Source organism: Gopherus flavomarginatus, chromosome 14 (assembly GCF_025201925.1).
Source record: "Gopherus flavomarginatus isolate rGopFla2 chromosome 14, rGopFla2.mat.asm, whole genome shotgun sequence".
NCBI lineage: Eukaryota > Metazoa > Chordata > Testudines > Testudinidae > Gopherus > Gopherus flavomarginatus.
Genome location: NC_066630.1, coordinates 33,131,604 through 33,685,499, shown reverse-complemented (window position 1 = coordinate 33,685,499; position 553,896 = coordinate 33,131,604). Strand labels below are relative to the sequence as shown.

The 553,896-nt window shown below is 42.5% G+C and overlaps 6 protein-coding genes and 1 long non-coding RNA gene across 12 annotated transcripts; 4 read left to right on the top strand and 3 right to left on the bottom strand.

The window, feature by feature from the left end:
* The first annotated feature begins 33,681 nt into the window (after positions 1 to 33,681).
* Positions 33,682 to 34,608, top strand: LOC127034486 (leukotriene B4 receptor 1-like). The gene has a single exon (XM_050923368.1). It carries the CDS (start codon positions 33,682 to 33,684, stop codon positions 34,606 to 34,608), a length of 927 nt encoding a protein of 308 aa, XP_050779325.1.
* A 53,086-nt stretch (positions 34,609 to 87,694) lies between these two features.
* On the top strand, positions 87,695 to 328,322 carry LOC127034180 (uncharacterized). Its single transcript, XR_007769322.1, has 3 exons — positions 87,695 to 87,752; positions 88,761 to 88,812; positions 327,848 to 328,322. It is a non-coding gene; the product is annotated as an uncharacterized LOC127034180 (long non-coding RNA).
* On the top strand, positions 122,299 to 188,241 carry ESRP2 (epithelial splicing regulatory protein 2). 4 transcript variants are annotated; one of them, XM_050922689.1, is made up of 17 exons: positions 122,299 to 122,394; positions 122,589 to 122,741; positions 123,648 to 123,776; positions 155,323 to 155,436; positions 156,860 to 156,974; positions 157,714 to 157,812; positions 157,942 to 158,002; positions 159,609 to 159,719; positions 162,045 to 162,177; positions 162,585 to 162,627; positions 163,502 to 163,803; positions 167,838 to 168,059; positions 169,575 to 169,773; positions 171,086 to 171,281; positions 172,088 to 172,265; positions 183,093 to 183,204; positions 187,755 to 188,241. In XM_050922689.1, exons 2-16 carry the CDS (start codon positions 122,607 to 122,609, stop codon positions 183,180 to 183,182), a joined length of 2,127 nt encoding a protein of 708 aa, XP_050778646.1. In that variant the 5' UTR covers positions 122,299 to 122,394; positions 122,589 to 122,606; the 3' UTR covers positions 183,183 to 183,204; positions 187,755 to 188,241. The 4 variants fall into 4 exon arrangements, with proteins under 4 accessions (XP_050778646.1, XP_050778648.1, XP_050778647.1 ...); XM_050922690.1 differs by having other exon boundaries at positions 122,305 to 122,402; positions 169,575 to 169,761; XM_050922688.1 differs by having other exon boundaries at positions 122,305 to 122,402.
* On the bottom strand, positions 229,181 to 393,174 carry NFATC3 (nuclear factor of activated T cells 3). The gene is given in 12 exon segments (XM_050922682.1): positions 229,181 to 232,606; positions 232,608 to 232,665; positions 243,020 to 243,121; positions 255,501 to 256,553; positions 265,002 to 265,128; positions 265,964 to 266,019; positions 275,146 to 275,286; positions 278,528 to 278,700; positions 279,783 to 279,982; positions 316,262 to 316,424; positions 353,653 to 354,784; positions 392,673 to 393,174. Coding segments are annotated over 12 exon segments (3,504 nt in total). The 5' UTR covers positions 392,773 to 393,174; the 3' UTR covers positions 229,181 to 232,407.
* A 57,760-nt stretch (positions 393,175 to 450,934) lies between these two features.
* Positions 450,935 to 498,077, bottom strand: DUS2 (dihydrouridine synthase 2). Of its 3 annotated transcripts, none has more exons than XM_050922707.1 (16): positions 497,937 to 498,077; positions 492,285 to 492,427; positions 486,902 to 486,947; positions 481,283 to 481,374; positions 480,113 to 480,156; positions 478,962 to 479,026; positions 471,956 to 471,999; positions 468,681 to 468,746; positions 465,307 to 465,377; positions 464,658 to 464,744; positions 462,687 to 462,855; positions 459,694 to 459,815; positions 457,885 to 458,025; positions 456,384 to 456,471; positions 454,646 to 454,719; positions 450,935 to 451,901 (listed from the first exon to the last, which is right to left on the bottom strand). In XM_050922707.1, the coding sequence occupies exons 1-16, from the start codon at positions 498,028 to 498,030 to the stop codon at positions 451,661 to 451,663; spliced, it is 1,587 nt and encodes a 528-aa protein (XP_050778664.1). In that variant the 5' UTR covers positions 498,031 to 498,077; the 3' UTR covers positions 450,935 to 451,660. The 3 variants fall into 3 exon arrangements, with proteins under 3 accessions (XP_050778664.1, XP_050778665.1, XP_050778666.1); XM_050922708.1 differs by having other exon boundaries at positions 492,354 to 492,427; XM_050922709.1 differs by lacking the exons at positions 486,902 to 486,947; positions 492,285 to 492,427; positions 497,937 to 498,077 and adding exons at positions 482,572 to 482,701; positions 483,752 to 484,510.
* On the top strand, positions 498,073 to 500,309 carry DDX28 (DEAD-box helicase 28). Its single transcript, XM_050922705.1, has one exon. The coding sequence runs from the start codon at positions 498,139 to 498,141 to the stop codon at positions 499,807 to 499,809; it is 1,671 nt and encodes a 556-aa protein (XP_050778662.1). The 5' UTR covers positions 498,073 to 498,138; the 3' UTR covers positions 499,810 to 500,309.
* A 5,950-nt stretch (positions 500,310 to 506,259) lies between these two features.
* Positions 506,260 to 553,582, bottom strand: LOC127034164 (galanin receptor type 1-like). The gene is made up of 3 exons (XM_050922736.1): positions 552,881 to 553,582; positions 551,028 to 551,093; positions 506,260 to 507,502 (listed from the first exon to the last, which is right to left on the bottom strand). The coding sequence occupies exons 1-3, from the start codon at positions 553,580 to 553,582 to the stop codon at positions 507,185 to 507,187; spliced, it is 1,086 nt and encodes a 361-aa protein (XP_050778693.1). The 3' UTR covers positions 506,260 to 507,184.
* Positions 553,583 to 553,896: the final 314 nt, after the last annotated feature.

Sequence of the window (553,896 nt, the reverse complement as noted above, 5' to 3'; positions counted from 1 at the left end):
GTACTTTTCTGGAACCAAAGGACTCATCTGCAGCCTGAATACATTTAAAGGTTTGTCTCCCTAATAAGGCCCAGCTGTTTGCCTATCTCTCCAGGAATGTCAGCTTCTTCTCTCACACAGGAAAGGGAAGATATTTTTCCTCCACAAGGAAGATCAGTGATTCCTTTCTCCCCTTGCCAGAGTACATATACCTCATTGGAATCCCAAATAATATCTATTGCTCTGTTTTGAGAGTTCAGGACTATTCAGATTTAGGGATTTTCCATTCCAGTTACACCATGGGATACCAAAGTCGGCCCCTTACCTTCCTACTTGTGTTTATATGCAAATAATCTTTTTGGCTTTATATAAACAACAGTAAAGACCACCATATAGTGATTGCAGCTGCCATTACCTCACTAGTAAATAGTAAGGAGAACTGGGTATGTAATGTGACTCTCCTCAGCACCACAATTGAATCAGTGGTCCCTGGCCATTAGAAGATAAATTCAGGTGTTTTGTAACTGCCCAGTAACAAGAGACCAACTCAGTTCTCAGTTCTTATCCTCAATTAAGAATGGCTTGACAGCAGGGCATCTGCTGATTAACTGACCAGTACAGCATACAACCACGTGATAGATTTAGCTAATCATCCTGCAAGGACAATTTAGGAAATATAAGAACTGACTCCAGCCAATTTCAGACACCAGTTAAGCACAAAGCAGCACAGTAACATTATATAAACCACATGACTCCAGAATGTTTTTTTCTGGGCTTCTACATCAAAACCTTACCCTACAGTCTTTGAGGAAATAACTAGAGAACTGGTGTAGATAGAATCATTTATCAAGACAACAGATGAATTGTCCCTACTCCTAAACTGACTCTATAATGTATTTAAATAACATAACATGCATATCTGATCATCCTTCTAATTAAGATTTTTCTTTGTCCCATTCCAACAAATTACCATTATAAATATGTTTCTTTAAGCAACTAAAACTAGGATTTCAGAGTTTTCTATTCATTTTCAAGATGAAGGATTTCACTGGAAACTTATAAGGATCCCAGTGGCCACATCTGATGTACTTTGAATTTAAATGCTGATCATTTAAAAAATAATCTTTCCCATAAAACTAATATTTACTTTAATTTGCATTTTCCTTGATAGGTGCACAGAAATTTTATAGTAGTATCTATATTGTGGCAGTGCTTACAGGCCCTAATCAGCATCCCATTCTGCCAGACACCCATAATAATAGATTTGAAGGTTAAAGTATTAGCTTTCATTGTTTTTACTGGACCTGGTCTATTCCTGTAGGCTGTATTTGGAGACTCAGCAGGCCTGATATGACATTGAGGCTGCATACCAGAACTGTGGAAGACTTTCACATTTTTTCTGTGTTTGGGTTATACTAAGATCACGATTTTAAAGCCAATGTGAAACATTATTATCAATGAAAAGATTTAATGAATTGATTTGATGTGGCCACATAAAGAACATTACTACTTATCATCCATCCTTCCAAAAGAAAGTCCTATTTTACTTAGCTCCCAACATAACAAGATTTTAGCAAGCTGCCTTTCAGCAATATTCAATTTTCAGAGAGTAGAATCTATTTGAACTAATATATACTACCCTGATTGCCAGAACCAATGTTTTACTAGGTTCTGGCAAGAAGTAGGTTATTTGAGAGACCAGATTATAATTTCCACCCTCGCTAAGGAGAATTGAAATTAGATTTTTGCAAAACTTCTTTCTGAATTAAAAAGAAAAGTCATAGCTTACATTTACAGTTTTACTACCAGGGCTCAAAGTCCATGACATTCACATTCAGAGCAGCAAGCTTATCTAGCTGACCTTGAGTATCTTTCCAAGAAACAGAAAGAATATATTTTTCCCTTAAGGGAGCAAAAAAAATTTGTGCTTATACATCTCACTTCTACCTCACAAATAATATGCAGGCATCTAGCCCCTCTACTAGAAGAGGGAGATTTTTAGGTTCCAACACTGACCGACTTTAGTAAGAATCCCAGTTAGATTGTCTTTGTAATTTAAATGTTATTCTACACTGAAAAACAACAAAAAGCAAGGTACATGATGTTTCAGTGACTCTAGATCAAATACGTGTATCTAACTACCAACCTGGAAAACTCCACTTTGGATCTGAAAGCCATGACTGATTAGTTTTTTTCTTAACTGTCAACATCAATAAAAAGGCTCTGAAGGCCCAGCTAAACCCTCAGACACATCTGTACAACCTCATCGTTAGTTCATTTGCACAGGTGTAAGTAACTGTCTCTCTAATTAGAAAGGTAAGAAGACAAATTTATTTTTGTCACTAAAGTCAGGAGTTCTGACTGAATATGTGTAGGGGGTAGATTTCTTGAATAATAAGCTGACATTTTTGCATAGATATTTTTATAGTAAAATTTCATCTTAAACATTCTGCACATTTAGTTCTTTCCTTGACTCATTGGAGAATCTAATAAAATCCTACCAGACTTTCAATGCAAGTCAGTGCCTGTATTTGTTGAGTCATGTAAGGAAGCAGAAGCAGATGCTTGTTCTTTAAATCTTCTAACCAAGCTTGATTGGGGGGGAAAAAAAACAAAAAACACAAGTTGAAATCCTCATGGAAAGATCTTTTTGAAGAGTTAATTCTATTATTTGCAGTTAGTAAAGATTTTCTAAAAGCCCCATCATATAAATTATTACACACACACACAATATTTAAAGAACATTGTTAAGGTTGCAAAGTCAAGCACTCAAAAATTAGGAAAGCCAAAATTAAGCTGCCTATGCAACCTCCTTTCCACCCTCACTGCCCGTGGCGAATGGGAGCTTGGGGGTACGCCACCGCCCGCGGCGGCTTGGAGCTCCAGGGACTGCCAGAGGCGACAGAGGTAACCTGCAATTTTCCTGACCACCACGGGCTGAACTCACGGAGGTAACTGGAAGTCACAGATTTCATGATTTCCAGTGACCTCCGTTATTAAATCATAGCCTTAATTATGATACGGTCGTTAATTACATGTTTCCTCATGAACCCTGTCTCTTTCAAAGAACAGGGTGGATTTGCTCTGCAGATGATGGTTGTGAGGGAGGCTGTTCTTTGTAGGACCCCTGCCTCATCTGTTATAGAAGTTGGAAGGTGTGTAGGGTAAGACAGTTGAATGCTTCACTGGAGTATCGGATTCTATCCTTGCCGTTGCCACAGAGTTCCTTTGTGATGCTAAACAAGTCACTTAAATCAAACTTTTTACATGTGGTCACTAATGGTATGTTCCTGGGGCCTGATTTACAGAAGTGCTGAGCCTTTATGACTACAACTGAAGTCAGAGGATGCTGTTCTTGAATATATAATGCCAAGTACTCTAAAAAATGAGGTCCTAAATTCTCAGATTGGAAACACCAACGTTAATGAATATTTTTTACTTTAATCTCTCTGTGCCTCAGCTTCTCATCTGTAAAATAAGGATAATGCTACGCTCTCGCCTGACAGGGTTTTTGTGAAGATCAATTAATTAATGTTTGTGAAGCACTTTATAGTGTAGCAATGAGCTCTGTAACACAGCGCAACAGGAAATTAATAATTCTGTCTTCAAAGCAGAGTTTCAATAGTGTGCAGTAAATGAAGCCTGGAGCTATCCACTGAACGATGAAGAAAACAAAACATTTAGTAGCTGCTCTTTCAGTGAGCATCGTCCATCCTGTACACTGAATGAGGCAGGGTTCATGTGGACAAAATAGTATGTGATCACGTCATTAAAAACTGTATCATAATGCATATGCACAAGGGGGGCTGAAAGGCAGTTGCGCAGGCAACCTTAATTCTGGTTTTCCTAATTTATGAGGCATGACGCATGACTTTGTAACCTTAATAATTTTCTTTTAACATATTTTTGGTGTCTAATTTCCTATATTTTAAAAAGGGAAACCAAAATTAAAAAAAATTCCAGCACATGACATTATAATGACACGCACATCCATCATCAGCAGGGTTATAACCTTTATATCCACCACATGGATTTCTTCCACTTGGGCTAACAGAGTAATGGATAGCAATAACAGGATGTCATCCTCTATGTGGACAAGCACTAGAGGCAGATGAGAACCACTTTGCCAGTCGGTTTCACAAATATTTGCTGACAATAGAGGAATGGTGAGATTTAGGAATCTGGGGTCCTTCCCAGGCTCCAGATGGAAATGTGTCTAGTAGGCACAGACTTCTGCCTATTCCCCACGTTTGACCCCCTTCTGCCCCATTCCCTACAAGCTGTTTCAGTTCTGTCTCTACCTCATCCCTGACCCCTTAATCCAAGTCCCATTCTACTTGCCTACCCAGTCCCAGTCTGCGTTCTTCAGGCATCGCGTCCCAGTTCTGGTCTCCCTGCACAGCCAGTTCTAGATTCTCTCACACAATCCCAAATCTCAGTCCCTCCTGACTCCCAGTCTCTCCACATGTCCATACCCAGTCCTAAACTCCTTGCCCAGACAGTCTCATTTCCCCCTCCCAGGTCATCAGCCAAACTATTGCTCCCCCCAGCCCCTTCACTGGCTTCCAGCTCCAGTCTCCCTCCTTAGGCTGCTCTTCCAACTCAGACTTTTCTTCCATTTCCTCCCTAGCTCCTTGTCCCAGTCTCTCTGCCTTGTCAGTCCTAACTCTCCCCCTACACCTCAGCTCCTTGTCAGATCCGTCTCTCCTTCCCACTGCCCCCAATAATTCCTAGTCCCAGTCTCCTCCTCAGCCTGTCGCCTCATCCAATCTCAGTGTCTTCCCCCATTTTCATCACTGGATTTAAGTTCCACTCTCCCCAGCCCATCTCACAGTCCCAGCCTCCCTGACACTGTCCAGCTCCCACTCTCCTTGTTCAAGCAGTCCCAGTATCCCCATTTCCAGTAATAGTTACTCCTTGCCCCCCCATCCACCTCCAATCCCCATCTCATCAGACACCTTGTCCCCATCTACTCCTGTCCCTCCCCTGGGCTTTCATTTATTCCCAATGCATTAAAATCAGATGGCTTCCTCCTTCATATGGGCACCACAAAGGGGTAATTGAAAGCAAAGAGGAGAGAGTTCTGCTCTCAGTGATGGTGCCTAGCCCCACCCCAGCCTAGACCACCTGCAAGAAACCATTACAAGGAAAGTTGGGCTTTGCACCCATAGCCCTAGACTGGACCATATTTAGTCTTTCTGTGCAGATGGCACACACAGAGTCTGGGCAGCACTGCAAGCTGCAAGAGGCTGGAGCATGCTCAGCGAGAATGGAATCACCAGAGATTTTAGCTGTAAAACTCTAGCAAGTCTCTACTAAACGTGTGAACTGAGATTTTTCAGTCTTATAACTTGTCCAGACTTGGGTGGATTTTCATGAGAATGCCTGTCATAAACAGATAGTTAAGGGTCAATGTCTCTTTTACCTGTAAAGGGTTAACAAACAGGGAACCAAACATCTGACCAGAGGACCAATCAGGAAACAAGATACTTTCAAATCTCGGTGGAGGGAAGCCTTTGTTTGTGTTTTTTGGGTTTTGCTTTGTTCTCTCTGGATCCTGGAAGGGACTAGACGTGCAACCAGGTTTCTTGTCATCTCCCTGCTACAGTCTCTTATATATTCAGAATAGTGAGTATTTTAGTAAGAAAGGCAGTTATAGTCTTTTAATTGTTTTTCTGTATTTGCAAATGTGTATTTGGCTGGAAGTATTTTAAATTGTATTTCTGCTGGAGGAGGCTTTTTCTCCAGTTTCTATAAGCTGACAGACCCTGTAACTTTTACCATCTAAATTACAGAGATAACTTTTACCTTTTTCCTTCTTTTTTTTAATTAAAAGTTTTGTTTTAAGATCTGTTTGATTTTTTCCCCTTGTTGAGGCTCAAGGGAATTGAGTCTGTACTTAACAGGGAAGGGGAAGGGAGGGGAGAAGGGGGAATCCCTTTGTTTTAGATTCACGGAGCTTGAATCTGTATCGCCTCTGGGTGAGGGAGAAAGGGGAGGAGGGGAAGGGACATTCCTCCTTGTTTTAAGATTCAAGGAGTTTGAATCACGGTAATCTTCCAGGGTAACCCAGGGAGGGGGGGTCTGGGAGAGATAACGGTGAGGGAAGGGGTTTACTTTCCTTGTGTTAAGATCCAGGGGGTCTGGGTCTTGGGGGTCCCCAGGGAAGGTTTTTGGGGGACCAGAGTGTATCAGGCACTGGAATTCCTGATTGGTGGCAGCTTATCAGATCTAAGCAGGTAATTAAGCTTAGGGGAATTCATGCTGGTACCCCAACTTTTGGACTCTAAGGTTCAGACTGGGGAAAGATACTATGACAATGGCAAAAAGCACATCTATGACACAAAGGCCATCCTCCCCACCCCCATCCCACTGCCAAATTTCAAAGTCAGGAGGGAGCTAAAGGATTTCAAAGAAAAGGCCTCAAGAATTTTTTATCTTGTGCAAAACCATGTCTTTTCCCCTAGCCTCTCTCTCAGAAACTGTTGATCCATTTTCGCTGAAATTGTCCAGACAATACTCAGCCTCAGGTAGCACCCAACATGGAAAATTTCAGCCCAAACAGTTAAACAACTGAAAACAAGGCCTTCTAATGGGAAACCTTAATAAGACAGGTGAGGCTACCAGCTCCATTATAATTTCTGCCTTGCATTCTTTACAATGGTTGCCTATTAATGGCCTGATCTGGTCCAGATATAGACCCTAATGTGGCAGACTGCTTTCAAGAATGATTCTGTTGTAGAAAAGTGACTATTTAAAAATGGAATCTTCTGACTCAATAGGCCTGTGCCCCAGGTGTATTAAGAATCATGCAGTGTACGTTTGATTTAGTGACAAAAAATAAATTCTACTGCTTTTGATTCCTGTTAGCAATGTAGAGCTATCACAGCTATACCATCAGAGCAAGCTAGTGGCTATTTCTTCCTGGGCATCACAATGAACAGAATTCTTTAATAAATTACAGTTACAAGACCAATCAATCATTTATATCTGATCTAAACCCTGAGCACAGGGTTTACATAGGGCCTAACTGGACTTCAGAACCTTTATTACAGTTTATGATGCAGGAAAGTGAAATAAGCCAGCTTGACACTCAAATCCTAGGCTGACTTTGCAGGGCTATAGGTCACTGAGAGACAGAAATCCTGAAACCACACAAGGTCATTTTTTCAGAGTTACTCTTCAAAGTAGACCCACACTTTAAGTTGGACTTTTTGATCTTTTAAGCCATTAATGCTGTAGGCCCTGGCTATATCTGAGGTCATCTGCCTGAGCATCAGTTTGACAGATTTTTGTGTACTGACATCATCTACCTTTTAGAGATTTTTCCATAAAGAACTGTTTTTAAAATAAATCTATTCATTTTCATCCAGTACAGAAGGATTGTTCACCAAGTAAATTCACTGTATAGTAAGGTTTGACTGAACACTACAATGCTAATCTTTAAACACCAAATCCTGAACTCTTTACTCAGCTTATTTTCATTTCTGACCCTTGCAAAACAGCCAGTGAGTCAAGGGGCCAAATCCTGATATCCTGAATTGCAAAACTTCCGGTAAGTCAGTGGGAGTTTTGCCACAGTCAGGAATGAGTAAAACCTGAGTAAGAACTTTGGATTTGGGCCTACTGGAAGTTTTGCAGTAGCAAAGATGGTGAAGTGGGATCCTAAACAGTTTTTACTGAAATCAGTGTTTATAGCCCCTAGCATCATGGGAATCTGGTATTTGGCTAGGGCTCCTAGATACTACAGTAATACAAATAAATAATAATAATAATTAATAAATTAGGAGTATGCAGAAAAGGAAAAGGAGTAATAGAAAGATGCAAGTGGGAGGGACAGAGCTGAGTGAGGGCTGCAAGTTTGATCTGTGCTTTTATGTAGAATGAGTGGGTTGAGCCCTCAGGGACAGATTACATCTTGCACGAATTCCCATGACTCTCAGCATCTCCCTAGAGACAGAAAGTGGGTGATGTAATATATTTTATTGGACCAACTTCTGTTAGTGAGAGGGACATACTTTTGAGTTTACAGAGAGCTCTTCTTCAGGAGACCAGCACAGAGCTCTTCTTTAGGTCTGGGGAGGAGGTCGTTAGTCTTACATTCTTATAGATATTTAACAAGTATCTTGATCCAGGGTGGCACCCAGTTCTGCGTCCCACTTGATTTCAGAATCAAGGAGGTTATTGTGGCATATTGGGTTTAGCCAGTGTAAAAAATGTCTAGTAAAGTAGGATTTTCATCCATATATAAAGATAAAATGTATCTATCTAGAGCAGGTGCAATTGTTTGGTGAAAGAGGAACTCATATCCTGATAATACAAATATATCTAGGAGAGCAGAGAATGGTGTCAATGAGTCATTAATGTTTCATCCATTGGAACTTTGATGTTTGAGTGTCATTAAGGTTCCATTTCTTCTTTTTTACTGCTAGGTTTTTCCAATGCTGAAGCTGAGGGATGGAGAAGGATCTGACTCTGATAATGTTAATTTTTTGAAGACTCTTTTCATTCAGCCTATGGGAAAATAATTTCTGGCCTCCTCTTTAGTGGGTAGGAAGGGTAAATGAGAGAGAGAATTATTATTAGGTGTCTGCTTGATATGGAAAGAATAGTGTTTACCCAAATATGTACTGCAGTATCTCTCACTTTGGAGATGTGTACATCTGTGATAATACTAAATAGATTAATATATAGTCCATGATATTTTGAAGCCAAACAAACATTAAAATCTAGACCTAAGTCAGAAAAATGACTATTATTCAAGACTAAATTTAAAGGGCCAGATTTAGAGCTAGCATAAAATGAATTGTCCAGGTCTGAATATGCGCCATCATAATAGATGTGCAGCCTGCAAGTGTACATTTATTAATATCATGTTCAAGCTTCATCTGGCTGATATGACTTTACCAGGAATAATATGTCCTGAACATAAACCTAAGTAACTCGTCTTTCTGGCTGTGGTTAAAGCATCCTCATGGGGATGGTAAGACAAGCTGGGTGTTGTCTTCAGACTCAAGAAAGAACCAAGTTCCCTAGTCAGGGAGACAATGAAGAAATGCTGATGTTATCATGGAAAAATGGGTGCAGTAAACAGTAGGGAACAATTACTTGAGCAACTGCTGGGAGGGAATAACAGTACTTTGTTGTGTGATGTGTCATGCATATCAGATAAGACAATCCTGACAGTAAGCAGTAATTAATCACTAAACAGGGTCAGTCAAGGAGATCCTCAACTCCCAGTGAAAGCTCAATAGTGCATAATGTTTTGTCCACAATGGCAAAACAGAGCATGGACAGAAATGTACACTCACAGCCCCAGTGCTCAAATCTTACAACACAAAGGTGGCTATATCCCTCAGATCATAATACTGATCCATCCTCAAACTAACACTCACACACAATATAGGAAAGATCATGGCCAGGCACATTTTCAAACCTGGAAACCTACAATTAAGGTCTGAAATCCATATTTAGACATCTACATAGATATGGCCTCATTTTTCAAAGGTGTTGAGCACTTGCAGCTGTTAATGACTTCAGGAAGTGACTGTTCTGATAAAATCTATTAAATGCCACTCCAACCCGTGGGACAACATGCAGCACCCACATTTCTTTCCGGGATTAACAGCATACTGGACAAAGAACAGTATGAGGAACAACTGTGTTACACAGTCAGGCATCTGAGAAATACTACTTAAGAGGCATTTCTGGGCATGTTCAGAAAAAAGCATTTGCCAAAGATCGCAATGAGATAATGGAGTTTACAGTTATTGGACGCTTTTATTTTGTTGCATAAACAGTGTAGAATACCTTGTATTCATTCCAACACTCTGCATCACAAATGTATTACTAGAACAACGCTTCATGTGGAAAATGGGTTCTCCATTTGCTGGAAGCTGTTTGGCCATTCAAGCACTTTCCTTATGCTGTGCCCAAGTTGCATAGCCTCCACTGTCCAGCAACCTGTGAAGTAGTACAAAGTGGAGACTGCAATCATGTGGCATATCAACCAGTTCTCTGGACCAAATTCCCTCCTGAAGAAAATTGGCAAACTCCACTAAGTTAATGGATCTTTGCCCTTTTGAACCAGCAGATAATTTGGCCCCCAGTCTCTAGTTAATGAAAATGCTGTGATGAGGGAATTTTCTTTTCTCTCTCTTAACTCACAACCACATAACCTGTGGAAACAGTCTTACTGCATGGGGCTGTATAGCCCACTCTATAACATGGTGGAAACAGCTCTCTTTCAGGCTTCTGAGCCTCCCTCCTTTCGTAATGTCTGTCTTTGGAAATCTGCTCAACTGCCAGGCTGCTCACTAGCGCTGAGTTGCATTACTCTGCTCTGAAACCAACACAGCCACAAGTGGCTGGCAGGGGGATATGATATAAGAAGCAGAAAACACACCTGACAACACTGTATTCTGTGGTAGTTCCCATCTGTTCACATATATCTACATAGAATTCATGTCAATCACATACTGGACAGTAAAAAGCAAGGAAAAAATTAGTGATAGCCCAAAATAAAAGTCCAGGTCAAATAGATGGAACTCTGAGGTATGGGTATTGAAGCTGGATTCAAATTTTGTGGCTTTTGCCGATCTCTTTAGTGATAGTGACTAAAATATGGATCAGAGCACCTTGAACTTGGGGATAGTTTATATATGAACTTTATAACTTAACTCCATTAATGGAAAAAATATAGGATTTAAGACAGATAAAGGGCAAAATGCACCCCTAGACCAATTAGTGCTACCAGAGTGAAGCATGGTCAACTAACACTAAGGCCTGGTCTACACTACAAGTTTATGTCGAATTTAGCAGTGTTAAATCGAATTAACCCTGCACCCATCCACACAACAAAGCCATTTACTTCGACATAAAGAGCTCTTAAAATCAATTTCTGTACTCCTCCCTGATGAGTGGATTAGCACTGAAATCGATATTGCCAGTTCAAAGTAGGGTTAGTGTGGACATAATTCAATAGTATTGGCCTCCGGGAGCTATCCCACAGTGCACCATTTTGACCACTCCGGACAGCACTTTCAACTCAGAGGCACTGGCCAGGCATACAGGAAAAGCCCTGCGAACTTTTGAATCTCATTCCCTGTTTGGCCAGTCGAGCTCATCAGCACAGGTAACCATGCAGTCCTAGAATCGAAAAAGAGCTCCAGCATGGACCATACGAGTGGTACTGGAACTGATTGCTGTATGGGGAGACGATTCCATGCTATCAGAACTAGGTTCCAAAAGATGAAATGCCAAAACATTTGAAAAAATCTCCAAAGACATAATGGAGAGAGGCCACAAGAGGGACTCAATACAGTGCTGCATGAAAGTTAAGGAGCTCAGACAAGCGTACCAGAAAACCAAAGAATCAAACGGACGCTCTGGGGCAGAGCTGCAGACATGTCACTTCTACGCTGAGCTTCATGCAGTTCGGGGGGGGCCACCACCACTACCCCACCCCGACTGTGGATTCCGAGATGGCGGTACTCTCAGCCATGCCTGAGGATTTTGCGGACAGGGAAGATGAGGAGGAGGACGAGGAAACCTTGAGGAGAGCACATAGCATACCGTTCTCCCCAACAACCAGGATCTTTTTCTCACCATGACTGAAATACCCTCCCAATCCGGTATCCTGGACCATGAAGCTGTAGAAGGGATCTCTGGTGAGTGTACCTTTGTATATATAATACATGGTTTAAAAGCAAGCATTTTTTAATGATTAATTTGCCCTGAGGACTTGGGATGCATTTGCAGCCCCTGGCCAGTACAGCTACTGGAAAAGTCTGTTAACGTGTCTGGGGATGGAGCGGAAATCCTCCAGGGACATCTCCATGAAGCTCTCCTGGAGGTACAGCCTTTGCAGAAGGTTTCTGGGGAGAACTAGCCACACGGTGGGGGGAGGGGTAAAGCAATGATCCCAGAGAATTGAATTGTGGGGAGTGGTTACATGAACACGAAAACTGCAGCACTCAACGGGCTTTGCTTATTTGTATGGGAAAGAAGGGCGCTGCTTTCATGAAGGTTGCAGAAGCTGAAAGACTATTGCTTACCATGGCCACCTGCAAGCTGAATTCTGTTGTCCGGCCTAGTGTTTGTGATCTCTAACACCAAAGCCACAGGCACTCAATATAAAAGATGCAAAATGAGACCTTGTACCGAAATCATATATGCTATGTAATGTGAATAGTGTTGTTTACCGTGAAAGAGTATACCCATTCTTCTGTAAAATGTATCTTTTAAATACTTCTCTCTCTTTTTTCCCTCCCACAGCTGCAAATTTTTCAAGCCTCCCTCCTCCATCCTGAAGGCTATCTCAGATAAGGCAGCTAAAAAACCACACGCACAATGAAATGTTCTCTGAGAACATGCAGTCGACCCGCAATGAAAGAGCTCACCCGAATGAGTGGAAGGACACAGTATCACAGTACAGGAAAGGAGCAAATGACTGTGAGAACAGGAGGGATGACCAAGATGAGAGGTGGTGGCAGGAAGATCAGAGAAGGTAGGATGCAACGCTGGGGCTACTGCAGGATCAAACGGATATGCTCCGGTGTCTGGGGGAGTTTCAGGAACAGCAGCAGGATCACAGAGTGCCGCTGCAGCCCCTGTTTAACTGCCCTCCTCCCTCTCCAAGTTCCATAGCCTCTTCACTCAGATGCCCAAGAACGTGGGATAGGAGGGAGATGCCGAGGACCCAACCACTCCACCCCAGTGGACAGCCGAAGCAACAGAATGCTGGCATTCAACAAGTTTTGAAGTGGCCTTCTCCTTCCACACCCCACCTGGGCTACCTTGTCAGTTATCTCCCTATTTTTATAATCAATTAATAAAGAATACATGGTTTTTAAACTATAGTGACTTTATTTCCTTTGCAAGCAAGCTGTGATCGAAGGAGGGAGGGTAGGTGGCTTACAGAGAATGAGTCAACCAAGAGGGTGGGTTTTCATCAAGGAGAAACAAACAGAACTGTCACACCGTAGCCTGGCCAGGCATGAAACTGGTTTTCAAAGCTTCTCTGATGCGTAGTGCTTCCTGGTGTGTTCTTCTTTGGCTGTGCATAATCAGTGGCCAGACGATTTGCCTCAGCCTCCCACCCTGCCATAAACGTCTCACGCAAATTGTGGAGCACACAGCAAGCAGCAATAACAATGAGAATATTGGTTTCGCTGAGGTCTGAGCGAGTCAGTAAAGTGCGCCAGCGACACTTTAAACGTCCAAATGCACATTCTACCACCACTCTGCACTTGCTCAGCCTATAGTTGAACAGCTCCTGACTACTGTCCAGGCTGCCTGTGTATGGCTTCATGAGCCATGGCATCAAGGGGTAGGCTGGGTCCCCAGGATAACTACAGGCATTTCAACAACCCCAACTGTTATTTTCTGGTCTAGGAAGTAAATCCCTTGCTGCAGCCGTTTAAACAGACTAGTGTTCCTGAAGACACGAGCGTCATGAACCCTTCCCGGCCATCCCACGTTGATGTTGGTAAAATGTCCCTTGTGATCCACCAGTGCTTGCAGCACAATTTAAAAGTACCCCTTGTGGTTTACGTACTGGGTGCTGTGGTGCTCCAGTGCCAAGATAGGGATATGGGTTCCATCTATCACCCCATCACAGTTAGGGAATCCCATTGCAGCAAAGCCATCTACTATGACCTGAACATTTCCCAGAGTCACTACCTTTGGTAGCAGCAGCTCAGTGATTGCTTTGGCTACTTGCATCACAGCAGCCCCCACAATATTTTTGCCCACTCCAAATTGATTCCCGACTGACTGCAAGCTCCCACAGGGCTATCGCCACTCGCTTCTCAACTGTGAGGGCTGCTCTCATCTTGGTATTCTGGTGCTTCAGGGCAGGGGAAAGCAAGTCAAAAAGTTCCATGAAAGTGCCCTTACACATGCGAAAGTTTCGCAGCCACTGGGAATCGTCCCACACCTAGAACACTATGCGGTCCTACCAATCTGTGCTTGTTTCCTGGGCCCAGAATCAGCATTCCATGGCATTAACCCACCCCATTAACACCATGATCTCCAAAGCGCCGGGGCCTGCGCTATGAGAGAATTCTGTGTCTATGTACTCATCACTCTTGTTGCCATGCTGCCGCCTCCTCCTCTCCTGGTTTTTCAGGTTCTGGTTCTGCATAAACTGCACGATAATGTGTGAGGTGTTTACAATGTTCATGACTGTAGCGTTGAGCTGAGCGGACTCCATGCTTGCCATGGTATGGCATCTGCACTGAAAAAAGGCGCAAAATGATTGTCTGCCGTTGCTCTGGGGAGGGGTGACTGACAACATGACTTACAGGAAATTAAAATCAACAAAGGGGGTGGCTTTGTATCAAGGACAAACACAAACAACTGTCACACAGAATGGCCCCCTCAAGGATTGAACTCAAAACCCTGGGTTTAGCAGGCCATTGATTTCACAGAGGGAGGGGGGAGCAAATGAATATAAAACAAATCGGGTCAATTTCTTGTTTTGATCCACTTCATCTATCTTTTACATCTTAGGCTGGCAGCAGACGGTGCAGTACAACTGCTAGCCACTGTCATCTCCTGGGTGCTCGGCAGAAGATGCTTCATTACGACTGCTAGCCATCGTAATCTCCTGGGTGCTCACCAGGAGATTGTTCAGTATGATTGGTAGCCATCGTCATCTCCTGGGTGCTCGGCAGAAAATGGGAATGACCTGGCTGAGTAACTCCCATTTCTGCCCAGGTGCCCCTGACCGACCTCACCGAGGTCAGCTAAAAGAGCACTCAGGAGTATGATGACGATGGCTACTAGGTGTAATGCACTGTCTGCTGCCAAAAGGCAATGAGCTGCTGCTGTGTAGCAATGCAGTCCCAAGTCTGCCAGCACCTAGGAGACATACGGTGATGATCAGCTGAGCAGGCTCCATGCTTGCCGTGGTATGGCGTCTGCACAGGTAATCCAGGAAAAAAGGTGCGAAATGATTGTCTGTGGTTGATTTCACGGAGGGAGGGAGGGAGGGAGGAGAGGGGGGCCTGATGACATGTACCCAGAACCACCCGTGACAATGTTTTTTGCCCCATGAGACATTGGGATCTCAACTCAGAATTCCAACAGGCAGGGGAGACTGCGGGAACTATGGGATAGTTATGGGATAGCTATCCATAGTGCAACTCTCTGGAAGTCAATGCTAGCCTCGGCACTATGGATGCACACCGCCGATTAATGTGCTTAGTGTGGACGCATGCACTCGACTTTATATAATCTGTGGCCAAAAATCGAATTCTGTAAAATCAGAGTAATTCCGTAGCGTAGACATACCCTAAGGGAAGCAAAACTGATAGAGCTAGCATACCCAGTTTTAACGTTGTGGTTAAATACCACACAGCTATTTTAGCACGTTGTGGCTCGAATTACAGGAAATTGGCAGTCATAAGAAAACAAAACCTGTCACACATCATTGACAAAGTGTGGAGAAAGGGCTGACATCAGAAGCTTGGGAGAAGACACTGATCACTCTTATCAAAATCACATAAGAAAAAGAGCATTTCAAGATCAAGCCTGCCCCTTGCACAATTTCAAATGGTGCAATCAAGGCTGGCAAAGCTGCCACGTGCAAGTGCTGCTATGATTAAACGGCAGCACATACGGGGGACCCAGCCACATACACCGAGCTGAGAGGACAGTAAGTCAGTTACGTCACACGGAAGCGTCTGTGGTCATGCAACATCCAGGGTAAACAGAGGAAGAATGACACAGCAGGTTCTCTGGTCTGGGGTGTGAAATAACCCTTTGCTTGTTTCTTCAGTGCTCAAGCATGCTGACAGTAATTTAAATATATATGGCCAAATTGTCCTCAGTTATGTTGGCACAGGATTGCACCTATTGAAATGAATGGAGAAGCTGGCCCACCAGATGCAGCCATGCATGCCTATCAATAAGAGGCAGAAGGGTAACCATGTTAGTCTGGATCTGTAAAAAGTGACAGAGTCCTGTGGCACCTTATAGACTAATAGACGTATTGGAGCATAAGCTTTCGTGGGCGAATACCCACTTCATCAGACGTCTGTTAGTCTATAAGGTGCCACAGGACTCTTTGTCGCTATCAATAAGAGGGGAGTACTGTCTAGTCAGCACAGCAAGGAATTACAAGAAAGGACTCCTGGATTCTGTTCTTGGTTCTGCCACTGACTTGCTGTGTGATCTTGGGCAAAACACTTAAATGCTCTGTCCTTCAGGTCGTTCTCATGTATAATGGAGATAATGGTTACCTGCTTCATAGAGATGTTTTGGGGCTTAGTTAAAGCTCTTTGAGAGCCTTGGGTGAAATAGGCCACAATGAAAATAGTAATCACACAGTAAGTGAGGTAAGGGAAAAGTACAGGAGCTGCCAGTCCTGTCCTGTATGCACCCACACTTTAAAGGATTTATCAGCAAGGAATGAATGACAGGTGCAGGTGAGGCAACACGCCTTGCAACGTGCAGTATATCACGTACGTACATGATGAGAGGAAGGGCTGCCACACAATGCTTTATGTTCACATTCATTTAATAAAACAACAATAATACCTAGCACTTACATGGCATATTATATTTTATAGCACTGCATGAACCCTTAATTAATCCATACAGTAATGCACTGAGTCCGTAAAAGAGTATTATCTTCTGTTACAGATGGTGAAATTGAAACACAAGAAGTCAGGGATTTGCCCAAGGCCACCTTAAGACACTACAATGTCGCAATGTTGCAATGTTGCAGCTGTGCCGCTGTAGTGCTTTAGTGTAGATGTTACCTATGCTAATGGGAGGGGTTCTCCCATCAGCATTGATAATCCACCTCCCTCAGAGGCAGTACCTAGGTTGACAGAAGAATTCTTCAATCAACCTAACACTGCCTGCACCAGCGGCTAGGTTGGCATAGCTACATCTCTCATGGGTGTAGATAGTTCACACTGCTCAAAACATATCCATGCCGATGTAAGTTCCCAGTGTAGACAAGCCCTGTGTCAGTAACTGAGCTGCAGTGAGAACTCAGGAGTTCATGGCTCCCATATTTAATTCAATAGACAATGTTGCCTTTCTATCAGCAAAGGTACTATGATCATCAGTGCTTGAAGTGAAGGAAGGAGTACTGCTGTGACCACACACTCCCAGGCCACAATCAACCCACAGATTCTTCTTTTCCTGCCACCCCACAACCTCACACATCAGTTCAGTCCCTTCTTGCTTTCCTGGCTCCATCATCCTGCTACCTGGGCATCTCATTTGTCTCTTCAGACCAGGCCAGTCACTTCCACAACTACCCACATTCAGCAGCAGACTGAGACCTGCAGGAAGGGATCTTAAGCTATGCCAGTGTAGTCTACGGTCCATGACTAGCACTCAGGATAGACTTCTAGGTATAGGATCTTCAGCCAGTCAGATCAGCCTCCTTCCCCACGGGCCATACTAGGGTATGGGCTCCCCAGGGAAGTATTCCCTTGTTAGCCCAGCCAACCATCTCTATGCTGCTGCCAGACCTAGACTTTTTATCTCTCCAGATGGCCTCCCTGCTCCACTACTGCTCACGCAAAAGTACCCCTTGATTTTCTGCTAGCTGAACCCTTGAGTGAACCATGTTTAATAAATGTGTTCTAGGACGGTTCACAGGGCCATCACCATCCTGAGCCATCACATACACACAGTCTCTGGACAGACAACCTAAACTCCCCACATATTTGCAGCACAGATTCAGCAACCACCTCCCATCCATCAAACTCTCTCTATAACACTCTCACACTAGTATCAACTTCCTGGATGCAACAATCAGCTTCAACAATGGAACCCTATGGAGAACTGTTTAAAAGAAACCCACTGATCACCACACTTACCTCCACAGTTCCAGAATCACCCCAGATACACCAAGAAATCTGTTATCTACAGCCAGGCATTCAGATACCACAGAATATGCACCAAGGAGAAAGTTCAGGATACACAATGAAACAGGGTTTCTAAACCAGCTCTGATTACATGACAAGTCCCATCCTAGGGGAATCAATTGGTCCCAGGGTAAAAGGCAGCAGGAAGCTTCAATAGATTAGATGTGGAGAGGGTAACTGAGACTGCAAGAAGCAGGAGAAAGCTCTCCAGGAAGTGAAGACTGACAGTAGACCCTGAAAGAGGAGGGAGGCTTTGCCCAGCTGAAACTGGGGTGAAGACTGTATACATTTGTGTTTTGTTTTGAAAGACTTTGTGTTGGACTGCCAGGAGAGAGACACTGTACTAGTGTTGAGGCTTGGAGGTCTCATGTGCACCTGAGGACTAAATAAATGGGGATCCCTTCTGGGGACTGTCTGAATAACTGTGTGAACTGTGAATTCTTAAAGGGCCCCTGAGCAGAAAGGATGGGCAAAAGAGACAGGGTGCATCGTGGAATAGCATCATGGAATGGAACACCCAAATACCCTGAGAGAACCTGCTTCAGTACAGAACCACCTCCCACCCCACCCCACCCCCACTGACCACACAGCCCTAATTGTCACTTACCACTCTACACTGGAATCCATACTCAGTATCAGTAAACAGCTACAACCCTTAGTTGATGGGAACCACATCTTGAAAGAAATCTTTCCCGACCTCTTTTTCTGGTCTTCAAACAACCTCCCCTCCCACAGCCTTTCCAAGCTCATTATCAGAAGCAAGCTCCCCACAGATCAGGACACACCAACTCAAAACAGCACCAGTCTCTACCAGAACAACAGATGCAAAACCTGCAAACATCTCTAAAAATCATCGTTTCAGCAAAGACTGGTTTTATGGCTCATTACTATCATTTGTAACCTACTAATCCTCCTTTGTCCTATGACTGCAGAGGTGTTAATTGCCCACTTCATTTTCAGTGGTTTCTTGCACCTTGTGTTAACCCCTTACACTTAATCTGTGCCACCCTTTATTTCGCTGTGACACTATAGCAAGCTTTTCCAGACCTAAAGAAAAGCTCTGAAGCTAGAAACCTTGTCTCTTCCATCAACAGAAGTTAATTGAGTAAAAGATATTACTTCACTCACCTTGTCTCGCTCATATCCTGGGACCAACATGGCTACAACAACACTGAAAATCACATACACAGGCATTTTCACAAACTGAGGGGAGGTCTACACTTAAAAAGTGGCAGCGGTGCAGCTGCACTGTTACACTTTAGCAAAAATGCTACTATGCTAACAGGACAACTTTTCCTGCTGGCATAGTTAATCCACCTCTGTGAGAGGTGGTAGCTACATCAACAGGAGAAGCTCTCCCATTGACATAGTGCTGTCTACACGAGGGGTTAAATTGGTATAAATGCATTGCTCAGCGATGTGAATTTTTCACAGTCCTGAGTGACATAGTTATACCGATGCAAGTTTGTAGTGTAGACCTGGCCAGAGTCTATAGTGTATAAATAAAGGAGTGCTTGACAAGGTGTTGATACAAGTTTATCCATTGTACACAAGGTCCTACATATGGCTACAGTCCATGAATATCCCCGCAAAAACAATTACAATAATAATGCGAGTTGCCAAATAAGCAATCAAGCTCAGAAAGCAATACACTTGTTACAGTACACTAGGGCTGGGACAGAGCTACAAAATTTGTATCTGGACTTGTAGCGGTGCGAGACTCATCACTATGGCACCTCCTGCTGGCTGTTCTGGAATTAGCTCAAGTCCTTCCTCACGGTGCCTTCTTCTGGTGGTGTCTTGCGCGCCGTTACTCCCTCTTTGCTGTCTCCACCACTCTGTGACCCGCGTCGCTCCCCAGACTGCGACGTCCTCTTCTGGGCACAGCCCTCTGGCTGTGCCCCACTCTGCTGTCTCCCCCACTTTCAGAGGACCTGGCAGTCTGTAGTCCAGCCACTTGCTTCGGTGGCCTTCTGCAATCACCAGTCTAGTCCCTTGCTCCAGGCGCAAACTGAAGTCTGTGTTGGCCACTTCCCTCAGGGCAAGTTGGGGCAGCCCTAGCACCTTATCTGCCCTTCCTCCAAGGCCTCAGTTTGGCAGTGGTCAGTCAGATGCTCCTTCTGCTTTGCTACCCTGCCTAGCACTGCTCTAGCTATGGTGCTCCTAGGCAGCCTGTCATTCTCCCTAGCAGGCCAGGGAGGGACTTCCTTCTGCTCTGTTGAGCAGCCCTATATATATGGCCCCTGCTGGCCATCATTGGCCACTGCAACAAGTCACCTCCCAATTGGCTCGCATAGTGAGCCCTCTTCTAACTGGAGGGTTCTGTGCAGGCTCCCTCTGGCCTGCTTTAATCCTTCCTCCCTGTTTGGGATAGCTGCCCCACCACAGGACTCTTACACAGTCTTGGCACGTTCAGTTCCAGAATTTGATTCAGCCTATTACAGAGCTATTTGAACCTAGGTCACTACTTTTCCTGTCCAACTATGTTTGGATCTGAGGTTTACAGTCAAGTCCATCTGTACTATATATAGTGTCCATCATAAAATCATACATAAATACCAATTATAACTAGGGCTCTCAAGTGATTTAAAAAAAAGAATCACGATTAATCGTGCAATTAAAAAAAGAATCGTGATTAATTGTGCTGTTAAACAATAATAGAATACCATTTATTTAAATATTTTAGATGCTTTCTACATTTTCAAATATATTGATTTCTATTACAACATAGAATACAAAGTGTACAATGCTCACTTTATATTTATTTTTTATTACAAATATTTGCACTGTAAAAACAAAAGAAACAGTATTTTTCAATTCACTTAATATAAGTAATGTAGTGCAATCTCTTTATCATGAAAGTCGAACTTACAAATGTAGAATTATGCACAAAGAAAGAACTGCATTCAAAAATAAAACAATGTAAAACTTTAGAGCCTACAAGTCCACTCAATCCTACTTCAGCCAATTGCTCTGACAAACAAGTTTGGTTATAATTTGCAGGAGATGGTGCTCCCCTCTTCTTGCTTACAATGTCACCTGAAAGTGAGAACAGGCATTCGCATGGCACTGTTGTAGTTGGTGTCACAAGATACTTATGAGCCAGATGTGCTAAAGATTCATATGTCCCTTCATGCTTCAATCAGCATTCCAGAGAATATGCGTCCATGCTGATGGTGGGTTCTGCTTGATAACAATCCAAAGCAGAGTGGACCGACGCATGTTCATGTTCGTTATCTGAGTCAGAGGCCACCAGCAGAAGGTTGATTTTCTTTTTTGAGATTTAGGTTCTGTAGTTTCTGCATCGGAATATTGCTCTTTTAAAACTTCTGAGAGCATGCTCCACACCTTGTCCTGCTCAGATTTTGGATGGCACTTCAGATTCTTATACCTTGGGTCGAGTGCTGTAGCTACTTTTAGAAATCTCACATTGGAACCTTCTTTGTGTTTTGTCAAATCTGCTGTGAAAGTGTTCTTAAAACGAATATGTGCTGGGTCATCATCCAGGACTACTATAACATGAAATATATGGCAGAATGAGGTAAAACAGAACAGGAGACAAACAATTCTCCCCCAAGGAGTTCGGTCATAAATTTAATTAATGAATTATTTTTTTAATGAGCATCATCAGCATGGAAGAATGTCCTCTGGAATGGTGGCCGAAATACGAAGGGGCATACAAATGTTTAGCATATGTGGCCCATAAATACCTTGCAATGCCAGCTACAAAAGTGCCATGCGAATGCCTGTTCTCACTTTCAGGTGACATTGTAACTAAGAAACAGGCAACAGTATCTCCCATAAATGTAAACAAACTTGTTTGTCTTAGCGATTGGCTGAACAAGAAGTAGGACTGAGTGGACTTGTAGGCTCTAAAGTTTTACCTTGTTTTGTTTTTGAGCATAGTTATGTAACAAAACAAAAAAAATCTACATTTGTAAGTTACACTTTCACGATAAAGAGATTGCACTACAGTACTTATATGAGGTGAATTGAAAAATAGTATTTCTTCTGTTTATAATTTTTACAGTGAAAATATTTGTAATAAAAATAATAATATAAAATGAGTACTGTACACTTTTTATTCTGTGTGTAATAGAAATCAATATATTTGAAAACGTAGAAGAACATCCAAAAATATTTTATAAATTTCACTTGATATTCTATTGTTTAACAATGCAATTAATTTTTTCTAGTTAATTGCATGTTAACTGCGATTAATTGACAGCCCTAATTATAACCTCCATGCAGGAACACTCAGTCAGAGGAAAATGCAATGCATGTGCTGACACTGTGATCCCAAGCTGGTCGTGATACACTTGACTACCAAAGAAAGCCCTAAAGCACACATCCAATCAGCCATAAGCAGGATTGTTGATGTCTGTAAGAAGTTCTCTACAATAAGCGTGATGCTCTGAGTGATTCTTCAGCTCTACTCTGCGCTCATTAGGCCTCAACTGGAGTATTGTGCCCAGTTCTGGGCGTCACATTCAGGAAAGATGTCAACAAACTGGAGAAAGTCCAGAGAAGAGCAACAAAAATGATTAAAGGTCTAGAAAACATGACTCATGAGGGAAGATTGAAAAAATTGGGTTTGTTTAGTCTGGAGAAGAGAAGACTGAGAGGGGACATGATAACAGTTTTCAAGTACAGTTCTACCTCGATATAATGCTGTCCTCAGGAGCCAAAAAATCGTACTGCATTATAGGTGAAACCGTGTTATAGCGAACTTGCTTTGATCCGCCAGAGTATGCAGCCCCCACTCCCAAGCACTGCTTTACCGCGTTATATCAGAATTCATGTTATATCGGGGTAGAGGTGTACATAAAAGCTTGTTACAAGGAGGAGGGAGAAAAGTTGTTCTTCTTAACCTCTGAGGATAGGACAAGAAGCAATGGGCTTAAATTGCAGCAAGGTCGGTTTAGGTTGGACATTAGGAAAAACTTCCTAACTGTCAGAGTGGCTAAGCACTGGAATAAATTGCCTAGGCAGGTTGTGGAATCCCCATTATTGGGGATTTTTAAGAGCAGGTTGGACAAACACATGTCAGGGATGGTCCTAGATAATACTTAGTCCTGCCTTGATTGCAGGGGACTGGACTAGATGATCTCTTGAGGTCCCTTCCAGTTCTATGATTCTATGCAGAAATGAGTATTGGGTTTAGGTGGCATGCATGTTCCTGAGTACAATGAAGCCCAACCCAAGTGTTAGGAAGTTAGTAATGTAAGTGTAGCAGTCGTCTGTACACTGCCATCTCAATAGATATCATACTGTAAGGATGTCCTGTATAATGAAATTCCACACTGTCCAGAACATGCCTGAGCCAGAAATGCCCCCAAATGGAATTGTGTTTATTTAAGTGCAGTTTAGGTGCTGTGCTGATAAATGGTTAATGCTGCCAAACAAATAAGCATGCAATATGTAATGAAAGGCAGATGCACAGTAATGGAAAGTGATACTTGTTGGAACTTAAATACTTCCTTTGATTTCCTGTCTCTTATCACATAAAATTTAAGTTTCTCATCCTGAACTTCATAAATTTGTCCCCACCTATCCCTCTGTTCTTATCCTCCTTTATAAGCTGTATGGCTTCCAGTCCTTTCACTTTATCATTGCTTTCATCTCCTTCCTTCCTTCTATCACCAGCCCCCTATTCCTGGAACAATCTCATTCACTAAGCATGTTGGCCCAGATCCACAAAGGTATTTAGGCTCCTAACATCCATTAATTTCAGTGGAAGCGAGAAGCCTAAATACCTTTGAGGATTTGGGCCCTTCTGCCTCTTTCTTCAAATCTTTCCTTCAAACTCATCTTAACAGTAAATGCTTCCTCTCGTCTACTTCTCATTAGTAACTGCCAGATCCTCCCTCTCCATGTCCTGTGTATTTTTGGCTTATGAGGATTGTAAACCCCTCATGGCAGAGAATGAGTCTAATCTCTGTTCCATAAGGATATGTGTAAAGTTATGTCATTAACTAAAATAGTTTTTAATAATAAATACACTCAGTATTGACAAAGTATTGTTAATGGCATATTCAGTCCCAGTGAGTACACTTATTGTTTCATTAATAATAAATCATGAATGCTGCATCAATGGTAACAGGTACTGTTACAGAAGCACGGCAAATGATCAGTGCATTGATGCAGTCATACGTTGTCCATACATTAGCTAAACATGCATCCCAGATACAGCCGTAACCATGATAACATACAGAAATACACAAGCAATCCTCACTAGCCTTTGCTTCCAAGTAAGAAACCCAAATAACCCACACCAAACAAGTTTGCCTGGACAAGATTATCTATCCCTGACACACTCCCTGGTCAAGTGGAACAATTCACATGCCTTACACATACTAATAGTGAAGTGACTGAGGTTCTAAATGGTGTTCTGTAGTTGTCTAGGGTTAATTAATCTACTGTAGGTGTTACATAGCATGAAACAATTCCTGTATCTCTCACAAAATAGGGACAATCCTGCCATTTATATTAACATAATTAGCCAATACTCTGGCAACAGCCCACAGCAGAAGGAGTTCATGTCACCAAAGTCATAAAAATATACTTCACAACTGCTGACCTGTGTACTGGGGTAATTCAGTAAAATCCTTAGGCCCATTTAGTTCTATTCAGTGGGGATGCACCAGTGTAAGTGAGAGCAGAATTGGCCACTTCTGCTTCATACAAAGTCCAAAACCACAAATTGCTGGAAACAGAGCCAAGTACCCACCAGAGGCAAATGGTACTCATTCACATGAATGGGTTGAATAGGTCAGGATATTGATCTGAGAAACAACTGACATGAGTGGATTTGATGGGCCAAAAGTGGACATTTTATCTAAAACTTTCTCAGCTCTGGTAGTTCAGCTCTATGGAAACCCAGATCGGAAACCCTGATGATTCCATTCACTAGCTTTTGTGCTTGCCCTGATATAAATGACAGCAGAAATTAACAGAATATTACCGGTCACACACTAAATGTAGAGCAAAGTGAAAGCTAAAATAACATGGGAGTAACCAAACCAGAAAAGAATGTTATCTACATGACAGAGATAATGTTGAAGGTCGCAGTCACGGTCTGGACACCTCACATTACTATGTAAAGGAATCATTTTTGTGGGCCTCAGCCTTCCAATCTTGTGCACTATCTATAGAGAAGCCCTTCAGAAAATACACTAGTAACTCTGCTTAAACCAGTAATCTCAGCTGCAGGTACTAGTGACATAAGTGACTGAAGGAAGCAACAGCTAACCATGGCTGGTTCAGCAGTGCCCCCAGGTGCAGGGATTTTTTATAGCACAGTGCATGCATATGTTTTTTTGTGTTAAAAAAAAAAAGTGCTTATTTCTACTACCATAATGCAATATGCAACACATTCGTGGCTCCCCGTTCCCTCCGGGAATTACAGCAAGACCAGATTTGCTAAACACTGCCAGTCATGATGCTGATGACTTGTAGTGGTGATTAGGACTTTGAGATGAGGGAAGTACAGTAATACGATACGTACATGAAAGTTGCTCTTTTGTAAAGGGAAAACAGACAGCATGGAGGCAATGGGCTTAGATAAGTAGAAAGCAAATCAATTAGTTCTGGCACCATGTGTCCCCAATAATGTTAATAATCTTTCATTTCCTGTGCATGAAAGGGCTGGGTAAAATCAAACACTCAGTGTATAGTTAGGTTAATGGCTATTATGGTCTCAGACACACAGATTACTTAGAGTGCCCAGGAGAATTTAGGAGAGCTTTGGCACCACTATTTATATCACCATTGAATTCATCTCCATAAATCTGCGAAGGGCTGCTCTAGTAGTTCCTACAAAACATCATCTCGGTTTGGTTCTTTAAGAACCCAAGGCTTTGGTCCAGCAGCTTCCTGCTTCCTAACACTAGTGTGCAGACAAGTTTATCGGGATTAGTTCCAGGCTTCTCATCTGATGCATGATGTTTTCTGTTTATTATTTTAGGTTCACAAATCAGACTTTAGAAAGGCCAAATGGGTCAAAGACACCATCTGTTTGAAAGGGAAGGATACATGTTGGAGAGGGGGTAAAATTGTTTAAAATTCTCTCCATCTGACACTCCAGGGAAAGACAGTTTTCTCATTGGTTTCACATTGTGCTTCTCACAAAGATGATTGTAAAGGTTATGCGTCAATAAGCTTCATTTGCAGCAGAAACCAAGGACTTTGTTGTATCTTTTAGCGAAATTCAGATTCTCAAAATCATTCACATGTCCAGGTTTTGCATATTTACTTATCAGTAAACTAATATAATGACCTAATCACATGATCTCCTCACAGTGTTGATGTAAATTATACACTTACAGTTATAACTTACAGTTGTAGAACAGCCAACAGAGTGAAGCACATGGCAATAAAGAGGAAAAGTGACAACTTGAAGGACGAAATTCACCTCAGGGACTCCACTCAGTCTTTTGGCCTTGTCATTCCCACTTAACAATTTTGTCTTAGGGAGGATTTATAGGAATATGAAGTTCTAGCTTGGAAGCAGAGGGGAAATATCACTTAATAGTCTCACTTGCCCTAATAGACTGGCTGTCCTCGTTTTAGGGATTTCCTCTGAAGGTGATCTAGAGTAGTTATTGTCTCTATATAACACTCAAATAATCTGTAGGAAAAAAGTTTACTCTGAACCTCTTCTTCTTTCTGACCTCGGTCAGAATCTGAAAGCGGGCCTTCCTCCCACGAAGAATATTGGAATTTATGCTATTTGTGGGAAATAGATTTCACTTTGCACCTCCTAGAATACCTCCTAATCAAACTCTTCAGAAGATGAAGGGAACTGAAGGGAGAGGGAGGCTTTTTTCTCTTTTTAGTGCCCTGTCTTTTCTTTGTCACCAGGACCTTATTGGACTTACTCTTTTTTCCATCCATCTCAAAAACTGATGATAGGGAGGAAGGAGACAGATCCTAAGCATGTCTGTGATTTTTGTTGGGGGCAATTAGTGGGGTCTGAACATCTGTGAGACTTCTTTTTCATATGCCTCCTTTGATTCCCTCCTCAGATGGGAGAGAAGTTCCAGACTGAGAGCCCCCTGGAAAGGGGAGAACCTTGTAGTTACCCTTTTGAGCAGCTGTCATGCCCTGAGAAAGAGGGGTTTCGGGCCATAGGGAGGAGCTGGCCTGGGCTCCCCAGACTGGAGGGAGCTAGGATTCCATGCTTTGTTCAAGGGAGATTCCTGGACATGGCTCATCCACCTATTCATTATGTATTTATATATATTGAGTTGTATCTTAAGAGCACTCTATATTTTTAAGTACATTTGGAACAAAAGAAATCCAAGCAGTGGTGCAGGCTCATTAATAGTTGGAGCTAGTAAAATTGTTAATGATATTGAAATAATTATTTCTATTCTGTATTTAGAAGGATGTACACATTTCACATGAGAATGATGAAACACTTTCCAATCCATTAGTAACCAAAGAAGGTGTTACACAACACCTAAGGATAGACATTTTAAAATCAGCAGGTCAGGATGACTTGCATTCAACAGTTATAAAGAGGTCTCTGGCCCACAGATGTTAACTATCAGAGTGAAATAAGGAAACTGTGAACACTGCTTGGTGACCTTGTTAGTGAGTGTCTCCTCCTACATACACACCAGAAACAACGAGCTGCTTGCTGGCATCAGGGGTTTGTGCCAACACCACATCCCACAAGGGGAAGAACAGTGGATCCATTCAGTTTCTCACCCAGATCATATTCTCCTCTTTCATTTCTCTTAGTTAAATAGTGTTAGTGGATGGGGCTCTGTACATTCTGGATGCTGAGACTTGGTGAACTCACATCAATGGTGACTGCAGTGAATTTTCAGCCTTATTTTAGCTTCTTACCTTGTCCAGTTGACCTGAATATCTCCCAATGGCTTTTTGGGCTTCCAGGTTCTTTTCAAGTCCTTGGATCAGCTTGTGTTTCAAGCTTTCACTCTGGGCTCCAGGACAACCTGTAAATTAAATGTCACTTCTTGGTAGCAACACAACAGGCCAATGGAGATTTGCTAATGGAGCATTTAGGGTCGGTCACTTCAACCTGCCCAGGAAGTTCAAAATGATCACAGCTGGCTGGAAACCACACCAGGGAGACACCATATTAAATCTATTCCAGGTGCTATGTCACCCTCTCATCCTAGATACTCCCCTGAGCTACCCAAAACAAATCTCCAACCTTGAGTTTCAGACTCGTCTACAGCCAGTGCTGGATAGAATGAGTCGGTCACCTCCTCAGCCAAGCTGGTGTCAGCAGAACCATCCAGGAGCCTCTGCAGCAGGTTGATCTGTCCTCTGGCGAGCGGGCTGCAATCCACCACCCTGTGGGAAAGAAATTACTGGGTGAGGCTGGCGCCTTTCACACAAAGGATTTCAATGCACAGCTCCAGAGACATTAAGTAAAATTTAACCTTGAAAAGGCCTTTCTTGTGAGCCTCCCACTAAGATCTCAGACCCTTTGGTGACTGCCCTGGACAGCTTCTCCATCTCCTCGACCTGCTCCCTTAGGGGGTTTGGTGGCTAATTTCTCTGCAAAAGAGAAAAAGATCAGTTGAGTCTCCATGGACGATCACCCCCATAGCGTCAGTTCCAAATATTTCTGCTCAGATTGTGCCAGGCCAGAGCAAAATTGTACCCCAGGGAAGTGAATGAGTTACCAGTGCATGGGAATGGAAGGCTTGAGTAGGCAACAGGGATGTGACAATCACCCCCTCCCCCAACTCCCCTTTTCCTCCTGTGAGAGAAGGGGTCTGGGAGAGAAGGGAAGGAAATAGCTGTGGTAGGGGCACTTTCCTGCCCCTGGCCACCTTCCTGCCCCTGCCTGTCCACACACTGCTGGCAGGCAGGGACGGTGGCAAAAGCAACAGCCTCTCATCTCGACTGGCACTGAACTAAAGGAGAAAAAGCCCTCTCCCGCTTGCAGATCCAGAAGTTGGGGCAGCAGCAACTTCCTTTTTGGCAAGAATAGCAACCTCTCCCCTCTCCACCCAAGATAGCAGCTGGGCTCCCTCCTGCCTCAGTCCCCCAGTAAACAGACAGGTTCGGTATCAGGGGTCCCTCTCTCCCCAAGTCTTGGGAAGAATCAGGGTACCATCCCCCACCAGAAGTGGAGGCATGAGGGCTCCCTTTCCCCCAGCAATGACATCATCACATAGGCATTTGACTCTGTGGGATGGGGTCTAATATGGGCCTTTTGGGTCTAGTACTTGATCCTGCCTAGAAGTGAGGGAAGCTCAAGAGCATGCTGGCTGATTTTAGATGTGTTTGAGGGGGTTAGTGAATTGGCCACTCAGCTGATTGGATCCCAGCTGTACTTATCCTTGCATCAATGCCCAGATGGAGAATGTCTGCCTGGAGAATCGGGATCCTGGCCACACTGTCCTTTCATGACCTACTGGGCCTCAGCGAGGAGGTGGAAACACTGTGAGAAGAAAAGTGTTAGATATGAAACCAAAAGATAAAGCAGGAACCTGCTCCAAAATCATCAGCAGCTGAAATCTCACTCCCTGAGCTATAAAGCAGATTATGTTCATGCATTCTTGAGTGATAACTCTGATACTGCGCTTCTATCCATTCAATCTGTCTCTCTCTCTACAGCTTTTCTAGTCCATCCTCTATGGATTATCACACTCTGAGCCCAGGTCTGTGCTATGAACACTTTTGATCTACTTTTCAGGAAGTGGGTGCAGACCTTTCCTGTAAAGAGCAACCTCCTTGAAGTTGCTGTGCTCAGCAATGCTGCCTCCCTTCTTGGGGATGGTTCTATGGAATTATTTTGGTTTCAATGGGAAAGAAAATGAATAGATTTTCCAATCTCTCTCTCCTGTCTGCAGCACCTGCAACCCTGGACATAGGGTTTATCATCAGCTATGGAAGATAGTGTTTGAGGTAGCCTCTTATAAAAACTTCAAGATAAAGAACTACGTTAAAATGGAGTTAAGGTTGAGGAGGCAGTATCAGTAGTTTAAGAGTAAAAACATTGCAGGGGTATTATAATTATCCCAAACCAGGAAATTTAGAGTTACAGTTACACTTAAAAGAAATCCATTCATGTTAAGTCATGGAAATGCACAGTTGTGGCGTCCAGACAACCTTAACTCTGCTCTTTACTGACACCATTGTCATAAACAGATAGTTAAGGGTTAATGTCTCTTTTACCTGTAAAGGGTTAACAAACAGGGAACCAAACACCTGACCAGGGGACCAATCAGGAGACAAGATACTTTCAAATCTTGGTGGAGGGAAGCCTTTGTTTGTGTTTTTTGGGTTTGGCTTTGTTCTCTCTGGGCTCTGAGAGTGACCACACGTACCTACAGGTTCTCTAATCTTCTATTCCAATTTTGTAAGTACAAAGGTAGAAAGGCGGTATAGTCTTTTTATTTGTTTTTTCTTTATTTGCAAATGTGTATTTGGCTGAAAGTAATTTAAATTGTATTTCTGCTGGAGGAGGCTGTTTCTCCAATTTCTAGAAGCTGGCAGACCCTGTAATATTCTATCTTGAATTTACAGTGATTTTCTTTATTCTTTTTTCTCTTTTATTAAAAGTTTTGCTTTTAAGACCTGTCTGATTTTTCCCCTTGTTGAGGCTCAAGGGAATTGAGTCTGTACTTAACAGGGAAGGAGAAGGGAGGGGGACAGAAAGGGGGGGGAACCCACCTGATTTCTCTGTGTTGTGATTCAAGGAGTTTGAATCACGGTGATCTCCTAGTGTACCCAGGGCAGGAAAGATCTGGGAGGAAGAAAGGAGAAGGAGGAATCCCTTTGTTTAGATTCACGGAGCTTGAATCTGTATATCTCTCCAGGAGCCCAGGGAGGGAACACCTGGAGGGGAGGAGAAGGGGAGGGAAATGGTTTATTCCCCTTTGTTGTGAGACTCAAGGAATTTGGGTCTTGGGGGTCCCCAGGGAAGGTTTTTGGGGGAGACCAGAGTTTATCAGGCACTCTACTCTAAATCCTGATTGGTGGCAGCACTATAGGATCTAAGCTGATAATTAAGCTTAGGGGAATTCATGCTAGTACCCATATTTTGGACACTAAGGTTCAGAATTGGGAATTATACTATGACAACCATGCAATGTAATACAACTATGATGAAGGCAGTTAAGTGTTTACACTCCCAGATTAGATTAAACTGATTTTTAAAGATAGGAATTTTTTCCCTCATGGTGCTGTTGGGCAGAGATAAGATCATTTACCTCATCAGCTCCAGAGTCACAATGTCTCTGTGCTTTAAGGGCTCCTCCAACTCTTCTGTTGAGATCAGTTTCCCTGGCAGTGCTGCCTTGATACGCTGTGGAGCTGGCAGCAGTGTCCTGGGGAATCTTTCAAGCACTGATACCCAAACCAACTATGGGGCCGTGGAACCTTCACAAATCCAGAGTCTCCCTCATGCCACTGACTCATTACAACCAGTAGAATTAGTGCCTGCAAATTAACTGTAGCGGAAGGGTGTTGATTGGCTGAGCAACCTTTGTTATCACAATGGCCCTATTTAAGAAAGATTCAGAACTGTTGATTGGACCCTGCCTGTAGTCTGTATACAATCATAATTGGACAAAGCAATCATTAATATCTTAACTGGTTTGCAACATAATTTCTGCAAATATGGCCTACGCACAAATGTCAATTAATTTTAACTGTGTAGAAAATTTGAAGAATCTGTCTTATTCCTGGCTCACTCTGGGTCATTATAACAGTGGCTACTGAGCTGCTCACCAACACATGCCTATGCCCCATGGCCTCATCTGCCCTCCGGCCCTGCCAGTGTAACATCAACATCACCCTCCCCCATCAACTCTCTTAGTCTTTGCAAACTCTCACCCCTCTCCTCACATGAAGGAGAGACTTGAACTAGGCACGATGCTGGCAGACTGCCCTGCAAATTGAGGCTGATGCTCCTCGGTCCTGACCTGCAGTTCCCAAGCCCCAGTTCTCTCTTGGGAAGAGACTGATGTCTGTGTGATGATTCCGTGACAGGCACCAATGGAGACAAAGGTCACTAGTGGCCACAGAATAGCAAACTGAAGCCAACCACTAATTTAGGGTTCCACCCTGCATTGGGCTGCCTGTGAGTCATGCTGTTTGCTTTGAGGAGCCTAGCGTTCAACCAGAAATGTCTCCTCCGCCACTTGGAGCCCCCCTTTATCTGTTCCATTGTCCTCTGTTGTAGCTGGGTCCTTTCCTGAAGGAATTTCTATATTGTCTGGCAGGAAAGGACTACCCAGGATCTCTAGTATGGCTTATGGGAAACTAAGATCTTTCTTGATTTTTTTGACCAATCTTATCCATGGGTATGCCAAATAACATGAGAATGCTTGTATCCTTTACTAGAGCGGACAGGGCTAAATCAGCCTTTGGAAAGGAGATCAGCATCTGGCCAAATAATTAAAAGAAAATACAATACACTCTTTCTCATTAGAGGAGATGGATTCTTCTCCTTTATATATTCCATGCACAAATTTACTTGGGTTTGTAGAACTGAATCTGAGCATCAGCATTAGAGAGCAAACTTGAAACTAATTTTAGATTTCAGAGAGAAGTGGTAAACAACTTCTGCTTTCTTTTTTGTGTCTATATAAAATACCCTCCCAATTTCAGTTCCCCAATCCCATCAGTTGTTTTTGGAGTTGCAGTTTCTTTTTTTATTTTCTTTTTCCTTCAGTCTCAGGATATGACTACACAGCAAAAGCTAGCCTACCTTCTCTTGAATACACCTGGCATGGGTAACAATAGAAATGAAGAAAGCACAGCACCGGCTAGCAAGGGGACTACATCTGTGCCAGGCTGTTACAACCTGCGTTGAAGCTTGCATTGCCTTCAATGCTATTGTTACCCATACTAGCTGGAGTCAAGCTAGCTTGAGTAGATTAGCCTGTGTACGTACAATCTTTGTCCACTTGCTATTCAGATCAGCTGAAGTTACATTAAAGTGTATTCCATAGCAGAACGTTTTCAGGAGAATTAAAAGTCATCCCTCTTTCACATTTTAGAGAGCCAAAACCAAACCCTTGTCACACCATTGTAAACTCACTGAAGTCACTAGGTCAAATTCAGATCTCTATTATGCCAATGTATATCTAGAGTAACTCCCCTGAAGCCAGGTTAAGAGAGATCAAAATCTGGTCCAGTGGGTTGCACTAGAGTGAAAAACAAAAAAGGCAGAATTTGGAAGTTTCTTTAAGTCAGGCAGGTACTCAAGGCAAGGTATAATCATTTGTCTTGTTTTTGATTACTCAAAATATATTATTCCTACTTATACTGAATGTGTCAGTGTTTTGTTTTATTTTTTAAATTTTTGCATGTGTGTGCTTTTTATAAAATAATCCTCACATACAAAACACTGACGTGCTCATGTGGACTACTTTACTTTAGCTTGTTAAAAGTTTCTTATAAAAACAGTAATTTTAATTGAAGTAGTAAGCTTCTTAAGCATGGGTAAGTAAATATGGGTCCTGATTTTCCTTTCTCATGGTGTAAATCAGAAGTAAATGGAAATAAATGGAATTACATCCATATATAACTGGCACAAATGAGAGCAGTCAGACGAATATGGTGGGGGTTTTTTGTTTTTTGGTTTTTTGCTTTGTATGCATGCAGTCTTCCTACGTACTATAATAGAAAGTCTGAACTCAGCTTCACCCAGTTCTGAACAATAGGATGTGAACTCACATGCTGTATCAGCCTTCAGATCATTGGTTAGGGAGCACTTGATAAGGTTCACAACGTCTGCTTACAGAGTTAAAAGCACAGTGCAGGGAACAGAGATTGTTGGCATCAGAGAAAAAGCAAGTCTCCAATCAAGATGAATAGAACAGAAGAAAACAGCCATCTGACATGGGACAGTGAGAGGTCAGTGGTCTGCACAATACTGAGCTTGTCATTTGCTATTGGGATCCCTGGGAATTCCATTGTCATCTGGACTATTTGTGGGAAAGTGAAGCAAAGATCTCCTACAGTCATGCTGATTCTAAATCTGGCAATTTCAGACATCCTGGTGCTGGTTACTTTACCAGTCTGGATTTACTCCTTTGCTAACACCTGGCTCTTTGGAGTCACCTTCTGCAAATCACTGGTTTTTGTTGTTTACTGCAATATGTATGCCAGCGTGTTTCTAATTACAACACTGAGCCTGGAGAGGTTCATGGCTGTGTTTTACCCATTCATAATTCAAAGGTGGAAAAATAAAGCTGTGATTCTCAAAGCTGTCTTTCTCCTTTGGCTCCTGTCTATTCCTCTTGGAGCTTCCATAATCCCATTTCAAGAAATTGAAGAAACCAAGTTTGGTCAGCAGTGCACATGTCGCAACTACACTTCTGATCAGCAGAAGATATTGTTCCTTTTGTTGGAGACTATTGTAGGTTTTGTGATTCCTTTTGTTATCATCTCTACTTGTTATGTATGTGTTGGAAGAAGAATAAACACAATGACTTACTCATCTAGGCAGCGGTCAGCGAGGCTGATTGCCAGCGTGATTGTGGCTTTTGTTGTTTGTTGGTTACCACATCATATGTTTAATGTAATAGAAATTGTTTCAACACAGATAGTGGACTCTAACCAGAAGATGTCTTTGGCATTGGATGAGGTCTCAGAAATGGGGGTATACATCTCTGGATCACTGGCATTTATTAGCAGTTGCATTAACCCTCTGCTTTATGCATTTGCTGCTCGGAACTTTCAAAGTCACCTGAGATTTGCAAAGATGTTCAAACTCTTTGAAACAATGACTTAAACTGTAAGAGAGGAAACCCAGGGAGAAATTTCTGTGTAAATGACACTTCAATAAACACAGAGATTCTCTAACAAGAGACATGTATGAAATGAGTGATGACTAGAGTACTGAATATTCAATCCTTACGCCTTACACTGTTAATTTTGCCTCATTAAACAAAACCATTCATTCAGGGTCACCCATTCTAATCCAGCGCAAACTGGTGGCAACTGGTAGTCAATACTATCTGAAGACTGTTCTATGAGTAATATAAAATGAGCTGGCAGTCTTGGCCAAGTCCATAGGCTCGTGTCCACATCACAAAACTATTACCATTACTGCTCCATCCCAGGTTTCAGGGATGACGATCTGGTTTCTTTTAAGAGTATTGGGTTTGGGATAGAGGGCATGTTGGATGGGGTCACAGTTACCAGCTGCCTTGAAGTTGAGATAATAATATCAGTTCAAAAGTCTGTGAATTTGCTATACAAAGTGATATTAATGGTAAGGCCAAATGCCATGCAAGAAGCTGCCATGAATTCTGCAAATGGCAATTCTACACAGCCACTTCAGACAGGATCAAATTCCAATCAGATTGCATGGAAATGACACCACTGAAACAATGGAAGTTATTCCAGATTTACACCACTGTAACTGAACAGAATTTTGATTAACATCTTAACTGAACTCAAGTTTGTTTTCAGGAAGACGTCAAAAGATTAAGAAGAAAGGTGAAAAAGGAAAGCAGAAAAAGAAAAGGAAAAACACATTACTCAAGGGAATGTCATTAGGATTTTGGAAATGAAAGGGGAAGGAGATGAGACTTGGGCTAGTCTCTGCTGGTTCTTAAATTTGTCTTCACAGCAACAGATGGGTTGGATTATATTTTGTATTTACAAGGTGAAGTGGTGGATTTGACCATACTTCTGAACCCGAGGCGAAAGCCCAGATGTGTGCCAAAACCCCAGACTGAAGATATAAAAAACCATAATACCAGAAGCTTTAGGCAATTCGGGATTTATTTAGCATAATGGCATTAGAAGAGCTGGTTGGAAAGTGCTTCCCCCAACCCCTTAATGGAAAATTGTCAAAAACAGAAAAAATAATTTTCTAAAAATTTTCAGCAGAAATTTTTGTTGAAAATATGACTTGTCAACAAGGTTTGGCAAAAAAGTTAAAGATGTTGCAAAAAAAAATTAGTTGAAATCCCTATTTTCCATCAAAAAAGTTCAGTAGAAAGTTTTCAACCAAACATAAACATTAGTCAGTAGTTAAAAGTTTGAAAGCAGAAGCTTAACTTTAGGCCGCTTATATATAACAGGGGTGGGCAAACTATGGCCTGGAGGCCGCATCTGGCCCTCCAGATGTTTTAATCTCGCCCTCGAGCTCCTGCTGGGGAATGGAGTTGGGAGCTTGCCCCGCACCATGCAACTCCTGGAAGCAGCGGCACGTCCCCTCTCTGGCTTCTATGCGTAGGGGCAGCCAGGGGACTCTCCCCACTGCCCCCACCCCAAGCGATGGGCTAGCACACTGCCTGGCTGCGACTCCACGTAGGAGCTGGAGGGAGGACATGCTATTGGTTCTGGGAGCTACTTGAGATCAGCGTCACTCGGAGCCTGCACCCGACCCCCTCCCACGCCACAACCCCCTCCCCCAGCACTGATCCCCCTCTTGCCCTCCAAACCCCTCAGTCCCAGCCTGGAGCACCCTCCTGCACCCTCAACCCCTCATCTCCAGCCCCACCCTGGAGCCCACACCCCCTTCTGCACCCCAACCCCCAATTTTGTGAGCATTCATGGCCCACCATACAATTTCCATACCCAGATGTGGCCCTTGGGCCAAAAAGTTTGCCCACTCCTGCTATATATAGGTAGCTTGATTTTCAGACCCATTGAGCACCCACAAATCACATTCAAGTCAGTAGAGAGTTGTAGGTATCAGCATCTTTGAAAATCAGGCCATATTTATTTAGGATCCCTATTTTAGACAGCCAAGTATGAAAGTCTTATCTATAATCTATAACCCTTAGCTCCATGATGTAACATTTTCTATGCTAATTACCTGTAGCAATGAAATATTACATGAAATAGGAATGAGTCAAACGCAAGGGTAAAATGAGTGACATTCCTCCTAATAAGGAAAAGTTGAGGTGACAGTGTATTTATATAGATTGGACAAGACATACTGGGTCTGATTTTGTCCTCAACTACAGTTGGTGGAATTTAGGAGAAAAATGAGACTTTCAGTATTACCAGCATCCAGGCTGACTCATGAAAGGTCTGATCTGGCTGCCTCTGAAGTCAGTGAAACTCCCCAGATGCTCATTAACTTCAGCAGGAGCTGGATCAGGCCATAAGAAAAAAGTAAAACTCAGAAAAATAGATGTACTCAGTATCAATTGCCCTGTCCTCTTGAGAACTTTTGAGCTCCTAAAGAAGATGCTACACTAAATATCCACATAGCCAAGAGGGAAAGCAGACTAGCTTATTAAAACCAACAAATAGAGAGTTTATAAAAAAGCCATATACTGTACACCTGATCTTTTGCACTGTGTATAAGTACACCATATGAAAATTGCATGACCACAAAAGGAATTAAGCCCCAAATATGTTTGTGCAGCATTTGAAATAGTTTAATGGCAATTGTAGCCTTCTTCACTGTAGCATTTTGTCTCTTATTTATTTTACAGTCAATGTTTCCTAATTATCAGGGTAAAATTATACTGGCTACTTACACATATACTGTAATATCCTGCAAGTTGTCAGTCCTACCATAAAGTTCTGATGGCAATAATGATATGTAATCCATCTCTCCAAAGAAACTGCAAAATTACTGGTAGATATTTATGCGACAATGATTAGATTTTAAGTGTATTTATTCATCGGTATAACTTGAAATAAACAGTGTGAAGATTAGCTATTAAGATTCCCACCTGTTAATGTAAAATATTTTTCTATATAGGTTACAGGAATCACTTATCCTTTTAATTATAAAAGAAGCCACTTTTGTCTTGGAAGTAGTGGCATGCACTTCAGAATGAACATCAATGCAACTCCTAAGGGGAAAACTACAGACAAAGCCACATACAGGGTTTTCTGCTGTAAGGCTTCATCTGATATATTCATTCATCCATCACTTGATAGTTATGAGCAGGTAAATCAGAATGGTACCAAAGCAGTAACACCAGTAAGGAGTTAGGCATCTTAAGAATTCTTTTCAAATTGTGGAAACTTTTCAGGTTAAAAGCAGCAACTTTAGCAGCCTACCAGCAGGAAAAAGGAGAGCTGCATTTCTGAAGGGTTGGGGTGATCATTGATAATACTGCTCGTTCTCATTCTCCCTCTATTTTCCCACTTACCTTCTCTGCGTCCCTCCCATGTGTGCCATCTCTCCTCACACACCTGTTCTGTGCGGTTATTCAGGGCTGGATGAATCCTACCTCTAAATTCTAGAGGGAAATGCAAGAAAGGAAAGTTAGCTACTAAACAGAAACAACCACAAAGCAAGAAAAAGACACTGCAGCAAAATTAAGAGTAATAAATTACTGGATAAATTAAGGAAGAGAATAAATCAGGATCCTTATCTCTTCAGACACCTAACTTCACAGATACTTTTTCAAGTAGGCTGCCAGCCTCACATTTAGTTAATCACCACCAGCTTGGGAGGGAGGCGGTCGCGCTGGTGACTCCTTGCCGTGGCATCTGCAACATGAGGGCATAACACCGTCTCCATTACATTGCACATGCAGCTCCTTGGGTAGAGTGCAGGAATAGAATCACCAGAAACAGGTGATGGAACAAACCAATCATAGTACAGGTGCTAACAGGCATTATTATAAACCATAGACATTATGCAACTGTTCTAGTGAGCTGGGCTTTGTTGAAGAGGTACAGTGATCCACTGGCTCTGCAATGCTTGCGGTAAGCATTGTGTGTGTGCACCTGAAACCGAATGTCCAGCATGGACGCTCAGTATTGCAATCTCACTGGTTCAGTTACCACTGATACCATTCTCTAATGTAAACACATCTTATCTGTACTAAAGACTGAAATCAGTTGAGACTTCCAAGTAATTTAGCTCAATGCAAACTAACACAGGGCAAGTGTTTCCACACTTACAATGCACAGGTGTGTACAGCAGGTTTGCTGTTATGCCCTACATTCACACTGACTCTGCATTCAATCATGTTAAACACAGTAACTGCCAGGGATGCATCTCATGGTTCCCAACACTGCTGCAAGTTGCGGCACACTGCTGGATTTCACAAAACTTTCAGAGAGAACCTGATTGCCCCTATGTGTGACATTTTGTACCTTGGGTGAGTGCCCTGTAACCCCCATATTCCTCATGTACATATGATTGTGATGTTACATATAAAGTATGCTTTGTAAGGTATCAGGGGAAAGGTTATGGCCAGCGGAAAGTAATTTCTCTATCCATATATGTGTATCATTAATGCATATGAAGTTATGAGAATTGTGTTGTATGATGGTCACTAAAACATGCTGTAAATTGGGAAATTAGCCAGACATTAGCTCCCCAGAGGCAACAGCCAGGAAAGTAGCCAGCACCCGTCTGGGGTACCAATCAACCCATCAACAACCATTGTCCAGCAAGGGAGTTACGATGCAGTGCCCTACCTGCATGAGGCCACATTGGGGGAATTTCTGAGCCTTGCCTAGAGACTCAGCAAGGCCCAAAAAGACATGCCTGCACAAGTGTTTTCCAAGCACATGGACTGAGGGTATAAAACAGAGTGCACACATACTGGACCTTTTCTCCTGCCTCAACCTACACGGCAAGCAACTAAGATACTGAGAAGAAGACAAGACTCCAACAGAGGAGACTGGCCCAGGTTTAAGGAACAAATCTGTATATTAAGGACTGCAATATCCAATGGGGTGAGAAAAACTGCTTAATCTAGTTGCTGTCCAGTCTAATAGGGTTGAGAGTTTAGACTGTGTGCGTATATTTTATTTCTTTTGGTGACTAACTCTGACTTTTTGCCTGTCATTTAATATCACTTAAAATCTACCTTTTATAGTCAATACATTTGTTTAACTGTTTAACTTTACCAGTGAGTTTGTATAAAGTGTGGGGCAAATCTGCTCAGGTTTGAAAAAGGCGGGTATATGTCCATTTTCCATTGCTGAAGTGTTGAACCAATTAATAAATTTGCATTGCCCATCTTGAGCAGTGCAAGATGGCATATTCTGAGGTACAGTGCTGGGAGCTGAGGGGATTTCACTCTGGTGCCTTTCTCTGTGTGATTCATGAGTGGCTCTGAGAGCAAATATGCAATATAGCTCTGTGTGGGGCTCCACATGCTGTTGTGCTAAGTGATAGCACGTGGAGGGGCTTGCTGCTGGTCACTAGAAAGGCACTGTGAGAGACAGCCCAGGCTGGAGTGAGTCCGTGGGCACAGCGGTCCCACAGTCCCAGGCTGCATCCTGGGGGATCCTATCACACTGTGCCAATCCCAAGATTTTAGATCTGATACGACAGTCCATCAGAAAGATGGACAAAGTTCAGAAAACACATTGAGGATATGTGAAATAGTTTTAAAAAATTTTCACAAGGACAGGATGGTTCCTCTGAATCAAGGAAATTATTCTGATCTGAAATACTGAACATTTCCTCTGGAGAAGTGAAAGTGTCTTGCAAGCTTCTGTATAGCTAAAAAGCTTTTTCAAAGGGAAAGGTATGGTTAAAGTTTTATAGCTAATTTCATGCTTTAACTGATGGTCTGTAGGGTGAAAAGCTTCAAGGCACTATACTAGATTATCATAATTTGAGCTAAGAGATATAGTTCCCCTTAATAATTCATTCTTGGCTTGGGAAATTTCTCAAAGTGGACTCGTAGGTTGCAATTTGTTACTCTAGAACTAGAAATAGACAAACTAACTCAGATAAAATAAGAACTAGAGCTAGATGCAAGCTGAAAGATTTGGATCAAGACAGAACCAAAAGTTTGGGGGGTATTCCAACACTGGGCTCTGATCAGGCTTGTTTCTATCAAGAACTTACTTAAGTCTCCAGCAAAACAATTTTAGTAGTATGAAAAAATGTGGGTAACTATTTAGTATTCATACTTTTAACTTCCATGCACCCACTCAGTGAGAATATGAGGCAGATAAAGCAGGCATTTCCTTTCCTTTACATTGCACTTTTGTCCTTGTGAAATTTTAAACTGAGTTTTGCATACTGCTGTGGTCTTGATAAGCATCTGAAATTCAGATATTTATTGGAAACAAAGACAAAACTTCGAACGTTTTGAGGTTACCAAATCACTAGCTAAGACTAGCTTCATTCATCACATGGCTTCCGGCTTTGTCAGCAACCTGTTAAAACTCTTTTTTACTCTAGGGTTTCCCTCCATCCGTCCTCTGCGCTGATGCAGATTTGTGAATGACACTGAGGAGTCCAGCCTGGATGGCTTTCAGTTTCTTAGAATTCGTAGATATCATGATTGCTACAGCTACCTTCTCTTATTTTGCATTTTCAAAGAAAAGCTGAAAATAACAAAAGCAGTACCCTGTGAACCCTCTGCTCCCGACACTCAGAATGAGTTACTACAAGAGACTGGTATCTTCATCAAGGTCATACTTGCAGGAGGAACAGAAGATATGTAAGCAAGACCAGAAAGACAGTGGCTCTGTGTTTCTCAAGCACATCAGAATGCTCCCAACAGTGCTTCTATTCTGACAGAAGTAATACCTATCCATTGACAATGAAAAATGCAAGGAGCAGTGGATGAATTAGTTTGCAGTTGTTGCTTTTAGTTGGTGTCATATTTTATATGCATTTGCTTATTCTTTAATGGGAAGATATACCAGACAGTACTATACCACATCTATTGCAGAAACTAGGAAATGAAACTCTTTGTCTCTTCCTTGAACTGCTGAGTCACGAACTATCCTCCTGAGATGTGCCCCAGAATAGTTTGCACCAGTGTGCAGTTTCCACAGTACTTCAAAGAACCCACTGTCAGATTCATGGCAAAGACTTATGAACTGTTCTTTGAATCTGAGCAATCAGCTGCATGACTTCATGCCAGCAGTAGCACTGAGTCCAGCAAACAAAGCTAACCACAACTCTGCCATTTTCAAGAAATTCTGGTAATGAAGTTAACTGGATTATCCAGAGCAATAGGGCATGAGGCTATGCTCTACCCTACTTTCTGTTGTCAGTGGAAGGTTCCCCCTCCTCCCACACCACTCAGTTTGTGATGCAGTTAAATAAAGCAGCGAAGTTCTCTGCCTGCACTCCTGTGAATAGAGTGCTGCTATTGTAGCACGGAGCGGTCTGACAGCATGGCTAAGTTTGGCCCAGAGTCTTGAAGAGTATATTGGTCACTTCTGTTCCAAATACTCTGATCATTGCTGAATAGCACGCATTATGTGCCTCCACGTCACCCCCTCACATCACCCACTGGCACTTTGGAAAATTGGCACCTGTGCAGCCATGCATGTGCCATCCGGAGGAGGGAGTGGTGTGCTCCAGCGGGATAGTGTGGGTTCATGATCACGTTCAGTTTCCACAGGGAAGTGTTTGCAGCCGCTGCGTGTGTCTATTGCAGGTGTAGGCAACGTACGGCACGCTTGTTGAAGGCGGCATGCAAACTGATTTTCAATGGCACTCACACTGTCCAGGCCCTGGCCACCGGTCCGGGGGGCTCTGCATTTTAATTTAATTTTAAATGAAGCTGCTTAAACATTTTGAAAACCTTATTTACTTTACATACAACAATAGTTTAGTTACATATTATAGACTTATAGAAAGAGATCTCCTAAAAATGTTAAAATGTGTTACTGGCACGCGAAACCTTAAATCAGACCTCAGGTCTCGTAGCTCAAGTGGCATATCTTAGGTTGATTTTCCACCTCCCCCCTGGGTGTAGACCAGGCCTTAGAAACTATATATAAGTTCCTGTTTGTCTTTTTTCTCTCTTCCTAATTCCTCTGTCTCAAGTTACAGTACATATCCACAGCAGTCACCACTTCTGTTTCTATCTCTGGGTGAGAGCTGAATGCAAGATTATGCTCCCAAAACCATGGGCAGTGCATATAAGTGGCTTGGGAAGGCTCAGCCTCCCCCAGAATAAAAAAGGCTGGCCATGCAGGGGGCAAATGCCAGATGCAGTGCAGTCACCACCCTTTAGAGGAGTGCTGGTCTGCCAACTAAGAGCACAGGAAGCTCCCTAGAAGTGGGAGGGCCACTGGCACCTGGACTGTGGCCCCGCTCGCGTGCTGCCCAGGTGCATCTCTGGGCTGTCTGTGGTGCTGCACTTGGCCAGGTGGGGAGCTCAGGGCAGGATGCTTGTGTGGCTGTGTCAAAGCAGCTGCTGCTGGAGCCTGTGAGCCTGTGCCTAGCTCCCCTCAGCACTGACCTGGTTCAGTTGGAGCCAGGCAACTCCCAGCATTGGGAATAGGGTTGCCAATTTTTGGTTGGATGTATTTCTGAAGATTTAATCACATGACATAATCTTTAATTAAAGATGCATCTTTAATTCCTAGAGACTCCAGGCCAATCCTGAAGGGTTGGCAACCCTAACTGGGAACCAAATGAGCTGTGCCGCCCTCCGCACTACAAGCAGGAAGTGGTGGCGGCCATGGAGCTCCTGCCTCCTGAGGGCTATCTCCGGCTTAACCCAAGCTCCACAGGCAGCCACACCCCTGAGCCACCCTGCCTCCCCTTGCTACAGTACGGGTCTCTCCCCTTCCCCTCCAAGGACCTCACAGGGTGTGAGCTGGGGGGAAATGATGGGACTGAACCCTGTTGGGCTTGGTGGGGCAGTAAGGTCCCTGGGGATAAGGGGGCAGTGAAGATCCCATGGGGGGGTACGAGGGGACAGTAAGGAGCCTGAGGGAACAGTGAAAAGCCCCATGACAGAGCATAAGGCTGGGGCCAGGTAGGGGATGAAGACACACTTCTAGGGGGCTTCAGACATTTCGTAGCCTTCCTAAAGAAAAGACTCATGTGCCGCCTATGCCCACAACTCAAAATAGATTATACATTTATTATATGTATTGTGGTAATACCTCAGAGCCTGTAGCAAGGTTGACCTCCACAGCACCCCTGTGATTCAGCCTGCCAAGTAGTCAGTGGTCAGCAGATGCTTCAGACATGGCTGGCTCAAAGTTCTACTCCTTCCAGGATGTCCAGATTCCAGAAACAAATATAATAAAGTTAGAACTCTGATCCTGGCTACTCTCTCAGGGATCTTCAGTCACCTTTGTATGATGGCTTCCTGTCAAACTCTCTCTGCTCTTGGTGATTCTTCACTACTGCTAGTTTTGTTTGAGACCCCGGTTAGTTCTGATCCCAGCAGAGGATCAGCTGGTCGAGCCTTAGTCTTGTCTTAGGGCTTCTTCTCAAGTCCAGCCTACTTTCCCTCAGGGAAGCTCTGTCAGCCCACAGTCCCTCTGTTTGCACCCACAGATGGAGCAGTACTATTGAACTTAAATGAGAGTCCCAAAGGAAACATAAAACAAGCAAGTCTTCTACCCCTTCTGGACTACCCTTTTGTCCAGACTTTCTCCCTGGAGGCTCAGCGCCTATCTGAACTGCCAACCCACAGAACTTCCTCCCTGGAGTCCTCCTCCTCAGGTTAGACCCTTAGGCCTTCTTCCAGGCCTGCCACAGAAATCTCCTTCCCTCCTACCACCCTCTCTCCTCAGGTCCAGTCATAGAAGATAACTTCCCTTCGGCAACTCCCCTCCACAAGTGAGCTCTCCAAGTCTTTAGGAAAACCACCCATCTCCTTTGTTTGTTTGTTTTCTGGCAGAACAGCCTCATCACAGGAGGCTATGGACACCACTTTCTTCATTCATTATCCCCATTAGTTCAGCTGTCAGGATGGCCACATAATTCGAGATCCTTTTAGATTTCTGGATTCCAAGACTAGGAACACAGGAAGCTGCTCCCACTCTACTCGTGCTGTCAAACCCACAAATGGGAGAATAACTGTCCAGGTGTAATTTGATTTCCCATGACTAAACATTTTGAGTTCCCATTTTTTCATTTTTTACATATCTCCTTAACTCATAGTATGAGGAAGTCTGTGGCAATGTTTACTACGCTCCCATCAATCCTCATAAATCTATTGTATAGAACTGTTTTCATGATTCCCTTTTAGCTTTGCCCAAAAGGTTACAACTAATAGTTTCATCCTTAGATTTATAGGTTCTTTTCCGGTGGCTATTTGCCGTGGTGTTGTTATCATTGCGCGGCATGCCAGTCACAGAGCTTGGTCCTGGAGCAGTTCCAGGTTTCTAAGACTTGTTCATGAGGCTGAATCAAAAGCTTGGAATCCAAAGTCTAAAAATGGTCTTATCAATGCTCTGTACCTCATCCTCAATACCTTTTTATCTCTCCACCCCCATTTGTTTCCTGCTACATTTTTACCCTTTCGTATGATATTATCTATGTGAACTTTCCAAGTTTCTCACTTGTTTTTGCAAGTGACAATTTAAATCCCCAATCATTGCCACACTTGGAAATTCTCTGGAGTGCCTCATTTGTCTTTTCCACAGCTACTTTAAATCTTTTTTCCTTCATCCATATACCACAGTCATCTGTGAAAAGGAAAATACCTATTCCTATCTGCATACTTTCCAGGAGGCAATTTATTGTAATGGAAAATAAAGTAGCACTGATAATATTCTCTTGTGAAGTTCCATTTTTAAGCTTGTAGATCTCTGAGCCTCAGCTCCTTCCCAGCTAGTTCTGATAACTGAATCAAGTCATCTGATCCCCAGCTGATCAGGATCAGCAGGATTGGGGATAGGGGGTTATTGATCCCTCACAAGTGAGGCTGAGCCCAACTGTGTTCATAGGGCCAGTCAGCCTGTGACAGTCCCACTCATAGGGTTCTAGATGCTGTACAAATAGAACAAAAAATAATCTCTGACTCAAAGAACTTGTACGTCAAGAGACAACAGGTGGCTAGAGACAGATGGGCAGCACAAAGGAACAATGAAACAATGTTGGTCAGCATGATAGGAAATGGTCTCAGAACACGAGCTGCCTAAAGACTGTAAAATATTTTGTATGTCTTGTAACAAGTATAAAACCGTAAGACAGATCTTCTGCTGCAGCAAATTCCACACATTGTCTATGCTGCAAAAACATAGTCTACTCCTGCTCCCATTGAAGTTACACCTCTACCTCGATATAATGCGACCCGATATAACACGAATTCGGATATAACTCAGTAAAGCAGTGCTTCAGGCTGCAGGGGTGGGGTGTGCACTCCAGTGGATCAAAGCAAGTTCGATATAACACGGTAAGATTTTTTGGCTCCTAAGGACAGCGTTATATCAGTGTAGAGGTGTATTTGCAAAACACTTAGGTGCAGATCCCCAAAAGTATTAAAGCTCTGAATTTCCATTGAAATCAATGGATGTTAGGAGCCTCAATATCTGTGTGGGTTTGGGCCCTCTTGACTTTGTTTGAGCAATACAAGGTGCTAGAATTCTTAGCTGTTTCTTAAATACTATTATTAAGCAATTTTTTTAAATATTGCAGTGAATCGTTAATTATGCTGTCACAAAAGTACATGGTTAAATTTAGTATGCAGAGTAGTCGTAACTGGGTTAGTCTCAGGATTTTAGAGAGACAAGATGCGTGAGGTAATATCTTTTTTTGGACTAACTTCTGTTGGTGAGAGAAATGTTACCTTACCCACCTTGTCTCTGGTTAAACTTAGAGCAGTTCTCAGTATAAGCTATAAAGTAGAACATTCCTTTTACTTACATGTCTTTTTCTCTCCTGCCCTCATGTGGCCATTTCCGTGGGATGTGAATGGCTGTAATTCCCTTAATCTTATTTGAAAATCCCATTTTAAATGACTTTCCAAAGATCCTACTAGGCAGTGACAGAGCAGCCAATTGAACCAAGAAGTCCTGGTACCAAGTTCCTTTTCTTCTTCCTCTATCATTATATATTACTTTTGTTATGCCTTAATATTTTCCAATTACTTTATGAGCACACACAGTGTCTATTTCTCCCACTCGTGATCATATTGAGCAGTATCTTTCTATTTGAGTAGCCCCTCCACTTTAAAATTCAGTATCAGTAGAAACCTATTTGATCAACCAGCTTCTCAAAAGCAATTGTAGGAGGATAAACACATGAACTGATGGCCTGCCTCCATTTGTGTCATTCCCAAAGGATCACTGGGTTGTCTTGGTTTGAGTAAGGAATGAAGCAACATTGATACTTTTGAAATGTATGTCTTAAGCTTCTCTGAAGTTGGCCTTCAAGGGAACACTAAAGTTAGAGATCTGTGACTGTTCGGAGTTAACAAGGTACTTAACCTATTCATTGTCTGTGTGCAAAATCCCCACCATTAAGGAGAGACCAAGACAGAAATGCAGTATAAAAAAAAATGTTCATAAGCATCAACAGATGTGATCTGTCTTAAATAAACACATGGACCTAACTAGGCATCATGTTTAAAATAGGAAGATCTTCAAGCAAAAAGATATGCCATTCTACAGACTGTTCCTCACAACCTATATTTAATTTTAACATATGCCTCAGGAAAACTGGAATACCACCTCACACAGACTTGAATATACACGTGCGAGCATCCAGCACCACGCTTAATAATTATGGCTAGAATTCTTGTCCATAAATAGCAAAATTCAGCTGAAATAACGGTCCTATGGACCTATTAGATTAGGTCTTGTATGAATTATTAGCTTCAGTAGAACTACTCACATGGGCAAGAGTTTGCAGGATTGGGCTCTCGGATTGTCCCAAAGGATGTATTTTATGTTCAATTTAAAAAGTGCCATGCACATCACATAAATAATAAAATATATATTTTAAAGTGAATTGGAATTAAGAGAGTTTATGCTTGTGAGAACATTAGCTTCCCTGGGTAAAGAAACAATAGATGCAAACTGCCCATAGTTGAAGCAGTTTGAGCTAGTCATCTATTGTTGGGTCCAAAACATCCTTGTTAAAGACCACCATGCAAAAACAACAACCACCATCATGCCACTGTCATATTGAAAGTGTAGAATGCATTAAACTCTTAGTACCTGCCTCACTGTCAGGGATGGAATTATATCCTGCCAGAATCTCTATAGCTGAAGAAGCCGCTCATGTTTGGTGATGTGAAACTAAATGAAAGTGGTTCCTGACTTCTCACAACAATACTGCTTATCACTTATATCTTAGATACAGCTAATTATAGTATGGGCCACATTTTGAAGAGCTCAGCTCCCATTTAGGCACATAAATAAGGGTCAGATTTATGACAAAACTCGGAACCCAGCAGTTCCTGGTAAGACACTTATGGACAGGTTTTCAAGAACGCCTTGCCCTCAACCTACTGAGAGTTCTTTTAAAGTCTAAGCTTTTATTCTGGTACCTAAAAGGAAAATGAGCTCTTCTGAAAAATCTGACCCTATATATTTTAGGTATGCTCCTAAGGACAAAGTTGAAACACTGGACTGCATTTCCTCTTCCATTTCACTTCTGGTACTTAATTCTGAGGTTGTCAGAATGAAGGAGACCTTGAAGGAAAGAAACCAATATCTATCTATGTTTGTGTATGTTAGAAGAGATATCTTTCAATTCAGAGATTGCTGAATATAGAAAATATTCCCTTTGATATTAAGGTGGTTAACTAGTGTACATTCTGTTCAGATGACAGATACTGCTGATTGCTTAGTATTTACCAGAGTATCATGTCTCATCTCCCTTCCCTTCCACTGGACTCCTTTGGCTGCTACTACCACCTTCCTTCCCAGCATTAATAAAAATCACTTGCCTTCCACCAGCCAGGCCCCAGTAAACATCTCCCTCCAAAAAAACACAGGAGTACTTGTGGCACCTTAGAGACTAACAAATTTATTTGAGCATAAGCTTTCGTGGGCTACAGCCCACTTCATCAGATGCACAGAATGGAATATATAGTGAGGAGATATATATACATATACAGAGAGCATGAAAAGTTGGGAGTTGTCCTACTAACTCTAAGAGGCTAATTAAGTAAGAGAAAAAACTTTTGTAGTGATAATCAAGATAGCCCATTACAGATAGTTGGACAAGAGGTGTGAGAATACTTAACATGGTGAAATAGATAGAGGGTATGGCTACACTTGAAATTTCAAAGCGCTGCCGTGGCAGTGCTTTGAAGTGTGAGTGTGGTCGGAGCACCAGCGCTGGGAGAGAGCTCTCCCAATGCTGCACGTAAACCACATCTTCTAAGGGTGTAGCTTGCAGCGCTGGGATACGTGCTCCCAGCACTGCGGCACTGACTACACTGAGGCTTTACAGCGCTGTATCTTGCAGCGCTCAGGGGGGTGTTTTTTCACACCCCTGAGCGTGAAAGTTGCAGTGCTGTAAAGTGCCAGTGTAGCCAAGGCCTCAGTGTTTGTAAAGGCTGAGCCGTAATGGGCTATTTTTCTCTTACTTAATTAGCCTCTCAGAGTTGGTAGGGCAACTCCCATCCTTTCATGCTCTCATATATACACACATAATCTCCTCACTATATGTTCCATTCTATGCATCCGATGAAGTAGGCTGTAGCCCACAAAAGCTTATGCTCAAATAAATGTGTTAGTCTCTAAGATGCCACAAGTTCTCCTGTTCTTTTTGCGGATACAGACTAACACGGCTGCTACTCTGAAATCTCCCTCCAAAACTTCCAGTTGCAGGCAGAGAGAGGGGAAGCCAAGGCTGCCCTAAGAACTGACTAGAATACCTGTCAAAAACAGCAGGGAAAAGTGATTTAAGAAGGGAGCTAAGCAGGAAAACCTGAATGCTTGGTTCCAGCAGCCATGAAAACTTAACAGGATCCATGGTGAGGTCAGTTGGGATGCAAACTATTTGGGCTGTAAAAAGAACAGGCTGTGTGGTCAAACTGAAAGGATGATGTTTAATGAGGCCTGTGCCAGGAAGGAATGAAGGATGTAGTAGATTACATGGAAAGGTGAAGTACGGTCAGGACAGCCTATTTTAATGAGCAAAGGAGATGAATATGGCAGCCTCCAAGCAATCAGATCAGACAGTAAATTTTAAACTTCCACATATTTCCTGATCAATATTTGTTATCTTAAAATATACATTATTTTTAAGTATTTAGTTATCTATCTAAAAATTTTAATATAAGACACCAGAGTTTTGTTCTAAATGTTTAGTCTTTGTACCTTAGTTTCTCCATGTTTGAAATACAGTAGAACCTCAGAGTTACAATCACCGGTCAACCACGCACCTCATTTGGAACTGGAAGTACACGATCAGGCAGCAACAGATGCACACACACAAAAAGCAAATATAGTACAGTGCTGTGTTAAACGTAAACTACCAAAAAATAAAGGGAAAGCAGCATTTTTCTTCTGCAGAGTAAAGTTTCAAAGCTTTATTAAGTCAATGTTCAGTTGTAAGCTTATGGAAGAACAATCATAATGTTTTGTTCAGAGTTACAATCATTTCAGAGTTACAAACAACCTCCATTCCCAAGGTGTTCATAATTCTGAAGTTCTAGTGTATATATTGTCATAAACAGATAGCTAAAGGTTAATGTTCTTTTACCTGTAAAGGGTTAACACAGGGAACCAAACACCTGACCAGAGGACCAATCAGGAAACAAGACTTTTTCAAATCTGGGTGTAGGGAAGTTTTGGGTGTGAGTCCTTTGTTCTTGGTCTGTTCTTTTCTCGGCTCTGAGAGTGACCACAGGAATCTCCAGGCTTTCTAATCTCCTGTTTCCAAGTTGTAAGTACAAGGATAGTAAGACAATAGGTTTATATTGTTTTGTTTTGTATTTACATGTGTGTAGTTGCTGGAGTGTATTCTTTTTGGATAAGGCTGTTTATTCATTTTCTTTTAAGCAATTGACCCTGTATATTGTCACCTTAATACAGAGACCATTTTATGTCCTTTTTCTTTCTTTTTATATAAACCTTTCTTTTTAATACCTGTTGGAGTTTTTCTTTAGTGGGGACTCCAGGGAATTGAGTCTGCAGCTCACCAGGGAATTGGTGGGAGGAAGAAGTCAGGGGGAAAATCTCTTTGTGTTAGATTTACTAAGCCTGACTTTGCATACCCTCTGGGTGAGGGGGGAGAGAGATTGGATCTCTCGGTACTTGTGTTTCAAGGACTTGAAGCAGGGAGTATCCTAGGGTCCCCAGGGCGGGGAAATCTGGGAGGAGGTCAAGAGGGTGGAATCCCTTTGTTTAGATTCACGGAGCTTGAATCTGTATATCTCTCCAGGAACCCAGGGAGTGAACACCTGGAGGGGAGGAGGGGGAAGGGAAATGGTTTATTCCCCTTTGTTGTGAGACTCAAGGAATCTGAGTCTGGGGGTCCCCCAGGGAAGGTTTTGGGGAGACCACAGTGAGCTAGGCAGTGTATAATTCCTGGCTGGTGGCAGCGATACCAGGTCCAAGCTGGTAACTAAGCTTGGAGGTTTTCATGCTAACACCCATATTTTATGCTAAGGTCCAGATCTGGGAAGAAATGTTATGGCACCTATAATGATATTTTCCTGCCTCAGAACTGTGTGTGTATTTGGCTGAACAAAGAAAGTAGCCTTGCAAGCTTACATAGGGCCAGATTCTGCCTTCCTTCCTTGCTTTCAGTGATACCTTACTCCATAAGTAGGCCTTTTGAAGGAACTGGAATTGCTCAATGTGAATAAGTGACAGAATTTGGCCCAAAGTATATACTGCAAATATTACTGCTGCTATATATCAGTGTATAAGGACTAGATATGTTGAAGTTCTGAAGGAACATTCTAGTTTTGGATTCTGTATTATTGAAGTCAATATAGTCTGCCTGTGAAGAGCAGCTTGCAGGATCAGAGGAAAACAAAGAGTGCATCCCTGTAATGCTTACTGTTTGACAGCTTTAAGTCAGATGATCATTCTTTTGTTTTTATCCAGTTCAGGCCTATATCCCTGGAGCACTTACCATTATACAGATGAAATCTTGAAGATTCTGGCTGACCCAGCCAAATCCATAGTGAAGATAGCTGGATATCTGAGGCCACGCTGGACATCACTGCTGCCGGAAGTGTGCTTTCGTCCATTAAATGCTGCTCTCTTGTGGTAAACCTCCGCTGAAAAGTGTGGAAAAGGAAATCCTGACCCCATTGTGTTTCAGTGTGCCCACTTTCCCAGCCACATTAGCTGGGAGTTCAGCACTACATTTCAGCAGCTTAAACATCGCAGTCCTGGGTTTATCATTTTCCCGCCTTTTTCCACCAACTCAGTGCACATTGTCTTAAGGAGGGAACTGTGCCTCTAACCTGTGGTGATGTGGGAGCATTTTCTGAAGGGTAATGATGGTATCTTTATCTTCCAACCCAACAATATATAAAGACTGTTTATTCTTGGCCTGCTTTGTCCTCACACACACTCAGGGAATGACTCAGGTAAGATATTCCCCCTCTCCCACCCCATGTTTCAATGGCTGTTTTCTGTAACTCATTTTTTAAGGCAGACATTTGCTAAGTGACATCTGAAACATCATTTCTGAAGAAACAACCATCCTGACAGTGACAGGTCTGCTTTTCCTCTCAGGAAGCTGATCAGAGCTGCTTTGCCCCGTGCTAGGCCTCACTACTATGCTGCACTCTCCTGAGGCACCTGTTTTGCTGAGTTAGGCTTTAGCCTCTTATTACTCTTTGTTATTTGGAACCATCTAACCTGCTACAGAGCACGCAAGTAATTTACTTTTTATTTTATTTATTTACTGGTGAATAGATGTATACGTTAATGTGAGGAGAGAGAATCAAGCTTAGGGTGACCATATTTCCCAAAAGGGAAAATGGGACGTGAGGTTGGCCCACACCACTCACCTCAGCCCCCACCCCCGCATGAGGCTGGAGCGAGTTGCATACCTGAGAATGCCCCTTGTGCAAGGCTGGCTTGAGCTGCTCACCTGAGGCCCTCTCCCCACACGAGACTGGGGCTGGCGTTGCCCGAGCCCTGCTTGCCCCCTGCACAAGTCTGGAGCTGGCATCACTGCTCACCTGAGCCCTGCCTCCCCCCCTTGCATGGGGCTGGCATTACCACCCTCCCCCCTGATATATGTTCCTCTGCACGCCACTTTTTTGACAAAGTGGGAATTTGTCCCATTTGCTTTTGTCAGCTGGTGAAGGAACAATTGCCCATTTTTGCCAAAAAAAGTGGGGATGGCCAGGACAGGGCTTAAAAAAGGGACTTTCCCTGCCAAAATGGGACGTATGGTCACCCTAGTCAAGCTGCTACTATCACCTTCAGTTTTCCAGGAAACCCCCATGTTCCTTTTCTAAGGCAAGCTAAATCCATGTAAGGTGCTGACTTGACAGCATTGGATACTGAAGTCCTGCTACCTTCAGGTCAAGTACAGCATGGGCAAGCTTCCTCTCCAAAGTACAGAGATGGGCAAACTATGGCCCTTGACCGTCCTGCCCGGCCCTTGAGCTCCTGGCTGGGGAGGCTAGCCCCCAGCCCCTCCCCTGCTATCCTCCCTCCCTGCAGGCTCAGCTCGCCACGCTGCCGGCACTCTGGGCGGCGCAGGTGCAAGCTCCTGCCAGGCAGCGTGGCTGCCAGTCCTGGTACTCTGAGTGGCATGGTAAGGGAGTGGGAAGTGGGGGGGTTGGATAAGGGTCAGGGGCTCCTGGGGGGCAGTCATGGGACAGGGAGCAGGGGGGGTTGGATAGGGGGGTGGGGTCCCGAGTGGGGAGTTAGGGGTGAGGGGTCTCGGGAGGGGGCAGTCAGACGACAGGGAACAGGGGGGTTGGATAGGTGTGGGAGTCTGGGGGGCCTGTCAGGGGGCAGGGATGTGGATGGGGTCGGGGCAGTCAGGGGACAGGGAACGGGGGGGTTGGATGGGTCGGGGGTTCTGAGGGGGACAGTCAGGGGGTGAGAAGTGGGAGGGGGAAGATAGGGGGCAGGGGCCAGGCTGTTTGAGGATGCACAGCCTTTACTATCCGGCCCTCCATACAGTTTCGGAACCCCGATGTGGCCCTAAGGCCAGAAAGTTTGCCCATCCCTGCCATAGTAGCTTACAGCCATGCCTATGTCTAGGGATGAGTAGGTAGTTGTAACAGCCGTCAGTTGAGAAGAGAAATTTGTGATATGGAACCTTATCCTCAGAGAACTGACCTGAAACCACAAGATTCAAGTCAAGGAAGCCACCAAACAGATGGAAAGCCAAACTGGGTTGGGATTGAACCATGGAACTAGAAGGGAAAGGCTTCATATTACCTGCCCCTTAAACTATCCACTTCCCCTCTCCTTTTTTTAAAAAATAGGGTTTATTAATTTTTCAAAGCAGCACATATAAATAAATTGCAATTACCAACAAATCTAACACAATAGACAATCCTAAGGATTATCTCATACCCTGTAACACCGTGAGCTGCTTTAAACAGTTTGATTACATATCTCTATTATAGAGTCTCTCTTTCAAACTCTAATAACTCATATGTGTTGATTAATGTTTAAATGATAGCAAATAAACTAATATGATGTAAAGAGTAATATGATAAAAATAAAATAAAAGGAAGACTGATTGTAAGCCATATAATTCTTTATAAATGCTGAGGAAACTGGCTGTTGAGGGGGGCAGGAGAGGGAAGGGTGGGAATGGGGGTTGCAATAAGTAAGAGTAATATGCCAAAGTCAGGAAGGTTACCAACAGCGGAAAATTAGACAGGTTCAGTCTCTTTCCTTAAGTGGTGCCCTATCGCTGGACATTTACCTTTATCTCTTTGTAAGTGACCCCTCCATATCCCTGTTCTCAGTCCCTAACAGAATTGCTGGTCTGGAACCAAGTGCAGGGTGGAAGGTCAGCTGGGAGTACGTGTCTGCTGAGATAGGGGAGAAAACCAGGAGAGAATCAGAGCTGGGTGCACGGCAGAATGGAGGAGTTTGACTGTGGACTGGTTTCAGGATTTGGGTTCAGAAAGGCAAGAGGATCCTTAGTTGGTTGAGGGTTCACTATCAGTAGGCAGAGGAGTTTCACTGAAGAACCTCACCTTCAGTACTGTAAAGATTAACCTGGTGAAACTGAGGGCATGCTCTTTCCCATTGTATCTTGTCAATATGAAAACAAGGGGACACTATGTAATTGAAAGGTAATAAATTTAAGGAAATGTTTCTTTACTCAAATTATAGTTGTCCCATGAAACTCAGAGCTGCAGGTAGTCCTGGAAACAAATAGTATGGCAGGAATTTTAAGAGGGCTATAATTTTATGACCAGTTATGCAAGCTAAAGCAATGATACAAAGTAACTCAATCCCCTGCTTCAAGGTGCAAGCTGAGCACCTGTAACAGTCGGGAGGGAATTTCTCTTCGTCACCCCTACCATTGCACAACTGGTGAGGAGGTTTTGTTTTTCCTTCGTAGAAACATCAGATAATGGATGCAAGATATTGGACTGAATGGACCAATATTAGATTAAGTATGGACCTCTATCTGTTCATGTCGCACACACTATAGTAATTCCATCATTAGTCAAAATGAAGCCAAATTTATGCTTGGATTATTCCCTCCACTTACATGGCTGGTGTAGATCTGTGGAGATGGAAATGTCATCCCTTCCTTTGCTGTGACCACGCAGGTACTCCACCTGGTTTTGAGAGTCGGTAAGTGTTGGCGCACAGGACCAGTCACTCTCCAAGACACTGTCCCATGATCAACTCCTAGATTTCCATGAGGAAATGTGGGAGGGAATTAATGCAGGGTAAAGCAGCCACAAAACATAGAAAGTCCCCTTTCATAGCTTGCTGAGCAGCTGCAAGAGGACTCTGCCAATGCCAGCATGTCTTTTATTGGAGCATGGAAAATGGCTCCTGCCACCATACATTTGGTGCTGCCCTTCCCACACGTATCTTATGGATCAGTGACATCAGAAGGCCTTTCTTCCTGCTTATTCTGAAGCTCCATCTACCCTCAAACTTTCAGCACATGCTTATGTGTTTTGCTGAATCAGGGCCCCTATGCACAACACAATAATCCACAATGCTTTTTAAATTCTTAGTAGTAAAGGTCTTAAAAAACCGCATAAGCTCCAATCCTGCAGTTAGCCACAGATGGGTAAACTGCTGTGCCAGCATGGAGCACCATTGACATCAATAGGGTTCCACATGGGTGTGCCTGCATTAAGCTCATGATGGGTTTGGGACTTAATGATAATGGAGAAAGTAACATTAATTAAAACTCAGCAAGGGAGACCTAGTGAGACGGGGTAGATCACAGAAACTCCTTTGGGAACTGCCAACTGATGTGCCAAGACTGCTTCTGCCCCTGCTTTCCCTGCCAGCTTGGGACTTCACCCTGTCTTGTTCAGCCAGACACGCCAGTCTGCTCCAACACAGAACCAGGGTCTAAACCACGTGCTCCAAAGCTGCAGATTTAACTGAAAACAACTTACAGAAGTGTTCCTGTCTTTAACACTCAGATGCCCAACTCCCAATGGGGTCCAAACCCCAAATAAATCAGTTTTACCCTGTATAAAGCTTATACTGGGTAAACTCATCAATTGTTCACCCTCTATAACACTGATAGAGAGGAATGGACAGCTGTTCTTCCCCGCTCCCCCCTCCCAGTATTAATACATACTCTGGGTTAATTAATAAGTAAAAAGTGATTTTATTAAATACAGAAAGTTGGATTTAAGTGGTTCCAAGTAAAAGCAGACAGAACAAAGTGAATTACCAAGTAAAAGAAAATAAAACACGGAAGTCTAAGCCTAGTACAGTAATAAAACTGAATACAGATAAAATCTCACCCTCAGAGATGTTTCAATAAATTTCTTTCATAGACTGGACGCCTTCCTAGTCTGGGCACAATCCTTGTTCCAGCTCAATTAGAGGATTTCTCATGATGGCTGCCTCCTTTGTTCTGTTCCACTCACTTATATACCTTTTGCATAAGGCAGGATTCCTTTGTCCCTCTGGGTCATTCCCCCTCCCCTTCTAAATGGAAAAGCACCAGGTTAAAGATGGATTCCAGTTCAGGTTACATGATCACATGTCACTGTAAAACTTCATTACCCACTTGCCAGCACACACATATACAGGAAGACTTACAAGTAAAACAGAGTCATCTACATCCATTGTCCTGGTTAATGGGAGCCATCAAGATTCCAAACCACCATTAACGGCCCACACTTTGCATAATTACAATAGGCCCTCAGAGTTATATTTCATATTTCTAATTCATGATACATTTATACAAATAGGATGACCACACTCAGTAGATTATAAGCTTTGTAATGATACCTAACAAGAGACCTTTTCCATGAAGTATACTTTAGTTACATTATATTCACACTCATAAGCATACTTTCATAAAATCATACAGAGTGCAACATCACACCTAGTATGAACAACTAACTATTATCAGGCCTATTGGATTCTCAGAATAAAGTTCCTCAGTTCTAAAGCCAGAACTCTTATTTAATCTAAAACAATTATTTAAGATTGCAAACATCTCTAATGACGAGGATCATCAGCAAAAGCAAGGAATACAGAAGGCATACATAAAAACTCCTTATTGGAAAAAGAATGAAAGAAAAAAGTCCTTAAGACTGTATCCAAGGACAATAACCAACACAATATCTTACAAACAGAAAAGAAATGTAAATTAGCTAAGACTAATTTTATGACTGTTGTGTTTTGTTTTATGTCATTTAAAAAAACAACAACTCTCCAGAGTGAGTGTTTTTCTTCCCCATTAAAACGCCTTTTAGGCTTTTAATTTTAATACATCCCAGAACTCAGCCATGAATTCCAAGTTATTACCTATTACATTTACAGCGAAGATTATACAAAAAGGCTCTTTATTTCCATTAGATATAATCCTGTTTTTCAGAGGGGGATCTAGAGATTTCCTTAAGATATCTCAGAAGGCCACAGACCAAAGGAGGAGGACACACACACATATATATATGACTACAACTAAAAACAAATGGAAAATATTCAATGACGTTTTAGATCTTTTCATTTGCAGAACAAGCTTTCAGTTTTAAAATGATCAATGCAATCAGCACCCCAAATTAATTTATCATCCTCTATAGCTCACTAAGTTATGAAAATATATTTTGTTTTATGCTGTATCATGATTTGTCATGTCATGCTCTACAAATGGAGGAAATGTTTTAAAGTTATGTCTGAGAACCACATTTAGAGGTAGTGAGCAAGTTAAACTCCTGTACAGTAAATCTAAGCTGGTGTAACTCATACATTGAGGAAGCCAAAAACACAGTGTAATTTGCATCAATTTAGACTCCTTCTTATATATTACCAGATAGAATGAGACTTCCCACTGAATTTGGCCCACCATCTCAGGTGATTATCTCTCACAGCTCTCTTTGAGTGTTTACACATTCACTCCAAGTTGAACTTTCTAACATGAACTATTACAAGAAAAAAAATATGAAGTGAAACTAGTTTGGCTGCCACACATTCTTCATGTCTTAACTTGACAGCTCTCCATTATTCATTCTGATGCACCCCACACTGAACCAGCCAGGTATATTGCAGAGAACACATTGTATTCTTCCCTCCCTTGCATTTATATGCTCACAACTATCAGGTGGCCCAAGGCATTTATTTCTTTCATAACGTTTTTTTTAATGCTTTTTGGAGCAGATTATGCAAAGATTTGAGACTTAATGAATCCTTGTTTCACCTTTTGCTCAAACAGCATTTAACAAGGAACCAGGCAGTAGCTTTGGAAATGTAAAGTATTAAGGAGGACATTCATTTAACAACATGCTTTATTCCCTTTTGTTGGAGAGTCTTTAGAAGGAAAAAAACTCTTTGTCTGATAAAAAAAAAAAACCTCTTGTCTGTCTCTTAGATGGTAATAACTGTCCTTTTTGGGGAAAGAAGAGTTAGTTAAGATGGGCTGAAGCTCTTGTTGTTAAAGTCTAATCCCATTTCATAGCAGACAAAACAAGATGCACACGCACTAGAGTGTGAGAGAACAGCAAAGATAGAAATGCATCTTCTGTGCTTGATCTTGGCTCTCACTTGCAGCCTCACTGCTGGAAAATACAAAACCAGCGCATGGTCTTATTAGGAGCTCTGAAACCTGGCAAACTTGTACTAGCATCGGGCTGTTTAGGGCATTGCCTTTAACTACTCTTTGATCACCGACTTACAGCAATGTTGCAAAATAGCCAATCTTGGCCAGTTAAGCGAACTCCTATTAGATAGAAGGAAAAAGGGGAATAATAGAAGAGAGAAAGGTAGGGAAGGAAAAGGATGTAGGGGGTGGTGGGGAGAAAGAGACAGGGGAAGAGAGAGACAAAGTTTCACATCCCAGGTGTCATCTGGGATTCAACTGAAGCCACCAGAATTGGTAATGTCATCTGGGTCCCCCTTTCTAGCCTAGTTTGGTCAGGACATCTCTTAGGATCAGGATGATAAAGGCCAGGGGTCTCAGGAGACAGTGGGGATGGCAGCCGTGACTGTGACGCTCACTCCAGTAGCCAAATTTTTCTCTCCAAAGTTTGTTTCTGTAAGGACCCAAAACAAGAGCAGTGGGAGGTATAACCCCATTCCCTAATTACTGTGTCTACCAAGTAGGCCTACTTTCTAACACACTATTTTGATCCATTGATTTCTTATTCCACACTTTTCTTGTTTCTCAAGAATAATCTTAAAAGTTCTTGAGTTATATCAGTAGGCCTTTTTGTTAAGACCAGTTCACTGTGTCTCTCTTCTGCACCTTTACCATCCACATATGTTGGTCTAGGTAATTGTGACATCTTATGAACTTACATTCACTTTTTACAGTTGAGCTCACAATAAGGGTAAGCGACTTTCAAAGGCCAAACATTCAAACTAGCAGCCACATTGCTACCACCACAACCCAGCAGTAACTGGGGGGGGGCGGGGGGGAGGAGTAGGAGGCAGGAGAGAAGAACCTCCTCTGAGTGAAAATGAGCATGCAGGTGGCTTTGGCTTTTGTTCCTTTCATCTGACAAACTAGAGGGGGAAAGTAGTTGTAAAAAAGGATACATGGACCCTTGTAGGTAAAATACCATTTAGGATGAATCCCACTTTACACTAGGCAAAGCTTGCTCCAACAGCATAGTAGCATGACTGCAATATTAGCTACTGCTTACTGAACTTATCTTTCTTTTAATTTAAATCTTTGTGTATTCAGAAGCAAAGCCTTTGGCTACATATCAAGAACACTGGATTGATCAGTTATCACCCAGGTCTCAGAACTGCCAGCCTCAAGTGTTTAAAAATCATGAGTAAGGCCCCAAATATCATGACTTAAAAATTAGATTTTTAAAATACATCTAGAGTTCTTTTTATCCACCTGATGGCTTGTAGCCTTTAGCATTTGTGTTTTAAGGCTTGTCTCTGCAACAAAGACGACTAGAAACTTTTTTTTTAAATGAAAACTGAGATTCTGATGTATTCACAAGATTTCAGAGCTTTAGTAAAAACACCAAACATCAGGAGACTCACATTAAAATCACAAGCGTACAACTCTAATCTTAGCTTTCACTTAAGCACCTATAATATTTCAGGTGGTGTCATATGAAAGTAAGCATATGGGGGGTGGAAGACCAGGAGTCAGAGATTCAAGACATTGCACTTCGCTGGAACTCCTTTGGGATGGCTTTACTAACACAAATGCAGAAGGCATGTGAATCTGAAGATTCTGCCTCTGCAAAGCCCAGGAGAATACTAGCAGAGCCTCCAGTATATATGCAAATAACTGTCAAGTTGTTAAAGCACAGACACAATGTCAAAAGTCCTGATCCAATGTGCAGTGCAAGCTGACAAGTAGTATCTGGCCCTCAGTAAATATTTGTTAAATAGATAATTTCTTCCATATCTTCTCTGTTATCTTGAAGATGGTGATGTTTTTTCAGTACTTTTCTTGCTCAAGTTTCCTGGTTGGTGGGCTTTTTTTTCTTCTTATTTATCTCATGCATTTGATATTTCTTTACTTTTTTTTTTTTCAGTACCTACTTTTGTTTCTAATTCTTCTTACTCCCATGATTCACTGACATTTAGAGTTTCTTTTGTTCTCAGTATTTCCCCTCTGAGAATTTTTCAGTTTTTTCACTATTTGTGCTCTCCTGTACCTATTTTGACTGTGTATGATTGAGTTTTCCAATAGGTGTCTTGTTTGCTATTTGCTAATCTTGTTCTCTCTGTTTGTTCACTTTCTGTACATGTTTATTTTGCTCCACCCTTTCTCTTTTGCAGCAAGAGATGTTGGAAATTGTGACAGAATAAGCAATTACTAGGAAGTAGGAAAAAGCCTTAGGAAAAAAAAGTCATGCTTTTTAAACAAGCTGAACTTTTTCTCCCCATTTTGTTTGGGCACTGAAAAAAGGCTAGATCAGAACTTCCACTTTTCCTCAAAGTTACCAATCTACAGTCAAACAGACCAAATTTAGGAGAGGGAAAAAAGAGAACAGACTCAGGGTACGTCTACACTACAGGATTATTCCGATTTTACATAAACCGGTTTTATAAAACAGATTGTATAAAGTCAAGTGCACGCGGCCACACTAAGCACATTAATTTGGTGGTGTGCGTCCATGGTCTGAGGCTAGCGTTGATTTCCGGAGCGTTGCACTGTGGGTAGCTATTCCATAGCTATCCCATCGTTCCCGCAGTCTCCCCCGCCCCTTAGAATTCTGGGTTGAGAGCCCAGTGGCTGATGGGGCAAATATCATTGTTGCGGGTGGTTCTGGGTAAATGTCGTCAATCATTCCTTCCTCCGGGAAAGCAATGGCAGACAATCATTTCACGCCCTTTTTCCCTGGATTGCCCTGGCAGATGCCATAGCACGGCAACCATGGAGCCCGTTCAGCTTTTTTTTTTACAGTCACCGTATGTGTACTGGATGCTGCTGACAGAGGCGATACTCCAGCGCTACACAGCAGCATTCATTTGCTTTTGCATGATAGCAGAGATGGTTATCAGTTGTTCTGTACTGTCTGCTGCTATCATGGGTGCCCCAGGCTGAGGTCGGGCGGGGGCGCAAAGGCAAAAATGGGATTGACTCCCCAAGTCAATCCCTCCTTTATGGTTTCTAAAAACTAGAGTCAGTCCTGCCTAGAATATGGGGCAAGTGTGCTAGAGAACCAGTGTATCAGAGAGCACAGCTGCTCCGTACCAGATCCTGCAGAAAGGATGAGCTACATGCCATTCTAGGGGGGTGCCTCTGCAACAACCCCACCTATTGATTCCCTCCTCCCCCAGCCTTCCTGGGCTACCGTGGCAGTGTCCCCCCCATTTGTGTCATGAAGTTATAAAGAATGCAGGAATAAGAAACAGTGACTTGTTAGTGAGATAAAATGAGGGGGAGGCAGCCTCCTGCCGCTATGACAGTCCAGGCAGGACATTAAGCAGTGTGGGGGAGAGGAGCCCAGCATGCCACTGCTATGACAGTCCAGGTAGGACAGAATCTTTTCTTTACACAGGAAAGGGAGGGGGCTGATGGAGCTCTGCCCCCAGTTGCTATGATGAGGACGGTTACCATCCGTTCTGTACCATCTACTGGGAATGACCAAGAATCATTCCTATTTTCACCCAGGCACCCCCGGCCAGCCTCACCTGAAGCCAGCCAGGAGCACTCATGGGTTGATAACAAGGAAGGCTACCAGTCCTACTGCACCAACTGCCACCGGGCAGGGGAGAGGAGTGGATACTGCTCTTCACTGCTGCAGCATCGCGTCTACCACCAGCATTCAGTAGACATAGGGTGACATTGAAAGAAGTCAAGAAACAATTTCTTTCCCTTTTCTTTCATGTTGCGGGGGGGGAGAGGGAGTAAATTGATGAGCTATACCCTGAACCACTCCGGACAATGTGTTTGAACCTACAGGCATTGGAAGCTCAGCCAAGATTGCAAATACTTTTTGGAGACTGCTGTGGACTGTGGGATAGCTGGAGTCCTCAGTACCCCCTCCCTCTCTCCATGAGCGTCCATTTGAGTCTCCGGCTTCCCGTTATGCTTGTCACGCAGCACTGTGTAGCCTGTAGATTTTTTTTTTCAAACGCTTTGGCATTTTGTCTTCTGTAACGGAGCTTTGATAGAACAGATTTGTTTCCCCATACAGCGATCAGATCCAGTATCTCCCGTACGGTCCATGCTGGAGCTCTTTTTGGATTTGGGACTGCATTGCCACCCGTGCTGATCAGAGCTCCACGCTGGGAAAACAGGAAATGAAAATCAAAATTTCGCAGGGCTTTTCCTGTTTATCTGGCCACTGCATCCGAGTTCAGATTGCTGTCCAGAGCGGTCACAGTGGTGCACTGTGGGATACCGCCCGGAGGCCAATACCGTCGATTTGCGGCCACACTAACCCTAATCCGATATGGTAATACCGATTTTAGCGCTACTCCTTTCGTCGGGGAGGAGTACAGAAACCAATTTAAAGAGCCCTTTATATCGATATAAAGGGTCTCGTAGTGTGGACGGGTACAGCGTTAAATCGGTTTAACGCTGCTAAAATCGGTTTAAACGCGTAGTGTAGACGAAGCCTAAGAAATGTGTTTGTCCTTATCTAATTTACTGAGCAAGGTTGCTGGTAAAACACCACAGATATAGTCCTACCATCTTTGCACAGGAGTAGCTTTTACCTGAGAAGCTCTGTGGACATGAATAGGGTTGCTTGCATGAGCAATATTTTGCTGAATCTAGTCCCTAGGAAAGAGTAGTGATAAAATTAATAATCTACAGACGGAGAGTAGAACATGTTTGCACCGCAACTAGTATCCAGGGGCAGAGAAGCAGCAATTTCTTCCTGTAACCTAATGTGCTTCCTTATCTTTATTGTCGCTATTACCATTCCTCATTCTCACTTTATTCTCCATTTGACTGTGAGCCTTCCTTGCACAGAACCTTAATACTCACTATTCTTGCATCCAGAACATAACATGTAGACTACCCACTCGAACCAACAGGTCACAGTTTGGCAGTGTAAAGCATCTGGAATGCAGGCTTATGCAGCTACCCAGTTCCAGGACATCCCCAGGGTGCCTCTGGCTAGTCCCAGCTGCTGAGCTATCTCTTTAGGGCTATGGACAACCAAACATAACAGTAGCATTTGGGCTGTTCTAATTTATCCCAGGGACCAGATGGGTCTCTGGCCCGCCCCAGAACCTGGAGGCTACAAAGCTGGCTTAAACTCAACTTTTGTCTCCACTTCCTGAACAATAAAGTATAGTTCAGGCACAGCTTAGACTCTGGGCTGGCCCACTAGTCTAGTATTCTTGTCTGAGGGACACTTCTGTCTCACTGCCTTACTCTATTTCTGTGTCCAGCAGAGCTATGCAATATTCTTCTGTGTTTTATGTACAAATCATTCAGGCCTTCTGCCAGTTTTGCACTATTGAATCTTAACCCTACTTCTATATCAGCCTCAAATGTATAATGTCTTTTCTAGATCTAGACAGTCCCTCCCCAGAGCATGTCTAATAATAGCTATTAGAGCATTTAACTCATTTCTAGGAGGGTGCACACACTAATATTAAAATAACTATTAAATTTTGCCTGCTATCTGCTCAGTCAGTTCTAATATTGCTTCTCAGGATCCTACAGGATTTCATGGATTTTTGTCAAAAAATGGGGAGAGAGTGAAAACATAGCTGTGATCAATTGAAATTCTGTGTCTCTGGGATTATTGTAGTTTTCTTTGTGAGGCAAATACAAACTTGGTGTAAAGCCTTGTAAAAAAGTGTTTAAAAAAAACAACAGTCTTCACTCATTGATAACATGATTTGTCTTCATAATTGACAGACCTGTAAGTGACTCTAAGTTTACACACTATGCTCGATAGAGGCCACTCTGGGTCACCATTTCTACCAACAAGACTGTTTAAAAAAAGAGAAAGAGAGACAGAGAGAGAGAGCCTGTTAACATGCAGAGCGCTGAATTTTCAGATGGAGACTAATTCTGCAGTTGCAGTATTTTGTGTGCCTTCCCTTGCTTACAGTTTGTGTTTGTAAGTGTAATGTCATGTACAAACTGGCAGTTAGTTGTCAGATTTGTGTACTCACTGATTAGTTTACACTGTGTTCACATAATCAGTTTGCTTTGAGATTGGCTGGTAATTCGACCTTGAAGCTGAAGAGCTCTGTTTAAAAACAGCTTGTCAATTGCAGAGCATGACTCTCCTACCAGTGCTGATAGGGCCCTGGTAAAGGTGATTTTAGGCTAGGTATTTTGTGGATGCTTTGAGATGTATTGACCCTCTACATACCTTGCTACATCCTTGACACATTGAAGCAGGGGTTCAGAGGAAACTCCCAATGACCTATTATCCATGGATTATTGACATAATAGAGCATAACATATTACCCTGTTTTCTGGGCCAGTGCATATCTACAGAGTCCTTCATCTGCTAAGCATTAACATGTTAGATGGCCCCAAAGCAACTGTTTTGATCTGTTGGTGTTTAAGAGAGTTTTAATATTTTAAAAGGTTACAGTGTAATTTTATAAAATCCTCTGTCTATGTGCAATAAGATTTCATATATTCACAAGGCAAGAAGTGGTCCTTGACCAGTTTGTGCGTGTGGAGGCAGTGTTATTAATAGATTTATTACATCCACCTCTAACTTCTTCATTTATTTCTCTTATTGGAGCTCTAGGAGCCCCAGTCTACAGCCCTAGTCTTGGACCAGGACCTTATTGTGCTAGCAGCAGTTCTCAGACTGTGGGTCAGGACCACAAAGTGGATTGTGACCCCATTTTAATGGGGTCACCAGGGCTGGCATTAAACTTGCTGGTGCCCGGGGATGAAGCCAAAGCCTGAGTCCCACTGCCCAGGCCAGTGGGTCTCAGGCTTTGGCTTTGCCTCCTCTCCCCCCCAGCCCCATGGGGTAGCGGGTCTCAGGGGGCCTTAGGCTTTGGTCCTCCCTACTGGTCTTACAATTTTTGTTGTCAGAAGGGTATCGCAGTGCAACAAAGTTTGAGAACCGCTGCAGAGTTTGTACAAGCACAGTAATACCTATGCTTTTAATACATTCCATGGGTGGCGTACCCAAGTCCACTTATCCATTGACACTTTAAAAACTCCTGTACCCCAATTTGGGTCTATACTGGTTATGTGATATGTATGTATCTCGTGATCCTGGTAACTGATGCCTGTAATCCCTCATAACTCAAGCCTGACTCCAGATGTACAGTACCTTCCCTTTTAACTTGTGTATATTTAACTGTAAACATTAACTTTAATAAAAATTTTAAATTGGTTTGATATGACACCACCTTGTGGCAGGGAGTGGGAGAGAGAATAATGGAGAAATGGAGATGACATCCTGCACTTGTGGGAAAAGTTCTAAAAAGTCTCTTCCATTTCAAATTTCTATGATCCTATTTATATCCCACTAGTATCTTGATAATTCATTCTGTTAATTTCTTGAATTCCAGTATGGAAGATTCCACCAGCACCTCTGTAAATGAAATCTAGCTCTTGCATAAAGGAGGTTAGGAAAATTATCCCAATTTTACAGAGAGGGAAATGGAGGGACAAGGGAAATAAATTACTTATTCAAGGTCACCCGGCAAAACAGTGGCAAAGCTGGAAATAGAACCATGCTCTCCTAAATTCCTGTCCAGAGCCCTAACTACTAGGCCACACTGCCTCTCAGTGTCTGTGTATTAATGTGGGACAAAATGTTACATAAAATGACAAGAAAAACAGGAAAATATTGTGACTTTAGCTCATTTAGCACAACTCATGTGCCATAATCTGTTTAAGTGATTCTGGATTTATGAGATGGTTTTCAATGGTAAATTAGAGAATGCTAGTCTCATGTGGGCAGAAGACAAATTTGCATTTCAGATGAGGGACAGTTAACAGAAAAGCCTGTAGACTGTTTCACATCTGGGTTTCAGAAACTCACGGGGTAGTTTCTTTATGGATTTCTTGTAGCTTTTTTCAGGGATAGCTGTATGTCAGGGCTGGGGAGCGTCAAGAGTCTTGCAAGATGAGTTTCTCTGGTTCCAAAACATCTATCTGGACCACTTTTATGTTCTCTTGGAAATGCGTAATGAGAAGCCTTAAGCAAACTCAGATTAAGGAAACATCCAGGTCTGTTGCTGTCTGGGATGTTGCTTTTTTTCCCAATGAGTGCAACTGAGCATACCTAACATATTTGCATGCTAACAGGTGGGGCAGCATTCTTGCCTTGGGGCTGGGAGGATGGATCAGCAGTTGAGAGTAAAAACATGTCTGTTGCATTGAGTAATTGCTGCAGGGGAAAACTTGCTTCAACCATGGGTTTGGCAAGGTTTGCAAAGAAATCACCTCTTCCTCTTTTATTTAGGATCAACAAAATCTTCAGCTAGAGCTCCAGGAAGAAAAAAAAATCACTGAATTAATATTATTAAATCTATAGAGAGTTTAATGATAAAGGGGATCAAGGGTGAAGTCAAACTTTAAAAGGAGTATTAATTAGATGCTTTAAATATGATTTTTTTATTCGTAAGAGTTTGTGGGTTTGAGGCCTGTGCTGATGCTCTTTAATTTACTAAATACTATCAAAATATTATCTCACTGCATTTCTACCTTGTGCCCACTGAAGTCAATGGAAGCTTTGCCATTGATTCCAAAGAGTGCAGAATCAGAAGCAATATCAGTATCCTCCATCAGAATCGTTTATCAGGAGAATATAAAAAGGTATTTAATGAAGGAGCAAGTACAAGATTATCTGCTTTCCAAGCAGTTTTCCTCTTATTACTCTTGTACTTACAATGCTAGGCTGCCTGGCCAAGGAGAGAATTAAAGAGTAGCTAAATGTTAGTGCTGCGGATAAGCAGATAAAAGAATGGTGGCATAGCACTGCAACAGAAACCTGTTTTACATTTTATTCTTGCAGAGGCTCTTGCCTTGTGATGTCCTGTATGGGTACAGAGATCCATTTGCACAGTACTCATTGCAGTATAGGGGATGGAAAGGTTCTTCATTAAACTTTGTGAAATGCTGTAATTTCTCATAAAACAAAGCAGTTGCTTGCTAGCATATAATGACAATATCCTTTCTTTTGTCAAACAACGAGACAACAAAACTCCCAACTCCCCCTGGCTTTGCCCTTATAGATTTCCAAGAAGCTACTAAGAGCCAGGGAAGAATTCCTAGGCCATGGCACAAGATCAGTTGTAGGGCCAATGAAGGTGGCTTACACTTATATTTTTCTAAGTGGTAGAAAATGGCTTAACTGCCAGGAATATGCATGTCTTTCAAATGGGTGAGGTCTGTCCAGCAAGCACATATTATACCCGTCACACCATTAAACTGCTTGGGATTGATTTGTGTGTGATTTAAAGACATTCAACTTCAGGCAACTTGCCTATATGATGGTTTCCAGCAATACCAAAATAAGTGTGGCATAGGGGTTGGTGAACCTTTTATTTCAGCAACCTTACCAAATATGAATCCAGGGAAATGCCTCCATTGAAAAGAAAACTGTAAATTCACTGAATGGCTCTGATTCTTCACTGCCTTCCACCTTGTGTAGCTACTACACACTGAGGTTGTACATGTAGAAGTCATATACTTGAAGTTAAGCATGAGTATATTGTTCTCATCACCATCTTAAGTACCCCAATTATTAGTGCATTTTTATCCTCACAACAACCCTTGAGATAGAGAAGTACTGTTCCAACTGGAGACACAAAGTGGGTGACGGAATATCTTTTACTGGACCAACTTCTGTTGGTGGGAGAGAGAAACTTTCAGACTTACACAGAGCTCTTCTTCACAGTGCTTCTAGCTGTACAGATGAGAGAATTTAGGCAGCAGGTAGATTAAGTGACTTACCCAATGTCATACAGGTAGAACTAGGGATTGAATCAGGGTTTCCAGAGTCCCTGGCCATCAACTTAATAAACAGAGCATCCTTCCTTCCTACGTGCATAAGCGTTTGCATGATCCAGGCCAAATTCAGTGCTGTATTTCTTTAGAGACTGTAATAAAACACACAGAGAATAAATATATATATTTTAAACATTTAAAGGTTTCTCTTTAATTTATGGGCCATATGACCCTAGCATGTTGCTACTGGGCAACTACTTGTTTAAACCTTGTCTTAGGCAGTGTGATGGGGCCACCCACCTCATGTGAGCACCCCTGCTGGCTGGGTATTTCTGCATCTGCATTCTCAACTTTGCTCTGCTTGCTATGACCCCTTGATAGTTAAATTTCTTGAGCAGGTTTTCAGTGACTCAGCCCTCCATCTGTCACTCACAGTCTGTAGGTGTACAGCAAAACAGACCCCTTCTGGGGTACAAGTCCAACAGGGCCTCTCATGGTGCCCTCTTTAATGTCTTAGGGTATATGGCTACCCTTTGGGTCTTAGGGTATATGGCACAGCGCTTTGAAGTGTGAGTGTGGTCGCGGCACCAGCACTGGGAGAGAGCTCTCCCAGCACTGCACGTACTCCACCTCCTCATGGGGTTTAGCTTGCTTTACCACGGTGTATCTTGCAGCGCTCAGGGGGGTGTTTTTTTCACACCCCTGAGTGAGAAAGATGCAGTGCTGTAAAGCGCCAGTGTATCCATGGCCTCAGTCCATAGCTCTGTCTCCAGGCTAAGTTCTCAGTTAGTCTAACAGGACCTATCACAGAACCCTGATTAGCCTCAGCTCCTCTGGGCTGGTTTCCAATGGTACCTGCTCTGTTATGGAGCAGTGCCCCGGCCAGGGCCCTTCCCTAATGACTCTTCACTCTGTAACAAGCCTTCCTGACCCCAGCTGAGTCACTGGTTCCATTTGATCCCCTTCCAGGGTTAATACTGTTCAGTTAAATGCTGACTCTCTTCGGGGTCTTCTGCCCCCTTGTCTGGACACAGTTAAGATACCTGCTCTAGGCTCAGGCCGCTTGGCCTGTGGTGGGGAGACACAGACCCACCCACTACTCCAGATCCCAACCCAGCGACCCTATAAATAGCAGTTGCCAGCTGCTACCCTTTAATTGCTTGCTGCTGCATTTCCCTGGGCGATTTCCCTTCTTAGTCCCAGCACTTTCAGCTTCACCCTTATCTCAGGGCCAAAGTCTTGTCTAAGTCCCAGTCATCAACCAGGAGCATCTTCCTTGTTTCTCTGGCTCCAGCCAAGAACTGATTGGTCCAGCAGCTCCTTTTGTAAGAGTATGCTGGGTTCTGATTAGCTGCTTCCCTGCAGCCTCTCGATGCAGCCTGGTGGGCCCACCTCTACTGCTCTGTCCTGGGATAGAGCGTAGTAGGACCCTGAGGCCTCCAGCAGGGGGCCTCAAATGGCCTAATACAGCCATCGCAGGCAGCGGGTGATCTCAAAGCTACCAGAGATTAGATTTTTCAGCATCCTCACCTCACCTGCAGGAAGCTCCTGTTGGGTTATCAAGGCTAACTGCCAGCAGACACTTGAGTCCCCATGACTGTGTGGATATAAATTCATTTGAGAGGCTTTGCTGGCAGTTTGAAGAGATTAGACATTTTCACCTTGTCTCTGAATTGCAGGGAGCTTTATTTTTTTGGGTAGCTGGAGTTGGCCTTATGTGAGTCTCATGTCAGCTGAAGGAAACAGTCATTTTATTCTAAGGGGTAGTACTGATGCCATTTTTAACTTGGTCTAACCGGTGTCTGTACTGACTGTTTGAGCCTTTTTCTGTGTTTCCCTCAACTCGTATCTCCCTGCACAAAAAGTTGTTGTCAAAGTCAGATATGGAGCCTGATTCTCCACTGCTTTGCATAGTGACTTTACACTGATCTGGCTCTGATTTGTTTTATACCCCTTTGCAGAGCTGTAAATGATTGCACAAGGCATTGGAGAACAGGGTCCTCGTGTTGGTGAAGAAGGAACCAAAAAGATAATTTTCCTACATTTTTACTGGTCACTTAACTGCACTCTTCATAGATATCAAAATTACCTTTTTAAATACCATTCTCTCTCTAGAAGTAAAGAATGATGTCTTACAGGCTATGTTGTTGGGGCAATTCTCTACCATAAAACTGGCTGGTAGGGAAGTGGATGTGAATCCGCCAAGAAAAAATATCTGTATGCTGTAGGAAATGGTGCTGGTGAATCACTAGGTGGCTCTCCTCTCTCTGAACTAGTATTAAACAATTCACCAATATTAGGGTTGGTCAAAAATTGTCCCCCATTGAAATTGTTTTTGATGAAAAGTGGATTTTTGACTAAAGTAAACTTTTCAGAGAAAGTGTCTGCTTTTTTGTAGAAAATTCTGACTCTTTGTAAGAAGAGTAAACAAAATAAAGGTTTTTGGCTTTTGAACAAAGGTTGTTCAAAAATTTTCTGTTTAGGATTCTTTGATAAAAACAGTTTTCGTTTTTCATCTAAATTTTCTGTGGCTGGCAAAAACAATCTTCTGACCTGCTCTACCCAGGATGGTGTCAGGTGTCAATGTGCTGCTGGAGGAGCTATCTTTCGGAGAAGATTCAAAACAAAGGTGCTCTTTGCATGTGATCATTAAAGATCCCCTGATCTACTGATCATTAAAGATCCCCTGATTGAAGAGAGCTAACCTTGGAATCCTGGCCAAACTCCAGTTAGATAATTACATTTTGCCTACCTAAAGTCTTTCCTCTAATTTCAATTAGACAAGGTATTTTTCACTTCCTATCTTAAGATATTTAGTGTTATTGGCCTTCTCTGAAGGCTGTGGTCTTTCACCATAGGAGTCACTGCATTTCAGTAAGGGGTAAATTAGTCCCTGTATATTGTATGTATTTTGTAATTGTTTTGTAAAGTTTTGTGTCTGGGCTATATGGATGACAAGCATTATGTAAAAGTAAAATCATTCCATAATGTACAGACAGTAACGCTGGGGTGGAGTCACTTGTATAAGGCACAGTTTCACAATATATATGTCCATGTAATCTCGTCTACATTTTTGCTCAGTGTCTTAATCAAAACATCCAGCAAACTCCTTAATCTCTACCCATATTGTGTGTATTCAATGCGTGACAAGATAACTGAAAAGTTCAAATTTGAAAATGATTAAAATTATAATTAGAAGCAAATAGGGAAACACCTAGATTTGTAGGAGGCTGACCATCAAGAACTAAAATCAACAGGGACATGTTTTGACTAGTGAGCTAGATGAATGCAGGGAGGGAGGAGGTAATAAAAATCAAATGTGAAGGAGCTCAGTCTTATCTGCCTCTGCCTGAGGGCTTCTATGCTAGTGGGAAATGTCAGCAGTTACCAAATTGCTGGGGCTCACAAACCTTTGGCAGAAAACAAAGCACCACATTTACCCTTGATGTAACTCCATGTGGAGCCAGAGGCGTTACACCACAAAAAACCTTGATCCATTTTGCTGAAGCCCAGGGGCTAACTTGTGCTCTTACTTGGGTGTAAATCCAACATGAGATCAGAATCTGGCTAAGGATTTTTATGGAGCTCTCCTCTTCCTGCACAAACAAGCCATTCACCTCCTTTCCCAAACTGTAATATACATGAAGAAGGGCACTGTCCTAAATAATCACTGGGGAGGACAAAACAGGAATGGATTTTTTCTAGTGTTTGAATGTCAGTTGTTGCATACTATGGTCAGGGCCAGCTCTAGGTTTTTTGCCGCCCTAAGCAAAAATTTTTTATCTTCGCCCCCTCCCCAGCCCTGGGCTCTCACCCTTCTGCCCCGCCACCCCAGCCCTGGGCTCTCTCTTCCCGCCTCCCACCTGCATCCCCGGCTGCCCCAGCGCTGGGCTCTCCACCCCACTGCACCTGCATCCCCTGCCGCCCCAGCCCTGTGCTCTCTCTTCTTCCCCCCACCCACACCTCTGCTGCCGCAGCCCTGGGCTCCGCCCCACCAGTGCGGACTCTGCCCGCTCGCCTCCAGCTGGTCTGGCGCTGGCAGGGTCGGGGTAAGCAGCGAGGCTCCCAGGCCATGCCTCAGCCCAGGGTCCCTCCAGCCCGGGCTTCCACCTCCAGGACTGGCTGGGATCTGGGAGGGTAGAGCTGGGGGACCACCCCAACCGGGGGCTGAGGAGCCGGGGCAGGGTAGCCCCAGAGGGAGTGGAGCCCCGGAGAGCGGGCCGTGGGCCCTGCATAACAGCGCCCCACCCTCTATGGCCCCACTTCTGCTGCTTCTGGCCGCCCTGCTGCTGTCCCTGGGCGGCTAGGGCTGCTTCACCCCACCCAGGCTGCAGCGCTGGGGGGCAGCCGCCCTGCAGCACCTGCAGGCAGCTCCGTGTGCCCCATAGGGTGGCCCCCAGCCCGAGTGTCTCCCACTTGAAGCCTGCCCTGCCCTGCCCAGCCCAGCCCAGCCACAAGATGCAGGTGCTGCTCCCCTACGGTGCGAACTGCAGCAGCCTCAGGGCTGGCTCTAGGCTTTTGCCACCGGAAGCAAAAAAAAAATAAAAAAAAAGATGGCCAGAATGCTGCCCTTGAAAATGTGTCACCCCAAGCACGTGCTTCGTTTGCTGGTGGCTAGAGCCGGCCCTGACTATGGTTAGCACAGTGACTTTCAGATATGTTCTGCCCTTCCCCCTTGTGTTACACGTCACATATTCTGCAGTTGCTGCTAGTAAGGGATCTTAAGAACTAGGCTTGGTGGATGAGACAGCTGTAAGATCTCTCGAGTAGCTGCTCTATGCCGAAGGGAGAGAGCTCTCCTGTCAACATAGCGCTGTGCACTCTAGCGCTTATGCCTGCTTAACTTATGTCACTCAGTGGGATGAAATAATCACACCCCGAGCAACATAAGTGGTAGTATAGACATAGCTTTAGACTGTTTTCAACTACCACAGTCAATGCAGGACTTGCTGTTATTGATCTGGATTTACAATGCCTATGGCAAATCAACAGATCCATTTGCAAACCCTATCCCCTGCACAGAGATGGATGCTGCTACAGTCATAAATTACGTGTACCTGGAGACTGAACAAACCTGCAGCCGCTAGCAGGAGCAGAACAACATTAATGGGGCAATGGAAGGAAGCTTATATTGCTAATGCCCATGAATCCCGTCTGTGGATAAAGAGAATTTTAGTTTCCCAATGTGACAGGTTTCAGAGTAGCAGCTATGTTAGTCTGTATCCTCAAAAAGAACAGGAGTACTTGTGAAACCTTAGAGACTGACAAATTTATTTGACCATAAGCTTTTGTGGGCTACAGCCCACTTCATCAGATGCATAGAATGGAATATATAGTAAGAAATATATATACATACAGAGAACATGAAAAGGTAGACGTAGCCATACCAACTGTAAGAGGCTAATTAATTAAGATGAGGTATTATCAGCAGGAGAAAAAAAACTTTTGTAGTGATAATCAAGATGGCCCATTTTAGACAGTTGACAAGAAGGTGTGAGGATTCTTAACATGGGGAAATAGATTCAATATGTGTAATGACCCAGTTACTCCCAGTCAGGGCCGGCTTTAGGCCGATTCGCCCAATTCCTGGGAATCAGGCCCCACGCCTAAGAGGGCCCCACGCTTTAGGCGCCTTTTAAAATTTTTTTACTTACCCCGGCTGCGGTCTGCTTCCATGGCCCCGCTCCCCTAACCAAAGCGCCGGCGGGAGCACGGCTGCCCCACAGCCCCACTCTCTCAGCTGGAGCTCTGACCAGAGCACCGCAAGCCCCACGGCCCCGATCTCCTGGTTGGAACTCTGGCCAGAGCGCGACAAGCCCCCGGCCCCACTCTCTCAGCTGGAGCTCTGGCTGGAGCGCAACAAGCCCCGCGGCCCCGGCTGGAGCTCTGGCCGGAGCGCGACAAGCCCCGTGGCCCCGGCTGGAGCTCCGGCCGGAGCGCGGTAAGTCTCGTGGCCCTGGCTAGAGCTCCGGCCGGAGCGCTCTAAGTCCCGCGGCCCCGGCTAGAGCTCCGGCCGGAGCGCCGCAAGCCCTGCGGCCCCACTCTCCTGGCTGGAGCTCTGGCTGGAGCACGGCAAGCCCCGTGCCCCCAGCTGGAGCTCCGGGCCCTTTAAATAGCCCTCAGAGCCCTGGGGTAGCAGGGGGCTCTGGGGGCTATTTAAAGGGCCAGGGCTCCAGCTGCCTCTGCCACCCCGGTCCTTTAAATAGCCGCCGGAGCCCCGCTGCTCCCATGCCTTCCCCAGGGCTCCCACGGCTATTTAAAAGGTCTGGGGCGGGGTAGAAGCAGGGGAGTCCTGAGCCCTTTAAATAGCCCTCAGAGCCCTGGGATAGCAGGGGCTTGGGGGCTTTTTAAAGGGCCGGGGCTCCAGCTGCCTCCGCTGCACCCCCTGCCCTGCCCACACCAGCCCCGCCCCCCGCTGCCTGCAGCCAGCTCTGCACCCCCTGCCCACAGCCAGCCCCTACCAAACCCCCTGCCCTGTCTCCAACCAACCCCTGCCTGCACCAGCCCTGCACTGCCCGCCCTGCCCTGTCTCCAGCCAACCCCTGCTGCACCCCCCTGCGTGAAGCCAGCCAGTCCCATACTCCTGTCTCCAGCCCTGCCAACCCCTGCTGCACCCCCCTGTGGCCCTGCCTGAAGCCAGCCCGCCCCACACTCCCGTCTCCAGCCAGCCCTGCACCCCTTGCCCTGCCTGCAGCCAGACCCTACCTCCAGTCAGCCCCTGCCCTGCCTCGAACCAGCCCCATGTCCACTGCTGCCCTGCAGTTCCCAGGCCAGTAACCTGCACACCTGCTTCAATGAAGGGGGCAGGAAGCAGCAGGAACCCACACATGTGCATGCCCCCAGGGAGTGGCGGGGACCCACACATGTGAAACGGCAGTCATTAATAACCAATCAACAGCATATATGATGCAATGTACATAATATATAATTTTATTATTTATATAGTTATGGAAAGTAAATAATACATGGAAGAAATGGAAGGCTTCTTTTTTACACTTTTTTCTTTTTAAGTCAGCTCTGCCAGGGCCCCGCTGAAAGTGTTCGAATTGGGCACCGCACTTCCTAAAGCCGGCCCTGCTCCCAGTCTCTATTCAAACCCAAGTTAATGGCATCTAGTTTGCATACTAATTCAAGCTCAGCACTTTCTTGTTGGAGTCTGTTTTTGAAGCTTTTCTGTTACAAAATTGCCACCTTTAAGTCTGTTACTGAGTGACCAGAGAGGTTGAAGTGGTCTCCTACTGGTTTTTTAATGTTATGATTCCTGATGTCAGATTTGTGTCCATTTATTCTTTTGCGTAGAGACGGTCCACTCTGGCCAATGTACATGGCAGAGGGGTATTGCTGGGACATGATGGCATATATCAAGTTGGAAGATGTGCAGGTGAACGAGCCCCTGATGGCATGGCTAATGTGATTAGGGCCTATGATGGTGTCATTTGAATAAATATGTGGACAGAGTTCACATCGGGCTTTGTTGCAAAGATAGGTTTCTGGGTTAGTGTTTTTGTTGTGTGGTGTGTGGTTGCTGGTGAGTATTTGCTTCAGGTTGGAGGGCTGTCTGTAAGCAAGGACTGGTCTGTCTCCCAAGATCTGTGAGAGTGAGGGATCATCTTTCATCAACCTGAAATTCATCTTAAAACAAAACCAAAAATGTTTTTTAATTATTGAAGGCCACTCTAATAGTGCACTGGGGACAGCTTTTGGACCAGGGTTTGTAGCGCTCCTGTGTGCTAGCTGCCTAGACCACCTTTCTTCTTCCCCTAGACTTTTCTTTTCTCTTTCACACACAAAAGCCGCTGGAGAATGGCATGCGGTCTTACCCCTTGATTGCCGGCATACAGCTATTGTTCCTGGATTAGGCTGGCTAGTAGAGCTGTAGCTGGTAACCACATAAACCAGCTCTCAGGGCCCCATTGCCTGTGCTGCTGCTGCTTCCTTCCCTTCTTCTCCAACTCTAATCTTTCATCCCAGGAACTGCACTGCCCCCACTTCATCCTCCCCTGTGCCACTTATCTGTGTGTTTCATTTTACTGACAGTTCTGTGGTGCTTATCCCCATCATATCTAAGCACCTCAAAAAAGATCAGTAAAATAACTTATTGAATTCATGGCTAGCTAGGGAACAAAAATCCCTATATATCAGGGGAGAAAACCGAGATACAAATGTTGAGTGGCTCACTATGGTCATAGATAGGAAATCTGTGGCAGAGGAAATGAAACTCGGCTCTCTTGATTCACAAAAGAAAGTCTGCAAATATTGCAGTGTGCAGAATAATTGACACTTAAAAGCAACATAATGAATTTGTGGCTAAGTAGTCCATTCTTTCTCAATCCCTTTGTCAGACTTCCAGAATTGATTCCAGTCATCTGATCTCTGTAGTGAGGTTGGGGAGTTTTGTGTCCCTTAACAATGCACTGAATCAAAAAGAGACTGCTAATGAGTAAAGGCCTCAGGGGACAAGGGACATGGCAGATACTCTGAGCAGGTGCATTGGGAAACATTTCCAGCACCATCACTTGGTCAAATTTAAAACTCATCTGTACTCTTAAGTTTCCATATCAAAATGTTTACATGAAAACCTGTGATGAAAAATAGCAGGGTTGTATGCACACTTTTAGTCTTTGCTAAAGTATTTACTATTTAGCTTTTAATTTCCTAGCATCAAAGACAAGTTGTCAAATAAGTAAAATCTAAACATATACAAAATCCCTATATATCAGGGGAGAAAAAGCTTCTTAGGAGGTTAGCAATGACTTTTGGTAAAAAGGAGAATTATTTAAGCATTCTTTTAGGAAGATGAAAACACAAAGCTTAAGTGATACACTAGAACAGTAAGGTTTTTGATTTTTGTTTAGGCTTGGATGATGACAGAAACTGGCTATGGAACGTTTGGGGAGGTATTTTGTATAATGCTTTGTTGTACACTTTCTTCTTAAAAACCTCAAGGCAATTAAAAAAGAATTGTTGTCTTTTGCTCTTTATACACACACACACATAAAATATGAAAGAACCACAAGCGTACAGTGCATCCCAATAACTGTATCTTCTAACTATAATCAACAGATAAGGTTTACCTACAGTATTTGCTGCTACTCTGGCAGGGTTCCAGTGGCTTCTGAAACAGATAGTAAGAGCCAGGAAAGGGCTCACAAATCATTTAAAGGGACTTCCTTTATACTACAAGAGCTAGCTACAGCAATGTCACTAAACAGTCTAGTTAATACTAACATTATTATAGTGTTTTAGGTTATTAGGCCAATTCAGAATGGATGTAGTTGTGAATACCTGACTTTATGAATCTTTCTGAAATTTTCTGCTTTACCTGTTAGGGTATGTCTACAAGTACAGCGCTGCAGCGGTGCAGCTGTACCGATACAGCTGCATCATTGCAGCACATCTGGTGAAGAGGCTTTATTATGTGGACAGGAGAGAGGTCTCCTGTCAGCATTAAAAAAAACACCTCTGCGAGTAGCAAAAGCTACATCAGCGGGAGAAACTCTCTCACTGACATAGTGCTATGAAACTTATGTCGCTCAGGAGGGGTGGAATATTCACACCTCTGAGTGACATAAGTTTTGCCGACATAGGCTATGTCTACACAGTAGCCTAATTTGTTGCCCTTGGATTTGTTTGACCACAGGCATGGAGTGAGGCGGAGAATGTCTCCCTGGAAAAAATGAGTTAAGACTTAGGGTTTAGCTGAAATAGGTAACTGTGAAATGAGGACTGCAGTCACCAAAATACTGAGTTGCAATGGTTTCTAGTGAATTGGCTCATCTTACACCCCTGCACCGTCAACAGCTTGGACAGTAGGAGAGCCCCCTCACCCATCGGCACTACAGTAAATAACTATCTCTCTACTGAATTAGACAAGACATGAAGGAAGAGAGGTTGCCCTTTTGGGGGGAGAACCGGGGGGAAAGAAAGAAAGGAGGAGCCTTAACTCAGATGCAGAACATGAGGTTTGATGGAAAATGTGTCTTTTCCCACTTCCTCCTCACGCCCTCGACGGCTAACCCTTAAACCACACAGCCTGGATATGTTATAACAGGTAGTAATTGCAAGAGGCTTTGAGTGTGAGGATTAATCTCTGTGCTGTAAATGGCATTGGCTGTTTCATGACTTATTTGGCAGTACTGATACAGCATATAGTGCTTAAATGGGAATCCTGCCAGCAGGTGTGGGTGGGAAGAAGTAAATTTGAGACTGAAAAAAGTGACACCCTTTGTAATACGGTTCCCATGTTTGTTCTACTTTTTAAACATTTGCTGCGCTCTTGTTCTGAATTTACATTTTGAATTGCTACAATGTACAAACAAGATTTCAAAAGTTTCATGGGAGAAGGAAAGTTAATGACTTGCTGGTGATAATGCTATCTACTCCTCAAAGCTCCAGGGCTGACCTTAACTACCAGCAAGTTCAGTGACATCTTTTGATGCCCTATATTTTAGGGGTTCAACAGTAGCCTCAGTAACAAATATCCGTTCTAACATCATCAGCAGAAGAGAAGACCTAGAGCTCAGGAAACCATGGATTGCCTTCCTTAGTTGGGACCTCTCTAATCAAAAGCCTGCCCTGGGAAAGCCTTGGCTGTTTTATTCTTGTATATAAATAAAAATATAATAACCTCTGCCTCGATATAATGCTGTCCTTGGGAGCCAAAAAATCTTACCGCGTTATAGGTGAAACCATGTTATATTGAACTTGCTTTGATCCAGAGTGCGCAGCCTCATCCTCCTGCAGCACTGTTTTACCTCGTTATATCCAAATTCATGTTATATCAGGTGGCATTATTTCGAGGTAGTGGTGTATGTACTTTGATATAAAACACTGAACTTACAGTAAAGAATCTCTCAACAGCTACATTCTGCAAGAAAAAGGAAACTGTTCACCAGTAGGGGGACACTCATGAGTGCCTGGGATAGAACTTTTATAGAAGCTAAACTGAGCCCTCGTCCAGACTAACCCGCGGCATCGGCGGGTTAAAATCGATTGCTCGGGGATCGATATATCGCGTCTAGTCTGGACGCGGTGTATCGATCCCCGAGCGCGCTTACATCGATTCCGGAACTCCATCAATCCGAACGGAGTTCCGGAATCGACACGGAGAGCCGCGGACATCGATGCAGCGCCGTCCAGACTGGTGAGTACCTCGATTTTAGAAATTCGACTTCAGCTACGTTATTCACGTAGCTGAAGTTGCGTATCTAAAATCGATTTTAATTTCTAGTCTGGACGTGGCCTGAGACTAATTCATTTCTGGATAAGAGGACTGACTACTAATCTTATAGTGTTGAGAACTAAATGAAAAATTACTCGTTGCAAGCACATGCCTGAGAGAGAAGTTTGACAGAAAATCAAGTGAATCTAGTCACATCAAACTACTGAAAAGATTGTTACTTGTAACTTTGGAAGATATGTGACACCTGTCAGTATTTTCAGGTAAGAACCTCATCACAGACATCTGGGTGCTCCAATTTATATTGCACCCATGAACCAATGCATGAGTGCTCTTATTTTTCAGCCTTATGAGGGTGCAATCTCCTCAGAACCAGTCATGCACCTGAAGATTTTTTTTTTAAAACAAGTAAACTCATGTTTTGCATTTTCCTTCCTGAGCTAGAGGATTATCCTCCTCCATAACAGAGATATGGCATCAAACATTTGGGAAAACCTATGCATATTAAATTCCTGTGTGAGGCGCTAGATGAGCCACAAACCTTGGAGACAATTGTAAATAATAGCTCTTATAAGGGTTAGGGAAATCATATTCAAAGCAAATCATGAGATCTACTGTCTGACTTTTATTTATCTTGTGAATATTCTAGTTAAAGTGTAGTTAAAACTTTACAAAAAATCCAACATCCAAACAGCTTAAGAGAAAAAGGTCTCTACTCATGCAAATTTAGGTCCCAAACCCTGTGGCTCATTTAAGTAATTAGTGTACAATTGTGTTGAGTGCTGATTTCATTCAAAAATGATGCCGTTTCCAGCCTACCATGCTGCTCAGACAGAGAAGATGCCTGGTTAGCTACATCCTGCAATTCCATGCTTGGTTTAGCTTTCTACAAAACACTCGATCTGTCCCATAGAAATTTTAGTGTTTGTTCTTCACCACTTGTAAAGATACTGGTTCCAATAGTAATAAGCTCCCCATTGGCACTCATGGAGATGTGTATAATTTTTCTATTGAACTGATGATGCTGTGCACTGTCTCCTCTGTAGACCAGTGTAGTATATGTGAAAGCAACAATTCAATGCAAATAATTTATGGTGCAAAATCCCACAGGACTGTTAATATACACTGCATATATTACTGCATACTTAGCGTATGTAGAATGAAAAGCACAGAAAGCATGCTCACTGGTCACTTTCCAACGTTAAACACTTCACTGTCATAAGATGAACGTTTAAAATAGCTGATGCACCTTTGGACTATAACTGGGATTTCATTTTTTTTATATCAAAACTGATTTCTGTTTAATACTATCTTTTATAAATGTTTGATTAGAATTTATTAACTCTAATGTAAGGCTTTTTTTCTGCCGGTGAAAGTTGCTACCCCTCAGAGTGAAGATATTTACCCACGGCATTTACCTACAGAATGAAAACAGCACAGGCAGCAGCTATACAAGCTTCCCCACAGGGTCTTGCCCAGCATATCTCAACTGTGCCCTGGCAGCACCAAAGCATAGGCAGCTCTCAGACTGGTAACTTAGGCCAAGTCTACATGGTAAAAACTGGATTTGTGTGTCTGATTTGCCACACATTAGAGAGCCATCCTGGACCACATTAATCCTCTTTATAAAGCAGAAAAAAAGGAACGTGGAACTGTTAGAAAAGAACCTGTCTGGCCCTGATATTATCAAACAGCTGAGTAGTAGTATAAGATCTCTGCAATAGTATTTAAAAATATAATGGAAATATCAACATGCCCTCAACTTTGGCAGCACTGTACTGTTCCTTTGTGACACACTGTCTTTTGCTTCCCTCATTCTTCATTGTCTTTGAATAAGGACCCTGAATGTAACTAAGCAAGCTGTCAGGTTCTTGTAGCCTGCAAATCTAATTATAGCCAGTTATAGTATATGTCTCCACCATGTGCTCTTCTGGACAGCTATGATTTGCAGTATCTTATTCACTTATTTCTGCAAAAGTGAGCTAGATTCATATCTACTGTCAGTGGAGTAACACTACTGACAGCAATAGTATTACTCCAGATGGCGTCACTGTGGTCAGAATCTAACCCAGCATTGTTTTCTTGTTTTACTTAGTAGCGTCTTCTTCACTAAGTCATATAAAATACAAACTTCTCTCCAGCATAATATTCCCTGTACACAGCCTTTTAGAAACAAAACAAACACCATGTTTTAAATACCCCTAAGAAGCAGGAACCAGTGTTCTGATCTTGAAGATTTCACTTCCTTTGAGAACATACTACCCCTCCCCAACACCAGCTCTATCTCCTTCCTGAAGATGTCAGCTATGTTGTCCAGAAATAATAGCAACTGATGCTGAAAATCTCTGATAGAGTTGCTCTGGTGGCTGGCTCTTTGTGACACATCCTCACACAGCCCCCTAAAAGGTGTTGCTTCTCCCCGTAGTCCAGGAAGTAACCCTAGGAGGGGTGGGGGTGCTTTCTGCCTGAGGCTGTGGGACAGTTGTCTAGAACAGTGGCTCTCAACCATTCCAGACTACTGTATCACTTTCAGGAGTCTGATTTGTCTTGCATACCCGCTAAGTTTCACTTCACTTAAAAACTACTTGCTTGCAAAATCAGACATAAGCATACAAAAGTGTCACCGCACACAATTACTGAAAAACTGCTGTCACATTTTTACCACATAATTAAAAAATAAATCAATTGGAATATAAATATTGTACTTACATTTCAGCGTATAGTATATAGAGTATAAACATGCCATTGTCTGTATGAAATTTTAGATTGTATTGACTTGGCTACAGCATTTTATGTAGCCTGTTGTAAAACTAGGCAAATATCTAGATGAATTGATGTACCCCCTGAAAGACCTCTGAGTACTACCAGCAGTACGTGTACCCTGGTTGAGAACCACTGGTAGGAGTCAGCATCAGGAAGGGAGATGCTTGGTCCTCTCTGCCAGTAATAAATACATGTTCTGTTGTCACTGAGCTCACGCCACGGTCATCATTCCAGAGACACTGCTTGCTTGTGCTAACCCACAAGAAGGAGGCAGTGAGGGCACACAACAAATCTTTCAGAACTGTAATAGGGAAGAGAATCTGACAAAGCGGTGAGGGGGCCGGTTACACTAGCACCCAAAGCCACAGTTTGACAGAGCCATGGGACTCGGACACTGGAAGCTGAGTGAGCAGAGTAGCTACCTTTCTAAGGCCATGTCTACATCTAAAGTTTTGCAGCGCTGGTTGTTACAGCTGTATTAGTACAGCTGTATAGGGCCAGCGCTGCAGAGTGGCCACACTTACAGCAACCAGCGCTGCAAGTGGTGTTAGATGTGGCCACACTGCAGCGCTGTTGGGCGGCTTCAAGGGGGGTTCCGGGAACGCGAGAGCAAACCGGGAAAGGAGACCCGCTTCGCCGCGGTTTGCTCTCTCGTTCCCGGAGCCACCCAGCAAACCGCAGGGAAGGAGACCTGCTTGCTCTGGGCTCCGGGAACGAGAGAGCAAACCGGGAAAGGAGACCCGCTTCGCCGCGGTTTGCTCTCGCGTTCCCGGAGCCACCCAGCAAACCGCAGGGAAGGAGACCTGCTTGCTCTGGGCTCTGGGAACGAGAGAGCAAACCGGGAAAGGAGACCCGCTTCGCCGCGGTTTGCTCTCTCGTTCCCGGAGCCACCCAGCAAACCGCAGGGAAGGAGACCTGCTTGCTCTGGGCTCCGGGAACGAGAGAGCAAACCGGGAAAGGAGACCCGCTTCGCCGCGGTTTGCTCTCTCGTTCCCGGAGCCACCCAGCAAACCGCAGGGAAGGAGACCTGCTTGCTCTGGGCTCCGGGAACGAGAGAGCAAACCGGGAAAGGAGACCAGCTTGATTACCAGAGGCTTCCTCCTTCCACGGAGGTCAAGAAAAGCGCTGGTAAGTGTCTACATTGGATTACCAGCGCTGGATCACCAGCGCTGGATCCTCTACACCCGAGACAAAACGGGAGTACGGCCAGCGCTGCAAACAGGGAGTTGCAGCGCTGGTGGTGCCCTGCAGATGTGTACACCTTCAAAGTTGCAGCGCTGTAACTCCCTCACCAGCGCTGCAACTTTCTGATGTAGACAAGCCCTAATTCTACTACAGTTGGGCAAACAGGTTTGGATAAAGTTTAAGAGTTTATTGAAACTTCATCAGAAAGAGTAGACAGAACTGAGTCCAAAACCTATCTTGAAACTTGATCTTTGGAGCAGCCTCTGAATGTGTGGGTGCTTATCCAAACTGAACTTTGACCCTTTGAGTTGTTGATGTTGATTGTCTGGCAATACAGAACTGCTTCTCTCAGAGGATCAGTTAGAAGAGACCCCCCACTACCAGTCCAAGTTGGCATAGTGACTGCTAGTGGCTATCACAGTGGCTATTCAGTAGCTTGTGAAATGCATTAATGGTACTCACTCAACTTGTCAGTGGATAGTTATCCACAACACCACCAACCCATGTAGCACTGATCTTATTTGTAAAAGAGTACTCCAATAACTACCCAAATATTTCTGTATCGTTACTATGATATTGAAGTATCAGTACTATCATTTCAATCTATGATTGCAGTGCTCTTTGATTAGGGTAACTAGCCATTTTATTGGCAGGCTCAGTGTGGAAAAGAACTGAATGTACACGAATCAGGCACTGAGACAAGGCTGCCACTGTTTCCAAAGCCAACAGCAGCTGAAACACAAAAACAAAATGGTTAGGCAACAACAAAAGCATGTAAGATGGGCTCCTCCTTTTCCCTCCATATGTAAGTTTAAACAAACACCAAACTGGCAGAAGACTGTGGTGTTTGGCATTGTCAAAGAAAAATCCCAAACCAGCCTTGTTTGGTTTTTTCCTATCAAGATCATAAAAGTTGGTGCACAAAGGCAAATGTCATTCTGCTCTCTCTATATACAAGCTTTCTCTAAGCCTTTGCTTTCTTAGTGCATGTCATGCTTTGACTTTGGCCCTTTTCTTCTACTGCTAACATGGTGTATTGTTGCCTTCTGTTTCTGGAGTAATTTTTAATATCAGATCTGCATAGACTGTGCTTGCTCCCTATTCGCATCTAGGTGCAGCCTTGATATTGTCAGTGCAAGAAGCTCTGCACTGTTGTGGGACACAACCTGAATCTGGGACATAACCCTCAAGATATTGCATAAAGCCCATCTCTTTACTTAGCCTCTCTGAGGTTTCAGATTATGGTCCATGGATCAGCTGGCTAGTCTCATGATGTTGGCATCTCTGTAGTTCCAGCTGATAAACTGCATTAAGAAGTAGTATATTTGATCCTTTCCTAATGTCACTCTTCCATGTACGCAATTGATGTAGTTGCCAAAGGGAGTGTCGCCACAGCGGCATGAGCAGTGGAAGGGACTAGCAGAACCAGAAAAGTGCCTTACATGGGATTGGACTCAAGGAAGCTTGACCGTGGTACCATAGACATACTGCTATTGTTAGGCGATAGCTCAAGCAGTATATCTGCCCAAGCTGGGAATGACACCTCCCAGCTGCACTGTCAGAATGCCCTATTTTAGTGCATTGCTTGATTAGAGCTAGTGTGGGTGGTCTCCTCGAGCTGGGAATCACAGCTCCAAGCTCAAAGTGTAGACATACCCGAAGGCAGCGCCTGTGGCCATCCACTAGGAGCTATTCAAGAACCCAGACTATAATCTTCCTCTTGGGGACAGTGGGTGAGACCATAAGTAGAGCAGCTACAGGTAAAGAAAAACACTGCTAGAGTGGGTGGTTGGGAGAAAACATGGTTAGGTAGGTCATGCTCCCCAGCCAGGAAGGAGAGGCCTGAGGGGAGAAGAGGGGGTGTTTCTTCTGTTTGCTGGCCTAATTTACTTTCTTGCTATAAGAATTGGGGATAAGAACATGCCAGTTGCAGCTGTTGCTATTTTACAAGATCATTCCACCAACTTAGACACATAAGAGAACTTAGAGGGTGTAAACAGGAATGAGTTAGAATTCCAAAATGGCAGAGACCAAGGGAACTCAGCCATTCACTTTAAGATTTTATTTGAAACGATACACTTGTGTAAAAAAGGTCCTAGCAAATTTATTGATCAGTTTTTCCTCCATTCCAGTTTTATTGTCCTTGCCAATCTCCTATTAAGCAACTCAGATCAGAAAGAAAAGTAATTCTCCATTCATATTTTAGCACTTATAGCTCCTCAGTGTATCTTAGGCATTGCAGAACACTCTTTATCATTGTACTATTTGGTGCTTGTCAGGGGCGGCTCCAGGCATCAGCATGCCAGGCATGAGCTTGGGGCGGCAAGCCACGGGGGGTTGCTCTGCCGGTCACCGCGAGGGCGGTAGGTAGGCTGCCTTCGGTGGCATGCCTGCGGAGGGTCCACTGGTCCCGTGGCTTCGGCGGACCCCCGCAGGTGTGCCGCCGAATCTGTGGGACCGGGGTCCTCCTGCAGGCAAGCTGCCGAAGGCAGTCTGCCTGCCGTGCTTGGGACGACAAAATACCTACAGCCACCCCTGGTGCTTGGTGCAGGACATATTGTAAAAGCAGTGTAGGGATTGTGCCAGAACACTACCTGGGTCCTCTCCTGCTGGGACATGCAACATTAAGTAGGTGTCTTTACCTTTGGTAGCTGTATTCAAACTCTATGTTCAAGTGAGTAATCTTTAGCAGAGTCCAGATACAGATTCAAAGGCACAGCAGACAAGAGAGTGAACCAGGGGCCTCCCTGGGCTCTTAAACATCCACACAAAATAGATCATTTAGAGCAGTGTTTCTCAATCTTTTTGATACCAGGGACCAGCTTGCTGCTTTCCTAAATTGTGTCAAGGAGATCTCAGGGACCAGTGCCAGTCCATGGATCAGTCATTGAGAAACACTGATCAAAAGCCTTATGTTCGGTTCAGGTCAGACTGCAAGACACACCACAACATTCTCCAAAGAACCACAGCAGAAGAAAAGCAATCATCATATTCGAAGGTAGCAACCCAGCTTCAAACCTAGTGTAGGACAGATAAGCGACTACTGTTCTGAACAGTTCTGTGTTTTTTATAATCCATTCACAGTATGTAGATATTACAGCAATAGGAGCTTTGGAAATGCAGATAACTGTGCTACAGTGGAAGTCAAAGATTAAAAACAACTGAAAATTCCAGCAAGGACTAAATTATGCTCTCAATTCCATTCAAATCAGCAGGATGATGTGGATGTGATTACATGAATGTAACCAAAGGCAGAATTTTTCACAAATTTAATGATTGTTTTTGTTGGACATCTGAGATCCCTGAAATTTCCAGGCTCACATTCTTATTCTCAGGCTGTTGGAAACAGAGGCCTGGTCTACACTACACGTTTATACCGAATTTAGCAGCATTAAACCGATTTAACCCTGCACCCGTCCACACAACGAAGTCCTTTATATTGATATAAAGGGCTCTTAAAACCAATTTCTGTACTCCTTCCCGACGAGAGGAATAGCGCTGAAATCGGTATTGCCATGTCGGATTAGGGTTAGTGTGGCCGCAATTCGACGGTATTGGCCTCTGGGAGCTATCCCACAGTGCACCATTGTGACCGCTCTGGATAGCAATCTGGACTCGGATGCACTGGTCAGGTAAACAGGAAAAGCCCCGCGAACTTTTGAATTTCATTTCCTGTTTGCCCAGCGTGGAGAGCTGATCAGCACAGGTGACCACGCAGAGCGCATCAGCACAGGTAACTGTGCATCTGAGAATTGAAAAAGAGCTCCAGCATGGACCGCACTGGAGGTACTGGATCTGATTGCTATATGGCGAGAGGATTCCATGCTAACAGAACTCCATTCCAAAAGATGAAATAAAAAACATTTGAAAAAATTTCCAAAGCCATGATGGAGAGAGGCCACACCAGGGACTCAGTACAGTGCCGTGTGAAAGTTAAAGAGCTCAGACAAGCCTACCAGAAAACCAAAGAAGCAAACGGAAGGTCTGGGGCTGGGCCGCAAACATGCCGCTTCTATGCTGCATGCAATTCTAGGGGGGTCCGCCACCACTACCCCACCCCTGTCTGTGGATTCCGAGGTGGGGGTAATCTTATCCTTGCCTGAGGATTCTGCGGACAGGAAAGATGAGGAGAAGGAAGAGGAGGACGAGCTTGCAGACAGCACACAGCACTCCGTTCTCCCCAACAGCTAGGAGCTTTTTCTCAGCCTGGCAGAAGTGCTCTCCCAGCCCTCCCAAGCCACTATCCCAGACAATGAAGCCATGGAAGGGACCTCTGGTGAGTGTACCTTTGTAAATATAAAACATGGTTTAAAAGCAAGCGTTTTCTAATGATTAATTTGCCCTGAGGACGTGGGATGCATTCACGGCCAGTAAAGTTCCTGGAAAAGTCTGTTAACATGTCTGGGGATGGAGCAGAAATCCTCCAGGGACATCTCCTTGAAGCTCTCCTGGAAGTACTCCAAAAGCCTTTGCAGAAGGTTTCTGGGCAGGGCAGCCTCATTCCGTCCTCCATGGTAGGACACTTGACCACGCCATGCATGAAGCAAGTAATCTGGTATCATTGCATGACAAAGCCTAGCTGTGTATGGTCCCAGTGTTTGCTGGCATTCAAGCAACATCCGTTCTTTATCTTGCTGTGTTATCCTCAGGAGAGTGATATCGTTCATGGTAACCTGGTTGAAATACGGGAATTTAATTAAGGGGACAGAGATGGTTGGGCTGTTTGCCTGTGGCTTAAAAAAAATCCTTCCCTGCATTTAGCCAAGCAGGGGGAGGAGGGAGGGGTGATTGGCGCTGAGCTTTTTTGCATTTGGCTAGCTGGGATCTTCCCTGCTACCAGCCAAGTCGTGTGGGGGAGGGTGGCTAGCAGCGATCTTCCATGATACCAGCCACGTGGTGGGGGGAGGGGTAAAGCGATCATCCCAGAGAATTGGATGGGGGTGGTTCTGGTGCTGCACATTAACAGGAAAGAAGCAGGACTCAACAGGCTTTGCTTGCTATTTGGGAAAGGAGGGCGCTGAATATACGAAGGCCGCAGAAGCCGAAAGACAGTGGCTTACCATGGCCGCATGCAAGTCGAATTCTGATGCCCGGACCTGCGTCTGTGATCTCTAACACCAAAGCTGCAGGCGCTCAATATTAAGATGCAAAATGCGACCTTGTAGTGAGATCGCATGTGCAATGTAAGGTGAATAGTGTTGTTCACCGTGAAATAGTATAACCATTGTTCTGTAAAATGTATCTTTTTAAATACTTCTCTCCCTTTTTTCCCTCCCTCCTGCAGCTGCAAATTTTTCAAGTCTCCCTCCTCCATCCCGAAGGCTATCTCAGATAAGGTGATGGAAAAAAAAGACGCAAGACGGAATGTTCTCAGAAATCATGGAAGTGACTCACAATGAAAGAGCTCATCTGAATGAGTGGAAGGACGTGGTATCAAAGTACAGAAAAGATGCCAGTGACTGTGAGGACAGGAGGGACCAACGTGAGGACAGGAGGGACGAACGTGAGGAGAGGAAGATGCTCGAGATGAGAGGTGTCGGCAGGAAGATCATCGGTGGTGGGATGAAACTCTGGGGCTGCTGCGTGATCAAACTGACATGCTCCGGCGTCTGGTGGAGCTTCAGGAACAGCAGCAGGATCACAGAGTGCCACTGCAGCCCCTGTATAACCACTCTCCTCCCTCACCATGTTCCTTAGCCTCCTCACCCACCAGACGACTAAGAACGCATGGGGGGAGGCTCCATGCACCACTCATTCCACCCCAGTGGACAGCCCAACCAACAGGCTGTCATTATTTTGACATTTTTTTAGTGGCCTTTTCCCTCCCTCTTATCTTCCTCCCAAATCCCACCCGGGCTACCTTGTCAGTCCTCTCCCTCTTTTTATAATTAATTAATAAAGAATACATGATTTTTAAATGACAGTGACTTTATTCCCTTTGCAAGCAGGCGGTAATCGAAGGGGAAGGGTGGGTGGCTTATAGAGAATGAATCAATCAAGGAGGGGGGGTTCATCAAGGAGAAAGAAACACAACAATCACACTATACCCTGGCCCGTGATGAAACTGGTTTTCAAAGCTTCTCTGATGCGCACCGCTTCCTGGTGTGCTCTTCTAATCGCCCTGGTGTCTGGCTGCGCGTAATCAGCAGCCAGGTGATTTGCCTCAGCCTCCCACCCCACCATAAAGGTCTTCCCCTTACTCTCACAGAGATTGTGGAGCACACAGCAAGCAGCAATAACAATGGGGACATTGGTTTGGCTGAGGTCTGAGTGAGTCAGTAATGTGCTCCAGCGTGCCTTTAAACTGCCAAATGCACATTCTACCACCGTTCTGCACTTGCTCAGCCTGTAGCTGAACAGCTCCTGACCACTGTCCAGGCTGCCTGTGTATGGCTTCATGAGTCATGGCACCAAGGGGTAGGCTGGGTCCCCCAGGATAACTACAAGCATTTCAACATCCCCAACTGTTGTTTTCTGGTTTGCAAGTAATTCCCTTGCTGCAGCTGTTTAAACAGAGTAGTGTTCCTGAAGACACGAGCGTCATGAACCTTCTCGGCCGTCCCACGTGGATGTTGGTGAAATGTCCCTTTTGATCCACCAGTGCTTGCAGCACCATGAAAAAGTACCCCTTGCGGTTTATGCACTGGGTGTCCTGGTGCTCTGGTGCCAAGATAGGGATATGGGTTCCATCTATTGCCCCACCACAGTTAGGGAATCCCATTGCAGTAAAGCCATCCACTATGACCTGCAGATTTCCCAGAGTCACAACCTTTCATAGCAGCAGCTTAATGATTGCTTTGGCTACTTGCATCACAGCAGCCCCCACAGTAGATTTGCCCACTCCAAATTGATTCCCGACTGACCGGTAGCTGTCTGGAGTTGCAAGCTTCCAGAGGGCTATCACCACTTGCTTCTCAACTGTGAGGGTTGCTCTCATCTTGGTATTTCGGCGTTTCAGGGCAGGGGAAAGCAAGTAACAAAGTTCCATGAAAGTGCCCTTACGCATGCAAAAGTTTCGCAGCCATTGGGAATCGTCCCATACCTGCAACACTATGCGGTCCCACCAGTCTGTGTTTGTTTCCCGGGCCCAAAATCGGCGTTCAATGGCTAAAATCTGCCCCATTACCAGTATGATCTCCAAAGCACAGGGGCCCGCGGTTTGAGAGAATTCTGTGTCCATGTCCTCATGACTCTTGTCGCCGCGCTGCCGTAGCCGCCTCCTCCTCGCTTGGTTTTGCAGGTCCTGGTTCAGCATAGACTGCATGAGAATGCGCAAAGTGTTTACAACATCCATGATTGCTGTCTTGAGCTGAGCAGAATCCATGCTTGCTGTGCTATGGGGTTTGCACAGTTCACCTAGGAAAAAAGGGGCGAAACGGTTGTCTGCTGCTTTCACGGAGGGAGGGGTGAGGCTGTACCCAGAACCACCCACAACAATGTTTTTTTCCCCATCAGGCACAGGGATCTCAATCCAGAATTAAAATGGGCGGGGGAGATTGCAGGAACTATGGGATAGCTATGGGATAGCTACCCACAGTGCAACACTCCGGAAATCGACACTAGCCTCGGACCATGGACACACACCGCCGAATTAATGTGCTTAGTGTGGCTGCGTGCACTCGACTTTATACAATCTGTTTTAAAAAACCGGTTTCTGTAAAATCGGTATAATCCCATAGTGTAGACATACCCTAAGTGAAGTACAGCTAATAGCAGCACAGTGCTGATCCATGCAGGGTGTCAATGTCACATTATTATTATTTACACAATAACAACTGATGAGCAGGCCATTTTCTGGAGTTTAACAACTGATAGAGAGGGACTGATGGCCTGAGGCTGCTTTTGCTATTAAGAGATGGGATCTGTGGAATTTTATTCATGAGTAGCACTCATTCAATTGACAGGTAGAGAGCATTTTTAGAATTAATACTCTGGCTATTGGGCAGTCAGGCTGCCTATATCACTGTTATAAAATTGAGTGGCTTTTCAAGAAATCTAGAAGTTGCACTTTAAAGAAATCAATATCTAAGGGCTTGTCTATACACAGTTTTTGTACTGGTGTCCATTTAGAAATAGAGATACTGCTATAGCAATACAAACACCTGTGCCTCGACCAGCCCAAAGGCACATGTCAAAAACAGACAAAACGCTAAAAGGAGGACTGTCCAGCTAGTTGTGAAATCCAAACTACACTAAACACACCTAACACAAAGGCAAATTCAGTAGCCATCAGGTTTAATGGGATTAATTCCCTATTGATATAAAGGGATTAATTCCCTACTGGTATAAAGAATGGGGCAGTGAGGAAGTAAGGTATCAACTGGGTGATAGCAAATGAGTTTGAGAGGTAAAACAGATGTTCCCCATTTTAATGATAGATAATCTCTCTCAAACCTATCAGTAGAACCTTTCAAAATAGAAACAAAACATTGTTTGACCCTATACGCAGCACTGTCTCAAAATGCCTTAGACACTGAAAATCTGGAATTTTCACTAAAGATGTCAGTAAATTTATGATGACCAGGCTGATTACATATAATGATGAGACGGAATATGGAAGTGGTACCTGTTTCATGGTGCTGATCTAGGCAACAAATCAGAAAGTCAAGTTATTAGGAGTTATGTTCACCACTATCTATACACAAAGAAAAGGCAAGAGTTCAGTCCAAAAGCACAGCTAAATATGTAGAGCCTGTTTCCTGTCCAGCTGCAAATGATTGCTCTCTGTCCAGGTCTGTTTGTGATTTACTTGGCAATGGACACTCAGAGTCATAGACTTTAAGGTCAGAAGGGACTATTATGATCATCTAGTCTGTCCTCCTGCACAATGCAGGCCACAGAATCTCACCCACCCACTCCTGTATTAAGGCTCAGTTTGTTTTCTTCTGGACTATCAAGGACATGTTCCAGCAACTTTTATACACACAGTTAGCCCTGCTGACTTAAACAGGATAATATTTTACTGCAGACTGCTTGCTTTAATTTGGTTACATGGTTCAGGCCCAATGTCACTTAACAGTTGCAAATGTCATCACCATTAGTTAGTGCCTGCAAGGTGCTTTGAAAATGTACAAGTCTAAGAGTGATTATAAAGAGATCTATGAGTATGTGTAACCAGGACATCATATGAGTTCATATATTTACTGTAAATATTTAGAATAAAAAATATTCTTAAATAGCAATGAACATACAACCCATTTGCTAATGGAAAACTGGCTACCTCCTGTTTAATCTCAGATAGCTTCTTCATCTGTTGCTGTGACATATTTCCGTGGAATGAATAATTGATATATCTTTAGACTAGTACTGGGCCTGGGCCTGAAGTGGGCTGGATGGAAAATGTGCCATAATATTTTAGTTATGAAACTTGCCTGAGGTCTGTTCTAGGTGTCAACCTGCATTCTGATATCATTCTTAGTCAATATTTATATTAGATCTCTGTAGAGCTGAATATGGGGGACAGTGGCAGGCTTTTTCTAATATGATCATTTGGGTGTCCCTCTAAGATACTAAAATCATGAGGCTACCTAAAGTTTTTCTAAACAGACTCCCAATTCTATATGTGTATCCTACCTTTCATGTTTTAGATATAGTGAGATGCAATCTGAGTAATAATACTCCGCCACCTTTTGTTTCTGAGTAGTATCTTGATCAGTGCAGAATTCAGCAGTTCCATTTCACAGGTGTCTATGTAAGCCTTCCTTTCATTTCACTATCCACCCATGAAGTAGTAGATGAATTTCAGTGACCAGCTAACATTATCCAAATTCCCTTAATTACATCATGAAATCAAGCAAAATAGACACAGAAAAACACCTGAAACTGAACCTGCCAAGACTCTTACCATAATTTTACTGAACCTATTAACATGGAAAGGGGAAAAAAATGAATGGAGTAGTTTACTATAATATTAAAGCAGGTGTTCTTATTTTTTATTTAAACAGCATATAAAGTACACGCACAGATTACTATATAAGACGGTCAAAGAAGTTACTAGTCTATTAGTGGTGAAAATTAAGCTGTGCAAATATTCATCCAGGTACATGGAGTATTTTTATTAGAAAATACTTTCTACTGTTCAATAGTTGTACAGATTGCAAACTCTCCATTTACTATTCCCAAAACCACAGACTCAAAGTGTAAAACAGATCCAGGTTCTCTCAAAAAACTTGCAATAGCATTTTAAACCAGCTAACATACTGTACATGGGCAGCAGGAGAGGTACATGTGGCCTCTTGTATCAGGTGTATTGAGCATCTGCTGTACAAGTTCCTTCACCATGTTAAGCGAAGACCAAATTCAAAGGTGGCTATAATACCCTAGTATTGGGTTTGCTATAAACCACATCTGACTACTGAATGGGGAGATGGAAAGAGAGAGAATCCCCCTGAATCCTTTGGCATTCCCAGGACTGTCAATCTATCATCGCCCATGTATATGAATGTCTCAAGTCTGATTCCCACAGCATTATTCTATATGTAAACACAGAAACAGAGAAATGTAGGACTGGAAGGGACCTTGAGAACTCATCAAGTCCAGTTTCCTGCTCTCTGGCAGGAACAAATAAACCCAGACAATCCCAGACAGGTTTGTTCAACCTGTTCTTAAAAACCTCCAATGATGGGGATTCCACAATCTCCCTTGGAAGCCTATTCCAGAGTTTATCTACCCTTATAGTTAGAAAGTTTTTCCTGAATCTCCCTTGCTGCAGATTAAGCCCATTACTTTTGGTCCTACCTCCTTCAGTGGACATGGAAAGCAATTGATCACTGTCCTCTTTATAACAGCCCTTAACATATTTGAAAATTGTTAACAGATCCCCCTCTCAATCTTCTTTCCTCAGGATTAAACATGTCCAGTTTTTTTAACATTTCCTCATAGGTCAGGTTTTCTAAACCTTTTATCATTTGTGTTGCTCTTCTCTGAACTCTCCCCAGTTTTTCCCACATCTTTCATAAAGCGCGGCACTCAGAACTGGACATGGTACTCCAGCTGAGGCATCATCAGTGCAAATAGAGTGAGACAGTTACCTTCTGTGTCTTACATATGACATTCCTGTTAATACACCTCAGAATACTAATCTTTTTCGCAGTTGCATCACATTTTTGACTTACATAGTTTGTGATCAACTTTCAGCAATACTGCCACCTATCCAGTTATTCTCCAGCTATTTTGTAGCTGTACATTTGATTTTTCCTCCTTAAGTGAAGTGCTTTGCACTTGTATTTACTGATTTTCACCTTGTTGAACTCAGACCAATTGTCCAATTTGTCAAGGTTGTTTTAAAATTGTTTGCAACTCTTCCCAGTTTGGTGTCATCTGCAGATTTTATACACACACTCTCCACTCCCTTATCCAAGACATTAATGAAAATATTGATTAGTCCTGGATGCAGGACTAACCCCTGCAAGACCCCATAAAATATACCCTACCAGTTTGACAGCGAATCATTGATAACTACTCTTTGAGTATGATCTTTCAACAAGTTGTCCATCCACCTCATAGTAATTTAATCTAAATCACATTTCCCTAATTTGATTATGAAAATAACATGTGGGACTGTGTCAAAAGCCTTACTAAAATCAAGATACATCACTTCTTCTGCTTTCTCCTGTCCACTAGGCCAGTAAACCTGTTAAAGAAGTAAATTAGGTTGTTTTGGCATTATTTGTTCCTGACAAATCCATACTGGCTATTTCTTATAATCTTATTAACCTCCAGGTGCTTACAAATTGTTTAATAATTTGTTCCATTATCTTTCCAGTTAGGCTAACTGGTCTATAATTCCCTGGGTCTATTTTGTTCCCTTAAAGACAGATACTATGTTTGCCCTTCTCCAGTCTTCTGGGACCACACCTGTCCTCTGCTTCTCCTCCAGATAATTGCTAACGGTTCAAAGGTTGCTTCAGCTAGTTCCTTAAGTACCTTAGGATGAATATCATCAGGCCCTGCTGATTTGAATACATCTAACTCATCTTAGGAGGGAGGGATAGCTCAGTGGTTTGAGCATTGGCCTGCTAAACCCAGGATTGTGAGCTCAGTCCTTGAGGGGGCCATTTAGGGATCTGTGGCAAAAATCAGTCTGGGGATTGGTCCTGCTTTCAGCAGCGAGTTGGACTAGATAATCTCCTGAGGTCCGTTCCAACTCTGATATTCTATTCTATGAAATATTCTTTAACCTGAACCCTATTTTAGGTTCTGTTCTTTCCCCCTTGTTGTTAATATTAATTGTACTGAGTATTTACCTTTTTAGTGAAGACTGAAGCAAAATAGGCATTAAACCCATCCATTTTCTTGATGTCACCAGTTATTACCTCTCCTTCGCTGCTAAGACACCTTCCTTCATCTTTCTCTTGATCCTAATATATTTAAGAACCTCTTCTTATTGCCTTTTACATCCCTTGCTAGGTGTAACTCATTTGTGCCTGAGCCTTTCTGATTTTGTTACTACATGCTTGTGCTATTCCTTTGTACTCCTTAGTAATTTGTCCACATTTCCACTTTTTGTAGGATTCATTCTTGATTTTCAGGTCATTAAAGAGCTCTTGATTGAGCCATAGTGGCATCTTCCTATTCTTCATATCTTTCCTAAAAATACAGATATGTAATTGGATGTTTCTGCCATTATGCGGGGTATCCTTTGTATTGCATATGAAGTTTAACACAGCCATTTGAATACTATCCTTGTATTTTTTAGGGAAATCTACTTGTTTTGGTACATCTGGGTCTGACCCCCGCCCTCAAAAAAGTTGTGGGTACCTGAAACCCTAAAAATAATTCTAATTCCTAGGTGTTATTTGACCATCTTCTTCCAAGAGATTGAGGATGAATCGAATGAAATAACAGAAGGGAAAGTAAAACTCCAGTTGACAGCCCTTATGCAATTTTGAAGTGTAAATTTCTGATATGATGCTTAATTTTAAAAAATAAATAAATAAATAAAAAATCACTGGATGCTAGTGTTTGCAATTATGAATGATCTTTGGGCAGAGCAGTGGGCAGGCAATGACAAGGTAGGATAGGTGCGGTTAAGCATTGCATCCTTTAGCCATTTCATGTGGGGCTGTGATCTACTCAGAGCTCACAGGCTAATCTGGATTAATGTTTGGATGGGATAGTGAACTGCTACTGGTTATCTTTTTATATAAATATATATATAATTTGAATTTTATACATAATTTGAATGTTTGGAAATTTTAGCTATGATGTCAACTTTGGAAGAAAGTACCAAAGGGTTTCTGCTGTGAGGTGATGGCATCTTCCATCTGGCTTGGTAGTAAATTAGTGCCTGCAGAGTACTGCTAAGGGGCACTGTGCTGCTACCAGTGAGTGCCATTTTTTGGATGAAATGTAAAAATGAGTTCATGGTCATGAAAGATTCCACTGCATTTCTCACAATCGGACCATGGCATCTTGGCCAAATGCCAATATAGGCAAATAGATCCTGCCTACTTAAATTCCTCTCCCTCCCACCCCAGTTTCAAATGGTTATGATATTCTTCACTTCCTGTACTAAATTGATATGTAGGGTTGTGTTGTGCTGTAAAATAACAGCAGTATTCCACCCAAGAGAATTCTGCCATTCACAGAATGGTAAAGTGACATCTACCTATACAGTTTGAAGAGAGTTTTGGAGCTTCAGGGTGAAAGATGTTGGTATATAAAATGGAAGTCCTTAATTATTATTGATAACTTTGGTATATGCACTTAGTCGATCATCAGACCCAGCAAGGATGATCTACATTGACAAAGAACTGGAAAATGTAGAAGACTTTGCCTATCTTGGCAGCCATCTCTCACAGAGGGCAGACATAGGCGTCAAGATTCAGCACAGAATCCACTGCATCAGCCTTGCCTTTGGCAGACTGTCTCACCGGGGGTTCAACAATCACAACATCAGAACGCACACTAGACTTTTAGTTGATAAAGCCGGGGGTAATCCCAACTCTCCTCTGCAGCTGAGAGACTTGGGTGACCTATAGAAAACACCTGAAAAACCTCATATGTCAGCACCAGTCCTCAACATGAAGTGGGAGCATCATCACACTAATGTCAGTGTTCTCACAGAGGCCAATGTCTTCAGTGTTGAGGCCCTGATTATCCAGCACCAGCCGAGGTGGAGTGAGCACTGTGTGCGCATGGCTGATGTACGCTTACCAAAACAACTGCTGCATGCCCAACTTACCAAAGGAGAAAGGAAACGGAGAGGCCAAAAGAAATGCTTTAAAGACACCCTCAAGATAAACATCAAGAGACGTGGCATCGACACCACACATTGCGAGACAGTAGCCCAGGACAGGGATAACTTGTCAAAGAGGGAACGTCCATTTTTGAGGAAAATCACCTTGGCCTGGTCGCAGAAAAATGCCAGAAAAGAAGAGACAGACAACTGTAACAGCCCAACCCTAACTTTCAACAACATATGGAACGTCTGCCCGTGAGCCCGTGGCTCAAACATCGGACTTCTCAGTCACCAAAGGTCTCATAAAAAACAAATACCTGTGGAAGAGATCATCCTTGACCTTGAGAGATCGTCAAAGATATGCACTTAGTGGCAAGAACTGACACTGCAAAATAAAATGAACAGGAAAAATGAATAGCATGCACTCACTTTTGCAATAACTGCCCAGTGGCAGAAAGTATCTAAGATGCAGAAATGGATGGGTAGTCATAGCATTGCTATTGTATATCTGGATAATGGAGGTAGGACACTATTTTATTAATTAGATTTAAAATAATTAAAATGATGCCTATCTAATGCTCCTATGTGCTCTAAAATAACAATAAAATCCCAGCCCTATGTAAGAAATAATTTCCAGAAGAACTCAAGAACTTGGTCTACATTACTGACTTGTGTCACTACAAATATTTTGCTCAGGGTGTGGAAACCCCACATCCCTGGGCAATGCAGTTATACTAACTGAACTGCTCGTGTAGACAGCTCTATGTCGACTGGAGGACTTCTCCTGTTGACATAGCTACCACCTTTTAGGGAGATAAAGTAGCTACCTACTCTCGTTGGCATAGGTAGCATCGTCACTAAGCACTACCGTGGCGCAGCTATATTGGTGCACTTGCACGGCTGCAGTGCTGTATGTGTAGACAGGCCCACAGTCACTTACAGAAACTCCTTTCTATGCTTCATCATTGTGGGAACTGTATCCTGAGCCCTCTCCAAAACCCCTTAGACAAAGGTCTTTTGCCTCATGTCCAGAACGTCATCAAATTCAGGGCTATTTCACATCAAGGGAATAGTACATTCTAGAGCCCTCACAAAGAATGTTCTGCTACTTATCTCCTTTTTTATAAATTGGGATCAAGGTCAGTGCCTTTACTGGCTGCAGCTGAGACAAACACAGCCTGGAGAAAGAGGTCACCCCTGAGGTAGCCTGTTTATGGCTTTAAAGATCATATCCAATACATTAAACTTCATTCGAGACTCATGGTCAGCCAATGCAGATCCCAGAGCAGTGGTGTCACAAACAGTGTTGCCAACTCTCATGAGTCTCATGATAATTATTGTTTTCCTTAAAGCCCCAGCTCCTGGAGTCAAGTGGATGTGTGATGATTTCAGCCTTCATTCTTAAAGAAAAAAAATAAGTTTCTAGACCAGTGCACCCTAAAGGCTCACAAAAGTAGAAGGCTACTACAAAGAACCCCAAATCTATTATTTTTACATAATCTCATGATTTTAAAGCCAATCTCATGATTTTTGGTGACCCTGACTCAGGATTTTTGAACATTTGGGGTTGGCAGTACTGGACATACTGCCAGTGAAATCCCTTGGTCAGTAAGCAAGCTGCTGCGTTCTACATCCACGTTATTTTCCAAATGGTTTTAAGATGTAGTCCCAAACACAGCCCATTGCAATAGTCTAATCTAATCTGTTAAGAGCTGGACAATGAATAGCAGGTGCCTTTGTATTATTTCCCCAGATAGAAGCTGTTTAAATGCAGGAACATTAGTCATAGGGGGAAGGGTATTGTAATCAGGTGCTGCATGTAGAGGGAGTCTCTCCCTTGGAGAAAGTGATGTTGGAATAGGTACTGCTCCTAAGGCCTTGGCTACACTTGCAGGTGTGCAGTGCTGGGAGTTACAGCTGTCTTCGTACAGCTGTGTAGAGAAAGCGCTGGAGTGTGGCCACACTGACAGCTACCAGCGCTGCAGTGTGGCCACATTTGCAGCATTTGCAGCGCTGTTGGGAGTGGTGCGTTATGGGCAGCTATCCCACAGAGCACCTCGTCCCATTTTGGCGCCGTGGGTTGTGGGAAGGGGGCGGAGGGAGCGGTCATTCCGCTTCCTGTTCCAACGCTCCGTGATGCATCGCTTCACATCCCAGCAATCCCTGTTTTTCCGTCCAAGTTTGGCGCCATCTTGACTCTCTCAACGGTTTCTGTGCAGCGCGATTTCTGTGGGAAATGGAGCCCGAACTGCTGAGGAGTATGCTGACGAGTCTCGCCAGCACATCACGTTTGGCAGTTGAGCTATTCCTTATGATCCAAAGTGATGAGGAGTCTGATGATGATAGCGAGTCGCCTGACACGTACGACACGAAATTGCTGCTAGCATTAACGGAAATGCTCAGCACCGCGGAACGCTGCTTTTGGGCTCGGGAAACAAGCACTGAGTGGTGGGATCACATCGTCATGGAAGTCTGGGATGATGAGCAGTGGCTGCAGAACTTTCGGATGAGAAAAGCCACTTTCATGGGACTGTGTGCTGAGCTCGCCCCCACCCTGCGGCGCAAGGACACGAGATTGAGAGCTGCCCTGCCGGTGGAGAAGCGGGTGGCTATTGCAATCTGGAAACTGGCAACTCCAGACAGCTACTGATCGGTCGTGAACCAGTTTGGAGTGGGAAAGTCGACCGTTGGAATCGTTTTGATGCAAGTATGCAGGGCCATTAATCGCATCCTGCTAAGAAGAAATGTGACTCTGGGGAACGTGCAGGACATTGTGGATGGCTTTGCACAAATGGGTTTCCCTAACTGTGGAGGGGCGATAGATGGGACGCATATTCCTATTCTGGCACCACCCCACCTAGCAGCCAAGTACCTTAATCGGAAGGGGTATTTCTCTATGGCTCTCCAGGCGTTTGTGGATCACCATGGGCGTTTCATTGACATTAACCCAGGCTGGCCTGGAAAGGTGCATGATGCACGCATCTTTCGGAACACTGGCCTGTTCAGGAAGCTGCAGGCAGGGACTTTTTTCCCAGACCGGAAGATCGCAGTAGGGGATGTCGAAATGCCCATTGTGATCCTTGGAGACCCCGCTTACCCGCTAATGCCTTGGCTCATGAAGCCGTATACAGGAAAGCTTGACAGGAGCAAGGAACAGTTCAACTACAGGCTGAGCCGGCACTGAATGACTGTGGAGTGTGCTTTTGGCCGTTTAAAGGGGTGCTAGAGATCTCTGTATGGGAAGCTAGACTTGGGGGAAAGCAGCATCCCTGCAGTTATATCCGCGTGCTGTACCCTCCATAATATTTGTGAAGGGAAGGGTGAAACATTCAGTCAGACATGGACCTCCGAAGTTCAATGCCTGGAGGCTGAATTTGCACAGCCAGAGAACAGGGCTACCAGAGAGGCCCAGCACAGGGCTTCAAGGATTAGGGATGCCTTGAGGGAGGAATTTGAGGCTGAAAACCAACAGTAATGTTTGGTGCCTTGCACAGCAGTGAAGTGCAGTGGTTACAATGTTAGTAGGAATCTGTTTTTCCTAAGCTGATTTGCAATGCCTGTTTCTTTCCTGGGCTAAGGTATCTTTTTACTTTCTGCAATAATAAAGACTGTTTTCAAAGTCAAGAATTCATTTATTGAAAAGACAATAACTTTATTGACAGACACAAAACATTTTGGGAACCTAAAAGGGCGGGGGGGTGCGGTGGGGAACTGTACAGTCACAAGTTTGAATGTGTCCTGTCTGCAGTGCTGTGCAATGACTGCTGCACTTCAGAATGCCTATACTGCATGGTGATGGGCGTTGAGTGCAGAGGGTAAGGGTCATAGTTCTCAGGCTAGTTGGTGAACGTACAGGTGTTGGGGACAGCTGGTGGTGGTAAGAACCTGGATGCTGGGGAAGGGGGTTTGGAGCCGACATTAGGGCACAAGTGAAAGAGCTTTGGCATGGGCGGGGGGCCGGCACAGTAGTGCTCTGCCTGAATGTCTACGAGCGCCTGGATAGAGTCCGCTTGGTGCGCCAGGATGCTTATCAGCTGCTTTGTGCTTTTCGTCCTGGCCACTGCGTTTCTCTGGCGGATCCTGCTTTCCTTTTCCCTCCAGTCCTGCAGTTTTTGATTCTCTGTGGCAGAGTGATCCATAACTGCTTGCAGCAGGTCATCTTTGCTTTTTCGCAGCTTCTTCCGGAGGTTTTGGAGTCTTTCAGCTGTTGATAACAAGGGCATCCGAGAAGTCAAGGGTGCTTGTAGAAAGGCAAAAAAGGCAACAGTTAACAGAGGCAGCATTGTTTATATCTCAGACAGTTTCCCCACAGTGAAGGAGTTTACAGTCTTGACAATGGCATAATTTTCCCATGCCAAAGAGAGCACACATAACCCACAGGAGCCCCGAAATGGTGAGTAAGGGGGACTGATTGCTTCTGGGCTGCACTGGGGTTTTTGTGCGTTGAGGAAAGCAAATAGCTGCAGTGGGCACCTACACTGAACACTCTCCCAACATTTTCGACAGGAGTAGATCCTGGAAGATATCTTGCTGCTGCGGGTCACCTGGGAAGAGCGGGAGGGTCTTCTACAGCAATGCGGATTCCACCCTGGCCACTATGCAGCTTGCCTGTGTGCAGCAATGGTCCCCCTACCCCTCGCGGCACAGTGGCACGGATGCGTTAACCTGACTGGGACAAGGACCACAGTGGCTCTCCCAATAAACTTGCGCAAGTGCATTGCCCATGCTCTGGCTGAAACTTTTGAAGAGATTACCAAGGCCGATTACCGCGACGTGATAGATCACAGCAATGGGCTATTCCACATCTAGGCATGCATGCATGCAGCCCTGACCCTCCCTCCTCTCCCGAGACATTTCCATCCTGAAAATACAAGCCGCTTACCGAAACCCGCTCCTGTTTGTCCTCCACCAAGTACTGGCTGCTGCGACTGGCTACTTTCCTCCTGGCTTGAGAAGAGCTCCTGGCTGCATGCCTCCTGGGACTCCGGGGTGTCTCCCCCCACCCCAGTACCCTCACTCTTGGTTTCCTCCTCCCCTGCCCCTCCTTCCACACTCTGAAGTGTCCATCATGGTCCTCGGATTGGTGGTGGGGACAACCCCAAGTATCGCGTCCAGCTCTTTGTAAAAACGGCAGGTTGTGGGGGCAGCGCCGGAGCGGCGGTTTCCCTCACAGGCTTTGCAGTAGGCACTCCGCAGCTCCTTCACTTTAACCCTGTACTGCAGCATGTCCCGATCATGGCCCCTTTCCAGCATGGCCCTTGATATCTGCCCATAGGTATCATAATTCCTACGGCTGGAGCACAGCTGGGACTGCACAGCTTCCTCCCGCCAAACACTGATGAGGTCCAGCAACTCGCCATTGCTCCATGCTGGGGCTCGTTTGGCGCGTGGAGGCATGATCACCTGGAAAGATTCATTGATTGCACTCCACACCTGGCTGAGCAAACAGGAAGGGGATTTTTAAAATTCCCGGGGCATTTAAAGGGCGGGTCACCTGAGGCCAGGGCAGTAGAGTTCGAACTGATGAGCAGAGTGGCTGAACAGGCATTCTGGGATACCTCCGAATACCTCTGGAGGCCAATTACAGCGCTTTTGGTGGCCACACTGGCAGAGCAGCGCTGCATCACCAGCGCTGCAATCGTTATACCCCAGGCAGAGCAGGGGTACAGCCAGCGCTGTAGCCAGGGAGATACAGCGCTGTATGTGCCTTGCAAGTGTGGACGGTGAGTAAGTTGCAGCGCTGTAAAGCCTCAGGGAGGTGTGAAAAACACCTTCCCGAGCGCAGCAAGTTACAGCGCTGTAAAGCATCAGTGTAAACAGTGCCCTAGCACTGGGAGCGCAGCTCCCAGAGCTGTAAGCTAATCCCCTCAGGGAGGTGGAGTACAAGCGCTGCCGCAGCAGTGCTTTGGAGTTTTGAGTGTAGCCAAGCCCTTAGTAGGAATGCAGAAGTGTCCATTCCAGAACACACCAATGGTCCATCTAGTCTCCACTAGTGGCCTGTATTGGATATTTAAGAAGACGTATAAACCTGGCCCACTGTGTAATAAAGGGAAAATAGTATGAGTGAATTGTGTACGCAAGTTCATTTTAGATCAGATTTTTATAGATATGGCATAAAATAATCTGTTAGATTAAATGTCCTGCTTTCATTTAGAGGACAACAGCAGATCCATTTTCCAGCTCTTTTTTGACTCCTAGCAATTTGACAATGAAGCCGTTGAAATGGTTGAAATGTAATTTAGAGCAGTTTAGTATGTGTGTTTTAGAAATTTTTCCAGAGATCCAAGTTTTTCCTCCCATTATCTTCCTACATAGACCATGATTTTAAAGTCACAACCCGTTTGTAGATCTTAATCACAGACACTGGGCCAAATACAGTCATACATTTTATTCTATGTATGCAAAACTCCTGCTAAAGTCAAAGATGTAAGTTTCATGTGGTAATCAAGGGTGTAAAGAGGGTCATGTAGGTTTGAGACCCTGCTCCCATGCAGCTATTGCTATCTAGAACAGCCTTTCTGTATCTCTGCCTCATCAACTGTCCATTTCCAAATCCTGCCAGAAAATATGTATTTTTCCTTGCCTGTAATTTCTCTCTGCTATAATATATTAAATGCGGCAGTCCTGTTATTTATAGCAAATCTATAAAGCATTATAGGATTTTTTTTTTAAAACATAAAATGTCACAAACAAAACTGTAGCATTGTATGGACTATGACAGTGCTCTCAGGTTATCTGACCTGGATTTCCTACAGCAGTATGTATTGTGGGAAAGAAAAGTGAAAACTCAAAATCTGTAATAAATAGCAACTCCTGTCACAGTGGATGGCATTGTGGTTCAAGCATTAGGTGTGAAATACCTACACCCATGGATTTGACTTACAGAAGGGTTGGCTTTCGTTTCCCGAGGCAGATTCTTATATGGAAAAAAAAAAAAGAAAAAAACAACACTTTATAATTTCTGTATGCAATGTTGTTCTAGCCATGTTGATCCCAGGATACTAGAGACACAAAGTGGGTGAGGTATATGTTTTATTGGACCAACTTCAGTTGGGGAGAGAGACAAGCTTTCAACTCAAACTTACATATAGCTCTTGTTCAGCACTGTATAAGCCTGATTGCTTGGACTGCTTGTCTCTCCCCCCAACAGAAGTCTGTCCAATAAAAGATTTTACCTCAACCTCCTTGCCACTTTATAATCCTATCAGTCTTGCACAAATATTAAAGATCCCAGGGAACTTTTCTAAGAATAGAGATTTTCTCCCGTGTGCTAGGACAAAAAGTTTCCCCTCCCACTGTTGTGTAGTGTGTTGTCTGACAGGCAGCAGAGAAGTGGCTGTCTGACTGATTGTGAGTGTATAGTGGTTATGTAAATCCCTTTGAGTGTGATCTTGGGAAAGAGAGCTAATCTCCACAAAAAGGTGTTGCTTTGCAGAGCTGGGAAAGTGATTTCTCCACCTCAACCATCCAGGCTCTTTGCACAACCAGGCCATAGGCCAAGGCCACCAAGGGCAGGTTTGGGCCCCAGTGAAAACATTTTTTCGGGCCCCCCAGCAGGGGCATACTGGCTAAAGAGGGCCGATGAAGCCAGGGAAGCCGGGCCTCAGGCCCCCTTCCAGACCACTGGACCCCATTAATTTGTACCGGCTTCCACCCCACCCCCCTCTTGTCAGCCCTGACCATAGCCCCTATTACAGGGTATAGCTATAGCACACAGGTAAATGCTGCCAGGTGCTTTCCCTCACCCTCTGGTTTTGGCCCAGTAGATCTACAATATGTATAGATCCACTGACCAGGATTCCCCCCACTCCACCTGCTTAGAGATGAGCTGTGGCTATCCACTATGTATATCTCTGATGCCCGGGGGGATTTAAGATATCCTGTGTAGATTTGCTTCTGCTGTTTTTACCCCTATGTGACTAACAAGTGACACTTTAAAAACATGGAACATTTTCCACTGCATTTGGGCCTATATGCCCAGAAAGGATGCACCAGCATTTTGCCCATTGGAATCAAAGATCCTATAACAGGTCACTTGCTGGAAGATTCTCTGCACCTTGAAGTCTTTAAGCCATGATTTGAGGACTTCAATGGCTCAGACATAGATTTGATACAGGAGTGGAAGGGTAAGATTCTGTGGCCTGCGTTGTGCAGGAGGTCAGACTAGGTGATCATAATGGTCCCTTCTGACCTTCAAGTCTATGATTCTGGAGATGGTGTTATTTAGTGACACACCTAAAGCAGATCTCTTCGGAAAGTCTGAGTAAGCAAATGTTCTTTGTGTGTGTAGCATGGAGCCTAAGAATAGGAACTTGCCTATACTTTACAGCAGTGTAGCTTCAGCGATTAGCGAAGATGCTATTTATGCCCTCCCATCAACACAGCATTGTCTACACTGGGGGCTAAATTGGAATAACTATGTCGCTCAGGGTGTGGAAAATCTTGCACAACGTAGTTATAGTGACATAAGTTCCTAGCATAGATCAAGCCTACCAAAGTTCTCACTATTCTAATATGCCAATTTTTAAATATTCCATTGTTTAAAAAACAAACCAAAAATCCTAGAGGCAGCATAAATATACTACACAATTTTTAGTTGCCATGATTACAAAATACTTTCACCTTCATCAATTAAAGAGAATGCTGGATAAGTTCCTACCAAAAACAATTACTCATAGCTACTCCACCTTACTCCCAGTTTAAAAAGTGTACCTCAAAATGAAATGTCTTTACTATCCAGAAGCCTTAGATGCTGCTGTAATTTGTAAAACGTATCATAAAATCACTTATAAATACCAAGCAATAACCTAAAGTCCTGGGTCTTTATAGGACTCATGGAATAGTAACCACCATTACCTCTTTGCTTTCACTTAAACTCTCTTACTAGCCCATCACAATAGGGAATGGCTACAAAGCAACCAACCATTATTTTATGCCTTGAATCACAGGGAGTGGTAAGTCTAGTGGTTGCACAAACTCTGCAATGATTCACCAGCAGGAGAAGCTTTTTAATATTAATACTTTGCATGCGTGGGGAATATTGGCACAACTTCAGTTTCATGACTAAGGATTTCTGTGCTTGGTTTTTATAGCGTCTCTACGTGTTTGAAAAAATGTTGGTGCTCTTTCAATTTTACTATGTAACAGTAACTGCAATATTCATAAAAATTCCAGAAATGAGGCATCGTCCTATCTTGCAGGACTCACAACAGTGTAGTCAAAGATAAGACGTTAATTCATAAATGAACAGGACAGGAGCCAATAAAATGAGCAGCCCAGCAGCTTTACAGGCTCACTTATGCTGCCCTGCAAATATATCTTGAACCTTACCAGGAGGGATCATTATTACTAGGAGTGAGCAGAGGAACTGGGTTTGAACCTGTAAATGGGTTGCAAAAAATGCCCCCTCTCTCATTAACATTTCCTGGAACCATCAGTAACCCTCAAAGAAATGTTATTAAGTGTTACACATCAACACAGGCCAGAATCTCAGTGTGAACACCATTGGCCACAGCAGTATATACACAAAGACAGGTGACATGCACTGGCAGATCATCTGCAGGCCAAAGTCTTAAAATCTAGTTGTTTGTTTATGCCTTTTTTAAAAACTTCCAATTACTCTTAGGAGCAGAGTCTCCTATACTCAAAGCTGCTCTACTCAGGAAACACTCTCCTGGTGTTCAGAAAGGTGTGGCTTAGCTCCCTAGCAATTCCATGGAAACAGGGGCGTAGCAATATAGCCTTAAGTAAAACAAACAGGCTTTGTGGAAGTCAAAAAGCAGAGAATGCAAGCTGTTCACGTCACCTTGATTAAAGCAGCTATTCTCAAAGGAAGTAGGCTCCACCTCATCTCTCTACCCCCAACAAATGTGTCAGATTTGAATGTTTTATGTCCTGTGCATTGGGATGCAGTGCAAGGCAATGTTAAAAAAAAACAAAGCTCTATGCAATCAATCATTTTTACAGGATACCTTATCAAGGAAATAATTTCAGAATTAAATCATCATTAAAAATCAGATCTACAGCCCTTACTCAGTAAACCCACTGTCGTCAAGTGGCAGAGTTACAAGATAAAACCCTACCTTTCCCCTCCCCCAAGCACCCTTTTTTGTACTAATACCATTGGCCTTGTCTTCACAAGGAAAAAAGGTAGGGTTCTCACACTGTAAAATCCTGATGAAGACAATGCAGTTTGTAGTTTACTTCAACCTGCTAGTGTGTTTAAAACCTACAAATTGTTTTCTCTTTGCTATGGTTGTAGGACTTTATTAAATAATATTTCACTGTTTTAAAAGTGTTCAAATTTTTTTAGATCAGACTTGTTTGTAATAATCCCTTTGAAACTTGAAATATCTTTTTCTATAACAAAATAGATTTTCCATCATCTTTTAGAGGAGCAATTTAGTAATATAAACTTGTTACATGTGGGTTACTCATAAAAAATGGGTGGTTATCTTGGAGTTTTGATTTTTTGAAGACTATAGGTCACAAACATTTTATTTTGAAAAAAAAAATACATATAGGTCCAAACTTATCCTTGGACTCAGTGGATGTATACCAAAAATGAATTTTGCTCAACAAAAAATAAGTGTTTTTGCCATCAGATAAAAGAAAAAAAAAATAAAGGCAAAGAAACTGTTAGGCTTCCCAATGTTACTTAAAATGTCACTTAAATTTACAATATAACACAACATTAGACAGATAAGGTGGTGAGGTATAACACATAACACTGGCAGGCTTTTCAGGAAGGGCAGGTATGGCAGAAAATATGTAGCTACGTCACCATGTGTTTGGTGGCTTCAGGCTCTTGAATCTCATTGGAGCTGCTTATAGATTAAGTTACAGATCAGATGCTACATAGAAATGGACAAACCTGCTAAGAGAGAATAAGAACCTACCACAGCGTCATGGCCATCCCCATCCTTTGAACACTTGGGATGAACCTATTTGATGCCCAAATTTTGAATTATTTCCCCTCCTTTAAGAAAAAAAGCCTCTGCCTTCTCATTTATAGTTGGCACCAGAAGTAGAAATACCAAAATACAACCTGAGCCACTGTTCTCATGTTATTGCTAGCCCCACTGGAAACAAGAAGGAATAAAAATCTCACAAGAGAATGTTCTCATGATCTTGCATTCCAATTTTGCAGAGCAGGGGTTTGGGGCACTTCCACATTCTTTATTATTTATCAGAACCAGCCCTCTGAACCACATGATGCTCCCCATCACAAGTGGGATTAATGTTAGTGAACGATTGTAGGGTATTTGTACAATACACCAGTCTTCAAATGGTTTGATGTGGAACCCATAGCCTTGTGGGCTGTTTTAAAAGCTTGTTACTAAAACTCTAAGAAGCCTGGTAATTTTGTCTGGCAGGGTTTTTTTGGAGTTATTCTGGGCTGCAGAGCTTCAAATTCCAAATTTTGTTTTGAATGAAGCAAAAAAACCTCAAAGTGAGTTTCAGCCAAACCTGCTAAGTTGTGCCTGTGTTCCACATGAAGTCCATGCAGGCTCCAAACTGGGCCAGGGTTACCTGAAAAATCTGAATATTGCATTGAAACCATTCAGCAAACTTGGGCTGAGAGTCTGAGTTTTCAATCAGACATGAAGCTAGGCAAGTTTCATGTTGTGGGCGGTTTGCTTGCCAACACTTTCCACAGATCTGTTTGTCATACAGTGCTCGGCTTTGTAATATCAGGGGTTACTTTTAGTAAATGCAAAGGCATCTCCTTTTCCTTTCCCTTGGTGCAGGGCGGAACACAGCCATGATCTAGGACAGACTGGAATAGCTACTGTAGCAATCCCTTCGGTTCTGGCATCCAGATGCCTCTGGTTCATATTCTGCAAGCAACTAGGTGGCTTCCACCTCCCTACTTACAGCTCCAGCTGCAGGGAGGAGCAGCTAGCGAAAGGCCAGCAATGAATGCAGGATGAAACATGGAGAAGAGAGGCCTCTGCAGCCCAGGCACTCTCCCCTGCCCCCAGCATTGCCAGGCACACATATCCTGCCCACCATGTAGTCTCAGGCTGTACCAGACACCACACCCCTGCCCTGGGGACTGCAAGCATTCCCCTGGCCAGGACCTGCGCTAGGGTTTTGAGCGCCCTAGGCGGACGGCAATTTTGCCGCCCCGCGCTCTGGTCCCGCGGCTCTGGTGGAGCTGCCGCAGTGGTGCCTGCGGGCGGTCCGGTGCTCCGTGGCTCTGGTGGAGCTGCCGCAGTGGTGTCTCTGGGAGGTCCACCGGAGCCGTGCAAGCAGCCGACCGTCCGAAGGCATGACTGCGGCAGCTCCATCCGAGCCCCGGACCACCTGCAGGCACCACTGTGGCAGACCCAGGGGACACCCTGGACTGCGGGCTGCCGGAAGCGCCCTGACCCAGGGGACACCCTGGTCTGCCGGCTACTGCCGGCAGCTCAGACTCCCTCTCTGTCCCAGCAGCAGCGGCTGCTCAACCATTAAAAAAAAAAATTGAGGGGCGCTTTTTGGCACCCCCAAATCTCAGCACCCTAGGCAACCGCCTAGTCCGCCTAAATGGTTGCACTGGCCTTGCCCCTAGCACTCCTTCTGTCTACCATCTTCCACTGAACCTCTGCACCAACACTCGGCAGACAGGGCTGTGTGTATAGAGCACTCTCACCACTTGCCTGTAGGGCACGTGGCAGGAGCCAGGAAGAGTAAACCAGGCAGCAGCAGCCCAGTGTGTGTGGAGTATCCCCTCCTTCACTTTGACATATTTTAGGCTTTCCTCAGTCATGCCTACAAGCCAAAAGGGACCCACTGTGAAGAAGTAGTAGTGGGCTGTAGCCCACAAAAGCTTATGCTCAAATAAATTTGTTAGTCTCTAAGGTGCCACAAGTACTCCTGTTCTTTTTACTGTGAAGTAAGTGCAAGAATCAGACAGCTTCTATGTGATAAGGGCAAAGTCTTTAGGTTTTTATGAAACAGACAAGTTGTAGTTTATGAATATTTCACATTTTTTTTAAGTGTTTTAACTACAATCAGAGAAACAACCTAGCCTATGTTGTATTTCCTGTCAAACAAGGGTATGCCAGGTTAGCAGGGTGGCAGAAAAAAGAGGTAGGCTGGCATTGGCAGGTGAAGCCACATAGAAGGCTTTTGTCATGGTATCTCCTTAGCACAGCTCCAGTTCACTAGGGACAAGACGGGTAGAACTCCCAGCACCTGTTCGCCTTTCGGTGAGTTATTATCAATGTTTACAGAGCAATTCTGGTGGTTGTAAAGGGATAAAATGCACTGAATTGCATCATCTGACATCTTAAGTTTCAAATTCCTGCACTGCACAATGTGAGGGATCTGCACTAGCACCCCTACCTTGCTACATTTACTCACTATTCAATATATCGTGCCATTGCTTGTGAGCAATTCACATCACCAGGTAATAGCAGCCCACATGTGGCAGTTACTAAATTGCACCTGGACTAGTATGCTATAATGGATGAAAGTCAGATGCCCACTATGAGAACTATATGTGCCCTGGACACTCTTGCATGTTCTACTCATGCAGATGTACAATAGAAGATAAGTTTCTATAGGCTTCCAGAGATGGATTTAGACCCATTCTCAGGGTCTGCTGGTAACCAGTCTAGTGAGAATGTGACCTAATACTTTTGGGACCCCAGTACTTCTTTCAGCCCAGAGGTAGTGAAAACAAAAAAACAGATTGTTGCACATAGAGCAGTGGCCTGAAGCAGTGTGACAAGTTTTCCCCCATTCCCAACCAGACAGAAACCAGTGCAGAGGGCACCAGGCATGTCTGACAGTCTGAATCTCAGGTTTGAGACCCAAAGCATGGAGCAGCTTCTGGGGGTGGAAAGGAATGAAATTAACGTACTGAGGATGGATGATCAGTGAGTAGGGGGAACTACTGAGTGACAGGCACCCTAAACATCTTATTCATGCCCGTTGGGGTTGCCCAAAGTTTCACTCCTTAGCACATTCTGAAAAGGAAGTTCACTAAAGCCTAACAACTTAATCCTAACATTAAGTTACATTTATATTTGTGCTACCCAGAGAGAGAGAGAGAAAATGAAAAATACCTTATTCACATAAAATCACATTAAAAACTATTAAAATAAATATATACATAAAAAGATATGAATAAAATAAAGCAAAATATTTCTTCAGCAAACATTAAACACAGATCATTAAAGCATCATTATCACCAAGTTCACTCAAAATATTGTTAACACACTAATTTAACCCAAAAATGTTCAAGTTACAAGTCAATTTATAAATGGTATAATCAATCCACAGCCACAATCAGTGTTCAGAATAGCCCTAGCACATTGCCTTGCTCATCTCCAGCCACTCTGTCCTAATGAGATTTCTAAATGGCTAATTTTGCTGGACCCAGCAAAAAGTTAAACAGACAGGAAGCTGGATGAATGAGCATGGTATCTCACTCTGAGAATTAACAGGAGCTTGGAGTAAACAAGTCTCAAACCCCAAAAGCTGCTGCTGGGATAAAAAAAATAGAAAGAGGAAAAAATGAAACACCATGTCTGAAGCCAAACAAAAAGAGGCCCTGCGCAGACACTCCAGGGGTAATATGGTACACAGAACAATTGGTTGCTACCATGCTATTCAGGAACCTCCACTAAAAGTCACTGAAGTGCTTAAGAAGAAAAAGTTTGTACAATGTCCTTCAAGCTGGGGACACAAGCATCCTCCCAGCTGAATCAGGGAGTTCAGAGAAGGTGGCACAGTGTCGCACCTTGACATTTATACCATAGAGCTGCTTCTTGGTCATGACTGAAAAAGGAAGATTCACCAAACCCTTCCAGGCCAATCATCTGCCTGGTTGCACAAAGATCTCACCCACAGAAGAAGAGACAGCTAATGGAACACAGGTTTCCCTCCTTGAAAAACAGTCTCTGCAAAAATTTTCTGCAAATACCGAGCAGCCCACTGAGGGAGCATTTTCTCGAATTCAGAGAGGACCTTAACCAAGAAAACACATGGATCAGATTCTGGTCTGAACAGCAAGAGCTGTCACTGTCCAGCTAGGAACAATCAGATGGGACACCTTGGTTAACTCAGCCGGAGTAAAGGCAGAAAACAGGATCTTGGAGGAGAGAGCTTCAGAGGGGAAATATGGGTTAAAATAAAGCAACTGTCCCAAGAGCCACAAGCTAGAAAACATCTGATCTGGCTGCACACATTTCATTAGCAACCAGGCATCAAATTATAGAATGGAGGCAAATTTAGACTCTAATCGACCAGGCACCAACAAAAATAAGCGACTTTCAGGCCAGTGTGGAGTCAGAGTATATCAAATGCTGAACAGACTGGAGGCAAAAGACCACCACCCCGCTGACTAAATCAGTGAGCCTGGCTCCCATTATCTAATGGCAGGATCAGCAAAGCAGGGTGCAACAGTGGTAAGACTTCAAAAAATATGGTTAGTATACCTCTGAATCTGGTCCAAATGGTCCACTGGAGGGTCCAGAAACACTAGCTGGTGCCACAACATTGAGACCACAAGGTAATTGGCAATGAAAACCCATCCCTGAAAAAGAAGTTCAGGAAGCAGTCAGCAGCATTTCTACACGTGGCCTTATACCTCCTCCTCAGACTCATCCCAGTTACTTAGCACAGTGGTTCCCAAATTTGTTCTGCTTCTTGTGCAGGGAAAGCCCCTGGCAGTCCAGGCCGGTTTGTTTACCTGCCACGTCCGCAGGTTCAGCTGATCGCGGCTCCCAGTGGCTGTGGTTCACTGCTTCAGGCCAATGGGGGCGGCGGGAAGCTGCGGCCAGCGCATCCCTCGGCCCGTGCCGCTTCCAGCAGCTCCCATTGGCCTGGAACAGTGAACTGCAGCCAGTGGGAGCCGCGATCGGCCGAACCTGCCAACGCGGCAGGTAAACAAACCGGCCTGGACTGCCAGGGGCTTTCCCTGAACATGTGGCAGAACAAGTTTGGGAACCACTGCCTTAGCGTATATTGTTCAGATCCAAAAAAGACTCCCCAACACCTTAGTCATGGAGATGCCCCATTGCAATTGTTGGGGCAACAAAGGGGGACCGCAACACTGCAAGAGTCCAGTAAGATCAAATTGCTCTTAGTCCAATTAGTGCAGACAGAAGAGGCTTGTTCATACAATCGCAAAGTTCCTGCACATCCTATCAGACATGATGAAAACTGAGATATCATCAACCTAGGCCATCAGACAAACTGGGAAAGCTCCACTGGCACAGTCAGACAGCTGAGGAGGTGCAGGAATGGCTCCAGACTAAGAGCATATAGCAGTGGTTTTAAACCTGTGGTCTGCAGACCCCTGGAGGTCCGCAGGTTATGTCTAAGGGGTCTGTGAAAGGTTGAAGGTTGTTGTTATCATAGAACAGTGGTTTTCAACCTGGGTCCGCCTATTTTTGTCCATATTTAGAACACACTGAATTATAAGAAAGGGATACATGGGAGGAACCTGAGAAAGCTATTCACCTCTGAGCAGTTAAATCAAATGGGAATGAAACAACAACACACACAAACACACACACCCACCCACCCTTTAGGATTTATCAGGAAACCAAGGCCTGAAAGAGGTGTGTAGCACCACGTGGATAAACAGATAAAGCTTTATTTGACTGATCCATGTCAAGACAGTCTCTCATCATCACCTAAATCTCTGGCTTCATTGACAAGTGCTAAATTGCTATTTGAGTGTGGTACTTTTTAGCTGGGCAATCTTGACTTCCACTGCATGGATTTATTTATTCACTTGGGGCCTTTATTCTCCCATCACCAGCACACTGCAGAGCTTGTTCTTAGCCCTTCTTGGATGAAAGGGGCATATTACACACAGCTTTCAGGGAGATATTGAGAGATTTTTTTCAAAGCTGCTTAAGAGATTTGAACACCCATTAGAAGTAATGGGAATTGGGTGTCCAAATTGTTGATGGCTTTGAATATCTCAGCATTCTGTTTGCAAAAGGACCCAAACCGTTGAAACCTTTACATTTCCATAGGGGTAGGATGTGATCAGTGCACTGTAGGGATATGCTAAAACGTGTGCGAGAACATATGCAAAAGTAAAAAGCTTGCTGGACAAAGATAGTAACTTCTCACCTGTTTATCCATGTAATTAAATGTTCTAAATCTGTCCATTAAACACAGGGTCTGAAACTGCACAATCCAAGTTGTTCATCATAGGGACATCACCTGTTCAGGTCAATCTGATTTTCTATTCTATTCTAATATCTATTAGAAGGGATATTGATCCAGCTGGTCTCTCAGCAACAGGATGTAAAATTTATACCACTGAAGTCCATTTAAATTGTACTGTTAATAGAGCAATGGGCTGATGCACATTATGTTAGTGAATGAAAGTGAACGTTCTTTTTTTTGAAGAAAATGTACTTTTCTCCAAAAAGTTTAAGAAGTCAGAAATGCACTGTCCAAGTTTGTACTTGATTTTTTTCATTAAAAGTGTAATAGTTAGGAGTACGGGTGGAAGCATGTGGGGTGGGGGGCAGATGTGGGGAACTGACGTTAAGTCTAATATACAAAGAAGCAAAGCAAATTTGTTTCTGGTGAATCTGGTGTCAGATTCACAGCCCTAAAGGCTGATGTCTTCTATTTATCCAGAGAAAGAAAGAACTTTCCCCAACAATTCCCCATTCATGAGCTTCAATCCTGTTACGGAATTAACATCTTCAAATGATTTCCATTTTCCGTGTCTGACCTGAGACCATCAAAGAGGTTACCAAATGAGGGAATCTCACAAAACTATCATCACAAGTTGTAATCTCTTTAAGGCCCAGCCGCTAAGAATGGGACTACACACCATCACTTGTTCACATGGGTCACTGATTAGGACTTTGGCCAGCCTAAGGCCACATTTGAACTTGTGACTTAGATATGAAAGGCTCAATTTCTGGTTTTCATTTTCTTCTGCCATCTAGTTCCCACAAGTTTGTAGATGAAGGTTGGAAGGCAACTGAGCTAACTCTGCAAAAAACTAAATCGTAAATATCTGCTCAATTGTATAAGTGAATTTGCTTTTGCAATGCTGGCCTCCATTTGATTTTGCTTTCCACAAACCCTTATTTAATCAAACTTTACTTGCATGAATGTTTAGAGAAAGTGAATTTTCAAAAATCAAATTACTGATTGATTATTTATTATTTCAAAATCAAAATCATAATTACAAGAGTAATTATACAGGAAGTACTTATACACTTACCCAATCATGTAACAGAAACAATACAAAGTAACTTGCCTGACCAAAGTTCAAATATGGAATTGTTTGTGAACTATTTGCAATCAAGCTACAGAGTAAAGACACCCAGAAAACTGTGCTGAAAATATTTGAATCATAGATGATTTAGAGCAGTGTTTCCCAAACCTGGGATGCTGCTTGTATAGGGAAAGCCCCTGTTGGGCCGGGCCGGTTTGTTTACCTGCCATGTCTGCAGGTCCCGCCGATTGTGGCTCCCATTGGCTGCAGTTCACTGCTCCAGGCCAATGGGAGCTGCTAGAAGCAGCATGGGCTGGGGGACATACTGACCGCCGCTTTCAGCAGCTCCTATTGGCCTGGAGCAGCGAACCGTGGCCAATGGGAGCCACGATCGGCCAGACCTGTGGACGCAGCAGGTAAACAAACAGGCCCGGCTCAACAGGCACTTTCCCTACACAAGCGGTGTCCCAAGTTTGGGAAACACTTATTGATTTAGAGGAAATTCTGATCTACTCACAGACATTGCAAAAGGAAAGGGAAAAGTCTAAATTCACTGAATAAAGTATTCATTGCAAACTATTTATTTAGCTCAATTATGTACCTATAAGAATCTTAAGTAAAGGATTTACTTCAGAAAAACAGCTTGCTGCTGGGATGTATGCATGTTTTCTGTTGATAAACTTCCGATAAAAAGTGAAGATTGAAATCTGCCTGATGTTCAACCCTGAAGCCTTTTTTCATTTCCACTGGACTGATACAGAAAATAATGTGCTCAGTGTATTTGATGGTCAGACAGTGCACTCCAAAGGTAGCCAACGGAGCTATGCATGTGCATAAAGTTAACATGAGGAAATGTTTCCAGGATCAGGGCATTACAATGTTTGTCTCCCCACACATGAGAAGGGAAAGGAGATGTAAAATAATGCAGGAAATATTTTAGGATTTTTTTTTTTTTTTTACAGTGCTAGTCACCCATTTTGTTTTTATTACCATAGTATTAGCATGCAAGTCATACATTGAGTAAGCATATGCAGCATGCAGTTAGAGAATATGTACATAGTGAGTGCCTGCTGTAGTGCTTGATAGAGAGAGCAGAGGCATCCAGTGCCATTCTCATGAGGAAGTCATGGTTCTGAAGTATTTCTATGTATTCATATACTTTTGTGAAGGTAAGCATTTGGGAGGTCTCTACCTGCATTATAATCATGGCAGAGCTAGATAGCACAGGGAAAAACTGATGTCTCAAAACATCTGAGACAGTCACTTAAGGAATACAGTTAAGTATTTGTTCTCATGCCTTCTTAGGATAGTTCCTTGTCAAAAGAAGGATGTCAGGAAAATCCTGATCATGTTGACTTGTCCACTAAGAATTAAACCAAGCATTTGAAAAACAAAAACAAAAAAGACAAACCTCACCAGCACAGAAAGGCTCATCCTAGAGGCAAGACAATATTGTTACTGCCCACGTTATCCTTGTTTTAGATAAATAACAAGACTTTGTACTTATTGAGTTTAGCACATTTTATTGGTAGTCATCAAAGTGTTTTATGAGGTAGTATCATCGTCTCCCTTTTCACAGATAAGTAAAATGGGGCATAAATAAGCAACTTGCCCAGTGTCACACAAATTGGGAATAGAGGACGATTTGAAAACTTGGCTTCATTTAAGTCAGTAGCAGGGTACTGGCTCAATTTTTATAGTGGGTGTGCTGAAAACAGAAACCACATATTGGTTGTTATTACTACTTAAAACCAGGGGGTGCTACTGCACCCTCAGCATCCCTAATTCCAGCACCTCTTGTCAGTGGGAGTTTTTATATGAATTTCAAGGGGCCAGGATTTCATCCTTGATCTTGTCTCCTAGCCTCATGCTCTCTCAACTAGACTATAGATACAAGTGTTCAAAGTCTTGGGCTCTCAATTCAGTACTTGTCAAAAGCAGTGTAACTTTAAAGAAATGTTTTAAACTTTCAAGGGAATGTAGAGTACATACTGTAAGAACTGAAGTTTTCAGTGCAGATTGTCTAATACAATCATAAACCATCTAATAAATTTCTATCATTATAAACTCATGTGATAAAACTGTAAAACATCTCAATTTTCCAGGATTGCTTCATTCCAATTGTTAGAAAATAACTGCAGCACTAAACTTGGACAACAGTTATGGGCTATATTTAAAACGTTTTCTGCAGTCAGTAAAACTTATGGGACATTATCCTTATATGTAGTCTGCAAACAAGAACTTCTGTAAATATGACTACCAGAATTAAAGCTAAAGGTGAGCAGTCACTCTTTATTTCAGCCAGATCTTGGTTACAAATTAACTTTGCTGGCACTAAATGCACAAGGGCTTAGCACATGTGTTGCTTCAGGAAGTGGATCCTGTTGCTGTTTTCTGGAAACAGACTATAGCATTCCTCTGAGTTTTTAAAATAGATAATAATATTTTACAGATTATTATTTTGAGTTGTGTATGGAGATCGTGTGTAGAAGGGAAACAAGAAACTACCTACATAATTTGATATTTTGAAAACTTCTGAAATGCTGTGGAAATCAGTGTTGTTTAGATGCTTTTTGGAAGACTTGTTTGACATAAAATTAACTGGAAGGAGATAAGTGTAGAGAATGTTTTCTCTGTGAGTTGTGTGTCATCTGGCCTTAAAATGTATAAGATTTCCTTTAGGTCCATAAAGCAATCTAAGTCACTTTTGAAAATGGAGCTTAGTTGTCTAAGTCATTTAGGCATCTTTGAAAGTTTTACCTATATTTTTCTAATGATTTTATTGCCTGTTCTAACATCATCAAGCTACATGAAAGCTGGAGTTGAGGGGCTCTCATTTACACTGTTGTAAATCAGAAATAACTTAATTAATTAGGTTATTAGACAGATAAGGTATGTACAATGTGATAAAAACCCTGCAGCACAGAGTCTCAGAGCCCAAGCCCAAGCATCTATGCTACAATTTTATTGCTCCACAGTCCAAGTCAATTGACCTGGGCCAGCCGCAGCCATGCCACCAGTCTTTTATTGCAGTGTAGACACGCTCAAAACTCTAACCACAGGTCAGACTATGTGTAACAGATTTGTGCACATGATGCACAAAAAGAGGAAACCCAAACATAAAAAAAGTGAATATTCTAGCAGAAAATACACTGAATACTAGGCAGATGGCTCTTTTGAAGTATCTTTCTGGAAAATCAATTCTGTCTATAACAATATCAACTTTAAGATTACCTGTTGCAGCTCAGTCAGGGTAGAAACATTAGACAAATGCTGAAGAGGAATTTTGTACAAGAGGTTTTGCTGAAGTGTTGTGTGAGTTGCTGCCTTTCCCAATCTGGTTTCAAATGCATTCCACAGCCTAGACTTTAGGCTCACTCCATTTCTGGAGTTGGTTTTGCTAAAAAGAAATTAAAAATAATACAGGAAAGTTCAGCTCAAAACTTCTCAGTGGGCATGGCTATTACCAGAGTTCTTTCCACAGGGTTCCTCCGCCCACATACAAGAAATTCTCACTTATCCACCACAGCAGGACCAACACCTGCTAACAGGTGGGGCATTTCATGCAAACATTTCAGACCACCCTATTACTTGCTGGTATATCTTTGTTTATAACAACAACGGTTGGAATTAAAGGGATGGTTGGGTTGATTAGATACTTACTGGATATCTGCATAACTGGAATCTTTCCCAATCGGATGTCTCTCTTCATAATGTACACTCTTTGTGTATAATTGTACAGAGACGGCCTGCTGCTACTCCCATTGAAGACAATAGAGTTTATAGTTTTGATTATTGATTTCAGTGAGAGCAGGAAGATCCCCACGTGTACATACCCACGCAGTCTCAAAAGGGATTCAGCCTGTAACTGTGCTCATATATTGCATACAGAGTAAATGATAGGCTTCTATTATATCTGTCTAGAGCAATTATTTTCAACCTTTTTTCATTTGCAGACCCCTAAAAATTGTTGAATGGAGGTAGGGTGACCAGACAGCAAATGTGAAAAAATGGGATGGAGTAGGGGTGGTGGTAATAGGAGCCTATATAAGAAAATGACACAAAAAGCGGGACTGTCCCTATAAAAGCGGGACATCTGGTCACCCTAAACAGAAGAGGTGTGGACCCCTTTGGAAATCTTAGGCATAGTCTGCAGAGGAGTCTATGGACCACAGGTTGAAAACAAGTGGTTTAGAGGAGTATGCCATCTCATCACCATAATATCTGACCCCCTGATGAAATTATGGAATTATAATTCTATTGAGTTCTTGTCATGTACTAAAGTACAGAGACAAAGACAAGCACAACCCCAGAACATGATAGTGAAGATATGCTTTTTTCTAAATTCATATATTATGGATGCAATAAGGTTTTTAGACTGTTTGTCCAAAAGTTTGTAGGTATTTATTTTCTTTGATGGGGTGGATACATGTCCTTAAGGCTGCTTCTCAAATAGCAGCATACTTGATTAGCAGAAGCAGGAATGGCAGAGGCTGAAGGGTAGTCAGTTACTTGCTCTAACTGGTGTATTTTGTAATTCCAAGGAGTTAGTTCTGTGCATTGTGAGATTTTGCTGCCTGGCTTTTACTATGTAAATACTTGCAAACTAAATTATATACATAGGCCCCAATCCTGCAAACACTTAAGCAGGTGCATAATTTAACTTCATCATGGGCCATTCAATTTTAATCAATTGGAGTAAAGTTAAGTACAAGTTTAAGCATTTGTAGGCTGTTTCTAAGTCTTTTAAAGCCTAAAAAATATAATAGATTAGAGAAAATTTAGCTTTAAAAATCTAAACCATACTTTAACAATCAGATAACTATGAATAAATGTACAACTCTGCCCTTTCCCAGTCAATTATCACTATAGCTACACCATTGTCTATTAAATAAAATTTATCTGGCACCCATCAACTTTTATCAGAGGGCAAATATAGTTTCTAACTGAAGACACCTTGAGTAGTCCTATTAGACTAAAGGGCAATCTTTGCACTACAAAAATGATCGTAGAACCACAGAATTGTAGGACTGGAACGGCCCTTGAGAGATCATCTAGTCCAATCCCCTGCACTCATGGCAGGACTAAATATTATGACCATCCCTGACAGGTGCTCGTCTAACCTGCTCTTAAAAGCTCTCCAAGGATGGAGATTCCACAACCTCCCTGGGCAATTTATTCCAGTGCTTAACCACTCTGACAGTTAAGAAGTTTTTCCTAATGTCCAATTAGATAGACAGTTCACCATGAGTGCATTTCCAGCAGTGGTAGCAATAGCTGAAGATGTTGCTAAAGAGAGATATGAGTTTGTTTATTATTTTAAAACTAGAGCAGGGTTAAGCAATAGGATGCTAAAATCATCTGAGTCCTCCACACTACAAATTCCCCAACTGCTACTACTGGTAGGGAATTGTGCATCCAATTTTAGCCAGAGTAGACACAGTTAATGGAACTACTTACAGTGGTAAAGTTCCTCAATTCTCATTTTTGGTGTGTTTTCCTCAGTTTAAAAAGAATTTTTCCCAGTTTGTTTTTGGTAAAGCAGAAAAGGAAAAAAAAAGTTACATATGGCTACACAGAGAAGAAAAACTTAACTATTGTAATCAGGCTGCAAGTAATAGCTACAGAACTGCTCAGCATAGGGTGGCAATAAGTTAAAAGATTTCCGGAGTGCCTTACACTTCAGGCATACATCAAATTGTTCCATGCATACCCCTATGTTAATACAGAATTCTGTTGACTATATTGGGATCTGCCTTTGTGGACAATATTTACGATCAGGACCTAAATGTATGATATTTCCTGGCTACAGTGTTACACCCATTAAACATTTTTCCCTTATAATATTGCAGTATGAAATGTGTATTTATTTTTGTTAGTTGTCCCAAGAGATTTGAATACACACCCACTGGTACACTGATTGAAAAAACATCTAGATTTAAGTTGAAAGAAATGCTTCAGAGATCAAACCATGTTAAAGCAGCTATATTAATAAATACTTAAGACTTCCACATAGGTAGATTCAGCGCAAGTGAAAAAGATCTCTAAACAAACTTAAACCAACAAAATTGTGTAGCCAAACACCTTTAGAACTTAGTGAACAAACCAGAGAGGCCTCGTGTCTCTTTAACATTCAGCTGTATGTTGCATTCCACTCACTGGTTGCTGATAAAGGAATCCTGTAAAACTGAAAGCAGGCAGGTAGAGGCACTTCCTGGAGGCAGAATTAAATAGAGAATGGGAGTTTTCCTCTGATCTCTCTGAAAAACCAATCAGGCAGGGTCAGCCAGGCGTTGATTCTCCCTACGTCCCTCCTACACCTTTTCCAAAGACCCAATGGCTTTGTCTCTTTGGGAGATTGACTTCAGTCACATGGTCTGAATCAAGGGCAGGTAACTTAGGAGAGGAGGAAAAAAAAAAAAAAAAAAAAAAAAGCCCAAGCCCAGGCTGGGTTCCTGCCATGATGTTAGAGGGAGAGAAACCCACAGCTTGTTAATTTCACCTCCCAATCAGACCCGGGGAGAAGGAGATCATTGAGAACAGGTAGAGCTGTAAGAAGTTTTCTCCATTTTTGTCTCAGCCCCTCTTCCCCAATAGCGCGCTCTCTTCTCTTGATGTTATTACTCCTTGTCCTTTTATTTCCCCTTTGATCACTTGGAAGAAGGGGTGAATCTCTGTGGGATTTATTTTATTTTCCTTTGTCTTTTTTTTTTTTTGACCTGTGCTTTTGATTGTAGTTGTTTCCCCCTGTGGTCATGACGGCTTCGCACAGTGACTCTTTGGTGGTGTTGTTTGGGGCAACAGCTGGTGCATATGGGGCTAAACTGGGTTCGGATGAGAGGGAACTAATTCTCTTGGTGTGGCAAGTTGTGGATCTACACAGCAAGAAGGTATGGCTTCAAAGTCTTGATACAAGGTTGTGTTATATATGTACACTGCAAGCGAAGCAGCCCCCCAGCCCTGGGCTGGCTGGGTGCAGGCATTATGGTCAGTATCACATATCCACCTCAGCTGGGGCTGTTTGTTCATTTCACAAATGCACCAAAAGGGAGGCGGTGGGGGCAGTTAAGTCTACAGAGGCCTTTTACTTTATTTTATTTTTCCCCCAAGATTTTTTAAAATTAGGTTACTTGTTTTTCTTTAAACGTTTGTTCTTTTAATGTTAGATTTCCCCCTCCTTTTCGGAGGCTTCTAATCCTCTTTCCCTCTCCCCGCATGCAAGCTTGGTACACCAATCTGCATGGTTTAATGGAAACTGTCTCCATAAGGAAAACAGATCCTGAATGGCCTTGGTTTTTTTTTTCCTAATGATCAAGCTATTTTTAAAAATTATGTATCTTATTTTAGGCCATGGTAAAGATATTTTTTTTTGTTTTTAATTACTGTAATGTAAATGAGTCAGAAGCTGCTAGATGTAAAGTTTTTTGTTTTTAATCTCTACGCACACAAATGTACACAATTGTCAATTTTGTTGAGCAGAGTCTTCAAATAGTGTAAAGCTATATGATCTTCCCACCAAAACTAACAACTAAAGAACGAACCAATGCTGAGTGGAAAACATGTTCTCCCTATGAATGCATAAGAAACCATAGCAAGTACCTAGTGTTGGGAGTCTCCTCTCCTGGGGCAGGAGAGAAGGAAAAGTTGAGGGGGACTTTAATTTGTGAAATTGACAAATACATTTTTTGGAAAGTGATACTGGACCTCTCCGACCTTTCTGCAAAGCAATTGAATGCATTGTAATATGAACTCATTCCATTGCTCCTCACTTTTCTCCCCCGCTTACATGTTTTCAGGTAGGGACATTGCACAAATCCCTGGTAAAAGCAGACAATTTGGAGCTAAGTGACCAGTGTCGAGAAGTGAGTGGCTTAACACCAGAGGGACTGAGCAAAGCTGAGCCTCTGGACCGAGTTCTCCAACAGGTGAGGACCAGCAAGGGCATTTAAGGGTTAACTGTGGGAACAGGATTGAACTGATGCAATAAAGCAAATAGACTTGGTTTTGCCTTTCAATTTGAAACCCCTAGCAAACTGTTTCAAAACTAGCAATACCTCAGTCAAGGTTTGCCCCACAGAGAGATGTTGAGCTATGTGAAATTGGATTCTCAGAGAAAAATGGGAATAGCTCAAGTACATTGTGGCAAAACTTTTGAGTCGGTGTTCTTGTTTTGAGAGTTTTGACCCATGTTTTCAATGTATTCTAATAAGCCCATGTCCAATTTTTACCCTAAAGTTCTCTTATTCAAGGCTTAACAGGATGTAGCAGAATAATTAACACATCAGAAATTATTAGGGTACTAACAAAAAATTTTCAGAGAAGTTTGATCAAAGAAATACCATTATACTAAAGATACAGATTCCTAAGATTATCAGTGCTAATATAAGACCTTGTCTTTCTCATGTTGTGAAGAAAAATTATTTACTATAAAGGTAATTAGTTGCACATACCAAATTATAGTTTCTGTAAAATACCACACATGCAGAGTGTGCATGACTTCTCTAGAAAGTTGAACTGAATGATCTTAAATTAATAGATAGTGAAGTGCTTAATTATAGTGAGATAGAAGTTGAGTTTGGATGTCCAAACGTATGATACAAAAATCCCTGCCTTCTGTTTATAAGCTTGTTTCTGCTATTGTTGCATGTTGCCCCTTGAAACATTCTGCATCACCTTAATTTCAGGCAATATGATAACCTGAAAATCTTATAATCCTTATGGGTTAAAGAGGCAGCTAGTTACTTTAATTTTTAGTGTATATACACATGGCTTTTTTTGTCTCTCTAAAATATGATAGCTTAGTATACTGAACTTGACTGGAAAAATACAATAGTGCATTTTTGTGGAGTATATGAAAACTGTCTTTCCACACCTTGCTTGAGTCATTGTGGGTGTGTTTTGAAAGAGAAACTTGCTTAGGCAGTAGGACAGGTTCATGTTGTAACTTCTGGTGACACATACATAACTTGGCAGAATAGGAACTAACCTTACTTGATGCTGAATGGTTAACAATTCACTATACCTGGACTAAATAATTTCTTAAATATAAATATGCAACCCTTGTGGATTCAACATCATTTATTTTTCAAAATTAAATATGGATTACACTCTTTGGTTTTTCTGTTACACAAGTTTCACAAGAATCCAGCTGGGAGTGCAAAGTGATTTGTATCGCTTCAAAATAACTCTGAGAAAATGTAAAGCTGCAGGTTTGAGCTTGTCCCAGATCTTGCACTAAAGGCATCTGGAACAGCTTAGCAAAGTACTCCTTGTTTACCTTTATAGCACACCCTTTAATTATACTCCATACTTTTATGAGAGATTGTATCTTACTGCCGTAAACTGCGCTGTAGGTGGGTCTACTCCAGCATATAAAGAGAAATATTAGCTTTTGTGTATGGGTGTGGAGGAGACTCTTGCAAAGTGGTTTTTGTTTTTTCATTTTGGGTGGCAGATCTTGGCAATTGAGGAAGAATGTTTTTGTGATTAAAGCATTGGAGTGCAACTGCTGGGCTCTGTCACTGTCTTTCTGTGTGACTTTAGGCACTTCACTTAATCTCAGTGCCTCAGTCTCCCCACCTGTAAAAAGAGAATGACAATACCTTGAAGTCAGATGTGTTATGAGGATATATTAATTCATGTTTTGGTAGCAAAAGTAGAATCTTTAGTCCACAATTACAGGAGCTGATCCCTGCATGTTGTGTTAGGTTCTTAAAAATTACTTGATGCCTTCAGGTACAGTAGGACCCTTATTGCCTGAAATAATTGGGGATTGAGTAGTTCATTAAATGGAACATCTCAAAATTATAATAAATACAGTGCATAAATTGCAGTCAGGTGCACTGCATTGCTTTCTTGTCCTTCAAACCACTCTGAAGTGATTTTTCAGCGTGTTCAAGGAATTGGAATGTGAAAGGATATCAACTTGTTCTTCAACATTTTGTTGTGTGCGGGTGTGTGTTCTTGTTTTTTCAACCCCTATCAAGAAAAATGGTTTGTGTAAATGGGTATTCATATGATTGGTGTTTGTAAAATCAAGGTTCTATTGTACTGTCAATGAATGCAGATTTTTTTTTTAAATTTAGATTATTTTTCTAATGCACTTTTAAAAGTGCAATTAGACAAAGTGGTTATTTAAAAAAAACAAACACAAATTATACCTAGATTGGAGGCCATGTTGTAGAGAACCTGCAATTGATCAGTCTACTAAACGTTATTCACCTCTGGAGACACTATTGCAAACTCTGCAGAGGGAGGGTGAGATCACAAAAATAGTCATCTTCATCTGGTCCCTCAGAAGCGCCCCCCCCCCCAACTTATAATGACAGGCGTTTGTTGCTGAAAGTAGCCCAGCCCTGCTGTTTCTAGTCAGGAGCGTTGGCAGCACTGGGAAAGGGAAGCTTGCACAGTAGCAGCTTGTATTGTGAATGAGCCTCATCTGAGTGCCCTCAACTCTTACTGGCTTCAGTGGGTACACGTAGGGTGACCAGATAGCAAATGTGAAAAATTGGGGTGGGGGTGGGGGGTAATATGAGCCTATATAAGAAAAAGATCCAAAAATCAGGACTGTCCCTATAAAATTGGGACATATGGTCACCTAGGTACACACCACTTCTTTTTAGACCAGATCTCAAATGCTCTGCTTGCAGAAATACAATATAATATGATAGTACTGCACATTTATTCACTCACATTTTAAAAAGCATGTTTGGTTTTAAATTAGATGCATGGGTGGCTATACAACTTCTACTAGCAATATATTTAAAATAGAAATCTTGCTTTTTGGATTGTGACTGAAATAATAGACTGTTTTTCCAGTTACACTTTTCCAGTATACAAAGCCTACAGAGAGACTGTAGCTTCAGGGGAAAAAATATCTTACACTGCAATGCCTCTTCCTAGTTTGAGATTTTATATAGTGTTTTTCATATATATAACTCGATTCTGAAAAGCTAAAGGTAAATTTAAGTGTCTTGCACTTAATTTGCCCTGTAATCAAGAGTGTCAGTGCTTGTTAATCATATACTGTTCTTCCATTGGATTCCCAATCTCTACCTATGTTGGAGAGAGAGAATTTCCAAACATAAGTACACTGTATATTGTAACTTTCAGCCTTGCTTCAGGCATGGACAAAAATGGATGAATTGCAGGTGGCTGAGCTTTTTCATTGAGCCTGAAAGGATTATTTTTGTTGTTGTTCTAGCAGAATTCAAATGACTGACAGCAGTTCTCCTTCAGCACTGGCACATGGCCCATTAAAAGCATGTGTTGGGGTTCAGGTTATATATTACTAGTGGACTAGGCTTTAACAATTTAAGGAAATGTCTTTAAATCAAAATTGGGCTTTATTTTTTTTTATGCACTTACCTGTTGTGTGGTAGTGCAGGGAAAACTTTGTATTTGTATGGTCTTGAGTAAACTATTATATTATTCTACAAAGTTTTGTTTTATTATTTTAAAAACAGTATTTGAAGATCAAAGGGAATCTTCAAATAATGAATATTTTTAATGTGCATGATATGATCAATTTACACCGTGTCTCTCTAAGTTATTTGTCCTTGCTCATAGTAACAAACTCCAATGCCTGTAGATCCAAGGGCTAGATTGCATTCTATGATGCACAGTAATATAGTGTATACAGGTATCTTTTTGTCTTAGTGGAGGAAATTCGGTTAGGGATTCCAAAATCCTAAATTTGCACCCTTTTAGTCAGTTTGCTTTGCGTAGTCAGTGAATTCAAAATGGAAATGATTCCAAAACATAACTTTTAAGTACGACATCCTTACAGTCTTGGAAAGCCTATGATCTGCTCCTTACTGGTTCGGATTCATTGTCCTAGCTTGAGAGTTTCCTTTCATATTCAATGCAAGTTTATTATTAAGTCTCAAACTCTTCTAAAATAAATAAATATCTCAGTAAGTTGAGTGCATATAGAGATTAATTTCCAGGCCATATAAAATCAGACTGATTTTGTTTTTAACTAAAAATGTCTTGCACTCTAGGAATTTTTATCTTCCATACTAGAATCATATTGCACAGTCTGACCTAATGTAGTTACAGTTTTAGGCAGTCATATGGTATAGTGGAGTTGAACATCTCAAAAGACAAAACAGATTGGAAGCTCTTTGCACAATACTTCTTATCACAAATTATATGCACTAGATCCAGTGATGTAAGCTTTTAAAGCAGTCATTGCCTATAAAGAAATGCCCCATCAAGTACCTTTTGAAATATAATCAGGTAAAAATAGCTGTAGCTCTCGTACGAAGAGGAAAGCGTCCTAAGTACCTGGCCTAGACATTAAAAGGAAAGTATGGCCAGCTGTGGACTTTTTCTTTGTCATTCTCATGCCATATTTCCAATCTCAAAAGTTCAAAATTTGTGAATTGGAACCCCCCTCCCCAACAAATCAAGAGTGGCTTACAAATCATGAGACTTTCCTTAAATAATACATTTTTGAATAATTTTATTTTCCTTTTGGTTTCTGAGCCTTTGAGGTGCACTTACTTCATATTTTCAAGCTTTTCTTTGCAACCAGGAGAGCTAGATGCCTACTTTTGCTTTTAAATGAAAGCTGGGGTTCTCATGCAGTGTCCTAATTCCAGCAGCTGGGGCTTTGAGGAAAAGCCAGCTATTTTGAGAACTGGCAACACTGCCAATATCTTAACTCCTCCACACCCTACCGAAGGCATGACCTAAGTCAACTTTATTCACCTTGCACAAGCCTTATTGCTTGTCATCCTGAGAGAGGAAAAAGCTGAAGAAAAATTAGTAATTATGGTGGAGAAATGCCTGCGATATGAAGACACTTGGTGGCTTCCATTCTCAGTTACTGATTTCCTTTGAGCAGTAGTCACAAAGCAGGAGTTTTCATTGGGAGTTGTGTGTGTGACTCCTTTTGAAAATGTTCCCCCAAAATTCAATTATGGAACAATATGAAATCATCTTTTAGTTCCACTCAAATACTTGCATGCTGGACTGTCAACTTGCTGGCCTTTCATCATATTATATATTGCAGCAAATAGACCAGGGATAAATTTACTTTGTCTTCTCTGGCCTAAAGAACTTGGAAGCAAGCAATATGCCGATTTCTTTTTCTCTTACATTGAGCAGAAGTTGAAAATACTGTGGGCTTTGCCATTAAGTTAAGTGGCCATGAAAACAAATTGCTCCTTTTACACTTCCATATTCTTGTTCATCAAGCAATAGAATCACAGGGTTGGTATATTTTGCCAAATATCAACCAAGTTGGCAGGAAACAAACTAGTTGTTTGAGCCTTTAAAGGACAAGGGGTGATAGAACTAGTGGATTCCTGCAGCCTGATTAACCAGTTTGAACTAAACTTAAAGGGAAACTTGTTCTGCAGCCTCTTCTCCACAGTGTGGTGGTAAATGTTGTTCTCATTTCATTGTTTTCAACTCTTGTGATTTTGTGATGCGTCTGGTGATACACTGCTGCCTTGATATAACGCCACCTGATATAACATGGTATAACGCGGTAAAGCAGTGCTTCCGGGGGGCGGGGCTGCACACTCCGGTGGACCAAAGCAAGTTCAGTATATAACATGGTTTCACCTATAATGCAGTAAGATTTTTGTTTTTTGGCTCCCAAGGACAGCGTTATATCAAGGTAGAGGTGTATTTGGTATCTGTTAAAGCTTTCATTTTTAAGAAATTAGTTTTTCTAATCCATATGCTCACAGAGGAAAAACCTGAAAACATGAACTGATTTTTACTGTAAAGCCTCAGAGGCCAGAAGACAAATAAAAAGAACCCCAAGCTACTTATATTGACAAATCTCATTTTTATGCCAATCTCTTGATTTTAGAGATCTGACTCTTGAATGCTTGCTAGTATCAATGCTGATAAAATCCAAACAGATACATTGTTGTGGGTTGTCTTTTCCTCGAGGCTTATCTAGCACCCATGCTCCCTGCTCTTCATACCAAAATGGTATCAGTAGTGTTGACAAAATCTAACACCAACACTTGCTTTTTTTTTTTTTAATAGCAATTGGTATGGATGAAGGGAAATAACAGCAGTGTTTAACTACTTTGCAATCATGTGGTTGTTCCCCAGCCTTCGTTCTGAGAAAGCATAGGAAAAGCAATGTGATGGAGTCCCCATCTCAGGTCTTTGCCTATATATGCAGCATATTCCATTATTAAAATTGCAAAATAGTACTACTGCATGTGGGCACATTAGCTCTTTGGAGCAACTGTAAATCCAAGCTCCTCCAGGCTTGTCTTCATTGCAAAGTTAACATGAGTGATAACTTGAGCTTTGCCTTTAGCTCCAGCTCAAGTACTGTTAGCCCTGCAGTGCTTTCCCACAACCCCCCCCTGCCAAGAAAGGACAGACAAGTTTTCCCACAGTTCACTGGGAAACAATTAATAGAGCTGCTCATCTTACTGCATTCCAAGAACCATGGAATATGTTCCCAGAAGTCTTAGTGCCACACGCAAGTGCAGTGTCAACGTGGACACAGCAGCTTAAGTGTTACTTTGCGGTGTGGCTGCTATCCCTCGAGCTAGGCTAACTCAATAGAAATAAAACCAGTATAAACAACTCAAGTTAACTCTGCAGTGAAAACTTATCCTTAGATTGATTCCCTCAAGTGCTGAACTTGTAGCTCACAAAATCTCTAGTTTTAAAAATGAGATCTATGGTTTTGTGTCTTTTTTAACCTTGATTAATTTTGTGACCCATTTATCCAAATGAATTTGCTGTAGTTGGCATATCTGTATTCTAAAATTGTGGTGTTGCTCTGGATCATAGACCTGGTATTCTGGACAGTAGTTGGCACAGATAACCAAGTAGGCTGTTCCCTCTACAGCAGATATTTAGATCTGCATCAAGAAGTATGTGGCCTTCAGGATGTCCATGCAAAATGAAGTATAGGATGTTACATGGGTGAGAGGAGGCGGAGGCAAGTCTTAAGGCAAAAAATTCACCACTTCAGAGACATTCAGATTCCCATTTCCACTTCCTACACTAGCTCTATATTTTCTCCCACATAGTGACCTTTTAAAAAAAATATTTTAGGAAATGAGTGAATGAGAACAACTGTTCAAATGTCTTTTAAGCTGATGATGACCATATGTTGGCACTTACATGTCTGGGGTGTGCAGGGCAATAGGGGAGCAGAGTCCTATCCTGGCCCACTTTCTTCCCAGAACAGTGTTTTGGAGTCTGGCAGGGAAAGGGGAAAGGCTTTTAAATAGGAGGTTTAATTATTTTAAACAAATGCATAATTTAAAGGCCATTTAAATATTATTTCAGTTCTTTAGCCCAGCAGAATGCATCTGTGTGGATATCTCTACACAGGGATAAAAAACCTGCAGCTGACCTGAGCCAGCTGACTTGGGGTTGTGGGACTTGATTCTGCGGCTGAAAAATCACTGTAGACGTCCAGGCTTGGGCTCAAGCCCAAGCTGTGGGATCCTGTGAGGATGGAGGGTCCCAGAGCTTGCACTACAGCCTGAACCCAAACATCTACACTATATGCTTTTTAGCCTCAAGCCTTGGCCAGCAGCTACTGTGCCATGGTTCTTTTATCCCTGTACTGATGTACCCTAAACTTCTTGTCTTGCATGCAACCTTGAATGTTCAGCTGCCATGACTCTGACTAGTGTGAGAGCTAAGAGTTGTGATTTGCTGGTAAGATGGATAGGGAATATGCCATTTTTTATTTTTAAAGTACTGGTTGTGTTTGCTAAAAGCTTGTTGGGATGGTCTGCTAAACTGAGCACTACTACTGGCATATCTACAGGATCTAATTTTGTGCAGTACTCTGGTCCTGCATCTTGTCTTTGCTAAATTCAAATATAGCTAGTTAAGGTGAAGTCTTGCACCTAATCTTGGAGCTTCAGCAGTCTATAAAACGATTACCTTTAGTTCCTCCAGATCTTTATGCTTTTTGCCTGGTTCCAGGCTTTTGTTTATATAATGGGATTTCGTATGATTAGCAGGGGAGATGGATGGTTAAACACAGTTTCCCCAAATCTAGCCCTGATTCTGTTTTTGATGCTGTAGGTAGAGTCTGATGGCTTTTTTCTTCGGGCTGTCCAAGTCCCTGGAGGTCACATTTGGAACACTTCCTGCTTTACAGTCAGTTAGGCCATACGACAGCTCATGCCTAAGATAGCTTCTTTGAAAGCATCATTGTGTCACATGTCAGTGTGCAGTCTTGGCAAGGTTTATCCTCCACAGGGGCTTGGGGCACAGTAATATTTTTCACATAATATTTTCATCTGAGAGATTCAAGTGCTGTACAAATATTAAGCCTTGTATACCCCCAAGAAGTATATTTAGAAACATTTTACACTTGAGTAAATTGAGACCTAGGTAGCTTAAATGACTTGCTTTGGGCTACATCATGAGTGATATGCAGACAAGGAAATAAAACTCAGTAGTGCTGGCTACCAGTGCTGTTGTTCTTTAACCACTGGACCACATTAGTCACTGTTGGTGAGTGTTCATAATGGCTTCATTCTAATATGGGGAGGGAGAATTTGGACATTCTCTCCCAATGCTGCTGCCTACTTCTGGTAAAGTTAAACAGTAACTTAAGCTTCTTATCAGATTGGGGTGGAGTAGCAGCTATAAAATAGCAAACCATTGCAACAACCTGTATAGCAGGGATCGGCAACCTTTGGCATGCAGCCCACTACGGAAATCCACTGGTGGACGGAGATGGTTTGTTTACCTGCCATGTCCGCAGGTTCGGCTGATCACAGCTCCCACTGGCCACAGTTTGCCATTCCAAGCCAATGGGGGCTGCGGGAAGCACGCTGGCCGAGGGATGTGCTGGCTGCTGCTTTCTGCAGCCCTCGTTGGCCTGGAACAGCGAACTGTGGCCAGTGGAAGCTGTGATCGGCCGAATCTGCAGACGCAGCAGGTAAACAAACCGGCTCGGGCCGCCAGTGGATTTTCCTGACAGGCCATGTGCCAAAGGTTGCCGATCCCTGTTGTATAGTCACCCAAACAATTCATATCTTCACATGGGATAGATGGATGTGCTTGGAAGCCAAGTAGCTTTTCACTGGCATGTCACTAATGTAGTCTGACATGCTCATATTGTGTCAGGCAGAACTTGAGACAATATTTACTTCTATTTTTAAAAATAGCATTGGAATATGTATGAAATGAAGACTGCCAGGTGAGGAGCACATGATCCTAAGGGATTATTTGACTTTACCTTATTGTAGGTAGTTATGACGACTCATTATTGTATGCTATTGTCTGAACACCTCCTTATATGCTTTTGAAAATTCTATTAATAATCAAAAATCCTGGGTCTACCATCAGCTTTGGCACGTGGTAACAGGGAAACAGATTGAGAAACTGTTCCTGTGGATCTTATAAATCTCTTGAGCTTGTGTTTTTCACTGCTCTCCTGTGATCTTACAATCTGGCTCTTGTGGCTGCTGTCCAGAGAATTGCACAGCTCTCACTTCTGCATGTTGCTCTACTCAGCACTTTTTAAGAGTTTCTAAGCCTCATGCATGTGAACATTGGGTAGCTAACTGCTGCTAGATGAAGACAACACCTTACTCAACATGTTGTGGCACATCTAGGTTAAATAGTCAGTCTAAGAAAAGCATAGATGCTGACTCTGGCTATTCGCAGACGTAGCAAGGCGATATTAGAGAGAGCGCCCAAAAAAGGTTAATTGGAGTTTGGTTTTAGAGTAACTGCCCTCCTAATGCTTGCTTTATGCAAAACCGTTACATTTAATACTTCTGTATATTTAATCTAGGGATAGTTCCATTTATTTTTCAAAGACTAATTTTGGTCCTTTGGCTCATATCTTTCCTTTACTTTTTTTAAGCTAAAAAACTCCCTTTATAGAAATGAAACCTTTAATTCTCTCTCTATTGCATGCCTGTAATTACATGGATATTGGTGCGTCTCACTGACAGACTCCTTTCATACAAAGATTCCAAACTTTAGTGATTTCCTCCAGCTTATCAAGTCTGCCATTTCAGGGACTGAGTGCAGCAATACGTTGCTTGGTTTAGTGTGTGGGTAGAAGGTGAGACTTAGATGATCTGATGGTCTCGTCTTTTCTTAAACTCTGACTCTAATAACCCTGCACAGACGTTTAGGATGAAAAGCATAGAATACTCTATGTAACTGAAATTGCAGAGAGTATTTAGATGGGCAGAATTGTAACTACAGAATGTAACTTTATTTAATTCAAGAGGAACCTTATGGTTTCTTTGGAAAAAAAGTGCCATAGACTCTTAATGCCCATGAATGGGTGAGGAACTTGCTATCTAACATTTATCCTAAATCACATCCTGATCTGAAGGTCTGACTGCATAGAGTTTTTAGCAACCTGCAAATATTTTGATAATCCACAAATGCAGACAAAGTACCTGATGTGTGACTCCCTATTTCTCTGGCAGGAGAAACTCTGCATAGTCTTAATGTGACATAATTCTTTGACAATTGTCATGCTGTCTGGAGTGGCTCCTGACTGTGAGTGCATACCTCAGGGCAGACTGTCAGAAAACAGGGCAGGCACCCCAAGCTGGTGGTGTGTTGTATAATTAGATTTCACTAACCTAGTAACAAATGTGAACTCCTGGATCATGGTACCAGTCTTATCATGGAGTCACAAAAAGTCCCCTTAGACTCTCCAGTATATTTTGCCACCCAGACAAACTGGAGTTTGTGATAAAAAGTCACTTAAACCAAAAATCATACCACATCAGGTTGCTCTCAGTCGCCAGAGACCAGTCACTTACCCGAGACCAATTGGCACTCTAGATCTTACACCAAAGATAATGTTGGCAGCTAATTCTATAGTAAACTAAATAAAGGAAGTGAGAGTCATTGAGCGGTTAAAGCACATAAAATATATGTACAGGTGAGTCACAGTTTGTCATTCCAAATGATGGCAGTGATGTACTAAACTGCCAGTTTCCCAAAAGTCTTGTCAGGGTACCTGGATTCTCTCTGGGTATCTCCGCTTTCCATCTGGTTCACTTCCCTGTAAGAGTCCAAACAGTCCAGAGATCTAAGATCTTTCCCTGAATCCATACTTATCACAGAAAACCAGCTGACAGTGTCACTACTAGGGTGACCAGATGTCCCCTTTTTAAAGGGACAGTTCCTTTTTTGGGGGACTCTTTCTTATATAGGCGCCTATCACCTCACACCCCCTTCCCATTTTTTCACAGTTGCTATCTGGTAACCTAGTCACTACCCTTGTGGGCTTTTCCTTTGATGACAGTGTAAGGGATGCATTTTGAGTCTTTGACCTTCAGTCATCACACATGCTGACTACTTGCTTTGAAATTGACTCTTTTCTGTTAGAGTTCTTCATCTGCATTCTACAAGGCTTTTTTCTCCTTTGATGGGATATTTCATTACATGGATATAATGTAGTAGCAAACATTTACATTGTGTATAACATGATACAGATAAATGAAAACAATGCAAGTAGCATCCCTTTAGTTTTCATGAAGTTTAAACATCAAATACATTCTTATACATTTAACAATCTCTTTGCTCTATACTTATAAACAAGTGACTTGGCCTGGGGCTTCAGTGTGAGTTCACACCTGGTCTGCCAGCGTCACAACAATAAAAACTTGCTACTGCAGTCGGTTACCGGTGGAAGGATTAGGGATTACTAGTATATCAGTTATGTGGGATTTTTGGTCCTAACACATCATCATCTGAGATAAATCTTGACTAACAAGTGTTTGCTAAGCTCACCTAGTGTTCTTCCTAAAACGTCACAGGAGGCTCAGAATTGTCTATCTTCTCCTCCCCATTAAGTCACTGGAAAAATAATAATTTGGGTTTCATAAATGCTATGTTTTTGTTGCAGATAGTGGCCCTCTTCCTCCCATATATTCCTGGAAACACTGCTTTCCTTATAATTGCTGCCCTGCATAAAATTCCAGAGCCACAGCCGGTCCACCATTTCTACCGGGCATGACTAGTTTTTCTTCTTCCTTTTATTGTAATTACCTCCTCCCTTCCGTACAAAAGGACTGGATTGTTTGAAAGCAACTTCATGTATCTATCATTAGCAGACACTGGATTAAAAAGATGCTCACCTTGGTACCCTCCCTCTGGTAGCCTCTTTGCCTCACCTCTATGATACATTTGTCTCCTTGGGTTGATCTTGAATCAGTTCCATACTCTACTCTAGTTTCCTAGTTTTACAGGATGATCATTCCACTCTTTTAGCAAATCTCTTGCTTTGTAAAAGAGACACAAGGTGGTGAGGTAATGTCTTTTATTGGTCCAGAAATGGAATAGCTGCTTTGCCAAGCTGCTCTTCATCCCAGTGTATCCATGTGCTGCAAAAAGAGACATTAGTAGTGGACTAAAGAGTATACATAAAATATTGGGAATAGAAGCTTACATTCTTAGTATTTGAGCGCTTTATAATGTAATAAAAGAACAAACAAAATTTCCCCCATTCAGTTCTTGCAGTAGATAAATGATAAAAGGTTTTGTTTTCCCCCTCCCACCTGCTTCTTCCCCCTTCGGTCCACCTGTGTAGACTGTGAAGAGCTAATGAGGAGGAGAAGCTGAAGAAATTGGCTTTGTACTTAGTTTGGAAAGCCATGAGATTAGCAGTCATTCTTATCTCTCATGGGAGTGAGTGCTAGAGTCTAATAAGGGTATGGCTACATTTGGAATTTCAAAGTGCTGCCCCGGCAGCGCTGCGGGAGCGCTGCCGAGGCAGCGCTTTGAAGTGTGAGTGTAGTCAGAGCGGCAGCGCTGGGAGAGAGCTCTCCCAGCGCTGCATGTAAACCACATCCTTTACGGGTGTAGCGTGCAGCGCTGGGAGCCACGCTCCCAGCGCTGCTGCCCTGATTACACTGACGCTTTACAGCGCTGTATCTTGCAGCGCTCAGAGGGGTGTTTTTTCGCACCCCAGTTGCAGCGCTGTAAAGTGTGAGTGTAGCCAAGGCCTAAGTCTGGCTCCCATGAAAGTTCTGGATCTTTTGACTAAACACACACTCTACCACGTGAGCTCAAGGAGAACTTCTGTTAGCTGTCAGTAATATGGCTCTTAATCTTTCATTGGGATAGCCCCAGAGGATGACATGACCAGGCTAAGGCCATGATCCTGTGAAGATTTATGCATATGCTGAACTTTATTCACTGCAAGCACAACATCTAAAGTTAAGCACGTACATAAGACTTTGCAGGAATGGGATCATGAGACATTCCCTTACACTGATATTCGGTGTACAACCATATAAAGCTATGCTAGAGCAATAGCAATCAAATGTGGAGACCACTGACTAAAGAAACATGGAAAACAGTGAAGAGAGGCTTTCCTCCTAGTGTAAATCTTTGTGTGTGTTTCCAGGGCCTAAATATTGGAATTGGTGCTAAAAATTTTTGACCTCGCAGCATCTTCTGCAGCTGAGGAAAAAACCTTATGCTTGTTCTTGGAAGTCTGTCGCTTGAGGCATCCTGGGAGAGGACGTGTTCTGTATTGGTTGGGAGGGAGAAGAGTGTGTGTTTGTGAGGGTAGGTCATGGGTAGCGGTAGTAAGGACAGGGCTCTGAAGGATTGCAAGATGTAAAGATTTTTACCCCCATTGTATCAGCTGGAGTGTTATTTCTTATAGCAAATCAGAATTGTTAGAGAATGAACTCTTGCTTACTGAGGAACTTGTGAAAGGCCACCAGGCTTTGAAGGAGGAGGTAGGAAGACTGGGGAAAGAGGGGCAACAGCTGTCAGTGTGTACTTAAATTTATTGATAACAGCTGTGAGTAGACCTCTGAGAAGCTGCGTGATTTACTGCATATTGCAACAATATGGTACTTGATACCTGGTCTTTTACATATTTGTGAATTAAATTTTGCCCTTCTCTAGGAACAAAAAATGGTGGTGGCTGGTGTTATGGCCAGACACCACTTGACAACCCAAGTTGGACTGCAGTGGCTGGATGGGGAAGGTTCTTGTTTGATTCTTGAAGTGTTTGGGATGGTCCTGACTGGTGGGTGGGAGGAAGTTGGGTCTCTGGCTAGTTCAGGGGAGCAGTGCTCCAGTTTTCTCCTGGTACCAGTTTCCCAGGCTTCAAGCTGGGGCTCTATAGGAAGGCCACATGTGGGGCTATCCTATAGGGCTGGCAATCAGAGGAACAGAAGCTTGCCCCCTCTTTCTGTCCCCTTCTGTATTGAGGAGAGGTGCAATGATATATGTGATGCATATCCCATGTGCTCTTTGGAGCACTTGGGGGTGGGGCAACACAAGAGCTACCAGAGAAGGCAGAAGATTTAGCAAGTAAAGCCAGCCTTACCATTTTTGTTTCTGAAAGGTATTTTGCTCTCTCCTTGTGATACAACCAATTCCTGTCCCCGAAGATCACACTGCCAAGCCCAGATCTGGGCTGAGGATTCTGGAGAGTGATAGTACATGATTCTTTGGGATGCAACCGAAACTTAACTGAACCATTTTGTTTTTTAAAAGTGTATTGAACTCAGGGGAAAGGAAATCTGCTGTTGCCATAGCAGAGCCCAGCTACATTCTAACCCTCAGTGAGTTTACGCAGGTTTATGTTTCCAGTGCTCTTCACAAAGCGTAGGGAAAAAAGCTTTCCAAAAAAAGATATGTTCTTTCATGAACCCAAAGGCTGCGTGTGTACCCAGGAGCCCCTTCTGCTCATGAGTGCTTTAGTTCCTTTGGCAAGATGTAAGGGGTGGCAGAAGCATGAGAGAATCCCTGAGAAGATGAAAGTATGTGGGGGCAGTGTCTGAAGGGAGTTGAAAAGACCCATTCTTTTTTATCTTCTGATTTTAGAAAAGAATGGGGGGAGGAGGGAAGAAGGGTAGAGAAATCCTTTTAAAAACTACTATGAGAAAAACATAGTTGCGTTCTCCCTCATTACAGGTATTGGCTGTCGTCCTCCAACTGGTTAGGCTTGCACTACAAACAATGAGACAGTGTTGAGTAAACACAGCAGTACCACTATGCATTGCAATCAATAGACGCAGTGCTAAAGATCACATTGCTAATGAAAGTTTGTCCTTGAAACACAGATGGGTGAGGAGAGGGAATACTGAATACCATATGAGCACAGTTGTACTTAGCCCAAGACTTGACTTTAGCGGTATAACAACCAGAATATATTAACTAGTGCACAGAATTTGGGGACTGTGTTCAACCTTGTCTTTCAGGCTGAAATAACATGTTAAGTGAGTACTGCTGATAATGCTAGGAGCCGCTGGGAGCAATGAGATGCTATTATAGTGCTTGTAGAAATAGGTTAAAGGTTGGAAATACTACATAGGTTTTGCAGCTAAGGGACTAGTATTTAAAAAAAAAAAAGAGAGAGAGAGAGAGAAAATACGTTCCCTGGGAGAGGTGTCTTCAAGGCTAAACAAAGATTTATATTGGGAACACTGACAGTATTTAAGACTCCCCCCACACACTGGAAGACACCCCCTCACCCCCCTTTTTTTTTCCATCGTCTTACTCTTGACACACTTCTCAGTGCTATGGATTTTCAAGATTTTCATCTGCTATTCCTTCTGCTCATGCCTTATACCAATGGGGATTTTATCTCTTTTGTAGTGAGTAGCTTCTCTCCTGGCTACTGGTTTTTCCCTGCTAGGAGTGGTTTTTGTAGCTGAGTTTTTTTGATTAACTTATTTTAGGCCTTGTTCTTAGAGTGTTGCCACTTTAACTATGTCAGCATAGTTAAAGCGGTAAAACTCCCCTAGTGAGGGCACAGTATAAAAGTGCTTATGTCCATATAGCTTATATCTGGTAAGGCACATTTATACTGATATAACTGCATTTACTGTAAGGCTTTTAATGGTATAACTATGTTGGGGGGAAAAAATCACATCACTTAGGCAATGTCTACACAGGCACTTTTGTCACTAAAACTTTTGCACCTCCCTTAAGCTATCGCTCTTCATTGGAGGTGATTTTATTTTTCGCTGGGGGAGCTCTCTCCTGGCGATAGTGGCCACACAGTGCACCTTACAGTAGCATGGTTGCAGCGGCACAGCCGCACCGTTGTAAGGTGTGCAGTATAGACATAGCCGTAGCAACATAATTATGCCAGTAAAACTTTCAAAACGCACACTAATCCTTAGATTTTTAAAGGTGTGATATGCGGGGGGGGGGGGGACACGTTCTTTTCTATGCTGTTAGACCATTCAGGTCTCCTCTTAAATAAAGAGGTGACCTGGGAGCAGGCTATTGAATGTGATTCTTAGTTTAGGTTTCTTTGTGTGTGGATAGATAATTGCATATGAAAATGGATCAAGCATGAAGTAGTCATCATAAAATGTTATTGTTTCCTATTGCCTTTTATTGGGAACTCATTAAGGGTGTGTGTGTGTCCATGCAGATTACACAGGCAGCCTTCAACAGCTAGCTGTGTTCATGCTAGAGGGTAGTATTCAGTAGAGCATGTATCCTCATGAAACTGGAGGGAACTTTGAGAACTTTTATGGAGAAGGTCCTTCCGGCCACTGTTCAGGAGCTTCAAATGCACTAACCCAGCCTGCTTCACTTCCTAACCTTAAACATTCTTAAAATATGTTCTTGTGGATAAGGTTATATTTCTGCCCCCGTTTAAACTTTGGCCCATGAAGGCAAAAGGGAATTAGTATTTTGATACTATGTATACCTCTGCAGTGGTGATCTTCCAAATATTTGCAGCCATGGGAAGTGGAATTATCTTGTTCCTGTGGGGTGAGGGAGGGGGCAGAGAGAGAGAGAGAGAGAACCCTTCCCTCCATCAACTTCCATGTTAACCAGGAAACTAACCTCACTTTCAGCACATCGTGTTTTACCGGGGTGTGTGAGATTTTTTTTTTTTTTTTTTTTTTTTTTAAATTTTTTGGGGGGTGAAGGCAAGTCCAGAAAGACATGTACTACGGTTTTCTCTTCTTCCCACACAATCTGTTTTACCCTCACTCCTTTTACCCTCACGAGCTTCATTTCAATCCTATGGGGTTACCCTTTCTCGCTATTTTTTAGTTTCTGTCCCAACAGAAACCTTCCATTGTGTGTATCACTAAGAGTAGAATACTCAAAACTTCTCTGAAACTTGGTGTTGAGCCTAACTTCTCTAGCAAATTTGTGCAGTAGCTTGTTTAGCTTCAATTACCTGATCCAACAAGAGAGAGAATTAGTTTGAAGGTGAGAGGGATTTTTTTTCCCACCTTTCAATAAGGAAACATTTCAGTAGTTCTCAGTTGCTTCCCATCATGATAGTACAGTAGCAAAACAAGACTAACAATAATGGAACATAGCCCTGTTGTTTTATAAATCCTTGGAATGTGTTTATCTTACGGAAGTAACACGTCAAATGACTCATCTTTTCCATATATATATATATATATATATATATATATATAATTTTCAACATTAGATATTAAAATAACCTAATTGTGTGTTTTGAATTTTGATTGCCATGAAGTTCTGGTGGCCTGAACCATAATTTTGCCTTTTGTGTTTTACTGTGTTACCTGAGCTGGGCGGGTGCCATAGATGACTGTAGCTGACAGGCATGAAAATATTCTGGTTCTTGCAAACTTCCACCTAAGAAATAATTAATCAAAATTGGCCGTAAATATTCTAGAGGGGCAGGACTCAGGCAGTTTTTTCTCTTGGGTAGTAATTTAAAAGCTAGATTGACACTCTTTCCCAGAAAGAATTAAAAGCTAAGCAACCAGCTGCTGTTTACTTTCGAAAACCATATAAAACCCCAAACTGTTAAAATGAAGCAAGAAAGGTATACACAATGGAAGCTCCTCTGGTAATCTTATTGCCTTATGCTGTTTGAGTCACAGTAGATTTACAGCAGCAGGTAAACAATTAGTTCATACAAAATTGCTCCTTTCCCCCACATTTTCCGTCAGTCTCCACTTTGTGCTACCCTACTTCTCCCCCTTGCCTATCTATACCCAGCAAACTAGTATTACATTAGCCCCCGCACAGTTCAATTAACCTTCCAACACTTTTCAAATAAGTTTCCCTTCATAATTCTACATTTTTCTACCTTCTGTTGTTAACTGAAGGGATCTGACAAAACTTTATTCTGGGTAATGCCCTTAATAGCTTTTTCCTTGGACTTTGTCCCACCATTGTAAGAGCTACATGTGCTTTTTATTTTTCCCAAGACTCCATAGTTACTCTTTCCCCAGTAGGTAAGGCATTGTGATATCAATCATATCAACTCCTGAAACGTTGGTTTCTTGGCACCTGACCATGAGGAAAGGGTGGAGAATTTCAAGGGAGAAAATCAATTTTTTTAAAACTGACATTGAGAAAAATATCCGTAAACAGAATTTTTTTTAATTTGTCCTGAATTTAAAAAACAAAAACTCCTCAAACAATTCTTCTTTTCACTGAAGAAAATGTGCTGCTATTTGTTAGAATCTATAACATCAGCGCTCTAAGCCTAATCTAATTTTTATAAGAATAATGGTTGAGCTGTTTATTATCCCTAAGCATATGCCAGTTATAAAGAAAGATGAAATGGGTTTTCACAAATAACTGATAGCATGATATGTTAATCCAGGGGTCGGCAACCTTTCAGAAGTGATGTGCCCAGTCTTCATTTATTCACTCTAGGTTTTGCGTGCCAGTAATACATTTTAACGTTTTTAGGTCGTCTCTTTCTAGAAGGCTATAATGTAATATATAACTAAACTATTGTTGTTTGTAAAGTACATAAGGTTTTTAAAATGTTTAAGAAGCTTCATTTACAATTAAATTAAAATGCAGAAACCCCCGGACTGGTGGCCAGGATCCAGGGCAGTGTGAGTGCCACTGATAATCCACTCACATGCTGCCTTTGGCTCACGTGCCTTAGGTTGCCTACCCCTGCGTTAATCATTTTGTCTTTCATATGAACCTTGGATGTAGATGAACTTGACTTGGCCATGTCTACATCTAAAATTTTGCAGCGCTGGTTGTTACAGCTGTATTAGTACAGCTGTATAGGGCCAACGCTGCAGAGTGGCCACACTTACAGCAACCAGCGCTGCAAGTGGTGTTAGATGTGGCCACACTGCAGCGCTGTTGGGCGGCTTCAAGGGGTTTCGGGGAACGCGAGAGCAAACCGGGGAAGGAGACCAGCTTTGCCGCGGTTTGCTCTCGCGTTCCGCGAACCACCCTGCAAACCGCAGGGAAGGAGACCTGCTTGCTCGGGTTCGGGGAACGCGAGAGTAAACCGGGAAAGGAGACCAGCTTCGCCGCGGTTTGCTCTCGCGTTCCGCGAACCACCCTGCAAACCGCAGGGAAGGAGACCTGCTTGCTCGGGTTCGGGGAACGCGAGAGCAAACCGGGAAAGGAGACCAGCTTCGCCGCGGTTTGCTCTCGCGTTCCGCGAACCACCGTGCAAACCGCAGGGAAGGAGACCTGCTTGTTCGGGGAACGCGAGAGCAAACCGCGGCGAAGCTGGTCTCCTTCCCCGGTTTGCTCTCGCGTTCCCCGAACCGCCGAGCAAGCAAGTCTCCTTCCCTGCGGTTTGCAGGGTGGTTCGCGGAACGCGAGAGCAAACCGCGGCGAAGCTGGTCTCCTTCCCCGGTTTGCTCTCGCGTTCCCGGAACCACCCTGCAAACCGCAGGGACAGAGACCTGCTTGCTCGGGGTTCGGGGAACGCGAGAGCAAGCCGGGGAAGGAGACCAGCTTGATTACCAGAGGCTTCCTCAGGTATGCTGGGATACCTGCTTATTCCACGGAGGTCAAGAAAAGCGCTGGTAAGTGTCTATACTTGATTACCAGTGCTGGATCACCAGCGCTGGATCCTCTACACCCGAGACAAAACGGGAGTACGGCCAGCGCTGCAAACAGGGAGTTGCAGCGCTGGTGGTGCCCTGCAGATGTGTACACCTCCTAAGTTGCAGCGCTGTAACTCCCTCACCAGCGCTGCAACTTTCTGATGTAGACAAGCCCTTACTTGAAAGGAGAGCAGAACTCCACTGCATGCTAGCTATTTTACTGGAATTGGAGTGGCAGCAAATGGAGCTGGAACAGTAATACAAGATAAGGTTAATATCTATTAGAAAGTGACAATATTTTTCAAAGAAAATGATATTTATAATGGCTGGAAACTCAGAAGCAAAACTGAGCACTATCTGAGATTAGGATAATGTTTTACTCTAGTTTAATTTATTAATTCTGATATCAACCTATTGTATGCATGTTTATGGCTACTATTACTGTATTTTCAGAACGCATCACAGTTTTTATGTATTTCCCACAACACCTCTGTGAGGTTGAACGGGAATTGAGGCACAGAGTATTAAATAATTGCCCAAAATTACACAGGAAATCTGTGGCAGAAAATTTAACCCTCATCTCCTAGTTCCTAGGCTAGCACCATATCCCTCTGGACAGTGCTTCCCATATTTCTGTGCAATAGGGCAAAAGCAGGGCATTTCCATGTGCAGAATTTCTTTTTTAGCTCTGAAAAGGAAAATCTGATATAAAATTTCAAGTGGGAGGATTTAACGGGTGTGTTTTCTCCCTATAATAATGTTGTTAACATGAAGTTCCCCCTTGTGGGGGACTGTAACCACTAGAACATTACTTCTTATGCCAGGGAAGCCCAGAGTAGTATCCAGATACAGTAGCTCTTCTATATTGCCAGAAGCAGAAAGAAATTAGCAACAGCTTGATGGATTACACTTTTTGCACATGGTGATTTCAATACAAGGTCACTATGTACCCTTTGTCGGCTGCATGGAATAACAGTTAACAGATGAACAAAGGAAAAGGCTTACTATAGATTCTGTTTAAAAAGTTACCTAACATAATAAAGGTTTATCATGCCTGCAAATACTATTGAAACACTAGCTACACACCTCTTTATAGTATTGACACGCTTTAAATTCCTCATTGCAGGGATAAGGCAGAGGTAGTTAACATCTAAAGAGTAAAGGAGCAGAAAACTATTGGTTCAGATTGTATCTGAAATGTGGATCACTCATAAAGAGGGGGCCCAACACACAGCGTCCAAATGGGAATATTTCTGAAGTCAAGGAGTGTTGGAATGTAGAATATATTCATACCTCTGTCTAATAGCAAGCTGATGAATTGCACATAGAGTGCTTAGGCATTGCCTGTAACTCTAATTGACTCCTTTAAGGGCCACTGGAATTTGAGTTGTTGCTGCTCTCCTGTTGGAAACATCAGGTCTTGTATTGGTGAGAAGCTGTGGAAGACTCTTTTTGAGGTTCTCATAGTGTAGCGAGTTGTTTTTGTTTTTAAGTCTTTAAGTGCTGCTGGCATCCAAGAATGGACCCTTGTCCCAGCTGGAGCATGAGCAAAATGCACAATGAAGGGAGCAAAGGAGGGCTCCTCATAGGACCTCAGTACCTGTGACTCCATAAACACTGATTTTTTAGCAATAGGAATTGTGGTTATTTGGTCTCTCTCAAGATTAGGCTCTGGCGCAGGGATGGGCAAACTATGGCCTGGAGACCGCATCCAGCCCTCCAGATGTTTTAATCCAGTCCTTGAGCTCCTGCCAGGGAGCGAGGTTGGGAGCTTGCCCCAAAGCGTGCAACTCCTGGAAGCAGCGGTATGGCCCCGCTCCGGCTCCTACATGTAGGGGCAGCCAGGGAGCTCCGCACACTGCCCCCACCCCAACCAGCAGGGCTGTGTGCACTGCCTGGCCACACCTCCACATAGGAGCCAGAAAGGGGACATGCTGTTGGCTCTGGGAGCTGCTTGAGGTAAGCACCGCCTGGAGCCTGCTCCCATGCCCCAACCCCCCGCCCCAGCCCTGATCCCCCTTTTGCCTTCCGAATCCCTCAGTTCCAGCCTGGAGCACCCTCCTGCACCCCAACCTCTCATTCCCAGTCCCACCCCAGAGCCCAGTTCCCCCTACCCCAACCCCCAATTTTGAGAGCATTCGTGGCCCACCATACAATTTCCATATCTGGATGTTGCTCTTGGGCCAAAAAGTTTGCCCATCCCTTCCCTGGCATAAGGGCTGTGATAGTTTGGCTAGCCAAGCAGAAGCTGTAGGATTGCAATGACTTTCTTATCTCAGAGTTTTTACATTAAAATGCACACACTGTGCAATTGGTTACATAATACAACATCGTACTTCATGACACTATCAAAATAGGCTTGTCTTATTGCTGACATATTTTAACATTTTGATTCTGTTCTTTCACTCTTCTCATTATTGCAAAAGCAGACAATACATGAGATGCTACAAACAAAAAATGACCCACACTGAAGTTAGACTTAGAATCAAAATTACTAACATGCACATTAAAGGATAAAAGTACATGCTTTTAAATGAACTTGAATGTAGGTGGATATAATCACATGGTTATCTTAAATATATGTGTGTGAGACCTTCATCCCTGTTCAAGGTCCTATATTTTACTGCATTAAGAGAAAAGTTGAACAGTTATTGCGTGTGTACGTGTAAAACCATGGGTTCCATGTCTGCCTCCAGAGTGAATTGATTTAATTTGGATTCTCCTACCCTTCAACTGCCAGCCTAGGAAACTTGTGGCATATCAGTTACTGTCGATGATATGTATGCAGTGAGGTGCAGAAGCACGTCGCTTCAGCTCCCAGAGGCAATGTGCCTGACAGCAACTCATAGAAGCAAGGTGTAGGCCAGAATAGCCCCTGCTTACGCCCTTTCGCAGGGTGCAAATGTGATCCCACTGTCCAACTGCACTGGTTGGTGCATGCAGAGCCATGTCCATTGTCCTATCTCATGTATCTCATTGTCACCCTCACCATTGTCATAGCTAGGTTCATGAGCTCAGAGTGCAGGCTAACAAAGGCTGTGCACTGCTGGGAAGGTTTGCTTATACCCTGGGTGCACTTACAGAGGGGTAGTCACGACCTAGCTGAAATTTAGAACACAACTTGAGTTTCAATAGCTTCTGCCTCTTCCTTGTGTCCCATGACGGTAAAAGGTTCTACAGCCCCATTCTACTCTGGGTTATACCAGAGCACAGAACACGGCCTGGAACCTTGTTAGCAGTTTTGTTTGTAAGAGCTGGAATAGGACACAGCTTGCTCTGCTGTAGTTGTGTTGGCTCTGTAGGGCTAACAGGCATGAAACCAAACACTTGCTGTAGACATTCAAGCAAGTAGATCTAACTCTGAATATGTGCAGGAGCAGATCTAGTGAGTGAGAAGTTGATGTATTTCCTGCCATTCCTTAGAACAGAACAACATGTACACAATTGGGATAGTGTCTTACTGCTAGATATGGTTCGCTCTATCAGACTGGTCTGGATGGATTAAGCAATTGAACTATGTCTTTACAGTTAGTGTAGAAGTGCTGCAGATGCTGCATGAAACTGATGCAGATGCCTGGTGGCCTTTCAAGGAGTATTTTTTGGGGTGGGGGAGAGTCTTATATTAGTTCTTTATCAATCATAAATATGGAAAGGGGCCTGTTGAAGAAATCTCACGTTTCTCTAAGATCCATAGCTTGTTTGTTCAGTTATAGGTAGGGCAACATGAAGGGGACTATGTCATTTCAACCACTTAGGACTGGTTTGCAGAAAACATCGCGGTCTGTGCTGGCTACCATCCAGCATGCTGCTGGCTAAACATGTCTCTCCGCTTCTCTCTCTACTCTCAGCTGATTGACCAGAATCCTGTTCAGCCAGTTTTTCAATCTGGCATTCAAACACTCTCCTTCCTCCTCCTCCAAGAACAGTCTTGGCTTCAGAGAGGTTAGGTACAAAGCAGCTTGTTTGCCACAGAACTTATTTTTGTTCAACTTTGAAATATAAGTTGAACCACTAAATGATTTCCCAATGCATGAAATGATTTATTAAAGCACCACCGAAGCGACTGGCCCTGCACAATACACACTACAGAGATGCTCTCCATGCTCTGAGTGGCTTACAGTCTAAAAAGACAGACTGGCTGTGAAAATGCACTGAGACACCCAGATGATGATGTAATCGTAGTTGTTTTATAATAGTGGGGTGCTGGAACAATTTGTATAGAGGGGGTGCTGGGAGCCCTTGAACCAAACTGTAAACCCTACTTCAAGCCAGGGGGTGCTGCCACATCCCGAGCATCCCTTGTTCCAGCACCTATGGGTGTCAGCATGTTGCCAACAGACGCTAGTGTTTGTGAGACTCAAGGAAGAAGTGAGTTTCAAGGAGGGATCTTGACATGCAAGGCACATACCCTCTCCATTAAAATGAAGGCGTGCCAGCTATATGGGGCATCATGAAATAAAGTGTAAAGATGAGTGAGAGGAGATAGAGGTGAGGTGGTTTTCGTTACTGGAGCCAAGGACACAGGGGGAAAGTGGTAAGAGAAGCAGAATTCAGCATTATAGCTGGAAGCCTGAACTTCTTGGCCTTTATTTCAGTGTGGCTTGATAACCATTTCTACATTGATGTGCTCCAACTCCATCTGAAAAGACTTGTCCATAATTGTTTCCTTGGAGCATTGTCGTTCCCTACATGAGTCTGTGGTAACAAGAGTTGGGATTGAGCTAGGGTGACCAGATGTCCCGATTTTTATAGGGACAGTCCTGATATTTGGGGCTTTTTCTTATATAGTCACCAATTACCCCCTGTCCTGATTTTTCACACTTGCTATCTGGTCACCCTAGATTGAGCTATGCAGTTCATATTCAAACTTCCCAGACCTTGGTGCCGCTTGGGATTGTTATGGGTGGAGGATAAGGCTCTGCTACCTTTTGCTATTCCTCTAACAGTTGCTTAATGTCTTCATTAAATTAGTCTTTTAATCTGATAACTATCAACTTTCCACATGATGCAGTTTTTTAGCCAGTATATTATAAACCTCTGTTAGAGTGGCGGATTTAGAGTTAGTGGGGCCCTGTGCGCAGCTTCATTTTTGGGTCCCCCACCCCGTCAGGACCCAGCCAAGAAAAATAACATTCTTTTGTCTCCCACGTTTTTCATTCATTTTACCTTCGTCCTCTTCCTATATAATAAGTAATGGGAAGTAAAATAAAGTGAGGTGCCTTGACTAGGGCAGGGGGTCGGGCTCTGGGAGGGAGTTTGGGTGCTGGCTCTGGGCTGGAGCAGGAGGCTGGAGTATGGGAGGGGGTGCAGGGGTTTGGCTCTGGGAGGAAGTTTGGGTGCAGGGTGTGGGAGGGGGTGTGGGCTCTGGGCTGGGGCAGGGGGTTGGGGTGTGGGAGGGATGAGTGATGCTGGCTCTGGGAGGAAGTTTGGGTGTGGGTACAGGCTCTGGGCTGATGCAGGGGGTTGGAGTGTGGGAGAGGGGCAAGGGCTGGTGCTTACTTCGGGTGATGCAGCTCCCAAAGCGACCGGCACACACACCACCACCACCACCACCACCCCACCCACCCCCCTCGGCAGCAGTTCCTAGGCTGGAGGTACCAGGAGGTCTCCATGTGCTGCTCTTGCAGGCGCTGCCCCTGCAGCTCCCATTGGCTGCAATTCCTGGCCAATGGGAACTGCAATTCCTGGCCAATGGGAGCTGCAAAGTTGGTATTTATGGTGGGGGCAGTGCATGGAGAGGCGACCACTGCCCCGCCCCTCCCCCCCGGGCCACAGGGACATGCCGATCACTTCCGGGAGCAGCGTGGCATGGAGGGAGAGAGGGCAGGGAGCTGGCACGTCTTTGAGCACCTCTTGTGGCGTGGGTGGCAGCGGGTCTCCGTCCGCTGCCCAGGGTGGGGGACAGCATGTGGAGCCGCCTCCCTGTCACCGGCGTCGTGCAGAGACGTGCCAGCAACCGGTCGCTTCTGGGAGCAGCGTGGGGCCATGGCATGCAGTCAGCCTGCCTGCCTGAGCCCTGCTGTGCTGCCAGCCGGGACTCAGGGGCAGATTGTCAGATGAGATTTGTCCTGCATTTTGGTGGGCCTCCTGTCATTGGGCCTCCACACGGTTTGTTTCATGGTAAATCCACTCCTGCTCTGTTAATCAGGGTGGGTTTCCTGCTCTGTTAATCAGGGTGGGTGATTTTATCAACATATGTCTAGCAGTAGACACCGGTGCTGCTACACTAAATGTCACTGTTAATGTTTATAAAGATGCAGTGTAAACACCCTTTGATTGTTTCAGAAAGACAACTCTCCAGGGACTCCCTCCCTTAGGCCCAATACTAGATGAGCAGAGGGGATATCTGTCATGCTATATAACCACTCCTCATTCTTAGTTGGAGACCCATCTCCTTAAAGGCTCCTGCCACATGAAATCGCTGTCCTGCATTTGTCTCCTTCACCAACTCTCCATTAAATTTAAAATATCTCCTGCTTGCACTTCTTTTGTATGGACTCTGTGCATCTTTGGAAGCATCAGGCACAAAGCTCATTGTTGGTGTCTTTTCATTGAGAATCTGTAGTTAAACCCTACAGCTATTTCTAGTACTCCCCACCCCACCTTTTTTTGTGCAAATATTTGTTTGCCTGTTATTGTATCTATCACAGAAAATAGCTACACCAAAACAGTAAGGTGCTGCATCTAATGAAAAAACAGACAGCTCCCCACTTTCCTTTATTACAGGGAAGCTCTTTGCTTCTGGGCTGTGGATGTTGCCGTCTCCAGAGCTGCACCTCTGAGGGACTTCCACCCCTCTGGAATTTGCGTGTCTTTCTGGTGTTTATATTGCAGTTGAGGTATTTTGAGCACTCTTAGATCTTAATCTCTGGGTTTTATGCAGTGGCTGAAAGTCTTCCTTAAACAATAACCTGCTGTGTTGTTTCATGTTCCTCAGACCTTTGACTCTCATCTGCTGTGAACACGAATTCTTAAACTGCAGGCTAAATATTTTAGGAGAAGACTATCCTTTTGAGCCCGTAATGGATTGAGCTGGTTAAATTTTTGTACGTGTATGAGGGTTGACAGAGGGACTATTGTGGAAACTTCAAAAGAAAATGTTTTTGTTTGAAATTTTACAATGAAGAAATATCACTTTTTACAATGAAAAATCTTTAATTTTGAAAATTTTGTTTTATATATTTTTTTTTACTTTCTCTCACTTCTTGTGGTGATGGTGGCGGTGGTTGGTTGTTTTTGTTGTAAGAGAGTTATTTCTATATTGTTCCTATGAAGAAAAAAATAGTGATGGGTGTGTGCGGAAATGTTCTCTCCCTTTCACATTTTTTTTATAATATGAAAATTGAAAGACAGTAACATTTTCCCTTTGCTTTCCCCGCCCCCAGTGTATGTGGAGAAAAGCAACACTTACCTTTTTTTACTCTGGAAAAAGAATTACTAATACTCTTTTCCCATGTAGGTTGGGGGCAAAGGGGAAAAAGTGAGAAATCTAATAGTATCTTTCCCAAATTTACCTTCTCATCCTTTTCCCTCTTTTTTTTTTTTATACTGCAAAAGCGTGGGGGTGTGTGTGTGAGATCTTTTCTTTTCACTTTCTAATCTTAAACCGTGTACGCCACCTTTTTATTTTTATTTATTTATTTATTTATTTATCTATCTATCTTCCTTTCTTGGAGGGGAAGAGAGAGTAATTTGAGAGATGGGAGAACGGTCTTACTGTTTTAAAAAAAATATTTTTTTCTCAAAAGAAATTGGAAATTGTTTGTTTTTCAAAATAATTTTTTCCCTTCTATCAAATGAAATGTTTTTTGGTGGAAGTTTCATTTGAAAAAAAATAATAAACCTGCTTTTGTAACATAACCTTTTAACTGGTTAACCTTTTGTTGATTTGATTGCTTTAGTGGATAGTGAGACTGTGCTATTGGTGCAAAATGTGACAGAACCATCTTAAGATTTTGGTTAATTTCTTTCCTGGCATAAATTTCATTCAGCCCTACCTGAATGTGGAATTCAACTGAACACAGTGAATATTGGGGAGGGGGAGGGCAAGGCAGAGTTTTTAGAAGCTTCAGGCATGCAATTCCTTGTTCAAAATGTTGCACACAATTTGCTTGTGCAGTTACGATTGTGGCAAGCAAAATTAGCTCAGTACATGTATTTTCACAGGACTGTGTCTTTGTGTGTGTGTGTGTGTGTGTGCGTGCAACACCTAACAAAATGGAACCCTGATCTTTACTTGGGCCTTTGGGCATTGCAATTCAAAAACCAAATAACTTGGTTTGTGTGTAAAATTGTGGTACTAAGAGATGTACTTGCACATGTAAAATGTCTGAAATGCTGGCCTTAAAACCTTTAAACTGCAGTTTCCAGTGGTTGCCATGGATTAGTAAATGCTTAAGATAGATATGTGCTGGGTGGGAATGAAAATCTGGGTATTGATGCTAAATAGCCTTTGTATACCGTGGCACAAAGATACATGCCTCAAAACAGTAGTGACACTTCATGAAACAATTGTTTGTTGACTTGTATAGGTTTTGCAGACTGAGAGATTCTGTGCAGTTTGCTAGACAGAATCTTACTAAGCAGATCAGTTCATATTTTGGGAGGGGATTCATATTAGTCTTGAAGCACAGAGTTTGTCTTCTCGAGACTATATGTTGTGTGTTCTGTGCCACTCTAGCTCTGCAGTAGCTTTTGCCCCAATGAACTCTTACCCCTGAATCTCTTTCTGTGGTCACAGAATGAATCAAATGTTCGCTGTGCCATGCTACACACCTATAAAACAAACTGTAGAAGAGTACAGCATCTCCAGTCATATTTGTTTGTTAAAGGGGAGGAAGTTTATCATTTTGCTCGTTTCAGTAGTATGCGTGCATGAAAGGTAAGTAATTTGAGGCTACTACTGTGGCAGCTATCTTGCTGAAGTAGCAATTTTAGGTCAAAGTAGCATGTCAAAGATGGAAACTTGTACTTTTTTGGCATGAGAACCAAATCCCCGTCAGACTCAAACCCCCCAGTTGGATTGGTGTGATTTTTATTTTTTGTTTTGTTTTCATGAGAGGGATTAAAGAGTCAATTTTGAGTTCCCAGATGCCATCTCCACGTGGTGCCTAGATACTATAGTAATGAGCACAAATGCATCCTGGGATGAGAGAAGTGCTAGCAGGGAGAAAAGCATCATTAGTGACCTGGCTGCTTTGCTAGGAACCTACCATTGTACAGTTTGAGCATGTGGAAGTACTTAATCTTCTTCCTTTGCCTCTAATGATCTATCTGTGCAAGAGAGACTTGGACAGGGCAGAATACTGGAATCTTGAGTCTGCTGGAGAGTAGAGGGAACTTAGAGGAGACTGGGAAGGGTGCAGGCCTGCCTACCTATAGCGCCTGCAGGGGGAAGGAAATATGGGAAAGGACTGTTTGCAGACTTGTCTCCTTCCTTCCTCTCAGGATGCAGCACACTTTAGTTATTACTAGAGGCTTCCACAAACTCCTCTTCCCGTGTCCCTCCTATTCCTTCCCCAGAGGAGATGTGTGGATTAGGAGAGGTGCTCTGCATCAGCAGCCTCTGGAAAAAAGCCAGTGAGACCTGTTAGTGAAGTGCACAGCTCTGAGAGAGAGGAAGTCTATGAAAGCCAGCATGGGGGATGAAAAGCTTTTCCTGTGGCTGACTCATACCAGTTAGGGTTACCATTCACCTCGGTTTTCCAGGCTATTGCCTCTCTCTCGAGCCACCATCCTCTCTCTGGGTGGATTTTTCAAATAACAGGAAATGTCCAGGGTTTTTGCAGAGCAAAGGCTGCAGCTCCAGAAATAGCTCCAATTGATTGGCTTCCTGATCATTCCCTCCCTTGCACTGGCAGCTGAATTGGTCCATTCACCTGCAGCTACAGCTGCAGGCTCCTAGCCCTGGGGAGGGTGTCCCACAGGGAAGCACTGATTGACAGCTGTCTCTGTGTCCTGGGCTTGTGCCAGCCCCCCTTTCACTGTGTGACAGTGAGTGACACCCTCCCCCAACCTCCAGTGAATAACCCCATTTCAGGTACCCCCTTTATCTCCCCCAACTGTACCTCCCCTTCAGCTCCCCATTCCCCACAGTGTCCTCTTTTTGGAAATCTGAAATATGGTAACCCTATTACCCCTTTCTTCAATAAGGCTCAGTGACTCTGACTTTGCCCTCTGCTGGGCACTCAGAGGAGAAGTGCCTGTCTCTCTCTTTTCAGACAGAGTCTCTCGGCAGAGCACGTCCCAACATATAGAGCAAAATTCAGCCCTGACATAAACTGGTGAAACTCTCATAGAAATTGATGGAAGTTGCACCCAAACCTGAACCTCTAATCTGTGCACAGAAGTAGCCCTCATGTTAATCTGTAACACCTTTATATTAACAACCTGCCTCCTCCTTCCAGTTCACTTTCAACGTTGTCTGCAAAGCACACCTGACTCAAATTAATTAAAACATTTAAAAAAAAAAGTTTATTACCAAAAATTGGAACTAATGAGGGTGCTACAAAAAGTACTCTGCCTTAACCACTGATGTCCTCTGGCCTTGTCTCTCCTTGTTGCGTCTTACAGCCTGATACTGCAACACTTGGTCACCACGTTGATCTCATGTGACTAATTGCTTGTGTGATAGTTGCAGAATCAAGCCTTTAAGCTGTAACATCTGAAGAGCAGAAACGGATTGTGGATCTGTATAGTGCCATGTATGCTTGTCTAAATTAATAGGTGCAGCCATAGCACACAGATCACCACTATTTTACAAAGCAAACTGCAAGGAAAAGCCATTACTGAAAGAAACGTGTGGATGCTGAATCATGCTATTAATTATTGCTTCGTTTGTGGTACGATGCAACCCCCTCCCTGCAAGAATGTATGCATCGGGGGAAATTTAAACTAATTATGTTTGTCCCCTTGAAAATTATCTCTGCTTATCAAATCAGTAAATAGCTTTTTAGTTATGGTAATCTCTATATCAGGGCCTCTAGCACTGATATAGATTGATCAAAAGGATAGAAATTTATGTACAAGGATGGAAAATAACATTTAATAATCCAGGAATTAGGGGCAAACAATCCTTTTCCTAGTGAGGCTCAACACTGTTAGAAGCCTGAAAAGATGGGATAGCTTTGTGTTAATGTTTACTGTACCATATCTCTAACTAACATTCTCTTGCCTTTGCATAGACTCTTGCAAATTCATTACTCAACACATCAGACCTCAATTTGTTCGGTTTTGATTAGTATGCGGTTGTTAAAATACCAATAAACCCTAAAGAGTAGTGTCCTAGCTCTTCATGTTTTTTTCAAAACAAAATAAAACTTGGGTCCAGTTTAGTTCTAGAAGTGGTGTTGCAAAATCAGTGTTATGCTTGGTCTAATATTCTCTTGCTTTCAACAGAAAACTGATAGTAAGGAGTCCAAATGTTTGAACCTTACTGTTACGATGACAGCTTCCAACAATTTTAACTCTGCTGAAATGCCCGCTTTCTGGTTTTAGGGCGGGATTTGTCCTTGTGGTATAAATCTCTGTCCTGTAATTGCCTAATAGTTGTCTGTCTGCCCTTCAGATAACGGGAGCCCCATTCTCTTCTATCTGTTGTGATCTTTCAAAGATTATCATTGTGTTTAATTTCCTTTTTATCTTTAGAAATACATTTGGTAAATAAAATTTATAAAGCAGCAAGATGGACTGACAAGCTGAACCATCAATAAAAATAATCTTTACCACTTAATTTTAGTTTAGCCAGCTGGTCTCCAGTGATTTGAAGTTATTGGGAAGAAGCTCTTACACACTCTGCACAGATGGCCAGTTGCTCATTCGGCAGGTCCTCCACCCAGAAGCATCCAAAAAGGTATGCGAGCAGAGCTTGGTGTGGAAGAAAGGCAGTCCTCTATTTCAAATCAACCAAGAAAATATCCTGCATGGTACTTGTACACCAGAGACACGTAATCCTGCTCTGGGAAGTGAGATGTTTCAGTAATATTTATTGGTGGTCCCTGTAGCTAATAAAATAGTGGCGTTGCCTGACTCCAGGAAGTCTGCTTCTTGGCTGGGAGGATGGTGGCTATAATAATGGGGCGCGAAAGGTGTGGAGTGTAAAGCAGAAAAAATATGAAAAGGCAGTAGATTAAAAGGACTCTTCACCTCTTCTATCTATTTCTGTCTCCCTCCCCCCCAAAAAAAATACTGGAGACAGAACAACTGTTTCTACCAGATTGAGGGATGGGCCTCACTCAGTTGTGAGGTTTCTTCCCTCCCCGCTCCCCAACATATTTTTTCATTCTCTTCAAACATTATTAAAACCTCTTTACCACCCTCAGACCCTGGCTTTTGTAACTTATCAATAGGGTAGTGGTCTCCAAAGTGGGGTGCACAAGAGGATCCTTTGGGGTGCGCAGCAGGAGGAGCACTGCCAGAGCAGCACTGCTCCCCCCACCCCGGCAGTTCAGCCGGGCGTCCAAGTGGCTTGCTTTTTTCTTTGACAGTTCGGCCGGGAGCAGGGGGTGTGTACTCAAAAATGTTTTACTGATGGGGTGTGCGATCAAAAAAGTTTGGAGACTACTGCAGTAGGGTTCTCATGACTTTCCTTAATGATTCAGTCCTAACAAAGGTGAGTGCTATTTTGCTTGAATTAAAATCAAACTTCACAAAGCACTACCAGAGAAAGAGACTGCTGAAATAGACCTGGATTACCATCTGTCCACTTAACTTGTTTATTTGTAGGAAGGGAGGAATAATGGTTAATGCAGCACTTATTTCCAGAAATCTGTTTTGTCCTGTATTGGACAAAGTGATTGCAAAGTATTTTCTACACTATTACAATTTTCCTTTTTTCTTTTCTTAAATTTTTTTTAACATTTTAACCTGTGGTGCTTACCTTTTGGAGTCCTCTTGCTTTTGGCAACAGCACAGAAGAAAAAGATACAATATCCTAAATGGGAACCTTAATATAACAGCACCACTTGGTTTTTAAAACTAGTAACTGTTTTGCATGGATTTACATCTGGGAAGCTATCCTGATTTGCTACTCCAGGAGCGTATATCCTTGCAGTCAGTGACACCAACTATTAGAAGTTGTTGATAAGAGAATTAAATTGCAGGGCTGTAATCAGAGAGGGAAAGAGTAGATCTGGTATAAAATAAAAATTTATGATATATATAAAATAAATTGTGGCCAGGTAAGGTCCTTGTTCAACCCCAAAAAACCCTAATTGTCCTTTGCTGGGATGTGACATTCATAATGTTAATTTATTTTCTCCCTTCCTTCCTTATAGAACTTCCTACTGTCAGACTGCTTTTATTCATTTTATGATCTACGCAAGGAGTTTCACACGTGCTACCCCAATTCAGCCCCCGTGAAGGATCAAACTATCAAATCCATGGCAGAGTGTATCCCTTTGATGTCACTTCTAAACTGTAATTCTCCGTGCAATTGTTTATAGTTTTCATCCCACTGAATTAATTGGAAGCTGGTTTTAAAAATTCATCTCTATATAGAGCTGAAAGAGTTTTTAACGTAACCCTGAAGATAGTGTTGCAATCTTCAGCTGTTAACATATTTTTTCACATTTAGTCTTCTGTCTAGTAATGAGATTTAGAATGAGTTTGGTACACTTACAAGGTTTTTTAATCCTTTGAGATATTGACACAAACTTCGCATTATAAGAAAATGCTTCTCTAGCACTTGAGTAAAATGATCTTCTCTAGAACTGAGCACCTGAAGATACACATCCAATTACATTAGTACTTGCAGTTGGTAATAGTTCTGAGTGTCTGAGGGAGGCTAATGTAAAAAAAACAACAACTAATCTTACTCCGAGGGAGGAATTTTGTGGACCAGATGAATACAGCAAAAGATCAGGTGTATTTACCAGGGATAGTAAGAACGACTCCCAGTTTTGTAAACTTAGGCTGAGATGATGTCAGCTATCAGTAGTTTTCAGAATGTTGACCACTAAAGTGAATATTAACCAATTTAAGAGCAGAGTGACACACATGCAGTGGTCACATGTCGCTGTTAAAGTTGATCTAATTGGATTGTCAGTTTTGTGTTGACAATAGCAAAGCCTTATAACTTGTTGACAAATGATTGTGAAATCCTTTTTATTTTCTTTGACTCGCTGTATAGATATAGGCTTAGAGACAGATGAATCAGAGGAGGACTTTGGTGTATGGCAAGTGAAAACCATGGTGGCTATTATTTTCAGCATGCTTTCTGAAACCTGCAGTAAGTGGGATATTTGTATGGGATTCTCTTTGGAAGAGGCAAAATATCTTATTAAATTGTCAAGGGCATTTTCACTGCTGCTGAAATAACTGTTGTTCAGGACTATATTTAAACTTAATCTCTTATTAGTTACAGATTGCAGATTTACTGACCCTGAAACTGTGAAATACAAGTATGAAACAGGTCCCTGGTAAGTGCCTTTGTTGCGGCAGTTTTTACCTGATGTGGGTTTTAGCTACACTAGGAACATTTTACAAACATTTTAGATCATTGCTAACCAGTTCAGCCCCACTGGAGGTAGTCATGTTGGGAAGCCCCAGTGTAGACAGGTTGCCACTGATACCTTAAGAACTGTCAACTAGGCCTGCTCTGAGTATGTGCAATTGTTATAGTGCATAAAATGCTGGTGGTCCATATACACTAGTGATGTCCAAGACTAACATCAGTGGAGCTGAAACCGTTTAGTCAGTAGAAGATAAATATTTAGAAACTGTCTGTAGCATGGACAGGGATAGTATCTTGTGCACACTAAACCAGTATAATCTGTCATGCAGTATACCATTTTCTTTCTTTCAGTACAGAGGGATGGTAAAAAGGAGCAATTGTACTGTACACTGTATTGCAAATTGTCTTACAAACTGCAGTTGAAGCTAATGTAAGGAACAGAAGATAACTTGAGGGATTCTGGGACCTTAGTAGAAGGGAGCCTTTGCACTCTTATGGCAAAAAGAGTGAGAGAGCTGTGTGATATGTAAATACTGATTACTTGCTGTCCAGTCAGAAACTGTTTAGAAATCTCTTACAGATTCTCTGACCTCTGTGGATTGCTGCTTTCACTCAAACTTTGAAACAAAAGTTGTTGATTAGTGCCGATATAAAATGCACCTTGGCTCTTTCTCACTTTAGTTGCTGGAATCGCTAGCAATGTGCATTTAGGTTCATATAATGCCCTATTGTGTGGTGTATTGTGTTTATTAATGAGTGGGTATTCAGCATCTGGTGTGGATAATTCACAGGTGACCAGGGAATTATTTTTCTCTTTCTCTCTGCTGGAATTTTCCAATCAAGTTATAGAAAGGAAGAGACTGGAGGGATGGGGTAAGGAAAACCTACCTCCTTCCAATCAAAAGGGGCAATTAAGATGAGCTTGCCCTTTGTAACTGTACCTTGAAATGTCTCAAGTTTATACTGGATACCATTCTCTTTACCCAGAGATTCTCACTCTATATCTCGACAAACAGTTCCTAAATTAATGCAATTCCTTCATTTTCCTCTGAGGAGTTAAGCTTTGTCTCTTTGTGCTATTCTAAATTGTGGCTTGAGGGGAGAAAAGATGGAGATCTAAAATTTGTTTTGCTTTTGAAAGAGATTGCAGTAACCAGGAGTTCTGCTGTCTAAAACCTGTGTGATCAAACTTATCATTAGTGATGGTGTGCAAACCATCTTCCAAAGGATTGTTGACCCTAAATCATCTCTAATAATCCCATGAATCTAATTCAATTCCCTGCAGACTTGTTACTGTATGTTCTGGCTATTGAAAACAAAACCTTTTTTGAGTGATGGGATGGCCTCACAGCATATTTCAGGGTAGTATATAGGTATTATTCATAGTAGCTTGCATCTCATTTCAGTCAAGAAAGGGAATGATTAGAAAAATCCCAACAGCAAATATCCCAGTGGTTTTAAGACATTCTTTGTGATCCATATGCTGAATTAATACTTAAAATGAAATTTGGTAGTAATAAAAGAGAGCTTGGATTAATTACCTTGAATTTTACTATTCTCTTTTTCTGCAGTAGTAAATCTGAAGCAGTAGACAGCGAAACAGTAATACGTGCTAGAGGTTTGCCTTGGCAGTCTTCAGATCAAGATATTGCCCGTTTTTTCAAAGGACTCAATATTGCCAAGTAAGTGCTACATCCGGTCTAATGCTGTTGCTTTGTTTTTATCATCAGCCTTTATTTTGTAAAGGAAGTGCTAGCCTTGTGTGGTCTTCCTCATCCGTGCAGTTCACAAAATTCAGGAAAGGTTCCAATAAAAGATTTTTGCCCCACCTTTACTAATTTGTTCTTTCTAGTGTGCACTAATTAGTACAAACTTGGAGCTATTACCAGCCATCATGTTCGGCAAGACACAATCCCTCTGTGTCTGGTTTTGTCATTGATGAAATAGATATGAGGTAGGCAACCTATGGCACTTATGTCGAAGGCGGCACGCGAGCTGATTTTCAATGGCACTCTCACTGCCCAGGTTCTGGCCACTGGTCCAGGGGGCTCTGCATTTTAATTTAATTTTAAATGAAGCTTCTTAAACATTTTAAAAACCTTATTTACTTTACATACAACAATAGTTTAGTTATGTATTAGACTTATAGAAACAGATCTTCTAAAAACATTAAAATGTATTACTGGCACGTGAAATCTTAAATTAGAGTGAATAAATGAAGACTCTGCATACCACTTCTGAAAGGTTGCCAACCCCTGAAATAGATTATTCCTCACACAGGACTTGTGGTAGAGTGAGGAACTAATCTAGGTTTTCTGACTCCTATTCTTAAGGTTTTAGCCTTTAACCAAAATACCCATCTTCACCCTCCTCACAAGACTATGAAGCAAACGAAACATTTCTTGAACAAGTAAATGAAGAGGGGAGATTTCTTTCATTAAAACACGCATCACAAATTCACTTGTTGCTATCACTACGGGTACAAGCTCTGAGTGCAGTAGTCAGGATTCAGTCAAATATTAATATGAGCTAACTGGGGAAGAATTAATTTAGGGTTAATGTTGCAGGATCCTAGTCTAGCTCTGAAGAAGAATGGACTTGGAAGCCCACAAGTATTATTTGGAAGAAATGTTTGTATAATTCTAACTCACTGATATGCTAATTTAGCATAGCTTCCAACTGTTATCTAATTTACATATTTAGAGATGACTATATATACTTAATTATGCTAGGGTACCAGCATATTTCCATTTGAAAAAGTGAGGGAAATTCCCAGACACAACACAGTAAGCTGGAGGAGGGAGTTAGTTGTAAATATATATCAGTTAGAAGGCAGAAAAATTTTGAAACTTTTTATTAATGATGATACAGACTAGAACTCCAGGAAGTGATACATTAAAACAAAATTTAAGAAAGGGAAAAATTGGAAAGGTCTAGAAATGCAGAGCCAAGGTACCCAGAACAACCTTTTCTTTGGTTCTGCAGCACCTGCTTACTTTCATCTTCCAGTTGGTATGCTCTTACCTAGTTTGTAAGATGTGATTTTTCCATTAATAAGTTAACAAAGCTCTGAATAAGTTTTCCTAAAGATTTTGAAATCTTATTTACATTTGGGAAACCTATTCTGTTTCTACAGTTTGAATATGAAAGGTAGTAAATCTACAGTATTAGTTTGATACAGAGGTTTTATAGAGATTAAATGTATGATTTAATGCACTGTGGCAGTCATTAGAATGCCCTACAGTACTGTACATGAGATTTCTGTTCGGAGGCTTATACATAGATAACACAGCTGTGTGTTTAACAATATTTCTCTATTGAGAAGTACATGGCTTTGGGGAACAGTATAGAGTAATTGCCCCAATATGTTGTGTGTGGTTTTTATTTTTATTTATTTATTTATTTTATTTTTTAAATAGATGAAGGAGGCCAAGTCAGTTGATTTTATAATGTTCTAGTTGGTTGTTCCTGGGCTATAGCTACCGGGCTCCGAATTGAAGTTGTTTGGGTGTAACGTAACTCTATATTTATACATTATTCTCTAAAGTTTGCAAGTTTATTTGTTTAACTTGAATTTTTTTGGTTTTTTAACTTCCATATTCTTTCAAAGATTTTTCCTAAGTTACGAATATGAATTTACAATTCTAAATCCACCTTTTCAATTCTTTGTGAATTTACTTCACTTTTTAACGGTACATCAAGCATTTCTGCCTGTGGGAAGCACAGTAAAGTATTAATGGTATGGTGTGGTAAGACACTTGCCTCACTAATCTACCAAAGAAGTGGATTATATAGCAGAGCCATTTTTTTTGTTTTGTTTTTTGTTTAAATTATTTTTGGGTCAATAAATGTTGTTAGTGGAAAAACTTTGAAAGTACAGGCTCTTTCTTAAAGCCTGGGCTCTGTATTTTGCTGCTGAATAAAAGAGTGGGGAATTATGTCAATGATATATTGTAAGGCATTGATGATTCAAGCTTAGCTTTTACTTTGGGTTCTTGCTTTTTCAGAGGCGGTGTTGCCCTTTGCCTGAATGCTCAAGGAAGGCGAAACGGGGAAGCCCTAGTGCGATTTGTCAACCCTGAACAGAGAGATTTGGCATTGGAAAGACATAAGCATCACATGGGTAGCAGATACATTGAGGTAAAGAACTACAGCATGACAACATATCAGCCCCAGTATGCTGGGAATGCAACCAGTTTTAAACTAGTGCAGAAGGTTATCCCCCAGTGCAATACTGTGCTCTACAGACTTATATAACTAGAGGGGAATTGTCTTTCACTAACTTTGGGTTGGATATTCAAAGGAGACTAAGGGAATTAGGCACTCAGCTCCTACTGATGGTCACTGGGAATTGAACCTCTGCCCTCACTAGCTGTTTCTGGAAATCCTATCCTTCATTTGAGTTTTAAAAGTTACTTTTGTTGGTTGTTTAAAAAATAAGACATTCTGAAGTTTTACAGGGCTCTGGAAAATGTTACTTTTTAATTTAGTACTGACCATTGAACGTTTTTCTGTTTATTTAAATATAACCATTTTCTTGGTTTTAGGTTTACAAAGCAACTGGAGAAGAATTTTTAAAGATTGCTGGAGGTGAGTAATTTTAAGATAAACCTATTTACTAAAGTGTAATGTTTACTTCTACTCTTCAGGTGGGTGAGAACATAAAGGACTAATAAGCGACTTTTTCTCTTTGAGCTTCAGAAGTTCATCGGGTCAAATATCGGGAGCTTCCCAGCACAAGTAGACAGACGCGCACTAGCTCTGCTTGAGCTGGTGCACTAAACTTAGCAGTGTGGCCATAGACGCTCAGGTGGCAGCTCAGGCTGGTCACACAAGTACAAACCCACCCAGCCTCCGGGGTTTGTAGTTGGGCGGCTAGCCTGAGCCACCACCTGTGCTGCCGCACTTACACTGCTATTTTTAGTACTCTAGCTTTAGCAGAGCTAGTCAGTCTCTCTCTCTCTCTCTTCCCCCCCCCCCCCCCCCCCAGTGCTGTATACACACCCTTAGAGGGAGAAGAGAAACCTCAGTTGTTTCTGCTGTGGGAGATTCCTTGCATCTTTTATAAGCCCTTGGTTCTCGCTAATGCCAACAGATTTATGTGAAATACTCTCATGTACCTTTTGTTTTAAAATGTGGCACTTTTAAAGTAGTATACCCAGGAGCACGAAGGGGGGAGGGGAAAGAAGTATCCATGCTTGTCAGTTGTTTTGTTGCTTGGTGCAACAAATCCTCCTGTCTCGTTCTTGAATGTTTTCATGTTGCTCTAAGCAACCAGTCAATGTACTTAGGGGTAGCTTCACATCAAGATGTGGTTACTGAGCAAGTCTCTGGTACCATGGGCTGTACAGAACTGGTAGTTTATCAGGAGATGTCCCTGCACCTTTTGTTGCTAGGTGTATTTGTCCTGGTTCTTCACTGTTTCCAAACTAAATGGATACACTTTTATTTCCTGTCCTGCCAGGCACCTCCAATGAAGTAGCTCAGTTCTTGTCCAAGGAGAATCAAGTCATCATCCGGATGAGGGGTCTTCCTTTCACAGCCACTCTGGAGGATGTCTTAGGGTTCTTGGGGCCTGAGTGTCCAGTCACAGGAGGGAAAGAGGGACTTCTTTTTGTCAAGTACCCAGATGGAAGACCCACGGGAGATGCATTTGTGTTGTTTTCCTGTGAAGAATATGCACAGAATGCACTTAGAAAGCACAAGGAGATCCTTGGAAAACGTTACATTGAACTCTTCAGGAGCACAGCAGCAGAAGTCCAGCAGGTTGTAACTACTGGCTATGAAATCCAGAAAACTTATCTTTTCCAGTCATCTTCTAATGTTGCCCTATACTTGTAAATGCTGATCTTCACTTTAGGTCTTTCAAAAACAGTATAGTGGGAGCAGCTTTTCTATTACATAAATCAAGTATCAAAGAAGACATTTTGATTATTGATTACATAGTTTTTACACTTTTGTTGCATTGATTTTTTTTTCTTCCCTCTCTTTAACACTGCCCATATCATTAGATAGAGATCATCAGATATGTCTTTTCCTCCACTTGCCTGACAAGTTTGAGACTGACTTAATTTTTTAACTTGTATTTTTATATTCAACAGTGGATACCTAAGGGGTTGGGCTGCTTGAAAATCTGCAGCGTTTTTCAAAAATTTGGGTGCCTAACCACAGAATTCTTCCAAACACTTTATATTCTGTTTACTTTTATAAATAGATTATAAGAGTTGATAAATTTATTGATGTTTTACTACATGGTTAATCAATCATTAGAATCCAACAAGTTGTTTATAACCATTTATTACTCCCTCTACTTATAACTCATCTTTAATACATACTGCTCGTATCTGTAACATGTTTGCCCACCCCTGTTATAAACCATTTACAAATGGATGTTACAAACTATGGCCCGGGGACTGCATCCAGCCCTTCAGATGTTTTAATCCAGCCCTCGAGCTCCTACTGGGGAGTGGGTCCAGGACTTTCCCCGTTCCACATGGCTCCTGGAAGCAGCAGCATGTCCCCCCAGCTCCGGTTCCTATGCAGAGGGGCAGCCAAGGTGCTCTGTACACTGCCCCCACACCAAGCGCCACCCCCGCAGCTCCCCTTGGCTGGGAACTGCGGCTGAGAGCTGCAGAGGCAGTGCCTCTGGACGGGGCAGGGTGCAGAGTCGCTTGGCTACGCCACCGTGTAGGAGCTGGCGAGGGGACATGCTGTTGCTTCTGGGAGCTGTTTGAAGTAAGCGCCACCCAGAGCCTGCGCCCCAGCCCTCTCCAGCACCCCACTCCCCTGCCACATCCCTGATTCCCCTCCCACCCGCCAAACCCCTCGGTCCCACCATCCTACACCCCAGAGCCCGCATTGCCAGCTGGAGCCTTCACCTCCCCCACATGCACCCCAACCCCCTGCCCCAGCCTGGAGCCCACTCCTGCAGCCTGAATCCTCATTTCTGACCTCGCCCCAGAGTCCGCACCCTCAGACAGAGCCTTCACTCCCTCCCACACCCCAACCCCCAATTTTGTGAGCATGTGCAGCCCACCATACAATTTCCATATCTTCGGGCCAAAAAGTTTGCCCACCCCTGGTTTATAAAGAGCTATAATAGAACTGTAATATGGTGTGTGATTAAAACTCGAGTACAGTCAAGGATCTTGTTAAAATTTGGTCATTTTAGGGACATCTGGAGTTTTTGAGAAGTGCCTAATAGATTTTTGAAGAATAGGAATGAAATTCTCAATTTCCCCCACAACAACCTGACTTTCCTTCCCTCCCCTACTTCACTTCCTTTCTCTCTCTGAATGTACTCATAGATATCTAGTAATATTTGTAAAAAAAATTAACCCTGGCCCATTTCAATTAAACATCACTTCAGAAAGTAACATTTCTTGTCACCAGCAAGCTGAGCCTTTGAAATTACCATATTTAAGGAGATATGGCAGAGTACCTGTTTTGGGATACTGTATTCATAGACTTTAAGGCCAAAAGAGACCATTATGATAGTCTAGTCTGGCCTCCTGCATAACACAGGGCATAGAATTTCATCTAGTAACTTCTGCATTTTTTTTTCATGTTTGCGCTATATCATATGGTATATTCTTGTCCAAGTAAGCAGTGAGGCAAGTGGAAGAATATCTATGCTACATGTTAGTTGCTGGTGTTTATCAACACCACTGTGCCCATAGACAGACATAGCAGTGTCTATTAAACCTGACACAGCTATAGTAAAACCCATTTTGTAAATGAAATGGCATCGGCTTGTGGTGTTGCTTATTGTTGTGTCCTTGAGGGAGGATAGTTCCATTGAGTGCCTAAAAATTCATGTCCTACTACTCCAGTCTCCTTGACTAAGGGCTTGTCTACATCAGAAAGTTGCAGCGCTGGTGAGAGAGTTACAGCGCTGCAACTTAGGAGGTGTACACATCTGCAGGGCACCACCAGCGCTGCAACTCCCTGTTTGCAGCGCTGGCCGTACTCCCGTTTTGTCTCGGGTGTAGAGGATCCAGCGCTGGTGATCCAGCGCTGGTAATCAAGTATAGACACTTACCAGCGCTTTTCTTGACCTCCGTGGAATAAGCAGGTATCCCACCATACCTGAGGAAGCCTCTGGTAATCAAGCTGGTCTCCTTCCCCGGCTTGCTCTCGCGTTCCCCGAACCCCGAGCAAGCAGGTCTCCTTCCCTGCGGTTTGCAGGGGGGTTCCGGGAACGCGAGAGCAAACCGGGGAAGGAGACCAGCTTCGCCGCGGTTTGCTCTCGCGTTCCGCGAACCACCCAGCAAACCTCAGGGAAGGAGACCTGCTTGCTCGGCGGTTCGGGGAACGCGAGAGCAAACCGGGGAAGGAGACCAGCTTCGCCGCGGTTTGCTCTCGCGTTCCCCGAACAAGCAGGTCTCCTTCCCTGCGGTTTGCAGGGTGGTTCGCGGAACGCGAGAGCAAACCGCGGCGAAGCTGGTCTCCTTTCCCGGTTTGCTCTCGCGTTCCCCGAAACCCCTTGAAGCCGCCCAACAGCGCTGCAGTGTGGCCACATCTAACACCACTTGCAGCGCTGGTTGCTGTAAGTGTGGCCACTCTGCAGCGCTGGCCCTATACAGCTGTACTAATACAGCTGTAACAACCAGCGCTGCAAAATTTTAGATGTAGACATGGCCTAAGGAGAACTTCATAGGGCTGCGTTCAAACTAGATGAATACGCTGCTGCTTGCTTTACCAGAGGGCGTCTCTGAAGTGAGGCACTCACACATCATGCTGATCCAAGGAGCAATAGTCCAGTTCTGGGAATTGGAGCCCAGTTGTTCACTCTAACTATAGAGCCAGCTCATTGGCTAGTGTTAAAATAGACAAAACTGCAGTAGTCAAAACAATAACCGTCTGATAGTTGAGAAATCTTCCCTTTAGTAATATGTATATTTAGAGCATTAGATTGCTCCTACTGTTTCTAATGAAGCACAACAGTCTTGGTTGAATCACTGCTGACAAAATTAAAGCCTGCTACTGAAGTCTGCCTCTTATTTGCTGCACCTACCGGTGTAACTTGTTTGTCCATCCCAACTTATTTTATTACTCATACTCTGTAATTAGCTTTTGAACAATAAGTCCCAACAGCATCTTCTGGCAGTGCAACATGTTTCCAATTATCTCTTTCTCTCCCTCTCTATATTTGTCCATTGGGAGAGATCAGAGAGCAAAAAAAATGTTAATGGGGGACTGAGAGACAGGGGCGTCCACCGCTTTTACTGTTCTTGTTGTTCAAGAACTCTACATGAGAGCATTGACCAAGTAGTAGTAATATTTAGCTCTTGCAAAGTGCTTTACTATGGAAAGCGGGAGAGTAGAACTTTTTTTTTAAAGTCTTTTTTAAAGATACATAGCTGTATGTGAAGTACCTTAATTAAATTAAGTATCTGTAACTGGTAATTTTACCAATTTGGGTTTATCAGTGAGCCTGATGTTTTCAAATGCTGCATTTTGGGATCCTGTAAAATAAATAACTATAATCTACTTTTTGTCTTTTATTTAATGAGGTTGGTAGAAACCTAAATGGACCCTTCTAAATTCAGTTTGTCAATGGCTCTATTTAGATCTTCCCCCTATTTGAAACTGAAAAGTGCCAAAACAGCGCTGCTACTCTCCCCAGCCTCCCGCCAAAAAAAAAAAAGAAAAAGAAAAGCTGTGACTATTTTATATATACAACATTTTTTTGCCTGTTCTAAAACAGTTGGTTATGTTTCAATGAATGCTGAAGACCTATTTGCACCCCATAAGGGTTTTTAACTCTTATCCATTCACTTATGTTTTTTTGCCATTAGGTGCTTAACAGATACTTGTCAACACCTCTCATCCCTACTCTTCCAACTCCCATCATTCCTGTCATCCCCCCGCCTTACACCATTGCTGCTGGCAGCATCCGTGACTGTGTCCGGCTCCGGGGCCTTCCTTACACAGCTGGCATTGATGACATCCTGGAATTCATGGGAGACGCGACAGCAGATATCAAACCACATGGAGTCCACATGGTCCTTAATCAACAGGTAACAGAACTTTGCAGGGAGGCTGGCTCACCTTCTGATTAAAGACCAAGCCTAGGAGTCAAACCCTGATCTCTCTTCCTGACTCTACCTCTGATCTTATGTGACCTTGCAAAAGTAGCTTCTCCTCTTTAATAAAACAGGGCTAGTGCTTACTGTGATCTTAGCACTGTGATGCTTTTAATAGCGACCACTGATTCCTGCTGCATGAAGTCAGACATAAGGGTGGCAGGGGAGAGAGTTAAATTAAATCAATGATTCTGAGCTCTACTCCTTCCAGAATTGGTAGGGGATGGAACTGTGATCAGCTATCTGTACTCTGCACTGGTGGCTATCTTTAAATCTTCTTCCACAAGTAGGTCCAGTGCTGTGGGAAACAGAGGGTAGGAAGGAGTCTTTAAATAGCATCCCTGCTTAGCTACTGGGTTCACGGAACTGCAATGGGAACAGTGAGCCTGGTCTGGCTGCTTGAGCAGCAGCAGCACAAGATGGAAACGCAAGTGGCTTTGCCCTGTTCCAGGGAGTTACCATAATAGCCCTACTTTTGGGTATGGTCCACAGTAAGCCCTGGCTTTTATAGAGCAGCTAAATTGGGACTGGTTTGCAGATTAAATCTTAGCTTTTGTGAAACATTTTGGAAGAAAGAGAACATTTGTAGTTTGGTTTGAAAAATCTCAAGATTTTGGAGGGTTTTGATGGAAAAGTGCTTATTTCTAATTCAAAAGTTCTGTTTGTTTTTTGGGTTCATTTTAGAGGTTTACATTTTGTCTTCCCCCTCCAGCTTCTTCCATTTTTTGTACGAGCAGAAAACTGGGAGAATATTTTTTTAAATGAGTGTCTTTCTTCCCCCCCTACTTTTTTTCTACTAAAGGGGAGGGAGTATTAGAGAGAGAGACACACACACACCCCTACAAATCAAAATTAAACAAACTTATTTTTTAAAAAAAGGTGTTGAAAATATTTTTCTTAATAAAAACAAATCATCGTTTATTTGAAAAGCCATTTTTCATCAGGGTTTTTTTTCCTGTCTCTGAGAACAGCAATGGTGTTTTGTGCTCCATAGCATCACAAAGCTGGGAATCAATTTGTAACATGGCTTTATGGTTTACTGAAGTAAGGCTTTAACTGTACTTTTATTGGCAAAGGAATTGGTAGTGTGGTGTGTTTGCTTCCTTTACTAAATATAACCAATGATTGAATGAAGTAAGTTTGGCCATTCGCTTCTTGAAATTATTATGCTGCAGGGTTTCAATAAACCCTTGGTCTTAACGTTTGTCTGAAATTCAGGCATACCTTATGCTTAGGGTGCCAACTGTCTAATCACACAAACCCAAACACCCTGGTTCTGGCCCTGCCCCACCCCTTCCCTGGGGCTCCGCCTCGCTCACTCCATCTCCCCTCCCTCCATCGCTTGCTCCACCACCCTCACTCACTTGCACCAGGCTGAGGCAGGGCAACTCTACTTATTGCTCTGGGAAGTTGAATGACTCTTAGCATGATCTGTTCCCGATTCCACAGGGACGACCATCAGGTGATGCTTTTATCCAAATGAAATCTTCTGATAGAGCCTTTTTGGTGGCCCAGAAGTGTCACAAGAAAATGATGAAGGACCGCTACGTGGAAGTGTTCCAGTGTTCAGGAGAGGAGATGAACTTTGTTTTAATGGGTGGCACTTTAAATCGTAGTGGCTTATCCCCACCGCCATGTAAGTTACCATGTAAGTCTCCAATTCTTCTGCTCTCTGCTGCTAAAGGCTGATATGTGGTAGGTGCTCAAGCTCTGTGGCCTTTCATCTTTTTTACTTGGGTTTTGCCGTGATCAATAATCATCCATCTGTATATAGCTGAGATTGGAAGTTGTTCCCTTGGGCAATAATGGGAGTGATTGAAGCATTTTTATTATGTTTTCGGTGGTGAATAGATGTCAGAGATGCCTTGCCAGTGCATATGTTGCGCACTTTTGCTTTTATGGGTGTACTGTTCTTCTGAGCTCTGCAGTAGACTTGCCTGTAGTGAAACCTGTTTGGAATTGGATTATTTTGTTTTCAAATTGGAAGACATTCTTTACTATAGCTGCCAGTGAATGTTCTTGCTATTCTGCCTCTGAGCATTGAGAAGGTGCTACTCTTGGGGATAGCTTGTTTTTGAAGGAAACATCCATTGGGATATATTTCTAATGGAGTGTGTGGTGGGGGGGTGAAATTGGATGGATTTTACTGGCTGTCATCTGTGAACAGTATTACTATCCCTACTATGTACTGAACACTTCCAGCAAATGACAATTTATCTCTTTCTTAAGAATATATAAATACTACAATGATTATAATTTAACATTTGGGGCTTTACTGTGGGCTGATGATTTCCATTCAAACTTGTTTGATTACCCAATCACAATGTGGATATGTTCAAAACATTAAATTATAGATGGCCAAATTTAAAAAAAAAAATAAAAGCAAGGTGTGCAGTCGCATGCTTAATCTTTGTATGAAAAACAGGTATCTGTGCATGCAAATGAATTTAATTAGCCATTTGTATTTACAATATCCTGATAAGCATATCAGTCTGCAGTAGTTGCATGCAGACTGTCGGTTGAGAATTGAAGGTACACTTGTGTACCTAGCTTCTTTGAAAATCTGTCCCACAGAGAGCAACTTCTGCTAGAAGGAACAGAAGTATAAGTGTGCACACGTGCGTCCAATACCCTGCATTATCTGTTCACGTAGCTTCATACTTTCTTTGGCTAACTATGCAGCTTTCTAGTATCCATTTTAATATGGCTGAGGCAACTCATCTTCATGCACTTGGTAGGTATTGTTTATTCCAAGTATCCCAGAAATCCTGTCATTCGTGTTGACATGATAGGTGTTTCCACTGAGAGGGTTTAGAGCAGATGTGTGAGCTTTAATTCATTGTGGTCAGATGCTCTTAGCGTGGATAGTACTCACGGAATAAATAAATCTTCTCCCATCTTGTTCCCACCCCAGGCCAATTCCTGTTTTGATGGGTCTGTTTTTCTGGTTTGTTTTTTAGGTCTTTCTCCACCAGCATATGCTGCTTTCCAAACAGCCGCAGCAGTGATCCCAGCAGAAGCAGCACTTTACCAGCCACAAGCCCTGATATCAACAACCAGGACTCCCCAGGCTTCTGCTGCTGCCCCTCCAACTGTTACCTACTACCCGGCTCAGGCTGCTCAGCTTTATATGAACTACACAGCTTACTATCCCAGGTACAGTGGGGCTTGGTTGCCTTCTGCTACTTGATCTCAGAATCCATTTCTTTATAGGAAGGAAACTATTGGGTCACCTGTGCGTCCCTTTAATTTGTGTTTCTGATCTTGACAGTCCTGAGAGTTGCTGACGTTTATCAACAGGGACGATGACTGCTTAGGTGGCCTCATCTAGGCCTCTTAATGGGGCTTAGCCTTTGCCGGAGGGAATCAAGCCTCCTTCAGGCAAGCAAGGATGTTTTAGACTCTTGGTATGTCTACAGTTTTATGTGAGATGTGATTGCAACCCAGTAGTCATACCAGCGCTTGCTTTAATCTAGCCAGCGTGGCTAAAAATAGCATTGAACACATGCTGGCAGAGCCTTCAGCATGGGCTATACAAGCCTACCCAGAACCCTGGGTACATACTTGCGTTCATAGCCCCTGCCAGTGTCCATGACACCTCACCTTCATGGCTATTTTTAGCCGTGTCTGCTAGGGGGTAAGCCTATGCAAGCTGCAATCCCATCTCCAGTTGCAGTGTAGACATACCCATTGCCAGTTTTTTAAATAGCCAGCTTATTATACTAGGAAGAGCCATTATCTGCTTGCCTGGTGGTTTAGAACTGTTGATTGGTATTTAGTCTGATGTAACACTTCCTAGGTTTGCGGTAGGGTTGGGAATGAAGAGCATTCAGGAGCTCTTCCCCCGAGCTAATATTGAATCTTCCGTGAAATTGATCCACCTCAAACCTTTCTCCTACCCCAAGCCCTAAAGCCACCCATTGGTCACTGATAACCATTCTGCTTCACTCTTTCCTTTTCAGTCCTCCAGTATCGCCTACCACGGTGGGGTATATTGCAGCTCCTCCTGCAGCAGTAGCAGCTGCTGCCTCAGCCACACACACTCCAATGCTGCCCCAGCCTGGAGCTTTAGTTCGTATGCAGGGCTTGCCTTATAACACAGGAATGAAGGAAATTCTCAGTTTCTTCCAGGGATACCAGGTTAGTATCCAGTCCCTGTCATCAACATTTACCTTTCTGTGACTTGGACTTCTGATAGCTATTGTTCTGTGTCAATCTTAGTAAATCTTGGCTTTGGGAAAAAGAGGAAGGGACCTGCTGGCTATGCATTCGTTGTCGTATGGGCCACAGCTGCACTGCACACCACTGGTGGCAGAGGGTAGGGTGCATGTAGCTACACGCTGCAGTGAAAAGCCTGCTGAGGCTACACTGCAGTTTGTAGTTAGTTACATGTGTCAATAAAAGGCTCTGGCAGAGAGGAGGCAACCAGGAGCTGCTGGAAACTTTCTCCACTGCCTCTCCGCTGCCAAAGCCTTTACCCACCACCATAGTCTTTCCCTGCAGTGGGGAAAGGCTCTGGCATCAGGGAAATAGCAACACAGTGCAGAGTAGATGTACCCATGGTCAGCCAATGATGGTGCATTGCATCGTGGGTAAGGCAATTTTTACAATCAGCACATCCCAAAATATATTCATGGACATTTCATTTTTGTTAATTATAGCAATTCTGATTTTTTTCTCTTCAAATGTTAGATGCATGACCTAGTGGTTGGAGCACAGGTGTGAATGATGATTTCAGCATTGAAAGGCTCCCTCTGTGACCTGGGTGGGGAAGAATTGAGATGTATCTGTAAAATGAGGGTGATACCAATCTACCTACCTACTTCAGAGGCATTTTACAAGGCCTAACATATTTTGCTGTTGACTGGAATTAATCCTCCAAACCATGATTTACCTTGAACAAATGCTCTATACACCATCAGTAGTTATCTAAATAATTATCAAGTGAACTGAATTCCAGTTAATGGGTAAGTGAGCATCAATCTACCATATATATTTTTTAAAAGATGAAGAACCTGAGCTGCATCCATGGGATAGCCACATATTTGAATGTGTAGATTAGTATTCCCTGCATCTTCCTGCACACGTCAGATGAGCTTTGTTGATATGCCTGCTATCTAAATCTCTCTTCTGTAGCTGAATACTTGCAAAGGCAAAAATAAAATCATTCAGGAGATAATTTAATGTTTGTAAATAGCAATAAATGGTACAAATTCCAAACCTTTGATAGTAGGGATTAAATTGTACTGAAACATTGGAAAAATGAAAAATTTGATATAGGTTACATTAGGTCTCGAACTACCATCTGTGTGGCTTATAAATAGACTGTCCAGCCACACTAGCCCTGTTTCTGACTTTCACTCTCCTTTAGAGACTGCAATGCAGATGGGTTGGGGGTTTTTCTTGTTGGATAGGGGCAAACTTCAGGCAAGGAAAACACTCAGAATAAGGAGGCAATCATTGTAAGTTAATTTCTCCAAGATTCTTCTAAGTCTATAGTAGACTGTTTTTTGTAATGCATGGTATCAGCTATGTGATCTTGTTTGGGCCACAGAAAACACTTAGCTATATATCCTAGGAGAGATCTCTCTGATAATTAGGATGGGAAGAAAACCAAGTCTTCTCCAGAACTAGTGTTGCTTAAACAGTGGAGATGGCCTCTTTGGTGGTATTGAAATCATATTGCTCTGGTCTTGGTAATTCAGAAAGAATTTTGCAGATTTTACACAGTTTGGGGAATTAATGGCTTCAAAACCAAAGCTCATGTGTAAATCAAGCACAGCCTCTTGAATTCTGCTAAGAAATTAATCAGCTGTGTTTTTCATTTTGTCTCAGAAATTTTCTTCTAGGAGAAGTTCAAACCAAAGTAATGTGTACCTGTTTTTTGAGATATGACAGTGACTCTTCAGCTACTACTTATTCATTTGTATTGGTTTTAATTAACTTTTTTAAACTACATTTATTTTTATTTTCATTTGTTCCCTGCTAGCTTTTAATATGAGATTCTATTTTGAGAATGTAGAATTATGTCCTGCATCAAAACGTCAGGTGGAAAAGTAACAAGAAAATATGTGAAATTAGACCTGCCTCCATTCGTAGATGGGACTGTATAGGCAATTGTTTGTAGATCAGTGAACTTTCCACTTCTGATAGCTGGGTGTTATTAACTAAATCTTATATTTATAGTTTACAGGTTTCAGTTCTGTTGCTTAATTTGCCCCTTCGATCTCCTTAAATGGAAAGTAGCTTAAAGTGTGTGTAGCATAATTAAAAATTTTAAATGTATAGGAATGTGTTTATAAATCAGAACTAGATGTATACTCCTACTTTAACCTGTTCTCTAATCACAAGAAATAAATCCCTACCCTACTCCACCCAAAAATAATTTTAAAAGTGAAGCTCAGTCATTATGACATTTTAAGAAGCTGGTTTTGGGTGTGTCTTTCATCATTTGCCCAGTTGAATTATCTTTCTAGAGTTTGAGATGAGAAACACAGCAAGTTATTTAAAAGTTTACGCATTTTACTGTCATCAGCTACTGCTGATCAAAGAGAGTGACTGATTGAATTAAGTCTTTAGAAAATGCTGCCCTGAGTAGATCAGGGATCAGAATCTTGTGAAGGAGCTGAGAAATCACTACATGATACATGTGCTAGTTCAGGTTTTTTATTTACACACGCCCACGCACACACTCACTCCTGCAGTAATCTGGAAAAATACTTTTGTAAGTAAAAGGTCTGATGACTTACTGTGTTGGGACAGTGTTTTGTCTCTGGTAAGAAAATCTAACATTATCTCCTCCCTCCCTCTCCCACTCCCCCATTTCTTCTCTTTCTACTGCTACCCAGAGGATGTATTGAACGATGCTTCTGGTCCTTTATAAAGTGAGCCCTTGTTAACCACCATTGGCATGGGTATGATCTTAATCCCTTTGTGAAAATAATTGAAGTTGATTTTCAGTGGACGCGGAAATTGGATCTGAGATGCTGAGAACAAAGGGTGATTTTTATCTTTTGTGTATTCCTGTCTGAAAGGGATGAGTTCAGTTTTATTTATTTTCTGCTGTTTCCTTGTCTGAATCTCTTTGGTCTTCAGGGGCTTCATGGACTGCATGTATGCACATGTTGCTACTTAACTGAAAGCAGCTTTCACACCAGACCTGCCTCATAAGGGAGATACTCTTGGCTTACCATGTGCTTGAACAAGCTGGTCTCAACATCAGTACATGCTTCCAACAGTAGATGGTGTTAAAATTATTATTCAGTATTTTCATCAGTTTGACTATTAGTGTTGGCTTCTTTTATTTAATAGCCCAGTAAATTGGTTTCATCCTTATAGCACCATCAGATGCTCCTATGATTTTTTTAAATTAAGAATTCCTTCATCACAGTTAAACATACATGATGCTTTCAGTTAACTTCACAAAAAATCTACAGAGCAGTTAACATAATTGTTTTTGGAGATGCTTGAAAAAACTCTCTCTATTGTATTGCAATGTGCGATACGCTTCTGAATGTAAATGTTTAATGCTAGCATGTTACCATCCAATAATTCACGATGTAGCTTATGATTATTGTATTGCAGTAAATCCTGGGAGATCCCATCATGGCCCAGGATGCCACTGTGCTAAGCATTGTACAGTTAACAAAAAGACGGTCTCTGCCACAGATAGCTACAGTCTAAGACTATGTCTACTCTAGCGCTCTTGTTGGCAAAACTTTTGCTGGTGAGAGGTGTGGAAAAAAAAATACCCCTCTGACCGACGTAAGTTTCACTGACACATGCGCCGGTGTGGACAGCGCTACGTTGGCGGGAGAGGTTCTCCCAACGAGGCTGTCACCGCTCATTGGGGGTGGTTTAATTATGCCAGTGGGAGAGCTTTTTCCTGTCGGCAAAGAGCACTACACAGGAGACCTTACAGCGATGCCGCTGCAGTGGTCTGTAGTTTAGATGTAGCCTAAGTATAAGACAACAGCCAATCAGAGAATTTAGATAGACAGACAGAGGGGAAACACAAGGAAATAATGACACCATACTGGTCAGCATGATTGGCAGTGGCCTCAGCACATCAGCTCCCTAATTATTTGTTAAAATTTTTGAAGGGATTTGGAGGAGGACTATGAGTCAGTCTGGATATTTACTGCGAGCTCCTATCATAACTTGAAAATCTTCTACTTCAAGGAGAACTGAATTTCTGGAATTTATTTTTAAAAATAAAAATCTACTCTTCAACTCCTGAAAATGTGTCTCTATCAGGGAGAAGGAATGGGGGAAACCTGGGTGGTTGACTATATTCAGCACTAGTAAACTGTACGGTTAGGTCACTGCAGCACAACACTCTAAACAGCTGTCATTAAAGTTGAGAGGAATTAAGGAAATGGTAAGTGAATGATTGGAGAACAGCCATTAGCACTTGTAGAAACAGTGATGTTTTTATGCAAGGGTAAATAAATACCAAGTAAGCAAAGGTACTTTTTGCCTCTATCTTTAGTTATTTATGTAACATGTATTTGCTAAATCTGCTGTGTATTGTGCACTTTAGCCTTACATTTGCTTATTGGTTAATTAAGCTTCTCATGATTACTAACTGAACCAATGAGATTAAGGGGAATGTTCCAAGATGCCAAGAATAATCCAAGCTTTTGATGCTTGCTACTTTCATAGGAATGTGTGTGCCATTAATAGAATTGTGGTACTCCGGAATAGAAAGCAGATTTATCAACCCAGTTAGCCTGGATGTCAGTGTAGTCCTGTTCACTAGGGCACTGTGTTTCATTCAGAACTACAGTCAGAAATGATATGAGCTGGGAAGACTGACTTTGAGGGATCATAGTTAACATCTGAAAATTGCTTAAAGCTTGTGAGAGTTTGTCCCTACTTGCTGAAACAGGGCCAGATTGGAAACCTGGTGCCTGTTTTACTGTTTTTATATAGCATAGGCTTAAAATAAAATGAATATCTTTTAAACTTATACTGGGTTTATGTATACCATTCCTTATGTGAAGCTATAGAGGGTTTTGCAATGTATTAATCCTCTGAGTCTTCATAGACACAGAATTCAAGGCTAATTGCTTTTTTTAAAAAAGCAGCAACGAGGCAGTGGGGGGAAATGGATGAATGGCAAAATTCCAAGAGCTTTAACAACTCATCTATCTCTAATATCAGGACAGCAGACTTCACTTTTGTTGACTTCCCCTGGATTAAGCTTTGCCTGACATGTATGTTTGAACAAAGAAAGTATTCTCTGTTTCCTATGGGTCCTTTTTGAAATCTGACACCTTTCACAGTCCTAGGGGGATAGCTTCTTCATCCATGTCTGTTGCATCCTCTAGCTGCCAATTCTAGTCACAAAACCTTCTGGGGTGGGGGTGGGAGGGAATAGTAGGGGTGGGAGAATAGCCTCACTTAGCATAGCTTTGCAGAAAAGCTAGCAAGCAGTAGACAATACACCTCTATCCCGATATAATGCTATTCTCAGGAGCCAAAACATCTTACCACGTTATAGATGAAACTGCGTTATATTGAACTTGCTTTGATCCGCCAGAGTGCACAGGCCCCACCTTCCCCCGAGTACTGCTTTACCACGTTGTATTCAAATTCGTGTTATATCAGGTCGCGTTATATCAGGGTAGAGGTGTATTGTATCACTTTCCCCATCTAAAATGGAACACAGCTGTAGCTCACAGACATATACTGCTTTGGTTCTGAATTTAGATTGATCTTTCAGTTGGAAGCACTGTCCACAAGGAGAGAGCCTCTCTCAAAATTGGGATAGTAAATTTTGCTGTTTACCATTGCTGTCAACTAGCTGCTTGTCACACTTTAAGCAATTCAGTTAATGGCACCACTATTGTGGTGGGTAATTGGAATGACACAGGTCTCTCCTTTTACTACCTCTTCCACCAAACATTTAAGCTTGTCTCTGCTGCTGTATTATGGCACTTTGATTCAATACCAAATAATCTAGACTGAATCAGAGTCTCAGACCTTTAGGGATTCCTCCCCTCCCTAGGACCTATTCTCTGGTGTGGGTTCATATTTTCAGAGGAGACTTTCCTAGCGAACTCTTCTGGTGACTTGCCCTGTAAATCCAGAATAGAATTGCTACAGCTGCATCTCTGCAGTGGCCATTTTGCCTCTAACGACTGCAAGTTGCACCTCCTTTCTAGCTGGAAACTATTCTTAGCTCCTATTATGTTTCCCCTTAATTTCCCTATTTCCTTAGGGCTTAACTAAAATCAGTTTCTAAACCATTTAGTTAAATCAGTGCACAAATGGTGTGTAGCCAAGCCCTTATTCCTGTTTAGGTGGCAGATACTTGCAGAGGCACTAACATAAGGTGAGGGGAAAATGGAATTCAGGAGGGCTAGTAATGCAGTGATAGTAATGCATTAACTTTTTTGCTTCTAAAGATTTAGGTTCGAATTAATTTTTTAGGAAAGGAGTGAAAAAGCATCGTGATCTCCTCAGGAAGCAGCACAGGTGATCTCTGCATAAGATGATAGGCTAGCACAGCAGAATTATTGCGGGTCAAAAATTAGTAAATGTTGGAAAAGCTGTGTGAAGGATGCTTGTGATATTGTTTATATATCATGTGTCTCAAACTAACCTTTGAAACAGTAGAGGGAGTATTTTTCAGTCAGAGAATGTGACTCTTGGGATGGACTGAGGTAAACCAGGAAATGTAATAGCCCCTTGGTTACTGCTAGTGAGGGAGAGTTGACTCCACCTAGACGGTACATGGGTTTGCAACTCTTGGTTCAACTTTCCCTTGGAACATGAAGTACTACTTACAGTGCTGTAACTTGCCACTCAAAAACCATAAAACCCTCTTACCGAGGAACTGCAAGAAAACAGACGAACATGGAGCAGAGAGAAAGAAACAATGTTACAAGAATGTCTCTTTAAATGTAGAGTGCAGGATCAAGTAATCGTAGAACTCTACTTTGTTTTAACAGTGCGGACCTGAGACACAGAACTTAACCTTTGACAACCAAGGGATGGATTAACTTTCTTTTCTCTCTTTTACATTTACATTTTTGCCAGTTCATATTAGGACACTAGAAAAGACCTACTGAGTCTGGAAATCCTCTTGATTTGATAAACAGGATTGCTTCTACCTCCTCCCTCAGCCTTCATAAATCTAGATTTCTGACGGCGACTTCTCAATGTGAAAATCCTACTATCAGTCTCATTAGTCAATAAGAGATTGATCCTGCTCCCATATAAAATGATTCAGCCTTACCTTTGCTTTCCGAAAGGATCAACTTGTTCCCCCTATTCAAACTGGCTTTGCTACTCACTGAGCATCCGCTTCCCTTGGTACCAGTACTCTATTCCTACCAGATGCACTTTTCACCTGCTCTCAGTCTTTTATCTGTGGCTACTCTGCGGTGTATCTTGCCATTTTTTTTCACCACTTGCTATTACTTGGCATTACTTTCTGCTTCCAAGTTACCCTCTTGGTGCAAACTTTACTCTATACCTGGCTCCAATCCTACCTACCCACTGGAAGACTCATAGTACAGGTGGGCACACCAAGTACCATTTCCTGCTGCCCTTGAGATGAAGGTCAAATGAGGAATCCTTTAAAGAAACCCCCACAGTGATGATGTGTTTGCAGCCTCTTTTTGGCTCTTTTCATGTGCCTCTCCCCACTAACTTCAGTTGGACTTGATAGCCACCTCAGGGTGAAAAAGGAATCGTTTTGTCACTGACAGATTGATTTTTCCTTTATATTTTTCTTCAATCTAAGAAGCAGCTCCCTCTGCTTCATCTATATCAATAAACTAGACTGTTCTGTCAAATAGAGGAAAAAGAGACACTGGTTGATGGAAAAACATCTTCAATAGATGCTTGGTTTGTTGATGAATAATTGGATAACAGGAGTCTGCTGCTGCTGCCAGGCAGTTAACAATAAGCTCTCCTCAGAAACTTGCAGTTTTCTGAGTGAGTTAAAAATGCCCACTGAAGAAAGTGCCTTTGAAAATGCAACATCTATATTCAGGTTGGATGTGTTGAGGCCAAATTTGATATGTCACTGGATTTATAAAGCTTTTCGAAATGACTTCCGGTTCTATGAGTTCACAGCTGATTATCTTATCTGGGATTTTCATACTGGCTTATCTGCCATTGATTGCAATGGAAGCAGAATTTTTGAATTATTTGAAAATTTCACCTTTTGCCCATATGAATGAACAAAGGCAAAGAACATGCTATTGTACACGCCAGCTTTCAACAGCAGGAAATGGGTTTTGGCAGTAGTTTTTTAGCTATCTGCATCTGAGTTGGTGGGGAGGGATAGCTCAGTGGTTTGAGCATTGGCCTGCTAAATCCAGGGTTTTGAGTTCAATCCTTGAGGGGGCCATTTGGGGATTGGTCCTGCTTTGAGCAGCTGGTTGGACTAGACGATCTCCTGAGGTCCCTTCCAACCCTAATAATCTATGATTCTATGTAATGTTGCTTTTTGTCATCTGTACAATACGTGGCATTGGATGACTTCCGGCAAGTCCATAATTGTGCATTTTTACATTATTGTGTAATTATTTCACAATCTCAGATTGGTAGGGGACTGGTAAAGCAGAAATACTGAGCCTAAATTAAGAGACTTAATGCTAATTACATGTCCCTGCATTCAAAACTAGCAACACTGATACTCCACTTTGGACACCTGAGCTGACCTCAGGTTCTTCCACTTTTGGTCATCCAGTCCAATAATAGTGTACCTTGGCCTTGCTCGTTTTAGGAGGCTTCTGAAATATAGGCAACATCCGAAACGCTCATTTAATGCTCTATCTCCAAGATCTTTTGGAGTAGCTGTCATTTTCTCACTAGAGACCTAGTTTCTTGTTTGACCTCACCTGTTGCATTGTTTCCCTAACTTGATTAACAATAATGCCTTTTCTGTAATTTTTTTTAAGCTGGAGCTGTTCAGAAGCACTTACTGCTCCACAACCTCTGTTTAATTACTGTAACTTAATACAATCTCTCCTTTTACATGTCTGTCCTCTAAATAAAAAACTCTATAAAAAACCCACCACAATAGTTATTCAAGTTTCCTACACACTTGAGCTTATGCTTTATACCAATCTCTCTTCTTGCTGTTTCTGATACACTGTAATTTTTCCATACCTCATTTTTCTTGTTGCTTATGCATACCTTTAAAAAAAAATATTCTCACTAGAGGCTACAGGGCTTTACCTACTGCAAATCTGCTGATAATCTAGTATCTAAAGTATGTACTATATTGAGACATTCCTTCCAAAGAACAAACTTACTTTTTGTAGATTGGTTTCAAGGGCAGGTCTGGTAGCTGATAATTAATATTTGCTCAGCCTGGTTGCCCTGGTAGAGACTATCTAGAAAAAACTTCTTACGTTTGTTTGTACTTAATGGAGTGGGTCTAGAGGTGAAGGCGGCTAGAAATCTGTAGTGAAGATTATGGGGGTTCTTTCTCTTATGGTGTTTGGGCTCTTGGATGTTGCTCTGTGTGGTAGATGTATTATGTGTTCTTTAAATTTCACTATAGGTGGCTATAAAGTGTCTTTTTATTTTCTTTTATAAATACAATATTTATTCTTCCCTATAAACTGGCAGGAGACATTTTCTGTATCAAAAGAATGAAAGGGCAGCATAGCAATAGAACTTGTGTGCTTGGGGATAGTGTAATCTGCTAATGCATGTAAAGGAAGCCATTTCAAAAAAGAAAATTCTGCTTCTTATTGCAGAAAGGACATAATGTAAACCAGGTTATGTGTACCTCTTCGCTGCAAAGTAGCATTCCAGTAGTCTCCACAACATATTCAGGTGTTCTCTGGGATTTGTTTCTTTCCGGTATGTGTGCTTCTGGAGACATTCTATATAAACCAGCATTTGGTCTCATCACCAAGATCTGTTTTCTGACTTTAGACACAGACTTGCACCATCCCCTATAACAGCACGCCCTTCTCATGCCTGGTTAAGATCTTTGACCTGATTCTTCTCTCTCAGGCCTAGTCTATACACGGCTTTTGTAGTAGGGTTGCCAATCTTGGTTGGACGTGTTCCTGGAGATTTCATCACCTGACATGATCTTTCATCTTCTGGAGACTCGAGGACAATCCCGGAGGGTTGGCAACCCTATTTTGTACTGATATAACTTTATTGGTTAGTGATGTGATTTTTCTTTTTACCAAAATGGTTATACTGGCACAACCCCTGTTTGGACTCAGTTATATCCATATAAAAGTGCTTTACACTGATATCGCTTATTCTCCTTCCTATATGGGGTAAGCTTCACCTATACAAGCACTTTTATACCTGTATAAATGCATCCACACTTGGGATTTGTATGGCTTTAGCTATGCTGGTGTTAGGCACAGACATACAACTTTGGCTTTTGTGTGCGGACAACGCCTCTTGCTGGCTTTTCACCAGGGTAACTCTCTCTCTACTTCAGTGGAGTTAACTTCTTATTTACACTCCTAAGAAAGATCAGAATTCAGACCTTGGTCTCTCCTAATCCTTCCTCTCCTCATGTCAATTTGTGCAATCTAGAAAGCATGTGCTCCAATTCCTATGAGATTCTCTGCTGTAACATAGTATAGCTCTCTCTGATACATAGACTTTGTCATTTGTTACCTGGCACATCATTTCAATATCTACTTGCTGCTGTTCTATGAATATTAAGGAAAAAAGGGTATTTGGTTGTTTAAATTTCCTTATTAAGGAAGACTTGCATTACAAAAAGCTAGTATATGCAGTATATAATCTCCCCCATATTTCTTCCATAAACCTATCTCCAACCAATTCTTCAAGTAATGTATTTTACTGATTGCATATAAGCTGTGTGTGTCAAATTCACTTTGTCTCCTGCCAGTTACTGTAGCTGATGCTCTTAATTAAGGTTGAAAATGTAGTCTGTGTGGCTTGCTGTACAAGAACTGTACCTTCTATTGCTGATTATCGTGTATCACACTTGTACTGTAGTATGCACCTGATGACTACAATGGCCTTATTCAGCTGAACGATCAAGCAAGGAGTGTGTTACAAGCACCGAAAGAGTGGGTCTGTTTGTAACTGTTTGTAACTTCCAAAGAAGGTAAGATGGGACTGGCAGAAGCTGGGTCTCCAATGGTGAACGGGAAGGGAAATGAAGGGCTTGGTGATGTGGAGATTGTTTTTCCTTCCTAGCTTGTGTTTGGGAACCTTACTCTAACCTTCCCTGCTCCTGTCCTATTAAAAAAAAAAAATCAACTAATCTGGTGAAACTGAGGCTACTCCTGTGATCTGTGGCTGATGGGACAGCAGTGGTAAATGGTGGAGGTTATGTGACAGCTTGGCTTTGTGCAAAGAAATTTCTGTTAAACTTTCACAGTGGTTTATTACCATTTGCTGAGTGCTCCATCTGAGGCTTTTAGCCCAGGGCTTTTATTCTTGTTTGTTTGAACATAGCAAGAAAATTTCTTCTAACCTTGACTTCAACAAAAATAGGAAGACACTCTTTTTTTCTTTTTTTAAACCCTCTCCCCGCCTTTCTCCATCTTTCTTAGACTGCAAAGTTGTCTAGAAATGAATGCTTCTCAGATATCTCCTGCTCACTTTGCACCAGTGAGATCCCTGTTCTTTAGAATGGGTCTGGAATGTTGCTCTGTCAATAAGGGTGTTTGTTTTCTTTATATGTGTGAGTAAACTTGCTAATGGTGAACTATCCCAGTTGTCCATTGCAGTCTGATCCCAGCTTTCCCAGTACACACTTACACTTTGGCCTCTGAGCTGGGACTTCTTACAAATCATTCACATATCGTAAAGGTAACAGACATTTGAAAAGTGTAATGGATACTGATTAAACTACTAAATCCTTCAATTAAACTATTAACAAAAAAGAGCATATAATTATTGAAAAAAATTGTGCAATTTGAGGGCACAAAGCAATATTAAGATACCTTTATTATTATACTGTAGGTTCAAAGTATTCTTCTGATTTAACAGTATGAGTGGAACAACTTCAGAAATTAAAAGAAAACAAAGTAGGAGAGGAGAGGCAGTTTATCTCTGGAGCCTGGAAACTTTGGTTACCACTTCATGATGAAATTCACTTTTGCCCAGGGCCCACCTGAGATATGTATCTCTTAAGCCCTCAGGTCCATAAGCTTTGTACAGGCTTTCTGTTGAATGCTAGAGCGCTAAATTATGTATTGCTTCATTCCCATGTAAAAAGTTTGCTCCTGAACCTTAAATACTAAGGCCATGGCTACACTGGCACTTTACAATGCTGCAACTTTCTCGCTCGGGGTGTGGAAAAAAAACACCCCCCTGAGCGCTGCAAGATACAGCGCTGTAAAGCATCAGTGTAAACAGTGCCGCGAGCGTGGCTTCCAGCACTGCAAGCTAAACTCCATGAGAGCTTTCTCCCAGGGCTGGCGCTGCGACTACACTCACACTTCAAAGCGCACCCGCGGCAGCGCTTTGAAGTTTCGAGTGTAGCCATACCCTAAGTTAACCAACTTTTTTTTTCCCCTGAAGACGCTTAGATTTGTTTTTAAAAATAATTATTCTAATACTTTTTGGAAGAGAAACCAAAGCAATCATTTAAGAGCTCAAATGGTATTATTTTAAATTATGCATTTAAATGTTCTGCTAATGTTCAAGTTTTTTCAGTGCAGTAATAAGTGACATAACTTTATGCCTCTGCCTTGATATTAATAGTAATGAATTTTGGCATTTGTGTGGTTGTAATGCATAATTCTAATATGACCTAGAAAGTATTAATGACTTCCATAATATCAAGTGTGTCTCTTTTAAAAATCCAGCTGATTAGTTCTGCTGGTCCCCCTTTCCCCTTAGGTATAATATCATTTGGAAACAGATGACTTACAAAGAGTTGAGTTAATAGGTCATTAGGTTAGAGCGGCTTTTCTGTAAAGCCATTTGTATCAAGGCCTTCATATGTGTGTGATTTCACTATAAAATATCACTCCTGCTGGGGAGCAGTCACACCTGAAGGCTGTGTGGTGTAGTGTTTAGAAGAGCTCGGACAGCAGAATCTCTGGCTCATTCTGAGCAGATACATAGACACTCACTCACTGTGATCCTGGGCAAGTTATTCACCCGCTCTTGTGTATCACTCGTATCATCTGGAAAATGGGGTTAATAACTGGGCCTTGCTACAGCCAGATGTGAGCTGAGTTATCTCAGACTAAGAGACTACAAAATGAGTGGCGTAGCCTTGAGTACCGTGTATGAACATCTCTGGTGCAAACCACCCAAAGAGAATAAATATTTGCCATGATGTATGAGTACATCATTCTCGTCCTCTGAATGAATCTTCAGTTGTAATTCCCAAAATGAATACATTTACGTAAGGCATCTACATTAAAACCATAGGTTAGTGTCTTAAAGTGAACAGAAATGAGCTCGGAAAAGAGTTAATCAAACATAGGCAACTCTGCCTCTTGCAGAATCTGCAGCCTGTTCTGTGGGCCTTCCATACAGTTTTTCCTGCTACTGATGTTGCTTGTTTCAAAAAAAAAAAAAAAAAAAAAAAAAGGGGGGAGGGGGAGAAGCACACTTCCTACTATCATAACTACACTATTTTTTTCCTAATACGTTGATTTAAAAACCAAAGCTGCTACAGAAACTGCTTTTTGCTGTCTCCTGTGCTCAGTGGTGTAACCATACTTCCCATATGCTCTCGTTGCATTTGGGTCTGGAGACTAAAATTGACTGACCTCGATATACTGTAGCCGTGACTGTAGCCAGCGGTTAGCAATCCCAGGTGTAGGTGCAAAAACGTTTTAAAGCAGATCCAATACAATTTTGTTAGTGGTTCTACCCAAATGAAGTGCTTCTTCCTCTTTAAATGCATTAGTAATCTGAAATCTATTAATCTGATTTCTAAACCTAATCTGGGCTTTTTACAGGAATTTTTATATTAGGTTCTTGAATATTTTTCGGCATGCTGCTTTCCTAATTCACTTTGTTTCTGGAGGGAGAAATGTATCAGTATTATATGGATCTAATAGTGTCTGTGCTCACTGCCCTGTTAAGTACCTCTAGTTCCTAACATGATTTGTTGCTTATAACTTCAGGCTGCTTTTATTGCCTACCAAGCATTTGGTGAGTGAAGTTCTGGTATGTGCTGGTTTTACTTCTACATGTCAGAATATAAAGTTGCTCAGAAATTAGTATGGGAGGTAACCAAAAAGTGAGCATTTTGCCATTTATCTTACTGTAACAAGCATATATGGTAGCATTATTTTTTGGGGAGGGATGCAAATGTTTTTCCTCTTTAAATCTGAAGGATGTAGATCTCTTCCCCCGCCCCCACCCCCTTAAACTGTGGTGTTCTAACTTAGCAAGTGTTTGTGTTCTTTCTGGCAATGAGTTGACCCCATCTTAAGTTTCCAGCAAATGAATCTCTTGTATTCAGAGTTTTTGCTGCTTCAACTTTTGATTTCTTAGCTTGGTTCAGATGTATTAAATCAAATATACAAATGAGATTTCCAAATTTACCCTGCAAGGGCTTCCAGGATGTCTGGTATGGGGGCACAGACAAGCTCAGGCACATCTGCCGAGTGGATTTTATACTCAATATTTTGGGGTTAAATCCTTGAACACACCATGGCCTGGATGTCACCCCAAGTAGATTAACTACATTGACAGAACAGTATCATTTCCCACCACTTTCCGCCCTCTTCCCTCCATATTAACAAAGGCTCCTTTGATTCAATTGAAATACTACAACTTTTACTTCTCTGGTTCTGGGGGCTAATTTAGTTCTGTTAATTCTCATGCATCTTCTCCTCTCATGCTGCTCTATCCATACTTCTCTTTCTGGTGTCACTGTCTGCCTTATTTTCTTTTGGGTTAGTATTCATGATGCTTTAATAGCCCTTTCTGTTTTTCTTGGCCAATAAGCCAGGTAGCACAAGCATACTTCACTGCAGGCTGAAGTTTCCTTCCTTGCTTTGCCTATCATTTAGTAAATTTGATACCTCTTCTGTCTTGGGCTAGTCCACACTTCAGACTTAGGTCAACATAGCTACAATGCTCAGAGGTATGACACATTCATACCTCGAGTGCTGTAGCTATGCCAACTTAGCCCACGGTATAGATGCAATTAGGTCGATGGAAGAATGCTTCTGACAACCTCGCTATCATCACTTGAGGAGGTGGCGTTCCTGCAGCGATCGAAAAACCCCTTCTGTCGCTGTTGTCTGCATCTATACCATGTAGTACAGTGCAGTAGCTATGCCACTGTAGTGCCCATAATGTAGACACATGGTCTTGCTAACCTTAAATCTAAGTAATCTGCAGTACTTCTGTACTGGACTCTCCTCCTGGAGCTACTTTTGAATCTTTCTGACTCGTACACCAGCAGAATTCAAGTTCCTTCTGCTATGAACTAAAAAACAGCTCTCAGTTCAGTCTTCAGTCCTTTATTCTCCTCCAGACTTGGCTGTTTGTAGCCACGATGATCTGAAGCTTGGCAGATGAAGTGTTTTTATGTATAAAACTCTGAACTGCCTTTCTGTTGATCTAAAGCAATTAAAGAAACCAGCAGGAGTACATAGTTAGGGACAGAGCCTACATCTGTGGTCTTAGCTTTTAAGTTTCTCTTCCCCCTCCCTTGTGTTCTTATTTCTGCAGCTCCACACAGATTCCATTCTCGTGCTTTACAACTTTAGTGGCCAGCCCAGTGGAGAAGCGTTGGTGACTTTTCCAAGCCTGGACCTGGCTAAGAAAGCAGTGGCTGAGAAAAATGGACGGCTCCTGGGAAGTCGCTATATAGAACTCTATCTGGTCTAACCAAAAGACTCTTGAGGGGCGGGGGGAGGGAGAAGAGAGGGAAGGGAAGTAATATTAAACACTATGCCTTTTAATAAAACAAAGTCTTCCCTTGCTATCCACACAGCAGTAAATGTGCCTTCTCAGCCTGCATGGTAGGTTGCAGGAGTGATACTTGTTCCTGTATTTAATTTGAAAAATCTCCTGCCCTACACCAAAAAGAGAAATAAAAACTATATCACTAATTTCCTTAAGAAAGAGAAGGAAGATTGATTTCAAGATACTTGTTGAAATGCTGCCACCCAGTTAACCTGTGAGGCAATCCAAGAGCACTTCAGCTATCACAGCCCCGGGGTGAGGGGAGGGAGGGAGACTTAATTTTTGTTCTGTAGTGTTTGAAGTGGAAAGTGAAACATGGTTTGTTCAGATTCTTTTGTTTTAGGTTTTAAGAATTTACTTTCAGCAAAATGTCTCCAGAAAGGGCTGCTGAAACTTGCAGCTTTCCCAAATTGTAGCATAAATCCTATTGGATTTTTTGTTGTTGCTTTCCTTAACTGGAAAATACCCAGGATGCCATATCCAAATGGAATAGGAGAAGCTGCTTCTTGTCATTGTGTTGTGTAATGCAAAAGCCATATCAGTCTTTCCTACCAACATACATGCTGCCAATGTGTGAAGCAAAAAGAACCCCAAACTTTTAATTTCTACAGGACAAAAATGGCACATAAACATTGAGTACTAGTAAGTTATATTTTTTATTTAAGCATAATAGCTTTCAGATACTGTATTAAAGATTTTGCTCTAGTTTATGTGCATGCAATTTGTTTACATCTTTAAACTACTTTATTTGTATATTATGAAGCAACAAAATTGTTGAAATCTAAGCCTTCTAGTGCATGCATTTTTCCTTTCTTTGTGTGTATATACATAAGCTAGAAAAACTAGTTTGTCATGTAGCATGTGTTTAAGAAGACATCTGCTGTAGAAGCACTAAATGATTTTGTTTTTACTGTGCCTTAATTCAAGCCTATTCAAAGTGCAATACCAGCAGAGCAAAATGTCATGAGTCCTGTTGTGACAGGCTCAAGGATGTCTGTGTACACTGATCTTTTTTTAGTTGGTGTACAATTTGAGTTGTACTGAAAAGAATGAATGATGTATGCTTCTTTATATTACAACAAATAAAAGAGATGCTTACAATGTGTGTTGGCTTATTAAGTGCCTCTGTTCCTTCATCCAAACACATCAAGGTGATGTAGATACCACTAAAGTGTTGGTGGTGTGACTGTTGCTTAGGATATCTTGCTGATAGAGAATACTGAAATACATCATGTGTATAAAAGGTAAGCTTGTTTGTCTATTCTACAATAGCTAATCATAGCTCACAGTGGGGACCCCTAAACTAAGCCATAGAACGTGGCTAGTAATCATCCAAGTAGTTAGCTCAGAAGTAATACAAAACAGTCAGGCCCAGTCTTTTGTAAAAGAAACAATGCAGAGAGTTTTTGGCAAGTAGCTGTATCTCAGCCTTCATGTGTTCAGATGGTGTTTTGAAAGAGAACCCAAAGCAAAAAGGTGGCTTGACAGTATCAAATTCATTAGTAGTTCATTGCAATTGTACTGTAAATATGTAACATCTCACTGCCATAACTGGAGTTGCAGGAAGCTTCTGATGCAGTTGGGACATCCAGCTTTCTACCTCTTAATAAATGTCATTAACTCAAGTTGTGTAGCCCATCAACAAATTATTTTTCTAAGTACACTGTGTGTATGTATATTTTGTAAAACAAATTCAGATTTTGCAGTCTTGAAATCAAGCATACATGGATTTTGTAAAACAATTCATCTTCTAGATATATAACTTGTAGTACAGTTTCCTGAAGGCACATAATGAGTACATAGGAGATTTAGTCCTTTTCAGTTAATCCAGGCAGGTGAAATGTGGCTAGTAGCAAACAGGTGAAATGAGAAATTGCAAATATGTGATCATTTTTCCCCCTTGCTCTTACTATGCTTGATTCTTAGCTTTGTTGTTGCTTGGATTCCAGCACCACAGAAGAGGCTCTAATTGGGAAGCTGGTATAATCCAGGAGTGAGTCAGGAGACCCAAATTCTATTCCAGCTTTGTCACTGACCCACCCTCTGTAACTGAGGTACAGAGAGGTAAAGTGACTTGCTCAGTTTCCTCATTATAAAATGCTGATAATTGCACTTGCCTTTTTTTCTTTTTGTAAAGCACTTTTGTGATCTAGAGATGGACAGCAATATGTAATATTTTCTAAGTATTTGTTTTTTAAAAACTTAAATGGGCTGGGACCTGTCTGTGTGAGATTACAACTGTGAGAAAGGGGCAATCAGCTGAGCATGTGAGTTGATGTCCCCTCTTTCTTTTAAAAGAAGAAACTGGTGGTGGTCCAGCAAGTCCCATAAGAGTTCCCCTACCCTCTTCCCCTGATCTGACCATCAGGATGTGCTTCAAAGTTTATCTAGTTACTTGGGCTTTAGGGGAGGAAGGGGCTTGATGTGGGCTGAAGTGTGCGTGCGTGTGTGTTCTGTTGATCTGCTGGAGATCAGAAATTGTTTAGGGCTGTTTGGGTCACTGATTGTTTTAGTTTGATATTTACCTGCCGCATCTGCAGGTTTGGCTGATCATGGCTCCCACTGGCTGAGGTTCGCAGCTCCAGGCCAATGGGGGCTGTGGGAAGTGGCGCAAGCCGAGGGATGTGCTGGCAGCTGCTTTCTGCCGCCCCCATTGGCCTGGAGCGGTAAACCTCGGCCAGTGGGAGCCACGATTGGCCAAACCTGCAGACATGGCAGGTAAACAAACCAGCTCGGCCTGCTAGAGCCCTTACCCTGGCGGGCTGCGTGCCAGAGGTTGCTGATCCCTGCACTAGCCAGTTCATTAGTGTGTTGCATCCTGCAACACTCCAGGTGGCAAGAATCCACCATGTCATCATTTTTGCACTCAGTTAAAACAGCTTATTTTCTTCTTAACTTCCTTTATAAAACTTCTGGCTGTAAATTATGTGAACCTGATGCTTAAATCTATTTATAAACAACTTTACAGCAACTTCCATTGTTGTCTGTATGCTATTCCATTCCTCCCTTAACGGGTTAGGAAATCTGAACCATAGCTCAGGTACTGTAGCTCTCTACCTTCCTTCAAAATAACCTGTTAACTCCTTGGTAGTTTTGAAGTACTCGTGGAAGGCCAGGGATGTTTCAATGAGCACAAGCAGTTGGATTTTCTCTTCTCCAAAGTGCTAATCTACCTCCTTCCACTGTATATGAAACACCATACTGTAATGATCTGGAAGCTAATGCCAAACCCTTTGCTGTGTGTAAATGTCTCCATTTGAAATGTTAGTCTTTGATTTAGAATCCTGCTGCCAGCCATCTCTGTGAAGTGGTAACATTTTCACTTGGAATATTTAAACCACTGGAATCTGGCTGACACAAGCTGTAGTTAGATGTGACTCAAGCTTGTTTGTGTCTGCTGGGTGTATAAATATGAAACACGCAGGGCTCTTGATAGGGTGGTAATTACGGTTGCCAACTTTGTAATATGTAAAAACTGGACTCTCCAGCAGGAGTGCCAGAACCTCCCCCAAGCCCACCCTTTCCCCCCCGAGGCCTGTCCCTTCCCTCCCAAGGTCATGCCTCCATTTGCTTCTCTTCCTCCTCCCTCCCCATCACTTGCTGCTTTTCCCATCTCCCTCATTCCCCTCTGCCCAGGTCAGGAGGGACCCACCTGCAGAGCCAGAGCTGGGAGCTGCAGCCGCCTGATGGAGATAAGAGGCAGCGCCAGCTGAGCAGGGGCTGGGGTAGGTAATGACCCAGCACCTCCTCATATCCACTAACTGGGCTTTGAGTGTCAAGTCAGTAGATCTGGCCGGACACTGTCTGGTACACTTTTCAACTGGACTTTCCAGTTGAAAAATGGGCACCTGATGACCCTTGTGGTAGTGGTGGTTTCTTTTAAAGATGCTAATGACAAATAATCACATTTGCAAAAAGGGTGAATGGAAAAATGTCTATGCTAGGGTAAGGCTCCAGTAGCCCAGTAGAGAAGAGAAGCTACTTGTGAATACACTTGTACTTCATTCTTTGGGTTGCAGAGGAAACACTGTCTGGTCTTGTCTAAAATTATCCAGTTGAAGGAGGGAGAAATACTATAGTAAACCACAGGTAGGGGAAGCAACAACTTCTCAGCTAAATTTATACTATGTAAAATATACCCTCTCAAGCTTAACTAAAAGAATGTTACTGATTTTGTTCTTTGAGGGACGGGTCTTATGCATAAACTCTAAAAGGTCCTTCCATGCATTAAAGGCAACATAAAGATGAATAGAAGAAGCTGAGTATTGCGCCATAGAAACGGGCACCTTTGGAGGAGCAGCTAGTGATGGATTCTAATTCTGACTCTTTGAATTTCTTCATTCTGCATCTGCTCTGTATGTGTCAATAGCAATCCATGACTCTAAAGAGTTAAGAACGTTCTTTAGTTTTAATCTGTTTGTCTTTTTTCCACCTCAGCCATTCCCATATAATATTTGGCTTCTCTGCACTTGTTCACTGATTGCGGTTTGGCTATATCAAATGCAATGCTGATGGATGGTGTATTTTGCTAGTGCCAGTTATAGCAAGATTGCTTTATACCTCTGTTTGTTCCTGGAGCTTGGAACAAAGGGAGGAGAACTCCAAGTTTTTTCTTACATTACACATCTACCAGAAAGAACTCCGCCCCCCAGAAGAACATAAGAATGACCATACTAGCCTGGTCTTATGATGGTGGCCAGTGCCAGAAGATTCATAGTGAATGAACAGAACAGGGCAATTTTGAGTGATCCATCCCCTGTCAACCAGTCCTAGTTTCTGGAAGCAAGAGGTTGGACCCCCGGAACATGGGGTTGCATCCTGACTAATAGCCACTGAGGGACCTAACCTCCATGAATTTATCTAATTCTTTTTAAAATCCAGTTATACTTTTGGCCATCACAATATCCCCTGGCAACAAGTTTCATGGGTTGACTGTGCATTGTGTGAAGTATTTTCTAATGTTTGTTTTAAACCTGCTGCTTATTTATTTCAGTGTGGGACCCCAGTTCTTGTGTTATGTGAAGGAGTAAATAACACTTTTTTTTTCATTTATGATTTTATAGACATCTATCATATTCCCCACTTAGTCATCTCTTTTCAAACTGAACATTCCCAGTCTTTTTAATCCTCATATGGAAGTTGTTCCATACTCCTCCTCATTTTTGTGGCCCTTCTCTTTTTCAGTTCTATTATCTCTTTTGAGATGAATCAACTAGAACTGCATGCAGTATTCAAGGTGGGGGCGTATCGTGGATTTATATAGTGGCATGATAATGATTTCTGTTTTACTAACTACCCCTTCTTAATAGTTCCTAACATTGTTTGCTTTTTTTGATTACTGCTGCATATTGAGCAGATGTTTTCAGAAAACTATCCATGATGACTCCAAGATGTTTCCTGAGTGGTAACTATTAATTTAGATGTTATTTTGGAAAACACAATCCCAACTATACAGATAATGTGCATTACTTTGCATTTATCTATATTGAATTTCATCCGCCATTTTGTTGCCCACTTAACAAGTTTTGTGAGTAACTCTTAGCAGTTAGCTACGGACTTAATTAGCTTAACTAATTTTGCATAATCTGCAAACTATGCCACCTGTCTGTTTATACCCTTTCCCCCAGATCATTTATGAATATGTTGTACACCATTGGTCCAAGCACAGATTCTTGGGTAACCTCACTGCTTATCTCTCTCCATTGTAAGAACTGACCATTTATTCTTACCCTTTATTTCCTGTCTTTTTTAACCAGTTCCTGATCCATGAGAACACCTTTTCCTCTTATCCCATGATTGCTTAATTTGTTTATGAGCCTTTGAGGCCTTCTGAAAGTCTAGTACACTATATTCACTGGATCACTCTTGTCCACCTGTTGACCCCCTGAAGGAATTCTTATAGATTGGTGAGGTATGATTTCCCTTTACAAAAACCATGTTGACTTTTCCCCCAACAAATCGTATTCATCTACATGTCTGATAATTTTGTTTCTTCCTATAGTTTCAATCCATTTGCCTGGCGCTGAAGTTAGATTTAACAGCCTGCAATTGCCAGGATTACCTCTGGAGCCTTTTTTTTTTAAAATGGTATTATATTAGCTATCTTCCAGTCATCTAGTACAGAAGCTGATTTAAGCGATTAGTTTACAGAACACAAATAGTAGTTCTGCAATTTCATATTTGAGTTCCTTCAGAACTGTTGAGTGAATACCATCTGGTCCTGGTGATTTATTACTCTTTAATTTATCAATTTGTTCCCAAATCTCCTTTACTGATACCTCAATCTGTGACAGTTCTTCAGATTTGTCACTTAAAAAGAATGTTTCGAGTGTGGGAATGTTTCTCGCATCCTTTGCAGTGAAGAGTGATGCAAAAAATTCATTGAGCTTCTCTGCAGCAGCCTTGTCTTCCTTGAGGAGTTCTTCAGCACCTCTATCATCCACTGTCCTACTGATAGTTTATTTGGCAAGCTTCCTCCTTCTGATGTACTTACAAAAACTGACAGCATTTTTTTTTTCTTGTTAGTTGCTCTTCAAATTCTTTTTTGGCCTACCTAATTATACTTGACTTGCCAGAGTTTATGCTCCTTTCTATTTTTCTCAGTAGAATTTGACTTCTAGTTTTTAAAGGATGCCTTTTTGCCTCTTATTCTGCTGTTTAGGGAGGCACTTTTTAGTCCTCTTACTTTTATTTTTTTATTATTTGGGGTATACATTCAGTTTTATCTTCTATTAGGGTGTTTTAAAATAGTGTCCATGCAGCTTGCAGAGATTTCACTCTTGTCACTGTTCCTTTTAATTCCATTTAACTAGCTTCCTCCTTTTTGTGTAGTTTCTCTCTTTGAAATAAAATGCTAATATGTTCAGTTTCTTTGGTGTTTTTCCTCCCTATGTGGATGTTAAATTTAATATATTCATGGTTGGTATTACTGAGCAGTTCAGCTGTATTGACCTCTTGGACCAGATTTTGTGCTCCACTTAGAACTAAATCAAGAACTGATTATCCCTTTGTGGGTTCCAGGGCTAGCTGGTTCAAGAATCAGTCATTAATGACGTCTAGAAATTTTCTCTGCATCGCGTCGTGCTGTGTGACATATACCCAGTCAATATGGGGGTAGTTGAAATCTCCCATTATTGGTTTTGTTTTTTTTTTTTTTTTTTGTAGTCTCTCTAATCGCCCTGGACATTTCACAATCACAATACTATCCGGGTTAGATGCTCAGTAGTATATTCCTACTGCTATACTCTTGTTATTCAAGCATGGAATTTCTATCCACAGAGATTCTATGGTACAGTTTGATAAATTTAAATTGTCTTATATTTGATGCTATGCTTTCTTTCACATATAATGCAGCTCCCCCAGGAGTGTGACCTGCTGCTTGGTCATGCCTATATATTTTGTACCCTAGTATTAACTGTATCCAGGGCTGGCTTTTGGCCGATTCCCCCAAATCGGGCCTCGTGCCAAAGAGAGTCCCGTGCCCTAAAGAAGAGCAGATAACTTAGGCGTCTTTTTAATTGTTACTCACCCGGCGGTGCTCTGGGTCTTTGGCAGCATTTTGGCGGTGGGTCCTTAGGTGCTCTGGGGGGGTGCACGGAGTGGAGGGGGCTGGGGATGTGGGGGGGTGCAAGAGTCAGGGCAGAGGGCTGGGGGCATGTGAAGGGGTGCAGGTGTCAGGGCAGATGTGGGGGCTGGAGATGTGTGTGGGGTGCTAGAGTCAAGGTTGGGGTTGTGGTGGGGGCTGAAGGACTCAAGCAGAGGGCTGAGTGTGTATGAGGGAGGTACAGGGCTCAGGGCAGGGGCTTGGGGAGTGTGCGGGTCTCAGGGCAGAGGGCTGTGGGGGGGGTCAGGGCTCAGAGAAGAGAACTGGGTGACTGCCCCCCCACCGAACCACCAACTCCCTCACCCCTTGTCCCTTGACTACCCCCTCCTGGGACCCCACCCCCATCTAAGCCTCCCTGCTCCTTGTCCCCTGATTGCCCACCTAGCACCCTACCTGTCCCTTGACTGCCCAGACACTTATCCACACCTCCACCCCCAGACAGACTCCTGGGACTCCCATGCCTATCCAACTGCCCTCTGACAGGACCCCCAGAACTCCCGATCCATACAACCCCCCCCCCCAGCTCTTTGTCCCCTGACCACCCCCTCCAGAGACCTCCCCCACCCTAACTGCCCCCCCCGGACCTTCCTTGCTCCCTGTCCCCTGACTGCCCTGACCCCTATCCACCCCTCACCCCCTGACAGACCCTGGGACTCCCATGCCCCCTCCAACCCCTCCCCTGCTCCCTGACTGCCTCCTCCAGAGACTCCCCCGCCCCTGAACACCTTGCCTGGGATCCCACTCCTTGTACAACCCACTCTGTCCTCTGTCCCCTGACTGCCTCTACCCCTTCGCCAACTCTGGACCCCTTACCATGAGGCTCCAAGCAGAGCCAGATACGCTGCCCTGTGGGAGCGTGCAGCCCCGCCCCGCAGAGTGCTGCATGCACGGCGGCAGGGTTCTGGGTGAGCGGGGAGCGTGTCTGCCTCCCCATGGAGCCAAACACTGCCCCGTGGGAGCATGCGCTCTGGCCCTCAGAATGCTGCACACGCAGCGGCAGGGCTCCAGGGGAGGAGGGAAGGCAGGGGAGGGGCCAGCAGCTTGCTGCACTCAGCCGGGTGTGCTGGCCCGGGAGCGTGGATCCCATGGCTTGCCGTGCCAGGAGAGTGGAGCCATTTGCCTTCCCCATGCGCACGCCTATGCTTCTGCTCCCTGCCCCCGTGGGGGGAGCGGAAGGCAGAGGGGAGTGGGTTGGGCTGGGCAGGATTTTTAATGGCACGCTGGAGTCCTGGCAGGCAGAAGCATGCCATTAAAAATCGGCTCACGTGCTGTCTTTGGCATGCATGCCATAGGTTGCCAATCCCTGGTATAGAGTATCTCCTTCAATAAATCCTCTCCTCAGGGGTGTGTCTGTCTAAACTGTGTGCTCCTCTACAGCTGTTGGGTTTCCCCCATGTCTTAGTTTATACACTCCTCTGTGAAATGTGATTCTGTTTTGGTTTAGGTAGAGCTCATCCTTCCCCTATAATCTCCTCCTTTCACAAAAGGTTTCCCAGTTCCTAATAAATGTAAATCCCACCACCATTGTCTTATCTACGCATTGAGATCTTGCGGTTCTGCCTGTTTTACTAGCCCTCTGCATGCAACTGGAAGCATTTCAGATAATGCTACTGTAGCGATCCTGGACTTGAATCTGATCTAACCATCTAAATTTAGCTCCAGGACCTCTCTCCTGCCTTTCTCTATGTCATTGGTATGTATAGGCATAGGTGACGTGACCCCCCCCTCTCTCTCTCACACACACATATAAAATTCCTGGTAGAGTAGAGTTGGGCTGAGTGTGGCAGAAGGGACAGGCCTGGGAAAGGCACAAGCAGTGCGCACTCCTGCTGGTGCCTAGAGTAGGGAAATGAGAGAAGGCTGGCAGCACAGCTCTCTCCCAGAGAGGTCGCCAGGAAGCCTGCTGAGTCCTATCCCTTTCCTGCCAGCCAGCAGCCAGTTACCTGCTTGAGTATATGTCTGGATGGACAGATGTGCAGAAGGGAGCTTGGAGAATCAGTTGCGGGGATGGGGAGAGGCGGTGGGGCCCAGGGGAGCTGGGGAGGAGCCTGGGGAGGCAGCAGGGGTTACAAGTTTGCCCAGGGCGGGTGATAGGCCCGTGTGCCGTGGTCAAGAGGGTGTTGCTGGAGGATGCCTGGGCAGTCACCAGGGAGTTGACCATGGCTCCTGTGGTGAGAGGAGGCTTGCCATTGTGCACTCCCACCCCCACTATCAGCAGTTACCAGTCTCCTCTGTGTACTGCAATCACTGGCTCCTTTCCTGCCCTGCCCATACATCTGTCTAGCTATCTTGAGAGGTTGGTAACCTTTTACACCTGACAGGCAATTCACCCAGCAGTTTTCCTGCTCATCACAGGCCCAGATATGTATATTTATAATAACTGAATCCCCAATTACAATTACCCATTTCTTCCTAATAACAGGTTTCCCCTGCCCCAAAGAGGTATCCTCTGTGTGAAGATACCATTCCATCATCCAGAAGGGGAAGGTCCTACCTATGGGATCATTTTCCTCTGCTCCAGCGTGGTGTCTTCCTTCCCCAAGACTTACATCCTCCTCAATATCACAGAGCCTGTCAGACTAAATGGGGGGAGGAGGTCCTGGAAAATCACCTCAGCATACCTTTCTGTCTCCCTTAGCTCATCCAGTTCTGACACTCTGGCCTCAAGAGCCCATCCTCTGTCTCTGAGGGCCATCAGTTGCTTGCAACAGATGCAAGCATCCCACATGCCAGGTAATCATATATGCAGCATTCAGGGCAATACATGGGATAGCCCTCCACCCCCCTCTGCTGCTGGACTTCGGCCTGCATTTAAAAAACAACAACAACAAAAAAACCTTGGGGGAGTAGTTATTGGCCTAAGTTTTTTGAGTATGTTTGTTAGGTGTATCTGCCTCTCTAAACCCCGCTCTTCACTAGCTTTTTGGGTTGCATAGGAGCTGTTTTTTGAAACCTCTGTTGTGAGTTAAGCCTGTGGGTCCTAAAGGGATTAAGGATGAAAGGGTAGCACATTGGAACTGGTTGGTAACCTCTCGGCTTGGCTAGCAAGGATCTTGGCTTAGCACACAGCCCCCCCCAACCAGACCACCTATAAACTGCAAGCAAGCAGATGACGCACTCAGACCAGGGGTTCTGCAGCACTCCTCCTTCACCTGGAGAACTCCCTCACAAAACTCCTTTTGCTGCTCTTTGCAAGAGGACAGTTAAAGGGAAAGTCTCACTCACTCATGTAGAAAGCCTGAAAGGTACTTCCATGCTCCCTATTTTAATCTTGATTTGTAAACATTCAGTACCACATTTCCTATCTTGGAAGTAAACAAACTTTGCAAATATTATGCACCCCTATAAAATCTGGGAGGGGGGGGTAAGGTGTGAAAATAGTGTGCTGCATGGATAGAGGAGACTGTTACAGGGAGGAGAATGTCTCCCTTACTTCCCTTGTGCCTACACCACTGTATTTATGGCTAGACTTGTTCTGGCTATGTTTTTCAAATGGACTTCTTCTTGGCCTCTGTAGCAACCTGAATGGAGGCACACAGGTTGCAGGAGGTGTGAGGAAGTCAATATAGCATGTGGAGCTCTCCACCCCCAAACTTCTTAGTAAAGCGCCAGTTTCATTTACATGCAAAAGGGATAATAACTTTGCCCTTTGAGGTTTTGGAACCCTAAGAAATGGCCGTGTATGCTTACAGCCGATAGCTGGATGTTCAGCTTCCTGGCTCGCACGTAGAAATGCAGGGTGGGTGCACAGGTCTACGTGTGCAGGACCTGTGAGCCTGTAGGTAGAGAGGTTTGCCAAGTTTTGCATGCCTGGTGCATTCAGCTAAGCAATAGGATTGGCTGAAATTGCCGCTGAGGGCCAGCAGAGGTCGCACTAGTCATGCTTACCAGGCTAGGTGACCGCAGGGAAGGAAGAGGCAGGTGCGTGTCACCCCCACCCCTGTACCCTCAGCAGACACCCAGCCTCCTCTGAGAGTCCCCGCTGGCTTCCCTCAGACACCCAGCAGCCCCTGCACCTTCATCAATTCCAGCTCCCACTCCCTATTCCTTACTCTCCTTCCTACTACTCACAGCAGGCACCCAACCCCCAGTTCCCTGCAGCTTCATGCCTGGCTCAGCCCCACCCCACCCCAGCTGAGGGCATTTTCTGGACATTAGCATGAAATGTAACACCTGGAACTGGCATACAAGATGACAGGTTTATGTGTGAAATGAATCCAATGCAATCAGGGCCGGCTTTAGGATAATTCCACCAATTCCCCCGAATCAGGCCCCGCGCCCAGTGAGTATCCCTTCCCTGGCTAGAGGTGCCTTTTTAATTTTTACTCACCTGGCGGCGCTCTGGGTCTTCAGCAGCACTTCGGCGGTGGGTCCTTCACTTGTTCTGGGTCTTCGGCGGCGGGTCCTTCAGTGCCGCCAAAGATCTGGAGCGACTGAAGGACCCGCCGCCAAAGTGCTACTGAAGACTCGGAGCACTGCCCAGTGAGTACAAGCCCCACGTGTTATTTTTACGTGTTTTTTTTGGTCTTCCGTGCCGGGGCCCCGTCAAAACTGTTCGAATTGGGCCCCGCACTTCCTAAAGCCAGCCCTGAATGCAGTTGAAGATGGGGAGTTGCTGTAGTGTAGCCCAGCAGTTCTCAACCTTTTTCTTTCTGAGCCCTGCCTGCCCAAATGCTGTAAAAATTTGAGGGCCACGGGGCTCCTCGGTTCAGCCAGTGGGCGGGGGGAAGAGCCTTGGGGCTTCAGTCACATGGGTGGGTCGGAGGGGTTTGAGGCTCCAGACTTCAGTCACCGGGCAGGGGTAGGGAGCCTCTGCACTTTAGACCCATGGAGGTGCTGGGTTTCAGCCCGGTAGCTTCTGTCCAGGCTTTAGCCCTGCAGGGAGCACTGGGGCTCTGAGCTTCAGCCCCAAGGCTCTGCTCCTGGCTTCAGCCCTGCAGCAAGTGCCAAGGCAGATAGCTCAGTGGTTTGAGCATTAGCCTGCTAAACCCAGGGTTGTGAGTTCAATCCTTGAGGGGGCTGTTTAGGGATCGGGGCAAAAATCTGTCTGAGGGTTGGTCCTGCTTTGAGCAGGGGATTGGACTAGATGACCTCCTGAGGTGAAATTCTATGATTTCAGCCCCATGGAGGTGCTGGGCTTGGGATTTTATCCCTGGGGGGACTGCTCAGAGTCAGGGCTCCCCTCAGCTCCACTCCTGGTTTCAGCCCTAAGGCCCCCTGAAGCTGGCTCATGGCCCCCCAGGGGGCTGCAGACCCTGGTTAAGAACTGCTGGTGTAGAGTAACACCTTCACATTGAAACTAAACCAACCTGCCCCCCCAACTTGTGAGCCCCTCCACAGAGGCCGAAAAAGGAGTGCTAACCTGAACTATTAAATCATGATGAGGTTAATTTTTTACTTGTTGTCCGGTTTGAGCAGCTAGAGGTCACTTAGGTTGTATTTTCAAGTTTCTCCACAATAGAGTTACCAACCTTCTAACAGCACAAAACTGAACACCCTCGCCCTGCCCCTCCCCCGAGGCCGCACCTTCCACTCACTACATTCCCCCTCCCTCAGTGATTTGCTCTCCCCTACCCTCACTCAGTTGCACTGGGCTGGGGCAGGGGGTTGGAGTGCAGGAGGGGGTGAGGACTCTGGTTGGGGGTGTGGGCTCGGGGTGGGGGATGAGGAGTTTGGGGTGCAGGAGGGAGTTCCAGGCTGGGGGGTGGGGCTGAGGGATTCGGAGTTCAGGAGTGGGGTGCGAGTGAGGTAGGTAGGGTGACCAGACGGGATGAAGAAAATATCGGGACACATGCGGGGGTGGGGGAGTCCTGCTGGCAGAGCAAAAAAAGAAAAAAAAAGTGGGGAGTCCTGGAGTCCTGCCGGCGGGGAGAGAGAGAAAAAAAAACAGAATCCTGGAGTCCCACCAGCAGGAACAAAACAAAACAAAACAAGGAGTGCAAAATATCGGGACAAATTGCATCCCGACCAAACATTGATTGGGATGCGGGACAAATGCCATGAGGGGAAAGGAAAAAAAAAAAAAGATTTTTCTCAAAATAACATGAGTCCACCAGCTGAGGCTTTAAAACACTTACTATGAGAGTTGGTGCTGCCGTGTAGATGGCTTGTACATCCAGCATTGTAGCACACTGAAAATAGTGAATTTCACTCTGTAACAGGACAGTAGTGCTCCCTTTCCTTTTTGATACGTTCCTCCTAAGATCTATATTCACATTTGGTATTTGAACGTTCCTTTGCGTTGTAAAGAGTTAAATCTTGTGAAATGAAGCAGTCCCATTTAATTGGGGCTGGTGCAGCTTCAATTAAACTGGCCCATCCAGGCAAATGTAAGTCAGCTGTGTATACCACTGCACAGAAAAGAGTCTGCTAAAGCACAAGGAAGAGTGTTTGTTTGTCATTTCAGAGCAACAGTATTTTAAGTGCCAGAGATCTCAAGTAAAAATAATGAGTTCTGAAAGTTGAAAGCCTTTTTGCTCTAATACTTTTCACTCAATTTCTGGAAACAGCCTGTGTTGGAACAAGTACCAGGAATGTCTTTACCATCTTCCCTATTCAGGCTTACATTCCAAATACAGTACCTGGCAGTTTGTTGCTTCTCTGGGATTTATTGATAGATTTTATGGATGCTGTGCTTGCTTCCAAATCCAACTGCTCTCCTCAAGGAATGGAATATAAGTATGTTCATCACACTTCCTTCCAGCTACAGTTTACATCATTTGAAAAGGTCAGCAACTTGGAGGTAAGGCCTAAATATTTCTCTTTGAGGCATGAATTTATTCTTTGCAACTGAATTTCTAGACTGTGGAAATTTGTGGGAAGGCTTTTAAAGACATTTCTTTCTGTACCAAGTATATTGTACACTAATATCTTCTTGGAATAAGGTTAGTAGTTTACACAATTTTGTTAACTTGTACATCTCTCTACCATTCTAAAACAGGAACTGTCTGTGGTGAGGGTGTTGGGTTTTTGTTTGTTTTTAAATGCAGTTTATCTCACATTAAAAAAGATTAATTCAGATGTAATGTTTTCATCTATTAAAAAGGAAAGTTGAAGTATGGGAGGGAATTGTAGTTCAGACAACTACTGTAATTTAAAGATTTACAGCTGCTGAAAGTTATTTTTCAATCTTATGCTTTTTAAAAGTCAGTTTAATCTTCTCTGGAATCACAAACACTAAAATACCTTAATCAGGTATTGTTATTACTTGACATCTCTACAAGACAGAGTTATGATTGTTTTGGAGGCTTGACTGCATTTCTTACCTTAACACATTTGGATTTCTTTAACATTAACTCTGAAATTCCTAGATTTATAATACTTGGCTTAAGAAATAACACTTTGTAATTATTCTACTCTGGAATGCATGATGCATACTCTCAGCCTTAAGGTAAATTGTTCTTGTTTTGTTGTATGTGGGGAATTCTGTAACACAGTGCCCATGAACAATGCTTAACCCGTATAAAGAGAACTTCACTTTAGGATGTGTTGCAGTTTAGCCTCTTACCAAGGCTGAGAGAGCATCTTCAGCCTTAGCCTGGTTAAGAATCTTGGGGAGCAGAATACTTAACGCCCCTGTGGAATGGTTTTACTAGAGCTGCATGCAACACCATGTTCTGCTTCAGACTCTTGATGAGGTGTCATGCCAGGCTGGAAATGCTCTATCTCCCTCGTGTTCCTCACAATATAATCTCATTCTGGAACAACTCAGTTTGTGCAAGCAGGCAAAACTTCAAGTCTCTCCCCAACCCCCAAATTAAACTGTTTTGCTCGAGAAATTATTCTTTCTCTGGGAAATGGTGAAAAAAATTAAGGTAAAACAGCTTTTTGTAAAATTAAAATAAAATAAAAAAATTAGACCCTTATTCTGCCTCCCCATTAGTCTCTCACCAGGTTAATTAAAATGGAACTTCCAAGAATTGCAATTCAGCCAGCTGTTTCCATTGATTACAAAAGTCTCATGGGACTGAATCCCAGATAGGTCTCAGGTGTCGGGCAGTGTACTGAAAACCAATTACCCTGTATAAAGTAAAACACACACTGCTTGACCCATTTTGAATAAGACCCTGCCTTCTGTTGCTATATTACAGCTTTCCTTCCTCCAGTTTGCTTATTTAGTCAGTCATTTTACTGCATACACATTCCAACAAGCATCCTGTTCCAAGAAAGTTGATATGTAGTATAAAAGGAGGGTTCTGATATAGAGTGACAGCTCACTAACTAGAGTCCTGGGAAGTATCTTAGCAACTTTAGCTGCTGCTTTAAAATAGAAAATACAGACCAGTGAACCCTCTTTTAGTGAGGGAAGGGAAAGAGGACTGACTTGCAGAGTCTCTAGGACAAGCAGTGGATCTTTAAGTTGCATTGCTCTAATTTTCAGAAGGTCTTACAATTTTGTGCTTCTTGCTTACATTAATCTTTGCTGCCAGTAGATGTCCCCTTCAGACTAAAATTAGCAAATAGTAGGGCTATTGAAATTAAAAGGAGTGAGCTTTAGGCAGAGACTCCTGAAATAGTTGTAATTATAGCAAAAAGAATAACCTCCACAGGAGGTGATGCACAGTAGTTTTAGTATAATTCTCCACTAGTCTTAAGGGAGAAAAGGCAGCAACTTTCTGGGAAATGCAATTCTTTCTAATTTTTGCATTTTTCCTTGTGCCTCTCCTCCTCATTCAAAAGGTACATTTGGCTGCAAGCTGGAGAAATCTGGCTGGCTGCATGTGGGAGCATTGGCACATTCATGCCTATTTGGTAGGAGTGCTCTAGAACTTGGAAGTTGTGGTCTCAGATTTTGGAAATTGTTAGAAGTACTGACTCCTCCACTTTAGCCCCAAATGTTTGGCTTTGTTAAAAAATAGATGGTTACAGTTACAGAGCTAGCTGCACCTCTGTCCCCCTTCTTGGAGTTCTTGAGTGCACCCCCCTCCGGTGTTACCTGGCCTCTACCTTTTCCAGTGTGGAACTGCACAGTTCTCAGACTCCTAGACTTCAAGACCAGAAGGGACCATCATGATCATCTAGTCTGACCTCCTGCACATTGCAGGCCGCACAACCTCACCCACCCACTCCTGCAAAAGGCCCATAATCTTTGGCTGAGTTACTGTGTAGAACTGATAAATGAAATTGTTTTTAATTGTTCACTTTATTAATGTAACTTCTGTTCACCATTCACTACACTTGCCTACACTGTAACTTCTGTTCCATATTGTAATTCAAACCCCATTTTAAAACACTCACTCCATTTTGTAAAAGCTTCCTCCAGCCTTCATTTTTGCAAACCCTGCTGTAATCTTATTAGTTTAGTTTAGATGTGTGAATGAGGTATGTATGGATGATGGAATCAACCTCCAGCCCCAGCCTGTCCTGATGAGATAAAGTTCAAATACCAACGGCTGAAGACCTAGACAACAGCCCTAAACAAAGTAAGAAGCATCCACCCTAAAAAGAAAAGGACAACAGAAGGAATATCAAAGCCAGGTTCAAGGCTGAAAGTCACGCCTGCAATTGATGGGTGATCAATCTAAACCCAGAGGCAGCGTCACACAGCAAGACCTATAGACTTTGAATCCAAACTAAAAGCCTATAAAAAAAGAAGGGTGAGATGAGAGACTTGGGGGTAACATTCTGCTGCCAACATGGAAGGACATCAGTGCCTGCCCAACAGAGATCCAGCTTGTCCTTGTGCCTCGCTTTCCTGGCCAGTTAGCCGCCACAAGCTATGAACCCAAGCTACAAAATCAAGCTATGAACTTAAGCTATCTTCAGGACTGGTAACTATGCAGCAGCTGCAGAACATCTGGTGTGTGTGTGTGTGTGTGGGTATTAGGTATAATGTGTGTGTATAAGAATTAAAATATTAGTTATTAGTCATAAATCAAATTGTTATCATAATAAATGTGCCATCTTTGTCTTGTCCCCTTTAATAAGATCCTGCTGGTTTTTACTGGTCTAATATAATTGGTATAACAACTGAAGTCCTCAACTCTTGATTTTAAAGATTTCAAGTTACAGAGAATCCACCATTTGTGGGCACCTTTCCCCTCCCCCACTGCAGACTGGGCTAAAGTACCCTGTGTATCAACTCTTCTTACTCCACAGATTTGATTTTCTGCTACCTGTGGTCCTTTCCTTCAGGTGCCTCTTGACCAATGTCATACAGTGTCAAAACAGGCTTCCTAAAACAAAAGCAGTGTTTACTTTGCAGTAGGAATAAAACCCTTTTGCTGTAAATGATTTAAAACAACAAAAATTCTACAGGCATGTCTGTCTTGCCTTAAGTCTTGCCATCCCCTTAACCCAGGAAGGCCTAACTTCTTCAGACCCCTCCAGTTAGGGGCAGATGTGTCTCAGTCTGAGTCTCCCAAACAGCCCCCCCTCCCACAGCTCCCCCCCAAGAGAGTGAGTTCCTTTTTAAACACCACTACAGTAGGTGGTTTCTGTTGTTTTGCTGTGTTCCAAAGTCTCTTTCTCACATCGCATTGTTCCTTAACACCCCTCAAAATTTACAGAACAGTGGCTCAGCTGGAGCCATTCTCTTGCCTGCTTGTTTTTCCTTACACCCTCCTATTAAATTAAACCGCTGCATTCATACAGTAAATGTCCAATAAGCAGGTCCACATAACGCATTCCTAAATTAGAGTAGCTCTAAATCCACAACAGCAGCTTTTACAAAAATAAAAGCCGGGAATTTTAAAACACAAATCCAATGGAAAGAGCGGAACAAAATAACTCGGGCACTGTTTGCAAGTCTTGGATCTAAAAGAGCCAGATCTAGAGATCGTGGGAAGGAAATAAAAGGACAAAGAGAACAAAGTGGTAATTCTTCCTTTCCTCCGCCTGCCCCTTTACTGTTGCATGCCCTAGGTTTTTATTCAGACAGATGATGTGGGATGGCCAGCCTGGTGATCCCTGACTGAGGAGTGAGATTTGGGTGTCTTCCCTGCCACCTTTGTCCTCAGTATCTATTCCATACACTTCCACCCCATCCCTGTCATATGTCTCTTGGTTTTTCTTTGACTGACTATCTAGTCCTGCTACCCAGATACCGTTCTGCCACAGAGCCACTTGTCACTGGATTTCCTACCTAATGCTACACAGATACTCTTTACATTGGAAGTAAACAGGCTACCTGTCTCCCCTCCAGCAGACCTTCACAGTGTGGTTCTGTCAGTTATGGGGCACCTTCTCATGGATGACAGATTCAAATGGGAAAGCGCTTCTTACACTGTGTGACTCCTGTTGAGTATGAAATGACAAAGCGCAAGAGACCTGATGAATATACTGTCATGCTCCATTTTGATACAAAATGTAAATGGGTTCTTGAGCCTGTGTTTTTGGCCCCTGGCCTTGGTGTAGTGGCTGCATCATCACATGATTCACACACCTCTGTAATCAGAAGTCCTCTTCCAACTGCTGAAAATGAAAAATAAGTTTTGTTTTACCTGCCAGTGGCTCAGTCTCATCTTCTTTTTTGAATGATCCAGGACACTTGAACTTAAAGCAAGGAGAACAGTTGGTTAAATAGTGGTAAAGATTTTGCAGAAACCTTCAAGACTTTTACTCTGCTGGTTTTGAAAAGAACAATATTTCATTTTAAAAAATGTTTTTCCTCCAACCCTGTTGTCACTGAAAAGGGGGGAAAACGATTTTTAGAGAGTGTAAAAATATTTTTTAAAATAAACTGTGAAAACTTCATTTTTTTTTATTTTTTAAAGGCCACTTTCTTTGCCCCTCTCTCTCTCCCACCTGCCCTTGGCCAATTAAAAATGTTGGTCAGTGTCACTTGGATTCTCCTCTCTGGTGGGACCAAGGTGGTTCTGCACCATGGAGTTTTGTATTCCTCTGTCAGGAGCTAGCAACAGTGAACTTGTCAGGAAGGCCAGCCAATGCTAAAATACTTTCCTAATGTCTTCTGTGCTGTCTTGCAGCCAGGAATCTGCCTCCCAAAGCCTTGGCATGCACTGCCTGCCTCATGGATGGCAGAACATACACAATGACCTGCTGTGCAGAAGAGGTACATGCAGCTTAACTATTGAACTGAAGGAACAAACTAGCAATAAACACTTCCTCTCACCCCTGTTGGAGAAAAGATATTGATCTAGATGCACTATTGGGCTTTCTCAAATTGGCATTTCACAGGAATTAGACTAAAGTTTATTTAAAAATCTATACCAACTACCTTTTTTCTTAAAATGTTACTTTACAATTATTTGCAGTGTTGAAGCTATGTGGGTCCCAGGATATGAGAGAAACAAGGTAGGTAAGATAATATTTTATTGGACCAACTGCTGTTTGGGGGAGAGGTCCAAGCTTTTAAGCTACACAGAGAAATTTCTTCAAGTCTGGAGAAGGAAGCAGACACTTTCTTCCCCAGACATGAAGAGCTCTGTGTAGCTCAAAAGCTTATGCCTTCCACCAACAGCCATTGGTCCAATAAACAATATTACCTTACCCACCATCTCTCTCATTTTACAATTAACTCCCCTTACTTCATTAAGGGACATTATACCTTCTTCAAGGTAGTAGTCTGCTTATTGTAAGTGGAGTAAAGATTTTTAAACTTTGTGTACAATTTTTTTTTTTGTATCAGAGGGGTAGCCGTGTTAGTCTGGATCTGTCAAAGCAGCAGAGAGTCCTGTGGCACCTTATAGACTAACAGACGTTTTGGAGCATGAGCTTTTGTGGGTGAATACCCACTTGTTGGGCATCTGACGAAGTGGGTATTCACCCACGAAAGCTCATGCTCCAAACGTCTGTTAGTCTATAAGGTGCCACAGGACTCTTTGCTCCAATTTTTTTTTGGTAGGGAGATATATGATCAGTATCCTCCTCTGTGTGAGGAAAGCATGCTAGGCCTCTAAAGGCCTGGGTAAATTATCCTTTAAATACCATAAACTATTAGTCTATGGCCATGTCTACATCTAAAATTTTGCAGCGCTGGTTGTTACAGCTGTATTTGTACAGCTGTATAGGGCCAGCGCTGCAGAGTGGCCACACTTACAGCAACCAGCGCTGCAAGTGGTGTTAGATGTGGCCACACTGCAGCGCTGTTGGGCGGCTTCAAGGGGTTTCGGGGAACGCGAGAGCAAACCGGGAAAGGAGACCAGCTTCGCCGCGGTTTGCTCTCGCGTTCCCCGAACCACCCTGCAAACCGGAGGGAAGGAGACCTGCTTGCTCGGGTTCGGGGAACGCGAGAGCAAACCGGGAAAGGAGACCAGCTTCGCCGCGGTTTGCTCTCGCGTTCCGCGAACCACCGTGCAAACCGCAGGGAAGGAGACCTGCTTGTTCGGGGAACGCGAGAGCAAACCGCGGCGAAGCTGGTCTCCTTCCCCGCTTTGCTCTCGCGTTCCCCGAACCCCGAGCAAGCAGGTCTCCTTCCCTGCGGTTTGCAGGGTGGTTCGCGGAACGCGAGAGCAAACCGCGGCGAAGCTGGTCTCCTTCCCCGGTTTGCTCTCGCGTTCCCGGAACCACCCTGCAAACCGCAGGGACGGAGACCTGCTTGCTCGGGGTTCGGGGAACGCGAGAGCAAGCCGGGGAAGGAGACCAGCTTGATTACCGGAGGCTTCCTCAGGTATGCTGGGATACCTGCTTATTCCACGGAGGTCAAGAAAAGCGCTGGTAAGTGACTATACTTGATTACCAGCGCTGGATCACCAGCGCTGGATCCTCTACACCCGAGACAAAACGGGAGTACGGCCAGCGCTGCAAACAGGGAGTTGCAGCGCTGGTGGTGCCCTGCAGATGTGTACACCTCCTAAGTTGCAGCGCTGTAACTCCCTCACCAGCGCTGCAACTTTCTGATGTAGACAAGCCCTATGTCTGACACAGTATAGAGTCACAAGATCTCTTCTATCACCCAATATGCCATGCGCAATAAATACTACTTTAAATCCCTTAAAAATGGGTGGAGTTGAAAATCAGCTACTTGGTAACGTTGATGGAACCTAGGGGGCAGTTAGACAATGCAGACATGTTCTAATCCAGTAGTGAGAAGAAGCTGATGTGACCGTTAACTCTCAACTCTGCTTGCACCGGTAACGGGCCTTTTCTTTCTCTATATTATATCCTTCCTGTGAGTACGAGAGGGCTAAGAGCTACAGTAGCTTATGTGTTCTAATTGAGGGGATGACTTCCCCGACCTTCAGACTTGCAGCTTGGTCTCTTTGCTTTCAGTAAAAGGATGTTAGCGATTGAAGAGGCTTTCAAATGCTGCAGCCTCTCATTAGAGATAATTGGATTCCTTTCCATGTAGTAGACGTGGGGCAAAGTGAGCATTCTATAACATTTCCTAAAATAGTGGCTCCTGACCCTACCTTTTTCTGGAAACTGGGCCTGTTCACTGTGCTTAAGTCTGGTGTAGAAGCCAGCTTCTGCAACTGCTGCGTCCCACCATAGAGGGTGGACTGTTCCATACCCCAATCTCTGCTTAGCAGGACTAGGAATCTGAGCACAACAAGCAAAATAGCAGAGAGAATCCTCCAGATTGAATGAGACATGGGCCACAGCAGACAGGCTCAATGAATATGGAGGGCAGGCAGACAAGTATCCTTACTGGAACCAGCACCAGGCTTTAAAATCATCATTCACAGCAGGGGTGGGCAAACTTTTTGGGGCGAGGGCCACATCTGGGTGGGGAAATTGTATGCAGGGGTTGGGGTGCGGGAGGGAGTGTGGTGTGCAGGAAGGGGCTCAGGGCAAGGGGTTGGGGCAGAGGAGGGGGTGCAGGGTGTATGAGGGGGCTCAGGGAAGGGGGCTGGGGTGCAGGAGGGGGCTCGGCAGGGAGTTGGGGTGCGGGGTGCAGGAGGGGGCTCAGGGCAGGGAGTTGGGGTGCAGGCAGGGTTCGGGCTCCGGCCGGCGCCGCTTACCTAAAGTGGCCCTGGGGTGGCAGCGGCGCACACCAGGGCAGGCTCCTTGCACGCCTGCCCTGTCCTCTGGCCCCATGTCGCTCCAGGGCTCCATGTGTGCTGCCTTTGCCTGCCTCCGGGTACCTCCCCTGAAGCTCCCATTGGCTGCAGTTCCCTGTTCCCGGCCAATGGGAGCTGCGGGGGGTGGTGCCTGGGGGCAATGCACAGAGCCCTCTGACTGACACACACACACACACACACACACACTTGGGGGCCACAGGGAAGTGGTGCCGGCCGCTTCTGAGAGCAGCGCGGGGCCCATGGCACTACGGGGGGCAATCCCGTGGGCCAGATCCAAAGCCCTGAGGGGCCGGATCCAGCCCATGGGCTGTGGTTTGCCCACCCCTGATTTACAGTATGTGCAAACAACTTCTCTGTAGTGCTTCCAGTGCAGTAACCCAGCATGGAGGAGACCCCATGCAGCACATGTAACTAAACAACCCTCTAGTTACAATGCTGGAAACTTCGTTTTAAAAGAACACACCAACGTGCTTATGAAACAACTTGCTTACCAAGTATGAAGTGACCGCAGAGAAAGAGAGGAAACTGAAGCACTCTGGCTGAGAACTTAGCTCGTAGGCCTCTAAATTCATTGTGTTGTGACACATCCATGTGTGGTAAACATTCCTCTGTAAAAATCACACATTATACCAGAAAGTTAATCAGCCCCCTCAGATATAAGCTTCTATTACTTGAGGTAAAGGAGATCTCCTTTAGCTAACAGTAGTTACAGGCTAGCATTGTTTGTCTGAGGAGCCCCACTTTGTCAGCAAGCATTGATTCTACTGAGAGAGGGGTAGATTCTCCTGAGAAATGGGTTTTGCTGACTCCTTCGTGCAGGTGACCCATTGAATCATATGGCTATAAGGGAGGTGAGAGCAGGAATATCCAGTGTGTGGGTTGAGCAGTCATGAGGGAGGAACTTTAGAAGCAGCCAACTTTGGGGAGAAGATGAGCGAGAAATTCATTTTAATTTCTCTGGTATTAATGTTAAGTCCCAGGGAGTGGATGAATTTGACTCTATGCAATTTGAGAACTCTGGTCTAGATTTGAAATCAGCTGGAGTTAAGCACCTAAGTACCTCTCTGAGGACCTGGGCCTCTGTTTTAGAGCCAGTTTTGAAGGGGAAGTACTTGTAATATCTTATATCTGTAGTCTCAACCACTAGAGAGCAGCATCACACAAAGTGTGTTATAGTAGGGGAAATCCTGGCTGCATTGAAGTCAACAGCAAAATTTCTATAGACTTCATTAGGATCAAGACTTAATCCAATTGTGATTTCATAAATGAATTAAGCAGGGGGAACCTGGGTGAGGATGCAGTCTAGTTAACTGAGGTGGGCCCAGACACTTCCAAACTTTGGCAGAAGCTGAGTTCTGAACACTGGGGCTCTCAAGCCCACTAGACTGTTTAGGTGAGCTGTAGAGACGGACATCTCTCTCAGAAAGCTCCAGAAGATTATATGCGTTTCTGACACACTTTGTGTTAGGAAAATAGGTTAGAACTATGCTGAGAGGACGTACTACCCTGTTTTGGAATGGGATGAGGGCATTGCTGCCAAGGAGGTAGATGTCAAAGCTTTTCTGGCTGGGCGAGAGATAAACAGTGCAGAGTCATACAAAAAAGTGAGGTGAAAACGAAGTCAACTGAATGTTTTTAGCTACAATGGTGAGCAGTTTGGCACTAGCTCACCTACTCCTCCTTCGGTTGGAGAAGAGATTCAGTCAAATTCACCTATTTACAGAACTGGACTTGAACAAATATCCCTGGATCCAAACATCCCTGATTTTTTTTTTTTTTTTCTGATTGTGTGACCCTGACTCTCTGCAGCATTTGATAGAACAATTACCAAATTAATGAATAACTTCAAATTCTAATTAGCAAGCGATTTAGAAATACTTCAGATTCCTAAAGGATTGTTACTATTGCAAGAAATATTCTAGCCATATATTGTTGCTTATAGAGGTACTATTTCTGAAGTATAAAGAAGAGCATTTCTATTTAACAGCATATACAACTTAAAATTAGGCTTTCACAACTCTTTGTGTAAGAGGGCTTGCATTTTTGTGCTAATAGTTAAAACCACAGCCTTCCCCCACACAAACTTGCATGTTTTTTTTCTCTTTTTTTTCCCCCTGTGTGCAGTAAACAAGACGTTGCGGTTTACCTTTCGTTTTTGTTTGTTTTTTCTTTACCTGCATGAACCACAGAGTAGAGTGTTCTTGAACTTTATTATTAAAATAACACCCAAAATCAACAAATCTATAGGAGGAGATCAGTATCTCAAATAGTTACTAGCCTTCTTGCTTTGTTACAGATCTGTTTTGATAGATGTTGATAGTGCAGTGACTGTGTAGTCATTATGCAACAAAATGCATGCGACTGTACATGTTAGAATCTGTCTCGGTGCAAGGGATAGTGTTGGAGAAAATATCCTAGTTATCCCTGTTACTCTCTTCAAGAAGTTCTGTGGGAGCTTTCAAGTGCTCTTATGCTTTAAAAAGTAAGTTTGTACAAGTGGCATTATGAGGTTTCATGCTTTTAGCCCTCTAGCAACTCCACAAATCTGGCCAATTTACAAGCAAATAATTTTTCACAATGGCAAATGGGCCCTGGGACCTGGAAGTCAGGTTGGGCTGTTTCCGTCCCCACCAGTGTTAGGTTCTGCAAATGGAGCTTGAATAAAAATGTTGATATGTGAACTGAAAATAATCCAGCTCGCTCCCTATGCTGGCTCTGAGGTATTATCAGGAGTAAAATGCAATAACTTACTTTTTACCTGAATATGCATGTGATAGAATATTTTCAGAAAGCAGTATAGTAACTGTCCAATATGAAGTGAAAGCTATTGTGCTGATCTTCCCTGTGGGGTTTTTGAGTAAACCCTCTTAAATGATGTTCAGTTACATCACTGATGTACTAAAACACAAAAATATTAGTTACGTTGCTTAACAATAGTGGTGCCATCTCATCCAAAATTAAGTTTTCCCATCTCTTTGAGTACAAATGTGCTTATTCTCTTCCGTCTAAAAACCGCCAGCTCTCAACCCAGCTTATCGTTCTGCCTACTGCCCGACTTCTCCTCTTCCCTTTGCTTCTAAATTTGCTGAACAAAGCTGTACTTTAGAGTTTATCTTCCCTTATTCTCCTTGACCTTTCCCCTTACTCCAAGTTACTGTGGGCCCAGTCCATACCTGTGTCAATCTAGCTACATCGTTCAGAGGTGTAGGAAAAAGTCATATTTTTGAGAGACTTAGTTAAGTCGACATAAGCCCAAGTGTAGACAGCGATAGGTCAGTAGAAGAATTCTTCCTAGCTCCTGCCTTTGAGAGGTGAATTTACAACAGTCACAGAAAGAACCCTTTCTGTCATTGTAATAAGTGTCTACACTACAGTGGTGCACCTGCTGGAATGTTTCTAGTGTAGACATACCCTAAATATCAGATGGTTGGTTTGTGCTACAAAGGGTTTTGAATACTGTCTTGACTATCTCCTCTCATTTTGTATTTCCCTAGCCTTCCCTTTGTGTGTACTTACCCTCTCGTGTCTCTCATCTTTAGAAGGGATATTAACCCTTAAATTTCAGGGATGTAGCCAACCTCTAACTTTTGGAGGTATGGGGAAAATATTTCCCTTGGAGCTGGTTATCTGGTTATCCTCAACTGCATGGTTATTGCACCATTCTCTGAATCAGCTGGCACTGGCCATTGTAGAAGACAGAACAGTGGATTAAATGGACCATTGGTCTGATCTGTAGGACTGTTCCTACGACTGAGCTCAGATCATGAACTCTCCAGAGAAAGGGCCAGTTCTCCTGTGAGCTCTAAGGGTGTGTCTATATTGTCGTCCCTCCCCCCCCCCCCACAAAAAAAAAAACACACAAACAAAAATAACCAACCCTGTAGCTCATGTCAGTTGCCGTGTGCTCCTGGGTCTAAAAATAATAGTGTGGATGTTCTGGCTTGGGCTGGAGCCTGGGCTCTTAAACCTGGTGAGAGGAGAGGGTCTCAGAGTCCAGTCTGAATATCAACATTGCTACTTGTTGCCCTGCAGCCTGAGCCAATTGTCCCGGGCTCTGAGACTTGGTGCCCTGGATTTTTCTTTGCAGTGTAGATGTACCCAATGTTACATACTACACCTAGCTGGGTATAATCTAAATAAATAATTTTAGTTTTAAATTACTTTGTTCAGCCCTAACCAATCACATGGAAAAAAACATTTAATCCCTCAAGGCTGAATTAGAGCAGAAAGGTGCTGTTGTATCTCGTTGCCTTCCTCTCCCTCCCCTATCACATTACGGTTCCATATCTTTTCAGATTTTCATCTGCACCCACAAGGAAAACGGTTATTTTGATGTTTTTTCAAGGTAAATACAGTAAACCGACTCCATCTCAAACTCCTAGTCAAACCACACATGTAACCCATTGACTCTACTACTTTTGAAGTACTGGAGATAATGTCCTTTTAATGACACACTGTGGAGGAAAAACATTCCTCCCCTTTTAGTGAGCGCCTTAGCATTTATTTTATTGTAGGCATCATTTGTGGTAATGTAGCTTGCGCTAAAAATGTTGCTAGTGCTGGAACATTATAAATAACCATCACTCCATACCTATAATAGTTTAATGGACATGTCTGTGGTATTGATAGGTAGTAGCAAGGGATGACTCAAGAACAAAGGTGCATGCTTTGACTTTTAAGGGTTTCTCATTAAATGAAGCACAGACTTGAATGCTCAAAATACTGGGTGTATGGTACATTGCTATGCAAGCAAGAGCACACTTTGTACCTACTGTTCCCAGCCCCCCACCCCCCATGCTCTGAGAAGGCCTCTTCCTTGAAAGGGTTATAAATATTGCTCCAGCTGTGTGGAAACCAACAGGGAAGCTACAGTAGCCACTGGAAAGCCAACCCTAGTAGTGCAGACTTCTCAGATAAAATAATTGAGATCTCTCCAATTCTAAGTGAACAAAGCAAGATTCCCAACCCCCATCTTCCTTTGCCTCTTTCTTGTTGCCAAGCTCACCCTAACCCTTGAACCCTTCCTTCACTTCAGCCTGGCTAGGGAAGGGAGCTGCACTCTGCAGTCTAGGGCTCTCCTGGTTGGATGACTTCTCTTAATGGAAGCCATCCCTAAATATTGGACCTTGCCTAAAATGTGGTGCCTGTGACTCTAGCCACAGTTACTTTACATTTTCCCCTTAGAAAGCTGACTTCCCAACTATAATTCTGTGCTACCTACTTCAGCTACAAAGATTAGATTCTTCTAACACACATCTCATTTTTGAGGCATGCACAACTTGGTAAGCTTTAGGACACGTGAAGACTGAGGACGTTGTGGGCAAGATTTTTCGAAAGACCCAACTCTGCTGTTTTTGCAAATGCAATTTGCAACCCCAGTCTATTTCTAAGTACAAATCAGGAAGTTAGAGAGAGGCAAGCGTGCTGATTTAAACCCACAATTAATTTTTCCGGGGATAAAGCATGACTAAAATTTTGTAGCTATAAAGTGCTCCTTCAAACAGGGAAGAGGGCCTTTGAAAATCGGCCCCCCCCCATATTTTTCTTCTCCATTTCATATATTTATAACCTATGCTGTAGACCCCTCTTGAAACCAATATCTCCAGCACATGCCCCTATCCTGGGTGGTGGTAGGCTGACAATCTATCCTAATAGTTTTTTTTAGTGTGCTCAGCATTTGAGACAAGTGTTTCACAGAGTTGGGTTGGGTCAGGTACTTGCATAGCAGTAACAGGAGGGAAGACAGGTGACTCAGTTTAAGGCATCTCTCTCATTTTATCATGCTTGGTACTGGGGATCTGTGTACTGAATGGAGATGGAGGTGTTGTCTCCATTGAGGCATAAAATCAAGGTCATGAACATTTATTTTTAAGTGAAGATCATAAGGTCTTTTTTTTTTTTTTTTTTTAAATGAGAATGGTGTTTGCCCCAGTTTCCTGGGCAGATTTGAGCTTGGATAATTGCATTTTACCTACCTGAAATTTTTCTGTATTTCAGTTGGTTATGGTATTTCTTCACTTCCTGTCCTCCAACTGTGCCAGTGTGTTGCTGTGTTCCAGTCCAGAGGTGGCTGAGTTTCAGCAGTGGTTTGATAGGAATTGTGTACATATCTGAGATCAGTCATGATGAAAGGTGTGATATGTCAGAGGTGGCTATCAATCAAAACTTGACCTGCATAAATTGCCTCATTGAAAATTCACTCAGTTTCTGTGGTGATGGGCGGGGAGGGGCAACACCAAGCCATAAGATTGATACATTGTTATCAAGGTGGCTTGTTAAATATTTAGTAGGGCTCCCTAGCCTTTTTTTGTTTTTAAGCCAAGTATATCACCCATCTGTTATACTTTTTAGAATAATCATTCTCAGTTGCTTACCTGGAATCCTTTAGGTGAATGGATGCCACAATGGATACACTAGAAATGCTTCACTGAGGATTTGCTATTAGCTGGAAGTATTGTGTCTTGTTTTAAAAACTATTCTAATGGTCTCCTTTGGGCAAGGGTCTGTTTCACTGCTATTTTTACCAGTTTAAATTCCCAGCCTGGACGAGGGTCTCAAAATGAAGTAGCTGTTTACCCTTTACTGGAACATTTTTTTGTTTGTTTGTTTAGGAAAATTGAAGAGGTTTACAAATCCATGCCATGTAAATATCAAAAACAAAACATTACAACTGTGAGCTTTTTAAAGAGGTAATGTAGTTATATGATCTATTTATTTAGGAGGTTGGTCATGAAAGGTGCTCTGATTCTGAGACCCTAGATGGAACAGAATAATCTGTTCCCCTTAAGAGGAATGGCTATGAATAAAATCTGAGCGCACTTGCATGCTCCCCACACCGTTTGTACGTGCGACTGGCAAGCTTTGTGCATATAGGTGGCAAGAAAGACATCTGTTATGCCGTATGCATGCACGCACATCTTCCCTTCTTCCAGTCACAGAAGGCACATGAGAAGTAGACATGCAATTTTCTATATGAAGAACAGGCCCAGCGTACTGAGAGATGAGCCTATAATGAAGTCTAATACCAGCCACTGGATGACTATAATTTAATATTTAAAAAGTGGAAGAATTGTTTCGTTGTTTGTTTGGATTGGATCTTATTGTTACACATTTTCCATGCTTCCTCACGGTCTCTTTTACCAATCCTCGCTCCCCACCTTCTTAGTGGAATAACTTCCCCTCTGCTTTGAGCATTGAAATCTTAAAACTGCCCAATTTAGTGGGGATGGGAGCCAAAACTATCGTGCAAAAATTGAACACAAAGTGGAGTACAAACTGATTAACTGGCTGTGCCAAACTGCCTGATTGTTTGTTTTTTTTCGTTCATTCATTTTCAAGGCCAGAAGGGATGGTGGTGATTTAATTGGACCTCCTGCTTAACACAAGTCACTGAATTTCAGCCCTAGACTCACTTTTCCTGGCCTGCTCCCCCTGTTTCCTATTGAATAGGCTGCTGAGTGGTACTTTGATAGCTGTGCTTTCCTAATGAGTAGCTAAGGTAAAATGGTGCCCCTTGCTGCATATTCATGATGGTTTTCCTTAACACAGGAATGCGAGTGTTGTTCATGCATTGACCCTGTGTGTCCTGATTCAGCTTTGATAGAATAGCTAGTTAATATTAGCACTACTCACTTGAAATTGACAAGATGCCGAATGTAACAGATTGCAGGAGCAGGTATTGCAGACAAGCTAAATGGCTTCCCATGGTGGCTTTCCTGCATGCAAGATATTTCACATTGGAATCCTGCTGCCCACATTTTAAAACAAAGACACCATTAGAAGGTTGTGTGTGACACTTATCACCTAGGTAAACTCTCCTCTATGCAAAATATTTTTTTTTCCAGGCAATATTTTGCTATGAAAGAACAGACAGATGTCAATGGGAATATAGTGATTTCAAATACACAAACATCTGTCTTGTGTGCCCTAAGTCTCCTTTCTCTTAGTTGGGAATATTAAAGCTAAAACTGGTATGCAGTACAGTTTGTGAAGAGAGGTGTGTCTCTTTTTTTAAAACAAATGAACAAACGCATACTGAGTTCAAGCTGAAAGGAAATGCAGCCAGATCTGTTTCATCTCTGAATGTTTGTGTGTGGACAGCAGCTCAGTTTTCAAGCATCAGGCAAAGTGCCCTCTCACAGTAATTTCTTGCAAAGATAGATAGATATTGAATTTTTTGCCATCTTGTCCTGTGCTACTGACCTCGGCTTAGCTCTGTGCGAACACCAAGGGGGATAATTGTTAGTTCCTTCCTTCGTGCTTCCATTTCATGTAAACTGTCCTTTCATCCTTTTAAAATTCTTTATATACCCTTGCAAATCTTTTGGTATACTAACAAAAACATGAGTGCATGGTGTCTGGGTGGTAATCCCCCTCCCAGAACCCACTACAGTGCCAGGAACAATATAAAGAGAGAATCATTTAAGTTTGCGAATAACACTGACCTATTTCTAAAGCTATCCCATCAGCGAGTGGTGGGAGACATGGCTAACTGAGCTATCTGCAATAGCACAACCCTCTTTCCTCCTCCAAGCAATATGATTTCTGGAAGCCTGGGCTGTTTCTGCAGCAGTATCATAGAAACATAGGGCTGGAAGGAATCTCAAGATGTCATCTAAGTCTAGACTCCTGCGCTGAGGCAGGACCACAGTAAAACTACATCATCCCTGACAGGTGTCTGATCCACGTGTTCCTAAAAACCTCCAGTGATGAGGATTCCACAACCTTACTTGTAAGTCTATTCCAGAGCTTAAACCACCTATACAATTATAAAGTTTTCCTAATATCTAACTTAAATCTCCCCTGCTGCAAATTAAGCTCCTTACTGCTTGTCCTACCTTCACTGGACATGGAGAATAATTGATCACCATCCTCTTCATAACAGCCCTTAACATATTTGGAGACTTATCAGGTCTCCCTTCTGTCTTCTTTTCTTTTCTCCAGACTAAACATGGCCTGTTTTTTAACATTTCCCCACAGGTCAGGTTTTCCAAACCTTTAATCATTTTTGTTGTTTCCTCTGCACATGCTCCAATTTGTCCATATGCATGGGAAGCCTAAGCCTTCCCATAGACACCGTCTGCTCAGCCATGCATTCATCTCCAGGATTCGTGTCCCCCTGCCTGGACCCTCACCCTCAATCAGAAGGATGGATGATAACACAACTTGTGCCCCAGCTCCTTTACTCTTACTTCCAGAACACTGCAGCCATGCTGATCTTCTCTGGCTCAAGCAGCATGGGGTGGTGGTCAGAAGGACAGATGAAGCTTAGCAATGTAGTGGAGACTGGAGGTGACCGACCCTAGTGGCAAAGCATGCTGTACTCAGGTTCCAAAATGAATACTACTGGTGCTATTTAACTAGAGCAAAGTAACTGCTGCATTAGTCACAAGAATAACTACAGACAAGCCAGAACCAAACCCTGGATGGAAATACTTCTGAACATTGGGAAGGGGGATAAATCTGGATCCAAATTTAGCCACTTGCCTCTACCTCCAGCTCCAAAGACTTCATGGTGTATGAGATCCAGGTCTGAATTTGGCTGTTTAGGCTCTTCTCTATTAATTACTCTGGACAAGATTTTGTGTTTTGGCCTTCTGGTTGTAGGTATGCTGGCCCAAGATAGGTGGGAAATAAGCACAGTCAGGTTCTAGTAACCAGATTTTAATTGGTTGAGTAGAAGGAGAATGTAGTGGCCATTTTAATTTCAGTCCTGATACTTTGTTTATGAAGGATTAAGTTACCATCTAAATATTTGGGATGTAATTCAATAGTGTACTGCTACAGCAGTTAGACTGCATCCTTTCACTCAAAAGCTAAACCCAACTGGTACTAATGTTAATCTATGTATTATTTGAAAAATAGAGAACCTGTAACACACACATGTGTATGTAACTAGAGGTGCTAGAGGAAAAGGATTTGTTGAGGCAATAATTTCAGTTCCAATATTCTAAAATAAAACGTGGGGAGAAAAATGGCACAGAGGCGCGAAAGAGAAAATATTTAATGGCCAGTGTCATCTTTAGCTCAGTTATTTATCCAAAAATAATTTGCCCTTTGTGCTTTCTAACAAGTAATGTTGGCGTCAGGGTTTATAATAGTTATTTCTGCTCTCCACCATAAGCTAAGAATAGAGGTTACACTTCTGTAGTATTGCAGTACCGAAATAGGTGACTATTTAATCTGTCCTGTAACCAAATTTTGCTGGCTGACTTTTAAGTCCTCTTTCCTTTCCACTTCTAACTAATGAAACCTTATTCTCTGGTATCTTTATCCTTGTCATTTCAGGAGCTAGACTGGTATCAAGGGGTTTATGTTCAGCCAGTCAGCATTTCAAACTCTGACACTCTGCTGACAGTCATAAATGTATACCTCTATACACATCCTCACGTTGTTCAACCCAGTAACTGGTCAGTGCTGGATCCTCTGCTCTACTGTTCATGCACCTTTTCTCTGATTATTCATGCAACTTTCCTATTGTATCTTCTGCGAATCATCTGATGTCACCTCAGATGCCATATTCCTGGCATACCTGATTTTTCCACATTCTACAAAAAAGATCTCACAGAAGCACTTAATTCATTTTCAACATTGCCTTATTTGTCATACTGGTCCAATGACTTACACTCCTGCTATGACTACAGCCTGGCTAATACTCCACGGCAATATTTGCCAACAGTCACCCCTTCTCTTCCCTGACTGATTTTATTCACTTCCCATGAACGTTTTATGAGCAAATTTTTGTTCATGGGAACAGAAGGTGTCAGAGTAGGGAGCCACAAATTTTAGCACCAGAAGGCTAAATGTGTGACAATCATCTAAACAGGGAGCAGAAACAATACCTTGTGAACTTAGCCAATCACACACCACTGTGAACTGCAACTGGTCTAAGCAACAGTCACAATAGATGATTTGTGAGCCACTCATGCATTAAATATATTTGCCAAAGCACTTGGTGCATTCAGTAAATTAAACAACATATTTGTAAAACGCAACACCCACAGGCTTCTTAAGAACCCAAAGAGGGGCTCAAATTAATTGAATAAATTGTTCACCCATCTCTAGCTATTACATGCCTCTCATTGCACCAAACTATCAATGAATTCTAGCTCACTTAGTAAAAGAGTAGAAAACCAGTGCTCTGTAGCAAGTTATAGCAATGTCTTCTGCTTTTTGCATAATGAAAATAAGCCTGCTCTGGCACAATACCTGCAGCATTTTCCATCTAAAAATATAAAATGAGATTTAAAAGCAGGTGATTCATTTAGAGACAATCTCCATAGCACTCATGCCATAGCTTAGCCATTGTGACCAGTATGAGTTCCTCACCATTCAGCAAGGATACCAACCCTGATTCGCATTTTCGTTAGATGTATTGTGAAGGAAGATTAATAGACACATTCACTGATCAATTCATGAAAGACTTGCAGGGAATTTACAGCACTGATACCAGTCTACATTAATCTTCATGTTAGTGGGAGAATGCCCAGATATCCAAGCTACCCTGATCCTAAATTTTCAGGGTTAGTTCAAGCTGGAGTTGATCATGTCCGATGTGGCACGTTATATTACACTCAGGAATGCAGCCATGACATTTCATACTATAGAAATGCCATAAACGATGTTCTAGATTGGATTAAGTTCTGCAAACTGGTAAATTCAGCACTCGACCAACTTTACTCTTGGTGTCTGTACATCTGTTGGTCTCATGGGCAGCGTGCTAGGAAATTTAGCTTGGTAACATAAAAAGATGAATTTGTCCACTGGTAGTTGAGAGCTGCCAGGCTTTGTAGTTAGATATTTGGGGAGGGGGTGGGATGCAGAGGGAAAGTTGGTTGGTTTTTAAATGTAATGTGCTTCATTAGTTTCTACATTCATTAAGTACAGAGTCCTTCACAATAGCCTTCTGGAAATTCCTGTTCCTTGCCTTTTTGAGTTATTCAGAGCCTGTTACAAGAAAAGCCCTTCCAAGTTAATCATCTCTCACCCAACTGACCTAGAATCTTGAACTCTAGAAATATTTCTCACCTCTTTCCAGGTGAAGTCCAGCTTCTAGCATCACCTCATAGTCATCCCACAGAAGACTTTGTTTGACATTGCTAATGCTGCTTTCCCCCTGCAGCCCCCTTTGAGTTGAACATATTTCACTGCTGTCCTTTGAAAACTAGGTTCCTTTCTGTAATATTTGATCAACAAGTGGCAAGGCACAGGGCGGTTTCCTTCTTGTGTGATTAAAAGCAAAGGTGGTAGGAAGGAGTAGGAGTGAGGGGGGGAGGATAAAAATGTATTAGTACAATTAGAAACAAAACTGAAGGCTGGTTAACAAAGCAGCTAGGGTGTGTATAAAAGTGGCGATTAGGCAAGTGATAGGAACCTACTGCAATCAGAGTAGTGCTTGCTGGAATCCACCTTTCAATGTAAGGGGCAGGAGTCTTCTCAGAACAGAAATCCCCACAACCATGCAAGACTTGGTCTTTAAAGCATTACGATCTTCCATCCTTGTTCTTCGGAGAGCCAGTCTTCAGTATATACCTATCCCAAGGCATCCTTTTGCCCTATTCCTCTTCATCTAAACTATGGCTATAGTCCACACCTTTTCTGTTCACTTCCAGCCTCCGTGCCCACCCCACTTTTTACATCCCTTAACTGGTTTTTCATTACCAAATCGAGGTTCTTCACTGATACCAGGTCCATGGTTAATTTACTAAGTGCCTACAGCACCTGAATGTGTCTACATGGTATTTGTGTTTAGATGGTACATAATTTTTTTGACAGAATTTAAGTTATTTGCTTTATAATGAGAATTTAAATAACAATTCAAGGGAAATTAAATTAGGCTTAAAAGCTGCCCCTTATGGTAGAAGCCTTAATGCCAGGATTTACTTCCTTTGTGTCTTCAAACTAATCCTCCAGGCCTGGAAACTCCTCAGCCCTCTAAAGCTGTGCAGGGATAGCTATTTTTGAGGGTCTGCTGGGATCTACTGTTGCTGGGGAAAGGTACATGCATTCGCGAATGTGCTTCCTACTTATAAGGAAACAGAAAGCTTTCAAAGAAGCTGGAAAGGCTTTTAGTCAGCTCATTTGGTTAGGGGTTTTTGCACCAGAGTATACTGTTACCTTGCATTTTCCACAGCTTTTAGGATCTTTACATCTTAGTTATTTTCTCCCACCCCCTGCTTTACTATCCACCTTTTCAAGAGTTTCATGGCTGTGAGAACACGCATTGAGGGCTCTGAGCCTTGGGGGCCTGTAACCAAATCTTTCAAAAGTTTTCATGTTGGAAAGTCCCAATTCTGCTCTCATACCTAGTGGAGTGTAGCTCAGGCATAACTCCACTGAAGTCAGTGCAGTTACACCAGAGCAAGACTGGTGTGAGGAGACTGAGGCCTGAAGTATTGTCTGTGACTTGTTGGTGCATCTTTAGACGTGCTTAGCTTTTCAGTGATTTCTTAGGCTTTTTTCTACACTTGTTATGCTGTCTTTAGACACATGCAGGTTAAATGCTAGAAAGGGAAGAGAAGGGACATGGCCGAGAACCAAATATAGCGAGCCGAAGGACCAAAATGCTTGGTACACCACTCGATTTGCCCTTCATCCTCCCTCCTTTTTATAATCCTGATTTTTAAGAGTCAGAGGAGAGGTTTCATAGAAGTTAAGGCCAGAAGAAACCATCGACTCAGCTAGTCTGACCTCTTATATATCCCAGAGCATTAGATTTCACCCTGATAGATCAAAACATTTCAGTCCTCAGGAAACGAAACTGTGTCATACGCAGCAAACAGAAGAGACCAGAGTGCCGCCCCTGCCAGAAGCCTTGCAATAGCAGAGAACTGAGCAAGTGAGATGATCCCAGCAGGCAAACAATGCCCTACAGCAGAAGGCAATCCCTCCCCAACTGTCCCCCCAACTCCCTGTCAGTCTGAATTTGGGGGAAATTCCTTCCTTACTCCTAGCATTGGTGCTCAGTTAGACCCTGAGCGTATGAGTAAGAGACTCCAGCCAGGTATCTAGAGAGGATTCTCTACCTGCTCAGAGAACTGGTCCACCTTTTTCAGTGTCTTATCTCCAGTTCTGGCCAATCTTTGATGCTTCAGAGGAAGTCTGCACTCCCATTTAGCCAGTTTGTTCTGTATCTGTGGGTAGGGAAGGGATGCTTCCTGATGGTTTTCAGGTGACCAGATGAAGCCCTGAAACATGACATTTGATTTTAGTTATGTAAATACAGAGCTGCATACCTTGAGCATTCTGAGGCGAATTAAGTAGTATACTTTCTCTCCTATAAGTAAAGCTGTATACATGTCTCTGGTGGAAGTAGAATAGGGTGACCAGATGTCCCCAATTTTTATAGGGACAGTCCCAATATTTGGGGCTTTCTTATATAGGCTCCTATTACCCTCCACCTGGTCCTGATTTTTCACACTTGCTGTCTCGTCACCCTAAAGCAGAATGATGGAAATGAAAGCATGTGGTACACTGCCTCATCTTTGCATATTACAGGCAAGGGACACACAACTTTTTTTTCTAAGTGTTTGACACCTTCATTTAGAGAGTGATTTACTTGAGAACAGGCATAAGATTTTTTTTCTATCAATACCAGGCAGTATTGACTGCAAATATCTTGTTGTCCCAGACCTTTCCAGCAGATGTCACTACTGTGACAGTTTCCAAACAGGAGCTAAAGATAGTAAATGTAAAAACGAACAAGTAAGCATCACAAGCTCTCCTATACAGCCAGAATCCGCTGATACAGCAGGAGGAAATCTTAACTGCAACTGTGTAAACTTTAGCTCTATTGCTGTTTGGTCGGGATTAACTAAGGCTAAGGTATTTTTTTACATCATTCTTTGCGACAGAACTGAGTTAGGTAACCACTGTCAGAAATTAATAACCAGTGCCTCCTTCAAGGACAATACTAGAATGGCTAGTTCTATAGTCTGCCTGGGTTGTTTTTGCACTTAATGCCTAAAATAGGAAATGAAAAGGAAATCGCTTTTTCCTCATTCTAACTGAAAGGTGGATATGAAGCTAATTTCCTGTGTACACTCACATACAGAGAAGATATCTCCTAAGATAAGTCCCACTTTTCTCACTGCACTGTCAATAAGGTCACATTTATTTGACTAAAACTACTATGAATTTGTGTATTAAACTGAATTATTATTTTAGAAATTGCCATTTCTTAGCCATCACACCTTTTGTAATGGCTTCATATGGGAGTGCACTGGGAGCATATAAAAGTTTCCCATCTCTTCTTAACAGATGACAATTCATGCAATACAAAGTTAAAAGGGGTTGTGGTGTCAAACCACTGACAAAGGGTGGAAACTGGGTTATGAATCAGACAGCAGGCTTCAATGCTAAATTCAATCAGTGAAGTCACCATCAGGTACCTGTCAGAGTCTCTCAAATAGTTTTCAGTTTAACCATAGCAAGAAATTCTTCTCAGCACTGCTTTCTGCTACACTCTGCTAGAGAGCCTGAGTGTTAATTCATGTAATCCAGCACTTAATCACATAGTTAACATTTTAATATCCTTGTACTAGGAGCTTTCCAAACATGGTCCATTCCCTGAAGAGCTAAATATAAAGATGAGAGCTTGAGCAAAGAGCTACAACATACAAAGTAATCAGGATAAGGACTGGAGAACAAGTATGTGCCTTAAAAAGTATTATACAGGAGAGATACATAAGGGAGAAATGGGCTTTGAAGCTGAAGGCAGAGGCAGAGAGGCTGGCAATGGAGAAGCTGTGAGGGAGGGGGTGAGTAGCCAGTAAGGTGAGAGGAATGAATGTCCACATTAAAAATGATTAAAGCAGAGTCAGTGGCGCCCAGGGCAGCGGGAATGGTCCCCTGCTCAGTTCAGTGCACAAGCAAGGAGTAATTTTTTTTCTGAATGGGAGGCAGGGAGCGAAGGATGTGTCCAATTTGTGTCCCACAGGCATGCTGTTTGTCTCCCTCTGCTGAGGAGCCCAGGCCTGGTGCTCTGGGGAGGATGTTGCATCATAAGTGTGCCATTGCTGTTGTCCTGGTATAGAAGGGCCTCCCTTTTGCTATCATTGCTCCAGATCCTGAGTCACAGAAAGAACCCAAACCACTGACTTCTGGTAAAGGGACTTTCCTCAGCAGGGTTGCCACCGCTGTCTTGTTATCTGGAAGGACAAAATGCTCCTTTCACAGCATTGCCATTTTCATGATGCCTGGAATAAAAATTGGGTCTAACTATGCCACAGGACATGGAACAGACCTGAAAATAGGTGTAAGTCTTAGCTTGAGTCCTCAGGGTTAGTTACCATTTTCATTATTTAGTTTTCCCCTGGCTGGAGTACATAGTCTCTAACCCCTTAATGAACCAGTCTTCAGCTGTCTTAAATCTTAGTTGTATGCAATGGTGGTGGAGCTATGGTATCCCAGGATATCAGAGACAAGGTGAGGTAATATCTTTTATGGGACTAATTTCTGTTGGTGAGAGATGTTTCCACAGAGCTCTTCTTTCAGTTACCTGAAGAAGAGCTGTGTGTAAGTTTGAAAGCTTGGTCCAATAAGAGATTACCTCACCCACCTTCTCTCTCATATCCTGTCAGTCTCCACTTCTTTTTCTTGAAGTAGCTACAAAGCATTGCTCTATATTGCTAATGTTACTGTACACTAATTACATACCTGCTAATTATAGTGGGGAAAATGGGGAGTAGTGTTCAAACATCAAGCACTATATTTAGTAAATCTCATATATAATTACTTAGGCTGGCCACTGTGCCAGTGGTGTAATGCTTTCTGATCTATAAATAGGGACCATCAGTAAAGATAAACAGGCCATCCTCTGAATAGCCGACATTAAATTGATCAATGCTTTCACAGTGCCATGTGATTTGAGATCCTTGCCTGCCCCACCTGGACAGGTGCACCATTGCCAAACAAAGACTAAAGATCTAGCCTAAACTTGGAATCTGTTTAACTGAGATATGGGTTTAATATAATTACACATACTATCTCCTAGGCCGCTAGAAAACAGAGTTCATAACCAATTAATCTTTCCGTAGCTCATTAAGCTGCTTGGAAGAGACAATCTCTTCAAAATCAGTAGCCTTACTGAGGTTCTGACTTATGCTACACTGATTTTAGATTGATGCACAAAATCACTGCATTATTTAAGCTCTCCATTAGGACTGTATCTGAACCCCCTACACAATAGGGAAAGGGTCTTCCCTCTACAATGGGGAAAGGAATCACTTCAAAAGCACCAGTTCCAAGGACTACAACAGGGGAAGGGGCGACTGGATCTGTAGCAACAGAGCTCCAGAAGCCTGAATCCACAGTGCAAGCAGTGCAGGTGGACTATGCGCTTCCAAGCATCTGTAATCACATATTGATTACTCACTTTGTGAGTGAAGTAAATTTCACTCACCAACTTGAATTCCATAAAAACTTTATTCTAAACTTCTGAAAGTATTAATGTGCACGTTGGGACATTGTGTAGAAATACCATTTAGCTCTTGATACTACTACTTTTAGTTTTTATATTGCATTTGTCACTGCAGTAACACACAAGCACCTCTACAGTATAATGAAACTGGGTATACAACAGGTGCTAGTGAAGTGTCATTTAGATACAGACTTCCACAAGGTCTAGGAATATTTTAACTGTGGTTCTTGGAAGTGTTCCAAAGCTGACAGTCTATGCTGTCCATGGAAATACTTCTCTCCCTTTGTTGAAGCAATGGTTAGTGTTTACACAATGATGGCTGATTTTAACCTAGTCCTGGGCTCCTCAGGTACTCTACTATTGCCCCACCCACCCTTTGTCAATCACCTCTTTGCCTCCTGCAAGGCAACATTTGGTTGGTCTTTGTCAGATGTTTTTGGCATAAATTCAGGAGTAATCAGATTTCCGGATGAAACAAATCAGAGGAATCCAACATGTATGAGGACAGAATGCAGTTTGTGATTGCAATAGATCAGTGAGGGCTGTAAGCATTGAGCAGGTTCAGTACTGAAACAATGTTGTATCTTTCCTCTCTCACCCTGGACAACAGATTCAAAGAGCAGATGTAAACAAACAATTCAGCCCACTTTAATATGCTAGATGCATGTTCATTTGACATTCTTAGTCCTATTCTAATATCCTTACATGCAACCAAGTATGGTGTTTTTTGTGTGTGGATGTGGAATCAGGAGTTGAGAGATTGGAGGGGAAGGAAGAGAGGCACAAAAGTTAGAACTGATGCATGAAATTGAATATTCATCACCTTTTGATAAAATACTGAAGAAAGCATCTTGCCTCTAATGACAGCAAATAAGGCTATAATTTTATGAATGAAGATTATTGTTTACCATGGAGAAAAAGATATACAATAGTGACTAGTATTTCATTGTAAATGGGTGAGCTTGATACTCAAGTGATACCTGAGTGATTAGTAGCAGTTTGTGAACTCTCTCATTATGCTTTACCAAAGCTAATTAATTCTGAACTGCAAGAGTATTGCCATTTCAGTCCAGGGTTAGTTTGTACCAAAATATGCAGCCATTTGGTGATATTAACAAGCATCATACATTTGGTACCCCACATAGCAGTGAAATATAGCTATTCAGCAGTGTAAGCCTAGTGGATTAAAAACAATTTTACTTAACTCCTACATAGGTGATGTATTTCAATAAACAGTGACACATTATGTATTTTCTTATTTATTTCAACACTATGATTTAAGAGCCTAAAATACAAGTTCTTCCCTTTGTATTTTTCTCAAATAGCACTGCAATCATAACTTACAAAATGTTTAAAATACAAAATGTACATGAAATTACAATACAAGGCTCTGTAAACATCTAGAACATAATCTTTAGTCAACGTTTGTCCCATTTTTAAATATAAAACTTTAATTTGAACAATTTCCAAACCTCAAGGAATGACATCCATTATGTGTATCAAAAATAGAGTTTCAAAGATTTGTTTGCATCAGAACAAAATTGTCATTTTTCTCTTTGGTTTACAAAGGATGGCAGTTCCACTTATATAATTATAAGATTTAATAGAGGAAGTCTGATGTGCCAGATTTGTGGTTAAATTCAGAAACTTAAGTTACTTTTTCATGGCCCACATCTAATGTGCCAAATACTTCTCAATCTTTATTCTTAACATTGATCCTCCATAGAAGACAGACTACTATTAAGGCTTTCCCTTCATGTTTAAAATCTAAACATCAGTATGGAAAGCAGGGACTCAGGAAGGGCAAGAAAGTGGATGCCAACAAATTATCAAATCCCAAGGTATTGTTGTAAAATTAAATTTGCATAGTCTAATGGAGATTGTGTGCTTTTAACAGTCTTTACAGTATCACACAAGCCAAAATAAAATTAAGACCCTTGTACTGAAGCTTTTACAAGGCAAATACAAAAACTGGTTTTAGTATCCAAAAGCTATATTTAAATAGGAAAGCATCTCTAGGTCTACAGGCATCAAGGTATTTAAAGGCATCAGAAGATTTAGTGCATAGCAACTCTGGATTGTATGGGCTCGCATATTTTAGGTACAGTATGAATTCCAGCTACTCACTCTAAGGACTTGCAAGGAGAAGAGGCTGTACCAGTCGTTAGGAGCACAAAACCCACACAAATATGAAAAGCTCAAAATTAGAGTCCTCGCGCACACATTGATTCAACAGACCCGGTACATTAAATGAAAACTGGAACACACCTTGCACCAGCGTACAACCTAAAGACAGTGGCACAGCTTACAGTGATTTAAACAGTGTTATAAAAACATAACTAGCTGTATTTCTGAACACTTCAGTGTTTTAGCATGTTTAACCTTAATGTGAGTAGGGATAGTAACTAAAGAAGCACCTGAGGGACAGTTACAATTCTTTTCAAATGATAGAACTGCCAAAATAACTATTTTGAGAGACACTTACACTAATGTACAGTACATTAACTGAAAGGATGGATACTTAGCTTCCCAGAATACATAGTCTGTCAGAAATGAATCTACCTGTATAGTGGCCTTACCATAAACTTATTTGAAAAATAATTAAAATTTACCACCATGGTAATCCCAGATAGCTTAGAAGGAAGTTCCATTTCCACCAACTTTTCAAATGTATATTTTTTCTAAAGCTCCATGATCCAACAAATACAAAGAGATATTCTATCATTTAACAGTATTGCTAGAACATTACATCTAAACATGTATAGCACATTGGTATTTCATATGCAAGAGGTTCTATGTAAACTTCCCCCTGCTGGGCTGCCAATACATGTGCTACCACAAAACCTATATTTACTATAGTGGGTTTTTATTCCTAATGACCTCAATAATGGAGTCCATTTTAAGACTTTCTTTGTGTTACTGTAACTTAAGAACATGTGTAGACAAAACAGCTTCATTTCTCCAAAACAAGGGCATGTCCTGTACATGTATTGATTGCAATGAAAATACCCTCAAATATCTGAACTAATTCAATGTTATCATCCCCTTATAATCAAAGTTGAATGTATTTGCTTTTCATCGTAACTAGAATGAATGATTATTTCAACAGAAGAACAGAAATCTGGACTAAAAAAACAATTTCAAGTATGAAAGTGTATTTCTGATCTTATTTTGCTATATATGCCTCTTTTTTTTGTATACCCTGTATGTTCCACATCAGACAGGTCTGTAAACTACAACCTCTTGGGAAATACTTAACATGGCCTAAATTAGCGGTTTCAGATCCTCTCCTAGGTTTTTTATCAGAGGCCCGAGGTTTTAAAAGCCATGTAGTGTAAACATTACTATCTGATGAAGTGGGTAAGGTGAGGAAAATGCATAATTTCAAACAAACTGTAAGAAATTAATACCACAGTCATAGTCTCATACACTATTTTCCTCTGAAATAAATTCTGCTTTATAAATTTACCATTAACTATGGGCAAATTACTCAAATGTATTTCCTTTAAAGCACTCACTCATAGTAAGTTTCTTTTTAGTAGATAAATGTTCATAGTTCAAATTTAAGACATGGCAATGTTAAAGTGGCAGGATTTAGGCAGATGAACATATAGAATAGGGATGTAAGCAAATGATTTACTGCATGGAAAATATTAGAGCTACTGAAGATTGGTGTATTTCATAGTGATAACACACTTAAATCCTCTGCAAATATCAAAATTCCCCCTTATCTAACATGGCTTTGAAATTAAGGTTCTTTACATCAAAATCCTAGTTTTTCAAATTTGACTACAAATGTATAGTTTCTATGAAAAAGCTATTTCAGTAAGGAGCCTGTGCTAACAAAGTACAGGAAGATTATCCATATAGTTATAAAAGTTAAATTTTGGAATGTCATTTCTATCCCAACATTTCCATGATGGAATGGTCTCTTTGCAGCCTATCAAATAACATTTTCAATTTATAAAGAAGTGCAGATCTACATTTGGCTTGGCTTCCTATGAATCAAAGAAAGAAAACACTAAAGTATTTTTATACACAATGGCTTCCAAGGCATTGGCTTAAGATGACAGGTTTGTTTTTTTGCCTCTGGAAGATTTCATTATAAAAAGTTATCTTTTAAACAATATACGCTTAAAGGCTCTTCAGAATGACCAAAGGTGTACAAAACCGTCAATTACAATTCTACTACTTCTAAGGGAAAGCAGCACACTGAAGATGTGTATTAAATTTTTCTCCACATTCAGTACTGTGAATATTAGAAGAGCAAAACTAACATCTCCACACATTTTAAGCACTTACAGTATAAAAGTATTCTATTTAAATGTAAAACAGCAAAGCTCATTTTGTAATTTTTAACCGGTTAAAATATCTTGTCTTGCTTCTTGGGGTCCATTTACTCAGTCATTTTTTACAGCACTGCAGAAACTAGAATTAGAAATGCTCTGTCTCTACAGCAAATGTAACCCACTAAAAGGGCGATGCAAGGATCCATTTTTCCAGTCTATAAAAGGCCACAAGAGTTGGAAGCACAGTGAGTGTAAGAGAAGGGGCTGAAGAAATATTCAGAGAAAACTTGAAAGATTTCATGGATGCGTAGCTGCTTTTAGACTCCATCCGATATTCCTGTCTCCAGAGATCCAGGGCATGTATGTGGAGATTGGCCGGACACTGTTGCTCCATGTGACACTGAGATCTGTGACATATCTCTTCCTATGATTTCATTCACTAAAAACAAAAGTATAAAAAAAGTTATACAATTATAACTGACAGCTACTGTAAATACACCAACTTAATGTCTGTGTTACTTTTTCCAGAAGTGCAATATTCATTAGTATACCCTTCTGAAAAATCTATCAACCCTATAAACTAAGATGCAGTCAGTAAGTAGCAGAAGGTGAAACAGAACATAAACTACAGTAACATTAACAAATGAAAATTAAAGCATATTTGTAACATTACATTCATACCAGACAGCTTCTAAACACCCCTAAGACAATGACTTTTAAAAAACCGAGTCTGTGTGGTTTAAAGAAATAAGGGACTAAAAAGAACTGAGGCACAATGTAGGCAGGTACAGTTCAGGTGTTCCTATGCAGTTGTTCCTGTTGCAGGCCTCACCAGACCACGGACAGCAATTAACTCAAAATACATTAACTATAGTTTTGGGGTCTTCAGTCCAAATTCTGAGGAAGTTCTGTAAGTAGAAATTAGCTTGAGTCAATGCTCTCAGGCATGTAAATCTATTGTAGCTCTCAGACTTAAGAAATGAGAAGAGGAACTAAAACAACTAATCATCTGATAGCAAAAATCCCCTTCCCCCAAAGATTTGTCTCTATATTATGGAAGGATTGGGTCTGATATAAGATGCAAGCCCAACAGAGAGAGCCTTAAATTCAACTGGAAGACTAGCTTCCAGGCTATTGTTAGAAAGACATTATAGTTTGCTTTTATGATAGCAATAATTAAGTATGCTTTACAGGCTACAACATCAAGATGGTATAGGCACCAGTATAGCTGACTGTTACACTGAAAGTCTGAGAGCGAATATGGTAGTTTACTTCTAAGACACTATTCTCAGTTCATTTATGAAAAACTTTAGTTTGAAATTATGGCATTTCTAAAATAGAGCTCTGGACAAGTTTCTCTTCCAGCAAACAATTTTCTTCAATTTGAATTTTAGTTTAGTAAGAACAGCTGAGTTTACTCCCAAAGTAGGACACTAGTTTACAGAGAGAAGCAGCACTGAAATAATCATAAAACTCAGCACCAGAAAATGTCAGGTGCGTTATTCTGACCCACTGGACTCTACGTGATATAACTGAGGTCAGGGTTTGGAAAGCCTTGTAGAAATATTTATTTTTAAATAGGCAAATTTCAGTAAAGTCTTACAAATTCAGACCAATACAGTAACACAAGAATATTGGATTAGTAATATTCCAAATGTCACTACGGAAAAACAAGGTCTGGGAGCACTGTGTAGCTCAAAAGCTTGTCTCTCTCTCAAACAAAAATTGGTCCAATAAAAGATATTACCATATCCAGCTTCTCTCCAATATCCTGGGACTGACAAGGCTATACCAACCCCCAGGGTACAACAGAAAACGCATACAAAAGCTGAGCACAAAAGAAACTATACTTAGTTTGGAAAACAGACAAAACCAAACAATTTAGTGAGCACTTGTAATGATAAACCTATACTAAAAATAAACCATGAAGCCTCACAAACATTGTGAAGTTGGCATGACTGGTATTAGAAACTGGCACTCTAAGGGGACTTCAACAATTTCCCCTCCCCCCCACCCCCCCAGAAGCATCGGGTATGCACTAGAGTGACATGTGAACTTACTATACAAGTTCTACAGTTGTGACACTTTCTTTTATTATATTTCTAATAAAAGAAATTTTAAAGTATGTGAAAGGTAGAAAACTGCTGAATGTTTTTTATACAGATACCTGGGTAGAGCAACTGCTGTTCAATGATTAAACTAAACAATTATCCAAGACAGGTTTCAGTCTTCACTAAGCAATTCGATTCAGCTTAAGCTGACAACAAATGCTCCCATACTCACACAGAAAAATGATAAAAGGCAAGAACACCATTTCATCTGTTGGTGAACACTTTTCACAAAGCCATCACTACCTGACCTCTCAGTCATTATCTTCAAAGGAAACCTGAACAAGTTTCAAAAGGTGAGCCTTGGAGCTTAAATTCAGAACTGCTAGACACTAAAAATTATGGGGCTTGTCTACACTACAAAATAAGGTAGAAAAGTTATGCCAGCCTACAGCCACCACAGTAATTAAACCAGCTGCTGATGTCCACTACCCTCTTCCTGCCAGCGGTGTGCATCCTCAGCAGGCACGCTTGCACCAACTCAAATGGGACACTGACAGCCATGCAGGGCTCACAGCTGGAGTCTCCCAACCCCAGGGCGGACAGCCCCAGCTATGAGCCAGGCACCAGGTTCAATTTCACAGCAGGGAGCCTACTAGCAGTGAAACTGATATCCTCACTCTCCTCCCCAACCCCTCACCATCCCCCACTGGGAGGTGGCAGCAGGACTCTGGGCTGTCAGACCTCATGCAGGGCTGACAATCAACAGGTGATGCAAGTAACGCAGTGTCTATACAGACAGTGCATTGCCCTAATTACATCGACCTAAACACTACATCTCTTCTGGAGGTGGAGTTATCAGAACTATGTAGTTGGCATCTTACATCTGCAGGAGCACCATTCTAGTGTAGACACTTGCTGCCTTACATTGACCTAACTCTGTAGTGTAGACCAGGCCATGCCGTGGTCTTAATAAGGATGCTGAATTTATGGCTTATTACAACAATCTGCAACCCACTAATCTGCCTTTTTGTCTAGGACTACAGGGGTGTTAGCACACATTCAAAGTGGTTGGTTAATTACTTATGCTAAACTATCTGTTCAATCTTGTATTTAGCTGTGACACTGAGTACCTTTCCCAAACCTGGGGAAGAGCACTGTGCAGTTCAAAAGCTTGTCTCTCTCCTGCCAACAGAAGCTGGTCCAATAAAAGAGATTACCTCAGCGACCTTCTCTCTCTGCTACCATACTAGACATTTTAATTAATGCATCTGTTTAGTATTTGAGTAAATTTTCTGTACTGTCATTTGTCTGCAAGATAGCTTATTAAGCTCAACAACTGAAAGTATAGCATGAGTAAGACTATTTGGGGGGGCAGGTTATTTTGTAAAGCAGATATTTGTGACCTGAAATTTGTTAGCAGGTCTTATATTAACCAAAAAAATTATAATGGAAATCTGTTGTGGCTGAAAAGTCAAAAAGATGCATTGTGGCTGCCAAGATGAACTAATTTAGCTGAGCTACATTCTATAATTGTTATGAGATTCCTTTCCAGCATATGAAATGAGTGCTATAGGAAGTTCATAATCTTAAATCAATTCTTTCAATATTTTAAGTAACTGACAGTATATAACTAACTCAGAGGATGTGGATTACAAACAACTGTTAATAGTATCTTACATGTATTTTGCTCCTGTATTCTGAACTTGCACTTAACATATCAGATACTTTGAAATAAGCTGCTTTGCAGATAAAGGTACTTTGTAAGGCATTTACATGTTCTCCTGTAGGTAACTCAGTCTTTCAAGTCTTAATACCTGTTCCACAAAGGAGTAGTGGTAATGGTAGAAAGGCACCACCACCAAACTGTTACCTCACAACATTAGCACCCAGCAATATCTTGCTGTCCTCCTGTATGCAGTTGAACAGGCCCTTAAGTACAAATCAAACATTACAATTGCTCAGTGCTGCTAAATCTTGGAGCAATACAATAAAAATGAACACAACTAAGATCCTCTTATTCTTTGGAATTATTACATTGTCACTGTCTAAGTTCTGATAGATGGTTTATTCTGTATTTGGCGACATCACCCAAAACAAAAGTCTCTGCTGTTGATTGTACAGTTCATTTTATTGGAGATAACATTTTACAGAGTGCTCTGAGACAAGAATATTCACTGAATGAATAGCAATAGGTGAATCGCATTTACAGCTTTACTCATTCTTAAATCACAATAGTTCCGTGTATGGTGTACAAGATACTAAAATACTGAACAATTTTTTACTGGCCTTTGATATTCTGAGTGTCTTTTTTTTGATTAATAGTAGTTACCTGTTCAACTATTTTTTTTTTCAAGCATTTGAATGGTTACTATATTTACCATAGTGCCAGATTCATTGACAGCTGCATCACATAGTTATACCAGCAAAATTTAAGTGTAGACAAAGATTAAATAAATTTGAAGCATCTCCAACCTCCTTCTGATGGCTGGAAGAGTTAATTTCTCTCACTTTCTCACCCCAGAGCCTCTTGGCAGTTGGTGACAGGGAGGTTCTGTTGTTCCTCCCTTTTCCAGAGCCTCCATTTTATTTTGCTGCTGCTTGGAAAGTTCTGAGCAGTAGCAGAAGCACTGGAGCTGCCAGTCTGCAGATTGTGGAAGATAATCCATTGACTTACACGTGAAAGTTTTTCTGCACAATCACACCTACTAGTAAGTTTATTTGCTTTAAAATGAAAAAAAACTTAAACTCTGCAGAATTTGACTTTTCAAGCCCATATCGCATCATAGTTTGGGAAACTCAGAGGCACAGCATATATCTTTCACAAAATTGAGATGTAGGGTGTGGAACTCCTTGTGAATAGTTTACTGGAGATATTTACATAATGTACACATTAGCGTTAAAAAGGCAAATGTAAAATGCTTGGATACATTTTAAAAAGGAAAGAAGGAAAACATTTGGCTTTATGAAGAATGCTATCTCACCTGGGGTACCATAATTAAATTGCCTTTCTGACCAAAATACAGCACACAGTTTAGAAGAAGTAGACAATTGTTAGATATATGTTGAGGATTAATAAAATTATCAGGTTTCTTCAGTGAGTTTTAGTGGATTATTTAGTCTGAGAAGAAGAGTAGAACACTTAACTGAAGTAAATAAAATACATGGTGCAATAGAATTACACACTACTACATTCTCCCCCATGGTTATAAACAAGGAGATAATGAAATTAAAGATGCAAAATACTGAGACATCAAAGGGAATATTTGTGCAGCATATAAAAAGGGTACAAGCACTTCCCTTTGCAGGAAGTGATTCATACATTTTAATACTTTCAGATTTCAGGATGGTCCTGTATTATGTGTTTGTACAGTGCCTAGTACAATGACATCCAGAACTCAAAGCCTCTAAACTGTAATAAGAGTAATTTTTGATAAAACTCCACAGAAATATAGCATATCAATTTCCTAAGTAAACTAATTTTTTTGAACTTCATGGCTTCAAGATAAGTAGATTTCAGGTTTTTGGGAGGTTGTGTTAATAAATTAGAACCAAATTTAGAAATGCACCTCTTGGCTCAGTGTAGTTTATGCCAGTTATTCTGGAAAACTGCTGACTCCAAAACCTAGGCCTCTGGTGAAGCAGAGCAGACAAATTCAATTCAAATTGTTATTGGTTACGTTATCTGTATTATAAAATGGGCAGTTTCTGCAATTGTGTGTTTTTTTTTTTTTAATACACACACACACACACACACACGCTCCCCAAGTTATGTAAACCCAACATATGCAAATCAGAGCTTACGGAAAAAGTAGGAGGGTTTTTTTTGGGGGGGTGAGGGGTATAATGGGGGAGATATGTTTCTGACTTACACAAAATTCGAGTTATGCAAGGCTTTCCAGAACAGTAACTGTGCACAAAAGTAACAGTTATTCATCTAATGTTTACACAAGACAAGGTTTTCATATGAAAGTTTACAGGAATGTTTCAGAGATTCTGCATGTAGCATACTCAGCAGTATTCCTTTAATTAGCTTGCATTTGTTGGTTCTGTTAATTAAGACGTAATGTATATAAAAATGTAGGTGTTACTGACACTGCAAAAAAAGTTCTATGGAGGAATGAAAATTACTCTAGCACTTTAATTCAGTCCTACACAAAATAAAAAAATATGCATTGCACTTTTAAGATTAAGGGCATAAATTAAAGATGAATGTGTCAGAAACATACACTATACAATATCATTGGTCTACTGATTAAATGCCGAAGCTTGCCCCTACAATTAGTCAAATATTTATTATCTGCTTTTTAAATAAACCCACAATATGAAAGAAATTGTAAGTCTAGTTTTTTTACTTACCAAAAGTGGTATCTCTGTTTTATTTTAATATTTTGCCTTAAACTTGAACCAAGGGAGTATTTTTTGGTATTTGTTACTTTAAATTAAAAAATTCATTTGCAGTTTGGGGCTACATGGTAACTGCAGCTTACATTGCAACAGTCATCATTCCTAGCCTCTCCATAACGCATCAAAGAAAATTTTAAATATAGAAGCTCATAATAAAAAAATTCGGACACAAATGATTTAACAATACCTTGTTAAAAACCCTAAGGCAAACTACTTTTAATCATGTGGGTACATCTCAAGGCAGAATAAGCATAATTACTATTTATACTATTTGTTGCTGGGCATGGGAAAATGTATAGCAAAATGTGAGTAACTCAACCTCACATGCTCTTCGTCTCTCATTGCTTATGTAATGAATATTTACATTATACCAACTGACATATGGTCACAATTTAATCATTTTTTGAAAACAGTATGAAGCTCATTTTGATCAGTCTGTTTTTGTTGTTAGTGGAAATACATGATACTCTAATCATGAGACTGATGAAAATGACTTACTTGATACTTTTTGCTGCCCAAGTAGCAGTGTTTCATGAAGTTGGCAATTTAATGTAATTCCTGGTAAACAATTGTCTTAGAAATTCAATTGCAGATGAAAGTTGCAATAGAGTTGAGGTGTAAATTTTCTGGATTTAAAGGTGATCAAGTATTTATTATTCCACGTTTAACCCTAAAAACCAAGAACAATTTTTGGGACCTTATTTCAGAATGTGCTGAGCTCCTGAAACGCTCATCGATTTCATAGGAAACAAGTATATCTAGCACCTCTAAGGTCAGGCCCTTAATAATCTGAAGTAATGTCTTGTGGGGCGGGGGAAAATCACTTCATCAAATATGCTTACCAACACGGAAAATTTGAAGCTCTCTGCTTATGTCTTAGAAAAACTGGAGAATATAAAGGATGAACCTCTCATTTAAATACATAGTGTTATACTATAGTCTTGAAATAAACTTCTAAAGATTTCAATGTAAACCCTTCGATAGTACTGTATAGTAAAGGCAGTAAAATCAAATGATAGCGATTGTGGTTGGTAGTACAAATAGATTTGAGAATTTTACCTTAACAGGTAAATTGCAATGATTTAGTCCTTTTTAAAAAATTTTGATCTTTGAAAAGTTTTTAGATAACATGAAAACAACAAGGAGTCTGGTGGCACCTTAAAGACAAACAGATTTATTTGGGCATAAACTTTCACGGGTAAAAAGCCCACTTCTTCATCTGTTAGTCTTCATCTGAAGAACAGATGAAGAAGTGGGCTTTTTACCCGTGAAAGTTTATGCCCAAATAAATCTTAGTCTTTAAGGTGCCACTGGATTCCTCATTGTTTCTGTGGATACAGACTAACACGGCTACCCCTCTGATACTCAAATAATGTTGGGGTTTTTTTTTGTTTTTGTTTTTTTTTTCCAACTCAGGCTATAAAGTAATAAACTGTAAAGTGGTGAATCAATTCACTTCTGTTTGAAATTGCTTACTCCATGTTATGTCTTTAAAAACAATGCAGTATACAAGCCTCATCTTGGATTGAAATGCATAAAGGCACTATGTATCACCACACTGAACAGTCCTTTTTACCTACTTTGTAAATTATGTAGACTTAATTCATATTGCTGATGTTTCCTGTTTGAAAGATTATATTAAAAATAGTGCTGGATTATCTCACCATAATTACAAAACACAATTTTAATTTTATAGTTGCTGAGTAAATTCATCTCTACAAGATGGATGGAGTGGGAGAACTGTCACAAACGCAGGTATATTAACAAGCTCTGAACTGGTCAACTAATCCAAGATGAGTTAGCAATTTGTTGTTAATCGAAATAACGATGTAGTTTTCAAGAGGTTCCTTTGAGGCTATTTGCTAATTTCACTCAGCTTCATACCTTCACATTTCTACTACCACCAGCACCATACATATTACACATTAATAGTAACCACAGAAGGAAGCTAGCTTTTGTCCCGTCGCATATGTCAGTCACCCTGTACAATCTTCCCCACAATAAGCATGTGACGTATGTAGGGAATGACTGTGTGGATGACCCTTTTTTAATAAAAAAAAAATTGTGGTTACATCAGAACCGCCATCAGAACCATGTGGTAACGAACAGTCTGGTACTGGGGTTTAAGCACACCAAAACACTCGCAATATTTCAGAAATTTTAAGTGGGAGGTTTTTAGAATGTTTGTGGTGATGGCTGAATTGTTTGCACTGTCAGAATCAAGAAGGATTTGCTGAGACTACTCGAGTACAATACAATGCATTCTGCACAGCAGCAGAATAGGTGTTGAGGCACATTCATCTCTGGATACAGAATGGACAGTTTTTTGACAAAATAAAGAAAAGTATTCCGCAACTAACGGTACGGATTTCGATTATATACAGTAAAACTGTGACAATACTTCATCTTTTCCTTTAAAAAGCATCTTTGTCCTGAGCTCCCAGCCAATGCTTTAAAAGTACAAAACAAAAATACAATATAATAAATTAATCCTTTCGACTAAGCAGCTGCACATAATGCTAACACCCTCATATAGTGACCTGTATCTCAGTCCCCTTACCTCTCTTCAAAGGCCTGATGAAATAAATTGGTTTTACACCATGGCCTGAAAGTTGGCACATCCAAGCTATTTCTAATTATGAAATGGAAAGCATTCCTGAATCCCAGCAATATTACCAGGAATGCCCTGACTGGTGCCTCCTCTCTTATTTCAAGGGGATATAGCGTTAATATTGCCACTAACTGCAAATGTGGCAGTGTCTCAGGAGGCTATTACCAGGCAATTTAGGGCTTTGTAGTTCCACACCACCACCTTAAAATCTAGGTGGAATCTCTGATAAACGGAGCAGGTCCAGAGCATAAGTGTTGTGTACTCTATAGTACACCTCACTTGCCAAATGCACAATCAGCAACCATTCCAGCTTTTGAATCATTTTAAGATTAAGCACTGGAACATATTCCACTAACCTAAGCTAAAAACGACAAGAGGCATTGTGCCCCCTCTTACTCATCTCCTTGAAGACCAAATATGTTTTCTAAAGACAATCACCTTAACACAAATGCATTCTGCTTTCCCTTTGTGCTGTTCTGAATTCTAGCTGCTTGCTTTACTGACAATTTTTAATATTGTTAACACTTGTGGTAGTAGATCTATGGAAGACTGTACAAATGAAAATTGACTTTAGAATCTTATTTCACTTTCAGGTTTCTAAGGCATTAGTATAACTAAATAAAACTTTAAATGTTTAACTTAGTTTAGTTTCTCTCTCTAAATAATCATTCAACATCCTTAATATTGTCATGGTTATGTACTAGTTGAGTACTACTCTGTAGGTTTGTAACTAGACTAAAACGGAGCTCAGAAGCGTTTTTTTAATTAGATTATTGTGTAATCCTAAATTAACAAACTTTTTACTTCTGAATTTCTAGTGATAGAACACAGAATAAAGCTGCTTTAGAAAACAAATTTGAGAATTTTTTAAAAAGGCACATGGTTGATCTCGCTTGTGCTATTTCCAGTATTAACAATACCGCCAAAGTTTAACAAACAAAATCATAGTGTACAATTCTTATTTTTTATATATATATATATGAAGGGTGCAAGTTGATGGATTTTTAAGGCAATTGCTGAAGATTCCCCCCCCCCCCCCCCGTTATAGTAAATCCAACTAGCCAGATATTTATGAAGTGCCAATTTATCCTACCTCCTCGGCTGGATCTCCAATTTATCTTCTTCAACCTTATTTATTTAAAATTCAACCCAATTTAAGATTAAGTAAATCAGAAGTTTTCTTATGTTTTAAAAAAAAAGTTTGAGACTTAATATATCACAGTGAAAAGTCAGAGGCTATTCTGGCCACACTCTGACTTTGCTCTACTCAATTAATTAAAAAAAAAAAAAACAAAAACCAAAAAAACAAACAACTCAAGCCTTGTGCTCTCTGCAGCAAATTAGACTTTCCCTAAATTCTACAGCACTCTATTGGAAATTCTGCAGCAGTTTCAAATCCCTTTTTAAAATTGAGTTGTTTTATTGAATTGTATGATACCTGTAGTTCACAGCTGGTTCACATATCAAGCTTTTCTCTGTAAGCTTAAAAAGCGGAAACAGATTTTTTTTTAAAACAGTAGCTTAAAATTCCAGAACAATATTCTGCAGCAAAGGGTGAATTCTACACAAAATTCCACATCTGTGAATGACAGAAAAAATACATGTCCCTATTTATAGTAATACTTGGTTATTATATAGCATTTTTCATCTGTAGATATTAGAACTACCACAACATTTTTCCCTTCCTTACTTTTGTGCTCCAATTTAAAACATTGAAGCAGACTCACCCTCTAGATTTTCCACACAGGAGTTGGACATGAATGCTGAATGTTGAGTCCATTTCTCTGCTGAACCTGATGGCTGGTATTCCAGGTCAGAGATAAAATTGTCTGTGTCAGAGAAGAAGACAGACATAACTACTGACTGGCCTAAACCAAGAAGTCACAGTTCACTCAACCAGGAAGTGGATTTCACTGATTTTTTTGTAATACTGACTTGCCAGGTCACATGAAGTACCTAGTTTCATTCAAGATAACAGTGTATATTTTGAGGTGAATATCACTTTGTAAATTAACATATCTTATTAAAACAAAGTTGACTACCAAACAGGTAGCATCCCAATTTTACACTACATAACTTCAGGTTTTTGCATCTTGTCCTTCTGAAAGTTTTCAGTTAAAAGAATCATGACCAAAGTCAAGTTTTCGTTTTAACCTCCTAATTTGCTTTTTGTGGTCTAGTTACACCAGCACAAACCACTAAATATTTCCTCTTCCCTGAAAAATCCAGGCAAGAGGCAGCCAATTACTCAGAATAAAACAAATTAGGATTTCTCTTGACTTAAAAGGAGGATTAGATCCATTACAGTAAATAATTTATTCTACCCAGTATTGATCAAACTGTCTGAACAAACATCTCTTTGCTTTTTCCTGAACATATCCTCCCATCTGTCGTAATCCAGCCAGGCCACAGAGCAAAATGTAAGTACCAGGAAACTGACTCTGATCCTGGTAGCACTAATACAGATGGACAACTATGGCAGAATAGCAGCTCTAAGGAACTGTCAAGAGATGTGAATATCTGAGATGAAGAAGGCAACAGTCTTGAGGGATAAATTGAGAAAATGCTCTGTACCCAGTCTATCCTTCCAAAAGAGAGCTCTTTAAGGGCTGAATATTGTATTAATCAACTCCAGCATGTTCATTTGGTAGTGTTTGCAAATGCACAAATAGTACTAGCTTGCGGGGTTTTTTTTAAGGTAGCTGTAAAATTTGTAAAGGATTTGTGCGTGCAGTTTGGTTCGGCTCAGATAGGTTTAGTTATGTATTTATACGGTGCTAGTGTCTACTGTGCTACTAGTTAAGATTCTTGAATACTAGCATGTATCTGCCTTGCTATCATGATCTTCAGATGTCTTGCTTAGGAAGATTGCTTCAGATGAATTATTATTGCCCTGGGTAACTCCTAACTTTGAGTTTGAAGAAGGAGCTCAGGCGGATATTATTCTTGTTCAAATAAAATATACATGCAACTTTTAGGAGATAAGGATAGAGGAACACTAGTTCTTTTGAAACAACAGGTCTAGTTAGTGAGAGAAGAGAGTTCTCCCACCTAGTGGGTGGGTGCCATGACCAACAGGAAAACAGATCTTTCCTCTGAAAAGAATCAAAGAATCCAGGAGGGAGAGAGATGCTAATCTGAGAACGAGAGGCAGAAAATAGCTTTGAGGAACCAAGAGACTAAAGGGAGCACCCCTACAGTGAAGCATGCTGGGGGCAGAGGCTCAAGCTTTCAATGGGATAGGCAAGAGACCCCTATGAAAAGCCTCCTGAAGCAGAAGGTAAAAGCAATTTGATTTTTAAAAAGTAGAATGGGTGTTTTTGTTTTGAAAAGAATACAAACGCTATCCCAAACCTTTGAGTAGAGAGGTACACTGTTTGGGTCACCTTATCAACGAGATATTAATACCATCTGCCTGCCTACAGTGCATGCGGATTCATCACCTGCAGAGCTCTAAACAACGTCTATGAATATAAGAAAGGAGCACTGTTCACTGAAAAGTGTGCTTCTCTGTTCCCCTGGCAATTGAGAAATTACTACCATGTTGTTATCAATCTCAATGTTCACACTATCATACTGAACACATCCTGAAGAGACGTCAATGCCAACTTGCCATCTCTCTGTTTCCATATATTCATATGTAGTCTTTTCTTCTTCATGAATACACTGCTTGGTTTGCCATTGATGCAGAGTGTGCCCCAAAAATTCATGTCCATTATGAAAGTCTGCTGGAGATATGAAGGACTATCTGTGAAACTTTGAGATAATTTTGCTCTTACTATGAGGCCAATTCTCTGTTTTAGGGATCCTACCAAGTCCAAGAAGGAATGGATTTAGCTTTGATAATTCTCTATTGTCGAAATTTTTCTGATCCTCCCTCTGATTTTGTGCAGCTGTAGTGCAGAAGTGGGGGGTTTCTGCAATAACAAAGAAACTTTCTTAAGATTAAACACTAATCCTAAGGACTTGACATGACCAAGATCTCTGCTATATTGTGCCAGTCTCTGTGATCTTGCTTGGATGAGCCAATCATTCAGGTATGGAATAACACAAACCCTGTTCAGGGGTGACCATTACCACTACACCTTGGAAAAAGTGCTTAGAAACCAAGATAAAGAGGAGGAAACTGCCAGGTATCCAGCATAGTCTAGAGGAGCCTCTTATGTGATTGAGCAATATACAAAAACACAACCGTAAGTTTTGTGGCTACAGTTTGGTTCTAACTGCCATCAATCCAGGGGACAATTCAGTGTCTATATCCAGAATTTTGGCTACTTGATATCTGAAGTCAAAAATGGGTCTTGCCTCTCTGTTCTTTATGATGAAAGAATAGTTGGAATTTCTGACCCTCTAATGTGTGCAAGATAGCTCCAATGTTCAGGTGATAGTGAATATTTTTTGTTATGCCTTTTTTATTTTATTTTTTTAAGAAGAGTAGGGGATCTTGGAATCAAACACTTGAAAGAGACTAGCTAGAAAAATTGTATGGTAAACACGATACGAGAAATGTTGTATGAGGTAATTCAGGCCCACTGGGAAATAAAACAGATCATCTCCCCAAAGATCACCACTCACAGGAATAAGCAGGGATATAAAAATAACTTCACCTCAAACTAGCAGAACAATTTCAAACTGGATTAAGATAATCCAGAACAAGACACTGTTAATCTGGAATAAGTATCCATACATGGGGTTATTCAGAAATCATCACGATCCCAGAATAGTTATTCCTGAATAACTCCAGGGGCAGACAAGCCCTGAGAAAAACGTGGGAGAAGCGTGCCTGTTTTGTTTCTTAAATCTTGGCCCAACTGAATAGTTTCCACATGTGATTAGTACCTAATTTAGGGACCTAAAGGGTGGATAGGTGATCAGCACTTTCTGAAAAGTCAGGCACAAAAAAAAAAAAAGAAAAAAAAAAAAGGTATTGTACTAAAAATCACCACTGACAATCTTGACTTGGGACTGAGTAAATCCTACAGATAATTCTTCAGACAGCATTTGCTCAAATTAAAAAATGCTTCAGCTGTATCCACCTCTTACATTTGCTTTGCATGAACATTTGAATGATTTATTTACTTCTATTAAAACGTGCAGAAAATAGAATCTTAAATTTGCCTTCTTTAGTATACACACCCAAGTAGTGTTTTTTTTTTTTTTTAAATGGGATATGAAACTTGACCAGAGAACCTCAGAACTTTAGCACAGAACCTACTAAATGGTTCAGACAACCATCAGTACACTTGGCAGCTAGGATTATGCACACATACATACAATTAAATTAATTTATCACAGTCACAAAGTAACACAGCAGACAGAAAATAAACCTTAGCAGCTAGTTTAAAAATATTTTCTTTAACAATGATGCCTTATCCAGGGCCTGGGCAGCCCAGAAAGGAAAAGGTTTAAGATCTGTAAAAACACTTATTTCTTAAGTATTAATTCTGCCTGAGAATTCCAGAGGGGTAATCTGAAGGTCATCTTTGATTACAGAAAATTCCTCATACTTCAGAAAAGAGAGACAGAAGCAATACCCAGGGCTGATTGGGGGAGGGGGGGGGGAGAATTACCGGGGCCTGGCTTCGTCGAGCCTGTTTAGCTGGTCTGCCCTTGCTGGAGGGCCCAAAATTTTTTTTTCATCAGGGACCGAACCCACTCTCAGCAGCCCTGGAAATACAATGTGAGTTTTTTTTGACCAAATCACAACCAATCAACACAGCCTGATTTTAGACTAATGCATCATACTGTGCATAATAAATCCATAGAGGTAAGAGTTAACAATTCATAAAGTAAATACTAATGATGAATAAATAGGGAAGTTTTGATCTGCTCAGACGTTCCATCAATAGAAAGGAGGCTGAACTGAGCTAGTTGTTCAGTGATAACACTCTTTGAAATTAGTTTTATATACAGTTGTGATTATGAGGTGTTAATGTGTCCTGGCAGAGCTATCACTGATAGCAATGAGCTCTCAGGCATTTTACTGTACTATGTATTGCTCATCACATAATGCATATTTTATATTTATAAGGGCTTTCCTGTCATGCTCTTTCTGGAATTAAGTGCCCTTAATTTGTGATATCAAGTACCATGAACCACAAGTGAGCAAAGTTACAGCCCTTTAGAATATGTACTTTGATGCAGGGATTTTGTTCTTTGTTCTGCGTACATTAAAGCCATGTACACTTACAGAAGTATATAGTGTGAACTGACCGACAAATCCATATTTCTGATATGTTTTCTACCTTAAATTCACATATTATATTCACTGACAATTAGTGTTAATAAATTAAAATAATTTATAAATAGGTGGATTCAAAAAGGAATTTCTTCAAAAATATTCCACTACATGATATGATTTTAGATAAATTTGACACTCCCTTAAAATGAGACAAAAAAAAAGCTTAAGGTACCCCTGAACTATATAGTAAAAGAATGGTGGTGCTTTTATGTCAAACTATCCCTCAATTAGGAGATAAATTCCTTGTCCATTGAACTGAAAAAAAGACACACCATCTGGATAAATTAACCTTCCACGGGTAGGGGGAAAAGAAGGGCAAGAATCAATTATACTTGTTTAGGGTAGTGAAGGCATTATAAGATTAAGTTATTTGAGACCATCCGAAGACACTGTTTTGGGTACGCACACCCAGTTAAAAATTGCAGTCAGTGAAGTGAATCAGAATCCAACAATGTGGTTTGTGAGTGGTCCCCTGCACCCCACTGGGTGCTGTGAAGGCCATGCAGCATAAACTTTTACAGTCTGCACACTCTCTACATTTTACAGTCTAGTGCAGCATGGGTAAATTGAAATGAATATCATTCTTTTTTAGCAAATAAAGTAGAGATATGCTGTGTTTTGTACAGGATACATTTATTTTAAATAACTATACTTTTTAACTGAATTATAATGTTTATGGATTTATTAAGATTACCAGTAATCCTCAAGAACGTTAAGGGAAGACTACAGCATGTTTCCTCTGATACTGGCCTTCCACTTGTCATTTACATGTAGAGCAGTAACAGTTGTGGGTATGTTGTTAAGAGTCCCTGTAACTACATAAGATTAGTTAGTGTAATATATTTAGCTTAATCTTTCACTGCACATAACCAGCAAGTGCTATAGTGTCAACTTTCACTACAGCAGCAGGCCAGGCTATAATTAACCCACATCCTTCTCTACTGGGAAACAACTGGCTGTGATTCTATTGGTTTGTGATCAAAAGAGGGCATAGGGTAACAGCAAACTGTGAAGGACCTGGTTGACTAAGTTACGTTAGACTGTTAAAAAAAATATAGGACATACTGCCTTTGACAATTTCAAGGTTTAGATCATCATCATCTAGAAGATATATTTTTTAATTAAAGTCTTAGGGTGCCTTAGTCTGCACCAGAAGGGTGTGAATTGCAATGCACAACAGCAATGAGCATTTAATGGACTAACTGGTCCATGTGGACCCTGCTGGCATGCACTAAAAATAAGTGCGCATCAGCAGGGTCCACATGGGCCACTAGCGAGTAACATGTTAATACACACTAGAATTTACACTGCTTTAGTGTGGACTAATGCACCGTGTAGATCAGCCCTTAGAAGAGGGGTTCTCAAGCTAGGGGTCGGGACCCCTCAGGGGGTTGCGAGGTTATTACATGGGGGGTTGCGAGTTGTCAACCTCCACCCCAAACCCCGCTTTGCCTCCAGCATTTGTAATGGTGTTAAACATACTAAAAAAAGTGTTTTTAATTTAGAAGGGGGGAGGAGGGAGGTAACACTCAGACTTGCTATGTGAAAGGGGTCACCAGTAAAAAAAAACAAAAAACAAAAAAGAATGAGAGCCACTGCCTTAGAGTCTGTGTGGACAAGGTCCTGTACCCTCAACAAAAAAGTGACAGACAAATTGTAACAGCATTTATCTAGCCTCTCTCTCACTCCACCTCTTGCTGGCTAATCTTGGCTTCCCAATTTGCAATCAGGATCCCCCTTCATCTTCCTTCCAGAATATGCCAACTGCTAATGCTGCCCCACTTCCAACCCCTCATATCGCCCACTGTACTTACCAGAAAGCAATCAGGAAAGGGTATAGCACTCTATTTTATTGCAAAACGCCCCAGTTTTTTGAAGTATGCTAATTTTAGGCAGCAAAATGAGATGAAAGGAAATATTACAATACAATTAAAAAAATGAAAACAATGCAAGTACAGTATAGTCAGTAAAGAACCTCATTTCTGAATATTTTCCAGTTATAGTAAGATACTATAAATTCAGCCTCTGTCTATAACAGAAATTGAAGTCCTGCAACAAAGCTAAGGCCCAATGGACTGCAAAGTACAGAGCCTTACAGTATGTTTTGCAAAAATCAGAAGTCAGTTTATAGAACACTAGTCTAAAGGAGGCAGTTTTTGTCCCTTATTTCTTAAGCAGGACTTTCAAGTATTAGATTTCTTACTTCAGCATTCATGACACTTTGTAACAGCCTAGTTTAAATGTACTATAAATACTACTAATTTGCTGACTGTGTATTGTATTGTAATTTTTATATATAGTGTTCACTTTTCAATACATTCAAATTGTCTTGCTCTTACTATTGCAATTCTGTGAAAGTTACTATAGACTCAATCTGTGAAAGCTGGTGAACAGCTTCTCTAGGTAACAGTATTGATCCCTAGACCAGCTAGCTAAGGATCTGAATCATCATCGGTGCTTTCACACAACTGAACATATCTCCTAAAAGATGATAAATTATTGATCACAATACTGTTATAGGAAATTGAATTAGGGTAAAAAGTTTAACTCTAGATATGGACTGTATCTTACAAAGGAGCTTACAAAATTTTATGCACAGAAAATTGTTAGAGGAGATCTAGTTATGATTTCTAGAAAATCCAGATCTGTTTTCTAATCTCCACCTTTACGTAACGAGGATACAACACATAAGGAAGTGAAAGGGGATTAGCGAAAAGGTTATCATAATCTGATACTAAACACACCCCATGGTTAATAGAACCTCCTAAAAATGATTAACTACAATTATATACATTACCCAAATCCACAAAAAAAAATGGAATTTACATAATGCACACTCAGAAATACTCAATAGCTTAAGTTTCAGATGATCTAAAAGAGTATTACATTTTATAAATTAAAATTTGACACACAGTTGTAAACTGGAAAGCCACAAAAGTTGTTAATTTGCTACAAGTTAATAGAATTAAAAAAAAAAATGGAGAAGCTGCAGACCTCAACTTAACTCACTGCTGCAAACATTCTGAACAAGAATGACCAGATTTTCAAGATGAAAATCTGGGACACTTGTCCTGGGGCAAGGGCACACAAGGGACTGTGTCAGAGGGTGATGGATGTATATGGATGGCAAAGACTAAATCAAATGCTGAACCCTACTGTCTTCAGTCAAGCAATCTCCAACCCTCTGTCTCCATCATCTGAAGGATCTCACACGCTGTGTAGGGAAAAGGGTGGTTTGAGTCAATGGGAAGAAAAGGATGTCAACTTGTGAGAGACCTTGAGAACTACTTGTACTTATGCAACCTGCTATCAGTTTTACCAGCTCAGATGACCAATGGTTCTGAGATGGCCAATGTGCACAAGTTTTTAAAAATGGAACACCATTGATCTTCAGGAACACACAGCCATTCCCTATTTAGAATGGTACATAATATATAGTTGGCTTTGAAACTGCCACATCTTCCAAAAGGTAAAATTTAAGTGAAGCTTTTTCTAGCTCTGTTAGTAGTTATTTGTAATATAAATCGTAATTTGGCATTTAAATTCCTTCTTATATTCAATGCATTTCTGATTGCAAAGAGATATATACAACAGAATTTAAAGAAAATAAATGAATTTGAAGTTCTTTGAAATGCAGGTTGCCAGATTCCGATCTGCGACACCAGATCTACCATGAAAGTCTGCTATAGACAGTACAGTGTGCATACCTGTACACACACAGTGCAAGTGGTGTTTCCCCCCCACACTCCTACATACTATTTTTACCCTTGGGATATATACTCTAAATAGAAGCTTTTTGCAAAATTGCACAATATGGAAAAAAGACAACAGGGGGACTTGTCACCCCTCTTAGGCTTGCATAAGCATGATGGGCGTGAAGTCATCAGCCTAGTGGAATGCAGATTCACAAATGGCATTACTGATTGTCTGGATTTCAGGGGACCTAAAAGGTAAATGGGATTATACAGATGCTTAAATCAGTTCAAAGGTGAACAGCAGCCTTTTGTTAATTATTTTCAGGACAATTTCAACATTAATTGAATGGTTTTCAGGTTTTGGGACATGACAGTATTCTAAGCATAAAGCTACAACTCTAAAGTGAGGTGCTCAATATCTGTGACATTTAAATATATCATTTTTCCGAACAATTGTAAAACCAACCATTTTAGTTTGTAAATCTAAAAAGCATATGAAATAGAAGAGCTATTTTACAATATCAAATATCACAATTTTCACTGCCACATCACTATTTATTTATTTCAGCTTAAACGCTCCTGAACCGCTTCTACAAAACTGGCCATTGTAGTATCTATGGTTATGCGCTATGAAAGCTTTGTAGTCTGCTCCAAAAGAAGACTTAAGTCATTAAGGTTGATGGATTTTTCTGAAATTCTCTGCAGTAGCTCCAGGAACTGTATCTGGAAACAGAGCTCTTTCTACTTTAGATGTGTGTGTAGGTAGTATGGAGTGACAGAAGGCGAGAGGATGAAAAGGCATTAATATAACAACTGTAAACCTGTTTATCAACCAAGAGAAAAAGGGAGGACTGATCTTTTCTGAGTGAACATTCACCCTTTGAAAATTAACAAAGCTTGCCGTTATCTCAAGAAAATCAAAAGAACTGAGGTCTACCTCAGGTCTTCCTCCACAGAGGAAGCATTTTAGCCTGCATTTCTTTAGCCTTCCTCATACAAACTGGGAAGTCTTTCCTTTAAACAGCAAGGCAATTCTGAGAGTCCCAGTGGAGAGAGCAAGTTCTGAAGTAGGTGGTGAGAGGAGAAGTGGTAGGTACCAATATGATAAGAATGAGGGGTCAGATCCACATTCAGAAACATGAGAACCTCAGGCCTAGGTGGGTAAAAAAGGGAAACTAAGACAGTATCCCACATGTAGTGTCTGGACACCTTGAAGAGGAAGGGCCTGCCTTTAAGAGAAGAGGGTCCCACAGAGCCAAGTGGAGGAGGCAACCCCAAGTCTACCTGCCCTAGCGCAAGGGATAGCAATCAGTTTTAGAGGACATCCTTCTGAACTAATCACAGGCAAGCATTTTAGACTACACAGCATGACCAAACAGAGCATAAGCAGCCCTAGATTGTGACACTAGGCCTGTGATGTATGCTAAATAATCATAATCCCACCTTGGGGAGATGACTCCCAATTTCCTGGGCCTCTGCCATCAGATCAGAGATCCTCAACCCCTTCAACTGCTTGGAATGGAGAATATCACAAGGCTTCTTGAGACGTTTAGAAATGTTCCAATATTTCACAAATTGCTGTATTCTGGAGCATCTCTCACACTTAGGGCTGGTCTACAGTGGACATTTTCCAATATAACTATGTAGTTCAGGGGTGTGATTTTTTGCCAACTTAGCTATCAGTAAAAGGCCATGCATGGATGCAGTTCTACAGGTGCCTTTTAGCAGTATAATTTATTATACCCCTGACCAGAATAACCATATCTGTATAAGTACATTTATAGCTGTGTAACTGTATCTACACTTGAGGAGTTTTTCTGTTTTAACTATGCTGGCACAGACAAGCCCCAAGGAAAGCAGTGCTCTTCTAAGTGACAGACTCCCAGGGCTAAATGTAACATTTTGCAGACATGCTTAGTCAATTATGCTTAAAGTAGCCCCCCATAGTGGGACAGCTAAATGGAGATTCTTCCATTTCTAGAACATAGAATTTAACAACAGGGTGAATTTGCCATAGAAGAAAGTTCAAAAAAGTCAATTTTTGTCACCACATATAAATAAGACATCTGACTTCTGGCAGAGGATAAGGAAGATATTCTTACTGGTTGAGTACATTACTTGCAAAGTTGGCTTCTGCAATCTAGGCCTTCAAGAACAACCACCTTAAGAGCTGAGCCAGCTTCAGATACAAACTGGAGAGCAGGAATCAGGCACAGATCCCTTTTACCAAAAACAATGCTTTTTCAACTTGTTGATTTCATTCCATGTGTTACCTTGAACCAAAACTTCTTGGTGTCTGGAGATGAGGTCAGTTGTACTCTTGGAAAGTTCTTATGTGAATTTATTATGTTAATTCCAGCGACTGCCTTCACTAACTGCGTATTTCAAAGACTGAACTTGATGCATGCTTGTGTCAGACAGATGCACCATGCAATTTTTCTAACAGCTGCATATTTTTGAACTGAACTTTTTCACAAGCCATGTCAGAAGCCCTTGTTTTCACCAAGGTTCAACTTCATGGCAAGTTTAAAATTCTGTTTTCTTCAACTGAAACAGCACAGAAAATTTTAGTGCAAAACAAGTCATGCTTTATGGAACAGAAACAACCTGAAAAATTGAGTTTGAAATATAATGGCAAATTAGTAGATTCACAAAAAAGTCACTGTTGCTGTTTGCGGTGGAATAGCATCAGGACATAGGTAGCTTTGCTCAAACCTACCAATGGAAATGGAGCTATCTACAGGGTTAGACAGAAACTGAGCAGGAGTTTTGAGAATGTCAATAGGGTCTAAACGTTGGACTTTTGCTGTTCAAGAGGCAAATTGTGGATCTAGTTCCTCGTACCTTTCACTAGTACTAATTTTGTTAAAAGAAATTTTAAGAATCTAGTGTCTCTTTAAGAGCAATCTGTTAGAGAACTGTTTTCTAGGCAATAGGAAATTACATAACCATAGTTTTAGTACTTTAATGTTTTTTAAAAACTAAAGTTACACAAATACCAAAAAACGATATGTAGTAGACTCACTGATTTTCATGAATTACTTGGAGGCAGCTTGCAACCTAACAATTCTTGAAAATTATTAGCTGATGAATTAAGATGGTTAGATAATTGGGCAGTTATTATTAGTACTAGATAAGTATCACCTTCATGTACTATTTATAGTTTATAAAAAGTAATTAAGGCAGACTTCACCATTACATTCTATTAAATCTTTGAGATGTAGAGCGCACAGTTTTTGTCTGGATTAATTATTAGATTAACTAGGTTCTACTACTAGGCTTGTCAAATCCATGCACCCCTTGCCAGCTGGTGTGTAGTGAATGTCCCATGGTAAGTGGTGGGTTTACTGATCAACTTTTGTAGAATTTAAGCTTTCATTTAAAAAAGCTTCTAGCCTTTGAGGGTATTTCTACATTGCAGTAAAACATCCACAACTGGCCTCTGTCAGCTGACTTGGCTGGGATGGAGGGCTATAAAACTGCAGTGTAGACATTTGGGTTCAGGCTGGAGCCCAGGCTACGGGACCTTCCCCATATTACAGAGACCCAGAACCTGGGCTCCGGCCCATGCTCAAATGCTTATCAGATTTCAAGGTAGTCCTGAAATTTAGATAACATTTTAGTTTCAAACAGAACTGGCCTGGGCATTAGGTTTGTCCATCTAAACTGGGGCATTTTTACCTAGTCCGTGTCACACTAAACGACTGTCACATGCTTAGCAAATGAACCTAAACAGGCCTCTTAAGTTTGATTTCTCTCAGCATCTAGCCTATTGCAAATGGTGGACGAATAAAGCGTTGACATCACTAAGGGTTAGAATTGTATTCTTCCGGAGTTTGAATTTCAAGATATTAGTCAAAGGCTCCAAATTACGTTTAAGTAACTCCAAGTAACAAAAGGACACAGTAGCATCAAATCAACAAGTTACAAACAGAAGTGTTTTAAAACTAATTCCTCATGTAGAAGGATGAATGTATAATGTTCCTGAATGGTAAAGGGTAAATTTTTAGAAGGGATTTTGTGCTCATAAAACCAATTGTAGGTGAAAATCAAAGGAAGAGCACTTACTACCTCTAATTACAGGAATTATACCTAATGTGCAGTACGTATACAACAGGCACTGCCGGGGACAAAAATGTGACTACAAGTTTGTGGATGGAAGCTATGCCTGTAAAAGAGAGACTGTTCTTCTGAAAATATGTTGCTTACATTATTGCTCCAATGTCACTAGTATCTTACAAAATCCCAGCCATCAAAATTATATCCACTTACCATCATCTAGCGTGATGTCTTGCAATCCAATTGTTTGAAAATTCAACTCTTGATCTTCAGGTTCTGGCTTAACGTTAACAGCTATCCCGTCTGATGAAAATGGAGATGATTCGCATACACTGTGATGTACTAAAGATGAAGCTGCATGAAGACTTTCCAATCCAGGACTATGTTCTTGAGGGGAGTGTTGTCCTGAGTGACTTACAACTGTTGGGGGAGGGGATGAGGCAGGTCCTGAGCTAGGAGACTGGTACGGCATAGGTTGCAGTTGAGGAGAAGCTGGCCCTGACAGTGGAGAATGGACCAAAGGATGAGAAGCTGTTGGGGATGGTGATGAAGCAGATCCTGGGTTTGCAGAATGGTATGTGACTTGCGGCAACTGAGGGGAAGGTTGCCCAAGGGGTTGATTCATTGCAGAAGAGAGAGAACCCTGCCCACTATTTGGACAGCGGTATCCCATTGACTGCAGATGAGGTGATGACTGTCCTGAATGAGCTGGATGTGCCAAAGGATGCCCTACTGTACATGAAGTTGTCACTGAGCCAGAATTTGAAGAATGGTACTGCATTGGTGGCAGAGGTGGGCAGCTAAGATTTATCAAATGAGGTACAGCTGCATCTTGTTGAAATGAAATAGCGTCAAATCCTTGGCTGGAGGCAGAGTTCATGGGAAGACCAGGTTGCCCATTGTACATAACATTAGATTGCATAGGCTGGTAGGAAGGCCTCACAGGAGGTGTTGATGTTACTTGGAAAGACTGGTGAACCACAGGAGGCAAAACATGACACTCATCACCTGGACTGATGTTTCTACCTTGTATGTGAGACAGATGGGATACTGCTGATGTCACCATGGATGTATACGGTTGCTGAACTGGGCACACAAGGCTCCTGGGTGATGCAGACAGTAAACTATCGTGCGAGTGCCCTGGATCTGCTGAAGACAGCTGAGTTCGGATGGAGTGCAGGCCCTGAACACTGCCAGTATGAGGCAACGACAAAGATGGAACAGCAGTCAAATCCATTTCATCTCCGTGCTCTTGTTTCATTAAAACTAGAAAAATGAATAAAAATCAAAATTATACCTTACAATTCTATTTCACTATAATGCAACTCAGTACATAGCACGTATGTGTAAATGCTATGCCACTACTGTTGGGTTTCTTATATACTCGACTTGTTTTCCCCACCCCTTACCATTCTTTTTGTCTCACTCAATTTTTCTCTTCCATTCTTGAATTTGTGCTTCTTGTCATGCTGGCTGGCCTCTATGCCTGAAACATTTTCCCTTTTTCTTATCTACTCAGTGTTTTCCTTCAGCTCCCTCTTTCCTCATCAGTAACCCCCACTGTCTCCATCTTCTGAACTACTGCCCTATGCTTTGTATTGGCTTGAGGGAAGGTGGGGTGTTACTGTACTATTGTTGGTCAGGGACCTAAGCTCAGTAGATCTGAGTTCATAAAGGACACTAGGGGCCAACCAGTGAGCTTCACTGACAAGATTCTGACAAGAAGTTCAGAACCAACCCCCACATACAGGGGAAAGGGTTATGAAACTATTACCAGAGGCTCCAAATTATACCTCTGCAGATCTAAAAAGTAAAAGTTTTGCCAGCACAGCTATGTTGGCTAGGGGTGTGATTTAACTATGCCATAAGATCCCCTACGCTAGAACCAATTATACTGTCAATTATACACCATAATGACATATTGCAAAGCTGGAAAATACTAACTAACTAAATACATTAATGCCACCAAATATTAACAAACAAATCTTGTAACAGAGCCTTCAGAAATATACTGATATTTCTTATGCAAACATGTATTTTCCCTTTTAACCTTGGAAACCAGAGGCGAGATCCAACTACTTCAGTTCTGAAGTAAACCATTTCTGGGTATTCCAGAATATGAAACATGCAATGTATAAGACAGCAAATTCACAGGTAAGAAGGACAGTTTCCCATTTACCTCCCCTATCCAGTCTGACAGTCTGTATAGTGGAATGTGGCAGAGGAGTAGCTAGGAATGGACATTTGGATGGGCCCCAATTATGGGGAACAGGCAATGACCAGAAAGCTTGGCTGAGCCCCATTTCCTATCCCTGCTATCCAGTCCCCCATCACCTGCTATGTAATGTGCTGTTCCCAATATCACCGAAGCAGCAGCCCCTGTTCTTCTCTGTCCTACTCTTAACACCTGCTGCCTCAGCTGCACAGCTCCCCATGTGTGGGGACTGTCAGGAAGCCGTATTGGTCTTCGCAGGGCAGCCATATTCTCTCTAGTAGTGTGCCCCAGCCTCTCTACTGGGCGGGGGAAGCAGTTACTGACTGATCTGGAACAGATGATGGGAGGGAGGAGGTGGCTCTCATGTCTTTGCCAGGGTCCTACAGCCATCTACCACAGCTGCTGCTGTTACAGGAGTTAGAAGGGGTTCAAGCAGGCTCATATTCAGGTGGGCTTGGATGCTAACTGGGTGGGGTCATGGCCTATCCCAGGCCCACCTGTGGCTATAGTCTGGGGATGTGCAAAGAAGCATTTATCTCTAGTTTGGGAGGATTCAAACTATGTACAGTAACTCCTTGCTTAACATTGTAGTTATGTTCCTGAAAAATGCGACTTTAAGCGAAACAATGTTAGGTGAATCCAATTTCCCCATTAGAATTAATGTAAATGGGGGGAGGGAGGTGTTAGGTTCCAGGGAAATTTTTTTCATCAGACAAAAAACTATATATTTTATAGATATATACAAAGTATGTGTTTTAAACCAACAATTTAATACTGTTCACAGCTATGATGATTGTGAAGCTTGGTTGAGGTGGTGAAGTTAAAGGGTGGAAAAGGGTAGGATATTTCCCAGGGAACGCCTTGCTGCTAAATGATGAACTAGCATTGGGCTGAGCCCTCAAGGGTTAACACGTTGTTAATATAGCCTCTCATCAAGGCAGTACAAACAGGAGGGAGGGAAGACAGCATAGCAGACAGACAGACACGCTCCTTGTGTGTGGAGAGAGAGAGAGATGCACACTGGCCCTTTAAGTAAGCTGACCCACTCTTAAGAGCATTGTCTTTTTAAGTGGATCAGGAAGTTGAGACAGCGGCTGCTGCCCCAGGCTCTGTCTCTCCCTCCCTCCGTGTCCCCTCCCTGCTCTATATGGAGAAGGGGTAAGTGGGGTGCAGGAACAGGGGGAGGGGGACACCCTGACATTAGCTCCCTCCCCTTCCCAGCAAACAGGAGTCTCTGGGAGCAGCTCCAAGGCAGAGGGCAGGAGCAGCACATGGCAGTGGAGGGAGGGACAGCTGAACTGCTGATTGATAGCCTGCTGGGCAGCTGTAGCACAGGGAACTTAGGGGAGGGGGGAGCTGAAAGCGGGAGCTGGTGGGGGGCTGCCGGTTCCCCCACCAGCTAGCTGCAACAGGCTGCTCTTCCTGCAAGCAATGGACAAAGCAGGTAGCTGCCAAACAACGTTAGAAGGGAGCATTGCACAATTTTAAACGAGCATGTCCCCTAACTGATCAGCAATGTAACAACGAAACAACGTTAACCAGGATGACTTTAAGCAAGGAGTTATGTATATGAGGACCAATTCTGGGTTACTGCTGGGGCAGTACCTTCTTTCTAAAGTAGCCTTCTTCCAAAGGCTGCATCGGAGGAAGAATAACAAAGTGCTACAAGATTGATGTCCAGTGTTCACACTGATATCCATTTAGCTGACTTACAGGTTTCTTCATACGAAGCACTAGACCTTTTTGCCCAAAGAGGCTGCTGAACCTCACAGGACGCAGACTGTTAGATTCACTCTACATGCTCTATAGACTTCTGCAATACATGCTTTAATCCATCTTGCAATGGAGGATTTAGTGATATTCTTCCTTTCATTCATGACAAGATGAAAAATACTGTGCACCTCTGATAAGGTTCCATGTCCTTGAGGTAAATGTTAAATGTCATCCTGACTGCCATTTTATTTCAATCTCCTTGGGATGTTTAGGATTAGAGAAGGAAAGGCAAAGTCACTGGCAACCTGTGGAAAATTAATGTTAATTTTTGGAATAAATGATCTCTCTATCCAAAGAATCACTTTGTTTTTATGGAATATACAGACGTGACTTCATAGTCAATGCTCCAACTTCGGATACTCTTCTAACCAAGGTGACTGCTTCTAAGAAATTCACTTCGAGAGAAAGTAGGCCAAAACAGAGTGTAGTGATTCAAATGGTTTCTTTAAGTCTCCGAGCACTAAATTCAAGCTCCAGGAAGGAAAGCTATATATCACTGGAGGACTATCATGTGTATCTACTCTAATGTACCTTTTGACATGGTGATAATTAGAAATCTTTGTTGATTCCTTATAATTCAAAAACACTTGCTCTGGTAGAGACCTGTCTCCTACTAAGAGTGTATCCTGAACTCTGAGAATTCTCCCTTTCCATCTTGCATGTTAACTTTTAGCAGAGCTGACTCTGAGTAGTGGATTGGTCTCTGGCTCAGGATTTCTTTCCAGGCTGATAATTTCAGAGGGTGTTTCATTTGCAACCTAAGTCAGAAAACAATGGCTCTCTGCATGGCTAGTATAGGACTATCATGATGACTATGGGCCATTTTTTTAAGGATCATTTTACTGTCCTTGTCAAAGATGAGAGGACAGGCATAAAGAATGCCTTTAGACCTTTGAGATAGGAGCATCAACTGCTTTCTTTTCAGGTTCTCATCTGCCACAAAAAACTTCACTGCCTATTTTCCCTCAAGGTGAAGAGATCTATGATTGGAACCTTAAATCCGACATCTCCTGAAATCCTGAAGGATTCATACTCCATTCTCCCAGGTCCAGGTCCAGGTCCCTCCTGCTCAGCCAGGCTACTCCTGTGCTCTCCCTTCCCCTTTATGTGGATGGGTATGAGAGGAAAGATCATGCTCTAATCAAGTCAGAAAGTAAATTGATTCCTTGTGCATTGCACAGTGCAGTTGGTGTTGTCCGCAAAGAACAGTACATGATGCTGATGGCCCTTATCTATACTCAGCTTATATTCTTCTCCCAAATTAGTCCATGTCCTCATAGCCACTTTAGTTTGGTGTGCACTCCATCCACGAAGACTGGCAACGGCAGTGATCATGAGTCTCCCTCTGACATCAGCTACCCATTTGAATTTCAAAGGATGAGTCCATGACTAGAGCGAGGAAGTGACTGACTTTAGAACAGTGGTAACATTCTGACTGATTGCAATTTCTTCCTGATATGGTGTTTTGAGAGCATCCTCATATGAAATCTGACTCATTGAAGAGTGCCCACACATGATATCTGGCTGAAGAATAGCATTCAAATTTTCAGGGATGTCTGATGACCAGACAGCACTTGGTGAATTAATGAGTATCTACTGTGATCTCTCCTCCAAAAAATACACTTTGTCTCTCCTTAGTATCCAGGATCACTCCTACATGCAGAAGTTGGAGATGATTCTTTACTCTGACCACCTGAAACCTGGTAAAAACCTGTAAGCAGGTTACAGTTTCTTCTAGATCCTCAAGCACCACCTGATGGGATGACAATCTGATGAGATGATCACTGTAAGCAGGGATAGATGAGCACGCTCTCCTTCTCTGAAAACGGACACTAAAGACAACCAGGATTTTTCTGTAGGTTCATGAAGCACTCACTAGCCCAGTGGGAGAGGCCTGAACTAAAATGTCAGCAACAAAAGCAGCTGCTACTGAGATCCTGTTCAAACTAGTTTTCAGTTTATCATCTTGACTCAGACATGACTGGATTTTTCCCTCTTCGTTGAAAATTTTAGTTAAAAATCCTCTCTTCCTCTGAAGGAATTCATGTCTTTGAGCAAGGCAGAAACTCAGCATCCACCTTTGGCAGAGCGACCAAATCTTTCTCTTGTTCTTGGGTAAAGAACAGAACCTTTGACTTGTCTGTTGAAACTCTTGGCTTTGATAAGAAACTCTCACTCAGTCTTGATTTCTTTTTCAAACTAAAGATGTAATGGAACAATTCTTTCTTTAACTTTTGCTGGAAAGTATTTCTGAGAGGCTCACTTTGGTTTCCATGAGACTAGTGGCTCCTGGAGTGTCTCAGGGACCATTTCCAATTTGGCTAGCAACATCCATAATATGTGATCAAATATTTGCTAAGTTCCACTTGGGCCGAGCCAGATAATTCCTCTTCCTTCAGGGAAACTGAGCTGGATGAGGAGGAGAAAGAATTTCTCCTTTACTCTGTTAGCGCCTTTTTTTTTTTTTTTTTAAACCTTATTGCCCTTAGAGGTATGATATGTTTGGTTTTAGTTCTTTTAGAAACCACACACTGGAAATGCACCTCTCTTTGCTTGGCAGGGAGATTGTGGCCCAGAGTCTGAAAAGAGGAGCACTTGAAACTTGCAGGGATAAAGGGAAGATTTTTTTTTTAAAAGCATGCAAGTTCAAGCTATGGTTTTCACCATATAAAGTTTCCTCTAGCCTTTAAAAGAATTTGGGGCAGGGGGAGAGGAATTATGGTTAGGTAATGTCTCCACTCTATTCTTGAGGCGGAGGAATCTTTAGAAGGGTTCTACTGAACTTTGCCCCAGGAAGATGGAGCTATAAAAAGTTCGGAAGGGGTACTCCTCCACCATTTTCTTTGTAGAAGGCGGCTCCATGGGCAAATAAGCTGTCTTAAGCAGAGTCACTTCATTACTTCAAGGAGCACCCTCTATTGAGGGAGTGGTGGCCCCAATGGATTCCTAAACAGCTTATCTGCTGAAGTTGAGGAGAGCTGCTGCGTAGCAAATCAGTTGCAGCAGTGATGCTAGTGGCAGTTGCTACTGCTCCACCTGCCCCTGCAAGGTGCCTTTATGGGATCTGCCTGTGAGATCTCCTGTGTGCCACCTCTGTGACTTAATTCCCTGGCTTTTTTTTTCTTTTTTTTTTTTTTTGGGGGGGGGAATGGGACAGGAGGGTGGAAACTTAATTCCCTGGCTTTTTTTGGGGGGGAGGGAACACTTTAAAACCTGTTTTAGGAGTCTCCAATTAGTCAAATTCATTTTTTGGGGGTAATTCTATCCTGAAAGTCTCTGCTACCACAAGGAGACCCTTGATCTACCAGATGTGGTCCCAGCTGTTGCTCTGCCTTCAACCAGCAGGGTGAAGGGGAATGCCCACAGTACAGACTGCTGGACATGGAAGAGGTGTGGAATGAGAATTTATGTGGAAGTTTGGGAGAGGAAGAATGGATAATTATGAAATACTACGTAACATATTATGGATATATATCATGCTGTAAATTAGTCAATAAACAAAGGCTCTTTCAATTAAGTAACAGTTAAGATATTTAGCAACTTTTTCCCATTATTGCAAAGGAATTATTTTTAGGTACATCCAATAATATTTTGAAGTTTTCTTGAAAGAGAAAAAATTGAGGGGATATGGCATTTTGAATTGAATGGGTCCTGTATGTGAAGTTCCTACAAAATTCCTGGGGAAAGGAGGAAGAATGGCCTTTAGTTTGACTGAGTAATAGGCTTTTCAACACCGCTGTCCCCTAAGCATTAAAATATGTCAGACAGAACATCTGATGAAATGATCTTCAATGCTTTTAACATGGGTGGTGAGCTGCTGGGAGCTAAATTTAAAGGGCAGCACTGCTACCATCTCTATTAGGCCATCTCATGATTTGGTGTTGATATCCGTGGCTAAACAGTCCTCACTGGCCATGTAGATCATGGAGCGGAGACTCCAAGAAGAAAGAGGTGAAGCTCAAAAGAGGTTCCCTTAAGTAGGTCATTGTTGACCTTAATGGAATCAACAATTAGCCCACAAGGAAGTATTTGTGGACCTGAGTGAAGTTGCTGGATCTCAATTTGCACATCAGATAATGGTACGGTTGATTTTGAGGGCCCTACAAACAGAGACCTCGATTTTGAGGAGTCTTTCTGCCCAAAGGAATAACGGAAGAAGGTTCTTTCTTCATCTGGATTGGAATGGCACTCAAGTTTTCTTGCCCCAGCTCACTCCTTTAATCCTATAAGCACATTTAGTATATGGCAATGTATGCGCAAAACACCCCCCCCCAACCCACTTTGGTTTGCACTGAAAAATGTGAAGTGCTACAGCAGTGCATGCATGCTATTGTAGCAATCAAAACTTTCCAAAGTTCCACCAATAATGAGGCATGCCTATGCACCCATAAGTATGGCTATGTGGAGGCAATAATCTTTTTAATACAACACCTAGAATGATTCTCCCCCTCCCCAAGATGCTTATTACCATGCCTACACGGACTTATTTCATATTTCTTTTCAGCTCCTGGGTTCTTTTTAAAACAGCCACAGAATTGTAGGTTGACGCATTCAATAATTTGAGTCCCCCTGCTTCTTTTTTAAGCCAAAGGCCATGGGTAACTGATAATCAGGGGCTGTTACTTATAAGCACAACAGCTTTTTCCTGCCAACACCTGTACCAATCAATTACTGGCTTATAGCATGCATGTTAAAATGAAAACAGGAAACCCTTCAAGTGGGTGTTAAGGGTTGCCATAATGTAGCTTCAGTTATAACTTCACTTCCTTTTTATTTTGGACACATTTTAAGCTGGTATGTTCCATTACTCATTCCAATATTTCAAGAGTAGTTTTTTCAGTAAAGAGCCACCTTATGATTACTTTGGTGCTCTTTTGGTATAAAATAATACTTCAGGTGTCAGTCTACAGTGCCTGTTAGGAGCATCCATTAGTTTTCTGATATACACTTGTGTATGTCAAGTCCTCCAATTTCACATAAACAGCATGTACAAAGCAATGCTGAAGGGAATTTACATTTACAGTTATCACTGGTTCTTGATGAACTCCAGACTGCTCTTTACAGTCTATTAGGAACTTTAAGTCCACTTGAAAAGCCATCCAAAAAGAATAAAGTGTTATATATCTGCAATAGAGTTTTCCCCAATACCAATAACACTCTTGCTAAGACAGATCAACTAGAGTATGCCATTCTTACAAAGTTCAAGACTAGCTCTCTCCACACTGCAAGATGTCTATGGAGTATATTTTCTTCTATCTCATCTGAACTCCGAAGTTGTATTTTGACTATTGAGAGAGACTGGCATCATATAAATTGGGGATGATCTATTCCTCTATCTGTGACTGTACTCCTGGAATTCACTACACAGTATCACTAACTGGAGACAGAACAGAATAATGAAAAAAAGTGACCACTGAGAAATCACACTCCATGTGAATTAACAAGCTATAGGAATAAAAATTAAATAATGTTGTAAAAATATCATTGCCAAAATAGACATTCGTAACCCTATTCACATTATTTCACACTACTACCTTGGATTAAAGTTTCTGTTATGAAGTTAGACAAATTCTTAATTAGCAGTTCACAAACTGGAAAAAATTAGTCACATCTACTCAAAGGGAACACATTTTGTCTGGTATCTATGAAATACACTAAATTTTAGTAATTTTTTTTAAAAAGTGTACACTAACTAGCTTGCAGTAAGATGCAGTAGCTGTGTGTACCTGGTGTATAAGTAAAACGTTGAGACTGGCTTTTTTTCCTCTTCCCATTGCAAAGATAAAACTGCACCTGGACAGCAGCTGTAATCGTTTTGTTATGGTACGGAGGAACTTCAAGAACAATGTTAGCCTAAATTAAAGTTGAAACAAGATAGCATTACATTTAAAATGTAAATGAAATACATCTGTTAAATAAAGAATACTGCATGAATGCTGACTGCAATGTTAACTCAAACAGGGATTTTTAGTTGGATGATTTTTAGTTGGGGGGGAGGGATAGCTCAGTGGTTTGAGCATTGGCCTGCTAAACCCAGGGTTGTGAGTTCAATCCTTGAGGGAGCCATTTGGGGAACTGGGGTAAAAAATCTGGGGATTGGTCCTGCTTTGAGCAGGGGGTTGGACTAGATGACCTTCTGAGGTTCCTTCCAATCCTAATATTCTATGATTCTATGAAGCTATTGCATCATGAATCTTCTAAACAGTAAAGCAGAAACATAAAATATAATTTAAGACCTGTGACGCGGGAGACATTTTTGCATATTCTAGATATTACATTTTTATTTAAAAATACACTTATGTGAGGTAATAATTTATCTTCATGAGCATATGAATGCCATGGTAGCAGATACTAAACTTCATACCGCTTATCTCATTGTCAGGAGTCTAATGCAATGAAAATTACTTCTCACCTTAACAGTTATTCCAAATTTCTCTTTTTAGTTTTTCAAACAAGTTTACCATTCTGTTTTCTTAGGAAGCAGCAACCTAATAACTGTTTTATATTGTTACAACAATTTAGAAAAAGTCTTCAGATGAAGTCAGTAAACTTCAAAACTTGTTCATGTGTCCTATTAATCATTTACTTTACAGTAAAAGTCTAAACTGAAAAACAAGACAAAGACCAGCAATTTCTTACTTAAAAACAGAAACAAAGAAGAAGAAACAAAGAAAAATAAGTTTCTCACCCCTTGACACTTTTCCCTAATTATTTTCCCTTCTACTTCCCACTGAGGTCGTCCATCTGTTGAGAGAAATTAAGTTTACAAGAAATTCAGGCGAAAAAGTATTTTCTGAAATACGCCGAATAAAAGTGAATGCAATTCAAAATATTAAAGTTCAGTTACAAGAGGATATTGCAGTTTTTGTAAACAGATTCTAAGATTCTTAAATGTTCTTACTGTTGCAAACATCTAAGGCTCTTTATTTACTTTAATGTAATCTGACCAAAGATTTCTTTACAAACAAATCTATATCTCTAAAGATTTCTCCGTAGATTATATTGTGAGTTGACACCACAGTCAAAGAGCATGTATAGTTCTTTACACTGATATTCTTTAAATAAGAGGAGAAAATTCAGGTTTTCCACCATGATTTTAAAATGTCAAGTAAATTAAAATAAATTGTAAAATTTAATGGTCACATCCTTAACTGAAGTGTATTAGTGTTGACATACTGTGTCATTTAACATAAGCTGAATATCTGGGCCATTCTACTTAATTTACAAGGATCAATTAAAATCTGTTTAAATATGTTTATAAAAATACATTAATGAAAAAAGAATGCTGATACTTGTTTAAAGGTAAAAGCTCCTATTACATAATGTGATAAAAATTAAATTAATATTTCTAATTCCAGAAGCAAGCATGTGTGTACACATATTAATTACTGTTTGGTAGAAGACAAAAAAGGAAAAAACCAGAGATGCAACTATTCATAGGTGTCATACACTACCAGTAGAAAGCTGAATGATTGCTTTTAAGTTTGCGTCATATTGCACAGACCACCATAGGACGAATACCAGTATGTAATTAAAAACAATAGTACATACAGGATGCTTAAAACACAAGCATTAGGGAGCAAGTGACTTCAACGGTGTCTACAACAAAATTAGACTAAAAAGTCGTATTTTTTATATTTCAGTGAAAAGGAGGACTACTTTTGCCAATACATATGCAACTAAGTTACTACAATCATACAAGCAGTGTGATTGACCACAATCATACAAGCAGTGTAATTTGACGCTGCACTCTGAGCAGAAGCTCACTGCCTGCTGATCACCTGTAACACAAGGACAAAACCAGAGCCCTGAACAGGAGAAAAGTGTGATTCTCAGATTCATGGGTGTGCTAGTTCTGAACCAAGGCAGTTATGAATTTGTAACCACCAAAAAACTCCTTGGTGGGGTCTGAAGGATTCTTCACCTAGTTCGAATCAGGAGGTAATCTACGGTAAGCTTATTTGCATGAATGTAGTTTCTTTATTATCAGAGGGGTAGCCGTGTTAGTCTGGATCTGTAAAAAGCAACAAAAGAGTCCAGTGGCGCCTTACAGACTAACAGAAGTATTAGGGCATAAGCTTTCGTGAGTGAATACCCATGTCATCAGGTGCCACAGGACTCTGTAGTTTCTTTATTTGTTTTCTCTGTAATGATTTTACCTTAAGAATATATATTTGGTTAGAAAGAGCTGTGTGGTAACATATTGGTGGACTTTGAGAAGAAAACAGAGTAGGGCCTGGTTATACAATCTGACTTTACTGGAGAATTTAAAGTATAGGCCGGGAACAGTACAGCCTGAAAATACCCCCATCATGAAGGAGAGAAGTGCATGTCTCTGCCCATAGAGGAGATGGCTGGGGAATTGGAAGCCTGAGAATGGGTGCCCTTGCTGGCCCATGGAAGGGGGAATACTGGTTAAGTTGCTCTGAACTGTGACAGAGTCACAGTCTTTGAGCTCAGAGGTGAAGCAGACAAGAAGCATGTGTCTCTGAAGAGTTTAACCTCTGATATATTTGAGGCGGAGGTTGGTCTATGGTATGTCTTGGATTCATACAAAAGTTCAGATCCAACAGGCTTCGTTGCAAATGTCTCCTGTAGCAGAATTGCCTGTAGTGTGTTCTGCCACTCCTTTCTCGTTCTTGGAATAAATGTAGAGCATTTGAAGGAGAGTACCCCCTCTTCTAGACAGACAAGGCATCTGGTATGTGCACTGGATGCTGGAAAGACAGATGGGCAGGAAGCACATCTCTTAAAGCCTGTCTTACTAGTCTTTGGATCAACCATCTCAGAACCAAAGAAAGTTTTGACTAAAATCTATCCTTGGCTATATACCAATTAATCCTATACTAAAAAAACCTAATAGTGTTATCTAAGCTAGACACTGAGGACTGATCCGGGTTTACCCCAGTTCGATTCTAACCCATCAGCTAGTCTAGGCTGAAAGGAACCGAGGCAGCTGGAGCACTGTGACCCAGGGACCTCTTGGTGCCAACTGGCAGAGCGCATGGGGTGTATAAGGGCTACAGGGATTCCTTGGGTCTGGCATCTACATACAAGGTCTCTACTGAAAACCTGTGACATACTGGTCATCATAATCATTGCAAAATGTATGTAAGGATAGTATGTAAGGAGTTATGAACATTCACTGACAATATGGTTCTAATGCAATCCTCTAGAATACAATAGGGACTATCCATTTAAGAAGAACAAAGAATATAGACCAAAGGACTGAGGGAGTCTATCCTGGGAAGCAGAGACTCTGAAGATGATTTGGGAACGCTGGAGGGTAATCATCTGACTGTGAGCTCCTAGTGTGACACTGTGGTCAAAAGGGCTAATGGAATCCTGGTATGTAGAAACGGGGGGATCTCTGTGGGTATAAGGAGATATTATCTCTGTATTTGGCATTGGTACAACTGTTACTGGAATATTATATCGTTTTGAGGTCCATAGTTCAAGAAAAACATTGATAAAGTGATGAGGATTCAGTAAAGAGCAACAAGAATGATTACAAGATTAGGAAATGTGCCTTATTGTAACTGAGCTCTTTGAGTCTATTTAGTTTAGCAAATAGAAGGTTAAGGGATAGTTTGATCACAGGCTGAGTATCTACATAGGGAACAAGAAATTGGTAGTGGGCTCTTCAGCTTAGACAAAGGTATTACAAGATCCAATGGCTGGAAGTTGAAGCTAGACAAGTTCAGACTGGAAATAAGGTGAACATTTCTAATAATGAGTGTAATTAACCACTGCAACAATTAAGCAGATTGTCTGGTGGATTCCACTATCCCTGGCAATTTTTTAAAATCAAGATTAGATTCTTCTTTAAAATATATGCTCTAGTTCAAACAGTAATTAATTCAGGAAAGTTCTACGCCCTTTGTTATGCAGAAGACTAGATGATCACAGTGGTCCCATCTGTCCTTATCTATGAACCACAATCTTAACTTTGCACTCGTATGGATGCTAGCTTTCCACTACCCATCTTATCAATCTCTTCCCTCAAAACACTATTAGTTGTGGATGTCTAGTTTAGTAATTTGGTGCTGGAAGGGGGTTTTGTGGTGATGATGGTGACAGAAAGATGGCATCCCTATGGAGCAGAATTAAGATTGTGGTATAGCTAGTTGTAGTAGTGAAGTGGTGTGTGTGTGTGTGTATTAGTAGAGGGTATATATTTAGCATTATATTTCCTTGCTTTTGTGGTCCTATGTCAGGTATGTTATGTGTTTAGCAGCTCTGTCTGTAACAAAGATTTGTTAATATATAGCTGACGTCAAAATTAACTAATGTGCTCTACCTACTGATACCAACTTCTTTGTTAGGATTGTAATTATAAAAGTGTATTTAGACATCAGTTTTTGAAGAGAGAGAGAAATTACCAATATCTAGTGATAGCTCTGTTTCAATGGTAATATCTTGCAAAATACAAAATCATGACTGAGATGTTCAGATTTATCTTTTAGACCTACGTCAGGCCCATTGCAAGTTTCAGATAAAAAATAATGAAAGTCCATCCAACTAAACAAAGTTTTACACTAATGGTAGGGGAAATGATTTTTTTATTCTGGAAATTACACCATCAGATATACAACTGTTAACATAAAAGGATTATTTAATATATTAGCACTATACTGTCATTTCATTATTCCCCAAATTAATTCTGTATTTTTTAATTAAAATTGATAAAATGTGATCTATATATTATAGATATGGAACTGCTGCACAAGAAAAAGAAGGGCATATGAGTTAATGAAGTCCCTGTCAGGTCTCTAATATTTAAGCAACAGCAAAGCTGGATGTTTACTGGAAGTTAATGACATGCAGGGTGAAGCTGACTACCCAAGGCCACTGAAACTTAACTGATGATTTGTCAAGAAGTACCCTACAAGTCTGTTGATATTAAAATACTTTTTGAGTCATCAGTTTGGTTTTGTGTATGATACCACAGATTTGAGTCACGTACTTTATTTTACAGGGCATTTAGAGAAAATTTAAGCCCAGTACAACGGCTAGATTTTTATCTTTCCCCCGACAGCCTATCGAAGCCAAGGCACAAAATCCATGTTGGCGGAAAGGCGGAATTTAGTTTATGTTCTTATGCCCTAACTGGTTGCAAAATTGTTTGCTGAGCTGCCAAGAAACATCTGATTCTAGTTGCATATTAAACTGAAGAATGAGAAGCAATCATCTAAAGGAGCAGACCAGAATGCCCATAATGGTGGTGCCCTCCTCATTACTTTTAATCCACTGATTAAGGCACTTACCCAGGAATATGGAAGGCCTGGGTTCCTGATAAGGAACAGGGATTTTAACTTGGGTCTCCCAGATCGCAGAGGAGAACCTTAGCTGCTGGGCTATGAGATATTCTGGTGTGAGTCTTTCAATCTCTCCCGTTGTAGCTGTTTCTCTGTGTATAAAGTAATTGAGTAGTCATTGGAGCAGGGACTTGAACTCTGGTCTCCCACATCCTGGTGAGTGCCCCAAGCACCAAGAATTCTCATCCTTTTTCCGTGTTCCAGCGTCTATTCACTCATTCATTCTGAACGTTTGTGTGGGTATCAAACACAGCAAGAGTGGAATGAAATATTTTTAAAATAAAAAAATGAGTTTGTAAAACCACAAACAGTATTAGAACTCAGGAACAGATGTAGTATCTGAAGCTACTTTTTAGTTGATGATATTTCAAGCTGTTAGGGTCCTGTAAAAATGTAAATATATACAGTGTTCACTGTGTAGGTTGTGTAATTTTTTTCTTCAGATCAGTCAAACATTCTAAAAAAAAGAGAGGCATTCCTTTTCTATGTCGGAGCACATGAGTGTTTTAAGCTACCTATTTGTTTGGGGTGGAGGGGAGAGAAGGGGCAGAAGGGGAGACAGGAGGAGAAGCAGCGGGGAAGGTACAGCAAGATTGCTCCCTAATACAAAAGCAAGTTATCCAGAACTCTTGAACCTCCCTTGAATTAAAGGGTCCAGGATAAAGCTCAAACCAAAGAAGAAGAAGAACAGAAAAATTTTAGCAAAACTAAGTAAGCCTCCTAAAAAGCTGCTACAATTATGCCTAACACACACCTGCTTCAGGACTAAAACAAGAAGAAGAACAGAAACTTATTTTCTTTAGATAAGTTTTAAATTACAGCTTTCATTTCAGGTAGTTACTTAAAATACAGCTGAATATACTATTCAGTCAAATCTTCTTACCCAACCCTATAGGAAGTAGGGCCTCCAAAATTTCCCACTATCAAACTTAAAGAATCTGCTAGCTACTGTAGGTTAATTTGTTACTACTGTATTATATATTGTATGAGAGCAATCTGAAGTTTAATTTTTCTAAAATACATGAATGCACTAGAGTTTTGTGAAGAAAAATACTAAATGCTTTAATAAAAAGTATATTAAACTAATGAATATTTGCAACCTAAGCAGTTTGAATGTACTTTACTAACAAGATAAGGCAAGAATTTTGGCCCTTCAGTTCTCAGCTTACTTTTGGGGGAATTTTGTGCCAAAAAATTGAAAAAGTTTTGCACAAAATATTTTAAAGTTCTGCATACGTTTTGTCAAAACAACACAATATAATCAGACCAGTTTCAATTATTTTGGTAATTTATTTCAAAATACCTGTCAGCAAGCAGGTCTGTAATAATACAGACAACTAAAAAGACTTCCTGAATGTTTTTGACAAATAGATTCCTTACTAGCATATTAATACAGAACTGAGTAATTCATTTTAAACTACAATACAGAAACATATTTCCTGCACCCCTCAGAAGCAGTGCAAAGGCTTGGGTGAGTTGGGGTCATGGATGAGCTGAGGAAGAGGGAAGTAATTGGTGGGAGGAAACCTGGGTGTGAACCTGGAAGGCTGTTGGGCATGGGTGGGAGAAATATGGAACAGGTTTTTTAGGGGTGAGTGGGGAGGGACTGTTAGGGAGCCTCCCCATGCAGATCCTGGCTGACCCCTTAGCCTCCCTCATTCAGTCAGGCACATCTGCTCCACCCCGTGTCCTTGCATCCCCATTCAGCTACCCCTTCTCACCACATCCATCCCTGCACTCTCCTCCCCCATTCCTGCATCCCCATTCAGATACCCCATCCCCATGTGTCCCTGCACTTCCAATCCCATTCAGCTCCTAGCTCAATGCTGTCAACCCACTAGCTTCTGAACTCCAGTCTATGTAATCTCCCAGCAGCCCCATGTGCCCTACCTACTCTTTCCATCCCCGCCCCATATCTCATGCCTCTTCACCTGGCCCTATGGGCAGGGCACTCTCCTCTCTACTGGTGGCTGGCTGAGCCAACTGCCACTCTTCTGGTACTACAGCAGCCCCTAGTGGTCAAAACGTGTAACTGCAGTGCATCTCTAGCAATGTATTTTTTGCAGAGAAAAAAAAAAATCTGCAGAGGACATGAATTCTGCACAGTGGCACAGAATTCCACCAGGAGTATCATCTCTATTACTCTGTACACTAGCTGAAATCTTGAGAAAGAGAATAAATAGGATGTGTACATGTACTATAAATACAAGACCAGATTTTTAGGCACTCACACATTTGTTTGACTCCTTATGCATGCAAATATCCAATATACATGCACAATTTGGGTATGTTTGCAAGCAAGTGGCAAATTCAGCATCTCTCTCTCTTTACATATTGCAAATATCTGATTTGTGCACACATCTGACATTGTATTTACCTATGCAACTTATGCACAAGCAAATATATACATGCAAATACACAAGCTTAACTTTAAACAGATAAGCCATGTGAACCAGATTTTTAAAGATCTATTGATGCTGTCATAAACAGATAGTTAAGGGTTAATGTCTTTTACCTGTAAAGGGTTACAAGCAGTGAACCTGGACCACCTGACCAGAGGACCAATCAGAAGACAAGATACTTTCAAATCTCGGTGGAGGGAAGTCTTTGTTTTGTGTTTGTTTGTCTGTTGTTCTCTCTGGGTTCTGAGAGTGACCAGAGGTACCTACAGGCTCTCTAATTTTCTGTTCAAATAGTAAGTACAAGTAGAAAGGCGGTTTAGTCTTTTGATTGTTTTCTTTATTTGCAAATGTGTATTTTGCTGGGAGGATTTTAATTTGTATTTGTGCTGGGGGGAAGGCTTCTCTCTACTGTCTATAAGCTGAAAGACCCTGTAACATTTACCATCTTAATTACAGAGACAACTTTTACTTTTTCCTTTCTTTTATTAAAAGCTTTTCTTTTTTAAGACCTGATTGATTTTTTCCCCTTGTTGAGGCTCAAGGGAATTGAGTCTGTACTCACCAGGGAATTGGTGGGAGACAGAGAGAGAGAAGGGAGGGGGGAAGATGGAATTCCTCTGTTTTAGATTCACGGAGCTTGAATCTGTATTTCCTCTTGGGGAGGGGAAAAGGGGAGGGGGAAAGGTGCATTCCTCTCTGTTTTAAGATTCAAGGAGTTTGAATCACAGTGATCTTCCAGGGTAACCCAGGGAGGGAAAGCCTGGGAGAGGCAACGGTGGGGGAAAGGGTTTACTTTCCTTGTGTAAGATCCAGGGGGTCTGGGTCTTGGGGTCCTCTGAGAAGGTTTTGGGGGGACCAGAGTGTACCAGGCACTGCAAGTCCTGGTTGGTGGCAGCACTACAAGATCTAAACTGGTAATTAAGCTTACGGGGATTCATGCTGGTACCCCATCTTTTGGAAGCTAAGGTTCAGAGGGGGGGTTATACCATGACAGATGCCTTAAGTACTCTGACAAAATATATTTTATGTAGACATCATTCTTGGTTACCAAAAATTTTATTTTTTTATCCTCTGCCTCTTAATTGTTTGTCAAACTTGTATGAACACAAAATTCTCTATTTACTAATTTGTTCATGATGTTTATTCCTGTAGTGGAGGTCTCACCTGACATGACCAATTAACATATGGAGGGAGGCCTCATTTCTCGGTGGACAAAATTAGGGTAGTAAACAGATCTTTAGGCTGAAAACAGGACATTTCTACTAAATAAGATAAGTAAACAGGTCAGGAGGCTAAAAAGACAGAATGTCTGAACCAGCTAAGATAAGAGGGAGAACACCCAAGGACCCATTTACTAACCAAGGACAAGAAAGTTAGGAATGTAGAGATCAGGTAAAGACTAGGGTGAGCATGGACAATGAATGCATGGATAGAGCATGCTACACAGGAAATGGTTCCTGCAAAGTAAAATGTTTGATGCAATGCACAATAAATGCAATGTAATGTGTAAATATATATAAAGCAAGAAGTTTTCTGTAGAACTTAGATGTGTGAAATGCCCTGTACCCACCCGCTACGTTTAAGGCTGATCAACTCAGCATAGCTTGCTGTATGCCAAACCAAGGAATCCGAGTGACAAAATCTGGTGTTAAACTGAGTTTTTTGGAACCCAAAAAACTGGATGAAGTATTCTCCCAGAATTGGACAAGGTGTTCTGGATAAGTCGTATGGAAAAGTTCTCTGAAGGAATCACAACAACAATTCCTCACCTGAAAGCATGATAACACAGCTAATTCCGAAGCAGCAATTAAGTCACAGGCAACACACGACTCAAATGGCGAACAAATAACTGGAACAGACGTCAAATAGTTCCCTGTTATATTTCATACAATTTTTTTCTAGTAAAACACAAGAGAAGGCCAATGCATAATATATGCAATGTATAAGCAGTTCCAAGTTTTCAGTGAGGAACCAGTTGGTTTGTATTCATCTTCCTGAGGCAGCAACTGTACTATTTTCATTTATAGCAGCTAACCCACAGATCACTGATCAAATTGAAGTTTGAGATTACAACTTGCAAAGGTTTTAATACATTTACCACTGAAACATTCATAATTCCAGTTCTTTTCAAACTAAAAAGAGAAACTTACCTTGTCCTTTTTCAAGAAATATAATTTTTGATTCTGGAAGAAAATTAGATCCAGTCATAACCATTTCATGGCCTCCATTTACGGAACAACTGTTGATGCTGTATTTTTCTATCTGAGGAAGTTCTTGAGCAGATCGCTGAGCTATTTTTTAAAAAGATGAAAAAGGAAAAATGTTTAACTACTTTCATATTTTGAGTCAAACTGTAATTACTAAATGAATGATGATATAGTAAGCAATCACAAAACTTCACAACAGGTTAACCACATACATTGGATTCACTTTTCAGTTTAGTGAAATCTGTTTAAAATATTTCTGAATTATTTTGAGGTCAAAATAATTGTCAAAAGCTACTTACTTATTCTTTATATGACCCATTTTGGTATCCCCACACCTGTAGTTTACAAATGAATACCACAAAGAATTTGAACTGCTGAATTAGAAACACTGCTATTTAGGACATGTCTACACTTGCCTCCGGAGCAATTGATCCAGCAGCAGTCGATTTAGCGCATCTAGTGAAGATGTGATAAATCAACTGCCAAACACACTCTCGTCAACTGGAGCGAGAGAGGCCAAGCGGAGTCCACCGGAGCAAGAGGTGCAGGTAGAGTCGATGGCGGGAGTATCAACAATTGACTTTCTGCAGTGAAGACACTGTGGTAAGTAGAGCTAAGTATGTCGACTTCAGCTACATGAATAATGTAGCTGAAGTTGCGTAACTTAGATCGATCCCTCCCCACCCCCCAGTGTAGACCAGGCCTTAGTCTCTAGTAAGGATGTAGAATCTGCCCACTGAAACCATTAATTAGCATTTTTTCCAAAAATAAATGCTTTGACTTTTAAATTATAAAGTATTATGTTACATAAAACCCAAAATGAATACTGATGCTCTTATGTAGAAACATGATTTATTTTTTACATGAAAAAGCACATTAAGTACAAATTTTGCTCTTCCCAAATTTCCGCATTTTACGTAAATTTCTTTAACAACATGATTTAGCATACTGAAATGCTTTAAAGAAAATTTTAATACTTTAATTTTACATTTAAATCTACAACGTTCCAACTACTCTCTAAGCATCTTCAGTTAGGCCTGGTCTACATTACGCGTTTAAACCGATTTTAGCAGCATTAAACCGATTTAACGCTGTACCCGTCCACACTACGAGGCCCTTTTTATCAACATAAACGGCTCTTTAAATCGGTTTCCGTTCTCCTCCCCGACAAGAGTAGCGCTAAAATCGGTATTACCATATCGGATTAGGGTTAGTGTGGCCGCAAATCGATGGTATTGGCCTCCGGGCAGTATCCCACAGTGCACCACTGTGACCGCTCTGGACAGCAATCTCAGCTCGGATGCAGTGGCCAGGTAAACAGGAAAAGCCCCGCGAAATTTTGATTTTCATTTCCTGTTTGCCCAGCGTGGAGCTCAGATCAGCACGGGTGGCAACGCAGTCCCAAATCCAAAAAGAGCTCCAGCATGGACCGTATGGGAGATACGGAATCTGACTGCTGTATAGGGAGACAAATCTGTTCTATCAAAGCTCCGTTACAGAAGACGAAATGCCAAAGCGTTTGAAAAAAAAAAATCTACAGGCTACACAGTGCTGTGTGACAAGCGTAACGGGAAGCCAGAGACTCGCTCATGGAGGGAGGGGGGAATGAGGACTCCAGCTATCCCACAGTCCCCAGCAGTCTCTGAAAAGTATTTGCATTCTTGGCTGAGCTCCCAATGCCTGTAGGTTCAAACACATTGTCCGGCGTGGTTCAGGGAATAGCTCGTCAATTTACTCCCCCCCCCCCCCCCCATGAAAGAAAAAGGAAAGAAATCGTTTCTTGACTTCTTTCAATGTCACCCTATGTCTACTGAATGCTGCTGGTAGACGCGATGCTGCAGCAGTGAAGAGCAGTATCTGCTCCCCTTCCCAGTGGCAGACGATACAATATGACTGATATCCGTCGTCACCATCAGCCCGTGAATGCTCCTGGCTTGCCTCAGGTGAGGTCGGCTGGGGGCGCCTGGGTAAAAATAGGAATGATTCCCTGTCATTCCCGGTAGATGGTACAGAACGGCTGGTAACTGTCTTCATCATAGCAACTGGGGGCTGAGCTTCAATCAGCCCCCTGCCTTTCATGTGAAAAGAAAAGATTCTGTACTGCCTGGACTATCATAGCAGTGGGATGCTGGGCTCCTCTCCCCCACACTGCTTAATGTCCTGCCTGGACTATCATAGCACCAGGAGGCTGCCTCCCCCTCACTTTATCTCACTAACAAGTCACTGTTTCTTATTCCTGCATTCTTTATAACTTCATGACACAAATGGGGGGGACACTGCCACGGTTGCCCAGGAAGGTTGGAGGAGAAGGGAAGCAACGGGTGGGGTTGTTGCAGGGGCACCCCCCGTGAATGGCATGTAGCTCATCATTTCTGCGGGATCTGACATGGAGCAGCTGTACTCTCTGATACACTGTTTCTCTTGTACATTTGCCCCATATTCTAGGCAGGACTGACTATTTTTAGAAACTATAAAGTAGGGATTGACTTGGGGAGTCATTCCCAATTTTGCTTTTGCGCCCCCGGCCGATCTCAGCCAGGGGCACCCATGATAGCAGCAGACAGCACGGAAGGACAGATAACCGTCATCTCATTGCCAAATTACACTGGCAGCAGACGGTACAGAATGACTGGTAACCATCTCTGCTATCATGCAAAAGCAAATGAATGCTGCTGTGTAGTGCTGGAGTATCGCCTCTGTCAGCGGCATCCAGTACACATACGGTGACTGTAAAAAAAAAAAAAAAAAAAAAAAAAAAAAAGCTGAATGGGCTCCATGGTTGCCGTGCTATGGCGTCTGCCAGGGCAATCCAGGGAAAAAGGGCGCGAAATGATTGTCTGCCATTGCTTTCCTGGAGGAAGGAATGACTGACGACATTTACCCAGAACCACCCGCAACAATGATTTTTGCCCCATCAGCCACTGGGCTCTTAACCCAGAATTCTAAGGGGCAAGGGAGACTGCGGGAACTATGGGATAGCTATGGAATAGCTACCCACAGTGCAATGCTCCAGAAATCGACGCTAGCCTCGGACGCACGCCGCCGAATTAATGCGCTTAGTGTGGCCGCGTGCACTCGACTTTATACAATCTGTTTTATAAAACCAGTTTATGTAAAATCGGAATAATCCTGTAGTGTAGACGTACCCTTAGTAACAGATAGGTTTTACAGTAAATGCACACAGTTTCAAAAATAATTTCACAGCCATAATATTCCAGTGGATTCTTCTGCCTAAAATTCTACTGGCACATGGAACAGAAAGCTATTGCAACTGTAATTAAGAGATTTTAAATGTGTGTAAGAGACTAATTGTTACACAACTTACAGCATTCAACAGGTATGGAAGCAATCTGTAGAGATAACACCTTTCCACTAGGCTGTGGGATATGAACACGGAACACAAGTCGCACTCTGGTATTCTTTCTTCCAATATCTGTCTCTCCTTTACGGAGCTCTATATCTGAATTGCGGAGTTTCAAAATACCAGCACAATCAATACTGGAGGATAAAGGGAGGAGAAGGGTTAGAAGACAGATGGAGGAAAAGTAGTCAAGTATTACTAAATGATCAAAAACATATCCTAAAGGTCTCAGTTTAACACTCCTGTTACACTAGAACTAAAAATAACTCTTAATTTTGCTCTGTGCCACTAACTTGGATAGCTGCTACTATGATGCTTTAAATTAGGGCAAAAAAGGAAACTATGGATTTCAGCTATAAAGTTAAATTTCGGGAACTTACATCCCCTGTCCTTTTGACTTTTTAAAAAGTAAAAGATCAATTATTTGTATTACATTAGTGCCTTCCTGAAACAAGTCACTCAAAAGTGATAACCACGTACAATTCTGCATGGGAAACAGTGTCATAAAATGGCCAAACCTGCAACCAACTGGCCTAACAAAACACTTTCTGAAATTCCAAAATAGCAATTATTGTTTATTTGGGACAACGGCTATGTAGTCAACTAAATAATAGGGTGACAAAGACGGCATAGCACTGTTATGGGACAACAACTACGGAAGAAATTTTATGGAAAATTTCAAATAAAGTTATACACATTAAAACCCATAACTAAGTAAATTCTGTTGCTGCATTATATGGTAGTCCACATTTTTCTTCTAAAAACCCCACTTTTTCTAAAAAAAAGTATTCTTACTCATACTGAGAAATTATACACATTTAGCCAAATCAGCATATATGCTGAACTTGATTCATATAAGAAATAATTTATGGTGCTCACTTGGCTTCTAAGTAGCATGGTGTAGCATTTTAGATGGGATGTCAAGTTCCCCCTTTGTTCATTAAAATAATACATAATCATTCCATTTCAGGTTTTGCACAGAGGCCTGAAGAAAAGTTAGGATAATAATCCAACTACAGGTAGCAAAAAGCAATTTTTTAAAAAGCTTGCTAGCAGGAAAAAAACCCAGACACTATATATAGCACATAATTAAAAATCAAAGCAATTAGGGCTATGTCAAGTTACCTTAAAAAAAATACACCATTTTTAACCTTGTATTGCTTTGAAAGGAATACACAAATGATTAACTTGCTAGTTTGGAAAAAATGCTGCTACACACCTGGCAGACATATTATTTTCAGGAAGAAGTGGAATTTCCAGTACTTTTGTGCTGGCAATTATTATCTCTTGGCTAGCAGTAGCAACTGTTTTCCCAGTGATTCGGTGCACCTGGTAGAATGCATGAGGTCGTAAGTAGCGATCGTCTGCTGTTCCAATGAACATCTGTAGGTTTACTGGCTTCTCACTGTAGCCTATGAGCTGATAAAAAAAAAAAGATAAAATTTTAGAATTGTAACTGGATTTTATGGTGTTTGTATTTTTGAGACAAATTACATTATTTGTATATATAAACACACACACAATTATAAAAGGAAAAATATTAAGCTTTTAATATTTATTCACAGACCCTGAAACTTTTTCAGCTTCTGATGTGGCATGACAAACAATTCTACAAGCAGCAAACCACGTGTTAATTGCTTGTCCCTTAGGACAGATTAGGAGAACATATATTACAAAGAAGTTTGTTAGGGCCTGTGTACATTGACATTAACCAAAAGGGTGAATTAAAAGTGGATTAGTTAAATTGAATTAAACCTCCATGTGAACATTCTTATTCAGAATTAAATGAGCCTTAATTTCCAAAATGAAATAAACGAAGTCAAATTAAGGCCTCTGCAATTCTGAATAAGGGCATAAACCACATTAAACATCCGTGTGTAACTAATCCACTTTAAATTCACACCTTTGGTTAATCTCGATTAATCTTCCTGAGTATCCCCATGTAGACAAACCCTAGAATGAATGGGAGGAGTTAAAGCTCCTTAATTCATTTTGAATTTTCTTAATACTTTTCTGAGAAGCAAATTATGATTTTGGAGTTTCCTCAGTTTAACAGTTTATTAATTAGTGTCTACAACCTTTGAATTTTAAAAGCAAATAAAATTCTTCATGCTTATGAATTAGTATGGTCAAAATTACCCTATTATTTCCATAGCAGAATATGCATAATTAAACAGATGGAAGCTTAAAACAAAACGTTTTCAAAGTTAGATATTTCAGATCATTGACGCTATTCCAACAAGCCAGAATTTTATCATTTTCCCTACGTAACTTCTATACCAGATACACACTGTTCTTAGCATTTCATTTTTAAAAAACTAATGCAATATTATAAAGAAGTTTATTTTCATAAACTTATCTAATTCTGCAACCTTAGTTGCATATTAGTAAACATATGCATAAAAGATTTAACTGTGAAGGGAAGTTGACAATTGTATGTTTTCAAGCACAGAAAACATTTAAACTAGTAAATTCTTCCTGTGTATCTTTCCTTCTATTTGCAACTGCAATGATAGCTAATAATTTTCAAGTTAAAATCAATTTTTGTTACATATAGTTGCCACATTTAGGAGAAAAAACAAAAAAAGTGTTTTCTCCAAAGGTTAAAATTTACTGTTTTACGTCAGTAATAAGCAAAACTTGTGTTCTTTGAAAATGTAACCACAAGGATCAACCCCACTCTTTTGTTGTAGTGCCTGAAAAAGTTAGGAACCTGAATTTAAACAGTTAGCCATATTTAAAAAAAAAAAAAAAATCTGGACTCTAAACCTAAACAAAGTTTAAATTAAGAAAGCGACCATAAAATCTGGAGAAATTATAGCATTGCACTACCTCAAACAAATTTTTAATCCTTATGGCAGTGGTTCTCAACTTTTTTCTACAACATTCCCCTATTCAACAAAAAATCCTCCTCTCATTTAGCTAGAACTTTCCCTCCATTTAGCAATATGGCAGAAACAGGATCGTCATGACCTAGCACTTAGATACAAATTCCACTGGATTTACCGTGGTTAGATTACATCTTGTGTCTCAGAGTGCTAATCAGTTTCACTAATTATGAGGCTGTTATTCATATCGACACATTCCATGTTTACAGAATTGACATTTAATAAGAGTCTGATTTTGTAAACCCATAAGCTTTTGTATGAAGAATTCAACAGGTTTCTTTCTTGGTTTCCAAATGGCTCAGTGCTTCCTTGTAATGGTAATATGTATGCCTGATCATCCTCTGCCAGCAATCACTACTCCTGTAAAGTAGTATAGTAGCTGTCAAGCATTCTTGCATGTGTTTTGGTAGGATCTGCCGTAGGGAAAAGTTAGGCTTTGTCAAACCTTAGTCCCAGATTTGGACCTTAGCGTCCAAAATATGGGGGTTAGCATGAAAACCTCCAAGCTTAGTTACCAGCTTGGACCTGGTACTTGCTGCCACCACCCAAAAAATTAGAGTGTTTTGGGGCACTCTGGTCCCCCTGAAAACCCTTCCCTGGGGACCCCAAGACCCAAATCCCTTGAGTCTCACAACAAAGGGAAATAATCCTTTTTCCCTTCCCCCCTCCAGGTGCTCCTGGAGAGATACACAGACACAAGCTCTGTGAATCCAAACAGAGTGACTCCCCCTCTCCGTTCCCAGTCCTGGGAACAAAAAGCACTTTCCTCTTCACCCAGAGGGAATGCAAAATCAGGCTAGCAAATCCAACACACGCAGATCTCCCCCTGATTTCTTCCTCCCACCAATTCCCTGGTGAGTACAGACTCAATTTCCCTGAAGTAAAGAAAAACTCCAACAGGTCTTAAAAGAAAGCTTTATATAAAAAAGAAAGAAGAATACATACAAATGGTCTCTCTGTATTAAGGTGACAAAATACAGGGTCAATTGCTTAAAAGAATATTGAATAAACAGCCTTATTCAAAAAGAATACAAATCAAAGCACTCCAGCACTTATATTCATGCAAATACCAAAGAAAAGAAACCATAGAACTTACTATCTGATCTCTTTGTCCTTACACTTAGAAACAGAAGATTAGAAAGTAAAACTACTTCTCCAAAGCTCAGAGACAGCAGGCAGACAGAAAACAAAGACTCAGACACACAATTCCCTCCACCCAAAGTTGAAAAAATCCGGTTTCCTGATTGGTCCTCTGGTCAGGTGCTTCAGGTGAAAGAGACATTAACCCTTAGCTATCTGTTTATGACAGGCTTCATGCACAAAAGAGGGAGGAAAGGAAGGTTGGCTGCTACCTGGCTGTGTGGAAGAGTTCTGGAAGCATATATTGCAAATTTAATTTCCCTTTGTGGGGAAGACAGCGCAAGACACAATTGCAGGCAGGTCCGGCACGAAGCCAAAAAGTGCTGTGTAACTGGCTACAGGAAAATGGCAAATTCCATGGGAGGAAAGAGACGGTTACTCACTTTGTGCAGTAACTGAGGATCTTCGAGACTGTTGTCCATGTGGATACTCTGCTTCAGGTGTCTTGACATCCTATGCTTGTAAATGGAGATTTGTGATAGCAGTGCCCAGTTGCACTGCGCACATGCCATAGCAGTCTCAGGACATTCTGAAAGTTTACGTATCGGTGCGCAGCCAATTGTCCCTCTGTTCCTTCTCTACCTCCAGAGAATTTACATGAAACGCTGAAGTAGATGTGAGGAGGAAAAGTAGTAGAGCATCCACAGTGACAACCATCTCTTAAAGAACCTCAGTTACTGCACAAGGCCGATAATCTTCTCTTCTTTGAGGATTGTCCCTATGGGTGCTCCACTTTAGGTGACTACTGAGCAGTGTCCATCAGTGGAGGGGAGGGGCTTCGGAGTTGCGTTACTGACGGTGGATAACACTGTGAGCCCAAAGTTAACACCTGATGCAGATTGTTGCTCTAGAGAATAGTGTTTAGTAAATGTATGGACTGATGTCCAGGTTGCTACTTTGCAAATATCAGTGATACTGATACTGTTGAGAAAGGCCAAGGATATTGCCTGTGCTCTGGTAGAGTGTGTGCGAACTTCCACTGGAGGTTGTAGATTGTTGTTTTGGTAGCACAAATGGATACATCCTGATATCTATTTGGATAGTCTTGGTTTTGAGATGGTTTGATTCATCAAATGCTCTGTTATGGAAACAAAACCGTCTATGATTTTCTAAACATTTGGGTTTTTTTAGTGTAGAAAGCTAATGCTCTGCCAATATCCAATGTGTGGAGTGAGGCCTGCCTCTCCCTAGTTTGTATGTGGCTTTGGATAAAACAGAGGTAAGAAAATGGGTTGGTTCAAATGAAAGAGGGAGGTGACTGGGGAGGAACTTGGGATGCAGTCGTAGGGTTACTTTATCTTTAAAGAATGCTGTATACGGTGGGTGTTCCATTAGGGCACCTAATTCTCTCACTTGTCTGGTGGACGTGATGGCATTGAGGAAAGCCACCTTCATGAATAAGTGTAAAAAAGAGCAGGTTGCAAGGGGTTCAAACAGTTTTCTGATGAGTCTGCGTAGAACAAGGTTGAGATCCCACATGAGTGTAGGTTTTTTTTATTGTGGGATAAGTGTTTTCAGTGCCTTTAAGGAAGCGTTTAATTGTTGGGTGAACCTATACAGTGACACCCATCCACCTTGTCGTGGAAGGTGGTAATAGCAGCCAAGTGTACTCTGATGGAGCTTGTGGGAAGCTCCAATTTTTAAAGTCCGAGTATATAGCCCAGGATCCTCGGTAGGGGAGACTATTGTGGTAAGGGCTTTATCATGGCACCAGATGCAGAATCGTTTCCACTGATGGATATACGTCTTTCTTGTACTTGGTCTCCGACTGTTCAGTAATGTATCTTACTTCCTCAGAACAGGCCTCCTTGACCCTAGTCAGCCATGGAATAACCAGGCCTTGAGGTGGAGTACTGCGAGGTTGGGATGATGGATGCGTCCCACATCTTGAGATAGAAGGTACTACAGGTACTTAGTGAGGTACTAAGGGAAGGGTTCAAGGTGGTTTCACTGCAATCTGAAGCAGGTATGGGAACCATGTTTGTCTGGCCATGTAGGTGCTATAAGAATGACCGTGGATTTGTCCTGTCTGATCTTGTGAATGATTCTGCTTAGGAGTGGGGTGAGAGGAAATGCATACATCAGTGGTGTCTTCCATTTTATGAGGTGAGCGTTGCCTAGGGTGAGGTGTCTCAATCCCACCCTGGAGCAATATTGTGGGCACCTGGTGTTCTGAGCTGTTGCAAATAGAGCTATGGTAGGGAACCCCCATAGTCTGAATATGGACTTGAGAATTCTGGGATCCATCTCCCATTCATGGGTTTGTGAGAAGTCCCTGCTCAGGACATCTGCTATTGTATTCTGACATCCTGGAAGACAGCATGCAGATATCTCTGTTATTGGTGATGCACCAATTCCAAAGTCGTATCACCTCTGTACATAGGTAGTATGATCATTCTACCTCCAGGCAGCTTATGTAAAACATGCATGCTATATTGTCCGTGAGGATCTTGATGGCATTGTTCTTATTTAGAGGGAGAAAGTGGTCACGTGCATTTCAGACTACCCTTAGCTTCAGTAAGTTTATATGCAGGTTGGACTCTGCTGGGAACCAGCGGCCTTGGACCGTATTGTTGAGTAGGTGTGCCTCCAACCTTATAAGGGGAGTGGCTGTCGGGACTGTCATGGTTGGAGTTCTTTATTGGAAAGGGACTCCTGGATAGATGTTCTTTGGTTGTGTCCACCATGTTAGAGCGTCTTTTACTCTGTGTGGCATTGTGAGGTTGAGAGAGTGACTGTGCGGCACATATACTGTTCAACGCCAGGCCTGCAAGAATGGAGTATGGAGATATCATTACTCTGTGTCTGTGGAGGTGGGCTGCAATGACAGAAAGAACTTTGGAGGAGATCCTAGGAGGAGTGGACTGACTGAAAGGTAGTACTCTGTCTTGGAATGCTGTTTCCCTAGGGTGAATCTCTGGAATCTTCTGTGGCCGGTGTAAGGTAATATGAAAATATTCATCTTGGAGGTTGAGGGCTGAGGCCCAATCTTCCTCTCTAGCGCCAGAATTATTGTGCTTAGTCACCATTTTGAAATGTTGTGTTCTTACAAATTTGTTGAGTTTGTGTAGATCCGTGACGGATCTCCACCCTCTGGTGCTGAGGATTTAGAGCTCTGCGGCATAGGTATAGCAGATGGCACCATTGTACTGCTTAGTGCAGAGGTTTTCAGCAGCTCCGTGGGTGCCAAGTTGGAAGGTTTCACTTTATTGTGTGAACCCCCATTTGAGCTTGGCTGCATAGGGTCTTTAGCTCTTCAGGAACTCTTGGTACTGGATGTTCCCGGTACCTCGTGGTCCAGCACTCTTGGTGCCGTTGGTACCAGGGCAGATTTTTCAGTTGGAGATAGTTTCTTTTAGGCAATTCTTGGTGCAGAGACTGCTTTTTGGTAGCCTTTGTTGGAACAGGCTCCTTGACAGACGTTGTTGGAGCAGAACCCCTGTCAGAGGCTGCCACTGGTGAGGGGGTGTCCTGGATGCAAGATCAGAGACTGGCCTGGGGGATTTCTCCATCATGAGGAACTTCAGTTGGGGATCTGACTTTTCTTGCCCTAGCTGCCAGCTTTCTGCAGGGTGGGCCTTCTGAGTAATGTGCATCTCAGACACATTATGTGTGGCTGTCAGAGACCCGTATGGAGAGTTTGCAAGTCAGGCAGCGTTTAAAGCCAGGAGAGCCAGGCATTCCTGAGAAACCTGGTCTTAGAGAAAAACACAGGGATAAATCCTGTTTCAGATTATAACTGTGTACCTGTCAAAGAGATGGGGTGCATGGGGAAAGTAAGAGGAAAAAAAATTTTGAATGAAGAAATAAAAAATTATATTAGGGCAAGGGGATAGTGAAGCTAATACAACTAAGCTAATGCTATCAAGAACAACTATGAACTATCTACTATTACTCTTATCTGAGGTAAGAGAGGGTGCTGCTGATTGCTCTAACTCAAGCCAAAGGTGGTTGAGAAGGAACAAGAGGATGGTTGGCTGAGGACTGATACATAAACGTTCGGAGTGGCACAAGATGCCTATGATGCGTTCATGGCCCAACCAGGCACTGCTACCACAAATCTCCGATTACAAGAGCGGGTGTCAAGACACCTAAAGTGGAGCATCCACAGGGATACTCCTCAAAGAAGAGAAGCTGAATTCTGGCATACTGGATCAATTCTATGGAACTGCAAAGTCTACAGGGCCTTTACTGAAAAGAAAAGGGTGGCTTGCAGTTCTTACAACTACTGCTTCAGGATGTCTGAAGAGTCAAGACGGCATCACTGCACTGGGTTTATACTAAGTTTACATTCTCACAAGGTCTCCCCAACACAACGTTAAGGACCAGAAACATGTCTTTAAATTGGGGGGGGGGGGAATCAAGAGCCCTCACAAAGAGCCCTAGGTTAAGAAAGAAACTCTAATTTGCCATACAAAAGTTTGACTACAGCTTGTGTGTATCCTGCATCACCTGAAAACTCATGATCTTTGGCTATCAAATGGAAAAAACTAAGTCAAGAAGATTTCTTACTGAGAGAGCCATTTACTTCACACACAACTTGTTTGAGCACGAGTTCTCAGCAACGCCGTAGAGATAGCAGCAATCGCTGTTATTTGCTGGCTGCCTCATTACATTTTCTTCTTTAGGAAAATAAATTTTAAATTTCCTCACAAACAGTAACAATCCTAAATGCACACTTAGGAAGTAGACGTATAAGAACAACGGGCCATTGAAATATAGAAACACCGCATATAAATAACTAAAGTTGGGAGTATGAATTTTTTTTTTAGTCACATTGTAACAGATTCAGCTTACAGTATAATTCCTAAGTTTATACAGAATGCAAAGTTGCACAAATATATTAAAATAGAAATGAATGTTAACTATTGTAGAAGGCCAGTAGCTTAAGACTTATGGAATCAGTGCCTAAATGGTTGGGTACTACTAAATTATTCCAAAATAAGCCACTGTTCATAAGTCCCATAAAGAAAAGGGCCATGTGGTAGCACAGGATCCCAGTGAAAGGGGGGGATGTGCAAAGGGAAAGACAACAACCAAAACAGACTTGGACAGCTGAGACCTGAAGCACCAAACAAAGACGAATGAACTATTTTCAATATCAGGCTAAGAGTCACCCTGCATCTGCAGGTGGGACTTTGCATTTTAGAATCTTAGGACAAGCCAGATCCCATCCCAAAATATAAAAAAGGTCAACCCTGAAGCTTCTTGACTTCAAGCCTTTGAAAGCAAAGGTAGTGTCCTCTGAGGCGGAACCAGTAATGGATGAATTAGAGATTGTCACTAACCTCCCTGTTGGAAGCAAACTGGAAGAGGATATAAGATGTAACCTGTATCCATTACCAATTTGAAACATATAAAACCAAAAAAAAGCTCTGGCATTCTTTGTTACTGTTACTACTAGTCCGGGACCCCAGCCTCGATCACCGCAGGCCAGGAGGGCTGGAGTGGCCCCAGCCCTGGTCCTGCAGCCCCAGCGGTTATCCAGCCCGCCCCCCGGTGCCGGAGTGGCCTTGGTTAATGGTTAAATGATATAATTTTAATAATTTAACCAGTTAACTTTTTAAATTGATATTTACATCCTTAACAAGAACCATCTTCAAAGTCTGAAAATGAATGTGGTAACTTGGATTCACTTTGTACAATGCCTTTATAAAACCACTATGAATCAAGGAAACCGCTCTGAGGAATTTGAGTACAGATGAACGAGAAGAAAAAACTTCAGAGTCTTGAAATAAAGTACATTTAGCTTAAAAGTAATTAAGAAGGACCTAGAGCCTTGAAGCCCATATAAAGGAAGAGTATAATATCAGCAATCCCAGACTAGAACAAGTTCACATTCTGGAATCTGCACTAGGTGAAAGGAGCTCTCTTTTGGATTGAGACACTCTGGAGGTTGAATTCTTCCTAGATCAGTAACTAACGTAAAAGACAAGCAAATCACTTTGATTGATCTGTCCCTCAGCCCTCGTATAGATTGCGTCGATCACAACATGTCTTCCATGCTTCTCATAACCTGGCCTTTTTTCTCCATGTGTGGCCATGTCTTTTCATGATAAAAATCTTTCCATCACTTTGGAGCCAAGTGGTCGTTTCAGTTCCCATGGGTACAACTCAGCAACAGCTGCGGTCCATTGATTGTTAGCGATCCTCCCTATATGCCCGGACCATCGCAACAACATTCTGCACTCCACTCTACTGTCTGATCACTTTGTTGTGGACTCTGTTGTGGATTGAAATTCCTACAATTCTTCTTTCCATTGCCGTCTCCGTGACAGACAGTTGCGGTTCCTCTGTTTTCGTCAGTGCCCAGGTTTTGCTGCTGTACAACATTGCTGTTAGTACTCTTGAGTTGAAGAGGCTGGCCCATGTTGCCTTGTTGGTTTTTCCTTGGAGGACATCCTAGATAGAATTGAATGTGCACCAACCTGCTTTCTTTCTTTGTGAGAGCTCACCTTCCAGATTGTGGTGCATGTTAATTTCTTGGCCCAAACAGACACATTGCTCAACTTCTATTTTTTCTTCCTTAGAGTATGTCTACACTACGGTATTATTCCGATTTTACAGAAACCAATTTTTGGAAACAGACTGTATAAAGTTGAGGGCACGTGGTCATACTAAGCACACACTAATTTGGCAGCGTGTGTCCACGTACCGAGGCTAGCGTCAACTTCCGGAGAGTTGCACTGTGGGTAGCTCTCTCATAGTTCCTGCAGTCTCCCCCGCGCATTGGAATTCTGGGTTGAGATCCCAATGCATGATGGGGCAAAAACAGTGTTGCAGGTGGTTATGGGTAAATGTTGTCAGTCAATCCTCCCTCCGTGAAAGCAACGGCAGACAATCATTTTGCACCCTTTTCCCTGGATTGCCCGAGCAGATGCCATAGCACAGCAACCATGGAGCCCATTCAGCCTTTTTTTTACTGTCACGGTATGTCTACTGGATATTGCTAACAGACACGGTACAGCAGTGCTACACAGCAGCATCCCCTTGCCTTTGCAAGTTAGCAAGGATGGTTACCAGCTCTACTGTACCATCTGCCTCTTTGCAAGTTGACAAAGATGGTTACCAGTCATACTGTACTGTCTGCTGCTGGCATGGGTGCTCCTGGCCGGCCTCGGTGAGGTTGGTCGGGGGCGCATGGACAAAAGTGGGAATGACTCCCCAGGTCATTCTCTTCTTTAAGTTTTGTCTAATGGAGAGTCATTCCTGCCTAGAATATCAGGCAAGCCTACTAAAGAACCAGAGAGGCAAACGGCCGCTCTGGGTCAGAGCCCCAAACATCCCACAGAAATGATGAGCTGCATACCATTCTAGGGGGTGCCCCTACAACAACCCCACCCATTGCTTCCCTCCTCCCCCACCCCTCCTGGGCTACCGTAGCAGTTATCCCCCCATTTGTGTGATGAAGTAATAAAGAATGCATGAATAAGAAACAACACTGACTTCATTGCCTCTGCAAGCAGAGATCAAAGGGGGGAGGGGAGGGCGGTTGGCTTACAGCAAAGTAGAGTGAACCACCATTCTGCACTTACTTAGCCTATAGCTGAAAATGGGAATCTGTGACAAGCACTAGGACAGCAGCACAGGCAGGACTGAATCTCCATTTGTGTGTGGGCTTTTGGTTGACACTGGTAAAATACAAAATGTCCCAGGATATGTATGTTGGGGGGACAGTTCTAAATGGCAGCTTAATTGTTTTATTTGCATCACAATGTAGAGGTCTAAGTAGTAGATTGTGAGCCCTGGTAGCCAGGGATAGGCACAATGGTGTGGTGCTGCTGACTGGGGAGAGCAGCCTGAGGCAGAAGCCTCCAGCTGCCATGATATTCCAGGCAGGACTGAATCTCCATTAGACAAAACTTAAAGAAGAGAATGACCTGGAGTCATTCCCATTTTTACTGAGGCCAGCCAGGAGCACTCACGGGACGATAACGATGGATACCAGTCCTACTGTACCATCTGCCATCCGCAAGGCAAGGGAAAGGAAGGGAAGGGGATGCTGCTATATAGCACTGCAGCACCACGTCTGCCAGCAGCATCCAGCAGACATACGGTGACATTGAAAAAAAGGCAAGAAACAATTTTTTTCCCTTTGCTTTCACGGGGGGAGCGGGAAGAGATTGACGACATATACCCTGAACCACCTGCGACAATGTTTTTGACCCTTCAGACTTTGGGAGCTCAGCCAAGAATTCAAATGGTTTTCGGAGAGAGCGGGAACTGTGGGATAGCTACAGTCGTCAGTAACCCCTCCCTCCATGAGCGTCCATTTGATTCTTTTGCTTTTCGGTATGCTTGTCTCAGCTCCTTAAGTTTCATGCAGCACTCTGTTGAGTCCCTGTTGTGGCCTCTGTCTATCATGGCTTTAGAGATTTTTTCAAATGTGTTGGCATTTCGTCAATTGAACGGAGTTCTGATAGAACAGATTCATCTCCCCATACAGAGATCAGATCCAGTATCTCCCGTACGGTCCATGCTGGAGCTCTTTTTTTATTCTGGAACTGCATGGTCACCTGTGCTGATCAGCTCTCCAGGCTAGGCAAACAGGAAATGAAATTCAAAAGTTCCCGGGGCTTTTCCTGTCTACCTCGCCAGTGCATCCGAGTTTAGACTGCTGTCCAGAGCGGTCACAATGGTGCACTGTGGGATAGCTCCCGGAGGCCAATACCGTTGAATTGTGGCCAAACTAACTCTAATTTGAAATGGCAATACCGATTTCAGCGCTACTCCCCTTGTCGGGGAGGAGTACAGATATCGATATTAAGAGCTCTTTATATCGTAATAAAAGGGCTTCGTTGTGTGGAAGGGTCCAGGGTAAATTCTGTTCAACACTGCTAAATTTGAGATAAACTCGTAGTGTAGACCAGGCCTATATTGTTGTTTGGGCTTTTGGCAAGATATCAAACTTCATACATTTTGTCTTGGGAGGGGTTCATTTTCAGCTTGACTTAGCTACTTTTTGTGTTGAGTTCTCACAGCGTTTTCTGTAATTTGATAATATTTTTGGCAATCAACACAATATCATACGTGAATCTGAGATGGTTTAACTGCTCTCTGTTGACTTTGATTCCACCCTTCCAATTAATCAGCCTCATTACCATTTCAAGGCAGGCTCCTTGTTTCACACCTTTCTTAACTGGGATTGGAGGCTGGGGGGGATAATCAAATAAAGTTCTCTCTCTAGTGCAGTCAGAATATGCTTCCTTTCAAAGTTTGATATAGTTTGTGTCAATCCCCTGCTCTGGAAGAGCTTTCAACACTGCATTGATCTCTACGCTGTCAAATGCTTTTTCATAATTGACGAAGGCAATACATAAAGAGAATTTGTAGTCAGAGTGTGCCAACAGCTGGTTGATAGTGAAAATATGGTCCATCGTGCTGAAATTCCTTTGAAAGCCTGCCTGCTCTCTCTGCTGCTGCTTGTCCATACTCAGAGTCAGTTTGTTATTTTGGTGAACAGCTTGCAGACCTGTGAGAACAGACGTTTTGGATGATAAGTCTTTAGATCTTCATGATCTCCCTTCTTGTACAGCAGAATGGTGTTGGACTCCTTCCAGCTAGATGGTATCTTCTCCATTTCCAAGTAACGGCTAAACCTCTGAGCAAGGGTTTCTCAAAGGTCTTGGCCTCAGCTCTTATTTTGATTGTCAGTTCATCTTTACCTGGGGCTTTTCCTTCCTTCATTTGGTGAACTGCAAAAAATTTTCACAGAAGCAGCTATACTATCACTAACTAATGAAACTGATAGTAATATAACTAACTATTAAAAAGAAATAAGGTAAAAAGTGTTCAACAGGACAACTTCCAGAGCTTCATCTCAGGCCAAGGCGGTTCAGCAGGAACTAAGGGTGGTTCAGCTGTGCAGTGCTAAGTAACAATGGCACAAGGCATGAGATTAACTAACATGCATGTACGGGTCAAATGGACACTGCTATGAGAAATCTGCAATCAACGGTGCAGGGGGTGTAGACCACCTACATTGGAGTACGCACAGGGACACTACTTGAAGAAGGTGGTATAGAAATGCAAATTTAAGGCACCTAAACAACTTTAAATCTGTTCTTCAGTAACACCATGAAAAGTTAATTTGGATCCACAAAGGAATAAAATGCCTTAAATCATAAACATATGGTTATTACATGGTATTATTATAGGGCAGAATTAAGGTTGTTTGGATTTCTTTTTAAGGCATCTAAACATGTTACAATACATAAACAGTTATAACAACCCTGTAATTATCCCCCCCCCCGCCAAGAAATCAAGGAAATTCAGAAATGTGGTTACAATGAGGTTACCGATTTGTACTTTCAACCTTAACTCAAATTTTGACATAGTTTGTTTTAAAGTAAGTTAAGGTTGCAAAGTGGGGCATTGAAACGTCAGGCAGTGACAAAGATGAAGCTGCCTTCAATGGTTGTAGCTGTGGTAGTATCTTCCTTTGTGTATATGCAGTATGATACAGGTTTACTTATATTACATAGTGCTTACAGGCTTTGCTGTGTTGGCCACAGTACAAACAAATAGTTGAAGATAGTATGGGATTGACTATCTGCAGAGAACAGAAAACAACCCTGGGATATGTGGTCAATTTGCCTGGGGTCTGGAGCACTCCATTTCATTAAATGCAGTTGCGTTCAACTGTTTGCTAACAATAGAAAAATACTCTGCAATGTAATGCAGTGTGTGAAATACTGTAGGTAAGAGCCCTCGCCTCACTACAAATGCAACACTTTCTGTATCATAAGGAAGAGAATGCTGGACTCCTTCCACATGCACTCCATGCCAAGAACTAATAATCAAAGAATATTAACTACACTTTTTAACTCCTAGGAAGGAGATTGTCGTACCCGTGAGCTCAAAGCTGAGGCACTGTTCAAAGTGTGCACCGCCATTATCCTTGTAACACCTGCTCTGTGAACATAGAGGACTTCACTATTCATAGTCATCAATTCAGCACTAAAATTTCACTACCACAACTTCTGAAGGAAAATAAAATACATGTCTCTGAATGAAAAAAATGTGTTCTTTATTCTAGTAAAAAAAATTAAAAATCATAAATTTTACTCCCTTAAAAATTTAACAAGTAGCTGAGCAATAATCTCCTGTTCTGTCACAATGGGTTCTGAAAAGATTTTGAAAACTAAAGCAAATAAACATTATGTACAGTAATGTTGCTTAACAGCCAAAACCTTGTAACTAAATATTAATGAATTTATTTTATTTACCCTTCTCCAAAAAAAGCCATCAGGAGGAAAAAACCCCACAAATATTGACACATTGTTAAATTTAATACTGACAGATTCAGTAGACAAAGCTTTATACAACATACTAGCAAGTGCAATACAGTCACCATGATGAAGCCTCAGTTATATTAAACTACTGACATTAATACCAATGAGCCTGCCCAAGACTCAACCACGCGTCCGTTACAAAGAGACAGTAAATTAAACTGGTGGTTGAGTGAAGGGGAGACTGAAGTGTAATATTACACATGGTGTTATTAAAAAAGACATTTGTCAGCATCTGTTCTAGTCATATATAAGCATATATATTTATACTAGAGAAGTAAGCTTGTTATAACAAATTTCCATATGCCCGCTTCCCCAGGGTAATGAACGGCATGTTGTAAATAATGAACAAGTTACTGCACACTGTCATTACTGACCTCTAAAAACTCTCCTCTGGTAACAGTATAGTGTGACACACCACCCACTGCTTTGCGGAGGAAACTCAGCCAAGCTGTTTTTGTGTTTCTGTATCGTTTCCATAGCAAAGGTCAGTGCATGCGTAAGTTAAACTAAAGCTGGAAGGCTAAAGATGGAAGGTCACTACAGGATAAGCTAGAACAGCTTCACTCCAAACAGTCTGAGCTATACTACTGAATTATATGTGGATAACTTCTGTATGCATGGAGACTATGCTAAAATTGTGATTCACAATTTTCACCAGTTTATTATTAACATCAATATTAAGACATAGCAAATCTTCTCAAGTCTTCCCTGAAAACTTATGCGGTACTAGAATACACATGGAATGCCATCTATAAAGAAGAAAGTACAAAGATAAGGAAGTGTCATTTTACATTCTGCAAGCTACAATTCTACTGCAGACTGAAATTTATTTATTTTAACATGAATCCTATAATACTCAGGGCTGTATAAACTGCAGTTTGATTGAAAAGAAGACTATAACGACTGAAGTTCAGGATCTATGGGAAAAGTTTTTTTTAAAAAAATCAATAAACTTGTTGGTAGAATTCATATTTTGCAACAAATACCCAGAAGTCTTATTTGACAAATTAAATTAAAACTAAATGAATATTTGTGTTTCATCTATGCTTTACATTAATTCCTATGAACTGAATCTGGTGGATAAGACAGGTAAAGGTTTCATTTCTTTAATTATTTAAGTAGAATGCCCCTACAAGATCTTCCTCAAAATTTGAGATGAGTGTCCTGCAATAATTCTATTTATGTAGAAAACCAGTGCTTTGTAACATGTTAATAGTAATATAATCTGATATGTTCTGGTTTTCTGTAACTACAGAAATCTGGTTTCTACTACAGAATCTGTCATTAGCAGTTTATTAAAGCCAAAATAATATTACATTTATGCTGGAACTGAATGTGCCCAGGAGAACAAACATTTAAGCTAATAGACAAAGGTGTACTGCACTGCTGGAATTCAAAGTTACTTATGCTAAGGCTTGTAAAATCAGTTCTAACTTTTAAAGTGTGACTTATGCTTACTAACCTAGCATTAATAGCCACCGGATGACTAAATCAGACAATTTAAAAAGAACTAAAAACTCAAAACCCAACCCCCCGTTATCAAGTAGTAAAAATAATTAAGCTGTTTTTGCAAGCTGAAGTCTTCTATTACTTTTAGAGAGTTCATTAAGAAACACTGCCACATGCAGGCAAACTTCCCAAAGTACTCTTTTAACATCGTGTTAAGAATCACTTCTGCCTTTCACACACCTTCTTTCCTAGACTTTCTAACTGAAGATAAAGATTCCGTTGACATCTTAGTGCTCTTTTTGTTTTACCAGATTAACTGCTCATGGCATTACTAGATCACAAAAGTAGGCTGATTAGAAAGAAAAGCTTTTGCATGCAAACAGACCTCCCTAAAAGTAAGAGTATTACAGTCCTGTAATATCACTAAAACTTCTCAGGGACAGAAATGTGTGGTAACTGAAATAAACTAAGACCAAGTAAACGCAAGCTTTATGATTCCATGATGCCAGTGTCCCTATAAGATGACCAAGTTTTTCAGTTTGTGAAATGGGGGGAAAAGTGATTGCTGAGGTATTATATAAGGTACCCAGCTGGACTGAAAAATTTTAAGCTGTTCATAATAAACATATCTAACCTAATATTTCAGTGAAGGTTTCCTAGACTTCCATAATATCTTGTATGCAATGCTGTTGTGGTCGTGTTGGTACCAGGGTATTAGTGATACAAGGTGGGTGAGGTGATATCTTTATAAGCTCAAAACTTGTCTCTTTCACCAACAGAATTTGGCACAATAAAAAGATATCACCTCACCTACCTAGTCTCTCAACAACATATTGTAAAGGGTTAATACAAAAAGGGCATTAGTAAAGAGGCGGCTGTGCATAAGAACCATAAGCAATCTGTGTGTGAAGTGGACTTTGTACTTTTAAGCACCCCAAAAATAAATAATTTTTTTTTGCCATCAGTGATAAAGGAAGCCTGAAAAGTAGGTTTAGGGAGTTTTCCAGTATTTGGGAGAAGGGTTGGTTGATAAAGCATATTCTCATCTTAAAAAAAAATAAAATTAAAAAAAATATAAAAAATTAGAAATTCATAACTGATTTACCCTGGAAGCCTATGTGATTGAAGAACTAGTGAAATGATGACATGAAAGCTTAGCAATTTAAAATGGCAGGGATTTTTAACCAGTGTGAAAATCTATTTCTGGTAAACATCAATGTAACTCCAATCAGGACTAAGCTATTTAAAATTAAGGTGATTTAAATCACTTGTTTTTACAAAAAATTGTTATGTACTGTACCTTAACTGTGGCCATTCAAGATATTTTGCCCATATGCATTCCTCTAGGTGTGCATATGCCCCATGAACACAAGATAAAATTCTTCTGGTCAGTTGCGCCCTGCATTCCCTTGCATTGCCCCTTCCACCAGCATAAAGGGGCAGAGCAGGCCCAACTTCCTTCACCAGTATAGAATTTTAAGTACAAAGGACTCTGCGTAGCAAGGAAGGAGGGCAGGTCATGGGATCCACGTGGACAAAACTTCTCAAAGAACCACAGATATGGTAAAGTAAGTAACTGCTTTTTCTTGTTTAAGTATTTGTCCACATGGATCCCTCTGTAAGTGACTGGCAAGCAGTTATCTTCCTGAGAGGGTGTGTGTCAGGAGTCTTACTTATAAAGACTACAAGCATCAGACCTAGTAGCTGTGACTAGAGAATAATCAAGCTCCCTGCCCTGCCCTGAAAGGGACTTTTGAAAAGGTCTTCTACGGAGATAGTAGGAAAGCATTCAAGACATCAAAAGTAGAGAGTTTTGCTTCCCTGGATTCAAATGAGATTTAGGAAAGAACACTAGGAGGAGGTATATGTTCTGATTCGGGTGAAAGTCCGACTACTACAGGTGAGGTTTGAGATAATTTATATTTTTAAAAAAAAATGTAAGGGGGATCTGTCAATACCTGAATCTTGCTCATTGTTTAAGCACAGATAATAGCCACCAAAAACACGGTCTTGATAGATATGGGATACAAGGAACATGATGCTACCAGTTCAAATGAGTTACAGCAGGGTATTACATTTAGGTCTTAAAAAGAGGAAGTTTCCTTTTCTGGTGGAAACATGTAAATCTGACCCTTTGGTAAGTCAAACATAATGAGGTGGAAAAAATCCAATTGATATTGAATTGGCAGATATTGCAGCTAAACAAACCTGATATGAAAGGGCTGGTGCTTCAAGGATATTAACTAGCCAAGAAGAACAAGAACAGATGTCTCCAAGGGCATAGGCGGCAGGTTATATATGTTTGCAGTGCTTGAGCACCAGGAATATTCAGGGCTGGGAGCCCTGCTCCAGCAATATTTGGACCTGGGTCTCTCCTCCAGCCCTGCCTGGATCGGGCCCCGGCCCACGTGGGTCTCCCTCCAACCCGCCCCGCCGCGTCCCTGCCTGACAGAAAGCAGCGCGGTGCCTCTCCCCTGCCTGCTTCTGCTGCTGGAGTAGAGCAGCTCCCAGCAGAACTGCTGTATGCTGCCCCAGGGTCCTAGTGCCTGCTATCCACTACTAGCAGGGCAGGCTGCCCTTACCCTGCCCTTCAGCCCTAGCCCTGAGCCTCTCCAACATCCCAAACCTCTCATCCCCCCACACCCAAATCCTCTGCCCCAGCCCTGAGCCCCCCCGCATCATGAACCCCTCATCCTCAGCCCCAACCCTCATCTCCCTGTACCCTAATCCTCTTCCCCAGCCGAGCCCCTCCCACATCATGAACCCCTCATCCTCAGCCCCACAGCCCACACCCCAACCTCTGCCCTAGCACTGAGCACCGTCCTGCATCATGAATCCCTCATCCTCAGCCACACAGCCCTCACCCCTGCACTCCCTCCTATCCCCAAACTCCGTCCCAGAGCATGCACCCCCTCCCAGAGCGTGCACCCCCCCTTTCCCACACACACCCCTTCCCACCCCCAAACTCCCTCCCAGAGCCTGCATTCCTCACCCCTTCCTACATCCCCACCCTCAGGCCAGAGCCTGCACCCAAACTCCGTGCCAAAGCCTGCACCTCTCACCCCTCCTGCACCCCCACCCCCTGCCCCAGCCTGGAGCCTGCACCCAGCACCCAAACTCCATCCCAAAGCCTGCACCCTAATCCCCAGCCCAGGACCTGAACCCCAGACCTCCCACCCCCAACCCCCTCCCAGAGCCTTAGGCAGATGAGGGTGGAGTTTGGGGGGGCAGGTTCTGGGCACCACCAAAATTTCTACAAACTTGCCACCCATGTCTAAGGGTTAAAGTGATGCTGGGTGACCCAAAGTGAAAAACATTTCTATTTTGCTCTCTGTGTTAGCCTTTCTGCTCTATCAAAATATCTTGTATTTCTTTAAAATTCTGTCTATGGCCCTTAGCCAACTGGCACCCATACTGTCTGATAGAGAGATTGTGGGTCCAGGTGTGAGATCAGACTGATTTTATGAAATAGTGTCCAGAAGATCTTAAAAAAGAATGTGCCGTTATCAGTTCTGAATCACCCACTCTGATGCTATCTGTACTGAACAGGGAGGGCTTGGCCCAGTTCCAATTGCTAGAGTCATTAGAAAAGTAATGACACTGATGGGAAGCATTTCTATTCCACGGCATCAAGAATGCATCTGTAAAGGATGAGCATGAGTCTTCTCTGGAAGAAAATATCATACTTGTTCAAACTGGTGGCACAGCAATCTATGACAAGAATATCTCATTTTAGAAAAACTTGATTCAAAGACTGTCCTTGAAAGTACATTTGTATCTGGAAAAGAACTTTCTGCTGAGCTGATCTGCTAAATTGTTCTGAGCACCTGGTGAGAGCAGAGCAAATAGATTACTCTGATGCTGCATCAATCCTGTAGATGAATAGCTTCCTGACAGAGAGGGGAAGATCTTGCTCCCCCTTTGTCAGTTGACACAGTATAATGCAGTAGTGTCATCTGGCAGGACTTGAATGATGGTCCCTTTAAGAGAAACAGGAACTCTCTGAATGCTAAACTTATAGCTCTAAGTTCTACCACATTTGTGCAGATGAGTGTTTATGGAGGACCACAGCCCCTGTGTCTAAAGATGTTCTAGGTGTGCCTCCCAGCCCCATTTCAAGGCATCCATTACAATAGTCTTGGTAGTGGATGGTGAAGCAAACCAGATGCTTTGAACTTTTTGTGGGTCTTTTGGCTTGCTACATTGATTTTAACCATCACTGAAAAGATTGAACATGAAGCTTGGCACATGATGTTCTCGAAGCCCAGGAAGCCATGTAGCACAATAATATGAGGCAGATCTTCTTTCACCAAAGTCCTTGGTTCAATGTGTAGATTTGGGATGAGAGGCACTACGAAATCTGTCCCATGGCAGATAAGCTCTTGCTGATCTTGAATCAAGAACTATTCCTATGAATTCTACTGGTTGAGTGGAAAAGAGTGAATTTGTCCTGATTGACGCCAGGCATGCTCCCTGTTGGATGCCTCCTCACCTCATGTGCATTGGATATCACATATGCCTACCCTGCTGATTTCATACCAAAAGGTCCTGAAAAAACACTCATGCAAATTCAGGATCAAATGTTAAACCCAGATACAGTGTCTTTACATCTGATAGCATGGATGACAACTGATTAAATTCCATCAACAGAAGCTACTCCAAGGAAATCCAAAACATCTTGGTACATGGAAGAAAAAAACCAGACTGACCTATGCAACAAAATGGAAGAGGTTCTCCATCTAGATTACATAAGATGGCCTGCATCCTTTGGAAGCCCCAATTCTTGCTATTAGGGAGAGCAGGTAGTCTGGAAAGTATTCAGGGCTATCCTTCAGCTCCTTAAAAGTGCATCAGCAGCAATGTCTGCATATCCTCCTCCTATTCAGGTATATTTTCCAACGCCACAGTTACTAGATTCCTCAAGGGCCTAATTCAAATGTTTCTACCATCAGGGAACCCCCTTCCTTAGGGCTCAATGTAATTACTTACATGGTTAAACTGGACCTCTTTTTGGGATCCTAGCAACCTGTTCATTATACCATTCATCTATGAAGACTGCCTCTTTAGCTGCTATAACATCAGCTCAAAGGGCAGAGAAAAAGTCAGGCCCTCGTGGCTGGTCCATCTTATACAGAGTGTTTCTTAAAGACAAAGTGACTCTTAATCCTTACCTCAAATTCTTGCCAAAAAGTTTTCCAATTTTCACTTAAATCCGCTGATTCACCTACCAGTTTTCTTCCCCAACACCCACTCAAAGCAAGTGGAAGCTAAACTGAAGATCCTTGACCTGTGTGTAGCTCTTTCATATTACCTTGACAGAATAAGTTCTTTCAAGAGTTCCCCCAACCTACCTGTAGCATTTGCAGATGGTTATAATTCAGGAAATATCCACCGAAAGACTGCCTAAATAATGGATATCTATTTAGAACATGCTATGAGACAGCTAGATTCCCCCCTTGCAGATTAAAGCTCAGGCTCTTTAGCAACTTCACTAAGAAGCACCCCTATATTTCAAACATTTTCAGGGCACCTACAGTAACTTTAGTTCTTCGTAATATGAGTGGGAAAAGACAGCTAGTCAGAGGGGTTCTTCCTACTGGAAGGTTGGAAAATTCAGAGTCTACAACCCTACAATACCCTGACAGAGAAGAAATTGAATGGGAGAAAGAAGTCTGCACCATTAGCACCTTTACAACATTAGAAAACAACAGCACATTAAATGAGAGAAGATGAATGCATCCTAAGTAACAAACAAGAGCAGGTAAAACAAAAAATTCTGTTCACTCTCTCAGTGAGAGCAAAAGGAACAAAAAAGGAAAGGAAGTACTTTTTCCACACAACACAATTAACCTGTGGCTCTCATTACTATAGTAGATCACTTAATTTGAGATCTTAACATGATTCAAAAAAAGATTAAAAAATTTATATGGGTAATGAATATCCAAACCAGGAAATAATAAAAATAATAAAAGATCAAGGCTTTGGAAGGGACGAACCCTTGACAAACTCTGGGTCATAAGCTAATTGTTAACTATTGGGAGTTCATAAATTCATAGATTCCAAGGCCAGCGGGGACCATTGTGATCATCTCGTCCGACTAGGCCGAGATAGGCCTAGGCCACAGAATGTCGCCAAAATAATTCCTAGAGCATATCTTTTAGAAAAGCATCCAATCAATTTAAAAATTTGCCAGTGATAGAGAATCCACCATGAACCTTGATAAATTGGTCCAATGGTTAATTACCCTCACCGTTAAAAATTTATGCCTTCTTTCCAGTCTCATTTTGTGTAGCTTCAACTCCCAGCCACTGGATCACGTTATATATCTTATTCAGCTAAACCGAAGAGATCATCAAATATTTGTTCCCCATGTAGCTACTTAGGGGTGACTTCATTATAGTCTAACTTCTCTTTATTACACTAAATATAATGATAGACTCACAATACTCAATCTAAGGCAGGTTTTCTAATTCTTTAATCATTCTCATGGCTCTTCTCTGAACCCTCTCCAATTTATGAACATCCTTCCTGAATTGTTGATACTGGAACTGGATGTTGTATTCCATCAGGAGCTGCATCGTTGCCAAATATATACATTAAAATAATCTCTTTATTCCTTCTTGAAACTCCCATTTATACACCCAAGGATCACGAGCCCTTTTGGCCAGAGCATTGCACTGAGAGCTTATGTTCAGCTGATAATACACCAGGAGCCCCCAATTTTTTCTTTCAGTCACTATCTTCCCAAGATGAGTATCCCATCCTGTAAGTACAGCCTACACTCTTTGTTCTTAGATGTATACACTTACATTTAGCTATATTGAAAAACACATTGTTTGCTTGCACCCAACCTACGAAGCCTAAAAGAAGGTTTTCCCCGAGGACAGGTTATGCTGCTCTTGCTTACTCCAAGTTTTTTCCTGTGAAGCAGCTGGTACTGAGCAGTGTCATAGACAAGGTATTGCTCTACACCAATATAATAATTTCCATGTTTTTCACTAAAAAATCTCAAGTGAAAAAAGTCTCAAAAACCCCAATCATCTTTATCAGGTATCAATGCTAAAGCGTAATGCTAATAATTTAAATATCAATATTAACTATTTTACTCTTGACCTTTTTAGCCAGAACATTAGGATATCATTGTTATCTAGAAGTACTTGATGTGGAGGGGCCAGGTGCTGTTGTGAAGGCTACTAGAGAGGGACTAATGAGGAATACAATCCCCCACCTTTCAAGAATAGTGAGGAGATTCTTCCCCTGACCAAAGCTTCTAGTGAGGTGCCCTGCATATGAAAATCAAAACCAAAATTTCCACACCATCTTCCTACATGATGAGAGTGCCAACTGCCTCCTCTCCAGCTATCAATATCTCCAGCTTTCTCTTGACAGTTTATAATGCATTTTTCATGCAAAAATCTGCAGTACACTGAAAACAGAATTTGGATACATTCTGGCACACGCTAAACCAACATAAGCTAGGTTTAAGGCAACCTAAAAGCATATCCATGCAAAGTTGCACAGGTTTACTAAATATGTATAAAAATCAAACTTTTGTTAAACTGGTGCAATTTTGTGTTCAGACCAGATCTAAAACCTCACACTCTCTCTCTCTCTCATATACACCCTCCCACAACCAATCCCAAAAACCAAACAAAAAACTCCATATAGATCGACAGTGAGGTATAGTTTTAAGAGTACAGCTGCAACATGCTCCCAGCAAAATTAAGTGTAAGTGTCTCACCAAAGGAGCTTTAAAGAGGTTCTTTGCTTAAACCACATGCAGTAAATTTATTCTGGAAATGACAAAGGCATGAATGATTGTGCTTAGGCTCACATCAGAAAGAAAAAGATTCTACCCAAATACAGATGGGAAAAGGCCAAGTCACCTGAGAGCAACCAAGGATCCAGTAACAGTTTCTCAGGCCTTGTCTACACCACAAAGTTGCAGCGCTGGTGAGGGAGTTATAGCGCTGCAACTTAGGAGGTGTACACATCTGCAGGGCATCACCAGCGCTGCAACTCCCTGTTTGCAGCGCTGGCCGTACACCCGTTGAAACTCGGGTGTAGAGGATCCAGCGCTGGTGATCCAGCGCTGGTCATCAGGTGTAAACACTCACCAGCGTTTTTCTTGACCTCCGTGGAATAAACAGGTATCCCAGCATACCAGAGGAAGCCTCTCTGGTAATCAAGCAGGTCTCCTTCCCCGCGGTTTGCAGGGGGGTTCGGGGAACGCGAGAGCAAACCACGGGGAAGCAGGTCTCCTTCCCCGCGGTTTGCTCTCGCGTTCCCCTAACCCCCGTGCAAGCACGTCTCCTTCCCCGCGGTTTGCTCTTGCGTTCCCCTAACCACCGTGCAAGCAGATCTCCTTCCCCGCGGTTTGCTCTCGCGTTCCCCTAACCCCCGTGCAAGCAGATCTCCTTCCCCGCGGTTTGCAGGGGGGTTCGGGGAACGCGACAGCACACCGCGGGGAAGGAGATCTGCTTGCACGGGGGTTCAAAAAACACCGGAGCAAACCGCTGGGATGGAGACCTGCTTGCAGGGGGGTTCGGGGAACACCGGAGCAAACCGCTGGGAAGGAGACCTGCTTGCACGGGGGTTCGGGGAACGCGAGAACAAACCGTGGGGAAGGAGACCTGCTTGGAGGGGGGTGTTCGGGGAACACTGGAGCAAACCGCGGGGAAGGAGACCTGCTTCCCTGCGGTTTGCTCTCGCGTTCCCCTAACCCCCTTGAAGCCGCCCAACAGCGCTGCAGTGTGGCCACATCTAACACCACTTGCAGCGCTGGTTGCTGTAAGTGTCACCACTCTGCAGCGCTGGCCCTATACAGCTGTACTAATACAGCTGTAACAACCAGCGCTGCAAAACTGTAGATGCAGACATACCCTCAGTTTCAAGTGAGAGAACCAGAGTAACAGATAGTGGGCATGTATCCTCAGGTTAACAGGCCAACATGATTGCCATAATTTCTATCATTTTATTCACATTTTAAAACACTAGGCAGATCTTGTGGAACAAATCAGTGAAGTTATGACAATTTATCAGATTTTATTTCAAAACACTACTATTCCACTGAAACAAATCGGTATTTGTATAGGAACCTATGTTTACTAAATGGTCTGTAAGTGTGGTAACCAAAGTTTAGCTGGTTATTTTAATATGGCAACCAAGCCATAAACAGGAATTATGGTAAGTTATTTATTCCTCCTTTATTAAAAGAACTCTCAAAACAGTCTTTCAAATTTGTAAAAAAGGGAGAGCCTTTAAGACAAATTATTTTGATTTACACAGTTTAACTGGAACATACCCATATCAAGCTGTGATTTAAAAGGCTGATACTTTGGAGCAGATGATAATTAAAAAAAAAAAAAAAAATCTTGCCATCAGAATGGCCAAAGACAAGAGAATTTCATTGCAGAAACTCCTAAATAAAAGTAAAATTTATTCATGTCCTTTCAAAGCATGACAGTCCATTTAGTGACCCAGCAAAGTGAGAGTTCAATTTGTTCAGCTTCCCCACACATTGGAAACAATAAGCCGATTAAACATGCTCATGACAGATGATGCCAAATTTGTCAGAGGCTTAGTTTCCTAGTGACAGGTGGAGTACAGTATGACTAACAACCTACGTGTAAATTGAAGCTATGTACCACTATCTTAAAATCTTGTTAAAAATAATGTATAAATTACACATGTAATGCAGAACCATAAACTTTCCCTGGTATTCACAGAAAATAATCTTAAAAACAAATGCCCTACTGAGTGCTGCAAAGTATGAACTAAAAGCAACTGCACATTAACAAACAAAATGTAGAGACAATTAGAGAGTAGTTTATGTCAGGAACACTTAACACCCCGTGCATCGCATTGATCAAGCATTCACACAGACATGGGTGGTAAAGAGCTAAATAAGGATATAAGCAACAAAAATGTTGATAAGACTATTTAGACTGTGTGTAAAAAGTAATGTACAATACAAATAATACATATGTAGTACATTGGGGGTGGGGGAAGGGTTAGGGGGAGCTGGGCAGAGCGCACTTCCCATGCCAAATCAAATATTTTAAACCTTCCTACAGCTCAGTGTTCACCATTCACTGAGTTTGACCGTTAATACAAGTATCAGAGGGGTAGCCATGTTAGTCTGGATCTGTAAAAGCAGCAGAGTCCTGTAGCACCTTATAGACTAACAGACGTATTGGAGCATGAGCTTTCGTGGGTGAATACCCACTTCGTTGGATGCATGTAGTGGAAGTTTCCCCTACGTGCATCCGACGAAGTGGGTATTCACCCACGAAAGCTCATGCTCCAATACGTCTGTTAGTCTATAAGGAGCCACAGGACTCTTTGCTGCTTTTACCATTAATACACAATTTTTCCTATCACTATATACAAAGTAAGTACCAATGAAAATCAATGTTTTGTTTCACAAGTTGATCTCTCCCATCAAATACAACTATTATATTGTAGTTACAGATGGAAGAGATCAGCTTGTGAAACAATATTGATTTGCGTTTGTATTAATTTTAACTTAGGGAGGCATAACAAAGGGATCTGAGCTTGAAACTGGGAAACAGGAATGCATAAATTCTAATTCCAATTTTAACAATGACTCTGCGTAAGAAAGTCATTTACTGCTCTGATTAAGATAACTCAAAACAGGAATAGTATTCAAGTAAGTTACATAGCTGTTAAGAACAAGATGGTTTCAGCAGTGACCATGAGACGATTGAGAACATGAGAGGTTGAGTTCGAGATCCTCACAAAAAGAAGAAAGAGTAGCAAAATACAGACTCTGGACTTCAGAAAAGCAGATTTTGACTCCCTTAGGGAGCTGATGGGCAGGATCCCCAGGAGGCTAATATGAAGGGGAAAGAAGTCCAGGAAAGCAGGCTGTATTTTAAAGAAGCCTTATTGTGGGAGCAGGATCAAACCATCCCGATGTGCAGAAAGAACAGAAAATATGGCAGGCGACCAGCTTGGATTAACAGAAAACTCTTCAGTGAGCTTTAACACAAAAAGAAAGCCTACAAGAAGTGGAAACTTGGACAGATGACTAGAGAGGAGTATAAAAATATTGCTGGAGCATGCAGGGGTGTAATAAGAAAGGCCAAAACACAACTGGAGTTGCAGCTAGCAAGGGATGTGAAGGGTAATAAGAAGGGTTTCTACAGGTACAAGAGAAAGGTCAGGGAAAGTGTGGGACCCTTAATGAATGGGGGAGGCAACCTAGTGACAGATGATGTGGAAAAAAACTAAAGTACTCAATGTTTTTTTTTGCCTTGGTCTTCCCAGACAAGGTGAATGCCCAAATCTGTTAGTCTTTAAGGTGCCACCACACTCCTCGTTGTTTTTGTGGCTACAGACTAACAGGGCTACCCCTCTGATACTACAGACAAGGTCAGCTCCCACACTGCTGTCCTGGGCAACACAGTATGGGGAGGAGGTGAGCAGCTCTCAGTGGTGAAAGAACAGGTTGAGGACTATTTAGAAAAGCTGGACAAGTCCATGGCTCCAGATCTCATGCATCCGAAGGTGCTGAAGAAATTGGCTGATGTGATTGCAGAGCCATTGGCCATTATCTTTGAAAACTCGTGGCGATCAGGGGAGATCCCTGACAATTGGAAAAAGGCAAATATAGTGCCCATCTTTAAAAAAGAGAAGGAGAATCTAGGGAACTATAGACTGGTCAGCCTCTCCTCAGTCCCTGGAAAAATCATGGAGCAGGTCCTCAAGGAAAACATTTTGAAGCACTTGGAGGAGAAGAAGGTGATCAGGAACAGTCAACATGGATTCACCAAGGACAAGTCATGCCTGACCAACCTGACTGCCTTCTACGATGAGATAACTGGTTCTGTGGATATGGGGAAAGCAGTGGATGTGATATATCTTGACTTTAGCAAGGCTTTTGATACGGTCTCCCACAGCATTCTTGCAAGAAACTTAAAAAAGTATGGACTGGATGAATGGACTATAAGGTGTACTATAAGATGGCTAGACTGTCGGGCTCAATGGGTAGTGATCAACGGCTCAATGTCTAGTTGGCAGCCAGTAGCAAGTGGAGTGCCCCTTTAACATCTTTATTAATGATCTGGATAATGGGATGAATTGCACCCTCAGCAAGTTTGCAGATGACACTAAGCTGCAGGGAGAGGTAGATACGCTGGAAGGTAGGGATAGGGTTCAGAGTGACCTAGACAAATTGGAGTATTGGGCCAAAAAAAACAAAAAAAATCTGATGAAGTTCAACAAGGACAAGTGCAGAATCCTGCACTTAGGACAGAAGAATCCTATGTACCGCTACAGGCTGGGGACTGACTGGCTAAGCAGCAGTTCTGCAGAAAAGGACTCGGCGATTACAGTGGATGAGAAGCTGAATATGAGTGTGCCCTTGTTTCCAAGAAGGCTAATGGCATATTGGGCTGCATTAGTAGGAGCACTGCCAGCAGATCAAGGGAAGTGATTATTCCCCTCTATTTGGCACTGGTGAGGCCACATCTGGAGTACTGCATCCAGCTTTGGGCTCTCTCCATTACAAAAAAAAAAAGTGGATAAATTGGAGAGAGTCCTGCAGAGGGCAACGAAAATGATCAGGGGGTTGGGGCACATGACTTACAAGGAGAGGCTGAGGGAACTGGGCTTGTTTAGTCTGCAGATGAGAAGATTGACGGGGGATTTGATAGCAGCCTTCAACTACCTGAAGGAGGGTTCCAAAGAGGATGGAGCTTGGCTATTCTCAGTGGTGGCAGATGAGAAAACATGGAATAGTGGTCTCAAGTTACAGTGGGGAAGGCCTAGGTTGGATATTAGGAAACACTATTTCACCAAGAGGGTGGTGAAGCACTGGAATAGGTTACCTAAGGAGGTGGTGGAATCTCCATCCTTAGAGATTTTTAAGGTCTGCCTTTGCAAAGCCCTGGCTGGGATGATTTAGTTGGGGCTGGTCCTGCTTTGAGCAGGGGATTGGACTAGATGACCTCCTAAGGTCTCTTCCAACCCTAATCTTCTATGATTCTAAAAAGCATTAAAGATATAGAAAATTCCTCAACTTATGAAGAGTGAAGTAAAGCAACCCCAACTCCACTTTACTGCAAAATGAAAATTCAAAATAAATCAAAGCCAGAATTATATACATGCCCTTGAGTTAAGATTCCAAGGATGTGACTCTTTAGACTTGATCTACGTTAATTCACATATTATAGGTGGCACCGACAGGAGATGGGGCGGGGCAGGGCAGGAAGATCGCAATTCACGCTCAGAAACTTTAGGTTTTTAGCAGCTAAAAATCTCCCAAGATTCCAGTTTCACTCAGCATGCAAGCGCCAAGTGCTGACCAGATAGTGCATGTGCCAGTTCCACAGATCAAGTGAGCATATTACCTTCTAGTATAGTGCTACACAGGCAAAGAAAGGGTTACTCACCTTGTGCAGTAATTGTGGTTCTTCGAGGTGTGCGTTCCCATGCATGCTCCACTGTAGATGTATCCACATCCATGCACCTGAGATTGGAGATTTTAGGTAACAATGCCTGTTTGGCCTGCACACACACTCTTCTTCCTTTCTCTTGCCTTGCCTTGCGGATATTGAGTGCTGTGCAGGTAAATCACCTGCAGTTCCTTCTCTACATTTCTGAGGTAGGGAGCAAGCCGAAGGGATCTGCCATAGTGCCCTGAGTGGTCCGAACACCATCACACCGAATGGCAGGGCCACTCTGGAGGGAGCCACTTCAGCCAGGGTATCAGGCTGTATGTGGACTCCTTTATATCCCTGACTCTCAGCCCCAAGTTTGCGCTGCCCCGTTTCAGGAGCTCTTGATGGGCACTGAAGTCATCTGGTGGAAGCAGGTTACTAGGACCTGCAACCGCCTCGACTGGGGACAATGAGGAAGAGGCTTGCACCGTAGGAAGGGTATCTCCTTCCTCCTCCACCTGACCACGTCCATTGGGACCACTTCAGTGACCTCGGTGCTGGGGTTGGTATCAGAGTTGGGGGCCGGTGCCAGTCAGGATGAAACTGGCTCGTCTCACTGACACCACTGAGGAAGGAGGTTCCGCTACTGATGGAAAACCCCACAGGTCCCAAGATTGCCACTGTGTCAGCCAACGGCCTAGTGGCTAAGCACCAGCTGTGGAGTTGGTATTTAAGTCTGATGTGTAAGTCGGGTACCAGTACTTTTTTGGTGGGGCAAAGGATTCCCCTCAAACTCTCAAGAGGACTCTTCCTTTGGAGACCATGGCAGAGCCATACTTGCTTCCGCCCCCTGGCAGTACTAGGGGGGGTTGGTGACCACTGCAGCAGGGACATGGAGGGCTTTCCTTTGGGATGTGCTGCAACAGTGAGTGCTGTGATGGATCACACCACCCTTTGAACCTTTCTAACCCCGATAGCCCTGTCTTTCTGAGTGCGACGTCTAAAGCTCCTGCTGATCTTGCACTTCTCCTGAATGTGAGCTTCCCTGAAGCACTTTAGACAGCTTGAAAGCAGGTCACTCACTGGCACAGGCTTGCCGCAGGAGGTACATGATTTGAAGCCTGGGGACCGGGGCATGCCTTGTCCCTGACACAATGTTCCTGGATGACTAGGACCCCTATATACACTAATACTAACTGATAACTAAAAGGCTAAACTACAAAAATTACATAGATTACACTACAGAATCTAAACCACTGGAAAAACCTTGCAAGAGCAAGATCATTCCAAGCAATCGTCACAGGTGGTAAGAAGGAACCGAGAGGGCGCACACAGATCTCTAGGGGGTGCTAGGGCCAGTCCTACGGATCCCACTAGAGGGAAAATATCTCCAGCGACTGTGCACGTGGTGCGCACACACCTAGCATTGAATGGACACGAGCAAGCACTAGAAGAACCATGCTTGTATTGACCACATGGGAACTATGAGAATAACTTCTGTTCTTTCCTTTCTTATCTTGAGCAGGACCTTCAATGAAGGAACTGGAGGAAAGGCATAAAGACGACCTACGGTCCAGTGCAAGAGGAAGGCATCTTCTAACAAGTGATACCGCAGCCCTGATCTTGAGCAGTTTTAGGAACAATTCCAGGTTTTGGCCATGGCAAATAAGTCTATTTTTGGGACTCCCTAATGTCATATCACGCTGTGGAGAACAACAAGGTCCATTTCCCATTTGTGTTCTACTGAGGTTGCCCACTGTGGTATTTGGCACCCGACAGTTAACTTGTGATATAATGATGCTGTGCCAAATGCACCATTTCCACAGTTTCATTGCTTCTGCACAAAGGAATGGTTAACCTGCTCCTCCCTGATGGTTTATGTAGAACATACATGCTATGTTGTCTGTCATGACTTTTATGTGTTTGCCATTGATCAGTGGTAGGAAATGAGCACAAGCGTTCCAGACCACTCTGAGCTCCAATAGGTTGATATGTAGTGTTGATTCTGTGGGGGACCATTTGCCTTGAACTGTGTGATTGTCTAGGGGAACTCCCGAGCCCAGTAAAGATGCATCTGTTGTCAGTATCAATGTTGGAGGTGGCTGTGTGAAGCAACCCCTGTGCAGACATTTTGCAGATCCTTCCACCATTCGAGAGCCTTTTACTGTTGAGGGCATCAACAGTAGTTTGTTGGGACTATCTATCTGTTTGGTGCTTATCCCATTTATAGCCATATCTGCAGACAATGCACGTGGAGCAGTGCATGACTTATCACAAAGATGCCCAAGTATTTGCAGGCAATTTCTAGCGGAGGTCTAGGGGCTGGTCTGAATGGTGTCAATCAAGGTGATAAGGGTGTTGAACCTGTGCAGTGGAAGGCATGCTTTGGCCTTCACTACATCAAGAAAGACTCTAATGAATTCTAGATGTTGCACTGGAGTCAGTCCGTGTGTGTGTTCAATTGTACTCCCAACGGTGTGAATACATCCAGAGTTTTTTGTGTGGTCAGTAGGGTGTCTTGGAAAGATCATGCCCTAAGTAGGCAGTCATTTATATATGGGTAAATCATAATTCCACATTTGTGAAAGTGGACTGCTAGCACTGATAGGACCTTGGAGAATACTCTGGGTCTAGATGATAGGGCGAATCCGAAGTACACTGAATTGAAAATGGTCCTGACCAAAAGTGAACCTGAGGAACTTCTGTGGGATGGCTGAATCACTATATGAAAGTGGTTCTTGGCCCTGCAAGATGCTTAATCTCCCTGGTCTAGAGATGGAATTATTGCAGTTAGTGTAACCATCTTGAATCTTGGTGTCTTTTCACATTTCATTAGTGCTCTTAGATCAAGAATGGATCATCTTCTGGTTGGGTGTTTTTTCTTGGTATCAGGAAGTATTAGGAGTAGAAACCCTTCCCTTTGTGTTGATTGGGAACTGGTTCTATAGCACTAAGGTCCAGGAGATGATTTATTGTCTGACATAACAGACTTTTGTGAGAAAGGTCCCTGAAGAGTGACAGGGAAGGAGCAGGGGAGCAAAGGAGGTAAAATGGACTAGATAACCATAGGAGATTATCTCCAGTACCTATTTGTCTGATGTTATGATTCCTAGTTTTGTTGAAAAAGAGCAAGACAGTGTCTGAAGGTATGCAGATAATTTGAGTTTTCCAGCAATTGATGGCGGGAGTGGTAACTCCGGGCCTCAAGCAACGTCTCAAAACTGATGTTTCAATATTGAGGGTTGTGCAGTTCAAGTTTTGGGCGGCTGCAGTCTTTTGTTTTTGAAGCCGATGTCTCTTCCCCTGGGGTTCATAATGTCTCTAGGTGGAGGGAACTGCACCAGGATCTTTGTAACATTTGCGATTTACTGTATCATCTTTTCTGTGCAGGCATGTAAATCCCCAAGAAGCATAATGTGGTCCTTGAGTCTTTCAGTGTGTGTAGTGAAGAATCAGTCTTCCCTGCAAAGAGAGTTCGGATCCCTCGAATGGAAGATCCTCCACTGTGATTTGGCCTTCTCTTGGTAAATCAGAAAGGTGAAGCCAGGAAGCTCTCCTCATCACTACTGCCATTGATATAGAGTGACCAGCTGTGTCTGTGGCATCTAATGCACTTGGTAGTGCTGTCCTTGCTAGAAACTGGCCCTCAGTGATGATAGCTTGGAACTGCTCTCTGATAATTCGGGAGGTGATCAATAAAGGCACTGAGTTTTCCATAGCTGATGTGATTATATTTCGCCACCAGGTCCTGGTAATTTGTAATCCTAAACTGCAGAGTTGCTGATTAATATGATTTCTGCCAAATAGGTCCAATATTTTCTAATCCTTGTCATAGGGAGTTGTTATAGCATGGTCCCATCTTCCACATTCATTTACAGCACCTGCAACAAGCAAATTCAGAAATGGGTGAGAAAAAGAGTCTACATCTTTATAGGGCATAAAATATTTTCTGTCTGCCCTTTAACATGTAGGCATTTTCGAGGCCGTCGTTAGCCAGATGATCTTGGCTGGGTCTAATGGTGCCTTGTTGATTGGGAGTGCAACATGCAATGAGGACATGTGGAGGATGTCCAGCAGTTTGTGTTGCGACAACTCTGCTTATTCAAGGGAAGCTGAGGGAGGTAGTCTTCCTCTATCACCATGGGTCCTTGAGGTCCCAGAGAACTGGTGTTTATGAACTGCCCATGGATCCCATCATGGCCACTGAGGTGGTGCAAAGGGTAGGGTTGGTGATACCCTAGGATGTCCTCAACTGTACTATTGGTATTGGAGGTTCTGCACGTGGCTATAGGTGAATGGTCCCTTGACCTTGTTCTGGGGAGCTGTGCATTGAGATAAGTTGTCATCATCCCCGCTCTCTGCTTCTTCACTCAATAAAGGTAGAGCAGTTAAAGAGACTGGCGGGGAGTGTTTCAGTACTGTAGGGGATTCCAGAAACCAAAATGTAGTCGGTATGGGGATGCCAGTGATGAGTAGTGGAGATTCCAGTGTTCCTGAAACCAACACAGAGAAACAAACAAAATTCCTGCAGGACCGTGGCGGTAACTGATACCTATGAGTCTGTCTCGCCTAGCTTTTCAGTGTTGAGGGAGTCTGCTAACTGAAGACTCTTGTGTGTTATGACCATCCAGAAGAGGGTTCCCTTTAAGTGCTTGGTATTGCGGCTTTCCTTGTCTCTTGCAGTGCCATTTTAGAAAAGGTGTTACAGTCTTTATTGCCTTTTATTCAGATGGTACTGACGCTGCAGGCTGTGCTCCTCAGGTCTTTAGACAGTATGGGTACCAGAGAAACCTAGCGCCTTATGGGTACCATGCCACAGCTCCCTCGGTATCAAGGTCACTGACTTTACTGGGGATCTCTTCCTAGTCAACTGTTCAGCCTGTGGACTTGTAGCCCTCTTTCAAGCTCTTGTGAGAGGAATCCTTAGATTTCCTCTTTGACTGCATCACAGTTTGATGTCCGTGGACACTGATGGTCATGTCAGGAATTGTTGCTACGGGGGAGTCCCAGGACCAGGGTCAGAGGCCAATCTCAGGGGACTCTGCATCATGAGGAGCTAAAGCTTCAGGTCACGGCTTTCTTGCTCGTCTTTAATTTCTGACAGAAGGTACATTTCTGTGATACGTGAGCCTCTCCTAAACAGCGAGTTCAGCACAAATGGCTGTCGCTGACAGGGATAGCCTCTTCACAAGAGAGACAGTGTTTGAACCTGGGGGAGCCAGGCATACCCCTTCTTGAGGTCATTCCCTAAGACGGGAGAGGACAACAAAATCAAAAAGTACAAGGAGGCAAATGTTTTCTAAGTCAGAACAAAAAAGTTTTTTTATATATTAAAAAGGAAAAAGGAGAAGGGAGTGGTAATAAACTAATAATGGAAACTCTAGTAGCTATTCTAAAAATTAAAACAAGGTTTAAAGCTAATTGACTGTCACATTCTACTTATTGCTCCATTTCAGACCAAGGGTGGTTAAGAAGGAAACTGAGGGCAGTTCACCTGCACAGTGCTAGATAGCCTCGAGACAGGGAACAAGATAAGGAAAGCACATATATGGGCCAAATGGACACTGCTACCTAGTTTCCAATCTGAGGCATGGGGAGGCATACACACCTACAGTGGAGCAACCATAGGAACACTACTCAAAGAAGCAGCTGGAATTTCCCTGTAATGGCTGGCCTGGACACTAGAACTGAGAGCAGGGGGCCTATATCCTAAATGACCTCACTGAGGGAACTCAGGCAGCATGGAGGAGGAAAAAGACATTTAATTCAAATACAGAAGATACAAAACCCAGACTGGAGGTGAGGCAGGAAAGTAAAAGATTAGGGCAAAGAGCCTTGAGACTGGAAGCCAGTGAAGGAAAAGGGTATGTGTGTCTGTGGACAGGAGAGTGATCCAAGTGAGGCTCACCTGTCAACTCCCTTCATTGTCACTGTGACAAAATACTCCCTTTGACACTGTGGTGCAGTTTGATACACAGCAGAATTTCAAATTATGACAGCATAATCCAGCAGTTAAGAGCACAAGAATTAGATTTCAATCCCCATTCTGTCACAGATTTGCTGTCAGTGACCTCTTCATGTCTACACTTAAATTTTGCTGGTATAAGTATTCTGGCAAAACTCCCTTAGAACAGATGCAATTACAGCAGTACTAAAGTGCTTTTGCTGTTATAGCTTATTCCAGTTCAGCAAGCAAAATAAACCACACAGGCACTAGAGCTCTTGACAACAAACTGTGTTGCAAAAAAAAAAAAACAAAAAAACCCTCTGACATCCTTAACTGACCATACATATGTTGGTAAAATTTAAGTGTAGACCTGGCCTAAAGTAGAGGGATGCCACCTCTCTCTTTGTGACTCCCAGGATTAGGTAGCATTTGGAAAGCACTTCACGTTTATGAAGTATCTGTAACAAAAGGAAGAATCCAGCAAGAGCTAGTATAGGGGTCAGGACATTTAGTGTCGTTCACTGCTAGCCAAAAGGGGATTGCCACATGATGAACTGCCAGAAGACAGTGAAACCAAAATGTCTACATTACTGCTTTTCCTGTGGAAATAAGGTTGAGTCAGGCTGCCTTAAAAATTGCTTTTAGGGCAACAAAAAAGTGAAGAAGTGGCTGGCACTCTCTCCAAAAGCCACAAGAATTGAGCCGGGAGAGACTTTAGCAAATCATCTTTTGTCCTCCCCCTTACTAGCAACCCACTTAAGAAAGCCAGCGATGTGAAGCTTCCCAGTGGGCCAGAAAAGAGCAAGCAGTTGCGTGAATTAGCCTCCTTCCCCAACAGCAGCAAAATCTGGCTAGTTTACAAGGAGATAAAAAACAAAGCTAAAAATTTGTTTACCGCAAATTTTTGGTCTGTAGTTTACTGCAATGAAAATTAGCAAGCATCTACTTGAAGTACCTCATGGTGTTTTACATAAACAGTGTGATAAAACAAAACCATCAAAGAAATTATAATCCTTGTCATACACCAGTTTCCATGTTACATAAGAACAGCCATACGGGGTCGGACCATTGGTTCATCTAGCCCAGTATCCTGTCTTCCGACAGTGGCCAATGCCAGGTGCCCCAGAGGGAACGTTCAGAAATGTATCCCTGATATTGAGGCACTATAATCCATTAATCAAGTGAAGTGATAGCATTCTGAAGTGTTACAGAAATTAGATCTTAATATGACTGAGTATATGTAATTTATCATGCTGTAATCCTAATCTCCCCCACCCCCAAAAATTTCCTTTCCAATAGAGTGGAAGAAATTATGCATACTGTCATGAAGCCAATGATAAATCTATAATATACAACATAATTCATTATATGGTCTGTAATTGTAGCATAAATTTTACAAGTATAAAAATGTATTTAAGAGACTATATTGCAGCAAACGGTATTCTACAGAGATGTCCCATCTATTCAGGATTCTAAGATGTTTCACAAAAAACAGTAACAGTTTAGAGTACTGCACTGTAAGTATGATCGATTTTCTGTAACAACTTTTACATAAAAGTTAAAAAATTTCATACCTTCACTACTGGGTGTGCTCCAGTAGATGCTTTTACTGCTCCCCTACTGCCTTCTGTTTCATAATGAGCTCTATGGTGAGTTTTAGGCTGTACATCTATTTTCAGTTCACATTGTCCATAATGAGTTGGTAAAGGCCAGTCTAGTGGTGGTAATGAAGATGTGCTGAAAGCAAGACATGCACAATAAATTTAAGTGAACCATGCTACCTGGCCACAGTGTAGAGTCAAAATATCTACAACTACTGCTCACACTCATTTTATACTATATTTACCATTTTGTAATGAAAATGACAAACACTTTTACACTTTATTTCAACTTACAAATAGTAAAAATTCTGCTTCAAGTATTTTATACATGTTTATTCAAAATTTAATTTATATTTGTTTCTTTGGGGATTACTTATTGGAAGGGGGAGGAATAACACTGGTTAAAAGAAAGACAATCCAGGAAGTTGCTCTGAGAGACTCCATACACTACTTTATCTATGACAATACGTATTCCGCAACATACCAGTATTTGTTCTCAAATAAGATTGCCAACTGAGTTTAAATTATAGTGGTTTTGTGATAATTGAAATTGATAGTCTAATTTCAGTGTAACCTTTCTGCATGCTTCATTAGCATCCATTTCCCCCACCACACACACACACACACACTCCCCCAAGTGAAAAATTACAGTCTTGAATGTTTGATGTCTCTAAAGTGTTAACTGTTCCAGTTTTCTAGCTGCCACTCAAATGAAGGCAGTACCAGGACTCGAGGAAACAAGAGTTGTCCAAGCTTAGTAGAAGGGCTTTGCAAAATGGTGCAGGGCTTTTGGATTAAAACAAATATGATCAAGTTATATGATTAGATTAGTTATCCTTTATACACAGTAATAAAGTCACTCCAAAACACTGGGGGTGGGGAGTGAGGGGAGGAAGGTGGGGTGGAATAAAATCATCAGTAAGAGGTTGAGAAGTAAGCAACCCATGCCACTCAATTCTACCAGTGAAGAGGTAAATCCATTATATTTATCCCTTTAATTAAGATACACATTTATATATAATTCTAATAAGATGACAAGTCAGAACCAATCCAATAAATAACCAGTAGAGCAAAGAATGCAGGAATTTTAAAATTCAGCATAATCTTTTATTTAATTTGAGTATTTAATTTAAGTTTCTGCAGGAATATGACGTAGTCAAAATGAACTCTGCACCCAGAACAATCATTTGTAATAGCAGTATGGTAACCTTTGAGTCACTATTCTCCTTAAAAGTAAAGCTTAAAAATGTTTCCTTCAAAATTGTTATACTGCTATACTCTGGCTAGGAGGGAAGGCAAAACATGTTAAAAGACCAGTGAATGGTTTCATCTCATTAGAATGTTTAATTCAATCTCTTTCCCTTTTAAGGAAAAAACTTAACCCACTCCTCAAGTCACGGTGAGATCCACAATCAGCAGCATTCAGAGCTCAGATGAATGGCAAAATCTCTCCTAAACGCAGATCCCTGTTACTTCCAGGGAACTCAGCCAAATCTCATAACATATCCACAGCTGGGAGGCAACGTGCAAGGATTGAACAAGCAGCGTTCCTTCCCACCACACAGCAGGGTAGCACAGTTTTGTCTTTAGCAAGTAACTGGATGAATTTATGCTCAACCTGTTAAGTCGTATGTTCCCCTCTTAATACAAACATCATTGTGCCCTAGTAGGGAACAGAAGGGGAGAAGAGAAGGCACCATTAACTGGCCTACTTTAGAAGAACCCACCCTGCTACCCACCTTCTGTTTCCCTGCTTCAAGAAGTACTTCAAGCAGGCACCTCTCCCTCAGGAGGACAGGAAACAGACTGAAAGGCATATCTAAATCGCCCGGATCGTGGGGGAGGAGGGCAGACAGTTGGTAAGAAACTCCCCTCAAAGCGGCCTGGTGACTGCTCCTCCTTCCCTAACAAGAGGTGAGCAGGTGGGAGGGATGACTAGTGATATTAGCAAGAAGGAGAAAATGGACAGAGATGCAGTAAACAGGCAGAGATGTGCTGCCTAAATTGCCAAATAAAACTATCAACAGTAGATTTTGCTATTTACTTATTTAACTGCTATCCTAGATTCCTCTGACAGAGAAGGAAAAAGTGGGGGTTGAGGGGTTCAGCCTGCAAAAAGGAAAATAAAATGTCAAAATTAAGAAACACAAAAAAGGTAGGCTTCTTAAAACTGAAGTGCAAGGTCAAAAGAACCACCACTATTTAAGCTTATTTTCTCCTTTATGTCCCAAAAGTACTTTTTCATTTAACCAACTACTGCTGTCACAAAGGAAGGTGCAGTATTGTGTATGAGAGGTCACAAAAGAGATGGTCTGAGAGAGGACCTAACGTATTCACAGTATGAACTACAGAACTACTGACAGACTGACTACTAACAAGTTTTATAAGCAAGCACTATCAATCTTTTCCCTTGAAGTTAATAGCCCAATCCTCCTCCTCCTCAACTGATCTCCTTCTACAGGTTTTCACTCCCCCCCCTTCTGCAAGATAACTAGTAAGCATATGGCAAAAGCCCCATATTAGGCAGATCCCTATTGCCTCTTGAATTAGAAGTTTTCATATAATAGCACAAATAGGAAAAATATGCTAAACCACAAGTGACACACAGTTTCAAATTTCGTAGCTTTTTGGAAACTATCAATATCTCAGTGACACAGAACAGGTACAAGTAAAATAGCTTGCTCATCTTAATAGGTACAGTTTATAAAACTTCTAGAGATTCTTCCTAATGGATCCTACTGTGTTAGATTTTGAGATTATGCTGCATCATATGCTGTTATTCTCTAGACACAAGTTGTAAGTAATGCTAGTTCAATTCTGAAAGCAAACATGGACTAGCTAGTGGAGAGCCAAAACGTTAGATTGAAAAGCAATCTTCTATTCCCCTCTCTCACTTATTTATGGGATCAAACTTTCGTTTACAGAATGGAGACTAAGACAGAACTAGCTGAAAGTCTATGCTTGAAACAGAACCATATTGGAGAACAGGGGTCGGCAACCTTTTAGCAGTGGTGTGCCGAGTCTTCATTTATTATTCACTGTAATTTAAGGTTTCGTGTGCCAGTAATACATTTTAACATTTTTAGAAGGTCTCTTTTTATAAGTCTATAATATAACTAAACTATTGTTGTATGTAAAGTAAATAAGGTTTTTAAAATGTTTAAGAAGCTTCATTTAAAATTAAATTAAAATGTAGAGTCTTCTGGACTGGTGGCCAGGACCCAGGCAGTGTGAGTGCCACTGAAAATTAGCTCGAGTGCCGCCTTCGGCACATGTGCCATAGGTTGCCTACCCCTGCGGTAGAACTTATTTCTGAAAGTTAAACAAACAGCTAAATTAATTCTAGCTATTCACAGAATGACTATGATCCCCAAGTGGCACAGATGTGCCCTTCTCAGATCAGAACATCTAAGACTAATTCACCAGGCTAAAGAGATTTTCACTCTACTGAACAGCACGACGAGTCCACACAGAAAGGAGAATTTCGTGAATACATTTAATATCTTAGAACAGATCTCCATTGCACATTACTACTATTTACAGATATTGTAAGTATAAATCCTACATGGAGATTGTCCAAGGCATTAATCTCATAGCCAAGATGCACTGGTTCTTCTGAAGTGAAGGGAAAAAATAAACCTGACAGAATAGGGCTCCAGTCCAGGAAGCAGCTGTAAAGCTGAGCATGAAAGAACTAGGTTATTATATTCTATTGATACTAATTCTGTCCATCTACAATCAGTCTGGATTTTCTCATTCAGTGGAGGAGGTTTTCCCCAATTTAGCAACAGAGAAATTGGTTAAAGTACATTATCATTCATATTTTTTACATATTAGTTCAAATATATTCTTGGCATGTTGTCCAAAAATGTTCGGGGGTATGATGGCTTTTTTTTTTTAATCCAACTGTCTTGATTAGAGTTAGTGGGGTTTATTGGGTATTCAGTTCTCTGCAGGGGTTTTCCAGGTGAAGCCACTGTCTTGGGAAATAGTTGCTCCGCAAGAGATCTATCCTTCATTCACAATTACCCTACTTACCCATCTGAACTAAAATGAACAAAGTCAGCAAGAAATTAGATATTATAGTTAGTTATGTAACTAAACTGGTCTATCAAAAACAAAAGCTCAATATTTGATAGTTTTACTACAGATAAAAAATTTTACAAGAATTTGTAGATCAAACAGAGCAATCATACTAACATCTTCAAAGGACAAGTTCAAATCTATGTGCACATTTGTAGAACACTTTCTCATAAGAAGTCAGGGTAATGTTACTATGCATCAGATGCTTGAAAATAAATCTAGAGACTCCATCTTTTGATTTAAGAAAGGGTTCCATTGAAAGTATTTTGCCTACTTTATTAGAAGAGATTCTAAATGTTAAATTTAAGCTTTTCACTACAGAAAGCACCTTTAGCTTTCCAATATTTCAATCTTTGAGGCAGAATGATCCACTGAAGGTAATTTATTGGCCTTTTGTAAATTATGGTTTTGATTTGAAATTGTGAGAAAGTTTGCAAATTTGAACTTTAACGTTTGTCTTTAATCCTTATTCTATTTCAATGTTTCCAGATGTGGCCAGCAAAACAAAAAATGGAGATTAAAAAGTCAAATAGTTTAAAGAAAAATATGCAAAAATTAATGCTACTATGGAAAACTTTTCCCTTCAAAGTCTGAGGTAACTGTTATTAACATTATTCATGTTTACAGGTACAGCTAGAAATTTACTGATAAGGCTATATTATTTTGTATTCAGAAGCCAAAATATGCAAATACAGGCTCCAAAATTAATGTGGCCAGTACTCTGTGGTTCTCTCTCTTCTCCCTCCCCTCCAAGGGTTTTCAGAAGAGGAGTTGGGAGGTGGGGGAGGAAACAAGCAGAATCTAATTTTCTATATTTTTACAATCTTTACTTTTTTGGGGTCTGGGAAAAACCAAGATCCACAGACACTTTTCAAAATGTTTCCAGTAAAAGCCCTACCGTCAATCATTCCAGTGTCTTTAGTAGTCTATGTAGCCTATTCTTTTATATCAGAATCTCATCTTGTGGTTCTCAAAAGCACAGAGTTGGATTTGGAGAACCTACAAATGTTTCACTGGTGGTGTACAGTACTATAAAAGTCTGAGCACTTTATGAAAGATTCACAAACAATAAAGCACGATACAACCAAAGGATGTGATAAAAGCATGCATAAGTCCTACAATCCTGATGAGACAGCACAGGTTACAGACTACAAAGATTCTGTAGATGGTAGAAAGACAGTTTCACAATCCGATTAATACAAGCCTCAAAATGAAGCTGAGACTGGGATGACCTCAAGGATATATACAGTACCTCAGTGCAGAGCTATCACTAAAAGAAAGAAACCCATAGTAAATCACTGAGTACACCCTTTAAGGTGGAATTAAACAGAAGCTATTACAGTCAATTGAAGAAAAGATGAAGGCACCAGAATGTTAACTGAATAGAGATAACTGTACCTTCAGCAACTATCATCTCAAAGTATGATGGATCCAGGCTGGAATAAAAAAACCCCAAACAAACAAAGGGCATTACATGTCAACTATGGACGACAATTCCAAATGATTATGGGGTAACCAAGAATGCAGCCTATACTGTCTTCACCCCATAGGTCCACCTTAAGGTGGAGTTTCGGTTAAAATTATATGATAGAAGTGACCTTTAAAGCCCATCTGACAATTTGACTCCTCCTCCTCTGCTCTGTACTGCTCAGGAACAAACTCAGTTGGGATTTGAGATTGCTTTGGAACAGTGACACTTTCCAGAAAAATCCATGCAGATGGAACTAACAGGCTAATAACAGTCTTCCCTTAGGTGTGCTCCCATCCACTCAAAAAACCCTCATTGAAGGACACAGATCTTTAGATAGGAGCTTCTTATAAAGTCTTCTCTTCTGCCATTCTCCATTCTGAACTAGCACAGATCTCTTCTTTGACCCAATGGTAGGAGACACTGGGATCCATGCATTCATTCAACACTGGTGAGTTTTTGAATACAAGTGAAGCTGGAACCAGGGCTTTCTTAATTTTCAATTTCTTTCACCTAAACATGTTTCTGTTCCCTTGGCTTCTTCAGTTCCAACCACAAACTCTGCAGGATTAAAAGCAGTGACAGACCTTCCTAGGCATTTAAAACTCCCATCTCCTCTCACCGTTTTTCTTGATGTTTAGATCCATAGGTCTATAGGGTCAATCTTTGCTCCATCTGAGGCATGATCAGATGCTCATCCAGTTGCCTTTCCCATCAAATCCAAATTTAAAATAGTAAGAAGGGCTTGTACACTCTTTAACAGTTCATATCCACACACCCAAATCTGAAGAGTAACTATACTGAACACTCCACTTTTCTCCACCCTGAACACTTAATTTAGCAGCAAGGCCATGTTTTAAGTTCAATTCAGTCGGTGTTTCCCTTTTACTTTTTCCTGTCAAGTGATATTCATAGTAGTTTTCTTGATCATGCAGCCAGGAGTGCAGTCACCTCTTCTGCAGTAACTTTTGCTTTATTTAGCAAGATGAAGGTGTGCTCGCTACTGGTATTTCTTCCAAATTAAGAGTTTTTATTTTAAATTGGAAAGAGTATTAACCAAAAATAAGTTGGACATAGTTGTGGCACAGTTTAAACATGAGAGTTGTCTAATCGTAGCCTATCCCAATCTTTTGGAGAGTTTTTTCCTAGAATTGCTTGTAGGACAAAAATACTAATAAGGCTAATTTTCATTGTGCATTTGGGGTAAAATGAGTAATTTAATTTAATTGCTTCAAGTAATTCTGGAGTATAAAGATAGCGACAGAAATTGTGTGACAGTTCTTCCTGCTGGGTTTTCTTTTTGGTTGATGACAGGCTAAAAAGACCTTTTCCAACCTCCATTTGTACTAATTCTACAGTGATAGGAAGATCTGGGCCACACATGTACAATTTCAGATCAACTCTCCCATTATTTTAACTAGTAGACCCCATTATTAAATGCATTTTCAGTATTCTAGTACTGTACACCGATTGGTAAAACTTAATATTTTATCACACCAGAGCAAAATATGTAATTGAATCACATGTTCAAATGTGAAAGTCAAGTATTAAACTTATCTGAATTTCTAAAGGTTCGTTAATGGTGTGTAAACATAACATCAATTGTTTAGCTTATTAAAAATGTAATAGGTTCAAAGTTCTCTTGCTTATTTCACTTAAGTGGACACTTATCTTCAAAGTCAGTGATTTGCAAATATATTTTCATAATAAGTTTTGCTAATGCAGCATGTTAGTCTTATTCTTTAAAAAGAACTCGATACCAACGTAGCAGAATAAATTGGCCATATTCCACTCTAGCGCTGAACATTTATTTGTCCTCCTTATCTTTAAAATAAAGTTATACTGATCTTTGGAAGATGGAGCTTTGATATACTGTTAAAGTTGGAATACCCGTCTGCCTCCCTCTCAATTTATATTTCTAAGCTACCACTTCTCCTTGGCTGTTTGCTGTCAAAGGTTTTGCTACAGGCAAGTCAGAATGCCAGAAGCTTAAATTTTCACTGCTAGCTGTCAGACTTGTTGCAAATAAAAGAGGCCATCAAGTTGCCATCAGGCATTCACCACTAAAACCATGGAGATACTTGAGCCCCCTACTGCCACCAACCACAAAACTCTGTTTGCTTTTTACCAGAGTTAACAAAAAGGTATTGCTTGAGATCCTGCCACTACCTCTCTCTGTGCTTTAAAGTAAATATTACCACATTGAACATGATGGAATATGCAAAAACGCATGTCAACTTGTTTAAATATAAAATGTACATATTTTTCTAACTCAAGAAAACTGCTACATAAAAAATCAACTTACAAATCTCCAAAGCCTCTAAAGATGAAGACAACTTGGAGACTTTTTTTGCACTGCACTGTTTCACTAGATGTGTTAAACAAATTAATGTGTAAAATGTCTGCTTCTTTGGTAAACAGTGTGCATTTTGTCAGAAAATTATTCCAGGGGCTAAAATTTTGGATTACAGGATACTTTATGCTAAACAGATTGGAGCACAGAGAACTCGCCCTCACAAAAAGTGAAACCCACACCCCAACATTCAACATCTCCCAACGTGGTGCTGCTTGTAGAAGTTGAAGCAACATGCAGCATTAGTTGCATGCAGTTGGATGTTCAAGATAGATGAAAGTCTAGTAAGGGTCTGTAAAAAGAAATTCTCCTCTTCGATTCAGTATGTTTCAGCTTTTACCCTTACTAGGTGCTGCCTTTTGCAGTGAGAACCGTACTCTCCACAAAAGCGGATGCATATGTTTTAGAGTAAATTAAAGCAACGATAATCTCGCTAAGACGTGTGGAGGTATTTTATAACGATTTAAAAAACATTAGGAAAAAAGGGTATTACTTAAAATAATAACTGAAGCTACACTAACAAACTGATGATTATCTCTGAATATACTTTAATACAGCTTACTCTATGTTTTGAAGCACAATAATGGTTAACCAGTTAACCTATTTATGAGAGAGAATCAGAAAAAGGACAATTGAGAAGCAATGAAATACAAAGAACAGGAAAAGCAAAGCTTTTAGTATGGCAAATTACAATGTAAGCTGTTGCAACAGCTGGAATTCCTAGCAAGGTACTGTACTGTCCCTGGACCCTGCTGTGGAGACTGAGATCTTTTGGATCACTCTGGCCAATAGACATCTCAAGTTTGAAACAATCCCCTTCCCCAGTCTTTTTCGTCAAGTAAAGGATCTCATTTCCTCCAAGCTAGAAGGCTTCCCCACTATTTGAAGGTCTTCTACTTTGCCCCTCATCCTTCCAGCTTCCTGACATTTGTGAAACAGGGGCGGAGAGGCCACTTCAAGTTAGTTTTTTGGGCCCAAGTGCCTCCCTCTGCTATTGCTCATTATACTTAAGTAAAAACATAATTAAAGGTAGTCAGTTCTTGGCAGTTTCAGACTCTATTTTAATTACACAAATCAACAGATTGCCTTGGAAGGCATAGATATGTATCCTGACTCTATACAGCATCCAATACCATGTGGATTTTTGTAAAAACCCAGAGGAAAGCAACTAGGTTAAGGCATACAACCCTATAAACAGTCCTCCTGAGCAAGTCTTAGGAATTTTCTATGGGAGGTATTAACTGGAATACAAAACATACATTCCTTCAGGTCACTTATCACAGACTACCACTGTTGGAGATGATCAGGAAAGTGTATTTATTGGTTTCCATTTTAAAGCTACATCTCTGCAGGTGTCTATTAAGGATTTTGATGTTCAGTACTGCTACTTTACAACCAACTTTCTTGGAATTAAAGAATAAAAAAGGAGTAGAACCTGGAGTGTCTTTCAGGGTGTGGATTAAAGGGTACTTTAAGGTTTAATGTCTACTATTTTAACAAACAGAATAGTTACAAATGGCTGGGTGATTCTTTCTGGACTGTGTAAAAGCAATTATTTCTTGAGGTCTTTCTGAGGCACGCAAGATTGTCCTTTTGAAAGGTCCCCAAACATTTTTCCCTTGCAGCACAATTACAATAGAAGTCTTTCAGCAAAGAACAGTGACTTTGCACTATTGCATAAGAAGCCACGACACTAGCTGAGAAGATAAAGTCTGCACCCTAAGGCCTGGTCTACACTACGCATTTAAACCGATTTAACCCTGCACCTGTCCGCACAACGAAGCCCTTCATATCAATATAAAGGGCTCTTTAAACCGATTTCTGTACTCCTCCCAGATGAGGGGAGTAGCGCTGAAATTGGTATTGCCATGTCAGATTAGGGTTAGTGTGGCCACAATTCGACGGTCCGGGAGCTATCCCACAGTGCATCATTTTGACCGCTCTGGACAGCAATCTGGAGTCGGATGCACTGGCCAGATAGACAGGAAAAGCCCCGCGAACTTTTGAATTTCATTTCCTGTTCGCCCAGCGTGGAGAGATCATCAGCACAGGTGATCACGCAGAGCTCATCATCAGGTAACAATGCAGTCTCCGGAGAATTGAAGAAGAGCTCCAGCATGGACTGCACGGGAGGTACTGGATCTGATCGCTGTATGGGGAGAAGATTCTGTGCTAACAGAACTCCGTTCCAAAAGACGAAATGAAAAAAAATTTGAAAAAATTTCCAAGGCCATGATGCAGATAGACCACACCAGGGACTCAGTACAGTGCAGGGTGAAAGTTAAGGAGCTCAGACAAGCCTACCAGAAAACCAAAGAAGCAAAGGGAAAGTTTGGGGCAGGGCCGAAAACATGCCGCTTCTATGCTGAGCTGCATGCAATTCTAGGGAGGTCCGCCACCACTACCCCACCCGTCTGTGGATTCCGAGGTGGGGATGGTAATCGCAGCCATGGCTGAGGAGTCTGCGGACGGGGAAGATGAGGAGGACGAACTTGTTGAGAGCACACAGCACTCCGTTCTCCCCAACAGCCAGGAGCTTTTTCTTACCCTGATGGAATTACCCTCCCAGCCCTCCCAAGCAACTATCCCAGACAATAAAGCCATGGAAGGGACCTCTGGTGAGCGTACCTTGTAAATATAAGACATAGTTTAAAAGCAAGTGTTTTTTAATGATTAATTTGCCCTGAGGACTTGGGATGCATTCACAGCCAGTACAGTTACTGGAAAAGTCTGTTAACATGTCTGGGGATGGAGCGGAAATCCTCCAGGGACATCTCCTTGAAGCTCTCCTGGAGGTACTCCAAAAGCCTTTGCAGAAGGTTTCTGGGCAGCACTGCTTTATTCTGTCCTCCATGGTAGGACACTTGACCACGCCATGCATATAGGAAGTAATTTGGTATCATTGCATGACAAATCCTAGCTGAGTATGGTCCCGGTGATAGCTGGCATTCAAGCAACATCTGTTTTTTATCTCGCTGTGTTATCCTCAGGAGAGTGATATCGTTCATGATAACCTGACTGAAATTCAGGAATTTAAGTAAGGGGACAGAAATGGCCATTCTTACTGGGCTGTTTGCCTGTGGCTTAAAAGAAATTCTTCCCTGCAGGTAGCTAAGCAAGGGAGAAATGGGCGGGGGGGCGATTGGCACTGAGCTTTTCTGCGTTTGGCTAGCAGGGATCTTCCCTGCTACCAGCCATGTGGTTGAGGGGAGGGAAAAGGGGGGTGTTTAGCAGAAATCTTCCATGATACCAGCCACGGGGTGGTTTCTGCTGCTGCACATTAACAAGAAAGCAGCAGCACTCAAGGGGCTTTGCTTGCTATTTGGGAAAGGAGGGCGCTGGATAGATGAAGGCTGCAGAAGACGAAAGACAATGGCTTACCATGGCTGCATGCAAGCCGAATTCTGATGCCCGGATCTGCGCCTGTGATCTCTAACACCAAAGCCACAGGCGCTCAATATTAAGATGCAAAATGCGACCTTGTAGTGAACACACGTGCTGTGTAAGGTGAATAGTGTTGTTCACCGTGGAAGAATATGACCATTGTTCTCTAAAATGTATCTTTTTAAATACTTCTCTCCTTTTCTTCCCTCCCTCATGCAGCTACAAATTTTTCAAGCCTCCCTACTCTGTCCCGAAGGCTCTCTCAGATAAGGCGGCGGAAAAAAAAAGACGCGAGAAGAAATGTTTTCGGAAATTATGGAAGTGACCCGCAATGAAAGAGCTCATCTGAATGACTGGAAGGACGTGGTAGCAAAGTACAGGAATGATGCCAGTGACCGTGAGGACAGGAGAGATGCTCGAGATGAAAGGAGAGATGCTCGAGATGAGAGGTGGCGGCAGGAAGATCAGCGGTGGCGGGATGCAACTCTGGGGCTGCTGCGTGATCAAACTGACATGCTCCATATGGTGGAGCTTCAGGAACAGCAGCAGGATCACAGAGTGCCACTGCAGCCCCAGTATAACCACCCTCCCCCCTCCCCATGTTCCTTAGCCTTCTCACCCGCCAGACGAGTAAGAACTCATGGGGGTAGGCTCCGTGCACCTGCCCATTTAACCCCAGTGGACAGCCCAACCAAAAGGCTCTCATCATTATGGAATTTTTTTAGTGGCCTTTTCCTTCCCTACTATCCTCCTCCCAAACCCCACCCGGGCTACCTTGTCAGTTCTCTCCCTCTTTTCATAAAATTAAGTAATAAAGAATACATGATTTTTAAACGAGAATGAATTACCTTAGAAAGCAAGCTGTGATCGAAGGGGTGGGTGGCTTACAGGGAATGATTCAATCAAGGGGGGGGGGGGGGCGCAGTTTCAATCAAGGAGAAACAAAAACAACCGTCACACCGTACCCTGGCCAGTGATGAAACTGGGTTTTCAAAGGTTCTCTAATGCGCACCGCTTCCTGGTGTGCCCTTCTAATCACCCTGGTGTCTGGCTGTGCGTAATCAGCGGCCAAGTGAGTTGCCTCAGCCTCCCACCCCACCAGAAAGGTCTCCCCCTTACTCTCACAGAGATTGTGGAGCACACAGCAAGCAGCAATAACAATGCGGACATTGGTTTGGCTGAGGTCTGAGAGAGTCAGTAATGTGCACCAGCGCGCCTTTAAATGGCCAAATGCACATTCTACCACCATTCTGCACTTGTTCAGCCTGTAGTTGAACAGCTCCTGACTACTGTCCAGGCTGCCTGTGTATGGCTTCATGAGCCATGGCATCAAGGGGTAGGCTGGGTCCCCAGGATAACTACAGGCATTTCAACATCCCCAACTATTATTTTCGGGTCTGGGAAGTAATTCCCTTGCTGCAGCCATTTAAACAGAGTAGTGTTCCTGAAGACGCGAGGGTCATGAACCCTTCCTGGCCATCCCACGTGGATGTTGGTGAAACGTCCTTTGTGATCCACTAGTGCTTGCAGCACCATGTTAAAGTACCCCTTGTGGTTTATGTAGTGGGTGCCCTGGTGCGCCGATGCCAAGATAGGGATATGGGTTCCATCTATTGCCCCACCACAGTTAGGGAATCCCGTTGCAGCAAAGCCATCCACTATGACCTGCACATTTCCCAGAGTCACAAACTTTCGTAGCAGCAGCTTAGTGATTGCTTTGGTTACTTGTATCACAGCAGCCCCCACAGTAGATTTGCGCACTCCAAATTGATTCTCGACTGACCGGTAGCTGTCTGGCGTTGCAAGCTTCCAGAGGGCTATTGCCACTTGCTTCTCAACTGTGAGGGCTGCTCTCATCTTGGTATTCTGGCGCTTCAGGGCAGGGAAAAGCAAGTCACAAAGTTCCATGAAAGTGCCCTTACGCATGCGAAAGTTTCACAGCCACTGGGAACCATCCCACACCTGCAACACTATGCAGTCCCACCAGTCTGTGCTTGTTTCCCGGGCTCAAAATCGGCGTTCAATGGCTAGAACCTGCCCCATTACCAGCAGGATCTCCAAAGTGCAGGGGCCCGCAGTTAGAGAACTCTGTGTCCATGTCCTCCTCACTCTCATCGCCGCTCTGCCGTAGCCGCTGCCTCCTCGCCTGGCTTTGCAGGTCCCGGTTCAGCACTGACTGCACGAGAATGCGTGAGGTGTTTAAAACGTCTATGATTGCTGTCTTGAGCTCAGCAGGGTCCATGTTTACTGTGGAATGACGTCTGCACAGTTCACCCAGGAAAAAGGACGCGAAACGGTTGGCTGCTGCTGCTTTCATGGAGGGAGGGGTGAGGCTGTACCCAGAAGCACTAGCGGCAATGTTTTTTGCCCCATCAGGCACTGGGATCTCAAGCCAGCATTCCAATGGGCGAGGGAGACTGCAGGAACTACGAGATAGCTACCCACAGTGCAACGCTCAGGAAATCGACACTAGCCTCGGTACACGGACGCACACCGCTGAATTAATGTGCTTAGTGTGGCCGCATGCACTCAACTTTATACAATCTGTTTTAAAAAACCAGTTTCTGTAAAATCAGAATAATCCCGTAGTGTAGACATACCCTAAGGGTATGTTTGCTGTGCAACTGGGAAATGTGACTGAAGCATGTGAAGGCATACCTGAGCTAGTTTTGATTGAGCTAGCTTGCTAAAAATACCAGTGAAACCACTAAATTCCATCTAACAGAATAAGTAGGTCACATCTATATTTACTTTCAACATGACAAATGAGATATGTACACTTTGGGTAAAATTAAAACCCTGTATACTGTCAAAGCATCTAGAATTAGTTATAATGCTAAGTAACAGTATAATATGCAGCTCTTTTGTATAATAAGATATTACAGGCAGTTTTGTTACCCTTTTATTAGTACTGCCTTCATTTTGTCCTCCAGAAGGACACCTAAGGTAAATGTTACCTATATAAAAACAGCTGAAGATTTTTTTCTGTTCTGCTTCAACGGAATTCCAGGGAGAGGGAGACCATTTACTGACCAACTTCAAGTTTGCTTTTCATAGTCATCTTCTGAGATACTTCATCATTACATGAAGAAACATCTCCTCTTTTGAAATATAGGGAATGTCCGAAAATCCCAGCTAGCAACTGAAAACTCTTAAATCCCTTTCTGGAAGCCTGGGCGGGGAGGGGGAGAGGGGAGGAGGGAGAGAGAGCAGAAAACTTGTAGCTTCTGAATATTAAAGGAGTGCTTCAAGTCTGGTTGTACTAGAATACCGCTCTAAGAAGCAGTGGGCTGGTCAAGATGACCAGGTGCTGCACCCGAGAAGGAATATTCTAATGGTTAATTTAGAATGCAGTACTGATACTCACCATTTAAGGGAAAATTGAGACAGCAGTGTATTGATCCTTATTGTTTAAGAGGAAATTGCAGGAGGAATAGCAGTTGCCCATTACTGATAAGTGTGTGCTGTTAACATTAAAGCATCTGGATTCACTAGAAGTGGACAGTTCTGAAATGCAGTTAGTAATCTAGGAAGATATTTAAAGGCAAAAAGAGCAGTTATGCCCTTTAAAAATTAAGGGAGTTAAGCGCATAACTCACCCTTGTACCTTTAAAAGTTTCCCTGCTAGGCATGAAAGCCAGGATTAACACGTGGTCTACTTTTATATTATAGATTATAGGTTATATAGGTTATATTTAGATCCTGAATTTGGTTTTCTAGGGACTAACTTTCTATGCTTTAGTGTTAGAGACAAGGTGGATGAGGTTGTCTTTTATTGGGCCAACTTCTCTTGGTGAAAGAGACAAGCTCTCAAGCTCCAGAGGGCTTGAAGAGTAGTTCTGTGAAACTCCAAAGCTTGTCTTTTTCACCAAGAAAAGTTGGTCCAATAAAAGATATTATCTCACCCTCTTTGTCTCTCATACATTCTGGGACCAACACAACTACAACAACATTGCAATATACTTTAGTATTGTAAGTGGGCCCTTTGCTTTATATATACTTCACTAATGTCGACCATGTATTTGCTAACCCTCTCCAAACAAACTTCTACAAATGGAAAACAGGATTTTAATATCAAGGATAGAGTAAAATGAAATTAGAGTTACTTACCTGTAACTGGAGTTCTTTGAGATGGCTATGCATAGTCACACTTATGGGATACTGTGCCATCTTTGCCCTCTTCTAAGTGTTCTCGTGTACCAACTCTTCTCAGTGTCCCTGACACACTGAGGACAAGGCTATATAGGGGCAGAGCACCGTCCCCACCTCAGTCCCTTTTCACCAAGAAGCCAGACACACAAAAACAGGGACTTCAGAGAGAGGAAGGAGGGTGGAAAGAGTGATAGGCAGCACCACCTCAAATAACTCTGGTTACAGGTAAGTAACCATCATTTCTTCTTTGAATGGTTCTGCATATTGTCACTTATGGAAAAGACTGATAAGCAGTGCTGGAGGCAGGAACAGAATCCTAGTTAAATAAAAAATGAAGCACTGCCTTTCCAATGTCCATTCGAGAAGCAAAATCCAGAGCACAGTGCTTGGTGAAGGTGTGTACTGAAGTTCAACCTGCGGATCTCAGCAACCAGCACCTGCCTCAGACAAGCAAAGGAAGTTGCCACAGCTCCAGTGGAATATGGTTGAACTAAAACAGGTACAGGAACTTTTGCTAGTATTAACACTGAGTAACGCATTGTTTAATTCATTAAATAGTATGGGAAGAAACTGTATGCCCTATGTTGTTGCTTGCATATGAAACAATCTAGGTGTTTTATGAAAACTTAGTTCTGTCCAAATAATAGGCAACAGCCCTTCTAAGATCCCATCAGTGATGACAGATTCTCCTTTATCAATGTGGCTATGGGAGGCACGGTTGTGTGCAAAATGATCGTTCACAATCAGACACTACGTTGACAAGAATCGAGAATCTGGTCTAAGAATTATCTTCTCCTTATGAAAAAATAGTACAAAAGGTGCAGATCAGCCATGAGTGCATGCAGTTCACTCACCCTCCTGGCTGGTGCAGTGCCAATACTGAAGGCCGTTTTGATAAGTGATTAAATGAACACTCAGCTGATGGCTCGAATGGAAATTTTACCAACGTGGTCAAAACCACAATGAGGCCCCAAGAAAGGACAGGCTTTCAAACAGGAGATAACCCTTTTAAACTGAAATATGAACAAAACGATCTACCATCAACTAAAGTAAGATCCGTGGAGATGGCTGACAAGTGGACCTTGAATGGTGAGTCAGACAACCCTTGATTTAAGTACATTAAGTATTCCAGAACACAAGAAATGGAAGCTGATCAAATCAAATGGATTGTTTGCTAGAGTTAGCTAGTATATCATGCACAGATGAAGAACATGACTGCTCAAGAATGGACAGAATCAAAGTTCAGTGGCCCAGGCCGTTAAGTGAAAGGACTGCAGATCTGGGTGAAGAAACCTGTCCCCTTCTTGGGATAGGAGATCTGCAGACAGAGGGAGGCACATAAAGAATCTGCTGGACAGCTAAAGCAGATTGGGAAATCTCTATGGATGTGGCCAAGCCAGGGCAATAAGGTCAGGACAGGGCAAGGACGATACTACCTTTCTTATCAAGAGAAAGGGATGAAAGGCATATAGTATATCAGACCTTTTCCCCAGTGCAGCAGGAATGCATCTAATATAGACTGTCCCTGCTCACTCTGGAACAAATCATGACATTTCCTACTGAACCAGGCTGCGAGCAGGTCCACAAACAGCTCGACATCATTGGGAAAACATGGTCTGAACCAACTGATCCTTCGCACATCTGGAAGCTGTCTCTGTTAAGGTGACCTGTAACTACATTGTTCTCCCCTGCCAAATGTAGGGTCACAGAATAAATGTGGTGGCAGAGGCATGATTTATCACCTCTGCACACAACTGGATGGAGCAAATAAACCATTTGTTGATATAATACATTACTATCTGCCCAACCTTCCCTTGGAGACGAGAGGAATGAACAGTTCTTAGATCCCATACACAGATGTGAAACATTCTTTCCCGAGAAGACCAGTGCCCTCCAACTGCTGAGTGATTCAAGTGCACCCCCTAACCATAGATTGAACCATTGTCCAGTTGCATCCTGAGGACCGAACTGTATGCCTCTAAGCACATTTATTCCACTTGACCACCAGTCCAGAGAGACTATGATGGTCTGAGGACTGGTGATAACTAAAAAACGTCTCAATCTCATCTGTTTACCTGGGACATCTGGTGCTGCATTGATCTTATTCTCAGATGCACAAATGGAGCCACATAAGTACTGGCTGCTTTTAGTCTTACGAGACCCAGGAAAAACCATGACCTCTGTGTGGGGCAACTCTGAACGTTTAATAGACATTGCTTCATTTAGAGAAATGTATCCTCTGGCAGAAAAATTCTCCCATCTACTGAATTAAATATGGCGCCTACTGAAAGGAATTCTTTCGCATGGCACAGAGAATCAACTTTGGTTGAGAAAAAACCCTAGGTCTCAGAAAACAGAATGGTCATGGTGACTATGTGATGCAACAGATCCTCAGGCACAGCAGTCTTCAGTAGCCAATCGTCCAAGTAAGGATAACAAAAATACTGATTCCTCAGATATACTGCTACCACAGAAAGGCAATTCTGTAAATACCCTGGGTAGAGGGGAAAGGCCAAAGGGGAACATCTTGTTCTGGAAATGGGGCCCAGACACAGTGAATCTAAAAGGTATTTTTGATGATTTTTGGCAAATTGTGATATGGAAAAGTATCCTTTAGATTGGGAGTCACAAACCAATCCAGAAGTGACAGTGAAAAGTTTATGGAGGTCAGGGTCAGCATATGGAATCAAAAACTTATGACTGTACTTGTTCAATTCCCTCAAGTATAGTATCAGCCAAACTTCCCCCCACCACGTCACTTCCTCTCCCCCCCCCCTCCATTTTTTTCCCCACAAGAAAATATTAGGAGTAAAAACGACATCCATCTAGGTAAGCAAGAAAAGACAGTTACCTTTTTCGTAACTGGTGTTCGAGATGTGTTGCTCATGTCTATTCCACAGTAGGTGTACATGCTCGCCACGTGCACCGATGCTGGAAGTTTTTCCCCTAGCGGTACCTGGGGGGGGGGGGGAGAAGCACCCCCTGGAGTGGTGCCTGCCTGGCACAGTATGAGGGTAGCTGCGTGCTCCCCCACCCTCAGTTCCTTCTTGCCAGACAACTCCAGCAGCGGGGAAGAAGGGCAGTATGTGGAATAGACAGGAGCAACACAACTCAAAGAACATCAGTTACGGAAAAGGTAACTGTCTTTTCCTCTCTGAGTGATTACTCATGTGTATTCCACAATAAGTGATTACAAGCTGTATCTGCTGGAGGTGGGTAGGAGTTCACAAGTTCTCGGGATGGAGTACCGCCCTGTTGAACCCGGTGTCATCCCTGGTTTGGGAAACTATTGCATAATGCGAGGTGAATGTATGAACTGAAGACCACGTGGTGGCCCTACAAATGTCCTGAATGGGAATGTGGGCCAAAAAGGCAGCCGACAAGGCCTGCACCTGTGTTGAGTGTGTCCTAACAATAGGAGGCAGGGGAACACCTGCCAGCTCATACCAGGAGCAGATGAACGAAGTGATCCAGTTGGATAGCCACTGAGTAGAAATCAGGTGGCCCCTCGCCCGTTCAGCTGAGGTGACGAACAGTTGCGAAGACTTTCTGAACGTCTTAGTCTGCTCGAGGTAGAAAGCCAGAGCCTGCCATACATTGAGCATGTGGAGACGGTGCTCCTCACTGGACTGGCTTCAGGGCAGAGGACTGGTAGAAAAATGTCCTGACCCATATGGTAGGCGGAGACCACCTTTGGGAATAACGTGGGGTGTGAGCAAAGCTGGACCTTGTCCTTATGAAACACAGTATACGGTGGCTTGGAGGTCAGGGGCCTGAGCTCCGAGACCCGCCTGGCCAACGTGACAGCACACAGGAAGACCAACACCCATGAGAAGTGAGACCAGGAGCACATGGCCAGCGACTCAACCGGGGTCCCATAAGCTGAGCCAGCACCAGATTCAGGTCCCACTGCTGGACCAGAGGCTTAGAATGTGGGTAAAGCCAGTACAACACTTTAAGGAACTGGCTGGTTATAGCATGGGAGAACGCAGTGTGTCCTTGAACCGGGGGATGGGACACCAATAAGGCTGCCAGATGCACCCTGACAGACGAGGGCGCCAGGCTCTGGGACCTCAGGCTGAGGACGTAATTGAGGATAAGCTGGATTGGGGCGGCCATTGGGGATACACCTTGGTCTGTTGCCCACCTAGCAAAACGAGACCACTTTGCCATGTAGGAGCGGCTAGTGGAGGGCCATCTACTCTCAAGGAGGACGTGCTGAACCAGAGCTGAGCATGTTCCCTCCTAGCCACTGAGCAGCCATGCCATGAGGTAAAAAGCTTCCAGGGTGGGGTGGAGGAGACAGCCCCAGTCCTGAGAGAGTAGGTCCGGGCAGAGCGGCAACAGCCACGGCTGAGCCACCGCCAGGCCCAGGCGAGTCCCATACCAGTGCTGTGTGGGCCATGCCAGGGCAACGAGGCTGACCCTGGCCTTGTCAGTCTTTATTTTCTCTAGGACCCTGCTGATCAGTGGGAACAGGGGGAAGGCTTACAGGAACTGGCCTGACCAGAGCAGGATAAAGGCATTGGAGATAGCGCCCCTTCCCAGATGACCCGCCCTGGAGCAGAACCAGGGACATCGTCAGTTCTGTCTGGTCACGAATAGGTCCACCTGGGGAGTTCCCCACCTCCAGAAAAGCTGGAGGGCCACTTCCGGGTGTAGGGACCACTCGTGCTGAGAGGAAGAGTCCCTGGATTTGTGGGCTATTCAGAAGTCCCACAGGCTGAGGGCTTCGTGGCACAGGGTGGAACCTTTCCTATTGATATAGAACATTGAGGCCGTGTTGTCTGTGAGAACCCTGGACTACCCTTCAGGTGCAAGTGGAAGGCCGAACATGCCAGCCGCACTGCCCTGAGTTCCTTGACATTTATGTCAAGAGTCAGGTCTTACAGAGACCACACGCCTTGGGTCTACAAATTCCCCACATGGGCTCCCCAGCCCAGGTCCAATGCATCTGACACCAGCTCCATGGACAGGGCCCTATCCCTGAACGGGGTCCCTCAGTGCATGTTGCCTGGTGTGGAGCATCACCGTAGGGAGGCGGTCACCGAGTTCAGCATGGTGAGGACCTTGTCCAACCTGTCTGTGGCTTGGGAGAACTGCAAGGCCAGCCAGAGTTGTAGGGGACTCATCCTGAGCCCGGTGTGGCGGACCACATACATGCACGCCACCATGTGACCTAGCAACTGAAGGCAGGACCTGGCTGTCGTCACTATGGACCTTACGATCGAGACGATGAGTCCTTTTAGGCTCTCGAACCTGTCTGTGAGGAGAGAGGCTCTGGCTGACGTTGCATCCAGGAGCGCCCTGAAAAACTCCATGCGTTGGACTGGGACTAACGTGGACTTGGCATTGTTTACCAAGAGGCCCAGGGCCTTGCATGCCACATGGCCCCATCACCTGCGACCGACAGGTGCCCTTGACCAGCCATTTGTCTGATAGGGGAATATCTGGACCACTGGTGACTGAGGTAGGCCGCTACTACCGATATGCTCTTTGTAAAGACCCTGTGGGCGGTGGACAGATCAAACCGGAGGACCACGAATTGGTAGTGATTCTGTCCCAACAGAAAATGGAGGAAGTGCTTATGCCCCTCGAATGTGGATGTGGAAGTACGTGTCTGTAGACCGAGGACCGTGTACCAACCCCCCAGGATCCGGGGAGAGGAGGCCAGGGAAACCATGCAAAACTTGAGTTTTACCAAGTACTGGTTCAGACCTCGCAAGTCCAGTATGGGTCTGAGCCTCCCTTTGGCCTTCAGGATAAGGAAATATCGGAAGTAATATTCCTTGCCCAGGAACTACTTGGGCACTGCCTCTATCACTCCCAGTTCCAGGAGCCTCCCGACCTCTTGCTTGAGCAGAGCCTCATGCGATGGGTCCCCCAAGAGGGATGGGGGTAGGGGATGGTTGGGCAAGGAGGAGGTAAACTGGAGGTTGTAACCTCCAGAATTAGTGGCAAGGACCCAACAGTCCGAGGTGAGCCGCGACCATTCCGGGAGGAACGCACACAAATTTATTGGGAAAAGGAAGCTTTATTGGGGGTGGATCCCTGCTGGGGACTGGGTGGGGTACCCCCAAGCGTCCCGTCAAAACCGCTTTTTACCCACCTGCTTGCCCTTAGAGGACCCAGGCTGGGGGGCAGGCCGGTAGTGTCTTTGCGGGCGTTTCTCATAGTCCCATTGCTTCTTATGGGCGGCCTTGTATTTCGGAAGGGCAGCCTGCGCAGGAGCTTGCTGTGGCTTAAACTTGGGTTATGCCAGAGCAGGGACATAGAGGCCCAGGGTTTGGAGGATCGTGCGGGAGTCTTTCATGCCTTTCCATGAAAAGGGAGATCCTGCATCGACGACTGCGCTTCGCTGGATAGCCCAGTGAGCAGAAGCCAGGACACCCATCTCATGGACACTGACGAGGCCATGGACCATGCAGCTGTGCCCGCTGCATCTGAAGTGGCCTGCAGAGATACCCTTGCGGCAGCTGCCCCTTCTGGGAGCGCAACAGAAAGGAGTTTAAGGCACTCATGGAGGAGGGTGTCCTCGAACTTTGGGAAGCATCTTTACAGATTAAACTCGTAGTGACCTAGGAGAGCCTGATGGTTTGCTACTCTCAGTTGGAAGCTTGACTAATAAATTTTTCTCCCGAAAGCATCCAGCCTCTGAGAGTCTATGTTCTTTGGGGGTTGGGGCTGGCTGCCCCTGTTGCTCCCTGTGGTTGACCGACTCAACCACCAAGGAGTTGGGACCGGGGTGGGTATACAGATACTCATGCCCCTTAGTGGGTATGAAGTACTTGTGCTCTGCCTTTTTAGAGATGAGAGCCAAAGAGGCTGGTGTTTGCCATAGGGCATTCATGGAGCAGCAATGCCTCCCTGCCTGGTGCTGAGGGGGACAGCACATTGAACAGGGAGTCTGAGGGCTCTTCCATTTCCTCAGCCTGGCGATGGAGGCTTGCTGTCACCCTTTCCAGTAAGTCATGATGGGCCCGATAGTCCTCCTGCAGGACAGAGGGGGGCAGGTCTGCAATGAGCTCCTCAGGACAGGATGAGAAGGCCGGTGGGGTGCTTTGGGTGTCGGCCAGCAACAGAGGATCCACAACCTGGTCCAACTCCGGGCACGGTACTGAGGAAGTGGGCCCACTGACCCTTTTCTTGGCAGCCTAGGGATGGAGGCCGATGGTGCTTCTGACGCCCCGGCCATTGAGTGAGCCCCCACTGGGGGCTGTGCTGGAGGCCACAGTGCCCACTGGTACTACTGGGCTGGCTATGATGCGCGGTGGCATTGCACTTGTAGAGGCACCAGAGGGGCCGGCTGATTGGACTGGCTAGTCTCCTGTAAACGGGTGACTGTGAGCGGAGGTCAGGCTGGTGTATGACACACTGCTGCCTCTGGACCAGGAGCGGCGGTGGTGCTGAGATCTGAGTTGACTACGGGACCTCAACCTCGAGGCAGGAGAATGGCACCAATGGTAGTGGCTGCTTCGCGAGCAATCGCGGGTCTGCCCACTGAGACGGCAAGGAGCCGGCAATCAACGCCCAGAGCTACAGTGCTTTGGCGGAGACTTTGAGCAGGATTCCGAGCGGAAATGGCATCGATGGTCTTACTGTGACCAACTGCGGTACCGCCTTCGAGACGAGGATTGTTGGTGACATCCATCACAGTCCCGTCTGTGCTCACTCCATGAAGACGAGTGGTGCCGGGAGTTCCAAATCGGATGGCACACATCCAGACAGTCTGGAGAGCGATCCACGTGGACTGAGCCACGTGGACTGAGCTCACTGGGCAGTGAGCAGTGTCGGGAATGTTCCCTCAACCGAGACTGGTACCAGGCCGGCGGGGACTGTGGCGATCCCAGGAGTGGCTTGCCTCTGGAGTGTGGTGCCGACATTGGTGGGGCTCCCAGCACCAGCATGGATGTGACTTCCTTAGCCGCCTGGAGGGCTTCAGGCTCAGAAGGCATCTGGACAGGCCTGCTCCAAAGGGGCCGGGCTACTCTGCTCCACATGAGTCAGAGGCTTAGGACCCAATGGGGACCGAGGACTACCCAACATGAGTCTAGACCCTGTCCCCGATTTCCCTTGGTGCTATTAGGGAGTCTTTCCAGTCCTCTTGGGATGCCCCGTGGAAGGGGAGCAGTGCCGACTAGCTGAAGGTACTGGAGGGTCTCTGCGCACCGATGCCATGGTGCTGGGTACCGGATCAAAGTGGCATGCCGGGGTCACGGCCAGCACCAACTCCATCAGGATGGCCCGAAGTTTAATATCCCTTTTTTGTCCGGGGCTTGAACAACTTGCAGATCTTACACCTTTTGCTGATATGGGTTTCTCCCAAGCAGCGCAGTCTGTGCAGGTCACACCTTGGCACAGAACACCTACAGTAACCGCACGACTTAAATCCTAGGGTATGGGGTATGCTCTGGCCCGAGCTCCCTAACTGTCTACAGGTACTACTGAACGAAGAGTTCTGGGGACAAGCTGCAGCAAGTCTGGAGCTAAGTAGTTCCGACGCACCTTCACTGGCAGCAAGAAGGAACTGAGGGTGGGGGGAGTGCACAGCTCCCCTTATACTACGCTAGGCAGGCACCACTAGAGGGGTCACGGGGGATGCTCCCCCGTTACGGGTACTGCTAGGGGGAAAATTTCCAGCACCGGTGCACGTGGCAAGCACGCAAACCTACTATGGAATACATATGAGCAATCACTCGAAGAAGAACCTACCTGACTGCTCCTATCAGAAGCTACCTCTCAACTTCTGCAAGAAGAATTACCTTGTGAGAGGGATCCCTGAAGAGGGATGAGTAGGGGAAACTGGGGGAGGTAGTCTTTCAAACTGCTCATAAACAGTACTTTTCCAAGACCCTTTGGGGTCTGATGTAATCTGCCTCCATATGTTGAAGAAAAGGGCTAGCCTGTCTCCAAAGAAAGGAGTAGAAAAGTGCTTTGACTCTCCAGAATCTCATCAAAATGGAGGCTTTAATGTTGCTGGATGAGGGTGCTGTTGAGGAAGCAGGTTGTTTGGATTTGGAAGCTTATTTGAAAGGCCCTTTTCTATAATGTCTCTGAGGCTGCAGGTTGTTGATATTTTTGATGTCTTTTGATGACGAGTAGGATGCTGCATGCTGGATGTAGTGCTGTCTCTAGTATTGGAAAGGAGTGGCATGCCTCCTTTTAGTAGATGGAATCAACCACACAGATCAGGTTTGCTGATCTGGGGCCCTTTAGATTTTCTAATAAAGCATCAGTCTCTTCACTGAAAAGACCTCCTTTTTGAAGGGAATATCCTCCCAGTTTAGTTCTAGTGTCCACAGCTAGAGAGGAGGATCGAAGCCATGCATACCCCTCACAGTGGAAGTCATTTCTTTGACAGAAAAGTCTGACGCATCAAAGGAGACCCTGAGGGAATGTTTGACTACATTCTGACCTGTCAATAAAATGACAGGAGAAGGCTGACAAACACTGTCAGGCAAGTCCTGCAGCTGCCACCACCAAAGTGGGTACAGGGTGGGTAGGGAAATAAGAAAACCTTTCAGAGAGTATCTGATGGTTTGCTCTCTCAGAAACGGGTTGATAGAAGGTGAGGTTGGACCATGCTGATTTGGCCAGCAGTAACAACCCATCCAGGATGGGGAGTGATGTCTCTCTCTTGGCAGCAGCACCAACAATATCAAATACTTGGTGAGACATCTCTTCCATCAGTATTGCATGAAGATTCAAAGTGTACACCATGCAATACATCAAACCATGGAACTGCATAGCGTCCTCTGAAGGAGAAGATGCTGAAGCTATCTCCACCCATTCGTCCAGTGACAGAAACTGACCTTGAGCCTGACCTAAATGCTCCTGTTCAAACAGAGGAAATCTCTCTTCATTCTCCTCCTCCTCCTCCAACTGAGTCTCAGTTGTTACCATAGGCGCCGACTTCCCTTCTGCCCAGTGGGTGCTCCCTCCACCCCAGGCCCTGCCCTGCCTCTTCACACCCCTGAACCACCCTCACCCCACCCCCATTCCATCCCCTTCCCTCAAGTCCCTACCCCAGCCCTGCCTCTTCTCTGCCTCCTCCCCAGAGCATGCTGCCTCTCCGCTCCTCTCCCTCCCTCCCGGAAAGTCTTAAGTGCCACCAAACAGCTGTTAGGCGGGGGGAGGGGAGCAGGAGGAGTGGGGACGCGGCGCGCTCGGGGGGGGGGAAGGAGGCTAGGAATGGGGAGTTTGGCTGCTGGTGGGTGTGGAGCACCTGCTAATTTTTCCCCGTGAGTGCTCCAGCCCCAGAGCACCCATGGTGTTGGTGCCCATGGGTGTCACTATCTGTACCGTCAACTGATCTGGAGGCATAGGCACCAACTCCATGGTTGCTCAGGGGCTTAGGCACCCACAGAAAAAACAAACAACCAAAAAACAGTGGGTGCTCACTATCCAGGAGCCAGAGCTTGAGCATTAAATGTGATGAGTTCTGTGCTGCTAACAACTTCTGCCCTTGAGGCAGGGAGTTTGTTTATAAACAGAGGCATGGTGAGTAAGATAACAAAAGGCTTGTCATTACATTAAATTAAGGATTGTTAGATGATCCTGAAAGTATTCTCAGGCACTCCAGTTAAAAGATAGGAAACAAAGGCTAGGAATAAATGGTCCATTTTTAGAATGAAGAGAAGTAAATAGTGGTGTCCCCAACAGGTTTGTACTGGGACCAGTGCTGTTCACCATATTCATAAATGATCTGCAATAAAATAAACAGTGAGGTGGCAAAGTTTGCAGATTATACAAAAATTACTCAAGGAGATAGTTAAGTGCAAAACAGACTGCAAAAAAGTTACAAAGGGATCTCACAAAACTGGATGACTTTGAATTTAGTCTGCTATTTTGTTTCAATGTGTAATGCACGTGGCAAAATATAATCCCAACTATAGGTACAAAATGATGGTACCTAAATTAGCTGTTACCCACCAAGAAAGATCTTGGGGTCATTTCCAGTACTCTGGAAGCAATATGTTTCCAGAGTGCTGCAAGTTTATAAGAAGCCTTCTCACTATTCCTGTATCATCCTGAACTCATTCTCCAGCTTGAATAGACTTAAAAATTATCTCTAGTCATCAATGGGACAGGCGCAACTGAACAACTTAGTTGTCTTTAACATGCATCAAGACAGTACCAGGGAACTAGATGTGAATAAGATTGCTGACAGTTTCATCCAGAAAGCTACAGTGAGACAATGTCTTTAAACTAGGATGTTAAGTGAAGACAGCATGTAGACTGCAATGATTTTAATATACTGTAATTAATGATAATGTAATATGTAGTTCATAACAATTTAATTAAAATAGTAAAGATACCAGTGATAGACATTCAGTAACTAGACTACGAAAGAAGTGTGTAAATATGCTGAAAAACAGCCTTCCTCTCAAATTGGCTGAGTACCCCCTCTAGCCCTCCCACCCCCCGCTCTTCCAAAGCGCCCATTGGCAAAAGCAAAAGTCAGTGCCTATGTCTGGAGGCATCAGATTCTTTGCAGATGAAATGTCACATCTCCATCCACACAGAAGATGGACGAAGAAGTCCTGAGGCAGCCTCCAATAAGGCTATGGGCCCCAGGACTGCCCGTCACTCCAACAACTGTGGGTCAGGAACATGCCAACAGGAGGTGGAACGAAGAGTGGTCTGAACCTTGCTTCAGGTCTCTGCATTTGTTCTCTGGCCTCCTCCTGGAAAAGGCACCAGAGAAAGCATACTGTGGATAATAATGGATCCTGAGGAAGGAATAGGGATCCACCTCTTTACGAAGACCTCGTAGGGTTTCTAGGAAGAAGAATTGGAAAGCTTTTCAGGGAAGAACCAGCAACGGAATCTGCTCTCTCCTTCCTAACAGGAGATGAAGTCGACAACTCTGGAACTGAGGACACATCTTCTTTTAGGCACCCACACATTTCACAAGTGGATCCAAAGCATGCAACAAAGCCGAGAGATGGACCTGAGCTACCACAGTGATACAGCACCAAGGAGGCAGCTGGAACGGACACAGAAAATCGAGCCAGGAAGTGACAGTTGATCTGAAGGTCTGAACGTCATCAGACCCAATGATACAAGTGGACTCATCTCTCTCATCACTGAAGCTGGAGATGCAACTCGTCTCTTCTTCTGGCTTGTAGTGGTTCTATCAGAATCGGACAGATTCGATAGCTGTGATGTGCAAGACCTGGCACCACTAACACTGACAGTCTTGTTCTCATGCTTCTCCTTCCTTGGTGCCACAGCATCCAAGACCGAAAGTGCTGATGGCCCTAATTCAGAGGCACTACTTACATCCATCTTCTAGGAAGTGGAGAAGGCAGTTGGAACAGACGCTGGTTCTGCAGTCACAGGAGTTATATCAGCTGAATCGCTGTGAGGCAAGAGAGATGGCACCAGCAAGAGCAGCCGAGCTAGTCCTCGAACTTTCTTCCAGAACCAGGGCAGTGAGATCTGACCATGCTGCCCTCGGTTTGGACACGAATAGGTTGGGGGCTTGACAGAGAAACGCAGGAACCAAATCCACCCTTCTAGTGGCTCTGGCTTCTGGGAACCCTTCAGTTGGCCAGAACGGATGGAGGTCACCAGATTGAGACTGGCTCTTTAGACCCTGCAACCAAAAGTCTTAACGGATCCAGTGAGTCTCACCCCTAGAAGCAGAAAGAATTGCAAATGAATCTCCCCATTCTTGCAGGCCCTGGGGGTGAAGGTCTGACCGATCCAACACCCAGAAGGTGGCTGGCCTTCTGACACTTCATGCACAGCATGTGGTTATCTGAAATTGAGAAGACAGCAAAGCAGGAAGCACACCTTTTAAACCCTGGACTTTTTTGTTTTTATTCTACCATACCCCAAAACTAGGGAGACACCCTAACTTCTTGCTAACACTAACTAGCTGTTTTGGAACAAACAAGTCCCCTTGAAGAGACTGGAGGGATTCACATCCATCCAGGCATGCAGCTGGAAGGAAATGAGGTGGGAGGGTGCTCCACTCCCTACATTGCCTCACTCTCAGGATATCTGGAAAGCTGAGGGGAGAGGAGAGAGCACACAGGCACTAGCTGATGCTCCTAAAAGAGGGTTTTGCCACAAGATGGTGCAGTATCCCATAAATGGGAATATGCAGAGTCTCCCAAAGAAGAATGTTTAGTTATCAGTGAACTTGCACCATGAAAGATCTTCCTAGCATATCTGACACTATGGAATACATAGATGTGAAAAAAGGTCACCTCATGATACGGTAGAAGAGTGAGATTTAGCGGACAAGAACTTTAATGATTTGGGTAGTTTAATGGAAGAATACTAATCAACTGAAAAAGGGAAGAGAAAAATAAGATCCAATAAACATACTCCTAACAGTTCACAATGTTGGATTCTCCCATTGCTTCGACAGATGTATGTTCCACTAGTGTTGACCTGAGTTCTGGGTTTAATTTGTTTTTATGGCTTCTCACATGGGAAGCGAGTCCAATCCTAGTTTGCAAATGTGGTTGCGGGGAGAGTTGGAGGTATTGGCCTTATGATGTACTCTCTTTTTCCTGCAAAGACCTCAAATGCCACTCCTCAAAAGTGGACACAGTCTCATAGCACAAACCTCTCCATCTGTGTCTGTGGATTGCAATAAATTCCAGGTTCTAATGTCTATCTTGCATGCTTTGAGGTAGCTTTCAAAGTGTTTATAATTAAGGTGAGGTTGACACTTAGAGCGGGTTCCCATGCTCAGCTAGCTGAACAGCATAGCTTTCAGTATGTGGGAAACCTCTATGTAGACAATGTGTCTAATCCACTGAAGTTAAGCCCTGATGAGCATGCTTTCACTGCCAGAGATTTGGCACTTCAAGGACTTCAGGATTGTCTTGCCACTTGATGTTGCAGATAGATCTCCAGCAGCGAAGATTAAAGCTCTTTAGCTGTTTGATGTGACATGTGCAGAGTGTCCATGTCTTGCAGTGGTAGAGAAGGGAGGTCAATACAGCAGCATGATACATCTTTATCTTGGTTCTGAGGCAGACTCCACGTTTCTTCCAGGGCCTGTGGGTGAGCCTGCCAAATGCCAAGCTGGCCTTTACCAGGCACTGAATGATCATCCTCCTCCTCCTCCTCCAACAAGGTATTACTGGAAAGTATGCTATCCAGGCAGCAGACTTTCCTGACCAAGTAGAGGAGTGGGATCATGAGGCTTGTGATGTTGGTGCTGACTGGTACATGATCTCTATCTTTTTCAGACATTGCAAAACTGAAGAATTTTGAAGCTTAGGCCAAAAGGTCCACAATAAACTGAATGGCCTTTAGTGTGTGGGTGCAATGAGGGCACCGTCATCAGAAAACAGGAGCTCTATTAATAACTGTTCAATTACCTTGGTGTGGGCCTTGAATCGCTATAGACTAAATAGACACCTGCCCCCACCCCCCATCCAATCTAAACTGGATGTGTACACCTCTGTCAAAGTCCTGGAATGTGAACATGACCATGGCTGAAATAACAATGGCAAAGATGACTAGAGAGACATTACACATTATTGCTAGATAATGTTAGTATGAGTAAAGCTACTGATGAGTCACCACACTCCATCACCCTGGCCATCATTAAATAAGCAGATGACAATCCTATCTGGTCAGCCAAATTTATGAAAGCATTTCCATAGGCTCTTGTGATTCACTGCATCACAGGCCTCAACGGGGTCAATAAGTACCAGGCAGGGATCCTTATTCTGTTCACAAAAATTCTCTTGATCTTTGCAGCCCGACAAATTCATGTCCATGGCACCACAACAAGAAAGAAAGCCATACTGTGACTCTAGATACACCCAACGATACACAAGCCTGCCGAAGACAACACACACAAGGATCTTCCTTGCTATAGATAACAAAGAGATTCAGCAATGGTTGTCCAATGGATATGCATCACTTCCTTTTCTATGGATGGACTATGAAAGCATCCTTATACCCCCCGGGTACCTGCTCCTGTGCAATTTTGAAAAGGCTGGTGAGCTTCCTGATCAGGTGGACATCTTCACATTTGTATACTAGGTGCAATGCCATTTGGGCCTGAAGACTTGCTCATGAACAGCTGCTTGATGGCCTTAGTAACATTGTCTAAAGAGGGGTCCACAGACAGCTCTTCCATGACAAGATGTTGCAAGAGTAAGTCAATGGCTTCCTCAGACATAGTGGACTGACAGTTCAGGAGTTCAAAGTGCTCTGTCCTGTGAGAAAGAATATCACCTGATCACCATCTGCTGTGAGTACAAAGGCTATATCATTGGATTTTGGGCCACATGCATCATGGAGACCTTTATAGAATGCCTCATGCCATGCTTGTCAAGCACCTCCTGCAGTTCTACAGCCTTCTGCTCCCACCACTGGTTCTTCATTGGCTGTAAATTGAGGACGTTTGACCTTAATGTATCTGACCTTCTCAGTTGCTGATTTCTTGTCTAAGATACAGGACTTGCTATGGTGTGCATGGTCTCTAGTAGCCAGTCTATGTCAGGGTGACTCATTGGGCCAGTATTAATGTTCCTGCCTTACAAAGCCAAGAACCTTTGTTGCCATTTTACATGTGACAACTCGGAGCTTCTGCCAGGTTGCCTCAATGTCCATGGAGTTTTCTGGGACCTCAGCCAAACCGTCTCCAGTGCCTACTCCAACTTCACTTGTTTGCTGGGGTCTTTCATGGAAGCCATACTGATCTTTGGTGGTTTAGCATCTTCTGGCTCACTTTGGTGAGAACTGTAGCTACATGACACTTCTCACAAGCCAACGGTCTGACGAGCATTCAGTGCCTCTTGAAGAGAAAGTGATGTGCACGTTTTTAATGTCTTTAAGACCATATAATTACATAGTCCATTATATGCAACTGTTTTGACCTAGGATGCATCTATGTTAATCTTATATATGTTGGCCTGTTGGAAGACTGTTAGTAATAGTGAGACTGAATTCGGCACACACAAAGAGAAGTAGTTGGCCATTAGAGTTTGATCTTCCAATACCATGATGGCCTATCACCCTGCCCCACATGTCAGTCAGCTCCCACATGAGAATTAAAATCTCCAAGGACAAATATATTTATCTCCACCCTCCCTTACGACCTAGCTGAGATCTTCATAAAACACCTGCCCAACCTCCTCCTCCTAAGAGTTACTGTCAGTGCGCAGGCACTGATAATGGTGGCATACCAGTCTCTGGACAAGTTTACATGGAGCACCATAAATTGGTCATTGACTCCTGTGGGGAGCAAGTCAAGCTTCTGGCAATGTCAAGCACAATTGCTACCCTTACGCACAACTGCCTTGGCTCATCATTGGCCTTGCCAATCTAGTAGTAGGTATATCCTGATCCCACCTCAAGGCGGGATTTATCAGTGAGTCTAGTTTCTCTGAGGGCAGAAATGTCTGTTACACATCATCAGTGTTTTGGCAATAAGAGCTGTTCTACAGTCCTGTATTTGGTCATTCCATTACCCAAATGGAAGTCTGTGAATTTTTGTTTTATTGTGACCGCTGTGTTGGATGACCAACCAGGAGCAGTAGCCTGACAGGTATGGAAGGGGCAGGTTGTGTTCAGGATTCTTTTCAGTCCCCTTTCCCAGGATTGGGGAAAACAATGCTGTGCATAAAAAAGGCCTGCTCTGTCATCTCAGGAGAATATGAGTTCCACATCTGTCTTGGTCTGTGGGAAAACAATCACCACTCTCAGGCCACCTGTCTGCAGAGTGACTAAGGAGTGCCAGCAGCATCCTCAGCCTGTCTCCATCCCCATTTCCTCATTGCCACAGGACCCTGGTAAATTAACTGAGTTAAATGAGTTGTCTGAACAACTTGCACTATGAATGGATTTAAGAGCCATGTTTGTTCAGAACCATTTCCACTTTCTTGCCCAACCAGCTGTTGTCACGCTGGTGCAATAGATGTTATAAGTAAGCATGGCAGCTGACACTGGTGCAGAATTTGGTTTTCGAGTTGTCCTTCTCTTAGATGAGCCGTCAGCCTGAGCAAAAAGCCTCATCTGCCCACGGGTGTAGCGACTGGCCAAAGCATATGTATATAATGCAGCTTACCCTCATATGCCACCTCAAATCATATGCTTTATTACCATGCTCTCCATTTTCACTGTGTTCTGCATTGTCTGCTGATGAAGTCTTCATGGTAACGCTCGCAGAAAGGTTCTGGGGTTACTCATACTTACCCAAGCTGTGTGGAGGGCAGGAGTGTCATCAAGTCTGCCCACTGCCTAAAAGAACTTCACTATTGATCTACCAATCATTTTATCTTTCCTTTTCGTACCAATGGAGAGAACACTGTATCAGGGCAAAAAAAAAAATCTGTAGAGAGCTGTCATTGGTTTTGTTTACTATTACTAAAAATAGAGAGAAAACTGAAATATATCTTTTTGAAAAAGGACCATTACGTGACAGGCAAGACAAAAAGAGTTGTGTAATGGTTTGTATGAGCTATATTTAATACTTACTACATTATCCAACAACTCGAGACAGGTGGATCTCAGTTATAAAAAGGGTCAATTTTTTAAGCAGCTTTCACTACTATTTTGGGAAGGGGGTGACTGACCCAGCAAATCCTAATGTGAGCTAGTATAAACACATTTAATCTGATTTAAGTTAAAACTGCTTTTTATCATCCTACTATACGACAAATAAATACTCAAAGCTCATCTAGTGCAAGAATACTTTTTACTGGCATATGTCCATACTTGAACTGTTACAGAAGTGCAGCTACACTGCTGCAGTGTAGACACTGCCTACGTGCCAACAGGTGGTGTTCCCAAGAGGTGGTAACTAAGTTCTGTTGACATACTGCTGTCTACACTGGGCGTTAGGACAGCATACCTAATGTCTCTCAGGGGTGTGGATTTTTCACAAGCCTGAGAGACGCAGCTAAGCTGATGTATGTTCTCAATGTAGACCAGCTCTTAAAAATCCCTTATATTATAAGGATATCCTGAGACTGTAGAATGAGGAGACTCCAATAGTATTTCGGAAAAAACTTCAATAAATCAAACTAATTTATGTCCTTAACTACAGCAGTTGCAGGCCTCATGTAAGACACGAGTAGAATTCACAGAACAGTAAGGTCACTCAATGGGGCAAGGACTCCTGTGACCCTCTGCTTCATTAATTACACATGCCTAATTTGATATGATTTATTAGCTACATCTAACTTCAGTTTTATTTCATATGCTTTCTTTATACATACTCATCCTCACAAATCCTATTTCAGATACATGTATACATTTAAATGCAAAACTCCAGTCAACTTTATTCTTCACACACACATTTACAGCCAATTGAAAAATGAGATCATAAATGGAAGTCTTCATTTGGTATAGTTTGCATATCTATTTATGCAGTGCCAGAACCTTAAAACAAAGAACTGTATATGTTTTCTAACTTGGCCACAGCCTTCTCTTTCACAGGCAGGTTGGTCTGCTTAAAAGGCTCAGGGTGGAAGATCCCAGAAATTGAGAGTGGATGCAAGATTGATTTCTAAAGCAGAACGAGAAATACAGGAAAGAATTAAAAGGTACTCCTGGTACAAAACTAGACTGTGTTCCCACTGGAAACATTCTCCACTTCTAAATGTCTGGTTATGTTTGAGGGAAATCCCAAGGAGAGTGCTGCTTCAGAGAAAAAAAACTGGTTCACCCGTGGAAGTGCTAGTTCATTCTACATCAAGGGTGGGCAAACTACAGTCTGCAGGTCAGATCCGGCCCCTTGGGGCTTTGGATCTGGCCCGTGGGATTGCTACCTCTGAGGTGCCATGGACACCACACCGGCCCGAAAAGCGGCCATCACCACGTCCACGCAACCCCTGGGGGTGGGGGGCAGAGGGCTATGCCCTCACCTCTAGGCCCCCCCCACCCCCCAGCAGCTCCCATTGGCCAGGAACGGGGAACTACGGCCAATAGGACCTTCGGGGGAAGTACCACAGGCAAGGGCAGCACACACAGCCCTCTGCCCTCTCTTGCCCAGGGGCCACAGGGACGTGGTGCCATCCGCTTCCGGGAGCGGCATGGGGCCAGGGGGAGTCTGCCTGGGCACTGGTGTGTGACGCTGCCACCCTGCAGCTGCTCCAGGTGAGTGGTGCTGGCCAAAGCCTGAACCCCTCCTGCACCTCAACTCCCTGCCCTGAGCTCCCCCAACACTCTGCACCCCTCCCTGCACGCTGCATCCCTTCTGCACGCCAACTCCCTTCCCTAAGCCCACTCATACATCCTGCACCCTCCTCTGCCCTAACCCCTTGCCCTGAGCCCCTTCCTGCACTCTGTACCCCTTCCCACACCCCAACCGCCTGCCCTGCATGCAATTTCCCCACCCAGATGTGGCCCTCGGGCCAAAAAGTTTGCCCACCCTTGTTCTATATGCTCTCTGAGAAGTGAAAACTCTCTCATTGGGAACAGAAAAGAATAACTCCCATTCAATGAAAATCTGGAGATACTCTGAGGAGCACTTTATACTTCTTGCTTCCTTTATTTATCCTCATTTAACTCAGAATGAAATTCAGTTGAAGTCATTTAAATTCTCACGTTTGTGTGTCAAGTTGAAAGGTATCCAGCTTTAGAAAGACTATTTTTAACATACAAATTCTGAAAGTAAGTGCTCTGCAGCAGTGGTCCGGAATCTTTCTATGCAGGTGTCAGGGGTGAAAGTAACTTACAGGACTTACCGGTACAGCCGGAGTCCTGAGGGGGTGTGGCCTCAAGTGGAAGAGGAGTGGTCTCAAGATTTAAAGGCCCTAGGGCGCCAGCTGTGGCTGGGAGTCCCAGGGCCTTTAAATCAACCAGGAGCTCCCAGCTGAAGAGGTGGCTGGGAGCCCCCCAGGGTTCAGGAGAAAATTAAAGGGGCCAGGGCTCTGGCCGCCATGGGGAACGCCGAGCTTTGCCGGGCTAGGGCCGGGATTTAAAGGCCACGGAGCTCCTGCTGCTGTAGGGAGACCCGAGCTCTTTAAATTCCAGCCCCAGCCCGGCTGCCGGAGCCGCAGGCAGGATTTGAAGGGCTCTGGGCCACTGCAGGCAGCTGGTGCGGTCCGGCACACTGTACCAGACAAGCTTACTTTCACCTCTGGCAGCTGTGGAAACAGAACAAACTGGCTAGTTTTGCTGTTAGAAGGTCTTAGCACTCTGTCACTAACGGACAAGTCTGATTCTGCCTCAAAGCACCAAACAACTGGAAACCCATCGTGGGCCAATGAACCTGAATATGAAATAATAAGTTGAACCAGCCACAGACTCATTTCACTTATAACCATAGCCATATGTTTAACAAAAGTTTTTGTCAGTAATGAAGAGCTAAGGTTAACCAGTTATATCATGTCCTTCCAGAATGTTGAATGCAGTAAAACAAAATATCTGAAAATCAGGAAATACATCGTTTAAAGGTACATACCCACACAATCCTAACTGTGCCCTCCTAGAGGTGGCCATAGCCACTGGGCATTATCTGCATGCACTGCACTTCAGTCGTGTCAGATGTACATTATTGAATGGTGGAGAGATTAACTAGAACATCTTAGAAGAGCTGTGATTGTGAGATGAGGTAATCTTGAGGTCTGTACATCTATGGATGTTTGTGAGAGCCCCTCTCCCTGACCATTTTACATGTGATCAAGGGAAAGAGGTACATTTGTATCTTGAGAGGTACCTTGACCCTCTTGGAGAGGCATCGGACTAGCCCACTGAGTAGGACCAGAGAATGCTACCTAACCCTATATTCACCTGCGCCCACTCCACTTCAAAATATCCACCAACAGCTGCAGATAAAGTGGTGAGCAGCTCTGTGAAAGATGCCCCAAGTGACTTGCATAAATGTCTACACCTGCATGTTCAGCCAGAAGCCCACTTATCCAAGCATTTCTTATCAGACATAAGATCATAAGACTATGCTCCACAAAGCCATGAATGGATACCATCCCTCCACCCTGAGCAGTATGTAGCCTTCTACTGAGTAGGGAGTAAGGAAGAGGAGTGGGGAGGGGGAAAGACATTATTTCTTAGCGTTCTATTTTTATACAGAAAAACAAAAAACCGCAGAAAAACAGGGCAGAAGGGGAAGAGACTGTACATGTCAATTGTGCTGACGCACTGAGGAGATGCCAATCCGCTTCTGTAGCTAAACAGACTGCAAACAAACAACAGCAACCACCAGTTACTTCGGTTTGCACAGACTTCAAAGTGGCATTGTGGAAAATAACCAGATACACCCACGCGTCAGGATTCCAGCAAAACAAATGAATAAAAGAAGTGGAAACTGAATTTAAAATAAAACAGCTCTATACAAATAAACTGTATGCCTTTATAGGTCTATTAGAGATACAATGTGGGTGAGGTATATTTTTGATTAGACCAACTTCTGGTCTGAAGAAGAGCTCTGTGAGATTCATAAGCTTGTCTCTCTCACCAACAGACATTGGTCCAAAGATGGTATCTCATCCATCTTGTGTCTCTTCATATGCCTATCACTCTTGCTTAGCCATATTTACTATTTTATTGCTCTTCTAGGTTACTACTACTAATTTATTGCTCCCAAATGCACTAAGCACTGGGAATAGGAATAGAGTATTTCTTCCTTGAACAACTTATAATTTAAGGCCTGAATCTCACAAGTTGCATGCGGTGAACTGCTTTGTCCTTGTGAAACGCCATTTGATTCAATGGGGTTCTGTGCAAGGACAACAGTCTGCTCACATTCAACAAATTGAAGTATATGAGCCTAAATAATTACTGCATTATAATGTAGCTAGAATATTTTAACAACAAAGCAAATCTGGTGGTTCCAATGAACTTTTTTCTAATTATAATATTCAGATTGCTAATAGAATTGTCTTTGAAAAGGCTCATAACGCGTCGAGATATAAATACATTAAACATCTGTAACACACTCAGAAAAGTGAAAAACTCCTACATTTTTATACCACTTACCGAAATATAGGCGTATGGCCAGGCTTTGGTTTGTTCCAAGTAAAGTGCGAAGGAACAGAAAGAAATTGGTCACCAGGCAAATCCTTTTTCAATGCATGTTGAGATCCAGAGCAATCATCTATTGCAGTTTCAAGGGATGGTGATAAATTACCCTGTTCTTCAGAACAGAAATCTATTTTTCCTGATAGGGTTGCAGTTTGATCCTCAGAAGTCTTTCTTGTTTTAAGAGGGATGTCAGTCTCTGTACAACACTGAAATGGTGAAAGGCCAGGACTAAGACCTTGTACACTATGGAGAGAAGTGTTTAACCATGTGTCTTCTGTTATGCTTCCCCTGGGAGAGTGGCCAGGTGATGGAGTTGGAGAATGGTGAGGAGAGAGAGAGCCGGCATAACAAATCTCTGCACTGGAGTGTCGTCGCTTCCCACAGGGGGATGTAGGTCTCGATGAGGGCCTTGATGTTGGTCTAGGGTTTAGCCAATTTTCATCTGTAATACTTGTTCTAGGAGAATGACAAGGAGATTGTCTAGGAGACAGGGCGTGCCCAAATCCATAAGGCTGCTGCCAAGATTCATCCCCTGGACTCCTTGGAGAACCACCAGGAGATGCCAAAGGAGATCCAAGGGTAAATCGAGCAGCAGCTTCATTCAGCTCTGAGTCTACATCATCATAAACATGAGAGATAGACTCACAAGAGGAAGCATCTGAGAACCAGCTCCTGGAGGAAATGCTGCTGGCAGGGCTTGGGCTAAGGGATGATTCCCTGTATGATGGCTCAAGAGGAAGATACAGGTGGTCCCTTGAAGGCCTTTCCATATATTCGTTTTCTGGGCCATTTGTGTGCAATTCATCCTCACTAGCTTCAATCCCTTGATGACAGTTAGGAGAGATAGATGTAATTTGAATACTAGGGCACTCAAAGGGTTTGGGTCCACCTAGTGGACTGTATTTGGATTCTGGTACCTCACAAGTTCCTTCATAGTTTTTATGACCCTGCAGTCTGGTTGGTGGAGACAGAGGAGAGGAGTGTGACTGCAATCCATGGTGAGGGATACAAATTGGCTGATTTACGGAGGATGGTGGTTGGTCTACATTAAAGATGTATATGGATGCACAATCATCTGGTTCAAGATCTGAAAAAAGAAGCAAAGAAAAGAGTCAGAGTGTAGTATGTTGTATATGAAGTTTCACTTATTTGTCTGATAGTTATTAGTTATTCTAGGCAATTCCCAGGGTAATGAATGCTCTCCAGCTTTCCCACTAAACACCTCAAACAAATTTTACAGCCTTAATCTATTTCAGATTTTTTAGATACCCGTTATAAAGTGGCAATATTTTAATAAAAAAAAGACATTGCATAGCAGTGATTTTAATGATACATATTGACTCTGTACACTTGAAAACAGGTTACATATTTATACCCTGAAATACAGATAAAAATCTTTGTATTGCAATCTATTTTCAAATGTATTTTCCATAAAACACTGAAAGTTTTACAAACAGTCACTTCATTACTTAATTCATACATTTAACTTCCTGCATTTTTTCCAATAAATTTGCTCTCCTCGTTAGTGTACAAAGAGATTTCACTTTAGTGCAGTCCAGCTTTCCATAAAATACATTTATTAAAAGTATTAGAATAGCACGCTTAGCAACATTTACCATGTTTAAAATTAGAATACTACAGTGACAGAAAATGTTCATGAGTCATACCTGTGTGTACAGATTACAAACAGCCAGAAAACGTTCAATTATAGGTTGATCTATATATCAACCTGTAATTGAACGCTTTCTGGCTGTTTGTAATTGAGATTTCCTGAGCACTTCTATTCCAGAAATCCTTCCTCAACCTTTATCGTTTTCAGACTGAAGTTTTCCAACTCTAGTCCCTCCAAGAGTCAATAAAAGCTGTTCATTAAAACGGGGCAGAAATAAAAGCTGTGGCATGTAAGCCCTGTAATGATAGTCAGCAGTTGCTTCCTTCAGTTCTATGCCAACTTCTCCCATCCCCCTCCTCCGCACTGGAGAAGCTCCATCAGCAAGAAGCATTAGAGTGGGCTACAAGGCTTTCTCTCCTGCTTGTTACCACTGGAACTTTCCATCTGTTGCTATTCTTCTGCTAAGGAAAGCCTCCAATTACCAGCTGCTGCTGCTGCTCCTGCTCAGAGAGGTGCAGAGGAACACAATTACTGGAGGTTGAGGAGTATTTCTCCGCCCCCACCAAAAAACACACTTCTTGATTCACCCTGATGCCATCCTCTCCCAATATATGTAAAGAGTGAAATGAATTTAGCATCCTCCTCCAGGCTGAAATTCCCTCTGAGCTTCCCTCACTGCAATTTCCTTTTTCCTGCTATTGGCCAGATCCTACAGGGCTAGACTGCAGAGAAAAGTATCAACTCCAGCTCTTTATCTGCTGTTTCAGGTGGCACAGAACACAGCTGTATGCAACCTCCCCACCCTACTTTCTCCCAAAGCTTTCCAACCTCTATAACAGTGCCACTGCTGGAAGCAGTATAAACAGATGAAGTGAGACAAGACTAAGATGAAGGCAAGCACCAAGAATATAAGCAAGCGAGCTAAAGCATACCGTGAAAGGGTGGGGTGGGAGGAAGATGGCAGAAATAAGCCTGCACCAAGAAAAAATGGTTATTTCCCCTGTGACAACTATGATAATTAAAACAGTCACTCAACAGTTATAACTACATTAATTTCCTAATAGTGACTACTGCATCCTTTGAAAACTGAGCCACTAATCAGTGTTATTTTATCTACTCCAATAAGAGCATATAAAAGCAGTGAATTTACCAGTGGCGACTCCAACTTCAATAATGCATGGCTAAGACTACGATTCAAATCAGGAGTATTTTTAATAAAAAGTCATGGACAGGTCACAAGCAAAAAAAATAAAACAAAAAACAACAAAAAAAAATCCCAGCCCCATGACCAGTCCATGACTTTTACTCATGATTGAAGCTTGGAGGGGAGAGGGAGGGTGCTGCACACTATGGGGGGTGGAGGATGCTGCCAGGAGGTGTGCAAGCCGGGGGGGGGGGGTTTCCCAGGATGGGGTAGCCCCGGGGGGCCCCACAGCTGTTCTGGCTGCTGCCGTAATGGGGGAACCTAGGGGCCAGCTGCATTGGAAGCTGCTGCGGGGGTCCCTGGGGCCAGCTGCCCAGGGCTGCCAGAGCAGCTGGCTGCAGAGCTGCTCTTGCAGCGACTGCTGTGGCTGGCCCCAAGTCAACATCTGGGTATGAAAACTGTATGGCGGGGCATGAATGCTCACAAAATTGGAGGTTGGGATGCAGGGGTGAGGAAGTGAGCACTCTGGCTAAGGGTGCGAGCTCTGGGGTAGGCTGGGGAATGAGGGTTCTGAGGACTGGAGCGGGTCAGGGGTGCAGGCTCCAGGCAATGCTTAACTCAAGGAGCTCCTAGAAGCAGCGGCATGTCCCCCCCACAGCTCCTATCCGGAGGCGCAGCCAGGAGGCTCTCTGCGGTGCCCTGTCCGCAGGCACTGCTCCTGCAGCTCCCATTGGCCATGGTTTCTGGCCAACAGGAGCTGCAGGGGTGGTGCTTGGGGCAGATGCAGCATGCAGAGCCCCCTGGCTGTCCCAGCACGTAGGAGCCGGGGAGGGGACCTGTCGCTGCTTCCAGGAACAATGCAGTGCCATGGCACGCATGGAGTGAGGGAAGCCACCAACCCTGCTCCCCGGCTAGAGCACCAGAGCAAGCCAAGCCTCAGATTCCACTATCCAGCAGGAGCTCAAGGGCCGGATGCGGCCCCTGGGCCGTAGTTTGCCCACCCCTGCTCTAAAAACTGAGTTGCAAGCCTGAAACTGGGAAAGAGGGATTTTTGGGTCATATGCACATCCCACATCAATCTGAACACTCAGTGAAATTACACAAGCAACTGTGTCCCCAACAGTCCTTTCAAGTAATTTTACTTCTTACTCTTGGCACCTTAATATTATGCTAGGTGCGCCACAGATTGACTTATCAACAGACTTCTCAACTTCAAAGCAAGGACTATCTTCAGAGAAAATGCAACAAAGCAGAAACAAAAAAAGTGAGGCAAAACATGAGTGTCATCAAGTTTACAGTTTTCAGCAAAAGCATGCATAGTGAGATAGGACAGGGACGCACTAGAAGGGGTCAGCCTTTGTGGGAGAAGAGTGGCAGAAGGATATGACCACTAGAGTTCGCCCCCTGTCCAGAACCTAGAATGCAACAAAATTCCAGTCTCTCAATTCTTCTGAAGTCAGCAAATATCTATGAAACTCACTAAGTGTCTCTCATCCTCCTCTAATGTTGGCCCACAAAAGAGAATCTACTATATTATTGCTGTCAGTTACCCACATTAAGTGGAAGAAGTTTATAGGGCTGAAGACCCAGAATCAACATACAGCTCTGCAGCTGACTGCAATCAAGACATTTAGGTATCGACAGTTGGTCTCAGAATGATGCTGCCTTGTCTCTAAGGGTCAAAAAATATATCAAAGTATGAGGCCCACTATTTCCACCCTCCATCCCCCTCCAAAAATATCCATGCAGCAGAGAGGAGGGAAAGTTCATTTCATGAAGTCCGAGTACCAAAAGCTGACAGTGGGTAAGGAATCTTCATTCTTTCTCCCATGCCCAGAATCCCATTGAAGGGACTGGGGGAACGTAAATGGTAGAGGTTCATCACACTCAGGGAGAAGGCAGGAACAGTATATATGTGGGAGGAGGATGTACAAGTGCATGCTCCTTATTGTTGAAGCTCTCAAGACCACATGCTTCTCTGCTGGTATGGCCTACATCTATCAGCAGCAGAAGAAAATCACTTAGAGTAGGTGTGGGGTAGGGAAGGCAGAAGTGCAGTAGATACTTCAGAGTATCTGTTATATACTTGGATGGTCAGAAGTCAAAGCTTTAGAGAATTTCTTTTGAACACCCTCCTCCCCACATATGATGTTTAATACTTAAGAAAAACTCAGCATACAATATGAATATCAGTAGCTAAACAAAGGGTCCAAATATCATAACCTCAGTATTATAACAGAATGTGTTATGGTTTAATATTCAAAAAAAAATTGCAAGCTTAAATTGATGAAGAACAGGTAGATTGATATGTTGAATGAAACTCTTGTAACATTTACCGTTTTCCATCAGAAGACATAAAATATACTCTGGTCACCCAGATTCCCCTCCGCTGCTTCTATTACAGACAAACATTCAAAAAATGGAAAATCAACCATCTTTGTAAAAATCTTTGTTCTCACAGCATGGTCATGAAAGGAACAGATAATTTTTAAAAATTCCTTTTAAAGAAAGGGGCAAGTTGGTTTATTTAGAAATGTACATTAGCATCCATTCCCAAGGTACGCAGAAAACCTTACATCAAATAAAAAAATTATGGCCTAAAAAAACAAAACAAAAAACCACTTTGAAGTTGATTCTTCTATAACTTTCTTCAAGCCCTGTTTATAATCAGTTCCCATCATGAATGGCTTTAGACCAGCGGGTCTCCAACTTTTTTACTGCAGACTCCTTTCACATTTCAAGCCTCTGAGTGCAACATCCCCTAATAAGTTAAACACATTGTTTAATATATTTAACACTATTATAAATGCTCGAGGCAAGTGGGGTTTGGAGTGGAAGTTGACAGCTCACAAACTCCCATGTAATGACCCCTGATCCCCTGAGGGGTACCAACCCCCAGTTTGAGAACCCCTGCTTTAGACATTGTCTCCACACCACATGGTTAAAACTCGTATTAATCATGATAGCTAACTTGCTCTGCTCATGCCAGAAGCCTAGGCTGGCACAGACTTAAACTAGTTCAGCACACTTTTGCAGTCTAGACCACTGGTTTTCAACAGTGGGTCGACGAACCCTTTCAGGGTAGGGCCCCATGGCTAAAACCCGAGCCCAAGCCCCAGCACCTCCAGCGGAGCTGAAGCCAGGAACCAAAGGGTTGAAGCCCTGATCCCTGGGGACCCCCGCGGGGCTGAAGATAGGAATAGCAGGACTGAATTCCAGAGCCCCAAGTCCTGGTGATCCCTGTGGAGCTGAAGCCCTGAGCCCATGGGCAGAGATGGGGGACATAGGTGTTGCTCCCCCCAAACTACAGTGCAAGAGCAGGGCAGTCCTGGGGCAGCTCCGCCACACACACTCCTCCTCCTCCTCCTCCTCCCCCCCCCACCCCCATCCAGGTTGTAGGGGGGAAGCCAGAGCCAAGCAGTCCAAGACAGCTGCTGCTCTGGCTGGTGCCATGGAGCAGGCAGCCATGGCATTCCCTTATCTCCTGCTGCTGCTCGGTGCAGGGGATTGAAGCTGCTCCTCCGCTCCCAGCCCTCCTTGCTCACGCAGCCGGTAAGAGCTGTCTGGGCAGGAGGATCCGGCTCCACGGCTGGCAGAGCCATCGGGGAGCAGCTACCGCAGGGGGAGTCCTCCCAGCACACAGCCCCTAGCTACGCCCCATCTGCAAACAGCCCCAGCTACCCCTCTCTCTGAGCTACCCCTCCTCCCTCATCTGCACACAGACCCTAGCTACCCCCCTCCCTGCACCCTGAGTTGTTTTCAGGCTTTTTGAGCTGAGGGCCCTCTCCCCCCTTTGAGTTATAATTTTTGGCTGTGCCCCCCTCAAGACAGTCAGCGGGCTTGCTGAGGTGACTCATGGGGTGGAGGTGGCGCTCCCTCCCCAGACCCTGCAATATAGAAGTCAAATTACACGTATGCCTGAGGTGGCCCCACCCCCACCACCCAGAGCCCCCATTCTGCTGCTGGGCCCTGGAGTTTTTGGAGCATGTTGTGAGGGGCCTCAGAAAGAAAAAGGTTAAGAACCCCTGACATACATATACCTTCTTATAGACTATCACGAAGACTGCGATTTAGTCACAAGGTCACAGAATCCGTAACTTTCGAAGACCTCTGTGACTTCAACCAGCATCAGCTGGGAGCTGCAGGCCACAGCAGGGGGAACCTGCCAGCAGGGGGCATTCCCAGCTGCCCCAGCTTCCCATTTTGTCATGGGTATTTTTAGTACAAGTCAGTGATAGGTCAATGGCTTCTAAGAATTTTTCATTACTGCCCATGACCTGTTCATGACTTTTACTAAAAATATCCATGACAAAAACTTAGCCTTAACTATCACAGGATGGCTGGCCCCTTTAAGAGTAAGCAGCACCCATTCCATCCATGATGGGCTTCTTTATGGAAAAAAATTCTCTCTGATCACTTGTAAGTAATTACAACTGCGTAAGTAGCTTGCTGGCCCCTAATTGACTAATGAAAATCTGGACCTCATAAATGGTTCACAGCTCAGCTAGAGGACAGTACCCATAGAGAGAGGAACTCCCAAAGAACAAAGTAGGAGAATACCTTAGGAAAGCAACTTAGGGAGGGACCTTCCAAATTCCTGCATGACTGTAGGCTCAGCCAATAAGGAGCTGCATGCTGTCTGGAGAAGAACTGCAGCTGGCAGGATGGCCTTGCAGAAGACCTGGCTCCAGCAGTCAAAATTCAGAGTGCCTTTAGGGTACAGGGGCTAGAGGTGAAACGGAAACTCAGGTGGAACAAGTTGCAACCAAGTATGCCTCCCCACTAAGAAGTCTGGGCGAAGATCTCTTCTATTTCAGTTGACATTTCTGTCAATAAGACACTCAAAAGGCGGTGCTGTTAGATACATAAATGTCTTGTTTAATGACCCAATCCAGAAAGTTATTGCAGGGTGTTCACTCACTGGTCACAAAGGGGTACACAAGGATGGCATGGCAAAGATTTCTGTGGCACCTTATAGACTAACAAATGTATTGAAGCATGAGCTTTGGTGGGTTAATACCCACTTCGTCAGATAGCATGTTCCTTTTATAGGCTCCTGACAATCTTACAGGGGACGGGGTACTGTAGAAATGTAAAGACAGAAATACGTTCACACAGTTTATGATCAGTTTATTAAGAAGAAACATCTAACTGAACACCTAGTCATGAATAAATTTAGTAAAGGTGTTATTTAGGTATATGCAGAAGTTACAAGGTTTCAAATTCAACTACTAACTAACAGAGAAAGAAATCTTGGCTTCACTGAAGTCAAGGGTAAAACTCACAATGACTTCAACTGGGTCAGAACTTCACCCAGGGAATCCAAACACAACACACTGTTTGCAGAGAAGCAATGGTTCCTGCTTAATATGGTGGTAAGAAAAATACTAAGAGCCTTACAAGGAGACAGGAAAAGTTAGCTATACAGCTTGAAGGGAAAAAAAATCCTGGCATTTGATACACCCTTTGTCCTGTCTGAAGACAGGGTGGACAGACATTTCCTTATAACATTCTGATACTGCAGCATGTATATTTGCCAAAACACTGGTGATCACATTTTAGTTCTTTATTCCAGTTTCACAGGAAGAAGACACTGCTGAGAGAAGAGCATGCTCATGCAGATTGTGTTTTACGTTAACGGATCAGATGATTTCTTCAAAAAAGAGTTTCTCCTTGTCTGCATATATCTCACTTCTCTTTTTTGAAACTGTTCACACTAAAATCCTGCCATAATTTCCTGTACAAACTTCAGCAAAACGTGGTTTCTACTAAAACAGCAATAAAAAAGGAATCCAAGCCTATGGCAATAAAATCCATGTGACAGAGTTACAACTGTGACATCAAATATAAAAGGAAGCGTGACAGACCCAGACCAGTGGGGTGCAGGACTCTCGTAGAGGATAAATATACTGGTCACTGGGTGAGTCGTTTTCTGTTCCCTGAGTGACCAGAGCAGGGGCTGCACTGGAGTAAACAGGAACCTGCTAGAACCAATTAAGGCAGACAGGCTGATTAGAACACCTGCAGCCAATCAAGGCAGGCTAATCAGGGCACCTGGGTTTAAAAAGGAGCTCACTCCAGTCAGGGGGGGAGGAGCCAGAGGGGAGGAAGTGTGTGTGAGGAGCTGGGAGCAAGAGACACAAGGAGCTGAGACTGAGAGGGTGTGCTGCTGGAGGACTAGGGAGTACAAGCATTATCAGACACCAGGAAGAGGATCCTGTGGTGAGGATAAAGAAGGTGTTTGGAGAAGGCCTTGGGGAAGTAGCCCAGGGAGGTGTAGCTGTCACACAGTGTTACAAGAGGCACTATAGACAGCTGCAAATCCATAGGGCCCTGGGCTGGAAGCTGGAGTACAGGGTGAGCCTGGGTTCCCCCCAAACCTCCCAACTCCTGATCAGACACAGGAGGAGTTGATCCAGACTTGGGGGAGATCACTGAGGTGAGCAAATCTGCCAATAAGCGCAGGACCCACCAAGGTAGAGGAGGAACTTTGTCACAGAAGTGAAACATTTTGGGCCACCATGCTTTTTTAAAAATGAACGAAAAGTGTTTCTGTTGTCCCTTTTCAATCTGAGTGGCTACTCAAAGTTCAGGGACTTTGGGCACACTCCACCTGGAAGTAGAAATTGATGGAATTCAGTATTTTCTATGATGCAATCTTGTTCACTTATGAAGAACGTACAAAGGCCTGCTTGAGCACAGGTGGAATCAAGAACAAAAGTAGTAGTTTCTTAGCTTATAGTCCCAAGCCTCTAACACACACCAGATCCAGAAGTGTTCTCTCTCTCTCTCTCCAGGGTCACACTCTGCTCACAGGCAACTGCTTGGCTTTCTTGCCTCTAATCTTCTTTCTGTCCTTGTCTGTCTTCAGTCTGCGTGTTCTGCCTCCCTCACATACACACCTACCAAAAATAATTCAGTAAAAGCTATTCCACCCACACAATCCAAAATTCCTGGGCAGGATCTACTAGCCCTTATTTTAGTGGTAGGCACCTTAACTGTCTCACAAACAGTTTAAGTGAACGACAGATTCACAAATCAATTTCAATGAGGTTTTAACTCAACCCATAACCAGGTTTAATCCAGCTCATAACATTATGAAGTATAAAACTGAATCCTATTTATGTATATTCAGAGCAAAGTAGAACAGACATTTTCTCCAAAGTGTTTCCATCATTTCCAACAGAAACATTTTTTTTCTGAAGTTTCAGTAGTACTGTTTCACCCTACAATAAACAGTTGTAAAAAAAACAAAAACAAACACCCTATATATACTGAAAGAGGAACTTACAGGTATGAACAAGAAGCTAAAGATCTCAACAAAATTCAGTTCAACCGCTGGATTAGATTTGTAATTCTTTAAAGACAATGTGCTATAGTTTCAACTGTAACTGAGTATTGTTCTCCTTACTCTCTCATCTAACCAGACAAACATGAATTGTGTGGAAAATTAATGCAGTGACCTTAACTACAAGAGACTGATTCCTGGTTTATATGTATGGTATGAAAATTAACTTTTCCGCCCTTTAAGTTAAAAAAGGCAATGTTTCTTACTAGGTATTAATTTCTTAGCATTCTATACCAGTAGAGAGAGAGTGCTGAAATCTGTCTCTTGTAGCTTGTCAACTTACAATATTCATATGATGCCCACAAAGCAATGAAGTCTGGAGGTAATTAGCTTAAATTCTCACTATAACATACGCTGAGTGCCCAGGATTCTGTGCTGAGGCCAGAGTTTGAGAACTAGCACTCTGGACTCAGTTTGCATTCCCGAGCCTTGAGGTCACCCCAAACTAGCTCCACTCTGAAACTTGTCTTACTTTCTCCAGTTCCACACATGCTATGCACTAGATTTTACATCACTAATGCGACTCACTGTTAAAAATTTGAACATATTTGCAAGTTCTCAAAATCCGTTCTGCCCTCAAATGGTAAGAGCTGTATTTTTTTGGGAGCGACAGGATGGAGTAGGTGTTATGCTATATTCTTTATATATAGAAGGGATTCAACCCATGTTGAAGTGTAAAAACTCTGTCACATCTTTGTAGTTCAGATTTAACTACATGATTTAATAAAATTCAGATCATCCTCAAGGCTCCAGTCAAGCACCTATTACTCAGCCAGAACTCCTACTGAAGTCAAATGGAGGATTATACATCAAATTTCTTAAAGTGGTAAAAGTTAATTTATTTCTGTGTATGTGATCACATGATTTTATAGCTATTGATCCTTAGACAAAATGGTAGTGGTTAAAGTTAAGGCTTAAGAGGAATTAAGTTTATGATCCCACAAGCAGTATTACTCTTTACCAAAATTCTTCATCTTTAAAAAACAAAGCCCAAATGTTAGTTGCATACAACAGAACAGTATTCCTTCCCCTTCAAAAAGGCCTAGGAAGTTTTTATATCAAGCAATTGCAAACAGTCTCAGGTTTAAGGTGCCCATGGAACCTTAAGTGTGCCCCCTTGGGCATATGCATTATGATACTGTACTTAATTACTAATTCATACTCCCACTTTGCCCACACAAATCTCCTCTCTCATTCAGTGCACAGTATGGACTTTAAGGGACTGGAATTGAGTTTGCACTGACAACCTTAAACCTGGCATTTCCTAACTTCTAAATTCTTTGTCGTGCAACCTAAACATTGTTGCAATGAAACTTTTTGTAAATAATATTTATCAAGTGTGTAGTAAAGATTTCAAAATTAATGAGGAGATTTGAAGTTTTAGTTCACCTAACAGTGTAAGTGAGGCGTTGATGAATTTGAATATTTCTGTGAATACACAGACTGCAGTAGCTATTCAAGAGTTTAATTTTTTTTGTAGCAATTAGTGTTATAGTACCAGAAATGCCAAATCTTGTGAATTAGAAAAAAATCTCATCTCATGATTAAATAAAATTAAACCTGACTCATGATCTCGGGATAGAACTCTCAAATGTCAGGGTTTTCTTTTTAAGAAAACCCTGACATCTGAGAGTTCTATCCCGAGATCATGAGTCAGGTTTAATAATTACTTAGAAATCATTGTCAATCTGCCCCGGGTGGCAAGGGCTGACAGAAGGAACCTCTCCTTGCAGGGCTCCCGCTGTCAGCCCCAGGCAGCAAGGGTTTCTCTATCAGCCTAGGAAGTGAGAGCCTCTCCCACACCCCCAGGTCTGGGGAGGGTGAAGAACCCCAAGAGGAGCAGCGTTGAGGATATGAGAGCCTTAGTATGGGCTGCAGGAGGGCTGAAGTGAGGACAGTGGGGGCTGATGGGGTGGGAGGGCTTTATTGATGATGGGTGCTGAGCAGATGGGGTGCATGCTGGGAGGTGAACTGAATTGGAAGAACTGAATTGAGAGCTTGGGTAGGGCAGAACTGATGGAGGACAGGATTAATTGCCAGGCAAGAGATGGGCAGATGTGGAGGTGAGAGCTCTGCACCAGAAGCCAAAAATCACCTCATCCAGTACATTTGGAACAGCGGGCAATATTCAAGAGACAGACTTACAAAACAATATAATCTTTTAAAAAAAAAAAAAACTCATGATTTTGGGGGGGGAGGGAGGATAAGGAGTCTAACTCATAATTTTTGATCGCTTGAAGTTGGCAATATTGTAGTACTGTATATTGGAAGTTGAGCAATTAAACAGGCTTTAATTACCTAATAGTTGTTAACCTCTGTATAGGATTTTATGCAAGTTTTTTAAGAGTAAATTTCAGGATAAATGGGATGAAAAAAACACAAAACACTGTCCGGATCCTTCACCTGTTCATTTCTATACTTGAAGTTTAGTTTTTAAGAAATGAACTTTTTCTGGTGTTAGAGGACTCCTCTGAAACACATTTATTGGTAGTTAAAGTTGAAAATGTATTGTTACTCTCCTTGGATTTTCTAGGTATCTTTCTTACTTTTTAAAAAAGCACCAAGTTGAAAATTGGGTAGGTCCATTCAAAAAACAAAATCAAGCTCAGTCAGATGAGGCCTAAATCAGTGGTTCTCTCCTGCGGACATCAGCAAGCCAAGAGTGGCATGTGCAGAGGCAAATGAAATAACACCGGATATGGAAGTAGTAGATGGAGACTTGTCCCTTTCCACATGTCCCTCACCAATCCTCTACGTTTCCCACAATCTCAACTGCCCTTTCACACCTGCGGTCCCCTTTATCCACTCTAAATCTGACATCCCACCCTTTCCCCATAAATTTAGACAAAGGAGCACAGTTTCCTGGCACCCTACAACGTTCCTCTCTCCCTGTTGTTCTCCACAAGTTGATGTCCTCCTCTTAGGTCCAGGACTAGCTTAGGCTCCTTTTCCTATATTTTCCCTTAGTCTGCCTCCCCATCCATACCTGCCTTCCATCTACAATTTGGCCCTAGTAGCTGCTGAAAAGCAGGGGTCAGAAGCAGGTTAAATTTATACGGCTGTTCTACCAAACCTCCTGTTATAACGTTGCCTGGCATGACCCATTAAGACAGGGGTGTCCAACCTATAGCTCTGGAGCCACATGCAGCTTTTCAGAAATTAATATGCCGCTCCTTGTATAGGAACAGACTTCAGGACTGGAGCTACAGGCACCAACTTTCCAATGTGCCGGGGGGTGCTCACTGCTCAACCTCTGGCTCTGCCACAGGCCCTGCCCCTACTCCACCCCTTCCTCTGAGCCTGCAATGCCCTTGCTCTCCCCCTCCCACCCCCACACATGCCAAGGAACAGCTGATTGGGAGGTGTGTAAGAAATACAAAAATTATGAAAGACATAGACCAGTCAAAAAACAGCATTTTGAAAGAATAAAATTACAAAGAATATATGTACATGGAAGGAAGCATCAAGTAGTAATAACAACAGTGTGTTGAGAAGTAAGAGTGACAGTGTGAGAGTGACAGTGTGAATGTGAGAGTGAGTGAGAGAGAGATACACACATAGATGTGTTGCCTCTTTACATACATTAAAAGCAGCAAAGAATCCTGTGGCACCTTATAGACTAACAGACATAGTTTACATACATTGCCCTTTTAAGTAGATTGGTACTCAAAGCAGATAAGGCAGCAGTCACAAGCAAGCTCCCTCCCTCCCACTCCTGAGCTCTGTCATGTTTCCCACCCCTGTTCTGCAGAGATAGAGGAGCGGGGTGAGGAGGCCTGTGGAAGCCACTGGAAGCCGTTCCATACTCCTGATCACTTTGTTTCCCTTCTCTGAACTTTTTCTAGTTTCATTATATCATTTTTGAAGATGGGGCAACCAGAACAGGTTACAGCATTCAAGGTATGTGCACACCATGGATTTATATATGCTATTTATTAGGGCTTTCGATTAAAATCTCCGTTAACTCTCAATTACCCCAAAAAACTAATCGCAATTCATCACAATTTTAATTGCAGTGTTAAACAATAGAATACCAATTAAAATTTATTAAATATTAGATGTTTTTCTACATTTTCAAACATATTGATTTCAATTACAACAGAATACAAAGTGTACACTGCTCATTTTATATCTTATTACAAATATTTGCATTGCACAAATGAAAACAAAAGAAATAGTATTTTTCAATTCACCTCATACTAGTACTACAGTGTAATCTCTATCCTGAAATTGCAACTTACAAACGTAATTTTTTTTAGGTTAGGTAACTGCACTCAAAAACAAAACAATGCAGAACTTTAGAGCCTACAAGTCCACTCAGTCCTACTTCTTCTTCAGCCAATTGCTAAAACAAACAGGTTTGTTTACATTTACTTGAGATAATGCTGCCTACTTATTTACATCACCAGAGAGAACAGGCATTCGCATGGGACTTTTGTAGCCAGCACTGCAAAGTATCTACATGCCAGCCAGATATGCTAAACATTTGTATGCCCCTTCCTGATTCAGCCACCATTCCAGGAGGACATGCTTCCATGCTCATGACGCTGGTTTAAAAAAAAAATAATGCGCTAGCGACATTTGTGACTGAACTCCTTGGGGGAGAATTGCATGTCCCTTGCTCTGTTTTACCATCACTCCCCATATAGTTCATGTTATAGCGGTCTCGGATGATGACCCAGCACATGGTGTTCATTTTAAGAACACTTTCACTGCAGATCTGACACAAAAGCAAAGAAAGTATCAATGTGAGATTTCTAAAGATAGCTACAGCACTAGACCCAAGGTTTAAGAATCTGAAGTGGCTTCCAAAATCTGAGAGGGATGAGGTGTAGAGCAAGCTTTCAGAAGTCTTAAAAGAACAACACTCTAATGCAGAAACTACAGAACCCAAAATACCAAAATAAAAATCAACCTTCTGCTGGTGGCATCTGACTGAGATAATGAAAATGAACATGTCTGTCCACACGGCTTTGGATTGTTATCAAGCAGAACCCGTCATCAGCATGGACACGTCCTCTGGAATGGTGGTTAAAGCATGAAGGGACATACGAACACATTTGACATGTAAATATCTTGCAACACTGGCTACAACAGTGCCGTGAGAACACCTTTTCTTACTTTTGGTGACATTGTGAACAAGCAGCAGAAAACATTATGTCCTGCAAATGTAAACAAACTTGTTTGTCTGAGCGACTGACTGAACAAGAAATAGAACTGAGAGACTTGTAGGCTCTAAAGTTTTACATTTTTTAAAAATTTTTAATGCAGTTTTTTTGTAATTTTATATTTAAGTTCAACTTTCATGATAAAGAGATTGCACTACAGTACTTGTATTAGGTAAACTGAAAAACAGTTTCTTTTGGTGCAAATATTTGTAATCACTTTGTTCTCTGTGTTATAATTGAAATCGATATATTTGAAAATGTGGGAAAATCCAAAACTATTTAAATAAATGGTATTCTATTAAGTGTGATTAATCACTATTCATTTTTTAAATCATGATTTTTTTTAATCGCTTGGCAGCCCTACTATTTATATATGCCATTATGCTATTTTCTGTCTTTATTTTTCCTAATAGTTCCTAACATTTGGTTAGCTTTTTTGACCATTACTGTGCATTGCACCAAGTTCAGTTTTCAGAGGACTAGCCACAGTCACTGCAAGATCTCTTTCATGAGTGGTATCAACTAATTTAGAACCCATCATTATATACATGTAGTTGGGTTTTTTTTTTCCCCGTGTGCATTACTTTGCCGTTATCAACATTGAATTTCATCTGCCATTTTGTTGTCCCATCATCCTGTTTTGTGAGAGCACTTTACCTCTTTTAGTCAACCTTGGACTTAACTATTCTGAGTAATTGTGTATCTGAAAACTTTGCCACTTGACCCCCTTTTCCAGATTACTAAATATGTAAAAAGCACAGGTCCTAATGCAGAATCTTGGGGGGCTCTGCGCTTTACCTCTCTTCACGGGAAAAATGACCGTTTTTTACTCCCCTATCTTTCAACCAGTCATTGATCCATGACAGGATTTTCTCTGATATCTTATGACTATTTAGTTTCTTTATGAGCCTTTGGTGATGGAACTTGTCAAAGGCTTTCTGAAAACCCAAATATTACTATCTCAACTGGATCACCCTTATCCACATGTTTGTTGACACCTTTAAAGAACTCTAATAGATTGGTGAGGTATACTTCCCTTTACAAAAGCCATCAACTAGACCTAAGGTGGCCAACCTGTGGCTGTGGAGCCACATGCGCCTCCTTGTATAGGCACCGACTCCAGGGCTGGAGCTACAAGCAGCAACTTTCCAACATGCTGGGGGGGTGCTCACTGCTCTGCCATAGGCCCTGCCCCCACTCCACCCCTTCCCAGCCGCTCTCCTGAGCCTGCAGTGCCCTTGCTCTCCCCTCCACTCTCCCCCCACCCCAGCCTCCTGCATGCCACAAAAACACCCATTGGGAGGTTGGGGAGGGAGTGAGAAGCACTGATCGGCAAGACTGACAATGGGTAGGGGGAGCAGGGTAGGGGAGCTGATGAGGGCTGCTGACGTATTACTGTGGCTCTTTGGCAATGTACATTGGTAAATTCTGGCTCCTTTTCAGGCTCAGGCTGGCCACCCCGAACTAGAATCTTCCCCACAAATCATGTTTGCCTATTTGTCTGATAATTCTTTACTATAATTTCTAACAAGCTGTCTAGTACTTAAGTTCAGCTTACTGGCCTTTAATTGCCAGGGTTAACTTTTTAAAAAATTGACATTACATTACTACACTACCTTCTAGTCACCTGGGACCAGAAGTTTGTTTCAGTGATAGGCTACGTACTACAGTTTGTAGCTTTGCAATTTCATATTTGAGTTCCTTGAGAAAGCATGTGAATATCATCTGATCCAAGTGAACTATAGCAACCCAATGCTTTGGAGGATAAACTTGAAATTTGGTAGGGGGTGGCCCCTGTGTTAGGGATGTGCCTTTTAACATCCCAAGCAAAACTGGGGCAGATCTTCATAAATTATAATCCTTTGAAAAACAGCTGTTTGCACATGCTCAATAAAGATTTGCTTGAAATTAACAGCTAAAATCTCCAAAGATGCAGTCCTCTCTGAGCATATTGAAGCCTATCACACATCCTACTGTTGACCAGACTACACATATCAATCTCACAAAGCAAATGAGTAAGCTCCCTCCTCTCACAGCCCCCACCTCTGACAGAACTGCAAGCGTACCATCTCCAGAGCGAGCACACTCCCTCCACCCTGGGCTCTCTCTGTAATGTCTGCTCCCAATTGCTCAGGACCAACAGCCTGTCTCTTCTGTACTTTCAATGACTCTACTGGCACATCAGCAGCATGAAGGAAGCCATCTGGTTCAAATACAGTGATAACTGGGCTGAAGACTTTACCCTAATTGTGATTTCAATGGTGAAGTATGTAAAAGTTCAAAGAAGTCACAATAACCTATGCTGATGGAGAAAGGTACAAAAAGTAGACAGATTGAATTAGTCTAAACAATAAGGTCTACTGATATGGTTCAAGAACTAAAATCATGTTTGATAAAAAACAGAGGAAGATGTGGAACTCGTATGATAGATATTTGGTTTAACTGGTGGACAAAGGAATGAGGGGATAGGCTATTCTTCCCAATCCTTTTTTTTGGGTGCTGGAAGAAAGACTTTGTGGGGAAAGGAAGGAAGAACAGGTGGAGGCTACTGAATCATGTTTCACCATTATAATTACCATTCCCACCATCTCCTGGATCCTGGGCCTTCATCACCCTGATCCTGAGAGATGTTCTCACCAAACTGAACTAAAAAGAGAGGTACTCAGATGAGATCACCACCCCTAAGAGCTGCAGGTCAATCCTAAACATCATCTGAGATGAAACAGGATCAGACTTCAACAGCAGCAACAGCTTCAGCCCATCTCAACTCATCTCTTCTCTTCTCCCTGAAATGACAGTTACCATCTAAGAGACTGTTAAACACGAGTCCTCCTAAAACTCTCTCCAGCTAAAAGGAAAAGGAAACAAGAAATGCTGTTAAAATGAAAGCCTTAATACTTGATATTCCAAATGCTTTAACTTTTTTTCCTTCTTTTCTGTATCTTTAATATTAAAATAGCCTGTATAGGCAGGGATCTGTGCAGGCTGGAAATACCCTGGTGAGGAGACAGATAAAGGTCTCATCCAAGCCAGGTAAAAAAAGGGAAATGAAATATGGGCACTGCCTATGTGCGTTCTGGGTAATTCCTGGATCAAGAGGTTACAGAATGTGTAAGAGCAAGAAGTATACCATACCATGGAGATTGCTGACTACAGACTAATCTGGCTCGGTATTCAAATTTTCGGACATATGTTCAACAGCCTAAACGACTACTCACATCTACCAACAATTTAGTTTTTCCTATCCAGAAAACTAGGAAACTAAATAGCAAATACACACACCCACGCCCACCACCCAGCAAAACCTTAAACTTCTGAAAACAAAGAAATCCACACTTAAGGTTTCTCATACAACCATAAAACGCTGCCCTCTTTCAGTAATGCCCACAAACACCTGTCAAAACACACACCTTTACTCTGCCAACTCCACAAGCTGCTGAAAGGTACAAGCTTTTCACCTCCTTTCACAACTCACTCATTACACTATTAAAAGACGAGAAGGGGGTGAGAGATGGAGTCTCGTGGAGCTTGTATAGCCAATATGAATTATTTGTAGGTGGAGTCAGGATGGCCCTGAGACCCAGGATGTTAGGGAGACTGGGATACAGGTAGCTAGCCTGAGGGCCACTAGTACCACAATATCCACACTTCTATTTTTAGCATTCTAGCTCAGCTTGAGCTACTGTAAGTCTGTTTATACTGGTTCCAGCTGCAACACAGACATATGTTTACTTGGGTTGCTAGCCTATGCTGAAGCCCATGCCACCATGTCTACACTGTTACACCTACTAGCAATATTAAAGCTACTATGGGTATAAGCTACCTGTGCTACAATCACATCTTAACTAACAAGTTTTTAAATCTCTGCCTCTATTCCCGATTTGTTTAAAAACAGCTGGGGTGACACACTTTTCTGAGCTTGCAGATCTCTTGTGATAATAATCCATTAATGTTGCTAACTGAACACGTGTAGTTTCCTACACAAGGAGAGCAAGGTTTGAAGAGTCAAAGTAGGGATTGTCTTCTCCCTACTCTCTGAAGCCTGTCTCACTGCTCAGCAAGCAGTGGGTAGATGGTAGGAGAAAGATGCATATTTACAAAGATCTTTCAGCTATTTCCCCATCCCTAAGAACAAAGCAGCAGCAACAGGGAAATTGTGCAGTTGCTTCGCAACATGGGAGAGGGGCAAGACGATATGATTCAAAACCCTCAACTGTTCCCAGTCCAGCTATTTGGGCAGGGCACAAGACAAAGGATTTAAACAAAGAAGGAGAAAAAAGTTACACCACCAATCCATCCAAATTGTTAAAATGATAATTTAATATTATTGGTTTTGGTCAATACATTTTATAGGAATACTGTTCTAGTCTTCCTTCAGTGTTTGGCAGACTTAAAACACTCGTGTATTTTGAGGAACTGAAGTGAATTAAGACCTTGTATTGAGGCTCTGAGCTCTGCAGCTGCTAAGCATCAATAAAAAATTAACAAGATCATAACTTCACTTTGTTAATCAACTGGCAGAGTGAGCAAAGCAGCTAGAAATAGGAATCAGAGAGAGTGATAGGGCAGAAGACATGGGGACTGAGGGAGGCAAGCAAGCCAAGAGGAAAGCTTTCCTTTGCAGCATGTTTCCAGCATTAAGAGTTTGCAGCGCAAAATGACTGGTCATTCAGTTTCCTCCATATCAATCTATGAGAAAGCTACAAAAGGGAGCCAATTAGGACTAGCATAATCCACCTCTGTATCAAGCTCTTATGCATAAAGCAAACCCACAAACCTTATCCCATTGAAGAACTCGGATTACAGGGTCTGTGTCTATCACTGCAGGTCCACAAGATATTTACCATAAAGTTACAACACTGATTTATAGAAAATCTAGAGGTTTCAACATTTTTTTTTAAATATTTGGTACCCTGAAGCCTGTACAGATAGCTTAAGGTACCTGGCTTTACAAGTGAAGGAATACAATAGCTTACTTCAGTGTTAAATATTTTCTCTAAAATATGACCCTGTGGCAATATATAGCTTTTCTTAGCACTTGTTTGGAATGACCTGCATACACTCAAGTGGCAAAGTCACGAATGAGCAATACAGTCACCCCAAATGAATGTTAAATCATGCTATCACTTCATATTCCAAACTCCTCAATCCTCTATCTCAAGCAGACTTAAAGAAGCCCTTGTCTTTAAGATGTTTATACAACATCCCTGTAATATACTAGTTAATTACAGGCAGCAAATAGATTCTGGTATTTCCAAATCCCAAAAGCACTCAAACATTTTGTTCGGAAGTGTTATTGATAGTGGCTGAAATATATGCAACTTCATTTTATTGTTAATTCAGAACAATTACTGTCTTTAGTACCTTTATACCACAAGAGAATTCAAAATCCAAATGCTATACAAAATATACACATCAACTACCTGTTATCTCATTCAAAAAAATAGCTTCTAAAAGTACCACATCATTTTTTTGTACTAGGAAAAAAAAGTGCTCCCCTTCTAGCTTTCTAAAGGAGCAACAATAATTTACGCTCGGACATTTTTATTATCCACATAGCCGTTCAATTTTCCCCCTAACAAGTCAAAGAATGTAAGTGATTTCATATCAAAGTTATATATCAACGTTATTCTAAAACAATTCTTAAACAGAAAGGCAGGCATCTAATGAAAGATAAGGATTCTGGTCAAAGCATATATTACCAAAGTTTGAGTAAGTGTGTTACATCCCACTATCCTCAAGTACAGTATTTTCCTAAGATCCAGGTTATCATCATCTAAAGCTCAGAGTGAGTTTATGTACGTTTTGTGAGCTTGTACATCACACACAATACCACCATATTAACAGTAACCAATAACATCCAATCAGTCCATGGGCTATTTTTCCACACAGGGAAATGAAATATTGTCCTGATTTTTTATCTTTTACAAAGCCATGAGTTACATATTCATCAGTTAAAATGTGAAGGCTTGCAGTATGACACCATACTGAACTTTTGAGGGGCAGGGGGTGCAAAAAATCAGAACCACATAAGAGCAACGTCTTTTAACGTGTTCCACAAAAAAATTAAGAAATAGTATACAAGTTTACCTTGAATTTAATTTGTTTTAGATGATTTCTTCTCACCAGGTAACAAATGTTTCCAGAATGATATCTAAATTAAATTCTCAAACCAATATAAGCATCAATACTGAATTTTTACCAATAGGAAACAAGCTCAATATATTTAGCGAAAATCAAGAATGTGTTTGCCTCTCATACTGATGCGCAAAAACATTAAAATTGTGGATATTCTGTTCTCTTACGTACACAGTCTTGGACACAAAAGCAATTTTGGGCAGCAGGCTTTGAAACTTGTTCAATTTGGGGTTACTTTTCAAGCAGTGCCACTGAGATACTTAATGGAACCAACCTTGTACATGATTACATTCCAGCTGTTCTGTTTTCAGTTAATGAAATGTACAGCCAATAACACAGCCTGCAAATCTACTCGCAGTTCTCTGCAGTTTTCCAAATTTAGTCAGACCCTGGTCAAGTAACTTTGGAAAGTTCAACTGCTGAGAAAAGTGCCACAATACAATATTGCATAAGAATAGTATATAGTACATATGAACAGATGTGTTCAAGTTGGAATAAAGTGCTGGCGTGTTAAAAGCTTGTTCCTGCTTGTGATTTTACTAAGCTTTACTGATCATTTCACTCATCTTAAATTCCACTGTCATTTGAACTTCATATGGCATGCTTGGGCAAATGCAATGACTTGGATGCTGTTTTAGAGACTGGGCTTACTGCCAGGTCTCCTCTGTCTATACTCCCTTGACCCACAAGAACAGCTTTAGATAACATCTCCCTTATTTACATTAACAAACAGCAGTTTGACTGCTTACATCTACTCATACAACTCATTTCTTTAAAAGCAACACTGCTAATCTGCCCATCCACTCCTTTAGTATAATCTAAATCTTGGCTTGTAACTACCATGTAGCTGCAGAGAACACAAAAAAGGAAAGGAATACAAGGTTCAATGCCGAATCCACATTACCTATAAGGAATCCACACCAGCTTTAAGTGCAGAGTCTTTGAGAGAGCTATCCTCAAGTGAGGACTTCTGAAGAGCAGAAATGAATCTTCTACATACCCACCCCACACACAAAGGGCTTGGCTATACTGGAGAGTTGCAGCACTGCTGGTGGCTTTATAGCGCTGCAACTTACTCACCGTCCACACTTGCAAGACACATACAACGCTGCATCTCCCTGGCTGCAGCGCTGGCTGTACCCCTGCTCTGCCTGGGGTATAACGATTGCAGTGCTGGTGATGCAGCGCTGCTCTGCCAGTGTGGCCACCAAAAGCGCTGTAATTGGCCTCCAGAGGTATTCGGAGGAATCCCAGAATGCCTGTTCAGCCACTCTGCTCATCAGTCTGCACTCTACTGCCCTGGCCTCAGGTGACCCGCCCTTTAAATGCCCCGGGAATTTTAAAAATCCCCTTCCTGTTTGCTCAGCCAGGTGTGGAGTGCGATCAATGAATCTTTCCGGGTGACCATGCCTCCACGTGCCAAACAACCCCCAGCATGGAGCAATGGCGAGTTGCTGGACCTCATCAGTGTTTGGGGGGGGGGGGGAGGAAGCTCTGCAGTCACAGCTGCGCTCCAGCCGTAGGAATTACGATACCTATGGGCAGATATCAAGGGCCATGCTGGAAAGGGGCCATGACCAGGACACGGTGCAGTGCAGGGTTAAAGTGAAAAAGATGCGGAGTGCCTACTGCAAAGCCCACGAGGGAAACCGCCGCTGCCCCCATGACCTGCCATTTTTACAAGGAGATGGACGCGATACTTGGGGGTGACCCCACTGCCAATCCGACGACCACGATGGACACTTCAGAGCGGCGGGGGAGGGTGGGGGAGGAGAGGAGGAAACCAAGAGTGAGGGTACTGGGGTGGGGAGAGACACCCCTGTCATAAACAGATAGCTAAGGGTTAACATCTCTTTCACCTGAAGCACCTGACCAGAGGACCAATCAGGAAACAGGATTTTTTCAACTCTGGGTGGAGGGTTTTTTCTGTGTGAGTCTTTTGTTCTGGGCTGTCTGCCTGTATGCTCTCTCGGATGAGGAGTGATTTCTATTTCCTGCTTTCTGATTTTTTGTTTTTTTCCATCTCTCGCCTGTGTTCAGCGTCTCGGAGTTGTTTTTCGGCCTCAATTTTTGCCTTAGAAGTCATGGTTCCTGTTTTCTTGTGTAGCAGCAGTGCTCATGCAGGAAGCAACAGATCACAACTTCCATCCTGTCGTCTTTCTCAGCAAGAAACTGTCTGAGAGGGAAAGTCACTGGTCAGTCAGTCAAAAGAAATGCTATGCCATTGTGTACGCCCTGGAAAAGCTACGCCCATATGTTTGGGGACGGCGGTTCCAGCTACAAACTGACCATGCTGCACTAAAGTGGCTTCATACTGCCAAGGGGAACAACAAGAAACTTCTTCGTTGCAGTTTAGCTCTCCAAGATTTTAATTTTGAAATTCAGCACATCTCAGGAGCTTCTAACAAAGTAGCTGATGCACTCTCCCGTGAGAGTTTCCCACAATCCAGTAGTTAAAAAGTGTTCTTAAACTGTAGAAGTCTGTTAGTTATATACTTAGTGGTATATGTAACGGTGCATGTGTTGTATTAATCTGTTTAGTTTAAAGTTCTAGGAGAAAATCGCCGCCAGTGAGCTTCCCCACTATCTGCAATTTGGGGGGCGTGTCATAAACAGATAGCTAAGGGTTAACGTCTCTTTCACCTTAAGCACCTGACCAGAGGACCAATCAGGAAATAGGATTTTTTCAACTCTGGGTGGAGGGTTTTTTGTGTGTGAGTCTTTTGTTCTGGGTTGTCTGCCTGTATGCTCTCTCGGATGAGGAGTGATTTCTATTTCCTGCTTTCTAATCTTCTGTTTCCCAGTTGTAAGTACATAAAGATCAGATAGGATTTATGTTTTTTTGTATTTACATGTCTATAGTGGCTGGACTGCTTTGAATTGTATTCTTTTTGAATAAGGCTGTTTATTCAATATTTCTTTTAAGCAATTGACCCTGTATTTGTCACCTTAATACAGAGAGACCATTTGTATGTATTTTTCTTTTTTATATAAAGCTTTCTTTTAAGACCTGTTGGAGTTTTTCTTTAGTGGTGAACTTCAGGGAAATTGAGTCTGTACTCATCAGGGAATTGGTGGGAGGAAGAAGTCAGGGGGGAAATCTGGGTGCGTTAGATTTACTAGCCTGATTTTGCATTCCCTCTGGGTGAAGAGGGAAGTGCTTTTTGTTCCAGGACTGGAATTAGGGAGGGTGGACTCCCTCTGCTTAAGCAGCAAAGAATCCTGTGGCACCTTATAGACTAACAGACGTTTTGGAGCATGAGCTTGCGTGGGTGAATACCCACTTCCTCAGATGCATGTAATGGAAATATCCAGGGGCAGGTATATATATGTGTGCTAGCAAGCAAGCTAGAGATAACGAGGTCAGTTCAATCAGGGAGGATGAAGCCCTGTTCTAGCAGTTGAGGTGTGAAAACCAAGAGAGGAGAAACTGGTTCTGTAATTGGCAAGCCATTCACAGTCTTTGTTCAATCCTGAGCTGATGGTGTCAAATTTGCAGATGAACTGAAGCTCAGCAGTTTCTCTTTGAAGTCTGGTCCTGAAGTTTTTTTGCTGCAGGATGGCCACCTTAAGGTCTGCTATAGTGTGGCCAGGGAGGTTGAAGTGCTCTCCTACAGGTTTTTGTATATTGCCATTCCTAATGTCTGATTTGTGTCCATTTATCCTTTTCCGTAGAGACTGTCCAGTTTGGCCGATGTACATAGCAGAGGGGCATTGCTGGCATATGATGGCGTATATTACATTGGTGGATGTGCAGGTGAATGAACCAGTGATGGTGTGGCTGATCTGGTTAGGTCCTGTGATGGTGTCGCTGGTGTAGATATGTGGGCAGAGTTGGCATCGAGGTTTGTTGCATGGATTGGTTCCTGAGCTAGAGTTATTATGGTGTGGTGTGCAGTTACTGGTGAGAATATGTTTCAGGTTGGCAGGTTGTCTGTGGGCAAGGATTGGCCTGCCACCCAAGGCCTGTGAAAGTGTGGGATCATTGTCCAGGATGGGTTGTAGATCCTTGATGATGCGTTGGAGGGGTTTTAGCTGGGGGCTGTATGTGATGGCCAGTGGAGTCCTGTTGGTTTCTCTCTTGCAGTACTGCAAGACAAACCCAAGAGAGAAACCAACAGGACTCCACTGGCCATCACATACAGCCCCCAGCTAAAACCCCTCCAACGCATCATCAAGGATCTACAACCCATCCTGGACAATGATCCCACACTTTCACAGGCCTTGGGTGGCAGGCCAATCCTTGCCCACAGACAACCTGCCAACCTGAAACATATTCTCACCAGTAACTGCACACCACACCATAATAACTCTAGCTCAGGAACCAATCCATGCAACAAACCTCGATGCCAACTCTGCCCACATATCTACACCAGCGACACCATCACAGGACCTAACCAGATCAGCCACACCATCACTGGTTCATTCACCTGCACATCCACCAATGTAATATACGCCATCATATGCCAGCAATGCCCCTCTGCTATGTACATCGGCCAAACTGGACAGTCTCTACAGAAAAGGATAAATGGACACAAATCAGACATTAGGAATGGCAATATACAAAAACCTGTAGGAGAGCACTTCAACCTCCCTGGCCACACTATAGCAGACCTTAAGGTGGCCATCCTGCAGCAAAAAAACTTCAGGACCAGACTTCAAAGAGAAACTGCTGAGCTTCAGTTCATCTGCAAATTTGACACCATCAGCTCAGGATTGAACAAAGACTGTGAATGGCTTGCCAATTACAGAACCAGTTTCTCCTCTCTTGGTTTTCACACCTCAACTGCTAGAACAGGGCTTCATCCTCCCTGATTGAACTGACCTCGTTATCTCTAGCTTCCTTGCTAGCACACATATATATACCTGCCCCTGGATATTTCCATTACATGCATCTGAGGAAGTGGGTATTCACCCACGCAAGCTCATGCTCCAAAACGTCTGTTAGTCTATAAGGTGCCACAGGATTCTTTGCTGCTTTTACAGATCCAGACTAACACGGCTACCCTCTGATACCTCCCTCTGCTTAGATTCACGGAGGTTGCTTCTGTGTCTCTCTCCAGGAGCACCTGGAGGGGGGGGGAAGGGAAAAGGTTTATTTCCCTTTGTTGTGAGACTCAAGGGATTTGGGTCTTGGGGTCCCCAGGGAAGGTTTTTGGGGGGACCAGAGTGCCCCAAAACACTAATTTTTTGGGTGGTGGCAGCAGTACCAGGTCCAAGCTGGTAACTAAGCTTGGAGGTTTTCATGCTAACCCCCATATTTTGGACGCTAAGGTCCAAATCTGGGACTAAATTATGACAACCCTGGAGTCCCAGGAGGCATGCAGCCAGGAGCTCTTCTCAAGCCAGGAGGAAGGTAGCCAGTCGCAGCAGCTGGTACTTGGTGAAGGACAAGCAGAGGAGCGGGTTACCGGTAAGCGGCTTTTATTTTCAGGATGGAAATGTTTTGGGAGGGGTGGGGGGGTTAGGGCTGCATGCATGCATGCCTAAATGTGGAATAGCCCATTGATGTGGTTTATCATGTCGCGGTAATCAGCCTCAGTAATCTCTTCAAAAGTTTCAGCCAGAGCGTGGGCAATGCGCCTGCGCAAGTTTATAGGGAGAGCCACTGTGGTCCTTGTCCCAGTCAGGCTAACGCATCCGCGCCACTGTGCCGCGAGGGGTGGGGGGGACCATTGCTGCACACAGGCAAGCTGCATAGGGGCCAGGGCGGAATCCGCATTGCTGTAGAAGACCCTCCCGCTCTTCCCAGGTGACCCACAGCAGCGAGATATCTTCCATGATTAACTCCTGTGGAAAATGTTGGGAGACTGTTCAGCGTAGATGCTCCCTGCAGCAGTTTGCTTTCCCCAATGCACAGAAACCCCTGCACATCCCTGAAGCAATCAGTCCCCCTTACTCGCCATTTCGTGGCTCCTGTGGGTTATGTGCGCTCTGTTTGGTATGGGAAAAGTATGCTAAAGTGAAGATTGTAAACTCCTTCATTGTGTGGGAATAACTGTCTGGGTGAGATTATAAACAATGCTGCCTCTGTTAATTGTTGCCATTTTTGCGTTTCGAAAAGTGTCCTTGACTACTCAACTGCCCATATCATCGACTGCTCAGAGGCTAGAAAACCTCAGGAAGAAGCGGCAAAAAAGCAAAGAAGACATGCTGAAAGCAGTTATGGATCACTCTGCCAGAGAAAGTAAAAAATTGCAGGACTGGAGGAAAAAACTGCAGGACTGGAGGGAAAGGGAAAGCAAAAGCAGGATCCACCAGAGAAACGCAGCAGCTAAGAATAGAAGCAAAAAGCAGCTGATAAACATCCTGGCACGCCAAGCGGACTCTATCCAGTCACTCGTAGCCATGCAGGCAGAGTACTACTGTGCCAGCCCCCTCCCGTCCCAAAGCTCTTTCCCTTGTGCCCCAAGGTCAGCTCCAAACCCTCTTCTCCAGCATCCAGGTTCTTACCACCACCAGCTGTCCCCAACACCTGTACATTCATCAACAAGCCCTAAGAACTACGACCCTTACCCTCTGCACTCAACCCCCATCACCATGCAGTACAGGCATCCTGAAGTGCAGCAGTCATTGCACAGCACTCCAGACAGGACATATTCAAACCTGTGACTGTACAGTTCACCACCTCACCCTCCTGCCCTTTCAGGTTCCCAAAATGTTGTGTCTGTCAAGAAAGTTATTTTCTTTTCAATAAATGAATTCTTGGCTTTGAAAACAGTCTTTATTATTGCAGAAAGTGAAAGGTACCTTAGCCTAGGAAAGAAACAGGCACTGCAAATCATTTTAGGAAAAACAGATTCCTACTAACATTGTAACCACTGCACTTCACTCCTGTGCAAGGCACCAAACATTACTGTTGGTTTTCAGCCTCAAATTCTTCCCTCAAGGCATCCCTAAATCCTTGCAGTTCTGTGCTGGGACTCTCTAGTAGCCCTGCTCTCTGGTTGTGCAAATTCAGCCTCCAGGCGTTGAACCTCAGAGGTCCATGCCTGACTGAATGTTTCACCCTTCCCTTCATAAATATTATGGAGGGTACATCACGCAGATATAATCGCAGGGATGCTGCTTTCCCCCAAGTCTAGCTTCCCATACATCTCCAGCGCCCTTTTAAACGGCCAAAAGCACACTCCACAGTCATTCGGCATCAGCTCAGCCTGTAGTTGAACCGGTCCTTGCTCCTGTCAAGCTTCCCTGTATACAGTTTCATGAGCCAAGGCATTAACGGGTAAGCGAGGTCTCCAAGGATCACAATGGGCATTTCGACCTCCCCTACTGTGATCTTCCGGTCTGGGAAAAAAGTCCCTGCCTGCAGCTTCGTGAACAGGCCAGTGTTCCGAAAGATGCGTGCATCATGGACCTTTCCAGGCCAGCCTGTGTTAATGCCAATGAAACGCCCACGGTGATCCACAAGCGCCTGGAGAACCATAGAGAAATACCCCTTCTGACTAATGTACTCGGATGGTAGGTGGGGTGGTGCCAGAACAGGAATATGCATCCCATCTATCGCCCCTCCACAGTTAGGGAAACCCATTTGTGCAAAGCCATCCACAATGTCCTGCACGTTCCCCAGAGTCACGGTTCTTCTCAGCAGGATGCGATTAATGGCGTTGCAAACTTGCATCAACACGATTCCAACGGTCGACTTTCCCACTCCAAACTGGTTCGCGACCGATCAGTAGCTGTCTGGAGTTGCCAGCTTCCAGACTGCAACAGCCACCTGCTTCTCCACCGGCAGGGCAGCTCTCAATCTCGTGTCCTTGCGCCGCAGGGTGGGGGCGAGCTCAGCACACAGACCCATGAAAGTGGCTTTTCTCATCCGAAAGTTCTGCAGCCACTGCTTGTCATCCCAGACTTCCATGACGATGTGATCCCACCACTCAGTGCTTGTTTCCCAAGCCCAAAAGCAGCATTCCACCGTGCTAAGCATTTCTGTGAATGCCACAAGCAATTTAGTGTCATACGCGTCAGGGGACTCGATATCATCGTCGGACTCCTCATTGTCACTTTGGAGCTGAAGGAATAGCTCAACTGCCAAACGCGACGTGCTGGCGAGACTCACCAGCATCCTCCTCAGCAGCTCGGGCTCCATTTCCCACAGAAATCGCATTGCATAAAAACCGTTGGGAGAGTCACAATAGCACCAAACGTGGATGGAAAAACAGTGACTGCTGGGATGTGAAGCGATGCATTACGGGGCGTTGGGACAGGAAGTGGAATGACTCGCACCATTCCGTCCCCTTCCCACAACCCACGGCGTCAAAATGGGACAAGCTGCTCTGTGGGATAGCTGCCCATAATGCACCACTCCCAAACGTGCTGCAAATGCTGCAAATGTGGCCACACTGCAGTGCTTTCCCTACACAACTGTACGAAGACAGCTGTAACTCCCAGCGCTGTACAGCTGCAAGTGTAGCCATACCCAAAAGAAGCCCTCAATTTATAAACACTGAGATCTGAACAACAACAAAAAAGGACCAGTTCACAAGTGCGAAAATCTGTCAGCTTTCCTCAGTAATTCAATCTTCTGGATTTTCCTGAAATATGTTGGATAAAAATGTTGTACTGTTAGCCAGTTACCAATAAAGGATAGTGGATAAAAAGGTACCCTAGCACACATTTCATTTCTGCTCTCCCTCAGACCAACTAGTCCTCAATCAATACCGCTGTAGTACAGTCTGAAGTGGCAAGGTTTTCAGCAAACACTATAAACACAGACCATGACTGGTCTCTCTTCAGCTGTTTTAGGGAAGGAAGGGCAGAGAGTGCTCTTTCAGAACATATTACTTTCTCATCAGATGCTTGCAATGTCAGCAGACAAACTAGTTTTCACTATATGCTACTAGCACTCAGCTCCATCCAGTTTTGTTAAATTGTTAGAGCAACTCTGGTTAAAAAAAATCAAGGCACAGTGGAGCAAAGCAGCAACAGCACAGCTAAAAGCTAACAGCAGCAATTAAGAAATGGATGACGGACGAAAAAGACAACAGTCCTAGAGAGGAATGGGGAAAAAAAGAAAAAGGTGAGAAAAACATCTCTACAGAGAATAAGAGATGGATAAAATAATTAGAGTGCAAAAATGTTAAGAAAATTTCAAATATGTTAACCAAAAGTTGTGTTATGTTTTGGCTGAGAATCAGATCCCTCCCCCTCACACTTACCTAGGTCTGAATCAATTTGCGGTGGGACTAAAAATAGTGAGAATGATTTATTACTAACCTGTACAGTGCCACAAGTGTGCAGAGTGCTTAGCAAAAATGTGGCAAGTGTCTGCTTCAAAAAGCTGATTTAATTAAGCACAGGGGGCATGCCCTATACTTAGGTAGCACACAAGAGTCAATAGATTGCAAACATGAGCTTTGTGCCACCTTTGTTTATACACACACTTAACTCCAACATTCGCTTTGTGCGCAACAGCTACACCCCGGCATCTGCAAAATTATGGTTTGTTGGGGTTTATTTTGCTTTTAGTAGGCAGGCAGCAAGCCCTCTATCTAGGACAGGGGTCAGCAACCTTTCAGAAGTGGTGTGCTGAGTCTTAAATTTATTCACTCTAAATTAAGGTTTCATGTGCCAGTAATACATTCTAAAAACGTTAAAAGGTCTCTTTCGACAAGTCTATAATATATAACTAACTTACTGTCGTATGTAAAGTAAATAAGGCTTTTAAAATGTTTAAGAAGCTTCATTTAAAATTAAATTAAAATGCAGAGCCCCCTTGGACTGGTGGACAGGACCCAGGCAGTGAGAGTGCCACTGAAAATCAGCTTGTGTGCCACCTTCGGCACCCATGCCATAGGTTGCCTACCCCTGATTTAGAAGGAATTTAGATGCTTATCACCTCATCAGAAGCATTTAGGGACATAAATGTATAAGACAGGCATTCAACAGTCTAAATATTCCACTGGTACTTAAGAATTGATATCATTCAAACCTATAAAAATGCAGCCAGATGTCATTGTGGCAGTCACCATGTAAATATTTGTAAAAATAAAGGCTTCTTTAAAGGACAGTAAGTTTCTGCTTCTAACTAGAAAATGAGTCATTAGCCCACACTCCCTAGTACAGAGACCTAACTAGGGCAGAAACAAAAACAAACCAGAAACTCCCACAACTCTTAATTAGCAAACTTAGAGTATCAAGTCTGAATAATAATTAAAAAAAAGTAGAGGTTTTCAATTAACTGAGATCCCTGTTCAGCATAAGGCTCTGCTGCATCTAAGAGGTGAACTGCACTAACCCTACTGCTGGACTGGAGTCTAAAAGACCAAAAATAACTTAAACGTAATTAGATTGAAAGTTTTCTTTTTAAAAAGGATGAACAATGGTGGGAGTAGCAAGCAATTTATTAGTTACAATACTATTCTTTTGTTTTAGATTACTAAATTGTGTGCGTAAATCACAAGAAATCTGTAAGCTTTGTCTATTTAAAATGCATTAACGTCTAACTATAACACATTAGTGTTTTTGCAAATACCATACCGACTACAAAACAGTAATCTTGAGAGTAAACTTGTGCAAAGATATTTTCAAAGGCACTCATTTTGACAAAAGTTAAACTAAGATTATCTAATCTTCACTATGATTGTAGCAAAGATGGAGATAAAAACTGTAATAAAGAGTTTGTGATTCCGCCCCCCCCCTCCACCTTGCAGATGTCAACCCATAATCAGTAGATTGCACTATGCTACTATCCTGAAAAACATGATGGAAGTTAAAATACTGTACCTATCAAATTTCTATGAGATCACAAAGTATCACAGCAGTGCATCATACAATATTTTTAGCTGCACCATCAATAGCAAATTGCTTATGAGTGGCTGACAGACGAATGGAAGACTTGATTTGCAAAACATTAAAAGTCACAAGCTGCACAAACATTTTTTTAAGTTAGGTTCACCTCCACACTACATACAAACAATATATCCAATTAGCAACAAGTCTGGTTATTACAGGTCTGACCCTGCAAGACACTGAGCACCTTCCAGGAAATGCTGCATGCACTCAATTCCCACTGACTCAATGAGAACTAAAGGCCATCAGCAATTTGCAGGACTGGGTTCTTTGTAGGGAAGACAAAAATACACGTATTTATAAACTAATTAACACTTTATATATAGGCTCTCTCGTTGTCCAACTCAGATAGAAGAGGCATACCACGTTATGTACATACCATACACTGTCACTGTCTTGCTTAAATGTATATTGATTTTATTTGTAAAATAAATATAAATATTGACATGCAGAGCCTCATTTACATTATTCAACAGCCAACATTGTGAAGTGTTAAATATTACATAAAAAGTTTGAACAGTCAAGCTTAATCTTTCCTAAGAAAAAACACAAATTTGGTATCACCCTGTTTAGTTTTAAAAACATTAGTCCCTCAAATTTGTAATTTGTACTTCCGAGAAAGTCTAAGTAACATTTGGCAGAACTAAACATACAAATGAAAATCTACTGGATTGTGAGGGAGCGTTAATGTTACAATTCCAATACTAGTTTAAAGTTAATAGTTGCTATATGCAACTCTTAAAGAAATCATAAATAGCTGCCGCTATCAAACTGTTTAAGTTTCATAAAATTCTGTGTCTTAATATACACCTCTACCCCGATATAACGCCACCCGATATAACATGAATTCAGATATAACACGATAAAGCAGTGCTCCAGGGGGGCGGGATTGCGCAATCTGGCGGATAAAAGCAAGTTCAATATAACGTGGTTTCACCTATAATGCAGTAAGATTTTCTGGCTCCTGAGGACAGTGTTATATTGGGGGAGAGGTGTATTTTGAGGTCAGCCTAAAATTTTATAGTAGAACAATACTGATCAATAGTGCTGCAAGTCAAAGAGAAACTAAAACCTTTATTAGCTAGAAGTCCAGGTATGTGTTTTGGCATTTACACATTCCAAAAATGAAGAATATTTCTGTCTTCACTATGGCAAGGACAAGATTACTACACTATGCCAAGGAGAGTGGACAGAGGAAGCACCCAGAATTTGGAACTCTCTCACAACCCTCCTACTCACCTGACTAGTTTATTAATATGGGAAATCCCTTTGACTTTAATGGAACTAAGTTCCAGTACTAAAAGGTTGCAGTATTAGACTTTAGATTGGTGGATACTGCTAAACAATCTTTCATATAGACCACCCTAACAGCCATTACTATTGTTCAGATTAACCAGTACAAGCACAACTACGCTAGTCAAGTTGGTCACCATTCCTGCAATCCAGCACAAAATTAAGCATTACACACGAATTTCAATGACCTGCTGTGGAGTAATGACATGACAGGAAGAGAGAAAAGAGGGAAAGAAAAAAATGCTGTTATGACCGATTTTGGTTTTCAAATGCCTCTTCTTTGAAACGTGTGTCAGTGTGCTCAAAGTCTTCAATTGGCCTCCCTTGGATAGAAGGCTTTTTAAAAAATGTAATAAATTAAATAGAACTAAAAAGCCATCTACTTCTTCAGTGTGAGTCAGTTTGTATATTCATATTCTAAAATGTACAGTCAGTCCATAACACAACAGTATTCTTGACTAGATAATTGGAAAAGTGATTTTAAATTTAGAATTGTCAGTTTAGACTTATCTTCTATGTTATTACCAAAAAATGGTAATGTTGGGCATTTCTCCCACATGCCTAGAAGTTTTCTCCCCACCATCCATCCAATATTTCCTTTAAGGAGGAGCACAGCACAAGGTAAGAGTTTAAACAATCCTAAAAGCTTCCCATGGATTGGGAAAGATTTATAGTTAAGTTTCAGCTTCTGAAATACTTAAATGAAAAATTATGTTTCTAATACAATAGTTATAGCTTTTTCCCACTGTCATACGTCATGTACATTTTTACAGTGTATAAAACCAGGGTAGATTTTTTTAAACTGATTTATTTAAAAATCAGATTTTTATTTAAATTATAGTACGTTTTACTTTTTAAAAATAAATGTGTTTAAAATGAAATCTGAATCTAATACAAATATGTTAAGGCCTAAGCTTGTTATAAGAGATTATAACATTTAAATAAAAAATAAATATGCTAAATTAATAAACCTCTTATCAAAAACTGAGTTAAAGGCTGTTTTTTCAGGGGGAAAACCATCTAATTCTACCTTGAATTAGAATGAATGTCATCAAATACTGTCTCCGTGGACAGTTTACAGAGGATTCCTTTCAGTAGGATCAAGACATACAGCAACGTTAGAGACTCATTTTTAAATGTGTGCTAACTTTGATATTAATGGAAAATATGCACACATGATAAATGTACTTTAAAGATGTCATGACTGTTTTTAAGCAGTATGGATTTGTGGAAATATTCCACAATGAACTAAAATAGAGACACAGTTATAGAATGCTATATAAATGTCAGCAATCATCCTCTTGTGGAGAATTAATCCTACAATATGAGCTAATTACTTATGCTAAACAATCTCTTCCACCTTGAATTTTGCTGTGACACTCTGAATACTTTTCCCAGACTTGAAGAGCTCTGTGTGCCTCTGTCTCTCACACCAACAGAAGATAGACAACATGGGTGAGGTATTATCTTTTATCAGACTAACTTTTGAGGTTAGGCTTCATAAATATGGCATAATATGTTATGTACTGTGTTAAGGTCTTGTTTTGTTTAATAAAAATAAAATTTATACACTGTTGACTGTGTTTAATTAAACTCGTTATTCTAATGCAGCCTGACAAATCATGAGCAAAAAGATAATTATCTAATAAGTAGCAATATATCTTTCACCATTTTCTAACATACTAAAACGTATAATTAAAAGGATCTGAAAAGCTATATAATTGCTTAAATAAATGTATATAGCAAGGGTAGGCAACCTATGGCACAAGTGCCAAAGGTGTCACGCAAGCTGATTTTCAGTGGCACTCACACTGCTTGGTTCCTGGCCACCGGTCTGGGGGCTCTGCATTTTAATTTAATTTTAAATGAAGCTTCTTAAACATTTTAAAAATCTTATTTACTTTACGTACAATAGTTTAGTTATATATTAGAGACTTCATAGAAAGAGACCTTCTAAAAACGTTAAAATGTATGACTGGCACGCAGAACCTTAAATTAGAATGAATAAATGAAGACTCAGCACAGCACTTGTGAAAGGTTTCCGACCCCTGGAATATAGTTATAGTGCACTCTCCCAGATAGCAAACATAGGTATCAAAGATAACGTAAAGGCTCTATTTAGTTGTAAATCAACATGCTTTAATGGCTGTACGAGAATGCATCTTGCTTTAGCAAGATAACTTTCCCATTTGTATTTCAGTTGATAAAAACTGATTATTTACATCAAGGCATTCCATTTAGTGATTTAAATAATTATTTAAATTGCCTTGATTTAGATCTACCTCACTGCATAAAATAGCAAACTAACAGGACATAAAATATCCTATTGCACAGCTGACCACACCAAAAATCGAGACAAAGCATTTATAAAGTTTGCCTCCAATTACCAGAATACACTCAAACAGAATAAATTAATTGCAGAGGATTGGCAGTTCTTGCATAATAGTATTTAGAAGCAGGAACCTGTCCCAACCCCTCTGTACCATGACTATGTACTTAGGAGTCCCAAGTCAAGTTCTCTATAAGCTGTGTGGCCATGCAGCAGCCTATTTAGCACCGTGCAGGGCTCGGGAACCCGCCTGGCCAGGGGAGAGGTGCCCCTCTCCCAGGCCCAATCTGGCCTGACCCCCAACCTGCCACAGCCAGGAGAGGGGCACCCCTACCCCAGCCCCAACTCAGCCCCAGACCTGCTGTGGCCAGGGGAAGGGAGCCTATCCTGTGCCTCAGGACTGGAGCTGCTGCTGCAGGGAGGGAGAGCAGGGACCCCTCTCTCTCTGCCATAGCCCAGGAGCACCCTCCTGCACCCCAAACCTCTCATCATTGGCCCGACCCCAGAGCCCACACTCCCAGCCAGAGCCCTCACTCTCCCACACATCCCTACTCTCTGTGCCAGCCCTGAGCCCCTCATCCCCGGCCTCACCCCTGAGCCCTCACCCCCCAGATCAACCCTCTGCCTCAGCCCTGAGCCCCTCATCCCCAGCCACGCACTCCAACCCTCTGCCTCAGCCCTGAGCCCCCAGCAGAGCCCACACCCCAGCCAGAGCCCTCACACCCCTGCACCGCAACCCTGAGCCCCCTTCGAAACTCTGAACCCCTCAGCCCCACCCCCAACACATGAATTTTGTTATGTGCACCCATGTGGAGGTAATGTGTCACACATCACCTCCATAAGGGTGCACATAAAATTAATTCTGCACATGTGGGGAAAATCAGAAGCAACATGGATCCCAGGTTGCTCCTGGGCATACCAGTCCTGATCACCTTAATGGATACGCAAATCTATTCAGCCATTGCCCTAAGTTCTTCCATATGAATTGGTTCACGTGATGAATAGACAAATATCTAGTTTACAGGACTGCCTAATAAATGTTTTCAGTTAATTCTCTTTTTGCAAACAAACATTCTTGTAACGCAACAGTAAAATGGTTGATTCAGTACTTTCACTAAGTTGTGTCATTAAATTACTAATACCTCTACCAAATTTCTATTGAATTTTTGACCAGTTCGGCTTTTGTTCTATATTAATCTGAGACATGCTTTATTCTCAGTTGTCACTATGTAGAACATTTCAATTTTAATGTTTTTATTCTCACCAGATAAACGCTGATCCGTATCCTATTCACAATTGCTATAATTTTTCCTTTGTTTTCCATTTGAGTTATATGCACACTATTTATATAGCACCATAACATGCATGCTATTTGACTAACAAAAGCCAGGGACCCTGGAACAGCAGTAGTCTTGTGATAATAAAAAATTTTTCCATCTGAAATGCTCTACATAGGCAGCAATGTGACTTAGTAAAAAGTGCTTTTTTAAGGGTGTCATGCATTTGGTCTTAGTGCCAGACTTCCTAATTTACTGAAAGTTAGGCAAGTGTTTAATATCATACAACTTTAAATATATATGGTTAAATACATATTAAAATACAATTAAAATTTTTATCAACTTATCCTGATACTGGAAAGGTGTCTCTACTACACATGCAGCCAAGTGAGAGAACAGAGTCAGAACATGGCTGCACTATTTAGTAGACTAGACATAACCATATTTCAGCAGTGTCTTGAAACCAGGCTAAACAACAGGCCAATGTATTAACTCAGCTAACACAATTTGGGCCTTTCCACAATACCTAACACAATTAGGTCAGAGAACTGTATTTTCACAGTGATTTCCAACTTGCATGTAGTTGTGCAAATATGTCCTAATATGCGGTACATTCCTACACCATACTTATGAGTTATTTTTAATTTCTGGTATTTTCCTATAAGTACGGGGTTCTGTGTTTTAGAGGTAAAAATATCTAGAGTACTTGCTGAAACAAAACAGAGTTAAAAAAAAAAGCATTAGAGTGATGCAAGCACATCTAACAAGAAACAAATGGTTCTCATCTAAGTGACATCTCTGAAAGTGAAAAAAACCCTGACCACTCAACAGGAGATATGTAAAAGCTGTATAGAGAAAATAAACCCAGAACTATAAGTAGCATGTGATATTTTTAAATTTGTTGAACTACGTGTATTACAGTTTTTACATTGCAACACCAAAATACATTTCCCACTTCATACCTTACTACCTACCAATATTACTTGGCTTCTAATCTACAAGGACCAGTTTGTTAGTGAAACTGAAATCTGGTACCATTAAAAAAAAAAAATGGCATGAGGAAACTAAAAAAAGCCTGTACTAATCCCAAAACCCCGTGCGGTGGGATAGAATGCTATTCAGTGGTACTGATAAATATATAGCTAGACCATAATTTCTTTGTATTGTGTTGCTTCCTGATGCAAGCTCCTACAAGGAAAAGACTGCACATCCCTGCTCTTCAACTTAACTCAGTTTCTCACTTGGGAAGTTAGACGCTGGGGGCGGGAGAAGCCCATACTACACTACTTCCTAAACAACACAGTGAGGTTCAAGGCACGTACAGAGACTCCCTCCATTCCAAGTTATTCTAGACCAGTTTTTTTTACAAGGCATTAGGGAAAAACGCAGATAGTCCCTGAATGGCCCAAGTGCGAGCACGCTGCAGGCAGGGGTCTCCAGCGCTTCGTGGATTATTAGGGAGACCTCTGAGATCGCTGTGAGGTGGTGACTGGGCCATCCCCGCGTTATGCCGCTGCAGCCTGGCTTCCGAGGCAGTGGCAGGGAGCGCTCCTGCCCGAATGGAGGCTGGCTGGTGCGCGAGTGTCGCTGCCACTAGAGCCCCTCAGCTCAGGGGAAACCGGCTGAGCAGCGCCCTAAGCAGGGCGCACTGCAGGGGGAGGGTGCAGAGTCTCGTCACTCCTGCCCCACCAGGGCTCACCCCGAACCACTAGCAGGGCTGGAGGATCGCGACGGGGCCTCTGCGCCATGGGGAGGAGCGTTCCCCACCCGAGTGCTAGGCAGCTCCCCCCTAGCCCGTCCCGGCCCCTCGGAAAGCGGGAACCAGCGCCCCTCCTCGCACCGCGAAAGCCGACCGCAGCCGCAGAGACGCACCTGCAGGCCCCAACGGCGGCCCCGGGCTCGGCTGCCCGTCCTCCCCGAAGATCAGCCTGAAGTCGAACTCGTCAGTGGCGCCGCAGTTTGCCGTAGTCATCGGTTTGGCCGGGGGTGTGAAGCGAGACCCAGTCCCCCCGGGCCGCGCCGGGCTCCTGCTGGGCTGGGCTCCCCGCCGCGACTCTCAGGGCCGCCTCATAGCACTGGATCGCGTGTGGGGAGAGCGAGCGCCGGCCGCGCCAGCTACCGACCCTGCTCCCTCACTCGGTCTCCGTCTGTCACTCAGGGGGTGGGCAATCACTACGGACAGAGGTAGGCCCCGCCCCCCGCCGCCCTCTCACCGGGGCACACGCGCCAGCGCGACCCTTGTCGGTCCCTCCCGCACCGATCACCCCTCGCGCTCTGACTGCCCCTCAGGCGCGAGGACACTTCGCCGAATAGCCCCGTCTCTCTCCCTCCTCTTCTCTCGTGCGCTGACCACGCCCCCCTTCCCTGATGCTTTGGTACTGGCAGCTTCTGCACACGCCCTAGCTCCACCCCTTCTCCTCGCGCCTGCTCCGCAGCCCCTCGCCCGCTACCGTTTCCCACACGGTCTCACGGACGCTGTGTTTGGCTCCTGACGTAGCCCCAACGGACGCTCTCCTCGTGACTCGGTTGGGGGAGGGGAAGGAGACGCGTCAGGGCAGGCCACGTGACACACACTGGGCGACGTAGTACGGAGGCCCAGCCTCCTCCGGGACACGGGGGGGGCGTTACAGGGAGCTGTGCGGGGCGCCGCCCCCTTATGCAGGAGAGGATCCGCCCCGTGGAGCTGCAGAGTTTGACCGCAGCCCTCGGGGGAGTCAAAATAGGGTGGGGAAGCAGACAACTGGAAATACCAAAGAATGCCCATCCCCCAGCACAGCTGGGAGCCCAGCCTCATCGCTCCTTACCCCTCTTAATTGTTCTGCAAGGCGTGTGGTAGGTATGCAGGTCCCAGGATATTAGAGAGAAGGTGGGTGAGGTAACATCTTTTATTAGATCGGTTGGTGAGAGAGAAGCTTCCCAACTGCACCGAGCTCTGCCTAGTTCCGAACCTTGTCTCTCTTACCCCCAGAGACTGGTCCAATAAACATTACCACCACATGCACCTGTCTGTAATATCCTGGGACCAATATGGCTACAACACTGCAAACAACAATGAAAGAGACCAAATTTTTCCCTAAATAAAAGGCAATTAAAGTAGTTACTTTTATTAAAGCTCATTTGATTACATGAGCTTTTTAAAATTATAGTTTTTTCTTTTGCTAAAAGTGTTTCTTTCCCTCTGGTTTTACTAATCATTAAACTATGGAAAGGCTAATGCTGATTTTTCACTTCAAAGGTGAAATTAGAACACCATCCTTAACTTTAATTGTATTTATTACAGACCCCTGAAGAATTTCACCTTGTTTTCAGTGAAACTAATTGACATGCAAGTAAACTGGTACAACAGGAAGATAACGACCTACTGGAATTTATCAGTGATCTGTCTTTAAGGTGAAAAACTTGACACTGTTGGTGTAGTTAGGGGAAAATATAGTAGGAGAGTGTTTTGACAAACATTTACTTGCTTTCTTGTAAAGCCTTTTGATAAGATCTGACTATAAGATATGTTTAAGAGCAATAAATTATGATGAGTAAGGGGACAAAGTCCTCCTGAGGGTTTTAAACTGAGAAATAAGTGTCAAACAACTAATCTTGCCTGTCAAAGAGAATAAACAGGGTATTTGATCATTTTCATATATAGTCTAGTGGTGTTCAAATACATAGTATTTATTAATGATTAACATGGAAGTAGACAAATGAATCCGCACAAGCAGATGAAATTTAATTTTTGATTAAACTAAATTAGAGAGTAACTATTGGGTACTGCTGTCCTCTGAAGTTTCAGGCTTCTTAAAGAGAGGGCTTGAATAATTGTGAGTAACTTAAAGTATCTACTGTGCATCGTGCATCATCAGGAAAAAAAGGTCTTTGATGAGAAAAGGATAGAAATCTCAGAATATTGAATCTGTACAATAGTATACTCTTAGTTATGTACAACTTTGCCTCATTTCAAGATACATGTGAAAATTAGAAGTACAAAGGAAATTGTGTTAATTATATTGTTTTTATAAATCAGACACCAGTCCCCATGACTTAAAAACAGAAGTGAGACCATAGTGGTATAGCCTAACAAGGTTGGAATCTGCTGTATAAGAAACCCCACATCTGAATATCTTCCAATTATCCCTCATTTTGAGCTAAGACTCTCACTACAATGTGCTATGGGATAATAAAACATAAAGGCTGCTAGAAATAACAGACTAATCTATAGAAATTTCATTTTGAAGCATTTTAGCTTTATGTTAGGAATTGAAGACAGCACTAGCCACGCTAATAGGACTTAAACACCACTGTTAGGAAACATGACTTGGTTTAACTAATAGGCAAAAATGTATATACCACTAATGGTTTAACCTGTGTCAGATACATCTTCAAATATATTATTTCAATTATAACACAGACTAAAGTGTATAGTGCTCGCTTTATTTTTGATTACAAGTAATTCTACTGTAAAGAAACAGTATTTTTCAATTCACCTAATATAATTACTGTAGTGCAATCTCTTTATAATAAAACTTACAAATGTTTCTATTATGTACAAAATAACTGCATTCAAAAATAAAATGTAAAATTTCAGCGCCTGCAAGTTCACTCAGTCCTACTTCTTATTCAGCCAGTTGCTCAGACAAAAGTTGGTTTATATTTTCAGGCAATAATGCTGCCCGCTTCTTGTTCACAATGTACTTGTATGAGGTGAATTGAAAATACTATTTCTTTTATCATTTTTATAGTGCAAATATGTGTAATAATATATGCTTTGATTTCAATTACAACACAGAATACAATACTTATGAAAATATAGAAAACATCCAAAACACTTAATATATTTCAATTGATATTCTATTGTTTAACAGTGCGATTAAAACTGCAATTAATTGCGATTAATTTTTGAGTTAATCACGTGAGTTAACTGCGATTAATCAACAGTCCTAATTAATATACTAAGTCTACTGAATTAGATTATATGTATATGCAGTGATCATTTGGTTAAAAATAAGTGAAGTTGAAGATACAAGGTGAGCCAAGAATCTTTTCTTTTCTAGCGATAAGTTAAAACATCAAAATCAGTTTCAGTGTACAGTCTTTTCCTATTTGTTGCTGTTTACAAAAGTCTGTATGGGCACGTGATAGTGCCTCTCCAATTTTGTTGGTTTTCTCCTTTTTTATGTCCCTGAGAAGTGGCCAGGACAGAGGTGGTAAAAGGCAAGAAGGGAAGAAATTGTGTGTAATGGGACATTCCCTGTAAAGTCCAGCAAGACATTTTTTGAAAGAAGCTTGTGAAGTCTAGAAGACAAACAACAGAAATGGGATGAAATGTAACAGTGAAGTGTGAGGTCATGCACTTAGGGACTCAAGAATTTCTGCTATGAACTGGGGCTCATCAGTTGGAAAAGTCAGGAGGAGAAAGACCTGAGTGTGTCAATCAATCACAGGATGTCTGTGACCCACCAATGTAATGTATCTGAGAAAACGGCAACTTTGATGTTAGGGTATATTGGGCAAAGTATTTCCAGTAGAGAAAGGGAAACATTAATGCTATTTTACAAGGCAGTGATAAGACCTCATCTAGAATACAGTTCTGGTCACTCATATTAAAGAGAGAAGAATTCAAGTTTGTAAGCATGTGTGGCTGTCCCTCCCTGTCAATCTGAGGGAGGCCACCCTCCTTGCTAGCACACACCTATGAAGGTGATCTAAAAAAGGACAAATTAGCTGTTCCTAGTATTCAGAGCCTCAGGCTAGGCAGAACAGTAAAGCAATATATGAACTCCAGCCCTCAGTCAGGGTGGAGCAGCAAATAGTTCGAGGCTCTGGCCTCAATGAGCACCAATACAGCCCAGGGGCCCAGGTAGGGGCAAGCACCAACACAGCCCAGGGGCCGAGCTCAGCAGACACTAGACTAATACAGGTCTCCTGTCCTAGCGTGGGGAGGCTGCCACCCCAGGGGTGAGGTGGCAGGAGGGATGCAGGCCCATCCAACTCCACCGCATCCCAGTTCAGGGACTGACAGTAGCAGAGTTGTCCACCACTGGATCAGTCAGGATCCACCCACAACACACTGAGCTGTATCAGGCCAACTCTCAACCAGACTGTCATCTAGTTTCCCTGGGCTACTTTTGACATCCCCAGGGTTTGGTACCTTTACAGTGTTGTTGTCCTCCATCTCCCTAGGGTAGGTGGCCAGCAGCAGCCCCAGCAGCTCATTGGTGTCTCAGCTAGCAGCTCTAGGCGCTCTGGCCAGTCCTTAGGTGGCAGCTCCTTGGCATCTCCATCAGCTGGGAGCCCTGGGAACATTCACCAGTCCTCAGTATGGCCTGGGTCTTCTTCAGGTTGCATCTGTCTCCCTTGACAGCTCCAGCCCAATTGAGCTGCAGGGCTGGCCTTTTATACTTCCCCTTCCTCTGCCATCCCTCAGCTTCCAGCAGGCGAGGTGTGGCATTCCTGGATCCACCCAGCAGGCAGCCCCTTCTTGTCAATCTCTGAGGGTGGCCACGCCTCCTCACTACAAAGCTTCAGCTGTCAGCCCCATAATGCCCCACACAGTTAAGTTGGTGGCACTGCTCCTGGTGAAGACGCACACCACCAACAGAAGGAGCATAGTGTGGATGGAAAATACAGCTTTGATTACTGTGGTGGCTGTATACTGAGAGAAGGGCTACTCGGATGATCAGGGGAATGGAAACCTATCTACCAAGAAGAGACTAAAGGAGCTTGGCTTGCTTAGCAAAGTGAAGGCTAAGGGGGAAGGAGAAGAGCTATTTAAGCTAAAGGGCAAAGCTGGCACAAGAACAAATGGGTATAAACTGTCCATGAATAAATTTAGATTGGAACTTAGTAGACAATTTCTAACCATGAGGTTTTGGAACTGTCTTCCAATATGAGTTCTGGAAGCTAACAACTTTTAAGATGGTGCTTGATAAGTTTCTGATGGAATAATATCATGCAGTTGCCTATGGTAGCAGGGGACTGGACTCAGTGATCCAGGAGGTCCCTTCCAGGTCTGTCCCCCTATGCAAGGAGCCATATTAATCCTCTCCATCTCTACCCATTCTGATAGAAATAAAAAGTGGAAAAACAATTAGCCTCTACAGCTGAAAAAAGAAACTGCACATTTAAATTAGTGTAAGACCCTGCATTCTCAGATGAGGTAGATGGCATTCTATTAAACTTTTTTTATATATATAAAATTCAGGGCAGAAGGGATTTGTCTGAGTAAATTCTGGAAGCTCTTTATGGCTTATCTTCTTGAGAATGAGAACATTGCATAAGACAAATGCTCAGTGCAGAACTGTTTCACTCACATACATAGTGTAAGGTGTGGTGTTGCCCAGTGTGTGTATGGTTTAGAAGAGACATTAGCCTTCAAGCTTTTTTTTTTTTTTAATAAAGTTACTTTGATGTATTGACTCTCTGAATGAGAAGAATATGTGAGGAAATGGGAATGTAATTATATGTTTCAGAATGTCTGAATTGTATTTTGTGGTGTTTATTAAAATAATTTAATAAGACAAAAAACTAACCATTGGAAATTTAAAGAGGCAGATGATCTGAAATAAATATTAAATTGGCCAAAATTTTCAAATTTGGATGTTTAAATGAGTTTCCTGATTTTCTCAAGTGCTGAACCAGGTAAGTACATTTGAAAATTTTAGTAAGCTGGAGCAACACCTGGAGGTGATTTCCCTGAAGCACCTACTAGTGTAGGATGGTTGATACAAGAGCCTAGCTGGAATGAGAGGTGACAGTCCTAATCTCTCTAGAGATGGTATTTTCCCTGCAGTAACACTATATAAAAGATAACGATGCAGTATTCTTTTCTGTGGACCAACGACTGGATGGGGCTTTTGTTTTGTACAGGGAAGGAGTGGCTAAATTACTCAAAGTTTAAGATAAATGAAACCTACAGCACCACTCAGGTTTGGTCTGGCAGTGGATGGCATTGCAACTTGCCATTCAAGTTTGGTGCCCACCACTGAGGCTTGGTCTACACTAGAGTTAAGTCGATGTAAGGCCATGAGAGATGTAGCACTTAGGTTCATGTAGTTATGATGGCGCAGTGTCCATGTACACACTGCTTTACTTACATCACCTGTCAGCCTCATAGAGGGCTCATGGCTGGAGCCCCATTGTCAGCGGCTGATACCATGAGATGTCAGCTCTGGGGTGGGGGGACGTCAGTTGTCAGTACCTTACAATTCCTCATATGTGCACTGCCCACAGAAGGAGCATTTTGTGGATGTGAAACATCACTTTAATTACTGTGGTGGCTGTATGTCGACTCAAGTCAACTTAATTGTGTAGTGTAGACATGCCCTGCTAGTGCAGAAAGCAATGCCCTGGCTCTAGGCTGGGCCAGATTCCACTGCTGCTGGCATCATGATGCCAGACCCAAGGCAACCCACCAACCCAAGAACCTGGTGGTAGATGTGGGATTGGGGATACCACTCCCACTAGCAATGGGACCAGAGCTCAGTAAGAGGCAGGAGTATCCCCACAGCCACACACATGGCCCATGGGAGGGCAGCAATCCCATAACCTGGGCCCTTTCTTATCTCCCATTCCCCTTCTGAGCCCCACCACTAATAGAGTACATCCACTGAATTAGGAGGCTACATCTGCCCCTGATGACACTCCTTAACAGGAAGACACCTCAGGAAGAAGTATAGTTTTCTGGCCTGAGTCAAGGACTAATAGCCAAGAAGGCCCAAATCCTTCAAGGACCTCTTAGGTCAATATTTTCATATGCATTTGCTAGTTTTGGCTGCCTACCTAGAGACTTCTAGGCCTGGATTTTCACAGTTGATGAGCAGCTGCAGCTCCCTTTGACTGCCATTAGAATTGCTGACACTCAGCACATCTGAAAATCAGGCCATAAGCATCAAATTCTGCATCACAAATTAGTGTACACTTGAAAATTTGGTCTTTAACCTATTTGCCATTGTTACCACATTTAAAAGCTGAGGTAATATATTATTTATGTATTTCAGAGATGATGGAATGAATTAGTTCATGCTAGTAAAGCACTTTGAAGATGAAAAGTGCCATATAAATCCTAAGGATTATTTATACCATACACCTCTACACAGCCATCAGGTGATGCATATAAATATATTAGGTAATATTATCTGGGCTTACCTAACTTTTAAAGCAACATATACATTTTGCAAATGCAAAGAAAATAGTACAAAACTGAAACAAGCCAGTACAAAAGCAGCACTGTTTGCAGCTTTGTTTAGAACAGCCATACATTCATGGCTATCTTACCGTCCTAGTGCTTTATGCTATTTATCCAACCTGGGAGGATGATTTTATCATAATTTCCCACCCACTATTGACTGCTTCATAACTCTGTTTCTTCACCTAAAAACATAACAAGGGGCTACTGCTTATGCAATGCTTAATCAAAAGGTTGATTCTCTTGCAGGGCAGCCAACTTCCTCTCTCCAAGGAAGTTACAATGAGCTCAGTCTCAGTTGGCCTGGAGCTTGCTTTTACCTCTAACTTCAAGGTCATGTAGCTATACAAGCTGGAAAAGAATGTGTAATTGGATTAGCTAAGATGCCAAAAACTAGACATACATTCTTGAATGAAAGAGGACTACAATGAACTCTTGCTATAGTAAACTACATGTAATGCGGTTTTCTACAACTACTGGCTCTTTTCAGGGAGCTTTCTGATTCAAAATTTAGAACTTCACAGGATTTTGAGGAGTTTTCCAAACAGATAATTTGGAATTTCTGCCTTTGATAATATCTTCTTTGAAGCCAAATAATTGCTGTGTCAAATTACATTATAGGAGTAACCATAGCAGCCTCCTGTTCTAGCTAATGTATCAGTAGATTAGTCACTATGCATGTCCCAGGAGAGAAGTATAGGCAAACTTTTTGTGCTGTAAGTAATATTTTAAACTCAAGTAAGCATTTATTTGATCCATGCCCTTTGATATCAACTAGGACACAGAATATATTTCTAATAAGTGTGGTGTACTAAAAAATCTGCATTCCATAGCACTGTTTTTCTCATCATCACCACAAAACAACCTTCTTCCCACAGCTTTTTGTGCAGTTTTCAGATAGTTGTGCTTGAGCTGCATGCAGACAATTGGGCATTACATTATTTAAATCCACTGTAAATTTCAGCAGGTGGCACTCACAAAAAATAAAAGATATTGCATGTCACTGAGTAAGATAATTGAAACAAATGGGCATGGCAAGGCCTGTGGCCTTCTATTCAACTACATGATAGCATTTACAACATACTTAGAAGAAAATCTATGCACATGCCTATATTAAGATGCATTTTTATGTAATGTATAGTTTATTTATAGTAATCTGTGTAATGGTTAATTTACTTCAAAATCATATATATCTAACCTCTACATCCTTGTTCTCCAGCCCCACTCTAAACTCTCATTTCTTTCTTAAGAGACCCTCTCCCCATTCCTCCCCCTTATCTTCACAACTTCCTAGTGTCAAGGGTGACATGGAAGAACAATATCACTGTCCAAATTCTCATCATCCCCCCATTCAAATCCCACCCCATGCTGTAAAGCCTTTCAGAATGGGTATGACTGAGGCACACACAACAGTGAGCTGGCAGAAGCTCAGTCCTGAGGGAGACTGATGTGGTGGTCATGGGTTGGAGAGGAAAGTGGAGAAGTTGGCTGAGGTTATAGCAGCCTCTCTGACGGTTTAAATCCACTTCTGTGACTTAAGTCTAAAACTTGGAAAGTTGGCTAGGCTTCCAGTTGCTTATGAATTATCAAATAATAGAAGTGACCTAGACAGCTTTTTTCACTTGTGTTTTGTTAGGAGATTGTGGCCTTTTCTTTCAGAAGTATCCTCTGACACCATGATTTATGTCTTTGTAGCCTCTAGACTAGATTACTGCAGTGCATTCTAGGTGGGTTACAAACTGAATTAACTGGAAGCTGAAATTAGTGCTCATGCCTGATTATCTTGAGGAGAAAGGAGTATTCTTTTCTTTAATGTACTTTGACTCTCTCCAGAACGGGGCTGTCAGCTAGGTGTGCTATGACTGTCAGTCCCAAAGACCTACCCGTTCCCCACCATGCACATGTTTCATCTCCCTGATATCATCCTATGTATGACAATATGGAGTCTTGGGTTTCCAGCCAACACAATTCATATCTGCCTTACAGCAGATCATTTTGCTGACACCCACCCCACACACATACACACTGCAGCCTGGCTGCACTTGGTTAGGAGTTAGCCTAATATAACTTAGTAAACCAAATATTAATACCCTATGACCCAAATTATGAATATTTAGGATTGTTTGTGTCTGGTCTGACTCTCTTTTCTGGTTCATTCTAGACCTGTTTTAAAGTGATGCACTCTAAATGTCACGAAGTAGATGAGTAAAGCATAGCGAAAGATAATTGTTTGATTACTGAAAATAGTAGATAATGTTCTTTGGCAACATCCATGTTAGTACTTTTTCAGCTACATTACTGAAAAAAGCCTGAGTGCATCAAGGGATACTTTTTGTAATGAAGAATCCCCAGTAAACTAAATGCCTAAATTTCACTTCTTGTTTTCCAATTTGAATATTTATTATGAATACATTTTATATATATAATGTCTTGTCCTCAAAGACTTTCACAAAATACGTTTGCAGGCTGCCTATACAAAACCAAAATACCACGTTGTTTATTTCTCACACAGCTAACCATGCAGATCCATTTTTTAAGTGTACAGAATGTTTGTTATGCATGAGAAAGATATTATTTTGGTATAAGAGTAATACCCTAATTTTCTTTCAATCATAAAATTGTGAACTGAAAGTATGCTAGCTAAGTTTAGCATGCATGCAGGACAAAGAGTTTGCATTCTGCACACAAGGTCATAGGTTATTTATATTTAATATGTGACATCTGGGTATTTTAATAATTTCCTTGGCCAATTACCAGTGCATAGGTGAAATGTGAAACTCTTGGCACCAGGGAATTGAAAAAAACCAGTAAGAACTGTACAGTATTGGAAGTCGTTGTAAGAACTTTAGCAGCTGTCCTAATTCAGACATTAGAATGCTTGGTAATTGTTAGCTGGAATGTAAGAGAGTGATTTGATTGGTGTTTGATAAAATGTTGAGTACAATTTTCAGGCAAAAGGAGATAGCTGCAAAATGGAGCCATTCTGGTAAGACAGTCCGCGCCACAATTATCAGTAGTAAAGATGTTATATAAACCCAGTACCTCCCCCCACTTTTTTTGTGCTGAGGAGCTGATCAATGGGGCATTTATAATTTAACAAAATTTACAAAATAAAAGAGATTGCTCACAAGGTGTGTGTTGACAAAAACACACCCCACATAAAAACTTAATAGGGCTATGGAGTCTCATTTAACCATTTTACAGCCTTCCCCAGGAAATTTCATCGCTCCCCAGAACTTGCTGTGGTAAGATTAGTCCATTTTACTGTATTTTTCTTCAGTATATTTCAGATATTAAAGAATTACTGCCTTTCTTTATTATTTGATTAATATTTTGGCATGTAAAGCAGACATGACTTCATAACGTTTTCTGCTATTTTAAACTTTTATAGTTTTTAAGGTGCAGATGGGATTTTCCCCATGCAAAGTCACCATGACATATGTATGATAGGAGAACTAAAGGACTTGCAGTTAGATGTCAGGCAGCTATAGCTTCCTTCACAAAACTCTATCAAGAATAACAGTGTTAGTAAAGTTCTTTGAGATCCTCAGCTGGAAGGCATGGTAAATGTATCATCAACATTTTTACTGACATCAACATGAAGGTGCCCCCAGAATGGGCTTCTGCTTCTGAGGCAATTATCTGGACAAATACTTTACACTCGGGGCAGTGAGATGACAACTGAGGCCAACATTTGCATGGAATAATAAACTGTCCCTTACTGTATGAATTTAAACTAGTGTGTTTTTTGTGAAAACTAAAATGAATGCTTATAAAGTTCTTAGGCTGAATATTGATGGAGGGTGGCATTTTAAAACTAATTTCCATAATGCTGAATTTATTAATTCATCATTTATTGGAGAAGGGATGGTCTTGTGGATAAGACACTGGAGTGGGATGGAGGAGATCTAGGTTCCTTTGCCACCTCTATCACAAACTTCCTGTGCAACTTTAGGAGAGTCACTTAATCTCTGTGCCTCAGTTCCCCCGTCTCTGATACTGGGATAATAATATTTCCTTTCTCCCACTGTCTTGTCTATTTAGATTATAAACTCTGTGTACATAGAGAAAATAGCACGATGGTGCCCCAATCTCAGCTGGACTCTCTAGGTGTAATATGTTTACAGGTGTCTGAGACAATGCTCCACACATTTTATTTTTCTCTGATTAAGTGAGTTCTAACCAAAATGTCCTGTATTTGAACATTTCTCTACACTGTTATGTATTGTATTTTAACTTAAAACTTATTGAAAGCAAATATTTTTTTATAAGAATTCTTAGAATTTCTTTAATGGTAAGCTAGTAAGCTGCAGGATAAGGGAAGAGGTTTTTCTCCCATCATAGCTTTGTACAATAGGTCAAATGAAACCTGGGGGTTCCTCACCTCTTCTGAAGCATTCAGCATAAGACACTGTTGGCAACAGAATACAGGATTAGATGTACCACTGATGGGTTCTGATATGGACAGTCCCATGTTCCTATACCACAGAAAAGGAAAATTGGTTTATTTTCAAAAGGTATAAATGCAGTGAAGGTAAAATAAAAAACAAACAAACAAAACCCTTGACAAATAGTGTACTATATGAAGGTGGAATGAATGAGTTCTCTGGTAGATAATGCTTGCCAGAACAGCAAATTTTAAGTGAATATTTATGTAAAGCAAATTATGCATTCACACTAGCAATCCAATTTAAAGGTTTTCTTCATTCAGTCAGTGACTAGAAACAATACCTACCTCAGAGGCATAGCGAGGCCCTCCGTACCCTCTGACTGGAGGGGCCCCCGAAAGGAAGGGGGCCCCTAAAAGTGGCAAAAAAAATGTAAGGTATAACTAGGTAAGTGACATTTATTGACGCTATTGCACAATCCATGTCGGTTTTACTGACAAAACCGTGAAGTCATTATGATACATCATAATGCTATTGGCTACATCAGTTGTCTGTCGGTCAGTTTCAAATTTTAGTTGGACCCATTCAAAGAATGTGTATTTGCATTCATAATGGCGGTCGGCAGATAAATGTTATTAATTTAGTTGTTTAGTTTTTTATCATTTCCAACGCAGAAGCGTGCTTTGTGATGTCTAAGAGAATGTATAAGAGCGGAACTAGTAAACGAAAGGCAGCAAAAGATGTCAAGAAGGAACTTGAGAAAATTCCAAAGTTGTCAACATATTTTGCGCTACAATCCAACGTACAGGTACAGGCACAGGCACATGAAACGGACAGCGCTAGCAGTGACGAATCGTATCCAGAAGTGCTTCAAGTGAGGTCGAAGGTGAAGCCAGTTGTTCTACCAAACAAACTGTGACAGATATTCCAGCTGCTGCCGGGAAAGAAGTATCTGAATCTGAACCACTGACTGATGACCCAGGAGATTGGCTGTCTATAATATTGGACAGGCAAGTGTGTGACATTGTTGCACGTGGCCCACCGCAGCAGAATGAAAGTTACGAATTTCCATTTAACGAGGAAAGACAGAGGTTCACAAGTACTCATTTCTATTGACCCATGGCAAATGGCAAGAAAATAAGACGTTCATGGTTAATGTACTCAGTTCAGAAAGATGCCATTTTTTGTTTTTGTTGTAAATTATCTGGCACTGGCGACATACCGCTACGTCGTGGAACATCTGCTTGGAAAGCACTGTCAAAAAGACATCAGCAGCAAGAAACACGCAAAGGTCATCAAGACTGTATGGTGAAATGGTTTGACCTTCGGTCAGGCATAGTAAACCGTACATCTATTGACCAACTCGAATTGCAGGCTTTTCTGAAAGAAAGAGATTTCTGGAGAAATGTTGTCAAACGCATGGTTGATGTCGTTATTTTCTTGTCCGAAAGAAACTTGGCATTTCGAGCTTAAAAAGGCAAAATATTATTCAGTTATTTTGGACTGTACTCCCGATGTGTCACATGAAGAACAGATGTCTGTGGTGTTACGCTTTGTTGAATGCAACGGTGAAGATGGTGTCAATATTCGTGAAGCGTTTGTTGGTTTTCTTAATGTTCATGATACAACTCGCGAGGGCTTATTGGAAGCGTTTCTTGAAAAGGCAAACAACTTAGGAATAGACATTGCTGACATGAGAGGCCAAGCTTATGATAACGGCGCAAATATGAGAGGAAAGAATAAAGGAGTTCAAGCCCGCATGCTAGAAATAAATGACCGTGCCTTGTATGTACCATGTGGAGCTCACACTTGGAATCTTGTGATCTCACACGTGGCAAAGTCATCGAAATATGCCGTTGACTTTTTCGGTCTGATTAACAAAATATATGTAATCTTTTCTTCTTCACCTTCACGTTGGGATATACTTCAAGAACATATGCCAATATCTGTTAAAGGGTTATCGGACACTCGGGAGTCGAGAATTGATGCTGTGAAGCCATTGCGTTATCACCTTGAAGAATTGTGCAATGCTTTGTCATCTTTGCGAGAATATGCGCTCGAAAAGAAAGATGGCAATACAGCAACAGAAGCCAGTGTGCTTTTAGACCATGTTACTACGTGGCCTTTTGTTCTGACTGTGTACACGTGGTACGATATACTATTTCACGTCAATAAAACCAGCAAATTAATTCAGTCACCAGATGTGTCACTTGACGTACTGCAGGCAGAAGTCGGTGCTACAATGAAGTTTTTGGAAGACTATTGAAATACAGGATATAACTCTGTGGTCACAAATGCACGTGAAATAGCAGAGCATATGGGTATTGAGCAGGTGTTTCCAGAAACCAGGGTGCGATGTAAGAATAGAATGTTTGATTACGAATGTGCTGCTGATTCGAGTCGTCTTTCTGCCGAAGAAAAATTCAAATCGCAGTTCTTTCTTGTTCTCACTGATCAGGCCATATCTTCTGTTTGGTCGCGATTTGACAAACTTGTGGAGTGGTATAAGTTGTTTGGATTTCTGTACAATGCTAACAGCCTGAAGCAGTGTCACAGAGAAAATGAACTGGAGAATCACAGCAAAAATTTTGAAAGAAAAATGGGAGACATTGATGCCAACGAACTCATAATGGAATTGAATCGTTTTATGTCATCGAGAAAGAGAGAGGACTTGTCACGGCAAACAGTTTTTTTAACGTACATATACAAGAACAGCCTTCAGGAGATATATCCGAATCTTTGCATTTGCATCAGAATTCTTCTGACCACACCAGTTACTGTCGCTGGTGCTGAAAGGAGCTTCAGCAGAATGAAACTGATCAAGAAAATCCTGTGCTCAACCATGACAGATGACAGGCTTTCTGCGCTTGCAGTTATCTCAATCGAAAACAAGATTGCCAGATCTCTCGACTATGATGCATTGATTAACCAATTTGCGGAGAACAAGGCTTGAAAGAAGCGCTTTGCGTAAATACGGAATACATGTACACTGTAGGCCTATGTATACATAATATGAACCCTGTATATTGTATAAAATAAATACCGCATTCCAGTTTCTGCATTGTAAGGGGCCCCGGACATATGTTCGGAGGGGGCCACGTTCTTTGTTGCTACGGCCCTGACCTACCTGGCCATTAAAGCAGCTTGGATTTCTGTTATCTGTTAATCACAATAAGCTAATTGCAAAAAAGCTACAGAATAAATGATTTGCAGAAGTTATTTGGCATATAATTTCAAATAAATAAATCTGAGAAAACAGATCAGGAAATGTCAAATACCATTAAAGTATTTTAACTTCTTATTAAAGATACAGAAAAGGAAAAGCATTTGAAATATAAAGTATTAAATAAAGTTTTCATTTTGACATCTCTTGTTCCATTTCCCTTTAGCTGGAGAGAGATTTTAGAAGGAAAAATTCCTTGTTTAACAGTCTTTTAGATGGTATCAAAGATAGTCACAACTATTCTTTTTGGGGAAAAGAGAAGTAATTGGTTTAAGATGGGCTGGAGCTGTTGTTGCTAGAGTCAGATTCTATTTCCTAAAAGACAAGACAAAAGCATGCAAAACGGAAGAGAAAAGAAAAACAAAGATAGAAAACGCAGCTTCTGACTCTCTTGTATCTTTTCTCATCAACATTTGTTGTTATAGGATATCATGACATTTAATGAACTTATGCTTACTTCTTGCAGTTGAACTTACAGTTAAGGTAAATTTATGGGGTCATAAGATATTAAAAACAAGGCAAGAGAAATGAGTCATCAACAAAAAGGGTAAATGATCAGTAATAAGCAGTTAAAGATGCACAGATGAGAAGCTTTCTGTATAAATGGAAAGTTATCATGAGAACATAAGGGTTGGAAAGAAAAAACATGACATGGAAAATGACCTACACATTTTCTGAAATACAAGGGAAAAGAGACTGGATATATTTAAACAACTCTGGGGCCCAGTACCAAGAAGTGAGAAAAGAGAATTAAAAAAATGTTTCAAAGTGAGGGCCAGAAATACAGAAGAGAAGTTGGAGAGTAAACCCAGAATTGCAAACTAGTACTTCATCATTGGAAAATGATACAATAAGAACATAAGAACACCATTCTGGGTCAGACCAAAGGTGCATCTAGCCCAGTATCTTGTCTTCCGACGGTGGCATATGCCAGGTGCCCCAGAGGGGATGAACAGAACAAGTAATCATCATCAAGTGATCCATCCCGTCACCCATTCCCAGCTTCTGGCAAACAGAGGCTAAGGACACCATCCCTGCCCATCCTGGCTAATAGCCATTGATGGACCTATCCTCCATGAATTTATCTAGTTCTTTTTTGAATCTTGCTATAGTCTTGGCCTTCACAACATCCTCTGGCAAGGAGTTCCAGAGGTTCACTGTGTGTGGTGTGAAAAAATACTCCCTTTTGTTTGTTTTAAATCTGCTGCCTATTCATTTAATTTGGTGACTTCTTGTCAGTGTGTTATGAGAAGAAGTAAATAACACTTATTTATTTACTTTCTCCACACCAGTCATGATTTTATAGACGTCTGTCATATCCCCCATTAGTCGCCTCTTTTCCAAGCTGAAAAGTTCCAGTATTATTAATCTCTCCTCATATGGCAGCAGTTCCATACCCCTAATCATTTTTGTTGCCCTTTTCTGAACCTTTTCCAATTCCAATACAGTATATCATTTTTGAGTTGGGACATCCACATCTGCACACAGTATTCAAGGTGTGGGCATACCATGGATTTATATAGAGGCAATATGATATTTTCCTGCCTTATTCTCTGTCCCTTTATTAATGATTCCCAACATTCTGTTCACTTTTTTGACTGCTGCTGTACATTGAGTGGATGTTTCAAAGATCTATCCACAATGACTTCAAGATCTCTTTCCTGAGTGATAACAGCTAATTTAGACCCCCATCATTTAATATGTATAGTTGGGATTTTGTTTTCCAATGTGCATTACTTACCATTTATCAACAGTGAATTTCGTCTGCCATTTTGTTGCCCAGTCACCCAGTTTTGAAAGATCCTTTTGCAGCTCTTCACAGTCTGCTTTGGACTTAAACTATCTTAAGAAGTTTTGTATCATCTGCAAATTTTGCCACCTCACTGTTTATCCCTTTTTCTAGATAATTTGTGAATATGTTGAATAGGACTGCCCCCAATACAGACCCCTAGGGGATACCATTTACCACTCTCCTTCTGAAAACTGACCATTTATTCCTACCCTTTGTTTCCTATCTTTTAACCAGTTACCAATCCAAGAGAGGACCTTCCCTCTTATCCCATGACAGCTTAAGGAGAAGGGGACAGTATAGCAGCCGTAAGGATGTGTGAAGATGATAAAAGCCCAGGGGGATATGACAGTGAGGTGGCCATGGCAAGAAAGGGGGTGAAGGGAGGAGCCATCGTGGGGGGGACGAGCCAGGCCTGGGGGGCAGAAGGGAGCAACTCTAGGGGATCCTGGAGATGGGGGGAGAAGACGTGGAGGTATGAGGATAGGGAAGGGTAGCCTATGGGGGGGCCTGGAGATGGAAGGGGACCCTAGAGCCGGCCATGAGGGGAGGGGGAGGGAGCAGGCGCGCATCTCCATACCCATTGTGGAGAATCAGCCCACCACGGGCAGGGTGCACCCAGGGAGCCACACACTGGAGCTGTCTGGCTAATACCACTCCTAGCCAGGGCTTGCCCTCTCTCACCCAGCACTGCTCACCTGCCGAACTGATCCTGGTCAGCAGCACCTTGCTCACCCTCACGTATCCTTTAAAATAAAAAATACAGTGATTGTGAAAGGTGCTGGACTGACAGCCCGTGTGACCAAAGGGCTTAGCATCGGAGCATGGGTTAGGCAACATCAGTGCAAGCTTCCTCACACTGCCCTAAACTGTGACCTCAAGAAAGAGGGTAGTTTATTCCTCACGACTTCAAATGATGGCAATAAGGATTCATATTACCAGGAAATGTACCACCTAATGACAGTTGCAATATTGACACCAACCAGCTAAAACCAATACTGATGTCACCAAATATTAGATGCTAATAAAGTCTACACACTACCAATTTGGGCTGAATTCAACCAATGTTGTGGAGATGAAAAGTTCCATAAATCCCCCCATATGTCCTAAGACAAGGTGAAATGCCAAAAGGAGGAGAGAATCTTAGCCAGGATTATAAAGCCAAGTAAAAGTGAAATAATCTACATAAAAACAAGCTTTGATTTCCCCCAGCCCCTTCCCAACCACCAAGCTCAGAGCAAATACAATAACCAGCTCAGAACTACGTTGGCAGCACAGAATGTCAGGTTCAGGCATGCATTAAGAGAGATATAATGAGCTGATAAAGATAGTTCTCAATAGATATGCTACTACGTAAGGAAAAAAACTTGGAACAGATAGAGGATTAAAAGGCAAATATTATTTGGCTTTCTAGAAAAGAGGATGAAGGGAGCAGGAAGCAAGATATCCAAAAAGGGAATTCATGTAACTACAGCAAAAAAGCATAGGCCTGAAGATTCTCTTTTTGCCTAATCATCTCTCTCCCTTCCATTTTTACAAAGTAAAAGCCAAACAAAATATTATTAAAAAAGAGGAATAATTTTTCCAGCTTGTAATTACGGATTATCTTTGAGATTTAACTTTGTCCTGTGATTAAACAAGAATAGGAAAGCAGTAGAACTGATGATTTTTAGGGTAAAGTTAGAAGATGAATGATAAACATTTTAGAAAAGGAAAAAATGGTATGGCAGAGGAGCAAAATGGTATGGAGAGTGCACATTGTTGTATACATATAGCACAAGAGGGAAATAAAGCAATGAGAACTAGGATGCCACATCTTTCTCCAGGCTCTCTAAACTCTGTTCTGGAGAAAGATAGCAATGAGACAGAGTACCAATGTGAAAGGCAAGCTAAGAAGAAAAAGAGAAACTTGTTTTTAAAAAAAGTGCATTATAGATCTAGGCCATATCATTCTGTAACATGCTAAGGATTAAAGATGGTTTTGATCAAGGAAAGTATGCTGAGGAAGTAACTTGAGAAAAGAGAAAGCATCTGTCGGCCATGCAAAGATATGATGATGCTGATATTTTAAACAAGGGGCTTCCACAAAAGTTTCCCATTTGACCCGTGATAACACAGACAAGAGGAGGTGAAGAACTAGTGAATCAGTTTATTGAATTTCCCATTTCAATTAAAAATATCTCAAGTCTTGCTCAATTAAATCATAGGAGCATTCAATCAGTGAAGTGGTTTCTGTTGACCAAAGAGTCAGTGGGAAGCAGCCAGTAGTACTGTGTGTACACATGAGCAGTGCAATATATGACTTTTTCAGCATGCAGTAGCATTAAGCTACTCTGAAGGCGTTGACATGCTTTTGCTCAGTAAAAAAATGTTGGAGAGCAACAGCTGCCCTTCATGTTGCTCTCCTGCAGTCTCTAATCCTCCGGGTTTACACAGTTGTTCAAGAAATAGATTAAAGGGAAAAGCCATTTAAAAAACCAGAGGCACCAACTGGGAAACTGCCTGTGCAAATAAATAAATTATATCTATATTAAGAGACAGCACGCGTGTGCTTTTGAAAATACTTCAGCATTTTACAGCATAATCCCAAAACACTACGACTTACAATGGTGTTACAGATCCCTACTGTAGAATATGATAGCATATTCTCTTTTATATAAAGAGAAGGTGCTTCTGCTAGGAAATACCCAAGAATTGTAACTACATAGTTGTTTCCCACTGAAATAGTAACGTATTTATCCATCAGCTTCCTGTTAGTGATGGGCAAACCTCAAACGTGTGGCTGGTAAAAAGTCTGGAGGTTTCCCTAGAGTCTTGTGTTGCCCTTGGGCCTTCAGAACCTGCTGTAATTTTCTTAAGAACAGTTTCTTCTCTCCTGATATTCAGAACTTTCACTTCCAATCCAGACCAGAAGAAAGAGGAGCAGAAGGGTATGAAAATTAAAAGGAAAAAAACCCAAACAGGTAGACAAGAGCCTTTTTCAAAGCTTCAGAAAAGGTTCCGAATTGGAGTTTCAGGTCAATTTTCATTTGCCACATATGCATTCTCCCAAGTCTGACACACTCTATATTACTGCCCAACTATTCTTCTTCCACCCCAACCCCCAAACAGAATATACTGAATTAAATTTGATTTCTATGATGGTTGTGGAGGTATTGATGGTTGCAGCTCCATAGTTAGGGTTGAGCAGAGATTCACATCTGAAGCACAGACTAAACTTCTTATGTATATTAACACACTGTAATCCTCACCACACATACAACACTTACACTTGAGGTGCAGAATGAAGTTTGAGAATTTATAGGTAAATCTGTTAATTTTAACTCCATTAACAAACTAATTGTCAATGTTTGTTTGTTTGTTTGTTTTTTTAAATACAAAGAGTGTGGGGTCTGGACCTTCTCTTAAGTATTGGCAACAGAATAATACAGGCTCTTCAAACTCACCATACAGTTAAAAAAAGAGACAAGGTTTTTCCCCAAAGCTTTTTTCCCCAGATTTGAAGAGCTGTGTGTGACTTGAAAGCTGGTCTCTCTCACCAACAGAAGTTGGTCCAATAAAAGATATTATTTCATCCACCTTGCCTCTCTAATATCTTGGGACCAACATTGCTACACCATTGCATAGAGTTAAAACTCACTAATATCTTGTGTATAGGCCATATTTAAAGTCTTTTTGTTTTTGAGAGGATAGATTCAATCTTTTTTTGCCATTATCCTGCATAAATTAAAGCTGTTTCTTCACCAACAGAATGGTGGTGGACAGACACAAAGATCCCCTCTCTTCCAAAATAGCTGTCATTTCATATTGTTATCCATAAGACTGAGAGCAGATACCACCCTTCGCTAGATCCTCTTCTCAAAATGGCCACCTTTGTCCCAGTGTTCTCACTGCAACTGAGGCCACAGGCTAACCTTAGTCAAGAAAGCTACCCGTATTCTCATCACTGCTTCAGTTTGCCTCTGACAGCACAGAGGCGACCATTTTATCTGAAGGTGGTTTGTGTTTACTCTTCCTGGGAACAATCGGGGGTGGACATTTTGAAAGTAGGCATGTTAAAAGAAATCAGGGGTGGTCTCAGCCCTATTCAGGATAATAGGAAACAATAGTCATTTTGAAAGTGGGCAATTCTTTGAGAGTTTCTGAGACTTTTGTGGGCCAAACTCTGCTGACAAAATTTTAGTTATGAAAAATATCTAAAAATAATTAAACCTAAATATTTAATTTTAAGAACTACCTGTTGCACCATATCTACTCATCAAAGCAGGCAAGAAGGGGGCAGAGGAATGTGTAGATCAGGGGAAAACGGACGGTGTGCATGTACAACGGAATGTAGATACAGGGAGGAAACCCAGGTATATGCTCTAGCTCAAGAGTTGGCAACCTTTCTGCAGTGGTGTGCCGAGTCTTCATTTATTCACTCTAACTTAAGGTTTCACGTGCCAGTAATACATTTTAACCTTTTTTAGAAGGTCTCTTTGTAGAAGTCTATAACATATAACTAAACTATTGTTGTATGTAAAGTAAATAAGGTTTAAAAATGTTGAAGCTTTATTTAAAATTAAATTTAAAATGCAGAGCCCCCCGGACCGGTGCCCAAGACCCAGGCAGCGTGAGTGCCACTGAAAATCAGTTCATGTGCCGCCTTCAGCACCTGTGCCATAGGTTGCTAACCCCTGCCAAGCTGCTTTGTGCACTGATGCACAGTGGCTATAAACCCAGTTTACTGTCTAATAGACTCTGGCTGCTTTTTACTCTTCCAGAATGGCATGAAATAGTGTGTATCAGTGAATCAGATTAGAAGTTAAAATAAAAGAAATAATATTACATATCTTCAATGCATTAGAAATGTGTGTTTACTGTTAATTGTGTTCTGAAATAACAGTAAGGAAAAAATTTAAACTATGTTAAAGTGGAAGTAAAGAGAGTTTACGGCAAAATTAAAGTGATTTAGGGTAAAAAAAATTCTCAAAGTAATTATAAACAAGGCAATCAGTGTTGTTAAATATCCAGAGCATGGAATTGCAGAGTTAGGGCACCCAAACAGCATTAACTGTGCCTTGTAATGACACCATGATAGGAAAAAAAAAAATCTAATGAATTTTTAAAATTCAGTTTAATCTGAGACTACAAACATTATTACAATAAATCACTTTAAACGTAGATAATCTGTGGGTGGTAGGGCATGATGTCACCACAAGGCAGAGTTAAGGTTGCTTGGGTACTCTGTGCATTTCCGTACCTTAAAATGTTTGAATTTCTTTTAAAGTTTAACCTTAACTCTGAATTTGCTAGGTTTATAATGCTTGTAAAATTTTAACCACTTAGATTAGTGATACATACTCTCAATCTTAACTGCATTTTAAAGTCATTTTTGCCTGGAAATAAATGAAGGATTTTCAGTGTTTATTTTGGAGGTGGGAAATGTATTGGCACACAAATACTAAGTTAAAGCAACAAATGCTCTCAACTGTCTGGTTTAAAAGAGCAGAATGTTTCCACACATTTTAGTGATCTCCTTCCCCTTTCCACTCATCATCCCTATCCATCGCCCCTGCTCCATTCTCTTGTTTATCATCACCAAGGAGTGGTTCTCAGCAAACAGACAAGAGTGTAATGACTGGGCCCTCGTCCAGACTAACCCGCGGCATCGGCGGGTTAAAATCGATTGCTCGGGGATCGATATATCGCGTCTAGTCTGGACGCGGTGTATCGATCCCCGAGCGCGCTTACATCGATTCCGGAACTCCATCAATCCGAACGGAGTTCCGGAATCGACGCGGAGAGCCGCGGACATCGATGCCGCGCCGTCCAGACTGGTGAGTACCTCGATTTTAGAAATTCGACTTCAGCTACGTTATTCCCGTAGCTGAAGTTGCGTATCTAAAATCGATTTTAATTCCTAGTCTGGACGTGGCCTGGGAGAGGTAAGAGAAACGTCTTTCTCTGTGCCAAATCCAGATTTACTGGTCTAATTTTTTCAGTCTTGAGACATAGGAGGGGACAATTTGGATGGCAAAATGTCAGTTCCTGCCTGAAATTGGCAGCCACTGCTAGAATGCAAAGACAACACTGAAAGGTGTACAGTATAGAGGTCAGAGAGGTAGTGCAGCAGCAGAAGAGTTTACATTTGTTGAAATGAGATTAAGGAGCTGTAACTATTTCATACACTCATTTGAAAAGCTGTGTAAAATCTCTTCCATAAATGCACTGACAAAATATTAGCCTGATGTAGCATGTATCATTGCTAAGAGAACCACAGATATAAAAGAAATTAAAAGGAACAAATGCTAATAACCTGCATGAGATGAAAAGTTAAGTTATTCATTCAAAACAGAGGGCGTGTGTTGAAGAGTTAAGAGAACAGTCTCTCTCTCTGTACTTGGAACCTGATTTACCAATGCAGACATGCACCATTTCTTGCATACACTTTCCTATGCCTAACTTATGTGCAGAAAAACAATCACTAACACTGGCCCTTGATCTGCCAAATCCTGAACAGCCCCTGCTGTCATTTATCCTTCTGCTCAAGTGCCTGTTTAATCCCCTACACACACAGCACATGCCTTTTGCTGTACTTCATAAAAAATGGACTGGTGTTTTCTACAGCTATGCTGACTAAGTGGGAACACACATCTTTACCAGTGCTAGCTCGAAAAGCTCCTACTATGTGTCTGCGTTACCCAGTGCATACAATGTATACTGGAAATGACTATTAATAGCATGACCCTAAAATTCTATATATAGCTTAAAACTTAAAGCAAGGGTTAGAGCAACTGAGGGGCCTGCTAATGAAATATGGAGCCTATTAATCTCAAAGTTAATTCAATTCCACCATAGTTTGGTAGCTCATGTCACGGCTGTTTAGTACTCTAAGGAAACAAGTTTGTGTTCTCAATAAAGTTTCATGGACAAAGGGGTCCATAACACAAGAGTGCCCACAATTGGCATTTTCAGCAGAAACGAAAGATAGATCATGAGTATAGAAGCAATGATCCTTTAACCTACACATTTTATCAGCTCACGGTTGGTTAAAGCTTGGGTTGTAACTATTCTGTGGATCAAATAGATCTCCAGTCTGCAGCTCTCCATCAGGTTTTTCTGGACTTAAGTTAGGCATGCACAAATGTATTCAAGAAATGGTACATATCTAACTGTAAGTCAGGTTCAAAGTATTTAGGGAGAAACTGTAGTGAGCATTTTACATGAAAATATACAATTTGGTGAATGCTTTCGGTACAGCTTTAATAAGAAGTGTAATAAGTAGACCAAAATAACAAGAATTCACACTTTTAGACCTCAGAGCACTTCATAAACACTAATAAAGCATGGAGGAACAGCAAATGACCAGGGAAGACAGTATGGGTATTTATGAGCAATTGCATCCATCAGTTGCATCCATTGATACTTGCTTCCAGACCTAATGCTTGGCACTCCATTCCAGAGCTAAGTTAGCTATGAGCAAGATTCAAAAAATTCTGAAGTTTTGGGTGGACAAACATCCAGAAGTCCTTGCTCTTTAATCAACCCTTAGCCAAACAAATGAACCTCTTAGTGCTGCACCACGGAAGAAGTCTCTCAAGAAGAGAACATGTTTGTTCTAGAGATTTCTGTAACTTACAATGGCTTTGACTACAATGCACAGACAGGAGGCTCCTCCTCAATCACTTTGACAGACAGGATGATGAACAGTGACTGCCCAGGATTTTCCTGCTTCCCGAGGCTCTTCTTCTGCTTCCCCAGTTAGATTTCTTCCAGATCAGAAAGAATCTATTAGCCTATTATATCACCGCAATTAAAGCCTTGTCTACATTAGGATTTTGCTCAGATGCCAGCCACTGATGTGAATGCCAAGCATAAAAAAGGAAAGCTATGAATTACAATAGTACAGCAGCAAAGATTGGACAAACTCAATTATTGCAAATCAGTTTTCTTTGTCTGTGCTTGTCCTGGTGCAGCTACAGATGGCATAAAGGGGTTCAGAAGTAGCCTACAGAGTGAACACTATGTCAACTGACATATCTCATGGCTTCACGTCCATTTAAGAGGTCGAGAGAGATGAATGGATGTGCCAGTCAAACAGGAATTTTTTGATTGCCTTATTTGCTCAAAGGTGGCAGCAAGGTTAGAAACTTTTGAAGGTGGGTAACTATAAGTTAAATCAAAGAACAATCTGTGGGGATTTACTATGGGAAAGAAACTTCACAATCACAATGTCCTGACCTACAAACCTTGCAGGGAAACTCAGCACAAGCCAGACACAGCACATAGATCACTGGAACCAGTTCAAATCGCCTGAGTGCCAGGACATCCTCCAATCTATAGAACAGAGCTGGAACTGACACCATTTGCAGAATCTTTGTTGTTATTATTTTAAATGTCTATCTTTACTGTGTTGGATAACAAGCCAGTTAACGAGCCAGGGACATTGTTATACCAGCATTTCAAAACAAAAACAACAAAAAAAACAGGTCAACAGAAGGGGAATCCTTTTGATCAATGTAGAAGTAGGTCAGGACAATAACAGATCACATTCAGATACATTAAGTATTTAAATCTTACTCCAGTCATTTTTACAAAACTGAATCAACACATGAATATAAGTGATAGGATAAATTACAACTTCACACTCTGATAGCAAAACACTTCTCACTTATGCCAACATAAATCAGTCCACTGAGGTTAATGGACCGACACCAGTGCAGAATGTACTGGGAAATGAAAGTCAAGTTTGCTTCCACTTGTGCATTGTGAAAAATCAGAATTAACAATACACATTGGTGAAAGGGAGAATAGCTTAAGAGAAAAACTATTGCAGTAATATCAATGCCCTTTGCAAGTTCTAGTAAGGGTAATCTTGCACAAGTTTACAGATGGACAGATAAGTGCCTCAGGCATCTCAAGGGTATTCAAATGTGATATGCTGAGAGATGTTTACCAAATGTAAATGCTGTGATTTTGTTGCTACAGAGAGACCTTTAAAAGAAAAATCCCAACGGAGCTAATCGAGAGTGAAACTGAGAGAGAGAATAACTCTGAAAAACAAACAATGAGGTTTATTGCAAGTGACAAAGGAAGGAGACTACTGAATTATTGTTTATGTGATTTTATTGTGTTAAAGTGAATATTAAGATTAAGTTACTTACTTTTAGCATGTCACTTTGTATATGTAAAGAGAAAAAAAGATAATCACTTCAAAGGATCATTGTCAGAAATAAGTGATATGTAATGGTAAATTGACTGGAAAAACGTAGTAGTACTTAGCTGACATTTGTTGAATAGAGATTTTATTCCCTCTGAGAAAACCCTTAAGAACTGTGTCCACAGTTCATCTGCCTCAAAGTAAATGGAAATAACATCAAACCATACTAGTCTAACTTTGAAAGCAAACAGCCTGTGCTCAGGGTATGACTATTGCTGGAAGTCACATTGTCTAGCTGAATGTAGCTGATATATAGAGTCAGATATAGGACTAAGGATGAGTGAATTACAAAAGATTAAAAATGTGGGTTTAGTTCAGATAAACAGTATAAGTTTGGATGCTCATCTGAAATTATCTGAACTGTGTGTATCAGAAAGACGGCGTTGTAAGTCTCATGAGAAACAGGCTTGTTTGTGAAATTACTAGCACTTCTGTTTCTGATCCCATCTGGAATACTATGAGAGCAGCCAGCTTCTTGCATGGTGTTTTGCTTTCAGAAGCTGGCAAAATATCAGTTCTAAAAACGGATGGAAGTTTGGGGTGAGAGTGTTATTCTATTCAAACTTGTTTGCCTATCCTTTACTGCTGAAACAGACAATGGAAAGTAAAGCACAAAATATAGTGGAAACTAGTGTTCTGTACAGTACAGAATGCTCAGTAAGAGACGTCAGATTTATTTAAGTAAAAAGGAAATTGTTAAAAAATACAGTACCTTTGAGATAACAGCTGAGTGGCTGATTTTGTAATTTTTTTCTCATGGGACTGGTACTAGGAGGGGAAAAACAGGAGGGAAACATCTGATATTTGCATATTTTACAAGTAAAGAAAATTGTCCTCTCTCAATTAAGGGCAAAGACAATTTTAAAGTTTCATTTGTAACAATTTACTGAGTCCATAATGACCCCTCTCAATTAAACCTACCACCTCACAGACAACTGTAATGACCACAGGCCCTAAAATGATGAGGTTTGTGTACACATATTTTATTGCAGGACTGGGGCCTTAGGTGTACACACAGGGTAAATTTTTCCAAAGTGTCTAAATGCCTTAGGAGCCTAAATTCCATTTTCAAAAGTGGCTTAGACACTTTGGAGCCTAAGTCTCACTGAAAGTAAATGGGATTTATGCTTCTAAGTCACTTCTGAAAATCGAATTTAGGCTCTTAAGTCATTTAGGTGCTTTAGAAAAATATTACCACATTGCTAAATGCTTTATGATTATATTTTATTTCAATGAAAAATACATTGTAGAGAACATATGTGGGCATGTGTACTGAAATAAATAATTTATTTCTTAAAATGCTTCACAAATGAATTAAAATAAAAAGATGTATACAGCTATCAAATATGTAGGGCCAGATTAACTCATGCTTTTCAGCAGTACAAATCCTGGCAGAGTTCCCTGGGTGTAGGACCTCTGAAGGAGAAGCACCTTGGAGCAGTGCAAAGTGTCCACAACTACACTTTTCAAGGGATGAATATCCAGAAAGGAACTGGCAGGGTGAAAGCAGCCAGGGAGTCTGTTGATTCCTGTAAATTTCTGGGAAGTTTTAAAAAGCTTCCTCACCCCTGGCGAAGCCCTGTGAAAGGCAGCAGTAATAAAGTAATACCCATCTGACCTCCACCAAGCAAATCTCTTCTATGGCAGACAAGATATTGCTGGGACAAGAAGATATCATTTACACTTCCCTTGGCCAACCATAATGACTATCTTTAATATCACAGAATCATAGACTTTAGGGTCAGAAGGGACCATTATGATCATCTAGTCTTACCTCCTGCACAATGCAGGCCACAGAATCTCACCCAGCCACTCCTGTATCAAACCTGTGTCTGAGCCATTGAAGTCCTCAAACCATGGTTTATAAGACTTCAAGGTGCAGAGAATCTTCCAGCAAGTGACCCGTGCCCCACGCTGCAAAAGAGGGCAAAAAACACCCAGGGCTTCTGCCAATCTGCCCTGGAGGAAAATTCCTTCCCAACCCCAAATACGGCGATCAGCTAAACCCTGAGCATGTGGGCAAGACTCACCAGCCAGACACCCAGGAAAGAATTCTCTGTAGTAACTTAGATCCCACCCCATCTAACATCCCATTGGGCATATTTACCGCTAGTAGTCAAAGACTAATTAATTAATAGAAAGAAAACGTATCTGCAGTCACTGTTTGACCACTAGATGCATCTGCTACTATTCTAGAAGTGAAAGAGGACTTCTGGAAAAGCAAAAAGTGTAAATTAAACATTGCACCCATATTTCTCCTTTATATAATGGGCCAAATTCTACCAAATGGAAGTCAACAGGGGTTGCAGCTACATAACCAAGGGCAGAATTCAGCCACTTGTTTGCAAACATACATGTTTGACTCCTTGTTTGTAGATCTGTATTTCTGCACGCTACAGATGCACAAATGTGCTTCTCACACAGGGTTCAAGAATGGTGGAGAGGGTTCTACTTAAAGGGGAAAACTATCTATCAAATCACATCTTTCACAGGCAAAACTCCTATTGATTTCCCTGGATGTTTGCCTATGTCATGACCACAGGATTTGGCCCTTAGTTTCTTTTTGCATAGCAAAGAGAACATTCACTTATCATTCAGATCTAGACAGGTGTACCAGGAACAAGGAGATATCATTCAAGAAAGTGACCTACTCAAGACTGTGTTATATAACAACACAAGTCTGGTGAGCCTCCATGGGGTCTCCCCCAGGTACTGTTGCAGATGCATGGCATAATCAAATAAACAATTTTCTTGTTCCTGAGTCTTGGAAACTTAGTAGGAAATTAAAAGTTAAAATGTGCAGACAATTTTAAAGCTGCAAATACTTTTATGAACTTCCAAGTGCTGTATATATTTGCCAGTCCAAAACCAGAATCATGACACAATGCAAGTGTTTGTGAGGGAAAATTCTGACAGATTTTTATAGCCTCTGTAACACTCAGAAAAAAAGCTTGTTAAACTACTGCTGCTCATTCCCCACTTTTATGAATGTTGAGCTGAATTATTACTTCATATAATACTGTACTTGTATTGGCATTCAGCATTAGGTTTTAGGTGATTAAACCCCACCACTCACTCTGTTTACAGGACACTGTTTTGTTTTAACTCTATGAGATAAGATGGCTGGCTGGCTGTTTAAATTCAACTTTCTCCCTCACTGGTCTCTGCTTTAAGCCTGGACTGAAAATGGGTGTTGAAGAATTTGGTTGGCTACTTAGATATTCTTTCATATGGCTGAGGAAGGTTACTGTAATTGTGGTTTGAAATGTTTTGTCTGTGTGGATCCCACTTATGGTATGCATGCACCTCACCATGCAACCTCAGAATCTTTTGACCAACAGTGTCTGTTGGGGTCATGCCTGTGCCCTGCATGTTGAGTGTCCCTCACCCACAGGTATACAAAGCAGAGTCTCCCCATCTGCCTTTCAGGTCTCTATGCCAGAGATGATTTGGCTCCATTTGGAGGAAAGTGAGGCAAAGAAAAGTGTTTGCTAGCATGTCCAGAGCCATCAGGACTCTGGAAGAGCCATGACTTACCTTTTTTGATCTCTGCTGTTTCAGGAAAGAGGATCAATGCCATGTGTCACCTTTAGAACAGACCTCAAAATCTTCCCTACCTTGATGTGGTGGAGGCAGTACTGGGCTTTGATGTGGAGCTCACATCCAGGGCTGAACTTCATGCCTTTGGATGGAAGGACAGGGCAGTCACAAGGAAGTGGAGGACACAGGCATGACCCTGATGGATAATACCGCCAGTCAAAAGATTCCACTTCCGAGTCCATGAGGCACATGCACTCCATAAAAGGGACACAGACCTGAAGAAGGAGGAAAACATGTAATCTAAAGAAGATCTCCTCCAGTCTTTGGAAGCTCCAGATTGCTGACTAGGACTCTGGAAGATGTGCCTAAGTGGGGTTCACTAACAAAGTATGCATCCCAGGTTTTACACGGGACCCTGAGCACTCTGGAAGTATAGTTAATACTATCTGTAGATAAGAGTTGATTGGAAAATGGCAAGTATTTCTTTCATAAGTATTTCAAAAGAAACAAGTTTTGTTTTTTAAAGAAAGCTTTTCAAGTTTTAAACCGAAATTTTTGGTTTTATGTTGAAAAGCTGAAAAACTTTGAAAGAAAAAAATTCTGGAAACATTTTCATTTCCCCAAAAAAGGTCTTTTTTTTGGTCAAAAACATTTGACTAGCTTTAATGTAGGTTTTCGGTAGTGCCAATTTGCTCAGCAAACCTGATATTTACTTCACTATGGATCCTCATTGCTTTGGTTAAAGAAATTCCCAGTAATCTACGAGATTAAGGGCTTGTCTACAGGGAGAGTTAGTGGATGGCAGGCTGAGGAGTAAATCTACAGCACGCTTGTCTGCAATGCACTAGCTGTCCATATGGACCCTGTTGGTGTACTGTAGATTTATAACCCTGCCTGCCACGCATTCTTTGTATAGACATGCCCTAAATGATTGTTGCTGGACCTAACCAACACATACATACCCCTTTTCACCCTCTTTTCTGCTGCCAAAATTGTAAAAGATTTAGCAATTAGATGATGTTTAACAGAAACCTCTCTAGGTCATTAAAAAATTGCCATACACATAATACCACCTGCTTCTAACACTTGTGTCTTTACCTGTGTGAAGGGGGTGGGGGCGACACTGGTACAGCTACACGGATGTATAGTATAAGGAAAGGAACCAACATTTTTATTGGTGAATGATGCATAGCCTTCTATGGCCAGCGATCAGTGAACCACAATAAAGAATTAAAAAAATGTTTCTCTTTTTGTTGGCTCCTGTTATTCTAGTAACTGGATCAGGTTGCCAGTCATTGCCAATTTGTTACCATAGCTATTAATGCCATGAAACAAAGTGAATTAATTCCAATTTTTTCATAGCTAAAGAAGGAAGGCTTTTCCTGGTGAAATTCTGCTTCTAAGAATATCACATGGGTAGCCAATGACATATGACTCTTTAAAGACAGCAGCTGCACCTTTGGAAGAAAGTTTTTATATTTTAATGATCTATTAAATTTGCCCTCTAAAGGATTTATTTTATTTTAGATGAAGATTTTACTCTTAGAACAAGTTTAAAGAGAATCACTACAAGCAAAATGTACTTGTTCTTTGGTCAGTACTCTGGGTTGCCAGCAACTTCAGTTTGAAGTTGAAAACTTAGTAAATACTGATAGTACACACAGTATGCATAAAATATGGGGGGGGGACGCCACTGGAGGGCTCAGGAATTGTTGATTCAGTACAGAGTCCTTCACCTGTAAGTTACTGGTTCTAATGCAGCCTAGATGAGAAAGGAATTGTGACAGATTTATTAATATCTAGCAACTCTTCACCCCAACAAACAAAAACACTCCACCTCAGCACCACTAGAATTGTCTACAGTCTTAACAGCAGATTGTGTGGACATGGTGGATGGGCTACCTTCACTCCTCTAGCAGTGAGTTTTCTGAATCACAGTGGAGGCATGTTGGCAGGCCAGCACTGTGAAGCTTGTATTCCCACTGACCATGCTGTACCTGATCCATAAATAAACAGAGGACTTCAGTATGCAAGGCTATCACTAAACAAAAAATTACAAAAGTGAATTGCATTGCTATATTTAAATTTTCTTACCATATTTATAGTCTTCAGGCAGCAACAGGGATCTGGAGGGTAAGACAGTAGAACCAATATATGAAATTACATAGATTACATTTCACTAAAATTTATATCCGCTCCCACTATCTCTACCAATGGATCACTAACAGAGAATAAAAGACCTAAGGCTCAAGCGACATGTTGTTCCCTTGTTGAATTATACTTTACCCTCAGAAATAGAGATCGCCATCATAATCGTGGGCTGCTCCCATGTTTATCAAAATTTAAGGATAAGACATCAGTATTGCAGCTATTCTACAGTCATATAATTGGAACTGCAGCTACCAGCACAGCACTTTCTCCCAAAATGCTTGTTATATTTAAAGGAATAGAAAATAAACAGAAGTAGACCCAGGTTCTCTCAAAAGTTGTGAAATTTGCAGACAAATACAAAGTAAACGAAAAAAATGAAATGTTGCCCAGTGGACAAGTGATGACATTCTAGCGCGCGCCAAGGTATGTCTCGGACCTCACAGCACTGAAGTTCGTCTGTCCCTCTAGAGGATACTGGAGTCAAATATTATCAACTCTTGTTAGAAGCTCTATGCTACTTAGCACCTCACAGAGCCAATTGCAACAATGAGCATCATTCTCAAATCATTTCTTTCCAATGACAAAACAGCATTACACACTAGCTCTGCAAGTCAGGTTAGGCAATGCAGGCTATGGCTACACTATACACCTTTTAGCAACACATGTTGCTAAAAGGCACGCAGAGCAGCCGCTGTTTGTTGGCAGGAGAGAGCTCTCTCACCGACAAATAACTTCCACCCCTGACAAGCGGAGGAAGCTTTGTCAACAGGAGAGCTCTCCTGCCAACAAAGCACTGTTCACACTGGCAAATTTTTTGTCGGTTCAGGAGTGGTGGTATTTTTTTCACACGCCTGAACGACAAAACTTTTGTCATTCAGGTTCCAGGGTAGACAAAGTCACAGTGGTAGCCATGGGATATTAGAGAGAAAAGATGGATGAACTAATATCTTTTATTGGATCAACTTCTGTTGGTGAGAGAGACAAGCTTTCGAGCCATACAGAGCTCCTGGTGTCACAGCAAAATGCAAGGTGGAACAGATTGTTTAGCATTAGTTAGCACATATTGTAAGGGACCATTCAAGGTAGATTAACCCAGTATCACCTCTGTAGTCATAGGACAAAAAGAGCAGCACTCACTTTCTCTCTCTACACCTTTTCCAACATTCTTACCACAAGTAGCACCATTCTGGTAGAATATTACACATCTGATTTTACTAGTGTAAACAAGGCCTATAGCTGCAAAGGCTAAGGAATCTAAAGATATTTTGTACGCTAGATGCTACCAAAGCTCCTTTTACGTGGACTGTAGCAATCGTTTTAAGTTTCTATAATCCCAAGGATTTCATTGGCATTTTACAAACTTTAATGGCACCACTGCTGAGATACAGGTCAGTATTTCCATTTTTGTGAGGCTGGGGGGACAAATGAAACTAAAAAGAGGTTAAAGGACTTAACTAAGGCAGTAGTTTTCAACCTTTTTTCATCTGCGGAGCCCTAAAAAATTGTGAATGGAGGCATGGACTCTTTTGGAAATCGAACCTGAGGTCCATGGACTCCTACCATAGAAGTCTTGGACTGAAATGCTGCACATGTTCAGCATGGCATTTGATGCAGTTCGAGAAAGGGCACTAAAATGTGTGCTTCTATGGTAACGGCAACAATTCTGGGGTTTGGGTCTGTAGATGGAGGTATTCACATACTTTTGATTAATCAGAAAAACGGAATGCCTCTTCTGGGATATGAATCTTTATTTCATAGTCACTTTTCGTGGACCCCTTAGACATAGTCAGCAGAATCTCAAGGGGCCACAGGTTGAAAACCACTAACCTAAGTTGTCAAAGCAAGTCTGTGGAAGACCCAGAGTAAAAGCCAAGTCTCTTGATTCCCACAGTCCCTGTGCTATTTCTCCCCAAGAAAGAAGTCATGAAAATCGCTCAATATTAATTTGCATTAAGGACAATAATGAATATTTCCTAGTTTTCACAGTCCCGCAGAAGTGCTTTTTTGTTTTCGTTCTTCATTTTTTAAATAAAGAGCCCCAAGAATATATCTGCACCATAACCTAGTCATAAGTCACTTTTGCAGAAGTATTGTACTCAAGAACATTTGGGGAGCATCCGTTGTTTATGTGTTTGTTGTCTCTTCTTGATATTACTTGGTTAGTCTCCATCTCATTGCAAGTGAGTATGGTATGAGCTAAGAAAAAAAAATTCTAAATGCCAATTCTCTTCTTTAAAATGGATAATTTAACATCTCAAACAGAGAAAGCCCTGAAGCAGAATTCCAAATCTAAATAGCATCTAATTTTGTGAGAATTCAGATCCAAACTATATCAGTTAAGTCCATCTAATTTAATTTATCTGGAATTTCACCTTTTATATACAATTAAGCCTTAAGCCTCATATTCTGCTAGTGGAAGCTTAAAACAAGGCAATTCTGTTTTTAGTGTTTATTGTCAGCAATATTTGTGTTTATTTATTATATCAGAAAAATAGGTCACTGTCTCAGATAAACAAACCAAACAGATCTGAGTTTATTAGCAGGATGAACATTAGGAAAAATACCAATGTTCTGCATCCTATTGCTGTCTTTATAAAAAAATTCACCAATTCACACATACAAATAATCTTCGCTAAAAGTCACTTCCAGGCCATGATCGGTGTAATCCCCTCGTCACCAGCCTCCCTAACACCATACTGCTCCCATCTGGATATCAAGTTCATCATCCTTCCCTGTTACTGTAACATGGCTCCCCTCTTTGGAATCCACAAGTGGCTACTCCTTCTTCACATCAAGTTCCACCTTCTAGTGATGTTCCTCCCTTCTTACTTATTCATTCTTGTCTGCCATCACATTTCTTGTCTCTTCTGCTCTACCTGTGATGGCAAACTTAACCTGTCCAGAACCAAATCTATACTTTTTTCTGTACCACTACATGGAAAACTCACTTGAGCTGGTCTACCCAGTCAGTACCATTCACTCTTAAATATTCCTGATCACCACTTCTTTTGCAACGCTTACAAGAATCCTAATGACTAAGCTCTCTCCTTACCTATTTAATTTATCTTATTAAGTGTGAACTTCTCACTTACATCAAGGGAAGTTAGTGTTGCCAACACTTGCGCTTTCATTACAGTAACGTAATTCTGGACCCGGCCGTTTTGCCAGTTTTGTCATGAAGCAAGAAGTTCTATCCCTCGTGCTATTTTTTTTAGCCAGGCCCAAGAGAAAATCTTTCTCTGATTGGCTGCCTTACTCACCTGCTAGGGAAGAGTAGCCAGTCAGGGCAGCTGCAGGGGAGGAGCAGAGCTCTCTCCCCACCTCTTGAGATCCCAGGTGAGTTTCTAGGTAGGGGAAGGTTGGAGAGGGAGTAGCCAATGCCATTCTCATGGTACAGGGGAAGTGGAAAGAACCAGCAGCTCAATTTCCACTTCCCCTCCCCCTCTGATGAAAGATGGGTCAAGACAGCTCTCTGCTCCTCCAGTCTCTCACCCTGCAACACCAGGTCTGGGATGCGGGGTAGCTAGGAGATGAAGAATCCTTGGAGCTGCCCCTTGAAAGCCTAGGAGAGAGGACCCAGATGCAGCTGCGTCCCCAGGCCTAGGAGACAGAATGAAGAACCTTGGGGGCTGCAGAAGGAGCAGAGGTGCATTGAGGGGCAAGGGGCAGATATGGGACAAAGTTTATGTGCAGGCTGGGGGATTGCTGGCCTGGAGAACAGGCAGATGTGAGGCTGGTGAGAAACAGAATTAATGTGAATTGTGAGGCTTGGAGGTAAGCTGGAACAGTATCTTAGCTAAGATTACAAATTAGGGTGGGCCCCAATTTGACGGGCAATGTATCCCTGCTGCCACCACCACCAACCTCCCTGTGCCAACATGGTGGTATCTAACCAAGCCTCATTACTGAGTCCCCAGTGCAGAGAGCTAGGTTCTGCCTCCACCTACCCTCACCTGGCCACAGTACACTCTGACCAGTCTCTGTGGGGACACAGAGAGACCCCCAGACAATCCTCCAAGACAGCAGGAAGGCAGCAACTGACACAGACTCCCTTGACTGTATCTGTCTGGGGTGGAGGGCAGGAGTAAACCCTGCAGAAGGGGGGACACTTTGTGCAACTACCAAGTCCAGCTGTGTGGCAGAGATGTTTTGAGGTCCCTGCCGCCTTCCAAGATGCCAGTCCCTGGGTTTGTCAGCAGAACCCGACAGCATAGGGACAGGGCCCCCTGTGCTATTACCTGCCTAATGGTAATGTGCCACTGGTAACAGAGCCAGGGCTACACAGCTTCCTCCACAGCTGCTGGGGGGAGGGGAGGGAGGAGGATGGAAGAGCGATCAAGATGGCAGTGGGGGGAGATCAATGAGATCCACAGCATAGCCCCACACTTGAGAGCATGGGTGCTAATTGGGTGGGTCACCAGTGGGAACTACAGCAGCAGGGGCAAAAAATCAATAAATTTATTCAATAAATTTGGGAGAGCTGTCAACAGTAACAAGCCCAAACACACATCAGGGATGGCCAGGGGCAGTTCAAAAATAGGCAGAGCAACACACACACACAGACACATACACACAATTTTTTATATATATTTTAAATCTCATGATTTTTTCAGTGACTCATGATTTTAGAACTTTTGGGGTCAGCAATAGAGAGAAAGTGACAGATGCTGGGAGGCTAGGACAAAAGATATGGATCTGAAACTATAAATTGCTGTGGAGAAGTGAGAAGACTGACTGGGAAGGGATACTGGTGTGTTCAACATTTAAATATCACTTTATAAGTAAAACAGCAGAATGCCTACCATCACCTTGATCACTTTGCATCTTGCCTGCTCCACCTTTCATCTCTCGTTGTTTTAAACTGTAAGTTCTTCAAGACAGAGTCTGTTGCCTACCTTTGGAAAGTGCCTGGCATATTTTGGGCATCATTATAACCTCAATAATAAATAATAATAAAACTTGTTATTCTACAAAGACTCAAGCCTCACCTCGTAACAACAAAAAAAAAGCACTGTGCACCTCTGCTAATGCTTTTAAGATATACAAATAATGCTAAATTCTATTTTTAGATGCTGGTGTTAAGTTTCACTCACTCACTACTGTTAATCTTTGTTTTCCTTTTGGGTAGATATGTTTCATTTATAGTTTAGAAACTGTGTGCTAGATCTCACATGATGACCTTTAAAAAAAGTAAATCGAGCTTAACATCTTGACATCCACAATGGCGTGGGAGTCTAAAGATGTGGTTGAAGATACTTGTTTTTTCGTTAGGAGGAAACTAATGAGAGATTACGCCACTTCCTCACTCATCAAAGGAAGATCCTTTTAGTGAAAAGTTTTATGTAAAATTACAAGAGTTTACACATGGAAACAAAAGTTTTGTTATTTAAATAGATGAGATGGCTCAACTGGTATTTAATCTTCCCAAATTAAACAGCACATTTAAATCAGTTTGATTGTCTTGAGCTGCTATGCAAGGATTCAAACTTGGTCCCTAAAATTTGAGCTGACATGGGCTGGGAAACATATGTAAAGTCGCCCAGTGCCACATTCTTCTCTCATAAGGAAGCATCTCACTTCAGATAACTGCTCATTTATCTGACATATTCCTTCTATGCTATTTAACAAAACATTAGCTGGGTGAAAGTAGCCAGAGTACCCTGACAATTAAAATCCTCTATGTAGAGCACTTACAGCATAGACAACAATATAAACTTCCACACAAGGCCTTGTCAACGTGCTCTAATCCTGACCAGAGGTGTCATGCCTTTAGGGGTGAAAAGCTTTTTAGCCTCCACACCCATTCTCAATCACTGATTTCTGTGCTGAGGTTGTCAAGGATGTGACAGTGCAAATTTTACTTTGACACTGGCAACTGGATTGCAACAAACAATTCATTTCACTTGAGTTATTACACATGCAGACAGTAAGGATGTTGTTTAATCATGACTCAGTGATCTGGAGTGAATGCTCCATATCTCATCAGCAATACTATTTCAGTTAGCATGGCTCACCTAGAGTGTCCCTTTTACATGGTTGTGAGATGTGAGAAGCTATTTTTACATATCAAGAAAGGCTCATACTCTGGTTGCGGTTAAGCAGAATTTGCAAAGTTCCATGCAGTGAAAGTATCTCACTCACTTGGCCAATCTGTATTTCAGTATGGGTCAGGACTTACAGTTCTCTCAGAATGCTGTTCTGATAATTCTGACAGAGCAGTAGACCACAGAATTCAGTTTGATTTGCATAGGGACATAAAACCAAAGCAGGATTATACATGGGGTTTGGGGAATAATACCTCAGGGAGATTTATTGATGCCCCAGATATACACTTCCTTTGCTGGCTTTAATGTGTCTGCTCTATATATACTATTAAAAAAGGTACAGAGGTTTCCCTCTGAATGCTGAGCTGCTTTAAATCAAAACCAGTTTAAGCCACAGATGTAAATAAGCAATCAAAACTCGATCATTTTAGATGGGCTACGATAGGCTATATCATTAGTGAGGTTGGCTTGAAGAGCATTTCAGTTTCTGTGATGTCCAGAAAACTGCTGCATACAAAACTTATAGATAAGCCTCCTCTTCTATCCCAGGATGCTCTCTCTCTTTTTTTTTTCTTCTTTTTTTTTGTTACATAAATCAAGTCATAGAGAACTGGATGAGACTAAGTGACCTATACGTGTCATTACATAAAGATCACAGCCCTACACCAACGACTGGAGGCCTAGCTGAGAGTTCTGGCCCTGGAATAGAAACATTTCACACCAGCCACAGACACCTAGTTGGAGAAAGTGCAATTAGAGTATTAGAAGCTCCTTCAAGAAATCAGCTTGCCACCACTTTTCATTTTGCCTGAAGAGATGGATTAGTGCTTTGAGCATCAGGCTTGGAACTCTGTGAAATTTGTTGAGAGAGAGAGTGTTTAGTATCTGTACAAACATTTGTGCATGCACATTATTATACAGTCTGAGCCCTGCCAGGCCAGGTAGGATGTCAATGTGGTGAATGTGTGTGGGGGCACCAGAGCACAAGGGAAGTGAGAAGGGTGTGAATTGTGTGGGTGAATTGTTCTCTCCCACCAGGTAATTGGTGAGTTCATAGCCTGGGCTCAGAGGGAAATGGGTTAGAATAGTGCTGGCCTACCACTGATAGGGGAAGATGCAAGCTGTTTTTTAACAGGATGAGGTTAACTCTTCACTTCATGGAAATGCTTCAGCTCTTTCTGGAAAGCCTCCCTTTTCACCTAAACTTGCTTACATGTCCTTCTGCTTTTTAATTAAGATGTTAGGTGAAATAAACAAGCTGGTGGGAGGGAGGGTGAGGAGGGAGTTTCTCTTCAGACTGTTTCTCTCTGAAAGAAAGAATACAGAAACTCTTTTGCATCAGGCTTTGGCCTCCATGTGCTTCCATACAACAGGCATAGGTGTGGGACATGACATAAAGAACTGCATGGCAGTGCCACGGTATGTCAAAGAAAAAAAGAAAAAAAGGGAAGAGACAAATCCTGCAATTGTTGCCTCTGCGGAGAGTCATGGTGAAGTCTATGCATTGAATTTGGGGTGAAGATCCTTAGGCCTGGTCTTCACTACACAGTTAGGTTGATACAAGGCAGCTTATGTTGATCTAAGTGTGGACGTGTCTTCACTGAAATCTGGCTCCTGCCAATGTATGCGCCCCCTGCTATGCTGATTTAATCACACCACCTCCCCTAGTGGTGTACAGTCACAGTTAACGTAGTTAGGGCAACACAGTGACAGTGCAGATACTGAGTTACTTAGGCTGACTGTAATTGGCCTCCAGAAGCTGTTCCACAATGCCCCAAACTGAACTCTTTGGTCACTCTTGGGAACTCTGCTGCCCAGGGGTCAGGTAGACAGAAACATCCTTCTCTCCTTTAAAGCCCCATGAATTTCTGAAATTCCTTTTCCTGGTTGCCCGGCAAGGCGAGCACACTTAACAACTCTCCATTCTTGAGTATAATGGCCCAGCTGACCAGGCTGGCTACACGCTGCTGACTCGCTCCTGCTTGGAGCAGAGAGATATTGGATCTTCTAGGCTGTGGGGAGAAGAGGCTGTGCAGGCATAGCTTTGAGCCAGTCATAGAAATATGGACACCTAGGAGCAGATTGCTCATGGGATGCAAGAGAAGGGCTACAAAGAAGCTGCAGCAGGCATACCAGAAAGCCAGGGAGGCCTACAATTGATCCGGTGCTGAGCCACAAACGTGCATTACAATGAGCTGCATGCCATACCCGCCGGAGACTCCACTACTACCCTCAAGAGCACTGTGGATACTTCCAAGGAGCCCAAGGCACAGGCCCATGCTGTGAACAGTTAGGAGGAGAAGATGGACAAGGAAGAGGAGGAGTATGGGGGGACAGATGACTAAGGGATCCAGCTGCACACTGAGACAGGATCTGTTTTTTACTCCACTGCAGTCTAGCCAGTCCCAACAGTCAAACACAGGCAAGCCTGATGCAGGGAAAGAAACTCCTGGTTAGTTTTCAATTTACTTTGAATTACAGAGATGGCACCTACAAAATAGCAGAACATCTTCCGATTAACTCATTTTAACTTGTGCGAGAAGAGGTAGTGGAACAACCAAGACAAGTAAGTTGCTATCTGCTTGTCATTAACTTCCACAGTTAGGCACTTGGGGCTACGTGGAGCAGTTTATGTGCACTGGGATGTCCCATGAATCCTCCACAGAGATCTTGATGTAACTTTCATGGGGAGGGTACTCTTCAATCCTCTGCTGAAGGTTTCTAGGGAGGGCTGCCCTATTTCTTCCACTGTGGTAGGACACATTGCCTTGCCACTCAGCTATTACTTCAGCAGGCACTATTGCAGCACACAGGCTAGCAGCAAATGGGCCTGGGCGGCATCGGGATGCCAATAGCAGCTATACTCTCTGCCTGTTACCCTCAGGAGTGACATATCAGCTAAAATCACCACTCCCTGTGCAAAATTCAGTTTCACTGCCCTATACAACTAGAATCATGCAAGCAAGCTATTCCCTCTTCATTTCCCCAATGCTCACGGAGCCATATTCATAGAGGCTGGTGCTGTGCTCTATCAATCACAAGCAGAAATGAGAATGTAGTGCTTACAGCTTTGGGGGAGCAATGGTAGTAAGCTCAGCATCTTAAGTTTTGATTTCAGCCATGAATACGCTGAAAATGGTATCTCTGCATTCCGCATCTGCAGCTGCCACCAGTGTGGCCTTCAGAGTAAGAAGTCAAGTAAATAGTAAAAAGAAGAGAACTCAGGATGACATGTTCCAGGAGATCCTGTAAGCCAGTGCTGTATCAGAGAACAAGCACAGAGGCTGGAGGATCACCCTTGCAGACATCATGGAGGAGAGAGTGGAGAGGTGGGCACAGGAAAAGGAGAGGGACATGCAACAGGAGATGCTTGTGCTTCTCAGATAACAAACAGAGATGCTGCAGACTCTGGTGGACCTGCAGGTTCAACAATCCCATGCTCACCTCTTTCTGCAGCCCACAGAGAACTCAATATCAGGACCTTCCTATGCCTCAACTCCACATTCCACATGGCATATGGGGTCAGTGCACTACCTCTACTATTCCACCTGGGGGGAAATTGAAGAAAATCACAGCTTCACATCTCTGACCAGTGAAAGCCACAGTTGGTGTATGTGTACCTGAAATGGAAAGGACTGTTCTTTCCCCTTCACAAGTTCTTTTTCCTTAATTTATTAAGTTTTAAATGTTTTTTAAAATTGCCTGGTTCATGTTACAGAATAAAATTCATCTTTACTAGTTCCAACAACATATGCTGGCTGGTGCTGAGCAGGACAGTGACCAATTTTCTATTATTGCACTGTGTCACACAACCCATAACATCATTCACAAACATTATGAATAGGTGCACTGACAATGTTATATTCCTAAATACACAGCAATCATGACAAGATTCATAATGGGCCGAAAAAGAGCAAGGCAGGCAGATCACATTACAGCAACATACACTATTCTGTCTCACTATTAAAATGTTCTTTCAAAGCCTCCTTGAGTTGTATAGCCCTAAGTTGAGCCGTGTATCTGTTCAAATTCAGGAGAGCGCCACTCCACCTCCACCCTCCACTCCAACAGAAATTTTTCCCCCTTTGCTTCACAAATATGCAGGACACAGCAGGACACTATAACCACTGGGATATTTTTCTCACTGAGCTCCAATCTTTTAAGTAAGCAACACCAGCAACCCTTCGAATGACTAGAGGCACATTCAACTGTCATTCTGCACCTGCTCAGCTTGTAGCTGAAACACCCCATGGTGCTGTCAAGGAGGCCAGTGTACAGCTTCATGAGCCCTGGGAGCAAGGGGTAGGTGAGGTCACCTAGGATCACTATTGGCATTTCAACATTCCCAATGGTAATCCATCCATCAGGAAAGAAAGTCCCCACTTGCAGGAGTATCAACAGTTCTGTGTTCTTAAAGATGCTAGTGTCATGCACTTTCCCTGACCAGCCCACACTGATGTCAATAAACTGTCTCTGCCAGTAGCCATTTCTGGTCATGTACTCTGTGGCAAGGTGGTCTGGTGTTACAGTTGGGATTGGCGGAGCTGGCATGACATCTATCAACTCACCACAGTTCATGAACCTCATTGCTGCAAAACCATCCACTATGTCCTCCTGCATATTCCCAAGAGTAACTGTGCTGTGCATCAGGAGGCGATTAATGACCCTGCACTCTTGTATGACAACAGCTCCTGCATTAGATTTCCTGACTCCAAACTGATAGCAATCTGGCATTGCAAGTTTCCACAGCTCAACTGCCAGCGCAGCTCTCATTTTGGTGTCCTGGTGTTGGAGGTCTGAGGTGAGTTCAGCACACAGATCCAAGAACATGGCCTTGAGTATCTGAAAGTTCTGGAGCCACTGCTCTTCATCCCACACCTGCATGATGATGCTATCCCACCAGTCAGTGCTTGTTTCTCAGGCCCAGTACTGGCACTCCACCATCTGCAGCTGCTCCGTGAATGCCAACAACCACCCTGAATTGGTTTTTTGTCCCACATCATTTTTTGCCTCCAATCACGTTCCCCGTGGCTCCTCTTGTGGATCTGCAAATATGCAGATCATGCGCCCTGTGCTCATGGCAACATTGCAGAGCTGTGCAGGCTCCATGCTTCGGTCAGAGACAGTGTACAGCGAGGAGGAATACATGGGGTTTTGGGATTTTGAAAAGGCGCAAAAATTATGGGATGGAAAACATTGCATAATGGGAACTTGACCCAATGCTCCCAGTCACACCTGTGAAACTCATTTCAGCCCCATTAGGCATTGCAAGAACTTCCCAAAAGGACCCTGCACTAAATGGCAGTGAGTTGTACAGTGGGATACCTATCCATGGTGCACTGCACTCTGCATCGAAACAAGAGCTTCTGGTAAGGACATGCACAACTGACACAAGGAGCCAAGTGTACACATAACTGATATAACAACTGCGGCAGCAGTATGCCGACGTAACTTAGGTTGACATGATTTTGTAGTGCAGATATGACTTTAGTACAACTTCAGGTAAACAGAAACCACAGGCAAATGCTAAGTCAGTTATACTCTGTTTGACAAAATGTCGCATATAATCTTAAGATTTTAGCAATTAGCTCGCACCCTCCTTGCCCGCCTCTTTTCTCCCCCCAATCCATCATGCCCTCACATAGCCATCATTAGAAGATCTCAATTTTGCCATGCTTGGGTGCTGCCCAAAGATCATGTGACTACATGATAGTGTACCAGGTATAGTTGTGAAACTCGATAACCATGAAACCTAGTAGAGTGATTTTAAAGAAACATTTTCAGGACAAAAGGGTGCATGCAGGTGCAGCAAAAGGATTAAATTAATGCAAAACAGAGCTCAGACCTCTCCCCCTCATCACCCCACCCAGAGTAAAGCATAGCAATTCAATGACTTGTAGGATCAGCCAGGTCGGTCATGTTTCTGCTTAAGACTTAGAGGCTTTACCCAGGAAGAAAACCATAGGGAAAACGTGTTTCCTTTCTCTTCCTAGCGAGGAATGTGTTGTACTCATGAAAAATACACAACCTGCACTTAAAGTTTTATCTTTAACGCTCTCTCAAGCAAATTTAGCAGATCAGAGTGGCCAGTTACTCGGAGAGATCTCACACGTCCTTCCATGATATGATTCCATTCACTGCATAGTCTAAGTGGAATCTATTTGCTTCTTAAGATTTGGTCATATACAAAAGATGGCTTTTGTGGAAGGAACACTGGGAGGAATGGAAAAGATTGGGAACCACTGTTTCAGAGAATGGCATTGGGGGCAGGCCTCCTAGGTTAAGTCTGCATCTGTCACCAAACCACTATGTGACTGTAGACAAATCACACCTCTTCTGCTGCCACTGTTTCCCCACACTAAACTGTATTCTACTACCACTTACCTTCATTACAAAGTTTTCAGTCATTAAATTATGAAGCACTACAAGCTACAAGCTCCTAAGGTGAATGTCAGTGAAACACATTATAAATTTATACCTGCACTCTATTTGCAACTCAAAATTGCATCATGTGTTTTCTAAACACAATTTGTTAATTAAGTTCCATCATCATTATGGGATGCGCAAATATCCCAGCTCACATTGTTTAGTCGGTACATGTAATTCACCATTAGAAGGAAACTGATACTGGTGTTACATTTCTCTTCAACTATGTAATCTACTTTTGACCTCTTTGCTGGTCTGTTGATGAGTTTGCTGGAAAGAAAGTATTTTATCAAATACCAATTAATTTAGTCTAAATTATAGTCTATTCTCGCTAATTAGTCTCTTATTAAAGTGAAGCTATGCACATTGAATTGTTTTTAAGATTATTTTAAAACCACATGTGTTTTGTGGTTCTTACACGTATCTAGCACCCAGCTGTTTACTTATGCTCTACATGGTGTCCAAGTTTTGGCCCAGTTCCAATACAGGGAGGGGATAAAAGCAAGGGTGATTTCAACTTCTGATTTTCTTAGTTGGATGAGAATTTACATGGGATGTAAGTGCTGCAGTTTTGTTGAAAGGGAGGTTTTCTCCAAGTCTTATGCAATGGTTCAAAGAGCTATAACAGCCAGTGAACTAAATTTATAATTCACATTACTTTCTGGTACCTGAGAATGAAAAGAAAATTGCAGTGCTTAATACCTTAAAATTTAAATCCAATCCAATGCCCACTGGAGTCAATGGGAGCCTTTCTATTGACTAATGGGCTTTGGCTTAGACCCTAAATAAACATTTACTCAAAAGCAATACATATATTTAAAATAACATTTTTCAAAACTCATATTTAAAATATACTTGGCTACTCTTTTAGTACGTCCATAGTTCTGGCCATTGCTGGGGTCTCACCGAGGGACATCGTTTTACTGCTGTTTCCCAGCAGGAAGAGCAAGGTGCAGACCTATGGCCAAATATCAGTATTCCTGACAAACACCTGTGGGGTGGCAAGGAGCCAGATGTACGTGGCCCATTCAAGATCTGCATTGCTATTCATGACAAAGTAAGCCAGCAAGATGCATGACAGGAGCCTCTTCAGCACTCTCATTAGTGTACTTGCTGCCAAGAGTAGCAAATGTACTTGACGGATGATGGAACCACTATTCCCCCTTTGGGCATAGTGCTTACCCCATTGCCGCTTTAACTGCTAGCACATTCCAGTGTGCCATGACAAGATGCTAGCCGGCCAACGCTACTGCTTGTGCACTAATGAGCAGCTTGGTACATACTTCTGCTAATTTGTGCACATCCAGGTGGAAAGGATTTCACCAATAACTTGTTACAAAGGAATTTGTTAAACAGCATTTTTACAGAGAAGTTATAGTTTTTCATTTTGTGAAAAAATAAAAATATATATTAACTATTAACTACATTTTACTGTAAGTACCAGTGTCATTTATTCAATGCGAGCAACCTCCCTCTCTGGGGGTTGAATTTTCAATGTGCTTTAAATTTACACAGCTAAACATACTCCAGTAAACTGTGTCCAGCGTATAGAGATTACTCAACAGCGTATAGGGGTTTGTGTTTTAATGCATCTCAAATTTCACTTCAGCCTCCAGGTCTAACTCAGAAAGTGAATAACGTTAACATAAAAGCAATTTTCACTTTTTTTGTACATTTAAAAAAAATTCTGAAAATATAGTATACAGACGTAGAAGTATTTGGTATATGTAAGAATACATACTGCAATTCTATTAATTTTTATTATAATGATTGATGGCACTGGTAGACTTCAAACTTGCTTAAAAATTTGAAATATATAAAAAAAAAGTCATGTTCAGCTGATACCCATATATATCATGGCTAGGGAAACTAAAGTTCAGTATTTCGTTTTAAATGTGGGAAAATGCAGATTTTTATGTTTTTCTAAATCAGACAATTTTGTTTTTTTTTCAATCACAGAAATCTAGGATCCCAGCTAATGACTGGACATTTCTATCACATATGTATAAAATCTCCTCTTTCACCACAATTTCTCCAATATTTTTCCCCATTCAATCTCTCTATATATACACATTTTAAAAATATTAAACCAATTTTAAGTGAACTAAAAAGTTCTTAATGAATACAGCTTACCCGAAAACCAGCTGCTCTTACTCATTCAAATGCTGGGGCACACTCTTGTCACAAATGTCAGCACACAGTCAAGAGAGCAGCTTCATGCTTCTTTAGTAACCATTACTGTAATTCATTTGTAAAACAAATACTGGTGGTAAAGTGACAATTTAAAAAATAAATAGCTGTTTTTCTCTAAAAATTAAAGAACTAATTTAGCTACAAATCTGTGCACCCTATATATGCCAGCACATTTTTAATATTGCTCTATTTTACTAAATCTGAACCACGTAATGGAAGTACAGTTTATGTTGTACTTTTCACATAAATGACTTTCACTAGTACATCAAAGATTAAAAGAAAAATGTTAGATTCGGTTGCTTTGAGAAATGTGATAGGTAATTAAAAATCAAATGTACAAGGGCAGAGTTAAGAATATGCATGCAATGTTACATTTGTCTAACCTTAAATATTTACATAGAGTTTCCCCAAGTTTGTTTTCAATAAATGAGAATTTAAAAGAAACTTCATAATCTGGAAATACTAGAGCACAGGGACACCATCCCAGGCACAGTATGAAGTCTTCAGAAGAGAATCCCTCTCCTATGAACTGGAGAAACTTCGAAGTGCATGTCTTCTGAACCCCTTGCCCAGCCAAAGCAGAGCTTACAAACTTTGTGGGATAAGCATGTACTCAAGCTTTAGACCTACCTGCAAGCCCAGAAGGGAGGCGGTTTCCCCTTTCTATGCTCTTTAGTATATCTTTGGCTATTGAAACTCCTAACTGGCTAGGAGAGTTTGTGGGTGTAGGACACCAGAGAACCACACACTGGGCCCTCATAAAAAACTTTATGTACCCAAGGCATTGAAAATTCTTTGTTGAGTTATATAATTTTTGTTGTGGGAGCCACATGCTGTTGAAATTTACGAACTCAGTGCATAAAGGCATCATTGTGGAAAACTTTATGACCCTCTGCATGGAGTATCCCTTGTGAACTAATTTTCAAATTCTCTGGCTCCAGTATTCCCTAACCACTCTTCTAACACCAGCTCCCACATCCTCAAGCCTCCTTTATCTCTCAACTTCTTCTCCTATTCGTCCAGAGAACCTTAGGAGGGCCACAGGGACCATTGTTCAACCCCTTACATAGATGTAAGGGCTGAGGCAGATTCCTTTGTTTTAGCTCATTTTCAATATGAAGTGAAATTAGCCATGCACACAAGAAAAAGAAAAAAGAAAGACAACAGCCACAGTCTACGATTAGAGTTAGGCTAAAATTACTAAATTTTGCTTCACCAACACTGGCACATGCAAATTTATATTTGGCCCAAAATTCCTACTGAAAGTAATGAGTGCGTCAATATTTTGCAAATCAACAAAGATATTATTATAAAACAGTCAGATACATGTGCACAGCTCTAAGACTAGTGGTTACAGATCAAGATAGCAGATTAGTGTCCAGGTCCAATTCCATAAGTTGCACCCAGAACATCAATCAGTTATACATGCCCACGGTTACATGATCACTGTTTCGGTTACAATCATCAGCTAAGTGGAAACTGTTAAAGACAGTAAATCAGCAACCCCATCTTTCACATAATCCCACAACATCTGTAGTTGATGCATCATTTGGTTTGGAGTGACTGAAATGGAAAACAAATTCAGAGTGAACAAAGTATGTCACTCACGACACAGTATTTTGTAAAATACCACTGGAAAAAAAATAGGAGATTTGCCAGAATAAGACAAGACCATGCTAAAAACAAGGAAAACAGACTCTCCCCCACCACCTGGGGACAGGGGCAGGCATTAATTTATTGATCCAACAAATATTGAACAGGCAGATTCCCATTAACTCTCTGGCACTGACATTTTCATTTGCCAGTTAAGTGAATACTATACACAGACATGAATGCTATGCATTTTTTCAGTCTACTATTTCATGGACACCGAGGTTACTATTTTTCTGAGTAAGGATGGTTGGTCTTGACTCCCATAGCAGCTCATCAACTCCAGTCCTTAACTGACCTAAGGAACTGCTGAACAACAATACAGGCAATCCCTTCTCCTCAATGGCTTCTCATGTTGCCTTCACTATTTTCCATTAGCTCTGTCCTCATTCTCTCACTGACTCAAACATAAGCTTATTCATAGCAGCAGAGAGGTCACCACTAACATTACAAGCCACATCACCATCCTGGAACAGTTCCTCTTGCCTCTGACCCCTTTTGTAAACACCATTACAAACAGGCTCCCTGTTTAACATGACAGTTTGTCTCTGAGGGCATGTCTATACTGCTATAAAACACCCATGGCTCCCCTGGGTCAGCTGACTTGGACTCATAAGGATTAGGCTGTGGGGCTATAAAATTACAATGTAGATGTTGGGGCTAGGGCTGGAGACTGGGCTCTGAAACTTAAGGGGGTTGGGGGGGGGGAGTCCCAGAGCCCAGATTCCAGCTGAGCCCAAATGACTACACTGCAGTTTTATAGCCCCACGAGCCTGAGTCAGTTGACCTGGGCCAGCCATGGGTGTTTTATTGCAATGTAGACATACCCTCAGACACATTGGGCCTGTGGCTTTGACTACAAAAAGAGTGACAAAACACTTTTGTGAATGAGGTCTTCTTTTAACAAGCCAGCACCTGTTTGTGACAAGTTGCAGGCTTGCTGGGTAAAGCACTTTGAAAACTGTGCTCCGCTGCAGGTCATACGGAGTTAGTGAAGCCTCCACTCACTCCCCCCCCCCCCCCAAAAAACCCAACAACAAAACAAACAAACCCAAAGGCATTTTTACTCTTTGAATCAGATAGCAGCTGAGCTGACATTTGCCAGCTTTTTGAAACTGCAGTACTAGGGAACTCTACAATTTAAATATTCAAACTCTGTGTTTGTACCGCCAACATTCAACCTCACATTCCAGGTCAGGGTTGGGCTTGGAGCCTGGGACATTCCAAAAAGCATTCCATCAACAAGGCCTCAGGAGGTAGTCTCCAACTTGAGAGCATCCAAGATAAAAGGCTCAGAAGAACGCCTTCACATTCCCAATCATGTTACAAACAGAGTACATAGAGGGGTGGAATGGGGATAGGTTGCTCCCTACATACAGAGATCCCGTACAGTTAATCCTCACACTTTGCACGGTATTGTTACCTCTATTTTCTGGTCCCGGTGCCATCAATGTCAAGAATCAAGCACGGCTTCCCATGTTTTTTACCTTGTGGCAGAAAAGAACAATTGCTTCATTAAATTCCAAGGACTATTTAGTAGTGAAATTTCTTTACCAAACAAATGCTTAAAACAGAGAATGACTACATTAAATTTCACAGACAATTTCTTATGATGGGTGTTAAATTTCTTCTTGAAATCCAAGCTGTGGTCTGGATTGCCATCTTATGCAAGAATGCAGTAGTGCAGTAGCTGTACTCTAAGATTCATTAGCATAGGAATTGGCATTTGCACAAAAGACATCTGCCATCTTCAGTTTATATAAGGAATATGCAGAACATAAATCCATTTTTTAGCCAAGAGAGAATGCAGACAATATAAACGACAAATTGTATTATAGATGAGCCACAGTCTAGATTTTTTAAATTTTTTATTATTATTTTTTTTTTTACAAAAGATATGGTTCCAATCCAATACCTTGAACAGAACAGTCTCTAGAAAAAAAGGCATTTTGTTCCCCAGAATAAGAATCTGTTTTAAGATCAAAAGCAAACGTCAGATCTGGTATGTGCAGGTGTCACTATCACAGATGTATCTAGCATGAATTCAGTGATGTGAATGGTGCAGAAAGTTACACAGCAGGGGAAAGTGGGTTAGGAGGAATGCATCAGGGAGAGCAATTAAGGCTCATTTATGTTGCCCTGCAGTTTGGTCTACAAGGATGCAAACAGCAGTGCACAGCAAAGTGCTGCACTCTGTAACTCTCCTGTGTGGCTGTTTCAGGAATGAACTAAAAGGCTCCCTGTTCACATTAGCGTAGTCCTCTTCAAACAGAAAGACATTAATGCAAACCAAGAACCTTTTAGTTTGTGTTCACAGCCCTTTGGTGTGCACTGCTACTCACACCCTCAAAGTCTGAACCACAGGGCAGTGTAATCATGGCCTCAGATAAAGGATTCTCCCTCACGAACACTTCCAGACTCTCATTAGTTGCTTTTCCTGACCCACACTGAGGACATCAAATGGGAGCGTAAAAATCACACTTTGTATGCATCCATTTTCTGACCATTTTTCATTTACATCACTGCCAAATTTAGCCTGAAATATTCATTCTAGCAAAGCAGCATCTCACTTTCTTGTTTGCAGACGCTACACTGTTTATCTCACCATAATTATATATTATTCAACTAACTGTAGTTACTTATGCAAATGTCATACTAGATAAATAAAATAATGACTTGTGATCACATAGTTATATAAACAAACACTTACCTTGCAAACATTAGGTCTTCTAGACAATTTAACTTATTTCAATGATGCATCAGTATGATTCAACCAATTCACAATATACATGTTTTGTAGTTGCACACTAAAGACATTGATCGTATTTTCTTTGGACATTGATATTAAATTGAGGCAGCAACTTCGCTGATCTTCTATTACTTCCCTATGTTTAATTTTTCCATTCTCTTTTCCCCACAAGAGGCCATATACCAAATAGTCCCTTTCTCACCACCCCCAAACTGGTACACCTAGTTACTATAAAACCAGGGTTAACATGCACCTGTGTGCTGACCAGCTGGGGTTCCCGTCACAATTCTATTTCCCAAGGCATACTGTTTCTGCCAGGAGTAGAGAAATTTACATTGTAGGAGAGGTGTAGCTTGTGGGGGTGTCATGTAGGGCCAGTTGCCAGGACAAGAAAATGGTGTAATAGCATTGCAACACAGGCCGTGGCCCTTAGCCTTCCATCCTAGAATGCCCCAAGCCATCAGTTGCAGACGTTCTGCTGAGTGACTTCTCTGGGCGCTTCAAAGGGAGTCAGAACTGGGGTACAAACATTCCATTATGCTGCTCCTCAGGTTCTTGTGTTTGAAGACCCTGTTTGGCCCAAACATTCCATAAACTTTTAGTGGTGAATGCAGCACTGATACTAAGGCTCATGTATCATGCAGACACTAAGGGCCATAAGTTCCTTGGCTTTTTAGGGAAAAAAAAAGTTTTTAAAAGACTATTATTTTTGACATCCAAACATAAAATGACCTCAAATTATGTCACTTATAAGATCTTTACATTTTACTGATGGAGCAGGACAAGCCTGTGTATCCAAAACCTTTGAATAAATTAAGATTCAGAGGGAGAGAGAAGCTAGGAAGCCGAATCAAAGACTTTTCGAAGGCTGCTTCCTTCTTTGATAGGATGCCCTCTGGCTTTCCAACCCCATGGCCTACTGAAGGGAATGCCATAGCAAATGGGACAGAAGAGGCAACACTAAAGTGTGGCTGTTAAAAGTCACCTGGTCTCTACTGTCAGCCAGCATCTTCATCCAGGGATACATGACCACTCTCCAGGACACAGCTTTATTTAAACTAAGAGAATCAAGAAATTAGAGTTTTGGTCAGACTGGGGGTGCAGGATTTGTAGTTTGCATCTTCCATTGTGGCAGTTTCCTCCCTGGCAGTAAATGATAGCACAGATTGTGATTCCGCAATATGCCTGGCCAGTTTCTGCCAGGAAACTGTGGATGGTGATCCAGAAGAGCTCCAGTGGATCTCCCAGGTGCCCTGGTTATGCCTTCTCTTAGAACTGGGGATGCACTGCTCAATTCTGACCTGTTCAGCAGAGCTGGATTGCAGACAACTTGTGCTGCTTCTTATCACTGGGCCTTGCAAAGGACAGTTACCTGTTCCGTTACTGGTGTTCTTCGAGATGTGTTGCTCAGGTGTATTCCACAGTAGGTGTGCGTGCTCCCCACGTGCACCGGAGCCAGAAGTTTTTCCCGTAGCAGTACCGTAGTGGGAGAGCCCCACTGCAACCCCTGGAGTGGCGGCTCTATATCGTGCCATAAAGGGGGCTGTGCGCTCCCCCCACCCCCAGTTTCTTCTTGCCAGACAACTCTGACAGAGGGGATGGAGGGTGGGATGTGGAATAGACCTGAGCAACACATCTCGAAGAACGCTGTCCTTTCTTCTTCCAGTGATTGCTCATGTGTATTCCACAGTAGGTGATTCCAAGCTATACCTGATGGAGGGTTACTGGGGTGGAGCACTGCCCTACTAAACCCGGCATCATCCTGAGTTTGCGACACAATCACATAGTGCGATGAAAAGGTATGGACAGAGGACCATGTAGCCGCCCTGCAGATATCCTGAATAGGGACATGCGCCACGCAGGCAGCAGATGAGGCCTGAGCTCTCGTTGAATGAGCCTTCACTATAGGAGGCGGGGGAACCCCTGCCAGGTCATAACAAATGCATATGCATGAGGTGATCCAGCGGGAGATCCGCTGGGTGGAGACCGGTCGCTCCCTCATACGCTCGGCATAAGCAATGAAAAGCTGAGGGGATCTATAGAAGGGCCTGGTTCTGTCTAAGTTAAAAGCCAGTGCTCTACGCACATCTAGCATGTGTAGGCGTCTTTCCTCATTCGGACAGAGGACTGGGAGGAAGATGTCTTAATCCATGTGGAAATCCAAGACTACCTTCGGCAGAAAAGCCAGGTGTGGGCAGAGCTGGACCTTGGTCCTGCTAGTGAAGGCAGGGGGCTGGACTTGATGACCTTTCAAGGTCCCTTCCAGTTCTAGGAGATTGGTATATCTCTTTTTTTTTTTTTTTTTTTTTTTTATCCGTATGAAAGACCATATACGGGGGTTCGGAGGTCAGGGCCCTAAGCTCCGAGACCCGGTGGGCTGAGGTGATAGCTACCAGGAATGCCACTTTATATGATAGGTGGGACCATGAACACATGGCCAAAGGTTCAAATGGAGGCCCTGTGAGGCGGGAGAGCACTAGGTTCAGGTCCCAGAGAGGGACCCGGGGTCTAGCGTAAGGAAATGCCTGATCCAGCATTTTCAGGAACCAGGAGGTCATATGGTGTGAAAACACCGAGTGGCCCTGCATTGGGGGGTGGAAAGCCAAAATGGCCGCCAGGTGCACCCTGACTGAAGAGGACGCCAGCCCTTGGGTCCTAAGGGACAGGAGATACTCGAGGATGAGCTGGAAAGACGCGGAGGAGCGGGAAGAACCCCTCTCCCTTGCCGACATGGAGAATGGATACCATTTGGCCAGGTAGGTTCGACGTGTGGACAGTTTCCTGCTCTTGAGCAGGACCTGTCTTACATCCTGAGAACACCTCCCCTCCTCCTCATTCAACCATGGAGCAGCCATGCTGTTAAATGGAGTGCGGCCAGCTTGGGGTGGAGGAGATGTCCCTCCTCCTGGGAGAGGAGGTCCGGTCAGAGTGGCAGCCTGCACGGGGAGCCGCTAACAGCTGCAGGAGGGGCCCAATGTTGACGGGCCAAATCCAGGGCTATGAGGATAATCCAAGCCCCATCTGCCTTTACCTTCTGTAGGATCTTGCCTATCAGAGGAAAGGGCGGGGAGGCGTAGAACAGGCGACCCGACCATGGCATTAGGAACGTGTCCGATATCGCCCCTTCACCCTCTCCTGACCTGGAGCAGAATCGTGGGCATAGGTGATTCTGGACGGTTGCGAATAGATCTACCTGGGGAGTGCCCCACTCTAGGAAGAGCTGCCTTGCCACTTCCCTGTGTAGAGACCACTCGTGTTGTTGGGAGAAGAACCTGCTTAGGTGATCTGCGAGCGCATTGCGCCTGCCAGGCAGGTGAAAAGCCCCAAGAAGGATGTTGTGCGCTATACAGAACTCCCACAGGAGCCGGACACAAGGCCACGGAACGCATGCCCTTGCCTATTGATATAATACATCGTGGTCGTATTGTCCTTGAGGACCCTGACCACCTTCCCCTCTAGGTACTGGCTGAAAGCTATGCAGGCCAGCCACACCACCCTGAGCTCCCTGACATTTATGTGCAGATGCAATTCCGAGGGCGACCATCTGCCCTGGGTTTTGAAGCTTCCTACATGGGCTCCCCATCCCAAGTCTGAGCCGTTCGACACCACATCTAGTGCAGGAGGAGGTTCCCTGAAGGGGATTCCTTGAAGCATGTTAGTCGGGAGGGACCACCATTGCAGGTCAGCTACTACACTGGGTGGCAACGTGACGACCTTGTCCAGGTCGTCCCTGGCCTGAGAATACTGGGAGGCCAGCCAAAGTTGGAGGGGTCTCATCCTGACCTGGTATGTCGCACCACAGAGGAACATGCTGCCATGTGTCCTAGGATTTGAAGGCACACCCGTGCCGTCGTCACCGGAAAGGCCGTGACCGAGGTGACGAGACCTTTGAGCATCTCGAACCTGTCCCGGGGGAGGGAGGCTATGGCTACACGGGAGTCTAACAGCGCCCCTATGAAGTGTATGCGCTAGACCAGGACTAACATGGACTTCTCTTTGTTCACCACCAGGCCTAGACTCGTGCAAGTATGCAGCAGGAAATCCATTTGTGCCTGCACCTGGGAGCAAGATTTGTCCTTGAGCAGCCAGTTGTCCAGGTAGGGGAAGATCTGCAGCCCGTTCCTCCTGAGGTGGGCTGCCCTCACCGACAGTGGTAAAAACCCTGGGGTGGAAAAACCCTGTGGAAAGGCCAAAGGGAAGGACTGTAAACTGGTAATGGTCTGTCCCCACCAGGAAGCGGAGGAAGTGCCTGTGACCCTTGAAAATGTGGATATGGAAGTATGCATCCTGGAGATCCGGGATGCAAACCAATCTCCCAGGTCCAGGGATGGAATAACAGAGGTCAGGGACACCATACGGAATTTACAGTGAACCAGAAACTGGTTGAGATTCCTCAGGTCGAGGATGGGCCTGAGCCCGCCTTTTGCCTTCGAGATCAGGAAATACCGGGAGTAAAACTCTTTGCCCTGCAATTCCCAAGGGACCCTCTCCACCGCACCTAGGGCGAGAAGGCACGACATCTCCTGAGACAGAAGGATGGCGTGCTCCGATTCCCCAGGGACATCCCAGGATAGAGGATGATGTGGTGGGGTTGCCTCGAACTGCAGGCTGTACCCCTCGGAGATGGTACTGAGGACCCACCAGTCCGACGTTATATGGGACCAATGCACTCTGAAGGCTGACAAACAATTGCCAAAAACCAACTTAATTAACTAGGGTGTTTCCCTGGCAACAGGCCAGGTGGCCCCCCACAAAGAGTCAAAAACGCTTCTTCTCCTGCCTCTTGCCCTTCGAGGGGCCGGGGTGTGGGGCTGAACGGGACTGGTGCTGAGACCTGCGCCTCCGGTCCCTAGGCCTCTTAGGCGGAGGCTTGTATCTGTCCCTTACCGGGGGAGCCCAGGGCTGCGACTTGGGTTTGTCCTTGGCTGGCGGGACATATAGGCTGAGGGTCTGCAGGGTGGTACAGGAGTCTTTCATCCCGTGCAGACGGGTATTCGTTTGGTTCACAAATAACGCTTTGCCGTCGAATGGCAGGTCTTGCATCAGGGACTGGAATTCCACGAACAGCCACAACAGCGAAAGCCACGACGCCCGTCGCATGGAGATAGCTGAGGCCATCAAACATGCCGCTGTGTCAGCCGCGTCCGAGGCCGCCTGGAGAGCCGCTTTCACCGCTGCCGCCCCCTCGTTGACTAGGGCCTTGACCTCCTTCCTGTCCTTCTCTTAAAGGTAAAGCTCAAATTCAGGCAGAGACCCCCACAAGTTAAAGTCATACCTGCTCAGGGGTGCCTGATGGTTTGCCACTCTGAGCTGAAAGCTCGCAGAGGAATAAACCTTTTTCCCAAAAGCGTCAAGCCTCCTCGCATCCTTATCCTTGGGGGTGGGTGCGGGCTGGCTGTGTCTTTCACGGTGGTTGACCGACTCCACCACCAGTGAGTTCGGAGCCGGGTGAGTGTACAGGCACAAAATACTTCTGCTCTGCCTTCTTAGAAGAGGGCGGGAGAGAGGCCGGGGTTTGCCATAGCACAACTGAAATGTTGGCTACCCCTTGGTGAAGTGGTAGGGCCATGTGGCCAGGTGCTGAGGAGGAGAGGCCATTAAACAAATTGTCCTACAGTTCCTCCATCTCCTCCGCCTGGAGCTGGAGGTTGGTGGCTACTCCTGATGAACTTTGAAATCCTTCTGAGAAGGAGGGGGAGGTGCCGCTATGGAGTCGCCCAGTGCCAACGAGACGACCGGTACCGCCCCTACGGCATCGGGCAGTGCCGGTAGGTCGCACTCCATGTGCATCCGGATAGGGTGCCGGTGGTTCAGCTCCCGAGTACTCCTCTCGGTGCCGAGGTGGAGATGCAGAGGGTGCTTGGGATGCCCCAGCCACGGTGCAGAGCCTTGGCGGTACGGGTGCCTGGGGTCACGGTGCCCACTGGCACCACTGTCCTTGCCATGGTGCACCTTGCCACTGTGCCAGCTGAGGCCCGACCAGGGTTACGCGTTCCTCAGGGACAGTGCGGCGTGTGGAAGGACGACTGGGAGCCGAGGCTGAAATGACCGAGGATCGCACAGTGCCGTAGGAGAGGCTCGATCGGTCCCGTCTATGACAGGTCCAGCCCAAGGATTTAAACCTCGATGACGATGAGACATAAATGTCGGAGGTGCTGTTTCTGGACTCCTGTCGGAGATCTTGGCCCCGACGCGCTGGTGACTGTTGGGACGCACTTCGAGCATTGCGTGCGCCATGGTGAGATCGACGGTGTCGATGGCATCGCGACCTACTATCACTATGGCAGGACGAGGAGTGTCGACGCTTTCTGTCTCGGCGCCTGCGGTCCCTGCATGCCGAGGAAGACTCTGGTGACTCGCTCCCAGGCGACCCTGACAATGGAGTGGGAACCTGACACGGGCTATGGGAAGGCCCCACAGATCAAGCAGGGACCTCAATCTCCAACCTGGCTGGTGAGAGCTGGTGAGCACCCGGCGGCGGCTTCTCTTGGGACCGGGGCCCCAACTTGGGTGGCCCACTCGGTACAGCCATGACCAGGATGTTGCGCGCTGCCTGAGCTGCCTCTGGCGTTGATGGAATCCTCATCATCGGGGAGGCATGCGCTGACAGGGCCGGACTACTCCGCTCCACACGAGTCAGAGGTCTGGGTTCCCAGGGGGATCGCGGGCTGCCCAGCTCAGGTCCAGCCTCACCCCTGTCCTTATCTCAGCGACGCTGGGTCTGGGCTTGTTTCTTGGCTGAGGAGCGGTGCCAGCTGGTGGATGGGGCCTCGCTCTGCATCGAGGACGCGGTGCCAGGGCCAGAGCTGACTCCATAAGCAGAGCCCGGAGTCAGATCTCATGTTTGCATTTAGTCTGGGGCTTGAAGGACTTACAGATTTTGCAGTGCTCACTTATGTGAGTCTCGCCCAGAAAGCAAAGACACTCAGAGTGCGGACTGCTTTTGGGCATGGAATTGCGACAGGTGTCACATGACTTGAAGCCTGGGGGTCAGGGCATGCCCCGAGCCAGGCTACTAACTGGAGAAAACTAGTAACAGACGAAGATCGTATTACTAAGGAAGATACTGCAGCAAAGCTGGAGCACAAGTTCCGAGTTCCTTCACTGGTGGCAAGAAGGAACTGAGGATGGGGGGAACGCACAGCCCCCTTTACGGCACGATATAGAGGTGCCACTCCAGGGGTCGCAGTGGGGCTCCCCCACTACGGGTACTGCTAAGGGAAAAACTTCCGGCACCAGTGCACGTGGCGAGCACGCACACCTACTGTGGAATACACATGAGCAATCACTCGAAGAAGAACCTGCATTCTGCCAGAAAAACTCAGGGAATGAATCAGATTCTGGTATAGTATTAGCATGTCCATTCCTCATGATGGTCTAAAAACAGCCTTGACATAAGCTCCTGCCCCAGACATGAATCTTAGTGAGGAAAGGATTATTCCTGAAGTTTATGGCTTGTTAACTAGACTACAAATTCTGTCACTGCTCTGAAGTAAGTGTTCTGTGACTAAAACCATTGTGTGAAACTGGAACATTTAGTTCTGAAAGCAGCTTTTAAAACTGTTTTTTTAACTGCAGTCTATAAAGTAGGAAATGAATTGCAATTATTTTTTAGTTAAATGCAAACTGCGGATTTATTAAATATTCGGAGATTTGAGTAGCAGTCACTTTAAATATGCATGTACATCTTTTTAATTAAAAAACTCTAAACGTAATCCCAATTAGATATTGCTGTTCCATTAAAAAAAACAATGGTTTAGCAAAGCCGCTTCCATTTAAAATCAAGGTGTATATTATTTTTAAATAGGGAAGCCACTTTGATTTAGTTAATCAACAATGAATTATGTTTTGAATATCTTCTTTATATAAAATACTTTAGGGATCATGACACAACCTGCTATAACTTTGTTACAGGTATTTTCAGACAAGAGCTGACAACTTCTAACATACTTATCCCTGTTAATGGAAACTACACCAAAACTCCAACAGTTGGAAACAATCTATTAAGAACCTCTCTCGTGTGCATTTAAAACTCTTTTTTCTACATATAAATTATATTAAACAAAAACCTCAACACTTCAAACGCTAAACTGAAAATAGTTTGCTATTGAAACAGAATTTAATTTTGGGATCTTCTTCTCATTCTTATTTAAAACGCAGGCTGCTAATTTATTCTGTCTGAAAGGCACCAAAGCAAAAAACATTTACCCAGTACAGTACAGTTTACCCGTCTCCGACTGATAGAGTCTAGATGAAATATAATAGCAGGATATACAAGAAAAAGTGAGTGAATTGGCAGCTGCACAGTTGTGGAATGTTTGCTTTTCATGCTATAGTGGCACCTCAGAAGAGCTGGAGTCAGAAGCTCCCTCAGTAAAATGAGCTCTTTTATGTGAAGTCTCAACAAGTAGGTCATCTTCATGTTCTTTGTTGTTCAGGAACTCCTGGTTCTCTCTCTTGCGTTTGTTAATCAGATGGTTTTCTCCCTCGTGAAGCTTCCCCTCTGGGAGACCCAGAGTCCTAAGACAGACTATAGCTGCAGCCTGTTCTGCTAGTTTCTTTGACTTGTCCCTGAAGAGTAAAACAGAGCACAGGTAAAAGCAGAAGAAAGCCTGCATATTGCCAAGTACAATATTACATGCCTGAAAGATTTAATTTCCTGTCTCTCCTACAACACAGTGAAATGAACAGTATGCAATACCTATGACAGCCTAAAAGGTGCAAAAGAAAAGAGCTCAAGTCCAGAGGCACATTCACATCTCTTTAGGTGCTTGTGTTTCTCTAAGGTGTCACTCTAAGTAAGAGAAAGCTAACAATACTGAGCCAAATCCTGCAGTCCCAACAGTCTTTACTCAGGCCTTGGCTACATTGGCGCTTTACAGCGCTGCAACTTTCTTGCTCAGGGGTGTGAAAAAACACTCCCCTGAGCGCAGCAAGTTACAGCGCTGTAAAGCGCCAGTGTAAACAGTGTCCCAGCGCTAGCAGCGCGGCTCCCAGTGCTGTAAGCTAATCCTCATGGGGAGGTGGAGTACCTGCAGCACTGGGAGAGCTCTCTCCCAGCGCTGGTGCCACGACCACACTCACACTTCAAAGCGCTGCCGCGGGAGTGCTCCCGTGGAGCAGCGCTGTACAGCTGCAAGTGTAGCCATACCCTCAGAAGGTAGGACATCAATTGCTGCAATCCTTACTCCTACTAACATCAAAAGCCCTGAATGAACCACACCAAGTTTAAAAGAATTTATGGAAAGATTCTCAAGTCCAAATTTATCCGTAATGTGAGTGCAATTCCACTGAAGTCAATGAAAATGGGCACAGCTCCACCAGGACTGAAACCCAACAAACTAGCTTTGAGGGCAGGGTTACATGTTCTTGAAACTTAACACATGAAAGGATTCTCTGTATCTCTTAATGCAGCTAAGCTTGGAATGAGAATTATGGTCTAGCTGGAAGTTTGCTGAAGTCTGAGTAGTTCATGGGAATGCTGATTGACCATTATAGCATTGGAAGCACAATGCTAAAATAACCTGCTGCCTGTTGCAAATACGTATTAAAAGGGGATTTGTCCAACACTGATCTTCAATTTGCAATTTACTAGATGCACTCCTAAGTATATCTGCCTGCAACAAACTCAAGAAATGCCATTATTAATCGATGCTTCTATAAAATATTATTGTGGAATCTTAGTGCATCAATTGAGGCAGCTACTGATTTACTATGCGACTTCCGGCAAGTTTCCTAACTTCTCTGTCTTATTTTTTATTTGTAAAATGGGAATACTAGTTATCTTTGATGGGATATATGGATGAAGAATGCTTTTCAAGTGCTGACTATTTTTTATCATTGGCATTTCAGATTCAGTGTTTCAATAAATTAATAAGTTCAAATTATAGACAGATTTCTTCTCAGCTTTAGGTTGGTTGTTTTTTTAACATGGTCTTGGGATAAGAAACATTTTTAAAAGTTGCCACCTGGATGCCTTTATGTACCATTTCACTTTATTTTATGTATTCATTGAGTTACTGAAGGTAGTCACAGTACAATAAGGCAGAACATTTATCAAAATATGAATTTGTAAATATTCCTAAATTGGACTAGGGCTCCAATCTAGCTCCCACTCTAACCAATGGAAAAACTTCTCCTGTCTTAAGAGTGAGAAGGAAAGAGCAGGAAAGGGGGTTTCCAGAAAGCACATGGAAAAGTTTGTGTAGATCAGAGGACAAAATGCCGATGGGGCAATGCAGTGAAATAAAGCTGACTTGTTACACAAATACAAAGATATTTTATAGTCAATATATTTGATTACAATATGTCTGTTTCATTGCGTCTCCTATATTTCAACATACACCCATTTTTGTTCTATCTATTCTGTAAAACAATTAAATTAATGTAATCTGATTTTCACTATAAGCTCAAGTATCCCAGGCCTGAACCATTACAAGACTTCATTCAAAGAAACAGATACAAAATATTCCTAAACACTGGGATGAGTATCATCAGAAAGCTGCTGATCTGCAACTACCTCTTTTGCTTTATGAATCCAGCAAGTTCTGTCATTGCTGTGGAGCAGAAGTTGATAATATTGCCACCTACTTTCAAAAATGTCTAATGTTAACAGACCCAAAGGAAATATTTTTTGTTTTTCATTTCAGCATGAAAAACAGAAAAAAAATATAGTTTTGGTTAGAAACAAACCAAATTCTTCTGATCAATTATTCACTCAGCTCTAGTTGCCAACTGGATTGTATCTTGTTCTCCATCCTGAAAAAAATAGAAGTCTTGCTGCTGGGTAAAGGTTATTGTCATGAGGATGGCCAAGTCTTCACTCAAAAATCCCTTGGTTACTGAGGGAATGTTAGGAAAATACTGGGTAAGATTAGGAAGTACGGCATCACTTTGACAAAGGTTTCCATGCAAAGCTCAAATATTGGTGGGGAAGTGTTTTTTCCAGTAGAACAGTTTAAAACTCTTAACGTTAGAGGATTTTGCCTTATTTGAGGCCACCTTGAGGACTGCCCTAGTGGAAATATGGGCTCACACACTATTTACCTTTTAAGGATCCTACTGCTGGAGACAGTCTTTCTGCTATGAAGGGCCCTCAGCTATGGAACTCGCTCCTCCTTGGCATGTCTCAGTTAATCATGTCCCACCTTACAGAAATATTTCAAAGTTTTTTCCTTCCCAGTTATATCTTTATAAAGTAAAGTTTACTTAATATTTTTTCTCTCCATGTTTACATGTTGCCTTTCCAACAGTACATCACAGAAACATAAATTTTTACTAAGGCCCAGTTACAAAACACATCAGAGAAGACTTACCATAAGGTTGATCTATATTTTTGTTCAGCTACTGTGACAACTGAACAGAATAATTTATCTAATGGTCTTTGAACCTAGAGAAAGGAGAGAATTACAGGTGTAACTTACTGCATTTTGTAAAACGAGCAACAACACAGAGTCCTTCCTAGTCTTGTTTTTACTCTGGGAGCATGTACACCATTAACATTCTAAGCCTTCAGACTGCAAAATTCCTCTCACATGTTCAAAATACTCAAGGAATCTATTGACCAAACTGGAGTTGCTTCAAGAACTGCTTGATAGGCACACTGCACTTACCCTATCTCTAACAGCTAGCACCAGATGCAACATAGGCAAGTAGAAGAAACCTTATAACAATTACATCATAACCTGTGCATACTGGAAATTTCTTCCCAACCCTAGTCAGTAAGAGATTGAGGGTTTGTCCCTCATATATGTTTATGCCACCTAATAAAACTCTTGATATTATCCATGTTCACATCTAACCCTTTTGAATTCTGCTAAGCTCCTGGATTTAAATCATATCCTGCAGCAATGAATTCCACAGTGAGTTGTGTCGTATTAAAAAATTGTATTTTCTTTTATCAGTTTTAAATCCGTTGCCTTTCAATTTCATTACTTGTCTAGTTTTTCTTATATAAAAGAGACTCTAAATCCAAACTTTGTAAAGCTTATACTGATAAAAAGTTACAGGACCAAATCACACCACTACAGGGTTCCTTACCTTTGCTTAATCACTTAGAAACCTGATCCTGCAAACATGAACTACCTGGCATAGCATTTATGACATGGAGTAGACTGTTAGAATTTTGAAATTAAGAAGTCCTTTTGCAACAGTTGTTTGCACTCTCATTTTATAAACATGTTTTTCTTGTTTATCTACCACAGCAGTTGCAAAAATTGCTGCTGCCTAGACAGAAAAGAAAAAGCAGACTTGTGACATCCTAGATGACATTAGCAAGAATGAACACAATTCTAGGAATTCAGCGGAGCTGCATTCTAATATCCCATGTCTCATTTAGCTTTTCAATATTAGATATAGTATTGTTTATCATGTGTTTCCAGAGACATAAGGAAAATTCAGACAGGCAATGCACACATTTTTTCAGGAACACAGCAAAATGGCATCTTTAAAAAAGCTATTAGTGAATTTAAAAATGTTTATAATCTGGACATAATGACAGGGTAGTCCACTGAAGTAAGACACTACTTCTTTCATCTACACAGGAATGAATTCAAATGTCAGTCCAGTGAAATATAATTAATAAATGTGATGGTTTCATCCATATCCCTTGCTCTGTGTATTACAAACTTACCTCACAACTGACCATTTCCACTTGAGGTGCCCACGAGGGGGGGGGGTGGTGGCAGTGGGAAGAATTTTAAGGGGGAAGCTTGCCCAATACTTGAGTTCCTCACTATCATTAGTAGTAAAACAGATCATTGGATTTTAAGGGAGGTCAAATTTCACACTTGAAGAGAAATGTTTCTATGCTGCAGAAATATGCTAATTTCGTGCTCTAACTCCTCGTAATCTACATGTGTGTCCACACCAAACCGTCTAGCAACTGTGTCAACAAAACTTCAGTTTAAAATGTTTTTTTTATTTTTAAAACTTTGAGATCATCTTGTTTCAAACCAATCAATTCAGTTTCCTGAGAGTCCTCAGTAAACTATGATATAAATGTATTAGCTAAGGATCTGCCTTGTACTTTTGCTGAGAAATGCAGAGACTCACGGTTTCATAAACAGGTTGTGGGTGTTTCGCCTTCCTACACCATTCCAAAAGATACATTTTTGGAGTAATCTGTGGTGGATATTCTCGCCTAGACAGAAAAATGAAATACAGAATAATCCCAAAATTGTAGTGAAAAGGTTTGTACAGAAAATATTTCTATAGAACAGACCAATATTAAATTAGATGGGTAATCTCTCTATCAATGCAGGATTAGTTACTATAGTATTTTTACTAGTTTTTGTTTCCAGTCTAATTTTAAAACTCCCAAGCGATGGGTCTCCCACCCCTTCTCAGGGAACTGTTCCATTAATACTTCTTTAAATTGGTATCCAAAAGGTAATATTACATATTGTTTCCTTATTAAACACCTCCCACCTTCACTCAGTGCAGTCAAACAAGCAGTGACAAGATACTGATAGGAAAGCTAGGCCAAATTGCCTGCATTCTATTGAGTTTCAGACTGAATATGACAAGCCACACCACAGGGTTTTTTTGACAATTTACCATAAATATTTTCCAATAGTGGTTTAAAAACTTTTCCAGGAATTAATTTATTACTGGGTGGGAAAAAAAGGGTAGGTAGAGAAAAGTGAGATTGCTTCTATAAGACATTGCTTCTACTATCCAACTGGGAATACGGTTCCTAGGGTGTGGCAGAGAATAGAAATACTGTAGAGACATCATGCTCAGTCTTTAGGGAGACACTCCTCCTGAGTTTGAAAGCATAGTGACTGCCTTTGAAAGGCATCTTGAGCAATACTCAACCAGTGGGACAGGACCTACAGGTTCTTCAAGAGATTGGATAAACATGAAGTATAAAAAAATTATTCTGCAGAATCACTTCAAATTTAGGTGATCTTAGATCAATAACAGAATGTTTACAAACTGTGATTCCCACAGTTCCTCAATTTAATGTCTCAGGGAATGCCTGGAGACATCTTCTGAAGATTTCTGGTACATATTAAAGAAAACTTATTAATGTGCTTTCAAGCTCCTGCACAGTACATACGTTTAGGAGAGCTAGTTTCAGTAGAGTGATATACTTAACTAATCGCTGACCATTATCTCTTAAAAGACATATTTTCTTAATAGGAAAAGCATTTTGAGGATGCTTATTACTATGCACTTTGTAATTTCCTGCTGGAACTTCCTTGTATCAGCAGGAAAAAAAATACAGTATTTAGAAAAATATACTGAGGCTTAATTAAATTTCATTAAAAAGAATTAAACTCTATGAAATTTTAATACACAAAACAGCTTTGTTTAGATCAATGTTCATGTTCTTTTATGCGTACTTGAAATTTCTTATCATCAATTAACATATTGCTCTACTTAATTAAATGGTATATGGACTGTCTCCTCCTAAAAAGTTTATCCAAGAAGGTGCTGTAATATCTGAACTGCTGATTTCCACCTATAAGTTTTGTCTGGTACCAAAGATCAGACTAAAGTGTAATTGTAAGTTCAAAAAGATGGTTAAGAACTAATTTTGCATGCTTACTTGTCAAATCTAACAGCCATTTTTATCACATCTGTGTCTTCCATCTGCTCATCTTTATCTTGTGTCTTGGCCTTTAATGATGCCTTAGCTTCCAGAATAGCTGTGGTTTCTTCATAGAAACTGCCCATTTCAAAGACTTCACTATTAAAAATATTACTTCTGTTATTAGCATTAGGAGAGAATTTATGTACGTTCACACACAAATTTAATAATTAAAATAAATATTAAAAATTTATTTCAAATAAGTTACATGTGCTTAGAAAACTAAGTTGAGGTACAGTTATATGCTGCAAAGTAACACTGTCCAGAGTCATGGGGTTCTATGTCCATCATCTCTTCTTGACTTCTTGCAAAGCTTACTCAATTTACAAGAAAGAAGTTCATTCCTACACCTGCTGGCCTAAAGACTCAGCCTGGTATCTGAAAGCCAAGCCAGAACCCATCACTGACTCTGCAATTTCAATTAAATTACAACTTCATAGATGCATAAGCGAATAAAGAACCCAACTCTCTCTCCCAGACGTGTATCAGCTCTGAAGGGCAAGTAGGAACAAAAAGTAGTTAACATTGTCAAAAGAGTAAAGAAATAAGAATCTGAATACATAGAGAGCAGATCTGTTGAGCAAGATGATATTTTTACTGTCCTTTTTCTGATTAACATCTTATTCATTAGATACATCACAGGTGCAACTGCACTGGCAAAATTGGAATCCATAATTCCCCATAGATGGTAGTAATTACAAAAGCTGTAGTGTACCCAATATTCAGTGTTTTTTTTTAAACCACTACATCATAACACATCTCATAGTGGGGTTAGGCAACTCAATAGTAAAAATGCGTGGGCTGTGTACACTGTGGTCTCCATTGTTGGAGTTATCAGTAGAACATTACAGGATGAATTATTATGTAAGTGCAGAGGCTCCTTGGAGTGGACAAGGCCATCTATACATCCTGAGCCATGTAAACTCTTTTCTGACCTTAATATATTAGTGCATACTCTAGCACTCAATCAGAATGAAAACTCTGTAGTATGCTAAAACTTTTACTGGTGGCAATTTAGCATCAACACCACTAGGCAGCAGTGTTAAATCACATTACTATCTACAGAGATGTTTTCTCATTTTAAAAAGAACTAAATGTTATGTAGGGATTAAATAGACTATTCAAACACTGCTAAGATAGGCCTGTGAAACTGCTTTCTGGTCAATCTCTTTCAAGGTGTACAAAAATGCAAAAAAGCCATGTGTCATATTTTCAAAATGGCACAACATTGCTCTTATACAGGGATGGTCTCGGTTTAATTCTTTTATTTTTATAAACACTGCCTTCCACTTCTCTAGATGCATCCAAAATTTAACACAATCAGTTTTTGTAAGAGCTTTCCCCTCACCCCCGCAAACTTTCCCCTACCTCCCCCTTCTGCTACTAGTTACACAGGGAGCCCTTAAAGAGACAACAGCCCCATTTTCTTCTGGCCAGACAGACAAGGACACATTGCATACAGTTGCATTGAGCACAACCTGGCAAACACTGCCACTTGTTGCTGTGGAAGTAGCATGCCAGATAACCAAAAGAAAGGGAGGTAAACGGTTATCCTAAAAATGTAAAACAGCATACTGCAAACACAGAATTATAGTATGACAGTGGCAGAAAAAAATCCCCTATGAATTAGCTGAGTCAAGGAAAAGCTCATCCTTCTGGTACCAGCAGAGGAAATTCTGGCACCTGCTGGAGACTTGATACTGAACTAGATGAACCACAGGTCTGATCCACTATGGCAATTCCTAATTACCTATATAAAATGCTTACCAGATTTCTTGAGTCGACTGTGCAGCATGCAGTTTCTTTCCCTCTGTGGTTTCTAACTGTTCTCTTAACATCTGACATAGACAGTACTTTGTGTTGGTATAGTGATTATCATATCTCACTGCCTGAAGGAAAGAGACATGTAATATGTCAAAATACTCTAAAGAAAGAACTATTCCTATTACCGAACCTTTCACATGTTTCTGGCTGCATTTCAACATAGTTTAAGGAATGTACAGCACAGCATACACAGTTCTCAGTAAAGTCAAGTCTACTCAGGACTCTCATTTATTAACATAGCCCAGAACTCTTTTGGTGTTTTTTTCTGGAAAAAAATCTGAATTATTTTATTGGCTTTTTATACACTTGAGAAAAACAAGAAAGTAGTTAACAAGAATTTCACACATATACTACTTTACTACTCAAATTGATGTATTTACACCTTTGGGTGCAGTGGAAGTTTGACTAATTTGATTTTTGTCCTTTTCCATTTGTCATTCCTTGATTTTACCCTCATGATTTGAATGGATCAAAGCTGTATGTGGCTGGGGGAGAGGAGAAGGTTTTGTATAAAAATAAATAAAGCTTTCACTTACTGAAAATGCGGCCTTGTTAGCCAAGTGTCCAATTCAGCAAGGTACCTATGTGTGTAAGCAGTCCAACTGAAGTCAATGGGACTATTCACATTCACAAACGTCTTGCTGATCTGGACATAAGTCACCTCTGATAGTTCAGCAGTATGAGGTGTATTGTAAATTCTGCTTTAGGAATAATCTTTGGCACTTAACTGCTTAACACAGGCAACACAACAGACCGGGCCAAATTCATCTCTGGTTTAATGCCAATGACAATGGAATTAACAGCACAAATGAACTGGCACACCTTTGTAAGGCTGAAAATATATTTCTTTATGATACATTTTCGCGGCCATACAACACTGCAGGCAGTACGGTTGAGTTGAAGAGGCTGGCGCATGTTGCCTTGTTGATTTTTCCTTGAAGGACTGACATCGTTGATAGAATTGAATGTGCACCAACCTGTTTTCTTTCTTCGCGAGAGTTCACCTTCCTGATCGCGGTGCATGTTAATTTCTTGGCCCAAATAGATATATTGCTCAACTTCTTCTATTTGTTCACACTTGATTGTTATTGGGGCTTTTGGCAAGGTATCATACCACATACATTTTGTTTTAGAGTGGTTAATTTTCAGTCTGACTTGGCTGCTTTTTGTGTTGAGTTCTCGCAATATTTTCTGTAGTTTGACAGTATTGTCAGCGATCAACGCAATACCTTCAAATCAACAGTACTGCCAGCAATGTTATACAGCAGCGAAACACGGGCACTGACGAACACAGAGGAGCAGCAACTGTCTGCCATGGAGATGGTAATGGAAAGAAGAATTCTGGGAATTTCAATCCACAAATGAGTCCCCAACGAAGTGATCAGACAGCAGCGTGGAGTGCAGGACGTTGCTATTGAGAGCAGGCATAGTAAAATGCGATGGGCTGGGAATACAGCGAGGCTCACTGACAATCAATGGACTGCAGCTGTCGGAGTGGTACCCAAAGGAATGGAAACAACCACTCAGCCGACCTCCAAAGAGATGGGAAGATTTTATTGTGAAAAGACATGGCTGCACAAGAAAAAGGAAGGCCAGGATACGAGCAGAATGGAAGACGTGTTGTGATCAGTGCAATCTATACGAAGGCTGAAGGACTGATCGATCAAGGTGATGATGCATCTTAGGCCTTAAAACTTTAATTTACTTTAAATTGAACTTTTCTAGATTTTTAGCATGGAGCATTATGGTTACAAAATTGAATAAGAAAAAAATGATGACACTGTCAGTCACTGAAGTCCAATTCTTTACATTTGTTTTTTTTTTAAATATGCATTTGTGATTGGGCCTTCAGTGGCCAGGCAACCTAGTGGTTAGATCGTTGGTTAGGGGCTGGAGGAGGGGACCTGCCCTCCTTTCCCTCAGGTCCTGGCTCAGAGTCCTGGGAAACTCACACCCCTGGACCGGGGAGATGGATCTTGCTCCCAGCCATGAAATGGGGGTACTCAGGACCTCCTGTCTGAACTGCTCCCTATGCAAGTCCTTTAGTTTGGGGCATGACCCTGCTAGTCCAGTTTCCCCACAGTTGGGGCTTGGTGGTAGATTCCCCTTGGTAGGGGAAGACTTACTTGCTTCCGGTGGCTGCGCTGGCAGGCAGGTTGTGGCTGTGCCTTCAGGCAGACACACAGAGAGCTCCTGCCTCTTCTCTTGTCAGTCAGCCCCTGATTGAGCCAGGCTCCCTTCTTTTCTCCCCCTTTTAGGCCTGGCATTGGCTGCAGGTATAAGGGGAGGAACTAGCTGAACCCACAGGTTTTCTTTAACCCCTGTTGTGCCTGGCAGCCTTCTATCTGATCCTTCACTGCATCTCTTTGTCAAAATTACAGGGTAGATAGCCCACCAATTGAACACTATAATGAAACAACTGACTGAACAACCTTCTCTGTGTTTTTCTGTCATTTGAAAAAACCTTGGCATTTTCTAGAAGAGGAAAATAATTCTCTGGAGTAGTTTACATGACTTTAGAAAACCGTAAAACTGTGCAGCCTGCCTAGACAGAACTCATCTTTCTATTCCTACTTTGCTCCATTCAATATCACATTCACTGTTGTAGCATTCACAACATTGGCACTCCTGGCACTAGTTCTGCACAATCTTCCTAAAACCTGAGCATCAAGAATGAGAATAGGCAAGCACAGTATGTAAGCAAAAAATAATAATAATAAGGTACTTAAGGTAAGGCTGTCTACTAGACAAAAATTCAATTATGTATTCACTGAAAAATTGGTAAATACTGTAATAGTTTTCATCTTATGCAATATGCAAAAATATTACAGGAGCTTTACTAATTGAAAAATAACAAGGAATTAAAGACACCCTATAGAAATTGGGTTAACATCTCTAAACTATGTTAATTACAGGTAAAATCTTCCCAAACGTACATATTTGATGTATTCTTGCATGACTTCCTTCAAGGGACAAAGGCCTTCTCTTCTGAAGATGGATGGGTTCCACATGGCAGCACGAGCTATCATTACTGATGAAGCACCTGCTGCTTGTTGGAAGGCTTCAATGTCAGTATATTCTTTGATGAAGTCATGAGATCCTCCACTGAAAATGAATGTCTTTGTTATGATTAACAATGATTAATGTGACACCATCATGCAGAAAACAGTGTATTCTGCACATTAATAGAGCTAGGCAGGCATGATAACACAGAAGGCTTATGGCCAGTCATGTCATTCATTGTTGGTATAATCTATTTAGGAAATCAGCATCACTCTGGGAGAATGGCTGCCTTAGAGCAGTGGTGGACAACCTGCAGCCCATCACTGGCTTAGAGCAGGGGTAGGCAACCTATGGCATGTGTGCCAAAGGCGGCAAGCAAGCTGATTTTCAGTGGCACTCACACTATCCAGGTCCTGACCACTGGTCTAGGGGGGCTCTGCATTTTAATTTAATTTTAAATGAAGCTTCTTAAACATTTTAAAAACCTTATTTACTTTACATACAACAATAGTTTAATTATATATTATAGACTTATAGAAAAAGACCTTCTAAAAACATTAAAATGTATTATCGGCACACGAAACCTTAAATTAGAGTGAATAAATGAAGACTCGGCATGCCACTTCTGAAAGGTTGCCGACACCTGGCTTAGAGGATTATTAGTAATGGGATACGAAAGCCTTCCAAAGTCAGACTAGGCCAGCAGTGACCAAAAGTTATTAGCATCTGATGACCGATTGGTACGCAGCCTCTGGAACATGAGTGTGGTGGTACCAATCCAGTTTCTAGTGAACAGTTCTCCTTAACTCAAGACACCCCCAATAAGCATAAATTGGCTTAGTTTCCCTAAAGGAGACAAGCACTGATTTTGTATGTGCCACCTTCATTACCTACACAATAGTTTTTAAAAGTCAGCTGTTCGGGTAAGAAAATGCTGTTTGATGGCCTGTGCAAAATTAGTTTGAAGATCTCAGTTGAATTCCCAGTAGACCAGGTGCACCTCAGAAAAAGTCCTCCAAAACTGATACCCCTTGTTGGTAATTGTAGTAGAAATGCCTAACACTGAATAAGCATAGGCTCAAGTTTGAGGCAAACTGGCGGGGGAACAGTGAGTAAAAGCATGCTCTGCCTCTAGCTATGCTGTACCATGTTTTATGGCTAGAAAATATCATTTTCTAAAATTATCAATCTAGCTCCTTTTGTAAGCTAAAAATAATATAAAATCCTATTTTCCCTCCCAACAATTTTCTAACTGTAATAGAACACTAACTCACTTTAGAGGTGGACTAAAGCTAGTTATAAAAATTCTTCAGGGTCCCCTTTAATGAAGAATTACTGTCAATTTTGACATATAGGAAAGTTACCCAACATTTTGCTAAGAAACCAGAGATCCCACAGCCAGTGTACTGTGGGGAAATGTATCTAGGCAACAGGGGGCTTGGAAAGGCTGTGGCACTGGTTTCAGGACCTAGGCCTTCAGAGAGCAGGGTCTTATTGTCCATGGAGGAGTCTGCACCTAGGAGTGTGCCTGAGACACCCAGAGCTAGGAACAGTAATCAGTCACTACCCAGATGGCTCAGAAGCACATAGAATTCAGCCGTTAGATTCAAACAAAACACTGGTGTCTCTCCAGAGAGGAGGACACAACACTAGTACATAATAATTAAGGAGCCCTTTGTGCACTAAAACAAAGACAGTGACATTTCAAATGGCCAACTTCTAATACCAAAGCGTCACTCTAACCTTGTGATTTGACAACAGATATAATTATCTCATTTGCCCTATATGAGGCAACCCTTAGTTTCCTGCGCTTAATCCCTTCTTGCTCAGTTAGATTTCCTTGGCATAATGTCTACTGCTAGACACGGATACCTTAAAATGACCACCTAACTAATCTAACTTACTTTGCTATTACAGGAACAGAGACTGCCTCAGAGATGGCTTTGATCACTTCACAGTGGACAGGATGTTGAGGCCTCTCCTCCTTTTTCCTTTGCGACACAGAAAGAAAAAGACAAGTTCAAAGATTTCTAGTGGAAATTGTGCACAAGTAAACTCTTAGCAGACAATTCCAGTCCTGCAGTGACACACCTAGTCAGTCTCAGTTTATGTTCATATGCTAGGTGTAAACCTGCTTCATACAAAACACATCTTGAAAAATATTGCTATTTTACTTCTCTGTGCAGGTGAAGCACCTAATGTTTGGGGTGCACAGCTGTACACCTCACACACTTGAGAATTAAAATCTAGCATTAAACTATTTAATTCCTTAATGTTAGATAATTCTGCCTTCTATTTGGTCTTACCAAGGCTAAGATTTTAGAAAAACGGAAGCATAAAGTTAAGCTGCTAAATCTCTGTTTATGCTCCTGAATAAGAAGCCTAATGTAGTAAAGTACTAAGCACCCAGCTGCTGTCACTGAAACCAGAACCACTTCCTTGCAGTTGAACTAGACAAGGTGAAGTAAGTTAACTAGCCCTAGTGTTTTGCTCTCTACCTGCCAACAAACAACAACAACAGTAATAATAATTTTTCCACATAAACATGTTTACCTTCCATGGACTGCAATGGCAGCAACACCACTCTTTTCTATCCTCTTCACCAGGCTTATAGTGTCTTCAAGCTGAGGAAATAAAATATGGAGCACATGTTATTTTAGTTTGATGGAGGAAGAGCTCTTCATCTCATGATCGTTATACAAACACAAGCAGGAAATCTGTTCTCCCATCAAAGCGTACACAATTCCTATATTACAGCAGTCATACCCAATATGAACATAACCCTTAATATAAGCTTTACTTAGAGAACTATTTATTATGGCTAAAATAGGAGTCCAGAATTGCCATTATGTCTCCCAGAAATTACAGCTTAAGAACCTGCTTGACCCAGGGAATACAACAGTTGAGACTATTTCCCTTCACATATCTCTGGGCTAGCTTTTAAAAGACATAAAAACACACTTCATTGCCAGGTACGATTGCACTGAATATGCTATAAGTCATATACAGTGCATCTTGGACGGAAGAGATCTCTCTCACATTGAATTTGAATTCACCCCCACATCTATTCATGCATGAAATATTCACAAACATTTCCCTAGGATATATGTTGAAAAATGGCCCCGTGACTGAAGAATTTGATTAGTATCCATACATTACCGGTTGTCTCAAGAAATAAAGAAAAAAACCCTTCTATTCCTTCAAAGAGAAAACATGAGCCTAATGAAAGACAGATGGAATTCAGAACATTGCCAATTTATCCTGTTATGTGCAATTATGCAGCTTTTTGAAAAAACCAAGGATTTAAATTCTTTTCAGAAGCTGGGCTAATAGACTGTGGTTCATCTGAAAGTAGAGTAGAACCTCAGAGTCGCAAGCACCAGAGTTACGAACTGACCAGCCAACCATGCACCTCATTTAGAACTGGAAGTACACAATCAGGCAGGAGCAGACCCTCCCCTCCACCCCACCTCCCCCAAAAAGGCAAATACAGTACAGTACTGTGTTAAATGTAAACTACTAAAAAAAAGGGGTGGGGCGAGAGAGCATCATTTTCAAAGCTGTATTAAGTCAATGTTCACTTGTAAACTTTTGAAAGAACCATAATGTTTTGTTCACAGTTACAAACACCTCCATTCCCAAGGTGTTCATGTCTCTGAGGTTCTGCTGTAGCACAGTCAGCCTTTGGGAGAAGCAGATGGCATTGAAGTAGAGACAGTCACTCACTTGCTGTTGTGCTGGAAGATACATGCTAGGCAAAACCAGCATGAAACAAGAAGGAAGACACACCAGGACAGTTCAAAGTGAAAGGTGAACATGCTAGTTCTTTGAGCTCATGATTGTAGAGGGGGCTGTGGTGGAAAATCAGCTGAACATGAGTTCCCAGTTCGATTCTATAGCTGAAAAGGCAAATGTGATCCCTGAATGGATAAACAAGGGAGTCTCAAGTAGGTTCTCTCTGTATTTGGCACTGATATGACCACGGCTGGAATACGTCCAGTTCTGGGGTTTACAATTCAAGAAGGATGTGGTGGATAAATTGGAGATGGTTCAGAGAAGAATCAAAAGAATAATTAATGGATTAGAAAGCTTGGCTTATAGTGGTATACTAAAGAAGATCATTCTTTTACCTTAGTAAAAAGGTTAAGGGGTGACTTGATTAGCCTGTAAATACCAACAAGGGGAATAAATATTTAATCGTGAGCTCTTCAATCTAACAGAAAAAGGTATAACATGATCCAATGGCTGGAAGTTGAAGCTGGGCAAATTCATACTGGAAATAAGGTGTACATTGTTACTAGTGAGAGTAATTAACCATTAACAACATACCAAGGGTTCTGGTGGATTATCCATCACTGACCATTTTAAAATCAAGATTGGATGTTGTTCTCAACAATATGCTCTAGGAATTATTTTGAGGAAGTTCTATGGCCTGTGCTACAAAAGAAGTCAGACTAGATTATCACAATGGTCCCTCTGGCCTTGGAATCTATGAAGATTATTGAAGATACACTGATTTTATTTTTTTAATACTTTTTTTGCATGATTTTAAAGAATGTGTACATGCCTAATCTGTGCTTGCAACAACTGATTGCATTTACCTTAGATATTTTTGCACAACTAGTTACACATTTGTCCATACATACGTGCATACATTCAATCTGCATGTGCAGTCACAAAACTACGCACATAATTAGACAGTAATTTGAAAATAACCAGATTAAATTACCAAAAGGAAGACAAGTTGACTACTGGAGCTTAAAAGCTCTATTCTATGCAAACGAAATTAGTGACTAAAAAGTAAATTTTAACCAACTGCATCCGCAAGGACAGAGTTCTGAGTGAGACTGTTAATGCTGTGGAGTTTGTGATGAAAGTCTGTAGTATCTTGGAAGTCAGCCCTTTGTGTGGTGAGTGGTTTGAGGATGGTTTCTATGATTCTCGATATTTCTTTAGTAAGAGTGCCAGGGCCAGATGAGATGGATCTGTCTGGGTTTCCTTGTTTGTGTATCTTGGGGAAAACACAGAAGATCCCCTGAAGTGGGTTCATGGGGACAAGGTTGTAGAGTTTCTCTCAGAATTGTTTGGGAAAGGATTTGATGACATCCTTAAATTCCTCGGTAAACTGCGGCGTGGGGTCTACTTTGAGTTCTTTATAGTAGATGGAGTCAGACAGTTGCTGGTTGACCTTGTTAAAGAACGCATCACAATTGAGGACTATGATGGTGAACCTTTTGTCTGCTGGTTTAATCACTATCTGGTGGTTGAGTTTCGCAGACTGTACAGCTGTACTCTCAGCAATGGAGAGATTGTGGCAGAAGTGATGTTTGTTAAGGATATCCTCGTCAATTTTTTTCCTGAAGCAATTAATGTAATGAGTAAGAATGTGGTGGTCCACTGTGAGGTGTCCAATCAGGTGATTTTTTTTTCTTATGACTGCCGGCGGGGATGTGATAATTGTGGCATCTTCATTGTTGTGAAAGAATTCTTTGAGGTTGAGTCAGCAGAATTCTTCACCATGAATGGTCCCTTGAAATATGTGTTAACTACTTACACTAAACAATCTGTTCTACCTTGTATTTACTGTGCCACTGAGTACATTACCTAGACCTAAAGAGGAGCTCTGTGTAAGGTTGATAGCTTGTCTCTCTCACCAACTGAAGTTGGTCCAATAAAAGATATTACCGCAACCATCTTGTCTCTCTAAGAAATTCACTGTTAGTTGCTTTGGGCTTGTCTACCTATGGAATTGTCCTATTGAATCCATGTGTGGACACACTTATTTCAAAATAAAAGTATATGTTTCTGTATATCTTAATCCAGAGGGTTAAAAATCAGTTAAAATTTCATTCTAATGTTTATGGTATTCTAATCTGGCTCCAAGGGTTAACATTAACTGAACTAAGCATAATAAAACATGTTCTTACTGAAGGCAAGATCCGGATTTTGCAGGTCACTGGTTTACAAATTCCTTTTACCAAGGTACTCAGAATCTAAAGAAAAGAGGGGATTAAATATTATTACAGAAGCAACATGAGTAAATCTTGCTCTGTTGAACATAAAAAGACATTTGAACACTTCTCTAAAGAAAAATATATAAAAGGTTCCTATATGGAACGATGCTTTTTACAATACATTTATTTAGTTAGTTAAAGTTTATATGCCAGTTCTGAACCCACCTTATAGTAATATCATCTAGACCACATTTCTCTAGTTTGCTTATGAGAATGTCTGAGAATGTCACATGGGACTGTGTCAAAAGCCTTACTAAAAACAAAATATATCACATTTACTACTTGCACTTATTCACTAGACCAGTAACCCTGTCAAAGAAGGAAATTAGGTTGGTTTGGCATGATTTGCTTTTGAAAAATCCATGCTGACTATTCCTTAAAATTGTATTGCTTAATAATTTGTCCCAGTATCGTTCCAGGTATCAAAGTTAGGCTGACTGGTCAATAATTCCTTGGGTCCTCTTTGCCCCTCTTTTCAGGGTACTCTTGTTTGCCCTTCTTCAGTCTTTTGGAACTTCACTCATCCTCCATGAGGTCTCAAAAGTAATAGCTAACAGTTCCGAGATTGCTTTAGCTAGTTCCTTAAGTACACTAGGATGAATTTCATCAGGCCCTGCCAACTTGAATACATCCAACTTACCTAAGTATTCTTTATTCTGTTCTTTCCTTATTTTGCCTTGAGTTCCTTCCCCCTTTTTAATATTAAACTCTGGTCACGATTAATCTTTCTAGTGAAGACTGAAGCAAAAGAGGCATAAAAAACTTCAGCCTTCATGATATCATCAGTTATTAGCTCTCTTTCCCAGTAAGCAGAAAACACTTTTTTCCATCTCTCTTTTACTCCTAACATATTTTTTGAAGTCTCATCTTATTGCCTTTTATGTCCCTTGCGAGGTGTAACACACTTTGTGCCTTAGCCTTTGATTTTTTCCCCTACATGCTTGTGCTATTCTTTTGTACTTTTTGCAGGATTCCTTTTTAATTTTCAGGCCATTAAAGCCATATTGGCCTCTACTGTTCTCCCTATCTATTGCATGGGGATAGTTTGCAGCTGTGCCTCTAATATTGTCTCCTTGAGAAACTGCCAGATCTCCTGAACTCCTTTTTCCCTTTAATTTTCTTCTCATGGGACTTTACCTGCCAGCTCCCTGAGTTTGTTCAAGCGTGCTTTTTTTTTTTTTTTGAATTTCATTGTCCTTAGGTCAAATCAAACCTCCGTAACAACAGGGTGAGAGCTATCTAGGCCAGCCTTTGGATCAAGGTCAAATATTGAAGAACAGCTTTCATTCAAATATCTGGTAAGAAGTATTGATCGCATATATTGAGGATAACAGGTGCAAAGGTTATAATTTTAAATGGCAATGGCCAGCTGCTACTAAGTCATCCCCTCAGTCACCTCATATGAGAAAAAGGTTTTTACATTACACATGAAAAGGTAACCTGTGTGTCTAAATTGCAGACACCCAATAGCAACAAAAGTAGAACTTCTTGCAACACACTTTAGAAGCAATCAACCCATCTGCCCTTCAGTAAATAGACAACATTTTTATCAGCCTATGAAACTTGCTTGCACAAACTTGATTCTTCCCTGTCAAGAATAGTGCTCTGACTCAGACAGAGACAAAATCATTAGATATATAAGGACTGCAACACATTTTTGGTTGTGTGAGATTAAACACTTTGGACTGAGGTCTCATCTCCCTTACACACAAAAATACTAATCATTAAATCCTGCCATTTTTATCTCCACATACTCTCTATTATTACTGTTAAAACCTTTGGTGGATTCTCTGTAACTTGATGTCTTTAAATCAAGATTTGAGGACTTCAGTAACTCAGCCAGAGGTCATGGGTCTCTTACAGGAGTGCATGGGGATGAGTTCTGTGCCTGCAATGTGCAGGAGGTCAGATTAGATGATCATGATGGTCCCTTCTGGCCTTAAAGTCCATGACTGTAAAATGTCATCTCATGCCTTACCTACTGCAACCTCTCCGGTCTTTTCCACATTCCCCCAGTGGGTAGAGCACTGGACTGGAACTCAGATCTCTGTACTATTCCCAGCTCTGCCATTGCCCTGCCATAACCTTAGGCAGGTCACTTCACCGCTCTGTGCCTCAGTGTCCCAGTTTGCAAAATGGAGATAAGGACACTGATCTCCTTCTTAAGGTGCTTTCAAATCAGTCCCCTTGCTCTGCTTCCTCTGACCGCTGGAAGAGAAAGGGATAGTCCTAGTGTATTTAATGCCCTTAACTCTCACCTTGTATGGAAGCCACACACTTGCTTGGGAGATTATCCTCCTATTCCACCTCCTGTTTCCTTTCTGTCACCCCACTCCTAACTCCTGGATAGAAGGGAACAATACTCTGACTTTCAGAAGGGTTCCCAGCAGCACCTGTTCTTCAGACCACCAAACCATATGCTCAGTGTGTACTCCTGTGATCTACATTCCACACGTTCTGCCTGAGGCAGAGGAAAAGAGGAGTCCACTGCCCAGACTCTTACCTGACAAAAGTCACATGGAGAGCTGAACAAGAGCTCAAGAGCCATTCAATGTCACTGCTCAAAAGGTAATTTGTAACTTTTTGTTTGCATGTGGAACTATGGTCTAAACACATCAACTAAGGTTGATGGCTATCATATGGAAGCAATCTGACTGACATTTAAGGAATTTTCACTTGAATATACTCAGTTTTGCCCACTACTTCTTATTGAGCCAAATCTTAAGGCTATATAAGAGTTCTTGCAGAGCTCTACCAACGTGTAGGCCATTGAAAACTAAACATTGTAAAGCTACTCAGGGCAGGGACTGTGTCATGCTGTTGTAAAGTGTTTGCTGCGCTTTGTGCTTGAATTAAACTAACAATAAAAGGTTGTCAATGACCAGAAAAATAGAAAATCCAACCACAGCACTAAAGAGTGCAAGTTTAAAAATTGAAAATGAAGTCAGCAACAATATTGGTGTTCCTGTGGCTATAAAGCAAATTAAACCAGCAGAATAATCTATGTGAATTTCATTTGAACCTGCAAAACTTTAGACATTATTTCATCCCTTGCTCTCTCAAATCTGCTTTTCACACAATTCTCTCTCACTCCAATAAATCCAGCAGCTCAAAAATTACTCCTCAATTATTGTACATAAGCACCATATTTTCCTAGGCACAATAAAACCAACAAATCGGATACTTACACACTCAATTTTGTCAGGATCAGACAGCAGCGCTGCTCCCATACCTCCCTGGGGAAACACGTGCCAACAGAATTACAGACTGGAAACATTCAAAAAATCAACACTTCCTTCATTTCATAAGTAGTATCTTACCCAATGGCAAAGTACAACAAAACTAAATCCTCCCATACAAAAAAAATGCTTTCATGTAAGTGTGAATTACTATACACTCATTAAAAGGTATGGAACAAAGTTATTTACACATCAGTTACTGGCTTGGTTACAGAAGGATTTTCATTTAATAAAGAATCCAAATTTGAAATATATTAGGTGAAAGAGCATAGCTGCACGTATTTGGGGAAATAAGAAAACATTCTTGCTAGAATGATGTCAGCAAATGAAGCAGCAACAGCTTAGGGAACTGAATACTGAAGTTGTTTTGTTTTCCGTTTCTCTCATGAACAGCCACAAATTCCAAAATCTGTACCTAACAACTGGGATTGCTTTGTTTCTTCCCATTAGGTGATAAATTTCATTCATGTGTTCTCCCTAGCACCATTCAACTGATCGATGAGCCTTAAATGCCAGTGGTCTCAATACAGACTCCCATACTAAGTATTTACACAAAAGGAAGTGGCAGCACAAAACAACTACTAATATTTTTAAAATATAACTTTCCCCTCCTCTAATTTGGATGTTCTTCCTCGATCACACTGTCTATATACAGACAGCCACGTAGTCAGCTATGTTAACATTACATCGGTTCAGAAATTTTTGGATGGAATACTTTTCTGTCAGAAAAAGCTGATTCATTGAAATCAAAACCAGGAACACAATGACTGCAGCAAAACTTCCTCCAGACACCAGGCAGGTTTCCTGTTGTTTTCCTGCTGACTTGTCTGTCCACTTTGACAAGATGTCAGAGAACATGCAAAAATAATTTTTTTTTCAGTATTTCCCTCCTGCAAAATTTTTTAATATTTTTGTCCTTTCATCATGATTAGAAAGTTACGCAAGTTTTACAGGGAAAGACTAGTTAAGATACAGAAGAAAATATTAAGTAAAAGAAAACAACACTGAAAATATTATAATGCCGTTTTGTAACTCAATGATACACTGTGGCCCAAAATACTGTGCCGAGAAAATACCACCTTATTTCAAAAACACAGCAGGAATGGACAGAGGTGGGAGTGGGAGAATTGGGCAAGGGCCAGAGATTTGTGATGAAAACAGAGACACAGAAAAGATTAGGACTGTTTAGTTTAGGGAGAAAATGAACAAAAGGAAGGCACACAAAATAAAGTATAGTGTAGAGAGGTTCTGATCTACCCTCTCATAATACAAGAGCAAGGGAACAGTGAATGAAATTAAAATGCAACAAGTTTAAAAATAATAAGAACAAGTATTTGTTTGGAGAATACAAAATTTACTAGTGGACATCATTGTCACATGGTATTGTTGAAGCCAAGAGTTTAGCAGAATTCAAACAAAAGGATTAGATGTTTATATAGATGAGACTATCCACAGTTACAGTAGATAAAACACACTTCTAGAAGGGATATAAATTCTCAAGCTTCAATGGATAAGCCAACAAGTTACTGAAAGGGGTTAAGAAGAAACTTTCCCTAGGAACTGGTTACTCTATAGTTTCCATTATATGTTTTCTTGCACGGTCTTCTGAGTCATATGATGTTGACCACTGTCAGAGCCTAGATAAGGGACTAACTGGAGTATTTAAGTTACGATGCCTTATCTCAAAGCAACTTCTACATTCTTATGTTCCTTAAGTAATCAGTGTCCACAGGGAACACAATTTTCAGGATGGGAAAAAGCACTACTCCTCATTAATATACCCTGCAGAAGGTCACTAGGTTTCTTTGGTTCATCTACTATAAAACAGACCTATTGCACAACTCTATCTTTCTTCCACCTCATTAAGGTCATGTGGCCTAAAATAAACACCTTTCCCTTTCAAACAGTCTGACAAAAATAAATGTTCCATTATTGGAAAACAAGAGTCTTTTCAGACATAAATATCCTACTCCTGTTGCTTGAAAAATAGAAAAAAGAGCCCTACCTGCACTGCAAAATACAGTCTGTGCAATATCAAGGTAATACACATTACAGGGACATGTCTGGCAATGTGAGCCTTGGCGTTTTTATTACTCCCCACTTTATTGGCAATGTTTTCAAACCAGCTGGAATACGAGAAGGTCTGATTTCAAACAGCTTTCTAAGACGATTCACAGGCTAGCTGTAATAAAATACCACAGAAACTGTACCTTTACCTAACGCTTAAAAAATGCTTCACAGTAAACATAATTACTATATGAGCTGCCTTGGTCTGCAAGTCAGAGAGCAAGAGGCAGCTGTTAAAGGCTTGATGTTTTTAAGCTTTTAGATAGAAACAGTTAAGGGTTTTTTTTAAATGGCTCTATCTAAATGAACACTGATCAGCAGGTTAGGTCCAGATTTAATATTCACTTAACTCAACATGATAATAATCATATGATAAAATACTCCACATTCTAATATAAATTATACAGAATGACAATGTTTAATTATTACCTGTGAAGATGCTTTGTCTTTTCAGTCTCTGCAAGATGAAGCCTGAAAGCTACATCTCACAGGAGATTTATTAACTATGCCAATAGCATTAAAGACAGCAGGATATAGTGTTTAATACTGCAACCAGGCTCTCTCTCTCAGAATGAAGTGGTAAGTCATTTTGTATGAGCTTCAGCTCTTTGCTATGACAACTGCTGCACCATTTCTGCATTTTCTTCTGCCTGTGCACCTGACATTAAAATGGAGCAACATGGCCTGTTAAAAGCTCTATTTATACTTCAGCTGGTTTAGAAATGCCAAAAAGTTAAAAATTTAATTTAATGCAAATTAACCTAAGACGATTTAGATTATTTTAATGTTGCATGTGTAGGGGTAGTGTTTTGATTTGTTCAATCCCAATATATTTATTAAAACTAACCAGTTACACAAACTCAGGCTTACAAAACTGTTACGAAAGTTTACCTGCCTCTATCTAAATCTGAGCCACTTACCTTTACTGTGCCAAGGAAGAAGATATTATACTCATCCATCAAGGAATTTATTTGCCTCAATAAAGTGGGAAACTATGTTTTGTAAGGCTGATTTAACTAAAATTCTATTTAAAATGTAGTTGCCAATATCGCAGGTCACAATTTAATTTCTTGGGCATGCCACCACTAAAAATCAAGGAAATCACAATTAAGCAACATTAAATATCCATACTAGCCTCCCTTCAAGACCATATCCTTTAAGTAAAATATGAGAGCAGACTTGCAAAATACTTAATTTAAGAATATGCTTATGCATTTTGCTGGATCGGGGTCAAAATATCCAAAGCACACACGATTTGTCTATGTTCATAGAGTCTTTTGCACTGATTTCACTAAATTGATTTAAAACCTCACCTTAAGTTGAAACATTGAAATTTTTTTATACCTACAAGAGTTCAGACCCCACAACTCCACAACAACCTTCCCCTTCCAACATACAATCACCCAAAAACACACATCCATTTCCTGAAAATAATGCAAAACCTAAATACGTCCCCAGCAAAATTAAGATATCTTGCTGATACTCTTTAAATTACACCTGTATATTTAAAGAAGGATCTTACAATTACCATGCAATACACCAACACAGATTATGTAATTAAAAGACTCAAAACACACAAACAAGGGAGATAAATTAAGGTAGCACAAGCAATCTGAATTTTGCAATTTCCTAACTGTTAAGTGGGCTAAATGTTCTCGTAGCACAGGAAATGACACATTTTAAAAATTCAGTTTTTAAAAAAGAAAAATTGGAAAAAGCAAATTCCATCATGTGGAACCATATCAATCATCTCACATAGATCATCAGCAGAGTTGGGACTTTTAGATTCACAGTACAAAGTTCTATCACCTGAGCTGTTGGAGCAATTGGTATCTTAATAGCAGACTGTTATATGTGGCTACCCACTAGAAGGGGATGAGCCATGAACTTTGCCAGCGTGCTTCACAGCTATCTGCTAAACAAGAGAGTAATACTGGCACTCAGGAATCCTGGGCTCAATTCTGAAAGAGAGTAATTCAGAAATTATAGTCTCTCCAGCCCTGTTCATCTCCATTTCCTTTTCTGCTCCAGTTTCACCTGCATTCAAGAAAGGCTGATTCCTTATCCTTCTTCATCCTGCCTGGGCAATAGCAGGAAAGCACTCAAAGCCCAGTAGTGAGCATCTGTGTCTTCAGATCTGGGGCTCGGGGTTCACACCAGCCAGAAAGAGCAACTCAGGGAAAGCACTGCTCAGCCACTGCAGACACCGTGTTCAGAAAATTTTGTTGCCAGCTATTAACAAACCCCTATCAAACATGTGCAAATGGTGATTTTCAGAGGTTTATAACTTTGCCAATTTTGGGTGAATGATCATGGAGATCCCAAGGTGACCCCTGCCAAATTTTAAGTCCCTGTTCCAAAGCATGGAACTATTGCTCCTCAACAAATTGGGTTGGATTTTTGTTTTGTTTTGGTTTTTTGGTAGGTTGCTTTCTTCAACATTAGCAGAACACTTCCTAACTTTGTTCTTGGAAATAGTTGAATCTTTTTTGATGGAACTTTCCAAAAATACTCAGGTTGAGGCAGATGACCAGCACAGAACATGTCAACCTGAAATTTCCAACTGAAAACAGTCTTACAATTAAAAAGCATTAGAAAACCTTGACTATAGGCATTGTTACCAGCTGTGTCTGTAATCAATCAATCAATCTTAAACATTCTCTCTGATTACAACATATTCATTTAATTCAACAACTGAAGATTGTGGTAAATTTCTCACTATAGTTTCAACATGAAATCCACTATCGTGTACAAAAAATATTTTATCTATACTTCTCTTGTAAAGAGATGTACCAATTTTGTTCTGAAATATGCTAACATGTATATCCTAAAATTATTATGATTATCAGCATTTGCAATTTTATAGCAGAATGAATACTGTTCACAAATTCAACTACTGTACAAACTGCTCAAAAGGTATCAAAATCTGATTTCCATATCCAAAATATATAATCTATATTCAACTCTTCTGTTACTCCTGTCTTTGATATAATTCCAGAGAAGAACTATTACCCTGTTATAAATAATCATAAACAGATTAGCATATGAAAATGTCATATGGACAATAGGAACTGATCAAGAATTGTATTTTAATGAAATTGATCAGTCTATTCAAATGTCGTGGTTTTACTGTCTTTAAAATATCATTGATTTCCAGTTAATTTCTTATTTAGTAATAATTTTATTGTTAAAGATAATTTGTGTGATTTAACTAATCAGCATCATTTGGTAATAAGGAATATTTGATATTTGTTTAATATTAATGAGCTGTAAATATAAAAATGAAATTTTCCTCCTCAATAAAATATTTTTTTGGCTCTGAGAACGACAGCATTAATTCTATTTGCTATCTCTTTATTTAATAAAATAATTCTTTTATATGTAAGCATTTTGAGGTGTTCCCTTTTTCATGTTAGAGTGGACTAAATAGTAGTTTTTTCTTTTACAACTGACAGGGGTAACAGCAATTAAAATACCAGTCAAAGTTAATGCTAATTCTCATATCTACAGTTAAAGGATGCTGCAAGTCAGACTTATTTGCATCAGCCTGCTACAACAGAAATGATCCAAAAGACCCAATATATTTCATTTAAAGCAAGTTGAAACACCAAACTAAATTTCTTTAGCCAATAGCGATAACCAGAAGGCTGAGATTTTGGCGTTTTGTAACCTTCCAATAGAAAATTGCGATGCACTGAAGTCAGGGGTCACCTTAAGCACCTCTGTCCTCTATTCCCAAAAACATTACATCTATTTAGAGCAAAGCTTCCCTGCTTTTCTGTTCATGCCACAACCTAGTTATTCCTGTGAATAGATTAGTCTGATGAACAGCCAGCATGTGCAGCTTTCTGAAGCCGCTGCATCCCTAAAGATGAAATATTGTTTAAGCTGAAGAGAACCATCCAATCATGACATCATGCTGGAGAGTATTCTGGCAGCCTTTCATTCAGCCTAAGTGAGCAAGCAATGAAATTTCCTTTTGTTTATTGATAATAGAAACAGGGAGATTGATTGGACTGCAGTGGAAAAGGGCAGGGGGCACAAAAGCAGATAAGCCAGAAGACAGCAAGAGAAGCACTTTGAACACGGCCCTAGGAGGAAGCCGACAGAGATTCTTTTTGAGCAAAATACTGGCTGGAAAGAGACTTGAAATTCTGTTCAAGGAAACTGCTTCCTCTTTGTTCCTACTATGTGCAGGGAAAGATGACTGTGGCCTTGGCTACACTCACACTTTACAGCGCTGCAACTGGGGTGTGAAAAAACACCCCCCTGAGCGCTGCAAGATACAGCGCTGTAAATCGTCAGTGTAATCAGGGCAGCAGCGCTGGGAGCGCGGCTCCCAGAGCTGCACGCTACACCCGTAAGGGATGTGGTTTACATGCAGCGCTGGGAGAGCTCTCTCCCAGCGCTGCCGCTCTGACTACACTCACACTTCAAAGCGCTGCCGTGGCAGCGCTCCCGCAGCGCTGCCAGGGCAGCGCTTTGAAATTCCAAATGTAGCAATACCCTGTGTGTATATTTTTTGTAAATAAGCAGGACTGCACCTAGGAAATACCTGAGTTTCATTAATTTCTCCTGCTAATTTAAATAGCCTGCAAGGCCTCAAATTTTGACTAACAAATCAGAGAAAAGGGAGCAACAATAAAATGGCTGGTCTGATGCTTCTAACGGTTTGGACAAATACAGTTAACTGTTCAAATATAAGGACAAAAGATCACAGCTGCAGCCAAGAATAGAATGACTCATTGAAACTACAAATAATTGAACATTCACAACATTCAGAACAGAGAAAATCAAATAACTTGCCAGAACCAGAAAAGCAGAACATGTGTTGCATCCTGTGCCTCTTAAACAGGAAAAGAGAATATTTAAAGAGATTAAAATCAACCTGCCTTAGTTGAATATTCTTTTGGACAGCCCATGTTGACATCAATCCCAGCTACATCATTCTCTCTGAAAAGACAAGAACAAAAAATCCCCATAAATATTTCAGACTAGAGAAAGGAAAAAAGCATCTTGCCAGAAAGCCTGCTCGCATGAGTTTTCCATCCTCAAGAGGTTTAGATGAGAATTTGAAGTTTGGATATTTTTTCCAAACCATTGAATCTTTTCTTTTATCTGTCTCCTCACTAGTTTAAATTTTGTGTATACTTGTACAGTGGTCTCCAAAGCCATTTCAATACATATATGAGAATTTCATTTGCCTTTATTGAAGAATTCAAAGACTCTTAGTGAGTCTTAGGGAATAAACATAGTTAGGATGTTCTCCCCACAGACTCAAACCCTGTAACATATTGTTTTATATCATTTTTCAAAAAATAAATAAGAAAAATTTATCATGATTTCTCAGATCTTATGTGAGTTTAAAAGTTATATTCCTCACCCCACTGAAGCAAAACTTCCATTGTTTTTCTTCTACTTAACACATCTGGTTGAGAGCTTTAAAATCACAAAGAATACAAGAAATTGATCAATAGGGCTTTATCAGCAGGTCTGCAGCACCCAGAAGAAAACACGTCGAGGACAGAGACCTGGCATGCCTATTACAAAGTTGCACAGCAGTCACTCGCATGAAAAGTAATTGCTTGAGCAGCTACTGCCTTGAAAAAAAAATCATTACCGCTTATGGGAGCAGGAGTACAGCCAGTTCATGCTGTTCTCTCACTGATCATTCTAGATGGTGAACCCTGCTGCAACTTGCTGAGCAGCTCCTTTAACTCTTAGTGGGATGTGGAACTTTTGTTTATCCTAGGAGGTCTGCTAAGACTCTCATACCTTACTTTTGACCTTTAAAAATATTAGTTTCCCCTTGAAAAGACATATAAATAACTGATAAATATAACTAATGATAGTAATAATAGTACAAATAAAAAAGACTAGGGAAAAATACATCGAACTGCCTCAGAAGTTTTCAATGCCTGGTTTCAAATGACAGCTGCATTTGGCTAAAACTGAAAACTAGTCTTTATAAATTAAATTACACCTCAGCAAGCTACAGGGAAAGAAATTATTTTCAGGTAAGAGTCTATGAGAACTTACACAAGCTTGGCTACAGCCAAGGCTCTCTCAGCATCTGCTGATCCCTGTGGGGCAAAAAGGATGTAATCAACATTTGTTCACTTGATTCTGTTTTATAATAAATGTTTTTGTGTAGACATACACTGTTTATACACCTTTTAGAGTAGGTATATGTATAATATAACAGAGATCCACTACTAGATAGCAAAATTAGTCAGTTAAAGACATATCTGAAGTCAGCAAAGTTTGTGAAGTTAAGAATGTACTTAAATCTTTGCAGGATCAGGGCCCATCATATAACACAAATGTCCTGCATTTTAAAAGTCAAGACTGAATTTGTTTTAATCTAATAAAAACATTATATTCACAATAAATATTGTCCCTTTTTCTTATAAATATGGAAATCTTAGCTGAACCACCATGACAGAGACATGCCTAAACTGAGAACTCGGTGAATGTAGCTCTGTAATCCTTGCCCACCAACCCTTGCTTGCGTTGTCTAAAACTTATATTATTTGGGGCAGGAACAATGTCTTTCTTTCTTGTGTGAAGTGTATGGCATTGTGAAATGTTAAACATCACTCTTATTTACAGGATTGACACATGCAAATGAACCAGTTAACTGAATGAATGAACAAGGAAAACAAAAAATGTTGATAAAAATAAGTGCTAAATGTTACTAAAACTACTAAACACAAATAATGTCTAGCTATAAGTTCTATTTAATGAAATTACAAACGATGGTAGGATCACATTTCACCGTAATTTAGTTTTGGTACTAGTATGTTCGAACATATAGCTAAAATAACCTGGTGTAGAAATAAGCTACATATATGGCCCATAATATACACATTGGTCATCTGTTCTGTGTATCAAGTATTAGTCTGGATCTGTAAAAGCAGCAAAGAATCCTGTGGCACCTTATAGACTAATAGACGTTTTGGAGCATGAGCTTTCGTGCGTGAATATTCTGTGTATGCTTGTATGTAATGTAGCTTGTATACATTAGTTTAGAAATCCTCCAATGCAATCAGTGTGAAATTAGAGTCCAGAAAGATTAGCCCTAGTTAAGAAATCTGGAAGCTACTTAACATCTGGCACAGAGCTACACTTAGACATATCTAAACAGTACAGTTCTAGTAAAATTATTCTACATTGTGATCAGAAATATAACTGTTCTTGGTTTCTTACCATTTGAAAGACAACACAATCTCTCTCTCTCTCACACGTTCTGAAAACAACTCTTTCGTCAGGAGCTACAAAGTCCACTGTTTCAAGCACCTCTACATGAAATAGGAGAGATACACAAAATTGGGAGAAAATAATATAGCTAAATATAATCACAAAATACGCCAGGTGAAGCAATTAAAAATATACAATGTGCATATAAATGAAATTCTACCAAATAAAGCTGTAGACCTCAATGTCAGAATCAAAGTTTATCAAGAAACACTGCAGAGTTCAGTCATATATGCAAAATCAACTAGACTGAAAAGTTCATTAAGTTGTAATACAAACTAACAGAACGGACAATTAAGCGTTACAACCAATGCTTCTTCCCTCACACAAATATTTGTGAAAAAACAGTGGTTTTAGAATAGGGGTGAAATGCAAAACTTACTGTTGAATGTCCTAGTTCATGAGTCTAAACTATCAACTTGAAGTTACTTTAATTTTAACAAAACTTGTTTATGAAAGCATATATAGAAACAACTATAAAAGCTATTTCCCCGAATGGCTAGAGCAGTTCTTCTGCTCTGTCTCTTAGTGATGCGCTGGGGCTAGCTTTTCTAAAGACAATGTTATGTTGAAATATGTATTTTTTTTTTAATTCCTTGGTCAATGCTACTAACATAACTGTAAGCTACTGTAATGCACCTTAAGCCAACCAGGGGGCTGAAGGTGATGCAGAACCAGAGGCAGCCTATTTGGTTGGCTGTGCTTACCCACTGACATGGACTCTTATCTTCTGCACTGGCTCCCCAATAGTTTCCCAGTCCAGCTTAAGGTATTTTTTTTGTTTTTAAAAGCCCTAAATGTCTTACAATCTGACTACTGAGGGACTGTCCATCTCTCTCTGATGCCATAGTGATACACCCACAATTAGCGCAAAAGCCTGAACTGGATCTCTCTCTTGATTGAGAGGAGAAGCTGATGGTACAGCCTTCATTATGAGGCAGCCTTGGCTTTAAAATCTAGCCCATGTTCTGGCAAAAACAAAACAAAAAATAGATCTTTTGATTTTCAGGCCATGCCAAGGCTTTTGGGGAGGGAGAGGCTTAAGGATTAAAGCCTGTGTAAAGATGTGTAGTTCCTGGAGTAAACAACAGTTACTAGTTTTATTATTTGCCTTTGTAAGCTATGTCAAAGCCACTTGGAGCTTTAACATTTGGGTTAATAGGTTTAATTTCTTTCCATTTCTAATAAGAGCGAGAAGTATTTTAAAATGTGCACTTTTAATATTCATGAATTTCTCTCACCTTGCATAATGCATGTGAACTAGTCACTTTCACTCTCCAGTTCTCAATCACCAGGCATAATGCTGCAGTGTTGCTTATGGATACCCCAGGAGAATGCTGGACTCCAGACATCTCCTACCGTCACCCTATACTAGAATTAAAACGACTTCAATCCAACTGAAAAAAATTCAATTTTTTTAAACCTTGTTTTTAGAAAACATTCTGAGCCCAAGCTAACCTGATGGCATCTCAAATTTGTGTAATTTACTGAAAGCATACATAGCATTTTTCCTCTCCCCAAAACACAGCCAGGTTCTCTGGGAAGGACTGCAGTTGAGATTACTGCAAAATCCATGTGCTAAATCAAAAAGGGTTACTGCAGTGTTCTAAAACATTTGTGAAGAGAGGTACGTACAGCAAAACAGTGACTTGTATTAGCCTACAGAAATTAACAGATTCCAAAATCTTCTTGATAAAAGGTCTTAATAAGAATTGCATGTGTTATGAAGCCTTGAATTTAATACAGTAAATTCATTTGAGTATAAAACAATTGAATTTAACTCCATGATCAAGATAAAAACAGAAAAGCCACTGAGAAGCTGTAAGTAACATTGATTTAATGTTTTATTTTTCTACTCGTTCAGACTGAATATTTTTATAGATTATTATATATTAAAATACAGTAACTAATTTTACCTTTACAGAACTGCTGATATTCCTATATTAAAGTGGGCTGGATCAAATACCTCCAATGTCCCCTTCCCTACTCCCATCATGAGGCCAATTAAGCCATACTTTAAGTAGGAGCAGTTCCATTTTGGTTTAATGGGAATAGCACCCACTTACGCCAAAGCTCACTTTGGCTTATGTTCATTAATGTAGGTGAGAGGTTCTAAAAACATGGCCACAAGCAAATAGCTCTCCTCATCCAGTTTTCCTTAACCACTTGAAAGCAGCCCTTAGATGCCAAGTGCACCCATAAAAAAAGCTATTGGTTCTCATGGAAAATGGCACAAAGGATTCTGAGGTGCAACTGAGGATTGGTTTCAAGTAGTACATATGGGATCACAGAAGAGAAAAAGTGATTCAGTGAGGGTTAACAGAAGGATAAAAGGTTGAAAACCACAACTCCAAGTGTTCAACGTGAAAGCTGTGACTGCATAAACAGTGGAATCTCAAGTAGGAGTAGAGGTTATTTTACCTCTGTATTCGGCACTGGTGCGACCGCGGCTGGAATACTGTGTCCAGTTCTGGTGTTCACAATTCAACAAGGATGTGGATAAATTGGAGAGGGTTTAGAGAGGAGCCATGAAAATGATTAAAGGATTACAAAACATGCTTTACAGTGATAGACTAAAGGAGCTCAACCTAGAGTTTAACAAAGAGAAGATTAAGGGGTCACTTGATTGAAGTTTATACAAGAGGAACAAACATTTAATAATGGGCTCTTCAATCTAGCAGAGAAAGGCATAACACAATCCAATGGTTGGAAGTTGAAGCCTGACAAATTCAAAATGGAAAAAAAGGCAGAATTTTTTATTTTTATTTTTAACATTGGGAGCAATTAATTATTGGAACAATTTAACCAGGGGTTGTGGTGGATTCTCCTTCACTGATAATTTTAAAATCAAGATTGGATATTTTTCTAAAAGATCTGCTCTAGGAATTATTTTGGGGAAGTTCTACAGCCTGTGTTATATAGGAGATTAAACTACAGGATCACAATTGCCTTTTTTGGCTTGAATTCCATGAATCTCTAAGCTTGATGAGGGAAAAAAAATACAATTTTTTTAGCCAATAACTTGCTAATATAAAAATTAGCAAACTGACTCCAAGGTTCAGTTGGAACATTAAAGAATTTTATTATGCAGAAACAGTTTTCATGTGATTAAGCTGACAGATGCCACCTAGAACATCCTAATGAAACATCATTATAAATACAGATGAAATAGATTGACATCTGGCATCAGCAACTGAGGAAAACAAATGTGGTCTCTTCACAAAAATATGAATAATATTAGATAAAGTATACTAATACACCACACCATATACAAATTCCTTAGAAATCATAATTGCCAATGTCACCTGACACCGTTAGGATGAAGGTGCCAGTCCCTCTTTATCTCTTAAGATCCACTTCGAAGGGTAGAGAGGTGTATAGATCTTTGTGGGGATCCTTCACACCGGGACGAATCTCATTTCTTATAAGCATATACTTGTAGACTCAAATTTTATTTTCTTTCAGAAGGGTCAGTTAAGCCCTTCTCATTCAAATTGTTAACATAAACTGAGTCATCTTGTAATGATTTACACAGAAAAATTCATTATAGCCAACGGGACTATAAATCTATATAGAATGTGTTCCATCTGGTCCGTTAATATCTATGCTCTGCCTTGTTTCTGGTCCAGTTCCTCACCCTTTTCATGCAGTTACTACTCATTATTTGAAATTTATGTTGCAGTAGCACCTAAAGGGCAACCAGGTCAGGACCCCATTGCATTAGACACTGTACCAAAGCAGAAGCTACTATTTTAGTTGAAGATTCTGAAACCTAAAAATTGACGTACACCTTTGTCACCCCATTTTCATCTTCAAACAAGTCAGGTTCATCTTTCTTTTCAACTAACCGTTACTAACACATAAACATTAATAAAACAAAACAAATCTAGACCCAGTTTGCTACATGTTTACATGATAGTCAAAAATTTCAGCATGTGCTTTTTTGGGTTGTACAGCACCATTACTGTGATATTCACTGTTATGTACCTTAAAACAGTATAGGAATTGTAGGTTTTCAGCTTACGAATGGGGAGAGGGGCAAGCCAAATAGCCAAGGCAAGAGCTCAAAAAACTGACCTACACTGAAAATAGCAATATGTTGAAGACTACTGTCCTTGAGTGTCCATCTGAGCTATCACATTAAAGAGGAAACTGCTTGGTATAGGTATTTGTGAACATGAATGTTTCTGTGTGCCAACGTATGTTCTAATAATTGCCTCCAGGTTTTCTCACCAAAAAACAACCCAAAGCCCATTGTATTTCAGCTGTAATAATTATATTCTTAATCAGAAGACTAACTGTATAGGTGATATAGCTTACTAGAGTTCTCCCAATAAAAAGTTATTAAGGAGGACGTTTATTCAGCACCAATAAGTTTGAATATATAGAGATTAAACACAGCATACATTTAATGGAAATATGTGCACTGAGTGCACTTAAAACCACTTCAGTTTAAATGGTAAAAGTGCACATAACTGTAAATAAGTTAATTTGAATCTATAATTCAACACAGACGCTCTCAATGTTTCCTCAGTTGAGCTGGTCAAAAGTAGGAGCACAATTAAAATTGACGTCAATATTTTCTACAAGAGTTTGTAAGTCATTTTAATTTTGCAGGTTTTTATATGGAACAATATTTTCTTTATTAGAAACTTTGTTTGAAAGTTTTCTTTGAAAATTCTCAGTTTCAAACATTGTTCCCTTAATTTCATTTTTCCTTTAACCCTCATTTCACAACCCCACTGTAATTTTCTTCCTTTCCCCCACTCCTTTTCTCTTTTTTATTGTCCTTTCTTCCATTTTGCCACTAAAAGGGGAAAGAGGAGAAAAGAGCAAATGGGGGGAAATTATAAAATTAAAAAGACTAATTAATTTTTCCAGTTCGGTTGAAAACCAGAAAACTTGGAAAAAATCCCACATTTTTTGTGCTAATTTCCCATTACAAAAAGGAGATTTGTTTTATCAAAACATTTTTCATTCAAAAAAAAAAAATCGACCAGTCCTAGTCTTCAAATTCTATCTGTAAACATTACTAAATATGCTTTCAGTTCTGTTAGCTTCATATATCCATTGCAAAGCGAGCTGGACTCTATTCTATATAATGAGACACCAACCAAATTATCAGCTAAAGTTTCAGTTATGGAAACTTTACTATTGTTATGAAAGAAAACTAAAATCTGACCAAAACAAAATATCCGCTGTAAGCTGAACAAACTGACTCAACTGTTGGAGAACATATAAACTTATATCATTCATTAAGCATGACAAGTCATTTTCTAAGATTTCATCAATTATGTGCAAGTTGCCAAAAACAAATTAGATCTTGTTCTTTTAGTTGTAATACTTTACGTAATTATGAATAACAGTAAGGAAATTATAGTTTCCATTTCTTTTAACCCAAATGTGTCCCTCTAACAGTTTATTAAATGGAATGGGAATATTAACACCTCTTGTAGCTACTGCTTACGTGTCTCTGGCTACCAAATCAACAAAGTAACAGAGCATTTCTCATCATTTACTGAAACGAAAAAAGGGTACTTGAATGCTTTTATCAAAATATATTGTACTTGCCATTTACAACTCTTTTGCACTGCACCATCTTTATGTCAATCAGCTCCTAAGAATAAGGATCAGAAATATATGTAACTGAATTAAAAAACTAAATAAAAATAAAATAAACTAGCAAGTTTATCAGAGTAAGATTAGTTAATTTGCCTCTTATGAGAGATACTATATTTCAGCTCTAGAGAAACAGCACAAAAGGACATGAATGAAAATTAAAGAAACAGTATAAAATACAGTAGGTCATGACCACAATTAGATTTCATAATTATATGTACAGAAATGTTATAACAGTAGACTAGATCAGTGACCCATCTAAACAACTACCCCATGGTAATTCTAGAGCTTGGGGTAAAAAGTGACCAGACACCTATAGCCAGGAGACTAATCCTATTGAGGCTGAAACAAAAAGAGGCAACCTCTCATCAGCAAAGTCCAGGAGCACTCATCTCAGGGATGAGAAGTCCAGGACCCACCTCTCTAGATCGGAGAAACTATGCAGTTTCCTGGAGATATTCTCAAATGCTGAAAGAATCAGATTCTACCGACAACTTTTCTCCATTTCTTCACTATACAACAGCCATTAAATGAGGCAAAAACAAAAAAATATTTTTTGTCTTTGCTCAAACTATCTAGTCAAGGTCAAGCTCTATATCATACAGAAAAGCAACCTATTTTAGAAGACAAAAGAAAGTCAAACAGTTAAGGAACATGGAAGACAAAATTGTATGAAGATTATAATGAACTGAGAGCCTATGTTATCTATAGATTAAAGTTCCCACTCTTTTGTGATCGGTCCTTTCTTTTCTAGAAGGACACTTTCATATTCTGTGATAATTTTGAAAGCTATCACAATGGCCATTCCACAATCAACATAAAGGATCCGCCAGTATTTCTATTACAGAATCAATTTTTCAGGACTTCTAATTTGTATGGTAAAGCTACAGGCTGTAACTATAAAAAGTGTCTCAGCCTGGGAATTAAAATGTATAGGTTCTTTTCTGCAGGCTTCTGTGCTGGAAATCCAAGCTTCAGGACCCCAGACGGCAGGAAGCCCAGCCTAAAAGGGCATTTTGGTAGCACAGGCAATCCACAACACTATTTTGCCAAGGAACCCAAAGCCAGCAGGTACAATCCAGAAAATTAGCATGGGCAGCCAGCAAAAGGGTATGTTTGGGCAGAGCATCTAGAGTATGAACTGATTCAGCATATTCCCCTCGACTGAGACACAAACCTGCATTCAATTCCTAACTGCCAGACTTTCAGCATGGCCTTGGGCAAGTCATCTGTGTCTCAGTTCCCCATCTATGAGCTGGGCATGATGTCTTCTCTGGTCTTCTCTACACAGGGACATTCAGAAGAGTGAACTACATTCACTTCTAAAGTGAACTACACTAAATCAAATTAAGTCCACTTCAATTCTGCATAAGAGCATCTGCACACGAGTTTAATGTGGTTTAACTAATCCAATTTAAATTCACACCTTTAATTAATTTGGATTAACTTCCCCAAGTGTCCCTGTGTAGACAAGGCCTCTGAAGGGTATCGTGGGGTATTATAAGATGTGACGCAACCCTCAAGAGACTATTCCAAAACAGCTACACTGGAGCATAACCCTCCAAGAATATGACATGAAAACTGTGCATATTAAGGGAAGAAAAAATATTGTGGCAGACAACTGGTCCAGGCAAGAGGGTTACGCCCCAAAGCCTAGGAACAGCCAGTGGCTGACCCCGCTGCTTCACTGTAAGAGGGGATGTGTGACCCTCAGAACTTCTTCATGCCAACTGGCAAAGGACTCACTGTGCTGCAACAACAACTTCTGCCAGGTCAGACAAGCTCACTACACTTGAAATACTGCTTTCACAGTATTTATCCATCAATTACTTGTGGGGAGATTCTGCGGGACTTTGCAACTGGGTGCAGTTTTTTTTTGGGGGGGGGGGGGGCTGCCCCTCCAAACAGAGGCAAGGCATAGGGGGGCACACGGGGTAACATGCCACTGCTTCCCTCTCATTCTACAAGCGCAGAGCTGCCCAGCTGAAGGAGGCTGTCTCTTAGCTCCCACCGACTCTCCTAGTGCCACTCACGCTCCCCTTCTGCATGCTGGGAGCCTTCCTGTTTTCTACTCTGTGTAACAGTGAGTGCCCACAGTGGGGTTGGTAAGGAAGGGGTGGGGGAAATGAGGGAAGGGGGGACAGAGGCAGTGGGAAAGGAAGGAAGGGGGGCGTGGAATAGGGCAGAGAAGGGGGAATGTGGGAATGAGGGGAGGGGGATGGAGAAGAAAAGGGGATAGGGGAATCATAGGGGGAAGTGGGAGCCCGGCACATGGCATCCCCTCGACAGCAGCAGCTGGGGCTTCCCCATTAAGCAGGCCCATCGAACCCTCACCGTGACAAGCCCTACCGCCGTACACCTGGACCCCTCCAACGAGCCCCGCACACCCAGACCCCCACCACACTGATCCCTAACCAGCTGCACCTGGACCCCCAACCCATCAAACCCCACACCTGGCACCCCCTGCCCCCCCACACCAACACCCCCTGCTGAGCTCCATCTTCTCACACCCAACCCCGCCCTCCTGAACCCCGGCACCTTCACCTGGATCCTGTGCAGAATCCCACTGCCCTTGCACCTGGAAGACCCCAACAAGCCTCTCTATATCCAGATCTACCACTGAGCCGCCTGCTTACAGATTGCCCCACACAGAAACCTCTCACCCCACACCTGGATCCCCCCACACTATGTCCCTCCACACTTGGATCCTGCTGGGCTGAGCCTGCTCACCCACACCTGGTGCACCTGGCGAAGAGGGACAGGGCTCCGGGGTGTTTCTGGGGCAGGCCCAGCCCTTGCACTGTGTCAGTGTCAGGTGAAGCCTCACTGCTGAGTCTCTGCAGCAGTGGAAGTGGGGCTTCAGGGTGATCTCCCACCTCAATGCAGCCAGTGACCTGTGCTCCCGACTGCCATGCTGGACCCAAATTTATTTATTGACAAATAAAATTTGCAGCATTTTGCAAAGTTTTAAAATATTGCGTGCATAATTTTTAATTTGTTGGCATGGAATTCCCTCAGGAGTAATAAATAGTTTCTTGTAAGGTATCAAATGAAAGCTGGTGGCACGCTCTTCAGTAATATCACTGTGAAATGAATAAACGTATTATATAAGGAGTTACACTTACACACTGAAAATATGTTTTAAAATCTGTAATATGGCAGAGTTCATAAACAAGTTCTTTGCCAGACAAAACATGTTTAGTCACCTCTGTTTCAGATGTAAACTAATCATTATTATTCAATACAATGGAAGCCCCATGTGCACATGCAATCAACAAGGGGATGTGAAATCATGGGGGAAGAGCAGATTAAAACCAGACAGCATTACAAAAGGTTTACTGAACTATAAGTAACACTTTTTTGTTATCCATTCACAGAGGAAATTCCTTGAAGGGTGGGGGTGTTCATGAAAGTTCAGATCCTTGTTTTAACTGAAAACAAGAAGCTCCGTCAAAGACTGAATCCTTGGGAGAAAATCTACTTTATTAAATAGGAAATGGAACTACTAATAAGTATAGACCTAAGATTTCGTTGTATGTTTTGTTTTATATATGTAGCCATTTCTGTTTTCCACTTATCAGCCTTAGTCGCTCTTTTAAAATTTAACCTTTGATAATAAACTTATGATTTTTTTACTATAAATATGTTTCAGTGTTGTAATGTTATTAAGGACCAAATCCTGAGTTGTACCAGTCAAGGGAGGGCTAGCTCAGTGGTTTGACTATAGGCCTGCTAAACCTGGAGCTGTGAATTCACTCCTTGAAGGGGCCATTTAGAGATCTGGGGCAAAATTTGTCTGGGGATTGGTCTTGCTTTGAGCAGGGGGTTGGACTAGATGACCTCCTGAGGTCTCTTCCAACCCTGATATTCTATGATTCAAACTGCGTGTACACCAGCTTATCTGGTAATTTCTGAGAGTGTCCGCAGACGGGGTTGGAAACTGCCACTCAAGCCAAGATAGCGCAAGTCTGTCTACTCAGCCTGGAAGGCTCACTCCCAGAAGTACTACAGACAAACCCCATAAGGCTCACCCACTTCAATCCTTTGCCTCTACGCCAAGAATGCTAACAAGTGTGAAAATTAGAGCTAGTTCTGACGATGGCTTTTGTTCATGGAAAATTGTCTATCTGCAACTAAAATGAAACCACCGTGTTCCTTTCATTGAGGCTCTCAAACAGTGATCAAATAAACTTTCATGACAAACCTGTGCTAGATTCATAATAATCAGAGGATCTATATCTACCAATATCCTGGGCCAGTTATTCCCTCTTAACGTTAATTTCTAAATTAAAGGAATGCATGTGTAGTCAATTTGTCCATTTTATCATTAATTTATTGAGTGTTGTATGATGTTATAATTAACTCATATGCTATATCATAGATAATCGTTGTATACTACATAAATTTAAATTGTAGGATTATAGACGTATAAGATTGATCAGTAATTAGAAGTTATAAGTATGTATTAGATATCTAAGTAAGTAGGGCTGAAATGCAAGGCCTATAGGCTGAGGCCTGTAAAATGTCAACTTAGTTACTAGGCCACTAGCTTACGAAATGCTTGACATAAGTAAGTGACCAAAAAATGACTCTATGACACAAAATTATAGGAAAAGAGGCACCGATGGGTGATCTTGCAAAAAATTAACAGTAAAAGTAATTTTTTGCTGACAAGATACCTGGTAGTCACATTTTTCTTACACGTGCCCTTACCACAAGGTGCACTATTTGTGTAAATGCTAATGAGATATAGTCAGAATCATATTATAGAAAGAGGTTGTCTAGATTAGAAAAATTTAGCTTCCTATGGAAAACTCCATCAGGAACCATCTCTTTACTAGTGATCACTTGGCAAGGCAGCCATCAAACCTTAAGAATATTGTTAAGGATGGGAATATAACTCTATTCGTAACCTGTGCACAGGTCTTTATAGAATTTTTATATATATGCATAATCATAACTTCAATTGGAAGTTTAGTAAAACTTGTAAAACAGACTTGAACTTGTAAATGTATGAGTGGTCACTATCCTTGGTCTTTCTGTGTTCCTAGAGAAGCTAAATCTTGAAGCAAATAGCATAAGTGACTTTCAGTCCGTTGAGCCTGAAACTGTAGCCACTAAAGACAAACCCACAGTGGTGTAATACCACATTACAAAATTCACTTTAAATAAAATAAAAGGCTACACATGAAAGTTTGAAGACCATACAGTAACAATGCTAATCCCTTTAACATCTATGAGGATATGACTAGTGAGTACTGAGAAACCAATGTTGTTCATAAAACTGACGTATCATAAGAAAACAGAGCCTCCCCCATCTCTTTAGCCTTCATACCTCACAGTACACAATATCAGCACCAAAATCCAAAGCCAAAAGACGCATTGGTAATGTTCCAACCCGCACCATGGGAGCAAGAATATTCTTGCTTCTGAAACAGAGCGCTGGAGTGTTCACAGTCATTCCTTCTGTTGTATGCTCTGAAAGACAAAGTGAAACAAATGAGAGAAACATTCTCTCTGCCAGTGGACATGTAGAATCAAGATTTCCTTCCCCCATTGTCATCAAAATTCCTGGCTGCTTTTTTTTTAAAATCTACAATTTATTACTAAAAAAAAGTTGCCATTTTGATAGAAAATAAATCTAGTTAAAGGGATAAACCTCACTTTCTCAGATGAGTTTCTTCAGAATCCCTGCATCTGACTGCTAAGGCGCAAAGAAGACCGTTTTACACCCCAACCATCTAACAGAAATATAGGTGAGCCTTCACTTCCAGCCTTATAAGTACTACTGTGTACTTATAACTAGAGTCCTATGCAGATATAAAATTGTATCTGGGGATGAAGATATCCATGGATATAAACTGGATGTCCACGGAGCTGCAGGGCTCTACCAGGAACCGCACCCAGCCCGATCAGCTATTCCAGCATTGCTGTACCACGTCCAGCCCTGCTCACTGGCAAGGACACCAGGCTCACAGGCAGCTGTCGTGCTCACACTAGTGTATGAAAGCATCTCACACGCTTCCAGAGAGGAGTCCCTTCCATGACGCAGTGTGCATCTCTTGTCTGGGAGCACACAGTCATTGTTGATGAGGCATGGTGGCAGAGAGGGGTCAACTAGACACCAGGAGGAGGATGGGAGAAATAGACTGGACAAGGAGCTAGGGGAGGGAGGAACTGAGATTGGCTGGGTAAGACAACAGGGGATAAGGTGGAGGCAGGCTTCAGAACAGGGGTCTGCAACCTTTCAGAAGTGGTGTGCCGAGTCTTCATTTATACACTCTAATTTAAGGCTTCGCATGCCAGTAATACATTTTAATGTCTTTTAGGTGGTCTCTCTGTAAGTCTATATATTATACAACCAAACTACTGTTATATGTAAAGTAAACAAGATTTTCAAAATGTTTTAAAAGCTTTATTTAAAATTAAATTAAAATGCAGATATTCTCAATTTAGTGTGATCCCTGCCCTGGCCTTTCTTTGCTGAGTTTTCCCATGAGCAGAAGGGTCTGTGCCCACTGCAGCACACTCCCTTCCAGAGCCTGCAACGGGACCAAAAAGATTTCTGCCTGAGTCTAACCATTCTTCTGCTGTCACCAAATACTTGTGAAACCCTCTGACAAAGTGTCTTGTTCCTCTCTACAGCTAGTACATATATAGGATTACAATCAACTATCAGTTACTCCATTAGCTCAAGTGGCAGAGGTGTGTATGGTAGATCTAAAGGTTTTAACTCTACTGATGACCCATGTAAGGGTTCATAATATAAGATTTAGGAATTGCCAGAACTAAGGTTGCCTGGGAAACCTTACTCTGACTCCTTTAAGCATATGCATTATGATACAAACTTTAATTACATAATTACATACCATTTTTTCCAACGCACTCCTGCCTCATTCAGTGTACAGGATAGACTTGCTCTGGGGATGAATCAGGGGTATGTAATGAAGAAGACTTGTTTGTAGGACCCCTGCTTCATTTGTTGTACAAGCTGTATAGTCACTGAACAGGGGCTTGCAGGAAGAGAAAGGACTGTCTCATGGTTAAGGCAGCTGAATGCTGCCCTGGTGAACTGGATTCTCTCTGCCACAGAAATATGATGCGAGGCAACTCACTTAAAATAAAACCTTTCAGAGGTGGTCACTAACTATGTGTTGCTTATTTTCTGGATACTTGACTTGAAACTTTGGTATGTGATCTGCAAAAGTGATGATTACTTACAATTACAACTGAAGTCAATTGGATCTGTGAACACAGAGTCCTACGTAATGTTATGGGCCCTGTAAAACTCAGTCCTAGGCATCTCCAATTGGGTACCCAAACTTAATGGATGCGTCTGACCTTAATCTCAGTCCCCACATCTGTAAAATGGGGATATAATACACTCTCATTTCACAGATCTCCTGTGAAAATAAATTCATTAGTGTTTGAGTGCTTCACAAACATTACAGTGATCAGGTACCACAGAAAAACTCATGAAGAGATTATTAATTCTGTCTTCAGAGAAGGATTGCAGTAACGTGCAATAAATAAGATATGGGCACAGTGGACAACGAGAAAACAAAATACTGAATAGCTGCCAAGTGAGTACCATCCATTATGTGCATTTAATGAGGTAGGAATACTATGGGGAAAATAGCATGTGACTAATTAAAGACTATCACAACTTATATGCACAAGAGAGGGTGAATTAAAGTTACGCAGACAACTTTAATTCCAGCATTTCCTTACTTCTGAGTGCTTCACTTTGCAACCTTAATATGTTATTTCAGTTTATTTTCTGTGTCTGATATACACAGCAGAACTCAGTTTATCTGATTAAAAGAAGTGGTATGGAATTTATATGAATAAACAGTCCACGCTTTTGAGACTTCTAGACTGGAGAACTGCAACACTCTCTTGCTGGGGCTATATTTCAGGGTCACTTTCAGCTGATGCAGAAAGCTATGGAGATCACATCACACCAATTCTTCAGCAATTGCATGGGGCTTCCTACAAAAGGTGCAGAGTTCAAGCTCTGAAGCCTTATCATGCTTGTGTACTGTCTGTCCAGGTGCCCTCTTTCACAACCAGCTGTTATAGCAGCTGGAGTCAGCAGATACTACTCCCAAGGGAATTCTGCACCAAAAAAATTAAAAATTTCATGTACACTATTTTAAAATTCTGCAAAAATTTGCAAATTTTATTTGTCAATAAATAAATGTGGAGGCTCCAGCACGGCAGTGAGAAACACAGGCCACTGACTCCACAGAAGTGGGAGATCGCCCTGCAGGTCCCCCCACCCCTGGTGGTGGTGAAGCACATCCCGGGGCCCTGCCCCCCTGTGCCAGGAGTACCAGGTGCGGGCAGGCAGCTCAGCAGGATCTAAGTGCGGAGGGGCTTAGTGTGGGGGGGAGAGGGGTTCCAGGTGTGCGGTAAGAGGGTTCTGTGTGGGGCAATCTGAGTGCAAGTGGCTCAGTGGGGGGTTCGGGTGCAGGGAGGATCTGGATGCACAGAGACTTGGTGGTGGGGTTCTGGATGCAGGGGCAATGGGACTCTGCAGGGGATCCAGATGAATGTGGTTAGGGCTCAGCAAGGGGTCTAGGTGTGGTGAGCTCAGCAGGGGAGTCTGGATGCAGGGGGCTTGGCCCGCCAGGGGAGCAGCTCCCCTGGGGCTAAGTAGTGATGGGGGCAGGAAGTGGGAGATGGGGTGCAGCACTTTCCACAGGCAGGGAAAGTTTCAGGGGGCTGGGGGGGGAGTCTGACCCAGTCACTCCCTGCAGGGGAATTGTGCTCCTTCCCCACCCCCAGCCGGGACTAGCAGCTGTGCCTAGCACAGGGTATGAGCCACCAAGCAAAGCATTTCTAATGCTGGGTGGGGCTTGGTGGGATGGGTGTTCAGGAGGCTTGGAGAGGGGGCTGGCTGTAACGACTGAGGCTTGTGGGGGAGAAAGGGTCTGGTACAACAGACTGATCTAACCTAGCATTCCCTGACATTTTCCTGCCGTTGTGTTTCATCTTTGGATCTCACTGTTGTGAGAGTCCCTCTTTATCTTTCCTATTGACCTCGCGTTATTAGGGTTTCAGTTCTCTGCCTTGTGGGTGTAAAGGCAATTTTTCACACAACTGACCAGTTAATTTTAAGTCAATCACAGACAAAAGGTGACACATTAGCAGAACCTCAGTGAATAGCCTAAAGAAGCAAAGCACCCAGAATCTACATTCTCAAGCAGTTCCTCACCATAAAAGAAGTTACAAATACAAGATGACAATTCATGGTAAGAGATCTGGGGGATAGTTTTTCTTCTTTGCCTACTGAGTCAGCATATCCTTAAGATTGATCTAAAGTTGGCAACTAGAGTTTGGACTAATCATGAAAACAGCATATTTGGAAAAAGGGGCTCCTTTCATATATAGTTTAAACTATCTAGGTGACCTGGCCAATTAGAAACAACTTGTAATGTATATTATAACATCTGCACTTGTTTTAACTTTTAAAGTTGCAAGTATGCCAGGAGCCAGTGTCCTAGAATAAAAGCTGGGAGAGGCTGTTGCAGTTGTCTTCAGCGCCTTTAAAAATGATTTGCCTTCAGATATTTTGTAGCATACTTTGCCACTCTCTCAGGACCTGATTGAAAGCCCACTAAAATCAATGAGTCTTTCCACTGACTTCAATGGGCAGTGCATGAGGCCCTTATTGACCAGATCTTATTTCTGACCAATTTTAATTACAAAAAAGGAACCTGCTTCTGCTAACACATAAGTCAATAAGAGTTCTGCATAGACTTCTGTCAATACATCCAGCACCCATTAGCATTATTAACACTTACCATCTGTGCATGCATCTGAAGAATACAACCCTATGGTTTAAAAATTGGGCAGATATCTACTAGTTAGAGGTGACTACTAAACCATCTAGTTAGAAGCTGATACAGCAAGATCTGGGGGTGGAGAAAGAAGCTATTAGTGGAGTGGAGGAGACAAAATTTTGTCTCACTGCATGAGGCAGGGAGTGACTGGAAAGTGTCTGGCACATGCTAGGCACCACTGTAATCTCTCTCTCTGCAAACTACCCCCATGGTGTCCTAGGTGGCAGCTCAATCTTCTCAGTAGAGGCTCCCACCCAATAACAAGGATTCCTGCCAAGGGATTGGTCCCAGGATGGTGCTCAAGGGCCTGCATCTTTTGTACTGACAATTCTGAGAAGCCCTGGACTAAGGAAACCAGGGCATGGAGAGGGAGAGAAGCAGACACTGGAGCAGTTATAAGAATGAAGAGAAATGGGAGCCACAGAAGCCGTCATGGAGATGGGAGTAACAGCTCAGCAGGCCAGGGGAAGAAGGGGACATTATAGCAGCTGTGAGGATTTAAGGATGTTAAAAGCCCGGGGGGGGGGTGTAATGAAAGTGAGGTTGCCATAGCAAAAAAGGGGGCAAGGGGAAGGGTAGCCTCAGGGAGGGGCTGGACCTGGGAGGGAGAAGATGGGCTTAGGGGGAAGGGAGCACGGTGAGGGCACAGAGCCCACTGTGGGTGAGCCTGGGGACAGGAGGAGGAGGCACAAGGGGCTATGAGGATGGGGAAGGGAGGTCTATGGGGAAGGCCCTGGAGCAGAAAAGGGAGAGCCTGGGGGAAATGAGGTCAGCTGTGGGGGTAGGGAGGGCTCGGCACTTGGGGGAGGGAAGGGGACCCCTGGGCCGGCCGAGGGGGAGGGGACCTGGGGGAGGGAAGGGGACCCCTGGGCCGGCCGCGAGGGGGAGGGGACCTGGGGGAGGGAAGGGGACCCCTGGGCCGGCCGAGGGGGAGGGGAATAGGGCTCGGGAAAGGCCATGGAGGAGGTGAGGGGGGAAGGGGAGCAGGGCATTGGGGCAGCTACGAGGAGGCGGGGGGAGCAGGGGCGCATCCCCATCCCCACTGCGGAGACCAGCCCGCCACGGGCAGGGCGCACCCAGGGAGCCACACACCGGAGCTGTCCGGCTAACACCACCCCAGCCAGCGCTCGGCCGCTCACCTGCCCAACTGGTCCTGGCCAACAGCACCTCGCTCACCCTCGCGCCGCACTGCTGCACCCACCCACCGACCGTGCACCGGCTCCCACCACGCATGCGCCTCTCCTCCCGGCACCCGTAAACACGTCATCAGGGGGCGCCCCTGCTCTTCCCCTCACGTGGGTGTTTCTCGCGCAAAGCGTGGGGCCGCTGTAGCTGCCCGGGATGGCGCTGAGCAAGGTCGGGGGGCTAATGGTGGCTCCCGGGGAGCTGGTCCTGGGCGGGGCTAGGGCCTCCGCAGTGCGGCTCCTCCTGGTGCGCTGGGTGCAGGGCCCAGCGGGCGGCGGCGGGCCGCCCCCGGAGAACGTGGTGCGGATCTCCCGGGCCATGCAGCTGCGGCTGGCTCGGGGGCCGCCCAGGCGGGGCCGGGAGCTGCTGGTGGTTCCGACCCGGGCGGGGAAGCTGCTGTTGCGGAGCCGGCGGCCTCAGCTGAGCCAACCTCGCTCCCTGACTCTGGGGCGCTGGGAGCGGCCGCTCCTGGTCTCGGCGGGCTGGAAGCACCGGCGCTCCTGCGGGGACTACTTCCAGCTGGAGCGCTCCCAAGAGCAGGCGCCGGCCCTGCAGCCTCCCCGAGCCGCGGGAGGGGACAGCTCCTTCCGGGCACTGGGGCTGGGGCCGGCGCTGGTGTCCGCTCTGCAGTCTCTCTCCATCACCCAGCCCACGGCCGTGCAGCGCCGCGCCATCCCAGCCCTGTTGCGCGGAGGTAACGCGCTCTGCGCCGCTGAGACGGGCAGCGGCAAGACCCTGGCTTATCTGCTCCCGCTGTTCCAGAAACTCCTGTCTCGGCCCTTGCTGGGCCCGGCCTGGCCGCCCTGCCCTCGCAGCCTGGTGCTGCTTCCCTCCCGGGAGCTGGCGGAGCAGGTGCGCACCGTGGCCTCCTCCCTGGGCCATTCAGTGGGATTGCGAGTGCAGGAGATTGGCGGGGGCCGGGGCATGGCCAGCGTGAAAAACCAGCTCCGCTCGGATCCCGATGCCGACTTGCTGGTGTCCACACCTGGGGCCCTGTGCAAGGCGCTGCGGAAACGGATGGTGAGGCTGGAGCGTCTGTGCTGTCTGGTGCTGGATGAGGCTGACACCCTGCTGGACCCCACTTTCCTGGATCTAGTGGAGGAGGTGCTCATGCAAGCGCCCATCGCCCACAGCCCCAAGGAGGTGGCTGATCAGTGGAACACCAAAACCCAGCTTGTGGTCGTCGGTGCCACGTTCCCTGAAGGGCTAGGCCAGTTTCTGAGTAAGGTCACCAATCTGGGCCACTTCACCACCCTCACCAGCCAGAGCTTGCACCACCTTCTGCCCCATGTCCAACAGAAATTCATCCGCATCAAAGGCAGCGACAAGGTGTCCGAACTACTGCAGCTCATCAAAGACCAAGGTCCCTCTAACGGAGCCCTTCTCGTCTTCTGCAACAATGCCAGCACTGTCAACTGGCTAGGCTACATCTTAGATGATCACAAAATCAAACACTTGAGGCTACAGGGACAGATGCCTGCAGCTATGAGAGCGGGCATTTTCAACACCTTCCAGAAGGGACAAAGGGATGTTCTCATCTGCACTGACTTAGCATCCCGTGGACTAGATACCAGCCGTGTGGAGCTAGTAGTCAACTATGACTTCCCATCCACATTGCAAGACTATCTCCATCGGGTAGGGCGGGTTGGGCGTGTAGGCAGCAAGGTGCCTGGGACTGTGGTTAGTTTTGTAACCCATCGTTGGGATGTTGATCTGGTGAGGAAGATAGAGACTGCAGCCCGGAGAAGGACCAGTCTCCCTGGGATGGAGTCTGCCGTTAAGGAGCCTTTGCCTAAAACAGACCTGACTCAGGCTGACAAACAATGAAATGCTAAAGTTCACATTGGATTTAGGGTGTTGATAATGACTTCTGTTGAAGACTAAATCAGCTAAACTTAGGCCTGGTCTACACTGCGGTGGGGGGCGGGTGTCGATCTAAGATACGTCGACTTCAGCTACGCTATTCTCATAGCTGAAGTTGCGTATCTTAGATTGACTTAGAATCACTTTGTGTCCTCACGGCGCAGGATTGACAGCAGAGCTATTGGGGATCGATTTATCACGTCAGATGCTATAAATCGATCCCCAATAGATCACTACACGCCAATCCAGCAGGTAGTGTAGATGTACTCTGTTTTGTGAGTCAGAATGAGGATATGGGCAAAGAAACAACATAACAAAAATGTTAAAGTTACCAGTTCTGCCTGGTTAGTTACTGGCAAGTGCACTGATATCAGTATGACGTGCTACTTCATGCTTTTCTAAATCTAAGCAGATGTAACAGACCCCACAATTAATAAATAAATGCTAAATTTTTCCTCGGTTTAGTAAGGGCTGAATTGCATTTGTTCTGTCTGAAATCTTGTAATTTTCATTTCAATTTAAATTAGGCATGACTTGAAGGAATTACATATTAATTGATTTATTATAGTCTTGAACATAGTACAGGATAAGGTACTGGTGCGTAATTACAATATTCCCCATTATCCTCAAGTAGGCAGTGATTATTAGATGCAACTTATTTAAAAGTTGCAGCAATAACAACTGACTTTTTCAGAGTGTTAATGTATTTTCTCTGAATGCGTTATTTCATGGGTGAAAGTGTTTGTCTTGAATGTGGAAATTAAGTCCTGTTTATCTACAGAATAGGTAAAACAGGTTGAGGTAGTGTAGCCTCGGTCTATTTTCTTTCTCAACCCACGTGGAAATACTCAGATGTGAATGTGGTTTTGTTTTGAGGTCCTTCAGGGAAGTTGAGACCAGCTATTTCTAAGGGGAAGGAGCAACATAAAATGGGAAAAAAAGACACCTTTCAAGCTTGCGTTCTACATAACTTTTAGGTTACCTTTCAGTGGGGTAGGGATGAGGAGGTGAATTTAAGTGCTACTTGTTGCACGAAGGTAAGGTGGCCATATTTCCCTAAACTGAAAATGGGATAATGGTATATTGCCACCTTTATTTACATGCTGCTGCTGCTGGTGGCATTGCCTTCAGAGCTGGGCTGTTGGAAAGCCATGGCTGCTGGTGAGACACCTGGCTCTGAAGGTAGTGGCAACATCAGGTGGCTCAGGCCAGCCCTGCAGGGCCCGTTTGCTCTTGCCTGAACATTCCTCTGCGTCTCTGTGGGGTAAGATCAAATAGGACAAATGCCCAGATTTACCAAAAATGTCATGGTGTCCACGACAGAGCTTAAAAATGGGACTGTCCTGGCAAAAAACGGGACGTATGGTCGCTGTGGCATAGTGGACCAGGCCCTAATGCCCTGTGATCAAGGCCTTGCGACCCTGCCACACCTCACCCCAGCGAAGGGCTATAGAGAGGGTCCTCCAAGCTGCTTACAGTGGCTGTGTGGGAAACAGCCAATCAGAAAGGGGCTGCAGGGAGCAACCCATCAGGGCCCAGCAGTCTAGTGTAAGAAGAGCTGCAGGGCCAGAGTGAGATTAGTTTCTTGCTGGAGTTGGAGGCACATAGATAGTATGCCTGGCTGGCTGAAGGAGCTCCATGCTGGTTGCTGGGACTCAACCAGGACAAGGCCCTGAGGTAAGGATGAAGAACATGCTGGACCGTGGGGACGTGTTAAGGGAATCATAGCAGGAATGCATGTTAGTTAAAGGGGCATGGCAGACAGCTACTTTCTTTAGGATCCCTGGACTGGGATCCGAGATAGAGAATGGGCCTGGGTCCCGCCCCCCCAGAATCCACTAGGAAAGTGTCCTGGACTTTGATGCATCCCATAAGGCGAAATGAACTCTTTTAGAGGCCCAGCAGGAGAGCTGAAGCCCGAAAGGCCCAGAGAGGGCGAGAACATTGCTTTAAGGCTCTCTCCCTGGAGACAGTGGTTCTCAACTGGGGGTACACAGAGATCTTCCAGGGGGTACATTGAATCTGCATATTTGCATCATTTTACAACAGGCTACATAAAACGCACTAGTGAAGTCAGTACAAACTAAAATTTCATACAATTACTTGTTTATACTGTTCTACATACTATACACTGAAACGTAAGTGCAATATTTTCCAGTTTATTGATTTATTTTATAATTATATCGTCAAAATTATAGCAGTTTTTCAGTAATAGTATTGTGACACTTTTGTATTTTTTATGTCTGATTTTTGTAAGCAAGTAGTTTAACTGAGGTGAAACTTGGGAGGGTTCTCAAGACAAATCAGACTCCTGAAAGGGGTACAGTAGTCTGGAAAGATTGAGAGTCACTGCCCTAGAGTATGGCTCAATACCAGGGCCGAGGCCATTTTAAAGCCTAACAGACTAATTAAGGGCCTGAGCCTAGGGAGGGCTACCAGGAAAGAAAGGCCAGCTGAGGGGTACTGGGATAGGCCCCTCCTGCCCCCCGGTTGGACTGTTTCCCTGGAAGTGGTTTTTATTTCACATAAAGACCGTGTGTGACTTGGCCAGAGGGTTGAGTCACAATAGACCCACCACAAACTTAGAAAGTGAATGCAGTTACATGCACTTGGACATGGGGCATTTGCAAGAGGTGAATGAGACCCCCATTACAGTCACCCTATGTAAAGAAAGTCTATAATTCTGTGTTTCATGTCTCAATCTGTAATAATGTGGTTCTCTAAGATAAATAGGGAACCCCGATTCAAGTTTAGTGATTTTTCAGATAAGGAAAATGCAGTTAATATAGTTGGACTTCAGTAAGGCATTTGTACGTTAGAGAAGATGGGGATTAGTAAAGAAAATTAAACGGTGGGTAAGAAACGTGCTAACTGGCAGAAGGGTGTGGGTTGTGCTGAAAGGTGAACTGTTGAACTGGAGGGGAGTTACTAGTGGAGTTCCTCAAGGATTAGTGTTAGGGCCAGTCTTATTTAATGTTTTCTTTAGTGATCTTGGTACAAAAAGTAGGAGTGAGTTGAGGTATTGTCAATACAGAAGAGAGTCAAAATATTGTACAGGAGGAACTGGATTGCCTAGAAGACTGGAGTAACAGAAATGGGATGCAACTTAATAGGCAAATGTGATCCTAGGACAGGGGTGGGCAAACTTTTTGGCCCGAGGGCCACATCGGAGTTGCACAACTGTATGGAGGGCCAGGTAGGGAAGGCTGTGCCTCCCGAAATAGCCTGGCCCTGCCCTCTATCTGCCCCTCCCATTTCCTGCCTCCTGACTGCCCCCCTCAGGGCCCCCAACCCATCCAACCCCACCTGCTCCTTGTCCCCTGACTTCCCCCTTCTGGGACCCCCCCATCCAACTCCCCTGTCCCCTGACTGTCCCGACCCCTATCCACACCTCTGCCCCCTGATAGCCCCGCTGGGACTCCTACCCCCATCCAACTCCCCATTCCCTGTCCCCTGACCACCCCCTCCGGGGACCCCCCCGCTGCCTCTAACTGCCCGCTGGGATCCCACCCCCTTATCCAACCCTCCCTGCTCCCTGTCCGCCCTCCCGACCCCTATCCACATCCTTGCCCCCTGGGACTCCCACTCCCAACCCTCCGTTCCCCATCTCTTGACCGCCCCCCCGGAACCTCCACCCCATCGAACCGCCCCCTTCTCCCTGACTGTCCCCCAGGATCCCCCGTCCCCTTACCCAACCCTCCTGCTCTCCACCCCCTTACCAGCAGCAGGAGCTTGCAGCCGTGACACCCAGCCAGAGCCAGCTGCACTCCCAACACTGCTCAGCAGGAGCAGTGGGCCAGAGCGTAGCCCATGCGACGGCATGGCTGCGGGAGAGCAGGGACAGTGGTGGAGGGCCTAGGTACTAGGCTCCCTGGCAGGGAGCTGAGGGGCCGGGCAGTACGGTCCCATAGGCCTTAGGACAGGTGTGGGCAAACTACGATGTAGCATGGAAGGCATTTCTAGTAAAGATAGGAAAGTATTAATGCTGTTGTATAAGGTACTGGTAAGACCTCATTTGGAATACTGTGTACAGTTCTGGTCACCCATGTTCAAGAAATATGAATTCAAACTGGAACAAATTTAGAGAAGGGCTACTTATGATCAGGGGAATGGAAGGCCCCTCTTAGGAGACTGGAAAGAGTATGGCTTGTTTAGTCTAGCAAAAAGAAGACTGAGAGGGGATATAATTGGTCTCTATAAATACATTGGGGGGATAAACCTCAGAGATAGTGAAGAACTTTTAAAGCTAAATGATGATGTTGGCATAAGAACAAATAGGTATAAACTGGACATGAACAAATTCAGGCTGGAAATTAGAAGGTTTCTAACCATCAGAAGAGTGAAATTCTGGAGTAGCCTCCTCAGAGGAGTTGTGGGGGCAAACAACTTAACTAGTTTTGAGACAGCTGGACGAATTTATGAGTGGAAATGTATGATAAGGTGGCTTGTGATGGTGGGAGGCAGCCCTGAGGTTTATGTCTGGTTTATGTCTGATCCTAAAATCTCATGCTTCAGCCCGTCACCTACATGCTGGAGTTATCTCCATTCTCTGACACATCAAGTGGCCACAGCTGGCACTAGATGGGGTGGGCTGGTGTGCTGAGGTGGTAGTGAGCAGTCACACTCTCAGGTGCTTAGCTGACTGGTTCTTGCTTGCATGCTCAGGATCTAACTGATCGCCATATGTGAAGCTGGGAAGTAATTTTCCTTCAGGTGAGATTAGCAGTGACCTGTGGGGCGTTTTCACCACCTTCTACAGGTTAGTGCATGGGTTGCTTGTCAGGATCGTCTGAGTATATCTCATTTAATCCCTTGTTACTGCAATGCCTCCAGCATTGGTGCTCCTCAGTCCCTCCTATTCTCCGCCTATGGGACATAATAGTTTAGTCTTCTTTGGGGTGTAATTAACTTGATCTAATTTTTGTTGCTGGCTTAGTGTGCAGATGCTAGAAGGTGTTAGTGGTCTCTGATACACGGGAGATCAGATTAGAAAGATCATTTGGAGGTCCCTTCTGGCCTTAGATTCTATTATTTGGTTTCAAACATCTCCTCCTTTTCAGATTCCTGTTTCCAGTGCTTTGTGCTCCATTAAAAGATTACAAGTCCTGTTGTACAGGACCAATGTACCATCAGCATTAGAATGTCTGATGCTAAAGAGGTAGGCTGTATATTTATTTGCTTGGACAATTACATGCCTCTGAAGGCAAAACGCTGACACTTCATTAGTGCCTGATTCTCTATTAAAGTCTATTGTCAGATGTTCACTGAGAAAGGGAGCCATATTCTGAAATTCATGTGGTATCTAAATGTCTTTGATCTAATACAAGACAAAGGACAAAGCTATATTGTAGCAGCTTACTTCATTAGCTTATATATTCAGTTGGCACCAGTCTAATGGAATGTGTTGTCCCTCTTAGGTTTAATGGCTGTGTCTACCAGCTGAGCAGATGGAGCAGACTTTTTACTCTTTGTTTTGGATTTGTGATACCAGAGTTTCAATCATCTTCCCATTATGTAGATATTGCACACAATGGACTAAACGTCTCACTGTGGAATTAAGTTCTCAGGACAAAATCCATCATTTTCCACTGTTGCAAATCTTGGTTGTGTATAGTACATAGTATATTACCTAAGGCTCTTGAAGTTGAACCCATGTTACAGGGGAAATTGAGCTACCCAGACTCTTTCCGTTTACATGAGTTTTGACTCTTGACTTCCAGTCCCATGCTGCCACTACTAGATAATGCTCTTTCTTCCTTATTACACACACTTCCTTGATCAAGAGTTCTTCAAAAGAAATGAGCAAAGAAATGTAATAAGGTATCCACTATGTGGATCAGAAAAGATCATTCTGCCCTCAGGTTATGATGAGGGAAAGTGAAGAGAGCCTTGGTTTGGTTTCTTGGTGTGGTCTTAAGATCCCAGTAAATTTATGAAGGATGTTTTGCTCACATATTAAGGTATAAACTGTAAAGAGTTAAGTGATTGACAGGTGTTATAACCATGTTACAGACATTGGTATATGTTATGATTATAGCAGTAGAAGCTTTTTATGTAGTTAAAAGCAACCTGTTTGGCACATAGGTTAATCAATAAACCATTTATTAACCCTTTGAAAACAATACATGAAACCTTAATAAAGGTGATAGTTAAAATAAAATCCTTTTTATGAAACATTGCCAGTCCCTTGAGCAGATTACCCTTCTCTTGGGTCATTTCAACACAGCTCAATCTGAATTGCAGAACACAACATTTAATGCAATAGTTTTCAAATTACATAACAAAGAATAAAATACAATTTTCAGCCATACAGTGTAAAAAATGAACTAGCATGGCACTTCGTATATTTACAAACACCAGGTTCATACAGCAATAATGCTCAGTTCAAAGGCCTCAAAACAATGGTTGCTACAATACAGTTGGTACTTTGGCAAGGCATGCTCACAGGATGTGTACAAACAAAACCTTTGAACAGAAAGACACTGACACTTAACAGTATACTCTTCTAAGAGTTTTAGTTTTAAATCTTGTGCTCTCCCTCTCACTGGTATTAAACAGACCAGCATTAGAGACAATGATTGATGATGTTTTCCTGAATGTAATTGGTACTAACATTCAAACCAGGAAATATACAGAGCAATAAGGAGCAGACAAATACAAATACTCAGACCTCTGAGACATAATTTGTGACTCTGGTCAGTTACATGAATGCACTGAGCTCTTTTACTCTGTCGAGGGCTAGGAAAACCTGTTGTGAAGAATGGAGACCCAGTCACAGCAAAGTAATTAAAAATAAATCCAGTTCACATACACTAGAAACACTGACATCCAGATGTGATTTAAGATACAATAGTAGCATTAGAGACTTTGCAACAAAACATTTTCCTAACTACTTCAAGCAATCGCTCCAAATACTGTATCACTAATAAACCACACCCCAGTTTATATTCAGCCCCATCAGTTTGACTGCTCTTTGAAGGACACTGAACTGGATTATTTTCTTATCAGATAAAACTCCACCTTCCAGCTAAACTTATGCCTCAGCCTCTTTGTATGAATCTGGAAGTATTTAGGAGCTTGTGTGGTGTGTCTGAGGACTGCTGCTGTATAGAATCTAGGGATTAGCGAGCCACAACTGGACTGGCTGTTCCTGTGTGAAGTATGCTAACAGCTGCATTAAGGAATGGCTCGTGATTCTATTGACATGATGAATGAGTCACTCTTGAGGCACTCTGCTCCAGAATCTCATCTATACAAGCGGGGCCCCCTTTACTCTCCCCATCTTCTCTGTTTTTCCAGTAGACTCTGCTGAAATGCATTTTCATGTTTTATGCCCAGGTCACACATTAGTCGTTGAGTGGGTTGTAGAAAAGTTCTCCATGCGTATTCTCACAAGCTTCTCAGCCGGAGCTGGCTGCAGGAGGAACTTGCAGGTGAAGACTTGCCGGCAAGCCTTGCGGAAGTTCTCAGAGAGGAAAGCATAGATGATGGGGTTAATGCAAGAGTTCCCATAGGCTAAGCAGTGAGAGATGATGCGAAAAGTGAAGGAGATGTTGTTCAGGGGAAACTGACCAAACTCTGCCCACATGGTGATGATGTGGTGTGGCAGCCAGGAAATCAAGAATACAGCTACCACGAGTAGCACTGTCTGCGCTGTCTGGAAAAGACAAAGCCACATGTTAGATACAGTCAGTGCTGGAGATGATCTGTTGTGTGCATGAATGATAAGGTTTCTTTTCCCACTGGCCAGTGCTGGACCAGTGATCAAATCCAGTAGGACAAATCCTATGCTTTCAAAATGCCAAGAACAATACCACATTTAGTTCTGTTTCATGCTTTTCTTTGAACTCTGCAGAGCACTAATGTTACCACTATGCAGATCTATAGTGCTTACTAATAGGTACTGTACGCAGGGCACCACTTCATCCACCACTGAAATGCAGCAGCTGTGTAATGAAACACAGGATTACTATTTTGGATAGATGGAATGGAATTGAGGTGGACCAACAGACCCATGTTAAATGATGAGATTTAATTGCTGCAGGTCAGGATCTTAGTGGTTTTTTTTTTTTTTTTTTTATTCTCTGAAAGAAATTCAAGCCAACATAACCCTTAATACATTGCTGAAACTCTCTTTCAATATATTCTCAGAAGGAAGAATGCAACCTGATAGGCCACCACCTTCACATCTTTCTGTATGCTTTCAGGGTGCCTCCTAAATAAGTTGTCAGGATCTTCATCCCTACTTGTGAAGGCTCACTGACAGGAAAAGGGTTTTTGTGTTTTTTAGCACCAGGTGATAATTACTGTGTGTTACTATCCCTCTGTGGAAACAGGAGACAAGGCACTTTCATTTTACTGTCGTGTTTACTAGGTGAGGTCAAGCCCAGACGGAGGTATAATGCAGACCTTGTTTAGCTACCTCAAGGTAAACAGCTCCAGTGCTTTGTCTCCACTTAGCTCACTGTAAAATTCTATCACTTGTTTTTTCACTGTAAATAAAAAAACAAAAATCTTGAATTGATGAAGACAAAGCCTTAAACGGGGAGGATGGTCTTTGAGCCCAAACACACTTGGACTTGGGTAACGGAGGTTCTGTTTTCAGTTCTGCCACAAACTTCCCATGCAGTCTTAGGCCAATCACTTTACTCTAACAGGAGGTTCCAATCTATAAAAGTGGGAATAATACTCCAGAGACAGAGGTGTTGCAAGGATAAACTTATTTAAGAATTTTGAGATCTGTGTCGGTGAAGGTGCTGTAAAAGTGTTAAGTAATTACTGTGAAATCTGGCAGGATCATCACCCATGCTGCTTGGAAGCAATGAACGCACAATGAAATTAACAAGAAATTAAGACTTGAGAGGAGAACATAATTTGCATAATGTCTAACCTGTGGAGCTACTGGCACATGAGAGGCCAACGGATTAGCAGGATTGGGAGGATGACTGAGGTTGCATGCTATATGAATTTATGAAAATATGCTAATGAGTGAATATAATATAACTGAAATATGCTTCATGCAAATAGTCTCTTGTAAGATATTACAAAGCTTATAACCTACTGAGTGTGGTCATCCTATTTGTATGAATGTATCGTTCTTGTATCTGAAACTAGAAATATGAAATATAACTCAGGCCCTATTGTAATTATGCAAAATGTGGGCCATTAATGGTGGTTTGGAATCTTGATTGCTCCCATTAACCAGGACAATTGACTGTAGATGGTTTACTTGTAAGTCTTCCTGTATGTGTGTGTTCTGGCAAGTGGGTAATGAAGTCTTACAGTGACATGTGATCATGTCACGTGAACTGGAATCCATCCATCCAGCTTTTCTATTTAGAAGGAGGAGTGGGAACCCAGAGAGGGACAAAGGATTCCTGCCTTGTGCAAAAGCTATATAAAGGGGTGGAACAGAACAAAGGGGGCTGCAGTCATGAGAAATCCTCTAGCTACCACCTGAGCTAGAACAAGGACTGCACCAGGGGAAGGGATTGTGCCCAGACTAGGAAGGCATCCAGTCTGTGAGAGAAGCTTATTGAAACATCTGAGGGTGAGATTTTATCTGTTTTCTTACTGTATTAGGCTTAGACTTGTGTGTTTTGTTTTATTTTGCTGGGCAATTCACTTTGTTCTGTCTGTTATTACTTGGAACCACTTAAATCCTACTTTTTTGTATTTGCGGGGAGGGATAGCTCAGTGGTTTGAGCACTGGCCTGCTAAACCCAGGGTTGTGTGTTCAATCCTTCAGGGGGCCACTTAGGGATCTGGGGTAAAATCAGTACTTGGTCCTGCTAGAGAAGGCAGGGGGCTGGACTTAATAACCTTGTGGGGTCCCTTCCAGTTCTACAAGAGGTATGTCTCCAATATTAATAAAATCATTTATTAATTAACCCAGAGTATTAATTATACCCAGGAGGGAACAGCTGTGCATATCTCTCTGTCAGTGTTACAGAAGGTATACAGTTTATATAAAACTGTAGAAGTTTAATACAGGGTAAAATGGATTTATTTGGGGTTTGGACCCCACTGAGAGCTTGGTAGCTGAGTGCTAGAGACAGGAGCACTTCTTAAGCTGTTTTCAGTTAAGCCTGCAGCTTGCAGGGGATGTGATTCAGACTTGGATCTGTGTTTGCAGCAGGCAAGCGTGTCTGGCTCAAACCAGGCAAGGGACCGAAGTTCCAAGCTGGCAGGGAAAACAGGTTCAGAGGTAGTCTAGGCACATCAGGTGGCAGCCCCAAATGGGGTTTCTGTGATCCAACCCGTCACAGAGACTTTTCTATAAGCTGTAGCATCAGGAATATCCTGTCTGCAGTTACATTATGTAGGATCAAAATTGAAGAGATACAAACCCGTATCATAAAATAAGCCAGCCACATAAACTTAGGAAGAAACATACTGCCCTAATGCGCAGGTTATTCTATAAAAATGCAAGAAAGCATACAAAGTGCCTTCCTAGAACACATCTAGTCTACGACACTGTCAGAGACAGAATACTAGATTTGATGGAGAATTGGTCTGTTCCAGTACAGCAGTTCATATGGTGTGCCAGCCCGCAATGACCTCTACAATAAGCCATTTCTCCCCAAAACTTTGAAATATCCTTGAGCTCACTGAAAGCAAGATATGGATAATAAGTTGGTTATTCTGAATTACAAATAAGACAGGCCAGAGGGAGAGATTTCCTCACTAGCTCACGGCATCATACATTAAGTACAGTAACTCCCCACTTAACATTGTAGTTATGTTCCTGAAAAATGCAACTTTAAGTGAAACGATGTTAAGCGAATCCAATTTCACCATAAGAATTAATGTAAATAGGAGGGATTAGCTTCCAGGGAAATATTTTTTTTTGCCAGACAAAAGGCATATACATTTTAAACAAGCAATTTAATACAGGTACTGTACTATAGTTGGGAGGTGCCCCTGCCTTACCCTACACAGGCACAGCCCACTGGCACTGCAGATGACATAGGCAAGGAGGCTGAAGGTGCTGTAGGCTAGGAGAAACACGTTGCACAGCAGTGGCAGCTTCCCCTACTCTGCAAGCACCAGGGGTGGGGGGCTCAACCCTTAGCCCACCCACTCCCCCCCTTCCCCCAAGCCCCCGTCCTGGACCTGCCTCTTCTTCCCCCCCATCTCCTCCCCCTATACTTCCCATGCTGCGTCCTTGCTCCTCCCCCCTCCCTCCCCTCCCTTCTGAACACTGCAAGCCAGCTGATTGCCCTGGGCAGAAGAGAGGGGGAGCCTGCATGCCAAGTCCTTGTTCCTCCCCCCTCCCTCTTGCCTAGGGCAATCAGCTGGCTTGCAGCGTTCGGAGGCAGGGAAGGGAGGAGGAGCCTGCACGCTGAGTCGTCGCTCCTCCCCCCTCCCTCCTATCGGGGCAATCAGCTGGCTTGCAGCGTTGGGGAGGGAGGAGGAGCCTGTGCGCCAAGTCCTCATTCCTCCCCCCTGCCCCCAAAACACCGCATGCCAGCTGATTGCCACGGGCAGCTGGCGGGGGAGGAGGGGGAAGGCGCTGATCCACAGGGTCTGCTGGTGGGCGGGAGGTGCTGTGGGGAGGGGGAACATAGGGAGGCTGCCAGCTGTGGAGAAAGCAGGCAGCCAGACAACGTAAGAGTGGAGCATTGCACAACTTTAAATGAGCATGTTCCCTAATTGATCAGCAACCTAACAACGAAACATCATTAACCAGGACGACTTAAAGTGAGGAGTTACTGTAATACTAACCAAGAGAAAAGAAACACAGTTACAAACAAAAATAAAAATATGCTTTGTAGTGTCTAAAATTTGGCAGTTTATAATCCTGGTCTTAGGCAGTTTCTCGTCTACAACCAGTTCTATCTTTACTCCACTCTGGCTGAAGGATCTACATTTACACAGATTCCAAAAGCACTGGCCTCTTGTCCCTTAAGTGATGGATAACTGAGGGGTTCTTTTCACGCCTAATAGTCCAGTAAACCTTTCAAATGTATGCTTTTGAAGTGTATCACCAGATAAAATTCTCCTATGCTGATGTGCATTGTATTTTCATTGTCTCTGGCTTACAAAGCTTGACTTGGTAGACTGGTGAATCCACATTTCTTTGTCTAGGACAAACCTGTTTATACGCTCTACTTTGAGTGCTAGTCTAGGGTGAACAGATAGCAACTGTAAAAAATTGGGATGAGGTGAGGGGTAATAGGTGCCTATATAAGAAAAAGCCCCCAAAATGGGGACTGTCCCTATAAAATCAGGACATCTAGTCACCCTAGCTTAGTCTGATCACATTTAAGGAACATATTTCCAGCACACTTATATTACTGTACATACATCATGCGATATTGTTAATGATTAAGGCTACGATTCAGTCATGGAGATCACAGAATCCACAGGCTCCCGGGAGGGCTGGGAATTGTGGGGGTTCCCCCACTATCCCGAACTTGGGGGGTTCCCCTACCGCCCATGGGGCAGGGAGCAGCAGGGTACCCCACTGCCCGCAGAGGCTTGTAGCTCCAGGGACCACCACAGGTGGCAAGGGAACCCTGCAGCTCCCTGCCCCTGTGGGCAGTGGGGGAACCCCCAAATTTGGGGTAGTCGGGGAACCCCCGCAATTCCTAGCCTTCGCGAGAGCCCGTGGGGATCCCCAGAGCTGGAGGTGGCAGAGATACCCCTAACCCCTGCACAGCTGCCAGCTTCAGGCAGTGGGGGGACCCACAGATCCCCATTTTGTCCCAGATATTTTTAGTAAAAGTCGCGGACAAGTCACGGCTTCCGTAAATTTTTCTTTTTATCCCCGTGACTTGTCCGCGACTTTTACTAAAAATATCCATAACAAAATCTTAGCCTTATTAATGACCAGTGTCTCACCAGTTATATGACACCTTACAAGACACTGTTTGGCTAAATATTGTAACAGGGTGTTGGGTGTGCCCTTTGCCATTTGGCATAAAGGGGCTTGTACGGTTACCAGATTCTTTAAATTTCAAGTCTATACAAGTCCTCGCAGACATTTCTAGCTAACCTATGTTGTGCTTAATCCAGGGAACAGTAAAGCTATTGCCCCGATCATGGTTCAGTGAACTAGTCATCTCTCCCATTTTTATTTCATGTCTCCAATGGCATCCATGTTTGAAGTTCCTACAAAAATCTTAAGGATTGAATTGATCAGACTTCAGATCAGAGCTCAGACAAATTAGCAAGGAAGTAGGGAGAAAACTGTCATTACTAGTGCCCAAGGTGTTCCCCACACAACTGAAGAGTTGGAAGGTAGACAACAAAACATAGCCAACTGTAGCAAGACTGCTGCAGAATCCAGGATTCCTGTTACACCTGGCTCAAATAGCTAATTCTACAGCCATGGAACCTATGTGTAATTAACAGTATGTAGTAATAATGTGAAAAACTGACATGGAGGAGCGGAAGACATTGCCTGGGGTTTGAAAGTTAGTGAAAATTAGGGTCAGGGAACATAACTGAGAATGCAATTTCTCTAGCTTCAAGCAAACAAGTTGTTGGAGTGTGGAGGTTGCAAAGACCCTGCACTATGTGTATTGCTAGGTGGGAGGGGGTTCCTACAGTGGGCTGCGTGGCATGTAAAATACAGAAAATCATTGTGTGACCCAAGAAACCCTTAATGCCAACTGGCAAGAATATCCCAATTCTAGTATGTACATTCTGGGTCAACACAGAACATCATATGAGGTCTTAAATGAAAGCCAGAGTCACTCTGGTCACTGATATCCTCGTGAAACATACATATGGGTACTGTATGGAGTTAGGTACGTATACTGAAAATACATTCTTTTTGTCACAGCAGAGATGGAGAAACAGGTTTTCTGTCAGACATAGGATGTTTATTCACCTGTCTGTTGGATGTAAATTATGCATTGTAAGGTAACAGTGAAGTTATCAAAGAGATTAAAGTCAACAGGACAAACAAGCAAGAGAGGATTATTCAGTCTCTGAATACAGACAGTGAACTTTGGTCGTATAAGTAGAAGACAAAGATGATGCCCTTATCGTGTAGTTAGGAAGTAAACAGACAGTGCATTTACATTCAGGAAAATGGGATCTCTGCCTACCTTGGTGGAAGTGGCTGCAAAGGCTTTGGGTGAGATAACTATTGGGTTAACCTCCTATCTAATGAAGTTTAAGTTGAGTCTAGAAAGTGTGTTTATGAGTTTATTTTATATGTAACCTTTTGTTTCCATTATCCTTACTTGCTATCTCAAATTTTTGCTGTAAACCTATTCTTATTTTCACGATATGTATTTCTCTATATCTCAGTTCTGTTTTATTAAGCAGAGTGCTTATCCTGAGTTGAATTGTACAAACTGGTGTGTACACTGTTCTCTTGGGGATAGCTGACCTGGTATTTCCATGAGTGTTCAGTGGATAAGGGACACTACAGGGGAGTGCTTCAAAGGGACTTGAAGACTGGAGTGCACCTACTTTTAATCTGCATAGCAAAGTAAGGGCTACCATTGCCTCAGGACAGTGCATGGGTAGCTAACATTCTGATGGTGTCACGAAGCTGACCCCTCACTTAAGCACAGGCAAGTCTGTCTGATGCTCGAGAAGTGGGGTAACAGGGTGACTCAGAATCCTGGGTACCCTGACAACTGTCACATATTGTACTAAGCTTTTGAATTTTACAATACTGTATGCTCTAGAAAATGTACTGTAGTTACTGTATCTGCTGTACTGTAATTTTATAGCATTTAAGACCAAAAGGAACCATTATGTCCTTATATCTTGGACTGAGGTAGATTTTTTTTCTAGAAAACCTGAGCTTGACACGTAGTGATTAATGACACAAAGTTAGAGGTGGTTAGTGCTCTAAGTCTATCTGTTTTCCATTTTGCAGCAGAAATACGTGAATAAGGGAAGGAGTTAAAATTGTATTGCTCTTTAACTTCAGTTGAATGTGCAGAACCCGGAGCCTAATTGAGTTGGTTAACTTTTGAATTTAACATCACTATGGAACTTCTCTTCTGGAAAGCAGAGGGGAGCACATCACTTTTCACAGAAGCAGACTTACTCAGCTTTGGCAAGCTGGGGGACAAATTAAGTGTTGGATGGGGAGGTGAGTAGGAAGGCAGTGGGATGGGGTAATGGGATGGATGGGTGAAGGACCAAGAGTGGCAGCAGGGGCCAGGATTGATAAGGGGGTGTGTGAGAGCCTGAAGCCTAGTGGCTGGGGGATGAAGCCCACTGCTGTGAAGCCAATGCCCAGAGCCCAAAGCTCCACGGTCAGAGCCCCTGGCCAGAGCCTGCCGCTCACCACACCAGGGCTGGAGCGGGAAGCCGGAGCCCCACCTCCTCCTACATTTGTGGCTCAAGAGGGGGGCAGGGCCCAACCCCTACTTGGTGCCCTCCCCTCTCCTCCATCACCACCCAGGAGGCTGTGGCCGCAAGAAAAGCCCCTGGTGGTCACATGCGGCCACGGTGGCCGCATTTGACAAACACTCATCTAGGCTATATCTCCCTAGTTTGTTTATGGGAAAGTCATGCAAGATGGTTTAAAAAACCTTACTAAAGTCAAGATATATCACACTGACCGCTTCCCTTCTATCTACAAGGCTGGTTACCCTGTAAAAAAACTAAAAACCTATTAGGTTGATTTGACGTGATTTCTTCTTAACCAATCTATGTTGGCTGTTACTTATCACCGCACTGTTTTCTAGGGGTTTGCAAATCATTTCATTATTTTCTCTTTTATCTTTCTGGGTACTCAAGTCCTACGTTAACAGGCTGATGTGTGCTGTCAGTTTGGAGGCAGCAAATTTAACTTCTGTGGCATGGGAATGGGACTGGACATGGCAGGGGAGACTTGGGACTAGAAGGGTTATGGGTGTGACCCTGAAAGGAACAGCCAGTGTGGTGGAAGTTAGTGTGAGGATGCTGTGAGCCGGCTGCTGGTGTCAGCATTCTGAGCCAAAGCTGCACAGCACCCAGGTTACAGGGCAGGCAGTGACAGAACCCCTTACCAGTCTGGGAGAACCCCAAAGCATCACAATCCTCCTACCACATGCTGTCTAACCTAAGTTAAAGTAACCAATTTTTTTTAACCCATAAAGGGAAATGTAGGGCATCTTCTCCTCCAATTGCATAATTTTCGTATTATATAATTATTTACACCTTTTAAACTACCTTAATACCTTCTGCAACATTGTTTATATACAGACAGACATTGAGTTGTCATAAGAGCACAAAAAATGATGTAACAGCAAAGCAATGCTCATTAAAAAGCCAGGTCAGCTAAGCCCAAGCCTTCATATTGGCTTGATAATATTTAATGCACTGGCCTGATGCAACTTCAATATCCAGTTTCACTGTTCTTTGTTAATACAGATCCCTATTATGTGTTCAAGTGGATTACATGTAACTATTTTCCTGGAAAGGGTAATTTTCTAGTGAACTGATTAAATGACACCACTTGTACTAGCTATATCAGGGGTCAGCAACCTGTCAGAAGTGGTGTGCTGAGTCTTCATTTATTCACTCTAATTTAAGATTTCGTGAGCCAGTAATACATTTTAACGTTTTTTGAAGGTCTCTTTCTATAAGTCTATAATATATAACTAAACTATGGTTGTATGTAAAGTAAATAAGGTTTTTAAAATGTTTAAGAAGCTTCATTTAAAATTAAATTAAAATGCAGAGCCCTCCGGACCGCTGGTCAGGACTCCGGCAGGGTGAGTGCCACTGAAAATCAGCTCACATGCCACCTTTAGCATGTGTGCCACAGTTGCCTACCCGTGAGCTGTATCTAGTCATTCCTTAGCACACTGGAGCAGCATCACTATACCATAATCTCTAGTATTTCACGTGAAACTGTGGGAGGGGCTTGCTATGTTCCTGCCATTAGTTGAAATCTTTAAGTAGAAATATTAGAGGAGGCAAAAAGGAACCACATCTTTAAGCTCCACTGAAATACCCTGGACTAGAGCTTTTTCGAAAAATGTGTATTTTGTTAATGCTGTATAGGAGCCAAGATTTTAAGTAGTGAAGTGATTTTGGGTTGCCAATTTTCCAGAAGTGCTGACCACTAACCCTCTGAAAATTAAGGCTCTTTGAAGTCTCGAGCTGGACACCCATGAATTTGAGGCACACAACAATCACTAGTCACTTCTAAAAATATGGGGCAACTAGAGGCAATTTCCATTTATTTCTGATGTACTAAATTTTGCTAAAAAATTTCACAACAAATGCTAGGAGTGCATTGTGCAAACCCATATGATGTCTTACATTTCAGTAAACCTATTATTTTCCAACTTTTTATTTCAAACTTTTTTTATAGCCACAAAATGTTCATCTAGGCCAGAGTTGGGCAAACTACAGCTCGTGAGCCAGATGTGGCCCATGGGACCTTCCTGCCTGGCCCCTGAGCTCCCAGCTGGGGAGGCTAGCCCCCGGCCCCTCCCCTGCTGTCCCTCGTCCCCTGCAGCCGCACCCACCAGCACTCTGGGTGGCATGTCTGGCTCTGGCTGGGCTGCGCAGCTGCAAGCTTCTGCCGCTCCAAGCAGCATGGTAAGGGGCAAGGGGTTGGATAAAGGGCAAGGGGTGCCCGGGGGCAGTTAGGGGACAGGGGGCAGTTGGATGGAGCGGAGGTTGGGGGGCGGTCAGGGGACAGGCAGCGGGGGGAGGGGTTGGATGGGTCGGGAGTTCTGAGGTGGGTAGTCGGGGTGGGGTGGATGGGGGCAGGGGCCAGGCTGTTTGGGGGGGGCACAGCCTTCCTTACCTGGCCCTCCATACTGTTTTGCAAGCCCGTTGTGGCCCTCGGGCCAAAAAGTTTGCCCACCTCGATCTAGACGTACTATTCAGAGCAGAATTTACTCTGCTTACCATTAACAGTCTAAGTTGAATGAGTATTTGATGTTATGAAATATTTGGAGCGAGGAAATAACTGAATAAGCATGGATCCTATCAAAATTGTTTTTTTGCTTAGAATGAATGTTAGACGTGTTCAGTGTTTTATAAGCTAGTTCAGAACGCTAATTTGCTGGGGGGCAAAATCCTCCATTCTGAGAGAGGGATGTGTTGCTGTTGAGTCAGATGCTTGCAGTAATGACTGCAGCACAGCTAAAGTACTTTTATTGTTTAACTATTTCATGACTTTAAGAAGTGTCACCACAAAAATGTCCCCATTTTATTTTTAAGATCTGGTCATTTTACATACAGGATGAATGCAATTAGCTGTGTATGTAAGTTATTTCTGTAAGCTTAAGGATTCTCATTAAATCTTCCTCGAGCTGTCTATTTACATTCCACTGAATAGCTGCTTGGAAACTAATCTAGACCACAAATGGTTTAAAAGAACGATAATTATTGCATTATGTTCTGCAAATGTACGTTTGATTTTAAAGCTATGCAAATCTTTCTCAAAGAGTCGTATGCATTTATGTATTTATTAAAATTAAAGTCCAGACGTCAAGTAAACATTCTAGCATGCCTTGTCTATACCATGAAATAGCCTGGAATAGATGTTGAGGAATAGCACCCTGTGTGGACACTGGTACTCCATTTTGGAAGTACATTACATTTTGTGTGACCTATGGGGTACTCATTTTATCTAAATTTCAATTCAGATGAAGACTGAAATATGTTTCTGCCAGGTTATTCACTCTTGAATATTTGTCTGACATCACTTGAATGTAACATCTGAAACAAATAACCTAAGTAAAAATACCTATTTCCATAAACTTTTGGTTCCTTTAACTCAGATCTACCAACCAAGATGAACAGAGTGTCTCTCTCTCTCTCTCTCTCTCTCTCTCTCTCTCCTGGTTAGAACCACAATAAAAGCAGCAAAGAATCCTGTGGCACCTTATAGACTAACAGACTTTTTGGAGCATGAGCTTTCGCGGGTGAATACCCACTTCGTCAGATGCAACACGGCTACCCCTCCGATACTTGAAACCACAATAAAGTACTCCAATTTCTCATGTGCCAGCCTCTCCTTTTTCTCCCCTCATTTCTGACTTATCATGAGGCAAGAAATGAAATTAACACTCTCTCCACCCTCCGTCTACCTTACAGAACAGAACCATAGAAGGAAGTAAAGAACAGATGGACCCAGAGATTCCAACCCCAAGAGTTTTTAAGAAATGTGGACATTCAGATGGACAGCACCCCCTTTAGAAAAGTCTCACACTAAATCTAAATTCCTTTTCCAACTATCAGTCTGTAAGTCTTACACACATCCAATGCTTGCTATAAGAACAACATTAGTGATGTCTTTGTGTTCAGTTTTGTTCCTACAGTGAAAAAATGAGAGAGAAGGGGCATGAGTAGATGAGTAACAAGTGTGTCAGCTCCACAACGTCTGTCTCCAATTCTTTACTTTTGAATCTGGAAATAGCAAATGCTACGTGTTCTGTAATGAAAGATGATTTTTCCCTAACTTTTTTTTGTTAAACCACTGAGAAAAGTCACATGAACTCTTGGTAGAAGCTATCCTAGAAAAGGCTTCCCCCCCCCCACCCCAGAATTACTAAACAATTCTCAGCTACAGACTGTTTGGAACATTTTACTCAGCCCCGACTGACATTGCGTGCCATGATTCAATATACTGCTTTCAGGATGAATTGCTTGAATAGGCTGCTAGGGGTAACCAAGAGCAACACAATTACAATCTTCTCCCGAGATGGAAAGCCATAGGCCTTGTCTACACTAGCAAGTTTTTGCGCAGTAAAGCAGCTTTCTGTGGTGTAACTCCTGAGGTGTACACACTGCCAAGCCACTTAGAGCACAGAAACTGAGTAGTTGCAGCGCTGTAAAAACAGCACCCCGACGAAAGGCGTACAGCTTCCTGCACTGGGACTACAGCACCATGGTGCCAGTGTAGACACCCTGGCTGATTACAGCACTGCATTTGGCCTCCGGGAGGTGTCCCACAATGCCTGTTCTTGCCTCTCTGCTCATTGGTTTGTACTCTACTGCCTTGCCCTCAGGTGACCAACCGTGAGCCCTACCCCTTAAATTCCTTGGGAATTTTGAAAGTACCCTTCCTGTTTTCTTGGTGACGCATGCAGTGCTCTTACCGCATCTTTCCAGGTGACCATGCCTGCTCCATGCACAAGGCAATACCCCTCTTGGAGCAGTGCCAAGCTGCTGGACCTCATCAGCATTTGGGGAGAGGAAGCTGTCCCCTCTCAGCTGCACTCTAGTCATAGGAATTATGATACCAACAGATAGATTTCATGATGCATGACAGAAAGGGGCCATGACCAAGACACACTGCAGTGCAGGGTCAAAGTGAAGGAGCTGCGGAACGCCTACCACAAGGTGCAGGAGGCAAACCGCCATTCCAGTGCTGTTCCCAGGAGCTGCTGGTTCTACAAAGAGCTGGATGCAATAGTCAGCGGTGACCCCACCTCCACTGCAATGGCCACTGTGGATACTTCCATGGCTCACGTGCCAGTCAAGAATGGACCAAGCCAGGAGGAGGAAATCTTGGACAAGGATGTGGAGGGGGAAGGGAACCCAGAGGCAGAGGACGACTCAGAGGTAAGAGATGCATGCAGCCAGGAGCTCTGTACCCCGGAGGAGGCTAGCCAGTCACAGCTGTCGGAGCTTGGCAAAGTGCAAAGAGGAGAGGAGACCCTGGTAAGTGGCTTTGATTTTGGGAATCGCTGAAGCAAGTTGTTGGGGGCAGGAGGTTGCAGAAAGCAGGCTTGTGTCTGTATGATGCGCGTACCACCACATGCCTAGTCTGAGTGGTGGAACAGGGTGTTGATTGACTCCCTCAATTCACGGGAATCTGCCTCAGAGATCTCCACGAAACTCTCATGGAGATACCGGGCAATCCACTGCCACAGGTTCTCTGGCAGAGCTGCTTTTTTTCTTGCCTTATTAAGGGTAACCTTCCTATGCCACTCTGCCATCACTGGGGGTGGGACCATTGCTGCACACAGGCGAGCTGCATAAGGGCCAGGGCGGAAGCCACAGTCTTGGAGAAGACCCTCTCTTGATTCCCTGCCCACCCTCAGCAGTGAGATATCTTCCATAATGAACACAGCCTGTGGAAAATGTGGGGACAGTAATGAATATAAGCTCCCCCCCTACAGTGCTGGCTATCCCCAAGTGCCATGAGTACAGTACAGTCCTGAAACACTGATTTCCCCTGCCCCTGCAGTTACTCACCATTTTGGGGGTCTTGTGGCTCATGTGCACTTGCTTGAGTTCAGCCAGTCAGTGACAGGTATGTGAATAGTGGCTGTGTTTTAAATCACTGAATCAGTGATCTGTGTGTTGCAAACAATACTGCTTTGGTAAAATGTTGCATTTTGGCTTCACAGATATGACCTTGGGAGCCCAGCCTCCCTCTTTATCACCGGCTGAACGACTGCACAGAATTAGAAAGCGGCCACGAAGAACTAAAGAGGACTTTCTGCGTGATGTCATGATGCACTCCACTGACAAAAAACAAGAATTGAAGGAGTGACGGGACAGCAAGAAGAGGGACCAAAAGGAGAACGTGGTGTGTCAGAATGAAGCCAGGGAGCGGCTCTTAAAGGTTATGGAGCGCCACGCGGACACACTCCAGGCACTACTAGCACTGCAAACTGAGCAGCTCTCCCCCCACTCTCCCCTGCAGCCGCTATCACAAAACACTTTCCCATGCGCCCCCCAGACACTGCCAACACACTCTTATCAACACGCTGGCTCCAGTCTGAACCTGCTGCATTCCACTCCTGCCCCATCACAGTCCAGCCCTGGGGACTCCCAGTACCCACTGCACTCAACACCCGTCCCTCTGCACTGAAGTACAGTACCCGCTGCACTGTACTCCAAAGGACAAGGTTGCATATGATACCTGGACATACACAAATCTTTAACCATCCCAGGACCCCACCTCCTCCTGGGACCCTCCCTTCCCCCATCCTCCACAGTGCTGATGTGATTTTTTGTTTGTCTCTCTCACCTCTGGTGGTTGTTTTTTAATAAAAGAATTGTTTTGGTTTGAAAGCCATCTTTATTCCATTAATTGAAAGCAAACAGAGCCCTCCAAATCAACAGACAGTTTTCTTAAACCTTCACAGTGCATCATCTGCACCAATCACAATCACCTCCTAGCATTACAAGCACTGCACTCACGAGCATAGCAACAAATATTAGTGGCTTTCAGCTTCAAATTGCTGCCTCAAAGCATCCCTGATCCTTATGGGCCTGCGCTGTGCCTCTCTACTAGCCCTGGTCTCTGGCTGTTCAAATTCAGCCTCCAGGCACTGAGCCTCAGCAGTCCAGCCGAGTGGAGCTTTCACTCTTCCTTCACAAATATTATGGAGCGTACAGCACGTGGCTATAAGCATAGGAATATTGTCATCAGCCGGGTCCAGCCTCCCATATAGGCAGCACCAGTGGGCCTTTAAATGGCCAAAAGCAAACTCAACAGTCATTCTGCACTTGCTCAGCCTGTTGTTGAATTGCTTCTTGCTGCTGTCAAGGTGCCCCGTGTACGGCTTCATAAGCCATAGCATTAAGGGGTACGCAGGGCCTCCCAGGATCACAATGGGCATTTCGACTTCCCCTATGGTGATCTTCTGGTCCGGGATGAAAGTCCCTGCCTGCAGCTTCCTGAACAGGCCAGTGTTCTGAAAGATGCATGTGTCATGCACCTTCTGGACCAGCTTGCGTTAATGTCCGTGAAATGGCCACGGTGATCCACAAGCGCCTGGAGAACCATCGAGATATACCCCTTCTGATTAATGTAATTGGTGGCTATGTGGTCTGGTGCCAGAATTGGAATATGTGTACTATCTATCACCCCTCCACAGTTAAGGAAGCCCATTTGTGCAAAGCCATCCACAATGTCACACGCATTGCCCAGAGTCACGGTCTTTTGGAGCAGGATGCAATTAATGGCCCTGCATGCTTTCATCAATATGAGTCCAACGGTCAACTTTCCCACTCCGAACTGGTTAGCAACTGATTGTTAGCAGTCTGGAGTAGCCAGTTTCCACAGTGCAATCGCCACACACTTCTCCAACAACTGGGCAGCTCTCATTCTCATGTCCTTGCACCACAGGGCTGAGGCAAGCTCTTCACACAGTCCCATGAATGTAGCTTTCCTCATCTGAAAGTTCTGCAGCCACTGCTCATCATCCCAGACATGCATGATGAGATGATCCCACCACTTGTTTGTGTGATCCCACTGCTTGTTTCCCGAGCCCCAAAGCAGCCTTCCATGGTGGTCAGCACCTCCGTGAATGTCACAAACAATCTCGTGTCATAGCTTGGTGACAGCAATGTTGAACTGCTATTGCCTTTGTAGTTTAAGGAATAACTTCACTGCCGCTCGTGGCATGTTAGTGAGAGCGAGCAGCATACTGATCAGCAATGTGGGATCCACTCCTGCAGAACGAAGAGGCAGAGCACGCAGTACACAAACTGTGGAAAGATGGCATCAAATGCGGACGAAAGCACAGGGATTGCTGGGATGCGAAGCAATGCATCACGGGGTATTGGGACAGGACCCACTCTGCCTTCCCACAACTCTTAGCAGCAGAAGAGAAATAGATGCTTTGTGGGATAGCTGGCCAGAGTGCACCGCTCCCAATACCCATGCAAGCGCCGCAAGTGTGACCACGCTATTGAACAGGCAGCTGACTGTGAACACACAACAGCAGTTTCCCTTCAGTGCTCTCTGAGCAGCACTGTAACTCTGTCAGTGTAGACATGCCCTTAGTAGCATTTAACCCACCCTGGTATGCCTTTCTGGGAAAGCAAGCAAGACTTCCAATTTCATTTTTGTGATGAGACCACTGAATGTCCTAATGAGCTCCCAGCACTATGCTCTGACTGTTAACTTTGTGCTTCATGATTACAACACTTGATAAGAGAGGGAATACAGCATTGTGTTGTCCAAAAAAGTTGTTTCAAAGTCTGACTTCTGTAGTTGAGGGCCTGTAGTGTGAACACCTCCTGCTGCTAACTAACACAACTATTATATTTACAAGTATGCCGGGAGCAGTGGGACACAGTACAGGCATCAGTCTGTCGGAGAAGAGGAACACATATAGAGGTAGCAGGGCAAGTGACTGCTAACTGCTCTCACACTTAACTCTGACAAACGTGTTCCTTACAGCAAATCTATAGTGGTGTGGGGGAAAAAAAAAAAAAGTAATTGACTACTTAAACTGAATTGAAAGGACATGAGGGTGGAATAGTTCGCCTGCCTGCCTGCCAGCAGTTCGAATCAGTGCCAAGCCCAAATAGGTGGACTTAATACAAGGAGGTTTTGTAGAGGTTCAAAAGGATTCTTTCCTGAGGTCTTGGTTGCTACAGTTGTTCTTACCACCCACACTAGAACAAGGGGCAATGGCAGAAGATCTAGGTAGCAGCAGGTCTACACCCAGATTTGGGTTCTGCGGCACGCAGGAGTAGAACTCCCCCCACCCACATGCGCTAGCTCTCCTGAAGATTTAAGTGGAAAGAATCATCTGATGAGATCTGAGAGACTGTGGCATTCCAATATCAACCCTGAGTCTATCACCATCCTGTAATATTCAATGTAATTTGGTAACATAATATTTTGAGATTCCCTTTGTTAAGAGCTGCGATAGAAGTGCAAAGTCACAAAATAAGCGTCAGTGTATCTGAGGCACTGTGTGTACTACAGTCCATGTTATTCAAGCATTATTGCCCTCTCACAGGAGTGAGTTTTTTGCAGGAACTCAAGGTAATCTCACCCTCAAGGAGTCTCCCTACAGGGAAGTCACTCAGGTGATGTGGGCCGGACACCAATTTTCCAAAAGGTGACTTGCTCATGGTTTCAGTCAAGACTGGTGGAGCTAGTAAAACCCATAGGTCACCAAGCAGGCCAATGGCCATGTTTTAAGTTTCTGAAACCCTCCTTGCTCCTACCTTGATTGTCTCACATCAGGATAGCAGGGCTAGGAAGGATGTGGCTGTTGTACGCCAGCTCACTGGTAGCCATTAGTACTGTAAGAAGTGTTTATTAATGTAATGAATTGTCAGATTTGACCACATCCACCGTGGTTGAATGCTCACAATCAACACTGATACTCAAGTCCTGGCCTAGCAAGGTCTTGGGAAAAACATGGAATGGATTTTTTGGCTGGACAGGTATCAGGGTCCAGGAAAAAGACAAAGAACCAGATTTTGCTGTTGGCTGATGAAAATCTGGACTAGCTCCAGAGAAGTACACTGTGCATTTAAAGGAAAATAATAATAATAATAATTAATAATATAATACAATTATACAGCACTTTTCATTCACAGATCTCAAAGCACTTAAAGGAGACTGGTATCACTAACCCCATTTCACAGATTAGGAAACTGAGGCATAGAAGGAACCTGGAATCATAGAAATGCAGGGCTGGAAAGAGCCTTCAGATGTCATCAAGTCTAGCCTCCTGTGCTGGCGTAAATTTAGACCATTCCTGACAGGTGTTGTTCCAACCTGTTCATAAAAACCTCCAGTCATGATACCACAACCTGCCTTGGATGTGTGTTCCAGTGCTTAACTATTTTTATAGTTAGAATTTTTTTCTCTAATATCTCACTGAAATCTCCCTTGCTGCAAATTAAGCCCATACTTCTTGTCCTACCTTCAGTGGATATGGAGAACAATGAGTCATAGTCATCTTTATAACGGATATTCACATATTTGAAGACTGTTACCTGGTCCCCCATCACTCTTCTCCCACCAACATAGCTACTGTTTCTCATGGAAGCAGGAGTTATTAAGCTGAGAGGAGAGCTCTCCTGTCAGATTAGAGCATCTCCATCACAAGCTGCGCTGTTGTCAGTGATGTAGTGTACATGTAGCCTTCATAGGCAAAGCAAAAATGGCCTAGGAATTTCAATAGTGTTTAAAGCACTTGTTTTCTAGACAGACTGTTTTTTCCACTTTCAGAATTTCATGCAGAAAGTACCAAAATTGTTTCAGAATTGGACGTTTTAAAAAATAGTTTGATTTTCAAATAATTCTTGCCAGGTGATTAGGCTGACAATCAGAATTAGCAAAGAGCAGACAGACCCTGGGGACACACAATAAACTGACTGAATGCAAAAAAAACTAACACTGACAACAGAGCAAAGAATGTAAACCAAAGAGATGTATCCCATTAAATGAAGCTTGTATTAAATATGCAAAACAAGTCACTCAAGTCCCCAGAAACCTACTACGGTCTGGTATGTTCAGAATTGGAGTATGTGCATCATTTTGTTGAATCCCAGACGACTGCTCATCATTTCATGCAGGTAGCTGGGGAATTAGATCAAACCTTTCATAGTCTGCCTTTCCTAAGTGACAACATTAGGAGTTAAGCACTGTAGAACATGCAGGTTTATCAAGGTTGTTGTGATTCTTGTTCATGGTGTTCTTGTTCTTCACCCTTATTTCTGACGGACGCAGCCTGAAACTATCTCAAGCCTGCTCCATTTGCTAGAATGGCATCTGGTAATTCACAATAGCAATGAACATTTTGGTGCAGATTTTAGACATTTTACAGAAGGTCAGTTTAACCCTGTAGCTATGTGATCCATGCACATAAACCAACTGCATGGTTGAGACAGTTGTATATCTTCCATGGAGATTGATTCTAAGCTCTTTGGAACAGGAATGACGGTTGCAGGATTTGTGTGCCTACCACAATGAGCTACTAAAATACACAATAACTTGCTACACACTGAACTGAGCAATGGTCTTGCATTTGGTCTGGAAGCTCTATACATCTGTACTTTGCTAAATGAAAAATAGAGCTAAATTTGAAAGATTTATTGGTAATCTGTACTGCTATATTTGTAGACTGGCTAAGAAAAATCCTCATCAGAACCTGTTCCTTCTTACAAAAAAGGAGAGAAATTAATGCAATATTTTTGGCCAGCTGCAACCATGAATACTTTGATAGAACACCAACTGGTATATATTTTGTTGTTCCTGAACAAGGATGTGGAGTCAGCTATTTGTAATACTGTCTGTAAGAAAGTTTTATGCCAAATACAATTCTGCTGCCCTCAATTCACACAACAAGGATAACAACCCTTTATTACTCCTGCCCCAATAACAAGGAGACTAGGGATCCAACACCAGCCACAAGTGATCATTTGGGCAAGAAAGCCCATCATGCTGAGCACCTAGGCAGGGTGGCTGTCTCCATGCAAACAAGATCAGCTCCTGAAGTTCTCCTCCAGAGCTCATCACTAGATGTCAGTGGAGAGCTCATTCAGACTCTGCTTACAGAGCTACAGAAGAGAGACAATGGAATCTTTGAGCATGAGGTGTCTGACACCAAGGAAGGCCAGTCATACTGGGAGAAGAAGCCCAATGGTAGAAACATTAAAAGTGCATCTATAGGAGTCCTGCTAGTTTTCTATACAAGGCATTGGTGCATTCATCACATGTGGAAAACGGATACAACACTTAGTAAACAGAAAGAGTGAGGTGAGGTTCCTTTTCTCTTGGGCAGCAATAGCATTTGGAAAGCAGATCTGCAGTTTCAAGCAGACTAATATAGCAGCGGCAATAAGTCCTAAAAATCACATACTTCAACAGGAAGTGTTGGAAAACATAGTTATCAAGGGCAGTCCAACTTTCATGAGACTGAGCTTTCCTTATTGTGACAAAGTGAGAATTTTCTGTAATATTTATTGTACCTGTGTGTATCTCAGTTTCTTTCTGTACTTAGCATTGCTACCCAGTCAGTGCAAAAGGATTAAATCTGCTCTTGGGGCTGAACAGGTGACTGTCATGGACAGGCTGAATGGGTCATTAAAGGACTGGCTCAAAACTAACCCATATCAATGGAGAATCCAAAAAGACAGTAGACGCCACAATGGCCAGAGCACTCATATCTAGCAACCAAGTGGAAAGAGGTTTTCCCCGCACCTCTCCACAGGGAAACTGAACTGAGGCCCCAGCTTGAGAAGAAAGGGGAAGGTGTCAAGTGGTGCGATTAAATGCTTTGCTCTAGAGAGAGACAGAGTTCTCACCTTGGACTGACAAAGACAGAGACAGAACCTGAAATGGAGTCCATAGCAGCTTGGATGGCTGATTGCAGTGATTTGCCCAGAATGGATTATGTCTTAACCTTTATTTCTTTGTGCTAACCTAAGGCCTTCTGATGCAGTGCTCCTGCATACTAAATCCTATTCTGTTTTGAAAATACCTGCTGAGGTGCACTGATCCCTGAAGAATGTAAAAGCCTCTGACCAGGAGTCTGTGTCAGTTGAAGCCACTGGGCAGAGCTCATGGTGTGAAGCAGGAGTGCAACAGCCCCTAGGCTCAGTCTTGGAAGCCACAGGCATGCCTCAGTAGAACTGTGTGTATGCTTGGGGTTTGGATGCACATTAAGGGTGGTGTGGGGGGGGGGGTGTCACTCCCAAGGGCCTGGTTAGAGGCTGGGGCATAGAGCAGACCCTGTGGATCTGTGAAACTACTCTGCACAGGATACTTGCAAATTAACTCACTGAGCTGAGATCCTTGACTTTTATTTGTTTACTGGGACCAGGTTCTGCTACCCCAGGGGTAGGCAACCTATGGCACGCGTGCTGAATGCTGCACACAAGCTGATTTTCAGTGGCACTCACACTGCCGGGGTCCTAGTCACCGGTCTGGAGGGCTCTGCATTTTAATTTAATTTTAATGAAGCTTCTTAAACATTTTAAAAACCTTATTTATTTTACATACAACAATAGTTTAGTTATATATTATAGACTTACATAAAGAGACCTTCTAAAATGTTAAAATGTATTACCAGCACATGAAAACTTAAATTAGAGTGAATAAATTAAGACTTGGCACAGCACTTCTGAAAGGTTGCCAACCCCTGTGCTACCCAATGTAATGGGAGTGACTTCTCAAAGACTCCCTACTGCTGCTTGAGGGCTGCCTTTGAAATAGGAGACTGAAAACACTTGAAAATCTGTAGTGTAAGGTGACTAATATCCATCATGTGAGACCCTTCAAAGTTCCCCCGTGTCCTAAGTTTGAAATGAAGTATCTGAATAGAAAGACCTTGAGATGTGTCTCTTACATTATAGCCATGGATGGATTTATGCTGTCAGGTATGCTGAGCTAAAGTATTATTCAGTATGAAACACGTCTTTCGGCTAATTTCAAAGTAAAGCTGGAACTGGACACAAGGCCCTTACTCTAAGGGTATGTCTATGGGATTATTCCGATTTTACATAAACCAGTTTTGTAAAACAGATTGTATAAAGTAGAGTGCACGCGGCCACACTAAGCACATTAATTTGGTGGTGTGCGCATCCATGTACCGAGGCTAGCGTCGATTTCTGGAGCGTTGCACTGTGGGTAGTTATCCCGTAGCTATCCCCTAGTTCCCACAGTCTCCCCTGCCCATTGGAATTCTGGGTTGAAATCCCAATGCATGATGGTGCAAGAACAGTGTCGCAGGTGATTCTGGGTAAACGTTGTCACTCAATCCTTCCTCCATGAAAGCAACAGCAGACAATCATTTTGCGCCCTTTCTCCCTGGATTGCCCTGGCAGACGCCATAGCATGGCAACCATGGAGCCTGTTTTGCCTTTTGTCATTGTCACCGTATGTGTACTGGATGCTGCTGACACAGGCGGTACTGCAGTGCTACACAGCAGCATTCATTTGCCTTTGCAAGATAGCAGAGATGGTTACCATCCCTATTGCACTGTCCGCCATTGTAAATTGGCGATGAGATGGTGGTTATCAATCATTTTGTACTGTTTGCAATTGGAAAGTGGCGATGACGGTTATCAATCATTTTGTACCATCTGTTGCTGTCATGGGTGCTCCTGGCTGGCCTCACTGAGGTCGGCCGGGGGCGCATGGACAAAAATGGGAATGACTCCCTGGGTCATTCCCTTCTTTATGTTTTGTCTAAAAACAGTCAGTCCTGCCTAGAATATAGGGCAAGTCTACTAGAGAGCCAGAGAGCACAGCTGCTCCGGGTCAGAGCCCCAGAGATCTCGCATAAATGATGAGCTGCATGCCATTCTAGGGGGTGCCCCTGCAACAACCCCACCCGTTGCTTCTCTCCTCCTACACCCCTCCTGGGCTACCGTGGCAGTGTCCCCCCATTTGTGTGAGGAAGTAATAATGAATGCAGGAATAAGAAACACTGACTTTTTAGCGAGATAAAATGAGGGAGAGGCAGGCTCCAGCTGCTATGATAGTCCAGGGAGTACAGAATCTTTTCTTTAGCCACGAAAGGGGGCGGGAAAGGAAGGGGAGGGGATGCTGCTGTTCAGTGCCCCAGCACCGCATCTACCAGCAGCATGCAGTAGACCTATGGTGACACTGAAAAATGGCAAGAAATGATTTTTTTTCCCTTTTCTTTCACGAGGGGGGGGTGTAAATTGACGAGATATACCCTGAACCACCCCGGACAATGTTTTTGACTCTTCAGCCACTGGGAGCTCAACCAAGAATGCAAATACTTTTCGGAGACTGCGGGGACTGAGGGATAGCTGGAGTCCTCAGTCCTCCGTCCCTCCCTCAATAAGCGTCCATTTGATTCTTTGGCTTTCCATTACGCTTGTCATGCAGCACTGTGCTGAGTCCCTGCTGTGGCCTCTGTCTATCATAGCCTGGAGATTTTTTCAAATGTTTTGTCATTTCACCTTCTGTAACGGAGCTCTGATAGAACAGATTGTCTCCCCATACAGTGATCAAATCCAGTATCTCCGTACAGTCCATGCTGGAGCTCTTTTTGGATTTGGGACTGCATCGCCACCCGTGCTGATCAGAGCTCCACGCTGGGCAAACAGGAAATGAAATTCAAAAGTTCGCGGGGCTTTTCCTGTCTACCTGGCCAGTGCATCCGAGTTCAGATTGCTGTCCAGAGCGGTCACAATGGTGCACTGTGGGATACCGCCCGGATGCCAATACCGTCAATTTGCGGCCATACTAACCGTAATCCGATATGGCAATACCGATTTCAGCGCTACTCCTCTCATCAGGGAGGAGTACAGAAACCGGTTTAAAGAGCCCTTTATATCGATATAAAGGGCCTCGTTGTGTGGACGGGTGCAGGATTAAATCAGTTTAATGCTGCTAAATTCGGTTTAAACGCATAGGGTAGCCCAGGCCTAAGCAATCTGTGTGTTGTGCTCCCACCCGTACATGGCAATTGTGCAGAATCAGGACACAATTTGCTAACCAGCCCACTTGGTGGTGCACAGACAGTGACTTGTCATGATCTGTACATATATATATATATATATATATATATATATATTGTGACAGACCCAGACCAGTGGGGTACAGGAGTCTGGTAGAGGGCAAATATACTGGTCACTGGATGAGTAGTTTTCTGTTCCCTGAGTGACCAGAGCAGGGGCTGCACTAGAGTAATCAGGAACCTGCTAGAACCAATTAAGGCAGACAGGCTGATTAGAACACCTGCAGCCAATCAAGGCAGGCTAATTAGGGCACCTAGGTTTAAAAAGGAGCTCACTCCAGTCAGGTGAGGAGGAGCCAGAGGAGAGGAAGTGCGTGTGAGGAGCTGGGAGCAAGAGGTGCAAGGAGCTGTGTGCGTGCGTGCGTGCGTGCGTGCTGCTGGAGGACCAAGGAGTACAAGCATTATCAGACACCAGGAGGAAGGTCCTGTGGTGAGGATAAAGAAGGTGTTTGGAGGAGGCCATAGGGAAGTAGCCCAGGGAGTTGTAGCTGTCATGCAGCTAAATTACAGGTGGCACTTAGCCAGCTGCAATCCACAGGGCCCTGGGCTGGAACCCAGAGTAGAGGGTGGGCCCGGGTTCCCCCCAAACCTCCCCACTCCTGATCAGACACAGGAGAAGTTGACCCAGACTGTGGGGAAGATCACTGAGGTGAGCAAAATCTGCCAATAAGTGCAGGACCCATTATATAAAATGTCTTACAGAGTTGTTGGATTTACTTGCATTATGCAGGAGGGCAGCTGAAAAGGGACTTTCTGACAATCAACAAGATTCACAGTTAAGACTCTAGAAGTAAAGGAAAGAATACATTTTACAGTAAGCTGCTGCTATCAGACCTGACTTATATTTGAGTTTGACCTCATTCAATCAGGATTGTTACAACTTGGAAAATATTCTGTCCTTCAAAACCATGAACAGGTTTTCAGAAATACCTTTCACTGGGTGGGGAAAAAAGGCTCATGCTGATTTTGCTGCTTCATGATGTGTAAAAAACTTTCTTGCTTATCTTTTATGTTTAAAAAGTTGGGTCTTGCTTTCCCTGAAGAACTAGTGAAATTATGCAAAATCAAGAAGGAAAAACTAAGCCTTTGAGGAGAAGGGGATTTTTATTCACTGTTTAAAACACTTCAGTTGTGGGGAATTAAACAGATGTTAAATTAATGAACTGTTAAGAGGTTTAGAATGTTTCAGTTTCAATTATGTGGGCGTTGCTGGAAGCAACACGGATCAGAAAAGCACAGTGATTGTATTAATATTGTGTGCCCTTTCAGAAACTCAAGTATCAGAGGGGTAGCTGTGTTAGTCTGGATCTGTAAAAGCAGCAAAGAGTCTTGTGGCACCTTATAGACTAACAGACGTTTTGGAGCATGAGCTTTCGTGAGTGAATACCCACTTCGTCGGATGCATGTAGTGGAAATTTCCAGGGGCAGGTATATATAAACAAGCAAGAAGCAGGCTAGAGATAATGAGGTTAGTTCAATCAGGGAGGATGAGGCCCTCTTCTAGCAGCTGAGGTGTGAAAACCAAGAGAGGAGAAACTGGTTTTGTAGTTGGCAAGCCATTCACAGTCTTTGTTTAATCCTGAGCTGATGATGTCAAATTTGCAGATGAACTGAAGCTCAGCAGTTTCTCTTTGAAGTCTGGTCCTGAAGTTTTTTTGCTGCAGGATGGCCACCTTAAGATCTGCTATTGTGTGGCCAGGGAGGTTGAATGTTCTCCTACAGGTTTTTGTATATTGCCATTCCTAATATCTGATTTGTGTCCATTTATCCTTTTCCATAGAGACTGTCCAGTTTGGCAGATGTACATAGCAGAGGGGCATTGCTGGCATATGATGGCGTATATTACAATGGTGGACATGCAGGTGAATGAACCGGTGATGGTGTGGCTGATCTGGTTAGGTCCTGTGATAGTGTCGCTGGTGTCGATATGTGGGCAGAGTTGGCATCGAGGTTTGTTGCATGGATTGGTTCCTGAGTTAGAGTTACTATGGTGCAGTGTGCAGTTACTGGTGAGAATATGCTTCAGGTTGGCACGTTGTCTGTGGGCAAGGACTGGCCTGTAACCCAAGGCCTGTGAAAGTGTGAGATCATTGTCCAGGATGGGTTGTAGATCCCTGATGATGCGTTGGAGGGGTTTTAGCGGGGGACTGTATGTGATGGCCAGTGGAGTCCTGTTGGTTTCTTTCTTGGGTTTGTCTTGCAGTAGGAGGCTTCTGGGTACACGTCTGGCTCTGTTGATCTGTTTCCTTATTTCCTTGTGCGGGTATTGTAGTTTTGAGAATGCTTGATGGAGATTTTGTAGGTGTTGGTCTCTGTCTGAGGGGTTAGAGCAGATACGGTTGTACCTCAGTGCTTGGCTGTAGACAATGGATCGTGTGGCGTGCCGGGATGGAAGCTGGAGGCATGAAGCTAGGCATAGCGGTCAGTAGGTTTTCGGTATAGGGTGCTGTTAATGTGACCATCACTTATTTGCACCGTGGTGTCTAGGAAGTGGACCTCCCGTGTAGATTGGTCCAGGCTGAGGTTGATGGTGGGGTGGAAGCTGTTGAAATCGTGGTGGAATCACGATATGAATGAAATTCCAACATAATCATAACCTGACAACTGTCTTGAATTCGAGAGCAGTCCTTCAATTATAGGGTCAGGCAAATAAAGTGAATTCCCAAAGAACTTGTTTTGGTGGATGGATAATTGGAGATAAATATTTGAACAATGTCAGTCCAGACTGTTGTGAAAGGAATCTAATTAAAACTGATGAAGAAAAATGTAGATTTAATAGCAGTAAGATGTGTAGAGCATTTACAGCTCTGGTGACCAGTTTAAACAAAATACTAAATCCAGTTAGATAAATGGAAATAATGAAGTGGAACTGCTTCACTTACACAAAGAATTGTGTAAATGGGGGAGTTCCTATACATACCATACACAACAACGTGGTATTATCCAAACTTGCTATTACTTTGAAAGGATAATACCAGTGCCCTCTGGTACGACTGTACTGACAAACATAAAACGGCTTTTCTTAACTGGATTCTAAGTCCCTCTTTATTGCTTTCCCTTCCCCAGAGAGACACTCAAGCTCTCTTGAAGATAGATTCTAAGGGTGAGTTACCTTGCACAGCTCTAAAGTCTGGCCGTGCTGGGACTCTGCACAGTTTGCTGAAGTGGAGAAAGTTGCTTGTCTTTTGGGGAAAGACTAGCCATCCAAGATCGCCTAGTCAGAGCCATCCCACCATCCCCAGAACCGACAGCCATCTGTGATCGGACATTGTCATCACTAACGAGGACCAGAAGAAGATCATGACAGTAGATGTTACAGTGCCTCTGAGAACAGGACCCTGGTCTTCTGCAACGCCCAGGCTTAAAAGGTGGAGAAATACCCTCTATGGCCAAAACCTTGAGAGCTCAGGGTTACCAGATTCAGACACGTGCTGATTGTCAGAGCCCTGGGCACATGGGACCCCAGTAATGAGGGAGTGTGGAGAGAATGCGGAATTGGTCAGTGCTACGTTCGACTGATGTGGCAAGTCATGGTGTCAGACACTATCAGGTAGTCGAGGAACATCTACATAGAACATGTCACTGGACATCAGCAATACGAGGAGGGATGAGCTGAAGTGCTGATGAGAAGCCCAGTGGGAAAGTAACTGAAATACTTTTCTGAGGGAATGTATTTTCTAAATGAAAAACCTACCCTATATTCTCAATTACTGAGGGACAATCTTCACTCATTGCTATATTTGCTTTCTACAACCAACTCTCTGTATAACTTTTCATGAGTGATGTACCTGAATATTTGGATGCTAATATCTAAACTGTATTCTTCAATTTATTCACCGAAATTTGGATTATTGCTGATTATGCACTATATGCATCTTATAACTTTAAAATAAACTTTGTATTTGTGGATAATTTAAGCACTATACCCCAGATGTACAGATGCTCTTTTCTTAACCTGTGTACTATATAATTTTTTTAACATTAGCTTTAATCTTGCTATGATGAGGTTACAGTACTGATCTGTAGTCCAAAGGTTCTGATTATGAAGGACATAATTTTCAAAAATGTATACCTAACATGGTACATGATCATTGCAAGTACATATGCAAAATGGGTATTTGCTCTTCAACAATGTGAATAGAGGAAGGCATGATCCACTGATTAGCAAACTAGCCTGGGACTTTGGAGACCTAGGTTCAGTTCCCTGCTCTGCCCCCTATTTCCTATATGAATTTACACAAGTTACTTATTCTCTGTTCCCCATCAGCAAAATAGGAGTAGTAGCACTGCTCTACCTCACAGGGCGGTTGTGAGTTTAATGTGTTAAAGATTGTGAGGCTCTTGACTACTATGCTAATGGGGGCTATAGAAATACTGTAAATAGGATAGCCGAATAGCCCAGTTTTATGTCTCATCCGGAGCAAACAGGACCTACTAGGAATAAGTTCCAGGGTCCACTCCATTCCTAGATGTCCAAAATCATCATGCAGGACCCTCATGGCCAGGGCTCCTTACTCTGTACTCTGGTAGCACCAATTGCATTCGTTGCTTTTGTAAAGAGTCAGTGGTAATTCAGTGCAGCATTCCCTGAATTAGTTTTAGTTTGTTTCATTCTCTCAGTAGGCGGGACAGGGTTATAAGGCCAGTAAGCCGGTTAATTTATGATGCACCTGGGGTGACTAGTGAAGAACCAATACACTTAACTCACAGGTTGTGAAAGCCATAGTGGGTTTCCTGAGGCTCTTTGGGGGAACTAATGAATTTGGTATAATATGGAGTGTGATTTGTCAGGATGACAAATTCTTGGCTTAGGGGAGGATGTAAGCAGAGTCCATGAGTTCTCCGCTGACATCTAGTGATGAGCTGTGGAGGAGGACTTCAGGAGCTGATCTTGTTTGCATAGGCACACCCACCCTGTCTAGGTGCTCAGCATGATAGGATAGCTTGCCCAAATGATCACTTGTGGCTGGTGTTAGATCCCCAGTCTTCTTGTTATTGGGGCAGGAGTAATAAAGGGTTGTTATCCTTGTTGTGTGAATTGAGGCAGCAGAACTGTACTTGGCATAGCCCTATGGAGGCACTCACCCTCAACTAAATGACATTGGCTAGGCAGGGGACATGGGTTACAAAGCCCAGTGAGTAGAGAGAGATGGTGGGGATAGTACTCATACCTGGTGGTGCTCAAGGGTCATAGGCACCACTTGACCCTTTCTCTCTCCACTGTGTAATAAGAGAGTTAATTTAGATTCCACTGAGAGTCTTGTTACACCCCACAGAGCTGAAATAACTGATACCTAGGTCTAAGTATTAGACCTGCTGTGCGACGGTGTCTCTGATGCAAGAGACTGCCCAGTGTGCACCAGCCATGAGCTGAAATCTGAGAGCTGTGTTAAGTGGTGGGCCCTGAAGACATCTCAGCAAGCGGCCAGCACGGTGGCTGATGGAGAGGTGTGGCAATTTGCCAGCAGGGTATCTGGCGGAGAGAGCCAGAGCAGAGAGGTGTGGTGACTGGCTGGCAGAGAGGGGCAGCGAGTGAGTGCCTGAGCAGCGCAGCATGTAAGGTACATCCTTACCTCTCAGGGTGAGAGGTGAACTCTGCAGCTGCACCTCAGAACTCTGGCTCCGCACTGACCAAGGAGAGCAACTGTGAGTGGGATGCAGAGAAGGGATGGGCACATTAAAGGGACTTTTGGGTTGCTGTACTTAAGAACCTGATGGGAAAAGGACACTACCCAACTTACTTGGATTTGGGTCTTTTGCTCATGGTTCATGTTTATGAACCCTGTTTGTGGTGTTCTCCCAAACTAATGCTGAGTTACTTCCCTCCTTTTATTAAACATTTTTTGCTAAACTCAGACTCTGTGCTCGTGAGAGGGGAAGTATTGCCTCTTAGAGGTGCCCAGGGGATCACAAGCCCAAGCCACTGGGTGGGGGCTCGAGCTGGTTTCGTGTTGAATTGTTAAAAAGGAACCTCTTGTTGCTGCTGGCTCCACCTGGAAGACAGGTTACAGCTCTGAATGGGAAGCCCAGTGCTCTCTGTGGCATGCCCAATCCAGGCATTGCCCACTCTGAGAACGTGAGGTCACGTTTGGGGTTGGTTTGTTTTTTAACAGCTAAACCTAGTAATAGTTTCTGCTCCTCACCCTTTGTTTTTAACCTTGCCTTTCCTCTCACTACTAGTAGATAACTGATAGGGACACTCAGCACAATCTTCATTTCTCTTTTGCTGATTTGCATGCTTTCCATAGGCCTTCCCACCCAGCTCAATCTCAGTATGTTTGATTCAAGGTGTTCTAGTAAACAGTTTGCCTTCAGCTGTACACCCTGAACATCATAGTGAATTGAAAGAGTGCTCACAAATATTACATTTCAAAACTCTTGTCTCAATTACTTCATGATTTGATGAGTGGGAGCATGCACTAATCATTTTGGAAGCTAAACGGAATAGAGGATGATGAACAAGCTTTGTACAATAAAGATCTATTTGTTATTCAGAGTACTTCATATTATGGATAGCTCTCTAGTACATTGAAATAAATGATTCTAGCTCTTTTGAATGTTAGAAGTTGACAAAAATGCAGTATGAACAGTATACATCAGAGACCCTTCAATGAGGCAAATAAAGCATAAATCTGGAGACAGAGAGGGATTGCATCAAAGCTGCCCTCAAGTACACAGCACTTTCAGTTTTAGTTTTCAAATGATCTCAATGAATCTAAAAATAAACCTTAACTATATAACTAATGCACATTTGCCACTGCACAGCTTTGCATGAGTATCAGGTACTATTCCTCCGCTGTGATGCAGATTGCACATAATAGGCAAGATGTCAAAGAAGAGAATCAATTCAAAGAGCAGCTGTGAAGGAGCAGACACAAGAAAACCACGGGACTCCACATTGTGTGTGGAGAACACAAGACAAAGTAATGGAGGAAGAACTCAGGAAAGGTGGCAAAACAGCAGATGTAGAATCTCTAGAGCAGAAAGAGACAGCGTATGTGGGATGAGCAACAAACATTTAGAAATATTGACTCTGCCAGAAAGTTTCTAAAGAGAAAAGCAGAATTTTTCTAAAGGACACTGATATATACTGGTACAACAATCTGCATCGTTTAAGTGATAGTGGAGGGAAAAGGCTGGTCTGCACTGTTATAAGTGTCCAGCACTATTATTGTGCTTCACAACTGATATCAACTTAAATCCAATATTACATAAGAAGGGTGTTTATCAAGTTGGTGTAAAAAAAAATTAAGAAAGTCAAGTATTCACTTGCCTATTTGAAGAAAATAAGCAGCATGTTATGAACAACCATTTTATCAGTTGTTTAATGTCTCTATTAACAATTACCCCAGATCAAACACATTCTCCCATTTTGATTTGTGTACATTTGCTCCATCCGCATTTAGATATTGATCTGAATTTGACTGGTGAGGCCCAGCTTAGATCTTAAGCCAAATCTCAACTCCCTTCTGATCTTTCAGGTGGTTTGGATACAGACCCAAGTTTAATAACACAGGACCCAGTTTTTGGGTAGCTTTGAAGCGTTCCCCTCTTGCACACATTCATGCACATGAACTTAAGTCAAATCAGGGGGCAGATCCTTTGTTAGAAATGGAGGCAGCTATCCCCCATAAGCCTCTTCTCCTTGTTCTCCTTGCCTTCTTTTCAGGGATGATGGACACAAATTCCACTTAGGTCACCGACAGCTGTAGATATTTTCAGGGTGCTAGATAATGCCCCTGAAAAGCCTGGAAAGGAGTCTCTGACCCAGCACTGAGCTCTTGGCAGCAACTGCTGGAGTTCCATTGGTCAGTGCTCTGAGTGGTGTCCCTCGGCACCCACTTCTCGCCTTACATCCCTTATGCTTATCTTCCTTAGTGTGCTTTTATGGTGTGTTGGCTGTATCCTGCCCTCAGTGTGTTCCTAATCTGAAAGAATATTACATATGGAATCCACAGTCCAAAACATTTATAAGATTAACAGTGTTAAATATCTTATTTAGGTAAACTATTTGAATTTGACACTTAGCAGTGAGTTTTGTTTTAAACAGTGATTCAGGTGAAGTTTTGTCCTAGTAAGTATTGCAAGGTTTTAGGCCTGATCCTGATGCCCTTACTCATATCTAGACTCACTGAGCTTTGTGAGACTTGCATGAGTAAAGGTTCACAAAGCCAACCCTTTATTTTCCCACAAAATCAAAAGGGAAGGCTGGATTTTTAAAATTATTTATTTTATTTTATTTTTGCTGGTTCTGCACAAGGGAGGAAAAAACATTGAGCAAAACCACTCTAGCTACTATTGGCTGAAATTATGGTAGTGAGGCAGCAAGGCAGAAGGGAGTTGAGAGTGTTGGTTGAACCACTAACCATGGAGTTAAGATGCCTGCACTTTGTTTTCCATCTCAGTGTGCTAACGGAAGATGCAAATCAAGTCTAGTAATATGTACATAAAATTGTCACCTCATTCAAAGAGACCATGTTTTTATGCTAATTTTACATTTGATAAACCAAGGCAATTAGGCTTTGATCACTGTGAAATTATAAGCATATTTTATAGAACTAAAGGTTCTGCAGCTTCCAATTATACTTAGACTTTCAGACATGCAGCAAGAGGCTTTTTGCAGACAGCCTGAAACAAAATAGTAAAGTGAAAGCTGTTCATTTTTTAGAGTTGTTGCTTTTTTTTTTTTTTTTTTTGCTAAGACTAGCTTTGTAATAAATCCACTTGTCGCTCTACCAGACCAATTCGTTATATAAGAGGGAAGCTAGTTTAATAAAAACTACAAGAAGTAATTCAATTTCTATCAAGGCCTGTTATGAAGTGTTCTTTGCAATACCTATTGTGCCAGTGGCTGACACTCTACATGTTTTAAATACATTTTGAAAGAACATGCAGGAATTGAGAATGCCTGAGAGAATTGCCTAGTAGAGACTGCTTATAAGGGGATAAGAGAAATGGCTGAATCAAACCGGGAAAGAAAATGACAATCCAATCCTGCGTGTGAAAAGAAGGGAGATGTGAGAGCACTTGCTGAGTGAAGAGTGGCAAAACGAGCAAGTAAAAGGTGTCACACCACAAGACTGGACTCACATTGAAGCGTAAGTCTGATTTCATGTTAAGTACTAAGAGCATAAAAATGGGTGATCACTTTTTGACACTTTCTCAAGGTGCCCAGGACTGTGTGTCACTGTTTCCACTCTCATCCCCCCGCGCACACACCATAGTGAGAGAGAGACTTGCTGGTGCTTAACTGGGTGTCAGTTCCCTGACACTTTCAATCTGTTAGCCACCTAAATAATCTTCTCAGGGGTCTGCCAGCCCTTCCTTTGCCTTGCAAGTTAACACTTCTTGTGCCCTAGTCCTCAAGCACCTCTGAAGTGTCCCCTGTAATGTTCAACCCCTGCCACTGGACATTCACATCCTGGTCAGGTGTTCGGTAATATATCCCTACTGCTATATTCTTTTTATTAGACCATGGAATTACTATCCATAAAGTTTCTATGGTACAGTTTGGTTAATTTAAGATTTTTACTTTATTTGATTCTATACTTTCTTTCACATATAGTGCCACTCTCCCACCAGCACGACCTGTTCTGTCCTTTCAATATATTTTGTACCCTTGTACTACTTTGTCCCATTGATTATCCTCGTTTCACCAAGTTTCTGTGATGCCTATTATATCAATATCCTCATTTAATACGAGGCACTCTAGTTCACCCATCTTATTATTTAGACTTCTAGCATTTGTATATAAGCATGTCACTTTTTAGCTGTCTGCCATTACATGATTTAACTGAATGGGACTCTTTCATTTGACTAAAAGAACAGGAGTACTTGTGGTACCTTAGAGACTAACAAATTTATTTGAGCATAAGCTTTCGTGCGCTACAGCTCACTTCTTCGGATGCATAGAATGGAACACACAGACAGAAGATATTTATACATACAGATATTTATACATATCTTCTGTCTGTGTGTTCCATTCTATGCATCCAAAGAAGTGGGCTGTAGCCCACGAAAGCTCATGCTGAAATAAATTTGTTAGTCTCTAAGGTGCCACAAGTACTCCTGTTCTTTTTGCGGATACAGACTAACATGGCTACTACTCTGAAACCTTTCATTTGACTGTTTCTCATCAGATCCTACCCATATTTTATCATCTTCCATCATCTCCTCCTTACTAGGACATAGAGAATCTCCATTAATAGATCCTCCCCTAAGGGATGTCTCTGTCTGAAACACATGCTCCTCTGAACCTGTCGACTTTCCCTCAGAAAGGGGCTAGATGGTGCCACTGCTGGAAAGCAGTGTCATTCTTTTCACTGGCTTCTCTACACCTCACTGATTGTACTTGACAAGTTCCAGCTGAGCAGGCAAGAGCCTCTTTGAATCCACACCAGGATATGAAACACAAGTATATGAAACCAAGTAAAATATGAAGCTTACAAAGCCTGAAAGAGATAAATGTGAAGGTTTTTTTAAAACAGCAAATGCTTCCTATTGCCAACAATTTAAACAGATGTTTGGAGAACTGCTTTTGCTTGATTCTAATACTGCCACAGTATTCACTGCTATAGCTGCAGCAATTTAGCTTAGGTTATAGTCTCTGCATTCTGATAACAGTAACTTGTAGTGAGCTAATAAATTGGACAATAATGCCTGCATTACTGGCTATAGAGAGAATATTGTGGTGGAAAGTACTAGAAGTACAAAGAGACGGAAGAACATCTTGTTAAAATACCCTAATTTGATTTTCTTAGCATCTTCTATAACAGGAGTAGGCAACCTATGGCACGCATGCCGAACACAGTGGCACTCACACTGCCCGGGTCCTGGTCAGAGGTCCAGAGGGCTCTGCATTTTTATTTAATTTTAAATGAAGCTTCTTAAACATTTTAAAAACCTTATTTACTTTACATACAACAATAGTTTAGTTATATATTATAGACTTACAGAAAGAGACCTTCTAAAATGTTAAAATGTATTACTGGCACACGAAACCTTAAATTAGAGTGAATAAATGAAGACTCGGCACATCACTTCTGAAAGGTTGCCGACCCCTGTTGTATAACTTACAGTGAAATGCCTTGAGTTATTCAAAATAGGTAACAAAATCATTAAGTTCCAGTGAGCTCCTCATAAAGTTATGGATCTGGTCCGGTCTCCTGTAGCAATTCCCCAGACAGAGTAGCTGAGATACACATGGATAAATATTTAAGCATGGGTGAACATTTCAGCAGAGATTCATTTGAGGCAGGGTTAGGTAAGATCAATAAAGTAATGACTACTGGGAGCACACACGGATTCAAAAAATGGTGTAGATAGTGGACTTTAGATTAGCTCCAGAATCACTGTACAGAATAATTCCGTATACTCTGCTACACACACTGGAATATTACGTAGCAAGTGCAGACTGAACAATGGTTCATTCTTGCCTCTGAATTGCCTGATTTTTGTTGCCTGAGACTCTTAAACACGATTGCTGTATTCATAACATCAAAAGCAACTTTCAGGCTGGTGAATCCCAGAGTATTTAACTTAGTGCACATAATACAGAGAAATCCACAGCACTGCACTGCAACCACCTAACGGGTCAGACAGTTTGGGGCAGGAAGCTATTCAATTGAAATGGCTGGGATACTTTAGTGACAAACAGCATGTCGCTATCCGAATGGGCTTTTGGCCACGACATACATGTTAACGCTTCTTTGGCTGAGTGCCATGTGCTCTTTAGTGACCCTAGTAAACAGGATCTCAATGTTTGTTTCATGAAGAAGTGGGCATTTTTAGGTAGCAAATTACCCCTATAGCCATACCAGTGCATTGGTTCAGTTCCTACTCAGAGGGAGGAATGCCACCAATGCAACTTTTCTGGGTTCTTAGGTCTCCCACTCCAGTATAAAAACAGTGCAAGGGCAGAGTTCTGATTTCACACTAGTTTAGAGTCACTGATGTTAATGGAGTCATACCCAGGGGCGGCTCCAGGCCTCAGCATGCCAAGTGCGTGCTTTGGGTGGCAAGCCACAGGGGGCGCTCTGCCAGCGCCGCGAGGGCGGCAGGCAGGCTGCCTCTGTCAGTTTGCCTGCGGAGGGTCCGCTGGTCCCACAGCTTCGGTGGACCTCCCGCAGGCCTGCCTGCGGCATGTCCACCGAAGTCGCGGGACCAGCGGACCCTCCGCAGGCAAACCGCCAGAGGCAGCCTGCCTGCCGTGCTTGGGGCGGCAAAATCCCTAGAGCTGCCCCTGGTCATACCAACATAAAGCTCCTTACATAGGTAGAAATGGCTAAATTGTTCAAGGGAGGGGAAGTTTATAAAGTAAGTCTAAGTTATAAATCTGAAAATTTTACCATAATTATAGTGCTATGACTGGGATCTGAATTTAGTCCTTAAATGTAGTTACTCCCCAAACCTTTATTTCTCTGAAAACAGTTGCAAATGTTTGAAATAGGATACTGCACAAATCAGAAGTTGAAAGAAAACTATGAGTATGATGAATGGACAGAGGTGGAAGTAAACTGATTATAACAATAACTAACTCAGTAGAACTATAGTGAATTAATTCTCTTTTCAGTAATTTGGAGTTTCACGGGTTCAGTGAATTTTTTGAAAAATGAATAGGGCTAGACACCTACAAGAATAAGAACAGCATCTGGACTAGTTAGTGTAAGATAAAATTACAAAGATATTTATCCTTGTGCTTTAAAGGATTAATTGTGAAATAAGTGCCGGTGAGGAAGAAGTTATTGCATTGCATACTTAAGTGTGCTATGGAAGTTTATGCCTTTGGAAGCATCTGCACTGGTCACAGATGCAATCTGAGGTGTGTGTCAGTGCTCTGCTTTCATATAACAATCTGTATGCCCCTAAAATATTAATTAACAACGGAAAATACATATGTTAATTTCTTCGGATTAGATTACTGAGAATTTTGAGAAGAATGTTTGCAAACAGAAGTTTACAAACCAGAATTAGCTGAGCATCTGGTCGCCTTACATGTTTTAGTATTTTTCATTTCTGCATCAACATTTGATCAGATTCCAGATTTGCTACAATGGTCCAGACTTTGGTCATATGCAAATGGGACCAAGACAATATACCCCAACCTAGCACTGATTCTGAAGGTTACCCAGAAACTAGATCTGGTCCAATATACACCGCCTACCTGCTAAGTGGGGCAAATCAAGGCATCAGTACTTTTCATCTGCTGCCAATCCAATACCACCTCATTTCATGCTCCTCATCAGGGTATAGTGTACTCACTTTACCAATATATGATCTCCAGTGACTGACACAGTAGATATGAACTGCTAGTACCAGCACCAGCTAGAAGAGTTTCTCCCATTTACTCCTGTGTTTAAATTAAGCTTATCTAGGCATTGATAGATGTGATAGAATAAATCTGATTCATTTAAAAAGTTACAAACTTTATATCAAGTAGATCTGATCCTGCATCACTGGATCTGATCCTACACCACTGTTTTTTGCCATTGAATACCATCCATACAAGATTAAACCCTAAAAATGCCATAGCTCAGTTAAATATGGATTTCTTCTTATCAAGGAACATTTTATAACACTAGAATGAAAAATCCAGGTTTAATATTCTCTGCAGTAAGGACAAGCAATCTCACTTATTACTACAGACAATTTAAGCAGGGATAATCTTGACAAATTTGGTTGGCAGATGGATAAAAGTGCCAACCAACTTTTGAAACCATGTATTTGTATTTAAAACCAAAGTGCAAGACCAAAAGTAAAGGGGATATTTGGATGTTCTTACACACAGATCTTACATTTATTGAAATATTTCCGCTAACACAAAAAGACAAAAATATTTCACTTGAAGCACCCATTCAAACCCTGCTGCTACTTGTAATCTGGATATACCCCCTGTACCTAGGCAGGCAAAGGTAATGAATTTCACAAAACCCTACAGTACGAAGAACTCAAAGGTCAGTCTAACAGGCCTTTTGGGAGGTGGGGGTAGGGTGATGTAAGACTTTGATATTTTGGGTCATTAGCGATAAGACATTACAATTACATTGTGTTGCCCCATATAGGTGCACATCTTAACACAGAATTAACAGTGTTAAGCAACATATTGTATATTGACCATATCTTGTTATATCATTAACACTTCCTTTTTTCCCCAAAATCATTTAAACCCATCTGTAACATGGTATATTTGTATATGTAACCATTAACTTTGTTTTTTGGGGGGAAGCTGAATGTTTTCTGCGTGATAGGATGGACTGAGAAAGTCTCAAGAAACAAGAATGAAAGGAGGTCAAGGGATGTAATTCAATAATTATCTTCTATGCATATTCTTCTTGACTATCCTGTAAGCACAGGATAACTGTGGCTATGTCAAAGCATCTCCATGATTTCAGGATCTCAATTGTATTGTGGTCCTGTGCAAAATACACTATTATTTTTTATCCATTTTTGGTGAGTTTATCTGGCACTGTTCTCACAAAATTTGTTGTAGTCCATTAGAAGATATTCTGTTAATAATTCTTTCCAGTGATCTATAGTAAGAATCATTGCCTTGGTCTACAAATTAAAGATTGCCATTTGTATTTATTTTTTTGTTGCTATAAACAGCAAGAATTGGAGTAGCTTCCTTATTCCTGCATTGAATCTTTTTAATAGGCCAACTTCCAATACATTTATCTTTAAGTCCTGTTTGCATTCTATTTCTAATTCATTCATTTATTTATTTTAGGATATTTCCAAATTTTTTCCCCATCTAGCAATCACATAAATGTATGAAAGACTGCCTGGCTGCTTTGCATTTCATACAGCTATCTGGGAAAATATTATTTATTTGATTATACAGAGTTGGAGGAACATAGGTTCTGTAAACTAAAAAATACTGAACTTGCTACTATGTGATTAGCATTAGAACCATCAGTATTATCTCATTCCATTCTTTTCCTATTTCATTTCTACAGTCTGCACTCCATTACTTAATATTTTATGCTGTTTGTCCTTTAAAAACATAATTCTGTATATATTCTTCCAGACCAGAAGTTCTCTACCAGAGGTGCATCAAACTTTAATCTAGGGGGGCCCAGGTGAGCCTTCTAATAATTTAGTAATTGTAGTAAAAGTGTGGGAGGACCAAGGGCCAGGTTGCAATGCCACACACTCAGATCTCTCACTCACTGATATTGACAGCACTAATTCAGGTAAATGGTGCTTTTATAGAACTGTTTGACTTGCATTTTGAATATTTTTCCCATTATCTCCTGAACAAATGCACTAGCAACACCAGGTAGCAATATTCTTCTCTCTATTATAAGGGACAGGGCCGGCTTTAGGAAGTGCGGGGCCCAATTCGAACATTTTCGGCGGGGCCCTGGCAGGGATGACTGAAAAAAAAAAAAAAGCCTTTTGTTTCTTCCATGTATTATTTACTTTCCATAACTATATAAATAATACAATTATATATTATGTACATTGCATCATATATGCTGTTGATTGCTTATTAATGATCGCCATTTCACATGTGTGGGTCCCTGCCACTCCCTGGGGGTGTGCACATGTGTGGGTCCCAGCTGCTTCCTGCCCCTTCATTGAAGCAGGTGTCCAGGGTTACTGCCCTGGGAACTGCAGGGCAGCAGTGGACATGGGGCTGGTTCGAGGCAGGGCAGGGGCTGACTGGAGGTAGGGTCTAGCTGCAGGCAGGGCAATGGGTGCAGGGCTGGCTGGAGACAGGGGTGTGTGGGGTGGGCTGGCTTCAGGCAGGGCCGCAGGGGGATGCAGCAGGGGTTGAGAGGGCTGGAGACAGAGGAGTGCGGAACTGGCTGGCTTCAGGCAGGGGGGTGCAGCAGGGATTGGCTGGAGACAGGGCAGAAGGTGCGGAGCTGGGTGTGGGCAGGGTGTGCAGGGCTGGTGCGGGCAAGGCTGTGTGTGGGGCTGGCTGGCTTTGGGCAGGGCCACAGAGGTGTGTGGCAGGGGTTGGCTGGAGACAGGGCAGGGGGTTTGGCAGGGGCTGGCTGTGGGCATGGGGTGCAGAGCTGGCTGCAGGCGGGGGGGGGCAGGGCTGGTGTGAGCAGGGCAGGGGGTGCAGCAGAGGCAGCTGGAGCCCTCGTCCTTTAAATAGCCCCCAAGGCTCCCGCTATCCCAGGGCTCTGGGGGTTATTTAAAGGGCCTGTGGCTCCCCTGCTTCTACCTCCCCGGACCTTTTAAATAGCCGTGGGAGCCCTGGAGGATACATGGGAGTGGGGGGGCTTCGGGGGCTATTTAAAGGATGGGGTGGCAGAGGCAGCTGGAGATCCGGGCCCTTTAAATAGCCCCCGGAGCCCCCTGCTATCCCAGGGCTTTGGGGGTATTGAAAGGGCCCAGAGCTCCAGCCAGGAGAGCAGGGCTGCAGGTAGGGCTTGGGCTCCAGCCGGGAGAGCGGGGCCGCGGTGCGGCTTGCCCTGCTCCGGCCGGGAAAGCGGCGTTGCCAGGTGGCTTGCCACGCTCTGGCGGGGGCTCTAGCAGGGGCCGTGGCGGGGCTCGCCCCGCTCCGGCCGAGGCTCTGGCCGGGGCCGCGGGGCGGCTTGCCCTGCTCTGGCCGGGGCTCCGGCCGGGAGAGCGGGGTTGCAGGGCGGCTTGCCCCGCTCCGGCCGGGGCTCCAGCCGGGAGAGCGGGGCTGCGGGGCTTGCCGTGCTCCGGCCGGGGCTCCAGCTGGGAGAGCTGGGCTGTGGGGCAGCCGCACTCCCACTGGCGCTTTGGTCAGGGGAGCAGGGCCCTGGAAGACCCCGGAGCAGACCGCAGCCGGGGTAAGCAAAAAAAATTTAAAAGGCGCTTAACGCGCGGGGCCCTCTTAGGCGCAGGCCCGATTCCGGGGAATCGGCCGAATCGGCCTAAAGCAGGCCCTGTGTAGGCTGCCCCATTAAGCCTTCTGTTCAGGATGAGGTCCTGGCTCTGTAATTCTGGATGGTACTACTGTAGATTTTCTTCCGGTGAGAGAGCTGGAGCGCCATTTCAGTCCTACGCTGGGAAGCTTTTTGCGGCTTCTCATTAGGCTTCCTCTGGATCTGTGGATGGAGGAACCTTTCTTAGGTCCCAAAAGGGGCCTCTTTATTCAATCTGAATTGAAAAGAATATGAGAAAACCGATAAGACGTAAGCAGAGAAAACAAGAATCAAGTGGACCAGGGCTCCCAGCGTGTATCCCACGGAGTCTTAACACGCAGCCTGTGGCTGCCTCTTTCTTGTAACTCTGAGAGGAGAACAGAGCTGATCAATTGTAGGCTTTCATAAGGGAGGGACTCTACATTTAAAAAAAAAAGGAAAAAAAAAGCTAAGGTGGGGCATGACTCAAAGGTTGAGAAAACCCTGGTGTAGACATAATCTTGATTGCGGAGACTTTAAGCTTGTATATAAATTTATTTCTAATCCAGATAATTTTGTTGATTCCTTTCTTCTCTAAAAGTGTTTAATAAAGTAAGCACTCTGTGTAAGCACATTCAGATTGCACATTCTTTTTTCAAAAAATATATCAACAACATCTGTTTGTTTTAAGGGTTGACCATCTATAAAGAAATCCTTTCATTTATTATAGGGATATTTGCCCCAAAATCTAAAATTTTCCTTATTCAGTGTGGCTTTGAAAGCTCTATACTTTGTTTTTGGTATTTTTGTTTGGTCAAGTGCCTTACATATGCCCAATTAGTCAGTGCACTTTTAAGTAGTGAGTGATATTTCATGGGTGCTAGAATTTTGGGAAAAGAGTCCAGCACACAATTGTGTGAGACTGGGTTTTGCCATTTTCTGTTCTATCTGTATTCCTGGTGGATTTTCTCTGTGAAATCCCTTCCTGTATCAGTCTAGTGTGTGCTATAATATCTCTTGAAGCCTGGTAGCACCAAGGACGTTCCAGCCAATCTGTTTTGATTCTTGGTTTCCAGTTTGACCACAGGAATCTTTGAATAGGTATTTTTTTTAATTTCCTGACTAAATTTTTGGGATGTGTAAAGGGAACCAAGGGGAAAAAAGAGACAAGACCCTGGGCAGGACATTCATTTAAAATACAGAGTTCTACCCGTCAAAGTCAATGGTAATGCCTACCTTTCTAGGTCTTTTTAAATAATTTACATTAATGACTCAATATTTGATTTAATACCCCCCGCACTCCACTTAAGGTGATTAAAATTACATATTTAGTCATTAATGTATCACCCACTACTTTTCTGTGGGGATTTATCATTTATTGGGTATCTTCTGAAGCCCAGGAATAGTATCTGATTTGGAGTAGTTTAGTCTGTATACTGATCCCTAACCAAAAGCTTTGATTATTTCTTGTGATACTAGCCAACTTTTATTTATACCTCATATAAAAAGCATAAGGTCATCAGCATAATGAAATTTTGTTTTCTGTTCCCAGAACACTGATTGCCTGAATGTCTTCAATGCAGACTGATAAAGGATACCCTTGTCTTGTTTCTCTGTAGAATGGTATCAATGCAACCTGTTTGATATTTCCCCAAATACATGCTATAGGATTTTTGTAGATTTCAATCCACTTCTGAAAGTGTTTGCCAAAACCATATTTCGAAACAAAAAAAGGGTGTTCTACCTAGATAAAAGCCTTTTTCTGCATCCGTAGTTAGAATGCAGGCATCTTTATTAGCACTCTTGAAACGCTATATCACATACAGGAATTTTCTATGTTATTTAAGGGGCTTATTCCTTTTTTATAAAGGCAGTCTTGCTTTGGTGTACTAATTTAGGCATTATTGTCTCTAATCTGGATGCTAATATTTTAGTTAAAATAGTACTACCTATGTTTAAAGAAATGGGTCTGTAAAATGCTTGAACTGATAACTTCTTATTTTGTTTAGCTATCAAAACTATATGTGCTTGATAGAAAGTCTTTGGTAAGCACTCTGTTGCCCAGGAAGACTGAAATACATTTGCTAACAATGGAGTTACCTGTGTTATAAACAGTTTATAGAATTCAGTGTGAATCGATTTCTCCCCTGATTTTCCCCCCATCTTTATTTCTTCCTGTGTTGTTGGGTCATGTAGTACTACTCTTTCATTATGTGTCATTCTGGGCATTTTAAAATTCTGCAATACATGCTCCCAGTTCTTCCATGTTTGCATATTTGCTAGTATTTCTCTCTTGGGAATATTCCACTAGCACTTTGTTAATAACCCTTGTTTTTTTTGAGTATTCCATTTTTTGTCCTTAAGGCTGTTCTGGATCTTCTGTTGGAAACCAATCTGATTAGTAATCTGCCAGATTTGTTCCCTTATTCATAAAGCCTTTGGTTGGCAAATAAGAGAGCTGTCTGTTTTTCTTCCCTGTTGTCAGTGCTTCTAAATCCATTTTTTTGCATTATTCATCTCTTGGAATAAATCTGCATTATTAGTCAAATAATATTGCTTCTGCAAACTATAAATTTGCTCCTAAAAGTCTGTTTTTGCTTATGTCCTTTTTTCTTATGAGCTAATGTGTCCCCTTATTCTGATGTAAAGGCCTCCCACCTAGTTTTTGGGGATATATCCTGTAGGGGGTTATACTTAATATAATTATCAATATGGGAATGCTCCTCCAAGCAGAATGGATTGCCCAGCCACTCCATCCTCAGCTTTCTGACAGGAGAATGAAGCCTGCAACACCAGTGAATTCAGAAGGAAAGAGAGAGGAGAGTCCTGTTAGAGTTGCAACTCTGCTGCTCCTTGCAATCCTCTCCAAGGACCTAAGGGAAGGATGTGCCCCCCCACCTTCATTTCTCCTTTCAGCTTCCCAGCAAATAACAAGAGCTTGACTCCTGCTACTACCTATAGCCCAGCAGTCAGGGGGCTGAGTTTCCCATTCACCTACAGAAATGCTGACAGTGTCACTCTGGTGGGTGGAGCTCTGATCTTCTCTGCTCCTGCCCCTTCCAGTCTATTCTCACTTGTGCTCCTGGACTGCCCCAGTCTAATCACAGGTATAGCATATAGAGCCATTAGTCAGTTTAAAGATCTGTCCTATGTATTACACTGTATTCAGAGTATGATAGAAGTAAAGTTTATAATTAATTGCTTCCACAAAGTGTTTTTATTTTACCTTTTTCTTTGATCTCTCCGACTTCTTGGAAATGTTCTTCACTTTTTTATGAAGATGATATAAAACCTAAAAAAGTAATAATAAACTATTCAGCGGTAGACACCACATTCACAAATGCTATTACATGCTCTGTGTGTTTGTATATGGACTTGCAGCTTGTAGAAACATTTAAGAATGAAAAGAACTGATTTGTAAAGATGTTAGATTTCAATGAAAGTCTACTTCAGTGCTTTATTAAATACATTTTGAAATTTTCAGCTCCAGATTTTAACCCTTACTGTTTCTTCTAAAAGCTTGTTTCCTGGGGAAATTTATGGAAAAAAGCTAAGTTTGGACAAGGAGTTGCTCATTATACGTAAACAGCCTGATCCAAAGCTTGTTGAAGTTCATGGCAGTGTTTCCATCAGCTTCAATGGACTTTGGATCAGGTTAACTCAACTATGTGTATACATCCCATCAAGATGTAACATGGTCAGTACCCCACTGTCAGTTCTGTATCCAGTCAGTATAGGGCACTTACTGCATAACTGTTAACTGGGCACTCTGAAGTGGTAACTTGAATTTAAAGTTACTTAACTAGGTCTGGTCTACACTAGAAAATAAGGTCAGTTTCAGGGGTGTGAAAAATCCACACCTCTGAGCTGCGTTGTTAAGCCATTTTAAGTCCCCAGGCAGACAGTGCTAGGCTGATGGAAGAATTCATCCATTGACCTCGCTATTGTTTCTTGGATAGCTGGATTATCTACGCTGAGGGGAGAACCCCTCTTGCTGGCGTAGGTAGAGTCTACACTGAAGTGCTACTGCAGCTGTAGCATTCTAAGTGTAGACATACCTGTAGGTTCTGACTTCAAAGAGATGTAGGACTATTAAAAAACAAAACAAAACAACAAACTATTAAGAAGATAATTTCCATTCAGTGCTCTAACAGAATTTAAATTAACCTTTTAAAACACAATTACAGCAATGCTGTAACCAGGCAATTATTATACTCTGGCTATTGGAGCCAGGAGACTAACGTACCTAAATCAATTATTTATAAGAAAATCCATCTATTAAATGTCGTTCACATGCCATTTGCCAGTACACACAACATAAGCAATGAACTGGAAAAAAACCAGCATCAATTTAAGCTACCATAGGGGAAGCAAAGCACTTTATTGAAAGATGTTTGTATATTAGGGACAGAGATTAGAGATTTCAGTATAAACACAGTAGAAGAGTTAAGTGCCTCTTTCTAATGTAAATCCTATTACTGAAATTTCAAGCATTTTAAAAGAAGATTTGTTATGCTGGTAGAATATTCAGTTAATCTTAAAAGGACATCAACTTAAGTTGCTTTTACTGGAAGCGTTACCTAATACTGTAGCTTAATGGTCTGAGAAAAAGTCTCTTAACAGTATTTCCCTTTTCTTGAGGGTCTCACCCAGCAACACAGGGAGGAACATTTTACAGAAGTAGGAGAACGATTGTAAAGCTACAAGAATCAGCACTGGAGTTGGGGTGGCTGGTAAGGGATGAGTCTCCATCAATCCTGGAGAAGGCATATGGGGGGATTGTTCCAATCCCCTCACCCATCAATCCTGGGGAGGGAATAGGCAAATAAATATTGGGAGATCTGTTATGTTACCCCAGTTTTGCCCACTCCCCTCTTTTCACCCCCTCCAAACCTGGTGTGGAATTGGTATCCTCAGTTTAGGAAAGGAACAAGGAGAGGTGGAGGTTATTTCCATCTGTCGGGAATATGGGGTGGATGGATTGATCCTTAGTCTTGGTGTCAGAAGTAAGGGAAACTGGCAATTTTGGAACCCCTTATAAGACTGCCACTCACCTCCCTCTCCTCTCCTTTCACTCACCTTGGCATAGCAGCAGGTAATGAGCACCAGGGGCAGCAGGTACCCCACCACCAGGATGGCCACCTTGTAGGTTTGCTTGGCAGCTGAATCATCAGCCCACTGCTCCCAGCAGAAGGAACTGTTGGGTGCTTGATGGTGGCCGCTCATGAGGGCCTGGTGCTGGGCCACGGGGATGGCAATGAGCAGCGACAGCAGCCAGATGATGCCCACACCCAGGGAGGCATTGCGTTTGCTACGGATGCAGGGCGAGCGCTTGGCATGCACCACAGCGATGTATCTGTCCACAGACATGGCCACCAGAGTGAAGATGCTGACGAGCATGGTGGCCATGGCCAAGTAATGAACCCACTTGCAGAAGAAGGCGCCGAAGACCCACTCTGGCAGGGAGTAGATCGTGGCTTGGAAGGGGATGCAGAAGAGCAGGAATGAGAAATCAGCGATGCTCAAGTTGAGGATGAAGATGTTGGTGGCGCTGCGTGAAGGGCGTCCCCCAGATCGGATTCGCCCCAGCACCACTAACACCAGCGTGTTCCCCACCATGCCCAGCAGGAAGATCAGCCCGAAGAGCACAGGCACAATCACTACCTCTGGGCCGCCCCCAGACACTTGCAGCCAACACACTGGGGAGCCTGTCCAGTTAGCCCCCATGCTACACTCAGTGCTGTTAGCCCTGGGAGACAGTACAGCCGCCTCCTCCTCCATGGAGCCAGGGTAGGTACAGGGGAGAGACTGGCTCCTCCGGGGTGCCTGCTAGGGACCACTCCTGGTGCCCACAGTGGCAGTCTGAGTTATTTGGTGCTCAGTGGCCCTGCTTCAAAGAGCTCCCTCCTCCAGGGGTGTCTGCCTGGACGCTTTCCTCAGGGGCTGAAGAGAATGCAGATTCCTCCAGTTGCAGCGTTTGGGCTCCTGGGGGCTTCTTCTCTGGGGCTCGGTTCAGGCTCTGACCCAGCTCCTGGTTGCTGTTGACAGTGCAGGGGCCTCAGCAGCAGCAGCTGGCGGTGATGTGCCAGAGGCAG

What these genes read in the sequence shown, in the direction of transcription:
- DDX28 (XM_050922705.1), top strand. Translation starts at nt 498,139, where the DNA reads ATGGCGCTGAGCAAGGTCGGGGGGCTAATGGTGGCTCCCGGGGAGCTG.
- ESRP2 (XM_050922691.1), top strand. Translation starts at nt 122,607, where the DNA reads ATGACGGCTTCGCACAGTGACTCTTTGGTGGTGTTGTTTGGGGCAACA. An exon ending in ACATGGTCCTTAATCAACAG is followed by an intron (nt 168,060 to 169,574) that starts GTAACAGAACTT and finishes CCGATTCCACAG; the next exon opens with GGACGACCATCAGGTGATGC. An exon ending in TACACAGCTTACTATCCCAG is followed by an intron (nt 171,282 to 172,087) that starts GTACAGTGGGGC and finishes TTTCCTTTTCAG; the next exon opens with TCCTCCAGTATCGCCTACCA.
- DUS2 (XM_050922707.1), bottom strand. Translation starts at nt 498,030, where the DNA reads ATGCGTGGTGGGAGCCGGTGCACGGTCGGTGGGTGGGTGCAGCAGTGC. An exon ending in TGCAAGAATACATCAAATAT is followed by an intron (nt 459,816 to 462,686) that starts GTACGTTTGGGA and finishes TCTTTCCTTCAG; the next exon opens with GCAGTGAGATATGATAATCA. An exon ending in ATGGCTGTTAGATTTGACAA is followed by an intron (nt 456,472 to 457,884) that starts GTAAGCATGCAA and finishes TTTTCTGTCTAG; the next exon opens with GCGAGAATATCCACCACAGA.
- LOC127034486 (XM_050923368.1), top strand. Translation starts at nt 33,682, where the DNA reads ATGAATAGAACAGAAGAAAACAGCCATCTGACATGGGACAGTGAGAGG.
- LOC127034164 (XM_050922736.1), bottom strand. Translation starts at nt 553,582, where the DNA reads ATGGAGGAGGAGGCGGCTGTACTGTCTCCCAGGGCTAACAGCACTGAG. An exon ending in TTACCTGCTGCTATGCCAAG is followed by an intron (nt 551,094 to 552,880) that starts GTGAGTGAAAGG and finishes TTACTTTTTTAG; the next exon opens with GTTTTATATCATCTTCATAA. An exon ending in CGGAGAGATCAAAGAAAAAG is followed by an intron (nt 507,503 to 551,027) that starts GTAAAATAAAAA and finishes TGTCTTTTCCAG; the next exon opens with ACAGCGCAGACAGTGCTACT.